At 40.6% G+C, this 576,716-nt stretch overlaps 10 protein-coding genes across 21 annotated transcripts; 4 read left to right on the forward strand and 6 right to left on the reverse strand.

Moving 5' to 3' along the window:
• The first annotated feature begins 60,732 nt into the window (after positions 1–60,732).
• shox (shox homeobox) lies at positions 60,733–72,297 on the forward strand. Of its 3 annotated transcripts, XM_085249763.1 has the most exons (6): positions 60,733–61,181; positions 62,784–62,992; positions 66,265–66,322; positions 66,488–66,597; positions 68,545–68,766; positions 69,133–72,297. In XM_085249763.1, exons 1-6 carry the CDS (start codon positions 60,935–60,937, stop codon positions 69,220–69,222), a joined length of 936 nt encoding a protein of 311 aa, XP_085105889.1. In that variant the 5' UTR covers positions 60,733–60,934; the 3' UTR covers positions 69,223–72,297. The 3 variants fall into 3 exon arrangements, with proteins under 3 accessions (XP_085105889.1, XP_085105890.1, XP_085105892.1); XM_085249764.1 differs by lacking the exon at positions 69,133–72,297 and having other exon boundaries at positions 60,736–61,181; positions 68,545–68,909; XM_085249766.1 differs by lacking the exon at positions 69,133–72,297 and having other exon boundaries at positions 60,740–61,181; positions 66,509–66,597; positions 68,545–68,909.
• Positions 72,298–169,713: 97,416 nt separating this feature from the next.
• Positions 169,714–176,278, reverse strand: asmtl (acetylserotonin O-methyltransferase-like). Its single transcript, XM_085249836.1, has 15 exons — positions 176,203–176,278; positions 175,397–175,507; positions 174,693–174,824; positions 174,557–174,604; positions 174,398–174,462; positions 174,244–174,308; positions 173,919–174,027; positions 173,266–173,593; positions 172,998–173,195; positions 171,438–171,600; positions 171,141–171,331; positions 170,930–171,062; positions 170,704–170,844; positions 170,444–170,566; positions 169,714–170,044 (listed from the first exon to the last, which is right to left on the reverse strand). The coding sequence occupies exons 1-15, from the start codon at positions 176,254–176,256 to the stop codon at positions 169,839–169,841; spliced, it is 2,067 nt and encodes a 688-aa protein (XP_085105962.1). The 5' UTR covers positions 176,257–176,278; the 3' UTR covers positions 169,714–169,838.
• A 5,032-nt stretch (positions 176,279–181,310) lies between these two features.
• p2ry8 (P2Y receptor family member 8) lies at positions 181,311–185,500 on the reverse strand. Of its 2 annotated transcripts, none has more exons than XM_085248800.1 (3): positions 184,754–185,500; positions 182,588–182,901; positions 181,311–182,244 (listed from the first exon to the last, which is right to left on the reverse strand). In XM_085248800.1, the coding sequence occupies exons 2-3, from the start codon at positions 182,872–182,874 to the stop codon at positions 181,545–181,547; spliced, it is 987 nt and encodes a 328-aa protein (XP_085104926.1). In that variant the 5' UTR covers positions 182,875–182,901; positions 184,754–185,500; the 3' UTR covers positions 181,311–181,544. The 2 variants fall into 2 exon arrangements, with proteins under 2 accessions (XP_085104926.1, XP_085104925.1); XM_085248799.1 differs by lacking the exon at positions 184,754–185,500 and adding an exon at positions 184,522–184,747.
• Positions 185,501–185,634: 134 nt separating this feature from the next.
• Positions 185,635–190,862, reverse strand: upf3a (UPF3A regulator of nonsense mediated mRNA decay). Of its 2 annotated transcripts, none has more exons than XM_085248798.1 (10): positions 190,696–190,862; positions 189,888–189,994; positions 189,691–189,797; positions 189,360–189,458; positions 189,093–189,203; positions 188,940–188,995; positions 188,703–188,861; positions 188,466–188,599; positions 187,804–188,092; positions 185,635–186,937 (listed from the first exon to the last, which is right to left on the reverse strand). In XM_085248798.1, exons 1-10 carry the CDS (start codon positions 190,834–190,836, stop codon positions 186,749–186,751), a joined length of 1,392 nt encoding a protein of 463 aa, XP_085104924.1. In that variant the 5' UTR covers positions 190,837–190,862; the 3' UTR covers positions 185,635–186,748. The 2 variants fall into 2 exon arrangements, with proteins under 2 accessions (XP_085104924.1, XP_085104923.1); XM_085248797.1 differs by having other exon boundaries at positions 187,792–188,092.
• On the reverse strand, positions 190,794–203,177 carry cdc16 (cell division cycle 16 homolog (S. cerevisiae)). Of its 2 annotated transcripts, none has more exons than XM_085248796.1 (19): positions 202,965–203,177; positions 202,726–202,780; positions 202,368–202,462; positions 202,174–202,212; positions 201,910–202,050; positions 199,516–199,675; positions 199,312–199,406; positions 198,825–198,958; positions 198,540–198,619; positions 198,396–198,445; positions 198,239–198,312; positions 197,998–198,123; positions 197,291–197,443; positions 195,770–195,833; positions 195,609–195,670; positions 195,192–195,327; positions 194,402–194,492; positions 191,688–193,973; positions 190,794–191,484 (listed from the first exon to the last, which is right to left on the reverse strand). In XM_085248796.1, the coding sequence occupies exons 1-18, from the start codon at positions 203,010–203,012 to the stop codon at positions 193,720–193,722; spliced, it is 1,857 nt and encodes a 618-aa protein (XP_085104922.1). In that variant the 5' UTR covers positions 203,013–203,177; the 3' UTR covers positions 190,794–191,484; positions 191,688–193,719. The 2 variants fall into 2 exon arrangements, with proteins under 2 accessions (XP_085104922.1, XP_085104921.1); XM_085248795.1 differs by having other exon boundaries at positions 202,368–202,465; positions 202,965–203,176.
• A 359-nt stretch (positions 203,178–203,536) lies between these two features.
• cfap97d2 (CFAP97 domain containing 2) lies at positions 203,537–205,964 on the reverse strand. Its single transcript, XM_085249705.1, has 6 exons — positions 205,846–205,964; positions 204,945–205,047; positions 204,649–204,729; positions 204,309–204,427; positions 204,034–204,217; positions 203,537–203,904 (listed from the first exon to the last, which is right to left on the reverse strand). The coding sequence occupies exons 1-6, from the start codon at positions 205,887–205,889 to the stop codon at positions 203,743–203,745; spliced, it is 693 nt and encodes a 230-aa protein (XP_085105831.1). The 5' UTR covers positions 205,890–205,964; the 3' UTR covers positions 203,537–203,742.
• Positions 205,965–222,054: 16,090 nt separating this feature from the next.
• On the forward strand, positions 222,055–341,249 carry fgf14 (fibroblast growth factor 14). 3 transcript variants are annotated; one of them, XM_085250698.1, is made up of 5 exons: positions 222,055–222,917; positions 307,380–307,490; positions 308,643–308,746; positions 336,943–337,141; positions 337,824–341,249. In XM_085250698.1, exons 1-5 carry the CDS (start codon positions 222,710–222,712, stop codon positions 337,964–337,966), a joined length of 765 nt encoding a protein of 254 aa, XP_085106824.1. In that variant the 5' UTR covers positions 222,055–222,709; the 3' UTR covers positions 337,967–341,249. The 3 variants fall into 3 exon arrangements, with proteins under 3 accessions (XP_085106824.1, XP_085106826.1, XP_085106825.1); XM_085250700.1 differs by lacking the exon at positions 222,055–222,917 and adding an exon at positions 241,398–241,631; XM_085250699.1 differs by lacking the exon at positions 222,055–222,917 and adding an exon at positions 298,753–300,169.
• Positions 341,250–341,313: 64 nt separating this feature from the next.
• Positions 341,314–395,899, reverse strand: itgbl1 (integrin, beta-like 1). Of its 3 annotated transcripts, XM_085250695.1 has the most exons (11): positions 395,602–395,898; positions 391,732–391,934; positions 380,215–380,361; positions 377,249–377,371; positions 376,725–376,865; positions 367,155–367,295; positions 366,578–366,724; positions 353,715–353,831; positions 348,746–348,892; positions 345,570–345,683; positions 341,314–341,851 (listed from the first exon to the last, which is right to left on the reverse strand). In XM_085250695.1, exons 1-11 carry the CDS (start codon positions 395,691–395,693, stop codon positions 341,763–341,765), a joined length of 1,461 nt encoding a protein of 486 aa, XP_085106821.1. In that variant the 5' UTR covers positions 395,694–395,898; the 3' UTR covers positions 341,314–341,762. The 3 variants fall into 3 exon arrangements, 2 of the variants coding, with proteins under 2 accessions (XP_085106821.1, XP_085106823.1); XM_085250697.1 differs by lacking the exon at positions 395,602–395,898 and having other exon boundaries at positions 377,249–377,387; positions 391,732–391,881; XR_014889084.1 differs by lacking the exon at positions 341,314–341,851 and having other exon boundaries at positions 348,746–348,915; positions 395,602–395,899.
• A 3,035-nt stretch (positions 395,900–398,934) lies between these two features.
• nalcn (sodium leak channel, non-selective) lies at positions 398,935–470,039 on the forward strand. 3 transcript variants are annotated; one of them, XM_085248538.1, is made up of 47 exons: positions 398,935–399,069; positions 404,223–404,334; positions 404,535–404,596; positions 405,310–405,450; positions 405,552–405,734; positions 407,843–407,866; positions 408,072–408,155; positions 408,279–408,418; positions 408,515–408,640; positions 410,239–410,390; positions 411,768–411,910; positions 412,135–412,239; positions 422,768–422,854; positions 434,228–434,359; positions 435,403–435,570; positions 440,277–440,468; positions 441,799–441,936; positions 442,434–442,508; positions 453,313–453,449; positions 454,103–454,244; positions 454,405–454,478; positions 456,080–456,181; positions 456,277–456,346; positions 456,533–456,624; positions 456,777–456,899; positions 457,055–457,111; positions 457,628–457,748; positions 457,827–457,958; positions 458,497–458,664; positions 459,773–459,877; positions 460,300–460,406; positions 460,487–460,607; positions 460,707–460,805; positions 461,105–461,198; positions 463,488–463,594; positions 463,754–463,831; positions 463,918–464,037; positions 464,131–464,199; positions 464,303–464,451; positions 464,640–464,733; positions 465,077–465,209; positions 466,425–466,540; positions 466,967–467,124; positions 468,190–468,340; positions 468,455–468,604; positions 468,741–468,858; positions 469,148–470,039. In XM_085248538.1, the coding sequence occupies exons 3-47, from the start codon at positions 404,555–404,557 to the stop codon at positions 469,288–469,290; spliced, it is 5,262 nt and encodes a 1,753-aa protein (XP_085104664.1). In that variant the 5' UTR covers positions 398,935–399,069; positions 404,223–404,334; positions 404,535–404,554; the 3' UTR covers positions 469,291–470,039. The 3 variants fall into 3 exon arrangements, with proteins under 3 accessions (XP_085104664.1, XP_085104666.1, XP_085104665.1); XM_085248540.1 differs by lacking the exon at positions 407,843–407,866; XM_085248539.1 differs by lacking the exon at positions 404,535–404,596.
• Positions 470,040–499,023: 28,984 nt separating this feature from the next.
• On the forward strand, positions 499,024–510,792 carry tmtc4 (transmembrane O-mannosyltransferase targeting cadherins 4). The gene is made up of 18 exons (XM_085249781.1): positions 499,024–499,454; positions 499,552–499,753; positions 499,841–499,956; positions 501,713–501,929; positions 505,024–505,111; positions 505,297–505,397; positions 505,604–505,696; positions 505,897–506,058; positions 506,359–506,561; positions 506,816–506,990; positions 507,353–507,484; positions 507,633–507,712; positions 507,805–507,912; positions 508,009–508,150; positions 508,597–508,711; positions 509,980–510,092; positions 510,230–510,299; positions 510,510–510,792. Exons 2-18 carry the CDS (start codon positions 499,592–499,594, stop codon positions 510,656–510,658), a joined length of 2,226 nt encoding a protein of 741 aa, XP_085105907.1. The 5' UTR covers positions 499,024–499,454; positions 499,552–499,591; the 3' UTR covers positions 510,659–510,792.
• The last annotated feature ends 65,924 nt before the right edge of the window (positions 510,793–576,716 follow it).

Consider the following 576,716-nt stretch of genomic DNA (forward strand, 5'->3'; position numbering starts at 1 on the left):
TGCGTCTGTGTGTTCGAGAATAAGACAGACGCTCTGTGCTTATCTGAAACAATGGTCAAACCTGAGACACCTGACCTTTTTGACCTTTGCTAAAGGTCAGAGGTGAGCAGGCTACAGATGGCTGGAACGGCTAATCAGGACAGAGAGGACCAGGGTGCAGAGATTTTACAGTCCCATGATAGCAACTATGCGTCATACGAGTCTGAAACATCGATCTGCAAAATATCCCCCCCCCCCCCCCAGTCTGTGTGAAGGTATTCTTGCAATATGTGGCTGCAATACTGCAATATGTTGCCCTCCCTCAGTCTGTTGCCTCTGTTACAAGGGAATGATGGATGACCAGAGATTTTGCTGCCTAATGTGCAGAGAGTGAGGACATATGGCTCAGTTTGCTCTGTCCTTGTGAACGCTCTTTAAACATGAGAACAGCACTGAATGAAAGGAAGAACACCGCAACTGCCTCAAAGTAGAGGCCGGCACAGTAGCAGAAATTAACCTGGCCGTTTCCCCTGCTTTAACATTTAATGAACATTAATTAGATTCGGTCTGCCTTGTGCATGTTTTGGCACAGCTTCATATCCTCTTTGGCCACATTAGGCTTCGGTTGGAGCACTGATTACAGCACTAACAACGCTTTAGCTGTATGGGAAAAAACACATTCGGTTCACAGCATTAGCACTGGAAATCAGTCAAAAACAAGGAATGTTTATGTGTGATTTGGGTGATAGATGACAGGCATTTTTATGAAGTGTTTCTTTGGTATCCTTTAGCTATGGCTCAGCAGTTGGCACACTAAAGGAGGCACAGTGGGGAAGTGGGCTGGATTGGGCCAGTTAGCATTGGCTCTGACTGGTAAGTGTCTGGTCTAAACCTGCATGACTATGTTTTTTAGCATGTTTCCACCACAAAACTGTGAGGAACCTTTGCAGATGGTTTTAACAGTCTTTCAAAAAGATGTTTAAAATATCTGATAATGGCACAAACTAGAAGTTATATGTAAGTCTATAAAATCAGATTTTAGTTAAATAACAATTACACCTAAATAAATACATGGAACTACTACTACTATGCAGTCATCCCCCTCAATTAAATAAATATGATCGATTTTTACGACAGTTAGCGGTTTGATTGAAGAAAAGGCAAGTATATAAAATGAGGCTTAAATATAATAAAAAATAAGATGCTGAAATGCTGGGAGTGTGTCCACTAAAGTCACTAATTGACAGCTCTTGCATCAGCCCTAAGCAGGACAGCAGCAGGAAAATATACCTGAATCTATTTTAACCGAGCCACACAGTATAAAGAGGGGGAATCACAATGTGCATTGAGACAGGGAATATTTTTTCCTTTGCAGATGCTTCTGTGGTGTGGACAGTTTGCAACTCTTTATAAATATGAACTTTGTTAACATAAGATCCCAAAGTTTACAGCAACTCCTTATCAGATTTATGATCCATACTGCCTGGCCTGTGGCGCTGGTTTGCCACTATTTATTTTGAGATCAGGCAATATGAATAATATATATAAGTTGTAAAAATGTTAGTGTTATAAAAATAATTCACAAAAGCTAAATAGATGTTAATAGTCCTGCTAGTTTAAGAGTAAGTTTTATTGATTATTACGTCTAGGAGCAGTTAGCTAACAGAGATACATACATACACAACATATTAAAGCTTATTATAGTAAGGTTTTTGCAAGCTAAATTAGCAACTATGCATAAGAACAATTGGTAGCTTGCACATGCATGTAGGCATTGGGGTATGTACTCCAAAGATAACAGTTTGTGATCGGAGGAAAAAGCCCAGTGACATCTTGACCTGTTCACCACTAACAGTGGATTATATGTGAATCAAATGAATAAACTTTTCCTGTTGTAAAAAAAAAAAAGCATTTTATAAATGTGTTTGTTGAAAAAAATCAATCCAGTTCTTTTTCAGTTTATCATTTTTAGGAAATTTAGACGTGGAGCTGTTCTGCAAATTATCCATCGCAGGATTGATGGTGTGTAATGCCCTTATGGATTTTAAGATGTTTCTAGTGCAGTAAACAGGGGGTAGCATGAGAAATGTGTATTTTAGTTACACACACATATAGCTTACCTGATAGTAGCAGGGTGTTTTCCGAGATAGTTGGTGGCCCCGCCCCCTTGTTGTATGGCGACCCCTACATTCCAAAATTGTTTGGAGTGTCGTTTCCATGGCATTAGAGGATGGGCATGATCAGTGTGTGTTATGCCTTGGCTCTCAACATGCTTTGTGAGCCAGGGAAAGGAGTAGGTAATCAGTAATAAGTACTGATTTTTAAGTAACTGGACATGAATAACTTGAACTTATTTTCTAATATTATACTACAGCATATTTCTCACTAACTCATTCTCTTTCTCTTGACAATATGTTAAAGATGTAGCAAATTTTAGGGTCAACTTGAAAGAAAGGGAGATGTGAAATCAGAGGTCAGAGGTCATATGTGACATGATCTTTGGATGCAAACTGTAATGTCACATTTAAATCCCCAAATACCAAACAATATACACATATAACTTGTAAGAATCATAATTTCTAAGGCTTTTTTTCAACTTGACTTTGGGGTGAAGAGTGAATGTGAGCCAAATCTGAACGAATTGTTAGTATGACCTCACTCTATACTAGGGGTGCAACAATACTCGTATCAATATTGAACCGTTCGATACAGTGCTTTCGGTTCGGTACGCATATGTATCGAACAATACAATTTTTTAAAATTTATTTTATCAACTTTTCTTCTGACAATGCTGTCTGTGTTGAGCGCTCAGTGGATCTGCGTTCGACTACTCCGCCTAGGCTGCACTATCGAGTGCAGATCCACTGAGCGCAGCACAAGCTAGCAAGACAGAAGCTAAGCTCGTTACAACATGGCAACTGCCTTAACGCTACCCAAAACTGAACCTCCCCCACCCTCATTCAGATCTGGCCTTTGGACCTATTTTGGTTTTCATGTGACCCTGATGGGGGAATGATGAAGCGCATCATGGACAAAAGTAAAACAGTATGTCGGATGTGCCACGCAATGCATCAATTGGTGGGAACTAGTGCGTTAGCGCAGTTAGCTTGTTAACGTGTTGACGCCGTCCAGCCCCACGCACGGGGCGATCCGTGGTAACTCGTTAACGGAGATTTGCCGTGTTGTGGCGTTAACGTCATTTCAGATTAACGCTGACAGCACTAGTGGGAACACAATGAATATGACTGCACATTTACACCAACATCATCCTAGTGCAAAGACAAGTGGAAGCAGACAAAAACAACAAGCACGCATGCTACAAACTTTACCCGAGTCATTTAGACAGCCGTTAGCACATGATTCTCCTTATGGGGTCCTGATATGTTTAATTTGCTGCTGAGAATAAACCCCAGAAGAAGCGTATAGTATAGCTTTTATTTTGGAAAGAGCCATTTCTCTGTAATAAACTCTCTTTTCCAAAGATGAGTGATTTCTCAATCAGATAGTTTTTTTTTTTTTGTTATTATTTTTTTGTTTCAGCAACATTAAATTTAATAACTGTACTTTTGAGTTAAAATATATATTTATAATTTTAATAAATGACAAATTAAAAAGGCATGAACATTATTTTGTATCGAAAAAATATCGAACCGTGACACCAAAGTATCGAACCGAACCGTGAATTTCGTGTATCGTTGCACCCCTACTCTATACCCCTACAAAGTTTAACCAGAATTCATTCAAAACTTTTCAAACTATTGTTTTTAGAGACAGAAAGGCACAAATTCAGGTAAACTGTACCAAAAACACAAGTTCCTTGGGGAAGGTAAATATAGAGTGTACATAGTTCAACATGCTGTGGTGGAGGAAAAAATGTTCACAAATATTCCTGAACAGATACGCATAGTAAAACAAATAGATAAAATGATAAACCATGAAGATTCCTCTACTAGAATAAATGATGAAACAATGCTTTAGTCTCGCTGAAGGTGCTTGAATGCACTCTGCATCATTTTCAGCGTTTTGTGGGAGTAATGACTGACCTTAATTGTCGCATTGACGTTTAAACACACATTCTCCGGTAAAATAAATAAGCACTTGGTGCCGATAGCGTATGAGCGAAGAGTTGTTGTGGCAACAAAGAGCCGACTAAACCATGCAGTTATTATTTTCAGTTTGTGGTTAACTTCCTGTCTGAAGATGGAGATTGATGGATACCCAGAGTGCTCCTGTGTGTCTTGAAGGGAACTATTGATTGCTGTTGCCATTGGTTTCAGCCTCCATTTGTTGATCTGCCCATGAAAGCCCAACTGCATGGATCATAGAAATGACCTCAGCTTTTTTTAATGATGTTTGAGCCTCAGAGAGAAAAAAACCCCCTGCTGCACCCACTACACTAACAGTCAGGCCAACCGCTCTGCTGTTTCTCTCCAGATGGGCATGTTATGTTTGTTTTTCTGCGAGCTTTGGTCGACGGTTATTAGCATTGATGCTAAGGAATTGGGAGATGCTTATGCAGATGTATGAGTGCACAACAATTGAAGCAATTTTGCTAATGATGCTCTCTGAATTATGACAGTTCGGCTCTCCGTTCATTTGCTAAATTGTGTTTAGTGTCGTTTTTATTGCAATTTTTATCAGTGCTTTTTTTTCACCCCTTTAAGAAGAGAAGGGATCATTAGCTCAGGACTATTCAACCATGCACAGAGGAAAAATGCCATCAAAGTTGTCACAGAAAATGTCCTTGTTCTCTAATTTATAAACAAAAAACACAGATTTTCCCTTTCATGTGGCTTCTTGGAGATAATTATGACAAGATGAAAGCAGTTAAATTCCTCCCTCTGTTCTCTGCTCTTCAGATGGTTCCCCCATTGTCAAAAATGGAGATGAGATTTCATGTGGCTGTCATTGCCTGTGTCCCCGTCTCTCTCTGTCTCCCTCTCCTACTCTCTTGTCTCTTTTCCTCCTACTTCCTGTCTCTCTCTCTCCTTTTCTGACAGTCTAGCTGTTTCACTCCTCTTTGTCAGTTTTTATTGAACTCTGATATTTGAATCTGTAACGCTTTCAGAACTGTCAATCAATCAGTCACTATCTGTCTTAGAGGTCGCTGTCCCCTAATGGAAGAGAATGATTAGCTTTTATCAGCTCACTGATTTATATGGTTTAAAGCGCCTGCGCACAATCAAAGGAACAAATAAGTCCTCTTCTTGCACGCATATGTTTCTGGGCATGTGTGTGCAGAAAAACACACGCACACGCACACGCACGCACGCACACACACACACACACACACACACACACACACACACACACACACACACACACACACACACACACACGCATGCAATGTTGATGGGATGTCTACCGACCCCTCCTTCCTTGCCTGCCTCCCTCGCACACTCTGAGGCGACGAGCTGGTGCACTGCAAGTGTGCCATGCCACGCTGTGGTGTCTACAAGTGTGTACGTGTGTGCCCTCCTGGGAGGTAATTACCAGAATAAATACAGTAGAGGCCGTGGCTGCTAATTTATGCCTGATTGTTAACAGTCAGAGTATTGTTTAACATGCGCACAGAGGGCCCTTGGTGTTTTATTTCATGAACGTGAGCATGTGAGAGGAAAAGGGGACAATTTTGCATCTTTGTTTTATGTTCATCCTCATACTCCTGTCTGAGTCTGTGACCCTGCTAGTTGGAGTGAGCAACAATTCAAGCAGCGCGGTTCATGTTGTCTTAAAATATAAGTCTGTGCATCTTACATGAGCCCACTGCTTTTTCTTACAGATAACCTTTGGCCATTCGCAAACTACCAAAGCCACGTCTTGCTCTGAGAGATTTCTGTGCATTGATCGTGTTTGCGCTCTTTAGTCTATTTTTGTTATGGCCAATTTGAGTTTCAGGCCTTGTTAAAAGAAAAGTGAGGACACTGACCAGCCTTTACTTCTTCAAAGACTTGTTTGAGGGTACAGACGTGGTTTTGGTTTTAAGGTTGGATTTAACTTAAGCACGTAGTTCTGATGGTTAAAACCTTGTTTAGACAGACAACAGCACTGCCTGAAACAAACCCAACTAATGAGGCCACTGTGTTGACGCAGCAAGAGTGCTGAAGAAGAGGGCTTCAAGGGTTTAAATTGGATATGACTCAACTATGCAGTGTAGCGTCATCTAGTAAGGTATGATAGCCAATCATGATAAACAAAAGTCCACATTCCTTTCTACGTTATGATCAACCCTGGAGAAAAATAGTGATGAAGTGTCAGTGCATTGCAAAATCCTCTTAATCCTCTCTATTTCCTCATTTTAGTCCCGCCTTCTTAACAACCATGATATCTCACATTGATTTGTGAAGCCCCAATTTTAGCATTCTGGCCATCTTGTTTTTGGAGCTAGAAGAGGCCACATTCGCATGAATGCATTGATCAGTGATATCAGCTAAAGCCCTCCATAAACTGCAGGGGTGCATCAGACAACCAGATACTTGCTACTTAGTAACATATCAATAAAATGGTAGAATTTAATTCACCAAAAATGGAGCACAGACTTTTTGGATGACCTATTAGGAACTGTACAATAATTGCATTAAAATGTTACCAAATGTCCTCTCAGAGTTTCAGTTCAGAGTCTTGAAAGCAGTGGTGAAGTCCAGCAGAGTAGCAGACATCTACAGTACCGTCTATCAATGCATGCACTTTATCACATGGGTTAGCACCTACCTGTGACTCAGATTGGGTGCTTTCATAATAATAAAAACTTTTTGTAAGCTAGTAAGTTAGGTAAACATTTACCCACAATACAGTCAGTATGAATTAACTATATTTTTTTGTGCAGGTTATAAACTTGCCTTTTAATCTGTAGTATTGAGGATTTTAACACAAGAATCTGTGGGCTCTGCATCTCGCTTTTGGACCCAGTCCCCAGTGGCAGTTTGAGGAACTGCAGTTTTTCGCACTTGTGTTAGTTTCACTATACAGCTTCAGAGATCACTGCTCAGTCTGAATGCAGTGGATGTGGTACAGTATGTTTGTATACATGTTGTACAGTGTTTACTAGACATCCATCCGTTCTTTTCTGCATAACCTTGTCAGGGCCACGGGGTGGGACTGGGGCTTGAGCCTAACCCAGCTACCACAGGGGAAGAGACATACGATTCGCAAAAGACAGTAATGCTATTCTATGTTTTTTCTCTTTTGTCTGACAGTCTCATGAGATGACCTAAACTAACAATGCATTAGTTCTTTACTCAAAATTTCTCCTTATGCAAGTTCTTTTGTTTATACTGATGATGTAAACTCAAATAAGGTTAAATAAACAAATATGGTTCATGGCTATTTCGAGCCAGCAACTTGTACACATTTGCAGTTTACATATTGTATTAGTATTTATAGCAGGAGGCCCTAATTAATTCCAATAATCACCAGTTTTGGACAATAGAAACGCACTTTGTTTGGCCTGTACTCAACGCTCTTAAATAATCCTTTAAGGTTTTCACTTCTTATTCGAACTGCGTAAAAATGTTTAACGTACATAACTGGTAATGACTGCATGTGAAATATTTTTGTGATCCTCATCCACTCACTGTTCTTCCAGAACAGCCCACAGCCACTCTTTATTGACTTTCTTTCTGTACCTGAACTGCACAGTTGTTATCAGACCAGCCAGCTGTAGTTGTGCAGTTCAGGAGCTTTTAACGCCTCACAGACACCTCATGAACTTTATGAGCATGACAGGATAAAGAATTCACAGTGCTGCAGCTGAGAGTGCTGCTAAGACTCAGTGTTGCTCAAATTATCTGTGAAAAGTCACTCGAATGGAAGTTCAGACGCAACCACCCAAATGAGGTTCCAATGAAGTTAACTCTCAGTCCAGAACTTTTAACGATAGCCTGGGTCTATCAAAGATATTGGATATTAATTCATTAATAATAGATACTAATGAGCTTTGAAGTGGTGTACTGTTGGACTTAAGAAGTCCCCAGTGAGTAATGAAGCCTGTGGAAACACCTTTGAGGTGCCGGGGGCCTGGGGGTTTGGCTCAAGGAAACACTACAAGTCTTTGTATTAGAGCTGATTGAGCTGGTCTGTGCCCCAGCTTCGTTACAGCCGACCACTTACGCGCCTCGAATTCTACTTAGGAGACCGCTGATGAATTTGTATAATTGAACGTAAATAATGAATTCCCAAGGAAGAGATTTGGCCCTGTTGTAATTGCCAGAGATCAGAGTCCACAATACCAAAATTCAAAACGCCCGAGCCAGGCGGTCGTAAGAGCCATAACGATGGCTTCGAAGAAAAAAAGAAAGGAGTGATATGAGAAGGGGAGGGGAAGGGGGGGCAACAGAGGAGGAGTAACAGAGACACAGACGGAGAAAAGAAGATGAACTAATGAGGAACAAAGACCTAACGAGTTTCGCGAGGAAAATGAAGTGTTTCCAAAGTCGTCTTTAAACTTGGTGAGATGAAACGTGGGAGCGGCAGTTGTTTTTGACAGCTCGGGACGAGACAGGCCACAGCTCAGAGAGAGAGGGGTAATTCCCTATTCCTTTATATTACCCGCTCTCTCTCTCTCCCTCTCCCCCCCCCTCTCTCAGCCTCTCTGCTGGGAGCCTGCTCATCCCTCTCTCCACTTCCCTACATTGATTCTTGAATTAGACTGTTTTATTGAATAATTAATAGGCCTTTTCCCATGATTGATGATTTGCATGGCTTGAATATTAGCTTTTCAATCAAATGCAGCTTGTTCTAATGTAACCATATTGAAAACATGTCAGACACTGTTTACCCACTTTGTGCGCGATGTTGTCTTAAGTTCTGGCTGCTGAGGCCCCACAATGCTCAGCGGTGGGGAATAGCCTTGTCAAGCACTCGCTCGGTGCTGATTACAAGGCCCTAGAGTTATGACACTCACGCTGTACATGCATATATATACATACATGCATATACACGCGGCTAAGCATGCTGACATTCAAATTCACACACACACACGAGTAAAACCCATATAGGCATGCATGTAAATACAGTCATATACACAAATGCACACCTACAAAAACATACACAAAAGCGCATCTTATTGTTTTCTGTCCACTGAAAAGACATCAGTTCCCCAAAACAGCACGCCTAATAGTTACAGTAGCACTGTGCTTAGTTTGACTGGCAGCACGGCCAGTCTGGGAATAGATTGTCAGGCATATTGCGTCACATCACAGAGAGAGAACACATCAATGCAGGGAGAGACACATGCATTAAGATTCCCTTTTAATTTGACTGGGATTGAAGTCGAGCGCTAAATTACGCCGTCATCCCCCTGCTCAGGCTCCCCCTCCCCAGCACACTCCACCCAGGCTTGTTTTTTGTTTGTTTCGTTTATTTATTTATTTCCCGCCTTACTTATTCATTCATTCCAAGGGTCCGATTTTCTGAGAGCGTGTCAGCGCGTCACGCGTCGCATGAAAGCGCTTCGCGTGGCGTTGTGTCTGGTGTGTTTAGACGGTTCCAAACATGTGCATGGTTAAATAATTTAGAGGAAAACTGACTAATGACAGGCAGTGATCATGTCGAGACGAAGAGGCCTGGGTGACTGCTGATCAGGGACAGAGCCTGTCTCTTCTCCTTACACTCCCTGCTACTGTGTGTGTGAGAGTTTTATGTTGTGGATGTGGGAAGGAGATTTGTTTGTGTTGGTGTCTTAGTATTGCAGGGAGCTGAAGAGATTGGAGTTCATTCTGCTATATGTGGAGAGGATGGATGTTTCCCAAGACATTTGTTGAAAATTGATTTTGAGTTCCATTCGTCACTTGTGTTTTGTGTGTGACAGTTCATTCACTGTGCACACAAGGAAGCTCTGAATACGCTAAGTTCCCAAGACATCTCACTGAGAAATGCATATGAACCTGAGATTGAATGCTCTGCATAATTTTGTGTCTGATGAAACAATATTCTCTAGTTGTTTATGACAGAGGTTTATCCTGCTCAGTTAGACAACCAAATAAATAATTCTTACCACTTTTAATAACAGGGCACATTATCTTTTAACAAAGAAATACTTTACCTGCATTTTTGTCAACAGCAAACAATAGAAAGGAAAGTTAGTGGTCAAAATCATATCTAAAGCTAAATGTAAAAGATGGAGTTAGCCCCTGGAGTTAGTTTGTGGACTCCTTTTAAAGCTCTTGACCTTTGGCCATCACTGGAGGGTGACATGTCTGCAGTACTTCTGCAGACTGTAAAAGACAGATGTAGCCACTACAACATCATCTCATTTTTAGCGTCTTGTTTTGTTTTTTTCCAAGCCTAGAGGAACGAGTGATAAGTTATTAGCTAATACTTGCAATCCTTGTAAACACTGTACAGACAGAAACCTGCTAATTAAGTGATGAAGTGCTAAAATCACATTCAGAAAACCTGGAGCACTGACTTTTTGGATGGGTTGTGATTGGGCTCCAATTAAAAGAACAGGAAGGTATATTTTAACAATCAAGAGAGGTACAGGCTAGAAGTAGTGAGAGGAGGTCTAGTAGACAGCTCATCATCCACCTGTCATGCGTAACTTTAAGACAATTTAAATATTTGTGTTAAACAATTTTCATGCCCTGTGTACAATTATCACAAGGTGGGGTTGGGGATTGATGCTGGAGACCAAACTTTCGTTTTAGATGCTTGTAAACATATTTATTTCTGTTGTAAAGTCTGACAGTAAGTGTTAGTGAGCTTCCCCCTTGGTAATGTTAACTTTTGTTCTTGTGTTAAGCAAAAGTAAGATGAATAATGCTGCCAATGTTATTAATATCAGGATGTTATATATGCCAACAGCTTTATTTGTCTGCATTTGTAAGGCTAAACACGATAAAGCAATTGCAAGCAAAGAAAATATATATTAAAAAAGCATTCCTTAAATATGCTATATGCATGTTTTTTCTCGCAAAGCAATCAGTGATTCGTTTTCAGCTAGCAATAATTGCCATATTTTCACAGAATAATTCAATCTGGCTAAAGAGAAATATGAGTTAGGAGGGAACTGCATTGACATTTTTATTTAGTAAGAAGCCAACCATCTAAAGAAAGACAGCCAGCATTAAATGAAAACACGTATAGAACAATAACAACCTCCCCAACCTCAGCTCCTCTCACTATAAAGGCACCTTGAAGAAGAGGGCTGCTCCCTGGGGCTTACCAAGTATCTGATCTATTATGCAAAAAATCATTAGGCTAAATTAAAAAGCTGTTTGAGGGTAACCAGATCCTTTAATGAGGTCAGCGAGCAGAGGAGCGACATTAAAACACAACCCCAGAACAGAAACACAAGACAAGAAGAGAGGGAGGCCATCGATTATCAATCACGTAGGTCATTATCTCACTGATTCTCTCTCTCTTTCAGTCACACACACACACACACACACACACACACACACACACACACACACACACATGCACAAACAGAAACACACACTCGATTACACACATTTCATTCCTCTCACATTCTCCTCCTGTCTTTATTTATCAGACAGATAAACTTTGCACTGTTTCAGTAATCATCCCTTTAAGCTTCCTTACGACTTCACTGGTCAGTCTGTGACAATAGCAGTAATCAGGACGCGTTCTGCATCTCCTTGTTTTCAGGAGTGTGTATTTGTGCTTGTGTGAGTGTTTAGGTTCATCTGACAGTCTTTGCAGAGTTCCCGGGAAAAGACATCAGTTTATTTGGCATGGTGAATCTCTGTCTATTTAATTAGCAGTGTTGAATCTCAAGCAGGCTGCAGATCTAAAAATACAACCAAAATGATGTTAAAGAGACAAGATACAGTAAAAAGCTGACAATTATGGTAATACGACTCAGTTTTGATAAAGATATACACCAAGATGTGTCCAGCCTGCCTCCTGGAGCTACACAGTAGTGGGTGAAATGTGTGTGCATGCGTGCGTATGTGTGAAAAGCTGCAAAACAAAAATCCTGCATCTACATTAACTGCATTGATTTAGAAATAACAGATGTGCTCCTGATTATATTTACATCTCATAACCATGAAACAAACACATAATCTGAATCTTAATTGGATGACAGTTCAACACTTTAAAGCTTAAATCTTTTAGCCTCTATCAAATGGGACAGCGGGCCCCATCTATTGATGCAGAGTAAAGGTTAACATGCTGACCTCGTGTAAGTCAAACACTTTAGTATTCCTTCTCGTGCTGCTCCTGGGATTAGTTGCATTGCAAACAAGTCGCTGTATACTATTGTTGTACTTAATGGTAATTAGAGTGATAAACAGTGCTTTTTGAGGAGGCTCTCTAATAAATGCAATGTAAAATATTTGATCTGAATCTAAAAAAAAACTCAGACAGAATGAAGCTACACTGATTTATTCTTTCCAGTGTGTCTACTACTGTATCTCGATAAATAGTGAATGTGCAAACTTTCATGTTCCCCAGATGATGAACTTTATTAATTTATCTGGTAGCACTAGAATGAGATAAACCCTTTTGCTCTTTAAGTAGATGCTTTCACATCCTTTGGGTGGTTTGGCATCAGGTTTGGTTCAGATATTTTGATTAAACTAATGGATTCAGCTGCTTGTAACTGAAGTAAAACGTGATAACTGGAGAACGAGGTGACGTAGAAGCTTCAAATTGATACCATCGGTGTACTGACCTTAAAATCCAGGATGAGTTCGAAACTCAGTGACCTCGACCTAAAGGTCAAAGGTCAGGGGTTACGTTTTTCTGAAAATCTTTAGAACAAGGCAACGCAGGATTTTGAAATTGATGCTATAGGTATGTCTACCACGAGCCTCGGGGGTAGCACTGGCAGTTGGCAGTGTTTTTGAAATTTCAGGGTCTGACCTTTGGTGAATTTGCTGGAAGATTGTGGGATTGTGTTAGCACACAGATGAGAGCTTCAGACTAAACTACCCAAACGTCTGCTTTTAGAGTGGTGGCCACACTTTATGATCAACTAATCAAGTGCATTTGATTAGCAGCATCTGGCAGTTACTTACCCTTTGAATTCCTACAGAAGCAGTAATGGTTGTATTTAAGTGTACTTAGTTTTTCTCAGGACAGCATAGAGACTTGTGTGTCCATATATCTAGTTGCATGTGTGTGTAGACTTGTGGTATTTGGAGGGTTAATTAAAACCCAAAATAGCTACCTGCTGATGTATCCGAACAATCACTTTCGCCCTCCCCACCCTTGTGACCCATCCTGTCTGTCCCTTCTCCCCTCTGTCTGACCAGCTGCATACATTCATTTTCTCATCTGGTATCATCTCTCCGTCACCTGGTCGTGCTCTGGGGACGGTCTGTATGTGCCACTCTGCGTCAGTCGACCTCTTGACCTCTGGTGAGCTGAGTGAGGAGTCTCAGTCAGGGCCAGTATCAAATGGGACAGTTGGCACGGCTCAGTCAGATGCAATCACACTGTCTATGTTCAGCGCTGTCATTGCACAAAGAGGGGCCATGGGTGGAGGTGAGTAGTGTGAATAATGGAGAAGCTGGCACTCACCAGAGAGCTTCAGCCTTCAGACATGTAGCAGCTTTGGCCCTGACCGCTCTTCACCTGTGAAAGGGGTTGTGTGTTTTTAGGTAGCTGTTATTATGTTACTCACAGTTTTCTGTCATTGACAACTGTCAGCTGTAGAGGACAGAGACAGAGGAAGCCTCGATGACTGAAATACTTAAAAGGACACGCAGCATTCATTTCACAGGCTGCAGTGCTTTGAGAGCAACAGTTGTCAGCTGATCTGAGGACAATTATTAGAACACCTGCTCTGTGCTTTTGGTAACATGTGGCCCCCTCCCAGGCTCCAGATCACAGACAGTCTGACCTATATGCTTGAAACACACACACACACACACACACACACACACACACACACACACACACACACACACACACACACACACCTACCTCCTTCCATCTATACATGTATATATAATGAATGTATGTATACGTGTGTTTTTGTTGTTTTGTCTTTTAACTATATTGACTACGCTCTACTTAAACAAATCCTGTCATAGTTTTCCCAGTGACAGGGGGCCATAGGCCAATCAGCCTTTGATTTTGTCCTCACAGTAAAGCTCAACTGACAAATGTGTGATAAGAGAAAGGTATGTGTGTCTGTGTGTGTGCGCACAGCTTGCAAAGGTATGATTACTCTGTGTTCTTCCCGTTTGAATGTGATTGAGCACTTCTCTGTGACTGTTAGGTGGTAGGCCTGCAGACTCGTGATTAGAAGGTCACCGACTCAAACCCTGCTCCAGCTGTTACCCTTCAATCCCTGCACAGTCCCAGTCACAAATGGGAACATTTTGATGACATCACCAGTCACAGAGAGGTCAGTGGGAAGCCTACGCTGCCCCTTCCCCTTACTTCTCGGATGGTGCTAATGAGGCGTGCCCCAGCTAGCTCTCGCTCTCTTCCTTCTTGCCGTCTGCCGTTCTTCAGCGGTCCTGCACTGTTTCAGAGTTGTCAGTCGATCACTCTGTAGACCAGAGACACCCTGCAGCTCCTGCTGGTGTCGCTTTCTAATGATTCGCATGCAGGAGACTGAAAACTGAGCCTGCAGCTCAGCCAGTGAGCAGGCCGCCAGTCAGACATCTCCATGCTTTCGTGTCCCTTAGATCTCCTCAACCCTGTGCAGTGGGAGTTAACCTTAACGCAGTGTGAGTTGGATAACTGGCTTGTATGCTTAAGGATTTATCAGTCAGATCACTCCCACAGCAATGCTATTTGATACAGGTGAAATTTATTGGCTTATTGTAAGGAAGCTCCATGACCCTCTTTATTGTCCTGGGGTGAAACATCTCTTAAGATACGATAATATAGCTTTTATTAGTCCCCGAGTTGGGAAATTCACAGTTGTACAGTAATTAGTCACAAGGGACAGGATACAGTAAAAATAAATTCACTTGTTTGGTATTGAATTAACTTGAGCAATGTTTTGTGAAGGCAGAAGCTTCAGCAGGAATGAACAAAAGCAAAAAGGAAGAAAAAATGTTACCAATATGCAAAATTGGCTGAATTGTTTGTTCCCGACCTGTTTTGTTTTGCTTTAAGTAGAACTTAATGCGTTTATTTATTTATTTTTGGTTAGCCACAATGAGGCTGTTGGGATAGTCATTAGGAATTCATAAACAAAATAATGATTGTACCATTTTTATCAGATGTTGCTATTTATTGCGAGCAAGCTGCATTTTTTTCATCCCTCTACGGCAGTTCCACGGAGAGTCGGCCGAGCTGCTCTCCCCTCACATCTGCTTGTGTACAGCCTGTGTAGTGAATTCACTTTGCCATGATTGAAGGCAAGGTTTTGAACTCCAGACACAGTTAAAAGACAATACATTCGTGGTTGCATGTGACTTTGAAAACTCAAATCTTTTGCTGTTTCTGAAGGGAACACTGACAAGACAGGGAGCGAAGCTCTTTTTCATGCAGTTTTGTTTTTCTTTTAAACAATCAAAAAAAAATGTTGCTCACTTTATTTGCCCCTAATCAGCATGCCGCTGCTTTGGTGGTGGATTGCAGAGGTGTAAACTCTGCTCTTTTCCTCTATGGCTATGACTTTTGTACTGTGCAGCTTTCAAAACAAGACAAAAAAAGAGAGCACGCTTTGAAAAAAGACCAATGATTATTTTCTCAAACCTGTTTTATTTTATCCGATGCCAAATATTTGTTAAGCATTTTGTTATGCTCTGATGTTGGTAAGCCACCGTGCTTCATGTGCTCGCTACACCTGCAAACTGTATGATATGTCGTATAAATCCCTCGCTGCCTAAAAAAATAAAAACAACTCTTAGAGCAGAAGGCGTGGCTGTGGGTGGTGATTGATTTGTAATAGCTGTTAGTCTGTTAATAAAGTGATGGCCTGCTGAAGTACAGTTTTTATCATTGCATTGACTTCACATGATATAACTGATGTATTCAGGATATCAGGATGAGCTCAAAGCAGATGTTGTTTTGGACCTCTCCAAACCTTCACTTTAATGTGACTCATTTGGCAAATCGTATTTTTAATAACCAGCTTCTCCTCCTCCTCTTCCTCTTTCCCAACTCTATGTCAGTGAAAAGCATTAGAGCAGCTTGTCTTGATAAACAGAGAACTGCACAACGTCTTCAGCAATGCAGCTGGACAGAGGAGTGAAGTCAGAAATTGGAAGTGACCCAGTTGATGTTCAAACCAGGAAAAGTCACGATGAATGAATGAAACCATTAATCATAATGTTTGGATGCTCTTATATTAGCAGTAACTGTGATCTGTGGTTAGCATCAACACTAAATTAGTGTGACATTCGGCTGGTTTTTAACCGTTTACAGTCACAAGTCGGGGTTAATTTTGAGCAGGCTGTGCCCACTCTCCAGCAGACACACTCGCACTGAGCAGAGCATGAAGAACATGTGTGAGAGATGATTGGAGAGGGAGAGAATGAAAGAGTGAATGGAGTGAAGGCTTTTTCGCTCCAGAGCTCCAACTGCGCTGCACATTTTTCATTTCCCACCAAGTTGAAAAGATCAGGTAATTGAAAAGGAGACAATCCAGCAGCCAAGGCTCCACAGATGCCAATGAAAAGCTTCAGAGATATTAGAGTATTACACTTTGGGCCCTGTCTTTGTATTTCTTTCACATGGGGCCAGTGGAAAAAAATGGCTTTATAATGACAACACCTGAAAAGTGCTTTCCATCAGGCTCATGCATCATTGTCAGCGCGCGAGATGAAACTGTATTGTTTCTTTTTGGATGGGTGATATCAATGGAGAGACAGCAGGCTGGAGAGAGAGAGAGAGAGAGAGACAGCAACAGAGATGTAGTGTGGTATCTAAATGCAAAGTACATTGAAATGTAATGCGACTCAGATGTTGAACTTGCTTTACCAAATCATATGAAACTGGGCAGTTCTAGACTTTTATTACTTTTTGTGCATTTTCTCTGGCCACTGTCTGTTGATTTATGCTGCTGACTTGTTCTTGTGATCCCGTGAAAAGTTGTATCCTGCAGTGCAGTCCCCCCCACCCAGCAGAAATCTACGCTTAATATTTATTATCAAATAATGAATAACTCATACAACATAAATAAGTCAGCGGTCAGATCTGAATACATGAAAGACTCAACAAAAAGCAATGAGAATAACTCGAAATTTATATGTGAGCTGAATAATAAGACGACCAGACAATCCTTTAATCAGTACATTGTGGGATTTCTCGTGCATCTTGTATTCTGATGTGGCGCAAGGTTAAATGTAAATGTAAACAAATTAAAATGTATTCAGCTGCACGAGGACGTCGGAATACTTAACATGGACGTCGAATAGGAAGTCTTCATATTTTGGATGGATCTCATTTTTCCAAACATACTGCCCTCCGTCAAGCCTTCCGAGTGGGATTTGTCTAAGATTAATAGTTTTATGATTTATAGGCTGGCAGTGTGTGAGCAGCGCTGCACCTCCAAACAGCCAGATATACAATTATCCGCTGCTCTTGCCCTATATGAATGCCATTTCCCCGGCATCCCTCCTTAAAAGAGACACGGGCCATTTGTCTCCCTAGCTGCCTCCTAACCCAGGCCAATAATAAGCCATCTGCTGGATCTGAACATGAAAGATTAAAATGATATACAGTATGAAAGCTCTCTATTCAGTTGCTAATGTCCAAGATCCAGGGATGCAGAGGCCAAAGCTGTCATCTCTCTCAGGAAGAGGTAATTATCACTCTTCCTCCGAGGGGCGGCCGCTGCCTCCGCTTCAGTTTCACGCAGGACCTGGCCCCTGTACCGGCTGCCACCGGCCAAACCTCATTTAGTGGGCCAGAACAATGCCCGACCAAATGTCTGGCTAATCCCCACAATCCTTTGTATTCATTGAGGACTGGTCGAATGGGCCCGAGGAGTGGGCCCCGCTGCTCGTGTGTACTTGTGGACGTGTATGTGTGTGTGTGCGTGTGTGTATGTGTTTTGGGGCAGGGGGTCAACTTCAAGCCCAGAGTGCTACAGGCGAGGCGGGTGATTATCTCACTCACTGTCATTAAGTCTTCGTTTGTATGTGTGTGTGCGGGGACGTGGACATGCTGGTGTGTGTGTGTGCGTGTGCTTGCATGGGTTAGAGGCTGTCGCTTGTAAAATATGGGAGATTAGAGTGAGACACATTTGTTGCGCGAGCTTGATCTACATCTGAGAAACGGTCCAAAGAAGAGCAAGTTAAATTGGCTGCGTAGAGGCTGGGCAAAATGTCCAAGTCTGAACCAAAATGTATTGTATTATTTCAGGATTTGATATAAATTTATGTCAAACTGCACATCATGTTAATCCTAAATATACTGAGAACTAAAACTGAGAATTGGGAATGCAAATGTTTTAAAATGGTTCTATTGATTTTGTGATTAAGGTACACGACAGATTTTTTTTTTTTTTTAGATCAGGGGGATTTTAGAAGAAAAACACTATTTGTTAAAACTGTGTAGAGATGTCCCAAAAATTGATTCTGCTCATCTGGACGTGACGTTTTCAGTGGGAGAAACGTTTCATCCAAGTGACTTCTTCAGTCTCAGCTGACTGGAGGTTTCCTCAAACTTATAAACAGTACATTTTCATAATGACTGAAACCAGTGACTAACAAGTGAATCCAGTTTCACGATCATTAATATTCTTCATGTGTGCCATTCACTTAGAGTTGGGGAATGCCTGTAATCACAGCATTGATGGTAAAATATGTACCCTTAGGCCCCCTCCTCGATTCAGAAGTGGTCTTTTCCTCTTCAATTAAATGGCCCCCTGACTCCCCGGTCAAATCAGCATTCCACCCTGTCCAGGAAGTGTACATCCTTATCATTGAATGAGTGTCCACTGGCCTGTAGGTGTAAATATACTGCAGAGTCCTGGCGTGTTGTGCCATCCGCTTCGCCAGAGGTTGTTTGGCAATCCTCCTGGCACTTAACAGCGTACACTAGTTTACTCTGTTTGTGTGGGGGGACCCGATCCTTGGAGTGCACCAATTTTTTGCCTTAGTGTGTTTTGGGGTTTGAAAGCCATGGAGACGTGGTGTTTGGAGAAAATGTGTCTCAACTGTTCTGATACTCCTGACACATAAGGGATCACTAAGGGTTGTACAAAGATGTGTAGAGCAGGTCACCTACTGATTAGAAGGTTAGTGGTTCGATCCCTGACTCCTTCATTCTGCGTGTCAAGTATCCTTGGGCACAATACTAACCCCAAGTTGCTCTCCGATGCATCCATCAGAGTATGAATGTAGTTGGGGAACACTAAGTTTAGAAGAAAGCGATTGGGTGAGTGTTGTATAGAGCGCTTTGAGTACGCCGGGAGAGTAGAAAAAAACGCTATATAAGAATCAGTCCATTTACTCATGTACTTACTTATTACTTGTTTTTTAAGTCAGTTCCTTTAATTGCTTTCTCAGCAGCATGATATTAGACTCATGACTTTAACTCTATTTCACAGCTGTTGGTAGATGGTAAGTGGTGCAGTACTTACACAGTACAGTGATTTTCTATTGTAATTGAGCACTCAAAGCACATTTTTCCGCAAACCGCACTCAGCTAGTGCTTTATTCTATGTGCTTAAGTAGTTTCTAATTATCACACACACTCAAACTCGAAATGCATTTGGGGTTCAGTATTGTGTCCAAGGAAACGTTGACCTTTGGACTGGAGGAGCTGGATAACCAATGCCATCTTCTTAGCCGCAGGTGCCCACAGCAATTGGGTTGGGTTTTATAGGCTACTTTATTTATCCACATCAATGGGACACATTGTCCAAAACAGACATTTTACTGCTAACAACTTAGTAAAAAAGTTCTAGTAAGTAAAATATTTCCATTGTCTTATATATATGAATATCTAACCCTATATGGAACAAGGTGATTTTTATTGCATGAGGTAGTAGAAATCTCAAAAACAATATGTCACAACTAGAGATGGACCGATCCGATATTACGTATCGGTATCGGTCCGATACTGACCTAAATTACTGGATCGGATATCGGAGAAAAATAAAAAATGTAATCCGATCCATTAAATATCACGAAAGCACCTCACAAAACTTGCAACACGCCATAACTCACCTCAGAACGTTAGCACGTCGGAGCAGTATGCATCACGTGATAGAGCGGCTGTGGCATGCGGGACCTGTCGGTGGTCTGGATAGCATTTGGAGCTTCGCTAGCAACCCGGCATTTCATCTCCGACAAAGTTATCCCCGAGAGAAGTAAAGCAAGTGTGTAAGTCCATCTCTGAATGTTTGTAAAGCATTCCTGCGTTAAGCTTACCAAGCGATATATGGAGCGACTGCCTCTTCTGGCTGCTACTTCAATCATGAAACTGCTTAATGATCAGCTGATCGGCTTTTCTGTCGCGAGTCCGTCTCTCTGGTTTGTTTTTGGCCCACTTTGCACCAGAAAGAGGAAACCATCGGCTGAACAACAGCAGCAAGTTTAAGCTTGATCAGCTGTTGTTAGAATTTTTTTAATATTACTTTCTACACCAGGATCTTTTTCTATGTAGCTGACGGCTGGTAACTGTGCAGGGGCGGATCTAGCAAAGTTTAGCCAGGGGGGCTGATAGGGCATTAACAGGGAAAAGGGGGCACAAAGACATACTTTTCTTTCTTATTCTCATTTAAAATCTCTAGCTTTTAATAAATAATTATCCGAATCTTACACCCAAAGTTTTAATTTGATGTAAAATGAATAGAAGTCAATTACTGTATATAGTGACTATTAAGTCTAATATATATACCCTAGTAAGCTATAGTACTTTTTCCTTTGGGAAGGTACCATCTGTGCAGTCTGCAATTTTGTTGAAGAAAGATGTTGAATCTATTTAATATTTCTTGAAAAATAATTGATTTCTGTGCATTTTTTTTCCACACTGCATCAAATTAAGGTTGATTACGTTGATTAAGCATCATGAGGTGGAGCGTGAGGGGTGGTTCCCTATTTTTTATTTATTTATTTTTGTTGTTGCTGGGAGTTGGAACCCTATTAGTTAGGTTGCTTAATATTTACGCTAAGTACTCTTTAAAATACCAGAATAGGGAGGATGGTGTAGGTTTAAGTTTATTAGATTGATCAGTATTGCTGAACTATGAAATTTTTTTTTTTTGCATACAGGTATAACAGAATAGCTTTAGTGTAGTTGTTGTTTTAAACTTGAGTATGAACTTATACAAAATGCAGCAAGATATTTAAAAAAAAAAACAGTTTTGTTGATTAAAAAACATATCGGATTCATATCGGTATCGGTAGATATCCAAATTTATGATATCGGTATCGGTATCGGACATAAAAAAGTGGTATCGTGCCATCTCTAGTCACAACATAACGTTGGAGGTAAGTAGCTGATATTTTGGAGAACTTTATCCAGCACAGTAACCATCTTAAAAGACATGAATCCCGTATAGTGTGGTCCAAACGTTGCAGCTACCTTTTAAACACCATGTTAGAGAATTTGCTGTCTTTCATTGTCACGTTTTTATGTTTTCTCTTCTCATCCTCATCTCGCCAGTTATAGTGTGCAGTGCTGTGGAGACTCAGAGTCTGAGCTATGAGCTCTAACAGGAGAATAAATTAATTTCCCCGTAGACCAGGCGTCTGAATTCAGAGTCCCGAGAGCTTATCGAGGACCAGTATAAGTGAAAGAGCTCAGCGTGCAGGTGGGCTGGGTGAGGAAATCCTGCAGTTCTCCCTGTTAGCTGAGCCCAGCTATCCTTTCTTCCCACCAATGTGCAACTCATCTTCTTCTTTCTCCCCCATTACCGTAGATCTTCTGACACCACCCCATCCCCCCGCTCATCCTCCTTTTACTTTCAGAGGAAAAAAAACGCTCCCCTCATTCTCCTTATCGTAATACAAGCCTCAATTATGCATAAACATGTCAATTTGGCCGTTCAAAGAGGAGTGACATGGAATCCAGTGGAGAGAGCTGTCTGGAGATATATCTGAGACAGTGACAATGGGAAGCTTAATGCATGTTTTAGTGACTGTCCTGTCTCTCACATCTTCTTCCCACATGACCTATCCTCACAATCAGATTATTAAAAGCATCTGAGAGAACTTATACCTAGCCAAGTGAAATGCCACGATACACTCCCTAATATATTTTTACATTTCCCTGCTGCTGTGGTTGCTGCTGGGCTTCATCGTTAGTCGAACTTGAATGAAGCCGCCTTCAGGTCTTTTCTTGACCTCACATTTCCACCAGACTGTTGAAATCAAAATTATCTGAAGCTGTGGTGAACCTCTCACTGCACAGCATTCAAAGTCGAATTGTTCTGTTGTTGTTTGTGCTACAAAATGTTCGAATCAATATGTTTGTCTCCAGGCTCAATACATTTACGTCTTTCCCTGCCTAACGCCTCACTTCTTGCATGTTTAAACTGGATTGTGAAAGAGAAAGAGAGAGAGAGAGAGACCACCCCAGCCTCTGCTGTCTTGTTCTCTTTACCTTCTCCTCTGTATTTTTTTTCTCTTTCATCTGAGTCCAACTGTACCTTCTCAGTGAGACGACATGAGTAAATGGTTCTGTCAGGCCTCCTGAGTGGATTAAAGTGGCCTTCAATTACCTTCATCATTGACCTTATGAAGCTGGTTAACTGCAAAATCCTTAACCCTAAACTCACTCATTGTGCACTCTAATTCAGTCTAACACACGCAGGGTGACAAACACACATTTGTGTTCACAACATTATAAAGGGGATGAAAATGAGTAGGAAAGAACTGTATTGAAAAAATAGGTTAGGGCTAAAATAATTCATTCTGGAAGTTTCCCTTTTTTCCGATTGTGGTCGAGATCAAAGCTTGGTTTCAGGTCTAATTAACCAAACGAATGCAGATCCCAGACCTTCTGGCTGCGGGTAAGGCCTTGGAGGGATCCCTTGCTGAAAATCCACATTAGATTTAAATAATTAATATGACACCTTGAGCTCCGCAGAGAAAGAGGGGCTCCGTGTTGGAGTTTAGAACAATGTCACTGCCAAGTGTAATGCTGTTTGTCTCCATGAAAATGAGCAGCGGAGAAAGCAGCCACTCTATTGTACTGCCCCCTTGGCGGATCAGGGGACTGCTCTCCCCTTTGTCATGCTAACAGGGAGCTTTAAGGGGCCGTTGGTAAAGCAGGCCTGCGGCCTGGGCTCCATTCCTTACTGGGCCCGGCTGAGACAAGCTGGGCCTGGCTCTGGGGACTTGGCGCTGGGGTCATTTTATGGTTTTTAATCCTCTTAATCCCCGTTAGAAGGGGCTTGGTGGAGACAAATCTGCTCCCAGAGGTCCTTAGGATTCAAACGCTGCGCTTGAGCAACTGTATCATTTGATAACAACAATGGTGGAGGAGAGAGAAAGAAAGGGAGAAGGACAGACGGGCAGAGAAAAAGGAAAAAAGATAGAAATCTACATTATGATTGAGAGATATAGATTTTTATCTTTGCCCTCCGGTTATTAGTTCACCCTGTCAATTGTTACTTTTTGCGCTTTAGTCTTTCGAAGTTTGCGGCAGAGTGAATAAAACGGTAAAGAAGCCATAAACATACACACATAAACACCGGGTCTGAACCTCATGCTAATGACCCTTATGTTGCCCTGTGGTCCATTAAGAAATGCAGCGTAGTCTTGTTCTCTGCGTGGCCAGCACAGCAGCCCATTTTCAGAGCTCAGAGCCGGGGATAATCCAAAGGGTCCTATTCAAATTAATACACTCCTGTTAACCTCATCTCAGACAAGCTCTCGTCATTATCACTCAATTAAAACTGCATATATGAACAGAGCTGGGCTGGAGAGGCCTCAGTCTGTCTGAGCTTAGTGACCAAATAGTCAGGCCGGGGGGGGGGGTGGGCAGCGAGCCACAGTGGGAGCTGAAAACAGTGAGTGATCAGAACAAATGGAGGCTTATTGTACACTAGCTAATCAGAAGGTCAGACACAACACACCAGCTGGAGATCTGACCAATAATAAGTACAAATTATAAGGATATTTAGGAAATATGTGACCTAATTTTTGAATGTTGATGTTCTTAAAAGGTAGTTTTCAGATTATAAGTAGAGGCTGTGGTGAGAACTAGTGGGCCACTACTATAAATACTTAATTTCAAACAACACTCAGTCTTCTCTGTCACTTTGAGTTGAAAGAGTATGAGAGAGGATGGTTAGGTTGAGTCACAAATGCCCTTGGCTCACCAAGAAACCCAAACATAGCCTAGAACGTTCCTTTTGTGGAGAATGACATGAGAAAATTTGAGTTTGTGGTCAGCCATTTCTTGACAGCAGAAACCAAAGCATGGAGTGAAGCACAGGAAAAAGAAAAGTACAGAGGGAGAGAAAGTGATTTAAGAATAATTCTGACACTGAGTTTGAGTCTTTAATGTGACAGATTCCTCTCGTATTCCTGCTCCGCTTCATACATATGAATAAGCACGCACTTACAGTATTTGCACCAAACCTCTCTTTTCCTCAACTCCTCCTTTTTGTTTCTCATCTTCAAATTGCTCCCCAGATCCATTCTCTGCTAATGTACCCAGAGTTGGGGTATTGGGATGAGCACCTTCAGTGCTGAACCGTGGTGTGGGAACAGGCTGGCTGTCTGTGTTCTGCATATTGCCTGCAGCCAAAGACTGAGAAGGAGCGAGCAAAACAACAACCACAAGTCTGGCCTGTCTGCAGAATGCCAGGACTGCTTAGTGGTTGGCAGCCTCCAACACACCAGGGGTACACTGCTGTCATTCGCTGGGAAGAAATGCTTGAGATCCCAAATTCCACAGGCAGGGCACATGTTACTTGGAATGAGGAGGGTAAATCACTCTCTTTGCATACGTAATGTTGGGTTCTGGATTGTCTGCAGGTTCTTACTAGTTGAAAATAGTTGAAACCTCTGTGGCCTAACTTGGAACAGCTTGAAGTATTTACTTGAGAAAATCTGTATATTGTTCTTTTTTGTCTCGACTGCACCTGCTGCTCTACGCCCCGGATATCAGGTAGTTTGTTAGAACTAGCATCTGCAGAGGGCTTTACGTGAACTGTTGCCTCCTGCAGAAGGCTTTTTCCCCTTCATTTTGAGAACACACTTGGCATGTATCCTTTACCGCTCTTAGTTTCCCACAACCCTCATCCATCATCAGCATATTAAAGTAGGTGTTGTAAGTCAGTAAAGACCTCTAAACCTGACTCCTTGACAGTCTGCAGTATTTTCTTTTTACTGGACTTGTGGTTAAGGATACTTGGAGTTGTTTTCCATGTGTTGAGTAACAAAAGTAATGCGATTATTTTTGGCTCATTAATGTAAAGTTAACGTAATCTGAAAAACATCCCCGCCTGTTCCCCTCAGACTCAACTGATTTAAATGGAAGACATTTAAGATTTTAATTTAATGCTGAAAATTTTTATTAAAATGTCTTTTGTCCTGTTTCCCTCCCCTCACACCCAGCCAGTCGTGGCAGATGGCTGCCCTTCATTGAGCCTGGCTTTGCTGGAGGTTTCTCCCGGTTAAAAGGGAGTTTTTTCTTCCCACTGTTGCCAAGTGCTTGCTCACAGGGGAGGTTGTTTAATTGTTGGATTTTTCTCTGTACTATTGTGGGGTCTTTACCTTACAATACAAGCTGTATATTTGGCACTATATAAATTATAAATATTTTACAGGCTCTTGAGGGGTTGGTCAAAATTGTACTTTTTAATTTGCGATGATCTCAGAATCGGTGGATTATCTGAATATGATGAGGAGATTTGGAACTGCATTGAGCACAAGTGTCGCAGTGCAGATGTTCCCATTTAAAGTTTTATTAAAGTGAGTACAAGGCACATGCCATCTTGTTCAAAAGAAAATTGCTGGCTGAACAAGCAATAAAGCGGCACATTATGAAGAGTGAGTCCAGTGTTCCTGGGACCATCTGTGATCCAGGCCTGTCTGCGTCCTCAGGCTGGGAGGATTTTGGAAAAGTCTGCAGAACCTAAAGTTATTTGATCCGTGTGATTTGTCTAAATAATTTACAGCTTTGTGAATTCAAATGAAAAATCAAAAATATTTACATCATATCAAGGTACACTTTTCAGTGCCTATTAATTATAATGAAGTTATTGTGCAAAAAGAAGCTAAAACATTTGCTTTTATTCACAGCATGAATTGGTCATGACGTTTCAATATATGGTAAACAAATGTGATCATATATTTTAAATGCATTTAGAGTTTACAGCTCACTACATCTCCATTTGGAAAATGAACTTTAAAGTAGTAGACTTGTCGTCTTTTGCCTTTACAGAGTTTTCAGGCCACTTTAAAGAAACTCTGTTTGCTGTGTAGACAGAGCATTTTATGTTGTATGGAAATACAGCAATGTGTTTATATTTTCTGCCATCAAGACGAAACTGCAATATGTCATTGTGTGGTGTGTGTGAATGTGGGGGAGTCCATATGTCTCATTTTTACAGGGAAAAACAATAATATGATTTATTCAAATATAATTAATTACTAGCATTTTTAGGCATCAATAAAATTTTTTTAAAATCACTCTTGTTAAAGATAAACCAGTGCAACAAGACGGTGCTTGAAATGGCTCAACTCCAATTGCCATTTGCTATAAACTTTGAATTGTTCTGTATATGTTAACATGTTACTGACAAAGACTGCCTAAAAATAGCAAAAGAAGACAAAAACACTCAGCCAATCACCAATATAGCTGTATTACTATATTTTATTTGTTTATTTATTGTTGCGGCTGGATCAGACTGACCCTGAACCCCCCAGAGTTATGCTGCTGGAGGCTTCCCATGATGCACTGAGGCTTTCTTCTTCGCTTACCTCTTTCCAGTCTGACTGACTTTTGTTCGAGTCAGTTTATACAGCACTCTGCATTTAATCATCAATTATTATTAATCTCTAGCTCTCTTCCACAGTGTGTCTTTTGTCCTGTCTCCTTCCTGTCACCCCCAATTGAAATGAATTGAATTAAATATGTGTCCATTTGCCCTATTGCAGCCCCTGAACTATGACACACAGTAGCAGGTGTTGCTTTTAGATGGCTCTGTTGAAGTCCCAGTAGGTCTGCAATGCTTGCTGGATCTTCTCCAGTGTGATAAAACAGTTTTTCTTTTTTGGGAAATTGATAAATTAACTAATCTGGAGTTTAAGAGTTGTGTCGATGTGGTCAAACACTTCTCTGTTCCATTGTGTGCATTAGTTTCTGCTGAATGTACCACAGAACAATAGTCTCACACAGGGAGACAGATTCATGGTGCATGACCCCATGAATTTGGAATAAAATAATGAGCATGCTCCTAATTGCATTCCCGACCTGATACACAACCTTCAGGAAAACTGCATTGTCATAAACTCATCTCTCCAGTAATGGTTCTCCACACGAAACTCAGAGCTGTTTGACACAGAAGTCGAGCTTTGCGATGAGACCGCAGACATTCAAGAGCAAAATGTCATAACGGGACTTCCAGGGAATCATTTGAAAAAAAACAACAGCAGTGCTGAAGGCAGCCTGTAAATGCAAGAATGGTTTTTAATTTAATGACTTTTGGATGGCACGCCATAAATTACTAAGTTTTTATGTCTCTTTTTTTCATGTTTCATGTCTTGAATAACAATAGTAGTAACAATAAACCATTATTATGAGAGGTATGAGGTTGCAATCTTAAAAGAAGCCCACTAATGAAAGAAATTCCCTGTGTCTACTGAGTTCACAGTGCAAGTTTGACCCTGTTGTCCTTCTCCGCAGTACCAGCCAAAACTAAAAATGCCATTCGGGGCACCAGATTGCATTTTCCATCTGGTGGACTTTCAATGCGACACAGGAAGACATGCGAACAGCTTTTCGTAATTGTGGTTTTATAAAGAACGCCGGTGTCATTTGTTACACTGCTCTCGCCGCAGACACATTGTTTCACACTGTGGGTTGTTTTCCTTTGTCAGGTCCTAAGTCCTAACTCTAGATCCTTTGATCAGGGCTGCGTTCACCTCCCTCATGTTTCTATAGCCTTTGAGAAAGACAAACACAGGCAAGATACCTATGTAATGAGCATAGCACGCATGCTTGTGTGTATGTGCACTTTATGAATCAGAGTTCATTTCAAACACTTATTTCTTACTGGGAGTGCAGCTGAGAGCGAAAACACTGCTTGTTGCTGTGAGTGTGTGTATGTGCGTGTATTGATGTGTGTTTGCATGTGCACTGACAGCCTTTGAGCCAGTTCTCGCCTTCACTAAAAACGCTTAGGGCACAAAGCAGCCTTCCCCCCTCTGCTCCTGAGCACAGGCCTTGCTCTCGCTCTCTGACAGGAGCTGAAGGTAAGCACCAAAGACATCCTGACACACACGCGTAAAAGCACTTTTGATGCAGGGAAAATGGACCGCTTTGCAGTGTACAAATAACAGCAAAATGTCAACAGAATGAGGCGAGTCCGACGGGAGGCAACAACACAAGCCAGGTTCAAATGATATTAGAGCGAGCAAAACATGAGCGTCAACCACCAAAGGCCCTTTGCTTGTCTGCCTCGATCTTCACATTGTTTTGACTTTGTCTGTTTATCAAACCATCCTTTTCTCTTGCGTTAAATCAAAAACGTGATAACTTACAAGAAGACGACAAAGAAGAGACGCGAGGGAAACAAACAAATGGAAGAAAGCAAACGCTTTAGAATCCACAATAGTAAAAAATGCTAATTAATTTATAAAAATGATTATTTATAAGTTTGACCCTCACAAAGTCCAACTCCCCCATGCTGCTCTTCTGTCACTGCTAAGTAACTTTAGGCTTACTTTCACATAACTTATATTGTCAATTATGCTGTCAGGCAATAATTGGAAGAGATGAGGATGAATTTCCAGGCCATGCTTTGTAAATAATCATACTTGAATTCTTAATAAAATCGTAATATGGCAAAGAAGTGTTTAGGTTGCCAGATTGCTTAAACTGCCTTAGACAGGCTGGATATTACGACTTCTTCTTACAGGAAAAGCAGTGGAGTGGCTTATTATTACAGTTCTTTAACTTATGATGTTTAGATGACTAAAACCCCTAATGATTGATCAACATTTATTACTGCCTTTATGATTTATTTGAAACATAAAAAGAATTGTAAAGGAGTTTATTGCAAAACAGAAACACCTGCCAAATGTCATTTTTCATAACCTGACAGCCAGAAACTTTTTTTTCTGCTTTATGTGCTGTAACTGAGACATAAAGCATTAATACATTAATTAATCAGCTCTTATTTATTGCTTTTTTTTTACAGTAGATACTACATTAACAAAAACAAACGCAGAATTTAATGGAAACAGTAACAGTAACATCAGAGCTGGAAGACAGAAAAGGCACACTTGGCCGAAGCGTTTCATCCGTCGTAACAATGTTAGGAAAAAAACAAAAAAGAGCGCCGGGCTGTATTTGTGGATCGGGTTAAAAAAAGAGAGAGAATGTGGAAAAAATAGAATTACAGACTAGAAGAAAAAAGAAGTAAGCAGGTGGAGGACAACTACCACCTGATCTGTCAGCTCGAGATTAGACACTTGCTGCAACAAACATCATCAAGTAGGACTGTGTATCGCAAAGAAATGAGGGTGAAAGTGATGAAATCCTGCAAGGATAAAAGGCCGTCGATTTCATTGTTTTTTTTAAACACATCTGACCAATGTTTTAGTACTTAAATTATTTCAAATATTGTTTTCTTTTTAAAGTTTTGTAATGGATTTGGTTTGAACACACTAAGGATTTGAGAGCCTTCAGCACACTTCTTCATCTCTCCATATCAGGGTCTCGGTTTGGTAGTAGTAGTTTTAAATTACTGACAATTTCAGGTTAGAAAATATAGACGAATACTGTATTTATGAGTAAAACCATTCATACATGTCTGCACAGTTGTGCCTCTGATTTGAACGTGTGCACGGTTCTCTCACAAGCCCTATAACTCTCCCATACACTGCGACGCCTCCCCCATCTGTCTGCCTGCGCTGTTTCTCCTGTGAGGTGTGTTTGGCGAAGGCCCAGGGGTCAGGGCCCAGCGATGCTCTGGAAGATAAGTGTCTGCTCTAACCCAGGGCTACACCTGTAGGTCACTGCAGGGGGATGCTAATCCCTCAACCACCCGCTAATACTGATGATCTGCATCTGAGACCCTCTCCCCAGGGAGTGTGTGTGAGTGCATCATGTTGGTGTGTGTGTGCGTTTGGTTGTAGGGGCTGACAGATGAGGCAACAGGGGGCCCAGCAACCCGTGTCTATATGTGTATCTGTGTGTGTGTGTGTGTGTGTGTGTGTGTGTGTGTGTGTGTGGTATGGGGGATGGGAGATGGGAGAAAGTATTTCTTTCTGCACGTTTATGTATATATATGTGTGTGTGTGTGTGTGCGCGTGTGCGTGTGTGTGCAGGCAAAGGTGGAGCCATCTTTAAGGGATGCTGGGAGGATAACCGGTCCATTTTTCTTGGCCTCCACCTTCAGAAGGGGCTCGGATGCTCAGATCCTAGACTGAATAATTTGTCACCTATTTACATGGAGCCAAGAACTGGGGAAATGGAACGAGCAGGTGGTATCTCACTCTCCCTCCTCCCTGTGCCACAGACAGATGTGTCTAACTGCAAACATCCCCCCATCTTCTCTCCTTCTCCTGGGGCTCTCTTTCAATGTGTTGCACTCTTGATGTCTAAAATAAGAAAGGCAAATCAGTGCTGCTCAGAACTGGCCTAATAATGTTTTTGTTATCTGACAAAGAGTTATTTTCTTAATTGCGCAACAAATTGATGGATAACAGACAAAATTAGACACCACAGTATCACACAGAGCACACAGTTCTATGCACAACCAAGAAAGCTTCAGATTATCTCATTTGATAACCTGGAGCCATCACATTTTTGGAGTTTGATTCAGGTCTGTAAACACGCAGTACCGTGAGTTTGACTCTTTGTTAGTGTGTTTCTGCTCTGATCTCACACTGCGCTATGACTGTTAAAAGTGACATAGAAAATCAACATTAAAAAAGAGAAAAGAAAATAGGATAGTAATGTGTAATCCTGGTAATAGTTTTACCTTATGTCCTGGCATATTGCACATTGTGACAGGGTGGAAAAAACTGTCTAAAAGGCGGATACAAAACTGAAAACAGAGACTTTAAGATTGTTTTTTTTGCATCTTTGTTATTATTTATCATAGATGCCTCACACCAACCTTTTCATTCAGTTGAACTTCCTCTCATTATACTCAAAGTTTTTAAAGAAGCATATGACCAAAAGCAATTCTGACTTTTCCACTATTCAAGTATGGATTTATATTTTACTCAGACTATTAGCACTTTTGCAGCTACAGCTATTTTTTCCTTTGAAGATAAAGTTTACATGCAAATCATGCCTTTATTATTCAATTTTATTAAGCTCCTTAGTAAAAAAAATTAGATTGAATATTTTGTGTAGACTTTCTCCTATTAGAGCTATAAATGCTAATGGAAAACTCCTCACGACATAAACAGATACAGATGGTGTTACCATAACGCAGCATTAAAGAAGATAAAAAAATGCACAATACAAGTAATGTGATATTACCTCGAGCTTTATTCTCTCTCAAGGCTTTGCAGACGAACTAATTCCTGCAGTTTTTAAGAAGCCAAATAATAAGATGCATGACTGCAAACAGTCACAAAAGTCACAGGTAACGAGCTAACGTCACTCAACATAATAGCCAATCATAAGAGCCGCTCTTCATGCCCGTTACAACATATTAGAGGGAAATGTTTAAATTGTAGCACTTTTTTTAAATGCTGGAAGACGGGAAAGAAAGTTAACATGTGGTGGTGACGACACTGACGCTTGATTAGGTGCAGGGTTGAAAAAAACAGTGATTGGGTCTCTCCTCAGGCTACCTTACTCCACACAAACGCACACGCACGCCCACACATACATACGTAAATGCTGCTCGCTAATCACATTTCACCCCAATCACTAAACACACATTCATATTTGAAGGTTTATCCCAGGCGGCCATTTCAAATGATTATGTATGTGATTCCAACCACACAGAGCACAGAAAGTGTTTACTCTTTTCATTGAGGCGCTGGATAAGTTGAGAGCAGAAGCTAAGTGTACTACAGTCTATGGCAGAAGAATAAACATTTTCCTTTATAGCCCGAGGACCCACTTTTCATCTGTCAAGCATCTTTTAATAATTAATCTGCTTAATACACACACAGCATCTGCTGGGTACAACTCCCATCCTCCCATTCAAACTGACTAGCACAGCTGCCACTGTTTGGGTGTACTGTACAGGTCTGGAATATGATGATGTGTTTTTTCCCCCCTCCTTTCAATACACAGACAAAATACTGCTATGCATGCTGACATACAGAATACAGACACTTGCAAATACGCAGGAACTTCTATATGCACACACTACTGCAAACTAGTTTATGCAGAAGGGGTGAAGCCCCGACTATGAGCCTACTTTTCCCTATGTGTTTTTCCTTGGTGAGCGGGCCAAATGGGGATTGTGTAAATTAAATACATTTCTTTTTCCGGCAGCAGAGAGAAATGATGCCAGATTAAGCCCATGAATATATACATGGGCCAGGGCTGACCTGTCTCCAGACGCCTGATTTCCCTGGAGGGGTGCTGACATGGTGAGGGGCTTCAGGGGTGTGTAGGTGTGTGTATGTGTGCTTTGGTGCGCGTGTGTGCTGCACGGTGCACCTCAGACAGAGGTGAGGAGATCTCTTGAACAGGTCCAAATTGAGCTTAATCTCATTCCTCATTGTGCTGGAACAGGAATGAAATTGCACAATTGCACTTTAATCGACGATCGAACGCCCCTCCTCTCCCTCCTCCTCCTCCTCCTCCTGTCGTCTTTCTTTCAGTCTTCTCCTTTTCATTTCTGTAGCTCTCTCTCTCTTTTTTTATGTCATTGGTCTTAAATTCTTTACGTGGTCCGGTGGTCGTGATTGCCTGTTAGCCTCTATTTGTTCCTCCTCCTGTTTTCCTTTTGTTCCTTTGGAAGCATCTAATAATGTCGGTTCAAGCAATCAGGAGGTTAATGTAGTTAGGATAAGGGCAATCATAAACCAATAAAAGCCGTCCGGATGCTCCATTTCTCTTTCGGTGCACATCTAATCCAGGAAAATTGCGATTTCGGGAATCCTGCTTTGCATCCGTTGCACTGGAGCGCGTCTCCGTCATGGGCAGGAAGGATTCAGTCAGTCCCCTAGGGTTGATTGCACACACACACACACACACACACACACACACACACACACACACACACACACACACACACACACACACACATAGCCATTTGTGCCACACAGGTGCGTCTGATTATCTAAGGTAGGAAACCTTGGGTCAGCTTTATATTAGTCATATGAAGACTATTTGCTTTTCCAAGATTACAGAGTTGCAAAATAAAAAAATTTTCATTACCTGATTTAAAAACAGTTGGGCGATTATATTCAGCAGTCTGCCTTACTAGCTCTCTCCTCGAGACGCTGGCGACAAAATCAAATAAACAAACCACCGTTTCCTGGAGAATTTAGTTTTGTTTTGAGTGAAACAACTTGAGGAAAACATTCACCACGCTAACAATGACTGTGCAGATTAGAGAAACCCATGGAAGTAACCACAAAGAAAGCAGCCACTATGGTTGGATGCATCCCATACCTCAAGTATTCCATTTACACACTCAAGATGATAACTGAAGATGGAAATAAAACACCTGTGTTTAAGTGACGCTGCTACAAGATGTTTAAAAGTTATAAATTGGCGCCTAATTAGCTGTCGAGCTTTGGGTAAATGCACATCTAAAATAATGTAACTGTAACCACAGTTATTTGGAATCTATGTGTAATTGTACAATTATTAAAAACACATTTCCTCCAGTAATTTGGTGTTTTTACAGCGCTACGCTCTGCTGATAATGATTCTTCACGACAAAATGTCTATGCAAACATAATGAAAGGAATGCATGTAGGGAGAAAAAACAAAACATACACCAAGGCGAGATCTGCCCCTGCTACATATTTAGATAAAAAATGAATGCAGGTACTTGAGCCATGTAAAATGTGTTGATTTGTTGCTCGATGTGTTGGAACAAAACAATGCAACAAAGGTTCCCAGGATGTTGTATCTGGGGTGGATGTAGTCATTATGGCCCATAATGAAGGGCCCTGCTTACCGCTGTGCATCTACTCAGCAACACTGATGGACTACACACACACACACACACACACACACACACACACACACACACACACACACACACACACACACACACACACACACATTTAGACACATACATACACAGGCCAGGCCGCTGCCAGGCTGTCAAGTCCAAAAATAATTAGGCATCAAAATGAGTTTCCCTGTTTTTTTTTTCCTCCTCTTGTTCGTTTTATTCATGTGCTGGAACTTGGGAGACTGGCTAATGCAGTTAACATGCTCTCATCATGAATTTTCATTACACCATTACATGGGTACATTACAAGAGCAGGGGAGCTGCGACTACAGGGATGCCATCAACATGCATACACTGACAGACGCACACACACAAACAGACAGAAATCACAGACACACGTGCAGTAAACCCATACATTTATTCAGATGCACAACTGCATACTAAGTGATGCTGTATTGTTCTGGCAAATTTCAGTAATATACTGCATATAGCTTCTTGAAACATACCTACATCTTGCATCTGTGGCACTCTTATAGACTGAAGGAGGAGGTATGGTCAGAAGTTTTGGAAAATTCACAATGCTCTCTTGCTAAGAATGACCGCTGATCAAAAATATGAAACTGCAGAGGAATAACACTGGCAAACAGGTAGCCCTGCTCATTTCAACAGCAAATAAATCTCAAAAAAAAAGAAAAACAGAAAACACTTCACTGGTTTATACATTTCTGCAAAACCATATTTGATAACACTTTAAAAAAAATAACTTAGTTACTAAACATCAAGTGAGGAACAAATCTGGACAAGCTGATGGTGATTTCCCTAATATTCTTCTCACTCAGGACTACGTAATATAGCAGTAATACAGTTGGATGGTGCCATATAAGTAAAATGCTGGATTATAATTAGTTTTCTTGGTGGACTCTAATCAATGTAATAACAGTAAGTACACATTTATTACAGGAAATGTCAACTTTATAGACTCAAGTGTATTTATTTATTTATTGCCTCAGGTAGTGAAGCATCATAGTAAGTTACTCGGTTGATCTGAAGGTCAAAGTGATAATAATGCTATATATAGCTATTTGAAACTGTGTTTCTTACTGCCATTGCTTGTATTGACAGCATATAGGAAATGAAATGATCTATGGGGATTCTAAATATCACATTATTTCATTATGACTTTACTATGTACATTACATTAGAGTATTATTTGCCTTTGGAAAACAAAATAAACTCATGATCAAAAACGTTTTTTCACTTTAAGCAAAATTAAACAAATGATCCATATATCCTATGTCAACATGAATAAAAAATAATTATACTCAAAATTACGTCACGTATAATGATATAACAACAGCCCGCATTTTGCACATGTTTTTACTGCGCTACAAGCTTCTTAAAGTACCTTTAAGACAACAAAACAAAATCAATATATACAAAATGCAATACTATACCCTTAAAAGTAAATCCTACCCAGAGAGGGTAGTGCATGTTGTTGTTTTTGTTTTTGTTTTTTAAATAAATCTATTAATGATTTTATGAGCTTTAGGCGTCTTTTAAACTGTCTTTGATAACCTGAAATGTTTTTTTTAATTGTGTTTTTAGACACGCTAAGGGACTGCTCATGCTATAATACATTCAATCTTTGTCTGCCCACTCATTCCTCCTACACAGGAAGGAGTACACAGTATATTTCTACACAGAAGTTGTGCAGCCAAATTTGCTGCACAGGTATGCAGGCCTCTAAAGGTTCTCATCTATAGCACATATATCATGTTGCCTAGCAACCATCTACCAAATGACCCATGGCACCTTATTAAAACATTGCATTATTTTAACTTCACAACAGTAAAATCAAGTTCTGCAAAAATTAAATTATGCACGATAATTTTGTGACGTCATCGTGTTATATAGCAAACGCTTAACATTGAGGTAAAGTCACAGACCAAACAATACTGTAACATGTACTAGTCAAATTTAATAGACAGCCAGGTATCAAATTTGGTTTTAACTTTGGAAGTAAGCAAACACACAGTGCATATCTTTAAATCGTCAGTGTTGATGTAATTTTAAGCTTTTCCTGCCTTTTTAAATAACATCACATAGATTGCATTAAGTGGACATACATTCACTTATTTGCCAAACCATGTGTGCTGAAATTGTACCAACAGCGTTAACCTAGGCTGCTATGCATTTTAATGCACTTCTAGCTCCAAAGGGCTCTGCATGTGTCAATGAGCAACAAGAGCATGAGCATATGTAGGTGTGTGTACGTGGCTCTGCTTCTTAGCACAAAATGGGTTTTCTATTGCTGATCTGCTCATGCTCAATTACCCAAAGTCTCCTGGGGCTTAGAGAAGGTAAACACACATCAGCTGGATCTGATTTATTTTTCTGTCCCACAGCAGCTTAGAATTAAGACGTGGATGCTCTGTTTTTCTCAGTGCACTGGGCCTACACAGAAATATGCTTAATATTGTAACAATTACTTACTCACACGCGTGATTATGATTGTAATAGTTGCTTTGTCAGTTGCAGAATTTCACAGAGATAAAACATCTTAAGTAGCCATCCAAACCAGGCACTGAATTCCCAAGATCAAATATTCATAATCATCAGACAGTAATGCTACCGGTGCTTATGCTGCTAAGTTTAGAAAAGTCCTAGTTCTATGACAGATTAGACAGTGCTTGTGCCTTTGTAACCATGCCAAGGCCCTACATTCCCTGAAGCCTAAATTCTTCTGCCATCCCTGCCAACCTTCCTTCCTTCCTCTCAGTGCCTTCCTTCGCACTTTCCTTTGTTACCCGGCAGGTATCAGGGCAATGTGTGCACTTCACCTCCTCTGGTTCTTATGCATGGGTTATTGGTGTACTTGATTCTTATGAGCAGACTGCAGATTTAGAGCTTGGACCCCTGTTAGATCCTCTCTGAAATCAGACATGGGGATAGTGTAATATCCTTAGTGACACATGTGACAACTGTGTGGCCTTGACTGAAATAAAAGGCCAACTAGGAGAGAACAGAGGAGGATTAGGTTATTAAAATGACAAATTCCCCCATAATCTTTATTTTTTATGACTTTCTAATATTTATCTGCTTTATTTATTCATTCATGTTTTAAAATCTACTTACATGTACTTTTATAACAGCTCACTGCCTTAGCAAACCTCAGTGCTGATAAAAGTTTCAATAAAAAAACATTTGGATTTATACGCTCTAAGTTTGCTGAATTCTCATTATGAGTTCCAAGGCATATTTCCTCTTTCTGTCATCTCCTCATGTGGGAATTATATTTGTTTTAAGCTTTATAGCATATAACCACATCTGGTGCTGAGCTTTACCATATACTTAACTAAAAGGAGTTTCTTGTGCATATCAATGCACATTTTCCAGAGTAAAACAGTAGCAATGCACCAAGTTTTCTGAGTGGCTACTTGAGACTGACTACAAATCCCCATAGACGTTCATGCTAAAATGCAGAAATAAACATGTTTATATTGCAAAAAATGGTTTGGGCCTGCAAAACTAATTTGCCTGTTTGTGACAAACATACAAGAGTTAATAACACTCACTTAAATTGCACTAATGTTTTAAACTGTGCATTATTTGAGGGTTTACAGGTTAAGTGTTTTTCAAGCCTCCTGTTTTCGTGTTTAACAAATCACTGTGTATAGCAGATGCTGCATGCATGCCAAGCTAGCTGTGGAGCTGAAATAGCTAGCTCCCAGCATATAGCTATTTCATATATGAAATAGCCTCCTGGAAACACCAAAAATGGAATTTTTGCCATTTAAAGTCTCTCTCGTCATCAAAGGATGCAATTTTGTCACGTGACAAATGTGAAATTTTGAGAACCGCAGTCCACGATGTTCTTGAGGAAAAATCTCTGCACCATTGTGTGGAATTTATCAGCCCTTTCTACAACTTCTTCAAGTTGTGCCTCCTCCCAGGGGATCCGTCTTTGAACACATCATGGGTGATGTTTGCTAGTTTTGGGGAGGAAAACTAAAGGTGTGCCTGCTGTTCAGTAGCTCCAGTTGTAGTCTTTGATGATAAAACTTGCTGCAATACAAAAATCCTGAGTAAATCAATGCAGTAAAGGTTCAAAGCGTTCGATGGAGGCCGGTCTTTTACAAAACGTTGCTTGTGGTGAAGAGCTGGATTCACAGACGGGCTCTTTCCCATTTCTCTTTGTGAAGCGTGTAAAACGAGTATTTATCAAAACCATCTTATGCAGTATACCACTCCTGCAGACACTCTGTTGATATAGTTTTTTAAAAAAGGCTCATATATTCACAGTCAGTGAGGAGCTGCTGCATATACTGGTCATGTGGCCTTCTGACTAAGCAGTGGGAATCGTCCAATCTTCCATAAGCCACAACCACTTGCTTTGAGTTAAGGCATGTGGGTTCAAGGGTTAGTCCCCTGGCATAATGACTCATGCACATTTAATAGGTGGGTTACGGCAAAGGGGATCGCCCCAAAATGCTTCACAGAAACAGCAATGGCAAAAAAAAGTGAAACCTCAGTAGAATAGGAGGAGCTTCAAGTATCCAACCTCCTCTCTTCTCCTCTCTCTTGCCCATCTGTCCTCTTCCTCTTCTTTTCAAGCTGTCCTGTGCGATTGTTTGCCTTCTGAGTGTCGCTGTCTGCCAGACAGGACCGTAACATCAATGTTAGGAAACGTTCTTTCTCTGGTGTAAGGCTGCAATGACAACATCTGCCATGTTTCACTCTGATCTCTCCATCAGTGTGAATAAGCGTATTGTGGCGCTTCTTCAGATTGTCACTCACTCCTCTGGGGAGACGCTCACACACTGCTCCTTATTATCTTGGCAGGGATGGACGCCTTCAAATGGAAATGTCGCAGATGTAGATGCACAGGCCTTCACGCGCCAGCACTTATACATACTGTATGTCTTGCGTTGGCGCATGTCATATACACACAAACAGCAGCCTGCAGAGATATAGACATCAGTGTGTGGAGATATGTAAACGTGAAGGTATGCATGCATTTACTCTCTCTCCTCACATATATCCCATCACTTCAGAGCGCAGTACACTGGCTTAGATCTTTTTCCAGGGGAATGACATAACTCTGTCTGTAACCACCGTGTGGCCAACCCTAAACCCTACCCTAAACCTAAGGCCAGCCTTATTACAATGTTTGTCAAAAAAGATAATTATTTAAATTATGGGGACGTAAAGCAATCATGCCACATCATTGCGTTACATTTGCTGACATGCCTTGTGGCCAAACACATAATATGTTTTGCTTTTGTTTATACATGTCTCTATGTGTGTATGTCTTAAGGAAGAGATGACAGCTGAGGGCAGAGTCTGATACTTTGTGTCTGTTCAGTTGAATTTCATTGAGCGTGTGCAACTAGTTTGTAGAGGCTGTGTTTGTGCATTCCTGTGCGCGCGAGCTGACCTGTAGTGCAGCCGTGTGGCTCTAGCTGACTACCTCTGTTAGATCCCTCTGTCTTTAGTGTCACATCAAAACATCTCATTATCTCCTCCTCTGTCATTGCTATTCAAACTGTTCTTTTTTCTTTCTTTCTTTTTTTGCTATTAACCACCTCTGTCTTCACCACTATTTATGCGCTCAATCTCAGTGTCACGCTACGGTTCTCACTCTGCTGGCTCTGTCGTCAGCTGCTGAGACAGTGTTGGGTAACAATTTCTCCAATTCTCATTTTGAAATCTTTATTTAAATAACAGATGTCTCATCAGGCTTTGGATGGGGGATCTAAGCAGCACGCTTGGCCAATGAATCCTTTCATAAGTTGACAGACCTCAGAATTATGTGGCTTTAATACGCTTCATTGCCCCTTCAGCTGCCTCTCAGGCATGGCGAGGTGCATGGTGTTGTGCAGCGTCCTGATCAAGATAGGTCTGCACACTGCTCCAAGGATGGAGGCACAGATTTAATTGTTGAATTAAGGTTAAATCAGAGCCGCAAATGGCAGTTTGGGAGGTGACGTAACTTTAAAAACATCAAAGCACAAAAACCAGAATGTAAAACTCTGTGTTGGAATATTTGGCTGTTCATATCAACGTACTTTTGATGGATAAGAATTATTTGGTTATTAATAGAAAATAGAAGCATTTCTAATGAGTCAGCTGTGCTGTACAAGTACCCGGATGTGCCGCACTCGTCTGTTGCTGGAGGCAGTCTCTCTAATCATTTGTTTTTGATTTACAGATGGTGATATGTAAGGTCTGGACAGTGCGTTTTTGAAACCGAGTTCGCACACAAGTAATGCAGGGTGCGCTAACTGTAGTCCAGGCCATGGCCTCTTAATTACAGTACAAGTCAAACAGGAAATAAGAATTACTTGAAACAGGAAATTCATATTACTGTGTGTGCCTGGTTGTGTCAGCAGTGATCAGTCTCTCCTCATTAGTGTGCTATTTCACCTCATTGAAACACATACACACACACACCGCACCTGTGGGCTGTGGTCCCCAGGTGTCCGGAGAATGGATCACTTTCTTTATGCCTCATTTAAGCTAACAGCTGTATTTAAGAGAAAGTCCATATAGCAGGGACTTCCTGTTGAAGGATGTGTGGGGGTTGGAGTACAAATTCGCATACCTGAATGTCGTACTTTACAACATACATGAAAATATCTATCTGTATCTATCTTTCTGACTGTAAGCATGCATTATTTATGCAGTCAACATCCAGGTTTTATAATTGCCTGCTTTTTTCTTTCCACTTACACCTTTTTTGATGACGGTTGAAGGGTGACACGCTCTCCTCCTCTACTTCTCTCTGCGCGTAGGACGGATGCCTTCTCCTCCCTTCTCCCCACATATGAAAGAGTAGTGTGGTTGAGCACGGGGAAGGTGATAACCCTTTTGTTTAGTCTGAGCTCCATCACAGACTCTGTCAAGCCCAACAGACAAGCAGACAGAGCCGTGACAGGCCCACTAATCTGACAGCTCCTCCACATCACAAAGCCATCACATCAAAGTGGCGGGAGAGAGGTACTGGCGGTGAGAGATTGACGCCACTTCTTTGCTCTGCCATTTTCCCTGGTATCTTCATAGCGCCTCTGACATGCCGCGCACCAGGAACCTTCAGAGGAAGTATCCACTTGGCAAAGGGGGGAACCTGAGTTGAGGGACTCCCCTCTGGCTGAGTGGTGAGTGTGGGTAACCTTTTTGAGAGATGTGTGTGGGATACACTGAGAGTACATGACAGGCTGTTTAAAGGGATTTGTGTTTGTGTGTTTGTGTTGTCGATGGGGTAAGGCGGTTTTAAAGAAGTGTGGGCGCGGGGCGTGTGGCAGCATGGCGTTTCTCTGTATGCAGCTTCCAGGATGAAAGGAAGCATATTAGAATTTTTTTTAATGACTGGTTTAATAATGGTCATCATATCCAGTATTGCTGTGCAACAATTTATGCTTAACCAATACTCGGAAAACTTTTCTTAAACCAGTTTCAGTGTGCAGTATGTAGAATTTCTCACTCTAGAACTCAGTTTGATCTTAAGTGGGCTGGACTAGTGACACTCCCCTTTCTGTCACTGTAAGGAAGTTTTAATGACACATTTAATCCCTGAGATAGTTTTATGTAAGGTAAAACAGCACAAATTCAACAGGACGTCTCAGATTTTGTACCTGCATTGTGTAGGGTGTTGTGATTTGGCACTATATAAATAAAACTGAATCAAACTGAACTGATCAGACCAACTGTTTGGGCTTAAATTGTACGAAATAAATATATACGATTACAGAATCCTGTCACTCAAATTCCCAGAATTTCCTGTAATAATAGAACTGAACATTTTTGTTAATTCACTGAAAATGTTGTTGTTGTTGTTGTTGTTGTTGTTACTATAGAAAATGAATTTCTATAGTAGATGGTTAAAAAAGAGATTAAAAGTCCAAAATTTAAGCCCTTCTTTTTCAAAGCGCTCCAGTGGACCAGATTGGAGTCTTTGTCAGGCCAATTCTGGCCCTCAGGCCTTGTGTTTGACACCCCTGCTCTAGAATAAGTCACTGTTGGCTGCTCCAGATCCTTTGCAGTGCTGGTTTTGTGCTCACCTGCTCTCTAGTTGTCACTCTCTCATTGGTGGCAGTGATATGTGGCAAGCATGAGTTCACTATCCCCACGTGCTGTTTTGTTGGCCCATGGACTGAACCAGGAAACTGTTCAGAAGCAGTAACGTCAATCAGGTAATGTGCTCATTACAGTTTTTTTTCAGTTGCTTTGACACATTTCTCGCAACACTTTTGAAGTCCTTTGCTCTAAAGATGTAAAAAAAAGTTATATAGCAAAACACTATAGTTAACCTGAAAAAGGGCGTAACTCACCCAAAACCTTTAATTCATTTTTCAAAATGAAGTTTTTGTGTCAATGAATAAGTTGCCGTCACCAAAATGACAAGTTCCTTTCACAGTGTGTAAACCAGGGCAGCCAAAATGTTTAGATATTTTGCCTGAATGATAGTGGACTCTAAAATTGTGTTTCTCTTCTGGTGACAACAGAATGCTGTTTGGTTACAAAGTGAATTCACTCGTGCGCTGATTTTAAGAGCAAAACGTTTTTACCTTGTGCTTTTGTAAAACATCAGAAAAGCACGAATGTTTGCAAATTATGAGAAGAAGATTTTTTTCGTCATATAGGAACAATACTAAAATATACACAGCACTGCACAGCAAAATTATGTTCAATGTCACTATCAAAAAACTAATACTGTAGAAACAAAGTGGAGGTCTACTATGTGCAGCCCTGGGGGCTTGGTAGATTTTGACTGCCAATTAGATTGACTGTTCTGTATGTAGTGACGGACACAGTGAAATATTAACAATGTGGGAAAGTAAAACTATTGAATTATTCTATTATGACCAGAAAGTCATAGATTGTAGACAGTTGTACATCATTTGCCTCATCGGCCTAACAAATTTGCAAATGCTAACGAAGAATGAAAAATGCTCTTTCCTATGTAAAGAATGAACAAACAGTTTTAGTGGGCTTTCAACAGTTATTTGTGGATTTTTAGAACTCAAAACTGTTTGTGATTTGTTTTACTCTGATACGCAGTAGAAGACTTTATACAAGTATACTTACACTATATGAACAAAAGTATTGGGCCGCTGATGCATTACACCCACAGGAAGCTCCATGAAGCTCGTGGTGCACAGTATGTGTTCTGCTTTTGCACTCCATCACTTGGTGGCCTCGCTGTTTGCGCGGTCTGCCACTTTGTGGCTGAGTCGCTGTAGTTCCTAAATGCTGAGGTCGTTGAGCTATTTAGAGTGACCCATTCTTTCACTTATGCTTGCAAAGACAGCGCTGACTGCATGGCTATGTGTATGATTTTTTTTTACACTTGTGTCAGTGGGACCGAACACCTGAATTCAAAGATTAAGAGGTGTTGCCCAATACTACATAGTGCACTCGAGTACAGTTGTGTTGTTTTAGATCAGCTTGTGACTTTTGCACTTGTTATGAATAATTATTACATTTTACGATGCTGCCTTGCTAACTGTTACATTTTGCTGTTGCGTCTCACCTGACATTTTATTTGTTGGTCAGACGTTTTTACAATGAAGACATAACTTTAACATATAGAAATTCCAAAAATGCCACAACATCAATATGTGACTAAAAGTTGAGATGGGAAGCAATGAAGTATAAATACTAAGCTAAATTTTGAGGTATCTATACTTTACTGACAGATTTTACTAATGTTCCATACATTTTAATACAGATATCTGTACTTTAAACTACTTACATTTTAAAAAAAAGTTATTATTTCCCATTACTGCACACCTTCAGACATCAAACTGGTTGGAAGAGGCAAAAATAAATAATTTATGCATCATTTATAGTGCTGTTCTCAGGGGTTAAAGTGGGCCAGAATGATCTGGACTGTATGTTTGGTGCAGATATCTGTACATTGCGGTTGTGTTACTTCTGCATCTTGCACAGTTTTTCTGCTAGTAACGATGCGGCTGCTGAATTTCCCAGGGAGAGAAAAGGTAAATGACTGCTTCAGCTGGATGAAACTGGAATTTTAAAGCTTACGTATAATGTAATCAGATATTGGATCTATACATGATGTGCTGAAGTCAATTTTTTTAATATTGTGAAATTAAAGTATACTAACTTTTCAAGGTTCAAAAATTCAAAGGTTGCATTAATGGGCAGTTTAGATTACACTGGCTGGTTTGCAGCTCTGTGGTAAAGTTTATAGTAATGCACTTTATTGGATTGGTGCAGAGTGGCTGCGGTGTATGTGTGTCTGCGCTAACACATATGCACTTAAAACTGCAAAAGTCTGGGAACAAAAGTACCCACATTAGGGACATAAACATGTTTTAAGAGTTCAGTTTTTGGGGGGTTGTGTCAAATTAAATGTTCTCATTGCCAGAATATGGAAATGTCTTCATCTAAACATTTGCGCCAGTCCCAAAAATGATATGCCAGTTCTTCCAACTATTGTTAGACTTGTTATTTGACTCTGTGTCAAAGAGTGGGGTCACACACCACTTATGTGGGTCACATGTGATCTTCCTCATCCAGATGGTTTGCCAGATGCAGCGCTGCCAATGGTCTGACAGAGCACACACCCTACCTGCATACAAAAACAATTGGGTTTAAAATAGAGCAGCATTCATAAAAAACACGAATGAAGCTGTGCTCAAAGCATTCTTATATATTCAGGAGTCAGAACACCTCATGGAGTGTTTGTCAAAGGTTTCCTACTTAATGTTAAGTAATAGAGTTAATGTATATGTGAGTTCTGGGACTGCAATGAGGTAATGGTCTTGCAGCGCTCTGAAGTGCCCCGAGTCCATCTAATAATGTAAAACAACATTAATTTGAGAGAGCTGCTTCATCTGTGCATGTTAATCAATAAACTCATTACCTCCTGTGCTTAGTGAAGGATTCCCTCATGTCTGCTCACTGATGTAGACAGAAAAAAAGAAAGGGAGAGGAAGCGAGATGGAGATGAGGGGAGAGGGAGAGGTGGAGAGAGAGGTTGATTATAATTACAGATTTTAGCAGCCTGTGCCGAAGCATAACCTGCTCATTACAGTGAGTGAGTGAAAGTAAGTCTGTGTGTGTGTGTGTGTTGGCCTCACACTTTCAACGCAGCCCTATAGCCACAGAGCTTCCCCAGTTTCTCCTTCTGCAGAAAGCCAAGAACAACCGACACAAGTGGCCCATTTAGAATATAAACACACAAAAAACCTGTTATTTCAATTGACCTTCGTCACATCAAGCTGTCAATGATCTCAGCTCTGTACTCTTCGTCGTTTTCTCCTGCTCTTTCTCCGAGGCGGACTGCATGGTAATGAACATTCGGTTCAGAATAGGTGAGAGCAAGAAAGGAGGAAATGATATGCCAGGGCATTTAGCCCAGCAGTGTTTCTGGTGTAGGTGAGACAGCCAGCAGCGTTTATGGAAATGGACAGAGCTGAGGGAGGCTCAGTGGCTGCTGCTATGTTTTCCCCCCAAACTCCCAACTGCGGGGATTTAGAGAATATTCTGACAGCTTTGGTATTACTTTGTTAAAGGTGTAAGCAAACTTTCATTTTGCACCTGATTTGGGCTTTCTTTTCTCATTAAATGCAGGCAATTGCTTGCGTTTGCTTAGTTCTAAAATACGATGCGGGCACAGCTGCAGAGTCTGAATCTTCTGTCACGCTTGTGGATCTGAGCGCCTGAGCTCGCACGTGCGCGCTTGTCTCTGTTGCAGATTCTCAGCGGTTGTTGATTATTATATTTGTCAATGCTGTGGTGTGTCTTACAGGAATCCCTGGCCTGCTGCTGGCTTGTGATTATGAGATGAGAGGTGTTTATGATTGACTGAGCCCATCCGCTGTCACTGTACACATCCAGTAGCATTACTCCCGAAGCACTCATTTATCCACGCATGTTATATAAGAGATTGAAACCAGTAATTATGATTAAACAATCTCATCCTCCTGCATTCTATCACAACTGACTCGAGCTCCGGTGTCCGGCTTTATTTCACAATGACATGCGTAACACTGAGTCATTTGGACATGTGCCTTCACTCTAAATGTTCTCCTCGGGACAGGTAGAGCCATTGAAGTGTTGTCGGCAGAGGCAGCCTTCTGCGAGATTAGGTGATTAGAAAATGTAACGTCACAATCAGTTTTTACGGTAAGAAACAACGTTGTGTAAAGCGTGCACGGAGAAAGAGTCATTCATTTTAAACTCTTTGCTTTTTGTTTACCACTGTCAGCAAGTGAATAAAAGCCAAGGTAAATGGAGGTAATTGAATTTATATGTGCATATCAACTCACTTTGAGGTTTAAATGGCGCTCGGTAGTCTCATTCCAAATCCATTAATATTCTGTTTAATACAGCTAAATGCTGCTAACTGTTTTTAACACTAGGAGACAGTCTCTGGGCTGTCTCTGTTTGTGCTGCCAGCACATCCACAACATCAAGTCGATGGATAGGGAGGCCATAAATGACTGTGACAGCCAGTTTACAGTCAGTTTAGAAGCTTCTACTTTTCCATAAAGCCGCATTACGTCTGCAAACAGCAGCATCCCCGTTCACTCAACAGTCCTATTCAGTTTAGCTCAGCTCTGGAAAACAAATTAGGGTTATACAAACAAAAAAAAAGTTTGATTAAATATGATTGGCTCATAGAGTGTGATGCGTTGCTCTAGATGTAGCAACCTAAAACTACATAAATACTTTCAGCAAAACCTGTAATGGCTAATGAATCCATAATTAAGCATTCTGACTGTTCAGAGGGAGTTATTTTGATAAATACTGATTTAAACAATGCTATTACTGATGGAATTGTATTTAAACCTAATTAACATTTTCATGTGAACAGTGGTTGGACTGTGTAGTGTAACAGGGATGCTTATTGTAACAAACCCACAGAGAACCATCACACACAGTGGTGTTTCTAGCATCTTTCAGGACACTGTTTTGGTTCATAGTTGCTGCTTTTATCAGAGAGCAAAACAGCAGCACAAGTGTAGTGAAACACACTAACTATAAATGCTCTTTATCTTGTGGATTTCTAAACAACTGTTTGGTGAAATTGCTGCAACATCAGTCAAATTTAAAGGCCCAAACATGTTCTGGACTGCCTTTTCTCTCAGTCATTCACCCCCCCCCCCCCCCCCCCCCCGCACTGGATCTGTGGCTCAGCCTAGGAATCCGCCCCACGGTTTGAGAACCGCTGCTTGTAGGTGATGTTGACCTTGAAGTCCAGCCTCAAAGTCTGACTACTATAATGCTTACTTAAAGTAGACTTTACAATGCCAGACTTTGACCTGTATGCATGGCATATTTATTACGCCGTGCATTTCTTTACTGAATGTTAAGTATGTAAATGTCCAGATCCTTTTTGTGGAGTCTGGCTGATAGTGACCGGGCAATAATTATCAGTGACTAAGGATGAAAGCTGTTGTGACTAGTTAGGATCTGAATGTTCTCCTTATTACTGAGCAAACTATTTAGTGCCTGCTTAGTATTTAGCGTTTTATAAGTCCATGCCCTTCATTTTACAGTAATTCCCATCATCTTCAGTGTAATGCATCGATGTCTGATATATATGACTAATATATTATAGCAGACCATGCCAACATGTCAAGCCTTCACCTCTGCACTCTATTGGAAGACGCTCACCTAGAAGACTTTATAAGAATAAGGAATAAGAACATTTTGAAAAATAAAATACATAAATAAGCAAATAGATTGCTTATTGTCAAGCTCTCTAAAGCATCAGGCACATACAAAAAAAATATAAAATACACGCATACTAAAAGCAGGAGCATGAGACAGGAAAATATTTAATATAGTGTGGCTATTGTTCTATAGAAATAAAAACAGACTGAACAACACAGTCTGATTAACAGTCTAGTTTCAGTTTTTAGTCCATTCAGTCCAGGCAACATTATAAATAATCTACAAAAGTGCTGTGTCAACATTTTCTATTTGTATAAACATATAATTATAGTCCGTTCATACTGGCATTCACTGCTAATGTTTTACCAGTTCCCATCATCCACTGTCTGAGCATTGCAGCTATGGTGAAGGCTAGGGACACGTTTTTCTGATCAACGATAAAAACTTTGTCATTCACTTCCTGCCTGAATGACGGGACAAGATAAAGAACAAAAAGCTTACAGTAAATGTTCATGTTTATGTTGTATGTGGAAGACTTTCACTCCTTTTGCTTTTGTCGTTTTAATACTATTTTTAACAACTGAATGGAGGTAAAATGGAAAATGGCCCGATAAAACAGATGAAACAAACAATAGCTATTAGAGAGGAGAAAAAATGTCGATATGAGTGCCTATGTATATCGGATACATTGGGTAGCCATTTCACATTGTGACAGGGTATAAAATGGAATTAATTCGAGCATATTGCCTAATGTGCTTCAGTTACTACAGTTCATACATTCCAGTATAATCTGTCCAATTCCCAACTTACTGTAAATCCATTGCGATTTTGCCTGTTTTGCTCAACTTCATCCAGAATTGTCCCATTTCAGTTCTGCTCATACAGTGTAAGCAATGCTTTTATGAACCTCTCCATTCAGCCCAGCTTCCAGCGGTGAGGTCATTATCACCAACACGAGTACAACGTGTCATTAGTTTTTCACAAACACACACACACGTTCACACAAGGCTTCAGTTAAACCTCAATGAGTGAGGCGTTTATTAGCACGATGTTTCGCTGCGCTGAAATTAGACTACGCAGAAAACTTTTGCCGAAGTAGCGAGGAAAATGCTCCGTCCTTGCCGGTGTTTTATATTTACTCCGGGGCCGGTTCAGTGGTTTCTGGGCAGAGGGAGCTGGCACTGTGGGGACATCTGGACACAAGAGGGGAGCGTCCATACAGGCAAACTACAGGGACAGCCGTGCCAGAGAAACAGGCCTCCAGATCTGACGCCAGTGTTATGTTAATTTGATTTGTTAATTCAGTGGCCCTGTTTGAGGGAAATCTGCCACCAACACCTGCCACCGCTTCCAAAGGCAAGGACGCAGATCCGCTGTGACACTGGCTTCATTAAATAAACAAACCAGGTCCCCCATAACAGCATTTGGTGGAAGGCACCATCAATTCTTATACATTTAGATCACAGGAATTAGAGATGACACTGAGAAGCTACATCCCACTGTTTCACAGATGCACGGGGTGAAGTGGCATGTGACTAAATGTATCTCTGTGTGCTGCGTCTATGTCTTTCTCTGGCTTTTCCCCCTTTGTGTGTGCCATGTTGTTTGCGAACGAGAACGTGAAAGGGTTCGCCAAGTGTATTTTCATTCTGTCTCCCAGCCTCTCCGCCAGAAAAGATGGCGACTGATGTATTTTTCAGACGTAGTTCCACAATCAAAGAGGCTCTTGTGGCCTTTCTGATGCGTCATGTAAATTTTATAAAGTGTGCAGCGGAGGAGAGTCAGAGAGCAACTGCAGCTCTGGAAAGCCTAATGTCTGTTTGCCTTTAACTCTGACGAGCTGTCTTTGCTCCTGTCTATCTTACTTCCCCTCCACTTACTCTCTCCTCTGTGGATCAAGGCCGGTCAAGGAGCATCTCACCACAGGGCCCGATGTCAGACAGAATGTGTGGACGTGTGCGGATGTCAAAGCTCAACTGGCTCTCAGAAATAGAGGGAGCGAGGTGAGGGGAGACATCAAGGCACAGAGCTTTCTACAAGCACACAACCTAATGTTGGATTTGCATAATGGAAGAATGTCATACTGCATGTGAAATATGTGTTTTAGCCCGTGTCACCATGTTTGCATGTTTCATCTCAGTAACGGTCTTGGACAGGAAATCCAGGCCCTCACATATTTTCCTCAGCTGCAGTTCTGGCAGGTCTTCGGCCTACTGTGTGCTTTTCTAATGATTCAATTGGCTGAATGAGCATATGCTCTCCGCTGCATCATAAACCTCAATTAGATGTCTTGTAATGTGATTTGAGTGTGTGTGCTCGAGTGTGTACGGTTTAAGAGAGAGGCAAGAAAAGATGCTGTTTAGTCATTTAAAATGTGCTCATGTATATTTCAAAACAAAAAAGTTGCCATCTGAAATAATCTGGTTAAAATCATTATCCGTGTATGTATATATGCTTGAAGTCTACCCTGCTACTGAGAAATGTTGATCTGGTTTGTCAGACTGCGATCGTTTGGGTTGCCAAGGTGCCGTCGTATTTCATTTTCTACCATTCACGCCAAGTGGGAACTTCAAGGGCTAAAAATAAAGCCAGTGCTAAAGTGCAAATAACTGACGCTCCCCTAATGACCACTCGAGGCTGGCACAGACTGTATATGAAAGGTGGAAAAAGCCACCATGATGTCACAACGTTGTGATTGCTTTGCAAAGTCCACTTGAAAAGCTTCATGCTTAGTGTTCTCGTTGTCAGTCTTCTGATTGAGAGACATTCATTGGCAAATGGTTTGCTCATCTCTAGTCAATAGTCAGTGTGGTTTATCTTCATTTCTGACTCTATTCAGGACTGTAAATTACAAACTGAGCTTCAAATTTTGTTTCCCATGACTTTGAACTAGAGACAGCACCCCGAGGACTGCTCAGGAAAGCTGTCCTCAACTGAGGATTGCTTTTCTGTAGACTTTTATGGAGCTCATAGACAGTTTAATAGATTGCCGTAGATACTGAGATGTCACCCACTGGTTTCTGACGACCCATTTTAAAGGCTCGAGATGAGTTTTTCCACTGTTGCCATCTTGGTCACAAAAGGAATGTATCTGAAGAGGAGAGGTGGGTCTGACTGTAAAACTCATTGGCTAATTATTTGTGATTGACAGCTCATTAGCCAATGAGCATATGGTTTCATACCGCAGATATTACACCATTGTAAAACATGGTATAAACAAGATTTATAGAACCATAAACTCAACAGGAAAGTGTTTGCAGATGTTAGGTCAAAAAGCCATTCTTCCATAGCTCTCTTCATAGGGCTGGAAGTCTTTTTCACAACCACAGCTATCACCATCTGGTGGCCTTCACATGAAGGTTTATGGCACTTTCACATTGGTTTTCGTGATTCATCCCCTGCTGGTCATGAAAAGTAGGGTTATGACACTTCTGCATTTCTTTCTCTTTTCAGACGCCGAAGTTATGCCCATCTTTTATATACAGTATGTGCAGAAGAAGCTAATCAGATCCCATAGACTCCAAAATTGTTATTGTAGAAAAAAAATCTTAATGTGGGCTGGAATTAAAAATAAAACTGTTTTGCTCCTGCTTTCCCCCTACTTAACAATTGGGAGTGTTGCCTTTTTAAACTGTTTTAGGAGTGGAAGTTAGCCATGTTGCTGCATTGACTGATAGGTCCATGAGACGTGGACACAGGCTGCTGTAGTGCAGTGAGAGCTAGGTGCCACCTTGGCAGGTCTGAGTCATTGAGCTGGACCAGTACACTGTGTTCGTGGTGTTGGTACCTTGGTGAAAGTTGCTACACATTTATTTACTTAACAGACAGTCTGAGAAGTCTGTGCTTCAGTTTATTTATTTTTTTGTTACCGCGCACTAATTAGCAGGTACCTGTGCAATGCTATCATACGTATGTATCACCTAGCTAACAAACCATGCTAACAATAGCCTGGCACTCAGCATATGCACCACCGTTAGCTCAGCTGTGGTTTAAATAAGAAGAAAAATACATATTTTAGCGTAAATGAGGGATCATAACCTCTCAGCATATAAATGAGGGCATTGTGCAAAGCAGAAAGTATTGTTTGAACGTGGTCATGCTTGTGCCCACAGTATCACAAGAGGGCGTAATCATCCATTTGTTTCTCCAGTCTTGAACAGTCTAAACAGGAACTTAAGCATGTTGGGAAACAAGGCTTTTTGCATGTGTGTGGTTAAAAATAGAGGTGAAATTTTTAGATGACCTAAACTTATTCTTCATACCAGTATCAGGTAACTTTCAGTAGAATTTTCTTGGGAAAAATCCCCCCAAAAACTCCCTTCTGCCAGCAAATCTATCACAGCTGTGGTTGGCACTGTCAGCTTCAAGGAGGCTTTACCTTCCAGTTTACCCGGTTAAAGTGAAAATCAACAGTTCATAGCTGCACCACCTCATGCTCTCAGCTGCCACGTCTCCCCACCTGCCTGGGATGTTTACTGCTAAATATTGATAGACATCTGGAGCACCATTCATCCACCATCAATCTTTGGCGTTCCAGTGAAGTAGGCCCAGCCCTCTCCTCAGTGTATCGCACACGTGCAGACGCGCATACAGACAGACGCACATGTACATGAACGCACCTGGTGTTTGGCATCGGCGCAATGCAGGGCCTTGGCAAAAAAATTGAGCCCCTTGAAAATTGGCTGCTGTCTCAAAGGCACAGTGTTTTGGCAAATAAGTTTTATTGTGATTGGATGAATATGCCTTTGCCTGACAGCTGTATTAATACAGATTCTACAAAATATTCATAAGCACAGGTGGTTATAAGACCGTGTAGCTCCCTGCCTAACTAAACTCGGCCCGTGCTTCGCAAACATTGTTATGAGAGCAAGGCGATTGATTTTGGATACGGCTCTTGTTTCTTTGCTAGTCCTTACAAAACAAACCGGTGTTTCAGGCCTGTGCCATTGAAGTGGCATTGTTTGTGTTTGCTTTCTAGAGCGCTGGTAGGGGGAAAGACCTGATGTTGGAGGGAAAGGCAAATTTCAGGATAAACTGTCGAAATGCATCAGCGGGATTGACAGAGTTTGAGCAGCTCTGTTTTCGCCACAAGCCTCTTCACGTTAGAGAGAGATACTTGTACAGGGTCAGATTGGAAACATGTGTTGTGTGAGCACCATGGAGAGAATGATCCTCCATCTTATTAGTGGGGAACTTGCAGTACACTACACTGGGGTTTACTAGACACACAAAAGAAAGAGATACAGGAGGAAAAAAAACAAGGCTCTTTTGTCTTTTCTTAATTATTCATGCCCGGGAGGGATGCTCTCTCTCCTTTGTTTCTGTCAGCTGACACATGTACAGGTACGATGGTGCAGGCTGTGTGCATATTTGTGTTACTCTCTGTGTTTTTTGTAACTGTCGAGATGTGCCAGTTAAATGCATGAACATCTCTTTGTCTGTGTGTTTGTGCGTGTCTTATGTGCACATGGGCGACACGGAGCCGGTCCAGCCACATTGGAAGCAGCAGCTTTTCTCCACAGTCCAAATCAAAGTGAGGAAGGAAGCACAATGATGAGCCCAGCAGTTTGAGCTGATGGGCTCTTTAAATCCACCACAGACGACGGCAGCTCTGTGACGACCCTGCCCCACGCTCTAATCGCTTCAAATGAAGTCATGAAGGAAATGCAGCACAGCCAGCCTGAGCTCTCCTGTTTCGCAAGGTGCAGCAGCACTTGTTTGTGCAGAATGTCTGGCAATTAAAAATAATTGGGAAGCAGGTTTGCCCGCGAATCTTCCAAGAGTGCCAGTTATGATCTAATGAAGCTTCATTAGGCATGCTGAAAGCTGAGAGCGCCGTATGACAACGGCAATTAGCCAGGATCATAGGCAAAAAATAATCATTAAAAAATACCTCGGCCAAGATTAGCTTTTCACTTAATGACCAATTCATTAGCTAATTGATTTCTTATTAGTTACAGGCAGAGACGACTGTTTGGGGTACTGGTGCTGGTAATTAACAGCATTTACGCCATTAGTCAATTGCCTAATTTTCCAGGAAAACAACTTTAGAGGGGAGCATAGCTGGAGGCTTAGGGCCATTTGCTTTTTGCTCCTCTGCTGTGTTATCTCTTTAATATGGAGAGGGGAATTGTCTTTCAGCTCAGGGGTTGTTAACAGGCACTAATACCTACTGATTACCCAGTCATATCATGTGACCAAGTGTTTGGTGTCTGAATCCATCTGAGATTGGATAGATAGATGAGAGGATCTGAGGTAGGGAGCGAGAAATCAGAGAGGTGATGTAATTAAAAGGAAAACGATCAGGAAATGCGCTACAAGTTTGTCACATTTTAGATTTCACTTGACACTTTTTAGCGTATCACATCTGCGCTGCTTGCACCTGCAGATTACAGGTATTCCAAATGAAATTAGGGGGGAATTAGATTAATTATTGCTCTCAGCTGGTGAGGTCTTCTGAGGGGTCTTCTTCCTTCCATCAGCCCTGAGTTAAAGCAGATGAAGATGGATGGATGAGTAGTGACAGGTGCTCCCTGCCTACAGCAGCTCACCGAGCTTTCAACTGGCAGCTTATAATGACTGTCTGGAGAGGATATAAACCATTTTACTAACATATGGAACAATATTGAAAATAAAATCTAAAATGGAGCTGCATACCAATGTTTTCACAGATTAGCCAATTACTCCTGCTCTGCCGTCTTAGATTTCCCTGAGTCGGAGTGCATCATGTTGTGACCTTATCGACCGTTTGCAAAGTTGCGCTGTGCCCGTGATCCTCACAGTACCATACATATGACATTTTGCCTGCTTCTGCTAAAAGGAAATTGCGCTTTTTTTAAATTGCTGTCTGTCTCATTCCTCCTTGTCCACCTGCACCTGACTGCATTTAGTTTAGACAGCTCACCTTGCAGGGCTAAAAATTCCTTTTTCCTCACCAGCGGCACCACTTGTCTGCGTGTCCAGCAGATGCCCAAAATGTCAACGCTGAGGCTCGCCAGGATAAGTCAAAAATACTACACGCCAGTCTTAGCTGCTGCAAGTGTCTATATGTCATCTAAAGATGTCAAACAATATTTGAGATGTACAAAAAAGCAGATTCCGGTTTGATTGTAGTTGCTGCGAGTTCTGGCCTCTGTCTCTTTGGAGCGGAGATGATGGATTTAAAAGGATGAGGATGATGGACATGTCTGATAGAAGCGAGGCAGTGATTTGGCCCATCAAAGCCTGCCTTCAGCCAACATACAGCCTGCGGCATGCCGGATCAGTCTAACACTGAACACGCTTGTGCCCTTCTTCTAAACGGGCCATTTGGCATTGTGCAGCTAGTTTTAGTGTTCAACTGTAGGTGGTTAACCGGGGATTTATGTCTTTATGTGTACATGCATACCCCTGTCAGAAAGGAAGCTCAGAGTATATGTACGTGAAACTGAACAACCTCTACTTACAGTCCTTATAAGTAGAGGGCACTCGTGTTTGATCACATGCTACCCTTTAGAGAGAAAAACAGGCTACTTCCTCTTCATGTGTCACATCCTAATCTCTGGCATCTGTTCTTCATTCGTGTCTTCTCCCCCGCTCTACCTCTCTGTTTTCCCGGGTAGACCTCTTCTCTGTGTTTTCCTCACCTTGTTTTCTTATCTCTAAATCTCCCCTCAAATCCACCAGCGACCCTTCTGTCTCTCCGCCGTCTCCTCTGTCTGTGTCAGGTCTTTGGCTCTGTTAATTAATTCTAATGAAGTCATCTATCAAGGACTCTTCTTTCCTCAGCACCACAACATAAATCACCCCATGTAAAAGATGCTATCCCTCTTTCTCCTTCTCTTTTGCTCCCTGCACTACAAGCAGAAAAGAACTCTCTCTCTCTGCAGACCAGGCTTTAATTGTGTGATTGAGAAAGTGTAGCATCACTCCATTAAAGCCAGTCTGCCTCAAATGGCTTCTCTCCGGCTGACACCAGAGGGACCTCTTATAGCCTGCTGTGGTGAGACACGCACATACACACACAAAGCAAGCGACTTAAAACAGACACTTATTGTAAATGGGCCTCATTGGTCTCTGAAGACGTTGTTAACATGTCTGTGGGATGGTCCCCCTGCCAAGAGGGAACTTGATCCATCTCCACATTTACAAAATTAATTTTTATTACAAGCTGTGACTGACTAACACTGCCCAAATTGGGATTTATTTGCTCCCACCACACACAATAGTAATTTCAAATGGACAGCACTGAAAGAACTGACTGCTGCGTTGGTAGTTGTTACATATTTTCTTTCTTCTTCTTCTTTTCTACTAAACGAACAATAAAAATTACAACATTTTCTTCTTATCGTCTCAGGTCACCGCGCTGTGTCCCCTCCAAAGACGCTGATGCAAACCCGATGTAAGAAAATGCACACGGAAAGCCCAGACATGTCTAAATAATGTATAAATGATACATCTTGTTAGCCTTGACTCACAGGTTCAGTTGTGTTCTTGTGCACCAAATGATCAATGTCCTCCTATTATCCTCATGCACTCTTTCCAGTTCCATTCCCAATTCTCCCCGCCTCTCCCCGGGTCTTTCATGTTGCCCTCTGGGAGCAAAACAAAACATGGTTTTCTACTGCAAATAAGGAGCTAAAACACCATGTGATCAGTCATGAATTATTTGAATGCTATTGATTTGTATAAATTGTTGCATTTCCCCAGAGCCTTTGACCATAAGGATAACCGCATCTCTATAGGTACTGCATAGAGTAAAAATGGTCTTTTTATACCTATAAAGAAAGAAGTCAGTTTTAAGAAGCTGGCAGTAATTAAAGAGTAGATTCAAGAGTAAACAAGCTTGTAAGCGAGCAAGAAATATGTGTTTGATTTTCAAGCATTGTCAGTGGATTACTGTGTTTTCCCTGCAAATCTGTGCTGTATTTAAGGGTATAATATCAATTTCATGCCTTTTTTTCCCTTCCCCACTAAACTAGAGGCCTCAGTGCCCTGTGGGTAGATAGCTGTTAGAGAATACACAAGGAAAAATAACAATCCGAAAAGGAGAACCAACATATTCCCAAAACATCCCACTTGAGTATGAGCTAATCTTTAGCACATTGTGGTATTTTCATGTTGAATTTTTTTTTCTTTTTCTATTTTTTTTTTTTTTTTTTGCCCCGAAAGCCTCATTTAGATGGCAGACAAGGCTTTTGAACACAGAACAGCCTGTAGTCTCTGTGGACTGCTGCAGCACTGCAAAAGGACCTAAATGAAGGCACCAGACAATGTAACAACCGTGAGATCCCGGCACTCGCAGACAGGCCAGAGAAGTCTAATAAACACACACACAATCACTGTCATTAACACGACTGTGAGTTCAAATCTTCTTTGTCCTCACAGGACACGTTTAAATTTCTCGTATTGGGGAAGAATCCAATTTTCTGTTTCTGTGCAGGATCGCATCTATACAGCAGCTCTGCATTGTTGAATCAGATTGAAGTAAACCACCTTATTGAATTTTTTCCTTTTTTGCTGTTACTCTGTCCCTGTAGAACCAGATGATGATATTTGGAGTTAAGTGCATTTCTACAAAAAAAGGCTTTATGTTCATGGAAATTATATTAGAAGCCAGAGGTGTAGTAGTTGCTTTTTAAGTTAAAATTTTTAAAAGTCACTGTATCGTCTTGGGACAATCACAGCTGTCACATATCGTGGCTTTACTGGAGCGGTGTGCGAAGAAAAGAGGATGGACGCATGTTAACACACAGCTTTTATCGTCTTTCTTTCTGTTTTTCAATCTCACTGTTACGCACAAATATACAAGTAAGCAACGAAATAATATAAGTCCTTTTGTTCAGTTTAGGCAGTTGAAATATTTCATAAATGACTCTTCTCATGAGTGAAAACATTTTTGGCAAACTTACAGGACGTGAGATTTGCATTTAGGCTCTACCCCCCCTTCACACACGAGGGATTAGTTTGGCAGAGGCAGCAGGTTGAAGCAGTGCTGTGGCATTTTGCTGGAGGTGAGACTTGTGTCCAGGCAGACACTGCTCTGACCCTCTCAGTATTCCCTACTCCTCCTCTGTCAAAAGTGAGTATTGACAGCCCAGAGGGATTAGACTCCTCACACATGCTTCACAGAGCTCCAAAGCGGTTCACTTCTAATATTTAAACGATGACCAGATGTGTAAATTTGAACTGTGATCAATGGGGGCAACACAATCCTGTTTTGCTCATTGCTTCGCATTGCTACAGTATTTCCCCACCTTATCACCCTCTCTTCCAGCCCCTTTCTCTTCCTCTCTGTCTCTCTGTCTCTGCTCTGCACCAGCCAGCACAGACTCATTTAAGTCTGCTGATGTCTTGATAATGTTCCAAAGCCTTCACATGCAGGTAGAGAAGGAATTCCTCAGCTCCCTGATCAGGACATTATTAGATTTATAGACAGTGTTAATTTATAATAGCAACACTGACGTGTATATAAATGTCATTAAAATGAAAATAGTAATAAAATGTGATCATATTAATGTTATGGGATAAATAGCTAATGATCAAATGTAAATGCAAATGTATATACAAAGTGGCATTAATAACATCAAATAAAATAAAACGTTATTCTTATACATGTATGCTTTAGAAAAAAGAAATGCAAAAAAGTACAAATTTTAAATTAATTTAATAAAATAAATAATTAAATTACTGTGTAATAATAATAATAATAATAATAATAATGATAATAATAATGATAATAATAATAATGATAATGTTTTATCTTATACTCTGCCACATAGTAGCTTAGTAGCTTTTATTTGTCTCCGCTAAAATAATGATTCCTGAACCGATAATAATTAAGTTATTGGATAGTTAAAAATAAAATAAAATACGTGTTTTCCTCCGTGAAGCAGGAAAGGAGGGGGTGTTTGAATCGTGGGGAATGAACGGCAAGTGTAGTTATGATTGAGGCCCCTTTAAGAGGTTTTTTTTTGGCCACTAAACTGTAGCGACACCAGCGTTGGTGCGTAAAGAGCATCCCTCCTGGATTTCTTCTGATATTCCTCCAGGCTGCTGCTGATTGGCCGACACATGGCTCATGTCTGTCAGATTACATGCAGAAACATTTCTGTGCAATAAATATTTAGAGAAAGTGGAGCTAAGAAATGTGCCTTTGCTTCGGTTATTGTTTATTCAGCAGAAACAATGAAGTGGCATAAAAACGTGGTAAAACATTAAGCAGATACACGAGAACACGCTGCTATAAGTTGTCTTATTTTAATTGGGCGCCGTGCTCGTCATTCATATTAAACAGGCGCTGCCTATAGGCCCTCTGGCAATATGTTTTCCTTTATCATTCTGGGAAAATGTTTTGGCGTTTTTTTTTGTCTCACTGAGAGAATGTTGCATAGGTTTAGGTGTGACTACACCATTCAACAACACTTTTTTCAAAAATCATCTGTGGTAGCAAAATACTATATTTCTAAAAACTGGTTTATTGTGTCTGACTTTTTTTAGTTTTTGCATGTACATCCAATCTCAAATCCAACATAAATATACTTTAAAGGACAAAATAAAGAAATAAAAATAAAAAGTGTATTTAAAAAAAACCCTCAAAGTTAGATGGAGCGCAGGAGTTGTACGTAGAAGTTCAATATCGCCTTTAATTCCGTTTTATAAAACCCCATTGGTGTTTTATTTCGTTACAGACACGTGCGTCTTTTGTAAACCCCGCTTTATTGTGGGATGATATCGAGGCACACGACTGGGAGCGCAGATTTGCGTCTTAAAGAGGATTTAGGTCTATTAACAACAAAAGGCGCAGTTCATGGAACATGGGAGAGACCGCGACTTGTGCGTCAGCCGCAGTGATGTGAAGCGGGCTTACTGATAAATGGAGAGACATCAAACCGAGTCATTAGAGGGCTGAGATATGAGACTTTCACAGTGGCGGGCCGCTCAGGGCGGCAGACCCAGGGGATCGCACTCTTCTCTCGGCCTTTTTGTGTTTGTGTGCTGGACTGATGAACGACTTAGATAACGTTAAGCCATTATGGGCTCACTTATTCCCATGAAAAAGAGGGCACATTTTTTCACTGCTGATATCTATTGATTTCTATTCCCTATTTGTAAACGGAAACCGCGAAGGATTCCCGTTGAATACTCAAAAGAGACCCGAATTTAGAGCACCAAAATATTAATTACACCATTATCCGATAATTATGCATCTGTTGCTTTTATATGCGGCTACTTTCCGCTCTTTTGCTGTATGCATTTATATGATATGCACTTATCTGCAGTAGGCAGTGGAAAATAACTTCAGAACTCCAATCAAATAAATTTTGGCTGCACTTGTTTTTGAGGAAAATAAATGTTTGGAGGAGGGGGTCACTTGTTTTTTTCAGACATTACTTAGGCATTATTAATATCTATTGTAATTTTCACTGGCTCAGCGTTAGTACCCGTTCATTGTGAAGCAAGTCCTCATATTTTCAGTTCACTCGCAACTTTATAATGCTGATCGTTGCCTCCGTGCCTTTTGCTCTCAGGAATCTTGTGTGCTAATTCCAGTTCAGACAAGTCCAGAAAGCATGTAAACCAGAAGCTATTGGTGACTCATGCGCACATAAAGGTTCAAACACATTTGTCAACAAATGACAAAGGAAATCAAAGCGAAATTCCACAAACCCCGCATTTCTATCTCCTAATCGCGTTAATTAAATTTTCGCCGAATTAATTAGACACAACAGCAATATACAGCCTCCTCACAGGAGTGAGCCACCATAGGCATTTTAATGACCCCGTAATTCAATTAACCGCCTCCATCAGTTCCATCATTGATTTGTGGAAGAAGAAGAAGAAGAAGAAGAAGAAGAAGAAGAAGAAGAAGAAGAAGAAGAAGAAGAAGAAGAAAAAAAAAGCTGCTGAAAGTTGAATTCTGCAAAGTCGAGCCGGCCTGTAATTGCTCGAGACACAGAGATCCGAGGGAAGAAGGGGTGGGGGCGCTGGGCTGAGGTGGCCGTGTATAAATAGTGTGCTCTCAAATACACAGTCACAACAGCAGGAGTGATCTCACCTCCTCTCCACCCCTTCTATCTATCGCTGCTGCCAGCCTCCTAAAAGAGCGTATCCGTGAGCTGTACACTGGTATATAGAGACGGTATATGCTGAGAATTCACGGTGGATTTCCCTGAGCAGGAGCACTACTGAGCGACAGAGCTGACCATGGAAGAACTTACGGCATTCGTGTCGAAATCGTTCGATCAGAAAACCAAGGAGAGCAGCAAAGAGAGTATCACGTACAGGGAAGTTTTGGAGAGCGGCTTGACAAGGGCGAGGGAGCTGGGCAGCCCGGAGACAAACCTGCAGGACATTACGGAGAGCAACCACTGCCCGGTGCATCTGTTCAAGGACCACGTCGAGCTGGAGAAGGAGAAACTGAAGGACTTTAATGTTACGAGGGCGACAGAGGGTAAGGTTTTCACTTTAATTGTGAGAAATGCTCCCGCGTGATGTCGGGGAAAATGTCTCAAGTTCGGCTGTCTGGTGTGTCCGGAGCGAAGCATTTTTCTTGTTGTTGTTTTAATTATTATAATTTTACAAAATCTACGCGCATAAAAAAAGAGTTGAATTTACGTAACCGCGTTTAGTCAATGTAGTTCCCCAAAGTTAACGCATTAATCTGTTATTGCAATGATAATTTTACAAAGCAGGAGGCGGGCCCTTCGCCAGACCATCGCTTTAACTGTTTAATGATAGTTTGCAAACGAAAGGAAAGAAAAAATACAGCAAGATTTGTTCTGTAGAATATAATCGTATTAAATGTCTAATGTTTAATAATGATTTTAGCTTTATTTGGACTATATGTCATCATTTTATGCCGGTATTAAACTATCCGGCAACAACCTACTTTAAGTCAGCACTGCAGTGTATTTTCTTTTGCCTTTATTAGTAAATTATGTATTCTTGTACAATCTAGCAGGCGTTGTTTAAAAGCTTAAATATAATGTAATTATGATGCAGTGTATAAACCCATAGCCTGCAGGACTGCCGATTGCCACGCTACCTTAGACTGCACACTCTAGAGTAGCAATAAATCTTTTTATTTTTTCAGTTGCAAAATCGTGTGTAAGCTGAAAACATAAATAGATCTACCTTTTAAAAACCACTTTATTCATTTCCAGTCTGTGAAGTAGCATACAGCAGGAGCACAGGCCTCCTTTCACTCAGCAGTCACAAATGTGCAGTGGGCAGAAAACTATGATTTAGTGGATTTGTTTCTATATTTATCCTGTAAGAAGAGTTTAAAAAAATGGAGTCAGCACTATGGGGCAATAATCAGCCCTATAACTTAAATTAAATCTGTCTTTTTTAACATAAACTGATCGGATTTTATTTAAGTTAAAATGACTTTCATTTGAGAGAAAAAAAGCAGTTCGGCGTCAGCAAAGTACAAACAGTAAAATGAGACAGAAAAGGCCATTAATTGCAGCAGTTGTCAGCTGTGTTGCTAAAATTAACACTGATAACACTTAATAGCTGCTTATATAGGCTGTTCTATTTTTATTAGGCTATAGTGTACTGTCAGCCACGCAGCGTAATGGTGTGATTAAATAAAAAAATCTGTTGGCTGATGATTTTTATGGATATCCTAAAGGTCTGTTTTATGGAGGTGAGTAATTAGGCCTAAATCTTCTCCGTTTAGCCGGGACTTATTTCTCTGCTCTTTAAATCGCTTATACCCTTATTAGGCTTCCATATTGACTGATTTACTTCCATTACGGCACTGACATTACACGCTGACTTATGGAGGCTGGAAATGCAGCCACGGGCCTCTCTATCGAAGAACTAAGCTGTGTAATGTGTGTGTGTGTTGCTGTCAAAGTGCCAGGCCTAAGGCCCCCTGTCAGGGCCCAGTGTTGACTATATGGGGGGGAACCCTTAATGCGCACTTGTGATATGTGTGTTTTGAGCTTGGAATGTGTGCATGTGTGAATTTTAAACGCATCTTCTCCTTTAAAAAACAATAATAATAATTGTTTCCTTCCCCCACCACCCGTGGGCCGTTTAACAGGGATATATGAGTGTAAGGAGAAAAAGGAGGACGTGAAGTCCGAGGATGAAGATGCACAGGGCAAACTGAAGCAGCGGAGGAGTCGCACTAACTTCACCCTGGAGCAGCTCAACGAGCTGGAGCGGCTCTTCGACGAGACGCATTACCCGGACGCCTTCATGAGAGAGGAGCTGAGCCAGAGGCTGGGACTGTCCGAGGCCAGAGTGCAGGTGAGGATTTCCCACATAAGTTACTCACTTTCTTCACTCTCGTGTCTGTGATGCAGAGCGGAAATCGTGCTGTTGCTGCTGCTGTGTGAGGAGCGGCCAAGAAGCTTTGCTGTCTGTCTGTCTGTCTGACGGCTGTAGTGTGAAAATATTTCTGCTGTTGTTAAGCAACACTTGTAAGCTCGCGTGTGTGTGTGGGTGATTTGTTAAGTGGCGTCACTGCTTTGTGGGAAATATGTTAGTGATCTAGCCAGCCCTTAATTTGTTCTATAAGGAAACCCCACTGTAATTAACCGAAAATATAAGAAAATATATTTTTAGCTTTTGAGGTGGAAAACCGGACCATGTGGATCCATCGTGAAATAATTTTGCTATAAAACACGCATATTGCTATAAAAACTTGAAAATATATTATAAAACTGTGCAGTCATTTTGGAGCCTTTAAATAAACCTTTTCTGTTGTGTTTGCTCGCACACTGAGCACGTTTAAAATCCTTTGAAATGACTCGAAATACGCAAGACTGCGTGTGAGCCACGTGAAAAAACGACTTTTTAAAAAAATTTCTGGTTTCTTTTGGAACATAAACAGGTCGCATCGTGTGTCCTGAAACATACAAGTAAATAAATAAATAAAAAACAGAAGAATAAAAAGCTAGGAGCTCATTAGTTTAGTGACAGGTTGACCACTTGACAAATAAATGATCCAGCTTGTTAGTGAAAAAGCTCCACGTCTGAAATATTGCTGTAATATTCCTATGGGGAGGTTTGTAAAGCCCCGTCTAGCTTTCTCTGTGGTGTCCTAATATTCATACAGGGAGACGGTTTCACTGCGACATTTATAAATGTTAGAAACATGACTGCACAATTACCGCAGATTTGACTATTTAAAAAAAATATTTATTTAGGAAAATATCAAATGTAGAGGGTTCACCATGCCCTCTTAACAAGTATGACAAATAACTATTTTTTAAAAGTGTGTGTTTAATGAAAGATTCACGTACAGTAGCAGTAAATCAGTTGTAAACCGTCCAGGATGGATAGCCTCAGAGCCAGCTGAACTTGCAGCGGTAGGCCTGTGGAGCCTTGTGCCTCCGATCCGAGCATCCTTGCGGGTAGAAAAAAAGAAGAAAGAAATCCAGCCAGTGATTAAAATGAATGAAGAGCCTGAATGGCTGCTTCAGGGGACGCGCTCTTATGTCAACTCGTATCGCTCCTCATTTTCTTTGTAATATCTGCCATTGGCTTGATGTAGTGTCCCCATAAAAACAGATTAGAAATAATTCAATTCTGGGCCAACTCTGCTGCTGTTCAGCTATATCTAATCGGATGAATAAGCCGCATCATAGAGCTTTATAAGCCACCGACTACCTTTTTTCCTGAGCGGACTTAGTTGACAGCAGTACACTGCGATTATCGCTAATAAAGTGCGTGCATTAAAATTATTTATGGAGGAAATATGACTGATAAAGACCGAGTCTGCGTGTGTGTGTGTTTTATGTTATCAAATAGACATTCGGAACCTACCGATGTTCTCTTTTGGGGGAAAAAAGATGAAGGAAAAAAAAAAAATGAAGCATTTTCAGGCTGTCTTTTGGGGGGGTGCGCACTGGCACATGTTTTCTCCAGATTTAGTGAGAGCGAATTGCAGCAGGGCTGTTACAGGCTGTGAACCTGCGCTCCGAGCAGCTGTCAATGAATCTAATTGAAAGTTATGAGAGCTTGGTGAGGAGCAGGCAGTAATTCGGTTAGGACTAATATCTTTGGGTTTCTGGCGCGCTGCTAAATTAAATGTCATTATTCACTGTCTCTAATAAAAAATCAAAAAGGAAATGAGATTAGGGTATTTGTGAAGCGCATCATTGAGTGGCCCTTAATGAAGAAATAACTGTCTGAACCAGTGTAGTTCACTTTGCTTAACATACTGGCACGTAATTGGAATTGATCTCGGGCCCGTCTAATATTAGCCTTGATTTATCTGAGGGATTACTGTGCGTCTATGCAAAATCACCTGGGATTTTCATAAACACCTTTCCTACCATCATTTACCGCTGTAGAGCTAATAACTCACGGCGTAAACAATCGCAAACAATAACGACAATGTGCAGTGTTTAGCTTCAGGCCTACACCACGATGATGATGACAATAATAATAATAATGATAATAATAATAATAATAACAATAATAATAATTATGTACTCTACGTGGACAGGATTTATAGACATTGATAATGCATTGACAGGAAAATCTCACTGCTGTGGTTTTATTGTAAAAACTATATTTGGATGATATTTTGTGAAGCTGAGAGCGAGACATTTGTTTTCCTCGTAATTTTCGCCTCGTTGTTATCTCCTGCTCTCTCGCCTCGGTCCCTAATGGACGCTTTATCGACTTCCCCTGTTATTGCAGTCCCATCGACACGATGTTGCACGTCGCTCCCCCGCAGCTTAAAAACGGCGTCACGGCACCCCGAGTCGTCAGCAACATCATCAGTCGGCGCCCTTTGTGGTCCGCCACCGGTCGCTAATTTTCGCATCTGTAAACGATAATCATCGCGGGGGTCGAAGGGGAGGGGAGATAATGTTATTCAACGAGGCAAATTAAGTTGATGGTGATTAACAATAGGCCCGCAGCCTGCAGCTTCAAAGGCAGTCAGCAAATTGGAAGGTAGTTAATGACATTTATTTATTTATTTGAAGGATCACAGTATCCTTGTAAAATTGCTACACTTTTTCTTACAACCCTACTAGAACTTTGTTTAAGTTACAGTGACTTTAAGTGGCTGTAGCTTAGGAGATAGAGGAGGTCATCGGAAGATTGGTGGTTCGATCCCCATTTGCCAAATATCCTTGGGCAAGATACTAACCCCATGTTGCTCTGTGTGCATGTTAGACAGAGCAAAGAAAAAAGTGCTTGTATGAATGAAGCAGTTGTGTAAAGCGCTTTGAGTAGAAAAGCGCTATATAAGAACCAGTCCATTTAGCTCAGTTTTAAAAGTATGTTTTTTAATCTATAAATTAGTTTAGTCTCATTTACAGTCTAATATTTTTTTCCTCTTTGAAAATTATTACAATTCGTATTTATTTGTGAACACACTTGACTTAGGTTTTATTTGCTTGCGTGTGTTGGATTTCCCCTGTTTTTATTTGCCTGGTTCCAAAAAAATAAATAAATTTGTCCATTTATGACAATCTAATTTCACTATTTAAATATGACAACAAATAGGATAGAAACTGTTTGCATCTATTCTAATCAGTTCTTTTCTCTTTCGATTGCAGGTTTGGTTTCAGAACAGGAGAGCAAAGTGTCGAAAACAAGAAAACCAGATGCACAAAGGTGAATGCAATTTGCTCCCTTTATTTTGGCCTCTTAATATTATTATTAGTGAATTTATTACTGATTACATTTTGACACAGTTTCACCATTTTTATGACTGCATGTGAAAAAAAAAGTTGTGACCTCCTCATCTCACATAACAACAACTGTCTGGCTGTCTGACAGACATCTTTCCCTTCTCTCCAGGTGTTATTCTGGGCAGCGGCAGTCCCCTTGACGCATGCAGAGTAGCACCCTATGTCAATATGGGCGCCCTCCGGATGCCCTTCCAACAGGTAGGCCATGTTTTCATATTTGCGGTAATTGACAAAGCTTGAAAAATCTAAAAATAATCCAGAAACCAAAATAATCTTAAATGTAAAAAAGGAAAATAAATAATCCAGTGGTGACAAGTAATGCATCATCTCTAAAAAAACCCGTCAAATAAATGTAAAAGTTGAGACTGGACTGTTTTGCGCTTGGATATGCGGTGGAATTGGTGTCAGAGTGGGCCTTCTATATTTGTGCTTCCACATGCATGTATATAAGCCATGTGCAGCTATTAGACTGAAGTGATGAAAGAGTGCATACGTGGAGAGGGGAGTGAAAGGGTGGGGGTGTTGAGACCTCAGTGCACCTTTCACCTTCTGGCTGTGGGGAGAAGGTTGGACCGTACAGGGAGAGGAAAGGTGGGCAGACATTTGATCTGCTGCTGTCTGCTTCTACGTCCCGGTTGCTGTGTTGTCTGCTTGACCCTGGCTAAAAGCAACGGCCTAATTAAGCCAACAGTGCGGCGGGCGTGAGCACATAAAAGAGATGATGAAAGCGGGGAATGAAGTGGGCTCTGATGGATATTGGCGTTGAGCTGCACTGGCAGGGGTGGAGGATTGAGGCCTGCATACTGAGAGAGAGGCACGTTGCACGAGGTTGAAACAGGCACTAGGCATGCATGGACTCAGATATTACAACGCTGCATATGCATGGGAAATGAGGAGATGGCTAGCGGCTGGTGGATGGGTAAGGTCGTGACCTCTTGTCAACAAAAAAGTAAAGACTTGTGTCTTTTAAAGCAATGCAAAGTTTGTGTGTGTGCCGGGCCGAAAGCACACAATCACTCTGAACCCACGTCACCTGTTCCATTTTCAGAGACAGATTAATTTCTGCCATAACCCACAAAATCAAGTTTCATAACTGTGATTTGTTTTTCCAGTGGTCCTTCTGCATTGTGTAACCAATCGCGTTCGCACTATACAATTGGAAATTATCAGTCACGGCTGCAGTTTGTTCCCCGATTCTTTCGGTGAACGCGATACGTGGAAAAATTTGTTGTTTTGCAGAAGGTTTTGTTCGGATGCCACTGCAGCGCTTAGCAACTACAAACTCGCGGGAACAAATTAATTTTCCCTTTCGTTTAACAACTTCGATTTAAATCTCCCTTTTTGCATTTTTATACTAAAATACAACTAAAAATAATATTTAGTCAAGTTAAAACTTTGACTTTCTATCGTGCTATTTTGGTTGGAGAAGAAAGCTAGAAATACTTGAGTTTTCCCACTTCTTCCTGTGGTGTTTGAAACACATGAGACACGGCAACAGGCTCAGCTCTCTCCCTCTGAAGTAAGCGGATGCTTAATTTTCACCTACTTCTTATAAAATAATTGCCAAGAATGTGAAAACTGATATCCTATGCTCCTTATGGTTTCTTTTTCTTTTTTTTTCTCCCCTTGACTCAGGAATATGTCTGGATAAATATTTATAACTCCAAATATGTGAATATCTTTTCAGTGCAAAATAGTTTATTTATGCAATTGAATACATAATCAGGATAACAAGACTGCGTATTTCCAAGGGTATAACAGAGTCCTCAGTCTGAATTAAACAAATCTGTTCTGGGTCCTAGAAAGACTTTGATTCTAGGCGATTAAATTGGATGTGGTGTCTGAGAGCAATGTATGATTCATTAACATTTAGAATAGCTGACATGAAGAAAGGGCTAAAGCGCAGAGTGCAGCCCTTAACTATTTTCATAGAAAACACACTGTAAGCAACAGCTTTGAGGGGGTAACATTTGAGGGGGAATTTAATAGTGTCAGACTGTGAAACCTAAATCCTCCCTGCACACACACACACACACACACACACACACACACACACACACACACACACACACACACACACACACACACACACACACACTTGTCCTGAGGGGCTCATTCTGACTTTACGTTTTCACTGTTCGGCAGGTCCAAGCACAGCTCCAGTTGGAAGGGGTCACCCACTCCGCCCACTCCCACCCTCACCTGCACCCTCACCTGGCCGCTCACGCGCCCTACCTGATGTTCCCGCCCCCTCCTTTCGGACTACCAATCGCATCTCTGGCCGACTCGGCCTCGGCGGCGGCGGCGGTGGCAGCAGCCGCCAAAAGCAACAGCAAGAACTCGAGCATCGCCGACCTGCGACTCAAGGCAAGAAAACACACCGAGGCTCTGGGACTCTGACCCCACCGGGCTGCCCCTCCGCTCGCCTGATGCCCATAATCGCCTCTCACACAAGACTGAGCCTGTGAAAGGGCCGTGACACTCACAGCTAAAACTAAAATAAACAAAAACACTGAGTGAGAATGAAAGAGAGGAACACATAACAGAGAGGGGGAGAGAGAGAGTGGGTGTGAGAGAGAAAGGGGGAGAACAGTGGAGGAAGAAAATAAAAAAAGAAAAGAAAAGGAGGAGGGGAGCGAGAAAATTGTCACAAAACCAGCTGCCAAAACAAACCACTTGTAGAGAACGGTAATTAAATACCAATGAAATCACCTTTTACTTTTCGCCCAACAGGCAGGACTTCTGCGGGGCCAGTGGCTCAGTCCACTCCAGGCACAGATCACATCCCAAGGACCGTACAAACACATGTGGATGTCTGTCTGAGGGCCAGGCCCGGGGCCCGTCAGACCAGAAGATGTTAGAACAAAGCAAACTGGCAGGCAGCAGCAGGGCCAAAAGCAGAGCCTCGCTGACGCTGGCTGACGCCATGTTGACAATGCAAAGGGTTAAACTTGTGTGTGTGTGGGGGGGGAAACAGACCCAAACATCACCCCACCGAGGTATTGGAACGGCTCTCACCTTCACCCGCCTCCCCAATCCCCCCTCCCTCCCCTCGTGCCCCGCTCCTCACTAGAGAAACGAAAGAAGAAAACATTTAAAGAACAAAAAAAGGCCATATTTGTCTCCAACCACTGTGTTCCCTGCTGCTGCCAAGTGCATGAGCTCTAATGGAGGACCGTTACTGGGACTGGTTTCCATCCGCACCTGACATTAACACTCGACAGCTGTTTTAAACACTGCCATCCAACATGCTCCCCCCGACACCTTCAAAGTCAAAGGCCTCCATTAGAGCCTGATACCCTTCTTCTGATGGACTTATGCTCTAACAAAAGCAACAAATCCGTTTTTTTTCCTCCCTCTTTTTGTTGTTGTTAGTCGCAGACTGGAGAGACGTTGCTCTGTGTTGTCGGGCATGTGCTGGCGAGACTTTTGGTTTGCATTTCTCCCTCAAAGTGTGCTCTATCTCTCTCGCTCTGTCTTTATTATTTTCTTTCCTTTCTGTTTGTTGTGTTGTATTTTTGGGTAAAGAAGTGAAGATCGCCTTTGCACTTCAGGTCTCACACGTGGGTGTTTACAAATGGCACTACAAGCAGATACTACTTTATTAATTAAAGCGGGGAGCTGGGTTTGATATCGTCACGCGATCAGCAAAAAGAACAATTATCTTAGATAAAGGGTATAAATGGGATTTTCCTTTTTCCTCTTTTCTTCTTTTGTAATTCTGAAAAAATATGAAGAAAGCATCAGTCAAACTGAAATGCAATGGTGTGCAGTTTAAGTGCAATACTGTAAATAGCAAAAAAAGAAAAAAAGAAGTAAAAACAGCTAGCAGTTAGTCCTCAATGATAAAGAGACCCAATGACTTTATTTTACTTTTATTTTTTTCATGCACTGTTGGAGTGTTCAGTTTATTTGCCAAACCCACCAGTTTTTCTACAGCAGTGTATATTTTGTTTAGTTCGAGAAAACCCCCTTAAAGACCAGGTGCCATATCCCTACATAACCTCCTATGTATTCAGACAATTTTCTATACATCAGGCACAGCTTTTATGAGGAAAGACATGAGCACATTTTTGGATTCAGCAGAAATTAAGGTAGATGAAAATAAGCTCTCTTAAGTACTCCACCAACGGTCGAAGAAATCCTTTTTGCTTTTTGCATTTTTAGGAAAAAGTGTTTTATCAGCAAATCAGCACCCTAACCCAAACCGAGCAGTTGTTTATGATACGATTAGTTTAATTTTGCATGTTGTATGTGATTTTTTTTGTCTTTTTCATCCTTAATTTCCAAATAAATTCAACGTGTATGTTACAAATTGTTCCAGAAAAAACATTGGGATGAAATATCGTTTATTTTGACAACCTTTTAAACACTGCTGTCAGACCCGTGCTAAATATATGGATCCGCTTCAGGTCCGCGTGACCTCGATCAGTCTCCAAACAACATTTTCTGTCTTACCAGACCTCCATTTAGAAATGTTTATTAATGTCTCCATTTTAAATTAAGCATATGGGTGTTTTATTTATTATTTTGTCTGAAAGTTTATGAAAGATTAAATAGTTGAACTACAAGTGTACATTTTTACATGGCTTTGCATTTATTTTTGTATGTTTTTATTAAGTGTTTCATTTTGAATTGGGGGGTGGCGTGGGGGGTGTGGCTGTAGTAAGTTGTTTGCCTAAAAAAAAAAAAAAAAAAAAAATGTAGCGTGTCCGAGTTTACAAACATTTCAGGGACGGTTGAATTTAACAATCCATGGAATTTGTTGTACCCATTAAAATGATTACCATTTCATATGCAAGCATGCCTAAACATGAATCATCGTACAGTTTGTTTTTTTACCCTTTTGAGTCACAAAATATGAATGTACATCTTGTACAAGTAAACTATCAATAAAGTTATAAATATTTGTACACGACTTTAAAAAAATACTGTTCAAACTTGTTAAACTGCACGAAAAGCCTGGGGTTTTGCACATGAACTAATCCTCCTGGGGAGTGTAAGTGTAATTTTCCTTATACCCTCGACAAACGAACAGCACTGCAGTCCTCAGAAATTACTTGGATACACAGTGGTAACCACGTTTCCAAGATAATAACAGCAGCCCACGACTAATCCCCTCTCCCAGTGTTCGGGGTATTTGCGTCATGCTCTCTTCGTGCCTCACATCATGTTGCGGCTGATCCTCAACAGCAGTCTCAATCTGCGGATCAATATTAATATCGGTCTACAGTTGACATTCACGCAGACTCCGTGTTAGCCGGTCCAGCTCTTCACATCCAATCTGTGCCACACACCAGCAGAGAAAATTGAGCTGCTATAAAATCCAGATGCAGCCCTTTTTTTTTTTTCTGGAGCCTCTTGCGCGGCACATCTCTCTCGCAGTGTTTGTCAAAATGACACGGATAAGATTGGTATGGAAAGTGGGGGGCAGTACAGTCGTCAAATAGAAGCAAGATGGCTGTAACTGGAGTGGGAAGCCTGCAAGCGTGGAGGGAAAATAGCAGGCGAGCAAAGAGATGCGAGGGTTACTGTACATCTGACAAGTGATGTCCTCTGACCCGTGTGCTCAGAGAAGAGCTTTGGTTTGTGAGGATCGAGAATTTCTGCACGTTCGTCAGCATTTCAAGTCAGTCCCTCCACTTGTCTTACCCACACATACTACATTTTGCACTTTAAAATGGTCAGCGGCTTGTTTTTTCTCAGTGTATTAGCTTCCTCAGGGAGCCTAATTCCAGATGTGTGTATACAAAGTAATTATACCATGTGCTATAGTGGCTTATTGTTTGAACCCCATACAGGAATTATCCCAAATGGCGTCCTGTTGAATGCGGTACCCCCTAGAAGGTCGCCGCGCGTTTAATTTGTACCTCTTTGCTCATACATCAAGATTGAGTGATATGGTCGCAGACTGATGGCTCCATATTTACCCAGTGACCCCTCTGGCTGAGGCTAGGTCTGGAAATAACAGCATCCTTTTATGTGTACTAATAATTAGCAAGGCACACACAGCCATCCATCAACCACCAATGAGCCATGGCTGCTTTGTCAACATGTTCAAGCACATAAAGCTATTTATGTTGGCCACAAGTAACAAATACACAATAATATCTTAATAGAGGAGAGAGAGAGTGTGTGTGTGTGTGTGTGTGTGTGTGGGAGGGGGGTATTTAGTGGGCTCCTGTGCTTGATATTAAATGTACATCTGGTTTTATTGCTAATGAACGTTTCCTTGGTTCTTACAGGCTGCAGAATGAGGGCTCGCTCCTTATTGTCCCGACGTTTCGTTTTAATCCTCTGTTGAAATGTACTTGGATTCCCTATAGTGATCTCAAATTCTGCTATAAACGAGTGCTTCGTCAAGTAACTGTTGTGATTTCCAAAAAGTACAGATCATCAAAAAAATTTTTCTCCCCCATACGTTCCTTTCGTCGTCCACTTCTCGTCACGTCTGGTTCGGGAAGAATGAGCTTCGCAGCTTGTCCCAGAAGTCTGAGGCTCAGTGCTACGCCGCGCTAGCCCATCAGAGGTCAAGTGCTCAGGGGTCACGTGAAAATAGTTTTTTTTTTTTAATCACATTCTCATAATACTCTTTGAAATGCCACACACAACTATGATCAGACGGAATGTGGGCTGTCGTAGCCTCAACATAAAGCTGCGCGGGGCACCGGTAATGGTGTGAAATGACAGAGCTTATGGGCCTGAGAAGACAGTATATATTTAGCTCAAAGACATGAAGTTAGAGCTTTTGTCATGCTATATCACAATAACTTGAGGGGCTACTTGCAACAACTCTGAAAATAACAGGTTTGTTTGGTTTAGTTTGGAGGTTTTTTTTCTTGTGTGTGTGAACCAACTTTGTGGTTCTTAAATCCCGAGTAAATCCTGTTCCTGCAGTTTCAGCTGTAACTTGAAGTGAAGCCACCCAGAGAAACCTCAGCTGAAAACAATCGAGCTGAAGTGCTGAAGTCACTACGGTCGGCCAGGGATCAAAGGGCGCCTTTCATCCCAGTTTGTTTGGGCTAGACTTTGCTTTGCTTTGTTGGCTAATGCTCATAAATGTATCTGGAGTCATCAGCGGTGCGAAACTATATTAAAACCAACATTTTAAGTCTGGGTCAACACTTGGTCTTTCTTTTTTTTCTTTTTAAGTGAAAGTGGAAACTGTCAAGAATATAAATTCTGGGTGGAAAAAAAAGAGGCATTAAGTTCAAATTCTGTTCAGCTGTTTATGTTATGTTCATTAGCCGTTTACTTTCACTTCAAGCATTTGGCTTTTGTCGTTGCAATCCAAGCAAGTTATCTAATAAAAACACATTATTTTCTGTCCTATTGCAGCGTCAATTAGAGGTGATTACGAAACTTATCCGCGCCATCTACAAACACTTTTTCCTAAAACTTTGCATGAAAACAAAAAATAAGCTAGAATTAGAATAATTAGAATTTGGGATTATTCGAAGATTAATCCCAAATTGTTCACATTCTTTAGCTGCCTTTTATTAATACCCGTCATACTCTATTACTGTCAGTGTAGTCACTTACAAATACACGCAGACACCAGGATCTCTATAGAGTGGCTGCGTTTAGATGGTTTGGTTTGGGATTTAATCGTCTGGTCGGTTGTAGCTAGATAAGAGAGACTTTCATGATGTTTAGCTCCATCCAGTGGGCTTCAAGTATTTTTGACCACATGTTCTCTCCTGGTTTCACTCTCTTGCTGCCAGGAGGATCCACTTACAAGTTTGAAACAATATTAGATTAAAGACAAAGTCCAGGGGCATCCAAAACAAAGTTTATTCTCAGTTTAATCACAATCAAACATGCACACATGGATAATATAATAGTTTGTTTAAGGATTTTTTTTCCAGCCACAGTATCAAAGGTCAGCAATATTAAGTTTGAAAAAGACATAAGAAAATGGCCTTTTAACAACAGCCACATTAGAATCAATTCAATTTGACTGCTTCATTTTTAGAGTCTTGTTATTTTGCATGTTAGGTTATGATGGTAAGCTGGGATGCATTAGTAACACTTTTTTCACGGTGACAAGTCAAAATATCTGAGCAATGTATCTGTTTTCTAACAAGCCTCATAATTTATTTGATAATTGATTCTTCTTGTGGCGATGTTAAATGAAAGACACAGATGTGGATGTTTAGGTAATGGGATCTGCTGCTTTATATTTGTACCAAACCACAAACTTTGGGACCAACAGGAAATGCCAAAAACTGTAGTTTTACTAATGGCCACTAGAGGCTTGAGCAACGCTGAGTCATCGATTGCAAGCTTAAAATCTCAAAATTTGCAACATAAATAAACGGGTTTACAGCCTGGTCTCTTTAACTAATTCTACTGGTTGAGGGGGTTAACTTTAAATCATATTAATGCAAAAAATTATGCCTAATTAACAGCATGGCTGTTCTGAGTGACAGCAATAGATGTCTAGCGATCATAGCTAGCTGCCTGCTAGGTGTTATCACAATTAATCTTAGCCACTGAATTGGACTTCAATACTGTGTTTTTGAGTTTGTTGCTGCAATAAAATGTTGTAAATAGGATTCATGCTATGCTCAGAGTGATTTTATAGTACTAATTAGGAGATAACCTATCTGTGTGTGATGCTCTCATACGACTTATGGATCTTGCTAAGTGAGCTAACTAGCATTAGCTAGCCACATGCCCTACGGTTCTGGCTTCAAAAGAGTAGTCCACAAACAATGGGTGACATCATGGTGGCTACATCCATCTCTTATGTACAGTCTATGATTATAACACTTCTGTTTCATTAGCAGGGAAATTATGAGGAAGAAGTAAAGTGTTTTGTGATGATACTTCTCCCAGCCTTTGTGTTTAACATGCTAATCAAAATCTTTTTTGTACATTAACTTTTTATGTCTTTCTCTAAAGAGAAAAGTGTACTTTGGGCTTCTCCCAGTTTAGTTATGTTTCCCGAAAGAAAGATTATGCGTATTTATGTTAATAATACAAAGCTAAGCTAATTTCATGTGCCTGGTTGCAGTTTAACATAACTGTACTGTGTGAGCATATTTTGAATGTGATGACATAAGACATTGTGGTCTTGGTTCTTGTTGTTCACATTCTTCGCACTCTTTGAACTGCCCACAGCCACTGAGAACATATCAATTCTATTATCAAGTGGCTTTTTTTCCCCTTCAAAATAAAATAGATTTTTTAAAGAAATAAAATCCCTAATGAATGATGCACCATTGTTTTCCTTTTCTTTTTTTAAAAAAATGGTAGAAATAAGCATTCATCTGCAGTTTAAAAACCATAATTCAGTCTGAAATATCCTCCACTGAAGTGCTGAGAAACAAACACTTCAATAGCTGTTTTTCAAAAATATGTTTCTTAAAATGTCAAATCCCTTTGCCGGAGTCTCTTTCAAAGCTGTTTTTAATTACACAGCTTCAAACTACTATTTAGACAACAAATTCACTCTGAGAAAATAATCATTGCATATTAATGTGATCAATAATCTCAACCAAACGGCAGTTTTATTTCCAGCCGGGCTGCCTGTTTATCTGAGCTCCACTTCCTACCGCGCAGAGAATTTAGTCAATACTGTTCACTTTTTGTTCACAAACAGTTTAGGTTATGTTCATATTTGCAAAAAAGAATGAAATAAATATTTTTTAACTGGAAAGCAAATAAGCTGAAAAATCGAAACAGATGTGGTAAACATAGCAAAACAGACCAACAGATCATCAGATTAAATTCCAAACGTGTTAGCTTTAGTGAGTTCTGATCTCCTGGAGGTCTCACATTCACATTTCTCTTCTCAGTGCAAGATGCAGGGTTAAGAAACAAGTTTGTCACAGTTTAAATCTTATACTAAACGTTAAAGTAAATATGTCCTGTGTAGGCTTTCTCATGAAAAGACGATTTCATTAATGTTGCACCAAACCTTGAAATCTATATTAATTAGCCTGGCAAAGACTCCAATTCAGCTTATCAGACAGCCTTGGAAAATGTGAAGAAATTTTTTTTGTTTTGTTTTGTTTGTTTTTTTAAAGAAAGTTTAAACTTTACACTCTATAAAGTATTTTATTATTACAGGACAGTCTGGACAATGAACTACCTGGACCTTTCCTGTATTTTTACACATTTGTTCCTGGTCTGCCCCACTTAAGATCAAAGTGGACCGTATGTGTAATAAAATGATCTTGACACTCCTGATCTATATGATAATGCAGACGTGCATGCTTTGCACTAATCTTAACTATCGCCGAGAAAAGGACACCTGAAACAGCTCTCTGTTTCAAGATCATTCAGAAACGTTTGGTTTTGACGTGGCCCAGAAAACATCAGCCTGACAGACAACTGGCTCCAGTCCTTTTTCTAAAGACAGACAAAGAAATGAGTCCTGGTGATAAGATTACAAGTACAGAGATTTAAATACAATTTGATGGTTACCCAACTTAATTGTATTATGTTAACTGGTGACACATGATTAAATTAAGTGTATTTTAATTAAGTTAACAAATCAGATCAGCAGATTTAAGTTACACACAGAGCACATGAATAAAAATAGCAAGTTAAGGGAACAGGTTATAATTTCAAGCTCGACTACAGCTCCGATGCCATTTTTATAGTGAGGATAAAGTTCTCCTTTTTTTTCTTTGTCCTGTGCTTTTTTTTACAGTCACTAATTAATTTGTCCTGTTTGTGTCAATAGCTGGAATACCCACTATATGTACATTAATACTTGAAACATTTGCTGTGTTTGCTCACCCTTGTTAAACAAATCTTGTGCTTGCCTGGTGAGAGACAGACAAAACAGCTGTGCCCTTTGACGTTTTAGTAGTGGTCACGTACTAAGTAACAGAATCTGAATACAAGCAGTGAGCTGGACACCTCAGAGACACATTAGACACAGGTGTCAACAGCAATACACAATTTTATAACCAGTATGAACTGAGTTGTTGGTTGTGATCTGTTTGTCAGGACACTGTCACATGTTCACATACAACAGTTCAAAACTTTATTTGCATTTGCAAAAAAACTAATTTTAGGTTGATGCTACTTATTAAAGTATCATTTGGTGTGTTCTTTTAGACTTGTCTGATAATTTCAAATATATAAATTAAAATTATATAAATTAATGTAAGTTTTGACTTAGGCATCTCTTCCATAATCAAAGTGTCAATGATATACAAAAACATTCTGATCATTACAAGGTTAAAACAAAGACAAACAGACAACTACACACTCTCGCTTCCACACCGGCGGTCAATTTTGAATCACTGCCTAACCCAAGAAGCATGGTTTCCAACTGTGGGAGGGACGCCCATGCATTCAAAAAAAGAATCTGCACTGCAGCAGGTATAATGCATTATACTCTCTTAACTGATGTCAGTCAGAATAGATAAAAGCCAAACCTGTGCAGTTAGCTGTCCTCTGCAGGGTGGTGGGAAAGAGATTTTAGGAGCAGCCCTACAGATTTGTGGCCATCATGTAAACAGTGAATGTTAATGAAAAAGCAAACAGCCTACCTCTGCAAGTTACGCTGGAAAGCAAGTTTGAACAGTTGCGATCGCCCCTTTCCCCCTTCAAACAAGGAGCACTGCAGGGGAAAATAATTATCTGTTATTTCCAGTCTTTGGGTTACATGCATTTAGATGCCAATGAAAACAACTTCCAGTTTTGGAGTTTTGCTAAATAAATGGAAAGAAATGCAAATAGACAGAGCAAAAAGCTTATTTATTTCATTGTGATCAAAACTATCTGATGGGAAACTATAGCAGGCAAATTTGTGCCAAATTTTGGCTTCTCAAACTAAAAATAAATAAATAAATAAAATGCTCATGGTGATTTTGTTTGTCAGCACTAACGTAGAAGTGCAAACAGAAGTGCTCTAAAATAGAAAATGAAATTTACCTCTTATTTCCATGATTAAAGAAACATTTGTCACTAATGTTTTAAAACTGGTGTAAATCCACAAAGTGTGGATGAACAGATTAGGCCCCCATCACTGGTCCAAGGTAAAAAGATAAAGTAACCTAACACCTGGTCTCTGTGCGCAGTAAGAAAAACTCACTTTGATTTCATGTGTGCATATATCTATGTGTTTATGTATGTCCTAGACATATGCATGTACTTGAATCTGTTTGTCAATCGAATTTAATTTGCAGTGATGGCGTTTTATTATTTTTTAAAGAGAAATAACGTTTTTATATAAGGCGAATTTCATTCAATTACACTTTTTTGTTTTGCAATTATTTGTAATTTGTATTAACTGACTGCATTTACAAGTAGACAATGTAAATTTACAAAAGCCAGTCCCACTTCTTACACTTTTCTAACATATTAATTTTTTTTAAACTATATGATGTGTTCACTGGAAATATAATAATCTAATGTTAAGTCTTATACAAACATTTTTCTAATACACACAGATATTGTAGTCTATCAGACTAAATCTTTAACATGCATTAATTAAACTGTTCACCACATCTTTCCCCAAATAAGAAAAGATTCTCCTCCACTTTTGAAGTTTTCATACTAAAATTTGATTCGCTGACACGATAGCTTGTGCTTATTCCCCACATTTGTGCTTAAAAACTTCCCTGCTCAGTAGGAATTCATCATGACCAGCAACAAAATGAGGGCGAATCATGCAGCTGGTACAATAAGCCAACACAATGTGTAACAAATTAATCAGACTTGGCCCAGGGCATGCTTTGGAAAAATGATCTCATTTGACCAGACGGGTCGTGGCTCCTCTCTAATGATATCAGCGTACAGCACCGCGACTCCTCATCTTTGTTGTGGTCATTAAGAAAATAAAAACAGCAGCCTGACTGTCAGATTCTAAACAAGTGTGAACATGGCTGAATTCAGAGTGTAAGATCGCTTCAGTGACGCTTAGCAACCAATTCATATATTTAATGATTATGAATTATGCATATTTTCCCTCAATGGAAAACAGATGGACAGCAAAATGCACTTCAGTGAAATAAGACAGCCCCCAGTTTCCTACAGATCAACATGCACTGCAACGTTTGTTTGCAAAAACCGACGAGGTTATGATATATGATTTGTTTATATACAGTGCACGATGGAATAATAATAATTAAAAATCAATAAACACATTTTTGAATCCATCAGTTCAAGGTATAACACACTTCGTGTATATCACACACTGCTACCATGGCATTTTGACCTCTTAGATAAATCAGAGCCTTAACCTTGGGCTTTGGTCGTATCCTCAGCATACTACTGAATGCACTGCATGTGGCAAAATGAGATAAATCTGAATTTAAATCACACAAAATACATTCAAGACAACTAAACAATTCCCATGACAATGATCTGGGGTTATCTACAAACATGTAAAGTAACAGTATGTCATACACACAAAACTGACCTCTCACCTTGCAAGGATTTGTACTGGTGAAGAGCAGTGCCCTTAGGGGGGCCTCGAGACTTCCAGCACATGCTCTCTGCACAATGTGGAACTTATAGCTTCCCCTTAAGGTGTAGAATTGGAAAATATTTCATACAATAAAGGCAAATGGGTCTATAAATTGCCTGAGGGGAAGCTAGCTTTCCTGATTGCTTCTCATCTCACAGTTTCCCAAATGTTTTATACTCTTCTGACTGGTAATCAATAGCTACACATGCAGCCTCTCAGCCAGCACTGGTCTTTTATAGTATGCCTAAGGAGTAGTTGTCAGTCATTGGCAACCTTATAAATAGATTGAGGCTGCATGTGGACAGATGGATGCTTTCCCTGTCAGCTGTGTAATGCCACAGTCCAAATATTTTTATTTGATTTTTTTTTTTACAAGAGAGGATTTAACCTAAAGACTGTTTTTAAAAATGATACCATCTAATTAATTTAAGTGACTGTAGTAAAAAAAATATTAAGTTCAAATTCAGTTCAATGTGTGCTTTTTATCAATTTTCCACATGTTGATTGGTTAAATGATCTTTGAACAACATATTGTCCACGTGATAACCTTTGGGGCTCAAAGACCAAGAGCAAGTCAGTCCTGATAGCCTCCCATGTTATAATGTCTGACTTTACAGGAGAAATGACCATGTTTACAGCCTGCTACATCAAACAGTTTTGGTGTCCCTACCTCTTCTAACCCTTCTTGTCAACTCTACATGAATGATTTTTTAATTTCTCACCAGTTTAAATTATATTGATGCATTATTATTAGGGATTAGTTGAGTCAATAAGCTGGATGCCTCGATTATGTTGGCTGTTGTGTTTTTTCTTGCTGCCACTAGTTGAAATTAATTGCAAAGAGATTCATCATCCTGCACATGAAACTCTCTTTACAGTTGCTTCAGTTGCTACATGTATCTGATTGCATGGAAGTTGCTGACTTGTCTGCAAACACTAGGTAATGACTTTTTGCAACGACTGTTGCAAAATTCTGAAGAGGGCGAAGGAAACTGGAAAGTCACCAACACATTTTAAAAATTGCACCTTTTGAAACATGCTGACTTCAGATCATTGCAACTCAGCAATTTGAAGGTGAATGGTCATTGTTTCCAGGTTTCACTATAGCTCAGAGGATTAATGGCAAGTGTTTGCAGATGAGTTGGCAGCTTCCATGGGCGACAGTGGATATCTGCTAAAAATCAGATCATTCTTAAAGAGGTTTTTCTTGTTGAGCACTGTCTTTGTGACCAATTTACCGCAGTAACATCTGGCAACCTCCAGCAATAACTTGCCAACCAGTCTCTAGGCCCATGTATCAGAGACAATATCAAACTCTCTGTTTAACCTTTACACATGCACTTTTAGCAAAAGGGGCAATTTTTTTTATTACAAAGATTTTGGTTTGCTTTGTTTGTCTCAGACTGCTGAAGCCTCGTATAACTTGATGCATGCTCAATGGTACCTTTTGGGTGTTTTTGCACCAAGCTTTTGGGACTACACATGTGCCCTCAGTAGAAACAGAAGGATGGGTGCACAAGCATTATTGTCTCTGTTCATAGCTAATCTACAAATAATTTATGAATTATTTATCAAATTTACAGAAATCTGCAAACTTTTACAATAAGTGCTGCCACATTTGCTAACAAAATAATTATTAGGCCATGCTTGTCAGCTTTGCAAAAGCTCTATTGTGTGTTGGATTGTACAGAGATTTGTAAGGACATCCTTGATTTCAGTCACTGCGGTGATGATTATCCACCCGTGAAAGAGACATCAGTAAATCCAGCAAGGCTGCTGTTTGCTTTGAAGTAAACAGAGTACCTAATTACCCTTATTTACAGGACGCTTCGGAATAAAGCATTATATTATCTTGCTGTGACAGATTTACTTGCCTAATAAATGTGATCATTAGGATTTTCACTCCTCCAGCTATGCCGTGTGGATATTACTGCTTTGCTGACAATCAGATACACGCAAAAATACATCTTTGAAGTAAAGGGCAGAGAACCCCATCGTGAGTTATTATGGATGTGCTGGTGGAATTTATAGAGTGTTATTGACGCCTGCAAACCCACAGGGATGCCACAGACACACATACAGATTAATGCACTAACAAAAAAAGCAACAAATAAATAAATAAATAAATAAAGTCCCAAAACAAATGTACTGTATAATCACCCTCAGAAAGCATTTTTTTCCCTGGCTGAGCCTGATGGCTGCTTTTGTGTGAACAGCAAATAAGTGTGGCAGGTAGATAATGTGGCACACAGTGATGAAACACAACTGGTCCTGTTAAGTTACTGTACTGCCTGTCCCTACAGGCATGCTTTTGCTATATTGATGAGCAAATGAACAGAGTTTGATTTGACTAGAGAGGATTCCATGAATTCAATTTTGATTTAAATAGCACAGCCCACGCCAGATGACTTTCAGTGGGAAGCAGGAAATTGGCTTGGGCTAAATTGAGTTGTGCTTGTTATGATGAATGCTCAGCAGCATATCAATTTGGAATGAATTTATCATCACACAGAGTGCTTATTACAGAAACTCTGAGGTAATGCATAACCCCTCTGCAGAAACAAACACCTTTATAATCTGTTTATTCAGTCAAACATGCGTTTGTCCGCAATCCTCCGATGAATCGTTTGGCTGAACCTGTGCAGTTTGGATGCTAAACTTGATGAACTTTTCCTCTTTCTGCTGTTATTCGGAGACCCAATTAGACGCACATATCCCACACAACGCTGCGGTTGGAGGCCAAAGTGCGTCTGTTTGTCCAAAGGGAAGAGACGTGGGAGAAACACATAGTGGTTTTACCCGCCAACACGCTGCATTCGGCACGGCGCATATCAATACAAGCAGTAACTAATAACACTGGCTGCAGGTATGTCTCTGAACATCAGAGGGAGACGAGTGCAAAGGTTGTTTCATCTTTTATAGATCCTGTTTGAAACCAGCAATTGCCTCAAAGAAAGACTGAGTGAAGAACCAAAGCCCGTGTGTGAGTTTGTGGGTTTTTGCGTGTATAATCATGCATGTGTACAGTTTATGAGTGTATAATCGGCCCCAGCAGTGTAACTGTCTGTTTGCAACAATCTTGCCTTGTCTTTGAAATTGTTTATGTGGGCCCAGATCCCTACGGTCGGATAAGCACGGGGCTGTAGAGTTCCCTGTGGAGGTCAACCTCTCTGAAGCCACCCCCTCCCTCATTTGCGATTGCCCTATGTGATATCACCCAGCAGGCCTGTGAACACAGGCCTAATGTTCTGGATGGATTGTGTCATGAAAGAGGACAATTATCAGGCAGTGAGCGAGGTCTCCCAGGGTTATGGCTTTAGTCAGATTATTTATTTTATGTAGTTTTTGAAGCAGGAGCTTTAAAGTTTAACAGCCCTAGGGTTCCTTGTTTTTTGTTTTTTTTTTGTTTGTTTTTTGTTTGTTTTTTTGGGAGCCCTGGCTGTGTGTATTTGTACGAGGGTGTGTTGCTGGGAATAAGGTTTTTGATGATCTAATTGGCTATTACTGGGGGTTTTCGGGCAATAACATTGTGCTCTTTTGTTTTGTTTTAAGGTGTAGTATATGTGATATTGAATCGACTTCATGCGAGGCCTTTCTACACCCTTCAGCATGTTGGCCATAGCAGCTGCTCTGTAGCAGAGAAATACAGATAGAATTACACAGAGAAGTATATTCTGCCCTGAATGCAAGTTTAGCTTAATGAGAAAACTATTTCTTCATTACAGAGGATTTTAACAAATTACATACACTTGTAAAATCAGAATGAAATGCACTGATCTTCATTTTTATTCTTAGTTTATGTGTGGATTAAGCAAACACACCAAGCGTTAACACAAGTGTTAATCAGAGGGCTTTAGAGATGCTTTGACTCCTACCTGCAGATGTTTAATGCATGTATGGATAGAAATGAAAGTGTTTTGACACTGCCAGCTAATTCTTGGGGAAAAGGCATTATTTCAAGGTTTTAGGACGTGTTTTTAGACTGGTGTGGTAAATGATCTGGGTATCAGGATACTTGATGATCCAATTTAAAACACATCAGCATTTAGGAGGGATTCTAGTAACGTATGGAAATAGGGTAAGAGTCAAATTTCCTTTGTTCAAGTGGTTATCGCTGAGGTTGACAGTCAGAGCACAAATAAAAGGATTTGTGCCACATTGGATTCGATTAAGACTACGCTCTGTGCCTACACTGAAGTCAACAAGAAAAGGATGAAGGAACAAACAGTCCTGAATGCTATTAATTGTATATAGTACTGTGCAAAAGTCTTGATTCTCGCCGCCCCTCCTTTCTTTAAATTTAGCTTTCAAAAAGCCACACTTTCTTGTAATATTTCTCCAGGCTGCTTTTTCACTTATTTTAACTCTAATCCCAGTACCTGACACTTTTCAGATATTTAACACTGACCTATGAATAACAGGGTTTGACAAGTATAGAACACTATTTTTGTACAACAGATGGACGAAGAAATCAGATCGTCCGTATCTAGAAGTCATGTCCTTAAGAAATAGAAAACAAATCCAGTAAAGACCTGACACAGGACCTGAGAGATGCATCTGACTCTTTAGATGATCCGTCTACTGTTCGTCAGAAATGGTCTCAGTGGAAAAGTGACTGTCAAGAAGTCACAAAGAAGTGAAACAGGGTGAAAAAAGAATATAGTACGGCAAAGTAGAAGTGTGGCATCATCCAAAGAAGAGCTTTGAATGTCCTTGGAGCCTGGAGAACTGTTCCTGAGGAAAGTTTAGGCTGTGCTGAAGAACAAATGCGTTCTTATCAATGTTCTGGTGCATTAGATGCATGCTCAGTTGCTTCAGGATTTGGGGAGTTTAATGGTATTTACTGGCTTCTCCCAAAGTGGGCCTAAGCAGTTTTTGTGGTACAGCAGTGTGCACTGACCTGTTGCTGGAGCATGCTGCCTGCCTGGGCTTAAGGTTTCCCAGCAGAACACTGCATTGTAACAACTTGACCAATGTCAGCTTTACTTCACCTGTCAGTGATTTCAATGCTGTGGCTAGTTGGTGCACAGAGGAGGCGTGTGCAGGATTCTTGGGTTTGTCCATAATTAAAACTTAGCCTGTAAGACTGTTTAGTGTGCAGGACTCTTATTAACTGACCAATGTCAGACTTAAAGAGCATGGCACGACAAGAGCACCATTACACTCTGAAACCTACTTTTTTGACATTTTGTCAAGATGATTTTTCACTGAATACCCACAGTGGAAAATACAAATACATGTATCTAGTCATACAAGGAAAACAATGGACTATATGAGGCATGTTAGCAGTTTTAAATGTCTGGTAGCTTACTTTAAGTTGGCAATCTTTTAAATATATTTGAGGTTTGTTATTATCTTTGCCATCAAAGCTCTGCAGACATATGAATTCAGCAACAATATCAATATTCATTGTTTTCATGTAGAATATTTTCTTCTGTCCAGCTAATTTTAATCTGACCTTAGTGACTCCTTCCAAGAACGTGCTAAATCCTGCAGCCAACGCAGTGCAAGCCATGCTGTTGTTTGAAAGCCCCTAAAGAGAGGAGATCATATTCATTTGCTGAAGATTTAATGCCTAGGAATCCATGCTTTTATCTGTATAATATCCTATTCTGTTGTGTCAGAGGATGTAAAAGGCTTTTTGTAACAAAATATTACCTCTGCAGGATATCTGTGCCTTGTGTGTTTCTCAGGCAGAACGAGCTAGCTTAGAGTGTGTGTTTTTATATGCCTTGTGGCGCGCTTCAGGCCATGAGCTAAACTGCTGGGTGCCCAAGAGTAGGAAACATTTGGGTGTATACGCATGCTCAATTCAGTGTTTGTGAATGAGCTCGAGTCTTTGAAGTTAAGTTTAAACACTGAGCCATATGACCTCACTGGAGATTCACAGGTTCATAGTTTCTGCAGATCCTCCACTTGTGCTACATTACAGCAGCTACTTGTGCATGACCAATAATACTACTTCCTGTGCAATCAGCTCCACCGCTTTGCCAGCGAGTAACCCCACGTCTCCCGCAATTACATCCTCCCTCTGTAATCTGTACTTCCACCCAAATGAGACCAGCCTGAGTAATTTGCGTGAAGATTCGCCAAATTAAGAAATATAATGGGTGAGAATCCGGTCCGTTTTCCTGGTTATTGAATAGAGCAGCGCCAAAAGCGATGCTCCTGTTGTACCCTATTGTTTCTTGTGGCTAATCACATTCATGTCCCAACGCTCTGAGCACAAGCTTCTCCCAAATGGAAAACAAAGGTGGTCATGACAATCTGTAATATTAATCTGATTGGGTTAACATTGTCTCTGGGGCTGCTCGAGTTTGACTTCCTAGCTACCTGTGGCTGTGTTTTAATCCAATTCCACTAATTGCATATTCAAAATCAGGAGTCTGCCACCTTCCCCCACTTTTACACATAACCCATAATAGAACAGCCTGTATTTCACATGAACACTCACAAATTTGTAAATAATTACTATCACATGGAGGGAAATAATAGGCGGCCCCAATTCAAATTCACTTGCTCGAGGCAGTGTGGTAATCACGGAGGAGAGCGGGACAGGGAGAGTATGGGATATGGGGTAAGGAGAGAGAGGAAGGTAATCACATCGTATAACAACCACAGAGTCTGACAGTTTGAAAAGAAAAAGAGTTCAGACTGAATAATGAGCAACTTTGTACATAGTACTTATGACTATATGTGCTACATCATTTGTCAGTAACAACTGTGTGTTCTTGCTTTAAACCTCCTGTTACACATAGTTAAAACCAACTTGGCATAATGTAATGGATCCATTGTTTGTTTATGGATGGCTCCTTACAAATACGCAGGTATTTCAGTAGCTATGGGGCTATATTTGTTACTTAAAAGCAAACAACACATGCATTCTGGGAAGTCGGTGATGGATTGGATGTGTTATCTGCCTATTAGCACAACAGCCCATTATCAATGTGCCCAGGTTACTGCGCTAGCTGTAAAGCAATAAAGACAGCCTGATTCCAGCCACCGCTGAGTAGGAGTTCAGTGGCTGCCTGCGTCCTATCACTTTCAAATGAGCACCACAAATCACTTCAGCGGGATGCCTGCACCAGTAAAGTGGCCATCAGCATATGAAAATACTGTATGTATGGGAGACCATCCAATTTTCTGCCAGCAGATAGCAGGAAGAAACCCGCAGTGTGCTGAATGATTGTTAGATGGCTGGCTGCTGTGCATGCATGCAGTTTGTGTGTATGCATGACCCTGTATGTGGAAAGTCTTGTTCCCGGGGCTGTTAATACCAGCAGAACAACACGTTACTACATGTAAGCCACGTAGACAACTTTTGCTAAATACATCAGAAAACAGGCATCATTTGTCGCATTAATAGGCAAATCATTTTTTTCCCAGGAAGAATCACAGCGTAACAAGACAACCAGCGGAAAAGTTGGGCTCCTTCGGTGTCTCTGTTCATGTACAATTTGTTTTTCTGGTGTGTGTCTGTGTGTATGCATGTGTCTGCTCGCCAGCTTGTGATGATGGTGATGATGTGTTTGTGTGCACTTCAGTGCGTGTGGCTCATATTGTGTGCAAAAAACAAAACAAAAAACGCAGTCCAATTGTCACAAGGGTGTTTTGTGTGCACTTTGTTCTCCGTGCTGATCCTGTCCCCGACAGAAAATAATTACAGCCCGTTGTTGCGAGCAGTGGAAGGACAACATAGAAACCAGCCTCATTTTGCCGCTTCAGAGGACGTCACATCACCCAGGAAGAAGAGGACAACAGCAAGAGAGTGAGATAGATGAGAATGCTAATTACTCCACCTTTTATTGGACATCTGTCAAACCGACCACTTCACAGCAAACTAAAATGTTGTGTGCATAACGCGCTCCTAGCGGTGGCAAATTACATCTTGCAGCTTCTTCCTCCAAACAGCTGGAATATTAAGGCTAGTAAAAAAAAAGGAAAAGAGAAAAAAATCAGACAACACAGTGTTGGAGACAATGCTGCTCTTTTATAAGGATTTATTACAAACACGCTCGCATACACACCAACAGACAGCGCCGACCCCCCTCTCGAGCCCTCAACCCAAGGATTTACATATTGCACACTCAGACATGCATACACACTCATTAGGAGAGGGGGCTCGTGCGTGCTATATGCTAGATGACGGTAGATGATACCCACCCTCTTGACAAGAGATCTAAGAGAGATCCCGGTGTAAGAGAAAGCAGCGTTGAAGGCTCCTAATATCTTTGATAGCATCGTTATGGTAATGATCGGGCGTGATGCAAAATTCATGAAGTGTACCAAGCATTTGAGGATTGCCAATACTTGTTCTGCTGGCGGATAGGAGGAGGATACAGAAAACATGTTAGAGAAGTCGTGCATGCAGATGTTGTTATGTTTTGCCCTAATTGTTTTTCGACAGTTAAGTGCAGCTAAATGACTTTCATGTGTTGGCATGTGTGCGCAACAAGGGAATTGCTTTTTACCTTTTCTTTCAGCTGTCTGGCAGTGTGCTTGTTGGAACAAAACATTACCTTCCTAATTACTGCTACCATTAGACCTGTTAATTTGCCCAGTCAAACAATCCAGACAGACATTGTATAAAAATACCAACAATAGAAATATTGTGATTTCCCAGTGAACATCTGAGCGCAGCCAAACACACGAAAATGCAAAAACAATCAGAAAGGGGTCTGCAGCGGAAACCTGGACCGTTCTGTCACTTCAAAAAATCTCCGCATCAACTCGTCCATCACTGACAGTTATGGGTTTGGACTCTCTGTGATAGTCATTGCATACGCTTGGCGTGTTTGTGAATGCGCGTGTGTGCGCGTGCCTCTCTGAGGAGTGTCTTTCAAACAAATTTCCATTGAGCACTCATCAGTAGGAGGTCCAGGTCCATTGGAGATGGCGTATTCACTCTGAAATCACATAGCTAACCAGGACTGTCAGCCAATCAGGATGTTTTTGATTTTTCTTGAAATCCACGCTCAGTTCAGATTAACCTGGACTCCGACACAGACATCAGAATGGGGAGTGATTAGATGGCTGTGGATGTTCACATCTGGGGAACAATTAGCCCGGATGCACAGCCGAGCTGGAGTGAACAGAAGTGACAGTGCTGCCAGATTTGACAAGTGACTTGAGCTGTTCCAAATTTAGAGCCATTGAAGTTACAGCAGGGGTGAAATCGGGTCAAAGACATGTGAAACGAAAAAGGGTCACTTTGCCTTGGGAACCACTGTCAGCTCATAGGAGCACATAAAAGAACTGTAATAAATGTAAATGCCAAATTTGTTGTGGATTGCAAGTGGAAAAAAAATACTCCTGCTGACTGCTAAGTTTGGTCGTTTTGACAGTGCAGGATATGATTTCCCCAAAGGTAGCACTTTACATACAGTGTCCAGTTCTCTAAGCATCTGTCAGATTTTTGATCAACTAGAAGAAACGTGCACATCATCCCACATTTATGAATGCAGCTGACTTAAGCCTGTTCAGTCTGTCTTGGGGAGAACTCCATATGATACATTTCCAGGTTCAGCTTATTGAGGATGACGTGAGAACAATGGAAGGACTTTCAAATCCTGAAGGGTAGAAAAGTCCTAGCAGAGATGGCCTCAAAAGATCTACAAAACATTTTTAATACACTCAACTGGAGTCATTCAGTGGAAACAAAGCTGCAGGGGCTTCTAATAGCTAAGGTGTCATGCACAAAATATTTTTTACATGCTTTTTTTTTTTTTGAAGAACAGCTGGTTGATATGAAAGTTGGAAAAACAAAAAGAAGTGGTATCCTTTCAGAAAATGGACATTGGTGAATTACCAGGATGCCAATCAGCTGGATGTTTGATGCAGTCGCAGATTGAATGAGATGATGCGAGCAGAGAGAGAAAACACTCTTTGAAGTACATTATTTGATGACATGCTGTCTTCATTAGTGAATGTATGAAAGAGAGTCAGCATTGTTCTTCAAGATCGTCCAAAAACTTTAACAATAGAAATTAGAATCTGCGACCCCCCCCCCCCCCCCCCCCCAAACCCTCCTGCTGTCTGCTAATTACTTCTCAGCAGTTTTTGCCTGAGGGGGGGGTCTAACCTGAAGGGCAAACTGATAAAGTCTTGAACACGTGACATGTAAAAATTTGAAACTTGAACAACACTGTCTTCTTTTTTATGTATGTGGTTGATATACAGTGTGCACTCCATGCTGAATTATAGAGCCTTGCACATCGGCCACACGCATGACTGCAGATAATCATCACCTGTGGCCCACTCTTAAGAGGGAAGAGCAGAAATGAAGTTTCTATAATAATTTGTATTTCTAAAATAACATGCCATATCTGAATACCAACCACAAGTTGCTCTCAATGTATTCACTGCAGTGTGAATGTGGGTAATAAAAAGCACTTAGATATAGAAAAGCGTGCTTGTGTGAATGACATGTTGTATAAAGTGCTGTGAGTGCTCAAGTGGAGGAGAAAAGCATTGTATGAGAACCGGTCTTTTTAGCATTTACACTTGTAGTTCAAACTCAAAGGTCATTGGCACTTTAGTGTTTTTTTGTTCAAGTGGTAACATTCATGGATCATTTAGCAGCTAAAGAACTGGTATGGCTCAATACAAAAAAGTCTCTCTCTCTCTCTCTCAAAATAAATGCTCACAAAGAAGATAACAATAAGCTATTTGAACAACTTTAGCAATAATAATCTTTACCTCCCGAATTCACTGCAGAGCAAACGCAAGCCTCAGTTTAAACAGCATGTCTGAAAACCAGTCAATATAATAAATATAAATACTTCAGACAGACAGACATATATATATATATATATACATATATATATATATATATATATATATATATATATATATATATATATATATATATATATATATCTGAAACCCTAACCGAAAACAGCAACATCAGGAAGAAGGAATACGAGAAGCTTGAGAAGTACCAAGGGCGCCGAGAAGATTTGAAGGTCGAAGGTAACAGGGGTCCCAGTGGTAATTGGAGCACTAGATGCAAGCTAGCGAGGGAGTGGCTCCAGCAGAACCCAGGAACAACATCGGAGATCTCTGTCCAGAAGAGCGCAGTCCTAGGAATACCCAAAATACTGCACAGGACCCTCAAGCTCCCAGGCCTCTGGTAGAGGACTCGAGCTTGAAGGATAGACCGCCCACAGGGGCGACAGGGGAAAAAAAGAAAATTATAAATATATATACATATAAAATGCATAAAGTTATTTTTTTTTCAGGAGGACAGAATTTACATTAGCTGAAGATCACATAAGCCTGATGAACTTTTTGTACAGAATGCTCATTAGGACATAACACTGCCCTTGGGGTAAAAATATAATAATTACTTGCTCACAAGCCTATGGCAAAATTCAGGAGATGAAATTTGCTCAAACAGAATTGCCTACAGTGACCAGAATTTCAAGTAACAGTTCAACATTTTAGGAAATGTGATTATTTCCTGAGAAGCTACCACTCCCAGCCTGTAAATATACCTAGCATAGCTTTGTATAAAGCCAAGAAAAGCTAAGCATTGCATCTGTTTAAATGTCAGCGATAGAGTTACTGAGTCATTCTACTATTGGAGGAAAATTCCGTTTATTATTATTATTATTATTTTATCAGAATGATAAAAATGGCCCCTTATTTTATAATTTTTTATATATAAATTGTTATGTATGTTATGTATTTAGGAAAAACAATTAAGATACCATAAAAAAATTTTAGTTGTTGTGTGCTATCTTTGGGGCAACCATGTTATTAATACTCTAGAACCTGAAAAAATACATTTAAAAACTATTGTTTAATAAATTAACAATGATTAAGTTAAAGGTTCGTACTGAATACTTGTTCTGTACTGGATAAGGCTTAAATTGTCAACTTTTTTTTTTTTTGAAATCTCATGATTTATTTTTAAATTATTGCTTAAATACACTGTTAACATACAAATTCAAACTAATAAAAAGACCACAGATTAAACACTTAGATTACTTTAAACATGGTGTTAGCAGACATCACAATCTTCCGGGCTAAATAGGTTTTGGGAGCAGAGCTACATTGTGGGACTAAACTTGCAGTACATAATTGAATGAAAATGAATGAATGAAAACAAAACAGAATTTCTAACTAAGATTTCTAACTCATTTTAACTTTTAGTCAAGATGTTGGACCAAGAGAAAAATTTGGGGGCACTCTCGAGAGTTATTTTGCATTTTAACATTTCAGAACCACTTTTTGAACAACAAGGTTTACATTTTGTCTCAGAGCAAGTGCAATCTACACAACAAATGTATGTTTTTGTATTTTGTCCATGGATTATTTTCAAATTCGCAAGTGGGACAGAAAAAGTCAAGCATTTGTACAATAACCTTACGGCCTACAGACAGATCCATGCTAACTGTTTTCCTCACGCTAAGCTAAGCTAGCTGTTGGCTGTTGCAAGTCATGTGCATATAGACCTGATGCAAAAAATATGCTTTTGACTGCGTTTGTGTGCAGTGGGAGTAAACCGTGTACAGAGGCTACAGCAAATAAGCATGCTTTGCATTGTAGCTTATTCCCCAGTTTAAATTCATTGCTTTCTTATTGTTGCTACTTCTCGTCTCTACATGCTTTGCTGTCACCTTAACTGCGCACCACCCCCACCTCCTCTCCTCTGCATCACTTTGACCTGGTGGGGTCCAGCTGTGTCTGCTTCCACACCTGTGCACTATTTTACCCTCATCGTTCCCACTGTGGAAACACGTTGACTGACAGCTGCACTTCAAAGATCTGCTCCCTCTCTCGCACTCATGGTTATCATATGTTGTTGGGAGATGGAGAGAAGGAGCGAGAAGGAGAGAGAGGGGGAACTAGTCTCAGGCAGCCGGATTGTGTTGTGGGGCCAATTTAGATGATTGGCCTTGAAATGCAAGCTGAAACGGGCTTCCCTGTGTTCCTTTAAAGTGACCCGTGCCCGGCAGTGTAATGTAAAATTATCCTTGCCTTGTTTGTGTTGTGTCAGATGTGGTGACTGGCAGAAACTGTTAGTAATTGTCTAAGTGCTCCGGTGTGTCAAAGCTGTCCGTCACTCATCCCTGCCCCCTCCTCCTTAGTTCTGCTTCTTCGGCTTCTCATAATATTTTCACTGAGGACAAACTACTTTCAGTGATGGACTTGTCACATCGGCGCTTTGGCTAGGAAAAATATTTTACCTTGGGAAGAACACACAGCCGACTGACATGTGTTCCCGCTTTTTGGGTGAGAAAAAAATGAGAGAGGCATACGTGTTCTTTCTTTTGTTCTTTGATACTTCTACAAATTCAAGACTATGAGCACTTCTTGTCATAACTCATTGAAGTCGAAGCTAACCTGAAATGTGACATTATGAAAATACATTCCTGACTGTATCAACTGTAAAAGAATGGACACGCGTACATACTCTCTTATGTATGCACTTTAAATGGAAACTACTGAGCGAACATCTGAGCAGCGAGAGATCATGAAAAGACAAGAAGACGAAGTTTCGCTGGGTTTGGTTTCACCGCTTGGAAATTATTTAAAGGCGTTCAAACACGTCGTCATGCACCGCAAAGAGTACACATACATGCAACGCACAAAGGCCCTGCAGTGTAGACACAGAACATTCAGGTGTATCTAATTAAGCGCGTGAAGTGTAAATGGCTGTGGTTATAAAGGTTCCTGTTAATCAGCTGTTTATTTAGGGAGACAGATTGAGTTTATTTTACAGTTTTTGGAACACAGTGGTGAAGTTTTCCTGGAGTCACATCAGATGATTAAATCGCCTTGACTTCTATTTTTCTTGTTTTAAAAAACCATTCAGTTCTTTTTAAAAAGTCGCAGTAATCAGGCCGATTACACTCACCAGCCAATCACATGGCAGCAACTCAGTTGTTGTAGGGATGTAGACATGGTCAAGACGGCCTGCTTAAATTCAAACTGAGCTGTAAGGTGACTGACTGGGATTTTCCCACAAAACAACATCTAGGGTTTACAGAGAATGATCTGAAAAACAGAAACTATCCAGTGAGCGCTGGCAGAAATGTCCTCTTGATGCCAGAGGTCATGCTTCAAGTTGATAGGAAGGCAACCGTAACTCAAATTGTCACTCATGGTGGTTGGTGGTGCTTTTTTCTTGGCACACTTTGGGCTCTTCGTTTCCCCTCTAAGTCATAAAGCTCAAATAATCTCAAACTGATTTCTTGAACATGACAATGAACCTCACTGTACTCAAATGGCCTCTACAGTCACCATGGGGGATGTGCTGGGATGAACTAATTCAATTTCAATTCAGTTTAATTTATACAATGCCAAATCGCAACAAGGTGCTTTATTTTGTAAGGTAAAGACCTACAATAATACAGAGAAAACCACAACAATCAGATGAGCAAGCACATGGCAACATGGGGAAGGAAAAACTCCTTTTTAACAGGAAGAAAGCTCGAGCAGAACCAGGCTCAATTTAGGGACAGCCATCTGCTGTTGGGAGTGAGGGGAATGGAGACATGATAGATCAGCGGACCCCGACCCCCGGGCCACGGACCTGGGGGTCGGGGTCCGACCGGTACCCAGATGTTACTGGTTGAGTCGTTTGTTACCGTGCCGTGAGATTGAGGCTCGGGTGTGAAATTTATGGTTTTGAGGGTTTTTATTGGGTCTTTTCCCGTGTGTTATGAGTAAATCTTTTTTATGGTACCGGTACTGGTTTTATTTTGTTGTATTTATCTGCGACACCTTAAAGGCTGGTCCGTGACAATATTTTCGGACATGGCGGTCCGTGGCACAGAAAGGTTGGGAACCGTTGTGATAGATGACAGTACTTCCTGATTCCTGGTTCCTAGTGGACTGAATGAAGATAACTTAACTTAACTTAACTTAACTCAATAATCGGAACAAAGTGAAGCTTGGGGGTAATTTTGTTATGTTTTTTGTGATTTTTGGTTTTATGTGATGATCTTATCAGTCCAGTTCTCACTATCCTTGAACTGCTATCACAGCAATTTGTATAACCTCAGTGTCATGTTCAGTGGTACAAGTTCATTACATTCAGGCTTGCAAAAAACTACACAAAATGCATGTTAATTTGAAGTTACTAAGGCTGTTGGGGTTTGTTGATGGAAATGAGCTCATGGAGTCACAACAATAGGTTGAATAAGAAATGTACATTTCATTTTGGATTGATTTTTCATCAGACTTTACATATATGAGAGTTCAACCTGTAAAAGTTACTAAAGTCTTTTCTCTCAAACGGTCAGATGAGGGTGACTCCTCTGGCTGCAAAAAGAGGTCTGACTGTATTAAAGAGGATCCATGTGGTTATGTGATGTATCTGTAAAACCTTCCTCATGAGTGTATGTTCTCAAAGTTCTCACGTTTCAAGTTTTATTGGTATCATGTGGATGACAATACAAAATAAGACAATAAGTCAGGGTATTATTTAGTACATGGATGACTTTTGGATGAAAGGTCGCTACTATATCAGCGTGCAGTATCCTCGATCAGTCAGTTCCATCACTTGCTCATCACAAATGCAAGAAAGCAACAGCCAAAATATTCAGTATGAAGTTGTAAATAGCATGAGTGGATCCATCTTTCCATCTTTGCCCAAAATGCATTTTTAAATCTAAAACTTTTCTTTCCTCTTTAAATGGTTTGTGAAATGTTTGTTTACATAAAATCGCAGCTTGTTTTCCAATTTATTGCGTCCTAATTATGCCAAAGCCCAACACACACACACACACACACACACATAAATATATATCCTAAATAATTTCTCTTTTCTGTATTTTCTGTCTTTTCCTATCCTCACATGTTGGAGAGTCACTGGGCTCAGGATGCAGGAGTCCTGCAAAGTCACAGCATAGTCAGCCCCCCTCGCCCTCCCCATCCCTTCCTGTTCAAACACACCTTCCCTGCCTTCCTCTAGGGAGGCGAAAAATCATTCGTTATTTTAATGGGTGTCAAATATGTTTTCCAAATCTACTAAAAGGTTATCGTTGTTACACATGGACAAGTGCTTATATCTGAATCAATGTTAACTTTGTTACTTGGGAAATTTACTGCTTTCCCGGCCGACCACGGTGCACAAACTTAATCGGCATGTTTTCACAAAGTGCAGCTTGAGGGTGATTTATACGGCCGAGGTGACTGACTGCTCTTTGATAGAGCGGGAGAAAAACATACATCCGAGAAGTGCGATGAAGGCATAAATAACGCTCCCTGTATTTTCATTTGAATGTCTGACACATGAAGATTATGTATTGTTAGTGTTAGAACGGCAGGGGGGTTGGGAATCGGGGGCAGTTGGTGGCAAATGTGGTAATATAAATGAATGACATATGACTCTGAAGACAACCTCTGGTGGTTTACACAGCCAGAAACTGATTTAGCCCAACCTCAGACCACATCCTACCCTCTGGATCTCTCCTCACCTGACACCATGGAGGTCTTGCCCTCCTTACAAGCATCACTGCGAGATGGATTTATGAGTAAAAAAAGCAAAACAAAATAAATGTATTTAAAAAAGACTAAGAAAGAAAAAGACACAGAAAGGCAAAGAAAGAACGAGAGCACTGCTGTTCCTCCAGTGCCCGAGCGTCACTATTTGTCTTGGGTGAGTTAGCTTTATCTAATAAAGTGTCTCTGTATTAAGATGGATACTTCAAACGCTCTTTTGTCTCTATAATCACAGAGCAGGGAGGCAGAACTCACACATTCCTCGCTCAATTTATTATTAATAAGTACATCACTGGGAGAAAGATATCCTGGGGACCAAAACACCCGCAGAGCGTAACATTCATCAAACGTAAACGAATATCACAATACACAGGATACAGAGGCTCCAATAACAGATAATTGATGAGAAAGGTCTTTGGGTGCACTGGATCACTGTTGATGGTTATCATTATACAACATCATTTTATAGTTTACAACAAAGGATGAACTGGTTGTTGAAGGGAAACATTTTCGCTGCCTTGTGTGTGCAATTAAGAGGAATGTTTGCGGGACAGGGGTCAGTCCGCGCTCTCGTGATTAAGCTGTGGTTAGCGGCATAACTGCATCCTCTCAATACTTATGTTTTCTCGCAAGACCTTAATCTATTGCAACCGCAGCAATTACCCTTCTGACAGGATAACAAAACACAAACACAAACAACACGATCACATCTAAGGCATTTTTTTTAATAACCCCTTCATCTTCTGCGGGATGAGACTTTGAATTCTGTTTTCTTTTTAAGATGCTAAATAAAATCTCAGCTGAAATATGCAAAGTAAAACTCAACAAACTCAAAAGATAATTCAGGGAGATGTTTTTGCTTACATTTGTAAGTGATAATGAGGCTCGAGTCTGCGTCTGACAACAGCGAGGCACTGTTTCAGATGACAGATGGGACCCACTGAGTGACTTACAGAATAAGCCACTCCCCACCCCGCTGCACAACCTGTGCTCCGGTGTCGGGTTTCCAGCAGTCAGTAGCAGCTCTGACACATGTAGCTATAGGTCCCCCCATGTCTGAGGGCAGGAATTCAATCAATAAAGCTCACCCCTCAACGAGATATACCGTGTTACAGCACAGGAACGGAGTGAGGAGTGGGAGCCATCTGCTCCCCCTGTCACATGTCAATCTGTGCAGCTAATGTCCAACATATTGGGTCATCACTCATATAGCTTAAACCACCTTCGCTGGCTTTATGTAATGAAGCTGTAACTCAATTGGCATTAGTTTACCATCCCAGGTGCCTGCTCTCAAATCAGCTTGCATCTGTCTCCCTGCCCTCAGGGACCAGAGATTGTTGATGAGTCATTTTCACTTTTCAAGCTATGCGTTAGTAATTCTTTACCGAGGTGCTGTTAATGTTAGCCAAATAAATCTTGTGGCTCTCATTGTATTTCACTGAAGACATTATGGCTGAGTAGTCATTTCTCTGATAGTTTTTTGAAGTTTGCCTGAGGGGTAGGCTACGGAGTGCAACACAGTCAGGATTCCTTTGCCTTAGCTGGCTTGATATAACCTAAAACCCAGTTGGAGATAACAGGCGATTCTCTGCTCTGGGCTCTGTGCACATTCACACAGGTAGAGTGAGTGGTGTGCTAGCACTTTGAGAAAGCACCGATCCATTTACCACTTACCCTCATGCTTGCAATCTGATGACACAATTTACATCACTTGCACCCAGGCACACTTGCAGAACACACCTACCTAACATACTTTTTGCCATCAAAGAGGTGCATTTGCTAATTATCAGCAGGTGGAGAATTAAAACAGCAAAAAGGCAGCGTCATTCCAAATCCGATTACTCCCCCCCCCCGTGGGGCCTCTGAGCATACTTGCTTTTAAAGAGCTTCTACATAATCAGCACTGCTTATGAAGTGACTACAGTAATCAAATGCTAGACAACCTCAGAGTGCCTTAGAGTGAACCACCCACGTAATGAAAGCATCATTAGCCACAGCCTTGCTTGATCGGTAGATGTCTAACAGCTCGGAAGGTGTTGGGGCTGTATTTTTCTTTTTTTAAGTCCTATTTTTGACTGATATGAAGTATTGCACAGAGCGACTTTACAACAGGAGTGTCATTCTGTTTCTTAGAGGCTGTAAGTAATTTTTTGACATTTCCAAAGGCGTGACATTCAGTGGAAAACGCCGAAAATGAGCAAGGCCTGATTTACGAGCAGAAAAGCAGATTCCGTAATAACATTGCACTGAAAGATGGGTTTCAAACACAACCTGTCATGAAAGCCAGAACTAAAACAGACCTGAGCACAACATTACGTCCTGAATGAAGCGGACTGTCTCAGTGTCCCAGTTCGATGGGACAATTCATCATTCGGGGGTATAATAAGGTTGCTATTGTTTCAGGGGTCTGCATAATTCTGCTCTCATAAGAATATGAATACTTCCCCATCTGTTTGGTATTAGCTTTCAAACCCGCACTTAGCTGCAAACCCACAGCCATGCGAGACATTTAGTGTTTAATTAAAAAGAAAGAAAGAAAGGGAAAAGTCAGAATAAAATTATACTGCTATAAAAGAGTCTTGCCAACAATAACATTATCGTTTGACACGCAGCATGTCAAAAAAAAAAAAACTGCTTCATATCACAGTTAAGAGAACCGACCTTTGAAGAAAGCGTGCGTGTGCACGTGTGTGCGTGAACCAACTGATTTTAAAGCTTCAAAGATCGCTTTTAGGATACCACAAAAGAATAACCTCTGACACCCAAACAAACAAACACAAGCCACATTTAAATAGCACAAGTTGGAAAAGTCTGAAAGCGCACTTCTCTGGTGTGTGCGCTGCACACTGTACGTGTGTGTCATAAAGAGCAGGGACATGTCTGTTATGTGCAGTTTGATTAAAGCATGATGGCTGGTGTCCAATCTGCTTTCCAGGGGAGTGCTGTGACAGCCAGCAGCTCGTCTACCTGCTGCCTCCTCTGCGTGTTAGGTGATTTACGGCTGACTCCCTCCGTTTATGTACTGCCTTATTTTCATTTCTACCCCGCTGAGTGCCAGGTTCAGAACTCCTGAAGAAATATTATGCTTTGCTGACAAAATACAGTGACAGCCATCACCCAGCCTTAAAAGAGTGCCAGAGTGTTTAACAGTACGAGAGCCTGGGAGACAAGGCGAGGTTGAAGGCATCTGTAAGCGCGCGGCCCATTGAAACAACCATTTGATCTAAACCAGCTCTGATTGGGTGGAATGATGTTTACAGCCGAGTTAGAATCCACTTTCAATTAAAAAAATGACACGGGGGAAAAGGGGAGGTCTGTAAAACAGACGGTAAAATTTATTGAACAACTTTTACAAGGGTCTTGTCTGAGAAACATGTGGCGCACAAATGAAATGTTTGTTTCGACAGACGGCTTCGCCTGCAGACGAGCAGGTAACTTGACGCCAGGGACTTTTTCATTAACCCCGAGTTCAAACCCTGCTGCCGTTCCAGGCTTTTGTGGGAAAGCAACAATTTGATGTAAACGGGATGAATATAAATACCACTGTTGTTCAAGCGCCGCCATGTTTCCTATTCATTCCAGCCTGTTTTCTCCTTTACAAGAACTACTCTGAGCTGTAATGAGGTGTTGTAGCGTCCCGAGGCGTTATCATTTGCCGCATTATTATTTCAAAAGCTCAGACAACAGCACAGTCTCTGATGTAATTCTCATGCATATGGAAGGTGTTCCAGTGACTTGATATCCTGGTTTTGGAGGAGTAGGGGACCCCCACACACACTAAATAAAACGAGTGATCACAGACCTAATGAGGCAAACGAGTGTTTGGAGCAGTTGAGACCAGGTGTCAGATGGACATACTGCTGTCTGTAATTAGCCCCTAGCTACATAGATCATTGCTTGTTTTTATTTAGATTCCAGCTATGAAACATAATCATGAATTAAAAGCTCAAAAAAAAGGGAAAATAAATCCACCCACCTCCTTGCATCTGAGACGACTATAAATAAAAATTGTCATTGTAACCTAATCAAATTATGAGACGTATTTTGGTTAGGCTGTCACTTGTTTGACGCTCTCAGTCTCTCTCTCCCTCTCCTTCTTTTTCTCAGCAGACGAGGCAAAGCAAAGTGAATCCCCTGAGGTCCTCTCATCTCTCTTCAGGAGCTGCCGACTCTCTTCTCTTTATGGCACACCCAGAAGGATTAAGCGCAAATGGCATTCACATGATTTCAATAAGCTCAGGGAGACAAGAACCAGCCTTTCAGCACATTAGCTTTTTGCTGCAGAGGACACAAAGCAGACGCAGAACAACTGCGGGAGGGAGACGCACGGTTTATAATGATCATAATAATAGACCGGTCTGGCACTGCTAAAATGAAATTCCACTGTCCCCCACCACCACCACAGAAAAAGAAAGAAAAAGGCTCAGTGAGTGATGATGTCATCAGTAATGGACCAGATTAGGTTAGACGTGAACCTGAGGTGACACTGTCGTAAAAGCTGACCCCTCCTCCGCAGGCAAAGCCAGAGACTGGGCCTTTTAAAAATAGCAGTCAAAAGAGGTCTTTTTGGAGGCAGTTGACTTATGTCAAAGGTCACCCTAAGTATTTGTAAAAGCAGGATCCAGGACCCGGATGTAAACAAAGGGGTCTCCCTTGGCTGCCAAAAATTCAAACGCATGATTGGATGGTTTTTCATTATTAATGACGGTCGACGGAGCTTTGGAACAAACTATGACTGAATGATGAATAGTTAAAGCTGCTGTTATCAGCTATTTTTACAATCAGAGTGAAGCAAATGACTGTATGTGCCGTTTTTCTTCGCTTCAGAGCTCTCTATCACTTATCAGCTCATTGCTTTGGTTTTTGATTCAACTTTACTTACCATCTCATCAGTGATGTTTTCAGAACAACACACAAGTTACGATAAACCCACTCCACGCCCTCATCCAGCTCACAGCCAAAACTGGCAGCTAGTTCTTGAAGCAAGCCAACTTCATGGAAAGTTGTGTTATTGTTCTCGCTAGTGCAAAATGCACTGAACAAAAAATCACCTACATCACTTGCTATTTGTTGACGGAGGGCAAGTGCATGTTATTCCCCTCTCACACTGTGGCTATATCTGTGGTCAATAGGGCAAAGATTTAAATTCGGAGGTGGTGAACAACTGTTTTTGTTTTTGTTTTTTGCCTGCGCCAACAGAAATAAAAGATTAATGTTGTATAAATTTATGTCGGAGAGGAGCTTGGTGAACCCAGAGTAGCATTTACCAGCTAAAGAGGCAAATACAATCCATCCAGATTTAGCAAACAGCTTTGCAGGCGCCAAAGATGATTATTTATAATATCAGCTTTAATCCTGGATACTTCATATACTTATTATTTAAAATGCATACTGCTTTATAAACAGCGCTTGGATTATTTTGGATATCAGTCAGACATTTGCTAAGATCCTACAAGTGGTTATCAGTAAACACTACTCCTTTAAAGTTAGCTATCTGTTCTTGTTAAGGTGACATGCTGCCAGTTTAACCAACTATCCAACTTAATCATTAATTTACTCTTTCATAGTTTTAATGTGCAGTAAGGGAAATAATTATTTGATCTGCCAAATTTGTTTGTGGTTTGCTCGATTACAAAGAAACAAACAGTCTCTCATTTTAATGGAGAGAGACAAACACATTACATAGAAGTTATAAACTGCTTTGTATGTCATTGAGTGAAATAAGTATTTGATCCCCAAGCAAGACATGACTTAGTACTCGGTGGAGAAACCCTCGTTGGCAAGCACAAAAGTCAGACATTTCTGGCACCAGGTTGACCAACATCTCAGGAGGGATATTGGTCCACTCATCTTTACAGAAACTCTCTGAATCCTTTAGGTTTCTTGGCTGCTGCTTGGGACTCCAAGCTTCAGCTCCACAGATTTTCTATAAGACTGTGGTCTGGAGGCTGGCTAGGCCACTCCATGACCTTAATGTGCTTCTTCTTTATCACTCCTTTCTTATCTTGGTGGTATGTTTTGAGTCATTGTCATGCTGGAAGACCCAACCATGGCCCATCTCCAGTGTTCTGGCTGAAGAAGGTTTTCATCTAAGATTTTACAGTGTGTGACCCTCAGTGCAGTGAAGTCATCCTGTCCCCTTAGTAGAAAAACAGCAAAGCATAGTGTTTCCACCACTGTGCTTGACTGTGGGGCTGGTGACTGTTGGGTAATACTCAGCATTTCTCCCGCTTCAAACACGGTAAATCAAGCTGATGCCAAAGAGTTCAGTTTCCTCCGAATCATTTAGATGTTACCTGGCAAACTTAAGATGGGCCTTCTTGTTTACTGCGCTGTGCTGGTGTTTTAGTGACTGTGGTTCCAGCTGACTTCAGATCATTAACAAGCTCCTCTCACGATCATCCGCACTCCAGATGGAGAGCGACTGATGATCATGTTATATTTCTTATATGTCTGAATAATCACACCAACAGTTGTCACCTTCTCACTAAGCATCCTGCTGATGGTCTTGTAGTGCTTTCGAGCCTTGTGCAGGTCTACAGTCTTGTTCCTGACGTCCTTTGACAGCTCTTTGCTCTTGCCCATGGTGGGGGAGAGGCTCGATGAAAGAAACTCTGTGGACACGTGTGCTATATACACACAGAAATATCTGTCATTGATTGATTGATTACAATATGCAGGAGCCAGGCTGTGTTGTACAGGATTGGATACTTTGTAACTTTCATATTAGGTTTTTTTTTTCTGGGTGTTTTCTTGATATTTTATCTCTCTACATTAAAATGAAACTACCATAATAACTAAAGACTGTTAATTACCTTGTAAGTGAGCAAACTTATGAACTCAGGGGGATAAAATAATTATTTTCTTCAGTCTACCTGATGGTGTTCGTAATTAGACATCTTGCCCTGGACTTTTCCCTAAAGATTGCATTCAGAGAGCTTTTGGTCTCTTCTGTAACATAAATATCAACAGATACACTAAGAGAGAACACACAGCGACCCATTAAAGCAATTTCAACCATTAGCTTGTCAGTATGGCTTCCAACTTCTCCACTTATTTCACTCCTTTTCTTATTCTAGTTTTCATTATCGCCTGATGTCCTTTCTGGCTGTCTTGTTCTCCTTGTCTGCCTCTTTTATCCTTTCTCCCCTGTGAATGTGACTAATCGTTGAGCTCGGTGAAGGTAGAATGGCACTCGGTCCCCTCCTTCCTCCCCTTGCTCCCCTCCCTCCACCACTCTACACGCTCCACTCCTGCACTGTCAGTGATTTTTCATCGCCCTTGTTGGGGCTGTTTTATGCATTGTTTCCCTGATGCAGTGATTGATGTCAGGGGCTGGTAATCTGGGGGAATGAGAGGCTGGATGGTGGCCACCGAGTCCCCCTCTGTCTCTGACACGTGTCGGCTGAGCTGCGCAGCGCTGTGCTGCGCTGGGGCCCCCTGTTTGGCCGCGGCCACTGCTGAGGCTGCTTGCTTCGCTCACTCAGCCAGTCCTCATTTCCATTTCAATCTCGAGCTCATGAATGCAAAAACTCTGGCCGAAAATTAATAACACCACGCAGGGGAAAAGTGGGCGCAAGGGAGAGGGAAGGAAAGACAGAGAGAGATGGAAAGGAGAGTAAAAAAGGAGAATGGGGAGCTGGGGTCTTTTTCACCCCTTTTGTTCCTCCAAAAGTGCCCCTTATTTTATTTCCCTCTCTCTTTCACCAGGATCCTCCAATGAATGGCATTACAGACAAAGCCATATCCAGAGTGACACAAATTTATTTCGGTTGCAGCGCCATAGTGTATTTCTACAGAACCAGGGGCGATTTGTCTGGGGACAATTTGGTTTCCATAAAGGATTTAAATGGTTTCTGTGGAGATAGTGGGGTGAAATTTAATTTGTTTCTCATTTACTACAGCAGGTATGAAAAGGAGAAAAATTGGATGGCTGATGGGCTAAAAATTGGTGCTGTCCCTCTGCTGTATCCCCAAAGGACCGAGGCCCTGCATCATATAGATTGAGTTCGACCCCCCCAGCCCTCCCAACCACAAGCCACGCCAACGCGCGCACGCACACACAGAGCCTTCCTCCTGCCCAGAGAGAGCTGTAACCTTAAACCAACTTAAACAGTAACCTTTGGGGAGGCTGCCAATCACTCCTAAAACAACGTTTCCATCGATCGGCCTGTCTGCGTGATTTATGGGCTCATTTTACACTAATTGAGAATTAGAGGGCGGATTAGTGGGCCTCAACACTTCGGCCTGATATGCACTCTGAGCAGTGTAATCTGTCACGCTGGGATGTCCGACACTCTCTTACTCACAAAGGAGGGGGGGAGGGAGTAGAGTGAGGGGAGAGGAGGGGAGGGGGGTGGTGGTCCTTTCTAATTGAATTTCCAGATAACACGGAAATTAATTTGACACCAGTGAAATTTGACTACGACTCTGCCGCTGCGCTCTCCTGCTCCCCCATCGTGAAACCTACGTGTTTCCCCTCTTCCTCTCCTTCTTTCTTCCTCTCCCTTTATCTCTAATTTGTCCGTTCTCGCTCTGTTTCTGCTGTGCCTAGCAAACACTATTGATCCAAATCACTTTGAGTTGAGGGCTTTCTGAAGCATGGAATTCCTAAATCATATTTGTGCTCATATTAGAGCAGTTCATCTGCTGCTATCTTCAGCCAGATAAAGAATATTACCTTTCATTTTGTTTGACTGTGTTCAAATTATATATTTTTTCTCTTTCTTCTCTTTCTTTCCCCCCTGTTTTTATGGGGGGGAATCTCCTTTCCCGAGCCCTGCGAATGCATGCAGGCGAATGCCCAGAGTCAACAGTTGGAATTGAATTAGGGTCCCGGCTCGCCAGGTCCATTGTCTGGGTAATTTGTCCTATAAGTGGCAAAATGAAAGCACTCTCCACGGTTCTCTGAGCACCTGCTGTTGTGTCACTCATCACTGCAGATACAGAAAGTGAGAAGGAGGGAGAGAGAAGTGTCTCAAAGATCACATGTTCAATTGCTGCGCCATTATCAACTCAGATGTCGCTGCAGCTTCTTTTTTTTTGTCAAGCATGTGTAACGACATCAGAATAATCCTCAGCTGCAAAGCAGGGGAAAGACCAAGTCTGAAAAATCTGTGTTGTTTACAACGCTTAATGACAAAATGGTCTTCCTGTGGAATTTTCAGTTGTGGTTCCAGCAGCTGAATTAAGGTGTATCTCGTATTCAAGCACGGTTGTGATGACTGGCTGCTCTCAGTCTTCTTCCATCTTCATTAGCTTGTACACATGTGTCGGGTTGCAGCTTGCTGAGGCGGAGCTAACGCTAAATATTTTGTTTATCGCTTGACTGTCGAATAAATAAAGACCCATACCTTACAGAGGCAACGATTTTCAGATAAAATATTAATCTGCAGCTGCGAAACAAAATTAGTAAAGCAATTCTCTTTGAAAGGTCGAGTTCTTTCAAATGCAAATATTCAGGTAAGTATCACGAGAGCTAAACCTTTTACCTTTACTGTAAATTACAGACCTCTTTTTTCTTTTTTGTAGCTCGCATTGTGTGGGAGTTAAGTTTGCTCGGGAGCTCTTTAGCAGGCTAAGAGATGCATTTATCTGCGTAATGAACTTTGGACGCTAGCTAACTTAATCCCAGTAATGCCTGCGAGAGTCAATTAGCGCAACTAGATTCAGTGCAGTATTTATCTGATAGAGCAGACCTGGCAACTACACACACCAGAACACACGCACCATATTGACCATCTTCATCTTATCTTTCAGCTAATGGGACCACAGGGCCCATCATCAACTCCGCTCTAAAATACAGTGTAAGGTTTTTTTTTCTTCTCTTTTTGAAAAGCCTGTGGGGAGTTTTGAAATTGAGTAGCTGTTGATTTGCAGCACTAACAAGTCTTTTAAGAGTTGATTTTACTCTCCCCTGATCATTTCAGTTTATAATGGTATAAGTGTGTTAACCTGGATTCCCCCTCAATCAGTGCTTGCAGGATATTATCAGCGTGGCACACAGGTGACAGCATATTACAAGACCTATAACAGATACCTCTGGGATCTTCATCTCCCTTATGACAGGGTCTACTATGTGGAGCAGGAGCCTGCATAGAGAATAATAAATGACAGGATTTGAAAAGACGAGGCCGTTAGCAGGCACGGTCATGGTCTACATTGCCCTTTTTGTCTCTCCAGGGACAAGTGCAAGTGTGCGTGTGTGTGTGTCTTTGTGCTCGCTTGACTGCGTGTGTGCGCTCCAGCTGTGCTTTCACACAGACCTGCTTAACTTTTGCAACAGCGTCAGTGGTGGCTATTGTCTTGTAGCAGGCGGCACACTGTGGGTTACAGAGGTCTCTATCTGCCTGCTTCCTCATTTCTTATTCAGACCCACAGGGACAGAAGGGAGAGCGCGGAGTGGAGGGGAGGGGGTGAGAAAGGAGAGAGAGAAGGGTTTGCAAGGGGGCGGAGGAGGAGGATAACTGAGAGGCTGATGGAGACTAGGTGACAGGTTGGAATGGGCCATCAATAGATCCATCAGGCGGGTAATTTGGAGCGCGCTTAACATACATCAGTAGAGTCGTAGGAGCTGGTATCTGTCTTGTCGTGGAATCACAGTAAATAAGAGTTAAAGATGGTGTCAGGCTTGACCTGACTGACCTCCCTGCACACAAACACACACACACACACACACACACACACACACACACACACACACACACACACACACACACACGCCACTGACAGCACTGGAACAGAGCAGCATGGAGCACGACAAAGACATAACACTTAAATTAACATGTTCACATGCACTCTCACATACACACATTCAGACTTGCAAAAACATCCAATCTTAGCTTTAGAATAACACTCAGCATCTCATAAATAAAACTACTGACAACCGTGGTATAAAACAGCGGTGTTGTGCAAGAATATATTTGGTGGTCAGGGAGATCTGATAGCTGAGTGGTAAAGTGCATACCATCCCACATGAAGTCAGAGGTTCAAATGCTGGCTGGCTGCTCCGTCTGCCTCATGTTTACACTTCCTTTCGCTGTAAGTGTCTGATCAAGTCTTAAAATGCCTAAAATAAGCTTTTAGGCAATATTGCTTGAACTGAGTGAGTCCTTTTCATTTTGTGAAACTATATGACAGGCAAAATCTTAACTAGAAGAACAAACCCGCTCATTGACAAACAGGTTGGAGCGTCTCTCGATGACAGCTAGAAAACAAATGCTGCAGGTGCTTTGAAAACAGTGCATAGCACCAGAGGGCAGGCAGATGAGCCTCATCCCAGTGGAAGATGTGTCTCTCTCTTTGTGTAAACGTACACTTGTGTGTGTGTCAGGGTGTTACAGCGGAGCATGTGACTATAAAAGTGAAACACCTTAGGCTAAGTGCTGTTCCTGCCACTCACACTCCCCACTAACCTTTCGAACACACACCATCCAGCCTTATAGGTGTCATCTCACATTTGGGGGTGACTCAGGGGTGAAGCTTGATGACATTAAGAGATGACTCATATACCAGTTTTTACTATATAGACACTCCTGATCACTTTTAGTGTCATTTTAGTACTTTTTGGCTTTTCTATTTACACTGCCGCTGTTCATACTTTTGCTATACATCGGTCACTTTTGAACAAAATTGTCTCTAGGGCTTGATTTTATAGCTGTAACTCTTGTTTTGCCAAGAAGTGAAAAGTTAAAACCACAAGCCTCAGTCCACAAGGGATGATAAGTTTGACTAGTGTGAGCTTGTTGCGAGAAATATATTTCCAGATATAATTCACTGAAAGTACACACAGGAGGATTGGAAGCGAACCACCTGACATCACAGCTTATTGAAGTTTCACAGCCAAACTCTGCCAGAAGATCCACTGAAGTCAATCAACCAGGTGATCATGTTTGGCAGCATCTCAGATGTAGAGAGCTGGGCATTTGGTGAGCAGAAACCCCTTTTGGCTTTGAGTGTCTCTTAAGCTGGCAGGAATTTGCAGGCAAGCAGTCCTCCATGCTCACCAAGTGTGACTTGATCAAAAGTGAAATGATTAAGTCACATAATCTTACACCTTCATCAAAAAGAACTAGGTTGAAATACTTTATATATCTGAAGATACGTTAAGATTTTCCCTGCTTTTTCCTCTTGGTTCAGTCTTCAGCCACTGCTAAATACACGAATGCGAAGCACCTCATATGCTGTCAATCGACAATAAATGATTCACAACACATGAAGATATAAATGTACAATTCCACCATATATAAATTTTTATGTTAGAGAAACATCATATGTCCATGTCAGATTATGAATCTTTTAGCCAGCGCACAAAACACACAAAAATAACTTTTATAAGTCCAAATTTAAAGGAAAAAGTTGGAGAGCTAAGACTGACCATGCTGAATAGTACCTCTGTCTCCATTTAAGTGTTATCTCACAGAATCAAAGTCCAACACAGCAGTAATACTCTGCTCATTTCATCCCTTTTTATCCTGTCACATTACAAACTCGCCCCGTGAGTATTTGATGGGCAGCTCTGCCTTTTCACTCTCTGTGAAAACTAAACTCTGGATCCGAGCAGCAGATCTCGGTCTAAATACAGAAATGAAAAAAATCATAACAGGACACGCTGGAATCCAGGAACCATTTATATGAGGTAATTTGACCGCATACAACAAACCTACCAAACAATGCTCTCAGAGTTACAGTGAGGCAACTGTATTAAAAAGCCACCACAATCATGTTATTTGGCCTGTGGCTGAACACAAACATGTTTTCTTTTCTTTTTTTTCCGTCCCCAGTATAACTGTGGTCATACTTTCCCTACACAATAAACCAAATTAGTGGCAGGAAAATCTGATCATGAGCGCTCATGTTTTTGCGCAGTTGGAGTTGTGAATAGAGTTGTGTAGTTATTGGACACAATCTGGACAGTTTGTATCTGTCAGGTGCACCTTTTTATCTGAAGTGTAAATGTATATGTTTATACCCTCTGTATGCCTCGTCTTGTAACCATAAATCAAAAGAGACATGCTCAAATAGTCAAATAGCGGAGCTATATTAAGGATTTTTTACATTTTGTGTACTTAATAAACTCACATTTATTTAAATGACACAAAAATCCCTCATAATATTAAAAATCTAACTTAGCCATTAACTATTCTGACTGGTCGAGTTTGTTGCCAGACACGGAGAAAGAATAAAACAACCACCGAAAAGTCATTCCTGCACGAGGGAAAACCCGAGCTCACGGATAAAAATTAAAAAAGGAACAAACGGTGTTGCTAAGTTGATTTTCTGCAATCCAGGTTTTCACTGTAGTGTGCTGATGAACACAAAGAAACATACACACAGCAACACAAACCAGAATGGAGCCACGGCTCTCTGTTCACCTTTTATTATTGAACTCGTTACAGTCCTCCTGGCCCTGCTTTAATTAAACCCTATTAGCTAGTCAAGGTTCACTGTACACTAATAATGTTACTCTGATACAATTTGGCCTCTGCTTTTAGCTTTAGGAGTGTGTAGCTACCTTAATCAAAATTGTCAGTTAAAATGAAACTACAGCTCAAGTAATTAAATTTAATTGGATCTTGTCACTTTTTATGCTGGCGGTGTTTTGATCCTTGTTGAGTGTTTGCTGCCCGCGCTTCATACTGAGCTTTATTAGTCTGTGTCCTCGACCTTGCCAGGACCGAATGCGCATAGACCCGGTTGAAGCTGGAAGTGCTTTGAACCTTGAACGCTGCATGAGTGCAAAAGAAACTGCTGTAATTTGGCATTAGATCATTAGTATTTCTAGGTAATATCTGGAATTGCTCCTGCCTGGTCTTGCACCAGGTTTCACTGCAGAGGAGTGGAAAACAGGTTAGAATAATTCTGTTATCAAGCACCTCAGAAGAAAAACACAGATCAGCTGTTTTATATAACAGAGGTGCTTTTCCTTGTTGAAAATTAGTGGTAAGGAGACGAATGCGTCTGCGCTGGATTTACTCATTATGAATCCAGCTTGTAAAGTTTGTACATAGATTTTCTTGATTGTGCTTGTAGTGGAAGATCAATCGCTTTCATGTTTAATTTTTTGTTTTACAGTATATTTTCACAAAACACTTGCCGTTTTCCTCGCAGCAATCAGATGTCTCTTGGAGGAGAAAACAATTCCTGCTGTCATCTCCTTACATTGCACCTAAAGTAGAGATAGCCTACAGCCTACAGAAAGCCAAAGGTGGAATAGCTTTCCTGGAACGCCGGGTTCGTGGCCAGATTTTTGTGTTGCCAGAGGAATGAAACGTCTAAATGGGGTGGTCAGGATGGGCTTGGCAGTGCTGGAGTGACCTCTCAACCTCCAGACTTAGGAGAATATGGGAGGAATTGAACGCGCGGGCGTTCTACCTAAGGCAGGAGCGGCAAATCTTTATTCACTGAGAGCTGCTTGCTGCTAAAGCACATTCTCTTTCAATCCATTAGAGCGCACCGTCCCCTTCCCCTTCATCACACAGTGCAGCCCTTAATTTGACAATGACAAAGAGCCACTTGCAGATTTTAAATTTCATAATTTTAATCTGTCAAGTCTGACATTTAATTAGTGGCTTCCTAACCTGTGTCTGCCTCGCTCTCTGAAGGGCACCGTTTGTTCTGAGAGCGCTGCGCAATCTCTCAGCAAAGGAGAAGAGAGAGTGGATTAATATATATGTACATTACCAGCTGCTGCAAAGACAATACAGAGAGGGAGGCCATTAGGGCCTAATACAGACAGATGAGGTTAATAATATTTGGGAAGTGTTGCTCTATTAAGCAGAGCACTGATTAAGACCTGAGTGGGATCCCCCCCTTCACGAGGCACTGATTGGGAGCCAGGCTGTCTTTTGTTCTCCTGCTCCCAGAAAGAGGAGAGAGGGAAAGGGTTGCAGAGGAAGAAAGGACAGGAACAATGTTGGCTGACTTTGTGTTCCTCCTGACAATGAGGACGGGTGTAATGAGAATCTTTACAGTCCTGGATGAAGGTTTATAGAAGTCCAACGCCCACTGATAACTTCATTACAACTACTGAGCAAACAGATGGAGCCAGCTTTGGGAATCTTTCTGGTTTGAGGGAAGAGCTCCGTGATTGCTTTCAGTCTGCACTTGATTTCTTTTCTTAGTCACCGCTACATAATGTTGCCAGACTGACCTCATTAATTTATTCCCCTCATTATGTAGCTTGAAGTGTGGAGATTTGGCCCCTGGTTGAAGTTTGAAATTCCTTCTCCAAAAAAGAGAGAGAAAGAAGCAGGTTCTGTGTAACACTATTTCACACAGACAGCTCTGCTGGAGCCACTATTGATTTTCAAATCAATAGAAAGTGAAGGGAGATGGGGTGGAAATGGCTTGGAATTGGGCTAGCAGGGAAAATGTCAGGAGCTCCAGGTGTGGGTATAGCATACGTGTTTTTTTTTTCTTTTTTTGACGCATGTCAGTGTTTAACTTTTATTATCAGAAGCCTTTTTTTCATGAATTCAATTCTTCGCAGAATTTTTGAAAACTCAACTTATCTTTTGTTTTCTCAGCCATTCATTAAGACAGAAAAAAGAGTAACGTGGCGAAGCTGCCGTTCACCATTAAACTAATAAACGAAGAGGCGGATCAATAAATACTGACTGTGTTTTCAAACTCTTTCTAATTACTCACCACTGCCTATTGTGTTCTTATTGAATTGTCTCTCTGGCAACAGGCCCTTCTGCACCTTCCAACACGCAGCGAGTGCTGTTGAGACAGCAGGAGACAAAGGACGGGGAGGAGGGGGTCCGACTCGGTTGATGCAGTGGTGAGACGGCGAGAGGAGTGAGGACGTCTTCCTGGGGCCCACTAGTGGTTGCTCCTTGCCTCTGCTGCTTCATCTGAGGGGCAGAGCAGATGACAACCATGAGGAGAGGAGAAAGATTAAAGATTCAGGGATAGAGAGAGAGAGAGAGATAACCTCAGCCTTTTCTCTCTGGACTTGGACGATGCTCACACCACAGGGAGGAGAGATAATAACGAAAAAGACAGACCCACCTGTTTAAGCGCTGTAAATCATGTGTGTGTCTGCGTGAATGAATGCATGTCTGTACTGCTCAGTGTGTAAATCACTGCTTGGTCTAATTGGTGCCTAATAATACTCATTTCCTGTGTAGATGAAGAACAATGTATTGGGGGGCATATGGGGTCCGTCTGGAGCTTCACACACCAGTGGCGTGCAAGACTGGAAGTTTTCGTATGGCTTAGATACCGAGCAAGGACAGGCCCGGTGTTGCCGATACCAATACCATAGTTTTAACTTATACAGCAGCTTATGTAGTGTGTCTGCAGTGTGTCTGAACACATTTTAATGACCACCGTGATTCACTGTGATTTTTACTTTCCACAATTAATACTACCAACTATACCAAAAAACACCTTTCAGCTTTTCATGTCTTTTGAAACTGGATTTTTTTGGAAAGTTGGAGTGTAAATGCGCCTGTCTCTCAAGTACTTTGGGTCAACTTTGTTAAATGTGCTTCAAATAAAGTAGACGTAGAAACAAAGTATCGATTATCTGTTGGGCTAATATCAATCTGATACCAGAACCAATGTTGATGCTATCAATATTTGGATCTTTGTACCTCGGTGTACCCTGCAGTTCATGTGCAACTTTGTGTGTGTGCGTGTGCAAAATTAAGTACGTGTGTCTGTTTGTGTTCGACTTGATCACCGCTTTCCCTTGACAGTGCTCATAGAGAGAATTAGAGAGCTGGTGAGATAATCAGATGAATAAAAAGCAGCCGGTAGCTCATTACAAACCCTATTATTCATTAATTAACATTATTAAAACGTCTAATAGACCGCGGCACTCCTCCCAAGCCCCCCTGCCTCTTTTCAACTAGGTCCCTGCTCCGCGGTCCCTCCCGTTTCTCAACATGAAAAGAATAGCACATCAAACGAGGCCTGGTTTCAATGTGTTGGGGATTTGCAGGTGTAGAATCGCACACACACTGCGCAGGGGATCCGCTCGTCGGTCGCGCCGCGCTCCATAGTCTTCCACTTCGGCCTCACTGTGACACACGCCGCTCACCCGTGCCATAACAAACTCCTCATTAGGAGTGGGGAGAGAACTGGGCCGCATACTCCCTAATTAGGTCCCCCATCTAAAACTTTCAGTCTTCTCTTCATCCCTCATCCTCCCTCCCTCCATGTCCCTGCATCACAGGAAAAAAGACTGCTGACATTTATGGAAGGCTGTTTAATCAGCTGTATATGCAGGGTTATAAAGGAAAGTTTAGGCCTGCGATATGTGCATACAAAGGAAATATATTTCTTTAGCACTCTAAAGAGGTTGAGCTGTGGCAACTGTCAAAACATGTTGCGACCTATGAAAAGTCTTTAGTTTTATCCAGAACTAAGCTACATTTCTCCCCCCCCTCACCCATTTTTCCTCGTCTCAGTTTGTAGTTCATGCATTAAAATACACAAATTCATCCACGAGATGCACAAATGCGGCCGATTAATTTGGTTACATTGCAGAGACCAATATTCAACTCTGAGGATAATATCTATCAAAAGTTTTTAATTGTGTTCAGTGAGAACCAAATATATTAAACATGCATAATATATACATAGATATGTGTGCGTGCAGCAAGATGGGGAGAATTTCTGTCCCCAAAAATGTAATGATTATCATGCATATTCAAATGTCCAAACAATACACCTTAGTTAAACATTAATATCATAATTTAGATACAATCCGTTTAATGTGTCCAGGAAAAGAAGTATTATTCCTCATTTTGTTCTCATTATTTTCAAATAAACAGGACACTATGTGCGGAAAACAGGGCGCGAACAGACAAATGATGAATATGTAGAAACTCTTGGAGATATTAGTGGGCTTTAAACTACATCCTCTGATTACTTTTCTGCTTTTAAATACTTGATGTTCCAGTTGTACTATGACCTTAAACAAGATTTTATTGGAACACAATATCCATAACATTAGGGGAGTCTTTTATCATGCTGAGAGGGACACCGCCTCCTTGTATCCTTAGTGGAGACTTTGCACATTAAATTACATTAATATTTCTATTTGTGGCGCCATATTCACATGTAACGCAATACACCACATGTATATTGTATAACACTAAACACAAATATTTTCTCTTGGGAGATTTGATACTATAATACATTTTTTTTTTAACTGAATTAATTTCTGAAACACGGGCTCAGACGTGCGTATACATATATGGACTTATACACAGCAAGTCAGAGAGAGAGAGAGAAAAGAAATGTTGGTGTTTGTGGGAAAATGATTTCCTTTATCAAAGCAACTTTCAAATTATTGGCCTTATATTAGCATGGCGACCGCTTTCCCGCTCCTAATCTCTTGTGCTTTCTTCTCACTCTCTTCCCCTCGCGCATGCTGAGTGATGCTTCCTGACAAGTAAATCAGAAAAGAGGTGGCATTTCCCCACGCCGCTGAAGAGCCAGCATCCTTCTCTTTCCTCCCTTCCCTCTCCTTCTTCCTCCTCTCCTCTCCTGATTAAATCTGCTGCTCCCTGTAGGATTATTAGGATTCTAATTCAATCTGAATTTCAGGAACTTGTTTGCTTGGTTACCTGTCACAGCGTATCAGCTTGTCATATTAGTGGTGATCGTTGGCTCTACCTAATCTGCTTTAAACAATTTCATTGGGTGCTGGTCTATAAATCATTCCGTAATGGGATTGACATGCGCGGGCTTAGCTAGGTAAACAAATCAGCTTTGTTTTATGTTAGGCAGCAATGAACTTGGCTTTATCAACTTCCCATCGATTCACACACACCACAAGGTCAAAATCTCTCTGGCTGCTCATCGGGGAAGGGGGAGTGGGGGTGGTTAGTAGGGGTCAGCACTTCAGCAATTAGAATATGTATCAAATAGAAGCAGAGGAGCCCATCGCATCCTGCTACCGCTGTTGCCTTTCTCCAAAGTGTTAATTTATTTCTTATCAAAGTAAAGGCATTTCAAAGTAAAGCTTCGCAGCATTGGAGGGGAAGTTCTCTTTATGGGGATTTAAAAGAGAAAATAAAATGAGTTTGTAGTTTATTGACGGGAAGTCCCAAAGGCTGCTTAAAAACTCATTAACTTTCAAAACTAATTCAGACGTGTTGATTAACATCTAAGGGTTTGATTTATTTATTTATTTATTCCTTGCAAAAGATGGAGGAATTTTTTTCTAGGGCCAGTGTTTTTGCTGACATGCTGTAGTAAAAGTCCTCATTTTGACCCGCTTAGAAAAAGTTGATTCAAATAGAACTTTTGCTAATCATATCACAGTCTCAGCTAGGCTTATTTTGGCAGCACTTTGAAACTATATGCTGTTTCAAATTTCACATAAGTGGGATTTTTCTGTTCCAAAATATCTTAACCTTCGCAAACTACTGTGTCACAAAATCAAACAGCTGATTCTGGTTAAGTATTCAAATGCATAGAAACTGTTGTATTATTATTTTTTAGGCAGCTCAAGAAACATGACAGAGGTAACCAGCGCTGCACATTTGGTATGAGGGACTTTGGCAGGAGCATGCTGTGAAGTCTGCAGGAAATGGGTAGCATGAACCATGTCTTTTGGAGAGCGCCCCAAGTGCTCTGACCAGTACAAAGACAATTACAGATATGAGGCAGAGTTAAGGAATTCTCCAAATGTCCTTAAGAATAAAGGCATATAAATAGAGGGATTTGACTTCTTGTTGCTTCTCTGCTTGTTGCAGACAGAAAGCAAGAGAAAAGGAATGTAGGGGGGAGAACAAATTTCACTGAGCTGACCTGTTCAGCAGCATGTCATGGGATCTTTTCACACCAATACATCTCTCTAATGCAGGCAATTTCCTGCAGCTTTTCACCCTAAGAGGGGGATTTGACCTCTGTGGCTAACGCTTAAAACAAATTCGAATGTTTGCCAATAAGGAGGGATTAAGTCTGCCAGAAAAGGTGGGAGAGAATGGGAATGTCCTCTTTGCCATTAACAAACATGCATTTATGCATGTGTGTTAGACAGAAGCGCATCTATCTAAAAATATATTTTCAGTCAAATACAATACATGCATGTAAAAAAGACGCATTTACCATAAGTCTCCAGTGTCAACACGACTGCTCTTAGAATCAAGGGATCGGGGCAGCTAAGAGGTTGCAGGGCATGTTTTGAATGCACATAAATGGATGATATAGTCTGTCAGGTTAGTGGAAAAGTGGGGGAACTTGGATGAATACACATCTGCCAAAGTGGTTGACAAGTCATCTGGAGTAAACACAGACGTGTCAAAACCCGTGCATTGAAATTTTGGGGAAAAGCCTTTTGTGTTTTGATATTTGTGTGCAACATTTTAGAGAGGGTAAACTTTCACCACTTGAAAACCCTCCAAATCATAGCTGGCACGTTGAGGATAATCTTTCCAATTACCCACGTCTCTGTTTCTGAGTGTCTTAGGCTATTAGCCTTGTGATTCCTCTGCATCCAAAGCTATGTGCCGCTGTTGACAATGAGAGGTAAACAAGAAGGGGGGGGGGGGGGGGGGGCGACTCACCAAATCCTCCAGAGGCCTGGAGGGGAAGCCACACAGCCCAAACTCCTTTCACTGTGAAAAAGCAGCTTCCTTTAAGGTTGTGCTCAGGAGAGACTGACAGCAATTACAGCTTTCTCTCCCCCCCACCCTCCACCCCACCCCAACCATCTCTAGCTAGGAGAGAACCACATGATGGGAAACCACGAGAAAGGAAAACCTCCCCTCCTCCGCTGTCTTACTTTCTCAGAAAGAGACATTTACCTCCACCTCTCGGTGAGGTGATGATTGTTTACTTTGAGTGATGTTTTATTATGACAGTTCAACAAATCACTGTTACATAGTTTTGTGGCAAATAGTGGAATTTTAGAGTAATCCCATGTAAATTATTAATCCTTTCAGGGGGAAGTTGCAACACAGAGGCATACAGCACATCTCATACACACTCCACCCTGACAGTTGCACTGCTGTGCCAAAACGTTTGACAGCCTGCACTACTTTAGATTTGTTAAGAAGACAGTGGGGCTGAGTGTGAGCCCGATTCAAAAGCTGATCTGAGATCATTGCTGCGTGCCGTGTGCACTATTGTTGGCTGGATTGCATGGCATTAAAACAGGGGAAAGTATTTTGTTTTTTTTATTTGTACAACGAATGTTTCATTTACACAGTGTACATCACCATGAGCCTCGTACAAACTCCAGCAAATAATCTCCCAGTGTATCATATATCATGTGTCTTTACAATCTCAGAGATGGTTACTTTGACACTTTTATTGGTCAGAGAACATTGAGAGTCCATGAAAGATGATATGAGAAACAAGGTAACGGAACAGTATAAGAATGACTCACTGACAGCTCACAACCATTTTAAAACTAGAAATAGATCCACAGTAACTGCTGAGATGTATTTGCCTCTATTTTTCTCCACTTGCCTCCTTCGTCCCTGTCTATGCCTCCTCCCCTCCTTTTGGTGGTCAGTGCAAGGATCACGAGGTGAAGAAGAATCAGAGTGGTACACATATTACTCTCTGTCTCTTTCCATTCTTTTCTGCTGGTGGTTGACAGGGCCTGTCTGGTCTAACCCGGGTGGAAAGTGACTCTAATTGTCATCTCAACAGACAAGATTCTGCAGCCATCCTGGAGGCATGGGCAAAATATACTTAGCTACTTTATCATTTAGACAGAACCCAACCATCGAGGCACCCTATTGACATAGACTTTTATGCAAAGATAGACTTTTTGAATTGGCAGGTCACGTCACCCACTCCTTAGCATGCATACATAATGAGAATAAAACCTTTTTACGTCCTGGCTGAGACACAAGCATCTGACAGGTAGGGTTTGGGAGTTCAAGGCAATGTATATATTCCCTGCCTCTTCTCGTGGACCTGGGCTGGTTATAGAAGATTGTGTTAGCTCAGAGTAGAGAATTTTACCAAATGTTCAGTGCTCGATAGCATTAGTCTGAGCCTGACGTTGCATTGTCTCAACAGTCCTCTCCCAATGGAAGCTATCAGGCTGGAATGTATATGCAACTATAGGAAACATTTTGAGCAAAATAAAATAAAATTAAAACATATAAATTAATAATTATATCCAAAGATGAAGCTGTTAGTGTTAGCTATGGCCAGTGTGTTGGCTTAGCATGTTAGCATGCCACTGGCATTCAAAAGCAACGTTATTAGCTATGGCCAGCATCTTGGCTTAGCATGTTAGCATGCAATTAGCAATCAAAAGGAACATCATTGGCAATGGCTAGTGTGTTGGCTTAGCATGTTAGCATACCATTAACAGTCAAAAGGAGCATCATTAGCTATGGTCATTATCTTGGCTTAACATATTAGCATGCCACTAGCACTCAAAAGCAACATCTCATGGACACCTTGAATGCTCATAACCTAGCATTTCAAATATTTTACTCAAGAACCAAAAAACATAACCTTCCTTTGGTGCTACAGGAAAAAACAGACAGCCACCATAGCCATCCTATGCGAACCACGAATTTGTGTACACAACTGTCATGGACAATTGCTGCTAACATGCCTTGGACTCCTTATGTCACATATCAAACCCACAAAATGTTACAGATTATCCTTGTTTCAGTTCCCTTTTCAAACTAGCTTTGTTTCCTTTATTTTGCTCCCTTTCCTACAGGCTTCAGCTGTTGCCCCCCACCCCAAAAGGTGAAATTACCCAGCTTTTGTATGAGGCACAGTCAGCCTTTGAATGTTGCCTGTGAATGCCTGTGGGCCTATAAATGTGCTATGCGAGGGAAAGAGAAAGTTAAGCTGTCCTATTGAATTGATTGAACATTCATGAAACTAAAGTGTGCCCTCCCTCACACCCCCACCCCCTTCTCACATGTGGAAATGACTTCCAGACATCTCCAACGTCCCGTATGGAACACAGCCGTGAGGATCCCTACCTTACAGTCAGGTGCTGAGCTGTTGCCCTGAAGGCACGATTCAATTGTTAAATCTCTTATGAATAGAACAGGAGGGTTCATTTTACCGCTTACAACCTTCCACGTTCATGTTTTGACTTTGTTGGTTTAATTGCACAATTATTTTACACGCTATCTTATTTTGTAATCATGTTCTGCCTTGCTGCTTTTAGTTACATAAAGAAGAAAAAAAAGTAAGTCTAAAGAAAAAAGAGCTTTGTAACATTTTAAGTTTTCAGTTCCTCAGTTTAAAAACTCAGTGTCCTCAATGTTTGGCAATCATTTTGAAATGTTACAGGCATACATTATATTGACTGATTCCACTTTTATGGGGCTCTCTCCATTGCACTTTCATTATTTAATCAAAATGCCTTATTGCTTTTGCCCGACAATACACTTAAACCGAATGAATTCCAAGGAGTTCTCATTTTATGTCAGTGCCTGTATATCGTCAGCCTCAAAGATGGCAATATTGAAAGCAATTTTCTGTGTATTTAGGGGCGAGTCAAACAATTTCTGGAAAGAGAACTAATCAAAATGCATCAACCATAATCAATAAAAGTGAGATAAGTTGGATGATAAGACTATGATGATGAATTATACCCATTTTGCTTTCTCCAATACTGTGGGAGTTGTGTGTGTGAGAATCCGCACGCGTGCTGTCAGATGAGCGCGTGTCATCGCCGTGCATCATATCACCAAAGAGCCCCTATGTATCCCACCAACAGGCCGCATCATACCCCTCTATTAAACCATCCGACACCCAAAGGTTGCAGTCACAACCACAAAACAACAACAGCTCAGACAGCTGTGAGACCTAATCATTATTTGGCAGAAGTAGCGAAATCATGTCAGAGTAAGCCCTAAACATCTCGCTTCCCAGTCACATTTGAATCATCTGCAATTAGTTTTGTTTTAATAACACTCACAATTAAAGGTCCTCCGGTTTGCATAATTCATGACACGGCAGCGCCGATGTCAGAAATCAAATGCAACAAATTAGAAATAACAAGTTTGAGACAGTGTGATTCAATTAAGATCCGGGGAAACATTGGGCCATGCATAATTGAGGGGCCGGCAAGGCAAGACTCATGTCAGGCCTGTCAGCCCCGCTGCAGCTATTGGATTTGGCCTGTCACACACACTCAAATCAAGCCTGTAAAAATTACAGGTTACATTGATTTCTTGATTTTATTTGCGAATGCTTGTGAGTGGGAGAGCTCGTGCATGCGCGCGTGTGCGCACATACGCTTACATGTGTGTATAATTGTTTGTGCATGCACTGCGTGTGGGTGTGCTCACATGTGCTTGTCTCTGAGAGTGAGATATAAATCAGGTGTGGGAGACCATCCAGGGGTTGAGAGCCGAAGCCACATCTGGAGCTGCAAGTTAGAGCCGGCTGAGCCCTTTAGATGTTGAGCGGAGCTCCGGCAAGCTGTGGGCACACGCGCGCGTCTTGCAAACCGCATGATCATCGCCAATTATTACAGTTATGTTTATAGTAAAATCATCAGAACTAGCACTTCCATTCAACTCTGCTGCAGCTTACAAAATGTGTGCCTTTTGGACCCAATTGTGTACACGCATGTGTGAGTACAGTCTTGTGCGTGCAGTCTCTGGATACAGCATGTTTGAGGCTTTGAAGGTACCTTGCATACTGTGCCAAGATGCAGATGCTGTGTTTATTCACCACATTACGCATCAGCTGCAATAACAAATAAATACACAGTGGCTCACAGAGGAGATGACAAAAGTTAGTGCAGCAGAGATATGGATGTGTATGAAAGTGCATTCTTTACTCTGTGTGTGAGTTCGTCATAACACACATGGATATTAATATAATCTGGGAGTTATTATGTTTTGACTTAAAGTTAACTTTGGCCATTTCACTAACATCAGGACACATCTAAGGACAGCACAAGCCTAGGTATGCAGCAATCTTATTTTGGCTAGATTTCCCTCTCCGTAGGCACTTAAGCAGAGAAAGAGAGCAAGTGTTGGGCATTAAATGAGCTCTCAGTTATGAAACACTTACGGGGTTTTAATTATCAGGGATTGTTGAAAGCAAAGGAAATAGAAAACAAAAATTCTTCTTTGTGAGTTTAAAAACATGCTGCTTATTTAATTAAACGATAGCACCCACAGCTCATAAAGACCTCAGAGTTAATAAGATTTCCTAAGGACACCCACATTAACACAGGCTGCTGCTATTTTTTTGATAATCAGCGTTCTCGATGTGGCGTTTGGCAAAGTTGGGGGGGGGGGGGGTGCAGTCGGTGCCACAAAGCAAGAGCTTTATGTGCACGCTTGTGGTAATTTTCAAAAGTGTCACTGATGTCACACTTCATTTTAAGATATCAATATTGCCATCTAAAAAGGGACCAAATCAAAACCACAATTAGCATGTCTTCCAAAGCACTTCCTGCAAGAAGTATTTTCAGATTTGGATCTCGCTGAAAGGCTGCTGCTGCAGGAAGGAAACATGTGTTAGTAAACTACCAGATGCAGCCACACGTTACTTTCAGAGTCAGTAATTTCTGACTGAATAATCACTAATGACTGAGGACCAATAGCTCCCCGAAGCATCATCTTAATCTGTCTTGTGACTGGCTAATTGTAGCCAGACACACTAACCTCCCTGTGGCCTGTGGCCTGGCTCTAACCCTGGCACTTCTTTTTCTCCATTTCGGCCTCTTGCTTTTCTTTTCTCGTTCTGTTTTATCAGCCTTTGCTAAGTTGACCCACTCCTGCTTTCTCTCTTTCTCTCCTTCTCTCCCTTTCGTTTTTGCTTCATCCCACTCCCGCCGACTTTCCTCAGCTCCGACGACATATGGGAAACTTTTCCAGGGTGATTGCTCCAATCTGATTAAGGCAAGCTGTATAACTGCCATTTATCGCCGCTGCTGCTGCGAACCAGCAAGCAGCTCTGAGCTGGCCGTTCTCAGTCCAGACTTATCCATTAGATCCTGTTCAGGCTCCTCCAATTGTTCTAACTGCCAAGACTGTACCATGAATCAAAACCCCTGGCAGACATACAGATCTCTCTCTGATCGCACAGTTCAAAATAATGCCATGCCCACTTAAAGCTAGAGTGGTTGGCGCTCAGTTAATTTAAAGTCCAAGGGAAACAGGGCTGGATATGGAGGAAAGGAGTGCAAAAAAAGGAGGGAAAAAAAACTTACCATTACATTAATGCAGTTGGTTTGGGTTCAACAAAAGGGGGACTTGGCCTGAGGAGCTGAGCGGAGAGGGTTATTACAGCATTTAGCCATCTCCAGACACAGGAGAGAAATGAGCCTTGTGGCCTTTGTGTTATCTAATCTCGTTTGCATTTCCTTTCAGCATCATGAAAGAGAAATGCAATAGGGTCCTGATTGTGTTTGTTTGGTGAAATTCTCATTTAGGGCTGCTGTGGCTATGTGCCTCCACCAATAATTCTCTCCTGGCTGTATTTGTGTGTGTTTACTAGCCTTATGGCGGTGCGTATAAGTCTGTGGAGCGCTTTGAGACGATAAGAAAACAGTAGCTTTACAACAGTAGCTTTAAAACTACATGTAAGCTGAAAAATGAAGGTGAATTTATGCAGTATCACCACTTGGTTATCTGACATCCGCGCAGCTCGGTTCATATTTCAGAGTGATTGACTAGAGGAAGAAAAGCACGTGCCCGATGACAAAAGAGACGGGAAACGGACATAGAGTGGATTTGACATGATGAGTGCCAATGCCCCCATTGATCAGTACCATTGACATCCCTTCTAGAACCCTGCAAGGTGGGTTTGGAGTAGGCAGGAAGCTGAAGGTTACAGCTCGCTGTCACAGCACTGTCCAATCACATTACACATCATAATGTCTGAGAATCTGCGTGCCTTCCATGCATGATGGACAGATGACAATCATCCCTCCCTCTATTGTTTCTTCCAGTCGCCTCATCTCTGGGATACGTGTCTGAGATGTTGTTCCCATTTATATCTTTAAAAAAGTGTCAAACTGTATTCAAGGTAAAAGTGTCGAGCTGTAATATCTTTGGTATCAAAACTTTCACCAACTTAATGAAGATTAATAGCTGTATTTTGTTCACTTTTTGGCTCTGAATTTGCACAGAGCTGGTAATTTATAGCCAGAGGTCGGACCGGGAAGGTGCTCTCACCAGTGGCCAATGGGCTCTTTGTGTTTATGATGAGGGGAGAGGATGGAAAGGTGATTTAGGCAGACAGCAGGTCTGCTTCTTTTCAGAGCAAACCTCCAGCAGACAGGCCATTAACAGAGGTGACAGAGAAAAACAGTGGCAATCGCTTTGATTCTGATTTACACCACTGCTGAAAAACCCAAACAAATTAGAGGAACAAAATAATACACAGGGAGAAATAAATCACATTAATGATTAGGCTTTGAACGACAGTCGGACATGAAAGCGAGTGGCGGCGGGGGCATCTGGAGGAGAAGATGGCAGATTATGAGATGATATTAGGAGCTGTCTTCAGAGAAAGCCTGAGAACAATCAGGCGCCAGCAGTAACGAGGAGAAATTCTTTGTTCTTCTCTCCACTCAGTAACTAACATGTTGTTATTCAAGTCAACAGCCACTAGAACCTCGTTAGTAGGCCAAGCAGCTTACTGCTCATTAGCCGACAAAGGAATGATATTCATTGACAAAAAATGCAGCTTGTGGAGCTTTTTGGCAATATGTAGAGTACAAGAAAATGGCACATGTAAAATGACACAGAACATAGAGCCTGGACTCAAACTACGAGGATTCTTTTATATATCGGACATGCAGTAAAATACTGCATTTGTCCTCTATCAGTGAATAATTGGAGATATATCAATAATTCTAATGAGCATTTCATTAAAACAAAGCCAAAATTACACACACACAGAGCTTGTGTTGTACATTAAATTTATTGTTATGTTAATATTTTTCTTAAATTGAACATTGTTGAAGGTTTGCAAGTAATTGCTCGGTAATCTATAAATGCAGACAGATTACATGTTGCATAAAGTCTGAATGAGACTCGACTCGACTGGATGTATTCTGGTTACATTTCTACAGAACAGGAAATGTAATAGTTAAATATACATTTCTGTCCGTGTAGACAGCAACAGATATGATATGATTTTCAACAGTTTATCATAGTTAATTGACCCCATTTAATTGTAGGCTGTCAGCCGGCAGACTCAGACGATCTCATTTTGCAGCAAAAATAATAACTGAAGTGAGATAAATTCATCTTACAGATATAAAACATATATCGACAAAGTTTCACTTTGAGCACATAATTTGCAGTTTGCACTTGTTATTATGATAATCAGCATATTACAAAATTACAAATTGCACTAATATTGTATCATGCATGAAGTATTGTGATAATATTCTATCATGCTGTGTTTTGACATTCCCACCACTAACATCCATCTATCTCTGTCTCCATAGTGTCCAAGATAAGATGTGCGTATGTTAAGCACCTTTGCTTAGGAGGCTTCCAGTGGGCACTGTAGTTAGATCCCTGAACCATGTTAACTGGCTCCCTCTGATGTGGGAGAGCAGCAACTCTACAATAAGCCAATCCTGAATAACCAAACTCCTGATACGATCCGCTGTCACGTACCACAGGCTTGATTTGTTCCTGTGGGGCCATCACCTGCAGGAGGAGGCTTGGTGTTCTGATGCTTTGTGGGCTGGGTGGCAGTCAAAGGCAGACGCCATGGTGTCCAATTCCTTAGATGTGGCACTCTCATTTCAATTTTATGATCAAATATACAAGATTTAAATCTATTGACGGATATGCCATGTATGATATACTGGCATAAAACTGTCATTGTAATAACTTTATTTTCACTCTCACTGTGTTTATAGGAAGGTATTAAAATTTTAAACAGGGACAAAAATGACATGAGCAAAAGATTTACAGACAGTGCCATGTCATCTTAAAGTGTTATTGAGAGCAAGCGAGCAAACACTTGTTTTTAAGGAGTAATTTGGAGTTGAAATATATTTGCTAAATATAAAATCTCCACTGTGTTCTCTCCTGCCTTCAGGTGTCTGTCTAAGTGGGTCGTCATTACAACGGACTCATTTTAAATGAAACAGATATGATCTCCTGGTAAATGGACTGACTTTTTCAAGTCTTATTGACCACTTAAAGTGCATTACAGCAGAGGACTGAATCACTGACCCTCCAATTAGCGGAAGACCTCCTGAGCCACTGTTATTATAATTAATGTAATTATAACAAATTACAGAAATAGTGCTAAGCGATGATGACCACAAGGAACAACCAAAAGGGACAGAAAAAGCTGCAGTGGCATCAGTGCTGGGAGGAGAAGTAAAGTGCTTCAATCAGAAAAGTAACAGATGCCTCATCAGAAAGTTGGGGCTGTGCTGCTCAGAGCAACATCTGACCTGCTGATAGACTGCTGCTGTTGTAAATGCTGTGTGCTGCTAAATGAACTGGTCCAGGCATAGCAGTTCACTGCACTGTGGTCCCACTGTGAATTCCAGATGACAGCACTAATGGATGATCCCGGGGTGCAATCATCTCTATCCCTGCTGCCCTGTTCAGCAGATGGGCTGTAATTCCAATTCAGACCTCTGAGGCTGAGAGCTCCTTAATTCAGACATGCAAAAGTCATTAAACTTCTTACATATATACTCCTGCTGGAGACCTATGATTATATAATTTCAATTGATGTAAGGAAAAAGAGCCGTCCTCCAAATACTTTCCTACAATTACATTTGACAGTTGGTCTGGAGGATTAAACCTAAGATCATGTTTGCCTCCATCTGTGTATCTATACTACTGTATGAGTATGTTCGTTTACAGTCGCTGGAACAACCGTGTTAACACAATTAACCGCAACATCACAGAATAGCCCAGCAGCACATAACCACTAGCAAGATCCCAGCATGCCTGGCACATTTTTTTCTTTTTCTTTTTTTGCATGACTCAGATCCCAAAACATATTATTTTAGGCATATAGACCTCAAGTGTGTAACTTAACTCAGATACACAGAATACTGGCAGAGAAATGTCATGTTTCTGCTTAATGTCAAGCTGCTCTACCCATTCGGCCAACATTTTCTCTCCAGCTTCTCAAATATACCGTTAGGTAACAGTTACCAAAGTTAAATGAGTTCAGGTTCACTGATGGAGCTAAGTTCAGGCCTCTGAAACAGCAGTGTTTCAAAAAGAGCAGGCGTAAACTTCAGACTCAGTCTCACCGCTGCTGTTTTTTATTTTTATATTTGCTTTGATATGAAGCATTTAACCTTGCTAGCTTAGCTTACGTAACCTTAATGCATGATCACTAGCAATTTTGGGAAAGAGAATTTAATGGATTCAAGTTCTACCATTTTTTAGGAGGATTAATTACATTGTATGATACCTTAATTCAAATAATAATTAAAGCGAGTTGATTAACACACCGCTGCAGCACACCCCATGACCCTGACCCACATCCCAAATCAGCTGTTGAATGCCTATAAAATATAAGGATGTTTAAATGTAAGAGAAAGCAAAGAGGGAGATGATACTTCAATTTAAACCACAAACATGTTTTCACACTTCGTGCACAACATCTGATCCAGTCTTTGTTGAGAAGTTGACTTCGGCAATGAGCTAGTGCAAGATGAGCTGGCCTGAACGTGTTCAGGGATTTAAGCTCTAAATGCACAGATAACAAGTGGTGTACTTCCACCTGTGATTGACCTGCGCGAGTGTCTTACTGTTCAAGCATCCAGCCACAGGGGAGCTTGGCTGCAGCAGAGCCTGAACCCTCTGGGGAGCAGGGTAACAGAATCGCAGGCTTATACAGATATCTACACAAAGGACAAGCTGGCGCTGGCAGGTGGCCCCAGCATAGATAAGTGTGTTTTCTGTTTTGGGGGAAAGGAGGCGGGGGTGTGAGTGAAGGAAAGACTGCTCACTTACTGGCCTGTTTCCTTCTGAGAGTGATGATGCCTCCCGTGGGCGTAACACGCAAGGAGGTGGGACTCTTGAGTGTACTGTAGACATGCTTATGTCTGCGTTAATGCATGAGAGCCTTCCCCCACCCCCAGCAGTCTGAACACACAGTCAGAAGCCATAAACTCGCTCCTTTCTTATCCTTTTTGAAAAGTTCAAGTTTACAGCTGTTTCATTTAAAACTTAGAAGAAAATGCATTAGCTAAAGCAGCATCTTTGTCACCTACACAGAATCTAACAGCAGGCAGTTTTTCATTTAAAATACTTTTTAAATGATTTTTGAAATCCTCAGATCAAATTAGCTGGCATCTTATTTTTCAAACATTTCTTTAAGTAATCATAATAAAGGAATCAATTTGATGCACAAGCTAAGATAACCCCTTTTTATTCCTTCTACTGAAACTGCTTAGGTTTCTGTGAGGCACACTGTATCATGCATGGAACGGCACTTATAATGCTTTTCTACTCTGAGTACTCAAAGTGCTTTCTTACTACAATTTTTAACTTTCCCCCCTATACCTAAGCCCTAATTGCACACATCCAACCACTGACTTTTGTCTGTTGAACAACCAACTCTACCTCCAGAACCAGCCAAAGTACCTGAAACGATGCACAGTGAGTATACGGCACATGTTGGTCTTTGTCAACCCTCTTCTTTTGTTATTGAGAATTGGTACCACAAAACCTACAGTATTAGCCGTCAAAGTTGTTAGCACTTTTTACTGTTTTTTGTTTATTATGTGCGAATCTCCTCAAGCTCACTAATGGAAATGAAAACCATTGAAAATGCTCAAATATGTATTTGAGAATTACACACATACAGTAGGCTGTAACTAAGCTTGGTATATCGAAACAGATAAAAGTTAACGATACAGCTGCTAACACGCACTTACCTAAGATACATCAAATATTTAGAGGGCTAATATAGAGGCGTATTTGCATGTAACACACATGCTGTTACCTTCAGAATGAACAAAGTCCCGTACTTATAAAATGGGGCTTTCCTACATGCATTTAAAAGGGTGTGTTTTGACTCAAACCATCATCTTATCCTAAAACTAACAAAACGGAAAGCAACATTTATGCCCATTTCGCTCCGTGGAGTTAAAAAATTGAAATGATTAAAACTAGTTGTGATAAAATAAATACGATGGACTTTGTTTCATTGAGTCTCATCTTACTGTATTACTCAAAGAAGAATACCAAATGTGAAAAATAACAGACCCACAGGACCAGAGCTTTGCTTTTTCCTGCTTAGCAACTCTACCGGCAGATCAACTGTTTGATTGTACCCCTTCAGTCTATTTCTCAATCATTCCACCCGTCCCACTATTTAAACACACTCATCTCTCACTGGAGCAGGCTCTGACAGCAGAATTTGCTTTTTTTGCAGTGAGGTGACTTGCAAGATACACAAATAACACAGAGGTGCATTTATGGTATTTGTATAATCCATGAAGTGAAAATTAGGGACTATTTAGATGAAAGGCAATTAGACAATTACAGCTAATGAGGCCAATCCTTTTCTTTCACCCCAAAGAGTCCACAGACTAATTATCAAATTAAAGAATGCTTCTTTTCTCCCTCTGACCCCGCGCTGTCGTAAAGGGAGGGTGCTTTGGGAAAGGCAAACATTGGTCTACTCTGTGGAGGCCGAGGCCGGAGAACAGGCAGGCAGCATTTAGAAAGTGATGGGCGTATTAATCACTGCTTAAGCTGAGACAGCTTTATGGTCTGCCGGGCAGGCGGACACACACAAGTGTAGAAACATGAACAGACACTCTGCTACTCGGTCCGTTATACATCATGCAGGACTGTGCTAAGAGGGCCAACAGCCAAACAGGAAACATGGTTGTAGCCACAGGAAGTAGAGCAGCTCATATGACTAGCAGACCCCGCTGGTGAAACTTCCTACTCTAAGGAGCTCAAAGAACTCCACCTGACATGCACCAAGACCTTCCAACATGTTTGTTCATCCACAGCGTGAAGCTAAACAATCACTATGATACAACAGTAGATGGAACAAAATGTGATAAGAAACAATTGCGGGAGTTTCCTCCAGTCAAGATTCATTTGCTTTCCTCTGCAACCGAGCATCTGTTGGATTCTTATTCTGACTAATCAAACAGCGTCTGTTTTCTCTCTCAGTACTTGGAAAGCTGATCAGCTTCGATGGGATACCAGGGAAAATGTTTCCCAGTGTCCCCCTTAACATGTCTGTTGCCAAGTGGTTCAGTTCCTTTATGGTACAAAGGGTTTAGCTCCAAAACGGCTCTCCAAAAAATTTCACGGTCTGTTAATATCATCCCTCAATTAGCTCTAATTTAAGTCAGACCATACATTATCCCCTCTTCCTCCCCTTCACCACCAGCCCCCGGACTGGCGTCTCTTTTTTTGCTGGCTTGAACTACAGCTGCACCTACCGGCAACCGAGAGTCACAATCAGAGTTCGGCTCAGCTCCTTGTCATTCAGCTCAATCTAAGATGATGATGATGTTAAGCTGGATGTTAGCAGCATAAATATATACCATTTCGTTTTGCAAGTAATTCTCCCTTTAGTGCAATGATACAAGAATAAATCCACGCAAAGCACGACCCCTTTCACACAAAAAAGACCAAGCGTTACACAGGTATCAAATTTCTCCCAACACAGCTCACGGGAATCAGTTTAACTGCTACTTTTCCTTCGTTTTCCCGCTTCCCACTTCAAATTCTTCATCAGACGTGAAGTCATTTTCTGCTACCCCTGTTTTACTTTCTCGTGCAATGTTAGGGTCAGGGGTCAAAGGTTCTTTTCACATCGCCGTGCCTGCCCAGAGCAACCCAGCAGGTGCAGGCTGTAACAGCCACCTGTCTCCAAGGAGAGACTTCTGCTAGAAAAGCCAAAAATGCTCCCAGTTGCCCCGTGCTCAGCGCCAGTGACTGTCCCAAAAGCGCTTCTCGTCATCGCGTCTTTGCGCAGTGGTAACAGCAGCCAGAGGGGTTGATGAGAGTTCACAGCCCCTCCTCAGTGACAGTAACTCCTCCTGTCACCTGCTTTCATATGGCAGGGGTGTCAGTGTATGGTGAGAGACTCCAGCTGACACTTTTGACACGGCTGGACTTGATGAGGACTGATGGGAGGCTGTCAGCAGAGTGACACATTAAGCAGCTTTGTCACAGATCAGCCGGTGAGTTTTATGCAAAGCCAGGCCTTGTGCTTACTTGGAGATGACCTTCCGAAGTTCACTAGAAGTCTTGCAGATGTGGCGCTGGGTCGAGTTTAATTTTTCAACGATGCCACGCAGAGATCGTCAAACACGCACGCACACACGCACCTTTGGACACACACACACACGGTCTTCCTTTAAATTCACCCGAGGAAGTTCAAGTGCAGAAGAAAGCATATGATTTTTAAGTACTAGGTAGTCATTAAAGTTTAGACTCAGAAAGCCAACTCTGCCTTACACGTCCCTCTTGTGAATATTAAAGACGTAAAAACACTGAATGTGAAGTTAAGTTTGTTAAGGTAAACAGAAAAAAATTATGCGGTTTGCATGAGAAGAAGCTTTGGGTATAAGCTCTGTGGCCTTGCTAAGTGTGTGGGAGCTGGGATGATGGGAAATCTTTAAGGAACCAGCACGAGGAAAAAAAAGAACGAGAAGGCTGGAGTTTACCTCTGTGGGTTTTATTTTTATTTTCTGTATTTTGTCTGAAAAAAATAAACTCAGTGACTATATTTTATATTCAACTAAAGTCAGTAAAAAAAAGATGCGCTTCAGAAACAATTTGACACAGCAACTTTTTAAAAATTAGACCTCAAATTAAAGCAGAATTTCTCAATTTATACGTGTATTTCCTGTGGCAATATAACCAGGAAACTCATCTAATAAATCTAAAAATAAATTTGCAAATCAAATCTTAATTTGTCAAATACTAAAGTAACTGTTTACTTCCAGCCGCGACATATTTATAACAGTTTCGTACCTTCATTCATCAAACGCAGATGTTAACTTTTTAAACACAGGCCTCCTCAGTTCCACGCTAGACCTTTTAACATCATAATTCTTGAGAGTCACTCCATTTAAACTAGAAATGTGGGGGCTCCATGTTGTAGCTCCTTAAAACAGTCATATATTCCCATCAAGACTAACATAGACTTATTTGCTCATTTGTCTGAATTGTAAGAATAATTTGTGTGAATGTGCTTTTATACCTCCCCAGTGATCCATAAATCACAAAGGGCTCTTTGTGGCCCACCAACATATATATATTTTCCCTTTTGTTTAGACACTATAATCTTGATTCATAGTGTGACAAATCTACTTGCAGAATTTGTCACGGAGTCACTTTAGATATATGTTTTGACATAAATTTCCTTTTAGCCAGAGCCACCACCATTCCACTTTGATGACTTTGGTGATGACCTGAGCCGCACAGACAGGTCTGACGCTCATCTGTCCGGCGTGCTCTCCAGAAACACAAAGAAATCATGAAAAAAAGGAAACTTCTTGTTCAGCTTTATTTGCAGTTGGTGTCAGAGAGCAGTAAGGAAGTTGCGCACCTTCCTCCAGGTGAAGGAACAAGTAAAATATTGTGTTACCTACATGCAAGCTAAACCAGCTTCAACAAAACACACCTTATAGTGTATGTATAATATACGGCTCTATTATCACTGGGTTGTTTTTTGTTTTGCTTCTAACCGCAACTGTATTCAGAAGAAGTTACCAAATTCAGACATTTTCAGTCATGTAGTTTCCTTTTATTGTACGCGTGGTGGATATTCTCGTGTTATGCTGAAACAACTGCAATTCTTTTGTTGAGAATGCATCGATCGGAGCAGCTTTAACGACTGTTTAATCACCCAACTCTAGAAAGATGCAGCATTTGCAGATGTGTGCGTTAATTCCTTTTAGCCAGTCCTCTTTGTGGTTTGTTTGAAGCCCCTGCCTCGTGCCATAAATCAGCCTAAACATTTTGCAGAAAATTAACATCTTTGCAGAGCTGTTACTGTCTACTGTAATATTACCTACATTTACTCATGAATTATATTTTGAGTTCAGACGACCACACATCAGGACTTTACTTATGCATATAACTGAAAAAAGCATCTTTTTTCTTTGCATATTATGCTTAACTTGACTTTAGCAACATCTAACAAAGCTGATAATACCCTATCCTTGCTGATGAGTCACTGACTCGTGCCTGTATTAGGCACTTGGGGAAGACACTGGATTTACTTCTTCTCCAGTGCAGGCGAGTTGGAAACTATCATCTTCTGTGTGGAGTCGTCTGTGTGTGCATGAGACTTAAAGACAGAAAAGTATTTCGCTTTAGCAGCAGGAGTGGGAAAACAATTGTCCCTGACTGATTTTCCCCTAACCCCATAATGAAGCCCATGTGTACGACTGGCCTTTCAACAAGCTGCAAATCTGTGCGCGGCCCACTCTCCACTTGATTAAAGCAACAGCCACTCACCTGCTCCTCATTAGCCTGGACCAGGAACAGACCCAGCTAAATAAGTTAGCACCTGTATGTTCCAGTTCGGCATGCCTTCTACATATATGTAATATGTGTGTGTTTTAAGCTGACAGCCTTATAAATGATGGGATGGATTTAGCCGCCGTGATGCTGCTGCTGCTGCTGTGTGTGAGAGGGCGAGGAAGAGAGATGGATGTGTGGAGGCAAAAGGGGGCTATGTGCGGAGAAGTAGCAGGGACATGTTCTGTGTTTTGGTTCTGTTGAGATAGATGAGGGACTGGGCTTGGAAACACTCATTAGCCATAATCATTGTCCCTGAAGGGGAGCAGATGGTGGCAGGCACAAAAGAAAATAAAAATTTGTTTTCTATAGAATTATACGTATATGAATGAATGAATGCAAGAAAAACACACACAAAATGACCCAAAGATAAAGAACACAGCCATCAACAATAGTAGGTCATTCCAAAAGTGTGTATGTGTGGGTAAACAAAACACAGTTCATATCCCGGTGTAGATGTATGTTGCGGTAAATGTGCTCAGACATGCTGGTCATTACAGAACAACCCTAAAGGGCATTGTGTGGGATGGGATCATCAGAGTGCTGTTGTGTTTCTGTCTGGTTCCTGGTAACCAGTGACTCCGATGACCTCTGCCTGCTCTGAATGGAAGCATATTAACACTCCAGGCTCTCAGCAACATTTAACCAATTTGGTAAATTATCTGTGAGGCCACTTTTATAGGACTTTCTTATTATTCAGAAGGCGGGGGAGTAGAGAGAGAGAAAGACAGAGGGACTTCATGAAGGGATATGGGCACGCAAAGTCTGCTCTCATTTACATACATTACCAGTCGTCTTCTTTCCCAGAGTCCCATAGAGGAAGCACCTGTTAGCCTCTCGCGGTCTTCCCCCTCAACCCCTCTCTCGTGGTTCTTTCATCCCTCCATCGCTGTAGCTCCTCAGCCTCGACCTCCTAGAATCACCCCACAAGCAGGTGTTCTCAGTCAAAATTTTCCTCACAGCCTGCGTAGAGAAAAATGCAATGAGAGGAAAGTGACCAGGAGACCAACATGGCCCTTGCATAGGAAGGGGAAGACTTAGAAGCCTCGGCCCCTCCAGTGGGGTAACACTGAATCCAGGTGTTTGATACTATCACTTCTTATTTACCTCATGCGGACATACAGTTGTTCCCTGGGCTTCGACTCAAAACAAATTGCTGGAGTGGAGAGTTTGTAAAAGAGCTGTCTGTTCTGTCGGCAGAGGGGTTAAAGTTAATTTGATCGGGCATGTGTACTCTGGGCGAGGAGCAGAGAACATCTGCATTCAGTGGCATGGCCCCATTTGTTGCAATTTTGGGTCTCATTTCCATTTGCAAGAGAGATAACTGCTCGCATATGGAAGCAATAGATAGAAGAGGTCAATGCAATTTCTTTCACTTGGGGGGCTGATGCAGGGGGAAATACCCTCGTGCAGTAATCTCAGTTGGCATAGGAAGAAACAAAAATCTGGGGTTTGGGGAAAGGAATTCCTTTCAGTGCAGTGACTCCTTGATTCCTTTACCAGGCAGTAAGTATCCCACACCACTTCCAAACACTCCAATCACTCCTATTATTGCTGATGGGATCTGGGGACATGATGTTGTAGGTCCCATCCATGTTCACGCGCTTCCTAGTAATGGCATCTCAAATCATATGTAGTGATAATGAATTAAAAATACCCTCATATTAGAGATGAACTGATTTGCAAAATTCATTTCTGATTCCAGTTTCTGGCATTTTTCCAAGTGTGTCCTGCTGATAGTGATTTTAATTCTAAAAACTATAGCTAACAGCATATGTAAGTAAAAATCTACTTTTATTCATTGCAAAATATATTTTTGTCATGAAAAAGAAATGATCATAGACTTTACAATTTCTCCTAAGCTCCAAGAACTCTTTTTTATTGGGAAGAAACAATTAACTCAAAATGACTTCCTGCACGCGCACCTTTAGCTACTATATTTTACCATATCAAACAAGTGCAGATTCAGTAGATTTATGTAACATAACAAATACAATCAGTTACTTACATAATTTTCTAGTATGTTTATAACTTTAACTGTCAACAAACCTTTTCTGTTTTTTCACTCATCACTGTAATTTTCCTCATAACTGCTTTCATTCTTTGCTGCTAACTGCTAGCTTTAGCTTTAGCTACTTTACGTTTGTTAGCTTCTTTAAAATATCCATGGTCAGCTGGGAGATGTTTTTTTCGGTTTGCTGTTATGAACATTTTCGTGGTGGTCCACTTGAGGTTTACTCTGGTGAACTTTGGGTCTTCACTCACAGTATAGATCTTCTACGCTGATGGCATGTTAGCATGTGGCTATGAGTCAGCATCACTTTGCATAAATGTTGCATGTTCACGAAATTAATGGGGCCGGCCGGTCACTGATCAGCCGATTCCAGTTCCAGGCCAATTGATCAGCGCATCTCTACCTAATATACTGCTCTAATATCTCTTTCTGAGGATACCAGCTTTAATCACATGGTAGCCATGCACTTTATCGTGCTTTATTGCCTAAAATGTCTTAAAATAAACTCATGCTGTATTATCTAGCTCTTTAAAATCATGATTTAGAAAATACATTTATTAGAAAACTGTTTACTGTAGTCATACAGTATATTAACTAAGAACTTTGGTCATTTTTGCAAAAAACAATCTTTTGTAACCCCAAAAGTTCCCCTTTACTGGCTCAAACAAAATAAAAATAAAAACATAACAAAAGGTTATGTAACCATCATTCTCATACATGCGCAAACAAAAACCCATCCATCCACGCTGACGTCTGCCCTGATTAGACTCTAAAATAATAGCTTCTGAAAAGCTTTAGCCGCTTGAACGTAAACATATGTTGTTTTAATGGCACTTGCTGAAATGACTGATGCTGCCATTATTCTTTTGAGGACAGTTTCTGACTTGTGATATGCAATGTCATAACTGGTTTGCTGTGGTTGTAGCAAAGTACAATTTCCAGCAACAGGACTGTCATTTGTAATCGATGTTTTCAGTTCTCTTTCCTTTTTGGCGATGTTAAGTGAAAGCATAGCGGACGCACTAAGAGGCGATTTTTATTTCTTTTCTCAAAAGCAAACCACTGTACTGGTCAGTCGTATTGATTAAAGATGCAAGTTGAAAAACATATCAAATGCCGCTACAACATCATAAAAACCTCTCAGTAGGCATCTTAAGACTGTCTGTTACTCACTGGAGCTTTTCCCCTGAAAAACTGCCTAACTAATGGAAAACTCTGGGCACAAATTCCAGACATCATTATGTTACAGACGATAACTTCACAACATGTCGCACAATAATCAAAACAAGGGCCAATTTAATCTCCATATACTGGATGATTCCAATCTTCCCTTTCATAGTAGACAGTCTAAACTCAATATACTCAATCCATGCAGCTCTGCAAACCCCTAATAAGGCAAGTTTAAACCCCGAGCTTGCAACTGGCATGAAGTCACCAGAGAGCAATTACGCTTTAGCTTGAAAGTTAGCGAAGGACCAGAGGAATGTCTTTTTCCCCCTGTAATGCCAGGACTTTGGAGACTAATCTAATTGAGAGTCTTTTTTGTGTGTGATTATTTATGATTAGAAAGTGTTAGTGGAAAATCTGGAGGAGATATCTGGAAATGGGGAGTGTTTGATGCAGATCAGTGTCGTGCTGCTCTTCCTGATTAATTATGTCCGGAACATCTAATGGCTGCCTCCGCTACGGACGGGTTGCTTTTCACAAGACAAAAGCCCCCAAACTTTTTAAGGATTCTTTGAACTCAAAATGGGTTTTTTTTTCTTTTTCTTTTCTTTTCTGTTTTTTTTTTTTAAATTATTTTTTTTTTTTTAGCCAGAGCTGAGTGAAAGTAATTCCTGGATGGAAATTTGGAGCTCTACATGTCTGGTTCAGACAAACTGATTTATGTCAACAAAAAAAAAGAAAGAAAGAAAGTATTTCTTTGGCAGCTGCCCTGTTTTCTATTAGCGATCCACTGAATATTATCAGTGCATTCTTTTGTTTCACATATGCTCTTGGTGTGCAGTGTATCTGTGGCCCTCCATGTGACTCAGTGTCCTGTCTCCTTACCAGTGCCCCCTGAAGCCCTCATTTCCTGTTGGAAGTTGGCTGAATTGGATAAAGGACATGGCTAGGGGCCTCTTGGGGCCTGGATTAGGGCCTGCAAGAGCACACAGAGCCAGTCTGGACATATCTCCATCCATCAAAAATCAAACCGACTCAAGGACCTATTCAATCCCAGCAGTAGAGAGGAATAATTCCCCAGCAGCTGAAGCAGATGCTTTTCATTTTCCTTCAAGGAACATGAGAGGTGCCGTTCAACCAAAGGTACGGTTAAGGTAATGTTTTCAGCTATAAGAACATTTTCACCTAAAGCAGCGGAACAATGGCTCTCCTCCATCGTGTTTTAGGAAGTGCGGGTTAGAATCTCGGGGTAGGACTATGCCCAAGAGCTGACACAGAGACGACTGTGTGTGTTGGGAGAGGGCTCATTAAGAGGACCCATGTGTGTTTAACAGATACCGAGGGCTCTCTTTCTTCCAATAACAACTCATTAATGAAGGTTTGTGTGTGTAAGGGAATTAGGGTGGCTGTAGTCATGAATCATGAGACACATCAGTCTTTTATTATTGATCAGATCTCAAACACAGGCAAACATAGCAGCAGTATGAGAAGCAGCTGTCCATACATATAGTGCATATACATATATATATGGTACAGAAAGTAGCTTGGGGGAATATTTTAAGCAAGTTAGTTACAGTGTAAGTGAGTGTTTATACCAACAGATCAGTAAAATAAAGCACACAGTGGTTATTATAGAGATTTAATATCACCATCATTATAGTTCAATAGCAGCATAATGAATCCAAGAAACACTGTTATTAATATTATCCTGTCCTGAGTGATGGTCAGTTTACTTACTATATTAACAACAGGATAAAGCAATACATAACAGTAAGAGGAAAAAATGTTTCATAATATACAAACCCAAGCAAGAACAATTTCCCTAAATTATATTGGCGGCTAATTTTATACTTCATAAATAAACACCACAAGTAAAAAGTGCAAATGTTCTGATTTCATTTTAAATAAAAGAGAACATTTTTAAATACCACCCATATGAACTAAAACGAAAAAACATTTCAATGCAACTGCTTGTTTACAACCCAAACACTGAAGTCTCATGCCACGCACGATCCCGCATTTCAGCCCTACCGCAGCATTCTGGGCGTGGGACGGGGGAGTGTTAGATAAACTGAGCGGTGGAGAACAAAAATAAGAGAGGAGCGAGAGGAAGAGGAGCTGAGAGTAATCAGTTATCACTGCTGTGATTTATGGCCCGTTTTCCCATTAAGCGTGTTAGCTGTACAATGACAACAGCCCAGTTTATTGCAAAATACCTGCCTGCTTACAATAAAGAAGTGTTCCATTTTTTCCACTTCAAAGAATTTGGTCTGCTGCAGGGAAGGAAATGCAATTATAGAACAATAATAACATCGAAATGTAAAAAAGGGGGACGAATGTGGGTTGTTGTGAGGGGGGGAAGGGGTGGTTAATGGGCACGCAGCTTGGTATTCCTGTCTGTGGGATTCGGTGCCCAGTCGATTACAGAGCTGTCCAACTCATCTCGGAGCTTTCTGTGTGTTATTGCCTATCAAAAAGTGCTCACAGTCTCTCTTTTTTATGAAGTTCTTTAGAAAGCCTTGGACTGAAAAAAAAAGTGGTTTAACGGCTTGCTAAGTCGAGGCACGGACCCGCAAGATTCCACTACTTCTCTGAGAATGCAAATGGGAAACACATGTGCTTTGATGGCATCAATTCTTTTTTTTATTATTAGTTTGTTTTGAATTAGTCTTGTGATTGCTGGATCCTGGGAGGCTTTCACTATCCATTAAAATGTTGATTTGACAGAATAGACCACATTTTGGAGAGGTGCCTTCGAAAACTTTTAAAGGGTAGCATTGTTAATGATCATACTGAACTAATGCGAACATTGAAGGAGGCATAATTATGTAAATTTAGTGTAACTTAAATAATGTCGCAACCTTAGTACCCATTTCTGATGTTAATATATGCCAGGGTTTCTGAACAAAACTGAGTTAAATGCTATAATTTAGTAAAACTGACTAAATTATTTAATTTTTCTTTGTGACTCTAATGCTTAGAGATCTTACAGGTGGAATTTATATAAATCAACCGGAGTTGGACACCTTTTGGTAAGCCGGGCAGATTGTGGGAATGTTTGAGCTAATGTGCACTAAAGCAGGTAGCCATTCAAAGTGGCAGCATGGTCACAACCAATAAGCCAATGGTGATTGGGCCTCTTCAGGCTGGATTTATTTTAATTCACTAATCCTGTAATGGCGAAGCTGTGTATCCCTGACTGTGGGGCTCCTTAAAGGATTGACAGAGCCGAGCAATAGCCAGCCTTTCTCACTGCTTCAACAGAAAACTCACAGAGCCACTAAATGGTATTTGACTCCTTAAGCTCCTAAAGGACTAAGGTTAGGGCTGACAGGGGTGCAGGGATTGAGGAAGGATGCGGGGCTATTTCTCGGTGTGTTGATGGTAGTGGTGGTGTCGAGGCCAGGAGGAGGGAGTGGTGTGGCAGGGACAGAACAGACGAAACATTCACCCAAAAAGTGCATCGCCTGGACTAATGGGGAAATTATTTATGAACTATTTGCAGTGCACCTGAAAATACCTCCAGTGAAATTATGTTTGGCAACCTGAACTGCTTTGAAGTCAATGGAGTGGCAATAAAAATTAGGCCTTCATTAGAGAGCTGGGCCTTTCAAACTGAATTGGCCCAGTCTCGGCGGGTCAGGGGCATTTAGACAGTGCCTTGCTTCCTTTAGCTCTGGCAGCCACAGACACATGGAAGCAATTTGGCCGATTCTCTGCTGTTTTTATGATTTTCCCCTTTAATTTTTTTTCTCACCGCACTGCGTTCCTTTTATGTTGCATTTAGGAAATTAACACTAACCGATAAATTACTTTGTAAATAAAAAAAAAAAAGGTAGAGCTTAAGAATGTTGAAATCACGGGTAGCCCAAGGGCCGCTATTCTCCCAGCAACAAAGAAATCCTTGATAACTGTTTAGATATATCATCTAACAGCCAGCCTTTATTTTATCAAGTGTATATAATTTTTCAGTTGAAATAAATGCAAGGCATTCATCTCCCTTGTGTGCAGTGCTTGTGCTGCGTGGCCACTCGGAAAATAGCGCACTTAAGAAAAAAACAAATGACTCGAAGGAATTCGAGGGTCATTTTCAAACTGCTTTATGCTTTGGTCAAGTACAGATCTCATTCACAAAAATGAAGGCAGTCGGTTGAAGTGAAATTGTGTAATCTTCAGAAAACCAGACGCGCTAAAGTCCAGAGGACTGTAATCTTCAGAGATGTGAGCTAATTACTTAATCGCTTACATTTGTAAATCTTATTATTGTAAAAGAAATTGCTGTAGTGATTAAATTACTGATATTTATCTCCTAATAGCGCTGATTAGGAGGTGATGCTAATCTGTCATTCTGAGAGGCCGATATTAACGGCATCAATCTAACAAAACAATAAACACTTAATATGAAAGAGAGGTTTTGTGCACTAGGGGGACCAGATGGCCCGGCTGCTTTAGTCTGGAATGTGCAATTCACTGGCTTGCTTAGCTACACCGCTAATGATGGGAACCACAAACTGTTGACTTATTTAATTGAGTTGTTTTGCCCCATTAACCTGTTGTCTGACACAGCGGACACATGATTTGGGAATAAGAAGGCTTTTTCTTTAATGCTAAGCAAAAAATCTCTCAGACTTCTTTTCCTATGTGCAAGTTTTTGAGTTTATTTTTATTTTTTTTTCATTTTGCCTCAAAGATCTAATTTGTTATGTTGAAAAAACCTTGGCGGTTTATCACAACATAATTGATGTGCAATAGAAACACATATTTCATAACTTAAATGCTATTGCAATGACCCGAACAGATGAACGGCATTAATGCTTTTCCTAAACACACCACTTTCTCTTTTTTTTGTTGTCTCTGCCCTGATTTTGCCTTATTTTGCGCACCACTTCTAAACGCTTTGAAAAATCCCACACTGTGGTAGTGTGTGAAGTAATTCTCCAGTGCTTGCTCTAATGCTACAGAAGTAGCCATAAATTATGCATCAGGAATATGTATATGTATTGACTTTAATAAGTGCTATTTCCTGCATCCCAGCTTTTGTACCTGCTGAAGAATCACTGGGGTGCTTCCTAACACTAGACACGCATGCTTGTTCTCTCACTCACGCGCTCCTCTACCGGCTTTCGGCAGGGGAAAAATGAAACGAAAAAGCGCATAATTAAAACAATACCAGAGACTCCTCTTGTTTGGGGGTTCTGCTTCAGGTTTCACAGTTGCACTTGACAACGTTGGAAGAATTTGCTGGAACTGTCGGGGAGCGTTAGAGTAAATAAGTAAACTCTGTTTTGTTATATTGCGACTCCTAATAAAGTCAGCACTGACAGGAGTTCTCTTGCTCTGTCTTTACCCGAGTTCTCCTCAGGTTTTTTTTTATTCCTGCGCATCCCTGACTTGACTTTCCATCGAGTGTTAGTGCTGAATACCTGATGACACAGAAAAACAACAACGCAACTCATTTAACAAAGCACTGGCCACGCCGCGCACACTCAGACGCATTCAGAAACAAATGTTGCTCTGCTCTACTCGTCCACATTCCCAGTTTTCCGGCCCCTTCGTCCCTCTGTCCTGACCCTGAATGAGGTTTAATGCGCTGCGCATGTCATTTGTGGACTTCTCCTTCCATTCTTCAGCTAGTTGGCCTCTAGTGCTTAGAGCTTGTGAATGCTAACATGTCTTACCTTGCCCTGGGCGAGAAAGAAAGCGAGCATACCTGGTGTTTGGCCATTCTGCTCCGCTAGTCTCTCTGGAAACCTCAGACAATAACATTCATGGACTCTCCCGAACACACATACAAACACACGCGCGGCCTGACAGTGAAGCTAAGGTCTTCCTGGCACTTGTCAAAAATCGAAATAAATGCTTGTCCTTTCCGCGTGTGAGCCGGCCATGCGGTGCCCTTCACACTGAGAAGGAGGCTAAAATGGCTGTTGACACAAGTAGACAGCAAACTCTCTGCTCCGACGCGGACGCTCATTCCCTCGTGCTGTTATAACACAATTCGCCGCACAATCAACATTCCAAATACAAGTGGTAAAAAGAAAAGGAGGGGTGGCGGGTCAATCAGCAGCCTTAACTGTGAAAACCACAAAGAAGATGTCATCAAACAAAAATGCTTAGGTACACATGCTGAAAGATGGGTGCTAAACAGAGGAGGCAGGGCCCTGTTAAAATGACATCGGGGACAACCACTCAACAGCTGCATGAGAGTGCCATCTGTTATAAAAGATGGAAAATGGAGGGCAATATAAGGGAACACTGATAGAATAACAGCAACAAGGGGAAGGGAGTCATCACCAGTATAAGCATGTGCTGATTGAGCCTGGCTCTTTTTAACCAGCAGGCCTTTGGAGACCTGCTAGTTGGCAGCGGGGTCACAAGAGTACCCGTTAAGACACAGCGCTTCAAAAAGCTCCTCGTGCTTTATCGAGCAACTGCGTCTTATGTGGAATGCGTCACGCTGAGACTCACTTAGTCGTGGTGGGACCTGTTCTGATTGAGGTAACAGCTGGGATATGACATCAGCGGGCCAGAGTGTTGGCCATGTTTTCACTCACTGCAGCAATTCTGGTCTTAAAAGGTTCCATCAGTACCACTCTAGTGAGTTGCGGAGAGTTGCTTTTCATCTCTTTGGCTGTGCAATTCACCAGCTGGTCAAAGTGCCCCTCAGTGAGAGGGATGGAGACGCCAGAGTGCTGTACTCATAAGTGGCTCATTGTCTTTACGCCGCAAAGAAGGGAACAAGTGAGATATATTAAAACACATGCACGCAAGGACATATATTAATAATATATATTCATATAAGGTTACTGTAACCATCAGGAGATACATTTTTTCCATTTATGTGTGCTTTTATAACTCAAACCAAATGGCACCTATCTCTCTCACCCATGACAAAAAATGGCTTTCATGTGTGGGAGATGTTTTGGCAACACTCCCCAAACTTCAGTTTGACCTCTGCACAGGTACTTGTGAATGAATTTTCATGAGTGGTGCTGAGCTGCAGTGAGTTTTGGATTCAGCCTCCAGTCACAGTTTCCAACGGGGGCCTCTTAAAAATACTAAACTCAGCCTCCTCAAAGCACACACTGTGATTTAGCACTTGAATATTTGTAACATAAAAATCCCTTTTCGCCCTGCGTTCTGTCCAAGTATCTTTCCACTGTGTCACACCGAGGGACCAATTGAGACAGAAATCTATTTGCACGGCTCTGTGGTGTGTACAAATCTACGTCGAACAAAAAGCACACATCGCCTGGAGTGAGTAAATCACCAGGGTGGAAGAAAAGAATGGTGAAAAAAAAAAAACTGGCAAAATGCAGCTACAAAGCAGCTTATCACATTTAGCATGTGCTTATTAGGCCTCGTGCCTCTGCGCCGGCTGCTGAGAGACTGAGTTTAGCTATTTGAACTGGTTCAGACTGATGGTGAGTCTGGGGTATTCTGATGAAATGCAGTGACATAGTCAAACTCACCAGGAGGCCTGCTGTTTGGCTTTTCTCTCGGGTAAAAGGGAGACAAAAAATACACACCTCAGATAAACGCTCTATGTTATATTTGTATAACAAACTTAGCGTGTGACTTTAAGTTTACGTGAACTGTTTAGCAGACAGGACTTACATTTGTGTGATAATGCCCCCTGTTAGCCTTTACTGTACGTTAGTCACGATACGGACTAGCTTGTTCTGCACATGTACAAAAAAGACCTACATGTGTAAAAACCTGAAAAAAAAAAAACAGGCCTGCAGCTCTTATTTGCTTCATATGTATAAAAAAAATCACACACATGTTAATTCTGTGAATCTTTTCATGTTCATTATACCACTGTGTATAGTGAACGTCAAAAACGGCAGCTCGTAAACATCAAATCAGAATCAGAATACTTTATTCATCCCATTCCATTATTCCCAAATGAGGAATAATGGAATTATTGTTCCAAATTTCTCACACAGTGTGTAACGTACACGTGATTTTGCAGATCTTTTTGAGCTTCTAAACATAAAAAATACAAGGATTTTAGTTTCATTAAAAATAATTCCCTAAAAGCTATACAGGTTTTGATAACTCTGGCACCCTAGGCAGTTTATATATGAAGTTTTATGCAGATTGATTAACATGTTGAGTTAAAAGTATAGACGTACATCTACTACGATCATTATAGGAAAGAAGTTAGTATAAAACATTCAGGTTAAATTAATTAATTCATTACAATTGGAAAAGGGGTGTGAAGAAATTACAAGTTTGACATTAAGTCAGGGAAACAGGCTTTTATATTCATGTCATATTTTATGAAATATACGAAAATTCTAATGTTAACGTTAGCCCTTACTTGCCTTGTCAACACCTTATATTTTGCCTGAGGAAACAGACCTGAAAAGAACAATTATGTAATGACAACACATGTTGTTCCTAGTAAGAAAAAAGCCCTGCAAACATTGACTTTGAATGTAAATATGATTATCAGAAAATGGATCCAATGCAAAGAAATTTCGAGTTTTTACACTGTTAAAAAAAATAGTTACAAAAACTTAAAGACAATGTATTTCAATACATTTCCAAGATTCATCCAGCTGTGACTGTTATTGTTGACTAACTAACCTTAAATGTAACTATTTAACCAGGGTTTGGACTAGCAGCGGGAGAACACTAGTTTGTTACTTTTCTGCCTGAGGTTTTTGTGTTAGCATATCAGGCTACGTCCACACGTACCCGGGTATTTTTGAAAACGCAGATTTTTCTATGCGTTTGCACCTTTCGTCCACACGTAAACAGCGTTTTTGGTCACTGAAAACGAAGATTTTTAAAAACTCCGGCCAGGGTGGATATTTTTGAAAACTCCGTTTTTGCATTTAGGTGTGGATGAGAAAAACGGAGAAAACGCAGCGTCAAAGGTGTGCGCATTTTTTGACATCACACTGTGCGCCACGTTATTGTTTCGGTGAAATTAATTTCTACAATACTGTTACTGTTAATTCTACTCTTTGCAGTGTTTAAATGCTTACATATACACACACAGTTACTGTCCCTCCACACATACGACTCGGTTCTGCTTCTATGCCCCAGCTTTGTTTACTTTTTCCCACCGAGGCTTCTAGACTTCTGATTGGCCAACATTTCTGCACGGTTAGAAATATATCGGCACCTGTTCCTTTGGCATGTTCATAGCAGCGTTTTCCTTCATTTCTGCCTTTACGTGTGGACGGGATTATTTTTTAAAACGAAAACGGAAAATCTCCATTTTCAAAAATACCCGTGTACGTGTGGATGTAGCCTCATATCTACATTTTCAAACTATTGTTTGACTATAATTTTATCTAAGGAATGCTGAATACTTAAAATTAAGAGGACACAACTGCAAGTTAGCTTAAATGTGTATTCCCATAATATAGCAGTTAGCTCTCACCTCACAAGCAGAAGATCCCTGGTATGCTAATGTGAGGAAATACAAAGACACCAGAAGCTTTTTGTTTACTTAGCCATAATTTATGTGATTTTTTTTAAAAACATAGTTCAATTCATTTGAATTTTTACCACACAGAATCATGATAACTGTCACCTCCAGTTGCCATTAAAGCTAGAATATAGGAATTGGGTGAACGAGAATATTTGAATTCTTGTAAAGTGAACAACGACAGTCAGGTTGAGAAACCTAAGAAAAACTGAGGGGGAGGCTAGCATTACTGGCACTATTGTAATTTGATGCATTTTGTTTATATTTTAAAAAAGATATATAATTTTCAATTTCCAGTAATATTTTTAATTCTTGATAGCAAAGCACATTGACAGTGAAAATGCACAGGACCCACCATTTTCCCTAACAAATCTTGTCCTCAGTATTATTATTTTAAGCATTTATATTCACAACCTATAGATTCTTTTGACTCCCAATGTTACTGTTGAATGTGCTACACACCAGTTCTGGCCCATCAGTTTTAGTGTCAGATTCTCAAAACATGCTACCTGTCCTCTTAAGTGTAAAGGGGAATCAGCAGCATTGTGACTGTCTGGCTATCCTAAGCTTCTCTTTGTTTCCTTTCCAAAGTAGGGCTCATAGAGCGGTTGCATGTTACAAGCCCATCCTCACATCATTGCCTTGTCATACAGAATAAAGTCCTTCAATCAGAGTTACAGTGCTGTAGAAAGGTACGAGAGAGAGAGTGACAGAGAGAGCAAACCTGTCTGGGGGTAAGAAATAATTTCTGCTTTGTTTCTGGGCTTTTATATAGTTGCAACTATATTTGTTTGTGTTAACTAATGGTTTTATGTTAGTCCGAATGTTTTTACAAGACACACACAAGCAGGCATATTAATTTCCACCATATTTAAACCTAGAAGCTGCATTTTGGACTGCTGAAAAAATCTCAAAATGCCCAGTTTCTTCTCCACTTTGATCTGTGGAAAGTTTTGCAAATTCTGTGTGCTGAGAGCACCCCTCAGCCTGCCCCCCATCCTCACTCCAACCAGCCTTCATCAGCCCCCTGGTTCATTAGTCAACCTTTAGCGACCGAACAACAATTAGGCCTGTCGTTTGCTTACTGGCTTGACTCTGCCGAATACGCAGTGAGGAATAGTCCCTGACTAATGATTGGCTAAAGAGACCTGACAGCATGTTAGAGCCACAGCTGTAATTGAATACAAGCTCTAACAAGCCTTTGAACAGGAGGGAGAAATATTTCATAAGCTTGATGCAATTTGGTGGGTGCTGTAATGAAAATAATGAATGTGATTCCCTCATATCTTAAACCTAAAATTTGTGTTTTTCAGGATTTTTTTTGAGGGTGGCATCATAAAAATGATTGAGGCAGACAGTGTGGTTTTTTTGTTTTTGTTTTTTTAAAGATTTTGATGCTGTTTCGCTTTCAATGGGGGAAAAAATATTTCCTTGGCATTTTGTAGCTGTTTACATACCAATTTGTTCTGTTTTCAGAATTTATAACAAGGCTGATGTTTTGCTCTTAAAAATAGCCACTGATACGTCAAACATGTGCTGGTTGAAAAGCAGCTTATTATTTCATGTACCGTTCACATCGCAGGCTCAGTCCTCCACATGTCATTAGCTGTCGCGAGGCATGTTTTTGGGCAACGCTGCCATTTTTGATGCCACTGAGAAATTGGGCTGCTTACAGCATTTCCTGCCCAGCCAAAAGCTCAAGAGTTTTACAAGCATAGTATCTCAGCAGTTCCCAAAACACGCACTAATCAGAACACACTAAAAACAAATATTTTGATTATCTAGCTATGCCCACATGATAATTATCTAAATGATTTCTGAATAATTTATCCGTGTGGTTTGCAGGGCAGAGCAAATATGCTCTCTGCACAATTTGCGAAAGTTGGATTGCAGCGAGGGGAAAGTTTTCCACACTGGCTGTGGCCAAAATTGGGACAAGAAAACGAAATTGGACATAAAAGGCTAACTTGATATCAGAGTCCGGTAATCAGGACATCCACATTAGACGAATGTCACCAAGTGAGCAATTGAAAGGCCCAAATGATGAATTGGACCAAATTGGGTAGAAAAAAAAATCGATCAAATATTAAAAGAGGGCATACCACTTTTCTCCTCTGACATCAAGGGTACACAGCAAGTAATCACACGACCGAAATGTTCATCATTGCCTCCATTTAGTGTAAGAGTAATAAAAGACATGTCAGAGCTGGGAGAAGAATCCCAGCCTGGCCTCTCATTACCCACGGGGGACAGAGAGACTTTTGGGCCTAATAAGGACACGATTTAAGTAAATCAGGTCATTATGATAATGGCTCTGCTGATAATAAGGCAGTTTTGCTCTTGTTTGTTTTCTTATTTTGCCAGCATATTTACGTACCCTACATCGCCACTGAGGGAAAAGGGTGTATCTGATTGGTTCTTTTCTTTGATTTTAATTCTCTAAGCAGTGCGCACTTGATGTGTGCTTTGAATTCACCAGGGATAAATCAAGACTGCGTCTGCATTTTTAAACAAGGTCCTCTTTTCAGTGTATTTTATAGGATTCTCACAGTCTTTGTGTGGGGGGAAGTCTATGGAAGTAATAACCTGTGAGAATATAAGTTTTCTAAACTAGGTTAATGGGCGAAAGTTGAAGACGCTCTCTAAAAGTAAAATTGGTTTGGCATAGCAGGTGATGCGTTTGACATCTTTGTGTATTTAGTCCAATAAAGGAAAGCTGACACTACGCTGCTGCAGTGCTGGTACTATGGAAGCTATCGACTACAAATCCCTCTTTGATTCCCTTTGTCTTCCTCAAAATGTTCGGTAATGGGATTATTGTGGATATGTTCAAACTTAGGTTCAGTCGGCTGACTCATGTGGAGCAGATTTAATTATGCAAGTCAAGAATGTGGCAGGTTGCTATGTGGCATCTAGGTAGGCTAAGACCTTGTCAATCCCTTCAAGCATACACCAGGCTCAGCACAGTGTACTCTGGAGAGACTACAAGTGAATGCTGGGGTAGAGTTGGAGTTTATTAAAAGCTACAGTATATGAATAGCAATATCAGCAAAGCATCAGATGCAGAAAGTGTTTGTTGCAGAATCTGCAAATCAGCCAAAAACTAGAAGCAGAAGAAAGACAAAGAGTGGGCAGAATACTGACAACTTCAGTAGCACAGCTCGCTGCAGTGGATTTGCAAAGTACATGTTGCAGCAAGTAGAGTATTGTATATGAAGCAGCAATTACAATATGCACAATTTTAATTCTTTTAAGACCCTAAAGATGATGGTTCCATTCAAAGAAAAAGACTTTGAGTGAGGATGCCGTTCTTCCAGATGTTTGCAAAGAGTTTCTGGCCTGGGTGCAGTTTGCACTTTATCATTACGGTCTTTTCTTTTCGTTCAGTGAACCTGAAATTAATGCTCGTGGATAGTTCAACTATTTTTCTTTTCTCCCCACATGAACTAAAAGAAAAAAAAATTATTGCGCAGATAACTGCACAACTGTAATGTAAGTCATGAAATAACAGTTTCATTGTTAATTGTAATGTAAAGTAGTTAAGCAACTGGACCATAAAAGGATTTTGGCTGTAGTACAGATAATAAAGGTCAGCCAACTGATATATTACCACTTACTGGTTTATCTTAAGATGACGTCTTGATTAATACAGTGGGTGATCTTGTTCATGAGAACTCTCTTCTTACTTTTAATCAACTGAAAAGCAAGTTTGGTCTGACCAATAAGGATTTTTTGAAGTACTTTCAGGTAAAGCACTATATTACTTCTAAATTGAAGGATTTGAATGGAGGGTTCGGTCTTTCTCCTATAGAATCACTCATGGTAAAAACTACCCAACTAAAATGTATCACTAAAAAGATTTATAACATTCTGTCTGATCTTAGAATGGATAACTCTAACAAAATCAAGGGCCAATGGGAATCAGACGTAGGCGCTATAGATGCTGAAGCTTGGGATGAGTTGTGTTGTCGTCCTTTTAAAGCCTTGGCATCTAATTCTATTTGGGAAAGGCAGTTTAAACTTATAAATAGGCTTTATATTACACCCGAGAAGAGACACATAATGTTTCCAGCTTTGCCTAATCTCTGTAACAAATGTCAGTCTGCTGTTGGTTCCTTTTTTCATTGTCTGTGGAGCTGCCCTGTTATTCTACAGTTTTGGAGATCACTCATAGACAAGCTATGTACTATATTTAATTGCCGACTGCATCTGGGTCCAAGGACTTGCCTGTTAGGACTGAACGATGAGCTACCTGCCGGCTTTCGCAGCAAAGATCTCCTTCACATACTGCTACACTACGCTCGAAAGTGCATTATGGTACTGTGGATTTCTGATAAGGCCCCATCTGTCAACCAGTGGCTACAGTCTGTGATATGTATCATGCCAATGGAAGCCTTCTCTACAGCACTTAAGGACAAACCTTTCCTTTTCTATCGCATATGGGACCCTTTTTTGGCCCACCTGAACACTCCTTCTGCTCAGAGGTTGAAATCGGGCTTACGGGATTTAGCCTGGCAACAAAGGGACGATTGTTAACCTTTTTCATTGTTTATTAATATTGCTGTTGGCTTTCTCTTTCTGCCTCCCACGTCCTGCTATACATGTAGATGCATCTTTGTCCTGTGTGTGTATATGCTGGTGACTGCTGTTTCCCTGCTTTGCAATTAAAAGTTCATAAAAAAAATTTTTTAAAAAAAATTTAAAAAAAAGATGACGTCTTAAAATAATAAAGGCAGTTTATTTGTCACATTAGGCAAAATCATCATCTCTGTTCAGCACACTGATCTATGAGTATATACAGGTGCCATTGAATCCTCCAGCAAGAATCTATGGACGAAGGGTGTTTCTACACATTATACTAATTCATATCAGAGCTGGCTTTTCTTCTGCCAGAAAAGCTGTTATGCTGTTTGACCAAAGACATTCAGTTTCTTGGTTAACGTAACTCAGTCAGCCCATTATTAAACATCAGAGCTACTTCTGATTTTTCACTTCTTGTCGTAATGTAGGCTGTACCAGCTGGGGATCAATGAATTACAGTTCATCTTTGTTCACATACAGTACAATGACTGGTAATGGTAAACAGCTCAGGGTAAAATTCGTTTTATAACGGCATTAAATCACAACATTTTCCTAAGTAACTCCCGATGCATCTTTCAGTATATATAGAATACTATAATGAAATTTTGAAGGTAAAAAATATTACACACTACTCAACCCTAATTCAATCAAAATATCCCTTAATCACATCCCAGGAAGATTAACATTTACTATAATAGCCCGATGGCTTTTAATCTAGCATTAACTTTAGGTCACAGTCCGGATTTTTCATTTTTATGTTCTTTGCTTAAAACAGCAAACAGTCTAAAATAACAAAACACTACTTTGTTCTTTCATTAATAGAAAGTTATTATTATTATTATTATGAACATATTTTGTGGTCTAGAGGGGGCTTTAGACTTCTAGTCTTTGCACAAAACATTCAGAGACATGGAAGAAGAAACAGAGAGAGACAAAGACAAAATAACATGGAGCCACTGCAGCCAATTTGCCATATACAAAGGCAGATGGGAGAGAAAACAGAATTAATTTGACAGTGAATAAGTGACAGTCATTCTCATCCTTTAGTGCTGCACTTTCTTCTCTTCTCCTATAGCATCCCAAGTCACTCTGCTCACTAATTGCACAGTGGACATCTCTGAACACATTGGGGAATTTCACCCACGATCTGGCACAGATTAACAGTCCCACTATGCTTTGTTGCTGCTTTATTTGCATGATAATTAGTTGGTGGCAGTGAGTGCTCTAATTTATTTATTATTTCACAAATATAGGTACACAGGGAGCCGGCAAGAGTGAGCTAGAGAAGGCGCGAGAGAGGAAAATAGAACAATGTGCATTAATTAAAGCGATTAAAGGATTGACTGAACTTTGCCTTGATGTGTTTATTCAATTAATAAGCAAAGTGGCAGATGACTGTTTGACTTTTATAACAATTAACTGTATCGTTTTTGTTAATTTAGGCTCATTCATCTTACACTCGTCCTCTTTAGCCATTAGAGATCAATCTTAACCCATTTCCCAGAAGAAAATTTCCTGTCTTCACTTCCAAAACAGTGTTGCTAAAAATCTATGCATGAGTCTAACACTTTAGTCTTAAAAAAGCTAATTAGTTTGAAAGATTTTCTTTGATTGATGCAGATCTTGTCTTCTAAAACGTGTTAAAAATGCAATGCTAACACTTTATATTAAAGTTCTCATTAGAAGCATTAGTTCCTGGGTAATAAAGATGTAGAAGATTATACATAAAGGGTTTTTTTAATGGTTTTTACTCATTTTATAGTAAATGCATAAAGCATGTGCTAATCTTAATAAAGAAACAATAAAGATCAGTGAAGGTTTAACAATGACTTAACAGGCATCTCATGAAACTATAGAGGGGCTTTATTACCTAATAATTAATGTTAATATAATGAAGTATTTCTATTTGTAATTTCCTCGTATCAACTGCCTTCATGAAGTCATCAAAGTAAAGAAAAGAAAAAGAAAAAAAAAGACATTTCTGACATTATTTATAAAAGTCCAACGGCATGTTTCAACTTACAAGTTAATAAATAAATGCAACATCATCCATATTAGAGGGGCAGTGGGGGCCTCTGTAAGACATCACTAAATGTGCTAAAAGGTTTATGGGCACTCATTAAAGTCTGTCCTGGTTTCATTTGTTTTCTTCAACTTCTTGTTGTCTTGTCAAGGGGACACTGGCCAGTGCCATATCCCTCCTCTTCTTCAACACCTTCTAAAGGCCTCTCTTAGGATTGGTCGGACATTGGGGAGATGGAGCAGTTTGAGTTGAGTGCTTGCTAAATCAAAAGCCCCTCTTTATTCTGTGCCTCTGTATCCACCTTATTCCCACTGCATTATCCAGAGGTACAAAGGGAACCATCTATTTCTCTGATAGAAGCCAATAGTCGGTAAGAGGTTTGATTTGAGTGTTGAGGATGCTATTTGCCTAGAGAAAGCCCGAGGATGAGGGCTGATCGCACTGGCAATAGAATCGGGCTGTCAGCTGGCATCTAGCGATAATTGCTTCCCATGGCAGGACCCCGTCGGCCGGGAGAAGAAGAGCACAGTGTGGGGAGTCAACGCGGGAATCCATTTCACCACAGCCCTGTCCTAATTGTTTTGCAAGCGTGAGCATACTTGTTGCCAGTCTGCGTGAGGGCCAAGCTCTGATTGACACCCACTGACCAGAGAGACCGGGGGATGTAGGGAGAGAGGAAGAGGGTTTGGAAGGCCTTGAGTATCGCCACGATTGTCACTCAAAGATACAAAGAAGAGAGTAGGTGACGGAGAGGTGAAGGCGAAAGTAGAGGGTTGAAGAGTGGGGCAGGGGCGAGAGAGGGCATTCATTACTGTATCATCGTTTTCTGATTGTTTCCTTTTTCATTATTTATCCTTTCATAATCCAGCCTTCTCCCAGGTGCACGATCATTTACACAAGTCAATAAAGCAGTAACCCTGAAAACAGGCCTCAGTGCCGAATGTAACGATTTTTTTCAGCGCTATAATCTACAGGGGCAAATGTATATTTCATCTGCTTTAAGCTGCGAGAGGATTATTGATTAGTAATTGATAAAATCATCTCTTAGCGTACACACAACTGCTTGTCTGCTTCATCAAAGACTTCCTTAGCACTGGCTGTAATTACCATACCCTCTATAGCTCAATTTGATGTGGGAAAACGGTTCCTGTGCGAGACAGCTTATATCTATGTGGCGAATGCACCCACAGAACTTATCACTCACTGTCCAAAGCTAATACCGCCCCGTGTCAAGCACAAAATTGGATTTAAGGACAGGAAAGTTACGTAGGTCCGCCTGCTGTCAGCAGGTCCCAGAGCCCCTCTTGCGTGTCACTTCAGCGCTCGGTGAACATGCTAAATCCTAAAGAGGCTAAAGCACCATCACAGGCTATATGTAGCCACGGGCAAATCTCTAATGACACTTTCTATTCCCCATATACCCCACAACTTTGGGCAAAGAGGCCTAAGCAGAAGCAGCATGTTGTATCAGGAACAGGAAGTCAGTGGAAATCCCGACCCTGTCACACTGATGTCCTATTATCTGTCAGGCAGAAAGGGCAGCCTGAATAGGACATATACGCCCTCAATGATAAACAACAACAACAAAGAGCTGACATTAATGCTTTTTTATTTTTTAAATACAAACCCTTCAAATAAGAAGGTCATAGTGATAAACACAGTTTTATAGTGATATTTTATCACTATGGTGTGTTTAGTGGAAGTCGGGGTTCTGTTCATCGGACATGTAATTGGTGCTGTAACGGTGCTGTTTAGAGACTGTTCAGGGTCAAGGGTGAGAGATTACTCTGAAATATTTTTCCCGAGTAGAAATGGCTGCCTCAGTTGTCAGCCATAGCCGGCTCACTGCTTAGCCTTGAGGCATTCAAATTGACAGGTCTCATTATGTCTGAACTCCCAATATTCCCCTTCGTATTCCACGGCCTGTCAGTCTCCACCTGCCTGTCCATCTCGCCGCTGCATCACCTAAGCACCCACTCACTGACAACCACGATCTCCTCCCAAGGTTTTAGACTGGGAACAAGCAGGGGAGCGGTAGTGTGTGTGTGTCCGGTGGGGGGGTGTAAGAGTGTGTGTGTGTAGGCAGTGGCAGGATTTCTAGAAAGGGCCCAGCTTTCTGCTGACAATCTGACAGGGGTCCTGTTGTAAACAAACTGCAGAAACCGGCGCGATCTAACCTATAGCATTGTGCTGCAAATTAGAAGAGGACTCACACCACGCATGCAAGCACACATACAAGCCCCTACACAGGTGCATACACATATAAGCATGCATACACACACACACACACGTGCACCTAAGCATGATGGCACCTTAGTAGAATCTTAAGTACCTTATGCAAGCTGTATGTTTGTTGGGGAGGCACAGGCAGAGTACTGATGAGTGGCTCATTATGGCAACACCCAGCTACACACTGGGTATCGCATAATCAAAGCCTGGGGGTACGTATTAATTATCCTTTTGAATAGTGATGAAATTTTAAAAAGCTTCTCCTTAAGGCTCACATCACGGATAGATGAAACAAAGCGCAGCACAGCTTGCGCGCTGAGGCTCACATGTGTTTTTACATCTGTTCAGGATATTTCAATTTGATGCTCAACAAGCTGAGACTGAGATTAAAGGATAATAATGTGTCATCCTCCACACAAGCAACTCTTCCAAAGCGAGTAATAGCACATCAGCAGCCAGCCAGGCAAGCAGGCAGCTCAGCTCAGCTTCTGGAGGAAAGCTAGCTAACAGCCATCACAGGCGAAGTCGATCCAGACACGCATGTGTCTCCTGCTTGTCTCCAGTCAAGGTTACTGAGGCGCTGTCTCCCTCTTTCCCCTCACACATACCAGTTGACTGGGAAAATAGAATACCCTATTAAAGCAGAAAGGGGCGGGGTGGGAGAGATGTATTGAGATTTGCTTGAAAGAAATATTTATGAGCTGATTTTTTTTTTTAAACACAGTGTTGTCTTTAGTGAACATGTTTAAAGATTTTTTTCCATCATCTATAATGTATATCGATGGGATTTATCAAGGAAAAGGGGCTAGTTACAGTTTGTACGTGTGAATCCCGGATAATGACGGTAAAGCGCATTCTGAACATGTGCTCTGCCGGAGAGGTGTGACTGCTCGACACGGCTGTGGACTCGTGATGTGGAGGTGCTGTGAGCATGGGCGATATTATTCAGTTATGTTGGGTTTTGTTTAGCATTTTTTTTGCAGATTCTCTTTGTGACTGTCAGATAGATACAACCACAGCAGAAAAGACATTTAAGTTATGGGGAAACAATATATAAAACAGGAAATTGCTTCACCGCTGCATCACCAACAATCCAAATTTGCTGCTAAGTTGTGTGAGAAGCAGCTGATTGACACACGCTGGACAAAGGAAACAGGGATTGGAAGAATTGTGGTTATTAAGTCCTTAAACTGTAACAGAGAAGAAGAAGGGCTGATAGGAAGGACCGTGATTCAGTTGAACCCTTGCTGTAATAATCTATCTTTATGTCTGGTAAATGAATTTGATATCATTTTGAGGGGATAGATTTTTAACACTGACAGTTAATATCACAGCATTTATATAACCAACATATTTGAGCGATTTAGTACTGCGCTCTCTGATGACATCATCATGTTTTTGTTTTTTTTCCCTTCTCCACACATTACAAAGCTCCTTCACAGCCGCAGGAGATATTATTCAGCTGTCTTCATCATCTAAGGAGCTCTCTGAGTGTCCAGTTGATTACAGTCTAATTCAATTCCCAACCAGGGGCCTAGCCCTACAGTACATGTACCCCAGGGGTATTACTGCAGTTTCCAGGGGCTCTATGTGAAGACTGCAGAGTAGCTCAAATATTTCCCTTTTTTCAAATTGAAATTAGGGATTAAAAAATTTATACATCAACATATGCACAGTATTACGGAAAAATAAGATGAGTAAACACTTTAGAAAGTTAGCCAAAAGCTAACTTAAATAGCTATATTCATGAAAGTGTAAACAGTAATGGGCAAACAGCTGAAATAATCTGTGAAAGGAGTAACAGACTAAATAGATGGATGGATAACTTGCTTAATTAAACAAACAAACAAACAAACAAACAAAAAAATTGACAAATTCTTAAAAGATTTTGCAAATGTAAACTTAATACATGGTTGAAATATGTGTGAATATTAATGGATAAACTCCTGAAACTGAAAGCTTCAGGGACTTTGCATGCAGCTTACATTAGAGCAACACAAACAGTGATTCAGTTATATGACAAACACATGTATGACTAATCCTGTTAAATCAATTCAGTTAACGCATTTGGAACATGGCAGGTTAATTGCATTTGTCTGTCTATACTGTGACAACATTACCCACCTGTTTTGTGCTAAAAGTCTGCCTGCTTTTGTGAGCTTTTTAGAGAAACTTGGGGGTTTTTTCCCCTAGAAGATGAAATATGGAACCGCTTTTGCAGATGAGGAGCATCTAAAGTCGAAGAGCCAGCTTTCATGACAACACGCATCAGACTTTCTTTGGTTCAGCAGTGCAACGTTTGTCTGGATGTCTCCTTCTATGACCAGAGTGGATGATCTAATAGCCTGCTGCTGCAGATACACCCTCGGTGACGACAGCATGGGTGAGCAGGTGAGGTCAAAGCCAATTGTCACTAATAGGAGCGAGATCAGCCGAGGCACTAGCAACTGTGCAGAAACTCTAACCTTATTATTTACAAAGCTGTATCTCGAACCTTATCAGTCTCAAACGGAGGTTTGCCTTCAGCGCGCACGGCTCAGCAGATTATCACAGTCAAAAAAAAAAACAAAAACTGAAGAAGAGAAGAGAAAACAAGCTATACTGTAGCTGTCAAAATGTTCATCCTGTCTGAGTTTCTCCTTTACAAGTGCCTCACTATATGTAAACACAAGCACACACCCACACAAAGACACACATCCAAATAAACAACCGCAAAAAAGTGCACGCCTACTTGCGCACACGCACTGCATTTTTTTTTCCAGTCAAGGATGTTGGAAAACCTGTCAGACTCTCACAAAGAAAAGCAAATTTATTTATTTATTTGAGTTCAGAGTAATTACCGGCATTACCGCCGTGCTTGGCTGTGACATCTCTTTATAAAATCAGGTGTCAGAGTGCGCCAAGTAGAGACGTGCCAGGGAGGAAATGTGACTCTTTTCCTCTTCTAATCTCTAATCAAATTAAATAGGTGAACACTTTTTCCTCCTCCCTCTCTCTATCTCCCACTCTCTCTCTCCCTCCTCCTCCCATCACATGAGATGGGAGCAGATAAGCTTTGCCTGTAACTGCCAAGTGTACATCTAGATACTATGAAAAATTCTACTTGTCAGCACTTCCATAATTTTTTGGTCCTGAGGAATTTTTCAATATGACTGCATGAGTACACATAGCAGCAGCTCAAGGAAAACACCAGAGCCAAGAATCCAATTGAAGGTATTTGTTTCCATTTCCGGCTATTTGGCAAAGATGAGACTAGATAAATATGTTATTCATTCCCGCCGAACACAGTGGCTTCTGAGGAAATATGTTACTCCTGCCTCTTTTCTTTGACTCTAAATAATTGAACAGAGAGAAAGGAAGGCCTCTGCAGGGTTCATATTGAGTTTTTTTTTTTACTGACTTTCCCCACATCTGTTCCTACTAGCTCTCCTCCTTTAACGCATGCACACAGACAACCAAAGCTTCGCACACATACAGATCAGATGCCTTACACGGCTGTCTGAAACTCACTGCTTTGAGCTTTTGACAAAAATAAGCAGGATAAAGCTGAGTGCAGGTACAATATGGTCAGACTCCGCTGGGTTTGCAGATGCTTACGCTCCTCCTTTAGCATGAGCACACCACCAGGCGCCCCAGGGCCCTGACAGAAAAGATATGACACATTTGAAAAAAACTAGAAGAGGGGAAAGAAAACAACTTCCCCCATGAAGAAGAAGAAGAAGAAGAAGAAGGCAAAAACAAAAAAAGCTTGTGTTTTACATCTCTCTCACAACGACAGCTTCAGGGACAGTTTATGTGCAAGAGACAAAGACACTTTGACACTGTCAGCTTCTGTCACTGAAGCTACCAACGGTTGCTGGCGAGGAGCTGCTGCAGCAAAGCAGCAGCTCCTCGCCTTGTGTTGATCAGCGGGCGTGTGTGAGAGGCTGGGAGATGGCTGGGTCTTTTGTGTGTGACTTGATGTCTAGAGGCCTTTATGATAATGAATGTTAGGTCTTCCCCCACTAAAACATATCAATAAATAAAACATAGGAACTCCTCCATTGTGGCTGATTCACACACGGAAGGAGGCACAGGCCTCTTTTTAGCTTACTGCCACTTTAAGGGAGTGTAGCTTAGCTGTGATACAAATACACCATCATGAACACTTAAGATGAACAATCCACCTGAGACTAAGAAAGCAGCCCTTTAAACCACGGTGAAGGAGAACTATACATAATTAAGAGAGGAAAGTGTAAAGATGTAATTGGTACATTGTTGATAATCTTGATTACCATTATTAAGTAGTTTTTAAAGATACATGACTCTGAGCCATATTTAGAGGACCTAACTTATTAATCAGGCAGCTGTTTGCAGTAGCTCTTCAGAGAAATGCAGAAGAGATACAGTAATTACTGCAAGTGCCTATGAAGAGAAAATGTATTGTCGTTTTATGCTAAGTTAAAAACCTATAAAGGAAACTGAGCCGATATGGTCGGCATTTAAACAAAACATTTAAGAGAATCTAAAAAGATGCAGACAGCAAGAATTAGCGCAGTCAAACCACTTTTTAAATCACTCGCTACATGAAACAAAAGTAAGAAATGACAGTAACACAATGGTGCAAACAAAGTTCCCCTTTGTGTCTTTGGTTTTTGTGTTTTTCTGCTCTGACTGCAGAGGTCATGTTGCAGGTCTTACCCTCAGGTTTGAGGTTCCCTCACAGGTGCTGTCTGCCATCTAGGCCGAGCTCACCCCCAGCCATTCCCAGGCTCTTGTGGGTTCTTCAAACACTTCTTGGGGGAAAAAAAACTCCACTCGAATGAAAAAAAATTAAACATTGATTAGCTAGCAAACATCAGTAGAAATTTATTTTCAGAGGCTGAACAAGTGTGAAAGGTTAAAAAAAAAAAGGGGGGGGGGGGGGGGGCGGAAAACAAGAGAGAAAGTGCTTGAAATTGATTGATTGAAATGGGATGCTTTTATTTTTTAAAAACAAACAACATATTAGAGAACAAATGACTGTCATAATTTGTATTTGAGTCTTACTGGTCAATCAACATTATAAATAGAAAATTAGATTGGTAGTGAAAATTTGTAACTCTGGTGTGTGACAGATCAGAGAACAGATGGCTCTTCATAAAACTGAAGGGAAACAGCGTTTGAAGTAATAGACTTAACTAATGCCAGGAGTATCATAGAAAAGGAAGGCATGTTTTCTTTTGAGCGAGAACATACAAAATGTTTACAGTGTAAACGTGTTAGAGTGCCACATGTGAATGGATGAAGACACACAGTGCAGTTCATGTATCACGCACTATATACCCCCACAAACCAGGGCCTCACTGTGTGGAACAGAACCTATGTGGTATCCAGCTTTTGTGATTATGCTTGTTATCATAGTCATACTGCCCTCCATTGGTTAAAGCTCATATTACAAAAACCATGCAGAGGGTAAAGTCGGTGGGGAAATTTCAACTTCAGAACAGTTCAGGATTGTTATTTTATCATTTAAAATTGATCACAATCTTGAAAGAGTTCATCAGCAGTTTCTCAAGATCAGCTATGATTTTAGAGTCAATGTACATGATGGAGGTACTACTGGAGGCGCGCTCCATCCGAGATATCGTCATCTTATTTATCATTTTATACAATCACGGTTCAGTAATGCTGCAGTATAAGTTAGTTAGGATGAGACACTGAAGATTTGGCTTCATAGATGATGCATAGCTGAATGCAGTTTTCACTAAAAGCGTTACTTCTGAATGTGTTCAAGCACTTTTGCTGTTCTTTTCTATGTATTTTGCACATTGAGGGGAAAAGGAGACCAGAGAAAAAGTGGTTGCGCATACATTGGATATTTTTAAATTTGTTACTTAAAAAAACCTTAAAAGACAAAGCAAATTTACTTACCAAAGCAAATTTTGAAATAATTTTAAATGCCCTACGCCCACAGAGTATTTGGAGAGATGTATTTTCCCCATTGCTCCCCATTAGTATCACAAATTCTTAGACTTATGTTGCACTCGCAGCCGAGGAGCTACCGCAGTGTCATGCGAGTGCTTCCCATAACACTGCACAGCAAGATGAGTGAATTTACAAAGTGATTCAGCGATTCTGCTGAATGGACGATTCTTGTTGGCTTTTAGGGGGGATATATTTGGGTTCGATTTAGCGTGCTACAGATGTGACTGAGCAGTTTCATAAACTAGAGAACAAGAAGCTCAGTGTCTTAAAAGGTCCTACACACCCATGGTGCTCTAACACACTATCTGACTGGACCCGCCGTTGCTTTGTTGCCCCTGTTTAGCATCTTTATGATTCCACTTGGTGCATGTGGTCATAGACTGATGACTTACCAGCTTTCCCAGCCCAGCACTGTACACCTTCAGCCTGAGCAGAAGTGAAAACAGCGTTTAAAGTCTGTGTGACAAGTAACAGAAGGCGTGAAACCAAATTTACTTTACAAAGCTGCAAAGAAAAATGATTTCATTCGTGCTTAACTAATTCTGTTCAAGTTTAAAAATGGCTCAAGTTTTCTTAAAGCTCCTCACATGTGAAAACAGGCTCATAGCATTTAGTAGTGGCGTTTACAGGAAATGTGGTGCTGATTTAATAGCACATCTGGCACGAGGCAGAGGAAGGCAGCATTATATACCATACAGTAGTTTAATTTGTTAATAGCTCATATGGCAAACACTTAACTTTTAAATGATAACCTCACGTTTAAAAGGTGCTGGAGCTGTTTAACATCTTTAACTCGCCACATGCACGTGAAGTACATTACAAGTGAACAATAGATTAAAATTTGGTTCGACACACACTGATGATGCCTCACTTTCTTGCTCTGGCATATTTATAGGTGACCTTATAATGCGACTACTGACTCACATAATGTGTGATCATGATATGCTGTTTATGACCCACGTGTTTAGTACCCAGCTGTTGCTTAAAAGGCACTCTTAATACTTTGCTATTGTAACTATTTGTCCGTGTAGATCACTGAATTTTCTTTTGAATTACAAGGAGAAATATGAAGAATGACTCTCATGGTGGTTGTAATAAAAAGTCAGATCATCACGAGGTTTATTACCAGATTATTCTGCATCATATTCACATCGCATACAGTATACACATGATTTAAGGCGATCAGCAAAAACTGCTAAATCGTAATAAACAGTAGACTGCTACAAACCACATTATAACCCTGAACACAGCTCTCATGAAGCGACGATGAAATGAACGAGTGAATTGTTAACTTCAGCATGAGGTTTACTGGTGAAAAAGTTTGACTTTGTGTAGCTGTCAGAGGCCTGACTAGAATAATGAGTACCTAACGTCTGGGAGGCAGGCCGAAGGTAGCTGATTTAAGAAACTGGTCATGTTTAGGATATTGCCATGATTGAAACCAGATGGTACTGAGAAAACACACACTTTTCATTTTTCATTACGCACTCGTTTGGGTGAAAGTCCTGAAGATATTATGTCGTCTCTTTTGAAGATGAGTCATAAAACCATGTCACACTGGCTGCGATGAGTTCCTCAGTGGATTCTGTAAGAACAGTTTCAGGACTGAGGTTTCTGCAAGTTATCTAAAGCTCTGTCAACAAACTAATAGACTCTGATGAAAAAGAATGCTCATTGAATCCGGCTAAAGCTCACTATCCTCATTCACTGACTTGCCAAAGAACTTACAGTTGAAAATATATCAGGGGGGAAAAAGGGGGTTAAAACCATCTACACCCATGCAATGTTTTATGCCTGTGCACATACAGCCACAGTCCCCGAGGGCCCGGGAGATGGTTTGGCAGGGGATCACGAAGAACAGGTCAACATAAAGAGCGAGGGAAGGCGAGGCAAGGCAGACGGAAGAGTCAAAAGAAAGCCGGTGAAGTCTTTGAATCCAGTGGAATTCCTCTCCTCCTCCGTGGCTCCTCTGGGAGGCGTCAGGAGCCTGTGGAGAGAGCGAGGTAAGACGGGGCCTGTCAGGAACAAAGCTCCAAATTCACATGATATGTTTAGCTAAAAGGGTGAAAGAGAAATGAATCAAAGCTTGGCGGGATCAAAGAAACGCAACAATAAAGTCAAGGCGGTTGCCATGGGACCAGCAGGAGATGCATATCATTTATAAGTTGTTCTTCGGCTCTGTCAGATGTGGAGGGAATTGATTGTTATTGTTTGGAGGATGAACTGCTGCTGGAGGGGGTTAAGAGCAAGGGTCATCATCACACAGCGAGAGGAATATATCTTCTCACTTTTAAACAGCAGCCGCCTGTGATCAGTGTCAGAGGCCAGCGCAGAAGCACCTTCAACTTGTGATGAGACAGACACAAAGACAACTTTGTCAACCCCATAAATATCTTATCGCCACAAACCATTGATAGGCTAAACATTTGTTTTGCATCTTACTCTGTCAGAGGTTATAATCACTGTTAGTGTTTGAATTGGAAATCAAATAGACTTAAGCTGTTAACTGGAGACTTTCATTTTTATGCATGCATTACTGTCCTTTTCAAACAAAGAATGCTAATCCTTTAAAACTTTGTAAAGGAATATGGAGCCCCCCCCCCCCCCCCCCCCCACCCAGATTTGCGAGTTTTTAGGGGATAATTTACCTTAATTACAAAAACAAGATTCTCTAGCAACACCAACACATTGATGAGTGATTCAGTTTTGTATCCTAAACTTAAATGATTTAAACTTTACAGTCGATGCGGTGCTTCCTATATGAGTTTTGACACTAACTATAAACCAAAGGGCTCTGGTTTCAGTCTAGAAACCTTCATTGAATCTTGACAATCTGTAATAAAGACATAAGGAAAAAAAATCCAGAAACTACAATATGATCCGGTAGTACAAAAAATGTATAATTTATTGAACTGAAATTATTTACGGCCTATTTAGTTGATCATCAAAATCAAAATATGTCAAAACCATGGCAGATTTTTTAAAAGAGAAACTAAACGGGCTGTATACCTCTAGAGATAAGAGAGGGAAATTCTGTTTGTTCTTGTTATTTGGTTGGGTCTAAAGCCTCGAAGACAAAGGCAACGTAAAATAACTCGGGTCTACCTGAGAACCCGAGAGCACAAAACAAAACTTATAAAAGAAAAACAAATCAAAGAGTTTCACTATTGCAAGGGATAAACAATGAAGGGTGAAAATGGATAGAGAAAGGTTAGACATAGTAATGTTAAGAAAAATCACCTAATAAATCAAAATGTTGCTGTATTATTGGAGTCAAGTTGTTTTTAAGTATAAATAATATGAATTTCATAACAAGTAGCTTATTCATGTACTTATTTTAATTCCTATATTATTCAAAATGAGCTTTTCCACACAAACCAGTTAGTGACATAAAAATTCCGCTTATGCCTTAATTACACACAATTAATGGATTTTCCCAAAAGAAAATCCGATAATATGACTGACATGACAGTGAGACATGATTTTGTATATGCAGGTGCCTGTTAGTGTGCATTTGTGTGTGTGTGTGTGTGTGTGTGTGTGTGTGTGTGTGTGTGTGTGTGTGCATGCCCAAGCAATGATGAGACCCAGTCTCTTGTCTGCTCTCTCAGATTGCGCCCATGAGAGATCCAAAAATAACAACAAAGAGCCCTCGGTGGGTGGGATGAAAGCTCTGTCACCAACCATTTCAGCACATAGAGTCTCCTCCCCTACTGTATCACTGAGTGACATCTCACACATCACATGGAGACACGAGAGGGAGGCGGACGCTCTCATTTGACCGCAACAAATATTTCCATATGTTAATAAGATTGCTGTTGGATTTAGTGGGGGCCAAATGGGTTCTGATTCGGAAGTGAAAGGTTGCATGTTACTGTGTAATTGCTGATGTTGACATTTATTATGTGTGGTTAAAAACTGGCTTTGAGGAATCATTTAACACTGAGGTTTTTTGCAAAAATGTAATTTTAAGTTAGATGAGAAGTGACACTCATGTTACCTAAATATTAGGATAAAACCACAAGGTCATTGACTTACCTAAAGACTAGCTTGGCTTTTTCCAGAGTTCACAGCTACATGTTAAAAACACATCTTATAAGACTAGATTAGGTTGTTTGTTTAGGGAACATAAAAATAAGGTAAGAGGGATCTACCTGCAGTAACTCATCTAGCTTTGGCATTACTACTACTAGATTTCATTTAAGCAGGACTTGGTTTCCCCAAGCAGGTAACTCGAGGTCTCATATGGACACTTAAGGCTTATCTGAAAAGTGAGTCCCTCCCCATAGACTGTATAGCAAAGATGGCTTCCTGCTCTGTAAACGTGAAGGTAATAGAGAAGTACCTTAAGCCTGCAACTCTTAAAATTGCTCCGTCAATCTAGGGTAATAATAGAATGGCAACAAAAAATGGTGGTTGCCAGGTGATTTCATGCAATTTTTTTTCATTTTGCAAATGATTAAAAGTAGTTGCAGCAACCACCTGGTTGCCCAAAGTTTTGCCCAAAAACAACCTCAATGTCTGAGTTATCACTTTTGATCACAAGGCAGTTGCACAGGTCACCTGGTGGGAGGCAACCTGTCTCTAAACAACTGCACTCTGAGTTACAAGTTGCACAAATGACAAATTTACATCACTACAAGCATTTCTCAGTCAAATTGGCAAAGCTTTGTAAATATTTGCTGTCTAACTTATAAACAAACCATCAAAAGAGACCAGCAATCAGTCTGAATCACCATAAGCTTATGAGTGCAACACTTCTATGACACATCTTTTTGTAGTAGGGAACTCGACTTACTGTGTTGCCAAACAGTTGTATTCTGACAAAATTTTAATTTGAAAGCAAAGTTGCCGAGTTGGAAATGTCTGTAACTATGTCACTATGTGTCGTCAAATTCCTGAATTTTTGTTTCAAATTTGAGGTTCTGGCTCGAATATAATGTTAAACAGAATTTCTATGTGTGTAGATATTTGCAACAGAATGGAACAGATTTGAATTTTTCTCAGATTCATCAGGTTTAATTAAATGAAAAATTGTTTAATGGTGTTTGATCACTATATCATCACAAGCAGACTGGTCCCTGCCGTCGAAGCAACTATTTTAAAAGGTAATGAGATCGCAAGGTCATTGCACACGGTCATGCCACATCCTCCAACCACTCCTAGCATGACAATAACTTAATAGTCAGCAGGAGCAGATGTCTTAAATAATGTATTATCTCAGTTACTAGTTGTTTTTGTTTTTTTGTATATATTCAAATTGTGTTTTTTTTTTTTAATTATGATCGCTATAAAAGTGTGCTTTAGGTTGTGCCTATGTATGCATATGACAAATCACTTTGAGCATGCCACTTCTTATACATAGATTTAGAATACCAAGATGGTGATAGCCAACACACTGTTTTCAAGGCTTTACAACAAGACTTCATTAACTACTGGGGGATGGTGGCTACATGCATCTTTAATATGTATTTGCTTTGCTAGCTTAAAAATAACACTTCACAAATGAATGATTCTGTCTTCTTTATACAGTCTACAGGTTTCCCCTTGCTTCCAGGCTTTGTGCTAAGCTAAGCTAGTCTTTCTTGCCTTCAAGTTAGTGTGCAGGCATGAGAGTGGTATTGATTTTCCATTATAACTCTCAGGAAGAAAAAAAAATTAAATTAGCAAACATACCAAAGTTAAATTATTATTAAAGTTACCAAATTAAGAAAAGCAAAAAAAAAAAAAAAATCATATAAGCATTAAAGAGAAAATTAGACATGAATCGATTCAAAATATCTGCAGAATCACTGAAACACTGGAGTAAAGTGACTGTAAAAATCTACTGATCTAATACAATAAAAAACCCCAAAGTAATGTTTTTCAGAGTCCCTGCTAGTCGTTAAATTCACAGTGAAAATCCCTCCATGTTCTACCACTGATGTCAGGCCAACAAAACTACAAACAGCAATGAAGGACTCCATTGTTATTTCTAACTGGTAGAAGCCCTGAGGTTATTTTTCCTCTGCCTTGAAACAAATCAATGAAGCACAACTCACTTTGAACAACTGCACATTTGCTGAAATCAGATGTGGGTTGAGGAGCCAACCATCATCGCACTTATTCTGTTTGTTGACAGAGGAGGACTTTGATAAACAAGCCTGTTCTTTGAAACAGGTGCCCAAGCATGAGTTCAGTTTTGAGAGGCAATTCAGAAAACTGACTGATTAGAGGATGTTTGTTATTCTACATGCAGCCATTCGGATTCTGCGTATCCTTCTCGAAGTCGCAGAAAGGCTTTCGGTATAAACAGTGATGCTATTTATTTTTCAGCTAAGATAACACAAAGGTTTGACATAGATATTTGCCAATTTTCAAATACCCAAGCAGTCAGAATGACTGTCTTCTCCCATCACTTTGATAAAAGCATCAACAAACAGTAGAACTTGATAAAAAATCGTACTCTTTCATGGAGGTTTCCTTTAGCCAACGTTGCCCCCATGTGGTTACAAACTGCACAACGTACAAGTTTACATTAGAAATGAACATCCTAAATCTTATGAAAGTTTCCTGGTGTTATGCTTTGATTGCATCATTCATGTAAAATGTAAAGTCTGCCTTCTCAACTGAAAGACTGAAAAACTAAAGTTATGGCTTAGCTGCGGTGTGTTTTTCCTGGCTGTTCTACTACAGTAAACACAACACGCAGCCCGGCCGGTTCACAAACTCAGCTTATCCTCACTATCAACATATGGAAGTGTTTTGAAATTGCTATCTACTAGCAGCAAATGGTCTTAAATCAGTCATTTTAATATCAAAGCACTTAACACTAGAATGATGATTACTTGCAGGTGGAAAGCCATGCTGCTTGTCAGGACTGCATTTGAAGAAAATGACTGAGCTCTTATCCGACACGTACAGTACAGCCAGTGTTCAATAGGCAAGATCGAATTACAGAAGATTACTTTGGAGTTTCAGCAATTTTCCCAAATTACACTGGCCTTTGGTCTCTGGTAAACTTGATTGACTTGAATGGTTTTCATTAGAAAGCCTAGCAGAGTCTTAGCTGTTGATACCGGTACACAAAAGTTGAGGCATTTGAGGGTGAGCGGGTGCAGCTGGGACACTGGAAGCGAACGGGTATGCAAATCCTTTCATGGAAATGCTTCATCATGTTTTAAGGCAACACAGGCTAGCAGACTATGCGCTTTGATTTGTGAAACTCATCTGTGTTTCACAAGCCTGACATTCTCCTACTACGCAGCCATTTGGTCTCACTTAGTTGTCTTTCAAAGGATCTCCTCGGGAAAGCAATATAAGTTCTGGAGTTATTAAATCAACACAGGCTTTCATAATCAATATGGAAGAAAAGTATTGTAAGTATATAGTGCATTTGGTGGGCATTCACAATAAAACCTCATGTGATTTACACTCCGTGTCATATTTGAACTTGAGTCCACCCTCCCTCTGTCTCTCCTCATCCAAAGAACTAAATCTGAGTAATGGAAATCAGTTAGATGTCACAAAGAGCCTGAGCCCAGACTGACAAGAAAATAGCCATGAATAACATGACCACCCTTATTACCCTCCTAGGAAAATACTTAGAGTGGGTTCCAAAATGAAGAGTAATGCGGAGACACTTTCTGTGTCACAAAGAATAAGAGCTATTTATCATGGCCATAGATATTCCCACATATTCCCCCTCAGCTGTCTGGTTGCCTCAACCGCTGCCAAAAAACTGAAATTCAAGAGGTAAATCTGCAAGGAGTTAAGGGTTGGTGTTATAGCTTCTTTTGATTAAGACACTATACTAGCCAACCCGATGCATAAAAGTCGAATCAAGTTCCCAAACTTAGCATAATCAGGTGTGATTCTCATAGTTAGCTGTCATTTAATGATGCCTATAAACCTGCATCTGCATGTGCTGCTGGAAAGAACAACCAAACAGGGAAATCTGTAGTGTGTGTGTGAGAGTGTGTGGCCACATTTCTAGAAGGGTTCTTCAGGTTTTTGATGCCATCTTGAGGAGATTTACGGCTACAGCAGGAAACTAAACCACAGCGCTCATTTCAACTGCAAGATAAATATTTGGGTTACGTTTCCACGATATCCAGTGTCACTTAACGTTTAAGATAGTCTATTTAGAGATTAATGTCAGAGGATGAAAGTGTAGTCATTATTTTTTTAGAGGGCAATTATAGTCGAAACCACCAAATGTTGTGTTTAACTTGTGAGAGCTTTGATGTATTTGTCTGTTCATCAGCGTGATTTAAATTCCAAGCAAAAGCGCTTTAGGAAAGAGAGGAACAGATTGAAGTTTGAATTCCACTTAGTCAGGGGGGTGTAGCAGTTTTTCGGGGTAAGAGATTGAGGGTCGTGTAATGGATCCATCGAGCAGGACCGTTAATAAATAAATAAAGAAAACATAACTGATGCTTTTCAGAGTCTTTGAGTGAATGCGAACATTAAGTCATGGCCGCTGGGGGAAATCCATCTGTTTACGAAAATGACATCCCACTTAGACATTATCGTTTCTTCTTTAATCATCTCCCACCATTTTATCCAGACATCATCAGGATGTGACACTTCAGAGGTCAGATGCACACGCTACACCCGCAGCCATCATCCAGCTGACAACACCCCAAATTTTTTTTGGTATGGCAGCTCCACACCGAACACTCCAAGACAATGAAGACCATTCACACGGATTTCAGTCCAAGCAAGATGATATGAGGTACTGCTTTTCCTTTCACTGCAACAAAAAAAAAAAACACATACGTAGGCAGTGCTACAGACTATTTTCCTCATTATAAAGCTGCAGACTGGCGCAGGCTTCCAATGACATTTGACCTGAGTGGCTACTCCCTGCCAACATTTCAAACCAGTGGGTGCGCCACCAGAAGGCCAGTTAAAAAAGACTGCCCAAGCCTTGAAGCATGGATGAAACTGGCAAACACAAAATATGGCTTGTATTAGGATTAACTTGTACTGCCTGTCAGATCTGATGTCTGCTGGCTTGCTGGACCTTGTGATCGGGGTGTGGTGCATTTTACAGAATAACTGCCACCAAAAAGAGACTTATTTTTCAAGGGTTTGCAAAGGATACCTTTATTTTAGTAGTAATTTATAAGGGCTCTAATGCATTATACCAAAGAAGTAGCAGGCTCAAACTGGCAGCCACGGTTTCTCTACTCCACACAATAGCATAAAATATATTTTATAACACAACAAATCCTGTTGTATTCAACATACTCTGAATTAGCTCCACCCTAACCAGGTTTAAAAAATTAAATACTTTTTTTAACCCATGTTTAAAGCTTGACATTTTCATGAACCGGATATTTTTTTTTTTTAATGTGGTATCACCATTTCTACATGCCAGTGCTTCTTCAAGCAAACGAACACGAACAAAGCCCCCGTGTATTGTGGTAAAATGATTGAAAGCCACAATGATTTGTTTGCAAAGTTTAAATGCATGTTAATGGTTATGAAAGCTTTAGGGTAACACAGACCTCCGTGTTTCTCAACAATTCAGCGATCTTACAGGTGAGAATTTAAAACACATTCAGGATTATAAGTGTGTAAAGAGCACACATGAAACACTTTAAAACAAAGACGTCTTTTATTGGTTATCAGCTAGCTTGTTTTAAAGAACCACAAAAAAACAGTCCTGATTTTGGCAACGGTTACCTACAGCATACACCAAAATGTATACTGTGCATGTAGTGTTAAGCTTTGATGCACAGCATGGCATCCAGGAGGTTGTCTGTATGTCTGATATGCGCTGTGATGAAACCGTGGCTCTTCAAAAGCAGGCTATATTCAGTTGCGCTCCTCTGTTTCCCCTCGCTCATGCTAAGGGCCTGCAGCAGCCCACGACTGGGGCCCCTTCTGTCTTCATCCAGGAAGATCTCGCTTAGCAGGAGTCCACAGCCTAGCAACATGAAACATAAGCAGACACAGAACATCAGAGAACAGATTTGTACTCCCTTTTCGCTCTTTACATTATGTTTCCACAAAAAAGTATTGCATAAGCAAGGCAGCACTCTGACTTGGCTTTAAGCCTTCGTCTTTTTCAACACTGAGCTCTTTGCAACAGCGGTTCAGAACAAAGACATTGTTAAACCCAAACTAACCAGCACCTATCGTTTTAGCACAGCATGAGAATCAATCGGTCAAATCAGTTTCAAGCATCTGCAGAAAAAGAGCTTTTGAAGAATGAGAATATTATACTCAGCATTAACAATATGCTTTCTGTTTGAAGCGATGTTTGGCTGACATTCACTGTTCAGTAAAGATAAGTACTCATATGAGTGAATATAGCTTTACAAACCTGCTGTGCATGCATCTGCGATTTTACTCAGCAGTATATGCACTTTCTCATCAGGCAGGTCATGAAGAATCCTCGCCAGGATATACAAGTCTGCTTTGGGTAATTCGTCTTTTAAAAAGTCTCCTGATCATAAAGAAAGTGAAAAAAAGCCCTCAAATTAATCACAGATTGAGCGGAATTTGTTGGCATATTTGTCACTCTGTCTAATATGATCCAAACAATCTTTCAGTCACAATTTTCAGTGTCTCAAAACAACTGACCTGCTACAAATGATACCCTGTTGTCTGGGTGCTGTGGATGGAAAAATTCATTCAACTCGACAACAGCAGGTAAGTCAAACACTGTTACAGACAATCCAGGATGAGCTTCGGCGAATTCATAAGCCAAGGCACCGGTGCACCCTGAGACAGTGAATTAAGACAAAAGATGTAGAGCAGTGGTTTCATATTCAGTGACAAGCTGTAACGTTTTGCATTCTTTTCTTACCTCCGAGATCACAGGCTGACTTATAGGTGGAGAGGTCAAATGCCGTTGCTATGGTTTTCCCTGTAATTTTTGCAATGTTGTGCATGGCCTTCATGAATCTCAGTTTGCCTTCCCGACTGCTGGAGGAAGTTTCCTTTAGAGAGAGAAGGTGAGTTTGAATATGCTCTCACCAGCACCGCAGATATATGACACAGAAATCAGAGATAGCCACCTGAAGCATTTGCTTGCTAAAGGCCTTCTCACGCTGGCTGGTGCCCTCCTGCACAGCACTCTCAAGGTGGGAGAAAAGTGGCCACATGGTTTCGTTACAGTGCTGGAGGTAGCCATGCAGTGAACACGGGGCATCTGACCTCAGAAAATCTGTGGCCAGATCTGCGTTCTCATACACTGGCTTTTGGCATGCTAACAACAGAGTGACAGCAAGATATTTCCAAATTAAGTATTAAATGCCTGCTGCTGAAGGCAAGGGAAAAATATCATGATGCAATTAATAAGAGAGCTGGCTAACCTTTCTCTATACTCTTCAACAATCCCAGAGATACACAGGCTTCCAGCAGACATTCGGTCCCCTTTGCAGATGCTTTGATCTCCTGGGCCACCTGTGCTGCATCCAGCCCAGGCCGGCTATGTAGCAGGTCAAACAAACACAACTTGGATGCTGTAAAAAGTGCCTGCAATGTTTTTGGAAAAGTAGAAGGGAATGCAGAAACAAAGTTAGCTTTTTTTCCCCTTTTATGTTGATGTGAGATTGTTGTTAACGAAAAGCATATGCTTCCTGGTTCTTCAAATAGTAACACAAACATTTCTATTCATAGCAAAGTGCATGATTTACTGTATTCCACTACAGCTGCATACCAGTGAGCTACCATCTCAACTAAAAACTATTGTTCTCTAGTTCATTATTTACTTTATTTTCTTTAGAGACAGACAACAAGATCAGCAACAATCTGTGTGCTAAATGTAAAAAAAGTAAACAGAGTTTGCTGATGTTTCCCACATCCAGCTCATAGTTATGGATGAATGAACTGGATTTATACCACGCATTAAATAACACATTATGATTGCCTGTAAAGGTTTGATAACCATAACTTAAGGTGTTATTGTGATCACTTTTTCTATTTTTTCACATTTTACCACAATCATTCAGAATATTCAGGACTTAGAAAGCCTCGCTTGATTTGATAGGCGTAAGCCAAAGCAGTTCAGGACCTGAGAGGAACTTCTCCTTTCTACTGACAATGACTTTCACAAACAGATTTAGCAAACACAGCAGTAATCTTCTACTGTGCAGTGCCACCTTCTCAAAGTGGAAACTTGTGAACTTTAGCCTGACAGTCTCGTAAGCAACTAAAGCAACATCTGGGTAAGACAGTCATTTGAAAAGCTGGACTATTCAAACTGAGATTTTTGACAGCAACCACCAAATGTTTATCTGGAAGAAACTAAAATAAGCAGCATTTAATGGAAGAAGAGCAACTTGCCCGCTGTTAAATACAAATATGTGGGTGGAAAGACTGAGATTTAGTGATGTGTGGGAACTGGTACCACAGGAAACACTCTGCACATGTGAATGTATTGCACTACATATCAAACTTTAAATGCAATTGTTCCAGTTTTGTTTACCAAAAGGTTTTTAATTCCCTTCTTTTAACGTCGAAAACCCAGAAATGTGTTTTAGCTCAATATTTTGCACAAACCTGTATTTATTATCTGCTTAAATCTGTGTCCTCAAGATTTGTGGTCACCTTAAGCTTCACAGGCAACTTGCAGGGTACACAGGAAGTCACATAAACGTATCAAGAAATATGTCAGCACATGTCTCTGTGCAAAACCACCGCAGATTGGTTTCACTGATTTGCTTGTATAGAGTGGAAGCTTTATTTTGCAAAAATAGTGAGCTTTGGATGCAGTTAACTCAAGACAACTCAAGGTTTTAAGCTGAGCTACGTTACTCATTACATCTTGTGGAAGCCAACTACACAAAGAACAAACGCATAAAGTTGACATTTTTTCTGTAACAGGTCTTTTACAGAAAGGACTTTTTTTTTTATACAAAGGCACTGATTACCTTTGAGGCTTTGAATCCATCCATCAGTTCACAGATTCGCTCCAAGTCTCCTCTTGTAGGTTCAGTCACCTGCCCTCTCCTTGTTATCGATGGTAATGTTGCATTGTCATGAAGCTTGACCTTCCTGTTGTCTGTATGTTTAGACGTGCTATTGACCAATGTCTGTGAACTTTCACTTTCACTGTCTTCTCTTTTTACCTATGGGAAGATTTTCTATAAATAGTGTCAAAAGGCGACAGATTTTTGTTATAGAGTTATAAAAACAAACCTTAAGGGCAGGACTGGCTGTGGGGGTGATCTGGGTGTGGAGTCTTTGAATGTCACAGGGGCTGCTTGGTCTGCGAACGGATGAGTTGTGGCTGGGCAGAGCTTGTGAGCTGGAGGGGGGCTGGGTGGGTACTGAGATGGGAAGATTGTCGCTGCAGCTTGGAAGGGTAGACGTGCTTTTCAAAGAGGAAGTACAAAAATTGTAAATAAGGTCTAGCTGTTTGCAGAAGTGGTTGAGGGGAAAACCCACAACATTGAGAAAGTCTCCATGGACATACTCGACCAGCATGCCACCCAGAGCCTGAATACCATAGCCACCAGCCTTGTCCCTGAGACACACACAGAAAGGTTTCACTTGTACAAACACATGTAGGCAAAGATCAATAAACACATACTGTAAATGATCAGCTGTTTACTGGATGCATTCTGCAACAGTTTCACACTATTTCTGAACTGAGCAGAATTGTCATAGTTTGCTGACTCGTGTCAAATGGGACAAGGCAAACACAGCTGGAACAAAATCAGGCATCAAAGTCCAAAAAGCAACAAGTTCATGAAACTCACAAGCAGTTAAATGACCTCCATTGATCGAATACTTAGAAAGAGTCAACAATAACTGTTACAAATGTGAAAAGTTAAAAAGATCACACTTACATGGGCTCACCACTATTGATGTACTCCCATAGCATATCTTCTGAGAGATCAGCAAACTTCACTTTAGTTTCTTCGTAGAAATCTACCAGCTGGTAATCGACTTCTTCATCTTGAAGGCAGCATTGAAGAAATGAAAAAAAGAGTCGCAAGACAGAATTGCCCAATAAATGTCTTCTACATATTTATGGCAGAAATGTTTCTCTTACTATTTTTGCTTAAAACATCTGTGCTAGTGATCTGTAATAGGGAACTGCTTCTTTCTGAATTTCTTTCATTTTACAGAAAAATAAAGTACAAGTGTGACAGTTTCTGAGTCTGTACTTACTTTCTTTTTCATGGCAGAGGACAATAGCTACACCAGTGAACACACTGTGCTCTTTACCACTCAAACTGGAAGAGAAAGACAAAATCACCATGATATCTTTTTCCATTTTATGGTTTTTTAATGTTAACTCTGAATGTTTCCCATTGACACAGACCTTGACAGCATCCTATAAGCATCATGTTTGTCCACTGGTTTCTCCAGAATCATGCCATCTACAGTCTGTGAAATAAACAGTTGGCTAGAGTGAATAAAGAAAAACTTTACAGTAGCCATTAAGAAAATGCATTTGCTTTTGTGCTTTTTTCTGTCTTACCACAATTGTGTCAGCCCCAATAACTATATCTGGAGTCTTCAGGTGTTTCTAAAGTAAATCAAGACAAAGTGTTCTCAGTGATGACATCTGACTGAATAAATTCTATTATTTGTCATAAAAAAGTAGCTTATCTTACAAAGGGCATCCTCCTGGCTACCTCCAGGGCCTTTTGCTTGGCTGTCTCAACAGCATACTCATGAGGTGCTTTGAAAAGCCCTTTATCGAGGGTTTCCTTAAACCAGGACGGCACAACCTCGAAACGTAAACCCTGACAGATAAGAGGGCAAAGCAAACAAAACACTTGTTATATTTAATAGGACTTACGCCACTCTTATCAGATTTACCAACCTATGAAAAATCCAGTCAGTATGGGTTTCTTAAATCAATAATCCTTTAAATTAAGTTTAAAGTAGTTCCTTCAGTGAACTAGCTATACATGTTTTTATTTGACATGGCTTTTCTAGCTGTGTCAAATAAATAAATTTGTACCCAATGATTGATTTGAACTCTGTTATTTTTTCTAAATTTTGCTCTGTAAATCTGCTCTCTTAATGTGGATTTGTCTGCTTTTTATACTTTAATACAACTGCTAATTTTTAACCAACACCATAAAACTGCCATGTTTTAAAGAACTTAAAAATCAAATGTCTTCTCCCTTTTTCCTTCTATTTCACCCATTATAATGAACCAGACTACATGCTAGGGATGATGATGAGATGATTTTTTACCTACTAGGGTTTTACACATTTACACTCAGTCCTATTGTGCAAACTCAAACTACATTCTGTGAATATACGGAATAATAAGGAATAACAAGGGAATAATCAGGAAAACGCATACTGCACTGCGGAGAATCTCAAGTCTTCTAGGAGAAGCGCTGGCCAGCACAACCAGTTTACCAGCAAGCTTGGAAATGACTGGGTTCAGCACCATGGTGGCCTTTAGGTCGAACTGCCAACAAGGTGAACAGAGTTAAACATTACAGATGTGTCCTCTGCGGCTCCCTTATATCAGAGCTAATTTTATCATAACATGAAATTAGCTCTGATATTTTTAAAAAAAATATTATTTATGTATTTTACAGGATCCAACTTGTGTTTGTAAACTGTATTTTAAGATTTAAAGAAAGAACAATTCTCGCCTCTGAGCATATATAACACGAGGATGTATTGTGTTCACGCACAATTAACAATGACCTTAAAGAATACAGTGAGCACTTTAGAGAAATCCCCACTCAGTTGCATAAAATCTTAGCAAATAATTTATTGCATAAAGTCAGCAAATAAAGACAACTTCATATTTCAGGAAGCATCGGGCGTAAGTAGCATAGCATTACACAACAGGTATATTTTACACAAGTAAGACATTGACAGCGTTATGAAACTCGACGAACACAGCTCACAACACTAAAGATCTGCTTTAATTACTCTGCTGTTAGCAACACTAATTCATTTGAGCTAACTTGTGCTAGTTTGCGGCGTTTAAAGCTGCGGAGCGAGAAGAAAGAGGAAAAAAATTAACCACGAGTGAACAAAATGTTACTGCAACGTTTGGCGACCAAGTTCACCCCAAAGTGACATGGTTAAAATCTCTCATGTGTTCACTATTATACTATAGTACATGTATATAGCAGCTGTCCTTCTTACCTGTACAACTCGGGGAAACTGACAGCAGGACCCGCCTGCTGCGTCACGACGCATGCGTGATGACGTAAGTGTGACGTAAATGACGTAGGCGTCTCGAAGAAACGCACACCAGTTCCACCAGTAAACTACTGCTACTACTTACGACTACTGCTACTCAGGGCTGGACTGGGACAAAAAAAAAAAAACAGCCTAGGCATTTTGACTAGTGACCGGCCCACCATGGCATTATAGGAAAAGTCATAAAGCCTTTATAATAAACTTAAACCTACACCATCTTCCCAATTCTGGTATTCTAAACAGTACTTAGCAAAAATATAAAACAACCTAATTTATAATTACATATACCCAGAGATGGGCAGTAACGCGTTACTGTAATCTAATTACAGTAAAGTAAGGGATTACTATTGCAAAAACGGTAATTCGATTACCGTTACTTTCCCGTAGGAACGCTGCGTTACTGCGTTACTAAAACCGTGATTTTTTTGCAAGAATGTCTCATGACAGTGACGTAAGCGAGTGCGACGTTTGTGACAACAGCTGTGTGTAGATCAACAATGGATCATATATCGAGTATGGAGAGAGTATGAGCGTACAGCGTTTAAAACGTGGAAGTACTGACCTTACTTTGAGTTTGATTCCATAAAAAGTGACAAAAACATTAGTGTCCATTGTGCGTGGGAAGAAAACTTCTTTTTACACCGAAAAAAACCCTAAACAAGCTCCGAGTGCACAACGATGTAATGGGAAATTCACAGAGAAACTCGCGGATTCTTCACCTGACCGCTGCGCACACCTGCACCAGAGCACACCTCCGCCTACCTCACTCCTGCTTTACAGGTGAAAATAGAGCAACAGGACCGCTAGTCTTTGATTTTATTTATATTCTGCTGTGTTTTACTTGCATCTATTTGAAAGACTGAGTGTAAACACAAAAAATATTTTATTTTATGTGCTGGAACGTGCAGAAAATAGGTTTAAATGTTAAACTACTTTCTTCAAGCCAGAGAATGTTGCATATAATTTAATTTTTGCTTGATGCATAAAGTTAAAAGATTAAAACTGATAAAACAAGTTTAAAAAAAGAGACTTTTCCATTTGATTACATTTTGTATGATGGATTATGCAGAAAAAGTAGAATTGGGCTGACAGATCTATCGCTTTATCACCTATTCAGGTTGTAAATCGTGTTTTTAAAAAGTAGCTAAGTAACTAAGTAATTAATTACTTTTGAAAATAAGTAATCAGTAAAGTAACTGGATTACTTTTTGGGGAAGTAATCAGTAATTAGTTACTGATTACTTTTTTCAAGTAACTTGACCAACACTGCATATACCTAACTAATAGGGTTGCCAACTCCCAGGAAAAAAAGAAAAGAAAAAAAAATAGGGAACCACTCCCCCACCCTCTGCCTCAAGATGCTTAATTGACAAAACCAATTTTAATTGAATGCACATATAAAACAAATGCAAAGAAATCTATTATTTTTCTCCAGTAATCAAATAGATTCAACATCTTTCTTCAACAGAATTGCAGATTGCACAGATGGTACCTTTCCAAAGGAAAGAATACAATCCGGTCCTTAAGTGATGACGCGACGAATCCTACTTCCGGGCCTAAAGTAGTCTGCGTTTAATATGGCTTTTGTGTTGTTAACATGTTTAATGTTATGTATTTTCTTCTATTTAATCTCAAAAAGCTCCTAAAACAGTCAGTGATCACTGTTGACCTCCCTCGGCTTTTATTACCGCTAATCATTTATTTAAGCTCAGTTTTTAAAACCTTAGGATGTAACTACAGCCCAGCCCATGCAGTAGTATATGAATGACTAACCTCGTATTATGGATGGATTATCTCAGTTGTTCTCCTGGCTGAAGTTTGGTCCTTTTACAGCATCCTGCCATGCGATTACATTTGTTCCTGACCACCGAGAACACTCACGTTAACTTAACTTTTATCGAGTGGAAAAAAAGTTAGCTTGTTTATATTATGCTGTGTCGCTAGCGGTCACGTAGCACATCATTATATACCAGCTAGCCAAACTTCAGTAACCCTACAAACGTCACTGCTGTTTAGTTTTCTGTCTTCATTTATGTTGGAAGTGATAGCAGAGCTGTACGTTTTAATTTGTTTCCAAAACCCCGCAGTCAGGACATGCTATATTGTATTTAGATAGAAGCTAGCGAGCTAACTTCCTGCTAACTTCTAACTCCGTTAAATGTCATAAATTCCGTTTTCATGGATGCCTGGATGTTAAATTCAATTGTTACACCTGGTAGAGCAGAACGCTGATCATTTTATTAAAGATGACAGACTTTAGACAGTTTTTCAACTCTCAGTAATGCCATAGTGATCGTTTGATATATGGACCTGCAGCGGAGTTTAGGCCCAGACACGGCTAGTGACGTCAGACTTAACGACCAGATAGGGCTTTGGAGTTGACGTAACGCTGCAATGCATTGTGGGAGCGCGGCGCCATTTGAGAAGGCCACGAATCAAAACAAACACACTGTGTTGGAAGGACGACTTCCAGAACCATGCTCAAAATCAGCTCAAAAGTCAAAGGACTGTATCGAGACAGATTGCGCCCGGACGCCAAGAGACGGTACTTGGAAAAAATAGCGTGCACTGGTAATGTGGACCCGTATGAAATACGGCAGTGGAGTAGAAACCCTGAAGACCTACCGCCATTGTCCTACCCTGATACCTTCTCGTACCTTTTTTGTGGAGTCAGTGCATACACCGCGAATCATTTTCGGAATTATAAATCCCTGGAGGCGCACATCTAATTCACAAACGGTTGGGTACAAGAGTTGGCCGCTTTTGAGCCTCCACGTTGTGAGTACGTTGACCATATGACCAAGATACAGCCAGAGGTTGCACATAACATTGACTTCTCCTCAGCAGCTGCCCCAAAAATTCCTCTAGAAGAAAAGATAAACACACCGTCCGAAAAAAAAGGCAAATTCCACTCACTACTCTGGAGAAGTTGTCACCGATAAGCTACTCCATAAACAGAACACAGTTCTGCTGCATCACACATTAAGATGTTTGTTCTAATTTTCTATGACCTCAGCGCATTGAAATTAAAACTAAAAGCCTATAAAGAGCAATATGAATTTCTTTAGAATTTGAATGAAAATGTCGGGAGCACACCAACAAAAAATGATGGCAGAGAACTCGATATCAGCTCATCTCACCGCTGCCAACCAAGCCTGATGTTCACGTTTGGTAACATCAGATACATGAGATCCCTCATGTTGCTTTCAGGAGGGGAAACGATAAAAAGAGAGCCCATTTTCCAGCTTATTCCCTTCTCGATCGTGCGATCTAACATTGCAACCGACAACATAGCAAGTACGAGCCATAGCTGATGTTCCCGTGTGCTTTCGCCCCTGTAGCCCTTTGTTTGGCCTACTAAGATGGCGGCTCGACCAAAAATCGTGGCCACGCCCCCTCCCGTGACATCACGCTCCAAAGCCCTATAACTTACTAGGGTATATGCTAACCTTAATACTTACTGAATACAATAATGGATTTTTATACATTTTAAATCAGATGAAAACTTTGGTTGTAAGATTCAGATAAATATTTAATAAAAGCTAGACATAAGAATAAGAAAGAAAAGTATTTCTTTGTGCCCCCCTTTCCCTGTTAATGCCCTACCTGCCCCCCTGGCAAAACTTTGCTAGACCCGTCCCTGCACAGTTACCAGCTGTCAGCTACAAAGGATCCTGGTGTTATTTGTCTCTCAGCAACAGTTCATAACTTCCCTTCAACCTAAAATGTAAACCTGTTTCTCCATCACCTGTTCATCTGTGATGATTCAGTAAGGACATCTCCTGGTTTCATCTTCATGTTTCCCTCTCACCACATATCCAAACAGACATCATGACCAGCAGCTTTTATAGCTGTGGCTCCAGCAAACATCAGCTGATACTAGAAATTAATATTAAATAAATGCTAGCAACAGCTGATCAAGCTTCAACGTGCTGCTGTTGTTTAATGCGACCTCCGCTGGTTTCCTCTTTCTGGCGCAGAGAGAAAAGCTGATCACTGATCAGTTTCATGATTGAATTAGTAACTTTCTAGCTGAAGTAGTACGGGACAAATCGCGTTCCTTCTCACCTCAACTTTAAAGTTCGACCTCCTCGGCTGTAATTGGTCCAGCCCAGAGTCGATCATGACCAACTGGCCAATCCACCACCATTCATTTATACCATTAAAAAAAAAGAAAAGAAATAAAACCCCATCGGCCCATTAAAACGAAAAATCAGGAGCGGCCAGTCCAGCCTTGCTACTACTAATAATAAAAGAAGTAATAGTAATAATAATAACAATTTTATTTATATTATGGAAGAAACTGAGACACACATGTGTATGTATATATATATATATATATATATATATATATATATATATATATATATATATACATATATATATATATATACATATATATATATATACACACACACACACACACACACACACACACGTGTGTCTATATATATATACATAGACACACGTGTGTGTATATATATACACACACAGTACAGAGAGAAGGTATTTAAAAAAAATAATGAGATACATTGTTACAAAGTCAAAAACAGTGCGGCTCATACAACATATTTGATTTATGCTACATAATTGCACATGCTACATATATTCTAAAAACAACTGTTATATGAATGTTTGTTAAAATATAGATATATACATATAAACTACATCATTAAAACTACCTGCATAAGATTGTGTAGATCCCTATCAGTCAGCCAAACCACTTCTGATGCAGTGGCACAAGGACAAGGGACCCCTGGGGTGTCCTGTGGGTTGTGGCACCAGGCTTTTGCCAGAAACTCTTTGTGCCCGAGTGATTGTGGGGGTCTGTCTTTTGTGGATTGGGATTATTCCAGCTCATGATCAGATTTCTGTCTGGCTTGGAAAATCCACTTAACAAATCCTGCATTTGTTAAAGTCAGATCAGAAATAATAAGGGGAAACAGGGTTTTCCACCTATGACAAATGTGCTTTGTAATGAGGTGATGGATTCTTTAAAATAAATAGAAAGCTAATGCAGGGATGATAACTAGTTACCCAAGACACACAGCTGCTCTTCATGTTCATTTATTCTGTTATACACACACACAAAGAAAAAACAAACAAAAAAACCCCAACTGGCACAAATGATTTTGAGATTTGACTCAAGACAAAGAGCTTCTCTGACTCAGAGTAACCCGCTCTGACTTCCTTTCTGAAGTCTTTCTTCCCCTTTGACCCATTCTCGCTCTATGCTGTGGTGATTGTGGTTTCAAAAACACCTTTCTCTGTGCTCATTCTTGACCTCACTGCGCAGAGTACAACGTCTCTTTATTTTCCATCTTCATTGAATCTCCACTGCTCAAACTCTGCAGATGTATTATCTCTCTCAGCTTTTGTCTGAAGTCCTTACATGCAAAGTAGTAAATGAATGGGTCGAGGCAGCTATTTAGACAGCTGAAGCACAGAGACAGCTTGTAGGCTGTGTAGATAGACTTCTTATAGTAGAGTCTCAGCACGCTATGTATCAGCAGGAGGATGTTGTTTGGACCAAAGCAGAATGTGAAGACTAAGAGAACAATGACTGCCAGACGGATTGCTCTCTTTTTCTGGGATGTCTTTGAATCACTGGCCAGCTTGCGTATGACACTGATGTAGCAGAATGATGTCACACAGAACGGAAAGAGAAAGAGAACGAAGACCATGCTGAAGAGGAAGGCTGCCCAGGCCGCCATGGATGGAAGCATTTCTGTCTTCAGTATATCAAAACAGGTTGTAATGTTAAGCTGAGGAACGCGATAGGTCAGGTCTGTCGTCATCAGTGGATACAGAGTGCTCAGGACCAAACCCCACATGACGAAGCAGCTGATAAAAGCGATCAGTCTCTTCTTCCTGATCCGCCTGAACAGCATGGGCCTGACAATGCCCAGATAGCGGTCGATACCGATGGCCATCATTGTAAGGATGGAGCAGTACATATTGGAGTAGAAAACGAGGGTCACAAAACTGTAAATGGGAAGAAAGAAAAAACGTTTTCTGTTTAATTGCTGGCTGAAGTAAAAAAATAATCAGTAACAGGTTCAGGAAAATGAAGTGAATCTCGACTACACTTTCGTATATTTTCTATTTAAAGATGTGACTACTTTCACTGTCATAGCATCAAGACTGTCACGCTCTGTCTCCCTTGAAATATCTGTATAAAATCAGTGTAATAGAAGAAAAGCTGTGGCACATGTATATATATACCTTGATATATCTATATAACTTTGTTGTCTTCAACGCAAGTTTTTTCTGCAGATTAATCAATAATCCCCCTGTCCCATTAATGTCCGAGTTTAATAAAAAGTACCTGCACATGTTTGGTCCCAGATTCCATTGATATCCTTGGAGCTGGTAGGAGATCTGAAAGGGCAGAGCAGCACCGAGAGCCATGTCGGTAAGGGTAAGATTTATCATGAAGATGATGGAAGGAGACTTGGGAGAGGTACGGAAGAGGAGAAGCCACATGGACAAGCCATTTCCCACCAAGTTAATGCCGGTGATGAATATGTACAAAATAGAGATAGAGATGGCGGCGCCAGAATTCTGCAGAAAGTTTATCGTGGCGTTGTCTAGTTTGCTGGAATTCACCTTCATGTTTGAAAGCGAGCGGTCTCTCGTCACCTGTGTGCAAGGGTTCAGAAAAGCCTTGTGAGGTTCACAGAAGACAAGTCAGTTTTTTCACAATATACTGGTGGAAGTAAAGAAATGTTATTTACACTCTAAAAATATATATGTTGGATTTACCTAAACAAGCATGCACACCAATCGCTTAATAAAAAAAGAAATAAAAAATCAAGCAGCTGAAAGTAGCCTCTAATATTACAACGGCAAGTCAGAAATCTTTTTTTAATTTTGAGTGTGAAATATTTACATTTGAGTAAGTCATGTAAATTTAATGTACCCGGCCAAAGTAACCAAGCTTAATTAATGACTCCATTTCACCATTCCTTTGTGCTGTACCCTGTTTGGTTACATGATAACAGCTTTTTGTTAACATCTGAACAGCAGCCATGGATGAGCACACCGAATGGATAAACACCGACACTGCTCTCGCCCACACAAGCATTGGAAACCACATCACTTGTTCCCAACAATGAAAGTGTAAACACAATCTTAACTCAAATGAAAATCACAGCACAACTAAAAAAAGAGAAAAGAAATAAATCAGTGCAGAACTGTCCTGGTGACAAAAGTGTCAAAATCAACTAAACTTAGCACTAGTGTAACATTGCATACACAATTTAAAGTACAGTTGGAGGGATTGTTTGCACTGACAGCTTGCAGCACATCTTGATGTCCTGCATTTCTCATACATCAATATAAATGACTGAGGGAAGAAAAAAACCCTCTGTCTGAAGTGCTGTTACAAACAGTATTTTGCTGCAGAAACACGAATGATTGATCTCAAGGTGTGAAACAAATACCTTTGCCCTTATTCCAGGAATCTATTTCTGTGTTGATGTTCGCGTGCGAGCAGCACATGTGTCGGGTGGAGTTTTCACACAGGAAAAAGGTATGCATGATTTGTGGTGCAGAGTGCCAACTGTTGCTATGGCTTATTTTTTTCAATCTTGTGAAATGCTCTGGGGAGCTGATTTGTAACCTGTAGCAAACAATATCCTTAAAAGGCTTAAAACCGTAAACTGAAACTGCGAGACGATGAACGCTACAGCAAAAGCAGTGAATACAAGCACTTTTTCCTCACGCGCCATGGCCCGCATGGCAATCGTGGTGAACAAAGTTACCACATTACAAAGAAAGGTGAAATCTACAGACCACCAACTTTGAGTCATTGAAAGTTTCTTTCAGTTTTAAGCCATGGGAATTACGTTATTACTTCATCGCTGTTACTGTTAGTGACGACAACACCATTTTGGTAACTTACCCTTTTTCATTTCCTGAAAACTATTTCTCATACCACTATAAAGGCACATTTTTACTAATGTGTTCTTCAGAATTATATTTTAACATTACATAAACTCACTCACATTGCCTCTCATGAAATTTGTTCAAACTGTTGTCGCCTCAACGCTGTCGTAATCGTTTCCTTTTTTAACTTTTAACTAAAGCACATGTATTTAAAAAAACAAAAAAACAAAACATCATGTTGAATCTACTATTAGTGAAAAGGTAAAAATGAATACAAACCATCTAAAATAATAACAATAACAACTGGGCTCGTCTTTATTCAGTAACACACTGGGAAATAATGCGTATTGTATACAAGAGCTGAGAACTCACCTTTGCGAACACACGCTGAAGCCACAAGTTGGCATCTGAGTGTCAGTTATAGATGGGTTACAGATATTGTGACTAAGAAAGGCTGCTGAGGAAATGGGGGTTTGAACTTACGGTGCCAGAATTGCAGGAAATGGATCATGTGACAATCTTTATCCTACCAACTGCACTAACGGCCACCCATTAGATTCAGTCTTGGAAATTACTTGCAACAAGGCAGACATGTGTGACTCACCTCAAGCTTATGAGCACACGTTTACTTGCCACGTTCCCCCACATGCTCGTCTTATTCCTTCCCATGTTCGCCATAATAACTTCAGCTATGGCGCTCCTGTGTAATCGGTTATTTAGTAAAACATTGTGTGACCGAACTCTACTGAGAGCTTCTAAGAAATGAGACTGGAAATGTAAAAACCCACTATGTTTGTGTACAGATTTATAGTAAACTTCTTAAAGTCTTTGGGAGTTCCCAGAGTGTCATAGTGTCTCTTTCGCTTTTGCTCATTAAGTGAGATTATAAAGAAGAGAGAAGGCATAAAGTAAAACCTGTGACATGTATGCCAGTGTGTGGCGAGGAGGAGGAGGGGGGATAAATTTGAACAAAAACTGAGCAAAAATAACAAAGTTTAAGGACTAAAGACTATAAAGAGGGATCGTGAGAGAGTTTTTAGGTCTGAGGAAATACCAACTGCCACCTTCAACACCTATATGAAAGTGTGAACATATACCCACGAATGTGATATTACAGTTGTTAAGAGTCTTGTGAGTGAGAATGCATGTTTTTCGCACATGTACATGTGTGCTCTTATTCTGCTGGTTTCCTGTTGATTATGATACTTCTGCTTTATCTGGGGGAAAGATGACAAACTGTGTCTGTGAGGATATTCTGAAGAAAGAGCAAAAACAAAATGCATGAGCAACTTTTCTTCAATGTCACTTGCGACCCAGCCTTCAACAGTCTCACTTCACCAACTTTACTCTTCCTGCAACGACCGAATACCAACTATATTCATATGCAAACAGTAATGACTCATAACTAGCAACTGTTAATGCATATTATGCACAGGTAAATCTGGCTTCACCCAAACTGTTAGACAACCACACTAACAGAAAAAATTAACGGTTTAGTCTTTTTATTTTATCACACTTATGGAAAATTAAAGCAACAACAAAATGATCCAAGAGGTATTACATGTTTAAACACTGTCAGTTTCCATGTTGGGACACGTGCAAAAACAAAAACAAAAATATAAGGCTTTTTAAATGAATATTTGTAGCTTCCCCATTACATTTAGTTGATGGCTTTATTAGAAAACCATGCAAAGAGCATAAAAAATTAATAGTGGTCACCCATTGGTGCCATACTTTGCAATTTTACGTAATTTATTTATAGGAAATACTTTATAGAAATGTAGAGAATGTGTTCTTCCTGGCTCCTGGGTGATCAAGTACAAAGCTTGGCTCACACGCAAAAACAGGATCTCTGTTGTAGAGACAGAGACGCCTGAAAAATAGGATGGACCAAATTTAAGACACGCAAGTAAAATGGAACATTTCCCCTCATTCGCTCGCTTTTACACACAACAACACACACAAAATTTCCTGCCTGGCATTGTTTACATCCATTTTCTATACGTTCTAGTTGCAATATTCTTAGTTTACATAAAATCTATAAGAGCATTATAAAATATACATGATCTGAGAACTATAGAGGATGCAGAGGATGAGGCAATGGTCTCACAAGTAAACTACTGATGGATGCTGCCAATTAGCTGCCTCCCACAGGGATCACACTTCAATATTATCACTACACAGAATGACACATAACTGGCTCAAGTGCTGATGAAGTTGAAAGTAGCTAGCAGAGCAGTTTCAGTAGCAGCTATAGCGCCAATCTCTGAATGAGAACACAGGAAGAGCAGGGCATAAAACAAAAAAAGATTTGTTTCACTGTTGTGCTATCATTCTGGTATTCTTTCCTCCAAGTCTTCATGCTCGAGCAGGCAAAAAAACCCCAAAACAGAATCCTGACCAACACCCAAATCTCTGAATTTCATCACACCTAACACACAGAAAAATTACTACTAGGCTGCTTTTGAAGTGATTTTTCTTTCTCAGCGGGGTATACTCATCTTGAAAGCTCAGTGATAACCAGTCGAATCTGTCACCACCAACTTAGGTGAAGGATGAATAATTAACTCGTTTTTACCCCTTAAAGCGTCCACACTGCTCACTGCTCATCTTTACTTTTCTCAAAACCTTTCTCCAGCCCCGTTGCCATGGTCGCAACCTCATAACAGTGCTCCGTCCTGGATTCAGGCGAGTGGCCCACAGGGATGCAGTCGTAGCCTTTGCCTGCCGAGCTCATGCGCTTCCGGTTGCGTGCACCTGGCTGATAGAGCTGCATGGCTGGACGGTCCTGCAGGGAGAAAAGAGCGCAGGGACATGGGAGATACGCTATATAGTAGCAACTTGATTACACTGAGCCTACCTACTATGTGTGGTTACTTGCAATTTGTGATTACAATAGTGCACACTATGGGTGATTGCAGTAACTATCTCCAAGGTTAAATACCATTCATTCAATTTCTAAAAGGGATCTGCTTATTCATACACAACAAAGCAAGTTCACAGTTCTTTTGGGTGAAACTGCTGCATATAAAGCTCTACTGAAGTGTGTGAATGTGTGTGTGAATGGGTGGATGACTAGATATGTAAAGCGCTTTGGGGTCCTTAGGGACTTGTAAAGCGCTATATAAATACAGGCCATTTACCATTTACTGAAGTATTTTGTGATTCCAGTGGGAGTTGCACAGAATCTGGTAAATTGCTTCAAATAATAGGGTATTAAAAATTGTTATTTTGGGGGTTGAAAACCATGTGGCTGAAAAAGAACAAAAGCAAACAAAAATAAGTAGTGAATTTACAGCTGCTGGCATCATCTCTGCTTGAAGCCTGAGGCTACACTAACTGACACCTAGCTCTAAACACAAATGAAGCTGTGAAACTGACAGCCTTCAAACAACAGTGTGGGTTTCACAGGTCTGAGAGTCTGGCAGGAGCAAAAAAAAAAGTTGAAAAACCCACTGATGATATCTTTGTTTATGATGCATTTAATAGTGTTTTCACAGGCCTGCTTGGAAGAAACATAAGCTGGCCTACTATCAGATGGAGACAGTCACACATAAATCAATATCTGAAACAAGTCTACACAGATGAACAAATTAGTGATGAAACAATCAGCGATCGCCTTCTCCCCATTCTCATGCTCACCTTCTCGCTCACCTTGTTTCGGAGGCGTTCCTTCCTGTTACCCAGGTCCTCTCTCTCCTCCTTTCCTATCTTGTCTCCACTGTCAGGACAGTAGGAATAGCCATGATGGTGTCCTTCTTTCTTTGCTCGGTCCTGGCAGTAGCCCTTCCCCCATTTGGTCTCATCCTTCCGCCGCATGAACTTGTCAAACTCATAGTGATGCCTCTGTCGTTTCCTCTCTTCATCTTTCCCACGGTGATCCTTATCTCTCTGCCTGCGCCCATGCTGTTCTCGCTGCTCCTTGTCACTCTCAGGCTGACCTCTAGTGGTCAGAATATAGATTGCAGAAACACCAGGTTAGACACCAGGATGCTAGTTGCAAAAGATTTGCATTATAAGACATCATGGAAGGTTTTTAAAAGTATTTTTTGGTTTTTCTGCAATACAATTTGTAATTATTAACTGTATATTAATGCTACAAAGATCAATGATTGTCCTTTAGAATACATAAAATATTGCGGCTAATATGTTATGTTAAATGCAATCAAAATATTTACGGTATTGATTTATGTTTTGGTACATATATATGTCTGAAAACTGTCCATAGGGGTGCCGTATTTTAACTAGTAGTGATCTAATTCTGTCAGCCAAAATCAAAACCAGTCAACATGTCTGAATGATTTCACAGTCCTTACTTGTCTTTGGGGTCCTTTGACTTTATTTGTCCTCCAGTTTTCTCCCATTTGCCTCTGTCTGTCTCTCCAGTGTCACTCTTGTCCTTCATTCGGTCTGAATCCACATCATCATCCCGGTCACTTTTCTTAAGGAGCTGAAGGAGCACAAATAATACAGAAAAAACTCCATGTCTACACGCCACTGCATGATCTAAACAACAATGGTTATTTAATGAGATTTTTATGCTGACTGGCTACCTTAATTTTAATGTCTTTGTCAGACAATTTCTTCTGCTTTTCTGCCTCTTTTCGCTTGCGTCTCTCCTCCTCCCGCCGCTTTCTCTTTTCCTCCTCCCTTTGCCGCTTCTTTTCAAGCTCTCTTCTTCTTCTCTCCTCTCTCTTCTCCTCTCTTATTCTCTGTCGAGGAAGATGGGACAGCTTGAAATAGATGTTTCACATTTCAAAAACACTTTGGAGATAGCTTCGCCTTCCTACCTGTTTCTCAATTTTCTTATTTTTGATGTACTCCAGCAGCGGTGTCGTCCGTTTGGCTAAAATCAAGAAACAATAGAATCAGTTAATCAATATATAAAAATCTGTGGTACGCTATTAGTAGGCAGATGGACACATGAAGATATTTTACTGTACCTATGAGCTCTCTGGTCTTGGCCTCTATCTCTCCTAGCAGTGTCTCAGGGTTGGCCATAGACTTCTCCTCGTCACAGGAGTAATTCTCCAAGAACCGCTTATATTCTGGATCTGACCCAGAATGGAACAGATACTAAATTAACAAGTTCTGACCTAAATGTGTCCTATTTAAACACTTTTGATTCTCTGAACATCCTAAACCCATGTAAGAATGACAAACTGTATTTAGGACAGCTTTAGAGCAGGACAGACTCTAATGTATTTTACCTTCTTCAATGCTCCCAGCTTTGGCATCTTTTTTCTTTAGCTTCTTCTTCGAAATCTTTTGAAAGGGAGCAAACTCTACGACTGCAGGATACTCTTGGCCTGAATAAATATTGAAACAGAAAGCAGCCCATCACTGACAGACTAGCTATCAGATAGTAACAATGGCAACAAAAGTTTTAAAGTGACCTCTTTGCCCATAAAGATTATCCTGTAACCGTAAAGCAAACATGCTTTTATTTGCATTTAACATAGCAGGATAATGTGGCCCTGTGTGCCAACAGTGATGCAGTGACAATAAAGTTAAAATGTGTTAAAAGCAGGCAAGAAGTACCTTTGTTGTCTATGAAGACATAGCCATCAAATCGGTCCCTAAACAGCAGGATATCCTCAGGGTTTTTAAAATTGATATACGCTCTGGAGAACAGGTGGGGGTACAGACTGTGAAGAGAAAATGGCATCCCAAAATTTCATAATTACATTTGTAAGAAAACAGAACTTTTAATCACCTAGTTCAGAAAATATTGATACCTTTGATCTGCTGGGAAAAACTCAAAGTAGTCATAAGATGGAAGTGGACTCAATTGCTCTTCTAGCTGCTCCTTTGACAGGTTGGGTGGGAGCCTTCGAATCACCACCTATAAGCATGTTTGCATGTTTGTTATTTTTATTTAACATTTGTTTTACACAGAAATACAGTAAGATAAATAAATCCATCAACTTTACAAAGGCACAACATATACATACCCCAAAAACCCCCTCCATATAAACTCATGTTGTTCAAAACTTGACACCAAAGAGCTACTTGAGGCAAATGCGCAGTCATTGAAACTATGAAAATATTAACTCAACAAAGAATTTAAACAGGCTCAAACACGATATAGCGATGTAATAAAACATTAGCAGTGATGGGAGCCAACACACTAAACAATTACTGAGTGTCTGCTGCAGCAATTCTTACATTCAAAGAACACGGGAATGATATTAAGGCCTAAAAGTGGGGTTACTGGGCATGCATGCTGAAAACAAGAAGTGTATCGGAGACAGTTTTGAGAATCGCCAGCAGTCGTATTCTGCATTCCGTTGAACGTTACATGGGAATGTCATCATAAAATACCAACGTGAAGAGTCGTTACATGAAATGAAATCAGACTTAAACGTGACATGTAAGCTGAGAGGAGGCTGTAAGTGGGTGAATCCACGGGATCGTCGTGAATCCACTGCCTCAAACTCTCGTCGCTGTCCGCGGTGCTGAAACGATCCCTCCGCGTCTCCTCCATGACGGCCCCCCCCAAGCAGCGTAAACAATGCGACACGGTTCAAAAGCTCAGCTACCCACCTTTGTAAACACCTCTTTCTTCTCTTCTTTCTGCTTAGGGTTGCCGGAAGTGTTTTCCTGCTCTCTTGGGATGTCCCTAAACTGTATCTCGACGACGCTTTTCTCCTTGCCCACGGTCATCTGGTCCTTTTCAGACCGCATCTCTCTCCATCTCCCTTCTCTTCGCCCGCGTTAAGCCACCGAGTGCTCGCGAGAATACAGTGATGTCGCGAGCGGACAGAGGCTGGAAAAGACAGCTTTGATATCCCGAAGGCCGAAAGAACAGGCGGCAAACTATTTAATCAACAAACATTGTTATCGCTTTTATAGCCTTTTTGGAGTCTCTCTCTCTGTTTTTAAGCGGTTTTATGGTATGAAGTTTACGTAGTTTCCCTGTATGGAGCTGTTGTTCTAGCTTGGTCAACAACTGAAAGAAAAGAAAAGAAAATTTAAAAACTAAAATAAAAAAAAAGCAAAACAACTAAAATAATAGAAATAAACAATTTTATAAATAAACAAGGGAAACTATCCACTTGGTTGAAAAACGCATTTATTTAGTTTAAGCATCCACAACGGTCTTTAATCAGTACCGAAAAGTACGTAAGAAACAGTTCTTGCAATAATTACACACTCCCACTCACGCAGTGTGTATGTAACTCTATAAGACAGGCTCTTTCGGTGTCACTGTGAGGATCCCGAGGTGGGCTTCATGTCGCACTGACTCGCAGACGATGAGCTGCCCGCAAAACTCCCACGATTCATGGCAGGAAGACTGGCTCGCTGACCGCCCGTGGATGTCTCGACAGGGAACTGCAAAAAGGTCAACAAAGCCATCTCTTCACATCGGACTCGGCATGGATGTGCACACGGCAAACTGGCGAATTTGTCCACAGTGGAATAAACCTCACACTTTTTCAAACCTATTTTTATAAACAAGTACTTTTATTCTTTCCAAGTACAAACAAGTTTTTTTCTTTAACTCAGCACTGAACTTAGGTTGGCAGCACACTCACTACTTAGGAAGGTTTCCTTGCTGCTTCTGGTCTCTGCACACAGCCGAGGTCCCTCTGGTGTCGACTCTGAGCTCTTCATGCTGGGGACAAAAGTGGAGCAGGTGTCCAAGTCCCGGTGTTGTGCCAAAAAGTGATTGTCTGCCAAAAACTGATTTCCGGTATTTGCCAAAAACTGATTGCTCGTATTTAAACTGCTATAAGTAACTTGATGGCCTATAATATGTGAAACATATGTCAAATGCATCCCTCATGGATGACACAAAGTCATATTGAGCCACAAACAACATTCGTGTAACAAGGTAGAAGCCGCAATCAGTTTTTGGCAGTGACTTTTATAGAACCTTTATTTATGCAGTTAAAAAAAAATCTCATTAACATTAAAAATGTCTTTTGTAAGAGTAAGACAGCAGAAATGGCAGCAAATATTACAATAGTTCAGTAAAAATATTGTAAGTGGGGGAAAAGGACCGGATTGGTTATAATGTGAGTACAATAACACAGAGTTATAAAGATACTTGAAAAAACAGATAATCTTTTAATTCTATATATAACCCCTTTGTAAACGCTGTTCACCGAAGTCTATTTACCAACATACGTAAAGATATTACACATAAAAAATACACGGAAACATTGGAAATCACTTTTTGGCAGGCAATCACTTTTTGGCACAACACCGGCAGACCTTATCGTGGGTGTAAATGCCGGTTGACTTAGTTGGAGTGCAGCCCATCTCTCCACGCTCTCCATTGAACAGAAGGACCCCACGGTAAATAGCACAACCCTATCTGTCCTGTGGCTCTCAGAGAAGCGATGGAGACAAGTTCGGTGTTTTCACTGGAGCTCAGAGATCCCACCCCTCTCCTTAACTGGAATAAGACACGTGAGTGGCTGCTCAATGCTGCAGGTTAGTTCAATGCTGTTGATCTGCAGCAGATTCCTGCCTTTCCAATCAGCTTTTTAAAAGTTTTAAACACTTCTCACCCACAATGGTTTTTGTTTTTTTTTATTCCACAGAGCTAAATATATATATGGAGAAAACAAAAGCTGTTGCTTTTTAGAGAAGTTACTAGAAAAACAAGCCAAATGTTTCCTACTTCTAATTTTGTGATACCAGGTTTCATTTTGTCCCTACTGTTTGCAAACACCACCATTCTCAGCTGTGAATGACGAGGTGTCAAAACCCACACAATAAAATGTGTTTTGTTCCTTCAAATCTCTCTGTTTAGTGGTTCAGTTGAACACATTTATGAGCAAACAAATTTTCGTGTTAAGTTGCAAAGAACTCTTTCAACCACCAAACGTATAATCTACAACATTTCAGCTTTGACAACTTAGTAAACAAATGTGTAGAAAAAGAAAAATATTTAAAAACTTCTCATTATTATTCACCGAACCAACTGTGTTTAGTAGATTTTTGAAATCAATAGTAATAATTAAAAAAAGAAATGATTAGGTGTTATTCAACATTTCTTTATTTCAAGATAAATGCATTGTTTCTTGAAAGAATAATCAAAACGCTTTCCCCCACCAAAAACGGCTTGTTGTTAGCTGGCTCTTTATTCAAGTTGAAAATCCACAGGTTAAGCATTGGGGGTGGGGGCGCTGCCACAGGAACTGTAGTCTTTAATTTATGACGTGAGGCGTGTGGCTTCTTTCCCCTATTCATTCAAGTGTCATAGGAACACATGATCCCAGTGTCTTAACCCAAGGTCCAGTGCTGTGCCTTTGCTAGGCCACGTACTAAGCACCTTAACCAAGGTATTCCCCTTTTAAAGTGCATTCATGCAAACATAATATGCAATACAGCAGGTGCCGTATCAGATTTAATCTATACTTACTCATGTTAATAATGTTCACAACTGCCTCTTCTGTGTTTTGCTGCTTAGAGAAACAACAATACTATGCACAAGACGGGGAAACCTCAGGAAGCCTTTGGTAAAGAGCAGGTGCTAAGGTTTTGTGTTGTCCTTGGGCATGGATATGTGAACCTATGCCACCCTGTTGCCACGACAGTTCCACCTCGTGGCAGAGATCACGTGCTGGTGTCTGATAGGGTGTCTAACATCACGTCGCTCTCGTACATGTCACACTCCAGGGTTAACGAGAGCCGAAGCGGCGTCTCCAGCATCATCTTGTCCTGATTTGGGATAGGCGTTTCCAAAGACATGATGCTAGTGTCTTCCAATCTCGGAGTGGCTAGAAGGTCATCAGGCTCTGAGGTGTTCAGCATCTTCATCAGCGCTGGAGTGTTCAAGTTGCCTCGCACCTTATCGTTGATGTCTGTGCCTTAGCAGAAACAAACAGGAAGACTTCATTTTCTGAGGCAGATATCACTCATGTAATTACAATTACGCAGACTTAAAAGGACAGTTAAAGCCCAAATCTATTTTTTTATAATTACCCCTTTAGTCTATAGTGCTATTAATATATTGCTGCAGATAGCTTTGGATTTCAGTGGAGAATATTAGAGAAGATTATGCTTTTCCTGAGAAAGTCTTTTTGCAACCACAGCTAGCCTCCAGACCCTTTTATTGTCTATGGTGGCATCACAAATACAAGGTTCCTAAGAAGGTGCCTAATCTCACACAAAGGAAATACCCTTTTAGATAATAAAAAAAGGTGACTATGAATATTTTTTACAGCTAAATTCTTTAACAATTTACTTTATATGAGACATAAGAAATGTGAAAATATTTTCCAAAATTGAAACCAACCTATATATGCATCAGTGTCACCGATGTACATCTCGATACAGTGGCCAAGCATCGTCACAGAGAAAGTGTCATCCCTTTTCAGTCCCAGTGCCTGCCAAAGAAAGACAAAAACCCCCCAACAAACTACTTTAACCCTTTTTTTTAAATGATAAAAACAGATTGTTTTGACTATGTTTTATGTGCTAATAATACAATTATGTGATTTTAATGGCTGCTAGTATTCTGGACAGCACCCTCAACAACAAATAAAGAATTAAAATGAACGTTTCAAGAGCTAAAATAAGAATTAAAACCAAACATTGATCAAAGTCATGCATTATATCTGTGGCTTAAAAACCCCCAAAACAAAGTCACTGCTAAATCAAAAATACCTCTCTGCATTGGGCAATATTATATTTTTTAAGATGCAACTATAATATAGCTACTTTATCTTATTAACTTGTGATAGAAGTCAAATTTTTGGAGCCAAGTCATTTTATATTTTAAGTGAACCTGTACGATATCTAGACGGTGTATAGTTTATGTCAGATTATTCTTGTGTACTTTTTTTGGTGTACGTGTTTGGTTAACTAAAAAAATATAAAATAAAATCTCATAGGCTATACATTATTCCTTCTTTCCTACTAAAAATGCTACCTAAAATACCAGTAACACAGTAATCTTATGAGAGATTCATTTTAGTAACTTTGTTTCAGACTGTTAAGAACCCACAGGAACTCCAACTCCCTGTGAGTGCCTCTTACTAAAAGACAAACAAGGAACAAAACCAACGGATCCCTTTAAAGTTTACCGTGTGGAAGTAGTCAATAGCACTTTCAAAGTCACCCATGAGGCTGTGCACGTATCCTATCGCAGCATAGGTGGAGGCGTGCTGAGGGATCAACACCAGAGCTTGACGGTGGTACTCCAGAGCCTGGTCGTACTTTCTAAGGAAACAAACACAGCAACATGCAAAGCTGTTACTCACTGAGTGAGCCAAACATCATCAGCAGGCTTTACATGTCATAAATAGTGCATTTAAAATGATTACAAAACTTTCCATTTCTATGTTTGCTGATGGAATAACAACAGCTATATAATTTTCCAATTTATATGTAGCGAAATTAATCAGTAACTATAAAATCAACTTTGAGTGTATCATGTACCATGGCAATGAGACATAACACAGTCTGCAAATACAGTCTTGATGTAATTAAGTAGTACTTACTTCAGTTTCCGACATACATGACCTAAGTTGTTTAACAGAGGCTCCCACTTGTCCACAGTAACCTTTAATTAAAAAAACAAAATTACAAAAATATTGCAAAGACTTAAGTTTTCAAGACATGGATCACATTGATGGTATCAGTTAAAACAATCAGCTGTTACCTCATTCCCTATGGCTTTGATCTTCTCCAGTGCATCAAGAAACAACTTCTCTGCTGTCTTCCAGCTGAAACAGCAAAAATGTTCTTAGAAAGCAACTAAATAACTGTCTGCAATCTGTGTACTAACACATGACAACAGTGCACTCTATACATTAGGATTTACTCAAATTTGCAACATCTCTTAGATCTCTTACATGGTTCCTACACTGTACTTAAATACCAAGACTGTATAAAAACCAAGATTACATAAATGCAAACACACGTTATGCAACGACTTCCTCAGATGGCTACTTGAGGCTGGTTCCAAAATTGTTGTCACGGTCCAGTGATTTCCAACATTACAGTTGAAACTCGCATGTTTACAGAACAAAAGGTCACAAAAAGCAATTTGTCCATAAACTCCCCCTTCATGACAACTGTACATGATTTAGACAACTTCAATGAACTAAAGCTTAAAATAATGCATAATTAAATGATATCTGTGTATGTGTGTACGTGTACACTTGGGTGCTCACAAAGGCAGCAAAACTTGGTAACTAGCTGCTAAATTTACCTCATTTAATTATCTGCTTGTTAAGTGACGCACCAAAACCTGCTTACGGGGCCAAGCTCCTACTCTGTTCATTAAGGCTGTCGTCCTTTAAATGTGCTGTAATGCTTTACATCTTTGTTTAATTTAATATAAACACCCTCTAAAAATAAGCTCTGATCATTGTCGGCTATTCATGTGCATCACATTTTTAGGCTGTTTGAATGGGTAGATTAAGCTGAGGTTTAGCAATTTTCCAAAGGAAGTAATGCAAAACACGCACAAAAATGTTGATGTCTAACCTCGTGCTGTGGATGGATCATTACAGATGTTCTGTTGACTGGAGTTTGTTTTAAGCGTCTTTACCTGCCCTATGATTGCATTTTCTTTGCCCACCGGGAAACCTCACATTAAGTTTTATTGAAGTAGAAAAAGTTAATGTTCATCCTCCATCACTACTTTGCTAATGTGTTTTTAATATCCTAATTAGCTACATAGCTTTGTAGCTAGCTACCACCTAGATCAACTTCAATGTACAAACATTGCTGTTGTTTAGTTTTCTGTCTTCATTCAAGTCTGAAGTGATACCAGAACAGCACATTTGAGCTTTTTAGAAATCACTCAATCAGAACATGGTATAATCATCTTCAGGTGGAAACTGCTGAGCTAATTTTGTAACTGTTAAACTTCTTAAATCCTCTTTTTCATAGATGCTTGGGTGGTTAAGCTCTACTGTAACACCCAGAAGAGCAGCCACACTGATCATTTTATTTAAGATGAAAGAATTTGGGCCATTTTTAACTCTCGTTCATACCACAGTGTTTGTTTGAATTTGTAAACCGAAGCAGAGCTGCAGACCAACAGGAGACATGAGCGTAATTACACCCATCCATTCTATACAGTTTATGATACCAATATCCATTTGCTGATGACAACATTTATCCTAAATGTGTCCAACAAAAAGTTTAAGGGTGTTTGTGCCGTCATACTCACTCTCCATTTTGAAATGCAACCACTGCCACTTCATGAATGACAAATGGGTCCTCTGGAGCAATGCTAAGAGCCTGGCTGAAAAAACGTTCTGCTAACTTGGAGTTGTTGGTTAATCCATACTCCAACCCAATGTAGAGCATGGGCAAGTGACACCTGTGTAACAGAGTACAGGAAACAGGAAAGCTGAATCTATCCTCATCTCATGTTTTACAAGCACGTCAATGCACACAGAATACTCAACAATAACATGACCTGACTTTTACATGTGACAGTATGTTGTGTTTCTTAGTCACCATTATAGTCTAGAAAGATTCAAGGAGTCAAAAGCATGCACTTAAGCATGAATGTAAAGCAGGAATGTCACAATGACCCCAAAACAACACCACAAACACACAAATAAAAGGTTGCAAAAATGGCTGCAGACATTTAAGCCAATATTTTTTTCTTGTCAATAGCAGGAAATGCTTTTATACTCGTGGCTCTCAGCATGTAATCTGGCAAAAATACAGCAAAAATATATGTATGTTCAACACAACCTGGATGGCATTATGCTTGGATACTGCTGAGGTTTTTAAAGGACATGATAGAAACATTTGACTCTTTTGTAATTAAAGTTTTAACAAAATTCTTTACCAACCGCAGCTATATACAGACAAACATTTTACATGCGTATGGATCATTCTCTGACACATCAATCATCAACCTACCCTTTCATCAGCTGAGCAGCAGTGAAGTAGGCAGCCATGGCTTGGTCATGCTCACTCTCCACCGCAAAGGAATGCCCATAGGCAATCCATGCAGGACCGTAAGTCCTCTCCAAAGTGGTGGCTTTGCTTAAGGAGATGTACAACAGCAAATATGTTTGAGAGACCAGAACATAAACTGTCAGTAACTTTTTTTTTTTGTAACAAAAAGGATGGATTTCTCTTTAAGAGGCAACATAAATACCTGAGGTATCGTCGAGCATGTTCGTTTTTATGGCCAACCATGAGATAGTAGCAACCCACAGCAAACCAAGACACCTGGTTAAAAGGTTTTTAGTTATCAGCAAAATAATTGGGGGAAAAAAATGTATAACAGATCAAATAATGAAAAAAAAACTTACTGGGTTGTTGGGATATAAGTCTACAAGTTTGTGTGAGAGGTAAAACAACTCTGCACGGACAAAAACAAAACAAAAACATTAAACTGATATTCAGGGGAACCAAACTAAACATGCTGTATGAATAAACCCGTGTATATATTTTACCATTTGCTTTTCCAAGCTCCACCAGTGTTCCTATGTGGACTGGCAAACAGCTGGCGTGGAAGGGGTCTTTAACCATTACCCTGTAATCAAAACAGGTGTACTTCAGGTACATCACCAAAATCAGAAGTCACAAAAAATGTATTTGCTAGTCATTCATAAATCTAAATGTATACAAATATAATCTAGCGTAGTTAAAGAGCAAAATCTACAGCTAGATTTCATTTTCTTAGATTCTACAGTGGCACTAAGTCTGCTACTACTAAATGAAAACCCTGGGACACCTACATTGATGTGAGTTTGTAGCACATCTTGAAATCACAGTTATAATAATGCCTTTCAGCAAGAGACACGACGACATCCAAGTTGTCCTGAAGACCATTGACCATCTCTGGCACCACTAAATCACTGGGCTTGTTATACTGCAGAGGAAAGCAGAGAGAGCATGTGTCAAATTCATGTCTGTGAAAGCACATAGCAAGGTTAAAATGTGAGATGGTGTGAAAACAGACAAAACCATCACACAGCAACAACAGACAACAGTCACTCTACACACTCATGCTTATAATAACTGCATAGAGATCATTTTTCTATAATTTGTTATCAGCAATGGCAAACCAGTGAGCTGATATCACAAAAAATATCCTTAATCATAAATTCACTGTTAGCGTTGGGCCTTTGGTTGCAATCCTTGAAAAGAGGGGGAAAAAATACCCCCAACTTTATAAATTCACAGTTAAAATCCAGTTGTTAAACTAAATGCATAACCCCTTACCTTCTTTAATTTATTCTCAAAAAGGAAGTGTAACAGCTCCTCTTCCTCCTCAGTACACTGTTGACTCAGAGGAAGGGAGTCGAGGAACTCCTTCTCTGTTGAAAGATGAAAACGTACAGCGTTGTTATAAACTACTGGAATTATTATGGCATTAATGTGCACAAAATGGAATTCTTAGTGCACACGCTGGCCACAGAGTCTCACCTTCCTGTGCAGTCAACATGTGGTGGGACGTTAAAAGGTCAAAGGCTTCAAAGCAGTACACATCCAGTTTCAAGGCCTCTTTGTAGCTGGAGGTGGCCAGTGGTCTGTTATCCATGGCATCATAGATCTTACCCCGCAGGAGGCAGATGGAGCTGCTGATCTGAAATATTTCATTGGGAGCAAAGATGAATAGAAAGAAAGGTTGAGTCTATGACACTGGACATAAATTCATAGAGTGTTAATACTCCATACACAACAACACTGGACAGCATTTTGAGATCATTCTCACATCCTGAAGGAAAGAACAATTTATGCTATTTCTCTACAAACAGAATTTGTGTGGATTGCACAGGGACATAACTCACTGGTACAAAGGATCCTTCATGCCTCAATACATGTTTGAAGACCTTGATCATTCTTAATTTGTTTGAAGTGTGGGTGCTTATTGAGGAACTTGAGCATAGGTAACTGGTTTTTAAAATAGATTATAGAATTCACTAATCTCAAGTCCAAAGGAGGAGAGTTACAGAGTCTGGGGGGACATTGTTTGTGCTAAAATGTTTCAACCCTTCCCGAACGCTTCTTTCACTGCACATGAAAATGGTTTTCGCTAAAGGTGGAAACAGAAAATGTGGTTCACAAAAGGTACAAATATACTATTAAGTATAACCTAGCTGTGTAGACATAAGAGAAGATACTATCAGCTGGTGATGTGCAAACCAAAAGTGAGCAAATGACTCAACTGAGCACCGCTCGCTGCACTCACTAGTTGTACTCAATAACACAGGAAGAGCAAACGATGAATGGAAATGGAAGATGTTTACATGGTAGGAAAGAAGAGCAACCCAAGATACACCATCGCAGATAGAAAATATTTCTCAGTTTCAGTTCCTGGAGAGTTACAAGGCTCGATTATGTTTGTTAAATTAAATTGTTAAGCAGTTATTTCACTTTTACTTAAACTGGATATGAAACTCTACATGTATTAAGGTAATTTCCACCATGGAGCCCTGCTCTAATTGACTGTCACAAATCTAACACTGTCTGTGAAGCTGGAATTACAAAAAATAAGTGTTTTAAGTTAAAAGTGACTGTTTTTAGAGCATGTCTAGCACCATCTCGTCCAGTACAGACTGTGACTTCACTAGGTTGATTGCTGCTAACAGACTAAAATTAGTTCATATTAGCTAAATAGTGACAGAAACAATATCACAGTGGAAAAAAAGAAAGCTAAAACTAAAAAGCAGTCTCAGGGTGTCATTTTTATATGGCCCCTGGCTGAAAGAATTAGTTTCATATTAAAAAACCAAAGCTATACTGCCTACTGTCACTCTGTGTCTCTTAAGCATCAAATGGTTTCTCGTTGTTGGTTAGTTGTTAAATACTTTTGTAAATGATGTCTGTGCGAAGGAGAGTGTGCTTGAGTCAGGTGCTCCAGCAGTTTAACAGACTGACAAGCTGAGCTGAAGTTGACGCCGTCTCCTCTGTATTCAATTTTCCCTCGTGAGGTCATGTGAAAAGACCACGCCAGCTGGCAGAGCATGTCCAAAGGATGCAATCAGCACTATTTTATACAATAATCTAACACTCAGTTATCTCAACGTTAAGTGTCTTTTTCTAAGCATACCCAAACAGGTTACAATATAACTGGTTACTACATGTGATCAGGCCACAAACATAACACTAAGTCAGTATTGTAGAATATTGTCCGCAGCTAAAAAGTAAGGGGCTTTACGAAAATTCCTAAAGTCCTCAACAAGATCAACTATCTTCTTACTGTTATGTATGTTTGTATGCACCTCCATCTCCTCCCTAACAGGTGGGCCAATCTGAATGAAAGTTTGCAAGAACATCGTCACACATACAGCAATTAACTACACTAAGCGGTGCAAGACCAAAGCCAAGAAGATTATGAGGGATCTCTCCCATCCCAACAATGGACTCTTCTCACTGTTGAGGTCTGGGAAGCGCTTCTGCTCCCTTAAGGCCAAAACAGAGAGAATGATGAGGAGCTTCTTCCTCTTACTCTCTGTCATTACTACACATCAGTAACTGTTTATTCCACTGTATACTAGTGGTGCAACGGATCAAAAGTCTCACGGTTTGGACCGGATCATGTTTTTTTCGTCACAGATCGGATCAAGTTTCAGATCCAGCAGAAAAAAAAAAAGAAGAAAAAATTTAACTCGTCATTTACTTATTTATGTATTTTTTGCCTATTAAAAACATTCAACTCAAGACTCATTCCACGCAATTATATAAAAACAAATTAAGGTGCAATATAGGGCAGTACAGGGCTTTCTATCTACAACTCCGCTGTGATATAATGAGCGGTCAAATCATTTAAAAATATAACTCATTAAACATACACACCACATGGCAACCCAGACTTACAGAAGCAGGGGACATGTCCCAATCCTTGGTTGATTCTGATGTCTCATTGTCTTCCTTTCCACTCCTGTCCAAAAGCTTTTTGCTTGCTGGCTCTTCTGCATCTAAGATATCCAAGGCCTGCTGGAACTCTTTGGCAGCATACTAGAAAAAGCAGAAACAAATAAGAAGCATTAAAAATGACAGATCTAATCGATTATCTGCAATTTAGAAGATTGCAGAAAAGGCTATAACAACTGGCATGTTGTGCATCTTCCATTTACTTACATGACACCTTGCAGCAAGATACTGACAAGCTCCGTACAGCTGTTAAAGAGAAGACAAGAGATGTTTAAAACTTTGGTCTGACATTATGCTGCTGACTTTTTTATGACAAACAGTTTAACTCTAACACACACCACCCCCGTACTAAACACGGTTATAAAGGCAATCACCCACTTTTCAACACTCACGCAACGCACCTTGTCAAGTTTACGTGAACGGAGGGCATGGGAGGCTCTGTGGTACTGTGAGGTCAGATAAAGGCACTGAGCAAGCCAGTAAATATCCTGGGGATCTTCTGTATGTAAACAAAGTCGATAGGGTTATCAGTTTTAGAGGTTAGGAAGTTATCGCTGGCAGGTTTCACACCAATGAAGATGTGCTAGGATGCTAATCTGTTATCCGCCCAGACCGCTAGTAAAACTTTCTTTCAGCTGCAACGTAACAGGAAAACGTAACCACTTCCCATGAAGCACCACACACACCATCATTAGTTTTGCTGACAGGTTAAGTAATGCTACTCTAACAGACAGATTAGAACTACCGTAATTTGCTCACCGTGAGAGAGAGATGCTATCTTGTCGGCCCAAAATAGAGCACTCTGGTACTGTTGCTGTAAACAAACACACAAAGGCACCGCATCAGTCTCCAAAATATATGTCAAGCTGCTCACTGGCTGTTATTTGTTAAAGAGGAAAACAGCAAGAGTTCGTTACCACTGACACCAAACGTGCTAAAAAAAAAAAAAAAAAAAGCTAGCGTAAGCTAGCAACACAGAAACTAATATTTTTTCCTACCTGATCGATGTATTGCCGCACTCGCTTTCTGAGTCTGTCGAGGTTCATTTTGACTTTTTAAAAGTGGACTGTCAAAAGTTCTGACTATCACAAGTGTGTCATTCTAAGAAGCAGAGGAAGCAATGCACTAAAACACTACGTGAGATCTCGCTAGCTGCGTAAAATCAAACCCGCGGCTTCTTTCTGCAATGAGTGCTCCGCTAAACCGTTCCGTAAGGAAACTACGTCGTGATAGAAAGTTCCACGTTGACGCTCCTGGCCCCCGGGCCGCCTAACCTAACAACAACAACAACAACAACAACAACAATAATAATATATGTTATTTCAGTGTATTTCCCCTGTTTTTATTTGTCATCACATTAACAACAGTGAAGACAGATACAACAGGAACACCTTTCATCTTACAGCAGTTAAATAAACACAATACATGCATAACAAATAGAATAAATCGGCAGAATGGTATAGGGATAAAAGAGAAATACATTTTAAACACTAATGACTAAACAAATATCTTAATAATGTAAGAAGTATTCTGAAAGTAAAAATATAATAGAATGAAGTCAGGATAAAATGAAATACAAATAAAGTAACAATATGAAAAAAGGAAAAAGAAAACTGCATTTAAAATTGCTTACCTAATCACAGAATAACAAATACTGCATTAACATTTTTCCTGTTTTTATTTTTAGGTTTATTAGGAGTCCTTGGCATTTTTAAATACATCAAAAACATGTGACTTGTCAATAGAATGACTGCTTTAATTGATTTATTTTGAATTTTAGGGTGTATCTTGTGATTTCTTTCTTTCATTCCTTTTCTCATTTGGTAGTGCATTTGTTTTAAAGGTATCTGTGTTCCTGTATCCTCTTCCTTGTTGCTCGTTTTTCTTCTTTTGCTTTGCACCACATTTCCTGCTTACCTTGCTGCTTTTTTCTTGTCCCTAGCAGTGACACATGAGATCAGGTGTTCACATTTTTATCTGATTTGTACATATAGTGTGAAACAAAAGCATATAGAGCATAGAAGTTAAGGAATGCAATGCAGCTTTAAGGAAGAAAGAAAAGGACACCTTTTGCTGATTTTCTCTGTCATGAGGATAGTGACTAATTCTTTCCATCACTTCGGTAGTTTTGAGCCAATCCTCGTGCCAAGCCCTCACATAGAAAGGTTTGCACTGGCTCAGTTTAAGCTGGATCCTTTGATTCTCTTGGGCAATTCTGAGCATTTCCAGCTGCTGATTTTTGTTCCCAGGGCTATATTGAAGAAAAAGAAAGCACAATTAAGCCGCCTTATTTCTTTGAAAACCCTATTGTTCTGACACCGTTATTACGAAACTTAACTGACCTTTTCTTTTCATAGAAATTCCAGTTGTCGACTCTTCCAGGTGTGCTCATAATATGTGATATATTCTCTCTAAGCCTATTGTTTTCTCTCTGAATCTCCAGCATCCTCAGCGATTCAGTCTTAATTCAACAAAATGTGATTAGAAACAGTCACATTTACAGGAGGTTATTCTAACTACATGTATGTAAAAACTGTGTTTTAGTCACTCTAAAACATTGTTATTACATTGGATCACTTCAGGCTTCACAATACTTTATTCTACACTGACTGGAGGTAAAAATAATTTTGTGATTCTAATTATTCATTTAAATTTCTTATGTTTTCTCACTCAAAGGACAACCTTGTGATTCTTCTGCTTGGGAGTGAGGTGACTATATGTCTTTGGTGGTCCCGTGTTTACCACTGGATTTGCTGTCATCACCTTGGGGGAAAAAACCACATGCATGTCTGTCTGAGGCGGTAAACCGTGATTATCCTGACTTTAAAACAACTGTATAAAACAAAAAGGTAGATTAGTTTGTAACAAAAACCCCCCCAAACAACCTAAGGTCAAGACATTTAGAATATGGGCAAACAGGGAAAATGATGACAAATGTTTTTTAAAAAAATGTAAAAATCAAAGACTTTTCTCTTAACTCTTTTTCTGTGCATGTCGTATGCAGCCTGGTCCAATTTCTCCTGCAGGTATTTGCTTGCAGTGGGAAACAGGGGCACTGTTAAGGGATGCAGCGACAGCTTCCTGTAAAGAGAAAACAGAAAAAAAGCTGCAAAAAACCAAGCCCTTTACACTCAGCAGAAAACAGTTTCACACATTTTAATGATACAATGAAAATGAAGAAAACTATAACAAATAAAATCCACATTGGGATTGTTTTAAAATTGCTCAAGATTATTTAAAATAGAATCAGAATCAGAATACTTTATTAATCCCTGGGGAAATTATGTGGGTTATGGTTGCTCCAGTCCAGTAACATTAAGAAAAACAAAAGCAAAAACAAAAACAGACTAAACTATTAGCAATACAATATATTAAGATACAATGAATAGCACAATATAAGGAATAGCACAATAAAAGTATGGGCAAATTATGCAAGAATAACAAGCTCTGGGATGCCCTGTCCAGATCAGGGGTGCTTCTTTTTTCTAGTACCTATAACTTGGCCATCTCCATGTCTCTTATACACCTGCTCTATGTGGCAGGTATGTGTTTCTGTTTCATGGACTGTATGTTTATTTATGAGTGCTTTAGATTAACTTATTTGTATCCAGTTCCAGCCATGTAAACGAAGTGAATCCCCCCAAAGGTTCACGGTCCCTGGAAAGTTTCTGCAGTGGAAAATAGGCTCATGCAAAGAGGACAGCTTTGCCGAATAAATAAAGCAGTAAGGCCTATGTAGAGATGGGACTTTTTTCCTAAATTGTCCAGCATCTCTTAATCCAAATAAACGACGGACAGTTTGTTAACAGGGTGCATCAACAGTTGGCGCGTACGCCAATAAATCAATTAGCGTAAATACCCTCGGGCTCCCTGCCTCACCTTGCAGTCTGTGGTTGCCCTGCTTCCTTGGTTTCTTTACTCATCTTTCCGAGAGTACGCTGAACCGTCCGCGCGGACTAAAGCTCAGAAAACTGCAGTGTGTTTCGTGCCAGTCATACACGGTTGCCATGACAGCAGAGCGAGAGAGCGGAGATGAATGGTTTCAAACGATGCGCCTGTTTGGTTTGTTCCACACAGAGAAACACATACAGCCACAGAGATAGGCTAATTAGCGAGCAGACTGTGGAGCGAGTGGCTGTAAAATGAGCCGCTGTGTGAAGACGCATTTACACATAGTTCAAAGCTGAAAATGAGGAAAATGAGCTAGAACATAAACTGCTTTTATTTATTTATTTTTTAGTTTAGTTTACTTTTACAAAGTAAAACAAATAACACTTACTGTGTCTGGCTAGACATTATGTCCACTAATCACTTTGATCTCTTCATCTTTTAGAGCATCAGTGGAATTAATTTAACCAAATGTAGAATGAATTTATAAGCTGTAAGGACACAGTATACAGTATCTTTTGTATTTTAAGTACATACGGTCAATAACAGTGGAAAACTTACACCAGTGCCACTTAAACTAACACTAGTGCAAACTTAGTTTATACACAAAACAAGAAATGACATTGTTAGATTTTGCCTGGTCATGAGGAAAAATGAGGAAAGTTAATTATTGTGAAACCTTTAACTTAAATTAGAAATACAAAGCATTACACTTCTATACTGTGGTATCACGTTGGATTATTTCAATGTGTTTATAAAGTATTATGTGTATCATCCGGGAAATAAAAGACAGAAAGAGGAAATCAGAGTTGTTGAATGAAACCTATTCTAGTGATTTGACTCTATGAATGAATATACATGCAACACTTCCCCCTACTGACAGGAACTGGCTACGACGACTTTTGACACACATGGCATTTTTACTTTTAAGCATTCAAATTTCACGCTAGAAGGAACAACAACAACAACAAAAAAGCACTGATGAAAAAATGGTCACGTCACCGTTTTTTCACACCCTTATAAGCTGTTATAAATGTTGTCATTAAGATAACAATTAGCCAGAAAAATAAACTGTAACATTCACTTCACACATATTTCAAACCTGTAAATACTCATAAGCAAACTGTTCTTCAAGTACAGGTTTAATGAGAATATTGCACAATCACAAAGCTGTCGTAGACGTTAGCAGCTGATGTCGATCTGTCACGGCTACAGGCCTCATGTCTGGCATTTCCCCACAGATGCCCTCAGAGGTGAATTAATTGGCCCCCCGTCCATCTCCCAGCGTAGTCTTGCCTCAGTGCGTGGGAAGCACTCTCATGAATGAATTATATGCAATAAAACATTTCCAGTCCACTTTGTTATTTTGTTGTATAAGAGGAGACGTGTTGATGGGACAGATGGAGAATACCAAGATGGAAAAAAATCATGTTACATGCCTCTAGATCTCTTCCATCCTATTTTTGTTTTGTTTTTACACTTTTGTGTTTTTTGTTGAACAGTTAAACTGAGATATTTGTAAAATGTTTCTAGGCCTTTGAATATGTGTGATTATAGCATGGGCAAATGTCTGTGACCAATTTTGAATTGATTTGAATACTAAGCCCTTCAGGACCGATGACGTTTTGAAGGCATTCTTGTGCAGTTTATTTATGAATTTATTGAAATGTTCTGACTAAAACCCAAATTCCATTTCTCATGCAGACTGCAGGCGACATTTGGACATAAAACTCAGACCTTTCCAGGGACTGTTGCAGAAACTTTACAAATAGAGTTTCTGCTGTTTCTGCTGCACAGTGTTTAACTTTGTCCAAATAAAAATTTGACATGTTATCAAAATGCTTATAAGAACATAGAGCCTTCTACTTTCAGACTGTTGTGTACACTTTCTGCCAAAGACTTTCCCAGATTTTAATACTGTGTTTACATTCACTGGCTTGGTATGATTATATTAGCATACTAATATACTATATTGAACTATATGATTAATCAATTTGAAGAAAGCTTTCGAGTCCTAATAGGACATGGAGAAAAGGACAATGTTGTTGAGCTTTTGGTAGCTTAAACAGTGGCTTTTATGTGTAAACAGTTTTAGAAGATTTGATTTTTAGGCTGCAGTTGTCAGATTTAAGGTTGGACTTTTGGATTTGACTGGAATATTCATTTGTATTTATGAGTTGGGGTTTTTTTGCCAGAATTTTAAGTAGGTGGATCAAAAATAACTTTGATTAATTGCATTGTTTCATTTGATTAATCATTTATTAAAAAACAACCACAAAAGAACCCCAACAAAACAAAAGCAAGAGCCACTTTGAGAACATAAACTGCTGCCAAGGCAGCTCACCATCCATCCATCCATCCATCCATCCTCTTCTGTTGGTGGAATAATATTTTGTTTTTGTATATGCTCTTCATCTTTGTTAGTTTTTTAACAAGTTTGCATTTGTTTTTATTGCACTACAAAGTGCAGGATTTTGTTTTCCCTGTTGAAATGCATTTTGAAATACTTGACATAATTTTGAATATAATTATTTTGTATTATTTGTCATTTATACAGTTTGTCTTACTCTTGACAATACTTTCTTTATAGATGTATATCGCATCTTAAGGTCACCGCATGGTTCGAAAGATAGAAGACATTTTAAAGTTTGAAAGTTTGACCTTTTTTGACCTTGAAAAAGACGACAGAGGCCCAAACTAAATTTAGAATCCCCCCTTTTCCTTCCCTGTATGCTGAAAACATTATCAGCACAAACAACTGCAGTTTGAATATATAGCTCTATATAGCCTTGTTATCCCTTTGACCTTCAGAATAATCTACTGGCCTTGAGAGAGAGGTCAGAGGTCAAACATGACATAATATTTTAATCTCTATGCAAAACTTTCTACATGTTGCCAAGACATGCAACACACAAACACTACTAAAAATATAACCTCCGTCACAGAGTTAACAAAACAAAAAGTTTATAATAATCTTAGATCTAGAACAATGAAAATAAATAGTTACACCTAAGTCATCTAGTTATGACGTCAAAATCGTGAAAAAAAGGAAATAAGAGAAGGCACACAGTGCTTCTCATAGGCTTTGTTAGTACCTCAAGTGATTCAGAAAAGCGATAATGATGCAGTGAAGCTTGTTTTCAGGTCTTGATCAGAACGGCAGTGGATGCTAACAGTTCCAGGAACTCCCAGAGGTGGATCTTCCATTGCACTGCTGTGGGAATAGGTGTTGAGAGAAACTGCCTCTTTGGGACTGGGGACGCACAGTAACAGAAGAAAGTCATGCAAACATAACTGGTGTTTTGTTTGCATGCACCTCAACATTATTATATGGTTTTAGAGTTGTAACAATCTATAATCTACTGAGACAAATGCAAAAATCACAGAGAAAGAAAGAGAAATAATCACTTTCAGTTCCAGAGGTGAAAACACACGAAATGTGCTCAAATATGGCTCAGAAATAATTTTGTCATCATTAAAGCTCAACATCTGCGAGAACTCAGATTATCCAATGCCATCAGATTATCCAATTCCATCACCATCCCTATTTCATTATGTTCTGAGGGCAGCAGAGGAAAAACAGAAACACAGTCTCCCCTGTTAGCCACCTTGTTTCTGCTGACTGAGACAAACATTAGAAGTCAGCTCAAATCTCACACAATTGCCTTATTTTCTCATCTATCCCTGCGACCAGTAACACTGTAAGATCAACAGGAGGAGTGCATTTCCCCAAGGTCAGGATTGAGTTTTTTTTTAATCTGTGTGATGGAAGTGACTATGGTAACAGGTCCCTTGAGAAGATCCTGTTGAGAGATGGCTGCATCACGCTGGCTCCCAGCCTGCTTGTTAGAACTGCCAAAGAGACACCTGCAAGCAAAGAGTTGTGTTGTTAAAACGAACAGTTGACAGATTTAATCAATTTCTCTCATCAAAATCATCCTGACATCCAATTTTCTAGTTAGCAGTCGGTTTACTCTACATTGCCCATACCTTTTAAATCAACAGGCTTCCAAGGCGAACTGACCAGGATACCTTCCTCTGCCTTTAAGAGCTCTTGTCTCCACACCCAGTGATCATCTGTCAGACTGGTGTTAAAGAGCCATTACAAACACTGTCTTGACCTTTTTAAAAATAGAAACAGACATTAGAGACACTACTATTTTTTTTCAGAGTAGATTCTGTTCTGACACTTTGTAGTGTTACAGAATAATGGTACAAAATAAACAATACAGCCGCAAAATATAAAAACACACATTGTCAACAATAAATGCTTGAGCTTGTGCAGTAAGCTGCTTTACCTTGACTTCTGCTTTGTTCAAAATGGTTACAGTTCCCAGTGATTCAAATTCAACTCTAACAACATGTGAAAACCTCCGTCAGTCGATATGTAGAAAGTTATTTTAAATTCAACGCAATTTTCAGCTAATGGATGGTAGAATAGGTAACAACTCTAAGGCACCGCTCTCAGTCCTGCTGCTCCATTAATGCCGCTGAGCTATGGAGGAATGGATGCTTTGACTGGGAAATAGGGTTTATCTTTCTAAAAGGGGCTCTTTTGATGACAGCTTGGTGCATACATGCTGCACTTCCTTCTCAATGTAGGAAGTTTGCTCCATTTTAATATACAAACCCATTCGGGCCTAAATGCCAGATAGCTCTGTGCTATGAAAGAGTATAAATAATGAAGACTGCAGTCTTTACAAGTTAAAAAAGACCCACAGTGCTATTACATAACAGTGGAATGAGTTATGAGGATAACAAATTAGCCAGAGTACAGTAACATCCTGGAGTAATCAGCTGAGGTACCCTAACACAAAATCAGATTTACGCTCATATTTGTCCTCTAAATGTAACCTCAGCTTTTTTCGCATCTATAAATGTCCTCTTGTTTCCCTTGGCAACTTCACCTCATCTGAACATCGCAGCTTCTTGGTTACTGCCAAGGTCCCCTCTTGCTTGTATCTTGGTTTAAGACTTGCAAAAATTCCTCATGTAACTTACAGGACAATCCTTCCCCTTTTAACACGAATCGCTCTCTCTTCTGCACCTCATCGAGTGTTTCTAATACACAAACTTTTAAAATCGTATTTAGTGTGATGGTTGTTTCTAAACTCTTGTGATGTCTGCCATCCGCACTGTTTAAATACAAACAGTTGTCAGAAGTTTATCCACACTCACCAGGAGTAGGAGTGTCAGGGTAGTTTGAGACGTTTAATGAGTTCTTTGAACACTTCTTTTTGTTACAGCATATATCTTTAAATACTTCCACGATAACTCTGGTTGGATATTTAACCACTTTTCTTGGCAGCATTGGTAAAACTCATTTAAAATGTTTGGTTTCCTGGCACAGATCCAGTTTTTAAGCAAGTTTTCAATAGAGTTGAGGTCAGGACGTTGGGAACAGAAGCTTAACGTTAGCCTTAATGTTTACCCATGTCAAACACAGTTTTCGTGTGTGTTTGGGTTCATTGTCCAGTTGAAAAAACTGTGTACGAGTCTTAACCGTTGTTGTTGGTTTGAGATAAAGCTGAAGATTTTGGTGGTCTTCCTTCTTCATTATTCCATCCATGTACCACCATCAGACTTGACACTGATAAGTCAAGTCAAGTCAAGTCAAGTTTATTTATAGAGCACATTTAAAAACAACCAAGGCTGACCAAAGTGCTGTACAGTAAATACAGATAAAAATACAATAGAACACAATTTCGTAAAACACCTCGCTGATCAAATAAAAAATAAATAAACAAATAAATTAAACCTTTCTAAAAGCCAATGAAAAGAGGTGAGTTTTAAGAGCAGTTTTAAAAGTTTCTAGGCTTTTGGAGAATCTGACGTGAGGAGGTAAACTGTTCCACAGTCTGGGTGCAGCCACAGCAAACGCCCTCTCTCCCTTTGTCTTTAATTTATACCTGGGAACATCTAAAAGCATCAGATCGGCTGACCTCAAAGATCTCCTGGGGCGATAAGTACTAAGGAGTTCTGACAGGTAAGAAGGTGCAGTGCCATTTAAAACCTTAAAAGCCAGCAATAAGATTTTAAAATCAATCCTAAAAGCAACTGGGAGCCAGTGGAGAGAGCAGAGAACCGGAGTGATGTGGTCTCTTTTTTTTGAACCGGTCAACAGGCGAGCGGCAGCGTTCTGCACCAGTTGAAGGCGATGTAGACAGGAACGATCTAGGCCAGCATAGAGGGAATTACAGTAGTCCAGCCGTGAAGTAATAAAAGCATGGACCACTCTTTCTAGATCGTTCCTGCAAAGGTAAGACTTGACTTTGGCTAAAATCTGTAAATGATAAAAAGATCCCTTAACTACAGAGCTGATTTGTTTATCAAGTTTAAAAGCATTGTCAAAAAATAACTCCAAGACTCTTAATGGAAGAAGTGCAATCGGAGGTTAGGGGTCCCAAAAAGTCAAGAGAGAAGTTGGGATCTTTAGGAAGCCCAAACACAATGACTTCAGTTTTGCTTTCATTAAGGTGTAAGAAGTTAAGAGTCATCCAAGTCTTAATGTCAGACAAGCAGGAGAGTAGCGGCTGCAAAGAAACATTGCAGTTCAACCTCAGAGGGAGGTAGATCTGAATATCATCGGCAAAGATGTGGAAGGACACATTATGTTTACGGAGCACATCGCCCAGAGGGAGCAAGTACAGAATAAACAACAGGGGGCCTAGTATGGACCCCTGAGGTACGCCACAGGTTAAAGGAACTCTGGGAAATGACAGTTCACCAAGGTGAACAGAAAAACTCCTATTATTCAAATAGGACTGGAAAAACTTTAAGACAGTGCCCTTTAAACCGACACAATGTTGAAGGCGGGCTAGCAGTATGTTGTGATCTACAGTGTCGAAGGCTGCTGTCAGGTCCAAGGTTACTAAGACAGCAGCACAACCAGAGTCAACAGTTAAAAGCAAATCATTAAAAACTCTCAGTAGGGCGGTTTCTGTGCTATGCCGAGCTCTAAAACCAGACTGGAACTTCTCATAGAGATTGTTGTTGTCAAGAAATAGCTGGAGCTGCGTGAGGGCGGCTCGTTCCAGTACTTTGGACAGAAAAGGGAGGTTGGAAATGGGCCTATAGTTAGAGAGTAGGGATGGATCTAGATTAGGCTTTTTAACTCCTCTCTGGAGGGGAGAGGGAGGGGAAACAGGAGGACAAAGGAGGGAACAACTAAGCTGTAGTGCCTCTTCACCTCACTGTGCAATACCTTTTGTGCAATACTTTTGTAAATAGTCAACGGTGCAATAGACTCAATACTTGAAATGTGCAATTCACTTGTATTTTTATTTTCATTCCTATTTATTCTATTTATCCCCTTCGTATATTTTATTTATATTGTCTCTGTATTTATATATATGTGTGTGTGTATAACTCTGTAACTTCTGTCGGTGCTGTGCTTTTTTGGAAATCGAATTTCCCAGAGGAACCCACCCGAGGGATTAATAAAGTTCTATCTTATCTTATCTTATCTTATCTTATCTTATCTTATCTTATCTTAAGGAGAGGTTGAACAACAGCGTGCTTGAAGGGTGTTGGAAAGCAACCAGAACTGAGGCAGGCATTGATCAGGACCAGAAGGAAAGGTCCGACTGAGTCCAGAACCTGCTTCAGAAGCCGAGAGGGGATAGCATCGGTGGAACAGTTGGTAGTCTTAACCTTGCAGACTATTTCATGCAGCTGAGAGAGAGAGATTGGTTCGAACTGATTAAAGGCAGAATGGCACAAAGAAAAAACACAGGGATTGGAAGGTGGAGATGGAATGACAGACTGCAGGGAGGAAATCTTGTTTACAAAGAACTTTAGAAAGTCATTACAGAGGGTGGCAGAAGGTGTGAGGCTGGTGGATATGCAAGGATTAACAATGGAATTTAAAACACGAAACAGAGTCTGAGGTTTATGGACACTACTGCTAACCAGGTTTGATATGTAGGAGGACTTGGCCTCTTTAACGGCTTTCTGATAGGTTAAAAGAGAGTCTCTGAGGATATTAAAAGAAATGTGCAGCTTGTCCTTTTTCCATTTTCTCTCAGCACACCTACAGGTGCGCCTGAGAGCACGAACAGAGTCTGTAATCCAGATAATGATAATGTTCTTAGGTTTGAAAGCGTTACCTTTACTCTTCCAAGGATACCTCTTGTCTTTGCTGCCAAATAGTTTTTTTTGTCTTGTCTGACCATAAAACATTTCTCCAGAAGGCATTTGGGTTGTCTGTGTGTGCAGCTGCAAATTTCAGTTGACCCTGAAGGTGTTGATTTTGAAACAGGGGTTTATTTCTTGGTCCATACACTCTCAGTCCATGACTCTCCAAACCGGCTTCACTGTGGACACTGGTGTTCCAGTAGTTTCCAGTTCACAGCAGGCTTTACTGAATTATTTATACTTACATACAATTGTTTAAATGGATGATTTTGGCTCCAAGAGACCTTCCCAACATGTGCAAATACATCATTCTGTCCCTCTATGTTTTTTTTAAGCTCTTCACTGGGTTCCTTGGGCTTTTCCATTGTTCTAACTATAGGTCAGCCTGATGAGTGCTGTCAAACAAATCCTGGCAAAGAGAAACTACCAGTCGTAGTCAATCATGATCATTAATGTGAAGCTAATAGTCCTCAGCCTTGTCAAGTTAAAAGACACTGCAGAACCTTCAGCACCACTTATTAAAAGATTTAACTGAGTTTATGTCTGTATTTGAGCCTGTATGTATATTTTTGATTCTGTGGAGATTAGATTAGAGAAATCCAAAATAAATTCAAACTGTGCACCCAAATCATGTTTTTTTAAACTACCAAAAAGGTGTGCTGTACAGTCATTCCACCAATCATTCCAAAAGTTTAAAGAAATCATTAAAAGCCCCATTCATGCCCATGATGAGGGTATAAAAACATCTGACCACAACTGTACGCAAAACTCAGATATCCTCCATTTCAAAGGTGAAGATTATTGTGCACCAAATGGAGCAAATTATTTGTGAGATGTGAGAATAATAATAATAATAAGGCCTAAATATCCTTAACAGTCAGCTTTTTCAAAGTGTGTTTTTGCTGGCAACTTAAATTAACAAGACAAAAGCAGAACACACAAACTGAAGAAAATCTAGCTAAATGTAGGTTTTGTGTGTGTGTGTGTATGTGTTAAACGACTTAACACCGGGCTGACCTATAGATCATTCAAGCATGACAAAGGCACCCTTACTTGACTTTTGTGTCTACATGTAACAGACAACGTAGCAATGAACCAATTTTAAACTGTATTTTGTGTCTAAGAGCCATGTTCTTAAGAAATAGGGAAAAAAACCAGTGAAGACCTAACTCATGACCCGAGAGATGCATCTGGCCCTTCAGCTGACCCATCTACTGTTTTCCTCATGCCTCATCAGAAATGGTCTCAGTGGAAGGTTGGCTGTCAAGAAGCCATTCTCAAGGAAGGGAAACAGAGAAAATGAAAAGGCATAATTATACCAAATTAACCTCAACACCTCAACATTATCAAAGCAGTGTGGGAGCATCTTGCCAGAGAACAGAACCAAAAGGTAGAAGCATCTAAAAGAAGAGCTTTGAATTTCCTTCAAGAAGCCTGGACAACTATTTCTGAAGATTGTGTAAAGAAATTTCAAGAAAGCTGCCCAAGAGAGTTCAGGGTGCATTGAAAAATAAAGGTAGTCGTACCAAATATTGACTTTCAACCTAGTTAGAGCTTTACAATCTCTGTTTCAGCCTCGTACAATGTATTTCCACATATAGGCTTGCACATTTTTCACTAAATTGCTACACCTTTGCTCATTTCCCTAGCTAAATACAAAGAAATGAGGCGTGGCTCATAACATTAGGGCAGTACTAGATTGAGCGCGTTTGGCTCCTGCCAATCAGACCATTACTTACAACCATCATTGTTCATGTATCATTATGCATCTTAATAATGACACACAAAGATAATTGTCCTTAAAATGTTTAAAATGCCCACTTACTTATTGTGTGTACTGTAGACTCTATCTATCTAAACACCTTTTTAATGTTCATAGTCACTAAACATGCCAGATAAAGCATTAAATAAATGAATAAGGAAACAACACAAACCACTGACACTCAAAATAACATGATGATATCACATTTGTTGTTCACCTACTTGTTGCATTTTATTCTGGTACAAACAGTACAAGGTGATGTTTTATTCTCGCAGTTGCACTGACTCCTGAAATGTGTACCGAAGGTTAAAATAAAAATATAGCAGAACAGAACGGATCACTGGTTAAACAGGGGATAAAATAGCTGAAAATATCGGTTATCTTGTTGGCTCTGCAGGAACCAATCAATTGCATGATCATGAACAGGGCTGTACATTCGGGGGAAACTCTGGCTTAATGTGCATATCTATGTAGCTGTATTGTCCCAACCATATAGAGTAAAGCAATACAGACAACTACAAGAGGCTAAAAATGGAAAGTGCATTCACGATAAGAGAATGTGTTCATTATGAGAATTCTCAGTGAACAGGAAACTCCCAGAGAGATGGTTATGAAAGGGCGTGATTTGAGTGTGGGCTTTATTTTTGGCCATGCGCTTCATTAAGAAGCGATGCGTGTGCTCGTATCGCTTCTGGGTAAAGTTTCGAAGAGCCTGTGGGGAGTAAGGCTGAAAAAGGGCAGTGCCGGGGTCAAGAGATGCTTGGTATGAGAGTGACCACTGTAGCATTAATAATAGCAGCTCTCATATTGACTGCTCCATTTGACTCCTTCTCATCCTTTGGGTGAATACGCAGTAAAGGCACTTCTTGCTTTGCCCCAAAGCCAAACGGCTTCATTTACATTTCACCCTGCTGTATTTGTAGCAGATGTTTCTGAGTGTTAACAATACTGCAAGAGAGCATTGAAACCATGGGTGATCTTTGTGCTTTTTGTGATTTAGTAAAGCAATGAATCCATTAAACACTCGAAATTTGATGAACTCCCCAGCGGATCTTAGGAAGAGTACATAAACCTCTGTGAGACGGAAAATTCAAAACATAATAAGTTAAAGCAGCAAAGAGAAGACTCTTGATGTGTCAGTAATGTGACGACTTGACTGAAGAATTATTCATTACTCTCGGGACATGAACAGGTTAAGCTAGAGTTTTTATGAATCCTTATTACGCTGTAACAGAATTCATTTCTTAGAGTCATTTTATGTCTTCAAAGGGAGACACCAAGATGTCTTTTTTTCATGCATGCTTTTTAAAGACTGTGTTTTTACTGCTCTACAAGAGACTGACACTGAAAAGGGGTGATGGGGAAATTAAAGACGCAGACTGTGGATCATCATCATGCATGGGGACAGTTTGTGTAACTGGCTGTCTATATTCACTGCATAAAGGCTATCTTTATACAATGGAGGGTACCTGAATCCTCACTGGGGCCAGTTTCATTACTCTTATCACTAATAAATACTTTGGGTTATAATTTCTTTTTTAAAAGATGAATTCGTTATAATGTGTGCACAATTCGTCTTTTGCCCTATTAGTCACAATGTGGGTGCACCAGAGAGGTTTTAGAGATGACGTCTAAACAAGATGCATGATTTTGCATTTTACACATAAATTCAGGAGAAAGAACTGACAGGAAGTTAAATGTACACGTTAATATCAGCTGGTGAGTGGGCCCATATCCTGTATGCTTAGGTCCATAATTTGATGGACAAAGACACAGTTTTTGTACTTTTGGACAGATTTTAAAACATTTTCAAAACATGAGTTAAATGCTTTAAATCAAGGGGTTTAACAAATATTTAGCATTAACGGTTTAGGAATTGCAGGCATTTTTATACACAGCTCCTAATTTTTGGAAGCTCAAAATCAGTTGGACAAATTAGGATAATTTTAACTATAAGGATTGTTTTTAATAGTTGGATGAAAATCTTTTCTGCCTGAAGTTTGGCACCCATGGATATCACCAAATGCTGCGTTTCCTTTCTTGAAATTCTCTACTCAACCTTTACTGCAGCCATCTGCAGCTGCTGCGTGCTTGTGGGTCTCTCTGTTTTCTGTTTTGTCTTCAGTGACTGAAAAGTATGCTCTGTTGGACTGAGATCAGGTGACGGACTTGGTAATTGAAAAATATCCCATTTCTTTACCATGAGCTTTTTACCATTAGCTTTTGCAGCATGCTTTGGGTTGTTATCCATTTACACTGTGAAGCGCTGTCTTATCAGTTTTGCAGCATTTGGCTGAATTTGTGCAGAGTTTAACCCTTCACTTCACAATTCATCCTATAGCAGCAGTCACATCATCAATAAACACTAGTACTGGTAGCTCTGCAACAGACTGGCAACCTGTACAGGGTGTACCCTGCCTTTCATACTATGGCATCTGGATTAGGCTTCTGCCCCACAGTAACCCTGAATTGGATAAACAGAAGGAAATGGGTGGATGCAAGTTAATCTTGGTTTCTTGTATCCAGTTTCAGAACTGTGTCTGCTTCATTTGTCATAAAATACCAAACAAACAGGCCTCACATGGCCCTCGAACTGCACTTTAGTTAACTGTCCAATTAATTGTAAAACCTTGGATTCAAGTTGAAAGTCTTCACATTTATCGTGTCTTGATTGTTTGATTTGAAATTCACTGTGGTGTACTAAGGAAAAACTACAAATAATTGTGTCTATGTTCAACAAATTATAGATTTAACTGTGTCTTTCTCCCCCCACTCTCTTGATTTCTCCCCAGCTCTCAGGGGCTGGTGTGATTGGGGTTTCCAGTAGGTGTGGCCAGGGGCTGCAGCAGCTGGGTCATCACACCTGTGTATCACTGCCTAATCGACCTGCTTTTGCTCAGCTTGTTTTTGTGGAAATGCTGGGGTTCTGACAGTCTAAATGTTTTCAATATTTGCTTTCTTTGTGTGTGACACTTACCTCCTCTCGCAGGAATTCTCTGGTTTGCTGCCCTCCACTTTTCTGTTTTGCTGGAACTTCATCTTGTGGTCTTAGTTCACGTTGGATTTAGAGCTCTGTAACGTGCCCTTCCAGCGTGACTGACTGAAACAAGCTAGACACTGTAAGCTCTCAGTTAACTTACCAGACTGTCCACTCCTCCACATCCAGACTGCAGTTGTACTGACTTTGTTGATCAACTCCGAATTTGTGAATAAAGTCTTTGAACTGTCCTGTGAGTCTGAGTCTGCCTTAGGCTCTTTATGTCATTCTGTAATCGGGACACATTTATTTATTCTGTGTAGTAGTTGTAAACCTGAAGTTGCCCAACACAGTGCGCTTTTGCTGTTTGAAACTAGTGAAGCACAAAAAAATGATTCTGGGCCTTTCAGCTGCCTTGTGCGTAGCTGTTGCAGCAGGGTACTCACTGGGCATATAGTTGGGTGCGAATTGCAGAGCAGAAGCTTGCCACAATTTGTTTACAATGAGAGTGTGTGTTTATGTGTAAATTTGTGCGTTTGTTTGAGTGAAGTCTTTGGATATGACTTGGTTCACAGCAGCTGTTCATTTTCTAGTGAACACTTCCTCCAAGCTGTGCCAAACACTGCTCACTCTCCATCTCTGATTGGTAGACATCTTGGCTGGAGGCATGCCGGGAAAGGGGGTGGTTTTAACACTGCTGCTAAAATGGAGACGCAAGTGGTCCCAGTCTGGCATTCCCTGAAAACTCTGACAATGACTTGGGTGAAAACACAATTTTCTAAATTGGAGTACAGAGGGAGATTATGTAAGAGTGTAATTTACTAGTGTATTATCTTTGACTTGTTAATTTCATTTAAGGGGAATTCTCTGCTCCCCCCCCCAAATAAAATGATGGGAATATCTTGTTTTGTTGAGTGAGCAGAAAGTACACTAGAGCACTGACAAGTAAGTATTTATCATTCACAGTTAGCAAAATACTCAGATTATCACTTCGGTTCTTTCATTCATTTCCAATCAAATCCAAAAGATATGTGTTTGTAACAAATTTCTGGCTCATTCATTTTAGAGTATACTCAATGCTCTTATTCCTTTCACCCAAGTATAGCATATGTTGGTGCAGATTGTTATTAAATAAATAGATTTTTTTGTACAAAGAGTTAAATTAACCTCCATTATAAATTATCTCTCAAAGTGATATTTTAGTTTGTATGATATAATATCATATGAATCCATCCCCATAAACCAGTCTCCAAATCCTAACACTCATTCATGTGATATTCACACTCCCCCATGTGTGAGCCTTTTAAAAGTGTACAGTGAAATCACGGACCATGAGTAAAACTGGAACCACTCCATTTATCTCTGTGCATCTTAAATCAAGTTATTTTTTCCCATCAGGAGAAAACAGGCTGTTAAAAACTCACAAGGGAGCCACTTCCTGCCGGGCCGCAGCCTGGGCAATCAAAAAGAAGTATTCTAATGATCCCTGACAAAATTGTCAGATGATATCCTCCAGGGTGCGATGATACTTTACATTACAGTAGACGGATCGATAGCAAAGATGACATGAGAGGCCTCTGCAGAGAGAGGAAGCTGGAAAGACTGCAGTGCTCTGACTCTCACTTGCGCTGTTTCCACAGCGAGCTCACTTGGCCTCACAGAACACGTGAGAATATGTTTTGTTAGCATAAATTCCCTAAATTAATGCATGTGCCACTTATCTGAGGCGGTGGACTGGATCTACACGCAAGGACACCTGATAAGTGTGTCTCTACAGTAAATGTGTGTCAGCTGTAGTTGAAAAATTGAAAGTCACCTAAATATGAAATTCTCACAGTTAAGTTTTAAACAAGGATTTAGCAGATTCGCAATGTCAAGAACGTCACTCAGGAAACATTTTGTTTCGAAGTGGCCCACATCCCCGAGGAACCAGTTATCACAGACAACTGATAAGACCCGGGCGCCACAAAACTAGGCCATTAAAGTGGATTAATGCTGTAATTTAGAGGTGAACACACAACTTGGATAACATAAAAGGGCACAATTTTAAAATACAAAGGTATTTATTTTGAAAATGGAGGGATCAGTGAAGTGATTTAATGTGAAACATACCCCATATAAGCAAGAACTCACTATTCACCCCAGATTTATAAAATGAAAAACAAAAAATAGATTAAATACATGGAATAAGTGGTTCAGGTTTGATCTCAAATGAGTCACATACTCCTGCTGGTTCAATCACCCCGGTGCCTCCCTCCCCCATTTTCTTGTACTATAGTGACTCTGGTCTGTGTAACACCTGGGAATGGAGTCAGTGCTGTACTGAGCGACTAATGGCTCCTGTTCCAAACACTAACTTCTGCCATTTGTGCTGAGAGAGAATAATGCTGACAGACTGAAGAGTTATTAAGCGGTCTGAAGTATGGAAAACACATTTAACAAAAGACGATCAAACAACAAATGAACCGGTGGTTCCAAATCAAATTTAAAATATCTTGAGGCTGGGCTGAAATGATAAACTCGCAAGTGTCCGTGCACATACATGTCCTCTATCTCCAGAACCCCAGCTTGGTAAGGGCAAGGATAATGAACAATATCTCCTTCGCCTTTTGTCTGTGATGGAAAATCTATAAATCCTTAGAGATCAGCCATGAGGCAGTGGTAACAGTCGCTCCAAGCAACACTAACTGGGCCTCAGTCCTCAGGGATGAAGCAACAAAACAGAGCAAGTAAATGTGATTAAAAATAAATAAATAAAATCTCCTCATATACAATTTTGCCTTGACATTTCTGTCACTTCTTTTGGTATCTTTTGCAATCGTGGCTCGACTTCTGTTGCGCGTCTTTCCCCTCCTCCTCAGTTCAGTGTCTTAATCGGGGATCTGTTGCTTCACTGAGCTTCAAATGCTTAGATGACATGAAACAGGTGCACACGAGTGTCTACCGACCTATCCAAATGAGTACTGAACACCTGCGACTTTAGAGCTATTAAGCACAATTTCTCATTTAACACCCCATATAGGTGCACAGAGCTGCAGCAGCTTGCAGAAGTGAAGGCAAAGAAATGATTTGTTTGGAAGAAACCGCACAGAGGTAACGGACAGAAATGCTTTTCACCAGACTTTTTCACCTGCGACACACACACACACACATGCACTCATGTAATAAATAAATAGAATATCCTGCAACAGCCTGGGACAACAGTCTCTGCCGGATCAAAATTTTTTCCAAGCATCACCGATATGACGGCGCACAAACCACGTGTTTACGTAATGGAAAGCCAATCTTTCACTTTAACCCCTCCTACTCGTCTATTTCTAACAAGAGGGTCCGACGCCAAAGAAAAATGATGCAAATGTTCTTATACAGGCGCATCGTACTTTTGGAGATGCCAGTGGCGTTGTGCTGAAACGGCTTGAGGAGAACACCCCGAAAAGGGAGCAAACGCACACTCCAGGAATCACGGACACACACACACACACCAAGAACCCTGGCTTTAATAGAAACGTTGCAGCGTGGGGGCTCAAAGAAATGAAAACTGGGGTTGGTGCTGTCTGACCTCGCCAGGCAAGCAGGTTTGCAGGGGAAACGAACTGGACTTGATCCGGCAATGTGGTGTCTTGTTGGGGCTATCATTGCAGCAGTCTGTCCATAGGATGCATCCTCCCTTGGCTTTTGATGCTGTGCAGATCCACCCTCCTCTCCTCAGAGTGATGAACTAATAGGCAATGATTTTCTCCTCGGAAATCCACCGTGGTTTACTGTTTGCACGTTAGTTGTGTGTTTGTTTACTGGCGACCCGTCTCCTCCCGGTGCGACACATGCAATTTCCAGAGTATATTTTCTATTGTCGACTAGTTGAGGAGGCATTCTTTACACGCCAGAAGAAGAAAACACACCATTAGCACGAAGTGTGACAGACAGTGAATATTTTGTCACGTGAATGAAAGCGCACAGGACTTGGATATACCTATTTTTTTATGATACAATTGGTAGCCTTGCTCGGGAGAACTGATCCAATTGTGTTATTATGCAACCGCAAGGATCTCATCTATATCTGGGTGTTTAAGACACGGGATTGCTCTTCGCCCAAATCAATGTGGTTTCTTTGGAACATTTTCAGCAAAGGAACGCATATGCTGCAGTGTCTTTGTGGCAAGAGTCTTAAGAAAAACAAGAATCCAAGTGGTAAGCTCATCACCATTTATGCCTACTCCTCCGTTTCTCAGCGAACCGGCTTTATGCGTGCTTGTGTGCAGAGAGTTGAGTGTCTGCGTAATTCTGTTAATTTGGTCGTAACGATGATAGATCTGCAATCACATTTATGCAGCGAGTGGATCATGCAGAGGCTCCTGAAGGAGGGGAGGAGGGGGGACAACTTATTCTGTGCTGCTACTACATCGGCGAGCTCAGGTCTTTTTTTTTAGGAGGGGGGCACAGCACAGACACACAAAGCCCCCCCGCTGCATCACCACGGCACCATGATCTTCTAACTTTTTAAATAACGCTTGCTCCCCCCCTCCTCTCTCTCTCTCTCACTCTCAGACACACACAGGGGCTCGATGGTATTTCAGAGGATCACATCCACGCACAGTTATTTATTTATTATTTCTTTTTCTTTCTTTCTTTTTTTCTGGACAACGTGATTCCCCCCTAACCAGATTATTCATCCTCGGGTTGACTGCAGCAGTGCCCCCCCCCCCCCCCCCACTCCTCTGCATCACCACTTCTCTATTAAATGAGCTATACTCGCTGTGTTTTCAGCGAAACAGCCGGAGGAGACAGACTATTCTTTCATGTCTGTCACTCTACTGATGCAGACCAATACTCATCATGCGGGCCCTGCGAAAGCGTGATTTTTACACGAGCACCTGAGTTGCTCTTATGTTGACGAAGCCAGGCAGCTGAGATGCCAGTAGGGCATGTAGAAAGGGACTGGGATCCGCTGCACCGAAGCAAATCCTGCACTTGAGCAGTCGACATCGTTTCGATTTAGATTGTGCACTTTTTTCTGGTACAAAAAAAAAAAAAAATCAGTACATAAGCCCTGAATTTAGGATCACAGTAACATCATATATATTTTTATATATCCTGCCAAAACAAATATAACAACGCAGAGGGCCAGTGTACCAGGAATGCTTATTTCAACAGGCTGTTGTAAAGCCCCAGGTAGACAGCATGTAGTGCGGGCTACTTGTTACCTCATGAAGCGGGTAGATGGGCTGAGTAGCAGCACAGTTTTTCGACACTGCAACTGCAGTATAGTAGATCATCACCATACTTTAGTGGGACAATCGCGCTTTGCAGACACTGCAGGAGTGATAACAAGACACTGTCTACTATCAATTACCAAGAAGAAGAAGTTATATTTTACAGCATTATGTCTCCACAAACCTAGCCAAGGTTTGTGTTGGTATAGCTCAAGATAGGGTGAAAACACAGTTAGCCTCAGTTTGTGCCTTCAGTTTGGCAATACGCATTTTTCTCATAGGCCCAGCTACAACAGCTAATTTGGAGGCATTACAAGATTTGCCAAAATATGTCAAAAAATATAATAATAATAAACATCTTTGGAACTATTTTCTCATGCTACAAACTCCAAGCAGGAAAGTAGGATAAATTCTTGCTGTATTTATGTTGTTCTGAAATATAAATATTTGTTAATGCATGTACGCCATCCATTTATTTTATGCTATACTGTATTATAATTGTTCTTACTCACATTTTTCCTGGCAAGCAGGAAGATTATGTCATCACCGGCCATAGGCATAACCTGGGTACCCCCCCCCCCCCCCCCCCCCCAAAAAAAAAAAACAACAACAAGGCAGAGTGTGACACTCTAAGTGGCTTTTACTTTGAAAAGATTTCTCTAAGCAATACTCATCTTCCATATTTCAGTATAAACAGTTGTTCTTGCATTAGAGGGAAGCTGTACAATATAAAGCCCTTTATAGTCAGTTAAAAATTTCTGGTGCTGATTAGACTCTAACTTATCTCTTCAGAGGTGCAGCATTTTCTACTAGTAGTTGGTGCTACATTTTAAATATGACAAATCAAAAGAACAAATTCTGCACCTCACTCATTTGTAAACACTGGTTCAGTTCTGTATGGCGTTATTTTTGTGCCACTATTCTGAGCGCACGTAAAAAAGGTTTGCAGGTGCAAGTGTTGCATTTTGAGGAGAAATTTATTTTGAGCGAAGAAAAGCTGAATTTGAGTGAACAAAATTCATTGCTGCATGCAAAAAATGTATATCCGTGTTTGCTATTATCCATATACACACGCACAATAGCAGCCCCTCTCGCTCAGTTTTTGTATTTGCGCTCGCAATGTGTCGCTCACGCTCTCAACATTTCTGCCCGTGCACGCTCAACTCTTTCTGTACACCGTTATATTTGTGCCACAAAACCAGCCAATCACAGACTTGGATGCAAAAAAATCTGATTGGCTGTTTTTGTCTCCAATCAGCTCGAAAGGACGAAATGCAATATCCCAGAATCCATTTCGTCCAAAGCTCAAACGAGGCAGTGGCGGAGGAACACAGAGTGGCGGAGTTTGAAATATTACTCTTTCTGGGACACAAAATAAACTTTTAAGATATTTTCATGTTAGAATGTAGCTGTGTGAACTTCAAATATCTGCTCGATTTATCAAGACATCACATATTTGCACAAGTGCTCCAACGTTTTCGGAGATGCCTGTTACCCACCAGCTGACCGGGTGGGAACTCGGGTTAAACATAATATATAAGGCTGAACTGACAAAAAAATCACCGACTACACCACCAGGTATTATTGGAAAAACCATAAAGCCTTTGAACGAAAACAAACGCTGTTGTGACAGTGATGTACACTGTTTTGTTGGTATATATGTATGATTTGTATCACCTTCATGTTTCCAGCTTTACAGCTGTGGCTCCAGCAAACATCAGCTGATACTAGAAATTAATTTTAAATAAATTCTAACAACAGCTGATCAATTTTGAACGTGCTGCTGTTGTTGTTTAGCGCAACATCCGCTGGTTTCCTGTTTCTGGCGCAAAGTGGGAGATAAACAAACAAGAGAGACGATCAGCTGATCATTGATCAGTTTCATGATTGAAGTAGCAACAGGAGAGGGAGGGAGAATGAGGAGAGAAGAGGCAGCTAAGACACAGAATAACTCCAGCTTTGTGTCTTTTTTATTCTCGCTGAAGTCTTTTCCCCTCAATACGGATGTATTGTAATTGGTCCAGCCCAGAGTTGATTATTACCAGTTGGCTAATCCACCACCTTTCATTGTTTATACCATTACAAAAACAAACAAACTAACATAAAAATGAAAAATCACCATTGGCCCACCGGGCAAATGCCGGGTAAATGCCCAATGGCCAGTCCAGGTATTCGGTCAGCTGGTGGGTAACAGGCATCTCCAAAAACGTTAGAGCACTTATGCAAATATGTGATGTCTTGATAAATCGAGCAGATATTAGAAGTTTACACAGCACCATTCTCGCATGAAAATATCTTAAAAGTTTATTTTGTGACCCACAAAGAGTAATATTTCAAACTCCGCCACTCTGTGTTCCTCCGCCACTGCCTCGTTTGAGTTTTGGACGAAATGGATTCTGGGATATTGCATTTCGTCATTTCGAGCTGGTTGGAGACGAAAACAGCCAATCAGATTTTTTTGCATCCAAGTCTGTGATTGGCTGGTTTTGTGGCACAAATATAACGGTGTACAGAACGAGTTGAGCGCGCACGGGCTGAAATGTTGAGAGCGCGAGCGACACATTGCGAGCGAGCGCAAGTGCAAAAACTGAGCGAGAGGGGCTGCTATTGTGCGTGTGTATATGGATAATAGCAAACACGGATATACATTTTTTGCATGCAGCAATGAATTTTGTTCACTCAAATTCAGCTTTTCTTCGCTCAAAATAAATTTCTCCTCAAAATGCAACACTTGCACCTGCAAATTTTTTTTACGTGCGCTCAGAATAGTGGCACAAAAATAACGCCATAGTTCTGCCCCTGGTTCCCATCTTCTCTTTTAGTTTAAGGAAATAAGCTGTAATTTCGAAAGACTTTTAAAAAAATGTGTTTTTTCGTAGTTAATGGAGTAGACATTTATTTTTTGTCCTCTAAGTGCTGTTATACAACCTCTGCATTTGAGTTTTGCTACTATCTACTTTTGATTAAATTAGAAAAAATAAGCTGTAACAAAGAGGTAAGACTTTAAAAAAAGAACAACCAATAAACAGCAAATATGTACAACAATGTCTCAGTAGAATTGTATGTATATAACTCTTACTAGCAAAAAATTACTAGCATAAAGGCTATACATTTTTTATGCTCCTATTCCTTGCTGATCATATTAAAAGCATAATATTGCGTTACAGTGGGCTCTGGAGTGATAACTGACTTTGGTCAGTAGAAAAGCCACTGCGAGACAGTAAGTTGTGTTTAACGCAATTCATCCAGTCAATCAAAGCTAAGACTTTGCCCTGACCACAAAATGGTCAGGACATGTGCTACAGCAAGTGATAGGACCAGTAGTTTACTGGGAAATGAAGTATCCGCACTGCCAGGCAAATCACACAACTGACTTGTTTCAACTCCAAAAGGTGTTTTAGAAATTCTCACACAAGTTGTTTAAGTGCCATTGTGATAGTGGGACAGCGAGTCCTCTGCGTGGCCCTGTGTCAGCAAAGTGTTACCTAAACTGTTCGCCAGGCCTGAGCTGCAAAGGCCTAGACTTAGTGCTACAGCTCTTTGGTTGTACTTTTAGTAACACAGCAGAATTGAGAGAACCAAGAAAGACCAAACCAAACAGACTGTATCACTATAGCTGCAGTTTTGTTACCGTATAAACACCAGTCTTATAATTCACGGATTGTATTCAGTTTCTCTTTATACACACACACACACACACACACACACACACACACACACACACACACACACACACACACACACACACACACACACACACACACACAGGCTTAGTGACTGTACAGGACCAATTCATCTGGAGAGGTTTAAAGCAGAGTATGGATGGCACTTGATTTTATTCTAGCGTGGGTTAATAGTTCCCTATTAAAGGCAACATTTATTTTCTGTCACTGGGTGTGTGATAGCACAAAGTTACATGTGTGGAGAACTTGTCTTTAGGCCCTTGTAATTATGTACTAACTGGTTGTGAGCCCATTCACATAGGGTCTTCCCTTTTAAAAAATCTTTGAGTTCTGTGTGCATCCTCATTTTCCTTCACATTATCAAATTAAATTGCCCCTAAGCCTATAGGTCAGTGGCTTTGTATTCTTTGGTCAGCTGTACTGATGTGCATGGATACATATGGAGTATTTCTTGAAGTAGACCACATTCTTTAGTGTTGAAAGAAGATGAGAGGAATCCAGTGCCTGGTTCTCTAAAGCATCTCCTCTCTTCACAGTGGTCCAGATCAGGTTATGATAAAACATAGTGCGGTTCTGCATTCTGATGCAAGTGAAGGGTTGGGTTAAAGCTCCATAACACAACAGGATGAGTCACTTCCTTGTTGGATATGGCAGTTTGCCATCATGTAAAGCTACGCGTCCACTTTTAGCCTTTTTGCAAAACTGCCTTCGGGTAAAGTCACCAAGATTTTATACTCAGTGACCTGTTAACGTTCTTCCAGTTGTGCCTCTGTTTTCCAGCAAGATTGTTGTTTCATGTGGTGGCTTGTCCTTAGGGTTGGTGGTCTGGTACAACTGCTACTGTGGATCTACTCTCAATGTTCACTCTTGTGTAACAGTACGTGTACATGTCTTTGAGTGAGTGTACTTCATTAAGTAAATTAAAAGTGATGAAGCAGCTTAGTGGAAAGGACGTAGATATAGGACGTTTAACCCTGAGGCTTAAGTGGCAGTGACGGCTCTATAAATGCCCACACAGATGTCATTATAAAAGTTTGAGTGTCACTGAATGATGCACACAATAAACCATTTAATGAGGGTATTTGTAGTGTAGAGGGAAAAGTTATGTCATATGAACTGCGACAATCAATAAAGGCAGATATGCGAGTGGCGCTCTTTGACATATCTTGGGCTGAAATGATTGAAAGGTAGACGGTAAATAGGCGGGTTGTTGAAAGAGCAGAATTGCTCTGGGTGTGTGAAGTCAGTGGGTGGCTTCTTCAAAGTGGCACAGTGGCTCACTGACAGCAGAGTGACACTACAGGTGAGGTCACATGACACCCAGGCCTCCAGGTGATGTTGGCTCATAGCATGTGAAGTGAAACTTTTCCTCATAGCATGTGAAGTGAAACTTTTCTCTGTTATCTGTGACATAGTCAGAAAGCTGGACCTAAGACTCATTTAATTTAAAATCGAATTACTATAACAAAATAATTTCTCCTGGTTCTTTTCTATGATCTAAGATTATATTTATGAGCCAACCACGCTGACTATTAGAAGACTACAACCTTGTAGAGGTGCTTCGAACTGATAAACGTTCATGAACTGAGGGAATGTGAGATATTTTAATGTAGAGGCTTATAAACCACTGTGAATTTCAATTTACTGCGTCTCACATTACCTAAAATAATAAAAACCAAATAAGTGTCACTGTAATTAAACAAAAGGCAATTCTTTGGATGCTAGGAGCAATTTATTTGAAAATAAAAAAAGCTTCTTTATTCACAAAACGTGGCTACGCACGTTTGATTTTTACAGATTTTACACCAGATGCCCTTCCTGACAAAACTCCAAAAGGATTGTTTCTCCTTGAGTATGGAAGCAGGGATCTTCTGCCTGTTAGGAAAATGTGTAAACCACTACACCATGGAGCCACTAGCAATATGTAAAGCAGGACTTTGCAAGTTTACTTTACATTTATGTGCCAATAAATTCTACCTGACAGCATTGTGAGTAGGCCTTTAATACCTTTTAAGATCAAGCGCTACCTCTGTATCAGCATCTTGAATGATAAAGTGGATTTCCTGTGAATGTATTGTCTGTCATGTTACAGTAAGTTTATGAGTCTGTCTGTGAAACCCATACAAATGCAACTATACACTGTTGTTGTTACTGTCCTGCTGTTCGTTTGGTGTCAGTTTCTGGTGTTGGTGTCTCTTTTGCATGCAGTTCTTATCTCAGAGCAATTTATCGAAAAAAATGTACTGTTTCCCCCCAAAAATCACATTTTTTTGAGAATTTAAAAAGAGGGTCGATAATTATTTGTACAGTTAAAAGATACTTGTTCCATTTGTCTTACGTACTTGCGCTAGTTTAATTTGTGGTAACTAGGAAAATGCAGTGTAATTAAAGGGGACGGGCAAGATTCAAAGACAGACTCCTACAATTAGAGTAATAGCAGGGCTGGCTAAAAATAACTTCCTCCAACTACCGTTCCACGTTGCTAGGTTTCAGACAGAAACATTTCAGTAAGTTTGTAAATGGCTAAACTGCAGTAGTTACACACACACACCCTGAAAGATCACAGCAAAGATGTAAAAAAACAGGATTTACAGTTAAATATGTATCGCTTTTCGAGTAACCTTCACACTTTTAAACTGACAGCATTTACTAAATCTTTTAAACTGTGAGTCACATTGATGAAACCTTTGTTTCTAAAAATATCTCAAGAGCATACATGTCCTTAGAATGGAAGTGAATATGCACAGAAGGGATAAACGTGTTTTGTTTTTATTTGATAAAACCATTTGGATTCTTGGAGATTTTTGGTCAAGGACTGTTTTTCTTCTCATGACAGAACTCTGTGATTATTGTCATGCTTTGTTGTCATTTAGAAAGAGACGTGAAATTAGGTGTTGCTGCAGTTAATATGTCAAAGATCAACACGACAGATTTTTTTCACTTTCATCTGCTTGGGCAATGGCACGATCAGTTTCCCCTGTGAATTAATTTGGGCTCCGTCTCTCTTGGTTTTCAAGAATGTGACCTGAAGAGGTGATAAGAATCAAGTTCCTGGCTACTATTCTACCTCCCTCTGCGTGCAATCAAGTTTACAGAGAAATCTCATGAGTGGGCAAATATATAAATCTAAATATGGTGTTTCTATACAGACAAAGACAGAAGCACAACAAGAAGAGAAGTGTTAGCTTCATGTTAATGTCTGTAAGGAAAAAAAATAAAATGAATGAAATAAAATATATCATGTTTACCATTTACATCTAATTAATAGTGTATTAGTGTGAATTTGTATTAAATTCTATTCTATTCTATTTATATAGCTCCGATTCACAACAACAGTTGACTCAAAGCACTTTATTTTTTTAGAGAAAACCTCAACAATCAGACAACCCCCTATAAGCAAGCATTTGGCAACAGTGGTAAGGAAAAACTCCTTTTGAGAGGAAGAAACCTCCAACAGAACCAAGCTCAGGGAGGGATCTGCTAAACCACTTTATTCAGCGCTCAACTTAAAGCATATACTGTTTTTAAGGATGGATCAAATATCAAATATCCTGTGAAAGTATTGCTTATAGGAATACACTCATAGATACACTATGGAAAAAAACGACTGAGGCACAATTCTTAATCTTTCAAATCATGTGTTTTCAGTTTCATTGTTACAGGTGTATAAAAGCAAGAACCTAGCCATCCAGACTGGCTTTACAAATATTTGTAAAGAGAATGGGTCATTCTACAGAGTTCATTGAATTCAAATGCGGTGCAACCCTGGCGATTTGTCACTTTCCTCCTATAGTCCACCATCCACTGTAAGTTGTGTTATTGCAAAGTGGCAGTGTATAGGGTGTGCCACTGCAAGGACAACATGGAAAAGCCAAGAATAATATGGTATAAAAAGAAGTTAATTAAATGTAATTTATGTTGGGAAAATAAATGAGTATTTGCTGATGCCGTCCTGCTTATTTTTCCAATATCACAGGTTTCCTTTTGTTGTATTGTAAATTTAAAAAAAAAATCTTCTAAGGGGCATGCTATAAAAATGCAGCATTTTCCTAGCATTATATTACAAAAAATACCTCCTCACCACTAAACAGCAAACAAAGAAATCTAGTCATTAGCAACTAGCTAACTAGCTAGCAAACTACCAGCTAGAAAGATGGATATTTCCTCGAGGAATTAGTGGAGATCAACCCAGAGATACAAATATATGAGCAAAGTGAGGATAGCAGTAGCATTTTAGATCTTGTGTTTGACCTTACCTGCCTGATCTTTAAATTTAAGTTGACAAAAATGATCCATTGTCTGTCAGCTAATCAGCTAATGTCTGTTAAATATCTCACACTCATTTTTAGATTAGATAATATCACAATGAAATTATTACTCCTTTTTTTTAATATAGGCAAAGCATGAGATGGTTTTGTGTCTAGCTAATAGTATTAGGCTTTGCTTTCTGTACCTTGCATTTTAAGCCATTAGAGGTAGTATTGCCCTTTTTGAATAAATCTGCTTTAAAAGGTTATATCTGTCTTTTGTAAACGGTCTAGTGCTTCTTTCATTTTCAAATAAACATCCCAAGAGTCAAGAGAGTCAACTGTATAAAGCACAATGAATATTTAAATGCCAAATAAATATCCTCAGGATGGGTTGCAGGTAAAATGCGAGCGAGAAGTGACGATTAGTTGATTGCTTTGTAATCTGAGTCATAGATACAGTTAGCTACCTGTGGTGTGAAATGTTGCTGTGAGGAATATGTGGCTAAATGTGAATTACAGTTTGATTACCATGGATGATGTCAGTTAAGCAAAATTAGACAGCTTTGTGATGAAGTGTTCTGCATTTTTTTTATTAGGCTGTCAACATGCAATATAAATAAGCATAACCAACACAATGACAACAAGAAAAGACGACTGGAAACAAATGCTCACAATCATTTCCCAATTCCTTTTCCCACACTTTCTGACAGAAACTACACTGTCACTCTTTTGAGGTATTTATGATACAGAGTGGTGAAATTGTCAGTTGTGCATGTGTACTGACGTGGCCTTGTCAGATTTGAAGAAATAACTTTAGAGAGTGTAAGAAATTGTTCCTCAGTTGTCAGTTTTATGAACTTCTTTATTTTCAATCAGTTCATTTTTGAGTCCCTTGAAGTCATTGAAATTTCTGTTTAGGTTATCAGTAATAACATAGGCCGGCAATCCGATTGTTAAGTGATGACGTGACGAATCCTACTTCCGGGCCTAAAGTAGTCTGCGTTTAATATGGCTTTTGTGTTGTTAACATGTTTAATGTTATGTATTTTCTTCTATTTAATCTCAAAAAGCTCCTAAAACAGTCAGTGATCCCTGTTGACCTCCCTCGGCTTTTATTACCGCTAATCATTTATTTAAGCTCAGTTTTTAAAACCTTAGGATGTAACTACAGCCCAGCCCATGCAGCAGTATATGAATGACTAACCTCGTATTGTGGATGGATTATCTCAGTTGTTCTCCTGGCTGAAGTTTGGTCCTTTTACAGCATCCTGCCATGCGATTATATTTGTTCCTGACCACCGAGAACACTCACGTTAACTTTTATCGAGTGGAAAAAAAGTTAGCTTGTTTATATTATGCTAACATAGCTGTGTCGCTAGCGGTCACGTAGCACATCATTATATACCAGCTAGCCCAACTTCAGTAACCCTACAAACCTCACTGCTGTTTAGTTTCCTGTCTTCATTTATGCTGGAAGTGATAGCAGAGCTGTACGTTTTAATTTGTTTCCAAAACCCCGCAGTCAGGACATGCTATATTGTATTTAGATAGAAGCTAGCGAGCTAACTCCCTGCTAACTTCTAACTCCGTTAAATGTCATAAATTCCGTTTTCTTGGATGCCTGGATGTTAAACTCAATTGTTACACCTGGTAGAGCAGAACGCTGATCATTTTATTAAAGATGAAAGACTTTAGACAGTTTTTCAACTCTCAGTAATGCCATAGTGATCGTTTGATATATGGACCTGCAGTGGAGTTTAGGTCCAGACACGGCTAGTGACGTCAGACTGAACAACCGGATAGTATCAATCACAAGAGACCCATTAAATGAAATTAGAGTATAATTACTTTATGATGAGTCATGACAGTACCATATATGGATTACAAATGGCACTTTCCAAACAAAAAAAGACACTGTGCTCACTTTGTTAGATGATATTGCCTGCAAAGGTTGCATGACTTCATCTATTATTTTAAAACCTCAAACCGAGCATCTTGGTATTGCCGTCTTATTGTTGTTGCTTGGCAAGCTGCATCTGTAAATTTATTGATATACTAAACTGGGTGAAAACTTTGATTAATGAAAAATGACTGAAAACAAAATGTTTTCACTGGGGAAACTGAACAGGTCTAGAGACCAGTTAGTGACCACCTGGAAACCATTGTTAATGAACAACAAATGCATGTTCCCTGATCAGTTGCGAGTGGCTGGTTCAGGTCTCTGCCAGTTGCTATGAAATCAGTTGCTAAAGACCAATTCAATCAGGCCTATGAACTGGTCTGTGACACATGGCGACTGCTGGTTGCTATGGAATATATGTGTAAATTCCACAACCAGTTGCAAGTGGTTGCTGGAGGCAGTTGCTGCAATGAAATCGACAGATTCTGACCTGTCTACAAATACTAGCAAACTACTCTCTGAGGGGTAGTGAGAGTGAGTGAAAAGTGTGAAGCAATGCCCCTTTTGAGATGTTTAGGTTACAGTGATGAGGCAGACAGTGATCTCCACCAACAACATTCTCCAACTTCCAGCAACCACTTGCTAACTTGATGGGAAATACATATTTTTTCTTTGCAACTGCTGGTTCTTACTAACAGGTCTTTAGACCAGTGTGCCTGAGGCCTTAGATACTGCTGAAGCCAGAATAAGACAAAGCGGTACCCATGAGTTCCTCAGAGTGACCGAGCCCCCACTATTGCATGACATCAACCCACAATTTCAAAACATGAGTTAAAAAAAATACCTCACAAAAGGAAAAATTGGAGTAAAAGAATTTTCTTTTGCATCAGGATGGTAGCATCTGATTTTGAGTTTCCTAACACAAGAGCCTTTTTAACTGAAGTCGATTTAAAAATTACAGGAAGTCTGCTTTGAGTAACATTTTTTGAGCTAATTAAGCTAATGTAAGCTTCACGTTGATTGAAAACCCTGTCTCCTGCTGATTTATGAATGTCTGCTCTAGTGAGCTTGATAAAACCTGAATACTGTAAGAAACCTTGAGTGTTCACTTGGCAGTTACAGATATCCTCCTAATACACTAAAAGCTGCATATTTATGGGAAAAATGTCAAAGTCTTTACTTGATGAGCCATACTAATATATAGAAATGTCATTTTTCTGGTACTAAAGCATGAATCTAGGTAGTACTTAGACTTCCCCATCTGCTTTTAACTGGTTAACCCAAAAACTAATGTAATTAGTCAAAGATATGCCTGTGGCTTCGGAGGTAAGCTAGATTAGTTCACTGAATTTTGCACCTTTGCTCTTGTATGCTTTGTTTTGGCAGCCTGAGAAAAGATACTGTCTTTACTGATGCCTGCCATGTCTAATCACGATGCCTAAGAGCTGACTGGAAAATTCGCCATGAGGGGTTTAATGTATTCAGTGTAAAAACAAAAAAGAAAAATGGTTCTGTTTTTTAATGGAGTGGTATAATTTAATATCCTACACGAAAGACCCGTCTGCATGTTTGTAGAGCAAGAAAACCTCTCTGCACACACATAAAGGGCTTCTGGCTGCTTCTTGGCCCTGTCACTGCACCTTTTGGAGGTAACCTTAAACTGTAAATGCTTTTCAGCATCCATCACATTTGACAATGATCCTGTTTGAAATTTAAAGACACAGCTTCAAGTTTACATATCTTAAGATTACCGTGTGAAAGATTCATTTCAAGGACTTTTCAGTTTCTCTCGCCTCAGTGTTTAATGGTTTTGTAGAGGACGCATGCAGTCCTGAAATAGCTTTCTCAAGAATACCAGAACATTGAAATACATGCTGTAATCATTGGTATAATAGGATGCCATGGATGTGAACTAAGATTTATGTTATGTCCCTAGTGTATGTCAGACAAACTTGGAAACCTGCTCCCTGCTTACATTTCCGCCAGGATATGGGGCGTCTGTGTCAATCATTTGCTTTAGCTTTGTGAAACCACAGATTTGAAATGGAGAAAAATGAGAGTGAAGCAATAGGGGCATTGTTACTCCTATTTCTAAATGATACTGCATCTCACCCCTCCCTACGCTGGCTTTTTACTCCATCTTCCAGTGAGGTCGTTCATAATAACAGATTTCACAGCTGAACTCGTTTGGAGAGACCACAACCCCGCTCTAACAATAATGAAAGCAAGGTCTGTCCCTTTCTCAAGTACATGACACATCTCAACACTCGCTGCTTGCATGATCCCAGATTATTGGGCATGTGATAGGCTGATATCTGTCTTTCGCGAGGCTGCTGAGCTTTTTGTCTGTGATGATGCACTGCACTCTGATAGTGAGAAAGAGAGATGGAGAGCAGTTGAGAGTTAGACAATGAAATTATTGATTTGTGGGATCAGAAGTTTGAACGGTTTTACAGCAGAGCTGACACGGATGCAAAATGACTTTTGAAATTTGCCGTCATTATAAAAATGTATTGTGAAGTGTTGGAAATACTCTGGGTACAATCGATGTGGAGTGGAGGAGGAGAAGAACAGTTTTAACAGGTGTGTGGAGGGCTTTTGTCTTCGAGCTCAGCATTTGCATCAATACCTGTGGCAGCATAATGTAGTCGGGGCAGTCAACAGGTGAAAACATCTGAATAATCTGCACTGATTCAATCCTTTTACAACCAATGCACCATGTCCATGTGCCATGAAGAGTTATTTCCCTGTCTTTAAACACTATTACAAGAGCTTCTCTGTATTCATTGACACTCACACCAACTGAACTCTTAAATAACTCACTCACCCACTGACATTTGGTCTTTAGAGTTAAAGCTGACATGATTACAGTGGAGATGTATTTAATGAGAGTATGTAATGTTTCCCGAAAGGAACCCCAGAGAGCTATAATTTCAGTCTTATATGTCAACACAACATTTTGGAGCCATCTACAAAGATACGATTGTCTAAATAAGAGGTCCTAAATGGTCACCAGAGGGGAAAAAGCTCTGCTGTAAAGACAGGGTTATTGATTAAAACACACGAGAAAAAGAGCAGATCAGTTTAGACTAATTGTCTCTCACGTTTCACTGTAAAATTGGATAAATTGGCTTTGATTAATTTAAATGATGAAAAACTGAACCCTTAAAAAATACACTTAAATCTAAACTCGGAAATTACGTCTTTGATGGATGAATGAATGAATGAATGAATGATACAATAGCATACGGAACATGAACAGTGACCAAGAGTCATTAATTGCAAAGATTTGAGTCTGTGTTGATATCACTCTGTGTGCACAAATAGGAATACAGGCATTCCAGAGTTATCCTGACTAAATTTTCCTCAGTGGGATGGGACAGAAAGGTTTTCCCTAAATGATGAACAAGGATACTGATGCTAGAATAATTCAGGCGTGAAGAATTACTTCATGCTTGATTGGACTTGATTGAAATACAAAATAAAAGATGTGGGAAAAAAATACTAAGGCAAATGAAATATATCCAAGAAACAACAAACAGGCACAGTTTGCTGTTCGCTTCGCTGACAGACACGCTGCATTGAATTGTGGGAATCAAAACAAAACAACGGGGGTAATGGTACAAGAGTACAATAAGAAAAGATTTGGCTTCACTTTTATTTTTAGTAATATGCTAACATAATCTGATGATGCCTTCCTATTTTCCTGAAAACCACCAGCAGCTGAGGGGTTAAAGGCTGTGCGAAGTGAGTCCATTTATTAGTAGTAATTTTGTTTCTAGGCCATCATCTAGGAGCGGGAAAGGATACAGTCATATTAGCATGTTGCTGATGCTGTACAGCAAGAAGGTTGGGTCATGTTCCCTGTGGCTCTTATGACAGAAATGTAGCATCTTCAACCTTTATCAAAAACACCAGACTCAACATGCTGAGGTGCATGGTGTGTGTTTGTGTTACTGAACCACTATTTGTGTTATTACAAATCATACCGCCAAAGGCACACGGCTTAAGTGATGGCTCGCTGTTGTTCTGGGCTACAGCAATGAGGACTGTTGGAGAGAAACATAGAGCCAGTTCAGCTGGGCCTGCTTCTTTCCTGTGCTGAAAGTACATTTTACTGATTTGATTATGATTGATTGCTGATATGATTTCATGACTCACCGCTGGCCTGTAGCTCATTTATTACTGTTGTCCATCATCTGACTGTGGTCTTTACTTAGCAGGATGCACTTACGTCTCTCTCTCTCTGTCATTATCTCTGTTGCAACAGTGTGTTTTCAGTGTACGGTGAATTTGTAATTGCGAAAAGCTCTTTATAAGGCAGCTGATGTGGTGGTTACCTCACAGCAAGAAGGTCATGATCCGCTGGCTCGGGCCCCTCTGTGTGGAGTTTGCATGTTCTGCATGCCTGTGTGGATTCTCTTTGGTTACTCTGATTTCCTTTGCCATCTAAAGGCATGCATGATAACCCCCTGTCACACAAAGGCCTAGATACCGGCATCCACAGGTCACTAGGGTAAAATGTGTATTACTTTACTATATGGCAAATGGTTGATGGAGGTTAGTGGTAGTCATTAGATGAAAACAGGTATGTGAAGCTGCACTGAAAATGTTCTTTTGATCGCTTTGGTTACTAGTAAATTGCTGTGATCACCTGTAGTTTGCAAACAAGATTGCAACATGTCTGCAAACACTCACACAAACTACTCAACAAACAATTTGAAATGTTCAAATACTTTGAAAGTGAATGTTCTCCATTTCTGGTGTGCATCACAATTTTTTTTTTTTTGCAAGTGTTTGCAGACGTCTCACTACCCACCATGTAGACAATTCAAGACTATGGTAGAAATCACAAAGAGGCTTTTGGTGCAACTCCTTTGTGACCAGTTTTACTTAGCAACTGCCATCAACCTCCATTAAATACTAGCTGGTTAAAGATTTGCACACTTTTCCCTAGTGACACAGGATTGCCAGGGGGGTTGTTGACCTACATGACAGAGACGATAGGTTAATTAGTGATTCTAATTTGACCATAGGTGCGTATCTTGGTGTTAGCCCTGCCATAAAGTGATAACCTGTCCACTCTCACCCAGTGGAAGCTTAGATAGGGCTCCAGTATGGTTCTGTGTTGGTCCGACGCACAGCCTACGGACAGCTTTGCAGACTATCTTCTACATGTTGTAGCTGTTTACTGCCTGTAGGCTACTCTTGCTTATGCCGTTGTTGGACATTGCCAGACAGAATAGAGCAAAGTTATAACATACTAAGAAATGACATGGATCTTGGTGTTAAAAACAATGAAAAGAGTCAGCTGCTTATGTTTTCTTGCTGGTTGTAACCTGCTCTGACATACTGTGTTTTGCTTCTTCCATGGCTATGGTAGTTTCCCCCCCCCTGACTAAACACAGAGTTTTGTTTTGGAGTGTGTCATTCTTGATACTTACAGTTTATTTTGGTAGACAACTCAGGGACCTATTCCTTTCAGGCTTCACTGTGCTTCTACTTCTGCCAGGTTTTGCTCAGTAGCCAGATTGTGGTCACTCAGTTTTTCAGCCGTTTCTGGTGTCTCGTGGTGCCCAGATAACTGCCTTCTCTGTATTGTCTGTTCAAAGTTCAGTGCAGGTTTTGTCATAGCTGTTCAAAGTTTTCTCTCTGGACAGAATTCAGTTTGTCCAGATTCTGAGAAGTCTTTGTCCATGGTGTGCAATGTTGTATGATTTCTCGCTCTTTCACTGTGTCCGTTGATGGACCAGGGTTTCACGATTTTCCAACAAAATAGTGTAATGTTGCAATGATTTCATCTGGAGGCGATTTATTACCACCTGTTTAATTCTTCAGCATTCTGGCCACAGCAAAGAAAACTACTGTTTTTTTAATAAAGGAATAATTGCCATGGTTTGAATCATGCTGCGAGCAAAGACTTTTTGGCACTTTACTGTTTACTACTCAGTAATCATCTCATCTGGCCTGAAAGTACCTGCTTGGCTAGACTTTCTAAAGCCTCCAAGTAGAGTCCAGCAGGGTTGCAAGAGTCTTTTTTTCCCTCTCTGACCAAATGAATTACAATACACTTAAAGGTTGTTATAAATTTTTGGTTCAGCATGTTGCCTACTCCGGTTTGAAGAGATATTTATTATAATGGAAATATTAAAAAGTTTGACTTGGCTAAGCTTTTTCCAGTTCACAATGCCGGATAATTAACTGTTGTTCTCAGTGCCCATTTCGGAGAAACTGAGCCTCATGACCAGCTGGTTGAGGGGACTTTTCTCTATCTTCTTGTTGATATAGAGCTTTTTAACAGTAGGAGTTTGGGCTTGCTGGCTTTAATTTGTTCATGGAATTTGATTAAAATGAAGCTGGCCTAATTAGGCGATCATCCATTGTTGTATTTCTTTGTACTCAGACGATGTCCTTAGAAATTCTAGTGTGCAGTGTTTAGCTGGGTTTCATGCATGTTTTCACAAGCATATAAAAGTTCTCCTGGGTTTTGAGTCTTTTGGAAAAGGCACCTAACAAAAATGTCATTTTTCCTTTCTCTTCTATCATTGAGTCTTCTTGTCTTTACCAGTTTCACACACACGTGTACGTTCCACATTCATCCATCCATCACTCCTCTCCCTCAGCACAAGGGTCTGTTCCTGGCAGTGCTGGAGGTTGTGTGGTGGCTGTGGTATGCTGTGTAGATTTTTGCTGCAGTGCAGTAGGCAGTATTGTACTGCTGCTGCTTTCTCTCTCCTGCTCTTCTGCTCTCTCTCTAGCTCTCTCTCTCTCTATTTGTTTTTGTGTACATAGTTTGGGAGCAATGTTACACTTCTGAACACTTTCCCCGCAATTTTTAAAATCAAATCTATAAAAAATACAAATAAAAATAAGCAAGCACACAAAATCAAAGACAAGCAAGCAAACAAACAAACAAAAAACAAAACAAAATGGGATTTGCTTCAAAGCTTCCATCATATTTATCGCAAATAAGAGCTTTTTTCTGGACACTTACATAGGTTTGCCAACATTTCTATGATGGAAGTTGTTATTCTAGGTGTCATTTCCACCTCTTTCACATCCCTGTCTCGGAGTTCACTTCCCACAGCTTTAGGTGGGTCCCCCCTGTGGCTGTTGTCCTTTATTCAGACACAAAGCAAGAAAGGGAGAGAGAGCGAGAGATGATGACAGTGACTAAGTAACCTGTTTGTGGCGGTGAGTGCACGGCTCTTTGCACAGAAAGGCCAGTTGTTTTCTGTTATACACACTAGGCTAGAGACAGGGAAGCACTCAGATTCAGTATGTCAGATAGCAGAAGTGGAAACACACAAAGAAAATATAGCTAAGCTTGGCAGCCATACAACTTTTGTTTTGTTTCTGTGGACGTGAACATTTTTTGTTTGGTGACTCAGTGATAGGTCTTGCTTTCTGTCACATGCAGTAGAGACTGTGTCACCAACACCATTTAGCCATGACATGACGGCACTAGGCATTTCTGGTTACCTAAGAAGGTGTCAGCGCTATCTGCGGGATATGGCTATCTGCATGTTGGAAGGTTCTGGTGGGAAGATGTTGGCAGGGTCTTTACGAGTGGGTGACAGGCAATATATGCACGTGTGTATATGTGTGAGAAGGTGGCCATGCTTATGTGACTGGGTTAAAAGGTTGTGCCAAGCACTGGAGGACATCAGGAGGAGTGTGAGAACCCGAGCAACAGTTCAAGGCATGCATCTTTATTTCAAATGTTATGACATTTATTGCTAAAATACAGTGAGAAAAAAAATCAAGTTAGCTGGCCTTTGGAGCAATGGAGGCAACATCTTTTGCTAAGATTGTGGAGCAGCATGTTCGCAAGGCACTAAAGGGTGAAGCAGTGCATGGTGAGTCCAAGCATGGAGGCTGACACAAGTATTCCACAGGTATGCCTTTTTCCTGTAATGGATTGGTAATGTCAGGGATGGAGCAGTTCCTTTAATCCACACCAGTTTCTTTAATGGGACATAGTAAAGTAAACTCAGCACTGACATGAGTATCCTGATTGGTAGTATGACTGACGTAAATAGTTTTCTTGTTTAATATGTGAACTGTTATCAATGCAGACTCCTTCTACATTAATAAAACTAATCACTGCATTGCAGATGATCAAACCTGAAGGTCACACGTTGTAGTTTCTGTGTGCTTGAGAGTTTGTTTGCATGTTCACTCTCTGGACTCTTTTTATACAACACCATGCCAAAGAGGAGGAGGTAATTTCATTGTATATATATATATATATATATATATATATATATATATATATTGCTTCTGGAGATTATTTAGTATTATTGGTCTTGCATAAAATATAAAGCATTTTCAAGGCCAAGTAAGGAAGCCAAGTACAGTGATGCATGGCTGTGGATCTACAACACGCCAAATTTGACCCTCTCTTCTCTTCTCTGCTCTTCTCTTGAGCAGAGGAAAGTGAATGTTGTCTGTCAGCTGTGTTCTCATGTGTTTATACACAGGAATGACTGACACGCAGGAATATGCACAGCGGGCTTACTGAAAACCTTGTCATGTCTGCAGTAATGCCGCAGCATCTCTCCTATCATTCAGTCACAGAACTGCTCCTTAATAACAGCTTTGACAGACCTGCTTTTGCGGCAGCAGAGTCACGATCCATATGTTCCAAGGCCAAACTTCATATTGCTCTATTGTGATGTTCTCAGTAGGAGAATCTTGCTGATGTCTCCTCATGTTTGCTTTTAGAAGAGCAAGGTAATAAATGCTGAAAGACACTGCATTGTGTGTTTTAGTGGCTTAGGAGTGAACAAAATACTGCACTTAAAAGATTGACAGAAAGTCTCCAGAAGTGATGCTTCTGCTTTTTAGGTGAGGTGCTGGGCATCAATCTTCTCTTCTAAACACTTGCTTTGTTCCTAGATACTGTTTTAGCAAAGTGTTGAGAAATGCTGGATCATTCACTCATCAGCTAAAGGTAGGACAGTCTGTGTGAAGGCACACATGGTCTGCTGCAGACCTCAGGGACACATAGTTGTTCCTATTATACTACTTTCTAGTTTGTTCAGAGTCCACACAGAGGAAACCTACACAGTTGGTGCCTTTGTCGTGTAGTGGCTAAGCGGGAAAGTCACATAGCAGCAAAACGTTGTGAGGGTATGCTTATATGTGCGCCAAGCCTCTCCAATTTTATACACAATATGCAGTAAAATACACAATTTCTTATATATTAAACAATGTATTTTTCAGTACAGTCCCTTTGTGATGTGAGGTAACATTAAGCTGAGATAAATCTGTAGAAGTTGTTCTAAGCTTTCTGTATTTCCTTCTGCATTGCCATTTGCGTGCCCTTCTCATAGCTTTTATGCTCTCTTGCCTCTCTGCGAGCCCTCTCCTCATTTCCCCTTTGCTCCTCAATGTGGTCAGCTTCTCTGTCCATGCTGGCAAAAAGCCTGTGTAGATTCTGTGAAGTCTGCTCATATCTGTACTGTGTTTTCTTCTTCTTTGGCAGAGGAGCACAAGGAGATTCTGGTTAAAACGGACAACAAACAACAGGTTACTGTTACTGTACTTGAGTCCTTAATCGTAACAGGAAGCTTTAAATCGCTCCTGTTTTTGTTTTCAGCCATTGCAGAGCCGCAGACTGAACTTATACTAAAAGTGTGGTTATTAAAATGAGCGTAAATAACTTGAAATGAATATCGATAAACCCTTTTCCCAGTATTAACATTCATTTTAACGTTGGCAAAAAAGCTGTCACAAAAATAATGACATTCACGTGCGTGTGCTACCTGCTCCTCTGGGACCACAAAGTGCTCATTGAGCCTGATTCCAGCACATCAAGCATCCCCTTTGTCCAGGTTAGAGAAGTTTCTTTTGTTTTCCAAGTTTGGCTCCAAACGTCTTAGCAAAGCAACAGGTTTTGTTGATTTCTTTCTTCTTTCTGTGTTCTGTTACCATTTTCCCTTTTTCCTGTAGTGGCCTTTTACACTAAGATATTTTTGGAGACCAATCAGGCCACCGATAAGTTGGATCTAGAGCTTGATTTCACAGTTTTGTTTGTTTTTATTTGTTTTTTTTCTCACCATCACATTGATCTGCTTTAACCTCCTAGGACCTGGCGCCCACATATGTGGACATCACATTTTAGGTTATTTAGACCAAAATACTGAATTTTGCTCTACATGGGCCTGATATCCACTTACGAGGACATTATACTGCTACTGTTCTATCAAAACTTTAAACGAATATCCTCATGTGTGGCTCTGATTTTTCATAAAAACAAAAATAAGATTAAAAAAAAAATCTGGTAATTCTTTGTTTTTACATTCATCGGGCCCCAATATGACCAAATATCAAAGAGAAATTAAAAATGCATGTCGTGGAAGAGTTCGGGTCTTAGGAGGTTAAGATCTTGATCTTGGTGCAAACTAGTTTCCTGAGATTTTTCTTTACCACATTTGAATGTTGAAAACAAGGATAAAAAATTCCTCATTGCAGACAGATACTGAGTCTCAGGTTGAACAGTGTCTCTTCCTTGAGATCCCATGTCAGCATGTTGCAGCTGTTGACTATCCCATAGTATAAGTGTAGAAATCTGTTGGTCTGATGTTTGTGCCAGATTCCCCTATTTCATGACTGGATATGTATTTTAAAGACTATTTAAAACTAGATGGTGATATAATAATAGAGATTGATCATATATTAGATCGTATATTTGAGACCCCAGATTGTTTGTGACAGATAGAGGGTCTATATGTGTATTTATATAAGCTCTGTATGAATGTGTGTGAATGGGAAAGTGTTTTAAGTAGTCATACTAGACTAGAGTATCCTATGAATATCAGTCTGTGCAGTTAAATACAACAAACAGCAGAAATAAAATAGACAATGTAGATTCTCATTAGAGGAGTAGTAATAATTATTGAACTGAATACTTACAGTGATTAAGATTTGTGTTCATAAATTAAAATTTGAATCCTGCACAGTTTCAGTATATTTTACGGGGGCGTAATTAATATTTTTCTCTGCTGCATCATTAACTGTTTTGCATTGTGTTTTACATGATAGCGTCCAAACCTCTCCATGCGAGGAGAGTCAAAATGTAGGAGTGTTTTATAACTGTGTACACCGAGCAATGAGAGAGTGAGAGAAGGAAAATATGTGGTCAAGGTTTTTCACTGTAAGTCAAGCAATACAAAAGTGACAAACTTTAGCTCAAGAAGCTCTTGTAGCTCCTTCATCTTTATCATTTATTAAAGAATTGACAGATTTATGATTCATGTGATCAGTCTTAATATTTTAGGGGAAGCAGCTGCCTAAGACAGTGTAGGTTTGGATACAATTTTAGGAAGCGTTATCATTTTCCTACCCAATTTTAAACCAGTCGGTGGACTTGATAAAACATTTTTCATATGTACTTGTGTTGGAAGTCAAGGATGAACCTAGAACCTCTTGCACTTTAAAATGGAGCCTCAGTTCTTTCCTTTAAGTGATGTGAACCACAGCTGTCAAAATGTCAGAGCGATTGCCTTAAGGATACATTCTTCTTAGTTGTGAATTTTAAAAATTAAAGATTTTAAAGTTATTTTCAGGCATTTCTGCTATTTTTCTTTAACAGGGATGGAGGGAAAAAGGGCAAAAAATGAAAGAGTGGCAGCGGGGGAATGGCATTTAGCAAATGGTCTCCGGCTGGGATTGCACTGCTCAGGGCATATGTGGTGGGACTCCACTGCTCAGGGCATATGTGTCCATGTGGTATGCATCCTACCCACTCCACTTTCCGGTCTCCCTTGATGTTGTTGTTTTTCAGTTAGAAACAGAGTTGTTGACCATGAGTGGTGGCCACTCATCCATAAGTGGACCACCAATGGCCCACATCATCAAATGCTCTCATATCATGATCATCTTGTGCAACCCAATCTGATATGAATGATATTAACCTGCAATACTCATCATCTACACTTAGAATATGTAATGTCTAAGTAGAAAAAATGTTCACTACTACTCTAATTATTTTGATCTCTTAAAAAATAGAGATCCACTGTAATGTATTTAAAACAGGGAAAAATCTTTTCTCTTTTCCCTCTCTTTTCCAAAAATGTTGGAAGTCCAGAGTTAATAAATAATACTGAAAAAAATTAAGAACAATTAATAAACCTGGACAGATTCATCAGTCTCGCCGGCTGATCCATTTAATCTGTTTTGGTACACAAAAAAGTGACAACAGGTGCACTGGAGAAGCAACAAGACAGCCTTCCAAAAGAGAATGGTTTTGCTGGTGGTGGCCACAGACCATTTTGCAGTTCTAGTATGATGGACCAACATTACCAGCGCCCTACAAAGTGACCCCAAGTGGGCTTAACGTACTACTTATGTGCTTGTTTCCAATAAAACTGTGAGAATGTGGCATAAGAGCACTTCTTCCAATAGTGGGGCCTGCACTCATAGCCCAGCACCAGCAGCTCAACTTGTATTTAACCAGTGAACACCAGAACTGGCAGCTCTGCAACTGGTGCCCTGTTCTCCAGATGAAAGCAGGTTCACATTGAGTACATGTGACAAGTGTGAAATATGCTGGCGACACCATGCTGGATGTTATGCTGCTTGCAACATCATCCAGCATGACTGGTTTGGCAGTGGGTCAGCGGTGTCCTTGGGAGGCACATTCCTGCAGGGTGACAGAGATCCCAGTGTGCTTGCCAACATTATCATCACTGCGGCTAGATACCAGGATGAAATCCTCAGACCCATTTTTTTAATCCTTATGCTGGTGAATTGGTCCTGGGTTCCTCCTGGTGCAGGACAATGACCGACCTCATGGAGCCAGAGTGTATAAACAGTTCCTAGGCAACAAAGGCATTGACACCACTGACAGTCCTTTATTGTCCTCAGACCTGAATCCAACTGAGAACATCTGAAATGTGTTCCCAACTCGATGCTACTAAGTAGCTCCACAAACTGTGCAAAAGATCAGTGATCCTGCCCTGATCCTGGTCTAGGAGGAGATCCCCCAGGAGCCATCCACAGCCTCATTAGGAGCATGCCCAGTTCCTGGGAGTGCATACAGGCATGTGGGAGCGATACACACACAAATCACATCAACCTGTGATTTCAACTTTCAACTTTGTTTTTTTTAGTGTGATTTTTAAATCCTGTGCTTGAAGGATTGATAATTTTGCTTTCCGCTGACCGTTGTTATGCCATTTTGATTTTTGAATTACACAATGTATCTATGTAAAGACTCTCTACTCGATTAGTTCATTCATCATCAACTGATGTGCGATTTAACGGTTCCATTCCTTTTTTTTGAGCAGCATATTGTCTATTATGTGCAATTATTTTCATTATGTCCATGCATGAAAAACTTGAACTATCCTTCATTCCTAGCATTTCTCTTTTTTCGCGGTGCTGAATAATTTGTGGTATAGAAAGAAACAAAATATAATCCTCATGCGATACATCTTTAGGGTGGCAAACACTGAAGCATTCACAGTAAGAGGTCTTCTAGATATGCTGATTCAAAAAATGATCTCATGTTGAATATTTAATTCAAGGAATAATGCATAATGCACTAACACTAAAGCGAGATTAAAGGATAATGATGCCTAATGTAACGTAACCCTTGTGTTAAGGGTAAAATAACAGAGAGGCAATTACCCTTAGTCTGTACTAGAGATGGACCGATCTGATATTACGTATCAGTATCGGTCCATACTGACCTAAATTACTGGATCGGATATCGGAGAAAAATAAAAAATGTAATCCGATCCATTAAATATCACGAAAGCACCTCACAAAACTTGCAACACGCCGTAACTCACCTCAGAACGTTAGCACGTCAGAGCAGTATGCATCACGTGATAGAGCGGCTGTGGCATGCGGGACCTGTCGGTGGTCTGGATAGCATTTGGAGCTTCGCTAGCAACCCGGCATTTCATCTCCGACAAAGTTACCCCGAGAGAAGTAAAGCAAGTGTGTAAGTCCATCTCTGAATGTTTGTAAAGCATTCCTGCGTTAAGCTTACCAAACGATATATGGAGCGACTGCCTCTTCTTGCTGCTACTTCAATCATGAAACTGCTTAATGATCAGCTGATCGGCTTTTCTGTCGTGAGTCCATCTCTTTTGTTTGTTTTTGGCCCACTTCGCGCCAGAAAGAGGAAACCAGCGGCTGAACAACAGCAGCACGTTTAAGCTTGATCAGCTGTTGTTAGAATGTATTTAATATTACTTTCTACACCAGGATCTTTTTCTATGTAGCTGACGCTGGTAACTGTGCAGGGGCGGATCTAGCAAAGTTTAGCCAGGGGGGCCGATAGGGCATTAACAGGGAAAAGGGGGCACAAAGACATACTTTTCTTTCTTATTCTCATTTAAAATGTCTAGCTTTTAACCCTTTAGAGCCGATCGGAGCGGGAACGCTCTGTTATGCGTAACTATTTTTAAATCCCGGTAGCACTGCAACCACGTAAGCTAGCGCAAAAAATTTTTTTGCATATGAAACCGGAGGAGTTGTACTTACATATTGTGCCATCAGCTTGTCCTAGGTCACGGTTTCCTTCCACATAAAGCTTTGCAAAAACTGCATAAAAAGCGCTTGCAGGAACAAAAACATAATATTCCAGAAACACGCTTTGCCGGTCCGATCAGCTGATCAAAACACTTCCTACTTGGAATAGATGTCAGCGCGAACTTTTGCATTTCCGCCATTACCTGGCCGAAACCGGAAGTGACGTCATTTTCGCGGAAATGTAGTCTTTTTTGCGATCAGGGCCTCAGGGCCTATACTGCTCTTTTTAAAAGTTATCTTTGACTTTATGACTTTCTGTGTTGTTTCTGGGATGCTTAGGACTCATATTGCACTGCTGGAAATAGTTTATTTTGATGCATATGCTGCTTTTTTGCAAATTTGCAGTATAATATTTATTTTCGTTTTTCCTGCAGTGTATAAAAATTGGTGTATTTCAAAAATAAAACTATGAAGACACTCAAAATAAATTTCCTGTGGTGGGAAACTATTTTGTGCAACTTTTTTGTATTTACAGTTTTGAGGGATAAGCCTCTTAAATTTCTCTAACTACAAATATATGTTAAAAAATCAAAAATGATTTTCAATTTTTTTGTAGTTTATTGCACTTTTTTGCAATTTATGTAATTACTATGCACTTAATGAATACATATTATTAAAATCTGGGCTATAATGGTTGTATTGATGTATAGCAACTTGAAATGCTCCCAAAAATGGCTCCACAGCATGTAAAAATATAATATAAGCTCTGGCGGACTTGGTTCTATGGTAGGTCTTAAAGGGTTAATAAATAATTATCTGACACCCAAAGTTTTAATTTGATGCAAAATGAATAGAAGTCCATTATTGTATATAGTAACTATTAAGTCTAATATATATACCCTAGTAAGCTATAGTACTTTTTCCTTTGGGAAGGTACCATCTGTGCAGTCTGCAATTTTGTTGAAGAAAGATGTTGAATCTATTTAATATTTCTTGAAAAATAATTGATTTCTGTGCATTTTTTTTTCCACACTGCATCAAATTAAGGTTGATTACGTCGATTAAGCATCATGAGGTGGAGCGTGAGGGGTGGTTCCCTATTTTTTATTTATTTATTTTTGTTGTTGCTGGGAGTTGGAACCCTGTTAGTTAGGTTGCTTAATATGCTAAGTACTCTTTAAAATATCAGAATAGGGAGGATGGTGTAGGTTTAAGTTTATTAGATTGATCAGTATTGCTGAACTACAAAATATTTTTTTTTGCATACAGGTATAACAGAATAGCTTTAGTGTAGTTGTTGTTTTAAACTTGAGTATGAACTTATACAAAATGCAGCAAGATATTTAAAAAACAGTTTTGTTGATTAAAAAACACTATATCGGATTCATATCGGTATAGGCAGATATCCAAATTTATGATATCGGTATCGGACATAAAAAAAGTGGTATCGTGCCATCTCTAGTCTGTACATCAAGGGAAACAGAAACAGATAAAGGGGGTAAGAGGCAGGTGTTAAGTTTTCCCAAGAACGACAGAGGAGGCCCCTTTTTTATGTGCACATGATAATAGAAAAATGAAGAGACAGACTGCAGCTAAAATCAAATGGTAAACAGAGGTCATTAATGAGAAACAAAGCAAAAACTTTTTTGTTAAACTGTCTGCAAAACTCCTTGTGGTCACTGCTTTGTTTCTGGTGGAAAGCTAGAGGTGTGTTTCAGCTGTTGTTGTGGACAAAACCGCAGTCACCTGTGTGCTTTTCAAAAACCATTTACAAATAAGTTGAGAGTCCTTCTAAATCGCTGGCGTAAAACAGTGACGGATACACCGGAGATGGAAGCATTCACTTGTGAAATGTCATAGAAAATGGCCTGTTCTGCAAATAAATGAACACAGGCAGATTGAGAACAGAGCGTTGTTTTAGAAATGCAGTAACACAGAAACTTTCTGAGTAAGAAAATTGTTTCTTCTTACTCTAATCTTCAATTTCAATGAGGACTTAGCCCCCCCCCCCCCCCCCCCCCCACACACACACACACACACAGTAGTCGGATGTAAACTGTAAATCCTTATCGTTTCTGACAAGCTCAGACAGCAGTCGTTTTGTGTCGACACAGGTGTGTTTAAAAAGCTGATCAAAAAAGAAACAGCATTATATCAGAGCACATATTAGACATATAAGACTCTATTTCTTTTATTTATGTTTAGAAAATAAACTTAGTTGACAAATCCCATCTATAACCCATTTTATTACATGGAAACAGACTAGCAATCAATCCTTATTTATAGGTTTTCATTTCAAACAGTTCTTGTGCGTAGATTGAGCATAAATGCATTAGATTATTTAGCATGGGTTAAAAGTGTAAGTAGGTATAGTTTTTAGGAGAGCTAATCTAGCAGTTTCCCTCTGCTCCCATTCTTTAAGCCAAGCTAAGCTTCCTGCATAAAAAGAAGTGTGATTAGTGCAGTTACATGTCAAATATGGTCCAGATTGTGATTTTGGTGCTGGGCTTTCTTTATTGCTCTGAGTGTATTCCTTTTTTATTCATTATTTGTATTCATTATTTTTTTATTGACATTTTGCTTCCTCTAACCCTCTGATTTAATGATCTGACTGCTGCGTCTGTCTCTCCGGGGTTTTCAACATGTTCATTGTTTGCTCTCTTTTGTTGTTCTAAAACCAGTGAAGTAGCAGGGCTGATGGCTGTCTTCACGCTTGGTTTATGGCAGGCGGTGGATACATACTGTGTGTTTTTACTAGTCCAAATGTCATCAGACAGAGACATGCTATAAATAAGTTCCAAACCATTAAACCAGCTCTCTGAGTTCTGACTCGGTATGCATTTGCCGTTGACTTGCATTGTGCATTTGAATGCTACCTTGAGAACTTTCCTTGCCTTTTAAGCTTGCAGTCTAATCCTCCACAGCCTGTGTGGTGGGCTCCTTATCTTCCTCTTATCTCTGTGTGGTGCACTTTATTTATTTTTCCTCGTCCTTTGCTGTATCACTTTTCCCTGCAAGGGCAACACTGGCTCCCCTAGACCTGCCCCAAAATGACCCGTCAGTATAATCTGATCCTTTTAGACTGAGCAGGACCAGTCTTTTGCATGCCAAAGTCTTGATGATGGGGGCCAAATGTCCTCCCGCTGCCCTCCAACTCACCAACGGCAGCAAGAAAAGGTCTCCTAATCTCTCGACAGTAACTCTAGATTCTGTTGACACTGACAAAGAAGGTTGCAACAGCAGAGGGGTGCAGACACGTCTTTCTAACTAAATCAGCAGTCTTTCTGGGCAGTGAGAATAGAGCTGGAATATGGGCGAGTGACACTCACGAATCAATGCAAGGAAGAGCAAAATATATCAGATTTGAGACTTTATAGGAGAATGAGGATTGACAGAGGAGCCAGGCCTCAGCCATTTTTTGAAATGTATCCATCAGGCAAAAAAAAGAAAGTAATCGTGTTTTCTTGTATCACTTTTCGTAAGAGTTAGAAAAGCTCCCTTACAAAGCAAATAATCTCGCAATATTGCAGAAAAGCATTTTCTCATAGTTGCTCTCAATAGCTTGCAGAGTGTGTGATCTTAGAAAAGACTAACATATCATTAATGTTTTGTTTGTAAAGCTGGGAAAACATGTTGTTCCATCACTCATTAATCTAATTTAATGTTTTTTTCAGCCATTGTTACTGAAGCTTTTAGGCACTCAGAAGTATTTCTCAAAACTTGTTTTTCAACCATATCAGCTGTTTTTATAGTTGTTCTGTATGGCTGCACCGAAAGAGGAAGTGAACAGCTGGCTGTCATAGTCTGGGAGGGGGTTTCAAAGAATACCTGCCATCACAGACACCCCCGATCTTACACTGGAAGTGTGTAGGGGTAGTTTTTGTACAGGCCATCCTGTTTTACAGCCTGGATAATGTGCAGGATGTTGTCATCCAACAGTGTTACAAGCAATATTATTTTATACATGCAAGCGTTGCTGTGTTTGTGGCATGCTCGTCTCCTAAATCCAATTCAGTAAGGAGAGATCACTTGGAAGAATTTAACATGATTTATTGAGACAGAGAAATTAAAGTATTTGCAGATTATACTCCGATAACCCCTCGTGGCAGAAGGGAATCCCAGTGGTGAAAGGATTTAGGAGTCTAGATGTTGGCAGTGGTGAAGATAAGGAATAGAGCTCAGGCTGTGATGTCTGAGGTGGAGATGGGGAGGAGGTCGATTGCAAAGACAGTCTAAATGGGAGAATGACAAGAGAGCGCAGATTTAAACCATGCAAAGTGGAGGCTGATTGGCTCAAAGAATGCAGGTGAGAAGATGATTGGACTGGAGTAATGATGTCAGTATTGAGATTGGCAGCGTGGGAAAGCAGTCAACATGTAAACAGAAAAGCAGCTGAACACCCAGGAAAGCAGGCGGATGGGTGATTACAGATCTTCCTTATTGAAATTACGCATCAGCTTCATTTGACAGATTTACTGATTCACGCCGGTTTTTATTTGATTACCCCACTGATGCGAGATGTTGGCAGCAGCACTGATGGTGAGGGAAGGTAAGAGTAAACGACAAGGACACTCAGCGAAGCACCAAGGTCCTTGTGTCATATACATCCTTCAATGTGCCACTGGTTGCTGCTGAGCTCTTTAGAAAAACTGCCGCCTCAGATACTCAATATTAATATGTGTTTGGAGCTAATGTTATTAAAGGTGCTGGAAGAGACCGCTGAACACTTTGAGATATACAGTTTGCACACGAGGACAGGACAGATGAGGGTTAATGGTATTGTAGAAAAACTCCAACATAAGCACAAAAAAAAATGCAATGAGGTGCCATGCATGTTGCCGAGCCATTTATGATTTCAGTGTCACAGCACAAGGGGCACGTTTGTGACCCAGTAAAAATGAAAATAATTAATACAGGATTTGTTTTGTTTATGCCCTGCAGTCCCCAGGCTTGCTTGTTTGTTTGGACAAAGTCTGCGGTGACGCACATATCGTGATGCTGTTGTAGATGAGTGTAACACAGAGAAGATAGATGGCGACACATCCAGGCCCGTTCTTCTACCCATGTGATGCGCTGTATAGTGGAGATAACATATAAGGCATTACATACAAATTGAAACATTAAACCACTACATAAAGATTCACGTTGACAGTAGACCACATAGGGAAGATTTATGTTCTTGTTGCTGTTCATTATCCTCTTGGCTGATTAAATAATGAAAATAAAATCCTGTCATAACTGCAAAAAACACCCATCCTGAATCAACTGAACAATAGAAAATAGTCAGAGACCATGGTTATTATAAAATGTCATGGTTATCCATTAAGTTGTTTAAAAGATTAATATCTACAAAGCCACAATGCTATCATGACTGCAGCAAGTGTCCTGAATTCAAATAAAGGAATAAATAAGGAATTCATAAAAGGATATTCACAGCAAAGGAGCACAATTATTGTTTACTGACAGTGAAGATGGGAATAGTGACGGATAGATGAAGCCCATTGAGCTGAGAGTCAGCAGTATGAGGTACAAAAATGAGCATCTACAGACACATGACAGGGACGAGAGTGTTTGATGTGCGAGTCCAATTTCTAAACTAAAGAAACCTTTTCTTGATTAAAATTATGTTTAGACATTTCTCTTAATGCCTGATAGTTTTTTTTTCTGTTAATGTAACTAAACAGTGCAGTAAAAAGTAACACAGTAGGATCTCGTTGGCTTCCTGCATTTATGCTTGTATTTTGTGCTCATATATATAAACTTTACCCATCTTTACCCATGAGGTTTTCTATCTAACAACAGAAAGTGGATAATATGCGCACATACCTACTGCAATAGTTGTTTCTGCTTTGGGATGACACAGACTCACAATTTCAGGGTTTTTTTTCTTAATCTCTTTTGAGTCCTTTTAAAAACAAGGCCATAGGTCCCGAGAGTAAAACAGACCACAGTGGTTGTACAAAGATTATAAAACCAACATTATGTACTCCATGTGAACTTGTGCTGAGGGGCTGAGGGCGAAGTGATGACTTGTCGCTTCAGTCTCTGCTCTCGAAGTCGTTTGGAGCTAAATGGCTCTTTGTGTGGAGTGCTTAGTTAAGGCTAGAAAAGCATGAAGTATAGAGGAGTGTGTAATGTTAAAAAAGAAACAAGGCGGTGAAATATTCATAATGGAATTGTCCTGGCTCGGAAAAGCGTTATTTATTGATGCCGTACATGTGATGGAAATTGGGGAATAGTTCTGTGTGGATTTACATGCTTGCAAAACAGAAAACTGCTGCCCGGCTTTTGTGGTCTGTGTAGTTCTTGCAGCAGCTAGGCCAGGACTTCTGTTTTCTGAGAGAGTGCATGCTCAAGGTTTGCTATCAGCGAAGTCAGATTTGGTAAAATTTGGGGAGACGTGACGATTGCAATCCATAACTGAATGGCTTACCCATACGTGGAGACTCCATGAGCAAGCAGACACAGACAATGAGGTTGTGTTTTGGTGAAGTGTTACATTTTCATGCGTGTGTTTCTGTAAAAGGAGTACAGGAGAAATTCTGACAAGTCAAACCAGTTAAGGTTCATGTGACAATGAAGCAATGGTGGTGCAGTCCCAGAGGTTAAGGAAACAACAACTCAGACCCAGAAGGACTTTAGAGGGGGTCTGAGTTGCTCAAAGAATGCTGCCAGTTTGCTCTAAATTCATTTTGTACAATATAGGTTAAAAAAACCCTCCATGACAGGTCATTTTTCACTCCACCTGTGTATTCCTACTATGAACACCTGCGGTCACCTGGGATTTGTCTCAACCCCTGATGTTTGTTAGTCCAGCCTCGACCGAAGCCAAATTATTCGCACACGTGCATATGTCAGTACATACACACACACACAAACTCAATGTGTTGCTTCTCACTTCTAATTAGAGAACCATCGTTTCCCACCAGGAGTCAAGTCTAGACTTGTTTGTACGTGGGGATTTATAATAGAAGGTGTAATTTACCCTCTGAGTCAGTAATCGCGTGTGCGCAACGTGCGTGATTCTATCTTGGTATTATTCACAGTGGAAATGGACATTTATTATTGTAGTTCTGTGTGCGTATTTCTTGCCCTTTCTTCCCACATCTATTGCCTTTAAGTGTTAATGGAGCTATGTGTTGCTGCCTGATGCCTCTCTCTTGACTGATATTCCATATGGAGCCACAATCCAAAGCATGCTCTTAAAAACAATCTGCACAAAGGGGAAAAAAAAGGAAATGTGTCCATGTGTGTGCATTCAAGTGTGTGTGTGTGTGTGTGTGTGCTAGCTGTGCAGGGGTACAGAATACAGTAGAGCAGCTGGTATTGCACTCTGTCCTGTTCAATTCATAATGTTTTAATCCCCCTCCAGCTTTGGTCCACGGAGCAGGAAGAACGTTTGCTGCCTGTTGTATGAACGATAGAGCTGGCTCTTAAGTAACCGTAATGGGCGTCCTCTAAACTGCATCCCATGTACATAATTGTGTTCCAGTCAGACAGTTATTAAATATGATGACCAAACTGTAAAGTGGCTAGCAGATCAAGAATCATTCATCCAGTTAGTAAAAATGGGTGAGAGTGACTATTTTTTTTTAAAATGTTCAATCACAGTTTGTTAGATTTAGCAAACAAAACTACTTGGTTAGTTTATGCAGTGATTTTGTTTTTGGTTAATATAATAGACCCTTTCACAACATTAACTTTGTGTTTTGATGCCCTGAAGGCGAGGCCTTGACATGGCAACAGTGTCATTATCATGTCATCATTAACGTGACAGTCGTGTTGATGGGGTTGCACGGAGGAACATTAATTATGGTGTTGCAGCAACAACACAGTGATATCAGATTATTCTACGCTTCCCAGTCAACAAGCAAACAAGTGTTAGCACGCATCGTTCGTCAAACTCACCGTGCATACAAATTGAATTACTATTTATAATAAATCATGGTTGGATATCTTATTTATCACCGCTGTTTGCAGTTACTAAAACATTACAATGATGTTTCACATTCAAAAGTCAAAGGTCAACCTCACTGTAACGTTATAATATTTTTTTTAAAATTTCTTTTCTGTGCATTACTCAACAGAGTAAGTCACGAAAAAGAGATTCCAAAAAAATATATATATTTTTGGCCAGAGTGCAGCAACATCCATATCTTGTGGCTGCCATGGCTATGTTTAATCAGAATCAGCTTTGTTGGCCACATATAGTTTGTTTTAACAAAGTGGCCACACAATATATTGTTTTATTGCACATTTTAAGTTGCATCCATGCAATGAAATCCTCTGTACCCATTTCTGGGTAGCTGAATTTAGATGTGAGAAGCTTAGTACGCTACAATGACTTGATAGCACAATTTTCCAGGGGGCACTTGAGGTACAGCAAGTGCAAGCAAAGGTGGAGCACTCTCACAGCAGGGTGGGATGTTTCTTTGCGCTCTTGTGTGCATGTCTCAGAGACCAAGAGCGAGCAGACAAGTAAAAGGGAAAGTGTTTTTTTTAAATAATGTTTCTGTGTCCATATCTTGTACATGTGCTGTTTGCGCATGCACCTGTTCATACCTAATGTAACTTGAGTAAGTGCTTGTTTGCTAGTGTTCTACATCAAATGTAGTGGCCATGCAGTTTGTCAGAAAGACTATGTTTCATTTCAGTATTGATGTGTGTGCGCTCTGTGAATTATAGCGGCGGGGAGGTTCTGCCTGAAACAGATTCATCAGACCACTGTAGCACTGATGAATCTGTTTCAGTGCAGGTTCCCTCAACAGCAAAGCCACCACACTAACACCGTCTATTGAAGCATGATGCATAAGTCTCCCTTCTCTTTCTCGCTCTCTCAGTGAATACACATTTCTTTTAGTATGCATGTTCTTGGATGTTTACAGCAACATGCAAATGATGCTTCCATCATTTGATAAGGCATGTGTGAATTCCCATGCCGGTCTACGCAAATACACATCCAGGGTGATAAAGTACCAACTCTGACAAGACGAAGACCTGCTAAACTGGAGAATCTAGAGAAATCTCTGTGTGCAAGGAACAAGGCTATCAATCAGTACTGTCTGTGCCTATTCCTGTGACCTTTGACCCCTCAGATGATACTTCATTAAAATAGTCATGATTTTGTTTAAATGGAAATCACTGCATTTGAAGTCATTATCATAAAATTCACTGTACTAACAAGAAATCAAGGCTAAAACTCTATCATGCAAGAAAGTCATAAGAGAACATGATCCAGACACCTCCTCTTTGTTTGGTTGACAGGACTTGAGGAGAGCTTCGTTTGCTTTTGGGTGAACTATTCACACAGCAAATGCTCACACATCTGAAGACCTGTCGTGGGTGTACCCCACCTGTCAGCTGTTTGCATTTGTGCTGGTTTTTTTTTTTTTTTTTTTCATTGTTGCTTGACCAAACTTGTTTGCTAAAAAACAAAAATGAAAAAACAACAACTTTATGATGAAATGTTTTGCCAGATGCTAACCCTAATATAGATCTATTTTTTGTCTTTCTACTAGCTATAACATTCTAAGTTTAGTTTTATTAGGTGAATGATGCAGTTGTACTAATACACTTTCAAGATTTCAAAACCTTCCCTTTAATCCAGCAGTTAAACTATCCAGTCCATTTCAGCCATCTCTCTCACTCACACACACACACGCACACACACACGCACGCACGCACGCACGCACGCACGCACGCACGCACACACACAGAAATACACAAAAAGCTCTTACCCCAGTTCTGTTTTACCTCTGCTGCTCTATGTCCCCCCCGCCTTAGTGCATATGGAAAGTCTAAGAATATGCATGTCACCTGATGGGCCTGATAACAGTGTATTGATGCCAGTCCTTAGTAAGTGAGGGACTGCTCAAGTGCCTGCACATCTGTGTGTGTGTGTTTTTCCCACCAGAAGGCAAAGGATCAGTGGGTTGTTGACATCCACAGTGCTTTTCTACCAAAGCTTAAGTGCCCCAAAGGGACACGGTGTTGCTGATTAGTGCAGCTAGATGCAAGAGGGACAGGGAACACATGTCCATACGTCTCTCTCTCTCTCTCTCTCTCTCTCTCACTAACTCTTACTTTAAAGCTTTTCACCCCAGTCTCTACCCCACTCCCACTACCTTCCTTTCTTCTTGTTTCTGTATTTCCCGACTCTCTCTGTTCAGCTGCGCCTCACCATCCAACAGCTTTCCACACCGCTTTCTTCTCTCTGAGTCACTTGTCAATATCTTTGTGTACACTTAACCTTTCCACGTTTTTCCTGTGCCTCCCGCCTCCCTCTGCTGATCGCACACTGGATCTTCTGTGATGACACATGTAGATTATTCAGTGGAAAACACAGAATAGTCTGCCTGCACGCTGTTTTATGATAGATAGAAATGAAGGTTGGGGTAGCGGAAAGAGACAGTTTGCATTCTTTGTGCTGATAATCTAGCCCAAAATGTTCAAAGACGGTATTTGAGTCATAGTTAATCTTAAGCTTTCCTGGAAGGCAGTGACTCAGACCTGGGCTAATATAATAATTCCTGTGCCTGCTTTTTCACACAGAAAAAATAAAAAACAAAAAAACATGATCTTATTGTACCGTGCCATTCACAGTATAAATGTAAAACAACTGTTCAAGCTGTTGTTATAACCTTTTTTAAAACAAAATGTTAAAATGTTAAGTGACCATTAGCAGCTGTGTGAATAACTACATGGATAATTTTCACTACAGTAGCATTGAATAAGTTTGTATTTGAACCAATAAATGGGATTTTTCTTTCCTAACCATAACACCATAAAATCGCTACACCTGAGCAGCTATTTATGGTGCCTCAGGCTTACCAAAGAGTGGGTGAAAACAATCCCACTGTAAACAACAGTGACTCTTAAGATTAGTCCCACACAAGACATAACTCCAAGTGCTGGACCAAAAATTCCCTCTTTAGGAGACAAAAAAGTGAAATCAGTACAGTTTTAGCAAATAGAGTTCAAACCTTTTGTCTCAGGAAAGATACAAGGGAGAGTTTTCATTTTAAAAAGAAATCCACGGGGAAACACCTGTGGAGTTGCAACGATTCAGTATGTGGTTGTGCAGCAATTTGTTTGTTTTACTGATGAGATGTACACTTACAGGCCACTTTATTAAGGCCACCTTACAAGTGCCTGGTTTGTATGCCTTTATGCCTTTATCCTATATAGCAGGGGTCCCCAATCCCAGTCCACGAAGGCCGGTGTCCCTGCAGGTTTTAGATCTCACCCTGGGTCAGCACACCTGAATCACATGATTAGTTCATTACCAGGCCTCTGGAGAACTTCAAGACATGTTGAGAAGGTAATTTATCCATTTAAATCAGCTGTGTTGGATCAAGGACGCATCTAAAACCTGCAGGGACACCGGCCCTCGTGGACTGGGATTGGGGACCCCTGCTATATAGCATAGAATAATTGCTGGAAAAATGAGGCACAAATTTGTCAGCTGCACATCCAAGTCTCCCATTTCATCACACCCTAAAAGTGCTGTACTGGATTGAGATCTGGTGACTATGGAGGCCATTTGATTACAGCAAACTCACTGTCACATTCAAGAAAATAGTTTGAGATAAACTGAGGTTTGTGACTGTTACGGCCCTAGCAGGGCCTCCTCCTGAAGGTGCCTGTGTGGGCGTGTCACACTACCTCTTCTGCCTGAGGTGCCACCTTTCCCTTTTGTGCAGCTGACTCTCGTCAGTAATCAAGGAGATTTAAGCCCAGGGAAAGGTGAGCTCTGGGCCAGAGTGCCATTTTGTGTGGGCCCAGCTATAGTGAGCCGAGTGTCTTGTGGTGTTTCCAGCTAGTGAGCTGAGTGTCTTGTGGTGTTTCCAGCTAGTGAGCTGAGTGTCTTGTGGTGTTTCCAGCTAGTGAGCTGAGTGTCTTGTGGTGTTTCCAGCTAGTGAGCTGAGTGTCTTGTGGTGTTTCCAGCTAGTGAGCTGAGTGTCTTGTGGTGTTTCCAGCTAGTGAGCTGAGTGTCTTGTGGTGTTTCCAGCTAGTGAGCTGAGTGTCTTGTGGTGTTTCCAGCTAGTGAGCTGAGTGTCTTGTGGTGTTTCCAGCTAGTGAGCTGAGTGTCTTGTGGTGTTTCCAGCTAGTGAGCTGAGTGTCTTGTGGTGTTTCTGCACCAAGACACCAGACGTTCAACCTCCCTCCTGTAGGCAGACTCATCCCCGTCAGAGATGAGCCCAATGACGGTGGTGTCATCTGCGAACTTGATTAGCTTGACAGACTGGTGGGTGGAGGTGCAGCAGTTGGTGTACAGGGAGAAGAGCAGAGGAGAAAGAATTAGGGTGTTTTCTAACCCTTCTCCGGCCCCCAAAATGGCTGATGAAGCCATCAGTGCACAGGTGTCTAGAAGCTCGTTTGTAAGTAATAACATCCACCTGGTTCCCGTTTTCTGTGAATCCAGTGTTGAGAGCTTCTTCAGTGTGTTTGAAAGCATAGCAACTGCATTACAGTGGCCTGAAGACGTGTGGGGGGTGATGTTGCTGTGTAAATTCACAGGTAAGGCTCAGGAAGCTTGCTCTGGTCTGTCTAGGCAGGACAGCCTAGTTTATGAAAAGATTAAAAGTGCCGTCCTCCAAGCCTATGAACTTGTGCCTGAGGCCTATAGGCAGAACTTTCGAGGTTTGGAGTTGGCACAGGGTCAGTCCTACCTTGACTTTGCTCGGGAGAAGGCAAAGCTTTTTGGTAGGTGGTGCTCTGCAAGCCAGGTTCACAATTTTGGGTCGTTACGTGAGCTCATGCTTGTGGAGGATTTTAAAAACTCTGTTCCTAAGTGCATTGCTCTTAAGCGAACAGAGGGTTTCCACTTTACAGCAGGCTGCCATACTGGCAGATGAGTTTACCCTAACTCATAAAACAAATGCTGTGGAATGTGACATCCCTTCTCACTATAATACATCTTGGAGAGATAGGAGGGAGCCAGCTAACAAGGCTGAAAAAGTTGTGGTTTCGAGACCCAAAACAAAGCTTTGTTTCTTCTGCCACAACCCTGGACACCTCATTGCTGACTGTTCAAAATTGAAACTCAAACGGAAAGCCGACTCAAAGCAACAAGTGCCTGCTTTGAGAAAAGCTAGTCGTGGTTCTCAAACCGACCAGGTTGCCAGGCCTAGTAAAAGGCTACACTTGGAGCATAATTGCTCCATCGTGTCATTTAGTCAGTGTGAGAGGTCAACTAACCCTGAGCTGCTGCTGGTTGACAATGTCCCCGTTCCTCAACATGACCTGCAGGTGGACAGATCATGTATAACACCACCACTCAGACCTGCACCCCTGACTAACAAACATGCCTGTACCCGTGACCTGAGCAATCGTCTGAAAACTGTTGCAGTAAGGTCTTCTGACTGCCTGCTGTGTTCTCCACATGTGATGGCTCAAAAAAGCCCTAGCCACCACATGAGACATTGTTTTGAGGGTCTGCGGCCACCCTCAGTATTTTGAACCCGTTGAGATGGGGTTGGCAGCTTCCGCAGGCAATGCCTAACCATTGCTATGGGGTTTGGTAGGTGGAAAGCCTGCAATTTGTTGATGCGATGGTTACGGACTTGATTAGTTGTTTTGGTTATCATAATCATTTGACAAACCACGGGTTTGTATTTATGGGAGGGGGTGTTACGGCCCTAGCAGGGCCTCCTCCTGAAGGTGCCTGTGTGGGCGTGTCACACTACCTCTTCTGCCTGAGGTGCCACCTTTCCCTTTTGTGCAGCTGACTCTCGTCAGTAATCAAGGAGATTTAAGCCCAGGGAAAGGTGAGCTCTGGGCCAGAGTGCCATTTTGTGTGGGCCCAGCTAGTGAGCTGAGTGTCTTGTGGTGTTTCCAGCTAGTGAGCTGTGTATTGTGGTTTCCAGCTAGTGAGCTGCGCTTTCCTTTTGACTTTTTGCCTTACTGACCGACGCCTGAGTTTTGTTTGTTTCTTTTATGGTGATAACGGCTTGTCCGTCTCTTTTAGTTGAATTACTTCAATAAAACTGTTTTATTTAACGTTTTGCCTCCCTGACTCCTTTTTCTGACCCGGTCACTTTTGTTACTTCCCCCTCCCCGCCTAGACCCCTCAGGGGAACGTAACAGTGACATGGAGCGTTATCATGCCTGAAGTCTGTACCCTGTCATAAAGGGATGGACATGGTCAGCAAAATACTCAGCAAGATAGGATGTGGTGTTTAAATGATGCTCAATTGATACTAAGTGTACTAAGAGGGTTAGAGAGTTATGTAGGCAACTGGAATCTCAAACATCTGCAACTGAAAAGCCATCGGCTTCAAAATGATACATAACGAGCAAATCGTTTGTACACAACTGAAAGTAGATGATTCACAGAATTCAGAGTATCTAGCTTTTAAATATATAAATACTAGTTTATAACCAGATGTAGGAACAGAACGGTCAGATTAGAACTTGACAAAAAAATGTCGGGTTGGTTCAAAACTGACGATGAGATCCACAAGTAACTGCAGCTGAAGGTGGCTCCAGGAAAGCCCTGGCAGAACATCTCAAGGGAGGAAGCATTTACTGATGTTCTGTTCTAGATTTCAGGTGCTATAGTTCTATACTTCAAGATTTTCATCTAAGTATTTATAAAAAAATTGGATTTTAGTTCAGTTTTTCCAATTATCTTTGAGCCTCTAAAACTACCGTACTGTTTATAAAATACAATGCTTGGGTGAAACCCTTTGAATTCAACCTGAAAAGGTGCAGTCGCATCTTCATTGTGGTGTGCAAAAGGCAAAACTACAAAAATTACATAACTGTTCAAAAACCTATGAACTCATTCTGAAAGTCCTTTACCCTTGCAGTGGCAGAGAGCAGTTCAGTGGCCATCTCTTGTGCTTTAGCCTGCAGTACAAAGTTGTCATGTGTGTTATTCCTCCAGATTACAAGTGAAGGGAGTGCTGTCTAATTATGACATAGTGCAGTTAGTGTGTGTCAGTCTCCCTAATGATAAGTGACTAGAGACAGAGGATAGGCCTTGTCATACACCCCACATGTTTTATTCATATCAACTGTACAAGAAAACTGCATTGTGCCAGACAAGCCTGATTCTGGCTCGATCTGAGGACAGAAGTTTCATTTTGGGGAATAGTGGAGTGGAATCCAGTCTATTTTCTTCACCCTTTAATAATGTAGTATATGTTGTCTTTTAAACATTTAAATAGATAAAATTATATATTCCTGTGTTGTTTGGCTTACATAAGCTAGCCAACTTTGGCAGATACACGTGTTTGCTGACCTTCAGTTTAAAATATGTATCGCTTTACTTTACAATCCATATGAAATAGAAAAGTGGCTTCAATAGTTCATTTATCATGCACCATTGAGCACATGCGTATGTTTGGGCAGTACAGTATTTGGACATATCAAAATTCTGATATTCGGAGAATATCACTTCAAAGTCCACATAAAGTCCATTCACAGAGTTGTTTTCTAGTTAAAAGGGTCTCCTGTTTGCAATACAGCTTTTTACTTTGTGTACCTAAAAGTGTCACCTAATTTGTTCTGTTTGCGTGGTGTTAAGCAGTAAGCTCAGTCTCATTCACGTGGCAGACGTATGTGCTGAGAAATAGCCTCCCGGGTTCACCCGCTCACTAACCACATTCGGCATTGATAGTTTGGACATGTCTCTTTATAGTCTAATTCTTTGTTTGATGCCATATGTGTTCAGTCCAACTTAGTTTCCTATGAATTGTGTTTACAGCATGTCCTTACTAATCTCACTAAATCCCATTGGCCACAGTCAACAAGAAAGCATCTTTTAGGTCTCATGTTTGAAGAGACAATAGAAGAACCATAGGTACTAATCTCTCCACGGAGGTGAATGAAAGTTCTTGCAAGGATTTGCTGTTCATGTTTTTGTTCTCAGAGCTGGATCTTCTCATTCACCGGTTAGGATGGGATTTACAATCCACTTGTTATTCTTGTTGGTGTATAGAGTCCCTAGCTGAATCACAAAATCCATCGGTCAAGCTCCTCACCTAGCATCGAAGAGCAATATCTCAGTGTTTTAGTGTATCCGGTATAATCAGAATAGCAGACATCCTGTTCAATTTTTGGATATTTTTTTCACGACTAACAATAGCTAATTAGCTCTTAAAAAGTTATATTCTTGTTAACCTACGATTTTGAGATTGCATTTTGGCAAAACGAGCCCTCTTTAGCTCTCCGCACAGAGTGTCTAACTGAATACAACCAAAACAAAAGTGGCCAATCAGTGCTAAGACTACAAGCAAACTTCCAGGACCAAACATGTTGTTCCCTGTCCAAAGAGTCTTTATTCGTTTTGAAGTTTGTGTTTATGTGGATGTTCTTTCACCGTGTGTCTTTGTCCTGCCTTGCTCCCCTCACCCGCAGTCGGTTCTGCCAGATGGCCACGCCTTCCTTTGCCTGGTTCTGCTGGAGGTCTCTTCCTGTTAAAAAAGATATTTTCTTCCCCACTGTTGCCAATCTGCTTGCTCATAGGGGGTCACCTGATTATTGCTGTTGTTTTTTCCCCCTCCTCTGTATTATTGTAGGATATGAAGTGCCTTGAGGCAACTGTTGTTTTGATTTGGTTCCATATAAATAAAACTGAATTAGCAATCATGGGCATGTTGGTAAGAAAAAAAATATGACTCATGTGTTTATAATTTATTCACTAGTTTTAGCAGTGTAGTTAAATTAAACAGTTAAATTAAATTCTATAATAATCTAATAATGTACAAAAAACCCAATATCTGTGGCTAAAATAGCTATTTCACTGTGAAGTGCTCTAAATAGAGTGCATCTCAAATTAAACCCACTGTCTGACTAAAAGTGGGGTTGCCACTTGTTAAGTATTTAATCAGGTTTTCCTTTTATTGTTTTAAACATCAGGTTTGATTTTGAGTCACCTTTTCACACACCGGGAGCGTGCTTAACTTACCATATTTTCTGTGATTGTCTGTTAAGCCTGACTTATTTTTGTTTCCTCGTATTTTTACTTTTCTTTACAATTTGAAATATTTGCAGGTTTGTTTTTCCAATTTCCCAGAAACCAATTCAAGTGCTAAACCTCGACAGAACATCTTTACAAGACAAGTAATGGTAGCAACATGGCGCAGTGCTGTTTTCTCTGTCAGAATCCAACCACCCCACAGACAGTTGTCTCTTTTATGAATCGTGTTTGTTTAGTGTTTACTTTATCACATCTCTCCTTCTCTTTACCTCAGTGGCAGAATCATTTCCACATGTACTCCTGCATTATTCAGCTGCCCACTGCTCTTTTTTAGCCTTTTTAAAAAACAGATATTCTTTTTCTTTCTCTCTTTTACTCTCTTTACCTCATCACCTCATTTGGGCATCAGATTGGCTTTTGTTACTTCAGCTGTGAATTGGTAAATGTCAGGTATACAGATTGCTGCCATCTTTGCAATGCAAACATATTGTCCTTCAGTCCTGCATAATCTCCCCTGCTGTGGGTCTTTATCTTTGGTGTAAACCGATGGAAATCTCGTCCATTTGATTGGAGAAGTGTACTCCCCGCATTAAAATGCAACACTGCATGCATGCATTGAAATTGCCGCACAAACCTGGCCTCTCTCCCAAGGTATACTGAAGTGTTAAGCTGTGGCCAGGAAAAGAAATATCACTGAGTGTGCCTCAGTAGAGCGCGTGTCCAATAGAAAGGCTCTTTTTTTTAAGTTATACAACTTAACATCCCATATTGCCGTGTTTGTACTGTAAGTGATAAATTCACAGATGACTATCAGGTGCCATTTTCCCACCCCGTGAGTCAGCTTTCATCATGTTCCAGGAGGTGAGAAGCCTTCCCAGCATTACAGACACAACAGTTGCAATCACCTCCCCTAAATACCTCATTCACTGACATAAAGTGGCGTCCCTGGATGTCTCTGACAGACTGTGACTCCACACCAGATGATTCACTGGTGCTGTAGCACCACTGGCTGGGTTCACAGTGTGTTCAGGAAGGGTCTGTCGATCATGCAAAAGTGGTAAATTAACCATTAACCCACTTTATCGTCATCCCGGCCAACAGAGAACAGATGGTGTTGTCAGAAGATCTTGTACTGTTGCAGTCATATATTTTTTAATATGATTTAAGTGCTGGAGCTGCAGAGAGGTAAAGAAATACTGGAGCTGTCTCTTGTTAGCCAGGTAGGCTTTTGATCCTCATACTTACCCCAGTGGAGGTAGTGGCAATGTCAATTCTTCAAACAGGAATTAGAAACAAGCTTTTATTTTTGCAAATCAATCCGTAAACAGATGACATTAACTAATAACAATAACTGCATTAATAACTATTACTGTATTTGATGTTATTGTTGCTTGGGTTTGATACGCTGCATAAGGACATCAGTCAGTCAAACATTTAACATATAATTCTAGGGTCCAATGGCAGAAGAATAGAAATTACACAAAAATCCCAGATTTAGCAAATGTGATACAAATTAAAACACACACACACACACACACACACACACACACACACACACACATTTTCCTCTTTACAGTATAATGCTTCATACCTGATTGCATCTGGAGTGAAGGGTTTGTGTTTGGTGGTCAAATTGCTTTTAACCAGTGTTGGGAAGGTAACTTTTAAAATGTATTCCACTACAGATTACAGAATAAATGCCCCAGAATGTAGTTTGTAATGTATTTCGTTACGTTGCTTAATGCGAGTAACGTATTCTGAATACTTTGGATTACTTAATATATTGTAATGCTTTTTACAACTACATGAATGTACTATTGCTGTGGGATTTATTACTATTACTGAAGGCTACTCGCCACCGAGCTAACATTGTTAGCTGGCTTTAGCTGAGGTTAGTTCATGGACTGCTTTCAGAACTGCACATGATTATTTGCAGCTAGCAGGTTGTAATGCAGTCCATCAAAGATACTGAAGTGGCACATAACCCAGGTAGCTACCACAACTAAAACAAAGCAGTTGCAGTGGGCTAACGTTAGTTTTTAAAAAAGAACTTACTTCCAGATGTTTCTTTAGGTTGGAGGTGGAGTCTTTTAATAATAATAATAATGGATTGCATTTATATAGCGCTTTTCGGGGCCCTCAAAGCGCTTTACAATTCCACTATTCATTCACTCACTGGTGGAGGCAAGCTACAGTTGTAGCCACAGCTGCCCTGGGGCAGACTGACAGAGGGGAGGCTGCCATATCACGCCATCGGCCCCTCTGGCCAACACCAGTAGGCGGCAGATGAAGTGTCTTGCCCAAGGACACAACGGCCGAGACTGTCCGAGCCGGGGCTTGAACCGGCAACCTTCCGGTTACAAGATGAACTGCCAACTCTTTGAGCCACGGTAATGCGTGGAATTACCACAATTAGAGAGGAGATAGAGAAGAGATAGCCTAACATAAACGGGAAAAGACCGCCGTGTAATCCATTTATTTCAACAAAGTAACTGTATTCTAATTATGACTTTTTTAAACGGTATCTGTAACGCATGCTGGTACATGTATTCTGTTACTCCCCAACACTGCGTTTAACTCCTACTTTTCAAATGTTACATTAAGAGAGTGAAAACTAACTGTTTTTTTCCACGACATTGCTTAAAAACAGAATGCGTGTGTTCTTTATCATTTCTGTGCTAACATTTTCATTTTCTATATTTCTATTATTTCTATGTTTTTCTGTATCCATGATCCTGCAGTTTGGTGTGATCAGAGTGACACAAAGCAGTTAAAGTTTTTATTCAACTGTAACCAGTGTCACTTCAAGTGGTCTTTGCATGTACAGACTAATGGAAATGTCGTGTATAAGTGGATTGCCTCCATATGTTTTTTTGGATTGAATAAAGTAACTTGAGGTGGTTGACCTGCAGTGTGTTGATCGCTGTGTGTGTGCATTTATCTCAGAACTTGCATACACTAACAAATGCGGACCTACAGTAACACATCGTTGGGCATTTAGGAACCACTTGACATATTCATGCCCATCTGTTGTTTAGAGTCAACACAAGGCGGTGCTCCAGAGAGACAGGAGGAGGTGTCAGACCACATCGTGTTTGTAATACACTGAAGGTCCAGACAAAGTCATTTCTATTTACTGGGGTTTTAATCTTGTCAAACTATGTCTTATTTGCATTTTGATGTCAGCGAGCAGATTGAATCTTTCCAAACTGTCTCTAGTTACCGGAGAGGATTTACTCTTCTGGATTTACTCTTACTCCTTTAACAACCCTCAAATAATCTTGATAAACTGTTAGTGTTTCAAGATGCAAATGTAAGATTAAAACCTTCAGATCATAGAACCACCATCAAACTTGTCCTTGGTGTGCTGCAGACAGCACACTCGGGCTTTGTGGTCAGCATCTTTAGTTTCCATATCAGGGACTTTATTTTGTGGTCAATTCTTTATTATATGACTTCCTGAATAATTTAATTGTACTACTAATTCCAACTACAGGGCCTCAAAAGAGTCATGTACTGTTATTTTTCATTACTACCTCTTCAGGTTGGGAATGGGTAATTTGCTTCCCTGCTGCCATCCTTGGATATGGTAGCCACTGGATGTTTTGATGGCTGGATGGGATTTTAGATGATAAGATGTTCAGGGCAGTACAGATAAACGGCCGGCTAAAAAAACACAACCCAATAGCTCGTACACTTGTTGTCTGTTTCAATGTTATTCTCCCTCAAGTCTGTCGAGGAGGGAAATTATTTTACTGCTATTGTTAAATAATTGTCATTGCATTAATAATATAATCTGCAGCATGGATATTGCATTCAAAGGTTTAAACAGTGTCTTTTTCAGAAAGACTGAGTTGCAGGCTGACAGGAAGTTGTATGCAGAAGTGAAAGCAGGAAGTTATTTTAAGCAACAGTATGATCATTGCTTTAACAATGTAACAGATAGCTTTAAGAAGGCCTTAAGCAGTTATGACTATTTCATACACAAGGCATATCTGTGCTTATTAAAGAGTTGGAGCTCGGTCAATTAATTGGGGGTCGGAAGCTTTGTTCGGCGCGATGTTCGGACAATCTATTGTGCAAGTGACTTGGAGCCATAGAAGGAATCGCAATACATGCTTACAAAACACTTATATCAGGTCATTTTATATTAAGGTTTTAGTAGAGGTTCTTGGTTAAAACATTTATTTAGTAGAAGACATACACATAGTCTCAGTGAGCTTCTGGTCTGGTAAAAGGTCAGAAGTGCAACAGGTGAATTGAGAAAGAGCATTTGAGGACGAGACACAGACAGTAGGTGAAGAGGTGACACAAAGAGCATGTGAGGTCAACACACACACACACACACACACGTTAAATTAGATTTATTTAGAGGAGAGGTTAGTTATGTTTGGCTGTAACTGCAAAATTGTCTCGGTAAAAGAGGAACCGTTCCTTGTTGTCTCGGCAAGAAAGAGGAACAAGACAAGAACTGAAAGGTACACAGAAAGTACCAAGCCATGAAAATAGAAGATGATTTTCTGGGTGAAAAGTCATGATGATGTTGATCTGATCTATGTATAAAATGTACCGGTGACGCATGAAGGGGCGTCAGTAAACAAACCCTGATGCTATAAAATATCTGTTCATGCTTTGATTAAGTCGAAGACTACTTCCTGTCTGCGTACAGAGTTGTCTTCCCACGCGTGTATTCATTAAAATCATCGTTTGACTTCACCCGGCCGGATCGGTGTGGTTATTCTTCGATCACCTCTTGTACCCTTCCTCAATATTGAATCTTAACATTAGCCAATCTACTGTGAGGATAATATGAGTTCATGAAGGATTGCACACGCTTACAGACACAGAGTTAAGAAACACACATGACAGTATTGATTCCAGGCAAAAGGCCCTAAATTAATTTAGCTTTTAACTGAACTTAAAGAAGGACCAAAGAGGAAGGAAAGCATATATTTTGGTTAAGTCTGATAAACTAGAATTAGGAGGTATTGTTACATTAAAGGGAGCAAAATGAAATAAAAAGGCTATACCAAAACAGGTGATAACATAGGAAATGTGAGGTTTTAAAATGAAGTTAGTGTTAACACACAGGAGTTGTTTCAAGGCAGCATTTAGCTATGATGAAATGTATACAGGAGTAATTGCTTATATGCTTAAACTTAATTGATTAAAGTGGTTGTTTTCTTTTAGAGTAGAGGAACTTGTAGCAGTGACAATTTGTGCACAGGATGTTGATGATCAGATAAGGGAAAAATAGAGCGAGCAACTGGACGTGAAAGCAGGGCTTAAAGAGTTCTAAAGGGATGAGTAACGTTGAAGAGTATAGATAAATACAAGTAAATAAGTTAAGAAGATAATTAGGATCAGGCTTTTGATTAAAGAGTCCCAGATAGGATAAGTTAGGGAGATGCAAGAAAAGGTGTTTTGTTTCCTTTGCAGAAGATCTCGGCGACCACAGGAGGGGCGAGGATCCTGGAGATCTCGAGGTTCGAGACCACCAGAGAAGGGTCTGCGTGAGGACACAATGTATTGTGACCTCTGGTGTTCCAGAGGTCAAAAGAGGGAGTGTCGAGGAGGGAAATTATTTTACTGCTATTGTTAAATAATTGTCATTGCATTAATAATATAATCTGCAGCATGGATATTGCATTCAAAGGTTTAAACAGTGTCTCTTTCAGAAAGACTGAGTTGCAGGCTGACAGGAAGTTGTATGCAGAAGTGAAAGCAGGAAGTTATTTTAAGCAACAGTATGATCATTGCTTTAACAATGTAACAGATAGCTTTAAGAAGGCCTTAAGCAGTTATGACTATTTCATACACAAGGCATATCTGTGCTTATTAAAGAGTTGGAGCTCGGTCAATTAATTGGGGGTCGGAAGCTTTGTTCGGCGCGATGTTCGGACAATCTATTGTGCAAGTGACTTGGAGCCACAGAAGGAATCGCAATACATGCTTACAAAACACTTATATCAGGTCATTTTATATTAAGGTTTTAGTAGAGGTTCTTGGTTAAAACATTTATTTAGTAGAAGACATACACATAGTCTCAGTGAGCTTCTGGTCTGGTAAAAGGTCAGAAGTGCAACAGGTGAATTGAGAAAGAGCATTTGAGGACGAGACACAGACAGTAGGTGAAGAGGTGACACAAAGAGCATGTGAGGTCAACACACACACACACACACACACGTTAAATTAGATTTATTTAGAGGAGAGGTTAGTTATGTTTGGCTGTAACTGCAAAATTGTCTCGGTAAAAGAGGAACCGTTCCTTGTTGTCTCGGCAAGAAAGAGGAACAAGACAAGAACTGAAAGGTACACAGAAAGTACCAAGCCATGAAAATAGAAGATGATTTTCTGGGTGAAAAGTCATGATGATGTTGATCTGATCTATGTATAAAATGTACCGGTGACGCATGAAGGGGCGTCAGTAAACAAACCCTGATGCTATAAAATATCTGTTCATGCTTTGATTAAGTCGAAGACTACTTCCTGTCTGCGTACAGAGTTGTCTTCCCACGCGTGTATTCATTAAAATCATCGTTTGACTTCACCCGGCCGGATCGGTGTGGTTATTCTTCGATCACCTCTTGTACCCTTCCTCAATATTGAATCTTAACAAGTCCCTCTGAATTTGACTCTAAATTGAACCCTAAGCTCTATTAAGTTCTAGAGGAGATCAGTCTCACATTAGTTGCAAAAACTTTGTGTTCTTTTATTTAAAAGAACAAAACAAACAAAAACAAAGTATGCAGAAAGCTCACACAAGGGCACAACAAAAACACCAAACAGCAACTAAAACTCAAATATGACAAGAACTTCAGCTCATCCTACAGGACTGTAATTGAAACATGAGTCAGCATTTCGGTCTAAAACTGGAAGAACAATTTCAACCAACAACATTAAAGCTTATCACAGATAAATTTGAGATTGACTTTTTTTTTTTGCTTTTTAGTTAAATTAATTGTTATATGGATGCCATTTGTGGCAAATAAAATCAGCTACATCCATGTACTTTTTGTGGAGTTGACATTGAGCTGGCCCTTTAAATCCTCTCTCTCTCTCTCTCTCTCTCTCTCTCTCTCTCTCTCTCTCTCTCTCTCTCTCTCTCTCTCTCTGTGTTTGTTTGTTTGTTATTGTTTCATCTTGATTGCCAGGGGCCCGTTCTTCGTACGTCGCTTACTACATCCAAGATCAAATGACACATCCAAGATCAAATCATCGCGCTAACCGTGAGCTCGCTAATCCGGTTCCCCGAACACACCTGCTGTTGACGATTACTACAGCTGGACGCAGGAATGTGACATCACTGGGTGTCGTAAAAGGGGCTACGCATCGATAGTAGAAACATTGATCGGCAACCCGCTGATTGGTCGGCGAAAATGTCCAAGGGGCGTGCTCGGTATTTTCCGGCAGCAGAGCAAGAACTCATGAGTGAGGGATTTCAGGAGTTTCAGAGTTTAATTAAAACGCAAGAGAACACTGCAAAGGCTGCAAAAGCAAGGAGAGAGGGCTGGCAGAAAGTTGCTGACAAATCAAACTCGTAGGTAATTTAATAATAATAATAATAATGGATTGGGTTTATATAGCGCTTTCCAAGGCACCCAAAGCGCTTTACGATACCACTATTCATTCACTCCCACATTCACACACTGGTGGAGGCAGCTACGGTTGTAGCCAGGCTGCCATATCGCGCCATCGGCCCCTCTGGCCAACACCAGTAGGCGGTAGGGTAGATCTATCATATGACACTATATTGTCCAATATCATATGGCATTATATTATATTATAATATGTTATATTATATCCCCTTTCACATTAGAGCCACAACAGGACCCACAAGAACATGGGAACAAGTAAAAGTGGAATACAGGAGTATTCTACAGAATGGTAATATTTATCTCTTAGATTGCTTTGCGTCTCTTGGCAAGGTAATACTGGCCTGTAATACTCTGTTAGTTTGTTCATAACAGCAACCAAGAAAAGGGCAGAGGAAAAAAAGACAGGTGGTGGTCCTGCACCCCCTCGTCAACAAGTTGGTTAAGTAAATAATACCCTCACGGGAATATCGATATCTCTCTATGAGCACACTGTCGCGCTGAGCTAAAGGATCCTGTCTGTCCCGCAATGTACGCTGAATTCTGAAAACTCTCCTTATCAATCTTGCACCTTCCGCAATGGGTTGGTCGCGTATACGGACAGGACATGGCTGCGACAGGCTTCCCAAATCCACCTTCGCTTTTATAGCCGTGGTCTCTCATCTTGATTACACGAAGTAATTTACAATTACTACTCTGAAATATGAATTACATCTGTAATAATCACATACATGTAATAGAATGTTAATAGTACATTTCCCTTTTTTAGGAAATGACCTGTATGTATCTGTGTGACATCAATAAAAGGATCAAGTGCTGCATTATCTTTAGTTACATTGATAATATTTATTTATGGTGAAACAGTGGTAAAATATCGCTGTTGCTTTCGTATAAATGAAGCGGACATACCTGCGTGGCCGCGATCTAATCCTGTTTACATAAAGTAAACCTGCTCCCGAGCAGGTTTACGCTTACGGCTCTGTTGCTATGACAGCAAGTCCCGGATGAGCTTCGGGGAACCGACTGATCCAGGATCACGCGAAATCGTCAACAATCTAATCCGGCTAACCTACTTAGCGAGGTACGAAGAACGGGCCCCTGGTGTGACCCAGGAATTAGGAACCGGCTTGCTATTTCTGAATATAATTAAAATGTATTCATTATTTAGCTCTACACTAAGAGACATTTCAATTTCAGTGAAATAAAACACTTTACAATTACCAATTCACAAACCTTTGATAGTAAAATTACATTTTTTTTTTAAGTACAGTAATCAAATTCCCCATTTTAACAAAAATAATGATAATTTGTTACTTCCCTCCCTAAAAATCACTTTACCAGCTGATTATCCTGACAAACCAATTATCTTTACAGTATTTATGTTTGCAAACATGCCTCAGTGATTATTTTCTTTTGTTTTCGTTCTTCAACTCTGAAAAAATCCTTAATGAAAGCATTTCCTTTACTTTCCCTTTACCCGTGCTTTTTCCTCACACACGTTTTACACGTTTAATGTGAAGCTGAGTGTGTATGAATGATGGCTGTGTCAATTTGGAGTGTTTGAATGAGAGAAGAGGTGTGTGCATGTTAGTGTAAAGTGTCTGCGGCTGTTAAGAAGCAGCTGAGTGGCATTTGTGTGTGCAATGACAAGACCCACTTAGAACCGTTGGATGAAGCCACACAGCTTGTCCTGGATAGTTTGGTCAAAATATGGGTCAAAACCAGATGCTTTACTGCTCTCTGCTTCTGGCTATTGTAAATTGCCTCTGATTTAGTGCATGCATGTGGCCTGCTTGCAGGTGTGCGAACTGGAGCTTTACTTGGTGTACTACAGGTGCCTGCGTGCTCTGTGCATAAGCTTCCCCAACATTTTTGTTTTTACAGCTTAAGTTGTCCTCTTAAAATGGAAAAGTCAAGGCAATGCCGCTAAGTCTTTGTTTCATGCCTCATATTTTCTGAATCTTGTGCGGTTCAAAGAAGGAGAACCACAGCTGAAGCAATCATATACTTTCAAGTATTCTCATGGTTTGCATTTTTTCCGTATTTAAGGTCAGAGCTATATTTCTCCCTCGCTGCCGCCACCCGTGGTGAATTCTGAGTCAGATGGGAGTTACGGCTTGAACGCTCCCCGTGGTCATTTAGAGTGGCTGATGAAGGGCACTGCTGCCATGGCTGACCACCAAATTTGCACTGCCCATTCAGATAGCTGGATGCAAGTGATCTAAATGTATTTTCAGCATTGTGTGTGAGATTTATGCTGAAAGTAGGCCTATAAAGAGGATCTTTCTGCTGCTGTTTTCCCCACATGTAGGTAGCTAAAAAGCTCTGTGACCGATTTATATTATACAATTTAAAAAACATCAGTAATATTTTAGCCCTTCTGTAACACAAAAGTGTTTTCACATATGTTCTTGTCCACAAATTTAATAAGAATTTTATTATGTACAGTGATGACTCGTTTACTAGTGCAACTGTTTTCGAGATCTGTTTATTTAGTGGTTTGAACCAGCCTCACTGTTATGGTGACTTTTTGTCTGACGGTGTATAAACTGCCTTTTTGTTAAACTGGAAGTGTTAAACTGCATGTAGCATACAGTGAGGTAAAAATAAAGGCACTGAACTTAATACCTGCTTTAATATTCACGTTTTTAGTTCACTTAGTTAACTACTGTGTTTCTTTCTCCGACTGCAGAGCTTGTCTTTGCTATTCATACCATGTGTGAAGAATATCAAGACTGGCTTAAAATATTTCCTCCTTGAATTATTTATACATTTTTAGTTTGAAAGTTTGGGTCTGTGGCTTTGTCATGTTATATTTCCATCAAAGGCTTTCAGGGCTGATTCGTTTTGCAGATACATTTTTTTCTTTTTTCTGAATGCTAATAACTGACAGTCTCAGAGAGAGCGAGCAACTCCAACACAGTTTAAATATACTTCAGTTCAATTTAGTTAATTTAGCTTTATATGCATGGTTCCAAATAAGAACAACGGTTGCCTCAAGTTGCTTTAAACTGCAAGATGAAGGGCCTACGCCATTCTGTGGAAAACTCCAACAATGAAGTGATCCCCTGAGCAAGCACCAGGTGTTGGCAGGAAGGAAAAACTCCCTCTTAACAGGAAGAAATGTCCGGCAGAACCAGGCTCGGAAGGGGCAGCGATCTACTGTGACCAGATGGGGTGGTGAGGGGAAAGAAATTGGAAAAGGAAGAGCTTAAATAGACAGGACACACACTACCGAAGACACAAGACAGAATTTAATGACACGCTGCACATCATTAAATTTTGTCTTCTCCCCACTGAATGTGATTATCACACCCTACCCTGACAATAAAAAAAAGACTAAAACATTAATGAAACAATGGAGAGAAAGGATTTGGTTGTCAGGAAAATAAATAACACTTTACAGTTAGAACTGAATAAATTCAATAAAAAAGTCAATGAACCAAAGAAAAAGGCAAACAGGGCATTTTATGAAATCAAATTAGACTGAATCAACTTACTTCTATGTTCCAAAAAATAGATTTTGGGAGCATTTTCTTCTCTGTTTAAGTCAACTTTGGGGCTCAATAGCAAGCCTAACATTGATAAATGATAAAAGCATCTAAATCATTACATATACATTTCTGACAGACTACCTATTTGTTATATCCAAAAGAGAAAAAAGAAAGAAATCTGTCTGAAAACACAAAGGTAAAAAGCAAAATTGAGATCACAACACAGGAAACACGACTCTTCATCTGTGTGGAAAATTGCAGTGCAGCCTTTATTGTTATTCTTGTGTGTCTTCCCCAAATTATGATAAATCATCCACATCCTATTGCAGTGCAGTGGGGAAAGTATTGGAATATCTCTGCTGGGATATATGTTTTTCTGCTATGCAGTACTCCAATAAGGTCTTTCTGTACCACACTTACATTTTCTGTCAACAAATGACAATCAGTAGCATCCATCAGACAGCATTCACATGCTTATATTGACACATATAACTAAACATTTTGAAAATTGTTGCAGGAAATCCGTTATGTGATGTTTTGTTTTTTATTTCAAGAAGAATATAAAGCTGCTGAGGACAATTTTTTGCTTCCCATGCTTCACTACACTACTCTGTGCTCATCTGAGGAAGTGGTTTGATGGCCAGCTGTTGTAACAACTGGCCATCAAACCACAACTGTCATTCTCTTCATGTAAGTAGGTGAAAAAAACGTTTAAAAAAATCCTTTATATTATAGATAGATAGATAGATAGATAGATAGATGTGCAGTAAGGTGATGCATACTGTTTAAGAAAGATATTAGTAATGACACAGAAACAGCGAGGAGAAGATCGTGCGTAGGAGGTATGCAGGCCTCTTGGGAGCTTGCTTGTAGGTTAAGTGAAGCTGTTGGAGGAGCTGGAGAGCTTCTTTATTCATTTAATTACAGGTTGGCACAAAGTTTGATTGACTTTCTTATTGAATTCAATGTTGCTTTAACAAGTCTTCTATATCTGCAACTACATTTTAGTGTATTACATGCTAAAGTAACATAAAGACCTTACACCACATGTGAATTGCTGCAGCTATGCAAAAATGTGTTTTCGGTTGAGTTTCTCTTCAGTTGATTTCTGTTATATTTTGTAATTGTTGGTCTAAAATTGAAAGCTGTTGGTTTTACTTCCTGTCCTTGTCAGTCTTCCTCTGTTGTGACTGTTTGCCTTGTGCTCATGAAGACAGGTTTGCATCACCTATCTTCAATCAGTGATCAGGCTCCTGCGTGTATACAGTATATACCGCCAGTTGTTCTTTTACCGCTTCTTTGATCGTCTTGTTCTTCTCATAGTCAAGTGATCCAGCCATTTTAGGATTCAATTTTTTCCCCTTGTATTTATTTATTTATTCCTCATGTTTGAAGATCCAGATTGCTTTACCTGTTCCTCAATTAAATTTGTTTGCTCCTTTGCCTGTCTTTCTGCGCATGACCCCACTTCCTATTTCTGGATTAAAGATTTGGACTTTTGGACTTTCATTCAGCATTTGGGTCCTCCTCCACTGTTATTGTTACTACCTGCATTTTAAGCTCCCCTGATGTGTTTTCTCCAAAAGCTCTGGTGGAAAATTCTGATCTACGACTCTGCGTGTGTTAATGGCGTATTTGTCAGTAACCCTGTTCTCACAAGGACAGCATGTGTTGTTATATAGGATGCTCATAGATCACAGGATTTTCTTGGCAAAGTGCCCTTAATAATTCCACTTCTTTGGCACATGAAAGCATACGCACACACAGAGAGGAGAAGTCTAGACCTAAATAAACACATAAATAAATAAAAACTTAAATAAATACTACATACATTTTAGTAATAAAGTTGCAGTTTCATGTGCAGCCTTCTACATCAGCGTTTTAGTGTCAACTTTAAGTCAAAATTGCCATATTGGAAAGAAATGCACACAAATCCTGAAAAATACCCAACACGTGTATTTGTTCTACTTCTTGAACTTTTAAGTTCAAACCACTTCCCCTTACGTCGCCTATCACCGACGTCCACGGCCTGCTGGACTGTTTAGCCGAGCACCTCTCAAAGTAGGCTGTTTGTAATTGAGGGGGGTTTATTATAGGAGGCCAGAGGATATTTTAAAACAGATAGGTGCATTGTGAAAGCCAAAGCTAACTGTAACAGGCCTGATTCTGTCTTAGTGATTTACACCACTGTGTATCGCAGGCCTTCTCGAGGCTTTTAACACAAAGGACTGGGCCTCTACTGGGGCTGTATACTTGATGAATTACCCGGTGGTTATGAGATAACACACGTCAAAGAGCCGCTGTCACCGTCTCACAATGCCCGCACAGCGGTCGCACACGGAAAACAGCGCTCTATATTTTTCTCAGTCTAAACAGACAATAAGCGATGAGAGGCCTGGTGATCAGAAATGTTTCGAAAAAACATACGAGTCAAATTGAAAATAGACCTGTTTACTACATGAGGCAAGTTTTCTCTACTTCGAAATGAGAGCATTAACACATGAGACAATGCCAACAAGCACAACATGGTATAAATTGTTTGCTTGAATTGTGTTGCCCCCATGTGTATTTTTCTTCCTCTTTAGATCATCTCATTTTATACGAGAGGCTCATATATAAAACATCCTCATGTTTATCTCATGAATACGTGTTTTCCTGCATTGTGTGTTGGTGACCCCACTCGATAAACAAATTGGGATGATGCTGTTCGCCGTGCAGTGCTTTTAGAATGAAAGAGGAGGGCGGTGAGTGAGTGAGCCACAGGATTCACAGTCCTCCACGCTATCCCGCTCTGCTCTCGCTGACAGGTTTTTCCCCCTGTCCACCCCCAGATATATCACCTTGGAGCACGGAAGGCCATGAATATTCAACAAAGCGTCCACTGTTTATTGCTATGCAGCAAAGATCAGTGCCGTGCCCTCTGCATGCGAACGCACTCTAATCTCTCTGTTACAGTACCGGCCAGCGTAGTGGACAGTGAAGGCTAGAGCCTCGAAACACTTCAAGTGCTGCGAATGGAAATGTTGTTGTAATTATGTGATGTACTGACACAGAGACTTGTAGATCTACTGAGTGATGTAAGAGGGGGACACATGAAAGTAGCTGCCTCGCAGAGAGAAAATAGGTTCGGTGTCTCCTGCACTTAACGTTTTGGCTCGGTCTCTCAGTGGAAGCGCTGCCCCTTCAACCAAACGCTTGTGCTTAAATGATCGCCATGAATAAGTGGAAAATTAAACATTTGGACAGCTCCAGGGTGACACAACCCCCACTCCCCCTCCACAGTGTGCCAGTAAATACTGAGTTTATGAGTTTGTACTCATTCTCTAATTGGCATCAGGTTTTGACAGTGGCACTGTACAGGGAGTGCAGAATTATTAGGCAAATGAGTATTTTGTCCACATCATCCTCTTCATGCATGTTGTCTTACTCCAAGCTTTATAGGCTCGAAAGCCTACTACCAATTAAGCATATTAGGTGATGTGCATCTCTGTAATGAGAAGGGGTGTGGTCTAATGACATCAACACCCTATATCAGGTGTGCATAATTATTAGGCAACGTCCTTTCCTTTGGCAAAATGGGTCAAAAGAAGGACTTGACAGGCTCAGAAAAGTCAAAAATAGTGAGATATCTTGCAGAGGGATGCAGCAGTCTCAAAATTGCAAAGCTTCTGAAGCGTGATCATCGAACAATCAAGCGTTTCATTCAAAATAGTCAACAGGGTCGCAAGAAGCGTGTGGAAAACCCAAGGCGCAAAATAACTGCCCATGAACTGAGAAAAGTCAAGCGTGCAGCTGCCAAGATGCCACTTGCCACCAGTTTGGCCATATTTCAGAGCTGCAACATCACTGGAGTGCCCAAAAGCACAAGGTGTGCAATACTCAGAGACATGGCCAAGGTAAGAAAGGCTGAAAGACGACCACCACTGAACAAGACACACAAGCTGAAATGTCAAGACTGGGCCAAGAAATAGCTCAAGACTGGTTTTTCTAAGGTTTTATGGACTGATGAAATGAGAGTGAGTCTTGATGGGCCAGATGGATGGGCCCGTGGCTGGATTGGTAAAGGGCAGAGAGCTCCAGTCCGACTCAGACGCCAGCAAGGTGGAGGTGGAGTACTGGTTTGGGCTGGTATCATCAAAGATGAGCTTGTGGGGCCTTTTCAGGTTGAGGATGGAGTCAAGCTCAACTCCCAGTCCTACTTCCAGTTTCTGGAAGACACCTTCTTCAAGCAGTGGTACAGGAAGAAGTCTGCATCCTTCAAGAAAAACATGATTTTCATGCAGGACAATGCTCCATCACACGCGTCCAAGTACTCCACAGCGTGGCTGGCAAGAAAGGGTATAAAAGAAGAAAAACTAATGACATGGCCTCCTTGTTCACCTGATCTGAACCCCATTGAGAACCTGTGGTCCATCATCAAATGTGAGGTTTACAAGGAGGGAAAACAGTACACCTCTCTGAACAGTGTCTGGGAGGCTGTGGTTGCTGCTGCACACAATGTTGATGGTGAACAGATCAAAACACTGACAGAATCCATGGATGGCAGGCTTTTGAGTGTCCTTGCAAAGAAAGGTGGCTATATTGGTCGCTGATTTGTTTTTGTTTTGTTTTTGAATGTCAGAAATGTATATTTGTGAATGTGGAGATGTTAATTTATTTTCACTGGTAAAAATAAATAATTGAAATGGGTATATATTTGTTTTTTGTTAAGTTGCCTAATAATTATGCACAGTAATAGTCACCTGCACACACAGATATCCCCCTAAAATAGCTAAAACTAAAAACAAACTAAAAACTACTTCCAAAAACATTCAGCTTTGATATTAATGAGTTTTTTGGGTTCATTGAGAACATGGTTGTTGTTCAATAATAAAATTATCCCTCAAAAATACAACTTGCCTAATAATTCTGCACTCCCTGTAGAGCGAATAATTTAATTCCAATTTGGTATCCCTCCAATCACTTACTTTCATCTCTGGAAAAATAAATGAGCATAATAGGCCTGTGTATATATATTGTTTAGTTGTTGTAATTACTGAAGAATACGACACGGACACAGCTAGGTGAAATCCAACAGCAGTTATTAAAGGCGCCCTGTGTTTCAGATCCAAATGTAATTTATTTACAAATGCCCCACTAACATAGGAACATGTGGCTCTACCAGATGATGAGCATTGTTTCTCCAATCCATTTAACAATTGTAGGGTGGCATTTAATCAGCTAATGCTCCACCACGTTGATGCATCCAGATGAAGTCATGCTAATGGTTGGGCTGAGTGTCTGCTGTGCCGGACGGCTTAACTCAGTCAACCTCTTGCTTGAGCTACAGGAAAGGGGCTTATAATAAAATATATTTTATTAGCAATGCTCTGGGTTGAGCATCAAGTGCAGTGGGAGGAAGGAGTGGGCGGGTGGGCTGTGTGTGCTGCAGGGTTGGGGCCAGCGGAGGGAATCCAACAGACAAAACTTGCTTGTGTTTGTATTTTGTCCCGGTGTGTGTTCATTCTAGTTTAATCTGTTTCGAGCAGTTTAGACTGACGGTGATTTGGATTAATGTTAAGCAGCATGTTGAAGTGTGTGAATGAGAGATGAAGTTGGTTTGGGGGTGGACTCTGCACGCGTCCCTGCTGCTGTGCATTTTTGCTTGTGTACACACATGCATATATGTGGGAGCGGGAAGTGGAGCAGTGGGTGCGCACACCAAATGATTCAGCACTTCATGGACAGGATTCATGTTTTATGAGTATAGGCAACCATAAATTAGACAGCCTGGATTTTCTGCTGCTGCTGCACAGTGTAATTCTCTTACTCTCTCTAAGCCCATTCTCATACTTTGCACTCTTTTTTAAAATATATTCATATATACTCAGTATAATTCAACAGGCAGTATGATATCAAAACTACAAAAAATATCATTAGAAGTGCCTAAGGATGTTTACTGCATCCTACTTGTGCTGGTTTGAAGCACACTGTGGCAGGGAAATGTGTACACTTGACTCAGTATGTTTACCTGTGCACCGTGTGTAGGCTTGTGACAACTTACTGAACTTACTGAGTGCACTTTTGGGAGCTTCTTGTACGTTACTTAGCAACGGTGTTTGATCGGCAGACTCCGTTTTAGCTTTCTTACGAATCCTTTGTAATGCGCCTATGTAGCTGTACATTTGAGGGCCTGTGCAAACACAGAGGGAGAGCGACCAGCATAGAAAGCAGGAAGCTGAACTCTTCTGGGAATCAGCAGGTGAATCGGGGGAAACTGATGCTAGTGTTACTCAGGAGACCTAGGTTTTTGTTTGTTTAAACTACAAATGATGGATCAAGCCACTGTAATGTGACCCATTGTTCTGTGAAGTCTTCTGTTTATGCCTTGATTTTCACATTTTTACCATTACCATCCCAGTTTTTGTTTGGTTTTGTATCCATATTTAGGCTGAAGGGTGGTTGGTAAAGTCATAACTAATGCTAACATGCTTGGTTAGCAAGGTCCATCCATAAACTGTATAAAGTGTCTCTCCTGGTTGCTAAAATATGAGGATTTAACTTCTTAAAACTGGACTATTGGACGGACTGCTAGCACAGTTAACCACCCAGGAACCTTTGTTATCCGTTGGATAATTGATCGAAAGGCAGCAACTCTTACTTGCCATCTCACCGGTTAACTGAAGTTTAAGGCTTACAGACAGCTAGCGGCAAAGCTACCAGTCAAGTCGAAGCTTTCTGAAAATGCATACTTTTAAGCCTTAATTACATTTTTTTAGAGGAAGATGAGGCTTACAGAATCAGTAGCCTCTTTTAAATTGTTCCTTAAAACTTATTTTGTTAGACTTGCTTTTATGTGTACTTGTTTTATCATCTTTGATAGACTTTCATTGTCTGTGTTTTTTCTGGTCTTTCATCTGGCTTTTTGATTCCTTACTTTTAGCCTTTTATTATTTATAATTAATTTTCTCTGTCTTTAACTTAGCTTACTGTCTTTAGCTTTAAACATGGGAGTCAGTTTCAAGTGGCCATGCGAGGAACTGCAGTTTTTTGGCTTTCAGTCTCAGAGGCCCATACTAGCTCACTGACACGAATGATATCCACTGCTTTAGGGCTGGATATACAAGCAACTCTCAGGTGTTTTCTTTCTAGTTGCTCTTCTTTGTAAATGAGCAGAAAGAATTAGCATATAAAAAGTGAAAGGAATAAAAATTCACTGTTCTTCCCAGAACCCGACGTATTACTAAAACACTGCTTGCTTTTAGCCTTTGAACAAACAAGACTATAAAGAAAATGGGTTTAACCAGTCCATTTCAAGCTTGTCCAAAGCAAAGGAGCGTACTTCCATAAGCAGAAATTGACCAGGCATCAGGGAGGCTGATGAAGAGGGCAATGGCGATGTTCATGTGTTAATAAGGGCAGCATGTGTGTATCAGCTTTCATGAGGGCAGACATCAGCTTATGTGTTTGCACTTCACAAGCGTCTTACTTATCCTGGGAGCGCCCCTTTATTTCAGAGTGGTGCTATTTTTAGAGCCGTGTCGAAAGGTCATCTCCTCTATTGGCTGGAAAAACACTGAAACAAGGTTTTAACAGAAAACATGCAGCCCTTGGGAAATGGATGCAGCTTTGTCAGAGTCACCTGCTGCATGCTTTACATCAACCGAAATGATGCATTGCTTTGATGACAGTGAGTCTGCAGTGCAGTTTTGACACAATGTTTGGCTTAGACATCACTTTAACCTTAAAAACATCATATTTTCATCATTAACAGAGTTAGAAATGCTGATTTTAATTGATGAATCTGCTTTCCCATGTTACAGCCCCAGTAGACACTTCTAGCTATCAAGACTTCTAGCTGTCAATTTTTCAAAGTAATGGGATGAGATTTTACTCCATACTTCCTGGAATTAAATCGCTTCCTGGAATATCTCCATTACAGTCATAATTCTGACTGACTGCTTATTCTTTTGATATTGCTGACACCTTTTGGAGGCGTGGTTTGGGTCAAGGGATTATATCGGTCAATGCTAGTCCACAGGGTATGGCATGGTGTTGCAAAGTCTTATGATACCTTTCTTTCCTCAAGCTTTCCTTTCCCCCCCCACCCACCCCTTTTTTCCTCCAAAGCACTCCTAGACATTCACGCTGCCTCCAATATGCTTGGCTGACGGTATTAAACACTGTTCTTGCATCAAATATTCTTCTTGGACTCATATACCCACAACCCCTTCTTCCAGTCTTCCAGTGTCGAATGTCTGCACTCTTGTGCTCGTCTCAGTCTTTTATTTTTACTGGACAGTTTGAAACATGTCTTTTTGTCAACAGTTCTACCATGAAGTCTAGCATCCTACTGTTGCCTCTTCTTGATGCTAACACTGTTGGTGTTTGATGGGTGCTGTTTAGTGCACGCTACCAGTGTATGACCTGTGAGGCATCTTTGTCTTAAGCTACACACTCTCAGATATTTGTGTTTTGCACCGTTGTGCATCGGGGCCTCCCACTCCTTTTTCTGTCTGTGTTAGAGCCAGTTTGTGCTGCTCTCTGAAGGGAGTAGCTGAAAGCATGGTAAGAGATTTTAAGTTTCCAAATTCTTACATCAAATATCCTTCCTTTTTAAGCGCAACAATAGATTGACAGTTTTCTAAAGAAAGATCTTTCTTTCTGGCCATTTTGAGCCTGTAAACAAAAAGGCAAACAATTGCCCGACTTCTGCTGATACTAAAGTGACCTAAAGAATGCCATGCTCTCCTTTTTTCTCCATTAATAGTACAATGACTTTCAGACGTGAACCATATCAGAACAACCATATCAGGAGACGGCTGATAACAGGCATCTATGCAAAAATGTATCCCTTAACATTCATCTGATTATTTTAATTGTTTGTGAAATGGATAAAATTGTTTGTGAGTTTTCTGAAAATGTTTTTGGTAAAGAAGGAAATTTGCACGTGATCCCAAACTTTGACAACCAAAGTCCAGCTGCTGGGCAAGTGGGGGGAAGGAAAATGTGGGTGGATGTGAGAAACTCAATTCTTCTTTTTAAAAAGTTCACTGAAATCATCCCTTACACCTCTGCTCACTTTTCCACCATCTGTTTACTCCAGCAAACATTTTTTTAGATTATCAAGAAACAGAGCAATTGATTCTCGCATTACCTCACCTAGTTCTTAAAGACAGGATGAAGCAGAAGAAAAGTAAAGTGTTGCTTTAGTATAAAGTACTTGTTGTTGTGTAAGAAAGCATCTGTAACGTTGAAGCGTGATGATTTTTGACCGGGGGTGAAATGTCACTTTCTGAGCTGCTATTCTAACTATACCTCTGTCACACTGGTGCTCACTTATAAGCAAGCAGCATGTGTTTTGTCACATTTTAGTAAAATATGATTAGCAGTCGTTATGTCCACAGCTGTCTTTCAGGGATCCAGCGCTGTGTGGTCATGTTTGATAGTCAAACAAACACTGCCGGGAATGTCAGTTGACTTTACAGGGCAGCAGCAGCAGAAGGAGGTCACAGGTGTGTGCGTCTGCAACAGCATCATCGACAGCTCTGTCTTTTTACTAAAGCCTCAATCTTCAATATCCTGAGGGCCAGGATAAAAACATGTCCCTCCTCTTCGCCGTCCTCCTCCTCCTCCTCTGTAAGTAGGCGTGATGGAGGAGGTGAGTGAGCTTCAGCAGTACAACGAAGGCCAACATCGCTGTCCACATTGCAGGCTCAGTCCTGCCAATTTTCGAGCTCCGTAATCAAGTCCCACCTCAACGGTCTGTTTCATGTGGAAAGAAAATTAAACTCTTGCATCAACTTTAAGTCATTTTTCTCTTATGTATTTCAGATGATTTAAATGCCCCCTCCCCCCATTCGTAGCCCAGGCATAAAGACTTGGGTTCTTGCATCTCACTTACACACCGCCTAATTATAGTCCACTGTAATTACAAATGTGTCACTTTTCATTAGGCCCTAACAGCAGACATGCAAATGAAACACTCTGTTTGAGAGGGTTTTTTTAATCTTTTCTTTTTACTCTTTTATATCTCACAGATTGACACAATTAAAAAAAAACAGCTTAAAGGTAATAATGCTTTCATCTCTATAATTATTATTTCATTATCTCCATTTGCATATATATTAATTAGGGCTTTTGGGCATAAACATAAATCGTGTTGTTTAGACTTTGATTTTGGCATTGTTCTGTCTTTTGTGCTTGCAGAATGGTTTTCTGTATTTTTCATTTATTTTTTCGTTACTTCATTATATCGTGTTTACTCACACGTGGAACTTGTCTCTCTGCCTCGACCTTTAACCCGTGACAGCTCAAGCTAACATAAGCACGAGCTCTAAGAGGGTGTTTGTAACTCTGATGTGGATTTTCCTTTGGCTGGTTGGTTAAACGGTGACTTGTGGTGACATGCTGTATTCTGAGAGCCAGCGATTGTCTGGTAAAGGCTAATGTCTGATTTCTGCACCATATCGAGAGCGCTCGTCTGGCTGTGCTCCACTGTTCACATCAACAGTGTCTTCCTCTGTTAGTGTGTAGTGTGACCTGACATCACTGCACCACTAAATGCTATTGGAAGCTATGCGCCCTAAGGCAAATCCATATATCATAGTGTGCCTCTATTGTGTAACAAAATGAAAATTAATGCCTTTTCCAGTTTGTTTGTTTGTTTTTTTTTGTCTTTTTCTTCATTTCAGTTGTTGTCTTCATGCTGTTTCCTCGTCTCATCTGACGTGGATGTTGACAATTAATGTGAAATATGAATTCATATATAGTAAATACCTGTTGCCAAAAGATGATCGATAAGTGTTTTACAGCACCCTGAAACCCACTATCAGCTTTTGGTTTATCACTACTGACTCTAATATTAGTTACTGCTCACTTCCTCTTGTTAGGTCATAACTCTGCACTGAGATCACTGCTGTTTACATCATGTTGTCAGATCTTTTATGAGTATTGACTGACACAGAGATGATTTCGATAAAGTGATGAGACCCAGTGGGCTATCATCATCAAGACTCACATGTCCGCACAGCATTTGCGATGTTGCCCGTTTTGGCCACTTGAGGGCATCTTGGTTGTCTTAAGAATACAGCTTCTTTGTTCTTCAGTGAAACGCTTCGCTTTCGATCCAGTCCAGTAAATCTTCTGACAGATGGTTGCCTAAGTGCACTGGAACATTTAGAATCTAAATATAGTGCTTACATTCAGGACAATGTACCGACATGACACACTGTTAGTTTCCCAGAAAAGGAGCTTATATTTAATTCACTAGAATCTTTTTTAAAAATTATTTTATTTTTACGATACACGTTGCTGCATGCAAATTAAAGTCGATGGGCTTCCATTTGAATTATTTATTGTCATTATAAAAGACATCACAGTGCACAGAAATGTAGTTTTAGGGAAAGAACGTGAACTTTTTAGAGTGGAAGCACATATGCTCTGTGCAGAGCAGCTCCTCTCCTTGGTCATTACTCTAATCCTGCAGCAGGGTCCTGCTGAGCTCTGCACTGCTCTCTAGTGGCTAAAATGTAGTAAAGCAATTTCAAAGAAGTAAAAGAATTATAAAGACAGTAAAGAGAAAAGAGTCCACATTATCTTGACAGTTAAACTATCAATATGCTATAATGTGTCAAGTCAAAAAGTAAACATCTAAATAGGAATATAGTCGATAATTTATACTGTGAGCAACATAATAAGTTGCTCATTTGGTGGATGAGGTCCTACATCCCCTGAAACCTTGTTACAGTGGAGTCACAATATTTTAGTGCTGTTGCTGTTGTTTCCTGTAAATGAATTAATATGGCAGGCTGGGAAATGCCAGTTTATTGCACACATAACCTAAACTCTACCTATGATACTTCTTTTTGTTTAAAATATAAAGATAAAAAGATAAAAGAGCTTCATGTTTGCATGCACAACTAACAAAATATTGCAAATCTGAACCACAGATTTCTGTGCAAGAAAATTCTCCTTCCAAATGTGTGCACGGCTTTTGTAACTTTTAGGTGACTTGTCTTATGAAGAAATCCTATTAGACATGCAGAGCCACTGAGCAGGTGTCAGCACCATCACCAATTCGTCCTTTAGCAAGAAAAAAGACGGACACACTGCCAGATTCATAAAGAACAAAACTAGGAGTCCTGTAACAGATGGTATGGCCCACACAGAGCTGTGATCTCAACATCATTGAGTCAGACTGTAGCCTAAATCCACCGAGTCCAGCAACTTCTCTAATATTCTTGGAGCAAGCTGTCTGTAAATTTGTACTCAGGAGAAGTGGAGGTGTTTTTTAAGACTCCCTCTGATGAAGACTTAACCTTGTTAACGTGTCCATATGTTATATTCTATGTGCTAGAAGACATAGCTCGAGTAAAATAAGTAGACACCCCTGCAGTATGCCAGTTACAGCTTCAAAACCAGATTCTCTTTAAAGGGCACATGTGATTTACTTCATAATAGATCAGCCTCAGATTTCACAGAGCACCCCGTTAACACATGTTGTGTTCAGTCGATTCTGTATTTAAGTGTATTCTTCCAATCAAAGAAATGTCTTACCTAATTTGGCTTATCACTTTGTTGACAATGGCTTCTCGCCAAGTGTTGCTGAAAACTGATGTGAGCACCTGAGGACATTTCTTGGGCCTATATCAAACCTGTGGATTGTTTTGGTGTATTTTTATTTTTAAAGTAATCTGAAAAAATGTAGTCGAATGTACTTTAATGTTTTCCATATTCATTTGATGAAGATGCTTTTCCATATTTTGTTGTTATTTTGTGTTTTTTCGACATCTACAGCTGAAACTGAGTGTGTCCAGTGGCATATTGCACCTATTTGAATATAAACCTTACTATCTGAGTATATATTAGATGTGGAATTTTTGATGTATTCATAGTTGTGGTAACACTTGATCTATGACAGTTAATGGGCGTCTGAGTGTGCCGTAATGTCTCCTGGTTAATTACTGCTGTCATACTTCGGTATTAACCTCATCACTTCAGACTAGTCCCCTTGTCACTTGCATTAGCTCACAGTCAAACACACATCACTTCTGGAGTGGCAGGACATCATCAGTGTTTTTGTCTTCCTTTCTCCTCAGAGCCAAGAGGGTCACACCAGTCAAAGTGCAGCACCAGCTAATGAAAGTTAGCGCCATAATTCTGGTCATTACAGACATCATCAGTATTTCATTGTCTCTTGTGGAAAGCTTTATTAGTCTTCTCAATCAGAGGTGACCGAGGTCCTATTCATACTTAGTTATTAAAGATCTATGGTCCATATTATATGAGCACACCTTAATAGACCTCAAAGAGGAAACATTAAAAGGAGTGCAATGTGAAACACATCTATTTGACAGAATATTTTATAGAGCCATCATTTTTATGGTTATGGCTCCAAGTCATTCATTACCAACAGCACATTTGTCATGTTGTAGTAATGGATATTTTTATAATTTATATACAGCACAAGCAAGGTTGTGCATTTTTTCCCGAGTACAGTGAATACAGAGCAGACATTACAGAATCAGATCACCTGCTGTCTGGGATGACGGTGGGCTGGTACAGCTCTTGTTGCACTGTTGTTATATTTTATGGTATTGGAGAATTTGTAGCTATTGTTGAAATCACATCCTCAGCTCTAATGATGCTGCACTACAAAATGTTTGAGAATCTTAGCTAATCAGCCTTTTTCATGTCGAGACTACTGCTTATCACTTCATTGTCCGTGAGATAAATGTGAAGCTGGAGCCGTGAATTGGTGCCTTTTAATGCTCTGTAATTACGATAATTGTCACATCCCATCTGAAAACCTGTCACAAGGTGTGGGCTGATTCTCACTTCAAGTGCAACATGTCCTGGGTTTTGATCCTGGATGAGTACGCATTTGTCACAGCCCGCCTCAAAGCAGAAATATATTTACAAATACATAATAGACTTATAGAAGAGCTATTTGTCAGCACAGTCGGTAGTGTGAGACACTTGTGGATGGGTAGGAGTGCACATGCAAAGCAAAGGAAAGAAAGTCTGAAAGAAGGAATCTGATGTAGTTCATCCAGCTGATCACTTACATCTGCAGGAGAAAGCACAACCAGAAACAAAACAGAGACACCTAGTGTCCAAATGGCCTGTGGGATTGTGACACGGTATAGGTGATTTAATTAATAAATGCAAAAACACAAATTTGAAAACAGCAGTTTGTCATTTTATTGGAATTATGTGTCAGATTATATCTGGCTGTGACTAGCTGCCAAAAACCCAAGGAGAAAATCCATGACACAATAATACACGTTATCAAAGTATGCACCATACAGGCATGGTGAGCGTGTGCACGTGGAAAGCAGACATGCACATCTTCTTAAACATCGACCTCGATGGGGCTGTCGATCAGCCGCTTCCTCTTTCGTGCTAATTGATTTTGGCTTGTTCTTTCAAGAGGACTGGCAAGCATAAATGTAAATATGTAGTGTGTGTGTGTGTGTGTGTGTGTGAGAGAGAGTGGGGGGGGAGGGAGAGAGAGAGAGAGTGAGTGAGGGAGCAGAATCAGTTCACAGTAATGTGTAAAAGGTGTCAGCAGTGATGATGTTATCAAAGGTAGCCATTAATCCTGACAGACCTGTGCTGTTCTTACATCTGCATATCCAATATCATTTGTGTATTGCACTTAAACACACACACACACGGTTTTGCTTGGCTGGCCTTTTATCTTAAAAATGTGAGTTACCTGATTGAAAACTATGCTGCAGACACGACTACATGAATATTCTTTACATTCACATCAGAACTCACTGACCTGATTTTCTTCATGTCTTATTTTTGAACTCACAAACAGAACTTGGCCTGACCTGGCGCCACCCTCATTAACATTATATGAAGCACCGAAATACACAGAGGTCCTTCACCTGCGTCGGGAAATGATTAATATTAATGTGCACACCTATCCACTTCACTTGGCTTTGGTTTAGACACCTCTGTATGCATATTCACTGACAAGCAAAACAATAAAATATGCACACATGCAAGCACACATTTTTGTGCGCCTGGTGTCAGCCTTAAAATCCGGAAGCAGGCGATGCCACAGGGGCTCAGAGTAATTGATATTCTCCCACACTGCCCAGGGCTTCTCCAAGGAACCTCACTCTGCAGTGCTGCTGACAAGGCACATTCCATCACTGCTGCAGACTTACACATCCTTTGATCCTATTTTGTGTGTGTGTGTGTGTGTGTGTGTGTGTGTGTGTGTGTGTGTGTGTGTGTGTGTGTGTGTGTGTGTGTGTGTGTGTGTGTGTGTGATACAGAAAGAGAGAATGAAGCGGGAATAGAGGATGTGTATGACCAGTATGTTGACTCTCCGGTGAACTGTGACATTGTTTTGCCCCAGCATGTCTGACTTTTGGCCTCTCCTCTTTTCATCTTCTTTTGCATTTGCATCTATCGCTCCCTGTATACATCTGTTTACTCGCTCATATTAGTCCTTAAACACCCCCAAATTAGTTATGCATCATATTGGACTGTTTGTTTTTGAGCTTTTGTTGAGTTTTTAACTAAACACTGCAACCAAGAGGCGACTGAGATCAGTTGGATCACTGCCACTAGTGCAAAATTTGTCTCGTTTCACTTGCAAAAATCGGCTGTCTCAGCTTTAAATGTGGCAGCAAAGCCTCCAGACATATCTGATTTTTGAGTGACCTTCCATTTCAAAGCTAAAGTTGCCAAGAAGACTTAATAAGGAGTTTTGTTTAAGCAAAACACCATTATGAGACCCCTCATTCAATAATTATGTCCCCACAATCCCATCCTCTTTCTTACTCATTTTTTTTCCACTTTAAGAAGACTATTTTGTTTTATTTTGCGCTAGTTCAGCAACAAAAGTGTTAACTACCTCTTTTTTAGTTGACTTTAGACAATTGGTGAGTGAAGCTAACAGTTTGAAGCCACTGTGTTTCATTAATGTCTCCGTCGGAGGGCCCCACACCTCAGGCCCACTTTAATCTCATCCCCAGAGAAAGGGCAGTGCTCCATCACACTCGCAACAGAGAGACATATTGTAGTGTGGCCATACATATTCTCTGGTGGCATATTTAGTATACCTAGGGGCAATTATGTGATGCACATTTAAGTGATTTTTATAACACTCTGCATGAGATGATGAAGCGGCTATTTAAAGGTCTGTGGGCAGAGACGTAGTGTGCGAGCTGTTCCACATATTCAGAAGTCAGTCTCTCTGAGGTTGTTCTGCCACTTTTTTAAATGTATAATTTATTCACAGTGAATGATCTCACTCACAGTAAAGCAACAGTTACTGCTTCTTGGTTGACCTCGTGGAAGCTCATTCATTCATATATTCCTTCAGCAATAAGGAGGCAGCAACAACTAGGCCCTGCTTTCCCATCACGCCATATTGGCTGTAACTCACATCACTCACTTATTCATTATTTACTGCTTTCTATATGTGACTTTTCACTGTTGCAAGAAAAAGCTTGTGAACTCAGGATTTCTGTCTTGATGTTGACAAAATCTTGTGTGATCTCAATCTGTAATGAAATTATAGACACAATGTTATTATAGTTTACTGACATTAAATTAAAACCTCAACTCAAACTCAGCGTAAAAAAAACATTTTAGAATAACAACAACAAAAATAAAACCTAGAAGTTTGAAAAAAAAAAATGTAATATATATTTTTTATCTATTGAGGTATTTAGTAACATGTTTACTGAGACTTTGGATGTAAACCACAGCACTGTACAACACTGTAAATCATCTGTGTTTTTATATGCACTGATTTTCCTAAATCTTGCCTCTGACATGTGCCCTCAATCCAGTAACAAAAGACATAACAACTCTTGACAAAATCTTACACACTTACCAATACATACAGTGGGGCAAAAAAGTATTTAGTCAGCCACCTATTGTGCAAGTTCCCCCACCTAAAATGATGACAGAGGTCAGTAATTTGCACCAGAGGTACACTTCAACTGTGAGAGACAGAATGTGAAAAAAAAATCCATGAATCCACATGGTAGGATTTGTAAAGAATTTATTCGTAAATCAGGGTGGAAAATAAGTATTTGGTCAACAACAAAAATACAACTCAGTACTTTGTAACATAACCTTTGTTGGCAATAACAGAGGTCAAACGTTTACTATAGGTCTTTACCAGGTTTGCACACACAGTAGCTGGTATTTTGGCCCATTCCTCCATGCAGATCTTCTCGAGAGCAGTGATGTTTTGGGGCTGTCGCCGAGCAACACGGACTTTCAACTCCCGCCACAGATTTTCTATGGGGTTGAGGTCTGGAGACTGGCTAGGCCACTCCAGGACTTTCAAATGCTTCTTACGGAGCCACTCCTTTGTTGCCCGGGCGGTGTGTTTTGGATCATTGTCATGTTGGAAGACCCAGCCTCGTTTCATCTTCAAAGTTCTCACTGATGGAAGGAGGTTTTGGCTCAAAATCTCACGATACATGGCCCCATTCATTCTGTCCTTAACACGGATCAGTCGTCCTGTCCCCTTGGCAGAAAAACAGCCCCATAGCATGATGTTTCCACCCCCATGCTTCACAGTAGGTATGGTGTTCTTGGGATGCAACTCAGTATTCTTCTTCCTCCAAACATGACGAGTTGAGTTTATACCAAAAAGTTCTACTTTGGTTTCATCTGACCACATGACATTCTCCCAATCCTCTGCTGTATCATCCATGTGCTCTCTGGCAAACTTCAGACGGGCCTGGACATGCACTGGCTTCAGCAGCGGAACACGTCTGGCACTGCGGGATTTGATTCCCTGCCGTTGTCGTGTGTTACTGATGGTGACCTTTGTTACTTTGGTCCCAGCTTTCTGCAGGTCATTCACCAGGTCCCCCCGTGTGGTTCTGGGATCTTTGCTCACCGTTCTCATGATTATTTTGACCCCACGGGATGAGATCTTGCGTGGAGCCGCAGATCGAGGGAGATTATCAGTGGTCTTGTATGTCTTCCATTTTCTGATGATTGCTCCCACAGTTGATTTTTTCACACCAAGCTGCTTGCCTATTGTAGATTCACTCTTCCCAGTCTGGTGCAGGTCTACAATACTTTTCCTGGTGTCCTTCGAAAGCTCTTTGGTCTTGGCCATGGCGGAGTTTGGAGTCTGACTGTTTGAGGCTGTGGACAGGTGTCTTTTATACAGATGATGAGTTCAAACAGGTGCCATTCATACAGGTAACGAGTGGGGGACAGAAAAGCTTCTTACAGAAGACGTTACAGGTCTGTGAGAGCCAGAGATTTTCCTTGTTTGAAGTGACCAAATACTTATTTTCCACCCTGATTTACGAATAAATTCTTTACAAATCCTACCATGTGAATTCATGGATATTTTTTTTTCACATTCTGTCTCTCACAGTTGAAGTGTACCTCTGGTGCAAATTACTGACCTCTGTCATTATTTTAAGTGGGGGAACTTGCACAATCGGTGGCTGACTAAATACTTTTTTGCCCCACTGTATGTACTTTTAATATTTTAGTTGTGCTATAGTGTAGTGTTTAACATGTTCACTTAACATCTGTTAAGTGATCTTCTGGTTGACACCGGGAGGAGACACAGAGAGAGGGTTGGATCAGGAAGGGCATAAACATCTGTGCCCAATCAAACATGTGGGTCCTTCTGCAGCTGCAGCCCCTGAAGGAGCAGCTGAAAAAAAGCAACTTTCACAGGACCAAAGAAACATTATGGAAATACACAGAGAAGAAAATGCTTTTCTAAAGACTTTGGTGTTCATTAGTTCACCATTAGAAAACTGTCTACAGATGGTGGAAATTCCCTGTTGGTATTCTTTCAATTACCGGGCATCCTGCAAAGAATGTGTAATGGAACCCAAGTGTACCAGCAAACACAGAAATGTTTACAACTTACTAAAAATGTTGTGTCCACTACAATAAAAACGCTAAATGGGACTGTTTTTTTTTAAATGAAAAGACACCACAAAGGGAACAAAAGGCCACTGAATGTTGCAGAACACTACTTAAACAAAAACTGAACAAGTGATTCCAGCCAATCAATGTCAATTGTGCATCAATGTATTCTTCCAATGACATATAAACTAAAATTATCACTAAAACTCCAAAGCACTGTATTTTCAGATCAAAGCAAATTACCTTTATTATTATTGGCGTGGTTATATTTAACCTAAAATTCCGACACGTTTTGGCACACAGACCTTCATCAGGTCGAAAATACAGTCCATGAACACAATGAATCTTCTCTAGTGTGTTCCACCATTAGAGGCATTAGACGTATGGTGTTCAACCAGTAGCAAGAGTAAAACTTCACCAACAGGAGGATTCTTTAGTAACGTGGACCAAAGATCCAAAGAGGATCAAACATTCACGAAATTCCGAATAAGACAGAAAAAGACGGCACATACAAAGATAACACAAAGGCATCTTCAAGTCAAATAAAGCTTATAAAACAAGGAATTAGTTTAAAAATATTCTATAGTTTTTAAATAAATTTGACAGTTTTCATAGTTTTAATAATTTTCTTCAGGTCATAAGTGAACGATCTAATAAAGGAATCTCACTCAAAGTGATCAAATGCAAAAATGTTCAGTAATGAGCATGCAAAATAACAAACTAGTTAAGACTGTTCATGATCATGTGCTCGCGATCCCCTGAGCTTTCTGGCCTTTTCCCATCTCCATGGTTTCAGTATGTGCACTTAATTCATGACCACTTAATAAAATTTCTCCACAGTCGCTGCCCCATACAGGCTCTTTATGTGCACTCGTCTATCTTAGCTCTCTGATTAGCTCGGACTATTAAACTCATCCAAACTAATGAGACGCATACACGAGCACTGTAGGATACTTAAAGTCTATAACTGGGCTTGCTAAGCTTTTATTACTTCAGTATATGGACTCATGATATTCCCTGATTAAACAGCTAAAGTGAGGGGAAGAAGAAAAAGACATGGAGGGGTAGAGGGATGACATGAATCTGAGCTGGGAAAAATCATTAGTCCTCTCAAATTGAATTAACTTGCTGTCTTTGATAATGCAATGTAATTTCATTCTGTAAAGTTAAGGTTCTTTTATATCGTCGAGCCTCAGAAGTGCTGAGTCCTGCTGCCTGGTTTTTCTATCAGGATAGGTGATAAAACAACATGCCCCCTCCTACTATCCTCAAGCAAAGTCTCAGCAATAATCAAATGGGTTGTTTACTTCAGCTCTGTGAGTTGCCATTTGCTTTGCCTCAGCAGCAGGACATCTAACTAAGATAATTTCATTTTCTCAGAGGAGATTGGATTTAAATGATTTGACCTGATGAGGCTGTGGTTGCATTAATTGCAGCTTCTGCTTTGTCGCATCTTTGTGAATGAATCTTGGTTTCCAGGGTTTTCCATAAAGGCCAGATGTGCACGGTGTTATGCTCAGTGCCACACAAATAATAGAGGTTCAAAAACCGGCATTGGCGTGCCTTGTATTTTATAACTGTTGTTAGTTAATGTCTTGCAGATTCCAGCCTAAGGCAACATTTAGCCTTGTGTTTGCGGGCAGCCTCAGACAAAGTGTCCACATCTGTTTATCTAACTGCCTGTCTCTGTGACCCAACTTAAAGAATGAGTGAAGCTTTTAGGGCCTTCCTGAAGAAATTACTGTGAACAGCTCAGGGCAGACTGTCAGTTTGCTGTAACCATGTTAGAGCCTAGAAGGTGCAGTATAAATGGGGTATTAGAAGTCACGGGGAAAACACTTGGCTTATAGGTCTTTGGAATGGGCCTGCCATGGACCCTCATTCATTCACACACAGACGGAAAAAAAATGTAGGTAAGTGCGCTTTTGTTTTACTCTTCGACTGTTTGACGGGGTTTTCGATGCTTTTTTGCAACCACTGCTGTGTTTAGCTTAAAGGAAAGAACTGCCCTAGATTGCACAGTGTTGTCTCTGACTAGAGTTCCACATGTGAATTTATGTGCTTTGAGGAAAAAGCTGTTCATGTATATTATGCCCATGCTGTGAGACTGAAAGTGGAAAGGCTATAGTTCACCAGCCTCCCTATATGTGTGTGTATATATACATATATATATATATATATATATATATATATATATATATATATATATATATATATATATATATATATATATATATATATATATACTCAAAGGGGAAGATGCATATTTCTTGTGCAGTCAGGCGATGTAACCCAGAGGAATAAAGAAAATCCATTATATGTGTGAGCTTAAGTAGAAGCCCTCTGCGATTCATAACCGTCACGGTGACAGTGCCGCTCTGCAAAGTTGCTGTGGGACCATTGTTGAGCTGACAGTGTCCGCTGCTGGTTGGAGCGTTAACTGCATGTCTCTCAGAGCACCGCAGCAGCAGGAGGCTCCTAGGACATAAACTTTTAATGCACCCACGATATGTGCTCAATCTAGTGGGATGAGGGGTCGGGGGAAAAGCACACAAGCCCACGCATAGCGGGTTGAATGTCTTTTGTGAACCTATGTGATCTATAAAGAACATTTTAAAGCGGAATTCGTGTTTTGTTTTTTTTTAAATCACTAACAGCGCTTTCATCCAGCTGTTATAAACCTGCTCATCTGTCCTCACACATTTTTCCCGTTCCTTTGTCACTTTAGTCAATCTTATATGTGTACATCTGCTGGATATCAACAGGTGTGTGTGTGCATGTGTGTGTGTGCATGTGTTTGTGTGTGTTGTGAACGCACATCAGAGCTATTCAGTACAACACTTTAGTCCCCCGTGAGCCAGGCTCTTTAATTACAGCCACAAACAGCAGATGGCTCTCTTGAGTTTTAATTTCTGTGCCTGTGATTGAGAATTGGATGATATTTATCCCCAAATCAACGAAAAGGATCAGACGCCTCAACCTCGCCCTGGCATTTATTGCGTGGATCAGAGACGTCTCGGTCAGCGTTTAAATTCACATGCGGGTCGTGAGTGGAGTGGAGTCTCTCTCATTTACTCGTGATTTACCGGAGGCATTCGCGCTGTCTCGTGGCTCGTGGACGTTTAAGTAAAGGTTATGATAACCGACTGAAGAAATGACACCCCCACACTCGCGACCCACCTCCATGATGGTGCAGAAATCAGAGACGCTGTCCCTGGTGCTGAAGGCGCACACAGCAAATGGAGCGCGCGACTTGAATCGATCTTAATTAGAACAACATAAACAGGTTTCATGAGATGGAGCAAAATAAATAAATAAATAACAAAGAAGAAGAGTAGCAGTAATCCACTCACTACATGTGGAAATATATGGACTGTCCTGTGATAATGAGGTGAAAGGGAGTTCATAATGGCACACTGTCCCCTCGCGTTTGGCTTTCTTATTTCCACATGAGTGGTAAAGGGAATGTAGCTTTCTAAAGAGTCCAAACTAAAGCGTTAAAAACTGAAATGCTACTATCTAACGGCTTCAGACAGTCTGTCCCCCCCACACACACACACACACACTTTCTCTCTTCAAGCAGGGGCTCGGTTGTCAGGAGGGAGGAAGTGGGAGGGGGTGCAACCTCTTCAAGTCGTGCACTAACGAGTGGTTAGGACTTGTTGATGGGAAACGTTTGTTGATCTGGGGCATATAAACAAGCACTTCCTACCCCGTCCACCCCCACCCCACATTTCTTTTTTTTTCTTTCAGCGTTGGAAAATAAATTGCGCCGTTTGTCTGTGGTGTTACTTTCTTCCCTTATTCCCACTGCGCACTGATCGCTATGCATTCGTTTTCCTCGCAGTGGGCTCTTTTGTGAACATGCACTGGGTCGAATTGTGTGCTGGTCGCCGGGGGGTTTAAGTTTAATGTATTTGTATGCAGCTTGTCACACAATGCAGACGTCATCTCCACATGCAGGATCAGCTTTGGGTATGTTTTTCCCTCCCTGGATCCTATCGCGCCCAGTCGCTTGTGTTGTGAACACTAGCCGACACGTCGACTGGTAGTTGGAAAATAACTTGGTATTAATTCCACATAACAACTCTGGCTCGGTTGCGCGTTCCTCTGTATTCCCAACTGTGTTTCTCTCGTTCGGTCATCGCGGGGTCCCTGTCGCCGATTGCTTCTTGCAAACTTGGGAGCTGGATTCGCCCCGAGCTGCTGTGCCTTGAGACGGGTTGTGATCTTCGTAGGAGGCGCCTGTGTTTGTTTAATTGCTGGCGGCGCACATGCACGGGCGTCCCCACCGCAGACTAAAGACTGACTTCAAAAAAAGCAATCTCGTCTGGCAAAAGGAGAGGGGGAAAAAACGGAGTGTGAAAGGAGGAAAGAGCAGGTGAGATTTCACCGAGCGGACGAGGAAGCCCGTGCTGGACATTTAAGGAGGCGATGCTGCTGATTATTTCACAGACAATGAACAAACACATCACAGCACAGGTATGAATAATCCTCGGAAATATTCGGAATCAAGACTGTAGTCACTGATGTGCTGAATTACGCATGAACTGATCTAATTTTTTTCCACCATGCTCAAGAATTTTTCGAGTTATAGTGACAGCTGGTTTAATCCCCTAATTATCATGTAGTATTTTGATTTTTTTGATTTTTTTAAAAAGGAAAGCCAGCTTTTAGAAATATTTATTTGGCATTTGACATAACGGAACGAGCCACATAGCCGCCACCATGGGACTGTGACCCGGGCTGCGAGCTCTGAGAGGCGGCTGTTTGAATAGTCCGTGCTCCGAGTGCAGACTGGACCTGAGCAGTTGTGACATTTTGAGCCATGGCTGCTGCTATCGCAAGTGGGCTGATCAGACAGAAAAGACAGGCACGGGAGCAGCATTTAGACCGACCCTCCACCAACCGACGGAGAAAGAGCCCCAACAAGAACAAGGGGCTCTGCAATGGGAACCTGGTCGACATCTTCTCCAAAGTGCGCATCTTCGGCCTCAGGAAGAGGAGACTACGGAGACAAGGTCTGGGAACTTCAGAGTGTGTATTCAGTGTAAACATGTGCATACATTCAACCACTGGTTGATCGCTTAATTAGGACTGCACTATAAAAAAAACAACCTTGGAGCCAGGGCAGCGAGGGGGCGAGTCAATAATGTTTGCTTTTTATTTATTAGACGCATTTGCCACGTTAAACCTTTGTGCTCCAAAAAAAAAAAAGTTAAAGTTGATTATGAGAAGACAGAGCACCATGTTTTGTGTATGTAGTCGAGTTGGTTGAAAATAACCAACATTCCTCTGATTTCTATGCAGACCCAGGTAGCTGACGGGCTCCTGACGAGTTGTACCAAATGGTTTAGACAGGTTTACGTAGCTGTCACCTCTGTGATTCTAAAAAGGGGTCTGATCGCCATGAAGCACATACAGAATATGCTGAACTGCTGTACATAAGTAGATTACAAGAAGCCCAAAATGAAACTCATTTCTATGCAAGTAAAAGGTCAGTATCGCTGGAATGGAGATTACTCCTTTCAAACATAATTCCTCCACCCCCACCACCATCCTAGCATAATTCTTCAATTTCCAAAGCCAGTGGCCTCCCCTCTTGTTCCGAATGATATTCCGTGCAATTATGAACACGTCATGAACATTTCTTGGCTGTAAAGTGGCAACCTGGGATTGCTAAAAGAGCAATATCAACAATTAGCTCACTGCTGGAATCACTAATAGTGTTTTCCCTTAGAAAAAGAAATGAGGGTAATTCATTTAGGGAGAAAATGACTCCGGTCATTTCCCCCTTGTTAGTGAATGATTGAAGGCAGCTGCATGTTTCTCTCAGAATCATCAGGTATCAGACCTGTTGCACCACACATGCTCTAACTCCAACAGATTGAACCCTCTTGGCAAGCTGCATTTGTTTCCTCTTTATGTGCACGGAAGCAGCGTTTACTCTTTCATCTTGTCCACAAAGAGAGCCATTTTGATTGCTGAGTCTCTCTGTTCATACTGGAGCAGAACAACACCATGAAGTGTCTGCTTCACCAGCCCTTAGTGATTACATGTATTAAAATGGCTTTGATGAAAGAGGATCCGTATAATAGCCCGTAGAGGACACATCTGGCCATGGGTGAGGGTGCACGAGAATGGAAGGGTATAACCAGCTATCCTCCAGGCTGCTGTTTCTGCGTCTGCCCACAGTGTGCATGTGGTGGGATGTGTATGTGTGGCTGCCCCATTTTTGTCTGTGTGTGTATTTAATTGTCCGTCCTCTTGTGTCACCTCCGAATTGGCTTGTGGCGCATCTATCTTTTCATTTGAAATTGTCAACAGCATCCAGAAGCCCTCGCAGATCACAGATGTGGACAGATGACGCTGTCCACATCTGTCAATACAAGGGCCCGTATGCTGGTGTTTCCTTTCATTGGGGCGGCGTGTGCTTCAGTCTGCTCTGAGTGCAGAGATGTAGATGCCAAGTCAGCCTTCACTGGCAAGCATAAAATGACAACATCACACCTGGATCGGCCATTTTCTGGAGCAACACACGGCCTCTTGAATTTCAAATAAGTGACGGTAATCCACAGTAACAGCTAAAGCACAAGTGTTGGTGAACTGTGTCACAAGTCTGCCCGGAAGATGAGGGACACTTCACATAAAATCAAAGTAAGAATTCAAGGAGGGGGAAGCTCCTTTAAAATGGCCGTTTTCTCCTTAGTTTTGAGTGTCTCGTTATAACAAACACTGTTTTCCTTTCCTTTCTTTCTGTACTCGTTCTGATTAAAGGCCCTAATGGGGAAAATACCTCATTAATTTCAGTCTCACATGAACTGGGAAAATCTCTATCGACTGATATGCGACGTTGTTGCCGGGGTGCTCCCTGCCACTGTTACTGTTCTCACTGCTTCATCTCTCTCTCTCTTTCTCAGACACTTCCTTTCCTTCTCTCCCTTCTTTCCTTCTTTCCACTGTGTTAGCATGAGAGCACAAAGCTTAGGAAGACTAATGACTTGTTTGCTGTACTTAATTTAATATTGAACCCTGAAAAGATGTTTCTTTGCCAGCGAATAAAACCCAAATGCACCACTGATCACATAGGTTGCGCTAACGTGCTCGGACGTACACATTTGTCGTCATTTCCCAGGTGACAAAAACACTGGGCTCTGACAGCTGAGCCCAAACAGACTGTGGTGCTTCAAATTCCTTCTCAGATGTGTCAGAATGAGGGAGTTGGGGTGAATTAAAAGGAATCCCTAAGTCTAGTATTCCCTTTGGGTTTAAATATTGATCTTGTGAGTCAGACACTATGGGCTGCATTGATTGGCATTGACTTACAGTGTGTATCAAAGCCTGAGCATTCTCCGTACAGAAAATGATCAGTTGGCACTTTGTATTTGAGCTTGTTTTGTTGCAGTTGATCATTAAGCCGCACAGATGTGGCTCCCTGACATCTGTCAGTACCTCGGGGGATATGCTGCGTGGAAGCATTTTGTTTGCCGTCCTTCATATCAGCTTTAATTTTAAATCCATGCTTTTTGATAGCAAATACAGAGCCAGTGATCGCCATAATTTTTTAGGGGATTAGATGGGAGTTATAAATCCTATTACACTCAAACCCAGTAAGCGAGCCGGGGGCACACGTGGCTTGGACTTGCCTATAATCTCGCTGCTGTGGCTCTAATTATCTCCCGCCAGATTAGATCCCTTAATTATTAGATAACGTTACATTAGATTACCCTATACGTGATCTAAAAAGCCAGCTGAGATGAGTGATTTCCCGCTCCCTGGCTGTTTATTCAAGCACATGTTGACAGGACAGAGCAGTGCGTCATCAGTCAGCCTCCAGTGTCTGTGCTGAGTTATTGGATGAGATGTCAGCGATGTTGTTGATGAAGGAGGAATAGGAAAGGAGTGAGAACGCTGCTTTGATCGCCTTTCATATGACAACACAAGCGAGAAGGGTTTTTCCTTTGTAGGCTGGAAAAGCCCTTCTCCTATTCTAGAAACATCCAAAGTGGGTCAGGCAGGGCAGGGCTGACAGGAGTCTACAAGTATTGCTGCAGCTGTGCCTGTGTGTTTGTGTGTGTGTGTCTCCTTGTACCCCGCATGTTGCTTGCTTACTTTGTACTGAGGTGAGTATGTTCCCCTGCACACACACACACAGAGGGATGACAACAGAAAATAAGAGAGAAAGGGGAAGAGGGAACTGCAGCGAGGTCGCTTCACAACTTTCCCGTCACAGCTGAATTTATACACAGAGAGGATTACTGCTACAAAACAACACAATTTGAGGTCTTACGATTCCGATGCTCTCTATTTTCCAAGGAAACCCCCCGCTGATGCCAAGCCGCAACTCAGTTTCCTTAGAAACAAAGCATGTAGAAACATACAGTGCTTCAGTTGTAATAACCAATAGTGCGACTGGGAAAGTCCAGTGAGATTAGAGGCTGGAGACTCCATCTGTGATAAGCAGCATTGTTGTTTCACTGTTTGGGGCTGTTATATACAGAGTCGTCTTCATACAGACAAGAAAAGAAATAAGTAAGAAAAGAAGCACGAGTCAAAGACCTCGTCGACTTAGAGAACACCACAGAGACGTTTTCAAAGCTCTTCTGGATTTTAAAGAGTGTACGCACCATATCAAGCTTGTCTGGAATGCATGCTAGTGTATTTGTCAGTCATAAATAATTCGCTAGGTATTTAAAAACATGACTGACATATTCATAGAGACACTCCCCAGAATTGGAATAGAGCTCAACTATCATGCATAGTATTACAGAGACTTATCTTCCCCATTTAACAATTGTTTTGTCTCCTCCCCCCCTTTTCAGTCTTCTTTAATTGAAATGAATTAGCTTGAATTAGTTTTAATTTGACTTATTTTCAGCTCACTCTGTCTGCTGCTCTGAAGTACTTATGATTGAAGCTGAAGGGGAAGTCTGTGTGTGTGAGATATACGGGCTTGCTCGCCTCAGGGAACACAGCCAGTATTTCATGATTTATGGCACGATAGAGGAGCCAAGTTCACCTCACACACATGTGCATCGCACACGCACACAACACAATACGCAGTTATGCAGTTTTAATTATGACAGATGTCCTCGGAATCAATCTCACCTTTCCCTCACAAGAGTTAAATGTTGATCAAAGCCATTTATTGATCACATGTTTGCCAAGTTTGTGTTTCCACATAATAGTATTTGCTCAGGGGAGCTGTGTGTGCTCATTGAATATAAACATGAAAATCTGTGTGTAACACCGGTGTTTGCTGATCTGTGAAGAATTGAGACTGTTTCTAGAGCAAATGGAGACCCAACACCATATTAGTCTGTCGTGTCCTGGAAAGTGCTCTGTGTGTGTGTGTGTGAGCATGTTTCCCGGCTCTCACTACTGTATGAGAACACACCTGTCTTCAGTGGTCTTAAGGTTGCACGGTTTTCTATCTGACTGCTGGGTACCTCTATGTTTGAAAAAACAAATGCCAGCTGATATAGCATGTGTTTGTGGACCTGGAGACACCTGTTTAAGTGTCTCAAGGTCACATCAAATGTGACGATGTGGAAACATTTGCATCAGGACAGAAGGAGGCAGTTTAAGGGAGGATATCTTAGATAAAAAAGGAGGTTCAATGTCTAAGACAGGTGGTCTCACCTTACCTGCGATTAATATATAGTATTTAAAGGCCTTGACTATCCTGAACACTTGAAATCCTGTTGTAGAGGCAAGAAATAAAATTCACCCCAGATTTTGATGTATTTGTGCACAAAATGCAATAAAGTCGACTGCAAGCTATAACCTAATATTCATCAAATGAGTCATCCTCTGAGCTGGAGATCACTTTGGTCTTAGTGGTATGTGGGATGACCCACAACCTGTAAACTAATTTAAAAATAAGTTGAAAGAGTCTGTACTCAGCTCTGCTGCAATTACTGGTACACATTCCATCTTCTCTGTCCGTCTCTCTTACAAATGAAGAAACTTACATCTACCCCACCTCCTAAGGCTCACACAGTTTAAAGTTAAGGTGCATTAAAAACACCAACCCACGCATAACTTGGTCTTTATGTGCAGCCTGCTGTGAGACGAGTACGGACCATCCACAAGGCTATGCCACAAATATATTCATTACCTTTACTCTAACACAGTGCTGTAAAACCAAAATCATTCAAGCTGAACTCGACTCGAGCCACGACCCCAGCTGCAGGACCTGCAGGTTAGGAGTCTCTCTTTGCAAGACTAAAGTTAGTTATCCGGCTCAGAGGACAGCAAATTTGGACGACTAGGTTGTTTAGCTTCACTAAGTTTGGAACAAAAGGTGTTGAATAATTTTAAACTTGCACAAATTAATCAATGTGGGATTTAATTCCATTAATAAATCCACACAATAACTTCTAATTAATTTCCAATCATCCTCGTCATTTATTAAGCGGCATTTGCTGTTTTTTCTAATTCATATTGCACATTGGCTATTGGAGTTTTCATTTTACAATTTAAAGTGTCATTTTTTAAAAGTGTTTTCTGAGCCCAGAAAAGTTGTCATGGGAAGAAAAATGCTATATGCTTATAAGGAAAAACAAAAAAGACGATAACACGAGTGCTGTCGATAATCCTCAAACCAATGGTGCTCATGGAAGGGGGCAATAGCAAAAAGACAAGCTGAAAGATTATGCTAAAAAAGAATGATATTAAAAATCCAAGATCAAGTTCAAGTACTCATATTAGGTTTGGACAAATAATGAGAAATTTTTTTAATAGGCTTTTTAAAAAAGCCATTCTTTAAATTTTAATCTTTCCATTTTCCTTTAAAAATATACAAGTATTAAGCAGAAATCTATAAACCAAAAATTTTGACAAAAACTGAATTTTATTTGTTACATTTTTGAATTTTTTTCTTCTTTTTTTGTCATTTTACTGGCACAAAAGAGGTCTCAAACCAACCTTCACTCTAACAATGCTTTTAGAACGCGTCACATGTATTGTAAGTTCAATGAAAAAGAAGACCAGGGACGATGATCTCTTCACAGTGACATCTGTCTCTGGCTAAATGCCTGCAATGATTTTGACTGAGCTTAGCATTATTGCGAACCAGATAGATGCTGTCACCATCCTGTCAGCCTGAATCGCGCACAGCGGAGGCACTCTGACAGTCAGATTCTGCTTTAGCCACCTTTTCATTGTTCTGCTGAAGCAACAAAGCAGTGCAGATGAATGCCATAGCGCCGCTGCTCCCATCCGCCAGCAGAGAGGCATTCGCTCTCCCTTTCAGGGAGCGGGGAAAGGTCTCAGAGCTGGCTAATGCCATCAACTGAAAGAACCATTTCAGAGGAGAATGCCCCGAGCCGCACAGTAACGGGGGGGAAAAGCCCGATGCTGCCCTCAGCAAGACCTCTGGAGCTCTCCTCTGCGGCCTCTCTTTGTTTCTTTCTATATCTCTTCCACATAACTGTACTCACCCACCAACACACACACCGAGTAGCATGCAAGGACTCAGGTGAAGTTGATTCTTCACCTCCCTAGGGTTTTCTTAGAATGAAATTTGGTGTGATGGCTGTCTCTACAATAAGTCTAATGTTGATAGTATATGACCTCAGACGCGCAGGTACACAAAAGCACACAGATGAAGAAATATCACAGCACAGCTTGAGAGCAAGCAATATTTTTTTCCAGAGATGTCCCAGTGTGCACCCGCACGCAGGTTTATTAAAATGTGTCCTTTTCTGTGTTGTACTGCTTTTTACTTTTTACATTTCACTTTCACTTTTTGTCATGTTATTGCAAACTGACAAAATGCCAACTAAATTACAATACGACTCGCTGAGCTGCAGCGGCTCTGGGCAATTAAACAGCAGTGATTTATTTACAGTAGATATGCGGCTAATTCCCCTGTCGGGGCAGCTAGAAGGGACGGCACGCAGACACTCTCACATCCTACATACGAAGAACCCAGAGAGGGTGCTATTGGGTTCATTATGGGAGTCAGGCAACCACAGATTAATTCTGCTACCTATAATTGGATGGACTATCTCTGAGCAGGATGGGGCTTATGTGCCAGAAAGGTGGCTTGGGGATTTGCTTGTGAAAAACCACCAGCTGCAATACTTTGTGTGTGTCTCGGTGTTTTGCCATAAAGTCCCCGTGAAAACAATTTTCTTTTTGTTGTGTATTAAATCAAAAAAGTTGCATTCTTGAAGTTTATTCTAACTATTCTCTGTTCTTTCTCCCCCCCCCCCTTTCCTTCAGATCCCCAGCTCAAGGGTATAGTGACCAGGTTATATTGCAGGCAGGGATACTACTTGCAAATGAACCCCGATGGCTCTCTTGATGGGACCAAGGATGACAGCAGTAATTCCTGTGAGTACCTTGAAATATCTCTTGGACTTGTAGATCAGATTTTTAACAGGTGTCTGGAATAATCTAAAGAAATACTAGCAGAGGTTATAGAAAAGTTTACCCTGTGTAGGTTTCTTGAGCACAATTTTATGTCTGGCTTGTTTCCTGCTCCATATTTATTCTTCTTATACAAAAAAATTAACCAAGCAGTCACCCTCTGCTAATGTCTGGTCAGTATTTTTGATCTTTGGAGCAAAAATGGCTCTTAAATGGAGCCATGGGATCACACAGTTTGGTCCTTTTCCCGAGAGGCAAAGTGGACCAGGAAACAGTAGGCTCAACAGAGAGAAAAAGGTATTATTAGCTTGTTCTGGCACTGCTCCTCTAACACTTCAGGCTAGGTGGTTAATTTGATTCCAGTGCTTGGTGCTAATGCTAGCCTGACACTCTGCATTGTGTCACTTACTCCTGTCAGCAGGAAGAGATGTGGCACATGTCACATGCGGTAGGCTGAAGGGACTTATTGAAACGGTAAGCATTATAGATAGCGTGTCATTTTAACTCCAGGATCAAATTAGGTGTCGGCAGTTGAAACTGACCGCAAGCCATCAAAAAGGAAAGGAAATGAGTGGTTCTGCATTTAGTTCTCTCAGATTTTCTTCTAGGATGCAAGCCTGCCCTTTCCAGTTGCTTGCAGGGTCAGCTGAGTTCATTGCATCCCTTTAGTGCATGTCTCCCAAATACACACCTAATGTCCCAGCCAGGCCAGTCCTCTTGTTTCTCCCCCATACAAACAATACCCATTACCTACCACGAGTCTGCTACAACAACAAGGGTGTTATTAAATCAGCCTCGCACTAGCGGTGGCCCCAATTACAACTGCTTCTCAGGTAGCACTGAGTGGCCAAGGCTGCGCTAGGCTAGTCACGTCCACCAGCTGTGCTGCAATTCATCTTCTGAGATTACCTAAATGCAGCAGTCAGCAGTTGTATTATCCATAGTTTGCAACGCCTTAAAGATAGACATCTTGTGTTTAGATGATGGATTGTTACTTAAATGTTTTACCCCCATCTAGTTAAAGTTTACTTAATGTTTGGTTTGTCTGTTTCAATATTTTTTGGTGAGATTTTGATGAATGTTTGTGTTTGCTTGTTTTACGTGTGTGTTCCCCAGCTTTGTTCAACCTTATTCCTGTGGGCCTCAGAGTTGTCGCCATTCAATCCGTGAAGACAGGGTTATACATCGCAATGAACGGGGAGGGCCACCTGTACACATCAGTGAGCATTCTATTCTATTCTATTCTATTCTATTCTATTCTATTCTGCACGGCTTTCAGTAAGACACCTGTTTTGTTCCTGCATAACACAAAATGAAGCATAATGCTGAAAATGTTTCTATGTGTGGCATCTGTTTATGTTTTGTACCTGTGTACAGCTGTATGCATATAAAATCATCAGTTTTGACATTAAGGCAGACTCCATTTTCAGTAAGGGGGCTTTGACCATGTCTCCAATATTTGCAATACCACATTTGCAACAGGATAATTGCATTTCCGTGAAGCTCAGGGATCCCATTAAGCAGAAATTTATGCAGTCCAATTTTTATTCATCAGCTTAAATGCCTTGCGACTTGTCAGTCTATATGAATTGACATCTGATGACAACGGTCAGGATGCTCAGGATAAAACCCCCCAAAAAACAAAGTGTTTATCTTTTTTACCTCTGTCGGTCTAAAATGCTAAATTACAGGATATATTTTGTCATGTGGCACATTGAAATGTTTAGCACGGCATTCATAAACCTATGCTACATATTCAACATTCATAGCTACAGCGTTATTTATTAGAGTGAGGACATCTGAAGAGCAGCCATTGTTTTTCACTACACAGTCACCCACTATTATTGACGGCCTCTCTTCAAAACAACATGGGCCCGGCAGGTTAGGCAGCCAAGGGAGTGATAAGACCTCACCCAGTCCGCTCTGTCCTCTCCCAGTCACTCAAATCAATCAGCAGAAAGAACATTGGGAGGAGTGACTCTCTGCTGGACAGGGATATCCATCAGAATCATTGTCTCGTCACCTCCTGCTGTGCACATGTTCCTAATGCTCAGAGCACAGACCGGGAATTGCCTTTTTTTTCCCTCATTCATTACCGTAGAGGTTTACAGAGGCTACTTCTCTTACTGTACCATGCACGAGCATTCTTCAAGTATATAGTAGGATTCCCGTCTGCTTAATCACTGCTTGACTTAGGCCAAAAAATGAAATTCATTTGAGAGGATTGACCTAGAATCCTGTGGCTCTTGTTATAGAATTGCACAGTAGGGATTATAAATGAAACCGTGCTAACTATCAGAACACACAAAAAGACACGATTCCACAATTCGTTAAATGCAGGCAGCCCTTTTCTCGTGTAAACACATACTTTAATTAAGACACTTGTTCTTATTGAGATGTTTTTTTTCACCATATACTTACACAGATTGCACATTTATACATTTTCAATTCTTTTGCATGTGCTCCAGTTCACAGAATGATATTGCATTAAACCGGCATAAAAGTAGACTTTGAGCACAGCAGTTGTGTAAATATAAGAATACATGAGATGTGCTCAAAAACATTCCAGAAATCCATCCAGGAAATTCAAAACCTGTACCAATTTCAATCTGACCAACTCTTTTGCAGTGCTTAACTTCTTCCAGTGCTCTTGCTGTTCTGTATAGTCCTTTGAAAGTCCTCTTCTCATAACTTGCACATGTGAAGTTGCCATTTCACCATAGACCTCAAACACTACTATGCAACAAACTAACAACTTTCCTCCCAAGAATCATCGCTGGTATTTTTCTGCGTCATCAGGTTTCTGAGTCGGAGCCGTTCAGTTTCCAAACCTTAAAGCGGTGCATCCAGTCTTGCTCATCCACCATATCCTCTGACAGTGACTCAAATCAAGTCTAGAGTATAACACTGAAACTGCGATTCATAAATTTGCCCCTGAGGGTGAGATTCTCAGCATAGAGTTCTGTTGTAATTTAGTGAAAAGTGTGAAAGAGGACATTTGCCACTAATGACCAGACTTCGATACATGCTAGCGTGCCATCGAGTTTCTGCTCACGGCAGTTTTTTTGGTAAGACCAACACAGTCTTCACTGACTCCTCACTCACTAATCAGCATATTTAGAACTTTGCAAATCAAGCTGTGTATGTTTTGACACAATGGCAGTCATCAAAGCAGTGATCCAAGTTCAGCAGGAAAGCTTGGAGTAGTCCATTGCTTCTCAAGGAGACATCCTTAAAGGAGATAGCAACCAATTTTAGTTCAGTCATGGAGGAGCTGTGACACTTTTTTCACAGCTCAATAAACAAAGCTTCACTGTAATATAGATGCAGTTTGTCAGTGCTTGGGATTCTAACCTACAGTAATAAGAACCTGTAAGAAGAATGCGAGTTAGCTTTGAGTTTCTCGTCCCTCTGTGTGGTTGGTATTTTATCTTTCAGCTTCTTGACATGTTTAGCTGAGCAGAAGTGCTGTGAAGTGGGTCTGGCTCTGCCTGGCCGGAGCACTGTGTTCCTTCAACACCGTTGGCCCTTCTCTTTTTTTCACGCAGCTCCTCTGTTCCATTTGCAGCTTATTTCTGTGCTAATGGAGGTTCTGATCGGCCCTCAACAATCCAACCACCCACTCAAAGGTCTCTTTTTGATTCTTAGTGTGTGAATTAGACCACTAATGGCAGCTCAGTAAGATGTTCTTCATCCTCCTCCATCTTCACCACCCCCTCCTTTCTGCCGCTGCTCTTCTCCTTTTGAAAGAAAGGTGCAGCGTTCCTCCCATTATCACGGTGTTCCTTCACAAGCGACAATCTGACAGTCGACCTTTTCCTACCGATTAGGCGTATTTGATTTTAGTGCACTCACATTTTCAGAAGCTTCTTTGATGGTTATGATAATGCACAAAAACATGCTGATTGGAGACAAACACAGGACACTGAACAACAGTGAAAAACAAGCTGTTGTTATTGGAAAAAAGTGTTCTTTAGTAAGTTCCCTGAAGCGAGGTTAGTTTAATTAATCAGTATTCACTTGGCCAGTTGTACAGTATTCTTTTACATATTAAATGCATTTCTGAGGCTTTTACCGCAATGATATACTTTGATAATGAGTGACACTCGAGGCGGCTCAAAAGGAGAGTTCCCCTCTTGCAGAAAATAGATGGGAAGCCCATTCATGGCCTCTGGTGGTGCATCATATTCTTTTGTGTGAGGCACCCAAGGCGCAGTATGGAGCTCAAATGACAGAGATAACATCAAAGTGACTGCACAGCCTGGCACAAAGGACACACCATGGAATAAAGAAGAGTTCAATCATCTCACCCCTTTTTCAATCTGCTCCTTTTGTATCTGAGCCAATAAACTCCTGGCTAATTTCTCCTCCAGGCTCCTCCCTGGATCAGGGATACTTTCGAAATGTAATAACAGCAGAGCAATTCTCCCAACTTGTTGTACTGGTGGAAGATAGCAGAAACAGGATTGCTGAAAGTCTCCAGATGACTGTAATAGAGCTCCTGGTGCAAAAACAGACACATTCAAATGAGATAAAACATAAATCATTAATTATTCTGCAGGGACTAGCATACTAAATCCCTAAAAGCAAACAAGGGAGTGTTGGATTATATAGTTTTTTTTGTTATACATGATGAAATTGTGGTGCCGCAGAATGCAACTCCTGATTTTGTTGTCATGTTTCACTCTTGCTAATACAGTCTGTTGCCATCTCTCAAGTGTAAAGGTTCGGCATTTCATGGTTGGCTGGTTTTCTTTGGAACTAGTTCCCCATCCCCTCACTTCACTAGAGTCTCTCACTGCAGCCTTCCTTTATCAGCAGCCTGCACTTGTTAGTGCTACCTTTCATGATTGTCAAAATGACTTGCCACATTACTTGAGTGTTCCTTTTAGAAATGGAATCCTTGAGAGGGCCAAAGTGGAGCAGTGCAGCAGCTTTAGCTTCACTTGTTAAAAGCTGTGTCATCAGCTGCATGAACACAGAAGACTGAGGGCATCTATTTCCTGTAGTGCCCAAATCAGAATGTATGAAAGCTCCGATGAGCTTGATGTGAGGGCTCCTTCACTTTACATCAATATGAAAATGAAGGTGAATGGTGGTTGTGTGTAGGCAGAATAAGAGAACAGCAGCTTGCATGGGATTAACTGAAGTTGGTCCTTCAAGAACACTGAAGGCACCGTTAGATTTATGTATTTTATATTTTCCTGACAACTTTGCTAATGAGATAATCAAACCTTGTGTTTTTTTTATACAGATATGCTCAAATTTTCTGCCATTTTGCTAACACCAAAGACATGGCATGTCATGAGTGCAGAATTTCATATTTTATATCTATATCTATGTTTATATCTATATATTGACAAGCTCATCCTGGAATAATTGTTGAAATAGCCAAATCCCAACAGCAGTCTGCCTCAAGGCTTTTTATATTGTAAGGTAAAAACTCTACAATAATACAGAGAAAATGCCAACAATCAGACCACTATTAGCAAGCACTTGGCGACAGTGGCAAGGAAAAACTCCCTTTTAACTGGAAGAAATGTTCAGCAGAAACAACCTCAGGGAGGGGCAGCCATCTGCAGTGATACGGACGCTGTATCGGTCTGTTGTGGTGAAAAGAGAGCTGAGCATGGAAGCAAAACTGATGATTTACCAGTCAGTCTGTGTTCATGCTCTGATCTATGACCATAAGCTCTGGGTAGTGACAGAGTGAGACTGCAAATACAAGTGCTGTAAATGAGCTTTCCCTTGACGACAGGGTGAGGAGTTTGGTCATTCAGGAGGGACTCTTACTCCTCCACATCAAAAGGAGCCAGTTAAGTTGGATTGAGCATCAGACTAGGTTGGTTCTTGGCTGGCTGCAGAACTCCTCTGTGTTCCCTGGAAGAGATGGGCAGGGAGATGGAGGGCTTGGCTTCTTGGGATAGATTGCTATCACTGCAGCCTGCAAAGCGGCAGAAAATGGATGGATGTATGGATGGACAAAGGTGGCTTTCAGACTGCCTGTTAAAACACTTGAACTTATTGCATTTCCTTGCCAGCTATAGCAAGATGCATGAATAAACCTTCTAGGGTGTAAAAAGTTAAAATCAATATGCATGCTGAAGAAGATACAAACAACATTATAACGCCCAATGTGTATGAGTTCACATGTGTCTGCAAGTGTGCACGTGTGTTTGTTTAGTGTATATGTAACCCCATAAGCCAGCAGATGGCTTTGAGTTAACAGTTTTGTTGATGGTGTCTGCAAACCTGCCAAGACTGAAAATGATCTCTGATGTTATTTGTTATAAACCATGCTTATCTAAAGTTCCTATGATGTAATTTAACAAACTGGATTACATTTAAAAACACCCCCCAAAAAACTTAATACGTTGGCAACGTTATTATTTTCATATTCCCAAATATCTACATATACTGTGATGATGACTCACATGATCTTGCCTCTGGAAGAGAGTAAGTCTCAGAGCTGAGGTGTGGGGCTGGTTTTGTGGGGAAGGGGGGTGTTGGGCTCTTTTTTTTTTTTTAAAGCGTTTCACCCACCTTTAATGCAGTGGCAGTGTCAGGAAAGAAAGTGGTTGTAGGGGCTGGAGGGAGAGCTGCTTCATGCATTAATGAACAACAAGGTTGGAGGTAGGTGTCAAAGCTAAACTGGTGAACTGCTGGTAGGGGCCAATGCAAGATAAGAACAGATCGACTGGTCCTTCAGCCATTTAACATTGCTGTTATTAATGACTTTATGCTCTTGGCTCGTTATGATATTGCACAGATTTGATTCTTTTTGTCAGACATTTTCCTTCTTTGCAGGATCGTGTCAGTTCATTGTGCTCTATGGAGCGCAGCTTGCACTGTGGCAGCGCAAAGGAGAGTTTTCTTGGCGTAGCAGGGGGTTACCCAGTCCAAATAAGGACACTTGCCACAGTATCTTTGGATTTACTCTCTGAACAATAAGTCTCAAATAAACAACACTAATTTGTCCTTCATCTCTTTTTATAACAACAGCTTAAGGTCTGTTAGCGTCACATCTCTCCCTTAACCACTGTTCATTTAAGGCAATTAAGAGCAGCTGTTTTCTGCATCACTGGTTTACCTCACACATATTTATGAGTGAATAAAATGCAATGAGATCCCTGCAAGCTTTCCTTCAATAGCACACTGGATTACAGGAGCACAGAGTCAGAAATTGTGCTTGCATTAGCTAATTTGCTTCAGCTTCTGCATTTTAAGGGGCTCATTTGTTAGCTTCTTGGCTAGCAGCTATTTAGATTAGCATTCAATCATACTTTACAACCTAACTTTTGTCCACAGTCACTCTGCTGATTATCTCATACCAGCATATTTGTTGATGAACTTTTACTTTGCTCCAGCATTATTTTTTACTTTTTGGTAGTCACTTCAACTGACATGAATTACGCCAGCAGAACATTTCTCCCTTCTCAGATTTTTGAAGTGCTCCCTCAAAGACCAAAGCTTTCTCTAACTCCAACTGTATAGCTATTGGTTACACTGTATATGCATTGTTCCCTACTTCCTGTCTCATGCTGCAGACAACATGACCAGTTACCATGTTGGATTGTTTTTCTTCTAGAAAAATGCATTTGTCTGTTCACAAAGGTATATACTGCTCTCTCTCTTTTTCTGCTCTCTCTCTCTCTCTCTCTCTCTCTCTCGCTGTCACTCCTAAAACTTTCCCCTCTTCCTAAACAGCCAAATGTCATGTTGCCATATCATTTTTTGATTGGTCGATATTGTGCATTTCTCCACCAAAATGAACGGGCTGGTTTTTGTTTTGTTTTTTTGGTCATGAGCAGAGAGTGCTTGCTAGCGCTGTCCTTAGACAGTAAACGTGATGAAACTATTCAGGAAAAATTTATATATTGTTTATCATGACTCTGGTTTTTCGTGGCCTATCAACACAATTTAAAAACTGGTATATATCACCTTTGTCATCTTACAGTGGTCATGTGATTGGCACAACTACTTTATTCTTCCTCAGTCAAACAGCAGCACGCATGCGATTGTTTTGCCCCTTAGCTCCAGGTGTTGTGCCAAAAAGTGATTGCCGTCCACGGGAGCGCGCACAGCTGCTTAAAGCTGTAGCGCCCAGATTACTTACGTCTGCTTCCGTGCAAATGATATAAGATGCTGTAAGCTGAACACAGCTTCTTTGTTGAAAGATAGTAACGCGACCGCACCGCATTTTCTTGTTAGTAACGGTAACAGCGTTGTAACGATATAAATAGTAATTAGTTAGCTCATTCGTTACCATTACTTGTAACGCCGTTATTCCCATCACTGCTATCCAGTCATCTCGAGGCCTGTCCTAGCTGCCTTACAGCAGGGAACACCCAAGACAGGTCACCAGTCAGGTGGGAGGGCTATCATAGAGAGACAGGCAATTATTTGCAGTCACATAAACGCCTATGGCCAGTTTCATCAATTAACACAACACTCAACTTTGGGTTGTGGGGACCAAGCTATAGAACCTGGAGAAAACCAGGCACACGGAGATCATGCAAACCTTACACAGAAAGGACCCAGCTCACCAGCAGTGCAACCACGATGTTGCCAAAAAAGCATTTACATGTAATTAATGTAATACGTTTCATTGCTTTGATGAAAATATTGAGAGTGGTTGAATTACATTTTTATTGAAGTTAATACACATTGACAAACAACAATATCAACAGTGTTCCAACAATTCAAGATCATAACTGCACAAATATAAAAAAAATATATATATACCTCTGTATGTACTTATCTTTGTTAATTTCCAGATGTATACCTCATGAATCTCAAATACTTTCTTCTTTTCCTTAAAAAATGTTTCCTTACACAAGTATCTTCATCTATATTTTTCCTCCACAGCAGACTTTCGACCGCGGTGGCCAATATCCAGCTATATCCAGGCTTGCACTGCCTCCCTTATCCAGCCGTGATAATCCTTACATCTAAAATTAACTGACCAAAAACACACAAGCAGTTAGTTGGTTTGATAAGGATGCTGGAGGGAGTGCTATTGTGTGCATCTGAAAGATAATGGGAAGGCAGCAGGCTGGAAAAAGTAGAAGCAGTGCATTGGGTCAGAGAATGAGGGTTTGAAGCGAGAAAAAAAGGAGGGGGGAAGGGGGCTGGTGTTGATGAGGAAACTCCAAGGTGTGCAGCAGGGAAAGCCCTGCTGTGGTCAATATAACCAGTGTAGCGTGCACACAAGTGCAGACAACCTGTGCGAATTGCCCCCATTTATCAGTTGTTCATTCAGCTAAAAACCTTCATCTTTATTTAACAAAACCATCAACGTTTTGGCATAAATACAGCAGATTAGCAACTTCTAAAATATTATTTTGTTGTATAAGGAAATAAAAGCCTAAAACAGATGGAATTATTTGGTTAGGTTACTGAGCATCCAAAGATTATTTATTTAACTCTGCAACATAAAATTCAAACCCAACAGCTGTCAGCTAAGCTTAAGTCAATTAATTGTTAGTAGAAATATTACAGAGCAGAATTGAGTTCGGCTTACTGGTGCAGCCCTCCACAACAGTCCTAGTTTCTCATGTGGCCCCTTGGGAAGATAAATTGCCCACCCCTGCACTAAAACTTGGTCAACTTTAAATTACTTCTGTAATAAAAGCCTCCGTGTGGTTTTAGTTACTGCCTTTGGCCTCCACTAAATCATTTGATAAACTACAACTCTTGGAAAGTATCACATACAAACAGTTCACTGTTGATTACACTGATCCTCAACCGTTGCCCAATATTGCATATTTCCTTTTTATTTGAATAAGCTTTCATGATTACTTACTAGAAAGTAAGTAATCTCTGTTGCTTGTGAAGCTCGCACACAAGAATTTCCCTCACATGTGCTGTACCAATGTACCTGCACATGTGATGTGGCAATAAAAGTGATTTGATTTGATTTGATTTGAAATACTGTTTTCCAAGCAGAAATGTTCCAATACTTTGGGAATGTGGGAACATGTCATAGGTAGGCACTGGCAGTAACTGCTAACCTGCTCTTATATCTTGTTTCCAGCGCTCTTGTCTGGATTATCTTGTTATTATCTTTTAAAAGACTTGAAATTGCATGTGTAAAGTTGAGGCTGTTTAGATTCAGGCCTCAATGGATAAATCAAATTTTGTACACGAGGTTTTGTGTGTGTGAGTGTAAGATATGTTTACATCGCTGAGCAGCAAAATACAAGGAGAACAGAAGAAGAGTAGGCGCATTGAACTGTGAATTCAACTGTGAATTTCATCTTTATTCCTCTCTGAGACCCACAGAGGAAATGTTAGTATAGAAATGCAGATGGCATCATATTCATTTGTGAATGCATATTGAGGTAGCTATGAGAGCAAACACATCTAGTCTGTTCACTGTATTAATGGCCCTAGTTCTGGCCTAATTGCTTTCCCAGTGTGTAAATGTCAAGTACCATGCAAATACAAATGGCACAATGGTGCTTATTGCCTCTAGAGCCTTGTTATGTGCAAATGAGCAATGGACAGATGAGGGCTTGTAAAGCTACAAGTAGTACTCGGGAACTCAGTATCTCAACAGAAACATAATGCATATCATTTGCAAATTTACCCCAGACCATGAACTCAGCACTTCTTTCGGCTAACTATTTTGCAACTTTAGTTCTGTTAGCAGCTCGCCTTGTTCAGCCTTTTGGGAGACAGTAAAAGCAAAGAAAGTAAAGCAAACCTTTTAAAAAAATATTTAAAGTCGAACCATCATTTGCCTCCTCTGTAATATCTACACCATATATTTGAATATTACCAAATAATAAGATCAGGCAAAGCTACTTTTGGCTGCTCTCTTATTCACAAGGGGTCACCACAGCAGGTAGCTCTGCGTCAGGTAAAAAGATAAATATTAAATGTCATATGATAAAAATACCACTTGCAGGTTAATAAAAGTGACTTCATTGCTACAGGCACTTCTTCCAGAAAAGAAAATTGTCTGTGAGGGGCTGCACATATCAAGTAGTTTTTGTTTTTTTGTTGTTTTTTTTCTCGTGTTTTTTCTTGCTGAAGTATTTAAATTACAATTTTGTATCTTATATTCAGCACAATGAAATTGAATTACTACAGAAAAAAATTTAATGATAGAAAGATGTCATAACAGTGAATCAACTCACTGCAAATAGGTTAGTGTAGCCTTAGAGTGCCCATACCCATGGTGAACCATCTAAAGCTTCTACAATGCATCAAAACCTGAGTGTGGAGAAATGGAAGAGGGCTACCTAATGGCTACCTAAATGGGCTTTAGCTTCGTATTTGCTGTGTGACATATTATCACATACACCATTAACAGTAACAGCAGTCCCTAATAACGGTGCCTCAATTCATCAGGATAAAGGACCTATCATAGAGTAGAAACCTGTTCAGGAAATGTTTTGAGGAACAGTGTTCAAGATATTGACTTGTCCTCTGGATCTCACTCTGACTTACCATGTGGTGGAGAGATGACCAACCTTTAGCCTTATTTCCGCTGTGCTTGGCTCAGACGAGCCTCTGATCGTGCCTGATAATGAGCCTGTCCATTTCATGTAGGCACAAAATGGACACAGTGGCGCAGGCGGAGAGTGGTGCAAACTCACCCCCACACGCTAGCATGTCGTTAGCGTCGAAGCTCTTCGCTGGAGTGAAGACACAAAGTTTGCCAGTAAACTGCGGGGGACGAGCACGACAACGTAAAAACATTTGTAACAGCAAGTCAAATAATCTAATCTTCCCCCTCGCCCAGCTAAGCATGAAAGTTTTAAAAAGGCTAGCAAAGGTAAACTGGCTAAAGCTAAAGCTGTCCAGCATTAAGAGCCAGCCACAAGTCAGAATCCTTATTATCAGCACACAAAGAAAGACAGACAAGCATCCACACCTATGTGTATTAGAGCCACCAATTAACCTAGCCTCATGAAATCTTTGAAGTCATGAAATGAACATCTTTGGACTGTGGGAGGAAGCCGCAGTCAGGAGAGGACCCGTGCAAACATGGAGAGAACATATAAACTCCACACTCCATCCCATGCAGTCAGGCAAAAGTGTTAACCACCATGCCACTGTGCTTTCAATGTAATATTTATAAAAATTTAATAATATTTTAAATTTTTACTTTACTTATTTTTCATGTGAGTAAAATTAGAATCAGCCACGAGAATGTTCTTCAGTTCAATACAATAACAGAGAGACAATTCCAATAATCAGATGACTCCCTATGAGCAACCATTTCGGGACAGTGGGAAGGAAAAACCCTGTTTTAGTAGGAAAGAAACCTCCGGATGAACCAGGCTCAGAGAGGGGCAGCCATCTGCCACAGTGGGCTGTGGGTGAGGGGAGGAAGACAGGACCAAAGACACACTGTGGATGAGAGCCCGAGTTTAAAGTAATGATTAAATTCAGAGTGGTGCATAAACACAGAGTAAAAAGAGGTGAGTGAAGAAGAAATACTCAGCACATCATGTGCATCAGCCTAGGTCTGTTGCAGCATAATTAAGGGAGGATTCAGGGTCACCTGGTTCAGCACTTTAAAAAAATTGCAATCAGTGCATCTCCAGGCAGAAGCCTTGCAACTATCTTCTCTGTGCTGCCTACTACATGATTTCTTTGGGTTTTGCATAGTCCATGCTTTGAGGTGTAAGATCAGGTTTTGCATCATGACCTATTTACGGGCCTACTCAATGTCAGGCAGTCATGTTGGATTTCATGTGGTAGCTGAGTAGTTTACTATAGCTACTTATTTTGGTTTATCCTCAATGGTATTTAACATGAAGGAATGATCCGTGGAGGTTTTGATTGTTATGGATGTTTTATAGGGGTTCAAGCTTCAGAAAGACTTTTGTGTCATGCCCACGTTGTTGCAGTTTTAAGTCTTGCTCAAAACCTTCTCAGGAGCTCGAGCAAAGTGTGGGGGTGTACGTGTGAAGGATGAAGGTTCTTTTGCTGTGACAGAAAAGCCCTCAGTGTTCAGCCTGCCTGCAGGTGTAATAGCTGCAATCCTCTCTTTACCTCCACAAGCATCCTTCTTCCTTTTCTGTTTCCACCCATGAAATGAAAGTAACATTTTATCAAGCTTCACCCCTGGAGTTATAAAAATCAATATAGTGAGGGCTCCTGCAGAAAGGTTGTAAATCATGTGAATTAATTCTCTTAAATCAAAGCCAAACCTGGTCTCCAGTGTGTATGTGGCTGTTCACACTGTGAGCCAGTTGACACAACAGCTACTATAGGAGCACAACAAACTGCAATTTCCAGGGCAAGTATATTTATGTGTACACATGCTATGCGGTAAATACTTTGGCAGGGAAAGAGCTGCATTCCTCAAACCTACTGCAAAATCTTCAGATTTGTTTTTTGAGTGTGTGAGATTACACTTGTTCTGGAAAGAAATCTCTTTTTAAGCAGTACAACGAATGCTGTAGTTCTGACCTGTTGCTTAGAACTGTTTGCTGCACCATCTTGTGGTTACAATACCACAGCTTCACTGCAGAGGCCAGCAGGTCAGAGGAAGTATCTGTGTGATACACCCACACACAGTATTCCACTAAAAAGAAATAAGGAAGCTTGCTGTTGTATAAGCGTATTGATCGAACAGATAAGAACACAAGAAACCGCTGAAGATCTGGAACTTAAAATCTCATGACGTACATTTTACTCTTGTATTAAATGCCACTTGTCCATCATGCATAAGTCGTTTTACAGTTCTGGCCCTTCTGGGTGAGATATTGTATTTTTCCCAGAGTGAACACCAGCAAAGAGCTTAACTGTATAGGCAAGTGAGTGAAAAGTGGCATCAAGCACTTAGTTTTGACCTTTTTTCCAGAGTTGCACAGTGAGGGCTGATGTGAAAACCTGATGTGAGCCTTCAGGTGAACAGGTTTTCCCCACAGAAAAACAAGAGAACTTGCCTGTTATGAGTTGTTGGTGCCACTGTACTAAAGAGCAGTTTTGATAAATTTGGTCTTCTGTGAATTTAGTTTTGGAGTTGTTCTAAAGCACACTACTGGGGAACCAGGGTCGAGAAAATGAGAGCTGGTGAACTGCATCTCTGCATCCAAGAATAGGAAGAAATACCAGAGGAACTGTGACAAAACATGGCCCAGTATCAGGATCAATCGTAAAGTCGGCCTTGCCAAATTGTCTTTGTTTTTAGATGTGGATTGCAATAAACATTAGACTGTTTATACATCATCAGGTATAGACTTAATAGGGTACGATTTGAAGTGGTAGATCTTCATCAAATCTGAATATTTAATAGGGGTTTTACTAGAGCCAGTTTATAAAAATGAATAAAAACAGATTATGGGATCATAAAATGGGTCATGAGATGATATTGCTAAAGTATTAGTATCCATACCCCTACACTGTGTTTGTTCATTTGTGATATTGAAGCAGATTAACATGCACTTGAATCCTGCTTCAGCCCTTGGCAGTTGGAACTGCAGGTGAGAACTACGAGCTGAAATATGGCAGTCCCATCCATGCCTAATGTACCCAACCACCAATTTCTCTGCAGCATTAGTTATAGTGTCACCATTCCTGTGCATTCCCAGCTTGTTTAAATTTAGCATTTGGCTTGTTTGCTTTTCAAAGCAAACTCGTTAACTGCATGATCGACAGGATATGGCTTATGATTGAACCGCTGGCAGGCTGCTTGGTTTCATGGTTCCTTTCTGGCTGACTGGCTGCCTCACTCAGCCTTCCAGCTGTAGCCATGCCACATTTTATTTTCAGAGGGAGACAGACTGTTGGGGAATCCTCTGCTGTTTTCCCCTCATGCACAGACGTTCAGGCTGAGTGCTTTAGCTGCTTGTCAGCAAGGTTTCAGCAGAGATGGACATTGTGTGATTCTGCAGTCCAATTTCAAGAAGGAAAAATAAGTCCTTCTAATTTTATCCATTAAAGTGGTGTGTCCTTTGTTTTTTCCTGAGGCCAGCACATGTTTTTAATGGTTTGCAGTGATAGTACCATATACTTTATTCCACCAACACTCTAATCACAGTGAACATGGAGGGGTGGGATAAATACCACACTGACCAAACACCAAAGTCTTCTGATTTAAGTCCTGAATCACAAATAACAACCAGCGGAGTACAAGTTAATACTATTACTGTCTGGGTAATATCCACAGTGCTATTATTAGAAAAACACGAGGACAAAGTAGTTGTTATTAGCACTGGGTCTATCAGCTAAGCCATTAAGCTAAGTCATTAAGAGTCATATACTACCATACTAACATTCAAAATCCTAGCAAATCTAATAGCTGGAAAAATGGCCCACTTCCAATTGCTGTCAAGCCATTTCCAGCTGGGTGTTTTCAGTGCCTGGTGTTCTGAGCTAGCAGTGGCAAAAAAAAAGAAAAGAAAAAGAAAAAGGAGTTCAAGCTGTTCCAGGATTACTTCTGTGCAGTTCCAACATCTGGCTTTATGTGAAGGACCAGTGGCAATTTAAAGGGAAAGTCAGAAAATCAGAATAAAGTGTCTTTGTAAGGCATGCCACGTGTCAGAGAACAGTTCCAAGTCTCTGGACTTTTATTGGTCAGAAGAAATACTGGTTTTCCAAAAGAGATTCTCTCATTTGGTTTTAGATGACAGTAGAGAAGAAAGCTGTTTAACATGTTTGTCCAAAATCTCCCAAAGTTGTTCAACAAGGTGGAGTCGAACAACTATTAATCTCATTTACATAGTCACCAAACCGTTCATTGACTCCTTGTGCCCCGTGGATGCCCTCTGTCATCTTGGAAAATGAAACTTCCACCAGAAGAAATATTTTGTCATAGGATAAAGATGATCCTTCAGATCAAGTATGTTCTGATCCGGAGCTCCACTTCAGTCTTACGGGGGAAAGAGGTCCCAAACTGCATCAGCAATAAGCCCACAATGTGGAGAAGCCACCAATACAAGAGAAAATGTGACTATTACTGTGATTCTTCAGTGGATCATTTTTCTTCTTTTGAATCCTGGATCAGACCAATATATTTAGATTTTTTCAAACCATGTTTCAGTCCATACTGTATCTGTTTCATTTGGATATGAAAATTCATGGTCGCCAGGAGTGACATAGGGTCATGATGCTGAGTGTGAAATGCAGTCAGTGGAGATTATGTGTACTCATGTGTACTTGCACTTGAGCATCTGTCTTACTAATAATAATTTAAATTGTGTGAGTTAGAGTCAGACTAGAGTACACTATAGTTGTTTGCACACAAAGTTTACATTTCAGATTTCATATGTAAGTCTTGCTGCCATGTTGGGGCTCCAGTGATTCAGTCAACTAAAGCAAAAAGCTCACAATTTACCAATTAATCAGTGAATTTATTATGAAACTGGTAACTCTCTGAACAAATTTACAGCACCTGTCACCTTAGCTGTGTTCAACAGAATGATTTACAATTACTTGTCATTTACCAGAGCTGCCATTCAATGTGATTTTTTTTTAGTGCTGTGCCTTGGTGACCTTAAATTTATAATTCATACATAAAAGAGAAGCAACAAGCATGCTCTGGCAACAGCTCATTAAAAGCCATGCCATGTTCTAAGACCTTTGTCAAGCTTTTGGCATTCTGAACAATTCATGGTCCGTATCTGGCATCAATTAAAGCTAGAAAAAGAGCGTGCCTGCATTCATGATAAGAGGAGGTGCTCCCGCATAATGCCATGCCAAACCTGCTACCAAAACTGCACTGTACTGCATTTTATCTGTGTAAACACAACCTCTGCCACGCTCTTCCACCCACCCAATACAAGGTGTCACAAAAGATGAAAGGGCAAAGAATGAAGGTGTGCCTGACACGAAAAAATAATTCTACATTTTGTCATCTTTGCTTGTATGAAAATAGATCGCTTCATCCTTCAGTCAGATTACGTGCTCTAATGGCAAATTGTCATAGGGCAAGAAGCGGGGTACACCCTGGACAGGTCGCCAGTCTGCTGCAGGGCTAACACACAGAGACAGACAACCATTCGTGCTCACATTCACTCCTATGGGCAATTTGGATTAATCAATTGACCTATCCCTACAAACTGCATGTCTTTGGATGGTGGGAGGAAGCTGGAGTACCCGAAGGAGGAAGCCGGAGTACCCGGAGGGAACCCACGCAAACACGGGGAGAACATGCAAAGTCCACACAGAAAGATCCCGGCCTGATGGTGGAATTGAACTCAGGACCTTCTTGCTTGCTCATTTAAGAGGCTATGTTTTAACCATCTTGAGATGTATTGTAGCCTGTTGGCTAAGAAGTAGTGGTGAAAGTTAGGCACATATAGTGTTCCTCTATCCTTGGTCCGCTGTAGTCTATTTAACCCTTTCATGCATGAATTATGACAACCTCAATCTGGATTTTTTTTTTCTTAAGTATTTTTATTCTTCTGTAGGCATGAAAAAATGATTTTTGAACTCCATTTTTTTTAAACATATACTTTTCAAAGAGTTGTTTTTTTTTTTTTACATGTCCACTTAGGTGGACAACTGATGTGTGTGGAGTGACACATCAGTGTCCAATGTAGTGGTTTATGTGCAAGTATATCATCAACACTGAAACCAATACAAGAAAACAGCTGTGGAATAGCTGTCCACTGTAGTGACCAATATGCATGAAAGGGTTAAGCTAATATGTGGGGGTTCCAAAGGAAGTTGGAGATGGGGGAGTCCACAGATCTAAACCAGTCAGGTGACAGTGAAACCATCATTTAAGGGGTAGAGACTTACATCTACTCAGATCGTCTTCCACTTTCTTTAAAAGTGCCATGTGGTTCCAGATTACAATGGAGAATAAGAAGAATTATAGAGCAAGCAATAGATCGGAGAACTGTAGATTTTAACCAATTTATCAAATACTCTTGAGAAAGAGTTTATCAATTCAGAGAGAGTGGTTTGCCAATGCTGGAGAAATAGTAACACATCATCCACATATGTTCTGCTCCTAGTGGTTTGATTAAAATTGCAAACAGTGAGGGGGAGAGTGGGCATACCTGCCTCCTCCCTCTGGAGACATGCTGTTGGGGAACGCTATAATATGTTTAACCAGTTTATGAAAGAGTTCCCAAAACCAAATTTGTGTAAAAGTTCCAGATAAAAATTCCCAGTTACCTCCATGAAATCCATTTTCTGCATCTAGAGACAATATTGTGGTTTAATTGTTTTTACTGCATGAGTAGTCAAATTAAGCAATCTATGCGTATTTGTTGATGAGTGTCAACCTTTTATTAAACCAGTTTGATCCAGACGTGTTATGAGAGGTGTTATCTTCTCTCATCTTTTTGAGACGGCTTTGCAGATTATTTTAAGGTCAACGTTAATAAGGGATATTGGACAATAGCTGGTGGGAAATACAGGGTCTTTTTCTGGTTTTAGCAGGAGACTAATCTTGGTAGAATTCATATTCTGCATTGGTGCATCATATCTTTATTCTCTTCCCCCTCCTGCCCCCCCCCCCTTCCTTAAATAGATAACTATCATATCTGATATCATATCTCACAGTACAATAATATTGAATGGGTTGCATTGTTGTACTTTGTCATGTTTCTCAGGTCTTTGTCTGAATATCTACGAACACTACTTGTCATGTTCTCATGTTATTGTTAAGGATTGTCTTATTGCATTGGAGTCACACTGGGTTAAATATGTACACTTGGGTTTCAAGGGGTATTTATTATTTTCTTCTTTTTTTGGGTTGTATGGAAGCCCCAAACGCAATTTCATTGTTCTTGACAATGACAATAAATAAATACTACTACTACATTTGGTGGTGGTCTGCAATTTTCCCTGATTTTCTGCAACATTCTGTGGAATACTGGTGCCAGAATTTTCCACAATTCTGCTGGAAATCCACCACTACCTGGAACCTTTTCATTGGGCATGCTTTTCAGGGCTTCCTGCAGTTCACCTGATGTCAGTGGTGAACCCAGTGCCATCTGATCATTTCCAAAGAGTTATGTTGTAAAAAAAAAAAAAAAAAAAAAAAAATTTGTAAAAGTCCCTGAAAGTGTTGTTTATTCTTTCAGGGTCATATACCAAGTTACTTATTTTTAACTGACTAGCTAGAAACTGACATGATCAGTTACCATGTTCAAAATTTTGCAAGCAAAGTCTTTGTGGTGACATTTTGTTTTTTGGTCAATAATTTCATTGAATTCTACTTTTGCGTATTTTTCTCAGCATTTCCTGTTCCAGCTAGGACACACAGGCTTCTTCTAATGATTTAATGGTTTCTTCTAATTCCTGAATATGTTTGTTTTCGCTTTTCTTCTTACGTGATGAAAATGAAATATTTTTACCTGTCATCACAGCTTTCCCTGCCTGCCAAAGAACAATTGCTGATGTTCCAGACAGGTCATTATAGTCTAAATAGAAAGCCCGTTCTTTTTTAAAATATTTAATAAAGTCTTCATCTTTATGCAATGATGTATTAAATCTCTGCGTTTTACTTACCGGAATGACCTTCTTATTTACTAGAGTTGATCGCTGACAGCTATAGGGTTTATCTCAGTGTCTGAAATGTCACTCAACAGTGAGCTGCTGACCAGGAAATAATCCAGACGAGATTAGGAGTGATGGACATGTGAGACGAAAGTATATCCCCTACGGTTGCTGTGAAGAGATCGCAATGAGTTGCTAAGCCTGGGTCTGTAACTGCGTTGAGTACTGTGGAATTAATATTTTTATGTATTAAAACTGCTATTCTCCTTTGCCTAGAGTTATAGCAGGCTGAGAACACATTAGGAAACTCTGGGGTTTTAAGTGGATCTGTATCTGTGGCAGGTCTATGAGTCTCTTGTAGGGGTCGTGGTAGAGTTGTCCGTCCATGTAGGGCCAGTTCACGGCAATGACAGCACAGGGGCCCTTCTAAATGAAGCTGCGTTGGATGGGGAACAGGACCTTGAGTCACTCCAGGATCTCTTTGGGGAACTGGTTGTTTATGCTAAAGTTTGTTCTTTTCCTTCCACCTGCACCTTGAAATGTTCGAATTTGGCCACAATATTCGGGCGTCAAGTCTCCTGGCTCTGAGGTGATGGACCCAGTGGAAGGTGATGTTCTTCACTGTGTCCCATGGAAGCTTCAGGTGGGTCTCGGTGAAGGTTTTAGTGGTAACTTCTGCTTCCTCTTCAGCAGATTCTGGGATGCCTGACAACATCAGGTTATCTCACGTGCTATGGGCCTGGAAATTGATCATCTTTTTTTTTTTAAATGCAGTAAGAGACTTGACCGTGTCCTGTAGCATAGCATTTTCCAAGGATCCCCTTAAGAAGTGGAATTCCAGGTGTAGAATTTCGACCAGAGACAATCTCGGGTGGATGCTGGACAATCGCTTATTGATTTAGTCCAAGATGTCGGCAAGTCTTTACCGGGCAGCAATGTTGTTCCGGGTTCTGCTGGGTCTGCTGAGTCTTCTCTTGGAAGATGAGAAGATGGTGACATGTTCTTGGCTGGGGAGGAGGAACTCTAGGCTTTCTTCCTGACAATAGCATCAAAGCGCCAATCAATTTATTCCTGAAGAGTGTACAAATTCTCCTTCGCTTTATTCCAGGGTGGTGGAAACAATTATCCAGATGGGTTTTGCTGTTCGTCAATTGTTTGGAGTGTTTAAGCTTCAGAAAGTATTTCTTTCATTCTGATCCACCATTGAGTTTTGTTCACCAAGTTTCCATCGTCTGACATCACTACAGCATTTTCCGCATCTCAAGCTGTTTAAGTGCAAAACAGTGAGAGTCACTTACAAGTGAATCTACATGGAGGGGACCTGCATTTCCTCTTAGAAAATCTGGGACACTTTTCCTGAGGGTGTAAACAACTCAAACAGAGCAGAGACAGAAACGCTGAAGAGAGGAAGCTCTGTACCTGCAGACTCACCTCTTGGGTTTTTTTTGAAGGGGGGGGCTTGCATTGTAAGCCTTGAGTATCCTTGTTTCTTTTTGTTTGTGCTTGGACTTGTGCAAATGTCCATGCACTCTTCTAGAAATACATGTCAACATGTCTGAGATATGCTTGTCAGCTTGTTGCACAGAATAGATTGCTGACTTGCCCGACAAAAGATGACAAGCCAATCTAACAAAAATCCGGCTGCCTTGACACCAATCTGGCCCCAATTTAAGGATCAACAGCAGCAGAGTGGACAAAGACACACACATACGCACACATTTAATCCCCACTGATCTAGGCGTGGGTGGTTGCACTTTGTGTATTTGCTCACCAGCAGGCTCTCTTGCAATGCGGTTTAATTGAATATGAACAGAATATTTTTTCTCATATACTTCTTCGCTACAATCTGCAGTGATTTATTCTGAAACCTTTCAATGGTTTCCACTTCCCACACATTCAAACTGACCCCAGTGAAATAAGTTTAGGGGTGGTGTTTGTTGCAGTGTTGAAAATATTCAAAATTAATGAAACTGATATTAAATAAATATCTCATTCCAAGATTTTCAATATCACAAACTGGAGGACAGTAGTGGCATAAATCTTGCTGTTTTTGTGTAATTCTGTTGTGCATGAAGTCTGTTATACAATCTATAATCATTCATGGCAGCATTAAGCCCTCCAAAACTGTCTTTTGAGGGCATTTGAGATTTTTTTGAAAGTTTCTTACTGAACCAGCAGAGCACTCCAAGCCAAGAAAGGCACTTTTTATTCTTTTTAAACCCAGATCCTAAATATTTATTGGATATCGCATGCTACAGATTCATCTCTCACTGAGAAAAGCATCATTTCCCTACAGCAAGGTTTTTTTGTGCATGTTTGTGTCTCTGTGCTTGTGTGCACATGTGTGGGTGTGTAATGAGCCAAGGGAGCTGTACTGGTTTGGTGTTAAAGGCTCTGTGCCTTCAGGGAAACTTTATTGAAAGCTTAAGTGCTTCTGGTGGCCAAACACTTTAAGGGTGCCACTGTTTTCTACCACCCTTCCAGTAAACAGTATGTAGGTTAGTGCAGCACATGCATTTTTGGTCATTTGTGTTAAGCTTGCAGAAGCATATTAAGTTAGTGCACATAAATGAACTGATATGATATGCTGAAGTATCTATCTACTTCAGTGAATAAGGAAATATCTTCATCTTCCTCTATAGAATACAGAATGAAATTTGATTTCAGCATATCCAAAGACATTAAAATATGAAAAATAAACAATAAAGTGACTCAATTTTAAGCATTATGTCTTATTGTGTTTTATTCTTCATCATTATTTTTCATTATGTGTTATTTTTCTTTTCCTTTATTTTTCCAGACACGAACTCAATGATTAACAATCATCATTTAACGGCATTCTCCAAGCCGCTCATAAAACACGGTGTTATTGCACATTTGAGTCAGTGCTGGAAAGCATGACAGCTTCACTTTGTGCAGATCCAAAGATCTGTGAAGACAAGGAACAAAGTCAAGAGATATTTCTCTGACATTATGCCTTTGAGGTTTAGACAGGAAGTCATCTTTGTCTTACTTTGACTTTTGTCATCTGTTTTCTTTTTTGAAATGCTTCTTTAAATAAACTCCCTGCCGTTAAGTTTAAGCTTTCGTTTGTAAGTTTTCCAAGATGTATATGTTATTGTCGTAACATAATTTAGCTCTTATAAGCACATATGCTTGTGTGTGATGTGCGTTCAGATCGTTTAGGGAAAAGAAAGAAAGAAAACGGAAACTGTACACCGTGTCCGTACACAATTCATCCAGCTGTTTACTACCAGCTCTCCTCATTGGGTCCCGTCTCCTTCTCTTTCTCTGAGGGTGATAATCAGACAGGTCTGCCGAAGCCCCCGTTGTCTGCACACACTGTCGACGTGACTCTTATACATATGAGAGCAGCTTGGCATTGTAAATGCAGCTCAGCTTTCTAGAGGTTGACCTTTTTCCATGGATTAACAGGTTTTATGCTGGCAGCATTAATAAACAATTTCTTCATTTCCACAGTGGGGTAGTGAGCAGTCGCTCTGCATAATAATGTGCCCCCTCCCACATGTCAGTTTTTCTGTTTTGCTCTGGCTGTTCTTTATTTCTGTGCCTGTCTTTTTTGCTTTGGTGACCGGGGCTGATTATGTAGGGCTGAGCTGTTTTGGCCCTCACGCTGTCTGTGGCCAAGGTCAATTATGGCCTTCCCATTCAGAGCATGGCCAATCACGAGCCAGGGAGCCACTGATGTGGGAGCGCCAGGCGGGGGAGATCGAGTGGGAAGAAAATCAACCGTTTGGTGCCTCAAAAATGATTCGATTTTCCACTGGTGTGAAAGTGTGTAGCGTGTCTGAGTCTCCTTCTCCCTGTTCTCCTTCAATGTCACCCATGTTTTCCCAAGATATCAGTTTGATGTTGGGTAGAAAATATTTAGTGCACACCTCTGAATGTAAAGAGAGCATTTTCTGGTTTTTCATACAGCTTCAAATTCATATGTCAACATCAGAATTGCTTGGGGTCCTTTTTTGATATAAGGGGAATTTAATGCCAAAGATTTTAAACGAGGAAAAAAAAGATTTTTTGTTTTTGTTTTTACATGAACGTAACCCATGAATCTTTCAGTGAATCTGGCTTGTCCTTCTAAATGTACTATTTTGCCTGTGGTGAACACAAAACAACAAAATCAATCCCGCAGCAACATTTCTTCAAGAAAAGCACAATTGGGTTTTAGAAAAGCCAGGTGTTTGTTTTACCTTAATAAAGTCCCACTGGAATGGTGGCTTAGCTAAAGCACTCTTAAGACTCTTCCATGTACATAAAAAATATTATTTGCGACATGCCATTCAAAGAAAATTGTCTGTGAGACAAGCAAAGATCTCATTAAATTCAGCTCTAGCGGTTTACTTTTCATCTAATTAATGCAGCAAAGTAAGATTTTGTCCCTTTCAGGCAGCAAAACAAAAAAGACACCAATACCTGACTGAGTTGTTCAGAAACTGATGCTGTAACTGTTTAGCCAAGTGTCGTGGAACAACAGCAGTTATTTGAATGGGGTGAGAGTGAAGCCAAACAGCTAAAAGAGGCTAAATGTCTGCAGAATACTACAAATCTGGGTGACTCCCTTCAGTTTTGTTTTTTAATCTCCATTTGCCCTGTTGTAAAGTGTGAGCAGGCTAAATCGTTGATCAGTTTTGGGTCAACTATTTGGAGAGGTTTAATTTCTATTTTGACACGATAAAGTTAATACGCACAATATGACTAGTACACTAATATCAACTCGGCACAACTCAACTTGGTTTTTAGGGTTTTCCATTAGGTGCTAGTTCCTGGTACCAGATACTTTTTAGTACCTGCTCAGCCGGGGCGAGCTGAGTCGATCCAAAAATATGACATCAGCAGACTGCACACCACTAATTGGCATCACTTGCTGATTAATGAGAGCGACTTCTTCACATAAGTCAAACCGCCATTTTTGAAACCTGGCAACGAGGGAAACAGCTGCACAAAAACTGACTCAGACAAAAAGCGATAGACTGAGCAGCAGGTATACCATCGCCTTGATATCTTCAGTTGTTGTGCTGTGTTTGTGTCGCATACAAATGACATCACAGGACTTTTGGCCATGCTCCTACAGCGACGCCACACACATTGATGTGGTACTCAGTTGTAATGAAAAATGACCGAACCAACCACTCAGTTCTGAGTCGATTTGAGTAGAGTCGAGGAGCTACTTGTAGAAAAAAGGCATGATATGGGTGTACGGTAGTTTCTAGCTGTGCCTAATCTCTGCTTGGGTACTCACATACATTTTCTTGAAGTGATGAAATTAGAACAAATGAAAAAAAGAGGGATGTTTTGGGTTAAGACAACGAATATGACAAATGATATGACTGAAATACACACTTCAAATGCAATCAACATTTTGTCTGCTATAGCTGCCTCCTCTGCTCCAAACTCCAATCAAACTGATTATGCTGACCAGACGTCTCATTCCACAAACAAACCACCTCCACTTGCTCAGCCTGCATAAACAGAGACGTGCATCTATGTGAAGGCATTTGATTAACCACAATTACGGACTTGGCTCCAGCTTATAGATTGCTTTGACTCCAGGCTGTTTTGTAGGTGTTATATAAGTAATCAGTGCTGGACCGGCATCAAAATGATGTGCCTAATTACCTGGGGTGCAGCTCACCTGACGAGGAAAAAGCAGAATTAATTACCTTGTTGAATCAAGTCAAGGAACCATGAAGGTAAAAACGTTTTGCTTCTAATCGGCTCAGCAACAGTTTTCTATAGCATGAAAAATCATTTAAACCACTCTTAAAGAACAGTGGTTAGTTTAACGAATGAATTTGTTCTTTTTTTGGTGTTTTATCCAGAAGAAAAATGACAGCCGCCCCTTAAGACAGCATTTTTCCACAATTTGCTGCAAACTCTTGTGTACAGCCAATAAAACCACATTCTTTCACCTCCCTGGCAGTGTGGACTCATCCCCCCTTACTGACAACTTGGACATAATAAGCAGCCATATGACAAACTACTGCTTGCCGCTGACACACGACAAATAATGATGGGGTTGAGCTTGCGCATCATCATCCGGAGAGAATGCTTGTTTGATTTGAACGCGCTCGGGCTCGTGCTCAGGGTTTTGTCATGTAAGGCTCCGTTTTTATTGCTTCAGCCTGCGGTTTGTCTGCCTATCAGTGGATTGTCCTGCTCAGCCTCTGCGGTCTGCTATAAAAGCAGCATTAATAGTTCTGATCCTAATCCCTACATTCACCACTAGAATAGACTGAAGTTAAGTCTCTTGTGTAATGTAATCACTGTCGAGACAGACCAAAGTCAGGGAGCTGAATTTTTCTGACAAATATCTAACCATACCACCCTGACCTCTCTGTACCTCTGAAGACCTGCAATAACGATTTCAATACTTTATATCTGCAACCAACTGTGGACGTTCACAGGAGTTTTGTTTATCTGACATGTCAGCTGACGCTGGTGTTATGCATCATGCGTTTGTGCCTTCCACTCAGAAATGCCCACGAGTCCTCGAGCAAGGATAGAAAGGACACTCAAAATGCAGCCGGATGCTTCTTAGGATCATTATTGTAATCCCGAGTGTCTTTCTGCTCCTTCCTGCTCAGCTCTCCTTTCAGCTGAATAGTGTCTGGAGGATAAGCTCTGACAGGGGTAATTCAGCAAAGCGCTAATTACATGATAATCATGGCATTGTGTGTCCTGTGTTCCAAACTAAGCATTTAGCCCATAAATAATGACCTCTGCTGTTACAGAGAGAGCCCCATCATCCCCAACTATGAAAAATCTGATATTCAAGAGAGGATAACGTTTTTTTCTCTCCAGAGATGGCAAGATTTATTAGGCCACTGCTTTATTCAGGCTGAAATATTTCAGCAACATTTTGATGTATTACCATGAAATGTTGCTGTGAAGAAACCCCATGAGATAAATCCTGCTCAATATTCTTCCGGCTGACTGCCGTGTCTGTTAATAGTGAAAACTGTTCGGAAGAATATTGCGAAGGATTTCCGTGAAAATTCGGTAGAAAGTGTGATACATCTCAAAGAATGAACTCAAGTGACTTGGGTTTCACCTGCATTTTATCTTGCACCACTAGATACATTTGGTCATACTGTGTGAAATACTTCAACATCTAATTGTAAGGCTTCAGTCACACAGGGCTGGAAACCAGTTAACAATTCCCTGAAAACCTTTGGTCATAAGGGAAGCATATCCATTACTCAGCCGGTTGGTTAACTGCTCGATGTCACTCGGTGAAAGTAGTCGCAAAGAGGGTGCGGCACCAAGTTGTGCCTTATTCCTGAAACCACATTTTTCAAAGTGCTCATCTTATACAGTACTTAGAAGATGAATGGTGTCTGTTTCTTGTTTGCATCACACTCCTCACAGTTCTGTGGCCACTTGGCGAGCAGTAGACAAACCTTTGCAGATAAGTCTGTTTCTTTCATTCAAACTATGGGTTAGAGCAGGGGTGGGCAACTCCAGGCCTTGAGGGCCGATGTCCTGCAGGTTTTAGATGTGTCCTTGATCCAACACAGCTGATTCAAATGGTTAAATTACCTCCTCAACATGTCCTGAAGTTCTCCAGAGGCTTGGTAACAAACGAATCATGTGATTCAGGTGTGTTGACCCAGGGTGATATCTAAAACCTGCGGGACACCGGCCCTCGAGGCCTGGAGTTGCCAACCCCTGTGACAATCTAGCAGCCAAATCAATCTCAAGGAGAATTCATGTACAGCACTGTACCTAGTGACAGTCAGCCTCAGCAGACTACGCACCAACTAGTTGGGCAATACACATTTTTCCCCCAGCGACCACTGTAGCCTTGTGTGACTGAGGCTTCAGCAATCAATTTCACAATGACTGCAAGCAGCATCCAGCAACCACTTGCAAGTAGTCAGGGAGTATTCACTTTTACACACAAGAACTAAACTGAAAATCAGTGGCAACAAGTGTTATGGAGTGATATATCCAAACCTAAATTTCTGATTCAAGTCATTGTCAGTACAGTATGTATAGAGTAGGTCAGGAGAGCGGTACAACAATGCATGCAAAACACAGTGAAGGCTCTATCCTGGTTTTAGTCATATTGTGATCATACGCAATACCATCGGGGAAATGCCTGATTGGCAATGGCTTAATTTTTCAGTACGACAATGATCCCAGTGCAGTAAAAGCATGTCTGGATAGGAAAAACACACAACAGAACACTGTCAGTCATGGATTGGCCTCCCCAGAGCCCAGACCACAACGTGCGGGATCACCTTGACAGAGAACAGAACAAAAGACAAAAAACATGCAAAGAGGACTTTTGAATGTCTTTTAAGAAGCCTGGAGAACTATTCCTGAAAACTACTCCAGAGCTTGACTAAGAGAGTTCAAGAGAGTTCAGGCTGTGCAGAAAAATAAATGGGGCCACAACAAGTATTGACTTTCCAGCATTTTAGAATTGTACAAACTCTGCTTTCGCCTAATATATTGTATTTCCGTGTATGGCTGCAGATGTTTTAATAAATTGCTGCAGCTATTTCCCTGATGAAGCGTGAATCAAGACTTTTGCATAGTACTGCACAGAATGTGCAGAAATGACCTTTCTTTTCTTTCCTCCTTCCTTTTGTGTGTGTGTGTGTGTGTGTGTGTGTGTGTGTGTGTGTGTGTGTGTGTGTGTGTGTGTGTGTGTGTGTGTCGGAGAACAGTCCCCAAAGATCCCCTAACCTTTCATGAAGCACCATTGTCAGATCAATATTTTACACTGGTTTATGAAGAAATGCCTGCAACAGGATAATTATTATTAGCATGCTGACACATTGAACAACTGTGAACATAATCACTGTTTTATCTACTGAAGATTAGCATAGAATCAAAGGGGTGCAGAAAAATAGATAAACAGTCATCAAAGACTCGCTTTCATAAAGATGTTTGTGTGTTTAGTTTTACATTGATTAGCATAGAAATTAGTTCGCAGTGGTTAGGTGATGATATTGCATATAACACAACCATTATATTGAAGACTTTACATATTTCTAGCTGAGAAGGTACTCCTTATAGTGATCTCTAAGGAATATTGTCACTGACCCCAGACATTGAGAACCACAGCAGTATGACACTTCCTGTGGTTTTATGAACCAATTCAGTGTGAACAGCTCACAACAGATGTGGTGGATGTCTCCTTTGTACGCTTTGATTAATATACCCCAATGAATGCCTTTATTTTTAGCTTGCTGGGGCAGACAGTGTAAAAAACGTTTTTATTACCCTTCTGGCTGGAGATGAATAGGTAACAGCAGAAAGAGATGTGGTGCCTCTGTCTTCATTTGTCATAGCCAGATTGAGGTGTAAAGGATGAAAGAATCACTTGATTAGCTCTATCATTATCTGAACAAAGTCCAGAATACAGTCATAGACAAATTGCTTAAAGCAGATAGAATATGTGGGGGAAAATGAGCCCCTTTGGATTTTGCCAATTAAAAACATTGAGAAACTAGCGAAGCAAGTCTGGCTTGGCATCTGGGGTGAGGCGTGGTGGTCCTCGGGTCACAGTCTAACAATCTATACTTTCTGCCAGGAACATGAGCTAATTGACTGAACGAGTGCTCTAACATCAGATGTCAAGGTTAAGGCCAAGGAGAGAATGAGAGTTGCATCGTCAGGCTCAGCCTGAATCAGGCATGCTTACACCGACTGAGGCTCTGCAGTGCTCATCCTTTTCAAGACAGGCAGAAGTGTGAAGTTCATGTTAACTAGTTGGGTGGTTTCACATTATTCTGCACAATGTGAGTTTGAAATAAAAATGACACTTGTCCCGGTGACCCGCATTCAACATTAAATATAAATTATGACATCTTTTTTATTCTTACACAATATGAACCATGAATCATTGATTTAAGCCTGCTTTAATGTCTCCCGGTGCAGATTATAGCCTCGTGAAGTATCATTTTCATTTTTTTTCCCTAAGCATTGTTTAAAATCTGTCTCCTCCACTTTTGTCTCTCTGCAGGAACTCTTTACAGCAGAATGCAAGTTCAAAGAGTCGGTGTTCGAGAACTACTATGTGATCTACTCGTCCATGTTGTACAGACAACAGGAATCGGGAAGAGCTTGGTTCTTAGGGCTCAATAAAGAAGGCCAAGCCATGAAAGGGAACCGAGTGAAAAAAACAAAACCAGCTGCTCACTTCCTGCCCAAGCCATTAGAAGGTATGTAGCAGACATACAGAAAAGACGATTATGCATCTAAAACTGACATAATGTGCTTGACAACTGCTGCATCATACTACATGACAAGATTCCATAATACTAATTGTATAACTATGTAACTGTAAAGAATATAGTATATGTTTGATATGCTTTTGTATTTGTGTGCTGATTCATTCTTTTGCTCCTATAAGCATAGAGCATAGGAGGCAGGGCTGTTCTGTAAGTGCAGCATGAAATGTTGATAGTCCAGCAGATGCCACCATCAATCTTGTCAGCCACCAGCCTGATTGCTTCGAATTATTTAAGCAGAGAATCAAGTTGAAGTGTCCTGTCAAGGCACCGTTACAGCTGTAGTGTAGTGGCTGTAAAGTGGGGGATAATGAGACTCCTTTGCAGCTTTGTCAAAAAGTCTTTGTGTTTAGATTGTGTCTTGTGTCTCCATCAGCCCAGATAGATGAAAAAAAAAAAAGTGAGTCAGTGCAAAGCTCTGTTAATCAAAACACAAATTTATTTTCCTTCAGTAAATTGCCTATTGTCTTCAATGTGTGAGAATTTGAGGATTTTTTGTGTTTCTACCACACGTTAGGACTGAAGAACAAGAATAGGGGATAGACGCTGCTTTAGTAATTTTCAATGTGTAAACTCTCTCTGTTTTCTCTCCTTAATTTTTCACCCCTGACAGTTGCCATGTACAGAGAGCCATCTTTGCATGATGTTGGAGAGACAGTGCCCAAGGCAGCAGTACCTCCCAGTAAAAGCACAAGTGAGCCGGCAGTGATGAACGGAGGGAAACCCGTCAGCAAGCCCGACAAACCCACCACATAGCCACGCCAGTGCCTAGTGTATGTGCATGTGTTGGAGGGGAGGAATGCGACGGAGACAGGGCTTTATCCAACTAGACTCCAGACCCTTCTGCAGATCCAGGCGAACCTCCCTTTCTTTCTTCTCTCGCTCCTCCTTTTTCTCCACCTCATTCTCTCAAATTCTCCAGCTGCCTCAGCACAGGCAGATGGATTCCTGAGGTGGCCGACTTCATTCAGCCCAGGAGGGACGTGCGTTTCACAATGACGCTTCTGGTACTTTGCTTGATGATGATTCCCCCTAAAAACCTCCCCCTTGTCTATGATGCCCTGTTGCAGCAGAGTCTGTGTACCTTCAGATCTATTTTCTATACCACAGTTCACCAGCTATGTTCTGGGATAGAGACTGTATAGATAGAGTAACTATTTGGACTGTTGTCCTCTATTTTTTACAAGTGCGTCCCCCTCTCCCTTTATTTCTATCTTTAGTCACACTTTTCTCTTTGTCAAGTAACCTAGAAAACATTTTGCAAGGGGGTTGCGTGATTTTCTAAGAAACACATGAACACAAATGTGGCATAAAAAGCAAAGACATGGGGAAAAGAGTCCAAATTTTCTTCTTGCCTACAATATGCACACACTCTAATAGACAGACACACAAAGTTTGTGTTGAAAATCTGAGATTTTTTTTTTTTTAAAACAGCCAATAAAACACGCTGGAGGCTGGCAGATAGCTCCTGCAATCATAGCTGATGAAGTGCTAATTACCGCCACTGCAATCAATGCGAGGAGCTCCCTACACACATACAAACACACATACACATTTATAAACAGATGTGTGTGTGGGTGGGAGAGCGCTGTAAGGAATGGTGTATACATATCACTATCTAGGTCCCACCAGCGGTTCTGTCCGCCTTCTCTGGTAAATAGAAAATCTGAAGTCTATTTTTCTTTAATCTTATTTCAGAGCGTGGGCTCTAGGAATATCTCTAGGCCTTGTAGGCCTCTGTCCCTCACTCACCGACTTCTTTGGACTATGAGGCAAGGCTTGTGGCTTTGACCCAGATGGTCTATAACTCTAGCACTGGCAGCCACCTTACAGCAGTGTCTACATAAAGCCAGAAAACAACATGGCTGAAAACCAGTAGGTGACATTTACACTGGCTGCATCCCTATTTGGTTCAGCAAGCTAAAGCATGGACAAGGTTAATATTGTGTTCTCTCTTCTTGCAGCAGATATACAAGAGATGGCTTATATTATAACATTTTCACTGTATAAAACTTAGGGAAAATGACTATTAAAAATCATAACTTTTTAAAAGACTAGATATTATTATTATAATGAGAGAATTTGTCTTCTAGCTCAGCATGCAGAGTCCAGTTCTGATCATCTTGGCCTATCACGTGCCTGTTTGGACCTTGATTCCCGGCATGCAAAAACAAGTTCCCAGTCCCCACTGGGCCAAAGGTGCCTCACCCACCCTATACATCCATGTAGACGACACGTAGCATTATTCACTGAAAAAAACACACTCAGATGTATCCATTCTGAAATGACCAAAGTCTTTTTTTCATCCCAAGAAGAACTGATTCTTAAAAAAAAAAAAAAAAAAAACAGAAAGAAAGAAAACAAATCTCGATTCTCTTTCTGATTCAATTCACGGAAGCTTTCACTGTGATAGCATTTGTTCTGTCCAGAATAATCAACTCTGCTCAGATCCACAAAGGTCTTGACTGATGTCACTTTGGAAAAGTACATATACCTTGAATAATCACATGCATGTATTTTCTACAAGGAGTAAGGTATGGGCATTGTTCTTCACTATGTGCAAATGGATGAGCACTGAAGTTCAGTGTAGGAGTTGAACAGGCATGTATCACGGCTGCGGCACACTCACCGCACTTTGTTTTGCATTTTCATCATGACTGTTAGCAGTTTATCAAAGCTCTGTGTGATCAGTGTATTTATGTCCGTCTTGCTTTACTGGTTTTTCTTTTCCTAATAGTTTAGTTAAGTAAGATTTAGAACATTAAGTAGATCGTTGCTGCCGTATGCTGCTAAAAGTGCAACTATATTAAGAACTTGATTTGGTAAATATCCTTTTTCTGAGTTTATTGGGATTATACATGGCCATTTCTTATTACAACACATCAAAGCACATCACATAGATATCAATATTTGTCTGTACAAAGCTGTTAATCCTAAAAATGGTGTCATATACACACACACAGGAGCTGGAAACCACTGTCATCCTCCGCTCTTACAAAACTCTACATGCTGGGCTGGTGACTGCCCCAGCCCTGCAGCCCAGTTAACTGGCTCCTTCAAGGCTGGCTTTATTTTTGTAAATGACCAGTGTGTACAAGTACATCTGTTTGGATTGCTGTAGCCGCCATTTGTTTTGTTCGTCCTCATCTCTCTCGTATACGGGTTGTGTGTCGATTTCGTCTCCAGATCCCAATCGCGTTTTTGCTTTGTTACCCCCATTTGTTCAAATGTGTTACGAGAATATCCTAGCTTCTGTTTTCGAACCTCTTATTTTGTATGTTGTCCCATCTGCATCTGTTGCATGGGGAGAGGATGGCATTGATGAACTGCATGTAGTAGGCTATGTCAATCAAGAACTGTTGGTATGTACCGCTAATTTTACATATATGCAACGAGTTTGTCTACACTATACAGTTTGTGTTTGTTGTATACACATTATACAACATATTGAATAAAAAATATTTATATAAAGGTATACTGTAAAGTCAGTAACATACTTAATGCAATATAGTGTGCAGTATATTATTGCACCTGTCATTTTTCGGGGACAAAGAAAACAGAGGGGATTGGCTAGTTTAAGCATGAAAAAGGCCAAAGTAGAATTTACATTAAATTTCCTTTGTGACTTCTTATCGGTCCTTTTTTCAAGTGGTGACTGAGCTCTTGTGTCAGTGCAGCTCTCATCCCCTGATACCGCCATTTGAAGTGACATGGACATCCAGCATGCCACAACTGAACTATTTATTCCCTTCTCTTTGTTTCTTCCACTTAGAATTTAACCACTACTAAGACAGTAAAGGTTTCAGGGCAGACTGTTTGTTTGACGGAGGAGAGTAGGCACTAATAAAATGATTTATTTTCGAATATATCTCTCTCTATATATACCATTGCAAGTATGCCCATTGGAGTTATGTCATGTTATAACAAATTTGTAACCATGTATGATTAAGGTCTTTGCATTGTTTTCCATGCAAAATGTTGTGTCATGCGGCACATTTAATGTTTTATTATGAAAAAGAAATAAAAAACCTCAGCGTAACCTATGCCTCGAGCTTTCGAGTAAACTTTCAGTCCAGTGTGGGAAGGGCAGACCATTTACCAGTAAAAACAGACCACAGTATCAAACATATTACTACAAAGTCATCTTAATGATACATTTTATCCTCTCTCCAGCATTTGAAACTGTCATGTACTTGCATCCTATTATATATAGCCATTTGAAATATGTAAGCATTCCTACAATATCCAAAAAAAAAAGCTGCTTTGAAAACATAAATGTTTACATTGTAATATGATTTAAGCACAGAGCTATGGCTGTTTCTTTTCATCTACAAAACCCAGTTTTAAAAGGATAGTTTGTAACCAGTACAATAAAACAATGAATGCTGTTTGTGAAATGCAGAGCTACGTCCATGTTTAGTCTTCCTTTCTCCTCCCCGTGGTTTCGATAACTTGGCGTTTCACCAGCTTGGTCGTGACTCGTGGTGCTCCTGGTCACACTGGGCAGCCAGGTCTCAATTCTCTGAACCCAGTGTCCTGTTCTCTGTTGGCCTCAGTATTCTTCTCCCACCCAGATTTCACAAGCATTCCCGTTCCAGCCGTCCCAGCACTCGCAGTTGCCACAGTTGCACAACCCATTCCCTGTGAGATGTGAGAAGAAAAGCTGTGAATTAAAAGAGCTGTGCCATCATGCCTGACCTTTAACAAGGTTCCTCTTTTCACACTCCTTGCTTCCCTGGGTGCAGCTCTCTGATAGGGGATGGAGACCAATGACATTGCTCGGGACAGTCTGTGGTTTTCCACTGCTTCTGCCTTAACAGCAGGAGAAACATGGAGTTTAATTACTTTTCGATATTAATTTATTCGTGTTTTGTTTTTACAACATTTGGACAAAGCTCAAACATCTCTATATATCTGACCAGATCCTGTAGTAGGAACACAAAGAAAATGAAAACGAAATAGGATCATAATATTACCAGAAGTCTGACTAACAGAGAAGTTAAGTCACCAACCCATTCACACTGGTTGTTTTAGGACTGATAAATAGTCAAGACATATAGTTTTTTCTTCTTTATCTCTAAAGAGGGCCAAAGTGGCATAACATGCTACTGTAGGAATTATATCGCTACAGTATATACCCCACACCTCCCCATAAGCTTCCGGAGCTGTCAGTCAGAGGTGCTGGGGTTAGGAAGAGGGCTCCTGCTGGTCTCCTGTCACACGGTTGAAAAGATACATCTACCACCAAATATCTCTGTGGGAGAGGAGGGAGGAGTGTAAGCCAACAAGGAAGTAGTTGAGAAAAGAAGCAGGAAAGCGATACAAGGAAAGAAGCAATTACAAAGACAAGACCAGAGTTATTTCATGCTCCTAGACTAGAACTGTAATTTCTCAGTTTTTTTTTTTTGCTTTACTGCCTTGTCCATGGGCTTCAGTCCTAAACTCATTTGTTCCCAAAGAAATAAACATTTAAAAAACAATCATAAAAAAATTAAAAGTTAAATATTTTCCTATAAGAGAGCTGAAAATTGGGGGGGGGGGAATAGTTAAAAGGATTAAATACTGCATTTGTTGGCTGACCACTTCCATTTATAGATTTATAACATTTTGGGCGAATATTTACTGTACAGTATTTACAGAGTATTTTCTTAGTACAATCTGTAAATGGTTATTTTTTTAGAGTTGGTCTTACAGTCCTGTGAGGTTTTACTATGATGGTAGGTCTGAAAGTCATGGTCAGTGAAACCTCTGCTTTGACCTCGAGGTCTCTGCATAGGCGACGTCTATTTAAGTGTCTGGAAGCCTCAAGAAGCAGCCAGACTTTCAGGCTCCTTTTCATCTAATTTGAAGATAGTCAAGGATCTCGCTGTTCCAATATGTGAAAGAAGAGTAAGCACAAAAAAAGTCAGTATAAAAAGAAAAAAAAACTTTCTGAACTTCAGACGTGGATGATCACATCTGCTCACCTCTTCCTGAATTTCAAGATGTAGCTAAAATAAACACATCTATATTTTGTACTTTGTATCTGTCTCCTGAAGGATTTATTGCTGCACAGGTGAAATTTCCATGATTTACTATTGATCTGGATGTTTTATAGGAGTTTTAGAATATTGAACAACATCTCTCTATGTATACATATAAGTGCCAGATTAAGATTTATTATTGGTTCATGCTCTCCTCAACAAAAACATCCACAGTTCTTCGTTTATTCGGAATTTACTTAAACCAATTTTTTCCCGACTCACAAACATTTCACATGATTAAACAGCTCTCATGAATACCGTAAACTCAAACCTCTTCTTCATTTTATTTTCATCCCACTGACAAAACACAAATTGAAAAAATTGTACATGGTGAGAAAATGTTGTCATTTATTTTGGTTTTTTTGTTTCACATATTTACCTGTGTAGCAGGCGACCCGACAGACATTTTTGTCTCTCTTCTAATACGATTGCTGAAATTATCATATGCAGTGCATGAAATTAGCCAGCAAGCATTGCTAATATGCTAAATTTTCCACATCACTCATCAGTTGTATGTGTAATGAGAATCCACAGCACTGAAAGATCCATGAAATCTCTGGATGCAAAGTAATTTATTGGCTAACTTTTGTCAAACATTTTTAATCTTTACAAAATGGCAAGAAATGACTCAATCACTGCTGTCTGAAAAAAAAAACCCCACAGCCACAGCAACTCTTTTATCCAAATATTAAATCCCTTTCTGGAATTGCCTTTCCATGTAAAACACTATTCCAATAAAATAACTTCCAAGGATATGGTTACTTTCACATTTATACTGCAGTCAGTAATGGTAGTCAGGCACATTTGCCAGATGCTCTAATGCATTTTCTTAGTTTGCTCCCTGTGTTTAAGCAATGCCGATCTGCATTTGGAAACACTGATGCTCATTTGAATGACATTAAGGCTGACATTTGGACTCTTAAAGTCATGATGAGAAGCACTTGTGAAGCTATTCAGATTCTGACAGGCCCCCAGGGCAAAAATAATTAGATGTGTAGTAAACTTTCCACAGTCAGTGATGAGAATAAAGCTCCTGTGGATAAACAGCCATATGGCATATAGGTATGCAGTTGTTTATGGTTGTCAGGCACACAACCACAGCCATTAACATTAATACAAAATGAGTAATACAAAAACAACAACAATAAACAGTGTACAAAATGTTTAAAAGCGCTCATTATGGATTTCAGTTACGCAAATCTTACAAACTTCCGACATAATTTAGTTATGTTAGTCATGGTTTTGTCAGTTATGATTAGCTGTTTTAACTATTCATCCGTTACATGTAGTGCATTTAACAGCTAATCACTGCTTAACTAGCTATTAAGTGTTTAGATTTAATATAAGCTAACAGTTTTAACTGCTATGATAGTTGTTTTGTGATCAGTTTTACTGTTTCTATAAAAACAGCTGCCAAACAAGCCCACACCCCATCTCTGGTTCACTGGGATTGTTACTCATGAAAGTAATTTGATTTTAACACGCGGCTCCCTCTTTCTGCTAAGGTGTCGCTCTTCAATAAAATTCTGCTCCAGTATTTTCTTTTAGAAAACCCCTAAAACACCTTTTAGGGGTGTTTTAGGGGTGGTCACTGGTGGTGGTCAGAGGGCCCGGTGGCGCCTGTGTCCGGCAGCCTCGCCTCTGTCAGTGCGCCCCAGGGCAGCTGTGGCTACAATGTAGCTTGCCATCGCCAGTGTGTGAATGTGTGTGTGAATGGGTGAATGACTGAATGTAGTGTAAAGCGCTTTGGGGTCCTATGGACTAGAAAAGCGCTATACAAATGCAGGCCAGTTACCATTTTCAAAAACAAATGTTTAGAAGCAAGGCCATTAAAATGGCTTTGATTTAACTCGAAACCTTTTTCGTCCTTAGTAAGGGCCAAGCTTTGAAAATGTAAATTAGCCCCTGCTTCTCCCAGCATCTCTGCATCTTGAGCACACCTGCCCACCTTCCACTCTATTCAAACATCATAAAACTACTCTCCATTAGATAGAGGCAAGTTGCACATTTAAATTAATTCAGCCACACACATTTAAAACATAAATTGGTTTTGAAGAAGAGCAAATTATACAGTAACCCCAACAATGTAGCGTGCTGATCTCCCTTTTCAGTGTTAGAAATACTAATGTAATAAAAACATAAACCTTCAGCTTGACTATTCTCATGGAAATAAAACATCTGGCAGTCTCTGGGGCACTTCAGTCCAAAGGTGGAAATGCTCAGCTGTGACTTTGACTTTTATATTATCCACTATCTTCTAGTATTTACCATTTTTACTTATTCTGATTGTATCGACTATATTCGATTGATTGTCTCTCTTTTTTTGATTTCATTACCTGTGCAGATGATCCCGTCGTGCTTATCACACTCTCGGTCGTCACACTCACAGTACTCTCCGGACACCCACCAGTCTTGGGGATTGCAGATACACTTACCACAATGACAGGAACCTGTAATACACACATGCAGACCACACACACACACACGAGCATACACATTGTATATTAACTGTATATTAACATCATTTTTTTTCATTTCAGCTGGGATTTTGGCAGTGTATATTCGTTATTTGCTGTAAATTACTTATTTTGCACAGAAGAAAATACTGGGCTGAGTGAATATGACATGTATTCTGGGGAAATGGACACTAATATGCTTTCACCACCAGGACACCAATCCACCCACACTTTAAACTTCCTGTCATGCCCATCAGTGTCTATTCTTCTCTCTATCATTCTCTCTCTCACTCACTCTTAAGGGCAGCAGCAGGATAATAAAGTATTAAAGACTGGTAGAGAGAAACAAATCTACTGTTGTCCACTTTATTTTTCCTAAGCTCACACCCAGAGGTCCAGCAACTATGGTTTCAATCCCCCCAGTTTGTATCCACATTCAGTGGGTTGCAGGAAAACCACTATGAAAGATGGGAGCAGATGAAGTAAGAAGAAGGAGAGAAAGTGAAATGGTGAAACAACAGGAGGAGGCGAGGAAAGGTAGCTCTTGTGCCTCGGTGTAGCGGCGCATGGAGAATGAACATGCTCGTCTTCATTTTCACACCATCCTCGGCTTTGCAGGGCTGGACTCAGAGCAGCAGGTCTATTTCTGTGGATTCACTGCTATGCAACAGAGAAAAAAATCCTGCTGCGTGGTGTCATTTGCCACCTAATGATACATACAATGTAGTGACAATGCGCAGTGTAAAGAAGTCGACAGCTGCTCCTGCTGCAACTAATGATCAGTTTATTTACTGTCAATTAAAATTTCTATACCTCCAAAATTTAGTCTATAAATATCAGACAATAATTTAAGTACTCTAAATACAACTATATCAAGAGATTAAGCAAAATAGTACAACAGTGAAATCAAAATCTTCCTTTTGATCACAATACATGATGTGAACAAGAACATTTTTGTTAATTTTCTATTACCCACCTTAATTAAATACGCTCAGCTGCCTGAGATTGAATTATTTGACTATAATGCTGCACGATAAAAGTTTGCCAAATAAAAGTCTAAGTATCTAAACCACAGACTACATGATAAAAATGTTTCAGTGTAAATGTAAATCTTCTAAGTAACATCATCTTCTAGTATTATCTGAATTAGCCTAATTTCACTGATCAGGACATAACTGCTTGCACTGAATCGCCAATCAAGTCTGATACTCTGATTATCTCCAATAGATTGAGACAATCTCTCCCTTTTAGTATTTCCTTGAACTATTCCTTGCTTTCCTTGAGTTTAGCTGCCTTTTTAGATGAATTTTTCAGACTGCTAATAAGCTTCTTTATTATTCCTAGAAGGGATAAAGGAAACATACTTAACATTATAAAATACCTTAACCCTGGCTTAGGTGAGGAGCCTCTGTATTCACTGTCCTTTCATGTAAATCCTATGTGGTCATCCATAGTGAATTGAGGCCTTGAGTTGTTCCTATCAAACCACAACTTATCCTCAGAATACAAATGTATCAGTTTTTGGCTGAACTTCCTATTATAGCTTGGTAATAAGAAAATTATTGTTAAAAATTATTAGGATAAGTAAAATGTAAATAATACACAAGCAATACTTTGTACTGTGTCAACAGTGGTTGTGGCTCAGTAATATTACATTCAAATATATGATTTGGGGGGGGGGGGGGGGGGGCAATAGTGTTAATATTATGTTTATTGCTGAAGCATACTACTTGGAAAAATGTGTGGTAGTTTCTAATTAATACCACGTTAACAAGCTAATAAAAACAAGCTTTAAGAAATGTGATGATTTCTGTGTAATAACCAGGAATCAGCCCTGCACAATTCAGATATATTATACTACTATACGACTGTATAGTTTCATAGGTATACTATACATAAGGCTATGAACTCTATATTTTTGGTGTCCACGCCGGTGGAAACCCAAACAAAAAATGCATTAAGAGGCTCTCATGTCTGTGTCTCAATCTTGCAGCCCATGTCACCTCTACTTGCGGCCCGCATAATGACATGAAGAAATATTTAAAAAAATTATTCACAAAAATGATTTAATATGAAGGCAATAGGCAGAGTGTTACAGGCATAGCCCTAAAGAATGTAGCCTCATGGGCAGTGTAGTCCGTGCTGCAGGGAGAATGGACTGCTATACCCGTTATGTGTCTGTCTGTAAGCATGAGGGAAGGAGAAAAAAAGAGTCGAAAAGCAAGAGATGTCACCGACCAGAAACGGGAGATGGAAGCATGTAAATATATATATACAAAGTTGACCCAGACAACAAAGTAAAGCTAGTTTTCTGTATGAGATCGCTTCAAAAAGTGCAGCCTTACCTAATGTCCACCCTACTCTTACTCATTTATATTAAGATTTAAAAATCTAGTTGGTATGGCAAATAACCTTTAGTAATAGTAATAAATCACACAGCAATAGGACATTCATGTAGTTGTAAAAAGCATGATAATATATTAAGTAATCCAAAGTATTCAGAATACGTTACTCTCATTGAGTAACGTAACGGAATATGTTACAAAATACATTTTGGGGCATGTATTCTGTAATCTGTAGTGAAATACATTTTAAAAGTAACCTTCCCAACACTGCATATTTATGCATTTCAACTGTTTGAATGATATGTGCATTTGAAAACAATGGGAATGGGAAATAGGTTTCTGAATTTCTAAGATTTTTAGAAAAAATATGTGGTTATACTTTTGTTGCATTGCTCTTTTATGTGTGGAATATGATCAGCTTTCAGTGGATGTTCATTATATTAGCATACTATTATTGCTATTCCAGCTAGTTTACATTGATATTGAATCCAGTATTCCACATCATATTCATACTTATGACCTATAATCTTTAAAACATAAATAAATGTACATTTTGTGTTTTTGTACTATTTGACATGTGTGTATTTACCAAACTTTTTTTTTTTTTTAATCAAACGGGCCATGAAAATGTTCTTCTCAGTTGAAATTCAAATATTAACTTTTAGAAATGTTTTTCCCAAACACCACCGAACAAAAGGAAATACTGCTCACCTTTTCCACTGCATATAACACCATCAGAAGTCTCACAAAGCTCCTTGCTCTGGGCATCGCTCATATCACAAGACCTGGGGAACTGGCAAAGCTTCCCAAACCAGCCCTCCTCACAGATGCACCGTCCACATGAACAGTAACCGTGACCTGGCGGTGGAGGGCAGAAGGGCCTTCGTTTAAAAGGAGACAGAATATGGAGCATGGCCATGAGAAAACACTGCAAATACAAGAAAAATTTAAAAAAAAAAAAAAAAAGAGTAAAGCTTTCACTAGCAGCAAAAGTTGAGAGAAATGCCACAGGAGAGTAAAAAAAACAGCAATAAAGAACATAAATACTGGAAGTTGACAGTGCAGACATCGAACCTTGACACTAATAGGCAGTACAAGGAGGCAGAGCTACAGGAAGATGAGAGAGAGACGCAGCAAGCTTATTGTATTTCCCCTGGGGACATGAAAGGAACTGTCATCACTGGTCTTGTCCTGTCCTTAATGAATCTCCAGTGCTTCAGAGAGAGATGAAAAACAAGAAATGGCAATGGCAGACGAAAACACACAAATATTTTCACCCACACATAAAATCAGGGAAATGCATGATAATTGACTGAAGGAGGCAACTGCTCCCGGGATGTCTAAATAGCTGTTAGCATCAGTGTGGTTTTGACAGCCACTATAACAATTATGTCTCCCACCTCCAACAGAAGTCTTGCATCACTCACACCATGCTTATGTTTAAATAAACGCAGTGCAGACCCAGTTGCATCATTGACTGAGTCCTTTGTGTTCACATCTGGCAACAGATGCCAGGTGGTTACCAGAACACCCTTACCTTGCTCCAAATTGTTTAATGTAGAGGTACACAGGAGTGATCCAATCCACAGCTATTTGCTTCAAAATTTCTTTCTTTTTATTGTTTTAACTAAAATCCTACAGAAAGGGAACCATTAAGAAAGGAGCTGCTCTTAAGAGTTGTTAAACCACAATAGCAAAATAACAAAATAAAATACATTTATTTAAAAAAATGGCAATGAAAGACAAAACACACACAACACCAGGGACATGTAACTGGTTAAGGGAAGCAACTGAGTCCTTGGATGTTTAAATAGTTGTTTGCATCAGTCAATCAAACAGGTTGTTTTCAGATTTTTTCAGATTCAACACCACAAAAGTTAAACGGTCAAGACTCCTATGCATATGTAAACAAACACAACCAAACTTAGTTAAATGGTTAATTTCACTGAATTTGAACGATTTTCAAGGCACAGGTTTAATTTTTGTTTTGTTTTTAAAACCAGCACATTTCAGTCAATATTTATTTATTTTAATTCTGGTATTTTTTATCATTATTTTTCAGTATTATTTTGTTTTTATTATTATTATTTTTGCAGGAACAGCTTTTTACTATAAAATTCAATATTATGTGATAAATACACAAAATAAGCCGTATCCCCTTTTTAAAAATGTTTTGAAATATTTACTATTCAATTTTTAATAAATACCCATACATTATAATAGAATAATATTCCTTAGTGTTTTATTATTTTTCTTCAGGGAGCTTGGTTCAGATGCAATATTTCTTCATTTGTTTCCAGAAACTGAGAAGTTCATTTCTACTTACTCTAAAGCCAAAGTTTCTCTGAGCAAATGGGTGAAAAAGAAAGCCATGCACGAAAGGCTCAATCAGACAGCTTGGGAGAGTGGTTAATTGCTTTAAAGGAGCAGAAATCTAGCCCTCATTCAATTAGTTTGCGCCTGCCGATCACAAAACTCAAACAAGTGCAGCTGCCTTCACTTAGTACTTAGATATGCTTTTAATGGAGCATGCATCGCATTTCAGCATTTTGTTAACTTGGTATCAAACCCAGCAGATCTGTGCTACTCGCAGAAAGAATCTGACAGAGGTTTAGAGTTCAGTGCCACAAAGGGAAGAAAAGAAATGGAGCTGTGTGAGTACAGGGAGGAAGAGAAGAAACTAGTAAGAGAGAGCAAAAGATCTAAGCTGCCTTCTGTTTAAAAGCTGTTACCACACAGCAAGAATCTCTTTTGAGTCTATTTTAAACTGAACAATGAGAACAAGGTTTATCCTGATCCAATAGGGTGGGTGTTTGTATGTAGAAAATACAAACAAAGCAGATACCAGATATTAGATGTAATCGCAGACTGACAAGACTCCTATTATAATTTCCCTCAACTATAATTTAAAGTCACAAACTGTGAAAATTAGACCTAAACAGCCTAGCATCTAACCTCGGTCTCACCTCTGTAAATGTCATGTGACCACACTGTATTTGCCAGGCATTAGCACTTACATAGTTCATTTGAATTAGACTGTTGAAGCGATCACAGAGGTTAATTAATACAAAGAATGCAAGATAACCTCTGTTGTTCCTTTGCGTTTCTTTCATTTTTGATCATTATTTCACAAAGAAATGCATGATGGTATGTGGTATCTGATATTAATGCATTTATTAACCCAACACTTTACCTAAGATGTATTATTGTGACACCTGCTATCAATTTGGCTATGAAGGAATGTATGTTCTCAACCATTTTGGCTTATTTGCAGAACAGTTTAAAACCAGCATAAGGAGCATCCACCGCCAATGCTAATGATAAGACCAGTGTTAGCTTAAAGCAGCACATTTATTTGCAGCTTATTGTCTTTTGATTTGTTAATGCATTCTTTGATGTCTGTTCATTTTCAATTCCCATTGTCACTAAAGAAGAATTTAATGTTGCATGTTGCTTGACAAGTTGCAAATGGGACAGCTGGCATGACATTTAAAGGTTGTAGTGGTCATTTTCAAGTGCACCAAAGAGCATGTCAGATTCAAGACACCATGAAGATCTTGCACTATCAAAGTAAGTACAAAGTACACAACAGACAGAAGGATCAAAGTAGAGACACAGTGCAGGTATCTAGCAACATCCCTGTCATAAAGAAACGTTCACGGTAGATATGCTGACATGATTTCAGTGGTTTCAGTAAACCTCTGTAAAATCTGGAGATTACTGTGTGACTTTGTGGGGCACGGAGCCTTCATAATACCCACTTAATACCCACAGCCAGAAATCTGGCTAAACATGAATGTGGGAGCCGACATAATGACCAGCTTCAGACTTTAACTACGGTTCGTGTCAATCCAAACATCAAAGTAATAATTATGCATGTAAAATCTGGACAGTTTAAAAGTTCAACACTCAGACTTGGCATTAATGATACAATATGAAAAGAAAGCAATTTATTGCCTTAAGCCTGAGAGCCTAAGATGTTCTTTTCAAACTTCCAACTGACAAATAATAACAAAATCCAGTCACGAGTAGCTCCAGTGAGATTAAAATAAACAACTCCAGTTTGGAAGAGAAATAAAACACAATTATGTTATAGCCAATTCAATCATCTAAGTACAAGGTGGCCTCTACACTGAAGAAGGTCCTGTGTGATCTTGTGTTCAGTATGACTGACCACCCATGTTTTCTATCCCATATAACACGAATATGTCTTTGTCATAGTGAAGGTGTAAAAAAACGATGAAATTATGGACCAGAAGAAAGAGTGGACTGCTTTAAATTGCAGTGTACAAAGTAAACATTTTGTCTTCTTGTTCTTTGTTTTTGGATACAACCCTCATGAGTCAAGTAAGGACCGACCTGACTGACAAGCTTGTTAACACAGAAGGACTGAATTGTATACACGTGTCTCTTCTCTGTTGTCTGCAGTGAGGTCCAAACAGTCAGCAGCACTGACAGCACTGTACCATGACTTATGAAGTTTCTTACAAACCCCCTTGAAACAAAGCTCCTATATGTTTGATCCTCACGTGTCACCTTGTTTCGAGTGCCTTTCAGCTTCTCAAAATACCCAATGACTTCCACAGGCCTTTCAGTATACAGACATAATTGTGGACCTATTGTTCGTATGTATGCTTATGTTTGTTTGCATGTGCAGCAGTGCTGGAGATAGGCTAACCCAGAAGGCTCCTCAAGGATTGTCCCTGGACAGCCCAAAGGACAATGAGTGGCCATAATCCAATCAATACTACAGAAAATTACCCTCAGATGCTGCACTGCACCACTAATGCAATAGTGAGACAGCTCACTAGAACATTAAAAAAAAAACTCCCTACCCTGGAAGATCCACATATTGATATATGGTAGCAGTTAGACAGATCACATGTGAATTTAAGAGAAAAGACAAATAGTTTTAAACTTCACTGACTGAACAGTGAACTGAGTTTCACTAAGTACCTTCCCTGTTTGGTATACATGTGAAGGAAAAGCTCCTCGCTGTTGTTAGAAAGATATTAGTTTGGAAAAAAAAAAGAGCTATTATTTGGAAAACCGTGTATGTGTCATATTTTATCATTTTTCCAGCACTTTCATTACAGCAAAGGACCCAAAAAGCAGATCTCCGTGTGGTGTATGTATCCAAAAAAATACTCTGAGTCATGTGGAGTCAAATTAAAGAGGCTTTGTGATAATCATTGATATGACTCTCATGACCTGCACTACGATCCTTTTTTGTCTTTATTTGGCTTCTGCCAGTCTCTCTCTCTCTCTGTCTTTTCTCAAGCTCTAGCATCTACAATGGGAAATATCAAATTCAACTGAGCCTCTAATGTTTTAGTGTGAGCTACTGTATTCATTACAGCATCTCTGCCTAAATGGCTCAAATTATGAGCGCCAACTTCCCGAGACCTCAAACAGAAGCTTCAGCAGCTGAGAGAAGTTTCTCTAAAATTAGGCTCAAGGGTTTAGAAGGTTGTGCCTGTGGATATCAATGAGAGCAGACAGGATCACGGTGCACTGATCTTCAAATTTACAAACGCTACCGGCAAAGTTTCAAAGACCCCTTAGGGCACAACAAAGACTTAATGTGTGTGTGTGTGTGTGTGTGTGTGTGTGTGTGTGTGTGTGTGTGTGTGTGTGTGTGTGTGTGTGTGTGTGTGAGGGTCTGCGTGTGTTCGCTTACCTCCACAGACCTCTCCACTGATGTCTTCGCATTGACGGTCGTCACACTCACAGTTTTTGCCATGAACACGACTGTCCCCAGGTGGGTGGCAAGTACACTGTCCACACTGGCACTGACCTAGAAAAATAGAAACGTCTTCTCACATCTGAGCAGTTGTGTTGTGTTTTTAACAGAATAATCTTTCTTTGTCGGAAGTTGTTTATATAATCTATATTCTATTCTATTCACTCTGTAATTTTAGGAAACTGATTTGCATACTGGCTTTAGTGTAGAATTTACCTCTGAGATCTAAGTTATCATAGGTGCTAACCCTATATTTAGGAAAAAAGCTAAACTGCTGCTCACACTTATAGTGGGGGAAGTAATCATTCACGCCCCTGCTGAATTTGCTCCTTTGCAAAGAACTGACCAGTGTGAAATTTTTATGGTAGTTTCTTTATAATGGAGAGAGACTGGATATCAGCCAAAAATCCAGAAAAATAAAACGTATAGATTCATGTCACTGAGTAAAGTAAATATTTGATCCCCTACTACCCGGCTTGTTCTAGCCAGTCTGGATCTGCGCCCATGTGGCAGGCAGATTACAGATCACTCAGTCAATTCCAGATAATCCTGATCTCACTCCAACCTCTCCACAACCATGGGCAAAGATGGTGGGATGTCAGGAGGTGAAAGGATGTCAGGGCCTGCAGAAGGCTGGAAAGGGCCACAAGACCTACAAGAAGCTTGCTGAGAAGGTGACAACTGGGGGTGTGATTATTCAGACATGGAAGATATATATATTTACTATCAATCATCCTCCGTCTGGAGCTCCATGCAAGATCTTGCCTCATGGGATAAATGGTAAATGGATTGGTTCTTAGAAAGCGCTTTTCTACTCTGCTGGGCCATGTTGTATAAAACATGAGCCATGTTTTATACAACATGCCCTATTAACCCATTCATACGAGCACTTCTATGTAAGTGCTTTCTATCTAACATTCATACAACTTGGAGTTAGCATCTTGCCCAAAGATATTTGGCGTGCAGACTGGAGCAGCCAGGGATTGAACCAGAGTTTGTTAATGATCTGGGCTGTTGAGACCAGCAAGAACACAATTAGTAAAACACTACCCAGTAATGGACTGAAATATGAAAGATCCCCTTGCTCAATAAAGTACTGTGGCGGAGGTGTGATCCCTGGCTCAGCTGCAGAGGAGGGGTGGTGCAGTGAGCTCAAGGGGCAGTGCCAGGGAGGTTGGAGGGACAGGTGGATGTGATTGTCCTGACAAGGATTTCCCTTTTTCAGTGACGTTGGACACGAAAGGGGAGAGGAGTGTGCAGCTGACTGGAAGTCGGCTGCTGAGTGTGCCGGAAAAAGTATTACTGTGTTCTCAATAAAAAGCTCAAAACGAACGAAAACACAGTGTGTCGGGTCCGAATCCTTTACAGGCACATATACAGGCCCACCTTAAGTTTGCAAGTAAACATCTAAATAATTCAGAGAGGCTTGGAGAAAGTGCTGTGGTCAGATGAAACCAAAATGGAGCTATTTGGCATCAACTTGGCTTGTCATGTTTGGAGGAAGAGAAAGGCTGAGTATGACATAAAGCCTAAAGAACACCGCACACCCAGTCAGGCACGGAGGTGGAAACGTTATGCTTTGGGGCTGTTTGCCCAGACCTCTACAACGGAGAGACCAAACAGCCATTTCATAAATGCATGGCACAGCATAGAAGAGCCACCTCGATGGGACAAGACTCGGCTGTCCGTCTGCATCTAAAGGACAAAGGTCACTCTTTCGAGGACACCAATGTTCACATTTTGGACAGAGGAGACAGACGGTTTGAAAGAGGAGTTAAAGAAGCCATCTATGTCCACTGTGAATGACCATCTTTGAACAGAGGGCGGGGCTTACGACACCAACTGTTTTGAGATCCCAGACGCCTTAACGCCCACTCACATCCTGGGCCATTTAACCTCAGTAAATCAATTGATAGGGTGGGGCTAGGTTTCACAGTGGGTTCACCCGAAACCTTGGCTGATTGGGACCCACACCCGTTTTCACACCGTGGCTTGTGTGATTAGGTAGAGGATCAATAAGGGGTCCATGACCCTCTTGGGTACACTCCCATAGGGCTTAAAATCTGGGACCGTCAAACAATTGCTCTTAGACGTGAAGAAGCTTCTTGGATAAGAGGTTTCACTTCACAGACATAACCTAAAATATTTAGATAGTTTCTGTAAAGAGGAGCGCACCAAAATTCCATTGAGACGTGTGCAATCCTGGTGACAAATTGGTGTTTCTCCACCAAGTACCAAGTCATGTTTTGTGTGGCGATCAAATACTTATTTTGTTCAATTACATCCAAATCAATTTATAACTTTTAAGCAATGCATTTCTTTCTGCATTTTTGGTTGATATTCTGCCCCCAAACCCCTCCCCTAATTTTAATCAAGCTACCATTAAAATTAGAGACAGTTTTTTTTTAAGTGGGCAAATTTACAATTTCAGCAGGGGATCACATAATTATTCCCCCCACTGTACAGACTCTTTTCAAGCATCTGCATAAACAGCATGCTAACACAAAACTAGCAAACAATCTAACTGATATTTAAGCTGCGTATATGTCAACCACAGCTAAGCAGCAAGAGCCTGATCTAGAAACAGCGATAAGCAATCAGACTTGTAGCATTGTGGCCCCAATTTCTACTTGTACCTGTTTCTACACTGGGAGCACAGTGGCGATTGCTGTGAAGCGCCCTTTGGCCTGGTTTCCAGCTGTGCTGTCAGCTTTGTGTTAAAACAGAAACACTTAAAAGAAATATCATGTGTGTCCTCATTAGAATGAGGATTTGTATCAGTGTGTGGGACCATAGGTAAGATGAAAGTACAGCCGATGTCTGTGGATTTTAAAGAAAACAATAAAAACCTATTTAGTCTGTACCAAATCTTAAAATTAGGTAATTACAATCTAAGAGGAATATATTGGGACATGACATCATTTATTTAACAAAAACTAAGCAGAAATGCGGAAGCAGTGTGTGTAAAAACTAAATACACTTTCGGAATTAAGGCTACGTCCACACTAATGCGTTTTTGTTTGAAAACACATCATTTTCTCTCCGTTCTGGCCTCCCGTCCACACTGAGACGGTGTTTTCCCTCAAGGAAAACGCAGCGTTTTGAAAACGCTCTCGAAAACGCATACATTTTAAAACTGTGCTTTCGCATCACAGTGTGGACAGCAAAAACTGAGACTTTTTGAAAACGATGACACATTTTAGTCATTAGTCTCGACATTTTGCCGCGACGTTTCAACGAGCCGGAAAGTAAATAAGGGGCAGACAGAAATGAGGCAGGTCGAATTATCTTGCATTCCAGTACTGGAACGTAAGTGTTTTCGGCCGTTTCAATGTGGACGGACAGCTCTGTGACAACGACTGAAAACGATAGTGTGGACGTCGAGCGTTTTCAGACGAAAACGCCGTTTTCAAATCTATCCAGGCGAGTGTGGACGTAGCCTAAGAGAAAAATAATTGCACAAAGGGAATTTCTTGGTGCAATAAAGATTCTTAAATCACAGCACACACAGTGCCCCTCTTTTTCTTTTCTCTTGTTTTTATTGAGCTGGGTATGTCCTTTTTTTGCACAATCATTATTCACTCTGAGTATTTTCCCTGTTTGTTACCCTGCGGAGTACATTTTGTGTTTAGTGCCACCAAATTAGACCTAAAACACATCCATAATGTGTATGTGCCTGCCTTATCTTTCGATGACTCACTGGGGGAAATTAGGGGCAATAAATAGTGCAGAGCATGAATTTACAAGACAGCTACTCGAATGACAGCGTCATCTAATGTGTCGTCCATGTCACATCACTGTCACTTCTTATGACCACGCACTTCAGCATGCACAGACACAAACATAACAAGCTCTCGTCCTTCTTCACATACAACATACCACCATCTGCTCAGTGGACTCAGTTACCCTAGCAACCGGTGATGTCATAACACCCCTGCCTTATTGATTATCTCCATGGCCGTCAAGCCATCCACCAGTGTGAGTGTGTGCATGCGTGTTCATGTTTCGCGTGTGTTTCTTGCTAAAGTAAATGACACATTCATGTGCGTGTCTTAAGATCATTTTCATTCCATTTTTGAAAAGTTGAGAACTAACGGATACTGCTCAAGAAATTAAAGGAACACTTTGAAAACACATCAGATCAACAGGAAAAAGAAATCATGTTGGATATCTATATTGATATGAACCGGGTAATATGCTAGGAACAAAAGGATGCCACATCATTTGATTGAACTGAAAATTATCAACCTAAAGAGGTCTGAATTCAAAGACACCCAGAAAATCTAAATTAAAAATGATGCAGCAGGCTAGTCCATTTTACTGAACTTTCATTGCAGCAACTCAAAATAGTACTAGTTTATATAGTTTGCATGGCCCCACGTGCTTGTATGCATGTTGTGGCTTTAACGTAATTTCAACGAGATTAACCTGAAAGCACTAGAAACACAACGAATATGACTGCACATTTACTCCGACATCATCCTAGTGCAAAGACAAGTGGAAGCAGACAAAAACAACAAGCATGCATACTACAAACTTTACATACATATATATATATATATATATATATATATATATATATATATATATATATATATATATATATATAAAAACACCCAGCACGCCCCTGCGGGCGGTTTATCCTTCAAGCTCGGGTCCTCTACCAGAGGCCTGGGAGCTTGAGGGTCCTGCGCAGTATCTTAGCTGTTCCCAGGACTGCGCTCTTCTGGACAGAGATCTCCGATGTTATTCCCGGGATCTGCTGGAGCCACTCGCCTATCTTGGGAGTCACCGCACCTAGTGCTCCGATTACCACGGGGACCACCGTTACCTTCACCCTCCACATCCTCTCGAGCTCTTCTCTGAGCCCTTGGTATTTCTCCAGCTTCTCGTGTTCCTTCTTCCTGATATTGCTGTCATTCGGAACCGCTACATCGATCACTACGGCCGTCTTCTTCTGTTTGTCTACCACCACTATGTCCGGTTGGTTAGCCACCACCATTTTGTCTGTCTGTATCTGGAAGTCCCACAGGATCTTAGCTCGGTCATTCTCCACCACCCTTGGGGGCATCTCCCATTTTGATCTCGGGACTTCCAGGTTATACTCCGCACAGATGTTCCTGTACACTATGCCGGCCACTTGGTTATGGCGTTCCATGTATGCCTTGCCTGCTAGCATCTTGCACCCTGCTGTTATGTGCTGGATTGTCTCTGGGGCATCTTTACACAGCCTGCACCTGGGGTCTTGCCTGGTGTGATAGACCCCAGCCTCTATGGATCTTGTGCTCAGAGCTTGTTCTTGTGCTGCCATGATTAGTGCCTCTGTGCTGTCTTTCAGTCCAGCTTTGTCCAGCCACTGGTAGGATTTCTGGATATCAGCCACCTCCTCTATCTGCCGGTGGTACATACCGTGCAGGGCTCTGTCCTTCCATGATGGTTCCTCGTCTCCCTCCTCTTTCTTGGGTTTCTGCTGCCTGAGGTATTCACTGAGCACTCGGTCAGTTGGGGCCATCTTCCCAATGTATTCTTGGATGTTCGTTGTCTCATCCTGGACTGTGGTGCTGACACTCACCAGTCCCCGGCCCCCTTCCTTCCGCTTAGCGTACAGCCTCAGGGTGCTGGACTTGGGGTGAAACCCTCCATGCATGGTAAGGAGCTTTCTTGTCTTTATGTCAGTGGCTTCTATCTCCTCCTTTGGCAGCCTATTACCCCAGCAGGGTACCTGATCACGGGCAGGGCGTACGTGTTGATGGCCCGGATCTTGTTCTTACCATTCAGCTGACTCCTCAGGACTTGCCTGACCCTCTGCAGGTACTTGGTGGTTGCAGCTTTTCTAGCGGCCTCTTCATGGTTCCCATTCGCCTGCGGGATCCCCAAGTACTTGTAACTGTCCTCTATGTCTGCAATGTTGCCTTCTGGTAGTTCAATCCCCTCAGTTCTGACTACCTTCCCTCTCTTTGTTACCATCCGACTACACTTCTCCAGTCCGAACGACATTCCAATGTCATTGCTGTATAGCCTGGTAGTGTGGATCAGTGAATCGATGTCTCGTTCACTCTTGGCATACAGCTTGATGTCATCCATGTACAGGAGGTGGCTGACAACTGCTCCGTTCCGTAGTCGGTATCCGTAGCCAGTCTTGTTAATGATCTCACTGAGGGGGTTCAGGCCTATGCAGAACAGCAGTGGGGACAGAGCATCTCCTTGGTAGATCCCGCACTTGATGGTGACTTGTGCTATGGGCTTGGAGTTGGCCTCTAGTGTTGTACGCCACATCCCCATTGAGTTCCTGATGAAGGCTCTTAGGGTCCCATTGATCTTGTACAATTCTAGGCATTCCAGTATCCAGCTGTGGGGCATTGAGTCATAGGCCTTCTTGTAATCAATCCAGGCAGTGCACAGGTTGGTCAGTCTGGTCTTGCAGTCTCGGCTGATTGTTCTGTCTACCAGTAGCTGGTGTTTTGCGCCTCTGGTATTCTTGCCAATTCCTTTCTGTGTCCCGCTCATGTATTGACCCATGTGCCTGTTCATCTTAGCCGATATGATGCCTGACAGGAGCTTCCATGTAGTACTGAGGCAGGTTATTGGTCGGTAGTTGGAGGGGACCGGTCCCTTCTTGGGGTCCTTGGGGATCAGGACCGTCCGGCCTTCAGTTAGCCATTCCGGGTGTCTCTCGTTAACTAGCAGCTGGTTCATTTGTGCTGCCAGACGCTCGTGGAGTGCAGTTAGCTTCTTCAGCCAGTAGGCGTGAACCATGTCGGGCCCTGGTGCTGTCCAACTCTTCATACTGGAGACCCTTTCTTGGATATCTGCCACTGTGATGGTTACTGGACCCTGTTCAGGGAGGTCGCTGTGGTCTGCCCTCAGATCCTCTAGCCACTGAGCATTGCCGTTATGGGTTGCATCCTTCTCCCATATGCTCTTCCAGTATTGCTCCGTCTCCAGCCTTGGTGGTGCTGTTCTCTTATTGTTCCCTTGCCACTGAGAGTACACCTTTGCTGGTTCTGTGGAGAACAGCTGGTTTATTCTCCTGCCTTCTATCTCTCTGGTGTACCTCCTCAAGCGGCTGGCCAAGGCTGTGAGTCTTTGCTTGGCAGTTTCCAAGGCCTCAGGTATGGACAGCTTGCTGTATTTCTTATGCACCTTATTTGTCGCACCTTTCTGCAACTCTGTTAGTTGGCTAACCTCTCTCCGTGCTACTTTGATCTTGCCCTCTAGCCTCCTTCTCCATGGAGGGTACTGCCCCTTGTGGCTGTTCAACTTGTAGCCAAGCATCTCACTGATCACTGCTGCCGTATTGTAGATCAGCTTGTTAGTGTCGGTAATCGTGGTTGTAGGTATTGCCCGTAGTGCTGCATTAACATCATCTAGCAGACCTTCTGAGGGTACTTCACGTAATCTTGGTAACCGGCTACGGGGGATCCAGGTTTCAAGCTTGGCCATGATCCTATTTTTCAGGTCAGTTCCTCTCGCACTCAACGATCCTTCTCCTATCACACTTGGGGCTATGTACCCAATCTCGGGTGGGGGTGATGATATCTCCCCCCTGACCTGGCGTCCTGACTCCTCCAGCTGCTATATATATATATATATATATATATATATATATATATATATATATATATGATGTATGTATGTGTGTGTATATATATATATATATACACATATATACACATATATATGTATATATATATACATATATATATATATATATAGCTTTTACCTGACTACCTCCTCCTAGATGCTGACAGATGTAGTTAAAGGCTGAAATCCTTGGAAATCTGTTTCATTGAAACCATTGAACAACAGCACTCAGATTCAAATTTGTCAAATTTTGGCTTCATCCTCAACTATCACATTCTCATGAATTGGCTGGATTCCAGTCTAACATAGCAATGAAACTATGCAAGCTGAATTTATCGGCTTTCATGTTTAGAGCATACTGCATGTGAGTTATTTGTACATATGGGTTCGTTCGGGGTCGTTACCTAGTCAGGTTAAAGTCTGATGTAGGCAACATTTGAAGAATTGAATTGATAGATCTGACCACTGATGCATGCAGTGTGGACATAGCAATATTTAAATATGCTTACATGCACAAACTAGTATGACTGATTATTCCATGACCACATAACTTCAATATTGGTAAGATTTTAAAATCATAATTTTGACATCAGTTTTCCGTGTTATCAAATTGCAGAGCTGAGAATATATTGTACTTACTTTGAATCACCTTGTTGTTGAATTGTGCTATACAAATAAACTTGCCTTGCCTTGCCTTGCCTTAAACGTACTCTTACATGATTTGCTGTGATTAGCTTGAGGTCTGAACCATAAAGTAGTCTATAATCCAGCTGCTAGGTTAATTCAAGCATTCACCCTATATAAATCATGTACCTGATATGTATTAAACAGATGGCTACAGAGACAATTTTATATATGGACTTTAAATTTAAGCAAAAGGCAGGGCCACAAAATTGAACAGAATTGAGAAATGTCCCATCTACACTGTGTCTCATTCATCACATTTTCAAACAACAGCAAGTGGGCATAGGAGCCCATTGTTATGCCAAAGTGAGCACCAAAATTGTGCTGCACTGCCTGATCTGCATAAACACAACCACAGCTGTGACAATCCTTTCACCACAGAGCTGTGAAACTGACAAACATGCAGGCAAAAGTACAAAAAAAACCTCTTGGATTGCATCTACATTATCCGCTCTTTGCACCTGGAAAAATAAAAAAGCTCAAAAATGTCGATTTAAAGATTTAAATGTAAAATCAAATCCACTGCACAATATATTAAACAACGCGTGACCACAGTTAAAGAGTGCTTTCAGCATTGTCAGTCTGGTTTTCCTTCCGGTTTAAGGTCTTTTCACTAAATTTCATTTTTATTTCAGCAACAGCTGCAATGAGTCCTCCAGCACAACAGGTATAATGCATTAAGCCTAATGATGGCCCCTTATGTGCTCATCCTTTGCTCATATGTCCTATCCCGTGGTGTGAATGAAAGCATTCCATCAGCATTCAGTATGCAGCTAGATTCACTTTATGTACTAAGTTTATGATAGTCATCTAAAACCAATGTGGTAACAACTTCTTAGGGGATAAAAAAAAAATCAGTTTTGTTATACAGACAATTAACTATATTTCAAAACCTTGCAAATGACACAACATTGTAAGATTAAAAACATTTTTTTCTACTGCAGAAGGAATGTGCTATGTTAAAAAGTAGCACACACATACAGTGAATGTCTACTACAGGCCACACTAGAGAGCAGAGAAAGGAATCCCAAGAATCAGCAAAAAGATGTTGAAAGCAGGTGTTTCCGTCAGGACATACCAGAGTATAAAGAATGTACTCCACAAGCGTCTTGTCTCCATCTTTCAGGAAGAAGCTCTGAAGCTGCTGTTTCAAATTTCAAGGCCTTTCCTCTCAGACTAACATCTGTACCAGCCTCATTCATCCATGCCTAAGTGATTTTCTGTGTCTGTCTCCTTCAGTTTCTCTCTTTCTCGCTCTGTATCTTCCCTCCCACCTTGCTTCCTGTCTTCCTTTTTATTGTTTACATCTTTTGACATCACAGTCATGCAATGAACACATTCTTTCCAACCGTTGTGAGTTTCTAAGCACTACATCATTGCTACAGACAGAAAGCAACTAGAAGAAAAATTTTTGTTTCCCTCGACAAGGGTTAGAGAATCTCAGCCTAGAACTGTACCGTATCTCATAGTTTCCAAATCCTAATTCTCATTTAGGTGTATGAACAGGAAACCAACAACAGTGAGATACGTTGCCAGGCTTTAAACGCTTACTGAATGGGCTGGAAACATTTTTTTTTAATGCAGTTCTGAAAGGGAAGCATTCATGAATCCCATTAATTGTTCCATTGCACTGTGTAAATTGAAGTTTCATTTTGTTGCAGCTTTTGGAGATAATTTAAAGGAAGTATAAGAGGAATTAAAGTTAATTAACTCTCTGTGCACAAGTTAATCTTTTCTGGTTCATTATGTGGTGGGGAACGTCATATGTCCTCAATCACGCCATTGGTTTGAGGCCGTCTTCCTGGCACAATATGTAATGGTGATACATTAGAAAAAGGCACAAAATGGTTCTGTTTTGCCTGCTTGTTGTTGTTGTTCAGTTGAACCTTGTGATGTTAACTTTTCTGTAATTTGTTGTCTCCATGGTAGCAACCGTGCACTCAGGTGTAATCAGCAGCTCCTTCGCCCATGGGTGAGAGTATAACATGCAGTACAAAGCACACATATCCTCCCTTTCCATTTCCAGCTGCAGAAAAGCTATACATCCCCCCCTGACTTCCCACACAGTCAAGTGAATCAATGCTTCACATTAACCCCTGACATATCTGCAGAGTCCAGAGACCAAGCAAGTTTTGTCCCTGTAGAACTGCCCACTGCCTATATTATTAGGTTCAATCAGTGTGCAACCAACAGAATAGCAAAGGCTTTACTGTACCATCTCCTGAGGTACAGACATACTGCCAGGTATTTCCCAGAAAAACACTGAACAATGGCTTACACAGCACTGTAAAGCTGATTGATTAAGGTTGCTGCATCAGTGTAAAAAGGTACAAGAGAAGACACCCAAGTGTATGCAGCAGACTACCAGACAATTTGTCTTATTAACAAATGGCTGTAGCATCCTTTAGAACAATGCAGGCTGTCAATGCAAGGACAACTGTGCATTGTGCATTGTTAACTTTGGATGATGGTAAGAACTTGTTGTTTTTTGTCGTCTGGCAATGTGCATTACATGACTGAGACTGATGATCAAAGATTTTTTGGTTTGTTTTCTTTTTCTACACCTCGCTAGAGACTTTAAATCTAAAATCAAATTTGAGATACACACTATGAATAAAATGAGAATAAAAGCTATTCGTAATTTATGGAACTATATCTTCTTTTAGGCGCACTGCTACGCTCCTGGATATCGTATCATCACACGCTGGCTGAATACTTTGCACAAAAATGTGAGAAGTTATGAATCAGGAACGGTTTGATAACTAATGAATCATTAATGAGTAGCTCCTAAATAACTGTAACTACTCAGCAGATGTTGACTAGAGAACAGAATGTGAGAGATCATGTAGATGAATCATTTGATAATTATTAGTTCATACAGTTCTTTCTGCATAAGCAGTTTCTGACTAACTCTGAACTCGTCACATGCTACAAAACATGGAGGATATGTATATGTCCTAATCAGTCTTCTTTTGTGCACCCTCTGTAATGTGTCACGGTGTGTGCTGAATAGTTTTAAGTGAGTCAAATTCAGTAGCAATGGAGCGTTTAGCGTTTTCCTCCAAATACCAAACACCTGGCAGCGTCTGAAACTGAAATATTCATTAACCTTCTAGATTTTTCGGACATCGATATCCAAACGTCTGCTGCAGTCTGACCATAAATGCCAAGCCTTTTTCTAGATCTTATTCTTACATCATCCATTTGGTATTTAAGTTTAATACCATTTATTGTAGATATGCCCAGAAGCGTTTAAGCCCACTTCTTGTAATGATTAATCAGTGCTGCTTTGCAAAAAATGACTCATTTGTTTCTCACATTGTTGACTGAAAAGCTTTCAGCTATGTAAACACCTAGTTGTTTCTTAATTAACTGTTTGTGTGTGGTCTCGTTCCATATTTTTTTACCTTTGCCTGCTCAAGCAAAAGCATGTTTCTGGAGTACAAAAAAGCTTTTTTAAAAACACTTTTTCCTCCATTTCTCAAATTCATAATATGTATATTAGAGTCCTATATGAACACACAGATTTCTGCCAAAGACAGAATAGCAGTTATTTAGATTGAGATATTTCTGTCTGCACTGTTTTGTGCGAGCTCTGCTCCCTCCTTCGAAGTGGGGGAAGAAGATAAGAATGTTACACAATTCTGTGTACCAGTCAGAATTTAGCAATATCCAAATATACACCGGTCATGCATCTGATTGTACAGTCCCTTAAACCAGATCCACGCAATCCTGGAAATGTTATATCTGATCTTTTCGCTCTTCTAGTCATGAATATTTGAAAATTGTTGAAAAATATTTTGAATGTAGGTGGCAATACACAATGTCATCACCTCTATTACACTGATCTTCCACATCTACTACATATACTATTCCCCCACTTTCCCTTACTATCTTACTATCGTCCAGCAAAGATTTGTGGATGCACGACTTTGAATAAACACAAAACACCTGGACCTTTGCTTCGTTAGCAGAACCACTGGTTCAGTAGCTGAATCTACTATTAGTATTAAGCCCCACTTTTACAGGTACCAAGAAAACAAGCTTCCTCTGTCTAGAAGCGCCACCTATGAATTACACAGTGCACTGTAATAAATCTAGACACAACCACCTGTAGTCTGAGAGTTAGTTGACATTGTTGCCAGAAAAGATTGTAACTAAATGTATATAACACATCCAGAAAAAAACCTTCACACACACACATATATATAAGTATGAGGACAAATGCACATCACAGCTCACAAACCAGATAAAAAAAACTAGCGCGTGTAAGGCTTCATTATGCTCACACATTTTAATGCATACTGCTGTATAACACAAGAGTCGAGCGATCGCTGTTAAGATAATGGCTCGGTTAGAGACGCCATCACATTTGACTGATGTCTGTAAAACGCTCATAAGGATGAATAAAGAGATGCGCAATTCTGGAAATGACCTATTTTACAATTCTGGAAATGACCTATTTTACTCCAAGAGGTAAAAGCAGAGTGCAAGCCTGCTATGGTAACCATAGCAACAGGCAGACCAGGTACCTCGTCCGAAGCAGGGCAAATTGGACGTTCCTCTGCACTTCTTCAAACTGCTTTCCAAAGACAGGGAACAGGACAGAGGATGCTCACACTTATTCCCTGCCCACCCTTCCTTGCAGTCACACCTGCCACAGTTGCATTGGCCATGACCTGCCGAAAGCATAGAGGAAGAGTTGGTGAAAGCAGGGTTTGTGCAGAAAACTATTATAATTTAATAAATGGAAAGCTCCATAGTAGCATCTATTATACTTTGTTCATTAATTCTTTGGAGAAATCATGAAAAGGTCACATTTACCGCTCCCCAGTTTATCGTTAAGTTATATAGGAAGTTTACTGTTATGGCTGAAAAGTTGTACCAAAGCAATAAGAGTAGCATACAAAGTGCTGTTGGTGTTTGCTAAGTTAATGGGACTGCAGTTTCTTAAAGATGAAACAGAAATTAGAGTAGCTGTAACTTTGTCACCAGCCCTTATTATTTATTTAGGTTATCACACTAGCAGTCAGCAAAGCAAAGTAGTCAGACTACAAAACCCTCATCATGTGTTTGAATCTGTTTTTTAACCATACAGAGCTTGCTGACCTGAGCAGAAGTCATCTGTGTAGCGGTCATATGTTGCATGACAGTTCCTCTCGTCGCACTCGCAGGTGTCTCCATGAATATCTCCCCAGTCACCAGAGGGATCAACATCATGGCAGTTACACTCTCCACACACGCAGGTCCCTAAAACACACAAACACACATCCTGTAAATTGTGTTTTCTTTCTACACTGGTCATTAATCTTTCAGATTAATCAGGCCAAAAACAGTGAGTAATGTCAAGTTCCAAATCGCTGTTTTCCATGTATGTTGGTGGGGATAGGAGCGCATACGTTTCCTCTTGCTGAAAGGCTATAACTTCCTTTTTTTCCCTTTATCTTTGTATCTGTCCATCCGTATGTCTCGCTTTTTTATTTGTTTCGCGTCTGAGCAAGACCGTCAGCTGAGCAGTATCCATTGGAAATCCCATTTTCTCTTATCAGCAGTGACAGAGCATGGGGAACCCCAGGGGAGCAGGCCAGCTGGCAGGCCCGTAGGCTGTAGCTGGTGCGTGTCTGGCCCTTGGCCCTCCGCTTCGTCTCTCTCACTACCTCATAACCCTGGGGTTCTGGATTAATAGACCCATGCACTTTTATGTCTGATACAAATGTCACAGTGGAGCTTCACCAGAGCAGATTACAGCACCTGTAACGGTCATTGATCACAAATGTTTTATAATCACTAAAAATCAGGATGCCATTTGGAAATGTTCCAAATACCTGTTATTTCAGAATTTGAAATGACACATTCACTTGTATATGTTTTCAATGTATTCAGCTTTTGACATCCTGTGGTTGGTTTACTTCCGATATAATCTCTACTGGAAAGACTGTGTAAACCAAACGGATAAAGGGAGGGATCATCTTGTGATTGCTGTCAGTCAATTTAATCATAGAGTATGAGCGCGAGATGAAGGTTACTCATGAACAAAATGCAGGAGAGAGGAATAACATGTCACAATCTCACACAAAACACTTCAAATCTTTACATCTGTACACGATGATGAAATCAAATCGCGCCTCAGTGTAATCGTCAGACTTGATCCATTGCCTATAATCTCCAGGAATTATCTTCACAGTGCTTTTTGGATTAATTCAGAGCGAAATTGTTGCATGTCACATAGGGACAGGACTTGAGAATTGTCCCCATAAAATCCTATACTGAATTGTTCAACTTCTTGCAATTACTTAGCAAGTAAGCCAATCACATGAGAACTTTAAGATGACAAAGCAACAAGGTGATATATACCGGTTTTTAAATTGTGTCGATAAGCCACGTAAAACCAGAGTCATGATAAACAATATATGCGCGGTGTTTTTTCCTCAATAGTTTCATCACGTTTACTGTCTAAGGACAGCGCAGCAAGCACTCTCTGCTTATGAGCAAAGAAAAACCAAAACCAAACAAAAAACAGCCCTTTCGTGTTGGTGGAAAAATGCACCATGTCGACCAATCAAAAATGACATGGCAACGTGACATTTGGTTGTTTAGGAAGAGGTGGAAGTTTTAGGAGTTCAGCATGTTTGGAGTGTGTAGTTAATGTGTTGTCTTGTGTAGTTAGTATGTAGTGTTGTGGATAGTTTTGTGTTGTGTATCAGAATAATGAGGCGACTGCTGTCTCCAGGTAGAAAACAGGAGTGATACACCTGCTGCTGTCAGACCTGCAGGTATCAGGCTGTGATGTTCTCCTTTAAAGTAGGCAGAAATTTTTGAAGTGGCACAAATAATTTGTGTGGCATCTCATTGAATGCAGAACACCTGATTGTTATGTAAATAGTTTGAAATGATTATAAAAAAAATAACTTTGTTGTTTGCAAAACTTGTGCATATGATTTTAAAATTGACAATTTATATTTGCATTTAAAGTTACAAAATATGATTCATTAAACCTGTTTGTGGTTGTTACAGTAAAAAATGTAACTTTTTCTACTCGAATTTTATGTTTTTTTGTCTGATTATAGATCAATTGTGTTAACACAGTATGTCAAAATGAAAACATAACTGTAAATTCAGACACGTCAGGTTGTGCTGAAAAGAATGATACCACACAAGGCAAAGTAAATAGTTTTTAAAGTTGAAATGTAGAGGAAACATCGAAAGTAGTTAAAAATGGCCAATTATACCCTAGACCAGCGGTCCCCAACCTTTTTTGCGCCACAGACCGGTTTATGCTCGACAATATTTTCACGGACCAGCCTTTAAGGTGTCGTGGATAAATACAACAAAATAAAACTAGTACCGGTACTGAAAAAAAGAAGATTTATTCATAACACACGTGAAAAGACCCAGGAAAACCGAGTTAACGATAAAAACGATAACAAAATAACGCTGAAAACCGATAAAAACCCTCAAAACCATACATTTCACACCTGAGCCTCAACTCTCGCGGCCCGGTACCAAACGACTTACGGACCGGTACCGATCCGAGGCCCGGGGATTGGGGACCGCTGCCCTAGACCAGCATTAGGGCAGCGGTCAGCATTAAATCAGCATTAAAGCGAATAATCGCTTTAATGCTGATTATTCGCTTTAATGCTGATTTTATCTGTTGTCACGCTCTGTTTTGTAATTTTAACTTATTTTATGTATTTTATGACTATTGTTCCTTTTATTAATTGTGTTTTTTGTAAGGTGACCTTGGGTTTCTGAAAGGCGCCCTCAAATAAAATGTATTATTATTATTATTATTATTATTTCTTGGCCCAGTCTTGACGTTTCAGCTTGTGTGTCTTGTTCAGTGGTGGTCGTCTTTCAGCCTTTCTTACCTTGGCCATGTCTCTGAGTATTGCACACCTTGTGCTTTTGGGCACTCCAGTGATGTTGCAGCTCTGAAATATGGCCAAACTGGTGGCAAGTGGCATCTTGGCAGCTGCACGCTTGACTTTTCTCAGTTCATGGGCAGTTATTTTGCGCCTTGGTTTTTCCACACGCTTCTTGCGACCCTGTTGACTATTTTGAATGAAACGCTTGATTGTTTGATGATCACGCTTCAGAAGCTTTGCAATTTTGAGACTGCTGCATCCCTCTGCAAGCTATCTCACTATTTTTTACTTTTCTGAGCCTGTCAAGTCCTTCTTTTGACCCATTTTGCCAAAGGAAAGGAAGTTGCCTAATAATTATGCACACCTGATATAGGGTGTTGATGTCATTAGACCACACCCCTTCTCATTACAGAGATGCACATCACCTAATATGCTTAATTGGTAGTAGGCTTTCGAGCCTATACAGCTTGGAGTAAGACAACATGCATGAAGAGGATGATGTGGACAAAATACTCATTTGCCTAATAATTCTGCACTCCCTGTATAAAGTATAAAGTATACTTGAAATGTACCCATATATAGTGCTGTTATTTCCACGTCTGTTAAAGTAAACCTTAAGTAAACCAGGTTGGAGTAGCTTTCAAGGACATAATCTTTTATTTTAAATGACATTTCTAAGACTCTGGATTTATAGTAGTTTAAAGTCATAAGCAATTTGATGAAAATGTGACAAATTTGCTGGTAATGTATAGTAATTCAAATCTTTAACATCATATTAACATCCTGTGCCATTTGTTAATATATGTTGAAGTATGGCTAAAGAAATTAAAGCAAGATAATAGAATAACAGGCTGAAGAAAGGAGTTGATAAGAAGTCTCATTGAGATTAAAAATCTCTTTTTCAAGAGAGATCAGGACAAGAGGGCCCCTGTTACGTGCTACTGCTGTTTCATTAGCGCAGTGGCTGCTCCACTACAAGTCAGTTGTTCATGCTATGTCAGTTGTGCACTAGACCATAATTTTGCAGCTCTGTGATGAGACTCTGTCCATGTAGCCTACCATTTCAGCCTACCACTTAGCCAGCCCTCAGCCAGTTCACTGTAATTAATTTTTGAGAGACTTACTGAAATCCCACAGGATCACTTGAGCTAGGTTAGTGAAGCTGTTTTGCTGACTGCTTGTCCTCCAAGCAATGAGTTTGAACTCATGACTCACGACAACGACTGCAATCAACTTGTAGTAACATCTGACAGATGATCAGAGGAAACAGGGTAAACCTGAGCTCAATTATGAGTGTCACTGAAAAGGCTATGAAAACTTGCGTACATTGCGTTAATTAAATTGCATGAAATTAAATGAACGAATTTCAAGCAATCTTTGTTCACTTTGTCATTATCAAGGACTGTGTAGAATTTTTTTAAGGTGAAAAATGAATGTAATACATTTTGGAATAAAGCTGTAACAGGACCAAATGTGGAACTAGTGAAGCAATGTGAATATTTTCAGAATGCCATGTAAGCTGTTTGTCATTTTCAGATATTATTTACTAATAGGATTGGTACTAAATGATAAAGATTCCTTTCATGGCACAAGCATTCGGGGAGAAAAAATAGACTGGAAGACATTACCGAAAACATCGAAGAAGAACAGAACAAAAACAAATGTATAAATTGTTTGATTGCTTGTAGCACAGAGTGTTTGTTTCCCTCTTTATAATGCAGCAAACAGACAGGAAATGAATTTGACCCCATTTAGAATGTTTGCTTCCTGTTCCCTAGCAACACACTTCTACTGAAATAGATATTATCAGAGCCCTCGAATAGTGAGAGCCTCATCAGCCGGGGTTCAGAATACAGGATCATCATGTAGTTCATGTAGACTTTAGATAGTTCCCAGAGTACCTTGCAGAGATCTTTCTTTGGTAATTAGTAGTCAAAATGCATTGAGCTACAGTAGTTCTTATACCACAGTAAAGTGTTTTATAGTTAATCTTTGTATATATGTTTTTATGTAAAAAATCGTTTTTCTTATTTTGGCATAAGGATACGTGTCTATGCTTATGAAACACATCGCTCCTTTAACAGTTTAACAATTAAATATTCAAATGCAAAACAAATATATTGACCATCCTGCATGCAGATAAATCTGCTATGAAATTAGATTTACAACAGATTTCAGATTTCAGGCATGTTTTAACAGGCATTGTAAGATACTTCTTATTTTAGGAGGCTTAAGTGGTATTAATACATATTTGTGTGTTTAACATAAACATAGGGCTGCTCGATTATGGCAAAAATGATAATCACAATTATTTTCACTGAAATTGAGATCTCGATTATTTGACGATATTTATTTAACCCTTTAAGACCTACCATAGAACCAAGTCCGCCAGAGCTTATATTATTTTTTTTTACATGTTGTAGTGCCATTTTTGGGAGCATTTCAAGTTGCTATACATCAATACAACTGTTATAGCCCATATTTTAATAATATGTATGCATTAAGTCCATAGTAATTACATTAATTACAAAAAAGTGCAATAAACTACAAAAAAATTGAAAATCATTTTTGTTTTTTTTACATATATTTCTACTTGGAGAAATTTAAGAGGTTTATCCCTCAATACTTTAAATACAAAAAAGTTGCAAAAAATAGTTTCCCACCACAGGAAATTTATTTTGAGCGTCTTCATAGTTTTATTTTGGAGATACAGCAATTTTTATATACTGCAGGAAAAACAAAAAACAATCCTATGATGCAAATTTGCAAAGAAAACAGCAGGTGCATCAAAATAAACTATTTCCAGCAGTGCAATTCGAGTTCTAAGCATCACAGAAACTATTCAGAAAAGTCAAACATGACCAGTATAGGCTTTTAAGGCCTACAAGTAAAGAACTACATTTTCCGCGAAAATGACATTACTTCCGGTTTCAGACAGGAAATGGCGGACATGCGATAGTTTGCGTTTCCGTCGTTTTCATTGTGGGAAGTGTTACGAACAGCTGATCTGATCGGCAAAGCTGTTTCTGGAATATTATGTTTTTGTTCCTGCAAGCGCTTTTTATGCAATTTTTGCAAAGCTTTATGTGGAAGGAAACCGTGACCGAGGACAAGCTGATGGCATAAGATGTAAGTACAACTCCTCCGGTTTCATATGCAAAACTAATTATTGCGCTAGCTTTAGAGCTGGGCGATAGAACGATAACGATATGTATCGCGATATAACTTTTACTCGATAGAGAAATTAAGCTATCGCGATAGACCTCGCCGCTCTTGTCCTCAAAAAAAAAAAAAAAAAAAAAAAAAAAAGGTCAGCCAATCCAAATTAAGTAGCGCAGAGCCGAACCAATCACAGCCGCAGCGTCACGTCGCGTGACTTGTTACATACAGCACAAGTGCCAAGCCGCACGTGCGTTTGTTTGGGAAGCAGCCAGCGGGTAATGGAGGAAATGAGTGTGCCGACTAGAAAAATCAACCGAGCGTGACCGAAGAGAAAACAGATGATGGTTCCAATGCCGGAGAGATTGTCGAACGGAAGAGCCAAAGAAGTTCCGTAGTGTGAAGGTATTTCGGCTATTTCAAGTCTGACAAAAAATAGAGTAGCCGCACTGTAAATGTGCCGAAAGCAAGTCTGGAAATACAATAAACCGGTGCATGCGTCACACTGTGCGCCACGTTATTGTTTCGGTGAAATGAATTTCTACAATACTGTTACTGTTAATTCTACTCTCTGCAGTGTTTAAATGCTTACATATACACAAAGTTACTGTCCCTCCACACATACGACTCGGTTCTGCTTCTATGCCCCAGCTTTGTTTACTTTTTCCCACCGAGGCTTCTAGACTTCTGATTGGCCAACATTTCGGTACGGTTAGGAATCTAGCGCCACCTGCTGCTTTGGCATGTTCATAGCAGCGTTTTCCTTCATTTCTGCCTTTATGTGTGGACAGGATTATTTTTTAAAACGGAAACGGAAAATCTCCGTTTTCAAAAATACCCGTGTACGTGTGGACGTAGCCTCAGTCTCTGACTGGAAGCGCTAATTCGTCATTCGGCTTTTGTCAGACTAAAGTAACTGTTAAAACTGTTTGAAAAGCTCAGCTATACAACAAGGAGAGATTGAGAATTTCCTTTTAGTTCTCAGTTTATTTGATATTGACAAAAGTTAGTCAGTTTTGTCTGTTCTTCTGTAAAACAAACTAAGATTTATTTTTAGAATTAATATTTTGTTTCTAAGTGGAATTGACAATTTAGTCTGTTTTGTTTGTTCTATTTTGAAACTTAAACGCTTTAGCGGCTGCCTTTTGTATAGTTTGCAATATTTGCCTTTATTTATCTGAAAAAGTCTCATGTTCCTTAAGTACATCTACCCTGTTGAACTTATTATGGGAAATAAATATTTAAATAAAAACAAGCTGCTGATTATTTCACATTTTACTTGTGAGCAACAGCACATTTAAATCTTACAAATATAGTTATTTGGCTTATATCGTGATAGATATCGTTATCGCCTGAAATGAAAAAAACATATCGTGATATGAAAAAATCTCATATCGCCCAGCTCTAGCTAGCTTACGCGGTTCCGGTTCTACAGGGATTTAAAGGGTTAACAATAACAATGTATTGGATAATGACTTTAAAAAATAATATAAAATAGTGTGCAAATACTGATAACAGTGCAAATGTTTGCAATATAAAAAATAAATGAAAAATGTAAACATCTATGTTTAGTGAACTTTGCAGTGTTGCTCTGTGGTGCAGCTATGACACCATAGCAAAGTTTACACACTATGTCTAATTGAGCCCAGTTCTGACTCCGCGAACCCATAATGTTTCCACACCACTGAAGTTTTTTTTACCTCTCTTTTCAACCAATGGCAGTCACTCTCCTCTCGAAATAACTTCTGCTTAGCTTTCCGAGCTTCCCTCGGGTCCTCTTAATTGTTGTGACGCGTGTTCGAGATGCAGAGAAGTGCGCTCGATTTGCCACACGGAGCAGCGCGAGAGTAAAGCATGAGGGAGGGGCTAATAATCGGCTCAGTCATTTGCAATGATCGTTGAAAGCCCAGATCGTAATCGTGATTAAAATTCGATTAATTGAGCAGCCCTACATAAACACACATTTCAGTTTTTTGGTTGGTTTAATTAAAAAAAAACAATCTTAGATTATATGGATTGAAACAACAATGACAAATAAATGTAATGTAAAGCAATGATATTCAAGCACTACATTTAAACTTTTTTCTGACAGTTACCACACCATGGTGAGCACATGTTTGCTTTATTAAAAATAAGAAAAAAGTCAAGCTTGAAACACTCAAGGAAATGAGTCTCCCAGTCAGGGTGCTGTCTCACTGTGTGACAGTCTTCAGGCTGAATTGTACTGTGGTTCTACTGCTGAGAGATAGATTGAAGAGAGAAAAAGACAAAATGTTGGACAAGCCTCTAAGTGCATTAGGAGAAAACATTTTTCATAGCTGGCATTTTATTTTAAACTCACCTTGTGTTTTCAGTCTCATTTTAGTCCCTCTGCTCTTTTCATCAACTGAGCTGTAATATAATACAGACAGTAACAGTTAAAAAGACCATAAAACTTATGAAACAATATTTACGAGACTTCTCAAATCTGTTCTCTGCCTCTTCATAGCAATATATCACAAAAATAGCTGTTTCGCTGATTGTTGTACAATTACTGTTTTACCATAGTAGGTTATACCCACAGTGGATATATTTATTTAATTAGACCAAACCGCTGTGTGTTACAGTATAATGTTATATTTAGCTAGAAAACTCACACTTTGAAGTCTTTAAAAAAAAAATCATAATGTCGATTGAAACAACATCCTGGTTTCTGGTTAATATTACATGCTTGCTAGCTTAATCTGGCATCATTTAACATGTTAAAAATTGGATAATAATGATAATAACATGGTTTATTGGTCGATGTAATTTGATTTATGCATGCCAGAAACATAGTCTTGTTTTTTTAAGTATCTTACCTTTAAAAATGAATTCCAAACTTCTACGCTGCTATTTCTGATGACGCGATAGGCACATGTTGCAAATTGAATTAGTGGTAGATCTAAATTCTTTAAGCCCCTATAAAATGATCAGTGGGGCTATTCAAGTCTTACAGAAATGTTTAACATCCAGACATCCATGAAAAAAGATCCACAAGGTTTAGTGGAGTAAAGTTACAAGAACGTTAGCTTGCAAGTTTCTATTCGAAGATGATATACCTGAAATACCTGCTTTAGGTATTTCTAAAAAACAACATTGTACAGCTCTGCTATAGCGATGGACAGCAGAGTAAATAGCTGAGACATTTGTGGGGCTAGTGAAATTGCTGACATATAATTATTATTATGTGCCACCTGGTGGTGAGCTACAGAGCTATAATTAGGCTACTAGAAATTCTTCAAAGTTCATCTTGAGGGTTCCTGATAGACAAAGAAAAATATCATCAAATAATCATCAACTAAAACACAAAATGCAGGTGTCTTTTGAGTTTTTTTCCCTTCTGACTTTAAGTTTAATGACTTCTGATTTTTGTTTCTGCACTTTGAGAATAAAGACAGAATTCTGTCCTTGGTGCATGATCTGAAAATGTAACCAGCATAATACTCTTCAGTCCAGCATTTTGTGGCTTTCTAATCAGCGACAGCAAACATATGTGTATGTTTATATTTCTTATGTATAACTGTGTACATGACCTGTGTATATTATGATAATACTTTCATTTCAAATTTGTGATTACAGTTTAATAAATATAAAAAACAAAAATCAAACACGATGTTCCAGGTAAACAGACCTCTGTTGCTGCAGATTTTGCCATCTGGAGATGTGCATCTCTGCCTGCTTTCCCATGGGCTCATGTCACACTGGAACTCACATTTGTCTCCATGCCAACCAGCAGCACAGTAACAGTTTCCACAGTAACATTGGCCATGCCCTGGAAGCAGATCACAGAGGAACAGCTGATGAGATTTCCTCCAAAATGTATTTTGACAAATGGTGATTACTGTCCTGGTGATTAAGTCATATTTTTGGTAATCCAAACTCTACTTTTTCCTTTAAAAAAAAAGAAGTGAGTATTAAATTAAAAAAAAAAAAGCAGCATATGTAAGTTGTAATTGTATATAGTTAATGCATGAGTTTTTTTAAGGAAACCAAATGAGCAAAGGCAATGCATTTCTATTCTTTTATCACAGTAAAACACAATATGTGTTACAGTAGTTGGGTTTTTTTGTACCAAAATCCAGCATTGGTTATACAAAGATGCATTCTATGTTTAGGGGGAGAGTAAAGGGCTGTGTCAGCAAATGCAGGGCACACCTCCGCAAATCTCTCCAGTTTCCTCATCCAGGCACTCGCTGTCATCACACTCACAGAAACGTCCTGTTACCATGCCTCTGTTGTCTTCATTGTCACACATGCAGCTACCGCAGTGGCAGGTTCCTATGGGAAACACAAACTTTAGACACAGTTTGTTGGAAAATGTCAGATTTCAATAAAGAGCAATTCAACACCTAGAATCTAGCGCTGTTAACTGGAAGCACTGTCTGTACATCAATAGTTCTAAATTGTTGTCTGACTGTGTGTGCGTGCAGTAACTCGCACCGTTCCCTTTTGTAATTATGTGCTAAAGAAGCAGAAGGCTAGACAGGCACATGCTGTGAATACATTTGCATTTCTATACAGGCCACATACGGTACAATACACACTCACACATATACATTCACTACACCAACAAACATGAACGCATCACAGACACATAAACATACAGTGGGGCAAAAAAGTATTTAGTCAGCCACCTATTGTGCAAGTTCCCCCACCTAAAATGATGACAGAGGTCAGTAATTTGCACCAGAGGTACACTTCAACTGTGAGAGACAGAATGTGGAAAAAAAATCCATGAATCCACATGGTAGGATTTGTAAAGAATTTATTCGTAAATCAGGGTGGAAAATAAGTATTTGGTCAACAACAAAAATACAACTCAATACTTTGTAACATAACCTTTGTTGGCAATAACAGAGGTCAAACGTTTACTATAGGTCTTTACCAGGTTTGCACACACAGTAGCTGGTATTTTGGCCCATTCCTCCATGCAGATCTTCTCGAGAGCAGTGATGTTTTGGGGCTGTCGCCGAGCAACACGGACTTTCAACTCCCGCCACAGATTTTCTATGGGGTTGAGGTCTGGAGACTGGCTAGGCCACTCCAGGACTTTCAAATGCTTCTTAGGGAGCCACTCCTTTGTTGCCCGGGCGGTGTGTTTTGGATCATTGTCATGTTGGAAGACCCAGCCTCGTTTCATCTTCAAAGTTCTCACTGATGGAAGGAGGTTTTGGCTCAAAATCTCACGATACATGGCCCCATTCATTCTGTCCTTAACACGGATCAGTCGTCCTGTCCCCTTGGCAGAAAAACAGCCCCATAGCATGATGTTTCCACCCCCATGCTTCACAGTAGGTATGGTGTTCTTGGGATGCAACTCAGTATTCTTCTTCCTCCAAACACGACGAGTTGAGTTTATACCAAAAAGTTCTACTTTGGTTTCATCTGACCACATGACATTCTCCCAATCCTCTGCTGTATCATCCATGTGCTCTCTGGCAAACTTCAGACGGGCCTGGACATGCACTGGCTTCAGCAGCGGAACACGTCTGGCACTGCGGGATTTGATTCCCTGCCGTTGTAGTGTGTTACTGATGGTGACCTTTGTTACTTTGGTCCCAGCTCTCTGCAGGTCATTCACCAGGTCCCCCCGTGTGGTTCTGGGATCTTTGCTCACCGTTCTCATGATCATTTTGACCCCACGGGATGAGATCTTGCGTGGAGCCCCAGATCGAGGGAGATTATCAGTGGTCTTGTATGTCTTCCATTTTCTGATGATTGCTCCCACAGTTGATTTTTTCACACCAAGCTGCTTGCCTATTGTAGATTCACTCTTCCCAGTCTGGTGCAGGTCTACAATACTTTTCCTGGTGTCCTTCGAAAGCTCTTTGGTCTTGGCCATGGCGGAGTTTGGAGTCTGACTGTTTGAGGCTGTGGACAGGTGTCTTTTATACAGATGATGAGTTCAAACAGGTGCCATTCATACAGGTAACGAGTGGGGGACAGAAAAGCTTCTTACAGAAGACGTTACAGGTCTGTGAGAGCCAGAGATTTTCCTTGTTTGAGGTGACCAAATACTTATTTTCCACCCTGATTTACGAATAAATTCTTTACAAATCCTACCATGTGGATTCATGGATTTTTTTTCCACATTCTGTCTCTCACAGTTGAAGTGTACCTCTGGTGCAAATTACTGACCTCTGTCATCATTTTAGGTGGGGGAACTTGCACAATCGGTGGCTGACTAAATACTTTTTTGCCCCACTGTATCTATAGCCTTCATTTAGCTGGAGTCATTGCACGCTAGTGAGGTCACGACCAAGTAGATGAAGGGCTGGCTGTCAGACTCACCTCACAGTGTGTGCCTTCAGCGTGTCAGTGCATAATACTATGTTAGTCACACAGACTGTGTGAATCAAATGTACTTCAGTATTTACTTAGACTATTGTTAATTCAAAATGTCTTCCAGTATTTACATATATTTGTATGCGTAGGTGGGATTTTTGTTTGAACTCATGTGTGTATGTGTGACTGTGTTTAGATATCTTTGTGGGGGCTAAAAGTTGAACGTTTTCTATGCTTGTGGGGACCAACAGCCCTTATGTGGACAAAATCCCAGTCCCCACGTGTTTGAAGGCATTTTTCAGACTCAAAATGTGGTTTTAGTGTCAGGATTACAATTAGGTTACGGTTAGGATTAGGCATTCATTTTTGATGGTTAAGGGTTAGGGTAAACGGCTAGGGAAAGCATTATGTCAATTAAATGTCCCCGCAAAGATATGAAAACACAGCGAGGGATTAATTGTAATTAATGCGTTTATTATGGTAACTCCTTGTTTATGTTTTTGCTTGTAGTAAATTGATATCACAGAAAAATTCATATAAACTGGTCGATTATTTAAAAAAGAGTTTTGAATTATTATTTTTTTAAATATTTGCTCATCACTTTGTAATAAAAAATTCGATGTGCCGAACTGATTACCCCCTCACTCTGTCTATTAATGGCTTGGTACTAGGCTATGTTTAGGCGATATTATTAAAATATTAGCAGAGCATGCCGAATTGTCTTAAAAATTGCTGTTGGTAATATGTGAGGGTGCAACGCTTTGATAAGTGTTTGCTTCAAAATTTATGTTATATGTAACTGACTCATTGTGCGTGTGTTTGTACAATAGCTGTACCTCTGTTGGAGCAGACCACCCCCTGTTGGTTTTTGCAAAGCTCTCTGCTCTTCTTGCTGGATAGGTTACACTCTTCCTGAAACTGGCAGGCATCACCGAACCAACCTTCATCACACTCGCACACTCCACAGTCACAGTAGCCTTGGTCTAAAGGGAAACACAATGCATCATATGCTGTTTACCACTGCTAACATCATGTACATGATCAGTATTTCACATCACTCTGTAAACACAAGGGCACATGTGTTATTTCTTAAAGGTACAGTGTATAAAATTTCACAGCTTAAAGTCAGTAGATTGCAGATTACAGTCAAATGAATTCTATTTTCTTACCCCTATCGATTCAGGTTTTACCCCTTGCTACAGTAGCTGCAGTAGGATAAACAACTCTGGTCGCCGTTCATCTGTAATGTGTGCAGATTGTTCACATCTATTTACGCACAAAATTTGTGAATGGAATTCGCGACAAGTACTTCTGTCCGATGACAGTGATACTGAGGTGACCTGTTTAGAATATCCTGCGCTTCTCTGTCAGAAACCGCTGCTGTTTTTGCTACCATTAGCAGCTGTTAGCTAGCATTAATGAAACTTTCTTTGAAGTGGATCTGACGTTGTGTAACTCTCATGCCACGTGATATTTTAATCAAAAATAAGTAACTGTGACAATATTAGGAATAAAGAAGCATGCTTATGTTTGTGTTTTAGAGCCCTGACTACAGCTCAGGAGATAAAGCTTCAGGGGAGGAATGTCCCCCGAAGCAGAGGAGGATTAGATGGAAATGATGGAGAGGGCAGTCGTGGAGGAGGAGAAAGACATAATAAGAAAGAGATGATGAAAGCATACAGGTACAAATGTTAAATGGTGAACTATAGTTGAAAGAGCCATTTGTAGTCTTTAGATTCAAAGTATCTTAATTAAAGGGTGTACTATGTGCGTGGCTGGTCTCTAGCTACACACATAAACGTGATTAGACAGAACTGTAGTCCATCACCAGAACATTAGTGCTCATTTGCCTGTTGTTGACTAAACTTCAACAAGACCCTCTGCTCCCAAATAACTTAAGCTGTGTAAATGTGCATAGTAAGAAGGCAGACAGGCACTGACATATTTCTATAATATTTCTAAGTTTTGTTTGTGCTATATACCAATAACCCAAGCATTGTGATATACTGGTTCCTATATCAATCACACTGCCAGAACATTACCATGTTCAGTGTTTGAAGGACCTACGCAGGCAGTCTGGCATCACTGTTTCTCATCATTCTGATGGTCACAGTGAGCAATATGAAAACAGGAGGAAACACATGATGCAAATGAGGACTGTTGACAAGTTATTATAAATGTTGCTCTCATTGCGTTTAGCAGCAAGGGGCCTTCTATGTCACACTCAATCATTCGCCTGAATCGTTCATCATGTAAATGTGGTGTCCTTTTCAAGGGCTATCCATCAGTCATTAGTAACGCACAAGTCCCCTGTCTCTCCACATTATCGATACGTCTCAGGGGACACTAGGCAACAGGTTGGAGGAAGAGAAAAATAGGTAACATGCACATCGAAGAGAACTAAACCACAGAGACAACAGAATTCCAAGGAACGTCCAGCTTTTATAAACCGCTAACAAATTTGGATTGTAATATTTATGCTGTTAAATTAAGCTCTTTGTTTGTGTACAAATATAAAGAAATATATGGTTCACGACATTATAAAGTCTTGTATAGCTGTAAGAACACTGACTTATTTTGCTTTTTGTCTGTGGAAAAAACTTTGCCTGTTTTAACTGCCAAGGTGTCAAATACCACCGTTGTTAATTTCAGTGTTTCAGATATGCACATGGTTTCCTTTAACATTGATCCTGTAACACAAGCAAAACCTTTCATTCCCTAAGTTGCAATATTTTAACCCTAAAAATGATATTTATCCAAAACTAACAGTGATTTTTTTTAACTAAATGTGTGAAATTACATAGTGATGGAAGCAGAACACAAACTGCTGTCTCCAGGCTCACAATCTAGTGAAGTATGCCATACCACCTACTTATGTACTGTAAAATAAGATTCATAAGCATCAATTACAATTTTATAATGACGACTAAATAATAATTATTGCCAACGCTGTGTTCGTTTAAGCGTTGGCAATTTTACTGTAAGAATTAAAATGATGACATTTTGTGATTTGTCCACAGTAAATCAGCTGTCTCATACGTATCGCCTAATGATTTATTAGTGAAAGTTATTCTAAAGTGTTATCTACAATAATTAGTGATTCTTGAATTGCTATTGCATTAAAAAATGCTGTCTTACAGTCTTGTTTAATGTGATTTTACTGATTTGTGTACATTTGGCGCATATTCATGAAGAACTATGCACATACTGTAATTGTAGAGACTCTTTTTTCTGGATTTATTGCATACTTTTTGCATATGGGAACTGGAGCACAATAGTTATAAGACAGAATTAGATTAAACACCTTCCAGCTTAATTCTGTAGACTATTACAAAGTCAATGCCACCCACTAGCCCCCGTTAATCTCCCCCTCGACAATCACTCTGACATATAAAACGTCCCTCTTTGTCTGGTAGGCCAAAATTTATGTGGGTGGGAAGGTGCCTGTCTGTCGACAGTTTATCTTTTCTAGTGCTTCCTGAGCAGTAATTCTCTGTGGTATGAGGGTGTCAGGGTCCCTCCTACGCTTCACAGACAGACACACATACTCAGCCAATAAGGTCCCGATCAGTGCACAGGTATATCCAATGAGGCTTGCAAAGTGTGGGTGCACCTCTTCCACCATCAATGGCAGTAATAACAGGTGATATAGTGCTGGCACAATTAATTGCTGATGAGGACAGGATGGTGAATCATGCAGCAAGCTCATTTCAGGTTTAGGATTTAACTTGTTCATGCATAATGATAGGTCTGCTTTTTTTCAAGTATTTCAAGTTAGATTAGTAGAAAACAGATCTTTTACAATTCATGCTTTTCATGCAGTTTCAATTATACACAAAACTGTAATCCTAGCCAAACATTACATGCAAGAATTGACTTTCTCTGGGTTCATTTTTTACATACATGTTTTTTTCTCCAATTAGCATTTGCTCACATCCTTTGTTTCTATTGTGTTCTTCATTACATGCTAGTGATTTCACCGAGTAATTATTCCACCTTGCTTTTCTCTCCCTGTGGCCTGTGGCACATGAAACGACAGCACGTCAACTTGTGTTTTGTGGAACAGTTCCAGGAGACACCTGTCTCAGGTAATAACTAATTATGTGTGTGTGCAGTACTTGGAGCAAGGAACTGCTTCCTGCTTTCATCCTTTTACACTACCCAACCTGATCATTCATTGAAAATATTGCCAACTTCATAATACCTTTGTTAAAGAATTTTTGAAAACCCAATGTAAGCAGGATCACAGCAACCGAGAAAAACACTTGTTCTGACAGCGTGAAGTGCTGGGAATCTTAATGGGTCCCAATCATAACTGACTTTTACTAGGAAACTTGGACAGGCTTAAGTGGCTTTTTCTTCCTGCAGCCCAGGCTGGAATCATTAGGTGACTCACAACACAGGCACAGTGCCCAGCAAAGCTCAGAATATCTTAGTGAAAGCGCATCAAAATATGTACTAGGAAAAAAAATACAGGGATGAACAATTTAATGGACTCTAAGGACTGCGATCCACTCTAGCCCGTTGTTTTGTTTTTTCTCTTTCTCTGGGAAATCAACAGTAAAAAACCTAATAACTTTATTAGGCACACCTTGCTAAGACAGCTTTGGAACCCCTTTTACCTTCACGACAATGTGCTCGAAACATTTCTGAGAGATCTGGGTATTGACGTGATAGCATCACATAGTTGTTATAGATTGTTTCCATGATACCAATTATCCCAGCTCACCAAATCCTAAAGGTGCTCCATTGGATTGAAATCTGATGACCGCAGAGGCCCTTTAAGTACAGTGGACTCATTGTAATGTTCAAGAAACCAGTCTGAGATGATGAGTAAACTCATACAGGGATCGTTATGATCAGCAACAATGTTCAAATAAGCCATGGTGTTGATTTGGAACCTGTATCAAGGAATTATCCCCCACGCCAACACACCACGAGCAGCTTGAAATGCTGATTCAAGGGAGGTTGGATTCATGTTTTCATGTTATTTATGCCAAATACTCACCCTACCATCCAAAAGTCACAGCATCAGAGACAGATTTGAAGTTTTTTTTTTTTTTTTTTAAACCTAGCTAGCATCAGATGGTATAGGCAGACAACTGACATGATTGTTCAGTTGGGCTTAAGCAACTATTACAGTTTATACTGCTCCCTGAAATGTGCCTGTATTGGAAGACACACAAGCTTATGTGATACTGACAGTGAAAGTTTATCTAAAGGTGTGTGATTTGGAGCAGTACTGTTTAAACCGATACCATATGTGGCGCTGACATTAAAACTCCTTGGGTGGGATATTCTCTGGCTCTGATAGGGGGCAAAAGGGCGCAGTGCAGAGTGAAAGAACAGAGGCTTTTAAAATCCAAGGCCTGAGAGACAGTGAAAGGAAGAAAAAAGAAAGGTGGGGAGTCAAAATGTGTTTTGACATCCACTGGGGGAAACAGGCTTTTAATCTTATGCTTACACCTCTGAATTTTAGCTCCTTTAAAATAGGGTGAGAATGACACGCATATGATAAAGTCTGCCAGAGTCACAAAGTTATAAATTGATCTGACTGCAGATGTATTTGGCTCTCTGCCTTAGTCCACATTAGTGGCCTGTAGTTGTTGCCAGAGGTATATGAGTAATGATTTTGTCTGTTGTTGTAGTAAGTCCACTTGAATCAAGAATATTTGATGATGACAAATCCAAATAAATGAGTCATTATGCTTTAATTAAGATGCAGTAGGTTCCATCCTGATGTAATAGTTTAACACTACTTAACATTTCATCTCCTTCTTCTTCTTTTAGCTGCTCCCTTTAAGGGTCACAGCAGTGGATCATTTACTTCATCTCATCCTATTCCTCTGCTGTCACTCCAATTCTCTGCATGTCCTCCTTAACTACATCCATGAACCTTCTCTGAGGTTTACCTTCTTCATGCCTGGGAGCCTCAGCTTCAAGATTCTTTATCCAACATATCCGCTATTCATCCTCTGCACATGTCCAAACCATGTTAAACATGCCTCTATAACTTTGTCTCCAAAACTCTCAATCTGCTATTTAACATTTCAATTAACAAGGAAACAATAAAGCAACATTTTTATGGTTTGTTCCCCCCACCTCCATGTTTTCCTCCTTTTTTCCTCTGGGATAACACTAACACCATTGTCCACCCTGTATATCTGATCAACCAAGTGGAATAAAATTACAAAATTGAGGGAGGATTTGCATCAATTGGTCCTGAATTCATGGCTCTAAAATGTTTACTAAAGAGCTTATGTGTTATTTACATATCCTGTCATGTGCTGTAATTTCTTCTCCAAAGGTACAAAGCACAAACTTATTCTGTTCAACAGAAAATATTGCTTCTCCTAAAAGAAAAGTCTTGTTGGAAGTCCAGGTTTTTCTTACTTTACATAGGTGATACAGATTAGCACAGCTTGCACCTGCATCTAGCAGCTAATTTGTCACACCTTTAAACAAAGAATGGGCAGCTCTCTCATCTGCCATTATTTCCTTGCCACTGCCTGTTCTGCTAAAATTTCTCAGCTATGACCAGAGCATGCCAAATGTTCTATTTACTCTATCTAAGGAACTAAACACCTATTAGATTACTTTTATTTGTAATGGCAGTCTCCCCATGGACCTCTCCACGAACTTTATTATAGCGGAGGGGTTTGCGTGGGAACTATGTTATCAGGGCTATTTCCCCATTGGGACTCCCAAGGAAAATTGATCCTGAGTCCAGACTAAGAGAGATTCAGGGGGGAAAAGTATGATGAAGGATAAATCATGGGATATGGCTACCCTGCTTAGGATAGGGTTACTGGGGCCCCACCCTGTGCATAGTAGAGCTACTTGTGGCTGGGTCTTAGCCCAAAAGAAAAACATGGGGTCAACCCTCATCTGGAGGGTGTGTAAGGGGTTTGTACTTTGTGAATGGGAAAGTGTTTGGGGCAGAAGTGCTGTCAACCCGACAAATCTGGCTTTGGTAACATAGAATGTCAATTCTCTTATGGAAAAGCAGCCTGAGCTAGTGTTTGAGGTTGAGAAGTACCAGCGTGATATAGTTGTACTTGCCTCAACAAAAAGCTTGGGTTCTGAAACCAGTCTCCTGTTGTGTGGCTGGACTCTATACAACTCCAGAGCTGCACTTGATTATACGTAGCAGACTTAATGAGGTATACTTGTATCCTCCCAGTTCTGTCCCTGTACTGCACTTTAGACTTTTCCCAAGTGGACAAAAGGTTGCTTCCTTGCACATTTGGGTTGGGAAATGGGTTCTGACTGTTGTTTGTGCTTATGTGCAAAACAACAGTTCAGTGTTCCCAGTCTTATTGAAGTCCCTGGGGAAGTGCTTGAAGGTGCCTCTGGGGATTCAATTGCCCTGGTGGGGTACTTCAGTGCTCACATGGGCAATAACGACACCTAGAGGAATGTGACTGGAAGGAATTGGTAGAGGGTTTCTGCTTTGGTGGCCTCAGGATCACTTCTCTTCGCTATGGATGTGATCCTCCTAGAAAGGATGGCTGGGCTCTCCCTTTGAGATAGGTTGAGAAACTTAGGGTATGTTCACATTGCAGGCAAAAGCGCATCAAATCCGACTTTTTTGACCCTATGCGACCCATATCCGATCATGGTATGACAGTTTGAACAGCACAAATCTGATATTTTCAAATCCGACCTAGGTCACTTTCGTATGTGGTACTGAATCCGATACATATCTGATGTTTTAGAACGCGACTGCTGTTTGAAAGGTCATGTCGCATTAAATCCGTCTTTTACGTCACTGACACAAGACAGACACCAATTATCACCGCCTGAGAAGACAAACGAGAAAGCATCCATATATACCTCTGCACGGAGGTAGCAGCCACTGCTCCAAACAAGGCCATTGTTAAAGCACGGGCTCTCTTTTTTCTCAGAGTCCTGCATTATCTAATTAATTTGTCAAAATTCTGACGGTTACGACTGTGCAGAAATTGATAGACTGCTGCAACAACACCTGCTAGCTCTGTAGCCGCCATTTTTACTTACATAAACAGAGCACGTTGAGTGTGACGTCTTCTTTTGCGCATGTGGGCTGCTTTGAGGGCCGTGAACCATTCACACTAGAGCGCGTTTGATGTCACATTTTATTTGTAGTGTGAACGACCAGACAAAAAAAAATCGGATTTGATTAAAAAATCATTAAGACCTGCAGTGTGAACGTAGCCTTAGTCATTTAGGACATGCTCAGTGTAGAACCAATATTTTCCACATCAAAAGGGACACGTGGGGTGTTTTAGGCATGTCCTATTGGAAGAACGCCCCTGTGCAGACTACAAACTATTATCAAAAGCACTATGTTTAAAAGACTTAATGTTGAAATCAGATCCAACATTCAACTTATGCCTCCCCTTCTCAGATCAGCACAGACATGGAAAGCAAGCGTGAGAGCCCGTGCCAGAAAGCTAGGGACACAAAGTTTTCAAATGAGTCATCAACAGAGGAGAAAAAGACAAAAGCATGTGAAAAAGATTATGGAAGCTTTGCCACGTTGACCTTTGTTTCTTATAACAAGAGTGTTATTACATAACCTGAGAATAAACATAAACACTCGAACCAGACAAATCAGAGTTAGCACTTTTGGAACTTATCAAAGGTCATGTTTTCATGTACTGCAGCTTATTTTAAAATGAGGACATGGAGTCAGAGCAGGAAAATTTAAGCACAGTTGAAAAACAAACAGCTGAGTGAAACAACACGTTTTTGAACAGTTGGTGAACAGATGTTATTCCAGATCATCGTCCTTGCTCTACTATAAAATAGGATGGGATGTCTGTGGGAGGAAAAACACATGACAGCATCAATGTTTTATTGGACTTCTAGCTACAAATTCAACCGTTATTCAGCAAAAGCTCCAGTGTTATCAGATTTATTTTTTTTGTCTGTTATAAAACGCCTTTTATATTTTGGTAGAATGTATGACAGTTATATATATGATAATATTTTGTATACAATAGTAATACGCAACAGGACAGCTCATTTTCTTCTCTGGTTTAAGTGACATGGCATATCATGAAATTTGGCTTATTTAAAGCATGCTGTAATAAAATAAAAATAAAAATCTTGCACACAATATAATCCTGTCATGGAAGAAGCCGGTTTCACACGTATAATTTTGAAGCAATTTTGAAACTGATAAGACATTTGTACATCTTTTTATATATACAAAGAAAGAAAAAACATAGTTGTCAGAGAAAGGCTGCAGCAAAAATCCAGAAAAGTCCATGGAGAGCTGACAAATTGACTATAACAAGAGGCAGGTAGCATGCAGGGAGACAAAAAGATGCACATTTACGCACATGAGGCTAATTGGGGAAGTGGTAACAGGTAACTAGATACAGTTGAACACAATTAAGGAATAAACAAAGAGGAGGTAAACATCAAGCAAGACATGGGAGACAATGACTAAGAAATTAAAACAGGAAGTAAAAAAGCTAAACTTAAGTTCCATCCACAATGGAAGTGATTCATAGTAATGTGGTGAGCAGACATCACAGGAAGCCAATAGCATTCGGCGACTTTAAGTGACTAATGGTGGGGTAGCCGCTGGCGAAGAGACAGTGGTACGGCTACAATAATCAAATAAAAAAGAAAACCAAAACTCGAAACCCTGGGTTTGAAAACTCAGGACCAAGACATAATTAAGACAATTAAGACAATAATTATACTTTCATACTAACAAGAAAGTATAAATAGAGAGCAATGATTTAATTGCTCTCTGTGTAAAATGATCTCTTTTACACAGTTTTACACACTTTATAACATCAGTACGCACTGGGTTAAAATAACTTTGACACCTCCGGGTATATTACGAATAGGCTACACAGACAGGCATATTATATTTAAATCTACATCTTCATGCTAAGTTGGCTTATATGTCAATCAAAAGAAACTAATACAACAAAGGTTATGAAAAGCAACCCAAAAAGGGATCTCATTTTAAAGCTGTGTTGAAAACATAATATTTTTCATGTGAGGCTCCAAAGAATGAAGATGATATTATAACTCCTAGGCATGTCATAACAAATCAGTGTACAATATTTCAACCAAGAATTTAAATATATCACTATCATGCCTAACTGTATCCCCATAACCACCATCCGGCTTGACTTGTTGCTATGACTGAGAGAAATTGAACCAGGTCCAAGCTAAAATAACATCTAGGTGCCAGCAAAGCTTATGGTTTTGGAAAAGAAAAAAAGGATAGACTTTATCCCTTTGGAGAAAAATCTATTTGGATCTTATCAATGGGTGGTTGTGTAAGGCAGATAAGGCTGCAGATGGAACTTGGGGACCAGTCTTTGACGACAGGCCCATGCTGCATGGGGCATTGTGGGTAGAGAGGTTAGGTGGGTGCTTTGGGGGCAAATCTTCTTCTCAGTGTGCTTTAAATGTGTTTTCTATGACCTGCTCCATGGGCAAATGATTTTGTGAGCGTATGGCTAGCTGTGTGTGTGTTACAATATGAGACTGAGCCTGATGATGGATGTGTGTGTGTGTGTGTGTGTGTGTGTGTGTGTGTGTGTGTGTGTGTGTGTGTGTGTGTGTGTGTGTGTGTGTGTGTGTGTGTGTGTGTGTGTCTGTCCGGGTGTGAAAATCCATCCTTCTCTTGATGCATTTAGGTTCCATTGGCAGTCTGTGTACTAGTGAGTGAAACCCCATTATCAGACTGAAGCAGGGCCTTGCTCCAGACTGCTGAACCATAATGAGCTCCTCACAGCAGCCAATTTGTCTACACAAATAAATCACTCTACCCCTCACACGCAAGCACACCCGCACACACGGATATATATCTTCTTTAGAACTAGTCTGCGTGCACACATATCTCCATTAAACCTTGACATTCATAGAACAGTGGCCAAAGAGGACAATGCACAAAAAAAGATGAGAACTGTTTTTCCCTCCATTGCCATTGAGGAGCCAGCATTTCTCATACCCTCCAAAGTACCACATATGATAAATTCATATTAAGCCTTGGTAACAGATTGCAAATTGAGTTTACATGAACATATTGTCTAAAATGTTTGCCTGTTTATTTTGTAAGTTTGTTCACAGCTAATGTAGGCCAGTACAATAGCCCTGTGATATAGTTTAACATTTTGAGAATCAAATCAGCTAGATGTTATAAACCTAACGTAATACATTTGGACAGAGCACAACAAACTTTAAGCACAACATGGGTCTACTACAAAACAACTGCTCTGAGCAGTTAGAATGAAACAAAACACTGTTCCAGCCAATGAATCCAAAACAATGCCCCAAATAGGATATAATCTATTATTACATATATTTAATTCACAGTTGTTGTTGCCTGTATTAGTGAAAGATGACCATCAACTAGTCACAAAGTTACAAAAAAATAGTAACACTGGTCACTGTTATAGTATGTTACATCAGACTGCATCGGTTTTAGTTACATTTAGCTAATAAACACGCAACTGTGTAAAATCATAGCAGTTTTATATTTTCTGATATATCTACACCTTTATGTCTTAAACTATTCACCAACCATGATTTAACTTGCTCTTGAGTACAGGTGCACTCTAAGTGTTCTTTCTGTGAACTTATAAAATTTCAAGCAGCAGGGTAAGTTCAAAGCCGTTCCTTCCAACAAAAGCTAATGCCTTGGTAACATTTGAGAACCAACCAGCTGCCTATTACCAGTGAAACCCTTTGAAGTACTGCCAAGACAATGTGGGCTGTCAATTACACAATATTGCACCCTTCTGACTCTGAAATACAGGTGAAACAAAAATACCCTAAAACATTCCAAGTCTGAATTACAAAATTCATATCAAATGAATATTAATGCCTATTAAAGCCAAAAAAATAATATGAAAGACATTTTGATGATTACGGTTTCCATTCTTCCTGCACCTGGCTGGAGCAAACACTGCACTTCAGGTGCACAGTTTATTTGCCAAACTCCTCTGATGTAAGGAGGAGTGAAGAGTTCTGTTGCATCGCTTACTGAACCATCACTAACAACCATATCTAAGAGGTAAAATATGTGCAGCATGTCCCTAGAATTCAGATCATGTGAAGAAAAAAAAACAACAGACTTTTTACTGTTATAGAAACCCATATAACTGTGTTAGGTATCAGTAAATGTAGTGTGCATTAAAATGTGACTCCAAATCTTCCCATCTAAGTGTCTAATAGTGACAAGTAACTGAGTCAAGTTTCACTATTGCTGTATCAAATAGTGCACTGAAACATGTGCCAAAAGAGATGCTGTGCCTGTGCCTGTCTCTGAGATGCCAGTAGTTTTGGCAAAATAGCAACATTTGAGACCTTAGAAATGAGGACAGGATCATACGCACCGTTGCAGGTTTTCCCATTATATGTAGCACAGACCCAGTCGTGGCACTCGCAGCGCGGACCGAAGAACTTCCCTGGTTCTATGGCCTCACAGATGCAAATGCCGCAGTTACATTTTCCCCTTCCGCTGCAGATCTTACCATCAGGCGTCCGGCAGCGGCGCAAGGATGACTCTGTGGACAGCTTGCAAACACCACCCACCTGGCTGGGAAAAAGAAAGATCAGATTTTCCACAACTTTTATTATGAGGTTAAAGTTTAAGTGTGTTCACACCTGTTTTTGTTGCAAATCCAAATCGAAAAGACATATTTCCTCAGTCATGCATCAGCATCTCTCTTTAAACATATAAAGAGACCTATTCAAGATATTTGGTATGTGCGGTAGGACTTAACACATGTAGCTTTCGATGCAATGGCTTGGAAGAAAGAAGTCTAAGAAAACAAAAGTGGGAAGAATGTAACACACAGCCCATATATTTGAGTCTTTATCAAGTAATAACAAACGCCTTGGAAACACACACATGACCACATGCACAGCTAATAAATTCAAATAAACCCAATCGTACAGACACAAATGCACTTTTCATTTAACACACTCTAGGAGCTGTTTTCTGAGTTTTACCCTAAAGCGTTTCTGAGTGAGATTTGTTTCATTTGGATGCCGTCTGGCATTCTTTTTTAAATCCCTGCCCTCTCTTGATATTGGCCAGATGTCCGCGTTTGAAAACTGAACACATTTCCAAAAATCAACAGCTCAAGTGTTCTTGACCCTCCTATTAAAATTAAATACAGAATGTGATTGTCCTGAGTGTCACAGGGAGGTTATACAAGCCCCATTTCACACAGACTTTAATCAGTAATGGCCCTTTTAAGCCTGATCACAGAGCTCAGCCACACGATGCAATGAACTGAAATGTATCTGATTACATTTATTCATTTTTTTATTTATTTTACGGCAGCATGACATTCAAATGACCTTTTTGGATTGTGTTACTCTGTCCAGTTCAGCTGATCAGTGATAGATCTGGTTAATGCCTGGCTTTTGTTCTGTAGAGTACCTCCCAAGAATACAACCAGAATTCCACAAAATAGTAAAATAACATTCCAATTCATAAAATTAATGCTTGGTGAAGAGAGTCTAACTTGCTCCACATTAGAATTTTGGACTTTCCTTGGTTTTAACTTGGGTTTTGTTTAACTGTTTTTTTCTCCTTGTTACTATGTCTCCAGGGGACAGTAGTAACTTTCTTGGCTATCCAAGAAAATAAAAACTGCAAAATGTACAGTTTTAATTAACTGACTGAAGAAAGACATTGGACTGGCCATCACTTCTTACCACTTCTTCAAAGAAATTGGGCAAATTGCTCTGAGCACCAAAACCTTGCCAAAAGTATTCACTCACCCATCCACATCATTGAATTTTGGTGTTTCAATCACTTTCATGGCCACAGGTGTATAAAATCAAGTACCTAAGTATGAGAATTGCTTCTACAAACATTTGTGAAAGAATGCGTCACTCTCAGGAGCTCAGTGAATTTCAGAGTGGTACTGTGATAGGATGCCATCTGTGCAACTAGTTGAGTTGTGAAATTTCCCCACTACTAAATATTCCACAGTTAGTGGTATTATAACAAAGTGGAAGCGACAGCTATTCACCCACAAAGCAGTAGGCCATGTAAACTCACAGTGCACTATCAGGGGATGCCAAGGTTTCCATGGCTGAGCAGCTGCATCCAAGCCTTACATCACCAAGCACAATGCAAAGTGCCCAAACTAGTGGTGGAAAGCACGCCACAACTGGACTCTACAACCGTGTTTTCTAGAGCGACGACTCACACTTCTCCATCTGGCAATCCACTGGATGATTCTGGGTTTGGCAGTTGCCAGGAGAACTGTACTTGTCTAACTGCACTAAGCCAAGGGTGAAGTTTGGTGGGGGGGGGGGGGGGGGGGATTATGGTGTTGGAGTGTTTTTCAGAAGTTGGGCTCAGCTCCTTAATTCCAGTGAAAGGAATGCTTAATGCTTCAGCATACCAAGAAATTTCAAAATTTTTTACTAGTTACTAGTCCTTAAGGACCCCAAAGTGCTTTACACATCCAGTCATCCACCCTCGTGATGGCATGCTACACTGTAGCCACAGCCACCCTGGGCGCACTGACAGAGGCGAGGACACTGGCACCACCGGGCCCTCTGACCACCACCAGTAGGCAACGGGTGAAGTTGAAGTGAAGTAGAAGTGCCCAAGGACACAACGGGGCTTGAACTGGCAACCTTCCGATTACAAGGCGACCTCCCAACTCTTGAGCCACGACCGCCATAGATAATTCATGAGATGTAGCTTCTCTCTAAGCAGCAGCAGCTGATTCATATTTTTGTTTTGTTTTTTTAAAAAGGTTGGTAGTACATTGCACTACACTGTTTAGCTTTTTAAACTTTTAAAGCTTTCAATAATAGCACAAAATATCTGAGAAGTGAGTACTCAGTCCATTTCCCATTTCTAGACTATCTTCAAAGATGTGTTTTCAGTCCCATGGCTTAGTTTTATTACATTTGAGTCATATTAGGAAACATTTTTTGCATCATTGAGTATGGGGAAAAAAAGCCTATGAGCCCCATGGGCATCATGTGACTTGTTGTTCCACAGGGGCTCCTCTTAAAGGCCTTTTAGAGAGAAAGGTGCCGATTAAAAAATAAAGCTGATATAGCGTTACCATAGTTTTATGACTACAGGTGGAGCTCTACAACCTTAATCCATGTGCTCTAAGGATATTGTGTGGGCTGAGCATAATATGGATATTGCATAGCACTCCTTGGCTGTGCTTACAGAATTGAGGTTATAACTTTGTTGCTTAGCATTTTTACACTTTTTTTTAACACTGCTAGGTCAATATGAATTACATAACTGGCAAACAAATAAAACACAAATTATTCAAATGTACATTGGAAAAACTGAAGAAAATATTGTAACTACCTAGATTCCCAGTAGCTGTTACTTTCTGTAATGCATGTGTGGGTTAGCTGCAGCTGTTCAATAAATATCCCCTGTACACTACATATGCAATGTAATCACTACAGAGGCACGGTGCACCTGCTAAAGAGTAAACACCCACAACTTTATGTCATCGTTAAATATTTACAGTTCTGCTAACCAGGGCTCGACTTTAGAGTAGCAAAGTAAACAGAAATAAGTCTTATATTCGTTACTGTATCCAGTTTCAGTGACTGACTTGATGTACTTTTGTTTCCATTTACAGTTTGTATTTGAGGTTTAAACTTGAATGTTCGTTCTTTCGGCAAAAACAAGTAAAAGCTCTGATACAAAATAATATTCATTGCAATTACCCTTTTCTGTTTCTGGCTTTTCCTCATTATTTTGATTTTGCAAGTAAACAAGTAAAAGCTCTGATACAAAATAATATTCATTGCAATTACCCTTTTCTGTTTCTGGCTTTTCCTCATTATTTTGATTTTGCTTGTTGCTATAAACTGATCCCACAGCAAATCCTTTTAAACTGGAGATTTTTTTTCCCTCACAATAAGCTCAACTGCAAAAGAATGTAAAGCTGAACTGTGCAAAAGAAAGTAAAACAAAACAGAAAAAAAGTTTGCATCCAATGTTAGACGACAGAATCCGAGACACACGCAGCATTATGATGGCAAGTAAAGTGGCATAAAGAAAACTGCACAGGAAAGAATAAAACTATAAGAGTAAACTATAGGAATAGACTTTCCTAAACTTTCCCACATTGCACTCTATAAGTGTCGCCTTTGTCAGCAAGTCTGCACCTCCCTTTTCCTTCTTGCTCTCCAAACTATCCTAAAATAAACAAGAAAAACAACAAAAAAAACCCCAAAGCTGTGTGGAAACTCACCTCACCGACTGCAACAAAGAGTCCTCAATGAAAGAGAGAAGGATCAGAAAGAACGGCAGTAACATGGACTGTACCAAAACCTCAGTGTGCATGTTTAAATCCCACAGAAAGCTGAAGTAAAGTGGCTTGAAGGAATGCCCCAATCCTTCACTCCTGAAACAGACAGGAAGAGAAGGGAGAGGGAGAGGGAAAAGAAAAGAAAAGAAAAGGAGTAAAGGAGAGAAAACGCAGCAGGCTGGCCTGAACTGGCTCGGTTCCTTCAGAGGCCAACAGTCCTCCACATACAAGTGCCTTTGATTAGTCTTGACTCTCAGACACAGTCCTGGGCAGGAGCTAAAGTAGGGAAACCTGCCAAGATGAAAACCCAAGTCACCAGTTTGAGAAGTAATTAGAAGCAGACGGCTTCTCTAACTTTTTTTTTTGGTTTCAATCTTTCCCCTTTCCTTTTCCAGATGATCTCTCTACGTTGCAGTGTTTTTATTTCTAAGTTTTCTTCTGGTGTTTTAATAATAAATAAGATCCAGAGTCAAAGAGGCAAGCCCCCGCCCCAACATTTAGAGTGTATCCATTTGTCATAAAAGAAGCCGAGGAATTGTTCAGAGAAACTGCTTGAAGATGAATGTCTTGCTCTTATTCCCACATTATGAATTCAAATCAGTAGTTCACAAAACCAATAAGTCTTTTGTGGCAAACACAAAAACACATATATATGAACACACACAAAATGCTGTGATCTTTGTCAGTAGCTGCACAGCTTGTCCTCTAGCATCATGGTCCTTTAGGTTGAAGGAAGTGGAGGAGAAAAGGAGCAGCGGGTTGAATATTGACTAACTAAGTGTGAGCCACATTTCTGATGTTTGCACAAATACAAGAAATAAGAGTAAATCATGGCTATAGTGAGTTGACTTAGCAGGGATAATATTAAATAATGATGATAAGAATAATTATTTGAAAGCAAAGCAAACCTCTGCTCTGGCAAACAGGTATATTTCAGTATATGGTGAATTGTTAGCATGGTTCCAATTTTTTTATTGCGTGGTAGCTTTATCTATAATAATGTTATTTACCTCCAAAATAACAGGGAATTAAGGCTTTAAATAAATGGTATAGTGCACGATATTCAATGTTTTGTACAAAATAACAGTAGAATAGAAACAGAAAGTAGCATAACAGAGAAGTACTTAGGGTACTGCATAACAGTTTTGAGCCACCTCCCATGAGGAACACTGGATATAGGTGCAGTGATTTATTGAAACATATGTAAACACAAATGGAAATACAGTACATAAAGCACAAACAGAATTTATACAGTTCTAACGAGCTGCAAAGTCAATATTTGGTATGACTATTTTTATTCTTCAACATAGCCTGAACTTTCTTAGACAAGTTTTCTTGTAATAGTCTTCAGGAATAGTTCTCCAGGCTTCTTGAAGCTCTCCTGTGGATGTTGGCTGCCTTTTCCTTTTGTTCTGTTTTCTGTCAAGATGATCCCACACTGCTTCAATAATGTTGAGTTTCAGACTCTGGGGAGGCTAATCCATACTCATAGTGTTCCATAGTGTGTTTTTTCTATCCAGGTATGCTTTTGCTACATTGGCATGGAGTTTGTGATCATTGCCATACTGAAAAATAAAGCCCTTGTCAATCAGACTCTTTCCAGATGATACTGTATGGTGGATAAAAATCTGACCACAGTTTTCTGCATTCATAATTCAGTTCAATGTTGACACCACTGACTCACAGCAAATGCACTCACAAACCATAATAAAACCACTGTGTTTTACAGATTTACACTGTTGAACCTCCGTCATACATATTGACAACAATTTTGATCCAAACTTTTTAATTTGAATTCATCCCTCCATAAGACCTGTTGCTAATTATTTTCAGTCCTTCCACAGAGACCATTTCATCAATAAAGAGTAGATGGGTCAACTCAAGAGTCAGATGGATTTCTCATGTCTTGTGTCTTTGCTGGATTTTTTCCCCATTTCTTAAGGATATCACTTAAGATACTGTTGAACTACTGCACATAGTTTTTAGGACTGACATGTTGGGCTAACAGCTCTTTGGAATTCGTCTTGTTTGTGCAAAAATGCTATATTATGCCTGTTGAACTGTTATCGTTGACATTTTTAGCAGATTTGACTAAATAAATTGGAATGACTTATGTGTTTTATGACAGGTTGCTAATAAAAAGTGCCTAAAAATACAAATAACCCATAAAATGGGTTATTTGTCTGTTATGCTGTTAAATTATGCGTAGACACAACACTGGTTTATCCTTTGAATGAGTCATAGGTCAGTTTTAAGTGGCTCAACAAGACACCTGAATCTCTGCATGTAATCCAGATGCCCCACTAAATATGGCTCATACAATGCCAAAACAAAATGTAGCGCATGATACATATATTGGTTGCTCAGATGGGGTTCAGGTCAATATCACACTATCATGGCTCATTAAAATACTGAAATAGAATGAAGTGATTAGCAGGCTAAATTTCCCTACTAGAGCAATTCAGAAGATTATATTTAACAACAATGCACATCAATGGCAAATAATCAACCGGTTCTACAAGATACTGCAGCACCCCTGGGTGATTTCAAGCAACTAAATGGCAAAAAGATATTTTGGTTAAAACCAATTTGCACCTCAGTTACTGAATTTACTACGACTGAAACTACACCCACGTTTGGACAATACCCACCCATGCAATATCAAATCAGGTGAAGGCAGGTCACTTGATATATTACAGATATTTAGTAAGAAATCCAAGTTTTCCACTTTTGTCTTTTACTTTCTATAACATGAAGAGCACAGTTGTGATTTAATACATATCCAATGGTTGTATTCTTTCAGGAGGAAGAACATTACATATATAGTATATACATTGGGTGAATGTGCAGTAGTAGCAGCAAGCAGGTGAATTCTGTACATTAATAAGAATAGACATCTGACTATTTTACAGAATAGACAATATAATCATATTTAAAATTAAAGGAATTTGAAATGTACATTGTGATAGTTATCCATTGTTAAATGTAAAATGCACATTAAATTTAATTAATTGTTAGGACAGACCTATCTTCAGACAACTGTCGCTGCATTTTTTACCGTCTTTGAGCAAATCTCTCATAGACAAGCTTTGCCAACTATTCACAACAACAACAACAACAACAACAATAATAATAATAGTAATAATAATAATATAGTCTGTTCAAATTAACTGCGTATCAAGCGATTACCATTAATGCAAATAAATATACTTGTATGAAGTGATAGAGCAGCATGGCGATCTTAAACTGTTACCACGGAAACGGCTGCGCGCCTCCGCAGCACGCACTAGTGCTGTTGATGTGATTGCTACCTGCGCGCTCCCGCGTTCTCCATACGATCCCAACACAGCCGGAAAACAGCTGATGTCATGGACAACGCTGGACGCGGCAGATAAAAGAAACCCTCCTCTCGTAAGTGATTCAACGTGTTTCTTTTCTCTGCTTCTCCACCCGTCGCCAGTCACTTTCAGCAGTTGCGTTTTTAGGATGCGTCTGAGGCTAGGTGCAGCCGCGCGCTAGCTTACTGGTCCTCCAGGAAGTGAGGAAAATCTCATCCTCCGGAGTAGGCCCTCGTCAAACATTGCAGTGTATTTGCTACACTGTCACGTGGTCAGGTTGTTACGTATTATATAGCTTCATGTAGGCCCTATGCTTGAACATATTCATGTATATTGTTGTATTTAGCTTGTTTTTGCACCTATAGCAGCTGCTCATATTCGTTTCCATAGTAACCTTTGCTCTTCCGACGTCATTCATTCAGCTTTCAGTCATAGTATGGATATCCAGCGGTTTGACAACCATTTTACACGACGTGGGATCGGTCATATGCTGCAGACTGTCAGTGGCTTTCCTGAAATGGTTTTAGGATTTCACAGTTGCTCGTGAGCCCCTCGTGGTTCCCAATCAGGAAACCTGATCCAGGTGTTCGTTCTCTTACATCGATTAATTAGAACATTTTCAAGGTTATATAAGCACCTCATCACAGTTTGTGCAGTTATGTTTTCAAGAAGAAACCTTAAAACGAAGGAGAAATGCTACAAACATTATATGAACATTGGCATCCTGGGGATCCACTCGTTTAAACAACTGGGCCAATATAAATTTGTTCATTTTCATTTTGCTGTAATCCCTGTAATCCCTGTAAATGTTCAGTTTTCACGGCACTATCTTGCAACATCTATCCATTGATTTGATCTGGCAAAGCAGATAAACACCAGCTACTGAAATTGGAAAATGTCAGTTTATTTGCAAAAAAGCCCAACGTCACACAACTTTTGGCTGCTACTGATGCTAATCTGTGCAGCCCTTTGGAATGCATTTGAATACAATCAGTCATTAGGTGACATACTAAGTGCTATGTGATTTTTTTTTTTTTTAATGTTGACATCAAAAATCACAATATTTAACGTCTGTATCAGCATACACTATTTCTGAAAAAGATGAATGCGAGTTTGAAATGTGAAGTGGGTCACTCATAGTAGTAGTTACACATTTATCATCCTGCAGAGCCAGCTGTTTCATATGTGTCAAGCACTGGAGTGTCTTTTAGGTCTTTGTTTTTACTGTAATGGCTTACCACTTTACTTTTCATTGTCACCACTTTGAGCTTTTGTCAGTCTCATTTTAAATATACCCACACTACTGGCCTACCACTGAATAGTTGTGAAGGTTTGACCTAAATTGTCAGCATTCCTTTGAATTTGCTTTTCTGATCACTTTGGCTTTGTATGCAAGACAAAGTAGTGAGAATCTTAGCTTGGAACTGTTTGGGGAATTCATTTGAAGGTATAGCATTAATTTAACTTAATCAAGGCTGTAATCGCTGCCCTTGTGGGAGCTTTGTGAAATAGAAAAAAAATACAAACTGATGCAGTGAGTAAATGAAAGGTTTAAATACTGTTAAACTCCTTCATAAAATGTATTTTTAAAGTCTGCCTTTTAGCTCATTTTATGCATTTGGTATACAGTTAGGTCTGTATATTTTTTGTATAGTAACACATTTTTTTTTTTAAATTTTGCCTCTTTACACCAAGTGGATTTAAAATCAATAATCAAGATTTGATTGAGGTGACTTTCAGCTTTAATTCAAGAGGTACTTCACAAAAGTACAGCATTAGGGAACTACAGCCAGTTTTAAACAAACGCCCCTATTTGAGAGGCCCAAAATTAATTGGACAAACTAACATCATTTTAAATATCAGGGCTATTTTTAATACTTGGATGAAAATCCTGTTCAATTAATGAATGTCTGAAATCTAGAATCCATGGACAACACCAACTGCTGCATTCCCTCTGTTAAGATGCTCTACTAAGGCTGCTGCAGCTGCTTTCATTTGCTGCTTGTTTGTAGGTCTCTCTACGTTTAGTTTTGTCAATCAGTAAGTGAAAAATATGCTCTGTAGGACTGAACACAGGTAACTGACTTGGTAATTAATGAATATCCCAGTTCTTTCCCTTGTGACACTCATAGTTTGCTTTCTGCAGTATGCTTTTATCCATTTGCAATGGGAAGCTTAAATGGATAAGTTGAGCTTTTTAACTAGAGGTGGTTAAAAAGCTCAACCCTGTGAATCTGAGCTCAGAGTAAAGCCCTGTACACTTCACAATTCACCCTACTACTGCTGTCAGCAGTCACAATATCAATAAACACTAGTGGCCCAGTCCCACTTTATTTTTACTTCAATGAAGGTGTCTCTTGATTGTAGTCTATGTTGTCTTGTCATCAATAATACCGGTATAATTTTTTACAGAACATAAAAATGCTATATAGTGATATCACTGCATTTACATTCCCTAGTGTGCACAACAACGAGACAGAGCCAGGCATGTCTGAGAGCAAGAGCCAAGTGTCAACCTCTGGTAATGATTTAGTATGTAAATATGGAGCTACTTCAGCAACCTCCAAAAAAAACCACATTGCTTTGCAAAATATGCAAGAAAATTGTTCCAGACAAGGCTTAAGGCGAAAACGCACGATTGATTACAACTAGGCAACAAAGAAGAAGGTACTAATAGCTGGTGATGTGCGACCCAATATAAACAAGAAACTCTACGTGTCATTGCTGCAAAAATTAGCTAGCTGCGCTTCATATGACAGGAAGAGCAAACGGGATGGAACTCAGAAACCGTGGAAAAGCATGGCTTTTCAAGATCCATGGCAAACTACAACAACCCAGGCAGAAAATATTTTTTAGTTTTGTGTGACAATATTGTGCAGCTACTGAAGAGTTAGGTGGCTTACTTTAGTTATTGTTAAACTAAAGTCATAAGCAGTGATTTTTTTTACTTACAATTTCTGGGAAAAACACTGCCTAATATACTTCTGTGCTTACATTTGACTTATGGTGTGTCACTATTGCACTATCATGCTTCTGCTGCTCACACCTTGTTCCATAAAATTGACACTTCATATTAGGAAGGGTGGAAAAAAATAACAGTGGCTCATTTGAAAACAAGGATGGGAAATGGCCTTCATTTACTTACACTTATAAATTCAGCTTCCTCCAAGCTGCAAGTGCCAATAAAACACTGTTCTGCATTTTTTTTCCCTGTATCATCAGAAATATTGTGATTGCAAATTTTCTTGAACTATCGTAATACAGTTATAAGGCTATTTGGCCCTAGTGCAGACTTTGATAATGACCTCCTCAAGAGTGTCCGTGACTTTGCTTCATGTTGTGAAGGGCTTGTTCTTAACCATGGAAATCCTACCACTTTTTTGATTTGACCATTTGTTATGTGTTTACCGCATAGCTCTCCGATAGGTTCGTTTGGCTTTTTCAGTTTAATGACTGCCTCTTTAACTTATATCAACAAGTCTTTGGACCTCATGTTGTAGTAGTATTTTTTCAGAGAATAACAAGGGGATGGGCCTCAACTGGTCGTGAAACTGTTTGTCAGTCAATTGTCCAGTTACTTTAGAGCTTCTGACAATGTGGGGTTATTGTATGTATAAAAAGGTCTGTAATTCCTGAACAGTTAAGGCATTTATTTTGCTAAACATCTTGAATTAAAGCTGAAAGTCTGTACTTCAATCATGTCTGGATTAGAGCAGGGCGATATGACCAAAAATATTTATCACGATATACATTTGAAAATTTGCGATAATGATATAACTGACGATATAATTGACACTAGACAAAATACTTTACAACTCCACAACTTTATTCGTGCCAAAAAAAAAAAAAAAAATCAACGTATTTTCACTTAAACAAGCAGCTGTTTTTTATATGCATTAAATTTATATAAAGATTTAACAGTGCAAATGCAAATTCCTTGCTGACAGTTTAACCAAAAGGCATTCCCAGTGGAAATTGGCTGACATATCCTCAGCGTAACCATGTATAATATCCACAAAACTTAAAAAGAGGTTATACACACACAATACGGTAATATTATGTGGAAGCACAGTACGTATCACTCCACGAGGCTCCTGCCTACGATAGCCGTAATGCCCATCAAGCGGAGCAGGTTCGTAGCTTAGCAAAGTCGTACTAAAACATTTTCCAGCGCCGTGTACCACATAAAATCATTTCGAGGTCAGTAAACACAACCAGAATTCATACATAAGGCACACGGGATTATAAGGGGCACTGTCGATTTTCAGAAAAATCAAAGACACTATATGAAAAGTGCCACTAACTTAAAAAAACCTTTTTCATAAGCAACCATACAGGGGATTTGTGCTAGAGCAGCTATGAATACCTGAGTATCATTGTAGGTTATGGTTAAGAGATAAAGAATTGAACAAATGACATGCATGCCCACATCTACAAAAGTATTTCTTGTGTCTTGAAAGAAGATGCTGCTCTCAAAATGCACTCAAAAATAGAAGTTCAACAAAGAAAGTTTGCATACTCAAACAAATACTCACAGTTACAATTAATGTGCCCAGAGATCACATTTTTTCCTGTGAGGAACATGTCCTTTCTCTAAATGGGAAAGTAATTGCAGTCTATGCCACCTATACTCCCACATAATAGCACTTAGACCCTGTAATTTTGTTTTCACTCTTCCTCACGTCTCCATCTGCATATGTTAAGTGTAGCAATTACACTGGGAAATTGCTTCTAACTACATGGGGTTTGTAGCATGGATGGACAGTTTCTTTTCTTGGTGGGGGCATAAATAGGAAACAAGGATGTGATACCGTTACATTGTTCTGCCTTCGTTCCAATCCTAACTTAGAGTTCTGTTTCAAAGAGGAGATTTTTTACAATTTTTATTTAATCATCAAAGTATGTTTACATATTTTTTGCATCATATGTCAGCCAGCAAAGGTCAAGTCAAAATGTAATGTAATCAAGTCATTGGGGCAGCAGCTGTTGTTGCATTTGCATATGCTGTTAGCTGTTTTACATGCACACATATGTGTGTGCGCGCACACACACACACACAAGTGCAAGACATGCTTTTTCTTTTCATCTCTGTTCAGTCAGCTTAACTGACTTACTCTAAAATTGACATTGTGTTTTTAAAATATGTGCCGAATATGACATAAAAATGTTTTCTTATCCCTTTTTACTGCTCTTATGATTGCTACCGTTCACTGATTGCTGCCGCAGGACCTCAAGGCCTTTAGGACAATCTCCTTTTTGCATCTCTAGTCTGTCTCTCTGGTTGGTTTCTCCACCCCTCTGTGACCTGGGGATGAACGCACCAATGAGGAGCCTCACAGTGAGTCCCCGTGGTCCTCTTCCACCCCATCTTCTTTTTCCACAACACCTCACTCACTCACTCACAGAGTGTGTCGCATATATGCCTTGATGTCAGACGTGGTGGGCATTCCTGTCTTTATGAGCGTACTGTAGATGTGGGTAGTGTACTGTATACCATATAAGCCATAATGTTGACTAACTGTTGTGTGTTATTTACAGGGTATGCCTGATCGCATGTTATGTGCAGTGCTGGAGCAATTTCAGCTTTACTTTTCCCTTTGGTATGTGCGCTTTGTCTCCATTCAGAGTGTCATTTTTTCTTGTGTTCTTAGGTTAAAATGGCCTGTAAAGTTTTCTTTTTTCTGCATACATACATTCGCACAAAGATACAAACAAATGCTGACATGCACAGGTAACACTTGGTCACACCCCCGGACAATGTACAGCATATTTTACTGGCACTTTGGTGTTCGATACAGGGAAGATCATGCGTGATCTTTTCAAATGGTAAGTTACTGGAGCTGTTCCAACGTAATACACTTGTTCTGTGTTCCATGTGTGCTGCGTTGTGTATCACGGTGGCCATTCAACAATGCAACGCATTCAGTTTTAATCACCAAAAATCTGCTCTGGCAATTCAAGTCAGGGAAGTTTACTCTTCGGACTAGACATTGCAGGAAATTTTGATGCTACATGTAAAAACACCCAGAAGCCACTCCTGATACACGTCTCATTTACTACTATTTAATACACTAGATTTCTGCATTGGTTAACTATGTACATTTTTAAGAGGTATAGTGATTGTTGGCAGGCCAAGTGCCTTGCACCTGCACTTTTTTAAGTATGTCTTAAATAAATTTTTATATTATAATGATATGATTAAAGTTTTGAAAAAGTTGTAGTGCCACTGCCCAGACTTGGATGCAGCCAGAGTATTCCCCTGTTCCTTGTTTATCTTTGGTCATTGTGTGGTCTGCCTCCCTCCCTGTGTCAGATCCACTCTTTGTATAGCACAGCAAGCCCCAGCATGCTGAAGAGGAAACAGAGCTCACGGGTCGAGGCCCAGCCCATGACTGACTTTGGGCCAGATGAGACCCTCGCGGACAGTGCTGACATTTTCTGGATAAATAAACCAGTGAGTGTACGCGTGTGTCTGGCTAAGGACAACATTAAGAATACAGAAAGATATTAAGGCTCATTTTTGGAATTATTTCCTTTGTTGTTTCCTTCCATCAGTGGGTGCACTCTCTGCTGCGAGCCTGTGCCATCATCAGTGTCATCTCTGTGTGCATGAACACCCCAAAGACGTTCGAGCATTACCCTCCGCTGCAATATGTGACATTCACGCTGGACACACTGCTCATGTTTCTCTACACTGCTGAGATGATCGCCAAGATGCACATCAGAGGAATCATTAAGGTAGCTGCTGCATCATGGCCACAAGAGAGTGTCAGTGAAATTCTGTGAGCAGTAGCAGTAAATGACTAGCAACCCCAGAAAAATGGCAGGTGTTGTTTGTTTGTTTTTTTTAATCTCAGACCGTTACTGCCAAATAAATTATGACTAATAATATTTCTTTATTTTTTTTAAAAACTATTCACAACTTTGATGCAAGTGATTGGAGTGACAACAAATGAGACTTTATTTGTACATTTTTCAAATCTGTCAATCTGTTTCTCTGTGATCGTGATATTTTTGAAGGTTTGCAGTGAACTGTGGTTGAAAGTTATGTGGTATAATAACATGTGATTAGCCCCTCTTTCTGTCCCATGTACATTATGGTTATACAGTCACACTATAGCTAAAATATGAAGATGACCTCCTTGTGACTAGTGGTTGCTCAGTGACTGCACTGAATTCTTTTGGGTAACAGATTGTGAGTAGCTGCAGTGAGCAACTGGTCTCGCAGAGGCTGAGCATGCAACACCTTCAACCCCCCTGGGTGACCACTTTCGGTTGCGAGGTGGGAGGCCTCTTATGTGGGAGGCTACCTGTCTTCAAATAGTCGCTGACCTAAATCATTCTCAGTCAGATTGGTGAAGGTTTGTAAACAATTGCTGTCTAATTTCGAAATTAGACATATTGCCAGCACATTGCAATCATTCTGAGTCAGCATGTCTCTTTGCAGTATGGGGCTCAACTCATCTGGTTGCCCACTGGCTGTTTTCTGGTTATATTTCTGTAAAAAAAATAAATAAAGTTTTTGCAGTTAAATTGCCATCCTGCAGCAACTAAGTCACTATTTGTGGAGGAATGTTTGAATTTCTGTTTCAAATCTAAGAGGTCCTTATGGACTCTAAATGTAAGTATATGTGAATTTCTGTGTAGATGGCAACAGATTTGCAATAGACAGCAACAGATTTGGAGTATTTGTTGATTTGCATGCTTGAGCCCATTCAGTCACAACTGATAGCAGACTGACTCCTTACTGGTATTTTATCACCGTCTCGATGCACGAAAGTCACTCACTGACTGTGAGCGGTTGCAGATCTGGTTCCCATCTTCATTTCAAAGGCAGTGAGATGAAGCTCATTGTATGCTCTTTCAATAGTTTTGGTTGTGCTCCAGCACCATCAAACTTTATATTTCTGAAGACAATAGAGGCAGACTCTGTTGCTAGTCCAGTTACAGGGGTACCAAAGAAGTTGTTTTCCACAGAAGACCAGATTCAGCAGCTTTAGCAGAAATGTTCCCTTATGCAAGCAATAAAAAATATATTACAACAGAAAGTTGACGACAAAAAGGTCAGTCAGCCACTGAACCGAAAGAAATCTGACTGACCTGACTAATCATATATTGTTACCAGAATTACATAAAATACTAACAGTCTTACATTTGGGATTCTTCTGCAAAATCAGATACTTCTTTATCTTTATTTAAATGTTTTAGCTCTGGACGTAAATGTGCACTTCAAGCAGAACAGAAACATTTCTGCTTCTTACTTGTAGTGTTTCTTTTAGTTATTATTGATAGCCGAATTCCATTCTTTGTCTTGAAATCAGGATGGTGTTTTCCAATTTTCCTATCTGATCTGAAATAAACTTTTATAAATGATGCAGATATGACATCTTAGGCTTAAGTAATTTCAGTTTTAAAGTATGGTACTGTGGATATGTAGTTTTAAGCTAGCTGTGGAAAATTACTGCCCAAAGTACATGATCTTCTTAGTGTGGTAAAGTAATTGCATGCTTTTGTTCTTGTCAGCAGTGTGTTTAATCAAAGATGGTCCTTATCTGTAAAGTGTTTCCGAACACACCCTAGTATTTGCAGTCTTTCTTCCTGTGCAAGACCCCTAAGAGCTCCTAACAGACTCTCCCTCTCTGTCTGGAAGCGGTAATTAAGTATACCCATTTAGCTGGCCCCCCTTGGCATTTCAGTTTGTTCACACCTCAGGGGCTTAATGATTGAAAATCGGTTTGAAATTTGTGGTTAGTTTGTCAAAATGGGGACAATATTTTCACGTTCTGTATTTCTTGAATATTGCCATTACTTTGAACTCACACAAACATTTTCTATCACAATAAAAGCTTTCTGCAGCAGACTTTCCCAAGGTGAGGGGAATGCTTGAATTTTTCCATAAAGATTATCCATGAAACAACCTAGAATGTAATTGTAATGTAATATATTCAAAGAAAATATGGCCTTGAAGAATGATGCTGGTTATATTTGTCTCATTTATTAACTTATGTTAGTATTTCCTGCTTTTTAAGGCTTTGGTCTTTTAACGGTTGCTCCTTTGTTTCTGTCTCCGTACAGGGGGATAACTCCTATGTGAAGGACCGCTGGTGTATGTTTGATGGATTCATGGTATTTTTCATCTGGGTGTCCCTGGTTCTGCAGGTGTCTTGCAACTTTTTGTTTTTGAATATATTGCACTTTTCTGCAGGTGCTTGTGCAGCTTGTCATAATGCCATGCATTAGTATGTATTAAAATTATTAATAATCAATTTATTGTTGTTTTAGGTCTTTGAAATAGCAGAGCTTGTAGATCAGATGTCTCCATGGGGAATGCTGAGAATCCCCCGCGCGCTTATCATGATAAGGGCCTTCAGGATCTACTTTCGCTTTGAGCTTCCTCGCTCCCGCATCACTAACATTCTGAAGTAAAATACTGTCGTAAGCGTTTCCATTACATATGGTCTTTGTACATGTGAAATATATCTCATAGATATCTCTTTCTGTACTATTTTGCATTGCAGGCGATCCGGGGAACAGATTTGGAGTGTGTCAATATTCCTACTGTTTTTTCTCCTGCTCTACGGAATTCTGGGGGTTCAAATGTTTGGAACGTTCAACTATCACTGCGTTACTAATGATACAATCGGGTAAGAACGAATGATTAAATAAATGTAACATTGGATGCTTTTTTTGGATTATCAAGTCCGATATAAACTTTTTTACTTTTTTTGGACTAAACTATCGTCTCTCCAGAAATTAGAAGATACCTACGCTAAGTGTCTTTGTTAAAGATCATATAAACACTGAGTGCAAAGTGTCAAAGGAGAAAACTTTTAATTAGAATAATGCTTTTGGAGACAAAAGTTTTGGTAGTGACTGGAATGGTTAAACCCCCAGGTTGCAGCCAGAGTTAATGGTAATTATAATAATAAAATTTTCCTGCATTGTCCAGCCTTTGCATTATGCTTCTCCATTTCCTCCCTGATGTGTTCCTAAGCACCCCAGGGACACAGAATATATTAGCCATTAGTAAGAGGAAATATAGTACCAGGGCATTGTGATATTCATGTATAGCTTTGTCATTCATCTGTATTATATAAGTCCAAAAGTGGTGTGGCAGTTGGGCATTTAATTTGTTTACTACTGAGCTCCTTTTTCTCCAAATCCAATACATATATATATATATATTGGGGTATCTAATGGGGAATTTTAGAAAAATGTCACACGTGGGCAGAAGTGTCTAATCTCTGTTTGCCATATGCCCTTGGCACAAAGTCGAGCTCTCTAGCTTTTCACACACATGGGATTTGATGAAAACTGTGGGAACAATGGCAGGGGGCATTCTCTGATATGGACATTAAAGGGTTTTGACTATATGAATAGAATAAAGTCCCCTTTTATGGATGTTAGGTTTCCTACAAATGACCTCAGCACTGTTGAACTTCCTGACATGAATCATGATGTTGAATGAGATATAACACTTGAATATGTGTTACTTTTTTGTTTCTGTAGAGGTTTTATAACTGTTTTATATACAACTGTACAACTGTTTCCAGGTTTGATGAGTAGTCTAAAGTACAAAAAAAAGGTTCTAACAAATTATGCATTTTATTTTGAAATAACATAACATTTATTCATCACTACACATTGTGATAAATCTAAGTTTATTAGATACTTTGAATTGTTTGATGAAACTAGCATTTTAGGACCTTAAGCATGCTTTAATAAGGGGTATCATTATGTTTTTGTGTTATCAATTTACAGATGCCGAAAACCAGTCATAAATAATTTCTTATAACACTCACAAAATGTAATATTTTTGCTTTTCACTGGACATTTTCTCTCTTCTTTCAGGCTTCATTTATCGCTCCTCTGTCATCAAGAAAGGGAATATCATAGATAAGACACATTGATATTATTCAGCTCGGTATAATGAGCTTTATTGGGATTCACCACTATGCCTCTGATCGCCCTTTGTGATAGTGCAATAAATTATTCCCTCTGATTCTCTACCTCTAATAAACAATTTGGATGAATGTCTGTGCAGACAATTTGAAAGCATTAATTTTCATTAGCCCAATCAAGCTGTTCCTGGTAACACCTGTGGCAATAAGACAAAGAGAGGAATTGTATTCACACATTAACCTTTGTTTTTCTTTTTTATTAGGCATTTTTCTTTTTTGCAAGCACTGCCATTTTTGATATGAGCTAGTAATTTTTTTTTTGTATTTGTTTTATTGGTAAGCAACGTGTCATTGAACAACTTGACCATCCCAGACACCCATTGCTCCCCTGATGGAGAAGGCTACCAGTGTCCTTATGGCTTCAAATGTATGGACCTGAAAGAACTGGGTCTGAGCCGACAGGAGCTCGGTTATAGTGGATTCAATGAACTAGGTATGCGCTACACAATGATTCCTTCAAACGTACACAGATAAAGAAATATTTATTATCGTGTATTTTTATTTGTTTAAACAATATATACAATTTTACAACTTAAATTTCTTACGGAGGCCAAAAAATACACACTATAATGAAAATTATAATTCTATACTGAGTAACTTCAGCACATGTTACTAAACATTTAACTAGAAAATTTCACCTTCAAGGCTTCCATATATTTGATCAAGACCTGTGGAAAAGATGACCTTGTTTTGTCTATTCTACATAGCTCAAAAAATATTTAAAAAATACACTTTGAAAACACATCAGCCCTCCAGGTAAAAACAAAAATCATGCTAGTTATCAGATCGGGCCTGGGTAATCTGCTAGGGACGAAAGGATGAGACATAGTTTGGTGGAAATGAAAGTTATAAACCTACAGATCGGCTGAATCCAAAAATAAAATGAAAAAAATGATGCTGTACACTAGTCCATTTTGCTGAAATTTCATTTCAGCAATTCAAAATGTTATTCAGTTGTTTGTTAGGAATAAGTTAGTCACATGACAAAGTCTTGACTCTCACCAAGAGGAAATATACAGAGTGTTTTAAGAAGAATCATCCAATTTCAAAAGGCTATATTTTTTTAAGGCAATGCACATAAAATCTTGCAATAATTTTTGAAATGCATGGCTGAATATTAAGTTTTCCATGAGAAACGCACGTAATGGCTGGGTAATTAAAGCCCTTTAAAATCGGATGATTCTTTTTGATACACCTTGTATGTTTGAATGGTAATAGTTTAACTGGGGAACTCAACCTTTGATGACAGTTGTCAGCTACTTGTTTCCAATCTAACACTGATTAATTTGTGCAGAGAAGAATATTATATACCTCAGAAAAAAAAAAAAAGAGAATGTTCACTCTACTTTTTCAAACACTACAATAACTTGAAATAGTGTTTCTCCATAAAATCATCTTTGGCTAAGACTTAAAAGAACAGACAGTTCCTTTGCAAAGAGCATGTTAATCAGAAAAACAGCAAAGATTAAATTTTTCCTTGGCCTGCTGACATAATTTATGTTAATTAGAGGCATCAAAGATGAGTTGATTGGGTTTGAGTCTGGCAAACAGAATTTCCCGTCTTGTCATTATAACAAAGAGAACTATGAGTACTCTGTGAGCTGTCAGAGTAAACACTCATTATAGGTAAAAAGAGAAACTCAAACTGTTATCTTTTTAAATGGCTTAGTCTTCGGGGGAAACATAATAATTGGTGTGCGGTTCACAGACATCGACATGTTAAGCGAAAGACAGATGCTGACATTTGTTTCTTCAGAAATCAGCTTCTCATCTGACTGCTTCTTTCTGACTCTTGTGTGTTTTTGCTCAGGCACGAGTATCTTCACTGTGTATGAAGCTGCGTCGCAGGAAGGCTGGGTGTTCCTCATGTACAGAGCCATTGACAGTTTCCCTCGCTGGCGCTCCTACTTCTACTTTATAACTCTGATTTTCTTCTTGGCGTGGCTTGTCAAGGTTAGAGCTTGGCTCTCTCTGCTGCACTTTTCATGATAATTTCTGGAGATCGTTGAACACCGAAAGGTTAATTGACATAACCTAATAGTTCACCTACAAACATGATGATTTACCCTTTTTAGTAGAATGTCCTCTGGCTAATGAGAGAATTAATGTCACTGACTTTGAATAGCCTGAGCGCTCTTACTCTATCGTTGTCCTCTTTTTTTTTTTTCTTTTTACAGAATGTCTTCATTGCAGTCATCATTGAGACATTTGCTGAGATTCGAGTCCAGTTTCAGCAGATGTGGGGGTCAAGGAGCAGTACCACCTCTACTGCTACAACACAGGTACAACTGCTACAGAACCAAGCTAAAAGAATAGAGCCATAAAACTGACAAATTGTATGTCTCATACATTTTGACTTGGTTGAATTGGTGCCTACAATTGATCTTTTTAAAACCTGTACACGTTGGTAATCAAGTGCATCAAATTCAGATGACTAGAACACAAACACATTTTGACACTATATAGATTTTCCACAGTGTATTGTGATCCATAAATGCCTTCAGAAATCGAAAGAAATGACTCCTTAATAGACCTTAGTGTATGTAGGCTCATATGTAAAAAATATTCAGATAAAAATAATATTTAAAAAAAAGACAAGACATTTATGTGGCCATGTGACAAGTTGGCTCTCAGTAGCAGGAAAGGTTTACTCTATGAACTTGGTTGTTGACTGTGTGAAATGTTTCTTGCTTTTGTTGGGCCTTTACTGAATCATTCAGGGGACATAGTGAAAGCTGTGTCCGAATTGGTGGCATCAAGTTGGGCAGGTTCTCGGTGGGCGTTTGGCTCATCCAAGATTATGCATTTTCACAGATTGTGTTTGTTTTATCAGGGAAAAAATCCAATGGTACAGCTAAACACTAAATGCTGTTGCAAATCTGTTACCTCTCTACTCTTTATAGAGTATAGCTTGCAACTTAACATTTTTGAGATATGCGCAGATCACAGTATTCAATGAAGTCACTAATGGTCACATCAGCTGTTTCTAGCAAATGTCATGGTTATGGTGATTCAACATACGTACATTAAAAAAAATATGGCTGTTGTTGTGTGTGTGCTCTTTCCAAGGCCCTTATACTGCATCATACCAGTCTGACAAGAGTGATTGGTGTGAGTAGATCTGTTATTCCAACAAAACCAAGGTCCCAAAAAAGAAATTGTTTTATGCCATGAATATCTGGGGTCACACTCACGAAAACTCAAAAAAGGCAGCTAGACTTTTGAAAAGAGTTTGGAAGAAGATTTCTCCTGTATTGACATGAATGGAAGAGAGTTTGGGAATCTCATCAGCATGTCTTGGGTGTCCCTTTCCAGAGCATACTGAAGGATTGTACCCTTGGGATTTAACATAAAAGCTGAACAGCATGGCTGGAAAGGGGATCTTCTTAACTACCTTGTTCAGCTTTGTTTTGCAGTGTCTATCTCACGCATCCTGTCTGTGTGCTATCTGCTACTTGAAGCGAGGGATCTCTGCCTGAATTTGTCTGCAGCACGTCAGGGAGCTCCTTAGGGTGTCAGTCCTTTGCTTTACAGTGCTTTCTTGACGTTTCTGTGCCAGGCGTCTTTAGATCAACCGTGGTTTGTTTGCCACCAGGTGTATCCAGCGCACTGCTGGCACGAGGCGAGTTGTGTGGCATGCGACAGACATGTTCCAGCCATCTCCATTGGTACAGTTTGTCTGTCCTGCTCTGCAGATTTTCCCTTGAGATGATGTTTAGCTGAAAGCTCTCGGGAGCAGCTCCAATTTCATTTTGAGTATAAACATGATCTTTTAGTTATACAGGAAACAGTCTTGAAAATACTAAGTTTTGTCTGATGGAGCTTCAAAAAGACTTCAGCATGTAAGCTTTTCATAACCTTTGATAATTCTAATGTTGATCTGCTAGGTTCTCAGGTATTATGAGTCTGCAGTTTGTCCACATTATATTTTAAACTCTTTAAAAATATATATAGTTTGGGGGTTCGTCTATAATAGATTTTGATTAATTTCTCTCATTTCTTCTTATCACAACACCACTGCTATGCAATAACCCACAGAAATAATGTTATATAGCAAAATAACTAAAGTTGTATACATTACTTTGTATTGTATTTAATGTATTCATTATGGAGCACTAAGGAATTGACAGCTCCAGAGGCTAAATAGAGGAATAACAAAAAACAAATGTCCTTTAGCAACAATTAAATAATACTTTTTAAAAAACAACTTAGATATGTGAAAGCAAATTGCAAGACTGAACTTAAGAGTTTCTTTGGTCTGATATTTGCTTCTGGAGTTTTCCTTTCACTATTTGCAAATAGTTTTGAAACTATATAGGCATAAACAAGAGAGAGAGAAATTATCAGGAATATTCACAGATGTTAATGCCCCAAGAGCTACTGAGGAACATATAAAAGTGATTTATGTGACAAAATATAATTTGAGGCTCATTCTATAAATGGTTTCTTATTGTGGATTGTGTGTAGCCAACCTCTAATGAATACAGTACAACAATATATAACAAATATGTTATGAATCCATGTGCAAATTTGCATTTGGCAATTGTGTTGATGGTAAAGCTATGAAGCCAGTGTTTGGTTTAGAGTTTAAACATTTGAAATGAATAATCCGAATGATGTCAACCTGACAAGCGTTGAACTGCAGACGTTTTTTCCACTGAGTCCTGAAAACGATTCTTCTTGTAATGTCATGAAAGTAAAACCTCTGCTACTTCACTCATGAATGGAAAACAGGCTAGTGCCACTGGCATACTCCTGTGACCTTGAAAACAATTAGCCTTTCTTGCCATTATCAAAATTAATCATAATCACATCGTCATGCCCCAGTCTTTATCTTAGAGGGGGGAAAACTAATTAGCTGTGGTGTAACACTTAACTGTCAGTCACAGATGATGAAAAGAATATGATCCAGTCTTAAGGTTCCCTGGAGAGAGCAAGGTTGGTATAAGGTGGCCCTGGGAGATACTACCCATTCTATACTCCCTATTTCTTGTCTTTGTTATATTGTCTCCCGATTATTGCAGCTTTTATTAGAGATTAGGATGGAAAGCTTAACTGTGTTGATTAAAAATGGAAAAAAAGGATAAATCAGCCTTTGTTTGACTAGATCAGACTTTAAATTCTATATTCTGATGAGCAGTTATGAAGTGCTGAACGTTAAGCTGAAATATAGTGTAACTTTATCTTGGTTTGTCTTTAGTAGAATAATATCAACTTTCAATTTTTGATATCAATGTTGATATCAGCATGGTTTTTGCTGATATAAAAACAAAACAAAGCTAATGGCATGCTATGGATTTGACATCAGTCTATGTGATTTTAAAATGATGTAGTAGATATCAAAGCTGAAACAGTGTGCAGCAGGTGGGATGGTGGGTATGTAATCACAGAACAGGATGACAAATGATGCAGGCATGTTAAAAATGTTTTATGTGTGAGAAGCCAGCAGCTGCAGATCAGTCCACACGTTTGTGTTTTATGCTCCTGTTAAGGTTCAAAATTGAGGAGGGAGAGTACAAACCACCCTTGGTCCAGAAGCTCTTGGTCAAACAATGATTTTTAATTCACACGCGGGAAGATCACTAGAAACAGCAATTGATCTTCAACTTAATCAAAGCATAAACAGATATTTATACCGTCAGGGCTTAAATTTAATGACGCCCCTTCAACGTCACAGATACATTTTATACATAGATCAAATCAAAACCACAATGACTTTTGACACCGTTTAAAAGAACAATTGTCTTCTATCTTCATAACAGGTGCATCCTGTCACTGCCGGATGCTCGCTTGTCATCTTGACACCTCAGCAGCAGTTCTGCTACAAACTGCTCTTTGCAACCCCAGCAAAACATAATTAAACTTTCACCTATAAATGATTCTCTAACTGAGTGTGTGTGTGTCTGTGTGCTAACCACAATTGCACCCTATTTCACCTCGCGACTAGCTCCTGACCTCTAGACAGAGAGACAGAAGCCACTCTCAGATATGTAATAACTGAACTAAAACTATGGATATGTCATCTACTAAATAAATGTTTTAATCAAGAACCCCTACTAAAAGCTTAATACAAGAATATGAACATATAAAAGATATTAAAATGAACTGTTGTGTAAGCATGTATTGCAATTCCTTCTATGTTCTAGTTTTCCCTCAGCATGGATCATCTAGACACTCTCACTAGGTGAAGCTTTAGACCATTAATGAACCTGAACATCAACTCAAATAAGCACAGATATGCATTATGTATAAAATAGTTATAACTGCACCTGGAATACAAAGTTAACATTATCATAAACATCTTAAGGCCATCTTAAAGCTATCTGTTACATTGTTAAAGCAATGATCAATTTGAATAACCTAGTAATTCAAATGGCCTCGTCTGGCCTAAACTACAGATTATATTATTAATGCAATGGTAATAATGATGATTATTTAACAATAGCAGTAAAATAATTTCCCTGCTCCACACTCCTCACATCACTTCAGAGAAAATTCATGATACAAAAGGATTTAATCCACCACCTACTGCATGGAATGATTTCAAGGACAGTCAGGCCAAAAACACTATACCAGCTCATTTGCTAAATAAATCATTAATATTCCAGATTAAGTCACATCTGGCGTGTAGAGTTCAAAAGCAGTGTTCTCCTGTTTTCAGATTAGTCAGTTTTGTTTTTTAATTTAATTCTAGCTGCATGTTAGTACATTGTTGGCATTGTGTTGGTCAGTGCTCTGCTTTGGACCAGACCAAAATGTGTATTTCATATAAGCATTTTGGTCACCAGAGGGTGAATACGGAATTTAGTCAACTTTTGACTCTGTTATTTGTTGTTCCTACATGATCACCTAAAGTTTCCCCACCACCAGGCCAAATTTTAAGTTAAGATAAGATAAGATAACCTTTATTAGTCCCACACGTGGGAAATTTGTTTTGTCACAGCAGGAAGTGGACAGTGCAAAAGTTATGAGGCAAAAATTAGAATACAATAAGAATAAATACAGTACACAACTGTACAGAATAGAATAAAATAAAATACTATATACAGTAGAATAAAATAAAATAAATATACAATAAGATAAAAATAGAATACAAATACAAATACTATATACAACTGAGTAAAAATACAACGATGACAGAAAGGATTATTGCACTTAGTATTATTGCATATGTATGGATGTGTGTGCTTGATCAGTTAAAGTCTTTGTTGTGGAGTCTGACAGCAGTGGGGAGGAAAGACCTGCGAAATCTCTCCGTCCCACACCGTGGGTGCCGCAGTCTCCCACTGAAGGAGCTGCTCAGTGCTGTCACAGTCTGCTGCATGGGGTGGGAGATGTTGTCCATCAGGGATGACAGCTTAGCCGCCGTTCTCCTGTCACTCACCACCTCCACTGGGTCCAGAGGGCATCCTAGAACAGAGCTGGCCCTTCGGATCACCCTGTTCAGTCTCTTCCTGTCCCCAGCAGAGATGCTGCCGCCCCAGCAGACCACGCCATAAAAGATAGCAGAAGCCACAACAGAGTCATAGAATTTCTTCAGGAGTGGGCCCTCCACTCCAAACGACCTGAGTCTCCGCAGCAGGTACAGCCTGCTCTGCCCTTTCCTGTAGAGGGCGTCTGAGTTATGAGTCCAGTCCAGTCTATTGTTCAGATGAACACCAAGGTACCTGTAGCTGTCCACAGCCTCAATGTCCATACCTTGGATGTTCAGTGGTTGCAGTGGAGAATGCTTGTGCCTGCGGAAGTCTACCACCAGTTCCTTGGTTTTACTGGCGTTGATCTGGAGGTAGTTCAGCTGGCACCAGTCCACAAAGTCTTGGGTCAGACCTCTGTACTCCTTGTCGTCCCCATCAGTGATGAGGCCGACTATTGCAGAGTCATCAGAGAACTTCTGCAGGAAGCACTGGGTGGAATTGTGGGAGAAGTCTGCAGTGTAGATGGTGAAGAGGAACGGAGCCAGAACAGTTCCCTGTGGGGCCCCCGTACTGCAGACGACCCTGTCCGACACACAGCCCTGAGTCCTCACATACTGTGGTCGGTCGGTGAGGTAGTCCAGGATCCAGGTAGTGAGGTGATGGTCCACTCCAGAGTTCACCAGCTTGTCCTTTAGAACCGAGGGAAGAATGGTGTTGAAGGCACTGGAGAAATCAAAGAACATGATTCTCACAGTGCTTCCAGCGGTCTCCAGGTGAGCGAGGGAACGATGTAGGAGGTGAATGACGGCATCATCCGCTCCAATGCCAGGCTGGTAGGCAAACTGAAGTGGGTCCAGTGATGAGCTTATTAGGCGCCGAAGCTGAGCCAGGACCAACCGCTCCAGGGTCTTCATCAGGTGGGATGTCAGAGCCACCGGCCTGTAGCTGTTGAGGTCCTTGGGGCGTGAAGTCTTTGGCACTGGTACAACACAGGAGGTTTTCCAGAGCTGTGGGACTCTTCCCAACCTCAGGCTCAGGTTGAAGAGGTGCTCCATCACCCCACACAGTTGGTCCGCGCAGGACCTGACGACCCTCGAGCTGATGCCATCTGGACCCGCTGCCTTCTTGCCATTAATCCTCCTCAGTTCCCTCCTAACCTGGGTGGTTGAGAGAGACAGGCTGGAGCCTTGTGTTGAGTGTGTATTGGATGCTGTTGTTGGGGGTGGGGGGGAGTGAGCAGGGTGAATAGAGGAGGTGTGAAGTGTCTGAGGTGGAACAGCAGCAGTGGGGGTGGGTGAGTCTGCAGCCGATGTTGCAGACTGCCTCATGGCTGAGTCAAATCTGTTGAAGAAATGATTCAGTTCATTTGCCCATCTCACATCCCTCCCAGGCAGAGAGTTCTGCTGTTTGTGGCCCGAGATGGTTCTGAGGCCTCTCCAGACTTCACCAACGTTGTTTTGTTGAAGCTGGTTCTCCATCTTCTGCCTGTAGCTCTCCTTCCCATTCCTTATCAGTCCCCTCAGCTCTCTCTGCACCCTTTTCAACTCCTCTTTGTCTCTGGATTTGAAGGCCCTCCTCTTCTGCTTGAGGACGGTTTTAATTTCTGGGGTAATCCAAGGTTTGTTGTTGGAGAAACACCGTACAGTCCTGGTAGGTACAGTGTTATCCACACAGAAGTTTATATAGTCAGTAATGCATGTAGTAAGGCTGTCGATGTCCTCACCGTGGTCATCACAAATCACCTCCCACACAGTCGACTCAAAACAATCCTTAAGAGCCTCCTCGCTCTCCTCTGACCATCTCTGTACTGTGCGGGTGGCTGGTGGCTCCCTGCGCACTAAGGGCTCATACACAGGGACAAGGTGCACCAGGTTGTGATCAGATCTGCCCAGGGGAGGGAGAGGTGATGAACTGTATGCCTCTTCTGCATTGGCATACAGTAAGTCCAGTGTTTTATTGACTCTGGTTGGGCAGGTCACATACTGGGTGAAGGTGGGCAGTGTGGAGTCCAGTGAGGCATGATTGAAGTCCCCTGATATTATGAGAAGGGCTCTCGGTGATTGTGTTTGCAGTCTGCTGACCACAGAGTGGAGAGAGTCACAGGCTGCATCCGCGTTGGCCGAGGGGGGGACATACGCTGTTATCGCGATAACATGCGAGAACTCCCGGGGCAGGTAGTACGGACGCATGCTAACGGCTAACAGCTCAATGTCTCTGCTGCAGAGTTGCTCTTTTACAGTGATGTGCCCAGGGCACATCACTTCATGGCATGTCGCAGCTAATGCATAAATGCCCATAAAATTAACAACATTGCTGCCATATAGTAATTTAACACAATTAATAATAATGTCCAAGTCTGCCAGGCCTTTAAATGTTTCCTGTAGCCTGACTACGAGATTTGTTATGCTTTTTTTTTTTTTTTTTTTTTTTTTTTTTGGCCTGTCCCGTTTGGCTCTTTTGCCATCAGAATTGTTGTCTAAAGGCAAAGAAAGATGCCCAACGGATTTACTTTACCAAACTGACCATCCCAGCCTTGCCGTAATGGTCCATTTGATTCACCTTTTATTGTTTATTTTATTTTCACTTACTGAATACGGGACAGACTTGACTGGGGGAAAGAAGGGGAGAAAGAAAGAGGGAAAGAGAAACAGCTGAGAAGAGGGACGGGGGAGAAGGGCAAAAGACAAAAACCAACAGAACGGGCAGAGAAAAAAAAAATGCATATATCAATCACCTGGATCACCTGCTGAGAAAGAAAAAAGAAAGCAAGCAGAAGAGAACAAGAGTAATAGAATAAACAACATCACAATGATATATGGGAATATGACAGTAAATACTAAATGTTAAACATTATTGTGCAGCACATAATATCAACAGAACACAGTGTGCTTTGAGGTAGGAGCCAAAAAGGGTGTAGTTTGTGGGTGTGATCACCAGTGTGTACACCTGTGAGCATGGACGCGCTTGTTTTTTGTTTTTTTAAAAGGTTCCTTCATGTAATAATCTGCTAGAGGGTGTGGGGGGGCCACAGCCCCGTCCTCCAGGGCGTGAAGCAGGTGTGGAGGAGATCAAAACTCCAGACATCCAGAGGCCCCCAGAACACAAGAGACCAAGGAAGACCAACAGAGGGGCAGCTGCGCCACTGTCCCGGAAAGAGCTGAGGAGAGTCCCAGATGAGGGCTCACTCAGCAGCCGCGGAGCAGAAGCCAGGGGGAGTTGCAGTGACGCGCCCGTGAGCTCCGCCGGCAGCCAGCTGCGCCTGAGTGACCGAGCCCCAGGCCGAGAGGCCGGGGGCACCCCACCTCCGAAGTGGCCCGAGCGAGCCCCAGGCTCCAGGCCCCGATAAGCAGCCGCCAAGGAGTGAGCCGGTGTGTACCTGGACGCCCATCCCCGGACACAAAGAACCACCAACGCACCGATGTCTGAGGGGGTCCGCCACTGGCAGGGGAAGTGGTGGTAGGGGGAGATAGGCCTCCAAACCTTGGAGGGCCTGAGATGTCCCCAGAGAGGTGGCGCCTGACACCCAACCTGACATATAGACACAGACATACAGGCACACACAGATACAAACATCCATTCCCACCCTCATGCTCTCATATGCACTTACTCCACACTCAACCAACGTGGAGACAGACATAAAGAGACGCTGTACACACGATCACACTCCCCAAGCGTACCCTACAAACCGGGTCTAGGTGCCCCCGCCCCTGGAGGGGGGAACTGCACCCAGACCCAGGTGGGGTTTCCCTTTTCCCTGCGGTGGGGGGAGGCAGACCGCCCCGACTCCGCAGCAGCAGGAAGGCTCCACACTCCAGACCGCAGTCGGACGGCCAACTCCTCCTCCTAGTCCTAGCCCCCCTGCTCCAGCAGGTCGCAGAGAACGGGGGTGAGAGAAGACTCCGAACCTCCCTCCACCCGCTCATTGTAATGTTGATGCATGTGTGTTCTAAGGTGCATTTAAAACCCAGGAGGGCTTGGAGCTACCTGCCAGAGAGCAGCAGGTAAGCGCATGGTCCCTCCTGCTAGCCCTCAATGTCTACGTGTATTTAAAATTGAGAGGTGGGCAATGATGCCAGGGGTGGGGTGTACACCCTGATGGTACTTTGGACTCCGTGTATCGTGCCCACCCCCAAGATCCTATATGTATGTGTAATGAGAGTGTGAGTAATGTGAATGTCTAAGTTGTGGGATAAAATTGAGGCAGAGGCAGCCAGAAGGGGACAGAGGGGGGGGTAGCCTCCTCTGCACCCTGGTGACATACCCCTACTCCAAGGCCCTGCATGTGTGGGTGGTTGTGGTGGAGCGGGAAGAGGGAGGCAGCTGGAGATGGGGAGGGAAGGAAGGGAGGGGCAAGTGACCCCTCCCTGGGGCCAGCTCCCCCGCTGACCCCAGTAGGCACCCCCATACTCCGCGACCCGCCAGGGAAAGGGGGCCCAGGCCCATCCAGACCGGGCCCAGTGCAGCAGCGCCGCCCGGCCCCACAGAGCCCGGGACAGTCCACCCAACCCCACCACAGAGAAAACTGCACCCACCCCACCATCCACTCATCTTCCAGACTACATAAGACAATAAACACCCAGGCTGAGATCTTCCTCCACCTCTCCTGTATCTCCCCCTCCTGCAGAGGCAGCTCCTGAGGAGAGGAAAGCTCCTGCAAGATGTGACAATCTCCCCCACCAGTTGAAGAGCCCCCCAGGTGGCTCGACGCACCGGCGGCACCCTGCTCCAGAGATTTGTTATGCTACATTCCGCCAACTCTCATTTTTCTCTGTATGTTTGCTTTAGGATCACATAGTTTTCTCCAGCCTAGGCAGCAAATTCATTTTCAGTGAAATTATGGTTTGTGTGTTATTAATTTAGATTTTCTATAAAATTAATTATTTGAAACTGGGATTAGCATCTGCCTGAGTGGCTATAAACACTTGATCTTGCTGTGATACTGATACATGGCAATCACAGTATGTTTGCTGTATATGAGTTATTGTAATGTTTGGCAGCTAACTGAAATAAACACTTTTGGTTGATTCTTAATATCAAGTTAACTCTTTGTTGATATTTCTCATATGTCTAATTTGTTATATTCAAGATTTGGTAGAACTGTTATTAATGAGTGAACCAGCTGTCTTGTGTATTTGAAAGTCTCTGCTCTGATATTTGCTTGTTTTTATTTCCGGTGTTAGGTCCTTAGGCCTGCATACTGTATTTAGTAGCTATCACACTGCTTGTGTGGGTTGGTTCTGTGTGTATGCCTTCAGCTTTTTTCTGGCCACAGATGTCTTATGAAGATGTAGCCTAGAGGTTGAAATGTCTGTTGTGTCCAGTGTTTTGAATGGTATGGAGATTTTATGTGTGTGTGTGTTCGTTCTTCCACTTACATGCTGTCCTTGTGCCTCAGATGTTCCATGAAGATGCTGCTGGGGGATGGCAGCTTGTTGCTGTGGACGTCAACAAACCACATGGCCGAGCGCCTGCCTGCCTCCAGGTAAACACGTCACACGATTAATATGCTGCTGGTGTAAACTGTTTCTTTTTCCTCTCATATGCACCTGCATAATTCCTATTCTGTCTATTAACAAAAAGCAGATAACTTCATTCTCTTTAACAGCTGCTGTAGACTGATGCAGTATCACATCATTGTTTTTGCATTTGTTTCTTTCTTTAGTGGCTGAACAGTGTCAAACAGTTAAGTGATGGGATTTAAAATGAGGGGAGGCTCATGTTTGATGTGTAATGCTGCGCTAATGATGTCGCTCCAGTGACAGATGGGTTTTAAATGACTTCTACATGATGGACACCACTGGCGTCTCGTGGTTGGTGTGATCCAAATGGTTGGGCTTTAAAGATAAGCTGAAAGCGGCGGGTGTTGTTTGCAGCTGGCCCGCTGTTGATAGCGGCGTGTTGTGGTGTAAAAAGCTGGGCCCTTGCTGTGAAAGACTGCCAATGGAGTCTGCAGCTATGTGAAGGTGGATGGCTGTCAGCACGCCCTAATGGAGTTAAAGCTGCTCTGGAGCTAGGTTTTAAGGACGCATGCACACATAAACAGAGCAAGGAAGAGAGTGCAAATAATAACAGGGAAATTTGAAGAAGGGAAGGAAAGAGAAAATGCGAAATATGCAGTATTCCCATTAAAGCAGCATGTCCCCCAGAGCCTCATCATCGGCTGAAGGAAAGATTTAGATAGAGGGATAACCAGAGGGATAAACACGGCTGACTTCCCTCTGAGCCCTGTGCTGCATTACAAGGAACAATCAAAGACTTCTTCATTTGCCTTATTCACTCGTAACAAATAGCCATTATTGTCATTATGTGATAACAAGATGATCATTTCCAACAGTAGAAAGGCTAATGGAGTGAAAGACAGCAGCATTAGGTCACCTTTATAGCACTGGGTCAAAAAAGACAGCTTCTGTTTTAGTCAGACTGCTGTGTGGATGAATTGCGGGTTAGATTGCATTCGCCTCCAGTAAAACTATGAGCAGATGGGCAGCAAGAATCTGAATCTGGTGAACATTTGCCTCAAAGGCCATGCCTTCTTGTTTGATTGCTTTGCTGTACATAATTCTGGATTTTTGCTTCAACATCATTAACTGCTGATAATAGGATAGGAGAAAGGATTTTTTTCAAGTCATATACCAGAGGATACAGATGCTGTGGGGCCGGCTCCCTGTGAGAGGGAGCAAGCTTCACAGTGAACTGGTAGACGCAAGGCAACTCACACTACCATCACACGGACTGTTGGAAATGGCCTTGAAATTGTGATAGATGAACATCTGTCTCTGATAATCAAAACACAGAAACATAGGATAGGAATGATCCTGATATTACTTTATTAACTTCAAGAAAATATATTTCATATTAAGGCCAGTACTAGACAATGCATGTATTATAACAATAAAGTTTTAAAAGGAAAAGCATATGTTAGCTAAATATTTAGTATATATTACTATGAGATTTCAGATCCTACCGTCAAAATAGCCTAGATGATTTTTATGTTTCCATGGTAACAATCAGTGACATGTGTTTACCAATGATACCATCTGACAAAAGCTGAGGAAAATCTGCCTTGCAGATAGACTTGAGTGCAAGCAAGGAAAATAAGATTTTGTTTAAATAACCTGCTGAAACTTTTGTTTTAGTTTGTTTGTTCAGTTGAGATTCTTATTTTTTTTAAGCTGGTATGTAAATGTTTTAGCCTGCTTGTGCATTCAGTGTGTCAAATGTGAGGCAAATAATGATTAAGTATTAGCTGAATACTTGTGACTGATTTTGACATGTATTGTACAGTGCTAATCTCAAAAGTCTTCCATTGTTTTCTGGTGCCAGTCAGACACTGACAGCAGTTTGTGGCATATAAAGCCATCAAAGCACTCTGAAAATGTTTTCATGTTTTCATGTTGTCAAAAGCACTGCAAGATCTAACCCAGCTCTTCAAACCAAACCCGAAAGGCCTAATCAGAGATCACAAAGAAGGATTTTAAGTAAGGAAATATGTTACAGGTTTCACAGATTAGTTGTTAAAAGAAGTTAATCTCATCTAAAATGCGTTGTACACAAAATATTCACCAGTATTGACTTGAAGAATTAGTCTTTTATTTTTAAAGGACTTTAATTTAAACTGTCTCCTAATTTATCGGAACAGGCCAGTTCATAATGTGCTTTGACTTCGAATGAGAAAGCATAATAAAGACAAACAACACACTATTCATTATTAAATCGTGATATTTCCCACTGCAAATGGTACTTCAGACTTAGAATTTCCTTAAGGTATTGCAATTTTTAGATATTGTTATATTTAAATAAAAGAAATGTAACTGAAGATCACTGTAAAATGAGTTTAAATAGGAAAGACATGGGATTGATTGCATTGACAGTTAGTGTAGCTGCACCTGTGTATCTGTGCATCCATGTGTCGTGGGCAGTTGTACACAGTAGTTATGTATGTATGTAAATGTGATTTAAAAAAACCCCACACATTTCTCTTCTCTGATGTAATGGTTGGTGTGAGAAGGCATGCCATATTACACCAGTATCAGATTATTGATGGATGCCCCTTGCACGCTTTCTTTAAAGCCTTGCCAAACACTGTATTTCTTTGCTTTTTCATCCATATCAGAAGGGAACAGTGTTAGCTGCCTTGACAGGTAGAGTGAAGACAGGTAGTGGAGATCCAGCCTGCAGGGCCATCTGTGAGTGCTGGGGAAGTGAAGTGTGAGTTTCTGTTCTGCTCTATCTGGCTCCAGAGTAATTGGCCGTCAAATGATTAAAATGTTTCAGCGCTGGCAGGTGGGTGCTTTCTGCAGATAGGAGACCCGTGTGCATCCTGTCTTTGTCTGCTGCCGGCTCACCTATTACCGTCGGAATGTCTTTGAAACTACGTGCAAGTGTCCGGTCAGGCCTCTGCGTCTTCGACAGGCAGCCCGGCGATCTGCCTGCAGACGTCTGCGTATTTGTTCGTGTGCGTGTGTGTCAATCTGGATCTGTCTTGGTCCAATCTGGCTGCAGCAGTTGGAGATAGCACATAATTGATTAACCACCTGCTCTTTTTGGAGACGGGGAGGAAATGGCAGCTTCCTCTCCTGAGGGGCTACAAACAAAAATAGCCCTCTAAGCAGGGAGCACCTTCACTTTCCTCGTCCACTCTAACAGCTGTTTTTCTAATGTTTTTATTATCTCATTTTTAACTAATGCTGTCTTACAGCAGTATAGTCTTAATCAAAGTTTTGACAACATATGGCATCCTGGTTGTCATTTTTGTTGAATTAGAATATTCTGTTCTTTTCGCTTTCGGACAGTAAAAACTTTACATTTGCATATTTGTGCTCATGAAATCTACCAACAGTCATTTTCATATACATATTTGCATGTTTCTCTTTGCTATTGCATTAAAAGCATATTTTTATGTTTAGACATTATAATCAGCAGTAGAGTTCAGAATTAAGGCCTGTGAGAACAAAAGACATGCACGAGTGTTCCTGTGAGTTTTTAGTAGTGCCTGTAGGAGCCATCTTACATTCAGAAGGTCTCTCTTTGCTATATTTTAATCACACAGACTGCTTGGACAGTATTTATTTAAGGGTTTTCAGTCGGAGACCGGTGGAGGTTAATGAAGCATTCTGTTCCTTTCCCCATAGATTTGGTCTGCTAATTAGCCCCTGATGCTCCACCGTGCCATAATTATACCGCAGATTGGTGCTTTGGCTGCTATAGGCAAAATAAAGAGAAATACTCACTGCAGATATATACTATTGGAGTCAATAATTAAAAGAGCTTCAAATGACCACTTAGGGAAAGTGGAAAAGCAATAATGAATGTTCAGGTCTTCTAGTAATCCAGCAAAGTCATGTGTTTAATTTTGCGTTGTCTCTTTGCCAATGAGCAGTTGCTGTTCCTCACTCCTCATCTGCAGAGCTAAATGCAGTGTGATGGATAAACCACTAGCTTACTGAGCAAAAGGAGGATCTTTTTGACCTCTCTCTCCCTAAAGCCAGAGGTTATTGATTCTCTTGAGCTCCCTATTTGTCCCTGCCCTTTGTCTTCTGGATCTTCTCAGTGACACCACTCGTATACTTTTAGGCAGCCACACAAACACAAAGATCTACAATGTGTGAAGGTTAAGGTCAGTTTGACTCTGCATGGAAGGAGAAAGAGGGTACAAAGAAGGGAAATTAGATGAGGAGAACACAGGATGCAGAAAAGAAAGACATAGCAAGGTAGGTAGTGCATATGTGTGTGATGTGAAATGGATCATCTGCAAGAAGAAAGTGAACAACATGTGACTGTTCCTGTGAGATCAGCTCTGAATGTAATTGTTCTTTCAGTCTAGTCAGGAGCACAGTGATATATTTTCTGAAATTAGATACACCACACAGTCCTATTCTAGGACTAAGACACGGAATGGACGCAGAGGTGGCAAAGCCAGCAGATATTAAAGGGAGAAAGGGAGACCATCATGTTTTATTAAGACCCTTTTTCCAGCCAGAGACATGAGTCAGCCTGCTGTAGTCAAGGCCGTAATAAGTCAAGGGGCACCCACTTAACTTGATCCACTGCCCAGTAAGACTTTATGCACCCACTCCTTCAGCCAAAAGCTTTGAATTACAATAACTCTGTGTTGATATCTTAATTTGACAGTAGGCTTCTGAATTACGATGTTTGGTTTGCATATTTTATTCATTTATTTTTTTTAATTCTGTTGGAATAAAAAAGCCTTAAGAGAACTCTTTGTCAAGTATAGAGACTTAAAAAATAACTCAAGCAAAACAGTCTGTAATCCCACTCAAGTTCTTCTTAATCTCAGTAAACAGGAGAGAAAACTGTAGCAGCAGTAGGTGCCAGAACATGGCCCAGTCTGTTGGTGACAATTCCTGTGTGACTACTGCTTTTCCCTGCCAGCTATGTGCACATGTGCTACACTCCTCTCATGTACCAGCGGAAAGAGCATTTGTCCTCCTTGGCAGTCTGAGGGAACAGACAGAAGACGAGGAAGCAGCCAGTCTGCGTCTCTTTGTTGATTGTGTTACAGTTGCAGGCCCTGGAAAATTTCCAGATATTATGGATATTTTCCCATCATTCAGAGGATCGGTCTCTTTACTTACAGCGGCTTGTGTCGCTACATCTCTTATATGAGGACAGCTGAATGTTGTCTCAGCTCTTTGGTGAGATTATGGTTTATTCTTCACTGACCAGAGCCTTTAGTGAGAGTGAGAATTTGCTTCACTGTTCAGATTGACTTAGCACTAAGGAACAAAAGTGCACAAGTCAAGTAACAAGAAGTCTTCACAAAAAGAGAAATAGATGTTCATTACCTATTCCTTTGTATTTTTTTCAATTGCACTTTTAATTTTACCAGAGAAAAACACACACTGAGTGCTCTTTTTCCCTAGATACCAATTTGCATGCCAGTCGAAATGATCTTTTCTCCACAACGCTATTTGCATGTATAATTTCCATCATGGACAATCTGTTGCAGTCTAGAACATAAGAGCTGAGTACACGCTGCATGTCGGAGGTATGCTGTGCTATGTATTGGAAATTAAAGTTTGCTTCACTCACGGAGAAAATTGTGCTATTATTCACTGGAAAAAAGACAAAATCGCAACTTAATGTGTAGCTGCTTGCAACACTTGAATTCATCATCGCTCTCTTTCTCTCTCTCTCTGTCATTAGTAACTTTTCTTCAGGAAGCAGTTGCTAGTAAATGTGAGGTGGACATTACATTTCAAATATGTGGATGCTTATATATAGTTTAGTATCTGTATATTGTCATGTCATAGATTTGGGAGAAAACAAGAAATTGATTAAAATGTTCTATTCTATTTCAGCAATCATCAACTTCATATATTCGTGTGTGTGTGTGTGTGTGTGTGTGTGTGTGTGTGTGTGTGTGTGTGTGTGTGTGTGTGTGTGTGTGTGTGTGTGTGTGTGTGTATCTGCGCGCACGCATGATTGTGCCTGTGTGCAATGAGCACCTGGTATTTCAAAGAATCAGCCAGAGGCAGCTCGAATAAATAGCATCCATCAAACAAGTGGCAAAGGATTTCAGAGACATACAAGCTGAGGAACATCAAACAGCAGGGGAGAGCCTTCTTGTACTGCAGTTGATGCTCTTAAATTGATTCTGACATCTTGAGGCCATACAGGGTGTGCCAGTGTCATCAGCTGCATTAGGGAAACTCAGCCATTTTGCCTTTGGAACAACATGGAGAGTGTTATACGGTGAATTGCTCTGCATGTTTAGGCAATTTGGCGCAAATGGCAGCGTGAGGGCAAGATCAAAAGGTTGTTTTGTGGCAGACGTGAATGGTTACAGGGCTGTATCTCCATATGACAGATGTTCGAAGTAGACACTGCTCTCCAGGTTTTCTTAGAGATGTGATTCCCAAAAGCTGACAGAGAATATGGGCAAAGTCAGGACCTTAAGAAAATTGACTTTCATACACACAAGCATGTACTTTCTGCTCTCTGTCAGTATGCCTCTGTCTTGCTTCTTCACACACACACACACACACACACACACACACACACACACACACACACACACGCACAGATCCATTCAGCCAAAACACCCATGGGGGAGAACGTCTGGTTGCTGGAAATGTCAAACTGCTTTGTCACGTCCAATCTCAGTCAGGGAGCTTAAGCACTGTGTGTCTAGAGTGGGCATGTGTAAGTTCGACACAAAAACACCCATCCTCAAGGCTATGAGCTCTGTTAGCCTAGCCAGTAAGTTGAGTTTTCAAAAGTAGGAAGAATTTTACAACAAACATGAAGTGAAAAAAGAAAAAGATTTGTGAAAGATTTGGCTGACTATACTGGCAGTTTCATAGCTCTGTATATGACTGGGTCTTATGCAAATGACATCATCTTAAAGAGCACCTTAACACCAGCTGAAGATCTTGTTTTTGCTGACATCCAGTGGTTTAAGTTTTCATCCACCTGCCGTGATGTAAAAGTTAGGGTGCTGTTGCTTGACCAGTCGAGTGAATTTTTGATCACATCCAACCCAGCATGCATGATACGGGAATCGCACTAGAAAGTTTCAACCAGAGAGGGCAGCCAAACACTCCTTTGTTAGCCTGGATTTAAAGCCCAAGTTTATTTTAAGCTGTCAGAAACTTAGGGATATTACTAACTTAGTATTGCCTCTTCGTATTTAAGACGAAGGAAAGTGAACTCAGTAGAATTTAGACATATGTCTAACCGATTTATACCCACAATTGCCCTTGAACCTGTGTGCTTAACCTCAAAACTGCTCCTTTTAACCCCTCCCTTTTTAACCCTCTTTAATTGCAATGCAGCCCTGCTGGTTAACAGTCTGCTGCTTTTTAGTTTGCTTTATTAGGAAGCTAAAGGTATTTGGTTAAGGTTAGAAAAAGCCAGAAGTAAAAGAAAACAATATAGACATATAGGAGACAGAATACTGGCAATGATCAAGGTGTGCTACCAGTGCCATTGTTCCTGACAGAAGTCTGTTTTTGTACTGTAAGAGATTTTTGTCAGGTAAACATAAGTGTGGTAAAACAGCATGCAATACATCATGTAATATACGTGTCATTCAGTAGCTTGGTTGGGTAAGTTTATCTAATAATTCCTCACTTGTTTTCAAAGCAAACTGACTGCAGATCTGGATTTCTAGACTTTTGAGTTTGTACTGTAAGTGTCCTTGTGTGTAGGAGGGTGAATGGCAGGGGGCCCGTTTTCCTGGGGCGAATTTGATCTTTCCAGCAATGTTGCAAACGATCTTCATCTGTCTTAAAGTCTTCCTCTCACTTTTCACTTTTTCAGTCCTTCCTATTGCTAATCTCACATGCAAGTCTTTTTTTAGGGTGAGTCGTTCTACCCACTCACATGCTGTTCATCCTGCCATATACAATATGTGCAGTTTAGGGCTGTGATCACATCTGTCGCATTGTTTCCAAAAGAATGCGTCATTACCACATTTTTCTGAAAGAGCAGTCTGTGTCTCGGATCACTGTGGGTCAGTTTCTTCACATTCTCGTATTCCGTGATTATTTTCATCATGTGATGTTATCGGAGGCTTTCAAAGCCTCTGCTTTTTTCAGGGTAAACAGCGTACACTTATTGCTCCCTTTTTCTTGTTTTTGCCTGTCTGAATGCACACTGATTCTGATGTCTGGAACAATGTTTCTCATAGTATTTAACGAAACCCCCTTAATTGCTTTTAAATTTCATGTAGGACTTTTTGCTTTTCTGTACTCTGTATATGTACATACACATGCCCAATGCATTCCAGGTGGGCACTTAAAACTAAATTGCTATTGTCTTGTTCTAAATTTAAATACCTGATGTCCATCATACAGGGTGTTGAAAAGGTATTGGCCAATTTCTTACTTTTTGCATATTTGTCACACTTAAATTAGACGATTTATTAAAGGGGAAAGAAGCTCTCCAACCCTACCTGGCCCTATGTAAAAAAGTAACTCCCCCCTCTTCTTAAATCACGACTTAACATTCATTAGCAACATGTCTGGAAAGCTGAGTTCACTTTCACTAGCCACACCCAGGTCCGATTACCGCTGAACCCTAAAAGAGACTATCCGCCCATTAGTTCATGCCCTGAAGCTCAAGCACAATTGAGTTATGCAGCAGGACAACGATCCAAAACGCAAACTTCCTCCATAGTGATGTAAAAGACTCATTGCCAGTTATTGCAAATACTTGATTGCAGTTCTTACAGCCAAGGGTGGCACTACCAGTTATTAGGTTTACAGTTGTGGTCAAAAGTTTACATACACTTGTAAAGAATAGAATATAATGGCTCTACCGAGTGTCCCGTTATTTCTAAAACTCTGATTTTTCTCTGATAGAGTGATTGGAACAGATACTTCTTTGTCACAAAAAACATTCATGAAGTTTGGTTCTTTAATGACTTTATTATGGGTTAACATAAAAAAGTGATCACATTTGCTGGGTCAAAAATATACATACAGCAACATGAATTAGCAATTTTGGTGACTTAGAAAGTTGTCAGTGAACTGAGCTTCATAGCATGGCCTCTTAACTTCTTGCGAGTGATTATGAGTGACTACAGTTGGTGACTTCTCTTAGGCCAATTAAATAGGGCTCATTGGATACAAACGCCCACAAACGCTACAATGGGAAAGTCAAAGTAGCTCAGCATGGATCTGAAAAAGAGAATTTTTGACTTGAACAAGTCAGGAAAGTCACTTGGGGCCATTTCAAAGCAGCTGCATGTCCCAAGAGCAACAGTGCAAACAATCGTTTGTAAGTATAACGTGCATGGCACTGTTTCATCACTGCCAAGATCAGGAAGAAAACGCAAGCTGCTGCTGAGAGAAAATTGGTCAGGAGGGTGAAGAGTCAACCAAGAATCACCAAAAAGCAGATGTGCCAAGAATTAGAAGCTGCTGAAACACAGGTGTCATTGTCCACAGTCAAACGTGTTTTGCATCTCCATGGACTGAGAGGCTGCTGTGCAAGAAGGAAGCCCTTGCTCCAAAAGCGGCACCTTAAGGCTCAACTGAAGTTTGCTGCTGATTACATGGACAAAGATAAGACCTTCTGGAGGAAAGTTCTGTGGTCAGACAAAACAAAAATCGAGCTTTTTGGCCACAATGCCCAGCAATATGTTTGGAGGAGAAAAGGTGAGGCCTTCAACCCCAAGAACACCGTGCCTACAATCAAGCATGGTGGTGGGAGTATTATGCTGTGGGGCTGTTTTGCTGCCAATGGAACTGGTGATTTACAGAGAGTAAATGGGATAATGAAGAAGGAGGATTACCTTCACATTCTTCAACATAACCTAAAATCATCAGCACGAAGGTTGGGTCTTGGGCGCAGTTGGGTGTTCCAACAGGACAATGACCCCAAACACACATCAAAAGTGGTAAAGGAATGGCTAAATCAGGCTAGAATAAGGGTTTTAGAATGGCCTTCCCAAAGTCCTGACTTAAACCCCATTGAAAACATGTGGACAATGCTGAAGAAACAAGTCCATGTCAGAAAGCCATCAAATTTGACTGAACTGCACCAATTCTGTCAAGAGGAGTGGTCAAAGATTCAACCAGAAGCTTGTGGATGGCTACCAAAAGCGCCTAACTGAAGTGAAAATGGCTAAGGGACATGTAACCAAATATTAGCACTGCTGTATGTATATTTTTGACCCAGCAGATGTGATCACTTTTTTCTGTTAACCCATAATAAAGTCATTAAAGAACCAAACTTCATGAATGTTTTTTGTGACAAAGAAGTATCTGTTCCAATCACTCTATCAGAGAAAAATCAGAGTTTTAGAAATAACGGGACACTCGGTAGAGCCATTATATTCTATTCTTTACAAGTGTATGTAAACTTTTGACAACAACTGTAGGTGCCAACCGGCCATCTGCTGCAAGGTAGGTGCGACCAGCCATCTGCTGCAACCGGTCGCAGCAGATGACCCCGCCCCTCCCTCAGCCTGGTTCTGCCGGAGGTTTCTTCCTGTTAAAAGGGAGTTTTTCCTTCCCACTGTCGCCAAAGTGCTTGCTCATAGGGGGTCATATGATTGTTGGGTTTTTCTCTGTATCTATTATTGTGCGATCTACTGTACAATATAAAGCGCCTTGAGGCGACTTTTGTTGTGATTTGGCGCTATATAAATAAATAGAATTGATTTGAATTGAATTGAAATTGAATTGAATTATTATTTCACACAAAGCCATGTAGATTTGGATAGCTTTTTTCCCCTTGAGAAATGAAATCATTACTTCAATATTACACAAAGATAACTTATGCTGGTTATCTTTGTGTAATATTAAATTTTATTTGATGATCAGAAACATTTAAGTGTGACAAACTTGTAAAAGAAAAAAACAAAACAAAACAAGAAACCAGGAAGGGGGCCACACTTTTCACAGCACTATATCTCCTTTAGTGTGTGTTCTATCAAACCCTTTGTTTTTTTACTGCAGTTGGAGCTATATCCAGCTGTTTAAATTGAAAGTATATTTTTGTGTTATCTTTTGTCTGTGCTTGTTCATTAAAATCTCAGATAAACACAAACTCTAGCTGAGCAAGTCACAATTGCAGATCTCTTATCGAACACCATGCAATACATTTTTTGTTTTCTCAGTCAAAGCAAGTGGGGTTTTTCTGTGGTGTTTTTGTTTCCACTGACAGAGATTGTCCAAATTATCAATCAATCTGTCAAAGTCTGAACAGATTGGACTGACACAGTCAACTACTGTCCAACATGCTGAATTGAGGGAAGCGTTCCAGACTAACTCGCTGCCAGCTAATGGTCTAAATACTAATTGTCTCCTGTGTCTATTTGAGTAAAAGAAAACAAAAGCATTCCTGCTATTCTACTTCAATTACCTTTCTGCTTTTCACACAGCAAATGATGCGGTCATCTGTGTTCCACATGTTCATCTTAAGCATGGTTGCCGTGGATGTCATCGTTGCTGCTAGCAACTATTATAAAGGCGAGAATTACCGCAGACACTATGACGAGTTTTACCTGGCAGAGGTGAGATTTATTTATCTATCTGTCTATATATATATATATATATATATATATATATGAATGCAAATCTATGACAACTTTTATTATTAATTTTAATTAAACGCAGAGTATTCTGTTTTAAGATTAAACAGCTTTAAGGTAATTCTTGTTTTTTTGTTTTTTTTAATTTCATCGTTTTAGAATATACACAAGTGTGATACTGTGTGTCCTTCAGGTTGGTTTGATGTCATCTGTATGCAGGTGACATCACACCAGCAATGACGATAAGGATTGTGCCCACTATCCCAGTCACTTCACACCTCACTCTCTTATACAGCTGGATGGAGGAGATAAGAAAAGGGAAAACCCACACAAAATATTGCCTTCTGTCTCCTTCCCTTCCTATCATGCAGACACCCATCTGCAGATTTGTTCTAATCTGTGTGAAGGATTTGAAGGGTATATAGGAACGAGGCATTCGGTTTAGAGAAATGCATGTTTTACAGAATGTCTCAGATCCTTTGCATGGTAGTCCAGTGTTTTACTATTGCTGTCAGCTCGACTAGAAGATACAGATTTAAAATAAAAAAGAAGAAAAAAAAAACATATTCTGCTGTTAAAGGATCTGGGTACTAAAGCGACCTGTCTGTAGTCCTGGTCTGTCATCCTCTGAAAGCATGAAGAGAAACACACACAAAAATATTTTTGCTTAAAAAAAAAAGCACAACAATCAGCCTCCTTTTGTTTCAAATACTTTTTGAAACAGGCAAAGTACTGATGTAATATAGTGGTAAACATCTCACTGTCCTACATTTTTTGAGCTGTCTATGTTTCTGTTGGATGTTTTTGGTTGGACACATCCTCTCTACTTCTTAGTAATAGGATTGTATTATTTTAGACAATTTCATCATCAATATTTCTTTTTATATTAAAAATTTGTTATATATCAGCATGCTTTGCGACAGTGCATTGTAGCCATAAATAGAAGTTCATCCACAGAATATTATAGTATATGCCCTCCTGAAAGATGTCAAATGCAAAAAGGGATTTTCCCCCTTCTGTCCTAGGTTGCATTTACTGTGCTGTTTGACCTAGAAGCTCTTCTGAAGATCTGGTGTCTAGGCTTCACTGGCTACATCAGCTCCTCTTTGCACAAGTTTGAATCTCTGCTGGTGGTGGGAACCACTCTGCACATCTACCCTGACCTCTACCATTCCCAGTTTACCTACTTTCAGGTATGGTTGCACAACTACATGCATAAACATTTTCATGTATTTTGATTGAGAAAGCATGATTCCGTACACATTTATCAGTCCCATGAAGAACAGATGCTGTGAATCGTTTTGTAACTTTCCCGTGATCATGCAAATAAACCATATCACTAGTCTCTGTTCTTCCATACATTTAAAGTTTTGCTGTGACAATAATGATTCCAAATATATCAGGAGAGTGTCTTTATCGATTCTGGGATTGGAGGAGCCCTCAAACATCACATGTCGGGTTTACGCTCCGCAACATTTTTTGGACTCTACTTAAAAAAATGTTGTTGGTGTGAAAAATGTTAATAATATCAGAATACAAAAACATGCAGAAGAGTTCAACTCTATATGTAATTGCAAATAGAACAAAGACACAGTATCCGATGTTTAAACTGAGAACATGCTTATTTTAAATTGAAGCCAGGAAAAATGTTTTAAAAGAAGTGGAGGCAACAACAGACAGGAGAAGAAATCTGCACCGAGGGCCAGGGCTGAAAGCCAATCCTAAATGGCCGTCTCGAGGATCTTCGGGCCCTTGGGCTGCATTGCATTAAAAACAGACGTGTAATCGCTGCACAGGCTGAGGAACCACTGTTAATGTTGTTTCTGCACCCACAATATGTTAAAACTCTTCTATGTAAAGAAAAAAAAACATATACAAACAAAAGATCCCAAAATGGCAAGTAATTGGTTTCCTCAGTAACCCATTGCTTTTGGAGTGCTGCTAAAAGAGTATGTGATGCAACACAGTAGCAAACAGGCCCATGTCCCAGGCTTTTTTAGTCAAATAAAAAAGAAATGTCCATTTCATCATCTGATTTGTTGTCATCAGTGATTTTCAAAACATTGCCTTTTACTTAAGTCTTAAGACGTAAACATTTAAAGTTAATCCAAAGCCAATTCAAAGTATATCTTTAATCAGTCTGAGGATCTGAGGTAAAATTACAATTTACAGTTGTGATCTGACTGGACCCCTGAATCCATGAATCCATCCACACAATCTGCAACTAGATCCATATATATTTGGACACAACTTTGATTTTTTTACCTGTTTACTGAAACATATTCCAATTATAGTTATATAATGGACATGGACATAATGTGTAGACTTTCAGCTTTCATTTAATGGTATCCACATTCAAATTGGGTGAAGGGTTTAAGGGTTTCAGCTCCTTAACATGTGCCACCCTCTTTTTAAAGAGACCAAAAGTAATTGGATGATGACTCAAAGGCTGTTTCATGGGCAGTGTAGGCACTTACTTTGTTATGTCATTGTCAATGAAGCAGTCAAAAGGGTTGATTTGAGGTGTGGTGCTTGCATTTGGAAGATTTTTCTGTGAACAGACAACATGTGGTCAAGGAACTCTCCATAAAGGTGAAACAAGCCATCCTTTAACTGCAAAAACAGAAAAAAACCCATTCTAGGAGTGGTACATCCTGATAAAGAAAGAAAGCACTGGTGAACTCGGCATCACAAAAAGACCTGAACATCCCAGGACGAAACCTAGGAGTTTATTAAAGCAAAGAAGTGGAATATTCTTGAATGGCCAAGTTAATCACTGACGCGATATTAACTGACGCGAGCATGCATTTTTCACTTGTTGAAGACTAAACTTCGGACAGAAAGGCCCACAAACAAACAGCAACTGAAAGCCGCTGCAGTAAAGGCCTGGCAGAGCATTAAAAAGGTAGGAAACCGAGCCTCTGGTGATGACCATGAGTTCGAGACTTCAGGCTGTCATTGCCAGCAAAGAGTTTTCAACCAAGTATTAGAAATGAACATTTTATTTTCAGTTATTTAATTTGGCCAATTAATTCTGAGCCCCTGAAATGAAGGGATTGTATTAAAAAGTTCATCACATTTTTATTCTTTCTTTTTGTTCAGTCCACTGAATAAAAGGTGAAAGCCTGCACTTGAACTCGTCTGAGTTGTTTCATTTAAAATTCATTGTGGTAATTTAAAGATGCCTAAACATATTTAGGGACCTAACTGTATTTTCTGATGACTAAAATTTCTTTACCCCAGAACCTTGTTGGGTTCGAATCCACCACTTGGCTGGTGCCTTTCTGTGTGGAGTTGGCATGTTCTATCCGTGCTTGTGTGGGTTCTCTCCGGGTACTTGGGCTTCCTCCCACAGTCCAAAGACATTCAGTTAGTAGGATAAGGTTAATTGGTGATTCGAAATTGCCCATAGGTGTGAAAGTGAGTGTGAATGGTTGGCTGTCTCTTTGTGTTAGCCCTGCAACAGACTGGCGACCTGTCCAGGTTGTACCCTGGATAAAATGAGTTTAGTATTAAGTTTTTATGTTCCTTAGTTCCCAGTATTGTGTAGATATCTGATGTTTTCAGGGATATTTTCAGTGAAAGGTTACATTCTGGTTATTTATTGGTATTTTGTAGGGATCGGTTATGTGACTTTTGCATATGAGCCAAACAGCTGGGATGTTATTCTGTTGATAGAAACAACAGTGTATTATGCCTTTGGCCTCACTTTTGTAGAGGTGCTAGTTGTAGTGCTCCATGCTTTTTTTTTCTCTACAAATTCTGTGTTGTCCTTGAATGCTTGTGTGGGTGTGATCTTACATCCTCCAAAATGGTTTGCACATTTTTTTTTCTTTTTTGCATTCCAGTGTTCAGGCCAGAAAAACAAATGGCCCATGAGGGAAGGTGCCTTGTTGCTCTAACAAAGCCTTTAAGTATTGTATCGGACCAAATTTGAACCGATTGACCTTGATCTAGTAACTATGACAGAGCTCTAAGGATGATCTAACAGGAAGAGGCTTCTCGATGGGTTTTTAATGAGCCTTGACCAAACAATCTGCCCGCTGACTCTCTCACAATAGCTGCCATTCCCACATGTGCAAGGCTTTCAATTCGAGACCTGGAAATATAGAGATTAGCTGTGGCTGAACAGTTGAAAGCTACAGTTCACTTGATATTTGTTACACTGTTATATGAGTTTTTCCAAAATGAACATTGTATTTATTTTAATTCTGTTAAGTGTGATTGAATTTATGTGTATGGAAAAAATGCTGTCAGTGGTTGTACACAATGTTTTCACCATTTTTTTCTAATGCAATTACTTCATCCTTTTAACTAATAAGTAATTTTTTTTAGAGAATCTTTAATTTAAGTGCATTGATTCTGCCTCACTCATTGATCACTCTTACTTTTCATCTTTTTCCAAGCAGGTTGCACTTTAAGAAGATGACATTTTTTTCATGAGCAATTCATTTAAATTTTCTGGGCTCAAATCAGGTCACTAGAAGAAACTAGCCAAAGCAGTTTTTGTATTCTCTTTTTTATTTAGCTCTGTCTAACGGAGCATTTGAAAAGCTTCATTCTTTAGGTTCCTGCTTATTGTAAAACTTTGACACACACACACACACACACACACACACACACACACACACACACACACACACACACACACACACACACACACACAAACATGCACAAAGGTCCATTCAGACAAAACAGCCCATATAAATAGGCCAGAAGAATGGACACTTCCCATCTGTGTGCGTTATTAATTTATTTATTGAGAGAGGCAGGAAGCGGTATAATTGTTCAGTGTTTCTTGTAAGAGTCCACTGCTCAAATTAAGATCATTGGTATTTATTATTATTATTAATATGGCTTTAAATGCTTACTTGGGTAGCTTTGATATCTTTGACAGTGACAGTATGGCACATCACACAGTTTAGTTTCGTGTTAAGAATTGCATTGGCTTGCATGAAGCTGAATTCAGAAGCTCAAGCACCAACCCAGCTGGAAAATGATTCTCTGGGTGTCATTTATTGTTAATTATCAGTGTCAGATACACTTTATTATTTGGCATACAAGAACAAGGTTTTGATTAAGTCAACATCATCTTGTCGCCAGACCAAGCTGCTTTTTTGCTAATGTCACGTCTGGTTTTAAGGAATGGAGATTTGTTTCAGTCTGAATTTGAATTGCCATAATGGCAATACCTCAATGTACCTAATATGAATTCTGAGAATAAAAACAAGACAGCAGCAGCTTTGTTGTTTGAAGAAGCGCGGAGGGGGGGACTTTTGCTGGTAATTGCCTTGTATCCTCTGTGGATTTACCCTTGTTTGCTTTGTCCTTAGCCTCAAATTATTAATTTATTTTAAAATAGACAGTTGCTATCATGGTATGTGAAGAGTGGAACATACTTTGTATCACTTCTGCTGTGAGTGTTATTACTGTCTTTATTTTTATTTTTTACTCGAGGCTTCCTTTTAGAACAGTATCCTATGTTTGTCTTTTTTATTTTGTTGTATATCTAGGATATAGGGGAGAGCTGTTTATTTGGCCTAGTATGGGATTCTGAAGAAAAGCCTGTGGTCGAAGGCTTTGCAGAGAGGAGCTCGATCAATAGCTACTCTCTGATCCAAGCCTGACAAAGATGCATTACCTTTTGGAATTGTTGTCACCACAGGCAATTTAGGGACTAATCCCACTGACAGACCACAGTATCACCTCACTGTTACCACTGGATCAAGTTGAATGCTCTCACTTTTAAAATCAATATGTAATCCATGTGCTGCTATGTTTGCTTTTTATAACCATGATATGTATTTTAAATTCTCCCTAAAACCTAAATTATAAACTTTATGAAAAGGGGGGCACAGAAAGCAACCTGATGGTAATGATGTCTTTTTCTTTCCCTTAGGTGCTACGTGTGGTGCGCTTGATTAAGATTTCCCCAGCTCTGGAAGACTTTGTCTATAAGATATTCGGACCAGGTAAAAAATTAGGCAGCCTGGTGGTGTTCACAGCCAGCCTTCTCATCGTAATGTCTGCTATCAGCTTGCAAATGTTCTGCTTTGTGGAGGAGCTGGACCGTTTCACCACCTTCCCCAGGGTAAGCAACCTTGAAGCTTATGTATATTTATAGAGCCAAGATTGTCTTGTCTGTGGGTTTGTGGTCATTCTTAATTCCTTAGACATCTTCAGTAACCATGATTTATTTGAAGAGACTGTTTAGTAGGCTGCCATCAAGAGTTAAAATTCAGTTTTTCTTTTGTCAGCTTTGTCTCAGCATAATATTCTTAAGTTCTTAAGAAATTAAGAAAAAGCAGTGCTGCTTGCATTTCCATTGCACTGCAGCCTCTCTATTGTGTGTGCTACACTCTGCAACCTTTTCAAAATTGCCCAAGGTTGTGTTTTAATAACATACATCTTGTATCCAGAAGAGGGGACCTGTGGGGTGGAAAGGAATAGTTTTTTCTCAGGCAAACATGCAGTGCAATTTAAATTGAACTATTCGGGTACATAAACTACACCAAAAGGATTTTTTTTTTTTATGAGCAGCACCAATAAGGAGATCTCATGCATCCAGTGGGGAGGCCCTGCAGATGCTGATAATGGGTAGCATGACAGGTCGACAGATGTGGCATCTCCTTTGATTTTTAAGTGCTCGCAAGCTTCTCTCTCTCATTAGCAACGTCTTTCCATCTCCTATTTTTTCCTTCTCTCCTTTCCAACGTTTCTCTGATCCTAGGCACAGCGGGATATGAAGGGCTGCTCATGAACAGATGCCACTTGTTTGCTGTGTTTCCCCTTCTCTCTCTTACTTTCCCTCTTCTGTTTCACACACTCACATAGATGCATCCAGTCACGTCATACTTAATCATGTTTGGCTGTCTTCCCTATGGGCAGACCTGTTGTTGGGTTTTGTCTTTATGTGCAGTGACTGGGACATTGTAGCAGGTGGGAGGGGCAGAGGCGGTTGGGGTGGGCAGGGGTGTGGGGCCAGCTGGGTGCGTGCTGTCTGAAGGAGAAAGGGTAAGAAGAAAGTGCAGGCGTGCCATTTGACTCCAGGGGCTGTCGTGTCGCAGCTGGCTGTTCCCTACACCTTCATCTGACCTCTCTCAAGTGCATGAGAGGGCAGGAGACCAGAGGAGAGGGGAAAAAAGGAAAAAGCTGTCTCCTCGCTTTTTCTGCATTGCTTATGTTTGGAAATCTTAGTCACACGGTTGTGAAAGATGGTCAGAAGGGGATATGTGCATTAGCTGTGTGATTTGCTCACCAGTGAAAGGGAATCTTTCAAATGCCAAATGTCTTTCTCGGTTTGATTTCCTTCCTTTTTGCTTTTGTCTTTCTTTCCCGCTCTGGGCTGCTTTCACTTTAGTTGGCTTCTCTGGCCTTCAGTCTCGCTCACTTGCTTTTACCCTGTGCTTCCCTCCCTTCAGGCATTCATGTCCATGTTCCAGATTCTAACACAGGAGGGCTGGATAGATGTCATGGACCAGACGCTGGTGGCTGTAGGTCATATGTGGGCTCCAGTTGTAGCCATTTACTTCATCCTCTACCATCTGTTTGCCACCCTGGTGAGGAAGAAATGATGCTGCATGAAATGTAAAGTTAATTAAATAGACTGTTGGAATTGTGTTTTAGTACATTGTAAATTGACAATAGAAATCTATATTAAAACTCTGTATTCTGTGTTTTTCTCTGTTAAAAACTAGTTAGAAGTTTAAAGTGACAAAAGGATACATGGATTTCTTTCTTTATATTTTCAATTAGAGCCATGCCCCTTCATTGTTCTCTCAACTGGCACATCTAATCACAGTTAATCAGACTTGCAGGCGTAAGAAGTGCTGACATTTCAGTGTTTGGCCTTCTGATACGGGGAGCCATCAGCCAGCACAGACGCTCTCTAGATGACTCACAGCTCACTCTAGACAGATAGGATGTCTCCCGTGAGAAAACGAGCAACAAATACAATTACTGAGCGGACTCCATACTTGAAAACATCTTATTATTACTTTAATGATATTAATGACACAGGAAATGTTCAATGGCACTTTGTCTTATTGCATTTTAGATTCTGCTCAGTCTTTTTGTGGCTGTTATTTTGGACAATCTGGAGTTGGATGAAGACTTGAAGAAGCTCAAACAGGTAAGAAGTTTATATCAGATACAGAGGCTCGCTAGTTATGGTAATGGAAATGCTTACTGTTCAAATGAATACTTACCTCATTCCATCTCATAAGCCAAGTTCAGTGTCTGATTTTATTTATTTATTTTTTAAATATAGGATGTACTAGCCATTCTTCAAATGTTTAGATATTAATATTGCCTCATTAAGAACACAAGCCTTGCTGGCAACTATTAAAATCTTTGAAATTCAAGCTAAAAACAAGCTAAACCATCCATGGGTTTTGCAAATAATGTGAATAAAGCTGGTGTCATGACAATGCCTCGCTAAGCTTGTGTGATTTGCCTTGGCGGTCTCGTATTTACTATGGCAATGTACTGTATTGTATATCAGTGAATCGCCAACAGCTTTGTGAGGGGTATTTTCAGATTTTATGTGTTGCAGTGTTGTAGTGGAGCTACGGGATGCTGTTTTTTATACTGGCTTATTTGCAAAGCTGTCGAGTCATCTATAGTTTCCACCTTCTCTTGTTAATCTTCTTTCTGCTTATTTATTCTTCTGCTGCCATTAGATCCTTTTACACAGGAGTACAAAATTGTTATACTGATTGGGGCAGTCGGCTGATTCTTTTACCATTTGTTTTTTGAGTATGTTTAGCACTGTTGCATAAAAAGACTCTTTTTATGCAAGTTTTTCCTGTTTTATATATATATTATTATATATATTGGATGCAGTATATAGGTAGGGTGACTAACCGTCCTCTTTTTTTGCACTTGGTGACTTGTAAAAGCCTATATGACATGTTTTATTTCACCATTCATTAACTGCACAGAGAAGACATTGTTTACATATGTTAAAGTTTTCTTTAAGCAAACAGTATTATTAAAGTTCTTCACGACTGACCCAAGTGTCCTCTCTTTTGGAAATCAAAATATGGTCACCCTCATATAGGGTAACATGAAAAAAACATTGTGTAACATTGTTCACACGCCACACTTTAACAACAGATTCTAACCTCTGCAATAGCAGTAGTTCAAAAAGTAAAAAATGGAAAACAAATGAAACAAAAACGAAATGTCACAAATTGGACTAAACAATGAAATGAATTCTACACATGTACTATATCCACAAAATTGTTGCTTCATTTTTCGGACTTTTGAATCGTCTTCTAGTTTAAAACTCAAATCATGGCTAACTTGCACCACTCCACTCCTAGTGTTCTCACCCTACGAAAAGCTTAACAGAGACATACTAAAGATTTAAGCCACTGATTATTTTTGCGTTCTCTTTGTATCCATACAAAACCTTTACACAATTGTTTAATCAACTTGAATAGCATTGTGTACACACGCGCTCATATAAACTGTGTACCAGTAGATGGCTGGCAGGTCTCAGCTTCCTTGGACAGGTTATTTCCCACAGCTGAGTGATTAGGTGCAGTGAGTGTAAAATTGCCTATTTTACAGGTGCTTCAATCATGGATACAGGGCTGACTATAAATAAATGATAGATGGTAATCACCCTCCCTTCATGAGACGGCTTCTGCAAACATTTGGCAAAGGCCCAACAACAGGTCCAGCATATCTAAGAAATACACATGTAGGTCATGAGGGATGAGAAACCAATCACGGTGTATGTGATGGGTAATTTTTGCCTGGTTCTTGATGAATGACTTGACTGACTATTTGACTCACTATTTATCACAGGTGTGAGTTGTATTCATGACAAGCACTTTAAAAAAAAAAGAAATTTTTTTTTTGTTTCTTTTCAGCTCAAAAATTGTTTTGTTACTAAAAGTATTGTGATTACAGACTGGATATCAATTAATATTTAGAGTAAGAATGCGACACCAAAGCCATGTGTGTGCATGTTGTCCTCCCTGAGACATTTTTAATCCTTTCTTCTTCACAGTTGGCTGAGCACAGTGACAGATGCTGTGTTCAAATTAATTGGAAATAATGGAACAACAAATTGAAGCAGAATAAACTATTCAAAGAGTGACTTCATACAAATCGTAGAATGTTACCTTGTATATTATATGAATTTTCATATTTTTATATCAGTGTGTATGCTGAGTCTCTGCTTTAGGTAGAAAGACCCACAGTACAGGGAACACTGCATACAGTGCGTAATTAGTGGTATTATTAGCTCAATGCGAGCAGTGCTTTTACCGTAATGTTGAACAATGAGTTTTAAATTACTGAGGGGAAAATTATGCTTTCGAAGGTGGTTGGTGACATTGTTTGTCTTTCACGGCTCTGGTCACGCTCTTTGTGTTTCAGAAATATCAGTTGTAAAACCTGTCAAACATGTCAGCTCCCCTTAACCTCCATTGTGTTTAGCTTCCACCCATGAAAAATGTCAGGACCAGTGTGGTTGCAGGCAGAAAGATGGGCTAGTGGGCTAGCAGTAGCTTTATGTATGCGTATCTCTGATTTGGTGTCAAGCCTTTGGAAGAGTCACAGTTCAGTTATGCAGATTTCCCCCCCGTGTGTGTTATGCCACTGCCAGTGTTATGTACTATGTAATCTCTTTAAACCTGATGTCCACACAGGTCAAGATTTTGGTGTCAAAAGCTTTCTGTTTGTAGTCTGCTGTAATCTTAGCTCTATTGAGTAGACACATTTGAACTGGCTTTGTTTGCATGAAGATAAGAGTGAAGTTTAAATCAGAAAACCATCAGTTTTTGTCTACTGGCAAGCTAGGTTAGCTAACCTAGCAAGCTAGCTTTTTATTTATCTGCACTTGTGAAAAATCAGCGGATGGAACTGGACGTCTCAGCTCAGAATCCAAGGGATACAGCAGAAGCCCTGAAAAAATGACCGGTGTCCTCAGATGCTAAGTCAGCAGACCAGTTTGCAGAATGTTTTCTACGTGAAATCCATCATAGTCTTGTTATATACTCCTCTCTGACATTAACATGATAAATGACTCCTAATGAACATATACTGGTCTAATTTATTTCGTTTGATTTAGTGCACTGGTGTGTAGTGGTTAATGCTGTTACCTCACAGCAAGAAGGTTCCAGGTTCAGTTGAGAACAACTAGGAGTTTGCATGATCTCTTTGTAACTGTGTGGTTTTCCACTGGGAACTGTGGTTTTCTCCCAGTCCAAAGACATAATTGTTGGGTATTTTGGTGTGAGTAAACATGGTTCTCTGTCTCTTTTTTACCCCTGTCATGTGCTGGCGTCCTGTGACAGCTGGGACGGGCTTCAGCCCTCCTGTGGTTAAGAAAACAGATGGGTTGATGGATTCAAATCAGTTAAATAAGATGTCTTATTAAGATCCATGCACAGTAGTTCACAGTTCTTCTGATTATTTGCTCTGGGGAACACTGGCAGGTTACATTCTTTTCTTGAACCATTTCCTGCAGGTATTTATAATGTTATTTAGTCAGCTTAATGTTTGACTGGTCCAACTTGGAAATAAATTTTCCTGTCAGGCATATTAGGTCAGCAGTATCCTCTTTAGAACAGTTCTATAGCCTCTTAAACACATATTTTCTGAAGATCCAAGATGACGCCCCCCCCCCCCCCCCCCCCCCCCCTTATTTGTCTTTATTCTTTTACTGAGTGTAAGGGAAACGTGAGCAGGAGTATAAAGGCACTGTGATCAAGGGGATCAAACTTTCTATGCTGTGTTATCTGATTGGTTTAATGATGCATGAGGTTTTGGCAGGTTTAACAGTCGTGAATCAGTGCATTGTAATCAGAGAGCCTGGAAGCAGGAGTATAGTTATGCTTGTATGCACACAGGCACATTCAACTATGCATGCACTGTATGCACATATAAAGAGGGATCATGGATAATCACAGACATGACAGTAAGCAGGACTGCAGCTGATTAACAAACTGGCTTATTCCTCCACACTCAAGCATCATGAGTACAAAAGTAACAGGAAAGTCTTATTGGTTCTTGAACACACACATACACAGATGTTCATCCTCCACTCATCAATGTTGATTAGGATTGTGTATTTATTGCTTGAGATGAAATTAGATGGAAATGCATAATGAAAGGAGGACCGGGACAGGAGATGACTAGACAGAAATGAAAGGAGGAAGGAGATCCCTGCCACACACACACTAGGCGCACACACTCATTCACAGCCCCCTAGGTGTGCTTTAATACACAACTAATAGGAAACTCCCTCACAGGGTGACTGTGACTCAGGTGGTGGGGCAAGCTGTCCACTAATCACAACGTTGGCGGCACCTCCACCTGTCAAACGTCCTCAGTCAAATCACCATTCAAATCCCAATCTTTGATCAAGTGACTGACCAGGAGTGAGAACAAGGTGAAGTCATGCATGCAAGACAAGAATTATAGAGGAGGGAAATGTTTTTACTCTCTTATGTTACTCTTTTTTTGTATTAATAAGTTAATCATCATAATAATCGATTAAGGTTTAGTAATTTTGTTAACAGTGCTCATAAAACCACAGGCGGTATGCATATCTAAATTGTGAGTGAAACCTTTTCAAAAGGAGGAGGTTGCATGTTGTTGCTGCCTGCTATTGTGCTACCTTCATCTATGCTGCCATAGTTTGGTGGGCTATGTGGTGAGAGAGACTGATGGCCTGTCTTCATCCAACAAACTGTTCCTACTCGCAGAACAGTGCAGGACCAGAGGCTAGGAGCTTGAAAGGGAAGGGGGATGTTTATAGAGTGCCCGAAGATAGAGAAAGGTGTTTACCCCTAAAGGCAATGATGATGATAATAATGCATTTTTTATTTGTGCAAGGTATGAATTGTCAGTAGTGAAAAATCAGTTTCTTATTGCACACACACACTGATTTTTGCATATCTGTTTGTTTGGGTGAAGCTGAATATTCTAGCAACCAAACAGGTCCTCAGGCCTGGTAGATGAGTCATGAGGAACATATTTGCAAAATACTTAAAGGGGACAAGAAGAAAGTCAGAAAAGCTGAAAGCTATGCTGCCTTACAATTTGCAGTCGGTTAACAAATACAAACAAACTGACATTTGAATCCTATGCAGTCTTTTCCTTCTGTTCTTTGACACTTTCTCTCTGGCTTTTAAATTATTTTATAGTTTTATGTGGAAAGGGCAGAGGACAGGTAAAGGCATTGAGATTGTCTTTTTGTCCATCAGTGTTGGCAAGCTTATTTTAAACAGCTGCAGGTATATCCCATATAGTGCAGCTGTTGATCAGAATTCCTTAAAGAGCAACATTTGCACTATATAGAACAGAATATAAGCTTTTTTTTCCAGTGCCTTTACCTGTCACAAGACATGTAAGTGTACTATGTGAGCATTAACTCATTTGCAATAAAAGATAAATTTATAAGGGAACTTGACCAGCAGCATTATTGATATTGTAATAATATCATTGTCGCTTTTCCCACAATAAGTGTGTCTTGAAAATCTGATGTTGTGACATAACAGTTGGGTATGAATGAGGTAGAGAATGATTAATTACTATTGTACAACGGTGACAGGAGCATGCTGTATCATTGTTGCAATAGTGATCCTTTAATTACTTTAACATGTCTTTATATAAATTCTGAGAAAAAACAAAGGCTACTCTACATTTGTGTGAATATGATGTAGCTTGTTTGGACATGTCAGTTCTGTCTTCTCTTATATCTGTGCTGGAACCTCCATATTTTGTTAAATGTTTAACATTAAAAATCTTTTTTTTCAGAAGAATTTCGTTTAACCAGAAGCGTTGAAAAGTTTTATTGTTTTATTACCTCCCACTAGAGATTTCATTATTTATGAATTAAAGTAAAAGCCTGTCCTCAATCTTCTTGATTTAATGGACCAAGGACTTATTTGGGGATCTAGCAGAGGGGGAGAAAGGCGAGGAAAACAGAGGGAGCGGAGAAGAAAAGAGCATATCCCCTTAGAGAATCCCAAAACAATGTTTTCTTATCTTTTCAATGTCACTTTCAGTTTTCTATTAAAAACACTCCCGGCCTTGTGCCTCTGTCATTTTCTGAAACTAGCATCAGCACACACAATAAAACACAGGCACATGCACATTTTTTTTAAAAGAAAGAAGTCTTTATCGAAATGTAATTTTAAGTGATTTTTTTTTTCATGTTTATTATGTTTGCTTTGGGCTGTCGTCGCACATTCATGGCAAGAGTTTCCAACATGTAGGCATACAGAATATCTGACAGTATTTTCATACTTTTGGATCTAAAAAGGAAAGACTATAATAGGGGAAAAAACAAGAGGCTACGTGAGACCAAGAAAGGCAAGCATGGGGATACAAAACAAAAATTAGGTTCAACATACCCCCTTAACCCATTAATCTTTTTTAAGCCCAAAGCAACATAGCTGAACGTGATACAGTTTTGGACTTTCAGACAATGGCACCTGCAGTTGTTTTGAGTATCAGGGGTAGCTATTAGAGGTTTATGGGCTGTGTGGCTTTACAGCAACTCCGCAGTATGCCTCATTACCCAACTAATGTGAAGAAAGAGGGTGACCCTGCTTACTCGCTCTCTGATCTCCTTCCACTGGGTATTGCAGCTTTAGGCTCACAGGCCTGGGGAAGACTTTGAGGAATGTGGAATGCAAATAGGTTGTTTCCAATTACAATGACCGTGCGTGTTTTTGAATTTTTCAGCATTTTAATATTGGCATATATCATGGCTAAAATTGTTGAGCTGGCACAAATTCATAAAAAGAGAGCGACACACACTGCAGATGTGCCGAATGATGGATTGCACAGCAAGTAAAGCTGTGTTATTATTACGAAAATGTGCCGTCTGGGGTCACGCACGCACACATCCTCACGCGTACACAGCTGTTGTCTGGTGGGGCTGGTGAAAGGCAGGCTGAATGGTAAAATGCAGATGATTTTATGCACTCCCACAGGCATTTGACGGATGTGAGTGGGCCGCAGTTTGGTAGGCGGCTGTTCATGAGTTCCTCATTGTTTGGCCACTCGCAAATATTATCGGTGTTTGCGTGAGCTAGATTCGCTTTACAGGACTGAGAGTTCAGAAGGATTGTCCACTGCGAATATTAATACTGTAGACACTAACCTGCTTGAGTCATTCTTCTAATTCACAGATCCATTTGTCCTTCTGCTAAATGGGATTTTTATCCGAATGGAGCTGTTCTTGCAGCTGTAAAATGAAGCTATCATGAAAAGTTGGGGTGTTCACCTGCAGATGGATAAAAGTATTACTATTGGATAACAAGGTGAACTTCATCTTTATACAGGGCTTTGCTTCTTTCTACCAGCAAAGAAAGAAAAGCAGTTGATTTTTCCCTCTGAATTCTCTCAATCTTCAATACTCTCTGGCTCTGGCTATTTCAATCCTGACTTCTTCATGCTCTCCCTGAACTACGGCTATGACTGAATTGGGTTTAATGCTTAATGCTAATGGTCAGTATTAGTTTTTTTCACCCCTCTCAGCCATGGTCAAGAGAGCTGTGGAAATCCCAGATGGAAAGTTCCCTAGCTCAGCGGAGCCTGAAATTGGCTTGAATGAAGGGGGAAGCAGTGGCAGGTCACCTGAATGGGTCTCAAGGCAAAGCACATTAGTCTTGGCTCCATTGTAACTGCGCCATGCATTAAATCTCATCAGTGGCAGGGAAAGCAGTAGTTTTGATTTATCAGCCGTTAACTATGACACAAAAAGAAATTCCTTTTTTTCCCACGTGCATATGTGCACATAGACATACAAGTGGAATATAAATATCCCACATTTGTCACGTGCACACACGTACTTTTAGTGCTTATTCCTTAAGGCGTATATAACAAAGCACAAAGGGCAGTGAATGCAAGCTGTCACTTATAATGCTGTTTTAGTGTTCAGGAAAATATTTATCCCTTTCACTGTTGCTCCAACACGTTCACTGTGCACGGTGCAGTTAGCTAATGTCATGTGTTGTTGCTTTGAAGAGTCCTTGTTCGATCAGAGCGTGAGACTTAACCAAGTCCATATGGAAAAGAAATAGTAAAAACATACATGATTTACTCATGAAAGTGGCCACTTTCTCATTACTTTCATATATTTTTTTAGTAAGTATATAAAACATACAAGTTTCATTATATAATTTTTCAAGGGATCTTATATGTGCTTTCACTCCTGTATGCTTTTCATACAAGTTTCATACAAGACAGATAAAAACTTTATAAGATTTATATATATCTTTTCCATATGGGAGTGTAAAGTTGTGAGATGTTAAAGTAAAACAAAACAAAGAGCTGCAAACTGGATAACAATGCAGAGCTGGGGATAAATCTCAGTGCAGTCATACGTTTGTTTATTGCAGTCACAGTAATAATTTGATCAATGTTTAAAACAAAACTATTTATTCTAGTGCCTTAAAGCTTGTAAAGCCTTAAACTAAGTACTAGATATGTTCATAATACTTGATTGTACCAGTTTGGCCAGGGTTCTTTTCTTCTTTTTTAAATCTTTGCCTTGATAGCAACAGTATTGATACATTATTACAGTACGGTGAAAACCTGACAAAGAGGCACTTTCATTTTCAGGAACACATAAAATCAGTAAATCTGCAGAGAATAGATTTTGTGTGAAAGCAATCTCTTCTTCCTCATTCTTGTTTACTTTATTGATTTTACAGACAGAAGACCTGCTGCGTTAGCATTAGTTGGTGATCTATGGCAGCTTATGAGTGTAACTACACATACAGGCGAAGCTTTCACAGAGAAGATTTCCACAGTGTTAGAAGTCGAGGAAACTATGCATTGCACTACACTCGCCACCCCAAACAGCAATCTGTGGCACAGTGGACTCTGATCAACGTTCCATTGATAAATTTAAATGTAAATTCGATGCATGTGAGTATGAATAAGTGTGTCTAGCTCACACGACAGTGAAGGTTTTTGGTTTTTTGGGGGGGTTTTTTTCTTACAAGAGGATGAAAAAATTAGAGGTCAGTGAGGGAAGGAATAAATGGAATCTGAACCTGAAACTGAGATCGTGAAATTTAATGCTAACTTTTTTTTTAATATCTTTCAAGAAACCCAAGGATGATTTATAAAAGAGTATAAATATTTAAACAAATATATAAATATACAAAAAACAAAAGGCTAGAGGTTGAAGGCTTAGTTGTAGAGATGACTTTTGATGAGTTTCTTGAAGGACTCCATTGACGGGGCATTGCAAAGCTCTTTTGGGAGAAAGTTCCAGAGGGTGGGAGCTGCCACACTGAAGGCTCTGTCCCATGGCTGGGGATCTTAGCATCTGAGACTTTGTGTATGGGTGGAGCAGGTCACACAGGTACTGAGGGACCCGGGCTTTAAGGGATTTGTAAGTGAGAAGAAGGAACTTGTAAGGATGATCTTATATAAAGAAACACTGAGACTTTGAGTTTGATAGAAAAGAACAAGTTCTGTAAAGGATAGAGGGAAATCTTTGCTTTGTTGCATTGTTGTAGCAGATAAGGGTGTAGGGGTTTGTTGAAGGTGCACATCTCACTGAGTTGGCCCAATTGATTAGTACCCTTGGGAGCCAGGAGGTCCATATTAATGATGTGTGTGTGTGTGTGCGTGTGTGTGTGTTTCAAGTTTCAGTAAAAGAACTGAAAATAAGCTCACGATTGTGCTCAAAACATTTTTTTTCCTATTCTGTGCTCTTGCAGCAAACACAGCACGCAGTTCTTTTAAATAATGACTTGTTTTACATCTTGAAATCCATTTGTCTTTTTTTTTTAAATCATCAATTAAGTTTTGTGTCGTTATTTTTGCCGGCTTCCATCTGTTGGCTTGTCTCTTTTACCTTTTTTTAGTCTCAGTCTCTCTTTCTGCCCTGTGTCTATCTTGGGAGTCAGTATAGACAGAAAGCCTAGGCAAGAGAACGCTGGTGCATAATTCCATCTTCACAGTATGCCACACACCCACTCAGGGTAAAGGAGAAGCTCCAACATTTTAGTCTGCTAAAAACAAAAAGAGGAAGTGGATAGGCAGATTTCCATCCCTTCCTTTCTCAGGTTTCTCTGTTCTCTGGCTGTTATCCCTCAGATCCGAGAGGCTGTTCCAGTCATTTGGTCGCTCACAGTCAGACAGCTGCTGACAGAAATACCTATACGGGGAACAGAACGCAGGGACGTTTTTATCAGCAGACAGACAGTCACACAACGCCACGACTGACAGAGAAATATTCACAGAGCCCAGTCAATATATTTCACAGCAGTTACCTTCTTCGAATGATAAGCTCCAGTTCCCCTCGTAGGCCTAATCTGCAATGCATCAGGGATTATCTCCATGCACCCATACAGAGAATACCTGCAAGAGAATTTCAGTCAGCCCCCCCAATATGTAATTAATGGAAATAATTGGTTTTAGTCCCTTTGTCATTATTTGATTTCACCAGTCTGCGCTGCATTGCTTAAGCCCGCACACATGCACATTATTCTGTCATTATTGTTTCTTTTCTCCATTAACCCCTCCAGAGTAATCTTTCTTTTTTTTTTTATCTTCTGTTGCCTTCTCCCTTCTTTTCTGAAAAGTAAGTGGGATCTCATCCTAAACGTGGTTGTCTGTACTGTATGTGTTGTGAGTGTTGTAGGTAAGTGTGTTGCTGCCATCATCTGGCAGAAATATAAAGCTGCACCCTCAAAGCCGTTACCTCTGGATATCCCACACATAACCTCACACCTTCTGCTTATGAATAGCAATGAAAACCTGCAGATCTCAAGATCAAAAACCTTCATACAACCCGAACTCAGTCTAACCGTTCCCGTTTCCCCCCTCCTTGGTTTCTAACTTAAATCCCTCTCTTCTCATGCTGTCAAGGCCGACTGCATTCTTTAAGAGTGCCCTGCAGTTCTGTTCTGTGCTTAAACTGCCTCTCATCCTCCCTCTGTTAGCTCAAGCAAAGCGAAGCCAATGCTGACACCAAAGAGAAGCTCCCTCTACGACTCAGGATCTTTGAAAAGTTCCCCAACAGACCTCAGATGGTGAAAATTTCCAAGCTTCCATCTGATTTCACTGTGCCCAGGATCAGGTAAACACACAAACACACACCTTAAACACAAAAACTTTACATAATTTGGGCTATTTTTTGTCATGAAGAGAAAATGAAGAACGATATCCACCAGAGCTAAAAAGATACACAGACATTTAAAGTGAGCTAGATTAAATATAGGGACAATGTTATGTTAAGTAGTAATTCTCAGTGTGGGTTTATGAGTGTGGGTTTTAACAGAGACCACCAAAGATGTGAAGCTTTTGAATTCCACCAGTAGTTTCCAGACATTATGCAAACAAAGTAAAAAGTAACGTTTTCATTCCTGCTCCTAGTTTAAAGCAGCTAGTTGGTCATTTGCAAAACAGACTTTTTATGTTCTGCAGCCTTTAGCGGTAAAACTGAACTATATTTGATGCAAAGTCCGGCTCATAATTTAGCTTTATTGTTTAGTTGCCGAGTAGTGCAGGGCCGAGTCCTTCACCCTAAAGAAATCTCCCTCTGCAGCCCATCTGCTGGGTTGCTGCACTAAGAGCTTCCACTGCAGCTGAATTTGCACTGATGTAATTATGCGTCTAAGATAAGCTTTATAAATTTGTGATCGTCTACTTCTGAATATGGATTTCTTTAGGGGGACACCGTACATTAAAATTCATGATATTTCTGTGCGTGCTGTTTGTCGTGTACTTTAGGGAGAGTTTTATGAAGCAGTTCATCGATCGTCAGCAACAGGATACCAGCTGTCTGTTCCGGCGTCTCCCCTCCGCTTCATCCTCCTCTTGTGACCACTCCAAACGCTCAGCAATTGAAGACAACAAATATATTGACCAAAAGGTGCTTTCACAGACTTCTTTGCCTGCTCGCTTACATGCTATTCCTTTCTTTGTCTCTGTGACTGTAAATATACAGCAAAATGAAGCAGATTGCCACGTTGTACCTAATATTTACAGCTGTGTAGGTTTTTTTTTTTTTTTAACTGACCGTGCTTTCTTAGCTTCGAAGGTCAATATTTAGCATCCGAGCTCGTAACCTCCTGGAGAAAGAAACTACAATCAATAAAATCCTACGGTAAGACACGACTACACCTGAGTAATTGTGACAAACTGTGCTAAATTTGATTAATACACGTATCGTACGCCAGCTCGCGCATCACAGTGAAATGAGGATATTAATATGCTGCAATAAACTATAATGTAACTTATATTTCTGTAACATGTTCACGTTTCATCCGCCTCTGTTCTAAATTTAACCTGCGCGTACAGACATCTTTTGACCATCTACTCCCTGCTTTTAGGCAATCAGTTATTTGCATGTTTTTGCTTTTTTACAGTAATTCATACACTTTCAGTTTTATACCTTCCTTAAAGACTTGAGTTAAATGTGTTTACAATGCATTATCCATAGTCATAAAAATGCATCGTGGGCTCTGCGTGGGTGAAACTAATAATGTGTGTACATATTAGGTGTAGCTGTGCCACAGCAGCACTCTTGTATTGTTAATGCTTCTCTCTGTTTTTTGTTTTGTTTTGTTTTATTCGGCACACACACACACTCAGACGCACACACAGGCCCACTTCAGACTCATTTACTGTTGCGATGAAGTAAATGGATAATTTGCTGTTCAGCATGGCAGAGCTGGCACTAAGTGCAGATTAGCTTGCCGGCACCGTGTCCAATCCGTCCCCCCTCCCCTTCCATTCCAATATTCTGTCAGTCTGAAAGATAGACAGCTTATCAGTAGTCATAACACGATCTGTCTGGCCAGCCATCCTCCACACAAGCACACAATTAGGCTCACATACCAGCATAGTCAAACACACGCGCAGTCCAGCATACGCAGGAATTCATGCGTGCTTATTGCCAGTAAACAAGCAATCGCTCAGAGTCTCCATAAATGATTAAAGTACACACGTTGCTGGTGCCACAATGTCATTAGCTCTGTTCTGGTACATGGCTCTGCTGTTAGTCAGAACAGACAGTAATGATCAGAGTCTCTCTCTCACTCACACACACACACAAACACTGACTAATGGAATGATTCAAACCAGTTTCACAATGGTAGACTGGGTTACTACAGTCCTCTTATGGTTCCAGACTGACAAAAGCCAGAGATGACTTGTTACACTAAAAGATGGACAAGAGCTAACTATCTTGTCACACTAGGGGTGGGAATTCTAGTGCAACTTATGATATTTTGATATCACGATATGCTACAACAACACGGCGATTCTTAGGTGCTTGCAAGGCAGTTATGAATGAGTAACTAAAGAAGGGGAAAATACTCTTAAAAAGGCAAAAGTGTATTTATTGGCAGCACTGTGGTGTCAGTGTTTGTCTGTACTGAGCATTATTTAATATGAAATTTTTTATTAATGTGCCAATTCAGTTACTTCTCTAATATTATGCCCCCCACTGTCAGTAATAGCTGCCAATTTCCTGTCCTTTGAGTTTCTTCCTCTTCACTGCAAGCTGATTAGCTTCAATTAACTGTACCCTCATTCACTGGATAAACAGCACCGTCTGGAATCATGAACTAGTGACTCTGGTGAAGGACCATGTTTAGAGCATCTACATGTCTTTATAAAAAATTGGTACTTGATAACAAGAGGTAGCAAGGCAGTATATAGTTTTATTGGTATTGCAAACTGTATTGTGTCTGTGTTTCCAAGCGCTTGCACAACACAGCGGATACAAAGTGGATCTTTTGAAGGCCAGCCTGCCAAAGAACGCTCCATACTCAGTGTCCAGCATCACGTGCGGCAAGAGCGCAGGTCTGACGTACACTTTGATGCACAGACAGAAACTTAGACACTTGTGCTTTACTGTCGAGACCTTGTATCTTATGGTCTGCTTTTTGCGTCTGCAGATCTCTGCGACATGGTTCTACTAGTCAGAGGATCAGCCGAGGGAAATCGCTGGAGACTCTCACTCAGGATGTCAGTACAAAGTCACATCCCAGCACATACTTTGCACTAGGCTTGTTTGTTGCCAGATAAAGCGCTTCTGGTTCTATGGTCCTTAAAAATATATCTCAGTATATGCAAGAAGTGTAAGAAGATGACAGGGAATTTCTGTAATAAAAAAATGAGTCATATATATTGTCTATTTTTTTCTTTCCCCAGCATTCCAGCACAGTGCGTTATCGTAATGCCCAGAGAGAGGATAGCGAGATCAAGATGATCCAAGAAAAGAAAGAACAAGCTGAAATGAAAAGGTTTTCACACACAATATTATAATTACGTTAAATCAAGTTCTTCACCAAAAAGTAACTCAGTTAAGTATGGCTAAACAATGGTTTATTCTCTGACGTGATTGATATGAAGTCACTGGTATTTTCTCCACGTCTTTGCTTGTGTGGCTGAGCAGGAAGGTTCAGGAGGAGGAGCTGAGGGAGAACCATCCTTACTTCGATAAGCCTCTTTTTATCGTGGGGCGTGAGCACCGTTTCAGGAACTTCTGCAGGATGATTGTTCGAGCTCGCTTCAATGCGTAAGACTGGTCTTAAATCTAAACTAACAGACACACACACATACAGTGTTTATATGAATCTTTGTAGTAAGAAAATGTTTTGAACCTTGTGTTTTCTGTCTGTCTGTATGTTTTTTGTGTGTGTGTTTTTTGTTTTTCTATGACTTCATATGTAGATCAAAAACTGATCCAATAACTGGAGCAGTGAAGAACACCAAATACCACCAGCTGTAGTAAGTGTGATGAATTATTGATTGCCTGACTCTCCATCGATCTGTTCATTGTGCAACAGTGGAATACTCATTAATTCTGTGGCTTATTATTTGTCTGTTGTGCTTCCCCAAACTGTGGTAAGGAATGAAAATTGTGAAGTGAAGAGCTGTGAAATATATTTCACCCATTATGCAGCCTGATAGTAATTCAGCCGAGCAGAGAAACTGATTACTGAAGTGAGAAGCAGAGCAGTCCTTTGTATCAGATACCGTTGGTGCCTGGGGACATCTTGCTGTAAAACAGATCGGCCTGCTCACACGTGCACATAGACACACACACACTAAGATTTATTCACTCTCACTTTCTGATACCTTTCCCCACTCATCCTTGTTCTCTCTTTGTCTTGCCGTACCTATCTTTTTTTATATTGTATTAGTGTTTTTCTGGCTAGCAAACCAAATTGCTCTCTTGGCCTACTTACTGTATACCAAACCTACTTTTTCTTTGCGTGAAATCTGATGTGCGTTTCCCTGCAGTGATCTTCTGGGCTTAGTCACCTATCTGGACTGGGTTATGATTGTTGTGACCATCTGCTCTTGCATCTCCATGATGTTCGAATCCCCCTTCACCAGGGTTATGCACGCCCCCACCCTTCAGGTATTAAAAAGATGACTGATGGTTCATGAACAGTCAAGCGCAGGGATAAATGCACTAAACCAGTGGCGTCTGTTTCAGATTGGGGAGTATGTATTTGTGATCTTCATGAGCATTGAGCTCAACCTGAAGATCATGGCCGACGGTCTGTTCTTCACCCCGACAGCTGTCATCAGAGACTTTGGAGGCGTCATGGACATCTTTATCTATCTCGTGAGAAATCTAATATAAATATTGCTTCATCGTGTTTTTCCATTTAGTCGAGTGAGGGTACATAGACCAAATGCAAAGATATTATGCATTTTTGTTTGCTATTAACTATTATAGGAGTATTTTGGACCTTTTAACATTCATATGACTTTCCAGAAAATTTTACATCTGACAACCACCTCACAGATTTGTTGTTGCTGCAAATGTTGCCTTACTTAGAGTTACGCAGTAACCATATGAATCAAAAACTGTATCCAGTTTTAGTGCCTTACTATCATGATTTTTTTTGAAAGCTGCAGTTTTGATGTGAAATAGAAGTGGTCAATAGAAGAAATATTTTATGCTGAATGTTATTCAGGCTTCAAAGTTGGAGAGTCTTTGGTTTGGGTTCAGTAGATCAGGTTTGTCCAATGTTTAGTACTGAGAGAAATGAAAAGAGAATGGATAGTTTCAGTGTTGTTGTTGGAAACTAAAATATGAATCACGTTGCTGTAAAATCAGTAGGATGCTATTCATGCTTGCTTTGCTGTGTTCGCTGTAGGTGAGTCTGATCTTTCTGTGCTGGCTACCTCCTGACGTTCCTCCTGAGTCTGGGGCTCAGCTGCTGATGATGCTGCGCTGCCTGCGTCCGCTCAGGATCTTCAAGCTGGTACCCCAGATGAGGAAGGTGGTGCGGGAGGTTCTCAAAGGATTCAAGGAGATTTTTCTGGTTAGCACCTGTTTGCATTTTCCACCTGTGTGTGGCAGAGTGTGTGACTTTTTTTTTTAATATACCAGATAACAAGACAAATAGATTATTTTATCTACAGTAGCGGCAGATTATTGTTTTTTATTAATGAGGGAAACAAAAAAAAACCTTCTCGTGAATTTCGATTAATATAACTCAGTCTTCTCTTACAGGACTTACTATTTTTGCAGGAGAACTATTTAAATAGGGTTCAAATATTTGTTTAAATCAAAATGAACTTTTCTTACCTTAAACTTGATACCTTACCTTCAACCTGACCGCCACACTGCTTATAAAATAAAGTGACACTGCTCAGGAATTTCAGAAAACAAATGGGAAGCTGTATAAAATACAGTAAATGCAATAAAGGAAATAAAGACACAATACAGTGCTTTAAAGATCATAATGCACAGCATGTCGAACAGAAACATTTTTTGTACCAGTCTGTAAATAATAAACAGTTTGAACTTGATGACGTCAACATCAAGAAGGATTTTGACGTCGTTTCAGTTAAGTTGACCAACTTAACTGAAATTTCTCATCCATGGGATAATAAAGGTTTATTCTATTCTATTAATTGAAATTTAGAAAGCAAAATATTTTCCCATCCATGCTTATTTTAGCTACTCAAAAGTTTGAGGTATTCCCTATTGTACTTTTTTGTTTCATATCTGCCAACTGAGACTGCAGGCGGAGTGTTTAGTAATTTTTTTTTAAAAGAGTGTTAAATAATTAATGCCCAAATTTCACATTTCTTTTTTTTTTTAATTCATCTGATCAGTGACTTAGTGATGGCTTAACTTGCATTAGTGCTCACAGTGGCTTCTTCTTATACCCCATTATGTATATTAACCAATTTTATTACAAACTGAGCGCAACTTTTTTCTAAACGGACAGCATGTACCAGCTTTTCTGGAAACTGAATATAGTTATAGTTGTGTTACAATGTTATAGTTACAAAAAATGTGCTGTAGTTATTGATTTTTACTCTGTCTGATTGATTTTCCTGGCTGAGGTTTCTACATCCACTGCTCTCATACTTGGATTATGTTCAACTTGTGTCTTAAATTCCTGATTGATTTTTCTGCAGGTTTCCATTCTGCTCCTCACGCTGATGCTGGTGTTCGCAAGCTTTGGAGTTCAACTGTTCGCCGGAAAGCTTGCCAAGTGCAACGACCCCAGTGTTCTTAAACGGGTACAGCAAGAAACTCCTCACTGACCCACTGTTCTACACTTCCTGCAGAGAACTACAGGCTGAATAAGTAGAAGGGGCCTCCCCAGTCAAATCAATAAACCAGTGTTTCCTTTTATCCTATTTTCTTAACAACAGTCCTCACGCTTTTTTCAGCTTGTGCTAGAACAAAACCTTTTATTTTATAAACAGTTGTTCCAAGATAATTGACTATATCTAGAAAAGTATTTCTTATTTAAGTTAAATGCAAGTGCTTTTTATTTAAGTCTACTGTAATGCACTAGACTTCATTATTGTGAAAGTCTTTGGGTATATTATTTTCATAAATCATGAATCCAAAAATAGCCCTTTTCTTCCATTTCATTAAATGTTCTGATTATTGTTCCTTTCTGTGTTTTGCTGTTAAACTTTGTGGCCTGTCACAGGAGGATTGTCACGGGATATTCCGAATAAACGTCAGTGTTTCCAGAAATCTGAACCTGAAACTGAAGCCTGGAGAAAAGAAACCAGGTTTCTGGGTACCACGGGTCTGGTAAGACTTGTTTTTCTGCTTGTGTGTGCATTTGTTTTTGCACAGCCAGTCATTAATGCACACATTATGACCTCTTCTAGGGCCAATCCACGAAATTTTAATTTTGACAATGTGGGAAATGCCATGCTGGCTCTGTTTGAAGTGCTCTCACTAAAAGGGTGGGTGGAGGTCCGAGATGTCATTATTCACCGTGTTGGACCGGTACTGATCCTTAACATTTCATATAACAATGAATTTTCTCATTTTATGCCTGCAGTGCGTCAGCTGCTCTACACATTTTCTAACTCTTTGTGTCTGCAGATCCATGGCATCTACATTCATGTCTTTGTGTTTCTGGGATGTATGATTGGACTCACTCTGTTTGTGGGTGTTGTCATTGCAAACTTCAATGAGAACAAGGTAAGAGCCGTACTGCGTATACATTATAGTAGATACACCTTCTTGCCTTTTATTGCCTACCACCATACTGTGTGGTATGTGGGGCATTATGGTGTCACTCTGACCACTAGTTAAACAAAACTGACCAATTAAAATCCATCTTGTTTTAGATTTTTGTGAGGCGTGTTTCCCTGTTGTTTGGCATCAGATAGAATAGTGCAACACAAATTAAACCTGGTGATGGTGCAGTTATGTGGTACTCCTTCTAGGCCTCTAGGCTTACAACCACGAGGAGTTAAGATTGTGTCTCATCTCAACAGGGTACTGCTCTGCTAACAGTGGACCAGAGAAGATGGGAGGATCTGAAGAGTCGATTGAAAATAGCCCAACCTCTACACCTACCCCCTCGCCCAGGTTTGAGTGTACATAATAAAATAACATAATACATTTCACCAATGGTTTGCAAAACACAGCTGCAGGCAGCAATAAGAGAACCAAGAAATAGGAACATTTTTTTAAATATACTTTTTTTGCAACATCCCCCAGTGACTGTGTGCAAAACCTGGTAACCAACTACAAGTAACGGCTTACTACTCTGCCATAACAAGTCACGTTTTGGGGATCAAATAGTTTTTTCACTCAATGACAGGCAAATCAATTTATAACGTTTATGCAATGTCTCCCCCAATCACAGTTTTGGTAAACTCTTTTAGTACAGCAGTTAAAAAAAGGTTAAAATAGTCAAACATTACAGTTGAAAAAAAAACTAACTAACTAGCACATCGCACATATAAGACGGCATTAAGTGGCTCAGTATGACAGTGTTATTCATATGTGACCCGCAACAGCACTGGAACTCTGTCACTGAATTACATGTCATTGCTTTCTTTTGCTGCCTGCAAGTGGAAATATTTGTTCAGACTTTATCTGATTTTCCTACCTGAGTTGAAGAAAACTGCCAGCTTTATTACAAAGTAAAATCATGCGGCTGCTCTCCCTTTAGTGATTAGAGTCATGAGAACAGTAGAAGTGCCTCAGAGGCAGTGTGGGAAATTGTCTGTTAGTACAGTTGAGGCTGAGAGCTAACAGAAAATCAATCGCTTAAGTTTTAGTCATCACCGCCGCTTATTCCAGCACCATCAACCTGACTTTGATCCTCATCCAAAGGTCTTCAGTGCAGGCACCACTCACTCACTCACTACCCGTGGTTCATTAAAACACTGAGCTGGTCTGTGCTCACACAGTCACATCCAAAGTACTTACAAACACTCTTTGTGGCCAGCAGTCATATAGTATATAGACTCACAACCTGCAGATTTCATTGTTTGATTTTCCTTGTTTTTTCATTTGATATTAAATGATCCTTGAAAGTGGGCAAAAGAAACCACTATATAATATTTAGGAACATTATATTTTTGAAATATGATGCTTAAGTAGGTTAAAAGTGTCTCACAAACACAACACAACACGTCATGCCACTAAAGAAACAGCTGAGAAACAAAGGCATTGACGTTTATCAGTCTGGGAAGAGTTACAAAGCCATTTCTAAGGCTTTGGGACTCCAGTGAACCACGATGAGAGCCATTATCCACAAATGGAGGAAACTTGGAACAGTGGTGAGCGTTCCCAGGATTAACCTATCAAATTACTCTAAGAGTCCATCAACGACTCATCCAGGAGGTCGCAAAATAACCCAGAACAACATCTGAAGAACTGCAGGCCTTACCTGCCTCAGTTAAAGTCACAGTGCATGTTTCATCAAAAAGGAAGAGAGTGGGCAAGAATGGCCTCAGTGGAACAATCCAACTCGAATATTCTGTCGACTGACGAGAAAAAAGTGGGACTTTTTGGAAGGTTGTAGTCCCGTTACGTCTGGTGTAAAATGAACAGCATTTCAAAGAACAGTCAGTGAAACATGCTGGTGGGGCTTCCTTGCTGCCTCATGATGCTGTCATTGATGAAATCATGAATTTTGCTCTCTAACAGAAGATCCTGTAGGAGAATGTCCGGCCATCAGTTCATACCCTGAAGTTCAAGCACACATTGGGTAATGCAGGAGGACGATCTCTTAATGACTCAAAAAAAGACAAAACAAAATGAAGTTTTTGGAGTGACCCAATCAAAGATCGTCTGATTGAGATGTTTGGCATGACCTTTAACAGGCCGTTCATGCTCAAAAACCCTCCAGTGTGTCTGAATTAAACAATTCTGCAAAGAGGAGTTGGCCAAAGTGATCTGAAAGGCTCATAGAATAAAAGTCGCAAAGACACTGCATTCAGACTATGAATGTATTCTGCCTTAGATAACTTAGATTTGATAAGATTAGAAAGGTTTTCTAAATATGCTTAAGAGGATCAACATTTTGGTTCATGAAGTGCAGAAGCTGCCGTTTGAGACAGCCTGTCCAAAAAACTTGCCAAATTCACAAAAACTTAAGCATGTTGGCATGTTTTTCCCTTTATCTACTTGAATAAATATGCTGCACTAAAGTCTCATTGGCCAGGTAATAATAATCGAACAGTCTATGAGTGCCATCTGTTGGACAGTAGGGGTTACTACTGAAAGTTAAATCACCCGGGTTATTCAATACAAGAGCCTTTTCAGACATTTATAACTGATCACTGATGATCAAAAATGCCACAATTCTCCAAAATCGTTGTTTAGGTTTCACTGAATTTTTTTGCCTTCTTTTGTGCTTGACAGAGAACGGAGGTTTCCGGGCCAAGATGTACGACATTACTCAGCATCCCTTCTTCAAACGGGGCATTGCTGTGCTGGTACTGGCACAATCTGTCCTCCTCTCAGTCAAGGTAACACCTCATTTAACAGTATATGACGCCGTATTACCTGAGAGTGCTTCTAATTGTCTTTGTTCAGTTTACACTCTCAGCTGGCTTTTTAATTATCGCAGATGTGAACCCAATTTTATATGTATGAACTGACGTCGGTCTTTTTGTGTTTTTCCTCAGTGGAATGTAGGTGATGACGGTGTAACATTTCCCCTTGCCACTATGTCTGTAGTTTTTACCTTCATATTCGTCCTGGAGGTGAGCCTGTTTTGGGGGGGATGGCTGGGGTATTTGTAATGTACCTGAGTGGCTTTATTTACTTTACTGCTGCTGTTGTTTTATAGGTGACAATGAAGCTGATAGCCATGTCCCCCGCTGGTTACTGGCAGAGTCGACGAAATCGGTATGACCTCCTGGTTACATCGCTCGGTGTCATCTGGATTGTTCTGCACTTTTCCTTACTGGTTAGAAAAATCTGTTAAACAAATTCAAATTCAGTCAGTATTATTGATTTTTTTTCACTACAGCTAAAATTACTGTACAATTTTCTACTCCAGAATGCGTACACCTACATGATGGGCACATGTGTGATTGTCTTCAGGTTCTTCACAATATGTGGGAAACATGTGAGTACATTAGTCAACAAATAAGATAAAGTACTTTATCCAAATAGATTTTCTAGTGTAGGAATAAAATTCTGCTTTTTCACCTTTGTGTACGATCTTAAAGGTGACACTAAAGATGCTGCTGCTCACTGTAGTCGTCAGCATGTACAAGAGCTTCTTCATCATCGTGGGGATGTTTCTCCTTCTTCTCTGCTATGCATTTGCTGGAGTTGTTCTCTTCGGAACCGTCAAATACGGAGAGAACATAAACCGGTAATCATTGCTTTTCCGATCTTTATTATGAAATTTCCCACTCGTGGGACTAATAAAGGTATCTTATCATTATCATTATTATTATTATTACTATTTTTTTCAATAAACAATACAGGATGTAAGCAGCGGGTACAGTAAAGGAGTTCTTTACACAGTTGTGTCAGTGTGTCTATCTCCTTCAATCGCAGGCATGCCAACTTCTCCACAGCAGGCAAGGCTATCACTGTTCTCTTCCGTATTGTCACAGGAGAAGATTGGAATAAAATCATGCATGACTGCATGGTAAGATGGGCTGCGGGTACAGTGCACTTCCCCATAGACAAATGTGAAGTGGTTTCTGGGGCCATTTCAGTGCAGTAGGAGGATTTGATTGTTGTCTTTAGTGCTCACAGCATAATATTGTGGTTACTTCTTTATATTTCTATTATTTGGCCATACCCCGCTGATCTCAATGTTGCCGTTCTTCTTAAACCACTTTATTAAAAAAACAAAAAAGAGGACCAGTGGACACTGTTAATATTAGCCATATAAGTAAATAAGAAAACATGTTTAACATGGTTTCTTAGAATATTTGATGTTTGTTTTAATATCTGTTGGTTGATGCAATTTTTTTCCCCCTCCCCAGGTGCAACCACCATTTTGCACCCCAGATAAACATCGCTACTGGGAGACGGACTGTGGCAACTATGCTGGAGCACTCATATACTTCTGCTCTTTCTATGTCATTATAGCCTACATCATGCTCAACCTTCTTGTAGGTCAGTCAATTTTTTGTTATTTATAACCTTGTAATGTCATCTTATTGACTCACCTTTAATGTCGGGTCCAAAAACTAGGTAACTTGTTATATTTTATGATTTGATTAGGGTTAGTACAGTTTAGTTTAGGCAAAAGGATAATGATATCAATATAAACTAGAAAATGTATTTTCTGAAGAAACTGCAGTGCGAATGCTGATAGCTGAATGTTTTAAGCTGAAATGACATAAATGCTGAATTTAAGTTAAAAATGTTGAATGAGATTAAAAATACAGAAATTTTCACCTGAAAACAAAAGTTCAGAACTGCTAAAAGCCGACGTTCACACAGATGAAGTTGAAAAGTAGGTGAACATGTTTAACCTCCTAAGACCCGAACTCTTCCACGACATGCATTTTTAATTTCTCCTTGATATTTGGGCATATTGAGGCCCAATTAATGTAAAAACAAAGAATTACCAGATTTTTTTTTTACCTTTTTTTTTTTTTAAAGAAAAATAAGAGCCACATATGAGGATATTTGTTTAAAATTTTGATAGAACAGTAGCAGTACAATGTCCTCGTAAGTAGAAATCAGGCCCATGTTGAGCAAAATTGAGTATTTTGTGATGTCCACATATGTGGACGCCAGGTCCTAGGAGGTTAAAATGTAAATTAGAAAAAGCTGACTAATGACAAAAGAAAAGTTAGAGTCAGAAAACATCTGAATGACAGGAGCGATTTAACAAGTGGGGTCTTTCCTACTGTTGAGACAAACTCCTGACTAAAAATACAGTGTATTTATATGGGTCGGTTAGAAGGTTATCCCTCTACTTGGATTCACACAGTTCAAAAAGTTTACTTCTCTGAGCATTGAAAGACACACTGTTGGAAAGAGAACAACGATGGCCACGTTTTGAGAGTAAAATGAAGGCTGCAGAGCAAACACTGTGCACACAGCAGCAGTTGAAAGAAGTTTTTAAGATTAATCTTAGCATAAAAAATAGCATGAAACTTAAACTGGAACTGAAGAAAAAGTATAACGTTTTAAAGTTTGATTGGTGGCTCTAGGTCAATGAATGTGGAAGTAGTTAGAGCTGAAAAATGAGTAAGTTGAATGAGAATTTGAAGATTCCCCTATTGAAATACATGTCACAATGAAAACTCATAGATAGAGGAACTGGTATTATTGAATATTTCTGCGTGTGTGTATTAATATCTCTTTTTGTGTCTGCAGCCATCATTGTGGAGAACTTCTCTCTGTTCTACTCCACTGAGGAGGACCAGCTGCTGAGCTATAATGACCTGAGGCACTTTCAGATCATCTGGAACATGGTGGATGACAAACGGGAGGTGAGAAATTAGCAAGAGGAGAGTGGGCACAGTTACCATGGCAACATCTCTGGCCATGATAAAACCATAGTTGGTGGCACATTGACTGTTATGAAGCAAAATACTTTTTTTCCAGCTTATTGGAACACACTAGTGGCCAAATATGTTTGCTTAGAATGTCGTCCCCAGTCGCTGAGATATCAGGTCACTTTCTGTTTGGGACCTTCATAGTTCCTTTGCTATGAAAATCAAAGGTTCATAAAATATGATTTAGGTTGTTGAAGAACTTTAGAAACAATCTTAGTTACTTTGTGAGTAAAAAAATCTAAATGCAGTTGATATTTTACAGCTTTTGAAATACACCTAAATCCCAGGATTTCAGGCTTTTAAAGTTCGTTGCATAATTTCTTAATTTACCCCGTGAACTGTGTGACCATCTCTCTCCAGGGTGTAATCCCCACATCCAGGGTGAAGTTTCTGCTTCGTCTGCTTAGAGGCAGGCTGGAGGTGGACCTGGACAAAGACAAGTTGCTGTTTAAACACATGTGCTATGAGATGGAGCGACTTCACAGCGGAGGAGATGTGACCTTTCACGATGTGCTCAGGTGACTGAGATCACACATAGATGCAGAAGATTAACCCTGAAATAAATACCTTCCATTGCTAGTGGCCTGGGATAATTTAGAAATAGTTTTTTTCTTTAGTAAATGTACCTGTCTCACAATGTCTAGAAAACATTCAAGAAGCTTTTGTTTAATGTTTTGTTGTGTGATGCATATCATAAACTTTATATCTTAAGTGTTGCTTGCAGTTTAGAAGCTGCTTGAGTGGTGAGTAAGACTGGAAAAGCACTTTATAAATACAAGCACTTTACAGGTATGTACCTGTCTGTTGGTGCTTTGCACCTGCAAACACTGGTGCCCACAATGTAAGAAATTAGAGTCCATTTCTTCTGAGCCTATTGAGATTAAACTGAGACTAAAGCAGAGATCAGAAGAGGAGTTTGGGGGTCATATTTAAACATGTTCAAATCCACACATATGCTTTTTTGCCACTGCTTTGAATCCACTGACTAGTTTGCAAAAAACAAGTTTTGTTCCTTAAGTGTTAGTTAATATTTAATGAATATTGATTATTATAAAGGTTAGTGATCTTAGGTCTTATATGGGACACTCTCCCTTCTCTCTGAAGCATTAATTAAGGATTGATCGTACATCTTTTAATGTCAGACGGGCTCTTATTACATTCTAAATTAATCTGTAGTTCAAAATGTGTTGTAGACATTTATCAGGGAATTCTGGGCCCTGCTTTAAAGGCATAGAATACGGTCAGTATGGAAGTGTTAAACAGTAACCTAAAATTCATATCAAAGTAATGAGTCACATTGTTTAAACCTGAATCAGGGGATAAAAACCTCTTTTAAGTGCTTCTCATGTTTCCAGTATAAACAGTTGGCAATGTAGAGAGACGCAAATGATGTCATTTTTTAAATATCAGAAATTTTTAATCAGGTGACATCACATTCACCACTTTTAATTCTACCAAACCTATAACTAAATATCTCTCTTTTCTGTATGTTTTTGCATGTGTGTGTGTGTGTGTGTGTGTGTGTGTGTGTGTGTGTGTGTGTGTGTGTGGTTTGTTGTTTGTGTATGTGTGTAATCGTGCAGCATGTTGTCATACCGCTCAGTGGACATAAGAAAGTCTCTCCAGCTGGAGGAGCTGTTGGCAAGGGAACAGCTGGAGTACACCATTGAGGAAGAGGTTGCCAAGCAGACCATACGCATGTGGCTCAAGAAATGCCTCAAACGCATCCGGGCGGTTAGTGTCTTAACAGAAAACACATAGTCATGCTTTGTGTTTTGTTCCCCTGCAGTATCCGCAGTATTGTAAACATGCACGACACTGACCACGAATGTATGCGTGCGTTCACAGAAGCAGCAGCAGTCGTGTAGCATCATTCACAGCCTGAGAGAGAGCCAGCAGCAGGAGCTGAACCGGTTCCTCAACCCTCCCAGCATAGAGACCACAGTGCCAAGTGAAGACCACAATGCTAACAACCCAGACAACCCCTCACAGCCTGAGGTAAAGCCCCGCATCTATACCACCACTCCATACACAGCCAACACATGCTCACAGCGTGATTTATAGCAAGCACATAATATAATCTGCGGGTGTGCGCTTGCATTGGTGAAACAAAGGATCTCTCCTCTTTGTTTAGATGAGTGGCCTCCAGCAGCTTCGGAGCCCCACGTTGTCAGACAGAGGAGGGTACAGGCAGGACTCCTCGGACCTGGGGAGACCACAGAGGAAGCTGGGACAGTGGCGGCTGCCTGCAGGTGTGTCTGCTGTAGTGTGCTGTCTGCGTACTGTAAGAGGCAACATTTCTTTAGAGGGCGTTCTGTAAAAGTGAAAAGTTTTTTGCTCAAGTTTCTCTCTGCCGTGGGAAAATCCAGGCAGTCTGTTTATGAGCTTCAATGTTTTAAAAAAGACATCACCTCATCTTGACACACTCTCGCTTACAGCGGCACGCAGTGAATGTCCATTTGTGGTGGAATTGGTAATATAACATCATAAATTACATGCAGACATCACAAGACTCAGGGTGTGAATGTCTTTCATTCTCAGGTCGCACGAGTGTCAAGTCTATTGTTTGCAAGATGAACCCCGTCAACGACGAGGCTTCTTCAGGGTCAGAGGTGAAGAAGTGGTGGACCCGTCAGCTGACCGTCGAGAGCGACGAGAGCGGCGACGACCTCATTGACATTTAGAGATGAGCTGCGTGGCATCCTGCGGTGTTTTATAGATGAGCTTGGAATCTTGCTGGTTGACTCCAGTTGTTTCATTTTCTCTTGCTGTAACCCGACCAATGGAAACAAAAATGTTTAGCTCTTTTTTCTGATCGAAAAGCTTGGCAGGACGTGTGCGGAGGCTGTCGATGAGCCATCGATCCGGCAGACAGAATTTCTTTAGGTTTGGCATCGGAATGACTGTTTTTTCCACAGTTTCCACTCATTATAATGAGGACTTTTTTCTATGCAGGCACATATGGTGTTAAAGATTATTCAATGACCGAGGCCATGGCGTGTAATACAAACCAAGAAGCTGCTGCTGTATGTGTTTTCTACTGTTTCGTGTCAATATTTGACACTGGCCATTGTGCTGTTGCAGCTCCAGTTTCTGACATCCTTTCATGTTGATGCTCTGTCTCTGTTCTTCTGTTTTAGTCAGTGTTTTCCCATGACGTCTCTGGTGGTCTTCAGTATTACTCATATAAATGTTGATTTCCTCATAGTCACTTTATACTTAAACCAGACCTCTTGTTCTTGTTGGTGGAACAAGCTACATAAATGAAACTTTTAGATTGATGACTGTGAATGTAATTAATACATCTATCCGTATTTGTGTGGCATTAAAACGTTAACTATTTTGTAAATTATTATAAATTCTTAGCTTTATCAAGTATTCAATTCTTCTATTAAATAAAGGCCCAAACTTGTTGGGCATTTATGAGGTAAAAGACTAAGCAGACTGTTTTACTTTCCTTTACATTCAATTGCATACTTTTACAGGATACCTTCGAACAAGGCAACTTAAAGATTTATAGTTAAGTTCTTAATATAACCAGTCATTTATCTCCGTTCTTAGCAAGTTCGATTATGGGGTAAGTCACAGCATAAACCACGTAATATTCCACTATAAAATTTGAAAAGCATAAAAGCTAAAAGTTTTTACATTTTTTAAAACAGTTAGGTGTCTATAATGCATGGTGTTTTAACAAAAATCAAGGCTCTTGTGATTAAATATGCTGTTCACAGACAGAAAATAGATAGGGATAGATAGGAGCTATACGGTGGTGGTGTCCTCTCACAGTCTAAATATATAGGTGTTTTAAGTTAATTTGGAGAACTGGCCGTGGGTGTGAATGCGTTGGCCCTTTGATGACCTGGCGACCTGTCACGAGTGTATCCTGCGTCTTGCCGGTGTCAGCTGGGGTAGCCTCCAGAGCCCAGTGACTAAAATATATAACAGTTTTATTCAAGAACCAGAAAATGCTGTCATTTCTGGCATTTGCACTCAATGCCATTGCCATTTTAGAATAGGTCACTGATGTCTTCAGTGGAATTGCCAAACAAGTTAAGCTTTGAGCACATGCTGTACAGTATGATGTTAAAACGGATTTAAAATTTCAACCTTTCAAACTTCCAAAAAGCATCCAATAAATTGAAAACCCGATCTTTTAAAAGATCATTTTAAATGCTGGTTTAGTGTCATGTGATACAAACTCAACACTGAAACAGAAATGTTGAATTTTTATTGTTCTGAACATTTAATTATCAGGAGCACACATCCCCCCCTTCCTATCATGACTTGTTTTTAATTCCAGACGAGTTCACTTTATAGGAAAATTAATTAGCCTTCTATCTAACATATGATTAGACTAGCAACGAGGGTAATTGACTGAACAGATGCTGTTTAATGATTCTCCTCATATGGATCTGCTCAAAGAAAATGGTCTCAACACTGTGTCTGCATTACACTGCCCTCTCCTGGACACAAGCGGTCCTGATGAGCCATACTGTGCAACTTTGATCAGTCTGGCGGATTCTACAGCTAGGCTGACGGGAGGAAGCGAATGCATTATTTACTCCTTCCTCTCCTTCTCGCTTCCTCCTTTGCATATCACCCCTGTTGAGTTACTGCTTATCCTGGTGCTCAGCACTTTCTCCGTTTCACAGCGATGACCTATGATGACAGCCCTGTCGTCTGCTATGAGCAGCTTGCTGTGTATCTAGATGAGCTCAGTTTCTAGCCAACCATCCAGGTCAGTGTGTGTCCACAAAATGAAATGTAGCCAGTCCACTGTGAGCACAGGGAACTCTGCCATTCGCACAAACAAACAGATAAACAGACGTGAGCGTATAAGCCTCTAATTTATTTCTTGTGTTCCTTTGATGATGTATAATGACTCTGGGTCATACTGGAGCTAATTGACTAATGCTCTCAAATTCATACTAAAGTATTTTCCCTTAACAAGGGTCCTTGTTTGACACAGAATTAGCCCATTAAAAGAGACTGGGTCTTCATTTGTCCATTCAAAAGCCCAGTAAGTTTCACAGTTGATGGAGTGTGTATGGGGTTGGCTGGATAATGAATGCAAGGGAAAGCAGAGAGAGAGCAGAGAATCAGCTGCCTGTGGGACGCCTACTTGCTCTATAGAAAGCATGACTTACTCACACATTCCACTCTCTCAGTGACTGAGTGCTCTCCCCGACATATGGTCCTGTAGGGAAACAGTGTGACATCAACCTTCTTGCCAATCAACTGTCTTTATCTTTTCTCACTCTTTCTTCTCTTCAACCATCACCTCTTAAGCTCCACTTAGCTGAGAGCTAGTTCATCAAAGGTTTTTTTTTTCCACTTTTTTTTTTTTTGCTCATTTTCGCCCTGCGTGGTAGAACTCTCTTTTTTTGTCTTTTAATTGCCTCTGCATCACACTGGCTCTTATACGGCCTGTTGTTTTTACCCTCTCTGTTGTAATTTGCCCACCTCTCCCTTGTGCATGTCCACTGCTTATTTAGGGCCTAATTGAGGCACTTTGGTAATTGAGGAGGAAGTTCTTAAGAGCTGAGGGAGTGGACGAGTGTCTGTGAGTTGAGATTACCTGTAATTAAAGTACATGATGGCTTTGATAGCTTGGTTCCCTCCTGTAGAGAAGCCGCATTCAAACCCAGGCACTGGCAACACATAGACTAAAAAAATTCCTTCCCTGTCTGTACTACAGTCTGTACACACACATACACAGATGTGAACACTACATGCATGACAGTCGATAAAACAGACACATGCGTACTGTATAGCATGGTAAAATTGTTGATGATGCTTCATGAAATAATTAAAAACTGGTTCTAAAGGAGGAAGCTTTGGAAATAAGATAACATTTCTAAGATACTTGTCATAATTCCCACCTCACACAGGTACACTTGAATATTAACAAAAAATTAGGTGAGAGGTTCAAACAACAAACAAGTGAGTCCTCATAAACCTTTGATCTGATCTGAGGAACCTCAGCACATTAATGCCTCCTCACACTACAGCTACTGTCCAGCTACTGGCTTTTACCTCATTACTTCTACTACATGGAGTTGGAAACACCAGAAAGGCAATGGAAAGCTTCACCCGATTTGAAGTGGAGCGTACCTGAAGATATTGTCATCTGCATTTAAGAGAAACACACAAAAGGAAAGAATGCCAAAGATGCCATAAGCTGAGCAAATAGGTGAGACCATATCAGAGAGAAGAGCCGTCTACACAACCAGTGACTTGAACCTCAACTGTAAGATTGATGAGAATAAATATGAGGTCAAGCTTTCGGTAAAAGCTTTCGCTGAGCTTCTCATGGCTGTTGTCCTTTTTAGGCATTAATGAAAGCATCTGAGTGGTTTTCAGCTATTAAACAGACAAAGATGGGTTAGAGCAGTTTGAGCCCACTGTTGTTATTAAAAAATGCACAGGATAATCTGGCTTGTGCATTTTGTACATTAGTGACTGTTCATTTATCATTTTGGTACAAAACTACACAAGGAAGGGTTATGGATGGAGGACTATATATATATATATATATATATTATATATATGCACTCTTTGCTTTTAATTTTAGGCTCTCATCGTGCCGATTTCCTCCATTTGACACATTCTTGCCCTCATAAATAAGGTGGTGACGGTGCAAATTAGCCGCCTGTATCTCATGTCAACATCTACCCCAGGTCTAAGCCTGATCCTGTCCTTGTGTTTTGAAACAGATGGCTACTACTACAATAAAAAAAAGTAGCAAATTATTTTAGCAGCAGGCAGCGAAAGCAATTAACAACTGGCATAATGTGTTGATTAAAATCCAATCCAGTCTCAATGAAGGAAAAAAAAACCCAACTTTTTTTCTTTTTTTATTCAGTCGCTTGGCGTCTATCCACCCCTCAAAGTATGCTGACCTTGACCTGATCACAGCTGTTGTTCACTTAAAGTAGAACTGAAATATGATTTGTTGAGCTCATCCAGCACCACTGGTGTAACTGCAGCATGAGAAGCTTACCTTATGAAAGAAGTTGTCTTTCATGTCATTTCATAAAGAATATAGTGTTTCTGCTGAAAACCATAGTCAAGTTACGGCTCACCCTCCCACACAAATTTTCAAGCTACCATTTTTTTCTGGATTCTTTTTACTCAGCCGATTCAAGAGTCTGATTTCTCCCCAATTAAAATAAAGACCTTCCATTTCATCAAAAACACTTCAAATTAAAAATGCTTGAGGTGTGTCTCTCAGATTTACACTGCGACTTTGACGCCGCGACTCCTCTGCTCCAAATATGATGAATGCACAAAGTCATTTTCAGGCTTTTACCTCATGTACCTCATCAACAGCAGTCAATTGCCACCCCACTGAACAGTGAGCACCGAGTGAGAGGCTTTACTTTGTCTTTGAGCCAGAAAATCTCATTTTCACTAAACACCTAATCAGTCCCATTCATCCGGCTATGGTTCCCTAGTTCCCCAGTCCTACACCTGGCTTTGCCGTCTTTAATTACTAGGAGAGTGGCTTTGTCTGATCAGGAGCCAAGATTAGAATATGAGTGGCAAATTCGGAAAGAAAATCATACAGGGTAAAACCAAGTCAATTACCCACCAATCAAAGTAGAAAGGCCTGTAATTGCAGGGAAACAATGAGAGCCTCTGCTTCAGTCTGAGCATTGAAGGTATTATTAGCAAGAAATAATGCCCACCTGGAGGGGGTGCTATGCTCAAACTATTAAATTTCACTGCAGCGAGCAATCTTTGAGATCACTGGAAAAGCATTTTTTAAATGCGACTATAACCCTCAGTGAGACATTGCATTATAATTTCATGTTTTTACTCTGCTATTATGTCAAATTGTGCATATGGCACTTGTGAGCAAGGATGCAGAAAATGGTTGAGACATTATAAAGAGGCAAAGCTTTTAGACTGCAATGTGCAAAATAGGCAGAAATAAACCAAGTACATGGAAATTACTTTTGCAATGTACTAGCAGAAGCGGCGTTATTGTACAGAAAGAAACAGTCTATCGCAAGAAAGATATGACTGTAAAATCAAACGATTCCTTCATTTCTTTGTTAAGATCGATGTCTTGTCACGTTTTTCTGTCCCAGTATCCTCTCTAGGGATTTTTGGAGTTCTGTATCAGCCTGAGAAAGTCTTCAAAGAGAGGAAAAGAAAAACAAATAGCAATGCAATGTTACACGCTACAGTGGGTTGAGCTAAAGAAATCTGCCTCAGGAATATTGTTCAGGCAAAAGAACAACATCTCTAAGTATCCATATGTAGGTTGTTATTAAAATACAAAAGAGTACATATATCATTTCCTCTGTCAATGATTTTAATGATTCTTTAATGTATTTGTCATGTGCCCCTTAATTTTACTGTGCCGTCATTGCAAGCCCAGACCCTGAGATCGAGTGTATAAAAGCCCAGGAAAAGAAATGGAGTGGCAGTGACAGATAGGCTGCCAGCTGACAGAAACCCCCACCAGGCTGCAGAATGGGATAGTTTGAGACAACTCAGGTACAAACTGACAACTTCAATTTTGCCTTTCCTTTGTTTTTGTTTTTTTCTTCTTCTCTCTCTCTCCTTTCACTTCCTCTTTGTGTGGTTGCATTTGAAGATTCCCAATTGCAATATCAAAAGAGAGCGCTGTTGTCATACAGTTTGTTTTCCAATTGTAACCTTTTGCTGCTCCTCAGTCATACTCAATTCTTCAGAATTCAAAAAATAGAAGAAAAATCAATCTCATGTGCAGGGCATGCAGATGCACATGCCTACATACAAACAGACGGGTACACGGACACACGCTCCAAACAAACAAAATCAAACAACATCAAACGGCATCAAAGTGAAAATCAGTGTCCTTCATGGATTGTGTGATGTTACAGATTATTTTCTGCTTGGCTTGGCATGGCTCTGATTTTTTAAGACAGTGTAGATCTGATCTGAAAATAACATTTTGAAATTGGCATGACAACTTCACAGCAATTAATTTCACACTGGGGACAGGACCTGCCAGGAAGAGAGAATACCTAAATGGCTGACTACAAGTTTTTTTAAAGGGTAAATACACATTTTAAATTGCTTATTTAATTTACTAAATACTATAACATACTATAAATATATATTCTTTTGCTTTTTTTTCTCAATGTCATTAGATTTTTCGCGCAGCTCTGATGATTGGATGCAACACACTTACTTAAATTTCATTGAGCAAACCCAGTTATCACAAAATACTGTTGTGCCCATCAATACTGTACTTAAAATCTATATGTATCTTCCAGAGGAGGTTCTGCCTTATGTACTAGAAACGGTAAAGAAGGCAAAGAAGCGAGTCAGTGAGTGTACCATCAAATGGTTTGTTAAGCTTAACCCAATCCTTGAGGATAAAGTTGGAGCAGTGTTCACACTGCCAGAAACAGGCCTCTTCAGTCTCCACACAGCTCATTATTGCTGATGTGAGTCGGCAAAAAAAAGAAGAAAATCGTGGGATTAGCTTGAATGTTCTGTAAGTTTGCTGACTTTGGGCGTGCTGTATATGAATGACTGGACTTACCATAAAACAGTGCAGGAGTAATGGAGACCAAGGGATTGAGGCTCACTGGAGCGCAGACAAACACAGTCTCCGGGTGGGAGAGGGTGAAGCATCTTGGAGTTCAGACCGGATCGCTTTTTCCTGTTTGAAAACTTGAAATCATAGGATAATGATGGTAGAAATATTATAAAATGAAATAAATGTATCTCTCTTTATAAATGGGTTCAAAAGGAATTGAAATTTAAATCACATATAATTGATTGTGCAATCATTTATTTCCTATTGTGGCCCTGCTGTAAATCAATCATGTGACTATTTTTCTGTCTTTTTCTAAACTCACATAGAATAGAAATACTCTGCGCACACTGTTAGTCCTGTAAAGTGCTCCTATTTAAACTGACTGTTTGCAATAGCGCGCTGGCAGTTCATGTTTACACAGTAACTTACCACAGTAAATATTTTATTGGCATTTCCCGAGTTAGGGTTAAACCACCAAAAACTTGAAGCCTCCTTGTTACAGTATCTCCACTGTAAGTGAAGGGCAGGTGTCTGACCGCTGGCCACACTGTACAGGACCAAAAATGACATCCTTTGTACATTTTATATTTTGATTTATGTGTAACCTGTGTTGGCCCTTTTTGAAATAAACTCAGTAGAGTGATATTTTTTGCTGGGAAGTATTATATTGTATTATATTTCCTCAGAAAAGCTGAGAGCAGAAGCAGAAATATGTGAAAAGTGCTGATTGTTTGTCTTCCTGTCAGCAAGATTATGCAAAAACAACAAAAAGTGCAAAGCCATATAGAGCAGACCTTTAAAATGCTCTTTGCTTTATTACCAAGTAGCTCAAACTGTTTTTTAGTTTACCGTAACAGATTTCTCTCTCCGGTAGTTTTGCTGCTGTTCAGCTTCTTCAAATGTGAAGTAGGTCGGTAACTCTGCTCTTGCTCCTCAAGTACTCCCCTGAATGCTGTTTGTGCTGCTTTTTCTGACCACACAGTGAGACCTTCAAATAGACCCCCCCAAGAGTGAGAGAAGCATCTCAACACATTACCCAACATGTTATAGGTTTGGCATGAATGGAATGATGATAAGAACACACATTAGTCAGTCCTCTCGAAAGTGACATTTACTGTTATGTGGTTTGTGTTTCAGTGACTTGAATCTATAAATATTCTCATTACCGGTCACTTTTTAATATTGCTTTCTTTTGATTGACAGCAGTTCTTCTATACAGTAGAATATAACCCTGCAAGTTGATTTGGGAGTTATGTTTTGGCATTTTCCATTGAATTCTAAAATCCACAGTTTTTATGTGTTCCAGTATTTCACCGTAGTAGTATTTCACTTCTTTTGCAGTTTCCATTTTCCTGGTTAGTTTTGCTTGTGTTTTAATGTTTTTACATTCCTTGTGTATGACATCTGCCTGTTCCTTAACTCTGTATTTGCTTTTTTCTCTCTTTTTTTAAGTTTTACTTTTCTGCCTACGTCCTGTCTATTCTGACTGCACCGCTGGCTCTCTACCTGCGTTTGATCCTTTTGTGTGCATCAAAACTTCAGATTTTGGACTTTTACCTGCCCCTGGTGTCACGTGTTTCGATCCTCTCCTCTTTGAACCATCACATCGCATATGGATTCATTATCAGCTGACATATTCCGCATGATCTTGGTCTGCATGCAACAAAGAATACTTTCTTTTGTCATTTTCTTACGGTGTGACTCTGCTGCTTTTGAATAAAACATGATTGCTAAAATAATGTGCAACGGCGCTCTGAGCACTGAGCTAGCAAGGGATTCATTAGGATGAGTTTGAAGATAATCCAGCAGTGGAAGTAAATGCCAGCATCTAAAAAGTGTCTTTCTCACAGACAGTGATCTAACCACAGAACAACCAGCATCAATTAAAAAAAAGGAAATAAATCTGTATAAGCAATGTTCAAAACCACTTACACACATAAACCCTTCAAACGAACATCCACCTCATTGTTTAAAGAAACTGGAATTGGAACATTTAGTGTTTCAGATACCGTGTCTAACAAGTTTATTCAAATGTTTGTAATTAATCTACAAAATTATATTTGCCTAATATATTGACTATTTATCAACCAAAATACCCCAAAGCAACATTAAATGTGTTATCATTTAATTTTGAAGGGAAATTATAGCACATGTAAGTAAAGTGCTACATAGCACAGCACATAAAAACATAGTAGTTTTGGTATAAAAGACCTTAAAGATCATTTCTCAGTCACTACGCCTGATAAGACCCCGATAAAGTTTTATGTCTTTGAGCGGTAAACACTGATGTGCTTAAATGTGTCCTTTCTGATCTTCAACAGTGTTACCTGTTTATTAAAGGATGTTTAAATGGTAAATGGCCTGTATTTGTATAGCACTTTTCTAGTCCCTAAGGACCCCAAAGCGCTTTACACAACCTGTCATCCACCCATTCACACACACTGGTGATGGCAAGCTACAATGTAGCCACAGCCACCCTGGGCGCACTGACAGAGGCGAGGCTGCCGGACACTGGCGCCACCGGGCCCTCTGACCACCACCAGTAGGCAACGGGTGAAGTGTCTTGCCCAAGGACACAATGACCGAGACTGTCCAAGCCGGGGCTCGAACCGGCAACCTTCCGATTACAAGGCGAACTCCCAACTCTTGAGCCACGATCGCCACGATCGAATGAATGTTCATGTTTCAAAGACATCATACTTGAAATACTCAAAGTTATGTATGTCTGCTTGCTAACTCCTCCCAGGCACGTGAATCAAACGGGACCAAACTTAAACTTAAACTACCAGGATTGTTTTCGTGTATGTAGCTTTTGGAAATATTTCTATAAAACTCAAATCCTTGCAAATTATTTATACTAACTGATTACATCAACAGTTCAGCACATCTGTAAATTGTCGTTCTATGGCAACATTTCGTGTACGTCACATGTACTTTGTTGGCATAATGTGTACGTTATGGGTACGGGTATGGGTATATGGTACATGTACGCTGTTATTTGTAAATAAATGTTACTGAACGATTTTTAGTGCAGCAGCATTTTGGGGTAACTGGAATGTGTTGTGATGGATGTCTAAAAAAGTATATAAATATAAAAAAGTGTTCATCAAACAGTGAAACTGATTACTTTGTCTTATACAATGAATATGTAGCTTGCGAAGAAGACGTACAAATATATGTATTGTTCATTTGTTTGGTGTTTATGGATAGCTATTTTTGCCATCTGGCTATATACGGTACTAAAACCAAGATAAAAAGAATAACATTAAATGACGTGAGCGAAGCGAACAAAGCGCCACATGCCTGGCAAAAAAAACTGGGCGGGTTTTTGCTAGTGTACATAAAAATATCATTTTTAACTCTTGTGAAGGAAACATAAAAAGCGTCCATGGAGAATGTAGTAATGAAGACTTTCTTTTTAATAGACACTATGGTCTTTTATCTACATTGTAATGTCTCTGATGTATTCCCACTACATCATTGTTACTGTTGTTCAAGATAACTTCAAATAAGGACGTTCTTCAAAACACAACTTTTAGGAGAATAAAAGCAACTTAACAAGGAAATGTCATGTCATATAAGAATAACCACACATGTGGTATGATGCTATACAACACTTTCTTAAATGCAGTCGTGCCCTATGAGTCACTTCCCCTGTATATCTGTGTATATCTGCACACATTATGAATGCCACGCTGGAAAAATCTTTTTTACAACTCAAGCTTCTTTTGTGATAAACATTGCAAAGAAGAAATGAACTTCCATATACCAGTCACTCATCCTTTGTGAATAATACTTAAGGACTCATTAACCCCTAATTTTATCTCCTAAATGTATGATTTCAGCATCTTAGGTCTGTTTTCAGCACGACATGAAACACCAAAAAACCAAAGCATAACTCGACACAAGTTCTGTCTGAATCAAGTGGTGATTTACACCATTGTGTAAAAGATTTTTAAAAATGCAGGTCCAAGACCGATGGCAGTTTTTGATGATCTTAACAAAGATTTCTGCCATGTACAGTAATAGACCTTTGTGGCCAAAGCAACTCTCAGCTGTACGCTGAACACTAATGACTCATAAAGCCTCACCGCCACCTCAACTTGACAAATGGCAAATGTCAGCGGCATATTCTCCTGGTAGGCATAATTTTATTAAGTGCAAATATCACTGTGCTCCTTAGGAGACACTCAAAGGTTAGACCAACAGCTGTAGCAGTTTCATGTGTATTAGCTGGGATTTTGCAGCAAGTCAGACTCCCCTGAGTTGATGGACACAACCAGTCAAGCATGAGGACGGATGCTCTAACTAAATGCAATAAGGAGAGGCTCGGGCTACGATCATGTTTATTTAAAAGTCTGGGACAATAACCTAATGGAGGACAGTAAGGTAAAGGGTTTGGGCAGAAGAAGGGGGGCTAGTGATGAGAGAAAGGCAAAGACAGACTGGTGGTATATAGAGGGGCAGATCATTTTTTTCCCCGTTTATTGGCTGTGGTAATTTGTTGACTCACTCATCCATGAAGAGTCTTTATGTTTAATGCAGGCCTCCAGAGGGGGAAGGAGGGAAGTAGGGGGTGTAGGAAATGGAAAGACAGGCAATAGGGGGTTACGGGGTACCCTTAGAGATTAGCCTCCACCTCTTAGTGCGGGAGACGAAGGTAGATGAATATCAACCCTTAAAGTGGGCCTCAGATGCTAATCGGGGGTTTCATTTTGGCCTGACCCTGCTCACTAAACCTATCTAATAACTGATGGAAATGCCCTGAAATAAATGTTCAGATTTTGTGCTAAAGACTGGTCTGACCTTGCAGGTGTGTATGAACAAAATAAACTAAACTAATTCGACATCAACGTAATACCAAAGCGCAAAAGATGGAACCTTTGTTGAAATAATATGTATCTATAGTTTATGAACAGCATTCACTGATAATAATTTCTTCTTAACTTCCAGTTCAATGTCATCCAGCTGTCAGATGTATATCTGGACTTTGACGTGTGCTGTGGTCTGACATCCATCATCCTTATCCAGCTGTTAACGGCATGCATGACCTGACCTGGCCCTCGGAAGGTTCATGCCCACGAACATTTGTGGCCCACTGTTGGCCAAGGATCCCTGTGAATCCCATTTACAGAAGGGGTTACTATTGTCTGTTTTGCTTAAAGAAATGGGAATCTCAACCTGTCCTTAACATCTTCTGACGAATGCCAAACCCTAAACCTATCGTATTTTTAGTGTAGTTTCACACTGTGAGGTTTCATGGCAAATAAGCGTTAAAATAAGTTACTTTCTGTGGCAGTTGTTCAAATCTGCTTACAAAAGCTGTCTGTTAAAAGAGAAAACTAGCACCAGTAAGCAGGATATTGACACTTGATATATAGGCTACAGAAGAGTTTAGGTCTGAGGGTTGAAGTGTAAGAAGTTTTATGGTTGAGAATTTCATACTTCCCAAACTGTCCCAAGTATACACAACAAAACGCTAAGAAGCAAAAAAAAAGACAAAAAAGTTATGTTTGCAACAGTTTTGTGTGAGATGTTTGTCAGAACATAAAAGTCCAGTGTGCAGCATTTGATTGACAGTTGAAAATTATATAGGAGGATTAATAGAACTGGGATTTCATTTCACTTCTTCATCCTAAGTCCCGTTAGAATTTAGTGGCAGGATTTTGGCAGGTCAAAAACTTAAACTAGAAGAAGACTCCCAAGGACAAGTGCAGGCAAACTACTACTAGGAGCAAAAGTTCCTGGAAAGTGCATATTTAGATAACCGGCATTTACTGGTGAACATGGAGAAATAGTTTTAGGTCAGGCATCATCAAGTGATGCTAAGCAAGAATGAGCTAAATTTAGAAGATCTCCAGTTAGGTTTTTTATGAAGCTGTTTTTATTGAGAACAGAGCAGAGCAGTTACTTGAAAGGTATGAGCATTATAAAGGCTGTTACTAAATGTAATCTGAATCAAATTAACCTCTATTTAAATGTGAAAAATTATGAGGTGGACCTTTGTAAAGGGGTCCTTGTCCCCCAAAATAATGACAATCCCTCATTTACATGAGGACTACATATCAAAACAGAAGTTACAACTGATACCAACTTATCTGTATTGATAATCGTACTGTACTGCAACAGAATCCAGCAGCAATAAAAAAAAAATTTTTTTTCGTCTTTACTTGCTACATGCTTTTTAAAGCTTTCTGTCATGTTACTCTATAAACACACAAAGTTAACAATTCAGCTTCTTCTGAGATTCGCATCATATTAACTTCAGAACAAAGATGAGACTAACATTTAACTCCTCTTTCTTAACTTTCATCTATTTTGGTCCCCTTTGTTGGTTTAACATTCCTTGATATGTATGCTAGAGGTGTTACATTGCCACGAAACAACATCTCTTGGGCATCGAACTACATAAATAAAACTGTGAAGCTACCGGCTATAGAAACTGATGCTCATAAAGGAATCGGTGGATTGTTCCATATACCCTGTTGCCTAAAATAGCACATCTCAGGAGCATGATACATGATGTGCAAAACATCTGTGGCCCTGTATGAACCTTCTCAAGCGCTTGGTGAATTCTGCCTCTAGAGCAGGAGAATCTACACATGCAGACACATCAAGGCCGAGATGTATTTTCATTACCCAGCTGGTGTGTCTTGATGCTCCTCAGGGCGTGTTTCTGTTTACTGTATTTGTGTGTGCATGCATGCATTTGCACCGGCATGTATGTGTAACCATGTGCGTGTGTGTCCCAGTATCACTTCTTAGCACTCTCTCTCTCTGCACCAGTGCTGTCATAAGATAATGTGACAGGGTGTCAATCATACCAGGGCCTGAGGTACCGGGGCGACAAGAGGGATTTTGGCAGAACACTTTTGTGAGCAACACCAGGAAAGGGGCAACAGCAGGGTCCGCAGTACATAACAAATCAACTTAAGCACAGCCACGTCACACACGTCCTTTCTTTTTTTTTTGCCCCCTGCAATTTCCCTCTGGCCACTTTCAATTCATGCGGTCATTCTCCCGCTCTGAATCCTGACCCCTGTAAGAAAAAACCTGGTGGGAGTCACATGCAGACAAAGCATTTTGTCATGCCCTGAGAGAGCCATCCCTGGCAACAAGGGAATGATCTGATCCACCCCATCTTCATGCCCAGGGGCCTAGATTGTACAGTAGACTAGCTGGGTGCTGCCACTCTTCCACTCTGAGCCGTGATGTGTTATGATAGCTCCGTCATTCTATGAGGCAGGGCTACAGACACCTGTGGAGGCCCTGGATAAAGTTGATGAGGTTGGACAGGACTTAATCTCTGTCGCTGTCCATACAAGACTGTTGCTGACTGCAGGTGTTAAACAATTGTGGCAGTTGTGGATGTTTTGATTTGATTTGGTTTAGTAAGTATTTATGTTGCTGGATTTCATAGTTTTGACAATCACGCAAATTCCCTGATGCTAACATGTTATAATATTGTTGTGACATAGGCCTCTAAAAATCTGATGTGGCCACTCTGACACCACCCATTGTTTCTAAGAATGGGCTTTTTGTTTGTTTGAAACAAGTAATTAAGACTAAGTTGTAGATGAGAAAAAAATACCAAACTCATCCTGTCAGAAGGATGCTTTCATCCTTTGGGTGGCACTGTCACTTAGTGTTCGCTCTCACTTCCTGTTCCAGCACACAGTGGTATTTTTGTGTATCTTGTCTGCGTAGCAATTTAATTGAAACTTCTTATATGAACTTCTTATATCTTATATAAGATTAACTGCAGACTCGGCTTCCACCCTTGAAAAACCCGTAGCTAGCCAGGCCCCTGTAGCCGATGCAACTGAAGGTAGCGTAGGCCCCAACAGCTGCCCCCAGCAAACTGTCCCAAGCAACCGGGGAAACAGGATGGCTGGGTGACGGTGAGGAGGAAGCATAGTCTTAATGAGAAGCCACTGGTACACCACAAACCCAAAGCACCTTGAGGCAACTGTTGTTCTGATTTGGCGCTGTATAAAAAAAATTGAATAGAAGAGAAGAGAAGCCCAAGATACTGCACGCTTAAGCTAAGTCACTTGCAGGTATGGGAATCGAGAACTAGTAGTTCAATTCCTTGGAAATGTTAGCACTTAGAAACCAAACATTCGTTTTGAGAGAAACCTGGTCTGTTTTTAAGAGCATTTAATATAACCAGAGGAAGCAAAAGTGGTTGTTGGATTGTTTGAAAGTGATAAACTAATAGAGAGAAGTTATATACTAGTGGAGATTTTTGAAAAGAAAAAGAAATGCCTGCTTATGCATATCAAAAGTGTCTTAACCTGACAGAAGTAATGACATTTCATAGAGACCGTTTTGCACAGATATTCTCTTTAGTGTGTTTTGAGGACAAATTGTATGAAAACCACTGTTTTAAAAAATGCTTCTTTTTTGTGATCAAGAGTCTTACCTCCATTTAGCTATTAGTCCATCTTTTATATACAATCTTTGCTTTGAAGGTTTCTATATCATCAGTAATATGAAATCATATATCACCGTTATTGATTTGCCTACTAACCACGAGTCTAATGATTATGTGGAATATGAAAGAAACCGCCTGCACCAAGCTATAGTATGGTCTTACTTTGATTTAACGTGATAAATCATCTGCCCCAATGAACAATCCAGTTATCAAGGTAGGTAGGTAAAAATTATAACTTTCTTGTGTGGACTAAACCACAGCTTCAAACACCTTCTCAAATCCAGTGATTAATATTGCACTAGGACTGCATTATTTATTATTTACAATAAAGAAATACAGCCTCTCACACATGAATGGGAAAAGCTATTTTGCCCAGGAGTTATCGGTGCCCCTGATGAATATCAAAAGAATCAACCTGACCAAGGAAAATGCAGTAAGTAGTGGTACTGTCAAAGAAATACGTTATATATGTAACTGCGAAAGTGACCACGGAGAACTTTTCAACCCTTTGCCTGATCCACCGTAACTGTAACCCTCCCATTGTCAGAAAATCAAGATCACGTTTTATCTTAAAACATCAAAACATCAACTTCACTACTGGATCTGGATGTAATAACGCCTACTGAATATTGATTTTTGAGTTCCCTGAAGACTCTACTTCCACAACAAGGCTCTTTTTTTTCTTTTGCTGGGTAGAAGTTCCACAGATATTCTCATTATGCTAACAATTACAGAACAAGACAGTGCTATCTTCTCCTGTTTTGGGAGCGCGCTCGTGTCTTCACTTATGCTATTTCATACCCAGTGGCAGATGACTAAGAAAGCAAGGTTTATAGGGAATAAATTCAGAATCTAAGTACGATATGAGTGGATGCGTGCCTGCAGAGCTTCTTGATGGTGACTATCTGGTCTTTAAGTGATGAAGTACAAATCCTGTTTCTGGGTCCAAACTACTAAGGCTGTTGTGTTTTTAACATGTTTTAATGCTTCTTTATCTTGTTCTGTTCAATCTGAACAAGCCCCTAAAAACAGTCAGTGATCACTGTCGGTTATACAGTTAATATATATATTGTTTAGTATTAAGCTTTGCTTGTTCCATATTCAGTTTTTCAGCAAAACTTGTTTGAGTCCATAAGAAAAGATTCATTATTATATCTAGAGGAAGATTTTTTTTTCAATAAATATTAGCGTTAGCCCGCGACTTTGTTCCAGTTTTGAATTTTGGCCCACTGTGTATTTGAGTTTGACACCCCTGGTTTACAGCATCCTGCCATGTAATTGCATTTGTCCCAAACCATCGGGAACCCTCACGTTAACTTTTAGCGAGTTAAAAAAGTTAGCGTTCATCCTCCAGCTTCAGTGTGTTTATATTATGCTAACATAGCTGTGTAGTTAGCACATCGTTATATATCAGCTAGCCCAACTTCAGTAACCCTACAAAAGTCACTGCTGTTTAGTTTCCTGTCTTCATTTATGTCGGAAGTGACAGCAGAGCTGTACGTTTTAATTTTTTCAGAAATCCTTCAGTCAGAACATGCTATATTGTGTTTGGGTGGAAACTAGCGAGCTAACTTTAATTTAATAAAATCTGTTTTCATGGATGCGTGGATGTTAAACTTAACTGTTACACCTGGTAAAGCAGCATCACTGATCATTTTATTAAAGATAAAAGAATTTAGACAGTTTTTAACTCTCAGTGATGCGGCAGTGATCATTTGATTTTGGGACCTGAAGCGGAGTTTGGACCTGGAAACAACTAATGATGTCAGACTTAAAGACTAGACGACAGTCTCCCAGGTTCAGATCTTGATGTAGAGGCCTTGTCACAGAGGTCCACCATTCACCTGAGTTGTCCCTTTGCTTTTTGAAGAGAACAAAAGAATTCACCTTCAGCACCAACTGTCTAATAGTGCTCAGAGTGTGACTTTGTGAAAATACACATATGCACATGTGCTCAATATTTAACAACTGTGTGTAGAAAGCTGAATCAGTTTTATTAACTCAGATGTAATAGAAGCTGCATGAGATCATTATTATTTAGGCACATGAGGCATGTGCTGATGTTAAAAACAATAATATAAAATTATCCATGCAAACACACTGCTTTAGACTAACAGACGCACAAATTCCTAAATAGGAAAAGAATCAAAATTCAAATATTTCTAGGCGTGTGCATGATCCTTCATATAATACATCCAATATAACCCATGTTGCCCTCAGCATACAGTGCAATAATAAATACAACAATTAAATAAAACAGGCATGTTCTCACATTTGTCTGGGAATAAAGTCCTAAAGAAAAAGATGTGAATACTTTCCAAAAAGTCCAGGCATAAACATTAGGAATACTCTGAGTCACTGAGATATTTAAAAAAGGAATTTTTTGCTTATCTTGCTGAAAGGAACCATCTTGTTGTAAAAATACTGAATTTATCTTTCAACCTTTGAAAAAAAATCGACGTTTGACATGCGGACAGTATTATAATGAAGTTGTAAACTGTCCATCAGAAACAAAATTGGCTTAAGAATCAGTTCTACTGCATATTTCCTTTATGAAGAAATTTACTTTGTTTCACCATAAAATGCTTACTTTGCACTTGTGCATTATTATAATGTGTCATCTCATCCCTTTTTTCTGTAGGCAATGGATATTAGCCACCATCTTAGCTCTTTAAGTGATAGTTTCTTGCTCCTGCCTGCTGTGTTTCCCCTCATTAATGGAAGCTATTCTCCATCACCGTCCTCTATGAAGGGACTCTCCTCATGCAGGCCAAAGCACTTTGACAAGAATAAAATTACTGTTAGCTTACACACCTAATTAAAGTGTAGCTAGTTTGCTTTCAATAGAGTTGATGCCATTCCACGGGGCTTCAACTGGAAATAGCTGCACTTACAGTCGATAGATGGATGCCGTCCGTATACGTTGCCTTCCTCCAGCTGCATTTGTCAGACAGAGTCCAGCTGTTTTCCATTCAGCTGTAGAGCACATCCATAACCCAATAACTGCAACACTTAGTGTCAACATCATGCCCTGTTTCAGATACTTTTGAAGTACATAAACTCATCCCACATCCAACTCCAGAGAGCAAAAAGTATGGTTTTGTTAGAATTTGTTCACGTTCATTATGAGAACATATTTGTCCAAGCTTGTTAACTGAAGTGAAACTGAGTAGCCAAGGCTGAGAAAAAACAAAAAACACTCCTGCTCAAGAATAGCAGGTAAAAAAAAAAAGTTGGCCATCTATTTAAATACTATGCTTTGTGCAATTTTGCACATGCGTATGTGAGCGTAGGTTTTGTGTGCTGCATATCTAAGTGAGTGACAAAAGGTGAACAAATTAGCAGTTCTTACATGCAGTTTGGCAGGGGGAGGTTTAGAAGAGCCTTGAACATCAGCAGCTACTGATGAAGAGCTTGGAAGTGCTTGAAACAGTGTTTGATTTTCCACGCAAAGTCCCTGTGGCTCAGCTCAGATTTGGATTCAGCACCTTTGAGGTGAGCATTTCAAAAGGAAGCAGTTCAACTCCATCGCATCAATAGTCGCTTACAAGAAGTTTTTGAGGAGATGAAACGCGTATAACGATACAGTGCTGTCTTTAAGCATAAGTTTGGGGATTGTGATATTAAGAAACTTTTGATCAGAAAAGATGAGGCTTACAGCTGTATCAAAATAATGAGTGAGGAGCGCCTTTTAAAGAGGTTCAGATGGGGCGTGTGACAAGTGATGACTCAGTACACAGTTTTAAGTCAATTAAATCTCCCTCACCTTTGTTGTAGATGTCTGTTAAACCTCTGATACTCAGACAAAAATAGGAATGTTTTTCAAGAACGCTTTGGAATCCAGTGACTTTAATAGGGGAAAGATGTAGAAAATAAATGGCTGTTGCATGTAGGAAAAAGACGAGAAAACTTTAACAGCTGAATACAGAATGCATTTTATGTTACTAACTAGGCTTAAACAAAAAAAGGATGAGCTATGCAAGCAGTTTTCTTCGAAACATGATTCCACTCTACCTTTAAAGTCAATCTAACCTGTTTAGTCTGTCATTGATGTACAGTATCCAGTCACGATGAAAGAAAGAACACCCTCCGTCAGTATATAGTTGATGCCCTGCCACAATTATATCAGTCTAGTTAAGGTCTGGTCATCGCTCCTCCACCGCTGTGCTTGACAGTTGGTATGAGGAGTTTGTACTGATATCCTGTATTTGTTCTTTTGTTTTAGTTTTTTCCAAAATGGGCACTCTGCATTACGGCAAATCAACCTCCAAATGTTTGCAGTTTGTTCGGATGCATCTTAGCAAACCTAAGTCTTGATGCAATGTCATTTTAGAAAGAAGAGACTTTTGCCTGTAATCCTTTTAAACAAGCCATACTTGTTTGGTCTTTCAGTCTGTTTCTTCTGCAATGTCATGACCTTTAGCATTTAACGTGTTAACTGAGCCCTGCAAAGGGTTCGACTAAAAGCCTTAAGTGCTAAGTTATCAGCTAACGCTAGCTTGGTTAGCTAGGTAGTGTTATCCATAAACTGTAGCCTAGCTGCTAATTGTTTAAAGCATCAAAATATTAAACTGCTAGAGTTTCACTAACCAAAACTGAAGCACAACATTCCTGCAGTTTTTACATTATACCCAGTAGCACAAAAGAGGTCGTGTTCAGTGACAAAAATGGCGTGTTCATTTTGATTAAAAATGTGATTTAGTTTTAGTCATAATTAAAGCATTGAAATTGTTCTAGTTTTAGTCTAGTCTAGTCTAAATATCATAGGATTATAGTAGACAAAGTTTAGAGTTCATTCAGTTGACCAAAATATAAAGCGTAAAAGTTTGTTGTCGTTTTACTAGTTGGTCCACACGGTTTAAAAATTGTGTGTTATTTTAGTTTATATCAAATGCTGAATTTATACATCTGCTCTTCTCTTTGTTGTGTTTCCACATGTTTCGTGTTTTACATGACAAACACAGAGCGTGAGAGCTAGTTGTATCCCCTGCCCCCTCAAAAAAAGCTGTGATGTTTTCTGGGGCAAATAAAATATCGAGTAATCTAGTATCACTATACTTGATCTTAGTTCTTGTCCTTGTGTATTAGTGTTTATTCAGTTATCATCTTATTTTCATCAGAAAAAATGGTTGTTAATGTAAACTATGAAAAAAATGTACTGGTCAATGAAATTAACACTGCTTCAATGAGAAGATGTGAAGGATAGCAGCTAACTCGTAATACCAGTTATTCATAAAGGCCAAACCTGTAATTTGTACCAGACATTAAGCATAAGCATTTAAAAATTAAAGTCTATGGGGACTCACTGGTATTTGAGACTTCTGCATTCATGTTACAAGTATCACTCCCAGAAACAGTAAGGGTCAGACAGAGGATATAATATGGGGTATTTTTCAGGCCCGAAAGTTGGTTCTTCAGTAGGCACAGCAAAACCATGTTAGTGGCAAAGGCAACAGAGATACTTACCTGCTCGATCATCTTGATTTCCTGCTTTCCCGTCATTTCTTTAGTGACTTGTCACCATTGTCTTGGCTGGCCCTGCTCCCAATGTTTGGGTAAAGCCAATATGCAGAGATTCTTTGTATGTGTTATGCATGGCTGTTTTTTTCTCACATTGGTGGTTAATACAGGGAGTGCAGAATTATTAGGCAAGTTGTATTTTTGAGAAATAATTTTATTATTGAACAACAACCATGTTCTCAATGAACCCAAAAAACTCATTAATATCAAAGCTGAATGTTTCTGGAAGTAGTTTTTAGTTTGTTTTTAGTTTTAGCTATTTTAGGGGGATATCTGTGTGTGCAGGTGACTATTACTATGCATAATTATTAGGCAACTTAACAAAAAACAAATATATACCCATTTCAATTATTTATTTTTACCAGTGACACCAATATAACATTTCCACATTCACAAATATACATTTCTGACATTCAAAAACAAAACAAGAACAAATCAGTGACCAATATAGCCACCTTTCTTTGCAAGGACACTCAAAAGCCTGCCATCCATGGATTCTGTCAGTGTTTTGATCTGTTCACCATCAACATTGTGTGCAGCAGCAACCACAGCCTCCCAGACACTGTTCAGAGAGGTGTACTGTTGTCCCTCCTTGTAAATCTCACATTTGATGATGGACCACAGGTTCTCAATGGGGTTCAGATCAGGTGAACAAGGTGGCCATGTCATTAGTTTTTCTTCTTTTATACCCTTTCTTGCCAGCCACGCTGTGGAGTACTTGGACGCGTGTGATGGAGCATTGTCCTGCATGAAAATCATGTTTTTCTTGAAGGATGCAGACTTCTTCCTGTACCACTGCTTGAAGAAGGTGTCTTCCAGAAACTGGCAGTAGGACTGGGAGTTGAGCTCGACTCCATCCTCAACCCGAAAAGGCCCCACAAGCTCATCTTTGATGATACCAGCCCAAACCAGTACTCCACCTCCACCTTGCTGGCATCTGAGATAGATAGGTGGATATCTGGAGCTCTCTGCCCTTTACCAATCCAGCCACGGGCCCATCAAGACTCACTCTCATTTCATCAGTCCATAAAACCTTAGAAAAATCAGTCTTGAGATATTTCTTGGCCCAGTCTTGACGTTTCAGCTTGTGTGTCTTGTTCAGTGGTGGTCGTCTTTCAGCCTTTCTTACCTTGGCCATGTCTCTGAGTATTGCACACCTTGTGCTTTTGGGCACTCCAGTGATGTTGCAGCTCTGAAATATGGCCAAACTGGTGGCAAGTGGCATCTTGGCAGCTGCACGCTTGACTTTTCTCAGTTCATGGGCAGTTATTTTGCGCCTTGGTTTTTCCACACGCTTCTTGCGACCCTGTTGACTATTTTGAATGAAACGCTTGATTGTTCGATGATCACGCTTCAGAAGCTTTGCAATTTTGAGACTGCTGCATCCCTCTGCAAGATATCTCACTATTTGTGACTTTTCTGAGCCTGTCAAGTCCTTCTTTTGACCCATTTTGCCAAAGGAAAGGACGTTGCCTAATCATTATGCACACCTGATATAGGGTGTTGATGTCATTAGACCACACCCCTTCTCATCACAGAGATGCACATCACCTAATATGCTTAATTGGTAGTAGGCTTTCGAGCCTATAAAGCTTGGGGTAAGACAACATGCATGAAGAGGATGATGTGGATAAAATACTCATTTGCCTAATAATTATGCACTCCCTGTATTAATTTTTCTGGAAGGTGCATATATTTTAAAAGTAACCACAAATGAGTAAGCACAACCATTTTGCAAGTTGTGGCAGGGTTTCTTTCAAGGTTCTTTCCTTTTTTACCCTTTAACTGTTTGTATCCTTGTAGAATATTTAAAATTAGCTTCAGGACTTTCTGGATTGCACGTTCACAGTGGGAGCCATAGGAACTAATATGTGCCAGAGCCTTCCTTTGCTCAGAAAACAGTCTCAAATCTTTGAAGCATGTATTCCACGAGACGTTGGAAGCACTCCTTTAAGTCAGACCTTTGTCACAGCAGACATTTTGACATGTTATAGCAGGAAAAGCACAGGTGTCTTAATGATGGCTGCATTCAGCTTATGAGAATTCCAGCTGTGCGTGCTGGCTCTCTGTCATGGCTTACTGGGGCACTTAAAGAAACTGAGCCATTGTTAATGAAATTTATTTCACCTGTGCTTTTCTTGCTCCGACAAGTCAAAAAGTCTGCTGTGAAAAAGCCCTATTCTGTTCCATGTTGATATGATTGCATCACGTAATTTCTGCAAACTTGTCAGGTGCACATTGATGCTGTGAATCCTTTTCCACACCATATCACAAAGGTGTTCTATTGGATTCAGATCTGGTGCCTGGGGATACCACTGTAGTAAACTAGTGACATTTTCATGATGAAACCAGTTTGAGATGGCTTCTGCTTTGGGACATGGTACGTTATCATGATATAAGCAGCCTTTACGAGATGGGTAAATTGTGACTATAAAGGGATGCCCATGGTCAGCAACAATACTCATACAGGGTGTGGTATTCGAATCATCACTGACACACTCATTTCCACCTGATAGGTTTGCCTTTTATGGCAAATTCTGACAATAATGTCTTTGTCAGGGCAGAAATGTTTTTAAAAAACCTAACTTTCAATGTCATTAACATAGGTCAACACACATCTACCAAAACATAGAAAAGACTAGCTCAAAATATGACAGACAGAGAAAGTGTGACTTCATTACTACACTGCTGTTGCCTAGCAAATAGCTGCTCACTGCCATAATTATGTTCAAAGTGTCATACATCGAACCTTTAAATGGACGGCCATACTGGGTAGATGTGTTTTGCAGGTTAAGTGGAGAGTGGGTGTGTAGTGGTTTTTAAGCAGGGGTGGCAAAAGTACACTCATTCATCACTTAAGTAGAAGTTCAGATACTTGTGTAAAAAAAATACACAAGTATCTGAAGTACTGAACTCAACTTTTCATTTCTACTCAAGTAAAAGGGAAAAGGTACAAGCTGTGAAATGCACTCTGTGAAAGTAAAAAGTGTCTCTGCCAAATTAACTGAACCTCATGACATGTCATGGCATTTGAGTCTCTTTGTCCTTGCTTCTCTTCTGCTGCGCTAGGTTAAGTACTGTAGCCACGACTTATAGACATCTGCACCAAAAAACCCTTTAACACTCGAGTATTTTGCTATAAATGATGCATAAATGATGTATTTTTGTTGCTCTTTCATCTCTTTCTGTGTGATAAGCACCACTTGTGTGTGTCATTAGGCTCAAATCAGTTTGACTGCACAGTGATAGAAAATAATAACTTCTCTCAAATGTTGTAAACGTAAAACAAGAAGCTTGTTTTGAAAATGTAATGAGTAGAAAGTTGAGTTAATTGTGTTAAGTTGTAGGGAGCAAAGTATATGTAACATGTCAACTGGTACTGCCTGCACACTAAATCATCTCCATTTGAGACTGAGTTTGTTTCTTTTTTCTTTTTATTTGGCCTGTCTTGTTTGGTACTTTAGCAATCCGAATTGTTGTCTGAAGGCCAGGAAAGAGCCCATGACATTTATTTTTTTAAGTGGAGAAATTGTTCCACTTGATTAATCTATATTATCATTGTTTATTTATTTTCTTTTATTTTAAGTTATTACAAATTGGACAGACAGAGGGGAAGGGGGGGACAGTAAAAGAAGACACTGCGAAAATCCGTTGGATCACCTGTTAAAAGAAGAAAAGAGAAAACAAACAACAAGAGAACAACACAATATAGAGAGAACAACCTAGATACGTGTAAGTAACATTAAATACAAAATATTGAATGTTATTGAGCAGCACGCAGGACCAACAGTGCACAATACGCTTTAAGGTAGCAGCCAAGGAAGATATAGTTTCTGTACGTGAGCACCCGGGTGTACACCTGTGTGCGTGAGCGCGCTTAAGTTCAAAAGGTTTCTTCATGTAACAATCTGCTAGAAGGTGTGGGGAGCCATAGCCCTCCCCCCCAGAGCATGAAGCGGCCGCGGAGGAGACCCGGGCCCCGGACATCCATAGGCTCCCCAGAGTGCAAAAAACCTGGTCCTCCTTGGGTTTGTTTCACAATTGTTCTGAGCCAATGACCGTGTTTGGGTTTGGTTAATTGTATTTGATTGCTCTTACACTCTAGTCCACTGATATGCCCCACTGCAAACACTGCTGTCACAGTTTCTCTGCGCATGTTATAAGATTTAAGATGGTTTATATTAAGAAATATTTTAAAGTAGATGGTCTTTTTGTTCTCCTGTGAGTTTTACAATGAAGACCACATTGTGGTCCCTAACGCCCATGAATAATGGGAGTCAACTGTTTGTGCTACAGGATGAAGGAAGAGTTGGCTTGCTGAGACTGGGGAGGATTGCCAGCCTACCCCGTACAGTGTGGTGGGACTAGAGAGTGTAGCTGACCTCTGGCACAGCTGGCCCTGGCCTTTGATTGTGTGTTTTGTCCTTTATGCAAGTGGTGCACTGGTCTGTTTTGGCTCTTAACTTTTATGCTAATACTGTAGCCGGGGCTGTTTCCATTTGATTTTGTGTGATAAATTATATTTTAAATTTTCTGATTCAGATGGATCAGACTGTTGCTCAGATATAGAACATGTCTGACCAGGTATCTGGTACGTGTTGCATACAGATAACTGAAAGTTCTACTTAAGTGCCTGGACTTTGTTACCTCAGCTGTTGAGTTGACTGATATGCAGTCCACGCCCTACGTGGAATTTTGGTTTTGTGCCACACGTTTTACAGTGTGACATGTTTTTCATTTACAGACCGATGACAAATTAAAGGAAAAGCAAGCACCAAGCAAGAACCTTAGATTCCTACTGTGAGGGGAGCCTGAACTACACAACCTAAAAATTAGTCTAAATAAAAACAGATTTTTATAGATCAAACTTGAGCATACTTTCACACACTTTAGGGTACTTACTACCAACTGAAAACATCGTATTCTTTGGTGAGTTACAGCAAATAAATAAGCAAAAGTAAAACTATGTATTATGATTAATTATTATTGTCTGAAGCCAATAAATATTTGATGTTTGAGGTCTACAGGGGAAAAACACATACTGGCTCAAGATGTATTTTTCTACATCAAGAAAAATACATTGCATCTATTGCATCTATTTTTACCATAATAACGCATGCTTTTCTTACATATCTAAACCGTGTCTGTCATTAGTAAACATCTCCTTAATAAACAAGACTTTGGAGACTATCACTGTATGTCACCCACTGTGATCAGAGAGAAGAAAACAGCGCCAACTAACATTAATAGTTAATGATGAAAAACACATGCAGGCTACATTGTTCATCTAAGGACATTGCGTGCTGCTTAGTCAATTTATTTACTTTCACGCCATTTGACCCTGACCTTTCCTCTCTGCTGTGATTCTGTGTCAGACTGCACACAATCAATGTCTGTCCCCTTCTGCGTGATCACAAAAACAGTAGACGCTCCCTGACAGGGACTCCACTGGCAGCCCTGTCTTCTTGCATTTGGGCCACTAGATCATCCATTGGTGGTACTGGGACATCCCCCTCATTATCTCCTCCGCCCCACCATTGCCGTTTCTGAAAGCGATGCTAATAACATGAATTCCAACAGATTGACATGGGTGAAGAGCCAGGAGATGAAATCCATACTTCATGCATTTTGCATGTAGAGGTAATTAGAGGATTTGGAGGGTATTAAATGCTTCTGCCAAAGTATCCAAGTTCCTGATGAGATGGTAAAACAATCATTTTGAAGTTTATAGCATTAAAAATAGATGTTAAAAGAAAAAAGGGAGTAAATAAAGACTCATGCTAGTACTTTAAAGTGATTTTAAATGTTTTAGTTGACGAAGAACATAGATAGATAGATAAGGTCATGTTATGTAAAGCAGTGATTTGCGCCTTCAGTTTTAATGTAACCTTCAAACCTTGAGGTTTAATCCAACTGGTACAACCCATAAAACTGCCTGTGACGGTACCAAGGGCTATGTTCTGAAGCGTAGCCTTAATTATGCACACTTTCTTGCTGAATAAGTGTCTGATTTTCTAACTATCCTTGAGACCCATGTTTAAAGGTCTAAGAATGTGCCCTTGACAATCTTTCTCCCCTCTCATCTCCCAGGGCCCCTGACTCTAGCCATTAGGGAGATCGCCTGCCTTCCCTAAGCAATGACAGGTGAAATGGAGCACAAAATCCCAAAGCTCGCCAAAAGCCCTCTCCACAAACGCAGCACCTCTGATTCTTACATACACTTATCTTCACACGAAAACACAGACGAACCAGTGTTTGCAACACGCATACCTATTATCCTATAAAATAAACAAAACCAAATAAAAGGTGAATAAAAGACCGCACACTCGTGCTTTTCCTACATTTCTTAAAATTGTCACTAGGTGAAACTTAAATATAATATACTGTGTTTTATATTGTGTATAGTAGAACATATAATAAATTGTTACCCATATATAATGTCTGAGGTCAATGTGAACTTGCTAATTCGGGGGGGGGGGGGGGGGGGGAGGGGATACATTCTCTATACCCAAAAACATTAAAATCAACCAACCAAAAGATCAGAGTGACACTATTTAAATGCATCACAATTTCCTTGCCTTTCCTTCAATGACCTACGGTATAATGTCACACAACAAAATAATTTCACTATTATAAGGGGAGATGTGCATATGATGCTATTCTTTTAAATGCAAATAAAAAAAATACTTGAATATATTCTGTTACACCTTACAATACTTATCTCAAAATGAAATCAAAACACATGCATAATGCTTTGATTGAAAAACACATCACATGCAGGAATGATTACCCCTTCTTCCTGTTATTGAAGCCACTTCATAATTTGCATGACCAAATCACCCAAAAAACAAATTGCCTTCCTTTTCAGTCATACTGTAACAAACCTCTGGATGGGTTTGCAGTCGAGTGCTTTAACAAAACCACAGTTTAAGGTGATAAACGAGTTACTAAATTACAGAAACATGGCAGATTGTAATTTTTTTGAATGTTTTTTTAACACGCATAACTGAAATGCTGGCAAGACTGTTTTGCACTGGTCTCTGATCTGATGTTTCAGCTGCTCTGCAAAAACAAGGATTGACAATCAATGACTGGATTATTACGTTGTGTCAAAGGCTGAACCAGCGGGAGTTGCTAAACTGAGTAAGAATGTCAAAGGAGGAACACAGATACATTCAAAAAAAAGAAAGCAACAAAAAATAATCATAGTTGAAGAAAAAGACAAATTTAACAGACCTTTTCACAGCAAAAAAAATAAAAAATTGACTTGTCAAAGAAGAAAAGAACATGAATTGCTAATACCATTTAAAACGGTGCTGTTCTGTTCTCAGACATGACACTGCGACAAGAAGCCAGCATCAAAAATTAGATTATTCACATGCTTTTCCTAATATAACATGTGTGATTGGTAATGTCTTACATAAAACTTAAATTAAACCAGGTCTCTCCAATTACCAGGACAGTGCTTCCTTTTTAAAGGCGAATCCCAACTAAAGCTCCCTTTGTGTGAACCAGGAAAAGGGTTCGTGTCATCGCAGCATGACACCTGAGCTCGATAGGAAGAGCTGATCATGGATACTTTTATCATAATCCAATTAATGTGAGATGCTTCGCTGTGTGGAGCCAGTCTGTTCTCCTCAAGGCAGTGTTCGAATTAGAAACAAAGATCCAGTCCTGTGGCCAAAATACAATCAGTCTGAACTGTAGGACAGTAAAAGAAGTTTTCTGGCAAGATAGATTGCTAAATGAAAATTGAATATTCTATGTTGAATCAACATTTTTACAGAAGTTACAGCTTACGTAGTGCATCAACATTTAAGTGCCTGAGTGTATCACAGAATCCAAACATATGTAAACAGACCCAAAAATTCTAATTGATGATCAGTAACTTTTCACAACGGTTCTAATGAATGCTATTAATGGAGAAAAGTACAACTGTGGACCTCTCCTCAGGAGATCTTGAGCTGTAAAGTGCTCTTCCTTTAGAGTCACAAACACAACTGTAACTCCATTTTCACCTCAAAAGTATGAAAGCAAAGGGACTGGTACTAATACAGTAAAGCCATTAAAAACAAATTCAAAGCCAAGAAAGACGATACGCAAGGACTGAAATGTTCTGGTATAACTGGACAGAGCCCTTCGATAAATTGGTGACCTGTACAGTGTGTACCCTTTGTCTTTAGCACTATGACAGCTCAAAGAGGCTACAACCAGGACCCTGAACTAGATGAGCGGAAGAAGGTGGATGGATGGATTTGCACTTAGTTGTCAGCACAAAACTGGAAGGCTATTATGACCTCTGTAATCAGCTAAAGAGAAGCCAACAGTGAAATCAGAAAGGTCAACTCCAACTGATCATGGCAGATGGCTACCCCTCGCTGCCTGGTTCTACTGGAACTTTCTTCCTGTTAAAAGGGAGTTTTTCCTTCCCACAGTCACCAGGTGCTTACTTAAAAAGAGGTCATCTGATTATTGGGGGTTTCTCTCTATTATTATAGGTTCTTTACCTTACAATATGAAGTGCTAAGAGGCAGTTGTTGCAGTGATTGAATGAACTGAATTGATTTGAATTGAATAGGACTTTATTCTGTCCTTTCTTTAAGGCTCATTTACATACTTATAAACTGTTGGTAATATAAAATAGAGCATCGTCTTAAAAATAATCTCCAAAGTTACCCAAAGCCATCAGCGTAAAGCTTCAAAATAAAATGGAAGTTATTCCAGGAGGACAGAGCCTTTTGATAACAAACTTTGGCCTACATTCACTGTTGTCCACCTGTTGATATTATTGGAAGAAATGTTTTTATGGCTTTAGAGAGCCTTGTACTGCTACAGCATCAAAGCGCTCTCCTCTGCTCAACCCTGCACACTCGTGTATCATTCATCTAGCAACAAGTATTGGCTGACACTGAACACGTGACTCTGACGCTAAAGAGGAAGTCGTTTACTCTAGCGTGCACATTTGTTTACAGCCTCGAGTACTCTGTCCGTACCTCGGCAGGACTGTTCTGTGCGATTCAAGGGCTTTGCTGATCAGTATAATAGTCAAACTACTGTCCGAGCGCCACTGCAACTGCGCGCCTGTCATTTGTTTAGGAGCAGCAGAGACCTTTTAGCATGTCTCAGACATGCTAGCTGGCGACACACGAAGAAACCTTCCACGTTATACTGTGATGCCCCAGTGACCGCGTCATCATCGTACCTGTACATCGCCGCATTTGCATGCAGGTGGGATTCTCATGTCTCTGAGTGAGTCAACGTGTACTACCCGTTAGCTTTCTGGCAGACAAGCTAACATGGAGGTAACACAAGACACCGTGACCTCTCAGACAATGAACTGAGACGACAAGGTGTGTATGCAGCGTTTGCACTGTGTTTATTACGCAGTTATCAGTTTTTACAACCTGTGATTTGAATTGACTTCCTGCACCCATCTCTTCTCCTCAGGGATAATGAAACTGAATGACCAAAGACCCAGCAGTGCACTATGGCATTGACTGAAGTATACTGGGACCACCACATACCCTTGCCAAAGCTTGCTCCTGTTCAGGCCAAGGTCACCGTTGCCTTGGTGGCACTCCTGTGCTTCATTAACAGTTATGATGGAGACTTTGTATTTGATGATTCTGAAGCAATTGTTAACAACAAGGTGAGTTTTTCATTCATCAGCAGCTTGACTCCAGTTACACACTTACACTGGCAATAACCGTCACTCATTTTGTTTTTGTGGTTGCAGGATTTGCGCCCAGCAACACCTCTGAACAACATCTGGAGCAATGACTTCTGGGGAACCAACCTGAGTAGCAACTCTAGTCACAAATCCTACCGACCTCTCACTGTCCTTACATTCAGGTAAGGAGTCCTACTTAGTGTCTGAGTTTATACACACTTTATACATTCACAGCTAAACTAGTAATCAGATTCAAATCAGTTTAATCCACGACTCAGAATAAACAGGTCCACACTGATTTTTGTTTTGGTTGCGGAGGTGTGTCTCAAAACATCTGTACATGCTCCCTTTGTACATTGTAAATGTGTGCAGATGTGCACTTGTCTTCTTTACAAAAAGCCAAACTTGTTCTCTGTTGAGATTTTTTTTAATACAACTTTTTGGACTTCTAAAATGATTAAAAAAGCACTACACAATAACAGGCACTACTGGACTTGAAATACCTATATGCACTCACTGGCCACTTTACTACCTTGTTAGCACTATTCTGGATCCCCTTTTTCCTTTAGAACTGCCTATATTCTTCATGGCACAGATTCAACAAGTTGCTGGTAAAATTCCTCAGAGATTCTGGTCCATATTGACATGATTGCATCACACAGTTGCTGCAGATTTGTCAGCTGCTTATCCATGATGTGAATTTCCCTTCCCACCTTGGACCAAGTGATCTGACTGTGGAGGCCTTTTGAATACAGTTACCTCACTGTCATGTTGAAGAAACCGGTTTGCTGGAAGCAGCCATCACAAGACAGGTGGAGCTGACGGGAGTGGCACCTGGTGTGTGGTATTGCATCTAGTTTCTGCCGTGTGATTTGTTTTATTAGAAATTGCATTAATCAGCAGCTGAACAGTAACTAATAAAGTGGCCAGTGAGTGTATATTAAAGGATTTGAATAGACATGTGACTAAATGTTAACACAGCTGTTGAGAAAGATAAAAGCATAGCACATTCATCATTTTTGCATTTTGCATTGATTCAATAATCTGTTCTATCAATCTAATCATTAGACCACATCGCATGTGCACAGTTGACCTGAAACCTTCAATCCAAAAGAGTTCAGTCAGAATTTAAAAAATATGTGCTTGTAATTTCAGCCACACACATTAGAGCATCATTCTTCGAATACTTACTCCTCTGTTAATTGCCAAAACCTCTACACGGTTCCTGTCAGTAGTTTAACCACAGTAAGGACTTGACTGAAAAAGCATAACATCATACTGTTTCTGTAGGTTACTTCTTCCTGCAGGAACTTGCACAATATTTTAGGTCAATCAGCACCTGTGTGCATGTTCTGACAGCAGGAAATCTCTCTATAGTTTCTCTTTCAAAGATGTTTTCAGGGTAGAGGAAAGGTACTTGATCCCCTAAAAACTGCAGGGAAGAACTCGACAGCAAACACAACCACTGGAGTCTGGTGGATAACGACAGACTCGAGTAACAGTCTTCTCCAGTCAAACGTTACCAACAGCTGCTTAAAATTATCCACAGGGAAACACCAGAGACGGCATCACCACTGCTATATCAGTCTGATGTTAATATATTCATCACTTGCAGTTTGAAGCTGTTACAAATTGATTACATCACCTTGTGAGGCTAGTTAACCTGCAGTGGAAACGGAAAGGATGATTAGGGGCCATTGCTGTAAACGTTTGTGCCATTTAGGAGTTCTGTTGTGTTTCTACAGTGGGAAGGTGCCTTTCCTCTATTCTCTGCATATAACTGTGCAGTTGATGGTGGTTATTGATGACCCTCACCATGTCCCATTGGCTTCATCGTGTCACATTATGCTTTATAATAGCTTCACCATACTCACACATATACTTTCCTACACCTGCTGTACATTCAGCTCTAGTTTTTCTCTTGTCTCGCTGTTGCAGGCTGAACTACCTCGTAGCGGGAGGCCTTCACCCCGTTGGCTTCCATGTGCTCAACATCATCCTCCATGCTGTCATATCCGCCCTTATGATTGACGTGTTTGCAGTACTTATTGGTGGACTGGCCTACGATGAGAAGGGCAGGATACTGAACCACGCTCCGAAGACCTCTTTGCTTGCTGCCATCTTCTTTGCCGCACACCCAGTTCACACAGAAAGTGTAAGTAGAGTTGAAGTGTTTATTTATATGCATAATATTATAAGTAAAGAGACAATCAAATAGTTCAGTATGCATTAAAATCATCATACACATGAGTGTGTAAAGATTCATATGTATGATTATTGTGTAGTTTGGACTTATTAGTAGTCTCAAAACTGAAAATACAGTTTTGCATTAAAACGCAAACAGTAAAGCTTAAAGAAAAACAATTATAGATATATAGATAGGTACTTTATTGATTTCACAACTGGAATTCATGTGTTACAACAGCAAGGTGATGAAAAAAAAAACTAGAGTCTAAATAAACATAATTAAAGTGGTACACAGCCATGATGAGCACCTTATTTAGTGAAATAAAAAGGTTATATACAGTGGGGCAAAAAAGTATTTAGTCAGCCACCGATTGTGCAAGTTCCCCCACCTAAAATGATGACAGAGGTCAGTAATTTGCACCAGAGGTACACTTCAACTGTGAGAGACAGAATGTGGAAAAAAAATCCATGAATCCACATGGTAGGATTTGTAGAGAATTTATTCGTAAATCAGGGTGGAAAATAAGTATTTGGTCAACAACAAAAATACAACTCAATACTTTGTAACATAACCTTTGTTGGCAATAACAGAGGTCAAACGTTTACTATAGGTCTTTACCAGGTTTGCACACACAGTAGCTGGTATTTTGGCCCATTCCTCCATGCAGATCTTCTCGAGAGCAGTGATGTTTTGGGGCTGTCGCCGAGCAACACGGACTTTCAACTCCCGCCACAGATTTTCTATGGGGTTGAGGTCTGGAGACTGGCTAGGCCACTCCAGGACTTTCAAATGCTTCTTACGGAGCCACTCCTTTGTTGCCCGGGCGGTGTGTTTTGGATCATTGTCATGTTGGAAGACCCAGCCTCGTTTCATCTTCAAAGTTCTCACTGATGGAAGGAGGTTTTGGCTCAAAATCTCACGATACATGGCCCCATTGATTCTGTCCTTAACACGGATCAGTCGTCCTGTCCCCTTGGCAGAAAAACAGCCCCATAGCATGATGTTTCCACCCCCATGCTTCACAGTAGGTATGGTGTTCTTGGGATGCAACTCAGTATTCTTCTTCCTCCAAACACGACGAGTTGAGTTTATACCAAAAAGTTCTACTTTGGTTTCATCTGACCACATGACATTCTCCCAATCCTCTGCTGTATCATCCATGTGCTCTCTGGCAAACTTCAGACGGGCCTGGACATGCACTGGCTTCAGCAGCGGAACACGTCTGGCACTGCGGGATTTGATTCCCTGCCGTTGTAGTGTGTTACTGATGGTGACCTTTGTTACTTTGGTCCCAGCTCTCTGCAGGTCATTCACCAGGTCCCCCCGTGTGGTTCTGGGATCTTTGCTCACCGTTCTCATGATCATTTTGACCCCACGGGATGAGATCTTGCGTGGAGCCCCAGATCGAGGGAGATTATCAGTGGTCTTGTATGTCTTCCATTTTCTGATGATTGCTCCCACAGTTGATTTTTTCACACCAAGCTGCTTGCCTATTGTAGATTCACTCTTCCCAGTCTGGTGCAGGTCTACAATACTTTTCCTGGTGTCCTTCGAAAGCTCTTTGGTCTTGGCCATGGCGGAGTTTGGAGTCTGACTGTTTGAGGCTGTGGACAGGTGTCTTTTATACAGATGATGAGTTCAAACAGGTGCCATTCATACAGGTAACGAGTGGGGGACAGAAAAGCTTTTTACAGACGACGTTACAGGTCTGTGAGAGCCAGAGATTTTCCTTGTTTGAGGTGACCAAATACTTATTTTCCACCCTGATTTACGAATAAATTCTTTACAAATCCTACCATGTGGATTCATGGATTTTTTTTTCACATTCTGTCTCTCACAGTTGAAGTGTACCTCTGGTGCAAATTACTGACCTCTGTCATCATTTTAAGTGGGGGAACTTGCACAATCGGTGGCTGACTAAATACTTTTTTGCCCCACTGTATGCAACAGTGATTAGAAAAACAAAGACTTGAGATTTTACAAGAGAGTAGTAAAATACCATTCATAAATATCTTTACGCTATAAATCTAAGAAACAGCTGCAAGGAGGTATAATACAGAAACGTGTGATGGTTTAAGGTAGGACATTTTTAGGCTATGTGGTTAGGAGATGATACACTAGTGAATCCTTGATTCTGTTCCTATCCTGAATGACTTTTTACTGCTCTTTCACCAGTATTTTACATTTATTTCTACAGCTAACAGATGACATTTAGCTAGTAGTGTTTGGCCATGGTGTGTTTAGGTATTTCTTTTTATATATTTACAATATTTTCTTTCTTTCTGCATGCTGGCGAATGAGCTGTTAAGTCAGCTCCAGGTTTTTATTTGAACTTGGTTGGGCTGTTACTGTTAGGGACCTGTGCACCTCAATGAGGTAGTTTTGATTTTGAGCTACAAATAAACCTTTCCTAAAAACATGGTTTCAACACGGCGTCAAGACAAGCCAATCCAGAGCCTCCAGTGCTTCCGTGCCAAGAACAAATGCCCCATCTCAGCTGGGAGCGTGGGCCAAGGTGCGTGCGATAGTACGACCTGACTATTAGCCACGTTGGGATGCTTATTGACCTGCCCTCATATGTGTTTTTCTGCTGTAAAGCATGGCTGGAAAGAAGCAATTCCCTGTCCATTTCCCTTTAATCATGCAGGGCAAGGACTGGGTAAGACCTGGGGGGTGGGAGGGAGGCACACTGTCTGCTTGGGCCTGCTGTATGTATCAAAGCAGGCAACCACAGGATGCCAGCCATACTTTATACACACACACACACACACACACACACACACACACACACACACACACACACCATATAGAAACACACACACACAACCGTGCTACACTGGTAATGAGAGTTTCTTCTGACATCTTTTTAATAAGCTTCCTTTTGTACTTGGATGCATTATGCAAAACTAATATATGGTGCATGTGTAATAAAATGAATAATTTCTAAACAGGTTTACCAGATAATGTTGTTTCTTCAAGTATTTTTTGTAGTTTAATCAGTCCTCCCTGTCTCATGTATCATAGCTTTTTTTTCTCTCGCTTTTCTCTGTTTCTCATCAAGGTCGCTGGCATAGTGGGCCGAGCAGACCTTTTATGCGCCCTCTTCTTCCAGCTGTCTTTCCTCACCTACTGCAAGGCTTTTAACAAAGGTAGGTACCTGACACGAGTATTACTCTTTAGGCACACAGTAATTCTATACTGCACAAAGCGCTTTCCATATGTCACTGGCATCAAAACGTTATCGATCTGCCAGCATTCGATGCATCTGTCTGAACACCTACATTTCAATCCTTTCCTGTCTCTGACCAGCGTGGTCTTGGCTTTGTGTTCTCAGGGAGTGACAGAGATGACAGGTTTTCTCTCCAGTGGGTTGTGGTCAGCCTCTTGCTGTGTGCTGCAGCAATGCTCTGTAAAGAACAAGGCATCACTGTCTTGGTATGAAGTCCTTCTGTAAGGTCATTTTTAGATCTGATGTTTTCATCCTGTCTTGCCATCCCACTGTAATTCTTGCTTACACAAGGAGAAGAAGTCTCACATTTTTTTACATATATGTATATATGAAATGAGCTAATTCGTTTTGTTGCTGACCTATATACATTTAAATGCCATTTCTCCTTCTTTCTCTATGTATTTTCCTTCAGGGTGTGAATGCTGCCTTTGATGTCCTCCTGATCTGTAATGTTAATGTGTATGAACTCAGCCAGAGGCTACTCCTTAGGAAGAAATCATTTGATGTGAGTTAGGTTTGCACACCCTCCCCTGCTTTTCTGTCATAAATTATGCACTGCTTTGTATGATTTATGTCACATTTCATACACTGTCTGTATAAAGTAGTTTGCAATTGAGTACATTAGCGATTAAACGGTGACTGAAAGTAACTAACAAGCTTTATATTTTTAATTGTAAGTGACAAGTGGTAATACTCTTGTGACAGGTAAGTGAGTTGGTGCGAATGGGATTGCTTACGCGACTGGGTCTAATGGGTCTTGGAGGCCTCCTGATGCTTTACGCACGCTGGAGGATCATGGGAACAGGACCGCCAGCGTTCACTGAAGTAGACAACCCGGCTTCTTTTGCAGAAAATATCATCCTCAGGGTAAGAAAGATTAGTTTGTAGAGTTTATTTCACAATATTTATTCATGCATTATAATTACAGACAATTTTATCTTTAAATGATTCTGATTGATCTATGTAATTATGAATTGACTTTATTGAAGCATATATTCCGTTTTTTTCATCATTTCAGTTTAATTCACCGTCTAATATCATGTTTGTCCTGAGTAATTTGCATGGTTTTTAAACACTGTTTACTTCAGAATTTTAAATGCTTTTCCCCTTTTTCTCCGCTGGTTTTGTTGCTGCTCTCTTCCTTTTCTGTTCCGTTTTGATTGGCAGATAGTGAACTATAATTACTACTACTCCCTTAATGCCTGGCTGCTGCTGTGTCCCTGGTGGCTGTGTTTTGATTGGTCCATGGGTTGTGTGCCTCTCATTAAGTCAGCCACTGATTGGAGGATAGTCTGGCTGCTGCTGCTCTGGTGCATCCTGGTAGGCTTGATAAGCCAAGCCTTATGCTCACAGGACAGCCAGAGGAGGAGGTGAGTGAGGAAAGCCATCTCAGATTTGCTGGAATGAAAGATGAAATAAAGTACATGTTGACTTCTAAAGACGTATAGTTGATTGTGACTATAAAAGCATATTCACCGCAGTGTCACCAGTGCACAACACATACTTTTTGCTTGGTTTAGCACAGACTTGACAATTTTTTTGGGTCCAGTATTCAGATTCTTAAGCTTAAATCTCAGACCACATGTTTTTAGATGCTATGTGTGTGCTCTGTTTTCCTCACTAGGACTTTGACCCTGGGTCTGGTGCTACTGGTGGTCCCTTTTCTGCCTGCGAGCAACATTTTTTTCAGGGTGGGCTTTGTCATTGCTGAGAGAGTTCTCTATCTGTCTTCAGCCGGCTACTGCCTACTGCTGGCATACTCTTTAGGACACTGCTGCTGCCGTTGGTCCAAATACAGGGTACGCCTAAATGATGCCAAAAAGATCACAATAAAGCAAAGGACACCAAACACTGAAGCAGTTTCTAGTAAAGGTTTATTTTCCAAAGTTGTCGGTTTAAACTGTCTTGATTTTAAACTCAAAATCTGTTTTCAAAACCAGCTTTGATAATTCAGTAACTCATGATGCAGGGAAGGTACAGATATGAGAAATGTCTAATGACTTCCCTATAAAGGGACGATGACAGCAGGTGGTGTCCATGTGCTGCAGAAATACATTTTGCAGGTTATTAATTCAGTGTCACACATCATTTGACTTGAAGCTTAATATTGTAATGCTTTATAGCACTTGGCTGTTAAATGGTTCCTCTTCTCTTTTTGCAGAAGTTGCTGTGCGTCATGGTGCTTGCACTGTTGTGTGTGTATGTAGTGCGCTGTGCTCTCCGCAGTCACCAGTGGCGTTCAGAACAAAGCCTCTTCACCAGCGCCCTTTCTGTCTGTCCGCTCAACGCCAAGGTAAAGAAAAATACATAAAAAATCAGTGATTTGCGCTTTCCCGCCTCGCTTCAGTTTGTGCCAGTAAATTATTTTAGTGCACATTTGAAAATGAATTCTAGTCATAGACACGTCCTGATGCTTTAAGTGCTAATGATTGTTCCCTCAGGTGCATTATAATGTGGGTAAGAACCTGGCTGACAGAGGGAACACCACTCCAGCTATTACATATTACAGAGAAGCAGTCAGGTATGTGTCCTTACAAGCAGTTACGACCTACTACATTTCTGACAAAGAAACAGTCATTGACTTGTTTGTTGCATGTTATTTATGGCTTTCAGGCTACACCCTACATACGTCCATGCAATGAACAACCTGGGGAATATCCTGAAGGAGAAAAATGAACTTGTGGAAGCAGAGCAGCTGTTGTCTAAAGCTGTTTCCATTCAGTAATGTTGTTTAACATCAAAGTTTAAACCAACGAGCTCTTTTAACAGATTTAGACTCCCTGTTCATGGCTTTGTGTTCTTTTTAAAACCGTGCAGGCCTGACTTCGCTGCAGCTTGGATGAATCTGGGAATAGTTCAGAACAGCCTGCAGAAGTTTGAGGAGGCAGAGAAGAGTTACTGGAACGCCATCCGCTTCCGGAGAAAATACCCAGACTGCTACTATAACCTGGGACGCTTGGTGAGGTCCCGGGCTCAAACCACGCAATCTGCTTTTGCCCGTTTACCATGTTCACTGTGTAAGATTAAGCTGTTAGCAAAACAAAACAAGGATAAGACAAACTACACCTCTACATGAAGCAGTACTAGCTAAAAAGTGGCGTTTTTAACTCTGTACGCTGACTGTTCTTCGCCAGATTCACTTAGCTGTTCTTCTTTTGCCATGTTTATATTGGTCAGCCTCAGGGAGGACGCCCCTGACAAAAGCCCCAAATAACTCTAACACGTTGTGAGGCGTCCCAGATGACACACTACACAAGGTCATGTGTAGTGTTGTTTTTATGTGATACATGTTATATGTTTCTCTTCTACAGCTTCAATCCACAATTTAAACTAAATAAAAAAAAAAAAATAGAAATTGTCATTGAATTCAAAAAGAGTTTTCTAACACTGTACCTCATATTTCAGTATGCCGACCAGAACAGACACCTGGATGCCCTAAACGCCTGGAGGAATGCAACTGTGCTAAAACCTGACCACAGCCTGGCGTGGAACAACATGGTCATTCTGCTGGACAACACCGGTAGTGGAAAAGTGCACGAGCTCACAAACAGACATGCTTTTAATACAACAGACACTAGACTACATCTATTTTATTGTTTTATGTGATGCGTTTTATTGTGTTTGTTGTTCAAAACCAGTAACTGATAACATTCAGCCTTTTGTGAATTTACATGAAAATGAGTCACTTTACTTAGAAAAAAAGAAAAAAAAGGAAAAAAAGCCTCTCTTGTGGGTGCACTTTGTTACAGGATTCAGAGCCAAGAAACAAAGTGTTGTTATTTTTGGGAAGGCAGTAAATCTAAATGGCCAACAAGATTAGACCGGAAGAGCAGGAATCAGCAATGCTTGAAATTTATGTATTAAAGCTTTGTGTTCTGAGTTTTGAAGGCAGTCTTCCCTGCCGTGTGGAGAATGCTCTGATTTCCAAACGCTCGAGCCGTTTTGTCAGAAGCTGCTCCCGTGGGGGCGGAGTCTCCCAGGAGGGTACTGGAACTGTCCAATCAGGGCCCAGTATGTTCCTGATCAAACGTGGGCAAGCACAGCCAGAACAGCGCCCCCTCAGAGGTTCCCCCACCGCATTTGTTCCCCAAATCTGACAGAAATAATTCTACCCATCTCCCCAGCTCCACTCCAAACACACAAAAAAGAGAGGAAGAGAAAAGAAGAACAATAGGTGTCATTTTGAAAAAGTGAGGAACTGGGAATATTGTTTTCACTTTGGTCTTGGCCCCTCCTTCTTTGTTTTGATCATTACACAAACAAAAGACGGGATCAGTGTAAATTTAGGCACAGTTGCGCATGTAGTCATGTGTTGGCGAGCTGTCTGAAGGGCATGGGCCATGACTCAGGACATGACTGCCATTGTTTTGCCCTCCGTTTCTCTGTCTGTCTGTCTCTCTCCATTTCTGGCCAGACATCAGACGGATCTTTGACAGAGATCAATAACCCAGTGGGCCTTGTGTTCATCCTTAATTAGGAGACTAAACCAATCCTCCATGTGTGGAGAGAGAAAAACTCTGCTCTAGATACTGCTGACAAATAAAGCACACGCTCAGACTCTCTGTGTTTTAGCCGCATCTTTGAATTTGTGTTTTCAACAGTCTGAAACGCTTTCATGTTGGGCAGCATTTTTAATATAATCCCCATGATTTCAATAGGCTTTGTCGCATAAATGTTAGCTGCCTTGCTGTGTAGATTACACTAACAAATACATAGTATAGATTTGCTGTGTGTATATTTGAATTTTATTTTCTGACATTTTTAGTAATTTTTCGTTCTGTCTGTAAGGTAACTTGGGTCAAGCAGAGCTGATCGGCCGAGAGGCTCTGAGAGTCCTCCCAAACGACCACACCATCATGTTTTCATTGGCTAATGTCCTGGGGAAATTACAAAAATATGAGGTCGGTAAACATTAGTACGCATAGTAGGCATTATAAGGATTTTATCCCTTACAGTACTCTGTCTGCTCTGAAATATGACTGGGACTAGTAAAGACAATTCAGGATGCGCTTTTTTTCCCCCCTTTGTTTTATCTCAGGAGTCAGAGGGCTTCTTTCTTCACGCCCTCCGGATCAACCCAAATGCTGCTAGTTGCCATGGAAATTTAGGTAAGGCGATTTTGGTTGTGTCACATATTTTACAGTGTTGCTAAGAGCTTCCAAGCACTCAGAAGCAACAAATATATATATATATTTATGCTTGCTAGTAAAAGTGTTATTGTGCAGTCTAGCTGTACCGAATGAGCTAAATGAATAGAATTAGAATCAGTGCAGCTTCTCAGCTTAAAGCAGCTTTCGTTCTCTTTTTTTCCCCCTCAGCTGTGTTGTATCATCGCTGGGGGAAGCTGGAGCTGGCAAAGAAACACTACGAGCTTTCTCTAAAGTTGGACCCTGAGGCTCCTGGGACCAGAGACAACTACAACATGCTGCGACGCAAACTGGACCAACTTAAACGCAGCACACCCTGAGGGAACCCACTTTGACTCCTGCCTACTGAAGAACAAATTGTTTCACTTGATATTATTTGAGCTCACACTAATTCTGGCTTTGAAACATTTGGAAATAAAGACCACGATCTGTTAATAAAGCTTCTGTTCTGTTATTTATATAATAAACATAAAAGAGAGAGGGGAAAGGAAAATGTAAAGCAATACAATGTTTTCTTTGCTAGTGTTAAAATGTGCATTGATTTCATCAGATGTGTCCAGGTTAGGACTGTCAGATGCCTGTGCTGTTTTGTTGCCCCATTTGAAGGCCATGTGGACCTGATCCATGTTGAACCCCGTTCTCTTTTCATCTTTGACCCCATGTTGTGTCAGCTGGATAGAGCACCATGCACGTGCAGAGGGTCTGCTGTAACATTTATTTGGCTTGGCCCTTTTTCAGGAGTTCCAAATGTCCCTACGCTCAAACGCTAAAATAGTTTTGACCAAGAGTGCTCGTCTGCATGTGGTCATAGCATCAGTGTTTCTTAATGCCCATCTTTTTAGTTCTGACTGGGATTGCCCTATGAGCTATAACCACCCCCGCCTCACCTCTTTACTGCTCCTGTCACCACTGCAGTTAATGGGGGAAAGGTGTTGGGTTTTTTTTTTTTTTTTTAGCTCTGACATTTTTCTCAAGTGTCCATGAGAAGATGAGAGGTCAGCTGAGACAGGAAACCCATGGCCGGTGCTGTATGAAAACAGCTCTATATCACAGAACCTTCAAAGGGAGACGGAGATTATCTCCCGGGGGGGGGAAGTATGCGTGCACGCACGCACATACGTTCCCGCACATGGGCCTGCTTCTCTTGAAGAACACTGAAGAGGGGAAAGGCAACCCCAGTGTGGAACATCAGTCAACAAGTGTGCACCCGGGGTCAAAGTTCAACCCACTTCTATTTTTTCACCTGCTTCCTACAGCTTGCAGGAAACTTTTGAAGCCATGGTGGGGTGGTATGGCTTTGCTTTAGGGGCTGCTAAGTTTGTTTGCACATAAAGTACAATACACCACTTGATGCTTTGATGCTTGAAAGATGTTACTGATAACATTGTGGGGGTGGGGGGGACAGCACACACGACCATCAATATCCTCTGTGTATATGAACTCTTAAATATGAGTCATCACGTGAAGAAATGTCTTTGTTACTTGCCTGTTTTCATTTTCCTTTAAGTCCGTGGTGGATGTATAAAGCATCTGCAAGTCCCAACAAAGCAAAAACCTATAGTGTATACACAGCACACTCAAGCATTGTCTCGTTTGAGATGAAATGCGTTTCAACAAGACTGGCAAAGGTCAGTGCAGTGAAAAGACTTCATGCTATGGAGCGAATGCAGACGCAAGGAGATCAAAAAACATTTGGATAGTGACATTCAGCACTGAAAGCGTTTCCCTCGTATTATTTTTCATCACGCCGTGTAACGCGCAGTGCCGCCGATGTACGATTGGCCACACAACCATCAGCACTTCGCTTTATGTACTTATGGATCCTTTCTTTACTTTCTGTGTGATCCTTTCATTCAGTGCCTGCAGCTGACTGTCTAGCTGCACAGCTGTGCTGGCACACCAGTGGGGGAGCCCACTTTTATCATAATCATTCTTTGAATACCTTTCATTATCATAAAATATGTGAGTATTAAAGGGATGGATTCACCGGCCCCGCCAACATCTTCATTATCCATTCTGACTGACAAAAACCTGCTGTCCTAGGGAGTGACATTAATAAAAGATGGGATACTACAGCCTTATGAAGTCTTCTCCTTGTTCTGTGGGTTTTTCACTGTACACCTTTTAACTGCTTGGATGCTCCATCACAATGATATAATGAAATCGTCTCCCAGGTGGGGTTCTTTATTGTGTTCTATTAATCACACTGATGACTTTTGATCATTATAATCAATGGATTAGGCGGAATCGCGTCCGATTGTTCAAAGCCAAAACCGCTCAAAAATCTGTAATGCCAAATTCGACGAGGCGTTTTTGTTTTGATTGCCATGAAACTTGTTATGAAAAAACTTATTGTCACCCTTTTGTCGCCGCGGCGTATTCGACAGGGGAAAAAATGGAAGCAGGGGAGCACTAATTTGAACCCAGTGAGGGTGTTTTGGAACAGCAGGTGTGCTATTTTGCATCTGATAAGCAACCCCCCCCTCGCCCCTCACCACCAACAAAAAAAAGAATCACAGGGCTTATCAGAAGTGCTACATGACAATGTGCTGAGGTATTAAATGAAGCAGCGATGGGAATAAATGTGATGGTCACCCTGAAAAAATGACTTGGAGACTCCCTAAATTGGAGTGGAGTTCAACTATGCTGTATGTGTGGAAAGGAGCACACACACACACACACACGGTTGCAAACATGCTCTATAGCTATAAGAGGGGTTTTGAGAGCGTTCTCATCAATGTGACAGGATGCGATCAAGGGCAGTCCTGTGATGCGTCTGCTGGGCCTCTTTAGGGCCCTCGCTGTCCCTCTCTTATACTCCCCCCCAACCACAACAATCCTAATGGGCTCTGATGGGCACCTCCATCTTGCCTGTCTAATCGATGTAAATACTGCGCATTTGAACCACATCCTTCCCACCATCCCGGCCGGCCCCTCCCTCTGTTTCTTATAACAGTAGGGGTCAGAGGTTAGGCTGACTGAGTGGTCATTAGAATGGCAGTCCTTATTAGAGGAGCAGCTTGTCTGACACCCCGTCCGTATCCTGGAGAGGTACCCACCCTGTCCGCTTCATCTAGATCATATTACATGACACGACCTCACAACAGATACTACCAGTGCACTACAGCACTGTAGGCCACTAGGGCACAGCGGCATTTTCAGAGGGGTCTCCTCGCCTGTCACAGCGCTTCCCTGACAGCACTCTGTCTGTCTGGCTTGGATGGACTCTGTCATTTTAAGGAGGGCTACTGTCAGTGGGCATTGGGACTGTCGCGTCTACATGCCCTGGCATTTTCAGCAGCGCTCTCTGTAAGAGAGCATCCCTGCCATCCTCTCGAGAGTCTGTGATGTCGTGGCCAATGATTAATAGTTAGAGATGGGCTATAAGTGTCCAGTGTGGCCAGATGCTAGTCGGGGCTTTGTTGTACTGATATAATGGACAGAGTCTGCCAATTTGGCTCCCTGACAAAGCCTGGAAGTTCCCCAACATTGATTCTGTTTCTATGTAGTGGTGCCCTGGGGGCTGAATTTTGAGGATGCGCTCTTGTGAAAAACGTTGTGGTGTATTATCTTCAGCTGAGAAAAGCGCTATGAATGATCACGGATTAAACAAAATGGTCAATATACCAGCTTACAATTATTTTATCACTTTTTTTCTAAGCAAGGAAAGTCTCTCTGGCTGTGTATGAATTGGTGGGTGGGTGGGTGGGTTGGGGGAGGACTGGGATAATTTGCAGCGGGAGCCCTATGAGACTGTTTTGCAAAACAAAACGAAGCAGCCAGACCCTTATTGAAAAATATAGTGCAGTGAGACGGAAATTTATTAACTGGCACCAGTTAATGTGTGCATTATTCATTTCTGGTGAGCATGAAAAATGATCTAAAGAGGTTTGAAATTGCAGACGCACAGGCTGACTGCACAGTGGCTGGGGTTGCTGGTTCGTTTCATCCTCTTGCAGGGGTGTTTGGGCGGAGAGGTGGAGGGCTGGAGAGACAGAGGGATGCAGGATGGAGGGGAGGAGTGTGGGCCCCTTTTTCTGGACAGTAGGGCTTTCCAGTAACAGCTGTGCTACTCTCACGAGGGGGCGGCAGCAGCACCGGGAGAGAGGCTGCTTGGGACAGATGGATCAGCACCACCTCCCCTCTAACCTCCCCACCACCACCGCTCTTATTAAAATCTCCAATACTACCACAAGGTACTGTCTCTAGGTAGACGACTATATGTAAATAAATAAGCACTCATGTTGCACGGGGGTGTTTAAGTAACTGAGAGGGTTTCTCATCGCTTTATTTATCTGTATAAAAAGTGTGGCTCATATGAGTAAAGTAACTCTTTAGGGGAAAAAGACTTGTGTGTTTTGCAGGTTTTTGGCTCCAGTATTTCTTCTCTCCTGTCGTTCCCACTACTTTCTTTCTCTCCTTCTTCTCTACAGTAAGAGTTGGTGGGCAGGAGTTGGTGCCAGTGGCATATGGCTCGCCACTGTGCTAAACATTCATACAAAAGACAGGCCCATCAGTCATGGCTGTGGCCGGATGAGGGGAGAGAGCAGGCCACTGATGAATGGTGTTTAGGACTTACCTGCTGTTAAAACATTACCTCCCAAACATCAGCTCCCCCGAAGCACGCTGAACATTAAGGACTGTATCACACTGTATTTTAAAACACAACCCTCGTGAGCGCACATCATGCACGCCAGGTTATAGCAAATAATAAATTTGCTTCCTAAACCCTTTGCACAGAACCCCGGGTCAGGCCTTCATAGACCAATTAATGCAGAGCATCTGCTGTATAGAGGTTGCATGGAAAAGAACTTTTGAGCCATTTTAGGCTATTAAATAAGGAGGAGAGCCGGTTCCTGCTTGCTCCAATAGCTCTCATTGCTAGAGTGAGCATGGAACGGGTCTCCTCGATTAGACCGAATTAATCCATTCTTTAGGGATTCTTTTTCTGGTTCTATGGTGAAACCAGCACGCCTTTGTTCTTCCTTGAGCCCCGGTGTTTTTTCTGCCAAATTTAACAGAAGGCTCGGAGGGTAACAGGGGTCCAACCCAGTATCACCTTCTGGAGCAGAGCAACTAGCAGAGAAAGACAATCAGCCTGAACCCTGCTGTCTGCAGCACAAAGTGAAAAGACTCTAATTGGGCTTTTTTACGCTGCATTTTCCTGCAGGATTGCTGGATCATGAAAAAGCAATTAAACCTCAGAGACGCAATTCATTCATTCTCATTTTTATCCTTTCATTGGAAAGAGAAAAATTTGAAATCACTTATGCGAGTCAAGACTTATGCTTTTTGTGATATTTTTTCATTTATGGCTTAGAAGGATTCCTGTCTCATACTTGGACAAATGGAAATACAGTTAAATGACAAGAAAATGATGCTTCATCAATAAGCAGGTCTGTGAATATAAAAATATTATATATATTATTAAATTTTTTTTAAAGACTTCATCAGTTTCACAGAAAGGATCTTAAAATTTATTACAAATTCTGACAGGACTGTAGTTCTCGGTGTTACACCTAGAGGCAGTGCTGCCCACAAAACCCCGACCTCAGGACCCGAGAGAAAAAAGTGAAAAAACCTTCTTTATGGGATATTGCTCATCGTGTACTTCTGAGGGGAAGAATACATGCCTGATTGGGGGTCACAGATAAAGAATCAAAGGAGGCTACATGTCTAAATAATAGTTTTAATGTCTGTAAGTGGAGGGGAAGTTCATGGCCCATTACTAACATAAATGTGTAATACATGTCATGAATGAAGATTTAAAATCTTTTATGAATTACAGATTGCTTTGCTGATATAGAAAATTCAGTACCTGAAGGATCAGCCCTGTAGAAAAGGGATAAAGTGTAATATCATCTGAGAGACTCTGTTCCTAAACACATTATGTGACTAAATAATTAGTTGATATTGAAGCTTAAATTAACTTTTGATGTCTCTGTTGTAATTTATGCAATAGCATTTTCCCCAGAAGAAAATAGCTGAAAAAGGTTTTCTCAAATACATGAACTGCATTAATTTCAGATTATTATCGCACAAATAAAAGATGTAATCAAAATCTGCAAATTGAAAAAAGGGAAAAAGTTATAAAGAAATGACAACATATTAAAAATAAAATTTAAAGTTGAGCGTATTTAAAAATTGAGACTATACTAATTATAGTTAAATTGTATAATACATTTGTTTTTATTATTTGACACAACTAAGAGAAACAAGGTGTTTTTGAATGTTTAATTTTTAAACTTATAATGTGAAACACACAAAATGACTGTTAGCCTCTCGTCCTGTTTTCAATCCAAGCAATTTAAACCAGGCGCTCAAATATCTGGTAACTACAAACGTTCCAGTCCGCAGAGTCTATACATTGTAAATCAGGTCTGTTAATGCACTCTACTCTGCTTGCAGACACAGAGAGGGACAGTGGTGGGTGTAACTGCACACACGCACGCACGCCCACACAAAGCACACACACACTCACAATGACTATGCTGTGGGGTTGGCCTCGCATGCACTTTTGTTTTCCCACCATGCACAAAGTGATCAACTATCACACCCCAGACGGTGAGATGTCAACATGAAATACCTTCATTTGCATCAACTTTAAAAACTGCCTGACTTCTTGTTATGCCAGCGACCCACCAGCGTCTCCATAAAATTCACTTTAGCCACGGGGGTCCTGAGACCTTGCTAAATACTGCCCCAATACTGCTGTCAACAGTCCGTCAATCACATGACAAATCCTTGTGATTAAACAGAGCTTCACTGGCTCCTTCACAATGGGCTGGAATTAAGTCTGGATAAGTCTCTGCTGCAGAATTATGTCATTATGCAGTTTTCACAAACTGAACCCATTTTTACGGCACAGAATTTAATCAAATCAAACTTTTAAAATCTTTTATGTAAGCCTTTAAATATTAGTGATTTTTGTGCATTTCTAACTTTGGTTTAGATTGACAGTTTTGGATATTTAATTAAATCCCTGCAAATGCAATGATCTGCAACAGGAAAAAAGAGCTCAAGACCAACAATCCATGCACAAACACTCACATAAAATAGTCAAACTTGTTGCTGTATTTGTCCAAATTAATTTTATACAATTACTTTAAATAATTGTCCTTTTTCAGATTTTTAATACAAAATATACATATTATAATAAATTATACCTCTTTAAAAACATATTGGGTTGTGTTCTCTTTTGTTTAGATTTGATTTAATAAGTAAACCAGCAAAAAAAAAAAAAAAAAGAACTCGCTGCTGAAGGAAGCAATGAGTGGACTCGTACAAATCGAAGCGCAGTGCTAAGAAGCATCTAAGCAGCCTGCAAAAGCCTCAGACAGACAGCCGAATAAAAAGGCAGCTCAAAAGATAAGAGACAACATCTAATCTGACTCAGATAGCTGATACAGCCCAGCCACATCTAAATCCTGGAGGTTTGGTCTGAAGAGGAAGGACTTAACTTAAAGCCCCTTTCAATGTGCTAAATGTGTTTTTGTAATTAAACTCATACAATTAACACTGACAAGCACAGGTCAAAAAGAGCACAGATCCTCTGTTCAAATGAACCTCTGTGAGTGAAACGGGACATAGAGGGAGGACAAGAGGGAAAGACAGAGAAAGCCCGAGAGACAGCACATGCTGCCGCACTACACAACTTACACGAGCTGCTCGATACAGGGACAGAAAGTGTCACAGGCTGGGTCTCTGACCCAGCGCTCTGAGTTCATGTTTGTATTTGTCTCATTTTGTTATGTGATTTAGTTTGTGTTATTTCCTATCTGCCTTTAGTTTAGGCAGTTATTGTTCCTGGGTTTTCTATGTTTTGGGGTTTTGTATTTATTCATCACATATTAGGTCTGTTAAGTTGTGTTGTCATGTTTTAGTTTTAGTATTTCCTGTTTTATTCTGACAATGTCATGTGTTCTTTGTTTATTGTATTTAGCTTTCCTCTCCTGGTCCTGTCATTAGGTTTATGTCTGTCAGCTGTTTCCCCCATGTGTCTCCACCTCCCCTGATCACCTCATGTATGTATTTAAGCCCTTTGTTTTCTGCATGCTATTGTCAGGTCGTTTGCTCATCCATGTCTCATCTCCAGGTACCCATGTCAGTTCACTATGGTTAAGGTTTTTCATGTTTTGTTATTAGTTCACCCAGTTTAGGTTATTGTTTAGTTTTCACCGATGCCCTATTATTTTGTACCCTCGTTGCTAACCTCAATAAACGGCTTGTTTTGTTAATCCACACCACGTTTTGGTCTGCGTTTGAGTCCTCCTCTGCAACACATACGGTCTGCCCCAGCCAGACCGTGACAGTAAGAAAGCAGTGAATGAATGAAGGGAGAGGTGGGGAGAAGAGTGAGGGAGGCACCGTCATTCAAGCGGTATGGATTTCAGTATTCAGGCTATATAGTGCTCTGCAAGTTAACCTCGAGACCACAGTGTTTATTCAGGGACTGTGTTCCAGATCTGGGGGGATATCCAGTTCCCTGACATCAAAGAAACAGAGCTGTTGGAACAAAGCTTTTAGCTGCTCCTTAAAGCTCGACATTAGGTGAATTGGAGCAGCTGTGGCAATATGTGACAATATTTTTACTGTAAATAAAACTCCACATGGCCCGGGGTAATGGATAATTGTAATTTTAATGTTTTAATGTTTAAAAAAAAAACCTTCAGTGGGACAACAACGAAACAAAATGTTAATTTGTTTCTAAGTATCAATTGAGACAGAAACTAGTGTAAATGCAAGGACACCAACTTACACACTTAGACTTTGAATGAAAGTTCAAAAACAAATAAAAGGTTGGAAATGAATACAGTGAAACCAGATTCAAGGAGTTATGTAAAGTTTCAGATCTCACAGTGGATATTTACCTGTATCAATTTCATTGAAAACATACCAATTGCATTTTCTTTAAATCTTTACTGAATGATGTTTGCCTGTTACATTTCTATAGCTTTTTCAACCTGATATTAAATTTTTCTGTTGGATTTTTTTAAAACTACATTTTACAGTTAAATTTATTACTTAAAGTTCTCTATTTTAATTTATTCCTGTATTAAAGCTTTTGTATTTTTTAATTGGACCTAAACAATTATACATAAAAGCTATAACAAAAAGTCATATGTTGAACTATATCTATATATATCTATATATATCTATATATATATATATATATATATATATATATATATATATATATATGTGTACACAGATTTTTATAAGTGTATGTGGTTAAAACTCTGCCCAGCTCACACTCACCATAAAATCATAATATGTCTAATTCAGAGGTGACTGATGGATGCTTATTAATGTGGATCAATTCAAAACATTGATACTTACAATGCTGGCAGCACCATAATGGAACATTTGTCAGTAATGAGTGAAGCAAGGCCTGTGTACTGAAAATAAATGAACAGAAATCTTTCTTCAGTCGTTGTGTTGAGTTATTTGTTTATTTACTCACAATTTGCATTTTATTTTCTGTGTAAATGTTTTTTCACAGTCATTTCTTTTTTCTTTTCTTTTTTTTAAAGTAACACGCTGTTCACAATCTCACAACAAAGCAGCAATTTGTTGTTTCTTTGTAGCACACAATCGCTTTTACAGGAGTTTTGTTAAAGCACAGGATATGCATGTGTTTATTCTCAGTCTGAATATGCAGAATGCAGAGCTCTATTTACATGTGAAAAAATAACAACTGCAGATGTGATAATGAGCATTTTTTGATATTTTCCTAAAATCACTGAAAGAAGCAGATTTTCTGTGTGGGATGGAGGGTGGGGGGGTGTTCATGAGGGAGCCTCTGCACATCTCCTCACTGCACAAACAGCTAGAAGAGCTGCTTTGCTGCCATGATCTTAGTAGGTTCTTAGCGTGTGACCCATGTCACGGGCATCATGGCCTGATGGACACAGCTGTCTTGCCGCAGGCAAAAAGGAGCAAGGAGGGATACTGGGAAAAGACGGGAGAAAAAAAAAGAGAGACAGACAGAGAGGGCAATAGATTGTGTGTGTGTGTGTGTGTGTGTGTGTGTGTGTGTGTGTGTGTGTGTGTGTGTGTGTGTGTTTCGCGGAAATGTTGATTGTCCTCTGGCACTTTCTGGGGCATGTGCCCACACAGCGTGGCATCCCGCTCATTCGGCACCCCACGCTGACCCCACCGAAAACTCCACACAATGGACAGAAAAGCAACAAAAGTAAAGTCAGACAAATGCTTTGGACACAGAAGGAAACAGTAACTCTCATGTCTCTGGTCCATGTACTGCGTTAGAGCACTGAGACACATTTCCATGAAACACTTGGGGCTAAATATTCAGGCACACACTCAGGTGCTCGGCATGGACACGTCACTTGCGACATGAGGAAACAGGACTGGTGAAATTGCCAGTCACCAAGGAGGAAGGCACACAGTTACTCCCACGAGGCGTCCTCGTACAAGAACAATGGAACGAATGCAAATACCGCAGGAGTTGGCTGAGAAACAATGACACTCATGTAGAGTAAAAATTTTCTATTAAGCTGTGCAGGGATTAATGCTTGTTTTCAGAATTCAGCTGAGACTTAAACGATTATCACAATGTAAGTGTCAGTGTCTCCAAATACTTCTGAAACAGAGAGCTGGAGGGAAGCTTAAATTCGCCACTAATTACTTAGAATTTTATTCTGATAAGGACATACATGGCAAATACGAGGAAAATTATCTGTTAAAAATGTGCAGCAACGGATAACTGGCGGCTTTTTAATTTCAGTGTGTTTGAAATCATTAGTTTGGATTACTGAATTTTGTAAATAAATAGCATAATATTAGAATTTCCCCATAACAGCTCTGCTCTAAGCAAATAAGTTTAAAGTACAGAATTATTTAAGTGTTTTATAATTTAGCACATTCTCTTAAGCTTGGTGAGGCCCTGTGTACGGCGGGCAGACAGGGCCTCACAGAGCCAAGCAGGGCTGGACAGGGAAGGGGAGGCACAGCACGCATGTTAGCAACAGAGGAAGGAGCCACTCAGACTGGAGGAAAGCCACATGTGCCGGGCCACGGAGAGAGGCTCCGACACTGCTCATACTGTCAGCGTGCTGACATATACATACGCAAACATTTGCGAAGAGGAACAGAAGCGCACACATACACACACCAATGCACGCACACACTGCAGGGCCAAGCCAATTAACACCCTGCCACAGCATAGATCATATACGAAGCAGTCGTGGAACAGGAGGGCATATGTGGATAATCATACATGCAAATTAGATGAACAAGAAAGGCACCTGAATTCTGGCAACAACTCGTGAAAACGCGTCAAATACAGCGTCCCGTCAGAGTGGGTATTCAAAGAAGAATACATGTATTTGTGATTTACTGGAACATTTTGACACGTTTTTAATGAAACTCGTAGAGGTGAACTTATTTTGGTTGAGTTAACCGGGGCAGAGTGGTGATTGCTGACTAATTTGCAACAACATTTTCAATGTCAAATGAGGAAAATAAAAAGAATATACACATCTCTTACATTTAAGCCACAAATATAAGATGAAGCACTTAAGGGTCTCAGGAAGGAAAATGACTGTCTTCCCTGAAATTTGACTCCAGAACCAGAAGATGGCAACATACCTCTGGCTGAGACCTTGCCTCCCTATACTCCTTTAGCTTTCTTTTATGCATTCACATGTTCACCTAGTGCTTCATTAATTTATTTATTAATTTACTTGCACTGCAATACAAACATTATATGTCTTGAAGAGAGGAGCAGGTAAATATAGTGAATTATTCACCGGGTTCCTGACTTGACTACTGGTGGTTAGGCAAGATAAAAGCCAGACAGACAAATCCCTATGGTTGGCTTTGAGTGTGTGCTGTACATACATGCGCGCATGCATGCACGCCTGTGTGTGTGTGTGTGTGCGCGTATATTCACTGTATATTCACAGCCTGTAGGTAAAAGGAGATGGATTGGTGATTGGATGATCAGTGTGGTAGCTGCAGCTCCCCCCCCCCCCCCCTTACATTTTTAGTTCTGAAGATCAGTTTACTATTCTTCACTATTCCTCACTGTTTTGCTTCTTCTTCCTCTCCTCCTCCTTCTCTTCACTCTATGACGTTTGTTACGTAAGCCTAACGGACGCAGACCACTACGGGGTTCCAACATTAACACCCAAAAGCAAAAGAATTCAGAGTCAGCCCTGACTAATGCAGAGTGGGTGCCTTTCCAGCAAGCGTGTGTGAAAAAGAGACACAACTGAGTGAATGGTAAATGAGGCTCTCAGTTACAGTAGTCGGTCCCCACTATATGACAAGGGCTGATCCACTTTACCCACTCCTCGCAGCACTGACTGTCACGTCAAACAGACTGCGCTAAGATTAGTCTATTTGCCATAGTAAACAATTTAATATTTGATGCATAGTACAGTAAGCAACCCACCCCTTGTGTTTTATACCCCTCTCCTCTGTTTGTTTTCTTGTGTGTGTTTGTGTGTAGTGAGGTGGGAGTAAGGGTAGGGTGTGTGTGTGTGGGGGTGGGTGAGGAGCGGGGGGTTGCTGGCATACTCAGCAAGGGTAAATGAGGCAACAAGAGTATTTGAGTGCATACATAATCTCTCAGAGAGATGACGATGGAGAAATCGCTGCCTGCTACCAAACACTCAGACAGCAGTAGGATCTGTTCATCCTCACCGAACATGATGAACATGTAAAAACTCTCGTCTTTTTATCCAGGTCTGTGGTTTAGAATATGCTCCGGTTTAGAGTTTTGACAGATTTCTGTTCAATAAAATAAATAAATAAATAGAATGAAAAAAGAAGGATCGGCAACACCATATCCAAAAGAGACTTTGTAAAGATGATTTTCTGAGGAGTGAGGGCACAGTGAACCCAACTCTAAGCAGCACAGAGTTATAATAATTAATAAATCTGCATTTTCTGTAAAGACATTTCACATCAGCATATCAAACTGCGCAGTTCTATTTAGTCTTTGCGCTGGGGGTGGTTGGTGGTGGGGTGGGGTGGGGGAGTGATGTGGGTCCATGCCAAGACAGCCCATGAGGGCAATGTGGCACAACCAGGAGGTAGGAGCCAGTTGGATGGCTGAAGAGTAAGAGCTACAAGCAGAACAATTACAGCAGTCACTTAACATCACAGTGTCTGGTTGAAGCAATGGCACAGCAGGATGCCGCAGGGCAAGAATGAAGCTTTCATCCAGCTGGTATCACAAGATCAAACTGGTCATGCCAGAAATGACAAAACAATATGCTGAGCCCAGTAAAAGGTTTTACAACATTTTTTTTCTCTATCTTTCCATTGCTTGCATTGATTTTTTGGAATAACTGAGACTTAAAGATTCACTCACCTGTTACCACTTATTTGAGAAGATGATAAGTCCCTAAAATAAACGAATTAAATTAAAAATCTCTACTAATTCTGTACTCTCATCACTTTTTTTGCATGCTTGCCCTCAGCATTTGTCATGTGACACCTGTCAGCTTAGAGAAGGTCCAAAAACATACGTGATAAGCATTAAGAGTCAAACACTGCGGATATTTTGTCAGCTTTCAAAGTAAAATGGAACATCGTACAGCTAATGAAATACTTTGGGTCCAGATGGAGACTGTGACTGGAGCGAAAAAACTAAAAAAAAAAAGGAAAAAAAAGGAAAAGACTTGACTACATGTGCCAAGATAACCACCCACAGACATGGCCATTCAACGGCATGTGTTTACACAGACATTAACATATCTGCATGTAAACACTCAAACACAAACGGGAGCGGAGGCAGCTGACCGCATTTGCCCCTCGTCCTCAGGTTCAGTGGTGGCCGCTCCTGCAGCCTCACCTCCCCCTGTCAAGTCTGATTCTCCTGGTAGGATCCATCATTTGGTTGGCAGTCTGGGTGCCAGTCAGCAGCGTCCCAGGGGACTCCCAGGCAATGGGAGCCTGGAGGCACTGGGCTGAAGCCTCCACAGCTTCGGCAGCAGCTGTGTGGGAGACAGAGAGAGGTGCGGCACAGATGTGGGAGTCTGGAGGCAACAGAAGGTATGGCTGATTTCAGCGTCGGCCATGTTTGTTATTATACCTTTTCCTGGGAGGAAGAAGCAGGCCCTTGATCTGGCTCGCAGCTAAACACTTAGCCTTTGTTCCCGAGATGAATAACTGCAAGGAGAACGAGGCAAGAGGGAAAAGAGGGAGAAAAGGAAAAGAGACTTGGGGCCAAAGGAGAAATCCGGTGACATGGTGCAGAGTGAGGCTGGTCATTCTATACCCCGCTAAAGCTGAGCCCCTTTTACAGAACGAGAGCCACTGACACATCTTTGCCATTAAAGCTCACACGCATTATTTTACAATGCCTAAATTCTAACAACATGACAAGCCAAGCTTCACTCTCCTGAAAAAAGAAGTCAACATAACATTAATTTGCATAAAGAACAAAGAGGTTCGATGCCTTTTTGTACGTTAATTCTCTTTATTAAAGTACAAAAAAGATGTCTCAGTTTTCTGCCTCTCCACTTGCATTTACCAAAGGTGGGAAGGGATCCAGCCCACCATAAACAAACTTGCTCCGCTGACTCTCAGTGGACCCATGTGATGAATAGTATCAGTCAAAATTACTGCTAATGCTCATAACCAGATTTTCACAGGGAATTTTGCACAACTTCATTTTGTAGTAACACTATCCACCTTGTAAAAATGAACACTCTCGTCTAACAGCACAAGTGAGAAATGGGATAGTTTTCCCACTGAGTTCCCAGATGTAGGATTGCCATTGTATTCACACACCCGGTGTTAGCCCAAGACGGCACCCTCAAATACAGCTCTGTCTTGGCTTTGCAGAAAAAACAAGGCTGTGATATGGAAGAGGTGGCAGTGTGAAGCTGTCAGTACAAAAAGCTTATTTATACCAGAACGAGCCCAAAAAGCAGAATGGCTCTTCTCACGTTGCATTTAAGAAACCGTTCTCCTAATAAATATTTGAGTTCCCATGATATGCCTGATGCTGGAAAATGCCGTGCATGTGCATGTGCACGTGTGTGTGCAGTACAGCGGAGCAGAGTACATCTGCAGTGGTAAGGAAACAGTCTGTTAGCATACAGCTTTGACAACTCCATCAGGCCAGTCTCAAGGTAGCTGTCAATCACAACAAATCATCTCATCCCTCAGCGCTGCGAGGACCTCTCTCCACTACTACACACATGACAGGCCCCTACAGCTCTATTTACCCATGCACACCCTCCCAGTGCCAATTGGTTTGTAATTAGAAAACAGTAAAAAGAGAAAGGGAACGGGGGTTGCTGCTAAAAAGTAAGTCGGCAACAAGTTTGGACACAAAGCGAGTGAATGGTGCCTTTCAGTGGCTACATTGGCATTTGAAGAGTGGGTTGGCGCTCGCATGGTGGCGGTGCATTGAAAAGCGAAGGCATTCTTATTCACTCTCTCATTTAGGGGACAATGTAAGTGTGTGTGTGTGTGAGCGTGCGCAAGTGTTGGGGGTGGGAATGGAGAGTAAGGTTGTCTCACACACACGCACACACACACACACACACACACACACACACACACACACACACACACACACACACACACACACACACACACAATCCTGATTTGCAAGACTCATTTTCAGCTACCTATAATTAGATTAATGTGGTGATGGCATAGCACAAAGCCAGGCTCACACCACTTCTATCCGAGAGCATATGAATTAGGGACTAAACACATCTCTATTCCAAGCAGAGAAAGCGGCGGTGTGAGTGTTTAGCGTACCCTTTATGATGGGGAAAGATGTTAATTGTGTGCCATTACCTCTAAACTGTTTGCTTGTTGCATTAATCATTGTGCTAATTGATGCAGAAATAAAATTGTTGCCACGGGCGAGGAAAGGGAGTGAACCAGAGTGCGGGATGGCAGATAAAAGATTATCGTGGCGAACATATGGAGATGGCACTGCTTTGAAAGTCTGCTCTATATGCCTACCCACGCCACATGGACTGGTGAGTGGAGTGCCAATAGCCCAACCCGGTGAAAGGTTTAGGCAGAATGACACAAAATAAGTGATATGCAGGTCGAACATATTTGGGGGGGAGGATTTAATTGATATAGCAACTTTTATGGTACAATAATATTGACTATGGCTTTATTGATTTTATTAAAGCATATTTTCAAATATTGAACACAGAGCTATTAAGTCTTTGACATTTAAGTCAGGCGCTTAATAAGAAATTTTAAGGAGGATAACAGAAATACTGTTTTCTAATATTCATAATAATTGTGTCACTGTGCCATTATGCAGCACATAAAATAGCTTTTATTTCCATATATTATAAATAGCTAATAACCCGTGAAGTTGTTAAATCAACTGCATATTTAAGGGTAATAGGAAAGTAATAGGAAGGATTTATATTATGCTGCTGCTACGGAGCTTGAAGCATCCTTTTTCCCCTTCAAAGTCGGCTTGAGAAAGTCAGGTTTTGTCGTGCAGATAATAATTCCACAGGCTTTTCCAAACATCTTCAAAATTCAAGAATTTCCAAAGAGTCTACCTGACATTCAGCAGGTAAAAAAGATGTGCAGGTGCCAACCGCAAGCACAGAGGTTTTAATGTGTGGCTGCATGCCTGGCCGCCTCCCTGACCGCCTGTGCTAACAGGGAATAAACAGAGGCAGCCATTTAAAGGGCCGTGAGTCCATAAGGAACAGGGAATGAATGAAGAGATTCAGAAAGCGCTTCAGAGGCCCTCAGCAGCGGACCAGCCGCCGCCTCCAAACCTGCTGTGTTTTTGTATGCAGATTCCCCTTGTCAGAATTCATTTATTCAAAGGAAGTTATCCAAGAGTGCGGGCTGCGAGACCAAAATAGTTGCATTCACAGTCGTCTTGAAAAACATTTTGGAATGGTAATGCCATGAGAACATGCCATTTATGTGCCTGTGTTTGCGTAAGAATCCGATCCAGCGTTCCCCTCGGCTTGCTGGCCGGGAGGCACAGTTCACAGAGACAGGAGAGCACTGATGCCACTTACGGGGTTCAATAGCCTAAATCTCTTCTAGGAACACTTTTTATATTGCCAGGAACATGTAGCATTGGCAGTCAGTATATGCAGCAGTTTGATCCACTGGTGAAAAAAAAAAAATCGATATTTTTTTACACAGGTCATAAGATCATTCTGTTCGCAGCCAATCTTCATAAAATTGTACCTTTGTTTATCAAAATAGATGCTCTAGGTGATGATGACAAAATTGCTTGGCCTAAACAAAGAAACGACAAGCCTCTGGCATTTTTACAATAGCTGAAACCACAGCGTCACAATCTTGTTCTCTCTGTCTGTCTCTCGTTTCTCCCTCCCTGCGTTTCTCTCGCCTTCTCTCTCTTCCCTTCTCTCTCCTGCTCTGCACAGGTGGTAGAAGCTTCCTGGTAGAGTCTTTTTCATTCCTTTTTGTTCCCCTCCAATTGCTCTGATCGGGAGCTGTTGATGGTGATGACAGTGTTGGCCGTCCATTGATTTGCTGTGGCCCCTAGTTGCGAGTTCACAGCAGATGACACTCTTCCTTTGGCTTTAATTAGAGCTGGGCCCATCTTCTCTTCTTTCGGCCCTGGATGTGGTTCAACACATGAACACAAAAAGCTCCTACACACAAAACTCCCTGCTAGGAAATAGCCAACACTTTGCTACTGCAGCTAGTATTTAGTGCCCTTGACTATGAAACCTGTATAGGTTGTGTTTCTTGTGCTGTAAATAAAACCATACTGTGAGCACAACAGACCTTTCTATTCTAGAGTACAGAAGCGATGTAAACTCTTTTGTCCTGTGGTGCATATATTAAACTGCAGTAGATGAATAAATTGAGATACAAAGTGTACACATTTAAGCATTCACTGTACACTTTTATTTTCCCGATCCACAGGATCTACATGATAGAAAAAACAAAAGCAAAAAATCTCAAGAAACTGGCTGGATGGGAAATTTTGTTCATCCCCATCTCACCCATGAGGCTTTGTCCTACCCCCTGCACTGTCATGAGATACAAGGGCCTCAACTTACCATCTGTCCTGGATATGAGCCACTCCAAACCTTGGGTGGAGCGCAGCGGAGGAGAGAGTGGACAGAGAATCCGTGGTCTGGGCAGGGGCTATTATCTCAGTGGTCACGGGTCCTTGCACATATTTCATGCCTGCTCCCAGGGTGTCTTCGCTCAGCTATTAGCACACTGTATTCATTTAAAGTGCTCGTGGGTCACTTGTGGCCTGCATAAAGCTCTTTTGCTGATAAAAAGCAGATGAGATAAGAAGCACAAAAGGTGAGATCTGAAAGACAGTCACAACACAGAGAACATTCAATTATACTTCTGTGGCGTGTCCAACACCTATTGCTTAATTGTAACATTGTGAATTTGGGGGCTTTTTCCTCCTTTTCCTCCATTTTTTTCTCACTTGCATGTTTAAAAAACAATGAGGTGACAACTCCGGCGCAAAACAAATCAAAGCAAAATTTTGCATTCCATGTTGCAATTTAAAGCAGACATGTTCCTAATTTGTATTCCAAGCATGACAAGACTATTAATGAGACTCACTGGCAAATATGTTGTCTTGGTCTTTCTTTGACATACTTAGTTCAAAAGTGCATACTGTTTATTTCCTCACACTAGGCTGCAGATTACATGTGCATGCCGGGGGTCAGATAGCTGTCACCTCATTATGGTTTTGTAACATTTTCCAGAACAAGTTTTGATAGATAACATGAAACATGAGAAGGCCCTTTGTCTGTTCTAATTATTTCTAAAGTGAGGTTAAAGGTACTCCGGTGAAGGTACTCCTCATTCTAACTGTAAGTCTGTGATAAAGTTAACAGCAAAAAAGAGTTACATTGTTTCACATCACTGAAGATCAAACCTATCCTGCCTCGTGGGACAGTTGGTTTGAGGAATAATGTCACCCAGCTCAACACTTTTTAAAACCCCAGAGCATCAAGCTCATAGAGGGCAGATGAAAATTCACTTACTAAAATGAATTTTCTGCTCCGCAATGCAAGTAAATAATAATCTGCTATCTCAAGCAAAAATAAATAAAATAAAAATGTGTTTTGGTATTTTTTCTGTTTTCTATTTTTTCTTTTTTTGTTAGCATTAAACATGTCATTTTGCAAGTAAGTAAGATATTATGTTAAGCATTCTGTGTGCTAGTTATCCAGTTTTTTTTCTTCTGTTAGTTTAGTGTGATATCTAAAAGAGCAGATATTCTTAATGTGTTCATCTCAGACACACAGGTGTTGCTATAAGCATAGATGCCCCACCCACCTGCTGTTAAAATCTTTTTTCCACAGGCAACCAATCAGAAGAATGTGGCCTTATCTGCATAAGTATAAGATCAGTACAGGACCAGTAAAAGATAAGATAAATAAGATTTACTCTGACTGTGACTCATGCAGAAGTACTTCTATGGAGTTGGAAAAGAGCATATTGGTGCATAATGCGCAAGGGTGATGTTTTTAAGGAGCACATGCTAACCAAGACTATGAGTTTCCACAACTAAATTGTGAGTGCAAGTGAAAACCACAAAAAACGTCTAGTTTTCTAACTGTCTCCTGGTTGACAAATTTGTTCTTTGCATCACTGCCACATGTGCTGACTCCTTATGGAGATGCTGTCAAACCCGACACTTAGCTTTCAGCATCCAGTATTGCTGCTGTCAGTACATTGGTACCGTTGAATGAGAACATGCTGGATGACGACACGATCCTGCCAAACGTCCTAAAGATACTGGCACAACTTTGGTCTATGGACACGCCAGTTTACAAAAGCTCGCCGCAAACACAGACAAAAATCTTCGAACACGTGTCCACATGTCCAAAATGCACATGCTTGATCGCATGCTTGCAGAGAAGCACATAATCAATGCAGTCTTTCAGCAAGCCTGACCAGTGGGGGGGCATGACCTGCCAGGTGACCCATGCATGTCTCCACCAGTGCCAGAGCATGCCCATGAGTATGTATGTGTCTATTAGTGTGAAAGTCAGCTGTTCATCCAAGCGAGTATTGTGTGTTTCAGTTTACAAGTTTAGCAGCGTCACCACATAATGAAGCTGCAGCACGTACACGGTCATACAGAAAAAGGTGAACGGTGTACTTCAGATATTCTTAACTCATTCTGTTCCCACAACAATCATACCTCTCAACACACTAGATCGATCCTCCAGTAAATCTTTGTCAAACCATTCTCTACAGTCAAGGGTTAGAGTTGAAGACATCCTGATGACATTAGTAGGGAACAGAGTGGAAGTCCAGTCATAAAGCCAATCAGGGGAGTCCTCAACGGGCCTCGTAAATCTTTTTACTTTGTAAGGTTACTGGGAGGTCTGGGAAGTGGAGATTTCCCACTTATTATTCTCGGGAAACCACAGACAACCTCCCTCTGAACTCAGGTCAACAAAGGTTATGACCTTGGGATGATCATCATTGTTGTTTCAGTTACCATGGCACTAAAGCTCCCCAATGTGAGATTCATACACTTACATATACAAAAAAATCAGTTACTATTTAGACCTTCATACATGTGGTACCTGTAATATTTTAGACAAAAGATCCATTCAAATAATGATTCTTTACAAGCATCATCTGTCAATCAAGTATCCTGGTCGACTCAGAGAACTGTTCTAATGATACTGCAAGACCCGCCTTTCAAAGTCAGTACAGTTCTAATGAGATTATGACTTTACAATCAATTTTTAAGAAATCAAAAGTTGCTTTATGTTATTAAAGTATTATTAGTATCAGTTAGTAGCAACTTTTTCATTAGAGAAAAATTACCAAAACATCTAAATTAAACATAATACTTATATGTTTTTTAAAATGCCTTAAAGCACCTTACCACACGATTTGCAGACACATTTTTCCATTTGCAATTATCTGTGTGTGTGTGTGTGTGTGTCAGTGTATAATTTTTCTTTTTTTCAATTGCACCTATCTACTAATATTCTTGACAGCTTAACAGGCATAAAGACACATTTCCTGTGAAAGATCAATCATCACCACCTCCAAAGTGCGGTTCTCCAGGACCAGCCCGGTGGCATCAGCACATGGTTAAGCTTTATGAAAGAACTCTGACAGGCTTTCAGAGTCACCTCAGGACATTTCAGACCCCGAGAGGATCAGCGGGCTTCCAACAAGTGGTCTTCAGGGCATCGCAGGCTTTCATACTGGGGGAGAGCCTCTAACAACTGAACCACAAGAAAGCAAGTGACAGGAGCCAAAGAGCAAATACACTGCAGCAAATATATCCCTGCATCTTGTTCCCGTATTTTGTGGTACATACTCTCAATTCAGACACAAACACAACTTTTGAACTGCTTTTTTTTGTCCAAAACGCAGGGCCAAGTTAAATATATATTTCTTTTCTGATGGGTCCGCATTGTTTAGACAGCAGGATCAAAACGTCACTATGTGTCATTAGTATGTGAAACAAGCAGCCCATTTCCCACACTGAACTCAAAATCTGAAGCGAAAGGTAGACAAAGCGCACCTTCCACCTCACCTCTAGCACTTAAAAAGTTTCCCCCAATATATCTAAACGTCTTTTTATGACTTCTGTTCCACTTCTAGTTCTTGTAACAGCCATGTAGGCCATGCCAAATGTGCCCAGAAATAAGCTGGGCCTCCCCACTGTCTCTGAGATTGCCCACCCAGGAGTCTGGCACACGCCACAGTGAGCAGGAGGCCCTCTGGATTACAGTAATACACACTATCTCATAATGGAAAGCTGCCGTGCACATTTCGCTCTCTCTGCCCTCATTGTCCACACTACCAACTGCACAATCAGGATATGAGACTGTGATTGCACCCGTTAGCATGTGTGAGTTTACTGGTGTGTTGCTCAACCCCCTCCCTTTTTCCGGGCTTGGCGCTGCTTGGCTCCAACAAGGTAAAAAGTGAGTTAAAAAAAGGTGCTTTATACTGCTAATAATTATGTTGTGACAGGTAAGAATCTAGTTCATCACATCATGGGCTCTTCCAGCTAAAAAAGCTACTTCAACCTTTAGACATAAATAGTTTGATTAATTGAAGGCAGCAGAAGTCGGGGGTCACGAGGAAACAATGACACTTAACCCGAGATAGTAACATGGTTAAATAAACAGTCCGAGTCCAAATAGGGACGGCGTTTGGACCCACCACAGGTTAGGCAAACTTTGCCACTTTTCCTCTCACCCTGTAATCATCAGAATGTGTAATTAAGTGGGAAGCTGACCTACAGTTTGGAGAGGAAATCCAGACAAAGTTGAAAGCCATTAAGGAAAGGGGGGGGGAGGACAGAGGCAGGCATGGAGGACGTTGCACTTTGTTAGTCAGCCTTCCCTAGGTGACTAACAAAGGTGCAGGTGGGCCAGGAGGATGGAGACCTATTTTACCTTGAGTTTAGACCACAAGGCCACCACCGACTGTACATAATTACACCGCAGAGGTTATTTACTCCACTAAGTGGCTTGCCTACCAACCCTGTTGGTGAGTGCACACTAATCAGGCCGGTGTGCCAAACAATGGACCATGTGTGCCTCTGAGTGTTGTGGGAGGAGCAGAGGTGACCATCAGACCGCCACTGATCAACACCGGCAATATATTTCAAAAGGACTCAAAAAGCTCTGAAAAGAGACTGAGGCAGACAGACAGACGGACCGGTAAGGGTCCGATAAAGTTGCAGATTGGCACGTCTTAAAACCTATATTTAACCAGGAGGTTCAAGAGGATAAAGGCGGATACAGTGACACTTGGGACAAGCATAGAACAGATGCTTTCTCACACAAGGACAAAAAGGATTTGAAGACTTCAATAACCCAAAGGTCTCAAATAACCACTTTATGGAAATGGTTTTGGTCTATTATTTTCTGTTACTGCTCACATTACTGTATTATATTTCAGTGATAGACCCTAAAGGTAACAATTGTATGTGAAAAGTAAATAAAAGATACAAAACAAATGGCAGGAAAGACTTTAAAGGATTCCATTTATCCAAGTACAAGTAGCCTTAAACCAGGACCATCAAACATAAGGCCCGGGGGGCCAGAACTGGCCCTGCAAAAACTCCAATCTGGCCCACTGCATGAATTTGGGAATAGTGAAGGAGAGCATAAATTTTGGATTTTTAACTGTAATTCCTCAAGTTTTATAGCTTCTTCTACATTCATACTGCATCAGTAATTACTGGAGCAGGCAGTAATTATGTTATAGCAAAACAATTAAATGACAGAAATGTTCCTGTTTTTTCAGTATCTATGTTTTAAAATCGTTTTGAGTTAACAAAATCATTTTGTTTTATAATTTTTGCAGAATATATCTGGAATTTTACACTCTTTTACACTCATTTCTTTATCATTTATAAAAAGTGAGATCTGAGGTTTAAATTGCACTTCTTTTTCTCATATTAAGACATCTATTTAAATGTGGGATTTGGGATTAAATGTGTAGTTCAACTTCTTTACACTGACAGAAAAGGGCCACAACTTGAGGTGACAGTTGATGTGATTTGGAGCTATATAAATAAAACTGAAGTGAACTGAGATCAAAGTGGACTGTATGGGGCTTTCAACCATAGTGAGCGTCACCTGGTCAATTGTGGTTTGTTATATGATCAGATAGCTTATCTTTAGAAATGGAACGGAACAATTTAGTACTAGTACTGCACGATTATAGCAAAAATTATAGTCAAAATTATTATATTATGATTACGTAGAATATCATATATTCACAGAAATTAAAAACTGAGTCCATTTTCTTGAATCCTAAAGATATTTTAGTAGAAAACCAAATTAATAAATGAAAAAAGGTTTTGTGGGAGGACACAGGGCCTCCCAGATGAGAGTTAGGGGTTGTTTTTCACAGTGAAGCACATTGTATCAGAGAAACTGGCAGACCCCACTGGCCAGAAGCCTGCTATAGCTGGCAGCGGCCTCCACCATAGGAGGCCCTGTGAAATGCACAGGAGGCACGGGAGAATGCATCACTGACCCTCTGTGATCCCGAGACAAAGGAGTGCGCGCAGCAGGCAGCCATTACTAAATCTTCTACAGGTTTTCCTATGCAAACCTTTCACAAGTTTGCTTCCTCTAGATAGAACTTGCTGAACAAAGACTCTCTGTCAAACTGACTACACATGATCATCATGCTTAAAAAGCATTTTTGTTCTTGTTACATGTCAAATTTTGGATGCTAACTGCTAAAAATTTACAGCACTGTTATCACTGTTTCCCTTTTTATATACCAGCCATAATCACAACAACTGTTGTCTCAAGACCCAATATCGTTCACATAACATAACATAACATAACATAACATAACATAACATAACATAACATAACATAACATAACATAACATAACATAACATAACATAACATAACATCCTGATTAGAGCTATTCTTCCCACCATTAGTATGAGTTTACATATGAGTTTCACTGCTCTGCTATGATATATGTATTGCTAACAAGCCAATCACTCCTGCCAACAGAAGCAGTGGAAGCACAGAGAACCATTAAAGGCCTGGCTCCAGCTACAAAAACAAAACCTATCCACCTGAGACCACAGAGGGACAGGATGCAGGCTACTTATAGCAACCCAAAACCAGCGCACAAGAATAGCAGGAAAAAACGGCTCTGTACGGGAGCTACACTTAGCCTTTTGAAGTGCGCCACCTCTAAACTATTCTGAAAAGGCACCCCAGCATCTTTGAAGGCAGGTTATCCTCCATGGCCTTGTGTCCTGTTGTGGACGAATTGTTTCCTCTTTCACTTTGTCTCTATTTCCCTGCAGAAACTGACACTGTTTTATTGTTCTCCTGGGCTGAACAGTTGTCATGTGGCAAGTGAGGGACGGGACCTCTCGCTGGTCTCTTGTTGGTGCAGGAGGACAGTAGGTAGCCAACAGGTGACGCAGGAGTGGTCATCCCGAAGAATCGGGAGAAGGATGGCCCCCTGTTCATGGCTACCGTTTCCTCTGTCCTCAAGGTTATGACCTTACAATGGCCTCTTGCCTAAGAATGGACCATTTGAGTAATTAATCAGTCAGCAGTAAGTGATCTCACTGCACAAACATGGCCCAAAAATACGGAGGACACCGGCATGTTTTGTTGTTTTTCTTGTGGTTTAAATGGTTGTGGTTGTAAATACAGAAGATTTATGGTACTCCCAGGCAGGGGGAATATGCACCTGCTAGGCTGTAAAGGGAAAAAAAGACAGCTTCCAGACTTTTACAAGTTATTGTAAGTAGCTTGAAGTGAAGTGATTTTTACCGATACTTTATGGCTAATATGTGGCTTAGAAACAACCTGTTATATTTATTGCAGACTGAATGTGCTCTATAATGCAATAAAATACATGTGTTTGGTTTTTCATACTTCAACAGAATAAGTCATACTCCTGCGGTGTAAGAGAGACAATGCTGCAAGGAAAGAAAGAAAGAAAGAAAGATATTTTCACCTCCGAGCATTTAACCGAGTATTATCTGTGTAATCTCAGATAGAAGTACAGTACATGTGCTTCCCTTGACTCCTGTGGAGATGTAGAGTTTGCTTTAACACTCAATATCAGGGAATCTAATTGCACTTACAAATCATTCCTTCGTTCCTTTGGCTTTCTTCTCTGGAGAAACTCTGTGGCAAATAGTGTCTTATCACACCCCATCAGGTTTATTACAGGCACCAAACTAGAGGCTCAGTCCTGGCAATATGATGCAGAACAGGATGTGAGGTCAATCTTTCATCATCTTTCTCTGTCATTGAATGTTTCTCCTAGGTAACGGGGTTATCTGAAAATCTTTACATTTGTCTACGGCAGTGTTCGTGTGTGTGTGTTTGTTTGTTTGTGTTTCTGTCTCAGCTGTTTTCACACATTGCCGCTCTTTTTCTGGACATCGCCCAGTGGAGCTGTATGTCAGAAAGCGAACGTCCAAATCAGTAATCAGACATTAAACAGGCTTTTCGCTGCCAGCTCCCTAGCAAAAAATTGTGATATCTGATTGATACAGAGTGGGCAATCGTCCACAGAAATCACAGGGAGCGTGCTGGTATCACTATATGTTCTGCCTCCTGCAAACTCTAGCCACGTCCCATTCCTCGCCTTGGTGGGGGAAAATTGTCTTGATTCTGGAGTCAAAGTCAAATCAAATTTTATTTTATTTTATTTTATTTTATTTAACCTTAAGTATTAATAATTGCTATCTTTCTCAGTTATCTGACCTACCTGCCCTGCCCCATGAGATTCTTCTCTTATACCCTCTTACTCTCTCTTATTCTAAATGCACGACGGTGAACATGAAAAATATTATCAGCAGACAAGTAGTGTTTCTTGCTGCGATGATCTGGAATGGATTATTAACCTGATCTGAATGGCAATGAGTATTTGATCAAGAAACATTGACTCATGTCTTGTCCTGCTGTATCACACCTGACTGGCACACATTTCTCCCCGCTTAGCTTTTCCTCCTCCACTGTAATAGAAATTAGACCGTTTACTAAGACTACACAGGGCTTTCTGACAAATACTCAAAGGAGGAAGGGATTAACCTTTGTTGAATGCGACTATGAGAAGAGGCGTTTGTAGTCACTAGGTGAGGATAACCATGCATGGTTATCTGTGGCATTTGATCCAGGGTAAAGGTCAGTATGTCTGACTGCTGGCTTACATTAAATGCGTTGTGCTTTTAACGATTTCTGGTTCTTGTCACACAACCACATAGAAAACAGTTCAACGAACACTGAACATAAGAGCAGAAATCAAGGGCACATTTATTTTGTCAGTCTCAGATTTGTTACTGAGACTGAAGAGTCTGTTGTTGAGCAGGGGTGTCAAACATAAGGCCCCAGAGACAGAACCTGGCCAACAAAGACTCAAATCAGGCCCACTGGACAGCTTTTGAAAATGTGAAGGGATGTATAGATTTTATACTTTCAACTGTGTTTGCATACATTTTATAGCTTTTTCTATTGACGAAGACTGCCCACCCCATTGCCCTTCATACTACATCAAAGTAATTAACTAGCAAACAATTAAATGGCAGGAAAGTTCCTGTTTTTATTTTTCCTCTATTAGTGAGTCCACAGTAAATTAACAACACATTTATAATTACAGGGCAGTGCAACGAACTGAATGAATAACATTTATCATGTAGTTTTACTGGTCTGGCCCATTTAAGATCAAAGTGGAGTGTATGTGGCCCACAATATAAGATGAGTTTGCCATCCCTGGTTTAGAGCACGACCTGTGATACAGATCAGACTGGAGAATTTTAGCCAAAGTGGCTGGTAAGAAGGAATCTCCAACCTCTATGTTGACATAACTGTCTTTGGTTTGCTACTATTTTTCAATTGCAAACGTGAGCTTATAATTTTATATCTGTACTGGAACATATTTTCTTTTAAGGGTTTTTATTTGCAGCACGAATAAAAGACCCCTTTACACTGCTACATTTTGTTGACTGGATGAGGAGGTTTGAGAACATCACATTTTAAAGCACACGTTTGCTATCTGGAAACTGATTTGCAATTTTGGCATTTGTGATTTCTCAAAACTTGGCTTTTTGGCTTGTTTTCCACATTGCACATTGGAGCAAGTGAAAGCCTTCGTGCACATACATTTTCTTTTAGTGCCAAATTGTCATTCGCGAAAATTAAGAGAGCTAAACAAGAGAACTTAAACTATGGAGTATTTCTTGTAGTAATGACAAGAAATGAGGATAATGGATTGTTAGTTCATTTCATAATGATGCTAGATATCCAGGGAAGTGTAGATAGGCACATTAGAAGTCAAAGACGGTTCTAGAATAATAGGAAGGCTCAGAGATAATGTACTCTCACAAGGGGGCCACGACATTAGCAACAGCCCAGCAGGACTCAGCTCGCACGTGTGCCAATGACGCATTAAAATCTTCAATGACAAAAGATATAAGAGAGGTATTTTTCTAGGCATATTTTTTTGCCGCCATCATACATCAGATGCAATACTGTACATTCTTCTGGTACACAACCAGTTTTTGAGGTGGTTAGTGGTAGCTGGTCAGTATGGGTAAGGAGAGGGCAAGGAGGACACACTGACTGGAACCAGTGAAGATTTATTATATGAAAGCTGCCCTCCAGAATGCCCCAATTATTACTAGACTGTTAGATGTCTTAAAAAGCAAAAACGAAAAAGCGATGGAAATTATTGCTCTGTATTTTAAAAATAATGATTTAAAAAAGACTCCGTACAGGAGTCATAACTCTTTAATCAGCTCACTGTGATGAAAGCTGGGAGCCAACATGAACCATGAACATGAAAAGACGAAAACACAAATAAGACAAAAAAAGAAGTAGAGATGACATTAACTTCTGCTCAAACGAGCACAGCGGGAGAGAACCCAAAGTATTTAGCACCACTTTTTCTGTCTTTTTGAAGTTGTTTGTCAATTCACGGCATCCAGTGCAGTATTTAGTGCCTTCAACCTCTATCTTCCCCCGATGGCACTAGTGCAGGGTGAGTGTAACAGTGGACCTCTACTTCATTAAATATTAATTTATTCATTACATGTTAACTCTGTGAGACCTTGGAAGGAGACGCCAGGTGACTCTTCTTCATTTGGTCCCCACTGCTCTCCGCTGGGCCCAGGAAAACCACAGTAATGCCACGCAGCTGGGGAAGTACAGAGCAAATTATTCAGCTCCATAGAGACAGACTCTTTGTGGTAAACACGCGGTGGGACACTAGTGCTGTCATAATTAAATCTGTAAATCCATAAGAGCAGGGTGCCTTCACTTGGTACACAAATATGTAGTGTGGGAATCACAATCAAGCAGAATCCCACTTGAATATTATACAAAATATAGCTTTGTGAATCTCTTCTCTAAAATTTCAGATCATTTTATACTCTTCTGGTTGGTATGTTTTCATAGACTATAAAGTATATGGCACAAATAGCAATTGTTATAGAAGAAAGGAAAAACTGAGCAATGAGAGTGGGGAAAAGTTAGGCGTGGCGGTTGGGCAGCAGAACTCTAACTTCCTCATAGAGGGCAAAAGACCGCTCAATCTTCGACCGAGCCATGACAGATCAGAGAAAAAGACGCCAGCGAGCATCAATTCTTTGCTTCTCTCGGTGGCCCATCAATGGGGGAAAATCCCCAGTGAACAGGCAGCCTGGCTAATCCACTGCTAAATGACACCTCCAGACGCTAATGCCCAGACTGACCACAGAAGCAATCCGCGGCAACTCCTCCACACATGTACCCACTGATGCTTTTCAGCCAAGGGAACTTGAAAGGGCCGGGGCCGTCTCTGTCTCTCTGTGTGCCACCTGCTTAGCATCCCCGCGCTGCAAGCTGCTATAGAGAGACATCTCCGGCAGAGGAGAAAGGCCCATTGTGTCCAGATGCCTTTGAGGGCATTGTTCTGCTTCACTGAGGCCAGGCCGACATCTGCACCATTCACGCCGAAGGAAGTTGTAATCACTCCCCTACTCTTAGCTCTCTGGCTCCAACTTCATACCAAGAAGGCTTGTGAAGTTGGGCCTGCGGTAAACAACGGGGCGAGAGGCGGGGGAGTGGTTGCAAAGGATTTGGAATGGTGGCTGTTTTTGTTAAGCGGCATCAGTTTAAATAGAAACTCTTACACAGCCCCATACAGGCCCCCTGATCCCCACCCTTGCTTCTAACCCCCCACCCCGCAACTCGCCCAAGTGCTCCGTCTCCATAGCACAAAGCCGAGAACTGATTTGGGGTTACCTCTCCATCAAAAGCGCTGATTAATTGCTTGTCTTTCACAAGTAGGCCAAGATATTTGAAATGTGTCCGCGTGAATTATAAAAAGCGTCAGGCTGCCGCGCTTTCAAAATACTCTTTCACTTTCTTTTCATCAGTTAAAATAATGAAAAGAAACGAGAGGGCTCTGAGGGCAAGGAATGTTTCAGTGGTCAACTTGCAAAGGGGTTTTTATGTAGTTTTCATTTACATATAATTACACTTTAATAGAAGCCTGACTGGCGTGGGGTACGAGAGTGACCGTGCGGGCTGCTGAGGAGACCCCCTATGATAGAGGATGACAAGCTGTAGTGCTAGCTCCATCTCTGGCTAATTAAACGAATCAATTAAGAGACTATTGTTGTAACTGTGTAACTGATGTTCTGCAGTGGCAAAAATGGTCTCTTGGGGAGGCCTTCCAACCATATTAAAACTGCTATCCACTACATCTCTATCTGATACCAATATAGACACTTATTTGCGCCTTGCTGTCATGTCATTGGAGGCGGGCACATTATGGAAATTGAAATGGAGGGGTTGAGGGGAGCAGGACTGAGCTCAGTGTGAAGCGGCGGGGTTCACTTCCCATCACCCTCCAAGGAGAACTCGCTTCAGCAAACTCCAAAGTCCCTCAAAGTTCCCTAATAGCAGAGCTAGAGCCAGCACACCCAGCTGTGTGCATCCAGTCACTAGGTAAGGGTCGCGCAATTAGCATACTCCTCCCTGCCAGGCGAGTCGCGTTGATGCAGATAAATTATCATATTAGATTTACCCTCCTCAGTTCAACTGATTGGCTCCCAAATTGTTTTAGATGGCCATCATTAATCCTTAGCATAGGCTAAGTGCTTTGGCTTCAGATCTGATTGCACTGAGGCGCCTAGGGTCAAATTAACAGAATACTAATGTCTGAACTCTATCTCATTTGCAGTTTCACAATGCTGCTTCTATTATAGGCAACAGAAAAGAGTCAATTGCCATTTGTCTAATGTAGGATTTAGAAACTCTCAAGATGATAATTGAGGTCCAAGGTAAGAGCAGAGACGACGTTATTGAGTGAAAATATGTATATAAATGAGAAGCAGGGAAAAAGAATTACCAGGAAAATGTCAAAGCATAATTTCATTTCAAAGATGCGAAATGTTTCAAATGCAGCACTTATTATTCCATACGTTCATTGCAAAAAAAAAAAAAAGTAATCACAAGAAAGACAACAAATGGCACTTTAAAGCAAGCAGTGCTGGTGCTTAGATGAAACAAACGCCCACCCCATCCTCAACCCCTGCTTTGAATGTGCCTCTGTGTTGAGAGAGACTGACAGATTTATGAATAGACTGAATCAGAGTACTTGATTGAGAGTCCAGTGGATCCATGTCCAGTCTTTGTCTTTGAAAGCTGACCCTGTTTGTTTAAGTGCTGGCACCACATGAGTGGAATGAGACTCCCTTGGCGCCTGAGCTGTCCTGGCTCTTCTAGCCAAAGTCAGCATTGGCATGTTGCTGGGACCTTCTGAAGGAGATCAAGGGATTATCCCCACCTCACACAGAGACATATATTCAGTATATATGTATATAGTTTCAACGGACCTGTAAAGTTTCAAACATCATATCATGGGGAAAATTGTACCTGATAGTCCTGTGGTATCAAGCCTTGAAAAATCCCACAGGAGGACAGGCTCAGCTGAGGATGTCAGATCTTGGGAAGCTCCCCAGGATTGCACAGACGCTGTATAAATAAATATCAGTTGTTAGAGCTGCAGATCCCAGGCTAAAATGCAGACCAATATTTGTGGTTAAAATCTTTCTAAGAATGTGAAAATAATACAATGGTTTAAGGGTTTTACAGGTGGCTTGTGGCTGGTTGGAGTCTTGTCATGTGTCAGAATGCACAGCTGATTATTCCAGCACAAGAACCAACAACATTGCTCCTAGAAGTAAAATTTTAATACGATGCAGTGTCAGTGATCTATTTTACACACACACACACACACACACACACACACACACACACACACACACACACACACACACACACACACACACACACACACACACACACACACAGAGCATTTTAAGTAATAATAAATAGATCTTTAAAGAATCCTGCAACCTAAAATGTCCAGGATGCCACACTATCTTTAAGCAAAACTGAGCTGATAAAAGTATTATTTATGTAAATATTTTCTTCTCCTTTCATGCAATAAGCTGAACACTAAATTATGCAGTGAAAGATTTTGATAATCTATTCCAGCAACTAAAAAGTTTTCTCCAGTTATTTCTATCAATTTAAAGAGCAGTAAAGAGAGAACCCCTGAAGTTATAACATGGTGTGATGCAGCTGTTTGGATGAACATTTGCACAGGTACTAAATGGCAGATGGATGATTTTTTCCTCATAAATCCAGTATTATCAATCAGCTTAAAGAAGGCCTACACATCAAATGTCAAAGTATAGTCAAAAAAACTCATATTCCTTTAAAATAAAATGTATTTATTTGTTGTTTGCATGAATTCTTATTGAAAATACACTTTTACTTTACTACTACTTTCTGGACTCCAGTTTATTAAGATTATATATTGCATAAAACTGGTGACAGTGATGCATTGGAAGGTTGGAGTGGTAGGCTGTCATTACACATTTTAAACATGCTAAAAATTGAACTGTAAATGTTAAATCTTAAACATAAAGCAAAATCTCATTTCTTCAAATGTATCCCCTACCACATGAAACACGCCCACGCAGTATACAGTCTGTATACTGTGACTGTGTAACTGTATAGCTAACTCTATTTATTTATCTAAAATCACATTGTGTTTTTTCCCTGTAATAATAATGCTGAGCATGTCTGCACTGTTTACATATTTGGATATTTTCTCAATAAAGATAAAAAGCCACTCCAAAAAGCTTTGTTAGTTGCCTAACCGGGACCGAGGACAATTCCAACTTCAAAGTCCAGATGTACAATGGGACTTTGATTCTGTGTGTGTGTGTGCCTGTTTAGGTCTGCTAATAAAAACAGATAACAAATTGTCTGATGGGCAGAGCTTTCATGATCTATATTAGTTGCTAATATTTTTAAAAAGACAAGAGTCCAAAACATCTTTGTATCGAACCTCTGCGTAACAAGGCGTCTTGCAACTAGACGACCATATTTGATGTTTTATTCCTACCATTTGAAAAAACCCATACAACCCTACATGGTGGAAAGCTTCCACCTAAAAGTCCGTTAAGAATTCTGAAGGAAGTGACGAAGAATCACCTGACTTTCAATAAGGTTTGAGTTTAATTTAGAGACTTGATAATGATTGGAAATTCTCAAATTCATTAACTCTTAAAAGTCTCTTGGAAGTGCTTGCAAAGGCTGGTCAAAAGATGCCATTAGGAACTGTCACCTGATGAAAGCTCTTATTAAATTTCTGACTCTTTAAACCTGTGGAAGCACTCAGCAGTGGGCAACTGACTGAAAATATTGTAACGTTCACAAGAACCAGACGGTTGGGGTCTCAGTTTGTCCGTTTATTCGGCACATAAGCCAGCGGGTTGTTAACTCAGGGGGAAGCGCTCTCGAACTACACCTCTCTTCAGCCTGGCACACACACAGAACAACCAGGTCCCCCCACCCCTTCCTGTACACCACCCTCACTACTTCCTGCAGCCCAACCAAACATGAATCTTAAAGGAACAACAACAGTGTGCAGAGAAAACCAACATGTCACTGTCCAGTAACACTTAACCATCGTTACACTGCCCCCCCAGCAATAAGTTCCTCGTCCCCGAGGGAACGACACAGTCTCTGAGGCGGGGCGGTAGCCTACGTTCCCTCCTTGACCTCCTGAGCCCCTGAGGAGGACGCGGAGCTTCGGGGCTTTGGGGTGAAGAGTCCGAGGGGGGGGAACGCAGCCCCGGTCGGGGGCCCCTCTGAGCAGGGTCATGGACGCTCTGTACACGTCCCTCTGGAAAGGAGGGGAGGGACTGTCCTCTGTAGGGGGCCATCCGGTCTCTGTGCAGCGCTACTATCCTCCCTCTAGGAGGCAACTGCACCCTGTAAACAACCTCCCCCACTCGCTCTAGGACGCTGCAAGGCCCCACCCAGCTGCTATCCAGTTTAGGACACCGTCCCTTCTTCCTCTTTGGGCTGTAGACCCACACCAGCTCCCCAGCACGGAAGTGCCTCCCTTTAGTGGTGATGTCGTAATTCCTCTTTTGGCGCAGGCCTGCCTTCGCCAGCTGCTCTCGGGCGTAGGAATGTGCAGAATCCAGCCGGTCCTGCAGCTTCCTTGTGTAGTCCCGGCCCGGTGGTGCCTCTGGCGCGTCCGGGGGTTTCCCAAAAGCCAACTCTGCAGGAGTTCTCAGCTCTCTCCCTAACATGAGCAGGGCAGGCGTACATTGGGTGGAGTCCTGCACTGCCGACCTGTAGGCCATGAGGGTAAGGGGAAGATGGTAATCCCAGTCCCGTTGGTGTTCTGAGGTAAGGATGGCTAGCTGCTGGGCCAGCGTCCTGTTAAACCTTTCCACCAGCCCATCGCTTTGGGGGTGAAGTGGGGTGGTGCGGGTTTTCTTAGTCCCAAGGCGTTCACACATGGCAGCAAATACCTTGGACTCAAAGTTACGCCCCTGGTCACTGTGGAGGGTCTCTGCTGTTCCAAAGCGGCTGAACATCCCCTCCACTAATACATCAGCGACCGTCTCAGCCTCCTGATCTGGGATGGCGTATGCTTCCGGCCACTTGGTAAAATAGTCCATGGCCACAAGAACATAGCGGTTTCCTCTGTCTGTGCGAGGAAATGGGCCCATGACGTCCACAGCTACTCGCTCCATTGGGGCTCCTGCTGGTTGCTGCTGAAGCTGAGCCCGGGACTGGTCTTGTGGCCCTTTGTGTGAGGAACATGCATCACAGCTGCGGCAAAAGTCCTCCACATCCCTCCGCTGTTGACCCCAGTAATAGCCCTGGCGGAGGCGGCGAAGAGTCTTGGAGACCCCAAAGTGGCCAGAGCCAGTGCTCCCATGGCAGGCTCCCAGCACAGCTGACCTCAGCGACCTTGGCACCACAACCTGCCACCTCTCCTCCCCCGTGGCAGGATCCTTCCAGGCACGCTCCAACACCCCCTCCTTCAGCCTGAGAGCTGCAAACTTGGCCCACAGCCCCCTGGTACAGATGGAAAACCCAGTGACCTCATCCCAAAGGGGTTGCTCCCCCTTCTCCAGCCACTGCAGGACCGGCAGCAGGTCTGTGTCTTGTTCCTGCCGTGCCCTCCACTCCGCTGCATCCACCACCAGAAGAACCCTGCAGGCGAGCTGTGCTGCTCCGTCTATTGTCGTGAGTTCCCGCTCTATTTCCTCTCGCTTCTCAAAGTAACGGCAGCCAGCTGCAGCACATGGGCGGCGAGAGAGGGCGTCTGCGTTAGAATGGTGCGTCCCTGCTCTGTGCTCCACGGTGAAATTGAAGGCTTGGAGCTCCTCCAGCCAGCGAGCCACCTGTCCCTCTGGCTCCCTGAAAGACATCAGCCACTGAAGGGCAGCATGATCAGTTCTGACAACAAATGCTGTGCCGCACAGGTAGTATTTAAAGTGTCTCACCCCCGCCACCACAGCCAACAGCTCTCGTCCTGTGACACAGTAGCGCCGCTCGCTCCTGTTCAGGACCCGGCTGAAGTACGCCACCACCTTCTCCCCTTCCGGTCCAACCTGCGACAACACCGCTCCCAGCCCCACATTACTTGCGTCAGTGTCCAGGACAAAAGGCAGGGCGGGGTCAGGGGGGGCAAGGACTGGGGACTCTGTCAGCGATCTGCGGAGGGTGTCGAACGCCTGCTGACAGTCCTGGGTCCAGATGAAGTCACAGTCCTTCTGCAGCAGGTGGAAGAGTGGTGCGGCTATGGAGGAAAAGCCCTTCACAAACCTCCTGTAATAAGACGCCAGTCCTAGGAAGCTTTTGAGCTGTTTCTGGTCTGCTGGTGTGGGCCACTCGGTAATGGTGTGAATTTTTTCCTCCAAAGTGCTGATGCCCTCACGACCCAGCTTGTGGCCCAGAAACTCCACCTCCCTCCTCATGAAGTGGCACTTGTCGGGATGCAGCTTCAGGCCTGCAGCCGCCACCCTCTCCAACACTTGTCTCAGGGCATCCAGGGCAGCATCAAAGGAGCTCCCGTGCACTAGAAGATCATCCAGGTAAACCAGACACCGTTGCCGTGGGACGCCAGCCAGCACACTGTCCATGAGCCTCTCGAAGGTCGCAGGAGCGTTGCAAAGGCCAAAACTCAGGACTTTAAACTGCCATAGTCCCCTGTTAGTGCAGAAGGCTGTCTTCGGTCTGGATTCCGGGGACAGTGGCACCTGCCAGTAGCCACTCCGCAGGTCCAGGGTGGAAAACCAGGAGGACCCGGCTACTAAGTCGAGGGACTCATCAATCCTGGGAAGGGGGTAAGAGTTTTTCTTCGTCACTTTGTTGAGTGGTCTGTAGTCCACACAGAAACGCATCCTAGGACTTTTTTTCTTAGGCACCATCACCACCGCGGAGGCCCACGGGCTATCAGATGGTTCTATGATGCCCGCCTTCATCATTTCACACAGCTCCCTGTCTGCAGCCTCCTGATGAGCCAGGGGCAGGCGGCGGGGGCGCACTTTAATAGGCTGGGCATCCCTGGTCTCAATGACGTGCTCTACCAAGTGTGTCAAGCCAACATCACTTTCTTTCAGGGCAAAAATGTCACTAAACTCTTTTAGTACCTGCCATAGACTCTCTTGCTGCTGTGGAGTCAGCCCCTCACAGTTCTTTGACCAGATACTCCTCACTGCTGAGAGCCTCTCCTCCTCCTCCTCCTCCGCTCGCTGTTCTGCTGGCGGGTCTGCAGGGGTCTCTGCGGTGGAGGTGGACGCCGCGGCAGATGCTGTGCAGACCGGGGGAGGAATAAGCGGCACCTTCTTCCCATCAGGGAGTACGAGGAGGCCTTTGCCTAAGTCCAGTACACCACCAATGGCTCGTAAAAAATCCAGCCCAAGGTCCCCCACCTTGAACTGGAACACTCCCTTCCCTCTCATTGGGGCCAGATCACCGGTCACAGTCTTAAGTTGCACGTTAGTCGGTTGTACAGCAGCTCCGGTTGGGACAATATCGGGTCGGACCAGCGTTGCATTGGATCCCGTGTCCAGCAGGGCCGTACAGGACACCCCCGCAATCGTCACTGGAACATGGCAAAAGCCGCCAACCTGGGTCCAGCCCACAGTGATGGCCGCACCGGGTGGAGGTGGCGGTGGTGTGGGGATGTCGTTCTCCCAGGCCCGTGTACTCCCGCCTACACGGGCCCGTGGGCGTTTCCCTGAACCGCTGCAAGCTTGGGGCACTGCCTGATGAGGTGTCCGACTTGTCCACATCCCCAGCAGCTCTGAGGTCGGCGGTGTGGGCCAGCCCGAGGGGAAGGCGACTGCAGCGAAGCTGTCTGCACCAAACTGCACAGGCCCGCTGGCGTCTCCATCTGTTCCACAGGTGCTGACACAGCCCTCACCACGTGTGCGTCGTCAGCGCCCCCAGAGGATCCTGCAAGCATCTCCCTCTCCAATGCTAGCTCCAGGGCTGCACTGAGTGTGGCCGGCCGAGCAAGCTGAGTTTGCATGCGGAGCTCTTTAGGGCTCAGGGCCTGCAGGAACTGGTCCCGAGCTAACTCCGCCTGCACTGATGGTGGCATGCTGTCATACGCCCTCCGGCAAAGGCACTCGACTTCATGGGCCAAAATGCGGAGGGGCTCACCTGGCAATCTGCGTCTGTTGTGGAACTCCGACCTCAGCAGCACTGGTTGGTTATACTGCCCGAAGCGCCTCTGAAGTGCTCCAACCAGAGCATTATAATCTCCCCTCTGCTCCTTGGTCAGCAGCAGCAGCAGGCATGCAGCTGCATCCTCACACAGGCACAAAGCCAATTGGAGAGCTTTATGTTCCTCAGACCAGCCAGCTGCAACAGCTAACAGCTCGAACTGTGCGATAAACACTTCCCATGGCGTCTTGCCGCTGAACTTAGGCGTTTTTATATTCGCTGCAGCTTGCTGGGCGCCGCCATGTTTGTTTACATCACGTGACGGCGCGCCAAGCGAGGTCGACTCCTTCCCGCCGGAATCGCGGCCGCTGTGCGAACAGTTCCCGAGCCTAGTCAAACCTGGAGAAAATCCAGCCTCGGCAGACAGCCGCAGCGCCGTTTCCCTCACTCCATGGGCGGGCGAGCGCGGACGAACCTCCCTCTCCTCCCTCTCCTCCGTCTCCTTCTTAATCCTGCCCGGCAACATCCTCGTCTCGTAACGGCAAGCGTCGCCGGCAACAGGGTCTCGGGCGTTCTGGGGTTCTTTTTTCTTTCTTCACTTCTGACACCAATGTAACGTTCACAAGAACCAGACGGTTGGGGTCTCAGTTTGTCCGTTTATTCGGCACATAAGCCAGCGGGTTGTTAACTCAGGGGGAAGCGCTCTCGAACTACACCTCTCTTCAGCCTGGCACACACACAGAACAACCAGGTCCCCCCACCCCTTCCTGTACACCACCCTCACTACTTCCTGCAGCCCAACCAAACATGAATCTTAAAGGAACAACAACAGTGTGCAGAGAAAACCAACATGTCACTGTCCAGTAACACTTAACCATCGTTACAATATGTTGGGGAAGGTAAGAAATCTATCAAAGCGACTCCAGTTTGCAAATTGCAGGAAAAAAGTAAAAAAGAAAAGAATCAAGAAAAGCAAGCTCTGCTGACAGGCGAAGCAAAACCTGCATTTCTTTGCAAAAGCAGAAGAAATAAGGGTTGCATCATTCCACTATGTGGCAACGCTTGCAAGAACAGGTTTATCACAAAAACCAACATTGGAACTATGAAAAGCAACATCTGGATATGCCTGAGTAAATTTAGAAACACATGTTCTGTACAGATGCTAGTTAAAATGACCTGTTTGGCTACAATACATAAAGAAATATTCGGAGCAACATTTGATGAAAGAAAAACTTTCCAAACTTTCAACCGCGAAACAGGATGGTTTTCTTTGAGGGCTTTGGATGACATTTTGTGCAGGTTTGTGCTCATTGTGAAGAGATCTGCAAAAATTACCATAACTGAGCAACAAGTAAAATGCACAAAAAGTAAAGAAATTTGTGTTTGGTCGATTATTTCGATTATTTCTTTGTTATAATGATGCTTCTTAGCAATACCAGTGGTCCCCAACCCCGGGGCCATGGACTGGTACCAATTCATTAATTTAGTACCGGGCTGTGAGAGTTGAGGCTCGAGTGTGAAATTTATGGTTTTCAGGGTTTTTATCATTGTTTTTATCATTGTTTTTTTTTTTTAATCTCTTTTGATTATTATGAATGTGTTATGAATAAATCTTCTATTTTTTGGTATCGGTACTGGTTTTATTTTGTTGTATTTATCCGCAAACATAAAAGGCCGGTCCGTGAAAACATAAACCGCAAAAAAGGTTGGGGACTGCTGTTGTATACCATTGGAGAGCCTGTTATTTACCACTTAAATGGTGCCACATTTCTAATGAAAATTTATCACTGAAACTGGTGTGATGGCCAAACCCATGGCCACACTCTAAAGTTGGTAACTGTGTATTTTCATTTCTTTGTTTGAACACAATAACACACTTTAGTTTCCAATAACTTTATTGATTGGTTTGGATATATTTGTTCTATTTGTAAGCGTGCACATTTAGTTTGCTTATGTATTCATACCAGACTATACTGCACTGTTTGTTGTTTACAATTGTGTTTTGCTTAGTTACCCTGTGACTCCTGTTTTCAATCACACTGGTATTGACATTTGGCCAAACAGCTTATTCTGTGACCGACACAACCACACTGGCTGACTTGTGACAACTGCTGGTTAAGGAATGGGCCATCCCACATCAGTGTGTGACCAAACTGGTAACCAACATAAGGAGGGTGTGTCAGGAGGTGCCAGTGACTTGTGTTTGGTGTCGTTTATTATATTATAAGATTTATTGTCAAGAAACATTGTTACAATAATCAACCTTTTCTGACGTCATAGTTTATATTAGTGTTGGTAGAAGATGCGCGCCTAAGGTTCAGTTCAGTTCTCACTCCTGGCTTCCCCAGGTACAGACTTTTGCAATCGCTTGACTTGAACATCATCATTACCATAATTGGACTGTCATACATATGCAACATTACAATCTCAAAGTATCTAGTGGGCAAATAATTTTAATCAAGAAAGAGCTGTTGCAAAATAAGCATTCTAGGTAGTAGGCAGGCATGTTTACAGGGGTCATAAGAGGCAGTCAGAACTTACAGAAGTAATACATTTAATCAGGTTACTTTATGTCCATTGTTTTCACTCTTTGATTAAAACACACCTCTCTTGAGGGCATTTATGCCCAGCTGTGTTTCTGAGCTCTGAAACCCTGTTCATTGTCCTTCAACTCACTATGATTGTGTGACCATATCTATGTGTCTGTTTAGGTGTGTAGAAGAAGCCTGCCCTGTATTTCTTTTTTGCCTCTTGAGCCTCTCTCTGCGCCTTCCTTATACCTGTCATCTGGCAAGGCTAACCCCTGGTAGCTCCCCGCCAAATGCACACACATAAAGACTCGCACATACACACATTGTGAATCCCCGCCAAATGCCCGCCCTTCCAGCCCCTGCGCACGCCAGCCGGTGTCAGCGAATCAGCTGAACCGTCTCCGCCCTGAGAATAACCCTATGACAGACAGCCCTAGTGGCCTCCCCTTGTCAACACAGCCTGCCTGGAAAGCTGACAGCCAGGGCATAGGGTGGACAGGCTACTGTAGGCAGGAGTTTACACCGGGCTGGGCCTGGAAAGGATGGGCCTTGGAGAAGAAATAAGAGGTGTGAGCTTGTAAAACAAGGCCGGAAAAGAAGAGATTCTACAGCTAAAGACTAGAGCAGCAATTGAGCATACGACTAAGAAGTCTGATGCGTGTTATTGAAATGTATTTGAGTTTAATTGTTTTTACTGGTAGTAATAAACCAAAAGACAAAGGCAGAAAAAGAACTCACCTGTGGATGAGAATAGAAGGATTATAATCACAGAGGTCAGCTCCTGTCAAGGTTACTGCAGCAGTTTGGCTGGCAGAGTCGAGTGGCCAATCCCTGCAGAGCAAAGATTGAAAGGTTTGGGTTGGCTTGCAGCCTGGAGATTGTCATTATTCTATCGTCTCTTCCAACAATTAGGTTAAAAGACAATCCCTTCAGCGTTTATAAAGGACTGCTACTCACACATTCAAGGTATAAATCTGAATTATTTTTAGGTTTGAAAGAATGATGGACAACACATTACAGAAGAAATCATCAGGTTACTATAACAAAAATAGAATGCGCACAGAATGACTGTCGTCATGAAAAGTAACCACAAAAAAGTGCTTCAATTTTTTGGGGCTTGTTACTCTTTTTCTGATTGTGTCTCACCTCTTTTTACTTTGTGTAAAATTTGAGTATCAGGTGTCACGTAGGCCTAGAGGGAAGTGACTAAACAGCATATGTTAGGCAAATTCTCTTTCCACCGCAAAGCCTTTTATACAAGTACATCAACCAATATTCTGGTATTGTGTTATTATTTTAGGGTAGTCATCTAACAAACTACACAGCAACATCTACTACATGAAAAATCGTTGAGCTATTTGATGTTTTTTGTTGCCTACTATGTGCAATCAGTTTCACACTGCATTTAAAAATGACTGCAACAAAGATTCCTATTTGTTCAAAGCCTAAAACCGTGTGTGTGTGTGTGCGTGTGTGTGTGTGTGTGTGTGTGTGTGTGTGTGTGTGTATGTTTTCAGGGAGCCATCAGTTCTTGTTTATGGGTGATCTTTCTAAATTCTGAGAACTGTCAGAAAATACAGGCACTTCTTCTCGTTAAAGCTAACAATAGCATTATTAGGAGAAAGACAAAAAAAGGAGCAGCAACTTTCACAAGTCTAAATAAAGGCAAGTAAGTAAGGGAGGAGGAGGAGTGCTTTAAACATGACTGTAGGATTACACAGAAAGCCAGTTACTGTGAGTACTGACATAGTTTTAAATGCACATCTTCACTTAGCAAAGTGCAAACCTGCAACCAAGGAAACGCAAAGACAGAGGGGTGGGAGCAACTTAGTGAATCAGTGCTCATACGAGGCTGCCACGCGTATACACAAGCACAGAAACACACGCCTGCTCACACTCTCACGCGCACACACCAACTGTGTAGATAAAAAGGGATCGTCACATGACAGATTCCCAGCAGATTGTACATGCAGAGATCTTAGGTTTTAGCTTCTGTGCCTTTTGACTTGAAGCACACGCATCCTCAGAAAACACTAGCTGCAGCCTAAATCAAAATTCAGGATCAGGATTATGCACTCAGTCAGACATATCTCAATTTCCAAAGTAAAAAGAAACAGAAATTCTTCAGGGAAGATTTAAGTGAGGTATTTTTAAGGTCTTATTCCAATGTAGCTCATTTGAAGTCTTTGAAGCCTCCTTTACTAGCGAGCTTTGAAACGAATCAGAGCGGTGCCAATGAAGCCATCAGTGAAGACTGACACAGAAAGATAGATGTTTATATGGTGCTTCACTCCAAAGGAAGTAGTGCAGCTTCTAGACTTTTGACTCTATTCTTTGTTTGGAACTGTTACAACAGTGGCATGTTATCTTTACACGCGCCCTGCTGCCCACCTTTACATTTCTTATGTAGCAGCAACCTGTTACAGAGATTCTATCGCCAATCTTATTTTTCTGTATTTCTTTTAATGCGAATGCCACAGGAAGTTGCATCCTTTACTTGTGAAGGACTGACGAGTGAAAAGGAGCATAAGGTTTGGGCGGGCAAGGCAGAGTCGAGAGCAGTGGGACTACACGGCTTAAGCCAAATACATATTTATGAGTAGCATCCACCCACAAGCATGACTTTTCAAACCCAGCCAAGCTCGGGCAGGCATGCAGGCATGCAAGCTGGGCCAGAACAGGGCAGGCTGATTAGGCCAGAATCTGCAGGGGTTTGGGTTTCTACTCAACTTTGTTTATGTGCTATTGTGTCCTCTCCTTTCATTACTCTTTTAGTTAGTTGACTGTCCAAAGAAATATGCAAACATTTTGTGAAATTAGAATTATAGAAGACATTGTAGATGAAAGCTGAAATGCCGCAACCTTTAGGTAAAGGGTGGAAGTTTGGAGAAAACAGAGAGAGGGGGTGGATGACGACTTCCTCTAAATGGAAAAAAAATTGGATGGTGTTCATTTAAAAAAACAAAAAAAGCACCTCCAAGTGAAATCTTGCTGGCATTTCTCTTTCTTGTGTCTCGTGATCGTTTCCTCCTCAAGGTCATTGTGTGAGCATTTAAGATCTGGCAGCACGGGGATAGAAAAGGAGCTCATGTAGCAGTGACTTGGAGGAGCAGTGCAGTGGTGTTGGCTATCGACTGGTCCATCCAGTGTGGCTCCTACCACAGTTTGGTCTCCTTCACCCAGTTCTTCAAGGCTGCCTTTAATCTCTCCCTGTGCCTCCCAATCCGTGCCTTTGATGTGGAGATGCCCTTCCTTCACTTACTCAATATTTGATCTATCTTACTTCATACAGCTAAATCCAGTTGAAGTGGATTCACATAGACAGGGTACTCCCTCTCTTCTTAGTTCTTCCTACCCCTTTTCCCTACTTGCTCCCATGTTCAACAAAATGATCTCCTAACCAGCCACACACACACACAAAGAAAATCCCCTTTTTTCGTTGTCACGTAACATGGAGTGTTAATTGATAGAACAGTCGATCGTGTCTGCGTCTACACACGGCACAGAGAACATACAGTAGATCGACATGTAAACGGGCTGAAACGTGTGCTGCGGTTGTGCTCACTCGCTCTGCACAGATACACACATTGCAGTGTCTTAATAAAAGTCAACCAGCTGCTGTGCTCTCGCCCACCACGTTGAGCCAGAGGTGTAAGTATCAACTATCATCTCCTCCCTGGCTGCACCCACAGACGAGCCTACGAAGTAGAAACAAGATACAGAATTACTGCCTGTTTACTTCAACTGGAGACCTAACACATGTTGTGTAGGAAGGCAGACTTTATTGTCAGCATGACAAAAGCAGTGGCTGTATTTCCATAAACATCAACAACAGATGTTTCACTGCACAAAGACTTATTGCTGAAAGCATACAGTCAGATTATACAGTTTGCAGGCATTGCTGACTGCGTGCATATACTGTATACTTCTGTCTCTTTATGATGCGCACTGGCCGATGTCAAGGAGTGACCCCGTGCTTCATTTCTAAGTCTTCTCTGTGTCAGTAAGGCAAGGAGACATCCACCATATGGCCTTGCCTTCTGCATCCTTATCCCTGCATAATTACGAGCCTATACGTAACATTTCAACTGAAACAAATAAAAAAAAAACATAAAAAAATAAGACCTCTAAACGTGCATATCTAACAAAGCTGAGCGAGCTTTCCTTTATGTTTTGATGAAGAGAACAGCCCCGTTCCATATCAATTACGATAAAGAAAAGCCAAAACACAGACAGCCACAAAACAAACGAGCAAACCCGAGATTTGTTTGTGGCATGTCTCGGATCAGTGAGGCGCTCTGCCACCCGCTTAACAGCTATCAGAGTCCTTATTCCAGAGCAGAGGGTTTGTGTAACACTGAAGCCAAACCGTCTACTATTCTATCCCACATTAGTTCCACTTAGTTGGGTCCCAATGACCTATTCAATGTAAATGTACTGTGCAATAATGAGTGGCGGACTGCAGCAGCTCTTTAATGGGTGGGTATGTGCAAGGGAGAATGAAATGACAAGGCAGAAAGAGAGAGAGCGAGAGAGAGAGAGAGAGGTTCATGGCCTTTCGGGATAGGCTTGTTTAAGCAGGGTAATGATGGGAAAGTAAATGGCTTTAAAAGAATAATTAGCCTAAGATAGAAAGAATGCCAACCTTGTTTCAACAGATACACCTCTTCAGATGGCTAAATAAAAACTCTGCCTGGCTACTGTTAGCTGTCCAAGGGTGACTAGTGTTTTTCTTAAGTCGGATTTCAACAAATGATCACAGACCAAGAAAAAACACAGGAGGATAAAGGGGAGAAAAAAAAAAGAAAAATGATCTGTGATACTCTAATGGCAACAAGATGGCCTCAAAGGTAAAGGACTTGCAAATCAGCCAGAGTCACACCTCAAAGCTATACGCACTGTTTTGATTTGAATGCTGTTTAAGTGAGAACAAGCCCAAATTAATGAGTGAGGTGAACAAATGATTGCATCAGAGACATATTAATGACTTATGTGTTAAGAGGAGTATGACAGTCTCTTCTTTGCTTCATCTCATTTGGCAAGAGAAGGTGTTTGGGGGGGTGCAGGCTTTTGACATAGCACCGTGTAGGCAGCCAGAGAGTGTTAGAAGAACTTGAGTCAATCTGTCATGCTCTGGGACCGCCTCTCTTAATACCGCTTTAACCTAATGACCCGAGGTGTAGCTATGTGTGTGCTGAAAAGAGCGTGTGGACATTTTTCTGCCTATGTTTGAAGTGTGTGTGTGTTTTTTTTAAGTGATGAGAGTATACCCGTAGGTCCTTCGGGTGCTGTTTGATGCTAGGTATTACATGCGGGTGCCAAGTTTTATCTCACTGGAATCCCCTCTCTCATCCGCGTCCCCTCTCCCACTACCCGTCAGAATCCCATTGCAGGAGCTGGAAGACAGGACTGTTACCTTTGAGACAGACACCAAGCAGATCTCAGGTTGAGCTCCCTGTTACCATGCGGCAGCCATTGGAAACAGATGGTCTCCAAACAGCCTGTCATGTTTACTGCTGCTGCCATAAAAGACAAGAGTCCAACAACACACTCCCTCAGGAGCCCCACGGGATCGCACAGGGGCCCGCAAACAGCTGCCTGGGGGGTGGGAGGGGTGGGAGGGGCATTGGCCCTGCACCTTTAAGCACACACGCACACACACACCTATACTCACACCTTGAACTGACTCCTACCTCAACTACTATTCAAATGCCTCTATTACCAAACACGTAGCGCGCACATACACACCTAAAAGAGCGACACAAAAAAGGCCGGGCTCGCACTCCAAATGTCCTCCACCAAGCCGTCCGGACATGCTACATTTACTGCAATTAAACAAGCATGCCATTTGAATATCTGATGACACCTTGCAACCTGCTCCATGGGCTCTGAATATAATGGTGTCCCTGTGGAGCCCGCGAGAAATTGTCCATGTCACAGTTAATGAAGGGAATTTGCATTGTTATCTCAATTAAGGCAGTGGAATAATGAAGCTCACTTCTGAATTAGTTAATCGACAAAAACTTGTACAAATGTGTTTGCATGGCTTATAGGTATGGCCCACAGCTAATGTATATTCTTCAGGGTTACCGGGGTTACGTCAGACCAAGGGAGTGCAGACGGTAATGAGGCAGGTGCTACCGGACAGTTCTCTTCCTCTCCTCGGGAGGCTAGATGCTACTCTGACCTCCCAATGCCTCATCCTCTGTCTCTTCCTCCGTGTCTTGCCATGTCTCACCCACCTCGCTCAATTACCTCTCTCCCCCCATTCATTTGCATGGCACATCAAATGCACAAACCAGAAGCAGGTAGCAGATTGGAGGAAGAAATCCAGGTGTTTTGCCTCCACCTCGCATCACACTCCTCCCTGCTCCGTCAAAATATCAACCCTGACCCTAGCCGGAGCTTCTGGATACAGATACTAGTCCAGGCTAAGTGATAAAAGGCTGAACGGGATAAAGGAAATATCTATTTGCTTGAGTACTGTCAGGTTGAAAAAAGCTTTGACATAAGAGGATAATGTTGAATTTAGACTTCCCATTGATCTGCTGTGACAGTTTAAGTGGCCGCTTTGGTGTGGTTTGTGAGGAGCGTATTCTTGTGTGTGAAGACTGTTTAAGTGGGTATTTGTAAGAAGTAACTAAAGGCTATCACTAAAGGCTTCCACAAGTGCTCTTCTGCTCTGGGGGCCTCAAATGGCCAATGAATTATTTATAACAGCCAGGACATGAGCTGATGTTGGGCTAGAGGAGGGGTGGCACCCACACACACTCACTCATAAACAAACACACACAGTCACGCCCACGGGTGTGCGTGTACATACGCGCGCTCACTCACACCCACACATACACATACACACAATGTATCCTCTTAAGCGGGTCAGTGTGCCAGACAGCCACAGGCTAAGCAGACAGCTCACAGTCAAAGCACACTGTGGGACAGTAGATAGAACAAGACTGGTCCGAGGGGAAGTGACGGGTTTGATTGTTGTTTTCTGCTCAATCTATTGCCTGCTTGAGGTAAAGTGAGTGGTAAATCTAAGAAAGCACACAGAAAAACAGTGTTTCATATAAATAGTGTACTTACTGAGTTTCAGCTCATCATACAGTCCATCATCTTGGCATTGTATTTATTACTGGTTTTAAAAGAGTAAACAGTCGACTTGAAAGTAAATGCATCCTTTGCCTCCCAGTATAGACATGTTCATTATTGGCACTATCTCATAAATGTAAATAGGTAGCACTGAAACGTGTGTGCATAACTGAGATTTGGAAAAACCCTTTCGTGCAGATTAAGACACTCAGCATATTTACGCTGTGTAAATCCTTCAGCCTCCTATCATATATGAATATGACTTCAGGGATTAACATAAACTCCCTCATAGTCTTATAACACGGTTATAAAGGTGTTTTAAATATCAGACCCGTTTTCAAACAGCAGCGAGTCATCCTTAAAATAAAATGAACTGCACAATGCTGCCACAATAACCACAATATAATGAAGATGAGCACAGTTAACGTAACTGTATGTTTTTTCCCAGTTTAATCTTTGGTTTCTTAACTGCATTTTTACTGCCATTTGGCATTTGACATCAAAACTTGACGCATTTATTTCACACAATTTTTGACATAATCTGATCCAAATTATGCCCCATTTTCCATACCTGGGAAATAATGTCTCCATCACAGCTTTCTATTAATTAAAAACACAAGAAACATAGGAACATATTATGAGATCATACATACATACATACATTTTAGAGAGATTCTTGTGTTATTTAGAAATGTAAATATCTTATGTTGCCATGTTGGCAAGGTCTCTCTTCTTTTGTTCAGTTAAATAAGAGGACATTTAATGAATATTTGATTTTCTTTTGCTACCTTTAAGTTCTGATGTTGATCTTGTGAGCTCAAACTCTGGAAGAAACAAAACAAATAATCTTTTAACATGTTGTTGAATGCAGCTATGATGAAAGAAGACAGAAAAGACTGTAACGAGGAAAGAAAAGAGAAGAATAACCTGTGGCTACGCGAGCCAAAGAACAACATCTAATCTGAGGTTCAACGAGGGTTAAGTCCAAAACAAAACAAAGTGAATGTGGTTGTCAGTAATAAAAGCTTCATTAAAAGGTCAGAGGTTGGAGAGGTCACTTAGATGGATTCTCCCCACCTCTGAATTGTCTCCCTCATTCCCTGCAACACTAGAGTTGCATCCCAGCAGCCTCTCTGCGGTGATGCAACATGGCATCTTAAAATAAGCAGTTTACATTGAAAGGTCAGCTGGGGGAGGGCACCTCTCTGAATCTGTGGCTCAAGATGAAGAGGACATCCAGGCAATGATGATATTAAAGCGCAAATATTATATACACGCAGGCCTGTCTGTCTTTTTCCTTTTTCAGCAGAAGGTACATGCATCCTGTAGGTACAAACATAAATACTGTGCATGTAGGCATATGCAGAGGGTTTCATTCTCTCTCAAACAACACAAAAAGTACACAAACAAGTGTATAAATACCAAAGATGCACAGCTCGCCTCCAAAAGGTTAGTCAAATCCAAAAATCAACAAGAGCAGAGTTTAAATGCCAAACAGTTTCAGATGAAGATAAAGTAAGATTTCAATTGTTGAAAAAGACCCCCAAAGGAGGTTAACCTGAGAAGCTGAAAAAAAAAAAAAAGGTAAAAAAAAGAGTGTTAAGTCAAGCTGACCTGGGATGCAGTTTAAAAAAAACCAAAAAAATGTACTACGCCTTTTACTAATTAACTTAGTTTTAATAGATTTTATAATGAGATGTATAAAGCAGAAACAGTTGCAAGGTTGAATATATATCTATATATACTTTAATTATGTGTGTGTGTATGTGTATGTGTGTGTGTGTGTGTGTTCTTTGAGTGATAACTACTTCCTCCTCTGACAAAGACCCACAGTAAGCTGCTGCTTGATTAATTCTGATCCACTTAATTAGAAAGCTGCCGATTTCCCGCGTGAATACTGATAACACGAGGAACTGCTGTCATTGACTGTTATTGACTGATGGGTTCATTAAGACTAAGGAACGTGGATCTGAAACTTTCTTTCCTTAAAATACACACAAATACACACAAATACACACACACCTACACACACACACACACACACACACACACACACACACACACACACACACACACACACACACACACACACACACACAGAGTGAGACAAAGGGAGAGAAAGAGAGAGAAAGAGAGAGTGAGAGCAAAAAAACCCCCACTAACCATGAAAGCTAATATGGGATCCTCACTTGTAGTTTGGTTACATCTCACACACATATGTAAAAGCCAAGTTGTAAAAAGCAAATAATACAGACTTCTTAGAAGTTAAGCGCTAAATCTGCAAAAGAGGTGCAATAGAGCTGAAGCAATGAAGATGCAGCGGGACGTGTCCCATCCAAGAATCTCCTTCTTCCTGAAGCAAAATCTATGCTCATGTGTGCCGGAAAACCTTATGTGAACATCAGCAGGAAGTTCTGACAGCTGCAAATGTGCAGGTGCAAATTCTTTCTGTTACCATGAGCACGGAGATGCTTTCACGGCTGTCGAGAGAGAAAATGTTCCCTCACACTGCACCATATTGTAAATATGACAGAAACATGCAGAGACGCAAAGCTGCATGATTGAAGTGCTGGAACACCGTGACTCCTGTTTACTTTTATTTAGGTTAGGTTTGTCAAAACAATTTTTTTTCCCCTTTTGCTTGCTTGTTAACACATTCCCATTGTATTGATTACACAGTGGTAAACTGAGACAAGTGCAGACCTTTTCAAAGATGTGAATAAAGATATCAGTCAAACGGCAGCACAATGAGCAGAAGATGAACAAGCCAATATTAGGAGTATGTAAGGAATGTGCACGACCGCTTTAGATGGATGTGTGGAGGTCCAGAGGGCACTCTTTCCCCCTGTGGAGATCTCTCTGGTAGCGCAGACAGTGAGAGCATGGACCCCTGATCTCCACCACCACCAACAATCTCTGTTTGTCCAACTCCTGCTGATCGCCAGCAACTCTGCAAAATGCTTCATCTTTCCATACTCGTGGTCTTAGCTTTTCTCTGTTTGGCTCTGTTTCTGTTGTTCTCGCTTACGTGACTTTTCTTACCCTCTTTGTCATAAATCTGCGCCTGCTTCCATCAATAGGAACGCAGAGCGAACTGACAGCTCTGTCAGGGACTGGTGACATTCTTCTCTTCCTTCCACATAAGGTATGCTGATGTTTACTTCAGCATCCCGTAACTCAAACACGATTAAATCATTGCGGAGAACGAACGGGTGACGGGTCTGCTAAAATCTGCTGCCAAATTCAGTATAAACAGATGCAGTAAAACAGGACGATTCATCATTCGAATTTGAACGTCTGTCTGCTTCACTATAGGGGCCCAAATGCATACATACTCCCTAAGTGAATTGGTTACAGGCCTCCTTTCTCCTACACACATCTCACTCAAATCAACTTAGTCAAAATTGAAAAGCCTCGATTATGTGTAATTCTGGTATATTGCTTTGGTTTATTAGGAGAAAACACAGAACACAGAAATATGATCTATTTCTGTGGTGCTCCCTTTGCCATTTTGGCATCTCCCACTCACCCCTACAAAACCCAATAAATGTGAGTCTTGTGCATAAACACGCACACACGCACGCACTTACAAACAGATCTGCACACATCGTGCGGCAAAATAAAACGGGTTTGGCATCAGGTTCCCTGCGTTATAAGTTCAAATTTGCCAAATTTAGGTCATGTATCAATCTGAAGGGAGACGGGAAGGGAAACAAACTATTTTCACGAGAGACGAGCTGTATCGTTCCCATCTGAGAGAGGTCGTTTGCATAGCTTGACATTCACAGTGCTTCCCACAACCCTACAGTTGGCGGCCCCAACCTCCTTTGAAGTCAGCTAGAATTACTTATGACACAATAAGCTGCAACAATGAAGTAACAAAAGAGACCAGAATTTAAAGGGCATTCCTCTTTACCAAACTCCACCCAAAATACTCCACGGACTCTCCAGTAAGACGTGCCTTTTGACGTGTTTTACTGAAGATGTGTTAAAAAGAAGAAGAAGAAAAAGGCAAAGATTCAAAAGAGCTCGCAGGTGGTGCGTCTACCGCCACCGAAATGTCACTGCGGTTTGAAAATAGAAAGTATACAATAATGCTTTTAATATGCTCTCCCATGATTAACATCTCAGTGTAATCCAGGCTTGGCAAAGAGACTTAACCAGAGCTTCCACACTGGCATCAAGCCAGACTGGCGCTGTGACTTGTCTTCCTACAGACAGAGGGATGAGCTTGGGACGAGATGGGAGACGCGGGGGCCTGGATGGACTGGCTGCAGACACAATGCTGGCACTGTGACAACAAACACCGATCAAGACTAATCTCGTACTCCTAAATACGACGCACACATGCACCCGCACACATACTCTGGAAACTCTCATTTCATCATTCTTCATTCAAAAAGGTTATTTACGTTTTCCATAAAAAGTTATTTTTGATGTATTTGGGGGGGTTTGTGAAAAAAATGAAACATTTACCAAAAGAATGACATATCACATGTGACATTACTTGGCATATTGTGCAAATGACAATCATCACTCTTTACTAATGATGAGTATTATTTAGAAAGTAAATCTTGCATTGGATATTCACGCTTAGGAAATGTATAACCAAGAACAACTTTAAAGCTAACTTTGAATTCATCTGAGACGCCCAAAAGTCCATCGCCAGCCACCGCCATGTTCCACGGTCACTTAATTGGACCCTTTACTTGCCAGTTACTGCTACAATCAAACTGTGCTTATGTATATTTTACCAGAATCACTGTCACTGCAGATTCCCACATTTCTTGTGTCTATATTTGACTGGGTGGTTAGGAGAACGAGCGGCACATTTGGACATAAAACACTGTTAATAGTCAGAGCATCATTAAGGGTTCTTTCCGCATAACCGGCTTCATGGGGGCAGAGGAATGATCAAGAATAATGTGCGGTCCTTTGTAGCCGCCCAGGTCACAGTCTGCATACAAATCTGCAATGAGGAGGAGAGGCAGGAAAGGAGTGAAGGCTAGGGACGAGGCAGGGGGATCTGGAACAGTGGGTGGGTTTGAGAGGGGAAGAGGGAGAGAGAGAGCGAGAGAGACTGGGGTTGAGGATAACTGATCACAATAAGGCGGGTCATTTCTGTGTAGCAAGTTCAGAGATTCTGTGGGCCCTTATGGGGAAGAGGTGGAGGGAGGTAAAGGGGAGGGGAGGCTATTTGGGGAGAGGTAACAGGGTAGAGGGGGAGTCTTGCGCAGGCTGAGGCCCAGAGCTGTATTCAGTGGGGGTAGCCTGCTCTAGCTCCAACACTACTACAAAGCTGGACTCCTAGGGTTCATGAATAAGGCGAGGAAATGATCAGAAAAAAAGGAAAAAGGACCCTAAGAGATGTTTAGACAGATGGCCCACTTAAAACGACGCAAGGACACAGACAGAGAAAAGTGATTTTAATGAAACTTCAGATTTGGCAAATAATTGATCTTTATTTCCCCCCTTAAAAACCCAGCAGAAAGGTGAAAGTAAATTTAATGTGTTACAAGTGCCTTTCCAACAGACATTAAAAGCTACTGGTTGCTTTAAATCCTTTAGATTGAATTAAATTGACATCATGAGAAGGAGCTGGAAAAGAGTTGGTGTGAGGGGGTGGGGAGGAGGGGAGGAGGCAGGGAATCAAATGGAAGGCGTTCAGAAAAGAGCTGTGGTGCCAAAGAAAATAGATAGCAGGGGACTCCTCTCCTCCTCCAGTCGTTCTTAAAGGGCCACTGAGAGGCTCTGAGGGAAAACACGCTAGTCAGTATTTTTAGAAATTTCATTTGATTGGATTCTGGCAAACATCTCTGCTCTGGGCCTTCAGATGTAATATCAAATGTTACTTGCTGGGGACAAGACGATGTTTTATGAATTTAGCGAGCATGAATTATTAATGGCCAAACTGCAATCAAATATCTAAAATGTGCAACTAATTATTTGATGGGGGGAGCCGAATAAAAAGGTATCGCTTTTGTGACTCTGTCAAATTAATGCTGATTATTTGACCATGTCAAACCTTCACACTTGAATTCCCTCAAAAGAGAAAAAAAGCCAGGGGAGATTTTAAATGCTACCATAACAGAGGGCTACCGAAGGCTTTGAATAGAGGAGCTTAGAAAATGTAAGGTGCATTGCAAAGGCACACTGTATAACATATAAATAATAATAATAATAATAATAATAATAATAATAATAAATCATTAAACCTACAGCTTAGACAGAAAGGACAGGGAACTCCTGGGGTGTGCTTCACCACGTTAACATTGCAGTGTAGGTGCAGTGCCAAGCTCTACCTATCCTTTATAATCATAGTCCATTTCCACTGCTATTGTCCTCCATGGAAAAATCTCGCTCCACGAGATCACCAAATGAGTGAGAGAAAGACAGAGAAAGAGCGCTAACAGTCTAGAAATTGTGTGCGTGTGTTGAAGGCAGGAGCTTTCACAAAGTGAATGCCTATTAGAAAGTGCCCCTGAAATCAACCTGCCTATCCCACCCACAGTCTCCCCTCGGCCTCACCCAAACCTACCAGGGCCTAATCATACGCTTGGATTTCTTTTAGATGACATGACCATAGCATTGGAGCAGTAGCTGTTAACTGGCCCTTTTCTAGAACAAGGAATTACATTTAGAACGGGGATGGAACCAAAGCCTGCTTGATCCTGGGCCCGTGCTCCAGTCCTCAGCACAACATTTAAGCTTTGTTTATTAATCCCTCTAAGACACACTCTGGTGTTGGTGTGTAGTTGTGTTCAAATATGTTTGCCCAAAGGCCTGTCTACCCTGCTCGGGGTCTTCATTTCTCAGTGAGTGAGCAATAGCTGTTCGGCTTGGCTGATGAAGGGAGCAAAGTGTTACGCCTCAGAAAATGGGTTTTCTGGATTTTACTTAATCAGATTTTGTGTTTGAAAAAAACAAACATATGAATGATATCAAATGCATGCATGAATGGAATTCTTTGGAATTTTATATTTATATATATATTGGTTATATTTGCTTGTGTGTGTTTGTGTATGCAGTATATTTTGTTTGCAGGGGTACACAGTGGCTCACTTAGACCCAAGTACCCTGATCCTTCAAGTGTCCCGTGATTATGATAGCTGCCATTACCACAAACACTCCAAGTGAACACACGGTACTGTAGAGAGAGACACATGGACCACTATGGCCTCAACAGCTCACCAGTATTGATTTTCATTTAAGTCTTACAGGTCCAGCATACACCTCTAACCCCCTGCCATCCACAATATTTACCTAGTTGCCAATATTTTGTCAGGGTGCTGTGGTGAAAGCTATGTGTACAATGTTGCTGAGAGGCCTGTCCTTTGACATCTGCGCTGGCTCTATTCAGCTACGCACTACAGGGGAGCCACGTATGAAATGCCCTCTTCATTTGTTTGTTTCTGCTCTATCTCCGTCCACCTGCCTCTCTAACTGCCCTAACTGCATTTCTCCTGCCTTTGCTCCTCGCCTACATTGTGCTTCTACATTGGAAATAATGGGTTTCCTTTCTTAATAAATTGCGTTCTTACACAAACTAAATCATCACCAAACAGAACAACACAGTGGGAGAAACAGACATAAAGGAAAGATCAAGCATTTGTGTCTTACAATACACTTACAGTTTTTCAAAAGGTGTTTCTTCATGTCTGTCTACAGAGGATAGTCCTTCTTGTTCTTAATATATTACAATGATTACTTTGTTTACTGTTCTTTTTTCCACTTGATATTCAGAATTAGGAATATCATCAAGAATGAGTTTATGGGAACTTTTGACAATTCTTCAAGAAGTGCATTTGTAAGGTTAGACATTGATGTTAGATGAGGTCTTTTGTCGAGTTGTTTTAGGGGTCTGTACAGGCCAGTCAAGTTATTATGAACCTTGCTTTGTGCACTGTTGAAACAGAAAGCCCCAAACTGAAATCCCCACTGTTCTCACAAAGTTGGGAGCATGAAATTGTCCAAAATGTATTGTCATACTGAAGCATTAAATGGCTTTTTCAACTAGTACCTACTTGGCTCGGCTTGACTCGACTTGATTTTTAGGGTTCTCCATTAGGGGGTAGTACCTGGTAACAGGTGCTTTTTTTAGTACCTGCTTGGCAAGGTTCCAAGAGATCTGACTCATTCCAAAGACATGACATCAACAGAGTGCATTCCACTGATTGGCCAGTCATGAGAGTGACATCTTCACAAAAAATCACAACCATGATCCAGCAATGAGGTGCAAACACTCACTGGATTACCAGAAGGTGAAGTGTGATTTCTCACTCCAGAGAACATGTCTTCATGGCGCTACGGTCAAGTGACGGCATGCTTTACACCCCTTCATCCAACGCTTAGCATTGCACTTTTGCAGTGTGTAAAAGAATAATCCATCCATCCATCCATCCGTCCGTCCGTCCATCCATCCAACATTTTCCAAATTATTATCTTAAATAAGCATAACCAGGCTAGAGGCTCAAGCCAGTCCTAAGAGGACTGGGGTCTTATGCCAGATGCTCACCAGCCAGCTGCAAGTGTGGAAAACCTTTGCACGAATCCAATGGTAAAAGATTAAAGATCAACTTGTAACGGTATAAGATGCTTATATTATGAACTCTCCCAATATTTTTCAGTATAAATATCGGGAGAGTCAGGTCAGTTATAGACATCGGACATGTGCATTCTCACTTCCATCAAGTAATGTCTAGAAAAGTTAAGAGCTGCAGAAAATATGTGTGAAAATGTCTTGAAGCATGCTCTATCATCCAGTTAAGGAAATCCCAGTTCATCCAGACATTTTATTTTTAATGGAAGAAACGTTTCATCACTCATCCAACTGATATCTTCAGTCTCAGCTGGCTGGAGGTTTCCTCAACTTTATAAACAGTACATTTGGATAATGACCACATCTAGCACCATGTCCTAACAAACTGTTACGACCATTGATCAGTGGCCTTGAATACCATTCGCACAATACCCATTTCGGCCATGTGCTCCTTTCCATTAATCTGATGACATCTCAGCATGCGAGGTAGGCACCCTGGTAACTTTTCTGTAAACACTTCTATGGCAGATCTACTAGGATGGACCTAGAGGCATATAAACACTGCACAAATCTGACCTATGCTTGAACGACAGAACAGCCAGCGATGTCAGCTATCCGTACCTGAAAAGGGATTTAGATAAAAGACAGAAAAGATTTTTAATTTTAGATGCTTTTTCCATCAGCATCGTGCATGGGTTAACTCTCACACTGTGCGTTGCGGCAGGCAATATATGATATTATAGCAACCACCTTATCTGAATATTCATGCTGGCACATTTCCAAGTCCAGTGGTGAAGGAGAAACACGGTCTACGGTGCAGATTAAAAGCAGGAGTCAAAGTCCAGGGGAGGAAGGGTGGAGGCGTGTGTGTGGTGTGTGTGACTGTGTGTGTGCAGAGCGGTGGGCAGATTTTAATGCATGGTCAGAGGCAGGCATCATCGATTTCAACGCTAAGTGAAGGACAAGGAGTGCAGAGCTCGATTCCAAATCAATGATACAGTCCAAAATGTCTGGCACGCCGAGTGCAAGGCACCTAGATTAATGTGCAAAATGAGTGGCACAAATTTTGTCAGACACACACATGACAAAGCCTCCAGGTGTGTAAGGAGAGGAAGACAGTCACTCAGACAGACTCACAAAGTGAACCAGACGGTGCTATCCCCTGTGACGTATATAATGTTGTTGTTTTTTTTACCCCCCATAATTTTAAAATTAAAAACACAGGCTTGCCTAAGAAATTGCATGGCATATGCAAAGGACCACCACTTACGGGGATCCTATAGAGACCAAAGCAGTGGGTGTGATGGACTAATTAAGTAGGGCCTGTGTTCTCAGACATCAATAGGTTCCGTCAGACTGCACATAGCTTCCCATGCCCTATCATAGAGGGAATACTGCTGATTACACACCTGCACGTATGCACACACTTGAAAACATGCAATGGTAAATCTGTATGAGGTTAACATTTGTTTTACAGATAAATATATCTTAAATATACGATTTACATGAGGTTCAAAAAAGCTTATTGTTTCTGCTTCTTCCACTTTATATTAAATAGTTTTTTCTTCATTGCTTGTAATCACATTTAAATCAATAAAGTTTCAAAAACAGGAAGTGAAAAGAAAGATGTAAATCAATTTACTCTGATCCTTTGACTGGTTAAAGAGTTGGTAAAAAAAAAAAAGGAGACAGAAAAAAAAACGATGTTGCACAAAAAGGAAGAAAAGGGAAACCTCTGACTGTTATCCGAGTGGAGGTGCAAGCAGAAATTAAAATGTTTCATATCGAGCAATCTGAAATGAATTGGGTGAGGCAAGAAGAGAGAAAAGAAAAATCAATGGATCTCTGGCTGCGGTGAAAGGGACGGCATCACGAATGGGATTTGCCAGTGGGGCACAGCAGCTGCCAAATAACCTAGAGCTAAAGAATTACAATAATACTGATGAAGTGTGTGAGGGCTTTTAGAGGCATTGCTGGAAAATTGCTCTGATGGAGGCATAACAATGCAGTCTAATTCGAGTGCCTTCTGTACTGCTTTGAAAAGGCACAACAAGATGTAACACTACCCTCCAAAATCAGCTGCAAAAAGCAGCAAAAGGCAGAGTGATGTGTGGGCAACGGTGCTTCCACTGATGTATGGGAGGAAAGGTTTTACATCTTAATGTGTTTGCAGGGCTCTCTTTACCCATATATAACTCTACAGCTGATCATCACATGTCAAGTATCAGGGAACGTCCTTGCCTCTACTCCTCCACAGATTTTATTATTCCAGCTGTGTATTACGTGTTGATGAATACAAAAAAGGAAAGCGAGAGCAATGTAAGAAAAAAAAAGCAGTATTCATCCATTTCATTTTGAGTATGCAGCTGTTAAACAAAAAAGAAAAAGAAAAACAGAGGCAGGAGGGAGAGATGAGACGGGGTGAATAAATAGATGAGAGGAACAAGCTCCCATCATCTATTTTTATGCTGCATTTAATTTACATTTTCTTTTTGCTGCCGATAAAAGTGGACAGGGAACACAAGGACGGTGACACCCAGAGAGCTCCCCAGGTCAGAGGGCAGCAGTTAACCTGTCAGAAGCAGAGTACTGATTAGAATAAATCTACACACTCACTAGAGGTCAACTCCGGCCTCTGCTACCAGTCTGACCCACCACTCTTGCAGGCGCTGTGTGTGTACATCTACCAGCTATGGGTAGTGAATGTGTGTGCTATAGTGTGCATACACACAGAGTGTGCGAGGGTCTGAATGAAAACATGAATGTGCATTAGTGTTTGCTTTACTGAGAGAGCTTTTACTTTTCATACAGTATGGGTTTTCCCTGCTATAAACAGGCGACGTCGTGCCACCTTAGAGCTAAGAACTGCACGTTTATTGATCTCTTCAAGGATTTTTGTACAATGCTTTTAAACAGTGGCTTAAACAGATCTGCCATTGTGATGGAGAGGTTCTTGTTTTTAATTCGGCATTAGTACGACTTTCTTATATTTTATAACTTCATGGTTACACAATATGATTTAATATTCCCTCAAATAGTTTACTGTTTGCCAAGGAGTGCTCAGCTTATATTTCAAAGCACACTGCTATACATCATCCTTTCTGCTTCGTTTAAACGTGACCAAAAAAGCCAGTTACGAGGACATTGCTCTATCAGAGCAAAAGAAGACATCCCACAAATAGATCAGTAACACTTCTTTCCAGCAAATATTTATTATAAATATTTACTGCCTGTAAAAACTGACTACTACGAAAAAAGTAAACCACCAAGCTGTTGTCCACATCTCTTCTTTAATGTGAGTAGAAAGGGAGGCCGTGCTCTGTGGGATGGAAATCTAACGCACATAAACACTAGACTTCATCTCTGGGGCTCAGAGGGCAAGACCCTGTGGCCCTCTTACAGAGGATGAAAGAGCTATCGTTGAATAAAAGAGCGAGACTGCCAGTGTACACATACGCGCACACGAGCAGATGCGTGCGCGCACACAGAATACCTCATATGAAGAGCTGGAGGCTATCACAGTGTGAGCTACCATGTGGAATGTTGCTGGGCCCACACCTATGGAGGGTGTAAGGCCTTTGCTGAACGTGTAGGGTGAACTGAGGTTACCCACAGGAGAACTGGAAGACCAGGGTTGTACAATCACAGTTAATCAGTTATTTGCTTTCCTTTGCCTTTTATTTGAACACTTTTCTAGAAACACTTGAGAGATGCAACAAAGGAATACACTTCTTTTCTTAATTGTTACCAATGCAAGTGACAGTGTTAATAGTACAAAAGTAAATATGTGCATGCAGACAATACATTTCTGTGCATCTGCAATTTTAAGCTACCAGAGAATGAAATAGCAATAATTTGCATCTGTTTGCAGAGACTTTATTCTGATTGTTTCCCTGTCAATACAAATGCTGTTTTTGCCTCCAGTATGAATATATTTGAAGATGACCCAAGAGCATGTTTTCTTTAAGTTTTTTATGACCTGATCTGATTATACGTAAAGCATGTAGATAATTAATGCTTATTAGACCAAGACTGAAGCAAACTTGCAGGCTTAAAAAACAATATCTTTCAGTGCTATTAAGTCTTAACAAGGAAGTCTGAGGTTAAAATCACAATTACCTGAAATGTCTGTCAAAACAATAGCAGTAAAGCACAGATTGCAAAGAAAATGTTTTTTTTTTTTTTTTATGAGATCAGTTTTAATCACAGTATTAAGAAGGGTGATGAACCACGCGATGAAGCCATCGTCATTCACCCCTGCAGATTTCTTGAAGGAGGTAACATGTGATGGGGTTGTAAAAAGGGCAGAGAAAACACTCACACAGCTAGCTGTTGCAAACACCCTAGTGGATCTGTATATAACTCATTGTGATACGATTAAAGCTACTGTGTCTTCCTACTTCTAAATAGTGTATGTACCCTTAAATAAATTGCTAGTAGGCTAAATGGCAACTCAGCATGTTAAATATACACTACAAAGTCCATGCATAAGCAAAATGTAGGAATAGCTATAGAAGAAGCATGAAACAGAATCGTAAACGATCTTTAACAGTCTCAAAACTGAGAGGAAATCTGCCATCAGGCACTGACTTTCTCCAAATTGCAGTGAAATTCTTAAGTGAGGCAGGTGCTTATGCAGCAGCAGCAGCAGTGGCACACAATACCCACAGGTATCTCCTATCTCTTTCTTTGTGTGAGTCAGCCAGAAGAGATCAGTAATGTCAGAACTATCAGGCCCCAGTCTCAACAGAAGGGTAGGGTGGGGTGGGAGGGTGTTTGGGGTGGGTGGAGGCAGTGGGGGTCAGGTCAGGGGAACTCTTTCTTCCTCTGACCCATTGTTCTTCCTCAGTTTGAAAACACACCTCGGCTCTTTCATCTGCGCCTCTGCACCGAGAGAAACAGGAAGTGTCTGCATCACAGACTCCATCCATCATCTCCAACTTAAAGACCTGTCACATTCATCGTAAACATTTTTTACATACACACACACACACACACACACACACACACACACACACACACACACACACACACACACATATATATATATTTATTTATTTATTTATTTATTTCATTTCTTGATTTTCGCTGGTGATTTTTATGGTTAGAGACTGACACGACAAGTGTTTCAATCTGATATGACTTGAGCTCTGCTACATGAGACGGGCAGAGCGGTTCACTCAGACAGGCTTAACTCTCCTCATCTCTCTTTCACCCAGCTCCAGGCCAACTCTAATAGCAATCAGTGAAGACCCAGACACAATGCCTAATTCAATTTCCCTGCACCAGTTTTCTCATCAAGGCTCAAGGTCCTGTCCCCAGCTGATAGGGGCCCCCAAAACATGTCTGGAAGTAGGAGGATTTAGCCAGGCCATCAGCCACCCTTCTGTAATAGACACAGATAACCGGATTGTTAGAGGAGAAGTGAGGTGAGGTGAGGAGCTGAGTGAGATGAGAAGCTCACCTGCCTGCATGCCCAAAGTGAAGGGCCTTACTGCAGCCGCGAGAAACATCGCTCTCCCCTATCCGCCACCACTTCCTCATCCTCCTCGATTAAAAAAGACTTAATCAGGAGACTTCAACTCACACTTTGCTGTCTTCAATGAGATTTCTGAGACTTAGGGCAAGAAAGGTGGAAAAAGAGGGGAAGAGACTTAGAAGGAGCTGGAGGAGTTCGGTGCATGTCTGAAGGGGGCAAAGGGGAGATTAACATCTGTGTGGCTTCGGTTCACTTACCTGGGGTTCCCAAATGGTTCCCCGGCTGCAAAACGCTACGTATCCCAAACAGCAAAAAAAGCGAGAGAAGAGTGGATAAGAAAAGAGGCGGCACCCTCCTCTCGTTGTCTGTCAGCTGGTGACCCAGGGGGCAGAAGTTTGAGGAGAAGGGATCAAAGACAAACTGAAAAGCAGAGAGAAGCAGTATGTGAACAAATATAGGGGGAAAAGACAGTCAATGATCTCTTTCTGTCTTCTTCAATCTCCAGCTTTTTTATTCCCCCTTCTCTTTGCTTGGCCTTTCAGCTCTCCTGGACAGTAACCTGCTGTCCGCACCAGTCATAGTAAATAATGCAAGGCTAGAGTGAGGCCTAAGTGGGCAACAATCTCCTACATGCACTGGGACAACAGAGTAAACAATACAAACATCAGAGACACAACAGCCCTCGGGCTCTGCATTCTGGCTCTCACACAGCCTCTGTGAAGTGTGTGCGCGCATGCTTGTGTGTGTGCACGCACGCTTAGACTTTCTTTTTTCTTTCATTCTTTTTTTTTTTTTTTTTTTTTGCGTGTACATGCACGTTCAAATGTCATGTTCAGCAGTGTGAAAGCAGATATACTTGCGTCTCCAGCACCATTCGGGATCCCTGGTGAGAAGACATCTGATGGCAGATGCTGCAGTCTGATGGCAACGGAATTATCCAAACACACCAAACCATTACCTCTACCTAACTCAACTTATGTTCACACATAGCATAGCGCACAAACACACACACACACACACACACACACACACACACACATGCATACACGCATACACAGGTGTACAAAAACATGCAAACACATATGCTTACTGATGCACACCCAAAAACATCACTTAAGAATCCAAAACAGCCAGGAAACAAAAAAGTGAAGGGAAAAAACTGACTCAATTCAGCATGCATCGAAACAAGCAAAGGAAAAGGCATCCTTTTACAACAAAGGAAATGGGCAGTAAAACCAATAGAATCACTGATTTCCATTCCTAATGCATCAGACATGGTGGGGAGATGTTGTTTCTGAGGTCTTGAATGGCGTGCCGGCAGTTGTCATCTGTCTGCTGTACTGTGTGTTAAAGCCGGCATGGCAGCCCAGTCCAGACTGGTGTACAATGAGCTGGATGCCAGCCAAAATGTCTACTCTCCGAACATCACACATTTCAGACGTCCCTTTTAACTCACGCAGGATGGAGGAAAGGCCGAATTTGAAGAAAGGAGGTGTGGAGGGGGTGGGAGAAACTAAAGACTAGAAGATAATTTAATTTGTTATGAGCATGAAATAAGAATTAAGAGGCTGGAAATTTCCAGAAACGTCTAAAAAAAATAAAAAAATAAATCAGACAATGAAATAACACCATCAGTGTGATTAATGGAAATGTCAGATAATTGTTTTCTGGCAGCATTTCATTATTCTGTGTCCCCTCTCAAAAGCCTCAACCAAAGCAAGAATTCATAAAATATGTAATTTAGCTCTGACCTTTGGCAGAGTTCAGCAGGTCCCCATCTGTGTGTGAGGAGCGGAGAGGAGCAGAGAGAGAGAAGAATGATGACCCCTTTAACAGCTTGCCTGCGACTACCTGCTGATCCAAAAACACTGGCCAGACATGAAGCCCCTGCATAGTCAAAGGATCAAACAGGGCCAGAGAATACTGCTTATTTCAGAGAAACAGAAAGAAGGGGGGGGGGGGGGGGGGGTGCAAAGACTGAAGGGGGTTCTGGGGGGCTCCAGTGGTATGTTTTGTGCTACTTTGGCCACTAAAGGGAAAAAGGGTGGGTGGGGGTACAGACAGAAAACAAAAACATTAAAGAATAAATGGGCTTACGCCACCCTTACAGATAACCCAAGCCTTGACTGCTGCGAAAAGACCAAATTTACACAAACTGTACCGTTTGAAGTCTAATCCTCTTATACATTCTTAATTAAGAAACAACAGCCCATAATACTCTTTGCTGTGCTGACCCACACATGTGAAACTCATAAGTGAGGCTGTGTTAAGATACGAGGAGAAATGTTTTCACTCTCATCCAAGTACACATTCTACTGCACATAGTCACACAAGATAATTTTGATATGCAGCCGTTTTGTCATCTCAGTGACTAATATGATTAAGAAATATATTTTGTGAGCAAACAATGCTTTTCAGAAATGTTGCTGCATTGTCACTGAAGAAATACAGCAGGAGCAAATGCATGCTAATAAGCTGTCATGGATACTGGAGCCGATTACAGGTATGTTGGGCAGCCGTAAGTAAATGTTATTATTATAGTAATAGATAGATAAGTACTCTGGAGATCTTTAGGCCACATCATTTCCACTCTCTACTCCTGAAGTTACACATCACACATTTTCTTCTTATCTCATCTCAGTGTGGGCCTTCTATGACTCAGAGATCCCTACATACGCACACGTCTGTGAATTTATGTGGCCTCACACACATGCGTGCACTCAGAAGCAGCTGGGAGCACGGGGCAGGATGACGTGAAGTGCCCACAATGGCTCCAGAGGGATTAATTTCTCCCACTTTATTTGTTTATTACTATGCGGAGAACAACTGGGGTGGCATTGACACAACAAACCGGATATAGTAGTGAGTAGCATTCTCCTGTGGCTCCTGAAGCCTCGTGCTCGTCTGTATATTAAGATCAGTAAACGCTATATGCTGCGTTATACAGTGTATAGCACTGAGGTGGTGCTGTATACTGCTATAGGCTGCTTGGATCCAAAAACGTACATTTATGAAGGCAAATAAAGGCAAATAAATTCGGTGTATTTACCAGCAACATATTATTTGGATTTCCATGATCAATGGTGTCAGTGGGCTGATGTTACTAAATTAAGCTAATGTGCAGCTTCCCTACAGTTTAGTAATGCACAGGCATGTTTCACACTATCAGTTGTTTGATATTTTCAGTAATTTTCTCAATTGCCCATAATTTCCTCATTATCGGTGACCCTTTGAGCTCACTGTTGTATCTGTATAAATAATGTAAGCAATTAAGTCTTTGTTTTTTCAGCAAACACTTGTCTTCCACTTTTGCTGAAGCACTAAACTATCACACAACCACAACCACAAAGAAGTTTTCAAGCGTTTGTGTTCGAACGTTTGCATAAACAGATATTTATTGCTTTTATTTGCCAAGATGCTATTCACTTATGATAAAAATAAAAAAAATGTCTTCATCTTTTACTGGACTTTAAATAAAATGTTCTATATAATGTTCCGATAGTTGCAGGAATTGAACATATGTCAATCTTCACAGTCTGCTTACATCTACAAATTTCATATGGAGGATTTCCCGTAACACGGGATACCCCAGTTTAGAAATACACTATAACATATTACGAGCATCTTTGCCAGCTAATACATTTACTTACCTTGAAGAATTACATGCAATTATATGAAGAGAAACACCTTTAAAATGATGGAGCACGGGTGGAACGAAATGTCCAATTGTAGATAAATACTCCTAAATAAGTGGAACTTAATCTGGGCCCCAGCATCACCCTGGATGAGCTTGACCTCCTTTTTATATGACATCCAGAGATATTTTTGTACCTTCTTAAGCCATATTCCTCTCTTCTCACAGCAAGAATCTCACTCTGCCTATCTCATATGGGACTAATGAAAGTCATATTTACAGTACCCTAACCCACACAGGCAAGGTACATACACAAATCAGATGTGGTGCTGCGACTGGTTAATAAAATATATATCGAAAAGTGTGAGTGAAGAAAGGTAAAGTGGTAGCACTGCACGATACAGCCACCAATTTCTCTCTGGTTATATTTAAAATCTCAATACAGTAAAACAATCTGGAGATTTAGAAAAAAAAGTATTTATCTAAGTACTATGTTCCTACAAGGTATTTTTAATTAAGTTTAATTAAGGAAAATAAATGTATTATTCTTATACATGGTATTATTAGGAATATGGGCTCTTTTCTAAAATATCTCAACTCAGAACTTAAAAATAACTGTTAATAATAAAATCAACCTAAACAGAAAAACAAAGTCTAAATTTATGATCAAAAATAATCTATTGTCCGAAAGGTTTGCCCCCCTTAAAAAAGCGTGCAGCGAAACGAAAATACACTGTCATCGCTAACAATATCCAGCCAGCTGCTAACAGAAGGTTAACACCAAAGCAACTTAGGTCCACCTCAGCTAACAAGGTTATAGCGTGGCGGCAAACAACCGCAGCTTACTGTGTTGTAGAACTCGAGCTGTTCGTCAAAATAGACTGATAGCAAGAAGGATCATGCAGACAACAAATCCTTTCAGCTTCTCTCCATCCTTCACTCTCATCAGAAGCTTTCTGTGTGAATAGCTGCACATTTAAACGCTATAACAAAGAAAAGCAAGCTACTGAATGTTTGCTACCCAGTTATTTATAAGTGTTACTGTATTGTGATTTAAAATAGCTTTTAGTTCTGTTTGTTTGCTTCCAGAGCCTATGTGTTCATCTGCATCTTTATTATTGTGCAGAAATATTTCATTGTAGTTCATTTATTATTCACATATGAATGTGTGTGTGCATACATGTATAATGTGTTTATCTAGTCTGTTTTGAATTATTATTATTTCCACATATGGCTTTGGTTTTCACTTTACATTTAGTTAACTGTAATAATCTTGGGCTATAAACTGACTTGATACAAAATAACTGTAAAGCTCATCCAGTTACTAGCATGTCTATTATTTAAATCTTACCAATAAATGCATAGTTTTCCGTGGAGGATGTTGCCACCAATATTAAGTAATCACATCTGACTGACAACAGTACTACTGTGCTGCCTGAGTCAGATTGAGTTAAACATAGCGAGACATCCGCGCCATAGGGGAATACTGTGTCCCAGCAGCAGCAGCTACCTTATTCTGGCTAGAAGACTGTGATTTTAATCACATTCCATCACTTAAATAGCCTTAGTATTTTATAAGAGTCCCAGGTGGTATGTCTGCAGTTGTAAAATACTAAGATTGGTGTAGAAAAGT

This window comes from Mchenga conophoros, linkage group LG16 (assembly GCF_057382185.1).
Source record: "Mchenga conophoros isolate Kocher_MC1m ecotype Shallow Benthic linkage group LG16, M_conophoros_male_GT1.1, whole genome shotgun sequence".
NCBI lineage: Eukaryota > Metazoa > Chordata > Actinopteri > Cichliformes > Cichlidae > Mchenga > Mchenga conophoros.

Bases quoted from the DNA above. Each gene is read 5' to 3' on its own strand.
- shox (XM_085249763.1), top strand. From the start codon at position 60,935: ATGGAAGAACTTACGGCATTCGTGTCGAAATCGTTCGATCAGAAAACC. The intron at 61,182-62,783 runs GTAAGGTTTTCA...GCCGTTTAACAG, and splicing joins TGTTACGAGGGCGACAGAGG to GGATATATGAGTGTAAGGAG. The intron at 62,993-66,264 runs GTGAGGATTTCC...TTTCGATTGCAG, and splicing joins TGTCCGAGGCCAGAGTGCAG to GTTTGGTTTCAGAACAGGAG.
- asmtl (XM_085249836.1), bottom strand. From the start codon at position 176,256: ATGCGTCGTGACGCAGCAGGCGGGTCCTGCTGTCAGTTTCCCCGAGTT. The intron at 174,825-175,396 runs GTATGCGTTTTC...CTTATCTGTCAG, and splicing joins TTGAGATTCTCCGCAGTGCA to GGTTTACGTTTCGAGGTTGT. The intron at 174,463-174,556 runs GTAAGACAGAAA...TTTATTTCACAG, and splicing joins TTGGGGCTGACACAATTGTG to ACTGTAGATGGCATGATTCT.
- p2ry8 (XM_085248800.1), bottom strand. From the start codon at position 182,874: ATGAAGGTGAATTCCAGCAAACTAGACAACGCCACGATAAACTTTCTG. The intron at 182,245-182,587 runs GTACTTTTTATT...TCCCATTTACAG, and splicing joins CTGGGACCAAACATGTGCAG to TTTTGTGACCCTCGTTTTCT.
- upf3a (XM_085248797.1), bottom strand. From the start codon at position 190,836: ATGCGGTCTGAAAAGGACCAGATGACCGTGGGCAAGGAGAAAAGCGTC. The intron at 188,996-189,092 runs GTACAGTAAAAT...TCTTGATTTTAG, and splicing joins CAAGACCAGAGAGCTCATAG to CCAAACGGACGACACCGCTG. The intron at 188,093-188,465 runs GTAAGGACTGTG...TCTGACCACTAG, and splicing joins TCAAAGGACCCCAAAGACAA to AGGTCAGCCTGAGAGTGACA.
- cdc16 (XM_085248795.1), bottom strand. From the start codon at position 203,012: ATGAACCTCGACAGACTCAGAAAGCGAGTGCGGCAATACATCGATCAG. The intron at 202,466-202,725 runs GTGAGCAAATTA...GTTTACATACAG, and splicing joins GATAGCATCTCTCTCTCACG to AAGATCCCCAGGATATTTAC. The intron at 198,124-198,238 runs GTATTTATGTTG...CATCTCCTTAAG, and splicing joins CATGCTCGACGATACCTCAG to CAAAGCCACCACTTTGGAGA.
- cfap97d2 (XM_085249705.1), bottom strand. From the start codon at position 205,889: ATGAGTAAAGAAACCAAGGAAGCAGGGCAACCACAGACTGCAAG. The intron at 205,048-205,845 runs GTGAGGCAGGGA...TTCTCTTTACAG, and splicing joins GGGCAACCACAGACTGCAAG to GAAGCTGTCGCTGCATCCCT. The intron at 204,428-204,648 runs GTTGTCCTTTGA...TGTTGAATTAAG, and splicing joins CCAAGCAGAAGAATCACAAG to ACTGAATCGCTGAGGATGCT.
- fgf14 (XM_085250698.1), top strand. From the start codon at position 222,710: ATGATACAATTGGTAGCCTTGCTCGGGAGAACTGATCCAATTGTGTTA. The intron at 307,491-308,642 runs GTGAGTACCTTG...TGTGTTCCCCAG, and splicing joins GGATGACAGCAGTAATTCCT to CTTTGTTCAACCTTATTCCT. The intron at 308,747-336,942 runs GTGAGCATTCTA...GTCTCTCTGCAG, and splicing joins AGGGCCACCTGTACACATCA to GAACTCTTTACAGCAGAATG.
- itgbl1 (XM_085250695.1), bottom strand. From the start codon at position 395,693: ATGCACACTGAGGTTTTGGTACAGTCCATGTTACTGCCGTTCTTTCTG. The intron at 380,362-391,731 runs GTGCGTATGATC...GTTTCCCTTTAG, and splicing joins TAATGGGAAAACCTGCAACG to ACCAAGGCTACTGTGACTGT. The intron at 366,725-367,154 runs GTCAGCAAGCTC...TGCTTTCGGCAG, and splicing joins CACAGATGACTTCTGCTCAG to GTCATGGCCAATGCAACTGT.
- nalcn (XM_085248538.1), top strand. From the start codon at position 404,555: ATGTGCAGTGCTGGAGCAATTTCAGCTTTACTTTTCCCTTTG. The intron at 435,571-440,276 runs GTATGGTTGCAC...TCTTTCCCTTAG, and splicing joins CCCAGTTTACCTACTTTCAG to GTGCTACGTGTGGTGCGCTT. The intron at 456,182-456,276 runs GTCTGACGTACA...TTGCGTCTGCAG, and splicing joins CACGTGCGGCAAGAGCGCAG to ATCTCTGCGACATGGTTCTA.
- tmtc4 (XM_085249781.1), top strand. From the start codon at position 499,592: ATGGCATTGACTGAAGTATACTGGGACCACCACATACCCTTGCCAAAG. The intron at 505,697-505,896 runs GTGAGTTAGGTT...CTCTTGTGACAG, and splicing joins TTAGGAAGAAATCATTTGAT to GTAAGTGAGTTGGTGCGAAT. The intron at 506,059-506,358 runs GTAAGAAAGATT...TTTGATTGGCAG, and splicing joins CAGAAAATATCATCCTCAGG to ATAGTGAACTATAATTACTA.